Source organism: Tenrec ecaudatus, chromosome 11 (assembly GCF_050624435.1).
Source record: "Tenrec ecaudatus isolate mTenEca1 chromosome 11, mTenEca1.hap1, whole genome shotgun sequence".
Taxonomy (NCBI): Eukaryota; Metazoa; Chordata; class Mammalia; order Afrosoricida; family Tenrecidae; genus Tenrec; species Tenrec ecaudatus.
This window is the reverse complement of record NC_134540.1, coordinates 105,721,141-106,297,856: the sequence shown is the minus strand read 5'-3', so window position 1 is coordinate 106,297,856 and position 576,716 is coordinate 105,721,141. Positions and strand designations below refer to the sequence as shown.

Below are 576,716 nucleotides of genomic sequence, written 5' to 3'. Positions count from 1 at the left end.
GTAAGGGGATGTCCAGTGGCCTACAAATGGGTTTTGAGTCTTTGTTGCTAATCCAGGCTTATATATCTTTGGGGGTGTTTGCAAGCCCCCTAATTACAGGTAAAAACATACATCACAAGAAGGGGTTACACTATAGGTTATACATCAATGAGGGGGACAATCTAGGGATATACACACAATAGGAAGAGGAGGGATTGGGGGTACACAGGTGACAAGAAGGGCGGATCCTAGATTCAGCATGGCAGCCTAACTTTGGATGTCACTGAGCTGGTTTGACCTGCTCTCTGAATTTCCATAGAAACCATTATTAGTAGGGTGTATAAACCCCACCTACAGGAACCAAGCTAATGGTCACCTTCAGGGAGATAACTTGACAATCATTTACCATTAGCTGCAAGCAGTGTCCTAAGTCTAGCACACATTTGGGAGAGACGACTTGGGAGAAATCTTTCTGTTTCCCACAGTTGACAAACCGGATGCAAGCTTCTGACACCCTGTCAGTCTATACTAAGAAAAGGCCACACCCTGAGTGAAACTTCCTCAATTGTATCAATACTTAGACCAGATGAACTGCTTGGCTGCTTCACAGAGGTCCCGTCATGGAGCTGATGGCACTATTGAGGCTATGTCATGGGTGATTAAGTTGACATAAAGCCTAACTATCTCAGGGAGTGTAAGGGATTCTTTAATTCTTCTCTTATAGTTACTTCTAATTTTATATATTTGTCCTATGGGTTTGACTTTTATTTATCTTTTCAAAGAAGCACATTTTTGGAATTGATTAGCTCTGTTTTTATTTTCCAACACATTAATTTCAGTTTTGACATCTCCTTCTGCTTTGTCTCAATTTATTTTCCTGCTTTTACTATGAGCTTTCTAGAAAGGGGTTTGATTATTTTTCCCCATTTTCCCATGATTTTATTCATATAGGTCCTTAATGCAATAGAGTTTTCTCCATTAACTGTATGCCGCAGATTTCTAATATTTTAATTGTGCACCTATTCAAAAAAATTTCAAATTTAAAAACCATCCCTATGATTGGATATTAAGGTTGTTTCCAAACCTTTGCTGTTATGAGGATCAATAAGGGACTAGAGCAGTGGTTCTCAGTCCTCTTAATGCCGCGACACTTTCATACAGTTCCTCATGTGGTGGTGACCCCCAACCATAATATTATTTTTCATTGCTACTTCATAACTGTAATTTTGCTACTGCTATGAATTGGGTGACCCCTGTGAAAGAGTCGTGTGACACCCCCCCAAAGGGGTCGCGACCCCCAGCTTGAGAACCGCTGGACTAGAGAAAGGCGTGTGGAATGGGCAGATGTGAGTTGACTTTCTGCCCCTGCCACTTAACCACCTGTGTGACTTTGAACCAGGTGTTTCTCCTCTCTGGCCTTCAGTTTGCTCTTTTTTTTTGTTTTGGTAAAATAAATCCAATAATAACCATCTCTCCTATTTGTTATGAAGATTCCAGAAACAAAGCTCACTGCCACTGAAGCCATATTGTCTCATAACGACTGACTCGCAGGAGATGGAAGAATCACCCCTGTGAGTTTTTGAGACTGTGAACTGTTAAGGGAAAAGAAAGTCTGTCTTTCTCCCACAGAGCAGCTGGCGGTTTTAAACTGCCGACCTTTCAGGTCCCAGACCAACACGGAACCACTCCCCCGCCCTCCTGGCTCCTCGGAATGGAGATTGGAGAATGACTCGTATGTAATGTACTTCCCATGGCAGTGCTCACACGTAGACGACCCGGCACATGAGAGCGACAGAGGGGCGGTCCACGTGGTTATTCAAGAACAGCCATGGAAAACTGGCAGAGCAGAATTCGACCTACACCCGGAGGGTCACCCGGAGTAGGAATCGACATGGCAGCAACTGGCTGACATCCTGCTCTGTGTCTCTGCGCCTGTGCTGCTTTGTATGCCAGACTTGAAGAATGACAGCATCCCAGAAGTGCGGGATCGTTGCTTCCAAGAATGGGGCATTTAGCAGATTCTTAATACTTCCCTGGTGGTGGTGGTGGTGGGGCGGGGGGTTGTTACTCTTTCTTGATCAAGGTTCAGAGAGGTCAAGTGGTGTGTTGCATAACTTTAGTACTCATAATGGTAGAGACCGGGTTAAAACTGTATTTGGTGGTATACTGGTGATGGCTTGGGCCACTAATCTAAAGGTCAGCAGTTTAAAACCACTAGCTGCTGCAAGGGACAAAGATGGGGCTTTCTACTCCCATAAAGAGTGGTCATCTTGACACCCACAGGGCTAGGTCTACCCTGCTCTATAGGATCTCGATGAGGCATAATAAACAATGGCATTGAGCTTTGGATGGGTACTAAGACACAGAATCCTAATCCTAAACAGTGTAAGAACTAGAATCAATACTCTATGAAATTCAACTGGGTGCAGGCTGACATGACCTTCCCTCTGTGTGCTCTGGTGGGCACACAGTAAGGGGATTTCTTGCAGTGAAAAGTCAACAGCTTTGCAGGGGGTGGAGGTTGGGGGGTGGGGGCTCAGGAGGCCAGGCCCTTCCTCCCAGCCCAGTCGTCCACTCTTCATGTTTTCTTGGCAGAACAGTTGAGCTGGCTGGATTATAGTTACCTTATCTGTAAATCTAGACATCTGGATTTTTATTGTGTACCTATTAAAAAAATTGCAAATTTAAAAACCAACCCTATTCCTAAGGTCACTTCCTGTTGAACATTTCATCATTAAGAAGTGTGATGTGGACAAATATGAATAATCACAACTGACTGAAGCTTCTTTTTATTTTTAAATCATTTTATTGGGTGTTCATACAACTCTTGTCCGTCCATCCATCCATCCATCCATCCATCCATCCATCCATTGTGTCAAGCACATTTGTACATTTATTGTCATCATCATTCTCAAAACATTTTCTTTCTACTTGAGCCCTTGATATCGACTCCTCATTTTTCCCTCCCTCCCTCCCCACCCTCTCTACCTCACAAACTCTTGATAATTTCTAAATTATGATTATTGTCCTGTGTCATACACTGCCAATGTCTCCCTTTACCCACTTTTATGATGTCGGTCCTCCAGGGAGGGGGCTATATGTACATAATTTTGATCAGTTCCTCATTTCTCCCCCATCTTCCCCTTCCTTTCCTGGTATCTCAACTCTCATATTGTCCTGGATTCCCTGTGTTTCTAGCTCTTATCTGTACCAGTGTACATCCTCTGGTCTGGCTGGATTTTTAAGGTAGAATTGGGATCATGATAGTGGGTGGGAGCAGTATAGAACTAGAGGAAAGTTGTATGTTTCATTGTTGCTACACTGCACCTTGACGGGCTCGTCTCTTCCTTGTGACCCTTCTGTAAGGGGATGTCCAGATGCCTACAGATGGGCTTTGGGTCCCCACTTCGTACTCCCCCTCATTCACAGTGATACTATTTTTGTTCTTTGATGCCTGATACCTGAATCTATCGACACCTCATGATCACACACGCTGGTGTGCTTCTTTCATGTGGACTTGGTTGTGACGCTTCTTTTTAGATACCCTCTACTAAATGATACAGTAAATCTCAGTTAATTGTTGCCAGTGTGTGCACGTGTTCACGGTTTCTTTCCAAATCCCTCCTAAATACAAAAAGACTCGTGTGGAACCAATTGCGGTTGAGGTGACTCTGACTCATGGCAACTCTGTGTGTGTCAGAGTGGACCTGTGCTCCGTACAGTTGTTGATGGCTGACGTACTTTGGAAGTAGATGGCCAGGCCTTCCTCCTGAGAGGCCTCTGGATGGAAGCCAGACCTTGGATTGATAGGTGAGCGAGTAACAGTCTACACCATCTTCCTGTGTGATTGAACTATTGAATTGACATGTGAATTATATGCCAATAAAACTATTAAAATATATTTGCCTCATTAGAAGGTGGTGTCCAGATTGAGCATCTATGCAAGAAGTATTTGTATAACAAAAATATGCATTTGGATGGTTAAGGACTAGAAAGACAAATGACAGAGCCACTTGATCTGGGAGTGATGAAATATGAGTGAATCTCCCACCACCACCCAACTCCCATTAATATTTTTGCATTAGCAATGTCAACATCAACAGTAATAATACTTCTTACCATGCTGGTGGTGAATTCTTGCTATGAGACCTCGCTTTGGGGGTTTCTTTCAATATCTTATTTAATTTGTGTGTGCCTGAGTGAGTGAACAAGCAGGTGTGGGTAGCTCTCAGGTCTCTAAAATCTACTAGAATCTACACATGGACAGATTTCTGCACGTAGAAAGTTTAGCAATGTGCTTGAGAAATACGTTTTTGAGATAAAGTGGCAGGGGATCTGTGTTTCAAGATGTATCAGAATTTATCAGGATTATCAATAATGAAATTGGGACAAACTTAAGGGCCCTATTGCAGGGAATGCACAGACTCCCAAGTATAATGAAGGAGGTACCCAGAGTGGAAGACGAAATAGATGACTGGGACCTGCTGAAAATAAATCATGTATGTACATCAAAATATTTTTTCAAAAAAGTAAAACAAGAAGTCACAGATTGGGAAATTTTTTTTTTTACCAATGACACAATAGACAAGGGTTTAATTACCCAAATCTATAGAACTCTACAACACCTCAATTAGAAGATAACAAAAGACCCAATTAAAAAATGGGCAAAGACATGAACAGACAGTTCATCAAAGAATGACCAACGTTCACATGAAAAAAGGTTCACAATCTGATGTATGTATATGTATGAACTGTGATAAGAGTTGTATGAGCCCCAATAAATTGTTAAAATAAATAAATAAAAGAAAAAAAGAAAAAAGGTTCACAATCACCCATCATCTGGAGGATGCAAATTAAAGATGTAAGGAGATGCCACCTGTGGTATTTAGGTTTATTGTGCCAACCTGGCCAACAGGAACATGTGGGATTAATTAAGTCGCAGTTTGATTGGAGGGCAAAGAGATAGACGGCTCTGGAAGGCCTGTCCCCTCTCTCTTGCTCTCTGGTGACTGGACGTGCTGCTGCTTTAGATAGCTCTTTGCCTCAATAAGAGGATTACTGGAACATATGGAATTTCCTTCCCAGCTCTTTTAGGTAGCATCATATTGCTTTCCATCGTGGTTGTATGTATTTACAAATCTAACAACAGTGTATACAAATCCCATTTTCTTCACCTTCTCACCAGCATTTGTTTTCTGCTTTTTTTTTGCATTGAGCTATCACTGTGGGTGTGAGATGATATGTTAGGCATGACCAGGTGTATGCTCTCCCATGTTCATAGCAGCACAGTTCACAATAGCCAGAAACTGGAAGCAGCTCAAACATTCCTCAGTAGAAAAATGGATAATGAATCTATGGTATATACACACAATGGAATCCTATGCATCCCTAAGAGGAACTGATACCAAGGGCTCAACAGGAAGTAAATGTCTAGAAAATAATGATGGCAACGTATGTACAAATATGCCTGATACAATTGATGTATAGATTGTTGTAAGAGCCCCCAATAAAATGATTTTTAATAATAAAAAAGGTAATATGGAAATATCTTAACCCCCACCCCCCAAAAATAAAACAAACAAACAAACACCAAAAACTGATGAGATCATGAAACACCTCATGACATGGAAGGACCTGGAAATCACACTGAATGAAGTGAGACAATCACAAAAGGACAAATATTGTATTAGGCAAAACACAAAGACATTCTTTCTGCTCTCAGGCCACATGTATTTCTGATCCTGCATCCCAAACAGAGGGGTAGATAGCCTGCCTAGCATTTCTGATCCATCCGTCACCCTGGTATGTTATATGCACTACCATGAGAGAGGAGACAACACCTCAGTTGGCACCACTCCTTCCAGAAGTGGGGAAAGAGAGACTGTGGTATGATGCTGTACAAGCTTGAGCTAAGGTTGTGTCAAATCAATAGCCGCTCCCACAGGAGTGAGAAGGGAACCATCCTGGAAAGTCAAGGTCAGGGTAGGAGAGCAGCTATTATTTCAGAAGAGGCATTTATACTTCTGTTGGGGAGTGAATGGGGAGCAGCAACTTCACATCAGGACGGGCCGCTCAGCAATAATGATATAGAACCCAAGGGGAGATTAAGGTCCATATTATGTTCCTGATTAGACACTTTTGAACTAGCCTCAGTGACCCAGACCATGTGCTGTGAACTACAGTGACCTTGGATTCTGACCTTCTGCAGAACACAGCATCCCTCACAGGCCACATCAGAAGGACTTGATGTGGAAACTCCACTGAAGGAACTGGGCGGTACCTCAAACTTACCTGAAGTCCTGGACTTATGACCAAAACTTCCTGACCCAAGGAGAAACAGATGTGTCTGCCTCCCCAGCATTGGAATAGGTGGTGATTGGACCTTAATTAGGCTATCTTACTTTGTGGTGCCCAATGAAAGATGGCCCTGAACCATTGTATATTTGGTATTTTAATGCCATCTTTGCTTTACTGTAAGAATCCTGGTGGTGTAGTGGTTGCATGTTGGGCTAAGATCTGAATGGTTGCTAGTTCGAAACCACCAGCCGCTATGTGGGAGAAAGACAGGGCTATCTTCACTCTTTTTTTTTTTTTTTTAAAGTCTACAACATCTGGTATTCCCAGTCTGTCTCTCATCCAAGTACTAACCAGGCTTGACCCTGCTTAGCTTCCAAGATCAGACCAGATCGGGCACGTCCAGAGTGGTATGGCTGTAGACTAGCTACTCTCATGAGCAGTTACAGTATCAGAAATTCAGCAGGGGCAGTTCTGTCCTGTCCTATAAGGTTGCTATGAGTTGGCATCAACTTGATGGAAGTAAATTTCTTTTTTTTTTGGGGGGGGGTTTGCTTTACTATAATATAATTTGATGGACAAGGTTCTGCTTTTGTGAATAAATGTTACTGGAAATTTCCCCCTATGGTCAATATAAACAGTGCTCAATCATTTAAGAGTTTAATCTGGACAAATCAATAACTCATGGATTGCAGTTCCGAGCCAGTCTATCTTTGCATAACTTCCTTTTCTCAATAGTATGTTAAATCCTATGCCACTGGATAATGACATTGACAATAGAATGACCTTATACCCCAAGATGATAGTTGATAATGTTCTTTGTCATAAAATGATAATAAGTCCTCTAAAGTAAACCAGAGACAGACATAGTCCATACATAGGTGAATGAATTTGGGGCTCGCTTAGTAATTCTAGCCCCAATCCGAAAACAATTAGGTCCTATGACATGGGCCTGCTTGATGCTCACTTTCATGAAGAGATCACTGAAGATATGGGTGCTACAGCAAAGGGTGGTGAACAAACCAGGTGGTGTCTGGCTATCAAGAATAATAGTGTCTAGGATCTTAAAGTTTTGCATTTAAACAAGCAGCTATCTAAATGAGGTATCAACTAAGTCCACATGGAAGAAGCAAGCAGACCAGCTGGTGTGATCAAAGGATGATAAATAATGGAATCCAAATCTGAAGGAGGGCAAGGTATCAGAGCTTAAATTGTGAACACCCGATTTGTAGAAGGCTACGGATGACAATGGCAGTCCAAAATCCATTTGTAGGTCCCTCCAGAGATTAAGCCTCTCACGGATCCCCTCTAATCACAGTTGAGAGATAGGAATAAACTTGCAACCAGACAGAGCATTGTGAACTGAATTATGGCAGATGCAATTAAATTCAAATGTGGCATCTGGTCATTTTATCGTCTTTTTGACCTATTTTGGATTTGTTCTAGTTTTCAGTATTTTTTGCTTTTTCCCCATAGAGTTTTCCCCCAAGCCCCCACCTCTGGTTTAATTGAATATTGGTGTTGGTCTTTCCTTCCTTTCTTTTATTTAAAATATATTTGCTGTTTTCATTTTATTGTTGTTTGCTTGTTTGTTGTTTTGTATGTTTTCCAGTGTGTGATGCACAGGATGGGCAGATGTATAGACACAATGACTGGTGTAATGGATTCTTGGGGATGTGGGTGGAGAGGTATTTAAAGGGAATGGTGAGAAAATAATGAATACAGGAGGAGCGAAATGTTCTGGAACTTGTGGTGATGTACGAGGGGGTATCCTCCTAGAAAATGGAAAAAAACTCTGCTAGGTGGAGCTTTCCCACTAGTTGACGCATTTTCCCACTAGTTGAGCATCAAGCAACTCATTCTGAGTTAGTTCACCCAGTGGTGTCACCTGGGAAGGTTCTCACTGGTCACAGTGATTTTTTTTCCATAAAAGCAGTTTCACTCTAATCTTGGTTACTTCAGATGACCGATTTAAGAGAACAATGTGTGACTGTGAATTTTGTTTCCTGCTTTGGAAAAATGATGCAGAAACTGTTGTGATGTTGAACACAGCTTACAAGGACAGCACTATGGGAAAAACTCAAGTGTATGAGTGGCTTTCTAGTTTCTTTTTTGAAATGTCAGTTGATGACAAACCTCATTCTGGACATCTGTCAACTTCCCAAACGAATGAAAATGTTGGCTAAATTCATGCACTTGTACTCGAAAACCGACGATGGACTATGGTATGGAACAGATGGGGAAGTTATCTGGTCTGTCTTGGAACTTGGTTCGGTGAATTTTAATGGAAGATTTGGGAATGAGAAGGGTCACTGTGAAATCTGGGCTTCGGGATTCTGACTGACCAGGAAAAAGAATGTTGAGTGAAAACATGCCCTGCTTTGAAAGAACAGCACTACAGTGGCCCAGACGTTTCCACCCCCCCCCCCAAGGTCATTGCCAGTGACAAGACATGATGCTATTCTTATGACCCCCCAAAGCAAACATCAATCAAACCATTGGAAGACACCATCATCATCTCACCCAAAAAAAGCTTGTCAGGTGAGATCAAAGATCAAGATGATGCTCGTTTGTTTTATTTATTTATTTGATACGAGAGGGATAAGGCATTTGGAATTTGTTCCACCAGGTGAACTGGTTAATCAAGCCTTCTATTTAGAGGTTCTGAAAAGATTGAAAAACAGTGTGCAAAACAAAAGGCCTGATTTGTGGCAGACGGGGGATTGGTTTTGCCACCAAGACAATGCACCTGCCTCATGCAGCCATCTGTGTGTCAGTTTTTGACAAAAAACAGCATGCCTCTCTTGCCCCTTCCTCACCTGATCTTGCTCTGTGCAACTTCCTTTTGTTTCTGGGAATGAAGAGGAGCATTGAAGGGCAGTGACCTGAGGATGTAGAAGAGGAGAGAAGAATAGGGCGGTGCTGTCAGCCATTTCAGATGGATTTGAAACATGTTTCTAAGAATGGATTCACAGAGTTGGCAAATGTATCAAGTGCAATGGAGAGTACTTTGAAGGTGATAAGTTTATTTTGTAATAAAATTTAAAAAAAACAAGAAAACATAGCTTTGAAAAAAATTCTGTTTCGTGGGGATACCCCCTTGTATATACAAATCTTTTTAATATGACTGAACTCTGGAAGTGTATTACAGGTGAATTATATCTCAATAAAAGAGATACTGCAATTTTATGCAAACAGCGTGCCGTTTCTACATTTGTTTGCCAATCCATCTCTTCCCACCCTGGGAAGTATTTTCATACAATGTACTGTGATAATTTTTACAGCCACATGTTATAAACAAAACTACAACTGCTTATGAAAATAAGTTATGCTTATGAACATATCTTGAGGGGACAGGAGAACAAGTTGCCAAACAAATACAGTCTGTGCGGTATTTGTCTAAAACATTGCTCTACCACTTGCCCCACGGCATTCTCTCTCTAAAACCCCCCTGAAATTAGGGGGCCTGTGTCAATTGCTAACCTCTCCTCCCCTTCCCCACCTTTCCCCAAGAAGTTGGAAGTGACAGAGCCCTCAGCCTGGGACAGTGTTGCCCCGGAGGGTGTAGTTGGCAAGACTGAACACATCTTTGATTGCCATAATTGGGGAGCAAGTTGCTATTGGCCTCCAGTGAGTAGAGACTAGTGATGTTGCTAATCACCTGCCATGAACAGGGCAGCTCACCTCCACTTAATTAAGGACCAGCCCCAGATGTCATTAAGGGAGCCCGAATGTCAATGACGCCCAGCTCACCTGTCTGAAGGCCGAGCAAGGCCTTTGTGTGCAGAGCGCGACAGCCTGACACTCAGCTTCACAGGTGGCTTTGGGACAGTTAGGCATGATTACAGACAGAGTGCTGAGGTCACGTTGAGTAGATTTTTCTGTCTCCCGCTCGCCAGGTGCAACCTGAGGTTCAAGGTGCTTGGCCTGCTGCTGCACGGGACCGAGAGCCGAACTGGCCGCTGCTCTTAGGGGAGGTCTCAGGTTGTGGCCTCACCTGGACTGTGTGCTTGGCCTCCACCCAGTGGCCACAGGCACAGGTCCCTCGTGCTTGTTCACAGAGATCAGCAGGCCTTTGACCACCTCCTGGGAGAACCATCATGACCATGGACATGTTCTGCTGGGGAGGGCCAAGAGGGACCTAACGTTCACCCTGGAGCACCATTCCTGCCATGGATTACCTGTGAAGTTGTCATGGGATCTTGGGTTTACATTCTGAAGCACAACAAAAGGATTTTATTAGCTTAAATAAGTAGACAGACAGATAAATGAATGAATGAATGAATGAATAAGGGAGCCCTGGTGGCATAGTGGCTATGCATTGGTCTGCTAACTGCAGGGTCGGCAATTCAAAACAACTAGCAGCTCCTCGGGAGAAAGAAAGGGCTTTCTACTCCAGTAAAGAGTTACAGTCTCAGAAACTCACAAGGAACAGCTCCACCCTGTCCTATTGAGTGGCGACAAGTCGGCATCGCTTGAGGGTAGTGCAGTGAGTTTTTTAAACGTCACTTGGGCCAGGGTTGAGAGCTGTCCTTAGGAAACGAGAGCACTGTAGTCAGTGCCGACACAGCTCTTTCTCCTCTTAGGCATGCTGTGATTTGCACAGGGCATTAAAATAAGTACAGGGCAGGGGCCAGGTCAAGTTCGGCCTGACTTTATCAGCCGCTGTAATGCTGGTGCCTAACACGTTGCCAGCCTGGTGACCTCACCTACCTGGAAGCATCTGCTCCACCCTGGACAGAGGAGGTGGACCTTGCCCTTTGCCTCTGGCCCAGGACATAGTTTCCCGCCTCTGTGAGCCCTTTCCCTTGCCAAGCACCCTCTCTATAAAGCCTGCTCTAGCTACAATGCGTTTCCTGTCAAACCAGTTTCTCAAGCTGCCTCGTAGGCGAGATGTGTTTGCATAGTTTTATACATCCAAGTCGCCTCTTCCGGATCCCATGAACTCAAAGGCACAGGGGAAGGTCTTCGGCAAGGGAACCAGGGGAGGGGAAATTGGTAGGGCAGAAGAGAAGTTACCAGAAACCATCATAAATTAGGCACCTCATAATGAGGAAGTACCTTCAACGCCACCCAAAGGCTGGAGAAGGAGCAGTTTCCCTGAACTTCCTTCTCGGAGTCCGGTTGGAGCTTGGAAAAGGCGGGATGGGGTGGAAAACACTGATCAGAGACTGCATTAATTGATCCCGGTCTCTTGATGGTGGAGAGCAATCACTCATTACTCATCGGTGGCTTGGCGGTCAGACTTCTGAAGGCAGGTCCCATCTTTCATTTCTTGGCTATGGCGTCAATATGTTCTAGGAGGTTATGCTTTTCTGCGGAAGCGCGAACACGATGAGCTGCCGACTCTCATGGGAAATGCACAGTCGTTTGCTTGGGTCTTGCTGAGGACTCCCATACGCAGCAGGTCTGCAGCAGGTGGTCTAGTCCCCCTCGATGGAGTCTGCATCGCTGGACCCGCCACTCTCAGAACCAGTTGAAGGCCTTTGACAAGCGTCAGGGCATCGAGGTAGAGAGAGACAGGAAGGCGATCTTTCAATGACCCCAAACAAAACCCGGGGGCCATGGAGTTGATCCAGACTCATGACACCCACTTAGGTCAGCGCACAAGCAGCTCCGCAGGTGTTTCAATGACTGGTTTTGAGAAACAGACCCCCCCGCCCCAGGCTTGTCTGATCCTTCGGGGCTGGAAGGAAGATACAATATATAGTCTCCAAGAACTTTTTAGAGTATTGAAAAGCAAGGATGTTACTTTGAGGACTACGGTATTGTTAGGTAGCTTAGCCTAGGGAATTGGGAAGTCCATTTACGCATGCCCAGGAAAGCCAGCAAAGGACAAAGCTGGATTTTCCCGCCGGTGGGCACAGATGGGCGTTACACCTGGAGCAGCCCACCTGGGCCAGGTGACTGCAATTCAGCCAATGGGATCGACCTGGGGTTGTTCACCACACCTCCCCCGGGAACCCTTGAAAAGGCAGGGACCGGAAGGGAGAGGGGCTCTTGGGCTCTTGGTCTTGGCTTGCTAGTGCGGTCTGGTCGTCTTCGTGGGAGGGGAGAGATCCTTGCGTGTCTCAGAGCAGTCTCTGCCAGGCCGCATGGTCAAAGGAATCCTATGGGTGCTGCGTAAAACCTGATGCTTCTTTGAACTTTCATTAAATTCCCTTGGAGCATGAGCCCGGCTTCGGCGTGAAATCTTTCTCGCGCAGAGCCAAGAACCGAGGCTGAGATTTAGGCCAGAGAGAGAAACCTAACAGTATGTCTGACCCAAGCCATGGGATTTTCCATTGCTTCACATGCATGTGGAACTTGGACACTGAATAAAGAAGACCTGAGAAGAATCCATGCATTTAAATTGGGATGCTGGGGACGAACGTTGGATGTACTATGGACTGCTAAAAAGACAGACCGACCTGTCTTGGAAGAAGTACAGCCAGAGTGCTCCTTGGAGGCAAGGTTGGCGAAACTTCACCTTACGTACTGTGGCAATGTTGTCAGGGAGACCAGCCCCGGATAAGGACGTCATCACGTTTGGTAAAGTAGAGGGCAGCAAAGGAGAAGGCCCTTGAGGAGGTGGATGGACTTCATGGTGGCAACAACATGGCTCAAACACACGAGCAACTGTGAGGATGGCACCGGACCAGGCAGTGATTCGTTCTGTTGTGCGCAAGCTAGCTATGGGCTGGAGTCAACCCTACGGCATTAAACAGCAACAAAACACATGTGGGAAGAGCCCTGATAGCACAGTGGGTTAAGCATTGGTCTGCCAATGGCAAGGTCAGAGGTTCAATCCACTAGCAGTCCTAGGGAAAAAGATGAGGCGGTCAGTCTGCTCCTGTGAAGATGTCCAGTCTTGACCCTAAATAGGGTTGCTGGAAGTGGGTTTTTGAGGTCTATGTTTAAATCCAGAGCAGTGGGCCAGGTGTTGGATCCTGAACAGGTCAGTAAGCATAAAGAATTTTTCTAGCATAAAAGTCAGCAGACCCCCCTTGGGTTGATACTAAGTGCAAAGTAGTCCACTGGGAGGGGGCTGGATGAGGCAAGAGAGACCTGTGGGGCACCCGTTTTAGGCATCAATGAAGTACCTACACACTTATGACCCTGCTCTCATGGTTCAGGCCTTCTTCCTGGTGCTCCAACTGCAGGCTTCCAGACTCTTCCATTCCTAATTGCCCGCTCCAGGCTTGCCTTTCGTCTCCGTGGGTTCTGGGTCCATTTCTCCATCTGATTCTGCAACTTGGTGTAATCGCGGCCCAGACTTGTGTGGCCGGTTTAAAGTGAAAAACTTCTACCAGAGAAACCAGTGAATTACTGTACATTTTCTGGATGGAATGCTTTATTCCTTCCACCCAGTCCCATACCCTTTATCTGCGATCAGATGAAGGTTCTGAGCTGGGCCAGCAGAGAGATACTCATTCTGTGGCAAGGGAGTGTTCTTTAGCTCCGTGGAGGTCAAATTTGCGTGGTGAAGCTCCAGTGGCCCCCAGGAAAGATACTGATGACACAATGTTTCTATGGAGTACATGATGCCAAGATCACAGCCTTATCCAAGAATATTTCTCAGAGACCAGGACACGCGTGTCAGTTGGCTTGTTCTCCTATCACAGACGCTCCTTCACAAGTGCACGGGCTTAACAAACAGGTTGGGGGGCTAGCAGTCTGACTTCAGGGTGCCAGCGTTAGTGAAGTCTGCCCTCTCCTTCTTGGCTCAGAATGGGGGAGGGGGGTGCGTGGGAGTCCTTGTCTCCTGTCGACACCTGCGGGCCTGGTCTCCATTGGAGAGCTCTATGGGTCTTGGCATCGGTCCTTGCCTGGATCTAGGAAGTTCTTAGTGCAGGACCCCCAAGAGAGAAGAGTGTGCTCCTGGGCCCCTGGGGCTCGTTTTTCTTGGTGGTATTGATGACCCTCTAATCTTTATTATTTACTATCTCTTATGTCTTAAAAGAGATTGACTCAAAATAAACTTAATTCTGTAGATTTTACCCTGCGTGATTTCCATAGCTGCCTCTAACCCTGCCTCATTAACATCATGGAGGGTAGAATCTACAACACATAAGACAGTCACGTCGGATCATAAAGTACGACGACAAGTCTGTAGTCCTGGGGATCGTGGCCTAGCCACGTAGACACATTTTTGGCAGAGGTGCACTATCCAATCGATAGCAATGCTGTTATCTGGGATAGCTAAGTCCCCGGTCCTAGTTTTGCCGAAGCAGAACATTTGGAACTGGATCTTGGAAATACACACTTTGAACAAGGTTTCCAGGTGACTTTTAGGGACCCTCAGAAATGAGAACCACTGATGCTGAGAATTATGTGCTCAGGGTATCATACAGCAGTAAGGCGGCTTTTCAGACACTGGGATACACCTGTTGGATTCGTCTTACCCCCAAATTGAAGTACTGCTGTCTTTCCTTTTGCCGTGAAACATAAGCTTTCTAGTTTTACAGATAAAAGCAAAAATAAGCAAGACAACATACATCAATGAAAACTTTTTTTCAATGAAAAGGAGGACCAATCAGTCAGCTGGAGAAGAACTCTAGACAGCGACCCAGGCAGTCACTGGCTAGTCCAGGTGAGGTGACAAAGACATGCCCTCCGCAGGGACGCAGGGAGGGGGACCTGAGGACTTTCACCCCCAAATCTCGGTCTTGAGCTCTTTGTGCTGCTTCAACAGAAACAAAACTTTTATTTAACTGACAATTACCCTCCGACACCTCAAACCTCACCGCCATCAAGTGATCGCATCTCATGGGAACCCAAAGCAGGGCTTCTTAAGCTTTCCACTCAGGACCCCTTTACGTCTGTGAAAGTTACAAACAGGCACAGCCCTGACTCCGTACAAATTTGGTCCGAATTTCTCTTCGATCCTTGTGAGTTCAGAAACCGTTTTCTGTTACGTTTTTCACAACCCCCCACCTCAGTTGTGTGACACTCTATGGGCCCTTCGCCCGCGACTTACGAAGCTTTGCTGCATAGGACCGAGTGGAACTGCCCCTGTGAGTTTCCGAGACTGTAACTCTTCTCTTTCTCCGAAGGAGCAGCTGGTGGATTGAACTGCTGTCCTTGTGGTGAGCAGCCCCACCCATAACCCCCAGCCTCTCCAGGGCTCGTCTTCGGACAGCTTAGAAATCAGAATTCAGGGTGCTGGCTCCAGGTGGAGCACTCTTTATCTACTGGGGGGGGTGTCAGCGGGGTGTGGGGGGACCCTCCTCTCCATCAGCTTCTTGTCCTTGCTCTCTGGTGGTCTCCACGTGGAGATCAACCTCCCTGCAGGGTACTTCCTTCTTTGGTGCCTCATCTGCTTTTTTCTTTCTAACTTCCTTTTGTGAGTTGGGCGAAGGTCTGGTCTGCTTTTCCTATCTCCAAAAGTGATCGGTTTACGACATAGCCTGCACTGCCAAGGCCCCTTAGACATCACAAAGAAATCCTTATTCTCAAACAGGGTTGTATCCCCAGGTGTGAGGTGAGGATTTACAACACATTGTGTTTTTGTTTGGGGGGTGTGTGTCACAATTCAATAATACCTGCATTCAAATGTCCTGCCACTGTTAGCTATTAACTTTGGCTGAATAGCATAATGGTTACGAGTTGGGCTGCTAACTGCAAGGTCAGTGGTTCGCAACCATCAGTCACTCCTCAGGAGAAAGGTGGGGCTGTCTACTCCCATAAAGAGTTACCGTCTCGGAAACTCACAGGGGCAGGTCGACCCGGGCCCATAGAGTCACTGAGTACCCCATTGACTCAATGGCAGCGAGTTTTGGTTTTGGCCTCCTTGGCTAAGAAATTGACCTCAGGTTGCTGGGAGTTGTGAATTTAATGCTTGTTTATGTGATCCAACACTTTCTCTGTGGCAGCCCTGGTGATGCTGTGGGGTAGGTGTTGGATTGCTAACAGCAAGATCAGTGGTTCAGATCCCCCGGCCCGTCCACAGGAGAAAGAGAAGACTGTCTTCCCCCTTTAAAGATGTGCAGCTGAAACAGCGTCTGGGGCCTAAAGGCTTGAAGGTAAACTAGCGGCCATCTAGCTCGGAAGCAACCAAGCCCACATGAAAAAAGCACACCAGCCTGTGCGATCATGAGGTGTCGAAGGGATCAGGTATCAGGCATCATCAAAACAAAAAATCATATCATTGTGAATGAGGGGGAGTGCGGAGTGGAGACCCAAAGCCCATCTGTAGGCAACTGGACATCTCCTTACGGAAGGGTCACGGAGAGGAGAAGAGCAAGTCAGGATGCAGTTTTGCAATGGTGAAACATGAAACTTTCCTCTAGTTCTTAAATGTTTCCTCCCCTCACCCCCACACTATCATGATCCCAGTTCTACCTTACAAATCTGGCTAGAGCAGAGGATGTACACTGGTACAGACATTAACTGGAAACACAGGGAATCCAGGGCGGATGATCCCTTCAGGACCAGTGGTGAGAGGAGGATGGGGTGGAAAGGGGGAACTGATTACAAGGATCTATCTACATATAACCTCCTCCCTGGGTGACTGACAACAGAAAAGTAGGTGAAGGGAGATGTTGGACAGTGTGAGATATGACAAAATAATAATTTATAAATTAACAAGGGTTCATGAGGGAGGGGAGTGGGAAGGGAGGCGAAAAATGAGGAGCTGATGCCAGGGGCTTAAGTGCAGAGCAAATGTTTTGAGAATGATGAAGGCAACGAATGCACAAATGTGCTTTACACACTGATGTTTGTATGGCTTGTGATAAGAGTTGTATGACCCCCTAATAAAATGATTTAAAAAAATGTACAGCCTTGGAAACCGCAATGGGGGCAGGTGCACTTTGTCCTGGAGAGTCACTGTGAGGTGGAATTGACTTCACACAGTGGGCTTTGTTGGCATGGCTTCTACTTGGAATTGGTAGCTGTTATTGTCTCCATTTTTCAGATGAGGAAATAGTGCCGAGAGCTTGGGATGGGAGCTGAGGAGGCCGGGCTGGGAGCTAAGCCTCCGGCGTGTGAGCTGTGAAGTGTGCAGTCTTATATAATGTGAGGCGGCAGGACTTTCATTCATTTATTTTTAAGTGAAGAGACACTCCATTTAATCAGAAGGAATCTCTTGGATGTTTCTCTCTGACTTTACACATTGTCTGCTCTACTCCCAAAGGCTCTTCTATCTGCCATCAGGTAACCAGAGAAAGAGACCATGCACTGGATCTGCTGGGAAAATGCCATCCCTCCCGTGACCAGAAGGTATTTGTCACCAGGGAGCCCAAGAGAGGCCAGCCTGCTCGCACTGCACCTGCTGTGTGCCTCACACAGGCTGCCAGCACTTTGCACTCCCTGGAGCCAAGCTTGGGTTGGTCTCCGCTGGTCTGGCGCAGTCCCAGCTCTGCCACCTGCTGGCTGTGTGATCGAGGGCAACTCATTTAACGAACCAGGTGACAGCCCTGGCTGCTGTGTTCCAGGATTCCAGGGGCACTGGGGCATTTCAGAGTCCCCACAGAAAAACACTGCTAACGACCAAAGGTCGGCAGTTCAAACCCACCATCCGCTCTGTGGAACAAAGATGTGCAATCAGCTTCCATGACAGCCTTGGAAACCCACTGGGGCGGTGGTTCCGCTCCGATAGGGTGACTAATGGCAGACTGAGATTCCAAGCCAGGGGCTCACGTTCCAATCTCTCCTTCATATCTTTTTATCAACAAAATGTTTTCTCATGTACTTGTTCTGAGGATCAACCATTTATTAATCCGAGATTAGATTGTACTCCTACTTTTCCTCAGAGCCCTACCCTAAATCCTGGACTTCCCAGGTTCGCTCAGCCACTGTCCATCTCAGACAGCACTCTGCAGAGTCTGCAACCTTACCTGTTTACTGGGCCCGGATGGCTGTGGGGCTTGGAAGTGAGGTTCATGCAACAGCGCTTGAGCCACATCCCCTTTATCCTTGCGAATGTCCTGTTTCAGGAAATCCTTGGTGATTGATTGTCTTTGGGGAGCTGGATGACTTCCTGACACAGTACAGAAATCCTCAGGACCAGGTCAAGGCCTGTCGGTCCAGTGGGTCAGCTGAGGGACATAGACTTCAACAAAGGAGCCGTGAGGATCATCCCACCTCAGCACCACCTTCCTTGGGGTGTTCCACTGGTCTCACTCCCTCCACTGAGCTCCCAGACCGCACGGAGTTACAGCAACCCAGTTCAGACTAATAACAAACAATCTGTGAGTCAGTCCATCAACTCATGTACCACATCTGAAGGAAGTAGACCTTCAGGCAAGGCTGGATCCAGGATGCCACGTACTGTTATCCAACGGTGCCACGGAGTCTCTACTTGCTTGCTTTCTGTTCTGTTGGTTTCATTTTCCTTTCTGAGTCATGGGAAGGATGGTCACCTACCTTAAAGACTATGATTTCGGAGAGAGACTCTATCCCAGCAGAATATATCTAGGCTCAGGAAGGGATGTTGGTCTCCTTTGAGCTCTTTGGTCAACCATGATTCAATCACGTTAGCCAATAGACAGTGCTTACTGGTCATGCTGAGCCACGAGCCCTCTCCTGGAGTCATGGAATGTATCCTTTCCCACCCAGAGGGAAGAGAGACTCTGCTGTTGGAAGAGGTGGGCTGGAGACAGTATGAAGGATCCTTTGCACACTTGTAATCAAATTCCAGTGTCGAAGGGCCCCTGGCTGGCACAAACAATTTGCCCCTGACTACTCACATCAAGCTCGGCAGTTTAAAGCCACCTGGTAGCACCTCAGAGGAAAGGTGTGGTAACCTGCATCTATCATGAGTACAGCCAAGAAAACCTACTGGGGCTCATTTCTACTCTGACACACGTGGGTCTGGAATGAGTTGGAATCAACTTGGCAATGGGTTTGGTTTTGGTTTGGCTTAATGTCTAGAAGGTGGTTCTCAACCTTCCTAATGCTACGACCCTTTCACACAGTTCCTCATGTGGTGGTGACCACCAACCATAACATGATTTTTGTTGCTACTTCATAATTATAATTTTGCTACTGTTATGAATCGTAATGTAAATCATAATGTGTTTTCTGATGGTCTTAGGCGACCCCTGTGAAAGGGTTGCTTGACCCTTCAAAGGGGTCACGATTCACAGGTTGAGAACCTCAGGTCTAGACTGTGCGTTCATTGAGAACAGGGACTCTTTTTGTGAAATTTATCTTTATATTCTGAATACTTGGCACATTAAAAAACAAACAAACAGATAAAAAACCTCATTGCCACTGAGTTGAATCTGACTCATAGCAACCTTATAGCACATGCTAGAACTGCCCCCTTTTGGATTCTGAGACAGTGATTTTTTTGGTTTTTGTTTTTTACTATTTTGCTTATTTCTTTTCTCTTTTTGAAATCATTTTATTGGCGGCTTGTACAACTCTTACCACAAGCCACACGTACACCCATTGTATCAAGCACATTTGTTGCCCTCATCATTCTCAAAACATTTTCTTTCTACTTGAGCCCTTGGTATCAGGTCATTTTTTCCTCTCTCTCCCCCTTCCCCATGAACCCTTGATAATTTATAAATTATTATTATATTGTCATATCTTACACCGTTCAATGTCACCCTTCACCCACTTCTCCACTGACCATCCCCCAGGGAGGAGGTTATATGTAGATCCTTGTAATCTGTTCCCCCTTTCTCCCTCACCTTCCCTCCAAACTCCCACCCAGTATTACCACTTTCACCATTGGTCCTGAGGGGTTCATCTGTCCTGGATTCCCTGTGTTTCCAGTTCTATCTGTACCAGTGTACATACTTCAGTCCAACCGGATTTGTAAGGTAGAATTGGGATCATGATAATGGGGTGTGGGGAGCTGGAGGAAGCATTCAAGAACTAGAGAAAAATTGTATATTTCATCATTGCCATACTGCACCCTGACTGGTTCATCTCCTCTCTGTGGCCCTTCTGTAAGGGGATGTCCAATTGCCCACAGATGGGCTTTGGGTCCCCACTCCGCACTCCCCCTCATTCACAATGCTATGATTTTTTTTTGTCTTTGATGCCTTAAACCTGATCCCTTTGATGCCTTGTGATATCATAGGCTGTTGTGCTTCTTTCATGTAGGCTTTGTTGTTTTTCAGTTAGATGGTTGCTTGTTTATCTTCAAGCCTATAGGACCCCAGACTCTATGTCTTTTGATAGCCGGGCACCATCAGCTTTCTTCACCACATTTGCTTATGCACCTGCTCTGTCTTCAGCGATCGTGTCAGGACAGGTTGGTGTGCTTCTTCCATGTGGGTTTTGTTGTTTCTCAGCCAGATGGCTACTTGTTTATCTTCAGACCTTTAAGACCCCAGATGCTATATCTTTTCATAGCTGGGCACCATCAACTTTCTTCACCACATTTGCTTGTGCACCCGTTGTCTTCAGCGATTATGCCAGGAAGGTGAACATCTCAGACTGATGAATTGTTAGAACAAAGTGTTTTTGTTTTGAGGGCATACTTGAGTAGGAGTCCATTGATGAGACAGCAAATTTTTACTGGAATAGAAAGCCTCATCTTTCTCTCAAGGCGTGGCCAGTAGTTTCAAACTGCTGACCTTCTGGTTAATAACCTGTTACTCCACCAGGGGTACTACTTGGCACATCCCTACCTGCCATCGAGTCGATGCCAACTCATAGCAAGTCTATAGGACAGGGGACAATTGCCTCTGTGAGTTTCTACTCTTTATAAGAGTAGAAAGCCTTATCTTTCTCCCACTGAGAGGCTGGTGGTTTCGAACGGTCTACGTTATGGCTAGCAGCCCAACTCATATCCACTACACCACCAGGCCTCCTTACTTGGCACATAGTAGATGTTTAATGTGTGTGTATTGAACTGAGGAGAAAGATTGAACTTAAGAGATGAGCCCAAATGATTCTCCCCCCCCCCCGGGCTAGTCACTAGCACAACGGGAGTCGATCAAGGAGTCAAAAGGCAGCAAGGAAATCCAAGCTTCCAAGAGAAGATGGAGTCATGTGTAACAGGTCCCTGGGGGCTACAGTAAAAACCGCTAGAGAGTAGACTCCCAGTTTGGCAGCTTCTGGGGGCTCTTACCCAAGTCTGCTCTTCCTACCCAGATTGGAGGGTCATTATTTATATATGATCCCTGGTGGTTTTCGACTAGTTTTCTTTACCGCTAGATCCATCTGCCAGCAATGTCAGCTCTGGACGGAGGTGGGAGCAGACTGGAGACGCCACATGATTTAATGACTCCGTCAGCATAATTGATGTCGCCATCATGCACATGGATGGGATGGGCCTCAGCAAAGTGGCACAGTGGGTTAAGTGTTGGGCTACTAACTACACAGTCAGAGGTTCACACCTACCAGCTGCTCCGCAGGTGAAAGATGAGGCGGTCTGCTCCCATAAAGCCGCAGAGTCTCAGAAACCTCAAGGAGCAATTCTGCTCTGCCCTAATGGGTCACTATGAGTTGGAATTGACTCAGTGTCAGGAGTTTTCTTTTTTTTTTTTTAAAGCCTCAGAAATGATAACTCTTCTCTGATGGAAACGGGCCTTTGTCTCTGGCAAACCTCTGTCCTGACCTTCCCCAAGAAGACTTTCTCAGTCATTGCTTTAGGCAGTGCCTGTCTCCACAGTGGGAGAGCCAGGCTGGCTGAGTACACTGGAAGGAGCCCAGGGCTGCGACTGTCTCCTGATGCTACGAGGCGGGATCATAGAAGAGTTACGTAGGTTTCCCGAGGGAGGGCCAGTTTGCTCATTGACTTTTTAAAAATCATTTTATTGGGGACTTGTACAATTCTCATTACAATCCATCCATCCATCCATTCATCGTGTCAAGCATGCTCATTGACTCTTTCAGGCGAACGGACCTCTCTGATCCTTCGCTTGCCTTTGTCTTGACCCTGAAGGATTAGATCAGAAGTTTTCACAATTTAGCCTGCCTCCGAATTATGTGGAGAGTTTTTCTTGCCCAGTCAAATCACAGTGTCTACACTCTTCAATTTAGTGATGCTGGACACAGTCTCCAAGTCGTGCAATCGCTCTCTCCCTCCTCGGCTGAGCTAGTCCTCCTGTAGGAACACAAGCTCACTGCCCGCTCAGGCTCTTATCTAATCTTTTGAGTTGCTGTTGCCATAGATAAAGTTCTCAAAAGAGCTTAATGTTCATCAAAGTTGGATTTTTTTTTCTTTTCCTAAGACTATTTAAATTAAGCTACTTGGCTTTAAGAAATCAGGGTTGTTTGTTATTGCTGTTGTTGTTTTGAGGTTTAAAGATGATCTCAGGGCCATAGGTTCAGAGATTTCTCTAACCTCCATGGCTCCAGGAACTGGAAGGGCTTTTTAAGGAGTCTATTGCTTGGTCCCAACTAGTTTGATTCTTCAGCATGTCTGTGGTGGAACCTGAGAATGTGCATTCCCTACTAGTTCTCAGGTGATTTGGGCCTGCGAATCCAAGGGCCAGTCTATGATAACTGGACTAGCGAGGCAGCCCTCAGGATCCCTTGAGTCTTTTGAGGCTGCGTCTTGGGTATTCCAACAACGATTTTGAGGCAACATCTTGCCTGGCCTGGTGCATGGACTTCTACTCTGATTGCATGAGGGACTAGCAGACTGTGAGGGAGGTGTGTCCAGTGGGATCATTTGGTTTCATGTGAACTCGAGTGGGCTGGGATCCTCCCATGATCTAACACAGTGCAGTCCTTCTGTGATGGGACTTTCTGTGAAGCAGCCGAGCTCTTAATTTGGTCACAGTCTTGATACGATTGAGGGGGGCTTAATCAGGGGGTGGCCTACTCGTAGTGTTGATTGAGAGCATGCAGATGCTAGCCCACTCCTACTGCGAGATCGGGATCCTGCATCTGGCTCATCGACCTCCTCTTCTAGCTCCCGTTGATCCTGGGAAGCATCAGTACACTGGTGGTCTTGGATTCATTCAGCTCTGCATCCACCAGCCGGTGAGTTTCATGGTCCATCTTTTCGATTCCTGGTGGCCAGCTACAGGAGTCAGGGGAAACGGTCCACTTACATCTGACCCATGAACTTGAACCAGACTGTACTTACCCACTTCTACAACTGCATGAACCCTTTCTTGATATTACTCTTTTTCTACACACACACACACACACACACACACACACACACACACACACACACACACACACACACTGATTTTGTGTCTCTAAAAAACCTAGCCTAACACACACAGGTCATAAGTCTGGGCAGATCAAGGGCCAGCAGTCTAGAAACTCCAGCTTGTTGGTGAGGTGATACTCAAGGCAGGAAGGGGGCGTCTAGAGTTAAGGAAGTCTTAGAGACTAATACCAAAAGTCACGCAAGTCTTTAAGATAAGGGCAGACAAAGCTGAGAGAGTGGGTCATATGGGGCTGGTGATGCTGGTGAATTGGGATAATCAGTATCCAGACTGAGCCTCAGCAGAGAGGCTTCCTACTCTAGATGCTCTCCACGTGGTGATGGCCAGGCCGTGGTGGAGGAGGTGGTGGATGCTGGCCTGGAGAAGTAGCTAAGGCTGAAGGGGAATCAGAAGAGTCCAGGTGCTCTGTGTCTCTGATTGTGCCGGGAGAGAGGGGTTCAGGTCCTTGGGCAGTAGAGCCCGGGAATGCCTTGACCTGATGGACACACGCGGTTGCTATGGAAAACCAAAAATTAATTCTTCTTCATGGTGATTACTGAGACCAGAAATTGATATTAGAAAACTGTTTTTGGTTAAAAACGAAAAAGTCTGATGTCGATGTCTTTTGCACACTGTAGACAATGCATGCCTGAGTCCCTCTGTGGCTGGTCGAGAGCCCGTCGCTGCTTTGCATCTGCAGGTTCTGTCCTGACTTCAGATGTGCCACCCTCGTCTGTCTTGAACTTGCCTCATATTCATCTGCAATGTGATTAACAGCCGAAACGAGGGCAAAGCGGATGTCAGGAACGGTTAACTGCTTTCTCTGTAGTACACAGTGAAGTGTTGGCAGGGCCCCCACACCTCCCCAGCTCTCGCATTAATCATTCAGGCTCTTTTCCGACATTTCCAGGCCAAATGAGGGCACTGGGCTTTAAAGGAGAAAAGAATTTGATCTAGGAGGTATATATATATTTTTACACATTTGGAAAAAAAGCTGTACACTAGATTATAAAGAACCATTTCCAACTCACTGATCTAAACCAGTGGGTCTCAATCTGTGGGTCGCAACCCCTTTGGGGGTCGAACAATCCTTTCACAGGGGCTGCCCGATTCATAACAGTAGCAAAATGACAGTGATGAAGTAGCATCAAAAATAATGTTATGGGTGGGGGTGTCGCGGCCTTAGGAAGGTTGAGAACCAAGGAGTGTGCTCAAAGTGTCGCTAGTATCCAGCTCAACAAACCCACTCCTGTCCGGTCCACTCGACTCATGGGGACCCTATAGGACAGAGATCAGCTCCAGAAGGTTCCTCAGGTTACATCTTTACAGGTGCTGACAGCCTCATTGTTCTTCCATGCAGCAGCTGGAGGGTTTTATCCCCCAACCCTGCAGTCCATGAGGATTCAAAGTGGGATCATTTCCTGTGCCCAAAGCCTCTCCTGAAAAGAAGACGAGCAACTGGATGCTGAGTGGTCTCTTGGTAAGGACACCTCCATTTTGTCTCTGAAGTGTGGTTTCTTCTCTCCCCCCCCCCTTTCATTAATAAATTATTTTATTGGGGCATCTGACAGCTCTTGGATTACAATCTATACATCAACTGTATCAAACACGTTCGTACATAGGGTGTCTTCGTTATGTTCACAGCGTTTTCTTTCTGATGGCGCCCTTGGTATCAGCTCCTTTTTTTAACCCCTCCCTCCCCCTGTGTGTTGTTTCTAAAGGGAGTTTCAGTTGGTTAAAATAAGTCTCACTCATAGATAAGGACATATTAAGATGAGTAAGCACAAAACTAGTAGAGGAAGTGGGGTGGGGAGAGAAAAAGAAAAAACCCTTTGAATGTGACGACTGGCAGTTAAAAATGAGTAGGCCGGGAACGTCTCCCAGCAATGATAATGGCCTTCAACATGGTAATTATGCTAAGAGGGCAGGAACGTAATGGGAAAGCCAGTGAGTTTAGATAATGCTCAGCACGTCTCCGCTGAGGGATTTCTGAAAGCATTTTCCTAACTCAAAGAAAGGTCCACCAACTGAAATTCCAGGCACGTACCAGGTCTCATATTCACCCGGGTGTCATTTCTGAAATCGGTCTCAGACCAAGACTACATGACTGAGTGTCCCCATCCATCTGGGACAGCTCCCCATCCATTTTTAGCTCCGTTTTGATGTCAAGATGGAATCTTCACATCCCCGGGACTGAGTGGCTTTCAGCCACATTGACGCAGGTGGCAGCTGCTTTGTGGACTCCTCTGACTACAGTTTCTTTATTCCTTAGCATCTTTATAAGCAGGAACAGGAACGAGAGAACAGAAGAAGAATCCTGGGGTTAGCAAGGACGGTTAGTCTCTCAGCTCATCTCTGACAGGTGACCTTTGAGGATGGGAAGGGGGTCCTATGTGTTTCTTTAGGGCTTCCACATGATTGCGTCTTGCTCAAATAAGGGAGAGTTGGTTTGGGCACAACAGGAGTCGTTTCGATAAGCTATTAGTTAGTATCTGGGAGAAGAGGAAAGGGCATTTGTAAATATGCTTTTATGGGAACTTACTGTTTCGTGGAGAATTAGCTGGAAAAGGTGAAGAAAAACAAGCTGCTTTGGAGTCGATTCCAGCTCTAGGCAACCTCCTGTGTGCTCCGCGGGGTTTGTTTTTGTTTCCTTTTTTCCATCCTCCTGGGAATCGATCACCAGGCCTTTCTTCAGAGGTGCTTCTTGCTGAGGTTGAGCTTCCGGCCTTTTGGTTCATAGTCAAGCATTTTGCCATCCACGCCACCGGGGAAGGTGCTTGGAACTCTGTCCCATACAATGTGCTTCACTGCTTCTGTTCAGTCTTCCCCCGAAGGTGGTGGCTGAGATGGGGAAGACAAGGCTGCCTGTGTTTTGTGTCTGATACTGACTCTCACCAGCTGTATTCGTCTGGGTGGGCCAGAGACACAAATCCAGGGAGGCTCAGATGTGTATAAGTGAGAGCTTTATATCAAAGAGTAATTGTATATTGAGAATAACATTTTAAAATATTTTAGTGAGGGCTCTTACAGCTCTTGTAACAGTCATACATCAATTGTATCAAGCACCTTTGTACATATGTTGCCGTCATTATTTTCTAGACATTTACCTTCTATTAAGCCCTTGGTGTCGGCTTCTCTCCCCCGACTCCTACCTCCCCCCCACCCTCATGGCTCCTTGATAAATTATTACTATTTTCATATCTTGCACCAATTGCTGTCTCCCTTCCACCAGGGATTCTGTTGTTTGTCCCCCTGGGAGGGGGTGCACTTATATGTTGATCATTGCTATTGGTTCCTCTTCCTCCCCTCAACTCCCCACCTTTGTCTTGCCCTCCTGGTATTGCTACTCCCATTCCTGTTCCTGGATTCCGTGTGTCATGAGCTTTTGTGATAGGTAGGCTTGTTGTGCCAACTTGACCAGCGTGTGGCCGCTTTAGCTAGCTCTCTGTCTCAACGTGTGAGCTACACTACCAGTGGGACAGCCAACCTGTGGATCGTGTTGCTAGAGCTTGAGGTTCCTTCGAAATGTGCTTTGCCACACTGCTGGTATGTATATCACTTGAACTTGAGGCTGATGGATCCTGTCGTCTTGCATAGCTTGAGTTCTATGTCCTACCCAGGCCTGCTTCACTAAACTCCTGAGCTGCTGACTGTTGGTGACCCGCCCTGCTGTTTGCTACCTGTGGGCAGACTCTGCCTGCCTTGCCTGAGGCAGGACTCTGTTGTCTGCTTCCTTGACCCAGTAGCCCTTGTGAGTTGAAGGACTTCCAGTATATTAACTGTTCCACTGAAGGGAGTTGAACTGAGCCCTCTGTACTGCTGTGTCGACTAATTATCTGCTATGTTCATAAGTGTCCTGGTTTTGTTTCCCTAGAGAACCCTGCCTAACACACCTTGGGTGAAGTGGAGGATGATCCACAAGAGGGAGAAGAGAAATCAAGGAATGAGTGAAGCATAAACTACTGGGGGACTGTTGACTACAAAGCTGATGGTTTGAAGTGTAAAATCTCACCTAATTTACCATAAAAAATTGGAAGGAGGAAAAAAAAAAGAAAGATGTTGGCAAGGCCAAAAAAAATGAGTATGTGTGTGTGTGTGTATGAGAGAGAGCTTTATTTACAAGAGCAATTGAATATTGAGAAAACATGCCAGCCCAGTCCAGATCAAGTCCACAAGTCCGATATTAGCCCATATGTCTGATACCAATCTATAAATTCCTCTTTAGACTCATGAAACACATCCAATGATGCCAAATACAGGAAGAACCCAGGCCAGTGGGTGGAAAGTTTTGTGGATCCAGTGGCAGTGGAAGTATCTCAGCACTGGCAGGGGTGTCCACGTGGCTCCTCTAGCTCCAGGGCTCTGGCTTCATCGGTGTAGCTCCATGTGGCTTGTCAACAGAAATGTCTCACAGGGAGTGAGTGTGTATATCGCTTCCAATTAGCTATTTCTCTCCTTAGTGCCTCCAAATGAGGTCATCAAGCTGCGACCTGATTGACAGGCTAAACTCCACCCCTTCACTCTTTTCCCCCCACCCCAATCTTAATAGTCTCAAGTTGACAACAGTTTATGTAACTACCACGCCAGCCATCAGATGACCGGTGTGTGTGTGTCTGCTGGGCTCCTATCCTCATTATGCGCTTCTTCACCCCGCTGTCTAGGGGCCTGCCAGAATTCAGTGCAGGTGAGAACTTACCTTTGCTTCCCCAAAGAGCTGACCCTGAGAGTCACTTCCTGTGAAACTCCAAAATGATGGGAGTTGTTTTCCCCATCCCTAAAGTAACATGCTGTTTCCAGAATACATAAACCATGTTAGGCTCTTATCTAACTATCTCCTCTCTGGGGAGAGCAGGCTGGGCTGAGTTCCCAGAAATACTTGGCAGGACCACTGGACCATTGGACCACCTGCTTTATGTCACAGCTTCCAGAAGCCTCTGTGGCCCTTCCTGTGACAGACCACTGACTTTGTGCCCAGCTCTGAAGAGCACCTCCTGGACACTTCCTCGTGGAGTTACCTCAGAGGAGGGGAGGACCTGACCCTCAGTGCCACCCCACCTATCCCGACTCAAGAAGGAGCCCTCGATTCTCCTCCTAGCTGTCGATGCTCATCTGCATTTTATTGCCCCAGGTACCCATAAAGCATGGATCACAGATGGGGCCACCAATATCAAAGTGTGGTGCACTTCATCCTCAAGGCCAGAGGTCCATTTGAACAAATGCCTCTCAGTCTTCAGGTTCGCCATGAGCACAATGAAGTGTTCTGGAATTCCTGTTCTTGTTGTTGCTTGCAATGTTACCCATAATTTGCTATGATTCATATATGGTTGGATGTCTGTGTAGCCAAGGAAACACAGATAAACATCGCTGTGGTATTCTCTGCTTTCAGTCAAGATTGGCCTGCTGTCAGCAATGTGTCGCCACCTCTTGCTAATCTAACTTGAATTTCTGGGAGCTCCCTGGTGATGTACTGCCCTGAATTTGAATGATCTTCAGCAAAAGTTGACTCCCTCAAGATATCAATGGGATTGCTCAACAACTTCCACATAGTGTTGGCTCACCTTTCTTTGGAATGGGCATCTATATGGATCTCCTCCAGTCAGTTGGCCAGCTGTCTTCCAAAAGCCATGGCATAGGGGAGCGAGCCCCGCCTGTGCTCTATCTGTTTGTTGAAACACCTCAGCTGCTGGATTGCTATTCTGTCCGTTCCTGGAGGCTTTATACTTTATTTTTCCTGCCAGTGCCTTGAGTACAACTTGGACTTCTTCCTTCAATACCATGGGTTCTTAGTCACGTGCTATATTCTGGAATCACTGAATGTCATCCAATTCTTTGTCACCATGACTGTGTATGCCTTCCATCTCTGTTACCCATTTTATGAGTGAGTTATTTTAAGTTGTCCAAATTTTATATATATTTTTGGTTAGTAGATCCTATTGGACATATGTTGAGATATTTTCTCAGTCGGTAGCTTTTTCCCTTCATGTTTTTGGTCACCGGTGAACAGACATTTTCCTTTTCATGAGGCCCCACTTTTTCTTCTGCTAGGTCTATCTTTATTATTATATTAGATAAGCTATCACTAGAAGCTAGAATTACTGGCATTTTCTCCTTTTATTATTACATTAAATAATTTATTACTAGAAACTATAATTACTGACATTTTCTACTTTTATTTTTATATTAGATAATCTATTACTAGAAGCTAGAATTGCCCTGGCATTTTCTTCTAAGAATTTTCTGGGTTTTTGTTTTCACACTTAGGTTCTTAATTTTGAATTTGTCTTTGTGAACGGTGTGAGGCATAATTCTTGTTTCCTTTTGCATGTGGACTTCCAATTTACCCAGCAATATTAATTAAAGATCTCTGTCTTTCTCTTAAATCAACTTAGCACCTTTTTTTTAAAATCAGTTGTGTGCATTTGTCTCTGGACTCTCAAGTTTGCTCCATTGGTCTTTGTGTCTATTGTTATAGCAATCCCAGGCAGTTTTGATTACTGTACCTGTATTACAGTGTAAAATAAGTCAGTGGGAGTCCTCCTACACCATTTTCCTCCTACATTGTTTTAGCTATTCATTTTCTCAACAGGGTTACTGGCATATAATTCACATAACCTCCAATTCAATAGTTCAACCACATCAAGAAGCGTTGTCAATCATTACCACAATCAGTTTTAGAAATTTTCCTCAATCTTGTCTTCATCTTCAGTAGCTCCCCATTTCCCCACAAACCCTCCTGCCACACTACCAAGAAACCATTAATCCAATTACTGTCCCTGTACATTTACCTATCCTGGATTTCAAATGGAGAAAAACACTTAAAAACAAGCAAACAAAATAAAAAGAACAACAACATAAAACAGTTAGAAGCCTCAATTGAAAAAAAAAACCCAGAAAATATTTTAAAAGCAGAACAAATTAAAATGTATAACAAGGGAGATCAAATGAAAGGGTGCTAAATTTTAACCTAACCATATCTGTAACACCCCACTTTCTAATGCATTCTTCATGTTAACAAGGTTGTTCCGATTTCTGGGCCATGGTCAGAGACGATTCACCAAGGCATATCTACATGCTATTTCCCCTTCGCTTTTTTAAAAAAATGGAAACAGCTTTAAAATGGGTCAAAAGGGAGATCAAATGATAAGATGTTGTATTTTGTCTTAACTGTGTCTGCCATAATGGACTTCACAATGCTCTCTGTCTGATCCCGGGGCTCTTCACATCCCTCAGCTACGGTCACTGGGGGCTGAATCCATGCAAAGGGATCTCGGACACCCAATGTCATCCAGGGCCTCTGCAAGCCCGCTGCTCACAATATATCATTGGCTGTACGTTTTTACCATTTTTAAGTACCACTAATTATATTCACAATATTATGCAACCACCACTACTTTTTATTTCTAAAACGTTTATGTTATCCAAATAGAACATCGGCGTCCCTTAAGGAGTGACTTCCCACCTCCCGCTCCTACCCCCCATTCGATAATTCATAGAAGTAGGATTTGTCCTTCGGTGTCCGGCTTATTTCACCCAGCATGACGTTTCAGGGTGCATCCATATTGAAGTGCATATGAGGACTTTCTTTCTTTTCATGGTTGAATAATACACCCCAGTTATGCATACATCGCATTTTGTGTACTCGTTCATCTTGAAGGACACTTGGGCTATTTCCACCGTTTGGCAATTTCTCAGACTTGGCATTTTGATATTCACAAAGCAAGATCTGCTTGCAATGTAAAAAAGCCAAAATACAAGGCTTGGACTCTGGGAGAGGAGCCCCAGTCACTGAATATTCGCTCAGGACTGCCTTTGTCAGGTTAAAAAAAAAAATTCATCGAAACCAGAAGAACTACTGGCTCCCCTACTGAACTCCTCTGGAAGGGGTAACAATGGAAGGGTCTGAATAAAGGGGGAGAAAGTCATGGAACAAAAGTCAAAATCACAGAAAAGGCCACTCTCATGGGTGTGATGGAGACTGCTCAAACCCCTCAGACTCTGACCCTTCGCCACCCTTCAGGCTTGGAACCAAACTCACACAATCTCTCAGCTCTCCCACTCCGGACTTTCTGCCAACCTATAAGGTGTCTAACAGTCAGGGAGGTAGTGCTCTTACCAACCACATGAGATCAAAAGGACAGCCTTTCCCCAAAGACAAAACTCAGAGGGCTCTCAGGTCAAAGAAAAGAGACTGAGCAGAAATGGTCAATACAGGGAGGAAGCAGAAGGAAGTAGTCAATTTTACAAACTAAAATATATATATGAATTGTTGACTGCAAAACTACTTCACACAGTCGATTTCCCTCAAATCACAATGATTTTTTTTTCTTTTAAGAAGAGCATTCTCTAATGAAAAAAAAAAAAAAAGAAGAGCATTCTGACTCAGGGCGACTCCAAGTGGCAGAGTAGAGCTGTTCCACAGGAATTCTTTGGCTTGTACTTTTTATAGAAGTAGATTGCCAGACCTTTCTTCCGCACTGCTGCGGAGTGGGTTTGAAATTGCAATGTTTTAGGTTACCTTTGTCAGATCAGGAGTCCTAGTGGTGTCATTGGTTATGCATTGAGCCATTGACCACAAGGTCAGCGATTCAAACCTACCAGCTGCTCTGTGGGAGAAGAATGGGGCTTTCTACTCCCGTAAAAAGTTACAGCCTCGCAAACCCACCGGGCAGTTCTCTCTATGCTACAGGGTCTCTACGAATCCAAATCGACCAGATGGCAGTGAGTGTGGCTTGATTCTGTCAGGTCAATAGGAAAGATTTCTACTGTCCTTCCGTGGCCCTAATGTAAAGACCACATCCTTAGTGCTGTGTACTGTAAGGCCATGCCTGGTCTCAGGAATCAAGAGCTGGTTCAGAGCACAGCCTGTCAGTGATTAAGCCTGTATGGGGCCGGGGGGAGGGTCAACACAGCAAAGCTGGTGTGGATCAGGGCGCTTTCCTCATTTCAAGTCCTTTGAGATGGTTTCCCAGAAAAGACCACACCCCCAGATTCCAACTCAGAGTGACCCTGTAGCACAAAGGAGAGCGGCTCCCAGGCTGTGATCTGTAGAGAAGTAGCCTGCCACCTCTCTCCTCTGCAGCTGGTGGCTTCAATCCAGGGCTCTTTCGATCAGCAGCTAAGGGCTTTTAACCCCCACCCTCACTCCCACTCCCACCCTCATCCTCTCTGCAATGCTCACGCTTTGATCTCCGATCCCACAAGATAAGGTTTCTAGAATGGAAAATGAGAGCAAAAACAAGCGTCAGGTGGTGAGTCAGCTCCATTCAATAGGCAATTTCAGAAGTCCTGCTCTGAAGGGTGAGCCAGGGGAGCTGAAGCCTGCAGGAGAAGGGAGCGCAGAGCTGTCTGAAGATCGCAATCCTTACCCACAGATGTTTCTCTCTCCTCAGCATAGCCCTTTTCAAACCCAGCCCTTTGGGAACCCATCCCCTTTCCTGTCACGGCCTCCAGGGCTTAGCCTGAAGTGCATTGCCTGCTGTTTCTAAAATATACCCTTAGCTCTCAGGCTTTCTAGCAAAATTTGTTTCAGATGCTGAAGAAGATCTGAAATAAATCATTCCTGCCTCTGGATGGTTTGCAGATCAGATAACCCTGGTCTCGTTTTTTTTAATAGGTGAAATAGCCATGGGGTGGATCGTGCGTGCCTTTGTTAGCCTAGTGGGTCTGTATTGGGCTGCTAACCCCGAGCTAGGAGTTGGAAACCCCCGGCTGCGCCTCAGGAGAAAGATGAAACTTTCTACTGCTGTACAACTTGGCAATCTCAGAAACCCACAGGGACACTTCTACGCTGTCTTACAGGGTCATTATGAGTCAGAATTGACTCAATGGCATTGAGTGTGGCTGTGAGCTGCATGCCTTTAACACAAGTCTACTGAGTGCCTAATCTTTTGTCTGGTGTTTTCAGTGATGGATACGGGACAGATTCCGGCTCTGTGTATTCCTTCACAGGGAAGAAAGAATACGGCCTTCTCTTGGATCTGAGCATCCATTCCTTCAATATTCTTAAGGGAGTCCCGGCAGTGGTAAAGGACTCCAGGAGTCACTTGGCATGTGGCCCAACTTCACTTACGACTCATCTCCTCCAAACTCAGAGCCTTCACATCAGGGGAAGACCTTGAAGCCTTTCTTGAAAAATATCTGCTAGCACGTAAGGCTGTACTGAGGTTTAGCTTTGGCCTTGGTATTTGGCCAACACTTGTGATTCATCTTTGGAATCAGACCTGCCTTTGGAAGGCTCAGTGTCAATGACCAACTTCTTTGTCTTCTCGGGCACTCCTGACCTTGTGCACACAGGTTACCATGAACTCACTTTAATCGATGGAGTGATGCAAGTAATATAAAGTAGGAAGGCCACACCTACGAGGGGGCTGGAAAAAGCTGGTGGAGAGATTCCAGGATCTCTAATTCCATTTTTCCACCACATTGTGATACCCCCTCACTTGACTGTTCTACCTGAGTACAAGCCAGCCACCTGCTGCCATCTTGGAGCAGGAGCACACCTGTTGGCCTCTCCTCCTGGGGTCATAGTATGCCAGGCAGCGGGTTACAGGTTTCGAAGCCCCCTACTCAAGATTGTGAAAGTGTGGTGTAGCGACCACAAGAGAAATCCCGACTGCTACATTGCAATGTCAAATGCGAACAATTGGCTTCAGAAACCGCTTAACGATAACGCTCCGGTGCTGATGAGACCCTGTTTGATGTGATGTGGCGCTCCCTTCAACCAAGTATGGCTGTGAATCTGCAGCCGATGCACCCAGTCAGCCACAGCAAGCGCCCAGTACGCCTCGACTCGACTCGCCTGAGTCCACACCGTTCTAAGTGACTGCTCTCTGCGGGGCGGGGGCGGAATACCTGTGAGCCCGGAGCTGGGCCGCTCACCTGCCCTGGTCAAAGACAGGACAGCTGCCTCCAAAACAAAGCAAATCTTTGGAATGTTAGTACCTGGGCTCTCGTGTTGTCTCTACTTCCACCGAATCTTTTGTCTCTGTTCCAGCTCTCGGAGCTTGTCTTCTCCCCTCCCCGCTGAAGGATCGAATGGGTATCAGGCTGCCTCCCCATTGCCCAGAGTCAGATTCACGGCCTGGAACTTGGCCCCTGTCCTGTGACCGGCTGTTGGCTGAGCCCCCGCTCTCTGGTTGGCCTGTTCTGCTGCTGGTTTAACAGGACCTGAGAAGCCGAGACCTGCCACGTTGATCGGTGAGAGCCTGAAGACAAAGTAAACTGGAGGTGAGCTCTTTGAAATACATCAGGTAAAGGAGGAAAGCACAGCGCGGGCTCGGGCATTTTAAAAACTCGCGTATCACCCCAATACTTTGACTTGACACTGGCTGTATCAGTTAATGAAGGAGGTAATACTTTGAATGGACACTGATCACGTCAGAGAAGAAAGGAGTCCTGCTGACGTAGTGGTTATGCAGTGGAATGCTAACCACAAGGTCAATGGTTCGAAGCCACCAGTCGCTCCTTGGGAGAGAGAGACAAGGCGTTCTTCTCCTGTAAAGAGTTACACTGTCAGTGCCGCACAGGGTACCCAGAGTCCTCTGTGGCTTTCGGATACACTGCAGGTCATACTAGAGCAGTGTTCACCCACTACTCCCCATCACCCAACCCACAGCAGATGGCCATGGCTACAGTCAGAAGTGCCTGCCCCCAGCAGAATCTGGATGCCCAGGGAGCTTAGCATACACAGCCGGTGCAGGCTGCCCAGCCCGGTGCCACCCACCAGCCCAGTCATCCAACCCAACAACATTCCTTCTACCATCTACCCAGCACCTGTCGCTGCCTCCAGAACCAACGGTGTGGCCATGGGCATGGTGGCAGGCACCACCATGGCCATGCCAGCAGGTACCCTGCTGAGTACACCCCGACACACAGGGGTTGGGGCATGCCCCGTCTCCATGCCCAAGGCATCCCTGCACACAGCTACGTGCTCCTGCACTGGTAAGCCTGCAGCCCATCCAAGCCTGGAGTCGCACACTGCATGCAACTCCTTAGTCTCACATTGCTGCTGGGTAGTCCCCCCGCAGCACTGCCTCTGTTTGCAAGAAGAGACAACGCCAGGGCAAGTGTCCCTTTATGCATCTTCAGTGGTTTGGGGTTTGATTTTTGTGAAAGTTGCCTTTTCCTGGAAATATATACATATATCTCACAGGGGCAGTTCTACCCTGTCCTATAGGGATGTTATGAGTCGGAACAGATTCATAGCAGTGAATTTTTTCTTTTTAGATAATCAGTTATTGGAGTCCGTAGGTGGAGCCAAGGGTTAGTAAATGTCCTTTTAATAGAATGGTTGGAAGTTTGAGTTCATTCAGAGGTTGAGCAGAAGAAATGCCTGGCGACTAACTTCTGAAAAGTCAGCCACTGAACACACTATGAATCCCAGTTCTCCTCTGACACACATGGGTGGCCATGCTTCAGAGCTGGCTGGGGAGCAACTGGCTTGGGTTTTATATCCATGAATGGGGAAACCCCATGGGGACCTCCATCAGTTAGCTAGGGTAGAGCGAGTGGACACGCTTTATCTTGATTACAAGGGGATCCTTTGACGTCTGTCTTTCAAAAGCACATTTTGTCAAGACCAGATAAAAGCATGGTTATGATGTTCTCTCTTTTTTTCATTTAAATGTCCATCCCGAAGAAAATGTTAAACATAAAACAACTCAAGAATAATACAAATAACTTTATATGCCCTTTATCAACATCTACCAATTATCAATCTCTTCTAGATACATATGGGTTTTTCCTTTTATTTTGTCTGCTAAGACAAAAGGCACTCTCTCCCATAAGCAAGTACAATGAACCCGACAGGAAATTTCACAGTAATATTACTCCATTATCGAACCAATGGTCCAGTAATGTTCTTCATAGCAGGATTTCACCTTGTCACAGCTCTGCACTTTTCTGAATTAGAGCTAGTTCTTCAACCCTCCTCCGTCTCTCATGATATTTACATTTTTTTCTTAATAAATAATTCTATTTGGGGTGCTACAGCTCTTGTAACAATCCACACATCAATCGTATCAAACACATTTGTACATATGTTGCTATCATCATTTTCAAAACATTTTTTTCCTGCTTAAGTCCTTGGTATTAGCTCCTTTCTCCCCCCCTTCTTCACCCACACTCCCACCCTCGTGGACCCCTGACACATGATAGATTATTATTATTTTTCTATCTTACACCATCCATTGTCTCTCTTTGCCCATGTTTTTCTTTTCATTTTGGCTTTGATTACTGCCTCATGATCATGACCAATTTCCCTCTTGATTCAGGCTCTTTGTTTTTGGCAGGATTTCTGCATAAATAATATTGGATCCTTCTCAGCACAGCCCATCAGGGGACACATGATGTCTGCCTGTCCCTTCAGTGGGACGCTATCATTTCGTCTATATTTGTTAGACCTTAGAAAACATAGAAACTTTCAGAAAGTGACAGTTTTCTCCCACTACTTTCAGAAGAACAGTATGTATAATTATGATTTGAGTGAGCATACTTTTGTATTAATTAAAAAACATTTCAATCACTGCTTCATTTGGAATTTATTCTGAGTACAGTGTGATAATTATTAGGAGGTTAACTTTGATCACTCGGTTATGTGACATGCTCAGGCCTCTCCTTTGCAAAAGCTGCCCTGGTAGCCTTGTGCATTAGGTGTTGGGCTGCGAACACAAAGGTCAGCAATTCAAACCCACTAGCCGTTCTGGTGGATAAAGGTGAGGCTGTCTGCTCCTGTAAGGATGGATTGTCTCAGCAACCTCACACCGTGTCTCTATGGGTCGGAATCAACTCGATAGCAGTAGATTTAGCTCCCCTGTACCATTAATAAATTATTGGTTGATGCCATCATTCTCTTGTTGTTGTTGTTAGATGCCGACAAGTTCACGCCGACGTACAACAAGACGGAACACCTCCTGGCCCCGCGGCATCCTCACAACTGTCCTTCTGCTTGAGCCCATTGGTGCAGCCCCTGAGTCGACGATCCACCTTATCCAGAATCTCCCTCTTCTTTGTGGACCCTCCACTTTACCAAGCAGGATGTCCTTCTCCAGGGACAGGTCTCTTCTGGTCACCTGTCCAAAATCCATGAGAAGAAGCCTCGCCATCCGTGCCTCTAAGGCCCACCTGGTCCTACCGTTCTGTTTGCTCTTTTGGCAGTCCATGACACTTTCGATATTCTTCACCCACGCTATGACTCAAACGAATCCTTCTTCAATCTTTCTTACTCTCTGCTCAACTTTCACATGTATATGGGGTGACCGGGAAACACCCTGGCTTGGGTCAGGCGTAATTTAGTCTTTGAAGTAAATGCCTTGCCTTTCAACACTTTAAAAGAGGTCGTGTACAGCAGTTTGACCCAATGTACCGCATCCTCCGATCTCCTGACTGCTGCTTGCAGGGCCATTGATGGTAGATCCCAGCAAGACGCAGTCCTTGACAACTCCCATCCTTTCTGCCGTGAAGGTACCTGTTGGTCCAGCTGTGAGGATTTTGGTTTTCTTGGCACTGAGCTGTGATCCGCGCTGGATCTCATCAGCAAGTTGGCTCTAGTACTGCTGTAACAGAAATAGCTTGAGTGGCTGCCCTCACAAGCAGACATGTGTTCTCTCCCAGTTTAGGAGGCTAGAAGTTCAAAGTGGGGCTTCTGCTTTATGGGAAAGCTTTCTCTCCGTGTTGGCTCTGGGGAAAAGGTCTTTGCCTCTCTTTAGTTTCTGTTTCTTGGTTCATTAAAGACCTAGTGTGGTATGGAGTCTTTCTTCCCCCATCTCTGCTTGTTTGATTGGTTGCTTACGCAATTTGCTCTTTTTATATCTCAGAAGAGATTGATTTAAGGCACACTCTGTAGTAATATTGCCTCATGAACACTACAAAGAAAACCCATTCCCAAATGGGATTACAGCAGTAAACCCCCAACTAATCGCCCTCAAGTCGCCCTCAAGTCCAATCCGAGAGGACAGGGTAGAACTGCCCCTGTGAGTTTACAAGACTAACTCTTTATGGGAATGGAAAGTCTCATCTTTTTCCCTCAGGGAGGCTAGTGGGTTCAACCTGCTGATCTTGTGGTTAGCAGCCTAACTCTTTTTTTTTAAAACAATTTATTAGGGGCTCATACAACTCTTATCACAGTCCATACATATACATACATCAATTGTATAAAGCACATCTGTACATTCTTTGCCTTAATCATTTTTTTCTTCTCTTTTCTTTATTTACATTTTATTAGGGACTCATACAACTCTTATCACAATCCATACATATACATACATACATTGTATAAAGCACATCCATACATTCCCTGCCCCAATCATTCTCAAAGCATTTGCTCTCCACTTAAGCCCTTTGCATCAGGTCCTCTTTTCTTTTTTTCCCTCCCTCCCTGCTCCCCCCTCCCTCATATGCCCTTGGTAATTTATACATCGTTATTTTGTCATATCTTGCCCTATCCAGAGTCTCCCTTCCCCCCCTTCCCTGCTGTCCCTCTCCCAGGGAGGAGGTCACATGTGGATCCTTGTAATCAGTTCCCCCTTTCCAACCCACTCGCCCTCCACTCTCCCAGCATCGCCCCTCATACCCTTGGTCCTGAAGGTATCATCCACCCTGGATTCCCTGTGCCTCCAGCCCTCATATGTACCAGTGTACAACCTCTGCCCTATCCAGCCCTGCAAGGTAGAATTCGGATCATGGTAGTTGGGGGGAGGAAGCATCCAGGATCTGGGGGAAAGCTGTGTTCTTCATCGGTACTACCTCGCACCCTGACTGACCCATCTCCTCTCCTGAACCCCTCTGTGAGGGGATCTCCATTGGCCGACACTTGGGCCTTGGGTCTCCACTCTGTACTTCCCTCTTCATTCAATATGGTATATATATATATACATATACACACATAAATCTTTTTTTTTTTGGCATGATGCCTTATACCTGGTCCCTTTGGCACCTCGTGATCGCACTGGCTGGTGTGCTTCTTCCATGTGGGCTCTTTTGCTTCTGAGCTAGATGGCCGCTTGTTCACCTTCAAGCCTTTAAGACCCCAGACACTCTCTTTTGATAGCCGGGCACCATCAGCTTTCTTCACCACATTTGCTTATGCACCCATTTGTCTTCAGCGATCTTATCATGGAGGTGTGCAGTCAATGATATGATTTTTTTGTTCTTTGATGCCTGATAACTGATCCCTTCGGGACCACTCGATCACACAGGCTGGTGTGTTCTTCCATGTGGACTTTGTTGCTTCTGAGCTAGATGGCCGCTTGTTTATCTTCAAGCCTTTAAGACCCCAGTCACTATCTCTTTTGATAGGTGGGCACCATCAGCTTTCTTTTTTTTTTTAATTTTAACAATTTATTAGGGGCTCATACAATTCTTATCACAGTTCATACATATACATACATCAATTGTATAAAGCACATCTGTACAGTCTTTGCCCTAATCATTTTTTTCTCCTCTTTTCTTTTTTTACATTTTATTAGGGACTCATACAACTCTTATCACAATCCATACATATACATACATCAATTGTATAGAGCACATCCATACATTCCCTGCCCCAATCATTCTCAAGGCATTTGCTCTCCACTTAAGCCCCTTGCATCAGGTCCTCTTTTTTTTTCCCCTCCCTCCCCTTTCCCCCCTCCCTCATGTGCCCTTGGTAATTTATACCTCGTTATTTTGTCATATCTTGCCCTATCCGGAGTCTCCCTTCCCCCCTTCTCTGCTGTCCCTCTCCCAGGGAAGAGGTCACATGTGGATCCTTGTAATCAGTTCCCCCTTACCAACCCACTCACCCTCCACTCTCCCAGCATCGTCCCTCACACCCTTGGTCCTGAAGGTATCATCCACCCTGGATTCCCTGTACCTCCAACCCTCATATGTACCAGTGTACAGCCTCTGTCCTATCCAACCCTGCAAGGTAGAATTCGGATCATGGTAGTTGGGGGTAGGAAGCATCCAGGATCTGGGGGAAAGCTGTGTTCTTCATCGGTATTGCCTCGCGCCCTAATTAACCCATCTCCTCTCCTAAACACCTCTATGAGGGGATCTCCATTGGCCGACACTTGGGCCTTGGGTCTCCACTCTGCACTTCCCCCTTCATTTAATATGGTATATGTATACATATACATATACACATACATACACACACTTATATCATTTTTTTTTTGCATGATGCCTTATACCTGGTCCCTTGGCACCTCGTGATCGCACTGGCTGGTGTGCTTCTTCCATGTGGGCTTTTTTGCTTCTGAGCTTGATGGCCGCTTATTCACCTTCAAGCCTTTAAGACCCCAGACACTATCTCTTTTGATAGCCGGGCACCATCAGCTTTCTTCACCACATTTGCTTATGCACCCATTTGTCTTCAGCGATCCTATCATGGAGGTGTGCAGTCAATGATATGATTTTTTTGTTCTTTGATGCCTGATAACTGATCCTTTCGGGACCACTCGATCACACAGGCTGGTGTGTTCTTCCATGTGGACTTTGTTGCTTCTGAGCTAGATGGTCGCTTGTTTATCTTCAAGCCTTTAAGACCCCAGTCACTATCTCTTTTGATAGCCGGGCACCATCAGCTTTCTTCACCACATTTACTTGTTCACCCACTTTGGCTCCAGCCGTTGTGTCGGGACCATCAGCTTTCTTGACCACATTTACTTGTTCACCCACTTTGGCTCCAGCAGTTGTGTCGGGAGAGTGAGCATTATAGAGTTCCAATTTAATAAAAGAAAGTATTCATGCATTGAGGGAGTGTTTGAGTAGAGGCCCAAGGTCCTTCCGCCACCTTAATATTTAACCTATAAATATAGACACATAGATCTATTTCCCCATCCTCCTATATATATTTGCATGTACATATCTTTGTCTAGACCTCCATAAATGCCCTTTGACTCCTAGCTCTTTCCTCCATCTCCCTTGACTTTCCTCCTGCCCTACTACCATGCTTCGTCGCCACCTGGGCTAGAGTATACCTCTTCTCTACGCAACCTTACCCTTGATCATTCCCCACCAGGCCTGCCATTCCCCCCTCTCTACCATTTGGGGTCCCATGTTGTTCCCTTGTCCCTGTGTTTATTAACACCACTTCCTTACCCCCCTTACCACCCCACCCAAAGTCCCCCCGGAACTGTCGGTCCCATTGTTTTTCCTCCAGATAGTTCATCCAGCCTGTCCTATTCAGACAGACCTGTGGAGACACTAACATGCACGAAAACAAGACAGAGGAAAACAAAGCAACAGTATACAACCAGACAACAAAACAACAAAAACAAACCACTGACAAAGATCAAAACAAAACACTTCACAAAAGAAAAGCTTGTAGTTCGTTCAAGGATCGTTTGCTGGCCCTTAGGAGCGTTTTCCAGTCCAGTCTGTTGGGGCACCATGCCCTGGTCCCAAAGTCCACTTTCAGCATTCCCTGGGGACCTTGCCACTCCATTCCCTTGCTGTTCCACTGCACTCCCCCAGTGCTTTGCCTCGGTGTGGTGGGATCAGGTCAGGTGCAATTCCCACACTGTGTCTCCGGTGCTGTCCCCTGTATCGCCCTTAGCCACCGAGGGGCATCATTTCTCATAGTGGGGCCAGCCATGTTGTTCTCTCTGTGGACTGGCTGCTCTACTCAGGAACATCATCCTCACGGCCTGGTGGGCCAGGATGTGTTCCACTCTCTCCTCCTGCCCCTTCATCTGCTCCCGTGTGCTCTAATCAGATATGTCCATCTCCCGGAGCTGCAGAATCAATGTCATCCTTTGGAACAAATTCTTTTCGAGGGAGGGGCAGGAATCCACTTCATTTATGGTGCTGGGGCTAGCCTCCCAGACTTCTCCACTGGTTCCCTACTCCACACGGGGATATTGCATTCACACCTTGCGGCACTGGGTTGAAGTCTGGTCCCACTTTCCCTGTGGAGATATAAACAATACCCTCCCCTTGGGTGGATTAGTGCCCCATGCCCCCACTACCTTTTTCTTCCTTATATTCATCCTTTTGTTTTCCTTCCCCCCCCTTCTCCACCATTGTCTACCATGTGCATCCCTGGTTTTGGTCTGGTAGCAGCCTAACTCTTAACCCACTCCACCACCCTGGCTCCTTATAACCAGAGGTATAAAAACTCAAACCAACACACCACCATTGAATTGATTCCAACTCATAGCAGCCCGATATTGGCTTTCTGAAGCTTTAAATCTTTATGGGAGGAGATAGCCTTAAATTGCAGCAGTTGGTGGAGTTAAAATAGAGGCTAGAATTTACAACACATTTTTTTTTTGCAGATACCGTTCAATCTGTAAAAATAGGGAAAGACTTCGAGATATGAAATAGCCTATATGCTTAGCAAACTTCCATACTTTCATTCAGTGGTTTTAACTCTCACTCAGTGGTTTTACCCTCCATTGATAATTCTAGTCTTAATCAAATTATTAGGATAATGGTTAATTTCTTCTATATTTGCTAGTCCCTAAAAAACATAGAAACTTTCAGAAAAAGTGACATTTTTATCTGACTACTTTCAGAAGAATAGTATGTGTAATTATGATTTGAGTGTGCATGTTTTCCTATTAATTTAAAAAACCATTTAAATCATTGCTTCATTTGGAATTTATTCTGAGTACAGAGTGATATATGGATACAATAGTTTTTCCCTCCCCAGTTAACCACCCTATTTTCTTTTTTTTTTTAAAACATTTTATTAGGGGCTCATACAACTCTTATCACAATCCATACATATACATACATCAATTGTATAAAGCACATCTGCACATTCCCTGCCCTAATCATTTTCTTTTTTTACATTTTATTAGGGGGCTCATACAACTTCCATCACAATCCACACATATACATATATCAATTGTATAAAGCACATCTGTACATTCTTTGCCCTAATCATTCTCAAGGCATTTGCTCTCCACTTAAGCCCCCTGCACCAGGTCCTCCTTTTCCACCCCCCTCCCTCGCCGCTCCCCCCTCCCTCATGAGCCCTCGATAATATATAGATTGTTATTTTTGTCATATCTTGCCCTATCCGGAATCTCCCTTTCCCCCCTTCTCTGCCGTCCATCTCCCAGGGAGGAGGTCACATGCAGATCCCTGCAATCAGTTCCCCCTTTCCAACCCACCCACCCTCCACTCTCCCAGCATCGCCCCTCACACCCCTGGTCCTGAAGCTAACGAACCACCCTATTTTCTTAATACCATTTGCTACAAAGTTCAGGTTTTCTTCCACCAATTTGATATTGTGCCTTTATTATATTCTAAATTTCCAGTAACTGAGATGTCTTTTGATCACAACTTCCCATCCTATTTGTTTGCGTTTTGGTGTACCAGTATTCCCTGATTTAATTCGGATGTTGTCAGTTGTCTTAGAGAGGTTGTATAGTATCTTTTATTATCTATTGAGAGACTTGTTTGGGTGGGGGGGTGTCTCTTGCATTTTGACACAATATTGTGAGCAGACGTAGGAACTGCTTTTGCTCTGGATTTTTTTCCCCAAGGATATTTGTAAGGAAAACAGCTCTGGAAGCTTGAGTGTTGCCTTTGGAACAAAGGGCAGGCATGGTTATGTCAATTATAAAGGGTCTGCATTCCCTAGATTCAGCGATCCCTTTCAGTAAAGCAGCCCCCGTGTGTATAGCTGCCACCTGGCCCTTCGGTCCACCTAGTGGAAAGTCAGGGCTGGAAGGCAATGAAAGAGAATTGGATAAGGCTGATACTTTGCTACAAGAGTCCCTTGTCTACCGTGTTAACTTGCAAGTAGGAAAACATCTCAGGCCCTCATGTAGGGCAATCCTTCCTCAGTGATCTTCAACTGGGACAATTTCCTGACATTGTTACATGCTCAGTCTTGCAGGTAAGTTTTAGAATTAGCCTATCTAGTTCCAGGACACAATCCATAAATTCCTCAAGCAAGTAAGCAAACCAAGAAACATCTTTCGTATTTTTATATTGATTTTGTTCAATTTATCAATTAATTTAGGGAGAATCCCTGTCTTCATTGTTGCATGTCCCTTTTTTCTATCCTCATGTTCTACCTTAAAAGTGAGATCCTTATCAACTTACACTTGAACTTCCAACCAGTTGCTGGCGAGTTGATTCTGACTCATGGTGGCCCCAGATGTGTCAGAGTCAAACTGTGCTTCACCAGGATTTCAATGATTTTCAAAAGCAGATTGTCAAGTCTTCTTTCCAAGATGCCTCTAGAAGGATTTGAATGTCTGACCTTGGCCAGCAATTGGGACCAGCAATGAAATGTTATTACTTTTTACATTACCCGGGACTGCACACTTGAACTATAACCCTTCTTAAAATCAAGTCGGAGCTTTTGTGTTTAAGAAGAGGAGAACATTCCTTGGGACTGTAAATCAAGGGGCTGGAAGCATGCCCTTCCACTTCGCCGGCCTTGGGCTCCATCTGTAACCTGGAGTGAAAATCGAGTTGACCCCGTTGGACTGATTAGAAAAAAGTGTAAAGGGTTTACATGTAACCTCTTCTCAGGCATGGTAAGCACTTCATAAATGGAAGTAATTGTTATTAAAGCTGGTTCTTTTTTTATAAGTGATCTTCCAACCCAATTTGGTCATAAAACTCCAGTCCTAACTGCTACAATGTATGCACCTAGTGGTTCAGAAGCTCAGAATAATGGTTATAATATGGAAATTATCATTTACTGGACAGCTATTGAACATGGATTCATTAATTTGACTAATAAGGTTATTATCAGCTATAAATAAAATCTTCTTCCTCAAATTTATCTTTTAATTGAAAAACATTTTACATTCTCACGAAGACAACCACTTAATCTTTTCTACAATTTAGCAAGGATGAAAGCCCGGCTTGTTCAGGAAGGGACAGTAATTGATGGCTTTGTTCTGTGCCGGCGCTATGATGATCATTCTGAGTTCTCCGTCCTTGGAAATATGTGGGCCAAAACTGTTGTCAGAATTTTTACAGGAATCTGGTTATTTGCTTTATTCTAAGATACGTCTTTCAATTCATCGTCATTTCATTTTGCTAGTCAAAGTCCTCATTTTCAGAGTTACAATAACATATCTGAATAATTTTCTGGGCCATGTTTTGATTAAAGCCCAAATTGAACATGCCAGGGGCACCCGAGTTAAGAACAAGTAGTCCACTGTAGTCACCTTCTAGGGCAGGAGCACAACCTTGGCAAAGCCTGCGTGGGCCCTAGGGAGGAGCGAGGTGGGATCTGAAGGCATGGACTCTCAGCCCTCAGTACACACGCACACACACACGCACGCACGCGCGCACACACACACGCACACACACACACACGCACACGAGTCTATCAACCTGATGAAAATGATCATCATCCTTAAGGCCCATTCTACTTGGCAAAACCGACAAGCTGATTAATACCAGCTACTAAGCAGGCGTAAGAAAATTTGATCAGCACATTTCCCTGCAAGTATTTGGTCATAGGATATTAAAAAATGCTGGGGACAAAAGTGAGGCAATAATATCAAAGTTCAACATCATGTTTATGGTTCATATCCTCCGTCTTTGTGACCTATGGCTTTGATATCTATGACTTTCACCCCATTTCTTCTCATTTGCCCTTACTTCAAGCCATTTCCACACTCTCTTGGCAGGTTAAAAACCTGTTGGTTGTCTATTGAACTGATTCCAACTTAAAGTGATGCCAAAGGACAAGGCAGAATTATCGCCCAGGATTTCTAAGACTGTCGTGCTTAGGAAGCAGATGCCACATCTTTATCTCTTGGATCAGCTGGTGGGTCTGACCTGCCACCTTTCAGTTAGTAGCTTACTGCCTGGCCACTGCTCCACCTGTCTTTTCAGTTCAGAGTACCAGAAACAAAGCAGTTTGTGGCTAGAATCCAGTATTGTTCTCTCTCTTAGGTGTCTTATCTTTGAGAAAGTGTACTCTGCATATTGGCCACCTCTCTTAGAAGGGTCTGGATAAAACCACATTCCCTGAAAGCTCCTGACTATTTCCCCTAAACCCTTCCATTTCCACTCTCCATCCATCTCCTCGCTGACCTTGGACGTTGGTCTGGAATGAATCGCAACAACTGCTAAGCTAACCTTTGACTTCTGCTTCAGACTGGATTCAGCCAATGGACAGCAGGAGGAGTGAGGCCAGGGTATTTCCTCGGGTTCACCACATCCCTCCACCAAGGACCACAACCGTCTCCTCTAGCTGAAGCTGCTCTCTCTCTCTCTCTCTCTCTCTCTCTCTCTCTGGGTGTTGGTGACTGCTCTCCCACCTTACCCCTTAACTCCAGCATCAGTACAGTGGTTTCCTAATGCAGGGACTGAATGACCGTGTGTTGTTTGTTTCCATCAGCCTTGTCCACACTCTTGTTTCCAAGACCAAACTCACTGCCATTGAGTCAATGCTGACTCACAGCACACCCCCTGTGACTGTTTATGGGAGATGAAAGTCCAGTCTTTCTCTGGAGGAGCTGCGGGTGGTCTCAAACTGTTGACCAGGAGGATCGCAGCCCAACTTGTAACCACTAGACCACAGGGCTCCGTACACTCTTCTTGACAATTCCTGTATCAGACACTTCTCCTGTATCTCATTTGGGTTTGCCATCTGCTTTCTGCTGGGGCCCTGACTGACCCACTGCCAGATGAGCTTTGCTCTTCCCCTCCTTCCCGTACCCCCACTGGTTGTTTTCCCTATCTCACCTTCTCCAAGCTTCTCTTTTCAGTGTCCCCCAAGGACTCTTCTTCTGGCTCCAGTCCATGGTCACTCTGAGTTTTAGGTTCTCATTCCTCTGCCGTGTCCTAGCATCCCAGCTTCTCAGGACTGAATCAGTTGCTGCCTGACAGTCTTGGACGACAGTTATCAGTTCAGATAGGGGTCGGCATTGCTGTCCATCCACCCAATCAGAATGAAAGAAAGGACTTTTGTTGAAAAGGGAAGTCTCTTCCCTCCATCTGTCTCCGTCTCTCTCACATTGGGCTTTTCTCGGGAAGTATGACCATGAACATAGCCTTCGTATGGCCAGGAAAGGTAGCGAGTTTAGAACCAGGCAAGAATAGCATGGATAGAGAAAGACTGAAAAATTCCTGAAGGGCTGGGCTCCTGATAGATAACCCTGTAGAATAGCTACATCAATCACCCTTGACGGCTCAAGTATGTAAGCCCAAATGTGTCCATATTGTTTAGATGTGATTATGTTGTATTTCTGTAACATATACCTAGATTAACCTTTGATAAATTTAGTGGAGTCCCCACCTTTTTTTTCTAAATGACTAAGCAGATAGAAAAAAATTTTTAAGGACAAAACATTTTAGAAGAATAGCTCTCTGGATATAACCAGCCAGATCAGAATTTAAGCCTTTCTCGTTGTCAGTGCAGAAGATTACAGAGTGGATTCTCTCTCGATCCTGGGGTCAGCCTCAACCAGCCTTGTCCTGAGTGGCTGCAGCAGCGGGAAGGGTGCTGAGCAGAGAACGAATCTGCACAGGACAGCCATGGCCTTTCCAAGTCCTTGTCTCACAAAGCAGCTGGGGGATTTGACCTGTCAACCTCCACAAACTCCAAAAGTGCTTTGGGGCTGTGAAGAACAGGCCAATGAACGGTGCCTGGTAGAGAAGGGGCAGCTTTGTAAGCATTTTGGAGAAACCATTGGCCTGAAGATTCTTCCACCTGCTCCTTTCTACCTTGAGTCGTGCCCCATCAGTAAACGGAGATCCCGAAGGACCCACTCCCACAGGCTTGACCCTGGTCTACTCCACTCTATGGAATCGGCCCCTCCTTAGGCACAATTCCCGGGCCCTCAGACCTGAAGGGCCGTCCTCCACAGGGCCTCTGGTCGTGTTCTGCTTCCTTGTTTAGGCGTTCAGTATTTGACAACGATGTGAAGCTTTTTCAGCAGCTTTTTCTCCAGAAGCATCTTCTAAAGTGGGGAGCCGAGTGCTTCCTTGTGGGGGAAAAGACCAGCCCCCCACAACTAATCACGGCTTCAGTAAGCACAATTGTAGGGTTGAGACACACAAAGATTATAATAAAGTCATAGAGAGCATGAGAGCTAGAAGAGAGACTGAAGGAATGGAGTCAGACGCATTTCATGGTAACACGCTCACCTTAACCCTGCTTGGTGGTCCTCGTGGGGAGAGCCCGGGAGCGAGAGCAGGAGACCCAACTTTATTGCTAACCAAGGGTTGCCCCTACTTAGGAGGGCGTGATTACAGGTAACCACGTGTCACAGGAAGGGGCAGTACGATAGGCAGACACATCATAGGAAGGGAATGTACGATAGGCGTAAGTGTGACAGGAAGGGGATTAACTAAGGGTGTGCCCATAGGAATGTGGGGGACTAGAGGTATACATGTGACAAGAAGGGCAGACCCTAGATTCATGATGACGGCCTAACCTTGGTCACCCTTGGGTGGGCTTGACCTCTCTGGGGTCTCCTACAAGGAAACAGTCAATTACTATCCTATCAGAAGGGAGTGGGTCCTACTTGTTGTGGGATAAACAGTGGTGTCTGCTTGCTCTAGATGGCTGATAACCTTTAGGGAGAATAACCCCTGACCTACTCCTGTTGACCTCCAAGTGTATAGTCATTCGCCACATGTAGCAAGCAGCTAAATTGGGCATATTTGGGGAAACAACTTGGGAGAAACCTTTCTGGTTCCCATACTTCTTCATGGCCTGTTCTTAGTCTGGAAGCTCCACTGGAACCTGCTCACTTGTACAACCAGTGACCTAACTTCCACCATCACCACAGCCTGCAAGCCACCTCAGTGTGACAAGCTGACAGACAAGTGGTGGAATTAGCATCCCTCATTTTAGCACTAGAAAGCCAAAAAGGAAGAACAGGTTCAGCATATCTGAAACAGAAAGAACGCAAGAGAAAGACCTCGAGCCTCGAGTAGCAATCTTGAAAGATTCTGTGAGCAAACTATTGAATGATGCAGGAAGCATCGAGAGAAGATGGAGGGAATACAGCATCCCTGCACCGAGAAGAGCTAGTCAACATTCCACCATTTCAAGAGGTAGCATGTGAACAAGAGCCAATGGTGCTGAAGAAAGTTTAAACTGCACTGGATGCATTAGCTAAAACCACGGCTCCAGGAATTGATGGACTACCCACGGAAAGGTCGCAGAAAGCTGAAGAAGCACTGGAAACACCTACTCCTCTGTGCCAGAACATTTGGAGACAGCTACTTGGCTAACGGATTGAAAGAGATCCGTATCTGTGCCCAGTCCAAAGACAAGTGACCCAACATAACGCTCAAACTATAGAATGGTATCATTCCCATCACACGCAAGACAATTTTGCTTAAGACCATCCGACAATAACGGTTGCAGCAGTGCACTGACAGGGGGCTGCCAGAAAAGTGCAGGCAGATTCCGAAGAGGGTGTGGCATCGGCATTTGGAGGAAGGTTTCTTAACAACCTTCGATATGCAGATGCCACAACCTTGTCTGCTGAAAGTGAAGGGGACTTGAAGCTCTTACTGATGAAGATCAAGAATTGTAGACTTCAGTAGGGATTTCAACTCAATATAGGAAGACCCAAAGCCTCACAATTGGACCAATAGGTAACACCATGCCAAATGGAGACAAGGTTGAAGTTGTCAAGGACTCTGTCTTGCTTGGATCCATAATCAATGCTCATAGAAGCAGCAGTTGAGAGATCAAAAGGCGTATTGTATTTGGTAAATCTGCTGCACAAGACCGCTTTAGAGTTTTGAAGAGCAAGGATGTTACTCTGTGGACTAAGATACATCTGACCCAAGCATGGTATCCTCGATTATATCATATGAGAGGGGAATCGTCCCCACCTCAAAAAACAAACACACACACACACACACACACACACTCCGGGAAAAAGCTCCACTGGGCAGAGCTTTTGTAGTATGCATTTTTCATGCTCTGAGAGCATAAAGCAATTTACTCTGAGTTAGTGCACCCAATGGCACAGCTGGGAAGGTTCTCAGGTTCTCTCTGAACACAAGTGAATTTTTTTCGTAAAAGCAGTTTCACTTGAACCTTGTTTTTTGTGATGGCCGATTTAAGAGAACAGCGTGGGATTGTGAAACTTTGTTTCCTGTTGGAAAAATGCTTCAGAAACTGTTTTGATGTTGAGCACAGCTTACAAGAAGAGCTCTTGGGAGAAAACTCAATTGTGTGAGTAGTTTTCTTGTTTCAAAAAAGTAAAATGTTGATTGATGACAAACCTTGTTGTGGACATCTGTCAACTTCCTAAACAGATGAAAATGTTGACTTGTAGTGCATTTGAATTTCACTCCAGCAGGTCAGGCTGTTAATCAAAATTTCTATTTAGAGGTTCTGAAAAGATAGCGTAACAGTGTGTAACAAAAAAGGCCTGATTTGTGACAGATGGGGACTGGTTTGGTCACCATGACAATGCACCTACTCATGCAGCCAGCTTAGTGCACCAGCTTTTGGTAAAAAACAAAACAAAACAAAAAACAGCGTACCTCTCTTGCCCTCATGCACCTGACTCAACTGACCTGGCTCCATGCAACTTCTTTTGGTTTCCATGAAAGAAGAAGGTTGTGAAAGGACAGTGATTTGATGACATAGAAGAGCTGAAGAAAAAAAAAATGAAGGAGATGCTGTCAACCATTCAAACAGATGAGCTTGAAAAATGTTTTCAAGAATGGAATTGCAGATGTGGTGGTTACATAATCTGGTGTCAACTTGAGACTGCTATAAGTGAAGGGGTGGACTTAGCCTGTCAATCATGTCGCAACTTGATGACTTCATTTGGAGGTGTGATGGAGATAAATAGCTCACTGGAGACCAGATGCATGCCCTCTCTGCTTTGTCTCCCTGACAGACATTCCTATTGATAAGCCACATGGAGCTCTGCTGATAGAGCCAGAGCTCTGGAGCTGGAGGAGCCAGGGAGACCCATGCCAGCACTAAGATGCTTCCATTGCCACTGGATCCACAAGACTTTCCACCCACTGGCCTGGGATCTTCCGATGCATGTACTGCGTGAGTCTGAAGAGGAATTTATAGACTGGTAAGGATATATAAGCTAATGTTGGACTTATGGACTGAACCGAGATGTTTTCTTAATGTACAATTGCTCTTTGACATAAATTTCTCTCTAACACATATGAGTCGCCCTGAATTTGTTTCTCTAGTCAATCCAGACCAACACAGCAGATTTGAAAAATGTATTAAGTGTAATGCAGAGTACTTTGAAGGTGATAGGTTGTTTGGTAAAAAAAAATTAAATACATAAGTTTGAAAACAATTCTGATTTTTTTGGGGGGTACCCTTTCATATGCATGTGAAAGTTGGACATTGAACAAGGAATACCATAAAACAGTGGTTCTCAACCTGTAGTCTGTGACCCCTTTGTGAGTCGAATGACCCTTTCATAGGGGTCACCTGATTCATAACAGTAGCAAAATTACAGTTAGGAAATAGCAATGAAAATAACTTTATGGTTAGGGGGTCACCACCACACGAGGAACTGTATTAAAGGGGCGCGGTCTTAGGAAGGTTGGGAACTACTACTATAGAAGAACCAATGCATTTGAATTGTGGTGCTGGAGAAGAATATTCATGGGGTGCCAAGAGGACAAACCGGCCTCTATTGGACTGGGTAAAGCCAGAGCCCCTTAGGCCAAAGATGGCAAGGTTTCATCTTCCATACTTTAGACATGTTGTCAGGAGAGACCAGTCCCTGGAGCAGGACATCGTGTTTAGAAAAGCGGAAGGGAGGCCAAGAAGGAAGGCCCTCCACAAGACGGACGGACACAGTGGCTGCCTCGATGGGCTCAGGCAGCGGAACAATTGTAAGGGCGGCCGAGCACCGCGCAGTGTTCGGTTCTGTTGTGCATAAGGTTGCTACGGATCAGAGCTGACTCACTGGCACCCAGCAACAACTGGAATGAAAAAATAGAGAAAGAGAGAATAGTGCATAAAAAGAAGGCTCCACTGAGGCTCTGGATAGCGATGAGGATGAGGAAGGAATAGAAATGGTCACAGCTATCTCCTCTTCAGACTCACCACGATGGCCAGGATGAAAGGTTCTCTCTCTCTCTCTCTCTCTCAAATGTACACGCTGACAAAGAGAGCCAGCTGGAGAGCGGGCAATCTTGGCAAACGATTCAAAGGCTTCCCTTCTAGGGCGTGAGGCATGGTGGTGAGGACAGAGCGCCGGGGGCTTTCCAAGCAAGTCCTGGAGAGACCCCGACCTGTTGGATGCTGGGCGTCTATTGATTGAATGCTTAAGAAGTGTAATGAAAATACGCTGCATTTGTAGAGAGCTTTCAAAACGAGGTGCGGCATGTGGATGCGCATGTCTGTGGGGTGTGGATGGGCAGATCGTGTGCCCCCCCGAGGCTGGAATGACAAACAAAGATGGCTTCAGGCGGGCCCCCAGCTCAGGAAAGAGACCGTGAGGTCGCAGGAGACCAGCCGAGCTGCATTCACCATCCGTGCCCTTGGGACCACAGGAGGGAACAAGACCCCAAAGGAAGGCCTGGGCACCCTGTGGTCTCCTATCCCCACTGCCAAGACCAGGTCGCTTTTGCCTTCCCCTCCGTGTGTCCCTGTATGTGTGTGCGCACGCCATGGCTGCCAGGAGGAAGAGAAACCAAACAAAAGGCCACAGATACACTTTGTTGTGGTTTTTGTCAGGCGAAATCAAGTCAGTTCCGACTCATGGCAACCCTATCTGCAGCAGAACAGAAACACTGGGATGCTGTGCTTGGGCTCATTGTTGCAGCCACTGGGTCAATCCATCTTCCTCTTTCTCAGGGACCCTCCTTACCAAAAGGGACCCTGCTGGCGCTGGGCTGTGATCACACGCCTCTATGATCTTCAGCTAGTGATCATATGCATCTGTATGATCTGATGGTCTCGAGAGAATACACATGTGCCACCACCACGGGGGGCATTCCCTGCGGTCATGTGACACTTACTGATGTAGTCCCACAGCACAGCTGGCACAATTGCTCCATTCAGCCTCCTCAGTCCCACTGTTTCCCTCCGCAGGTTGTACGTCAGTGGGTGAAGAGGAAGACAGAGAGCCAAGCCCAGGGGCCTGGGGAAGCCGGTGAGCTGTGCTTCGCAGGTTACGGAGTTGTTGTTTAAGATAAGTCAGAAAGCAAACTCACTGTCACCCAGTTGCTTCTGGCTCGATAGGACAGGGTAGACCCCTCTCTCTGGGTTTCAGTGGCTGTGGAACTTCTGGGAGTATAGCAAGGAGGAAGTCCAACCTTGGAGGAGTTTATGTGTAAAGGCACTTAAACAATGCGTAGAACGCACAAACATGCACGTATTTCAGCTATCTCATAACAGTGCAGGTAGTCAGTACAGTTTCTAAGTGATAAGATGATGCCTTGGAAATTGAAATATCTCTGCCCCCCACCCCTCCAGAAAAGATGCATTCAGCTTGATTCAGGAGGATTGGAGGGAGGGATTCCAACTTGCAATCCACGGTTTTAAATCGCTGGCCCCAGCAACTCACCCTGCTTCTGTGCACTTGCTAGATCTGAAGCTGTTGTGTCACACACAAACATCTTTGTTGTTTTTATTATAGGTCACAGTATTATGATTTTTAATACAATTTAATTTTATTAATTAGTTGTTCAAGTAGCTATCATATTTGACTTTTAAATTTTTAAAAATTTTATTTTATTGGCAGCCCTTACAGCTCTGATCACAATCCATACATATATGCATTTTGTCAAACACAGCTGTACATATGTTGTGATCATCTTTTTCAAAACATTTGATTTCTACTTGAGCCCCTGCCATCACCTCCTCATTTTATCCCCTCCCTCCCCGCTTCCCCACCGCCATGCCCCATTCTTTTGGGGTTTCTTTCATGTCTGATTTAGCCCACTTTTCTGCTCTCCGTCCCTGTACTATGTGTTTATCTCTTCTCTTGTGCCATTAGGAGCGCAGTGGTTCTGTAGCTGGGCGTTGGACTGCTCACTGCAGATTCAGTTCAAATGTACAGTCGCGCCGGTCCTGCGCCGTCCTCACAGTGGTTCTTAGGGTTGAGCCCATTGTGTGCACGGTGCCGATCCATCTCCTCGGGGGCCTTCTTCTTTTCCCTGTCAAGCATGATGTCCGTCTGCAGGGACCGATCTCTCTTGACCACATGTCCAGAGTACATGAGACAAAGTCTCGCCATCCTTGCCTCTAAGGAGCACTCTGGCTGCACTGCTTCCAAGACAGATCTATTGATTCTGACCGTTCACCCTTTCAATGTTCTTCGGCACCGTGATTCAAACGCATCAATTCTTCTTCAGTCTTCCTTACTCAATGTCCAACTCCCATAGAAAGCTTTCAGGTAAAATAAAAACAAGAACAGCAAGAAGATGTCCAGGCTGCAGCCCAGAGATTCTGGTTGAGGTGGTCTTGGGTGAGTGAGACAGTTAAGGTTTATTGTGCCAACCTGGCTGATAAACACATGTGGGATTAATTGAAGGGCAGAGAAATGAATGGCTTGATGAGCCTCGCCTTTTGAGTTCTCGGGTCTTTTGCTCTCTGATGGTCGGACCAGGATGCAGCTGCCTTAGCCAGTTCCCTGCTTCCACTGGCAAGGCTCACTTCCTACAAGATATACCTGAGGAGAACCACATGGCCCTACCGTGATGCAGCCCTGGGGGCTGGAGCAGCCGTGTGGGGACCCCTGCCAGCGCTGAGATGTTTACACTCTCACTGATTCAGCTTTCCTCCTGCAGTCGGCATCATTGCGAGTGTTTCGTGAGACTGAGGAGGACTTTGTAGATCAGTGTCAGACATCTGGGCTAATGTTGGACTTATGGGCTTGGATAGTACTGCGTTGGGATGCTTTCTTAAAGTACACTTAATATATATATATATATATATATATATATATATATATATATATATATGAGTTTCTGTGGCTGTGCTTCCCTAATTTACCCAGACTAACACAGGGAGACACAGGCATTGATTGGTATGTTTAAAGAGCTCCTCAGATGATTCTATTTAGAGCAGCCCTGATGGAGTAGCGGTTACACATTGGGCTGCTAACTGCAAGGTCAGCAGTTTGAAACCACCAGCTACTCCTTGGGAGAAAGTCAAGGCTTTCTACTTCCATAAAGAGTTACGGTCTCAGAATCTCATGGGGACAGTTCTGCCCTGTTCTATAGGTTCACTGTGAGTCAGAACGATGGCCGTGAGTTTTGGGGTTTGGAGTTTTCAGATGACTCCAATGTGCAGCCAGGCTTGAGAACCACTGCACAACCAGCTTCGCACCCCCTGGAAGGCAGTGGCACCCCCCCACACTCTTCTTACTGTCCTCAGTCCCAGGAACCTGCTGCTACTCCCTACACTTAACGGCTGTGTTCCCAATACCCACTTTGGGGTTTTGTTTGGACCGTCTTGGGAATGCCCTTCTCCAGATGTTTGTATTTCTGGCTCCCTCAGCTCATTTGGGCCTTTGCTTAAACGTCACCACATCCTTTTAGAGCAGTGGTTCTCAACCTTCCTAATGCCGCGACCCTTTATTACAGTTCCTTATGTGGTGGTGACCCCCCAACTATAACATTATTATCATTGCTACTTCATCACTGTCGTTTTGCTACTGTTAGGAATCGGGCAACCCCTGTGAAAGGGTAATTCGACCCCCAGGTTGAGAACCACTGTTTTAGAAAGTCTGGTCATCCTATCTAAAATATAGACTCCCAGAGCTCTCTATTCACGTACTCTGTCTATTTTTCCTTCACAGCACTTTATGATATCTGAAACTAAATGATATATTGACTCGTGTATGGGGCCTGTAACAGTACCTGGAGAATGGTAGGTGCTTAATAAATATTTGAAGAACAAAGGAATGCCAGATGATACCTGTAAAACTATGGAAAGCCTGACATAAATGTGACTCCCTGCTTTTCCCCACCCCACCCCCCGCATGTCCTTTCTCCCCAAACTCACTGCCATCAAGTCTGTGCCTGATTCAGATTCATAGTGACCCTATAGGGCAGGGTCGAACTGCCTTTGTGGGTTCCAAGACGAACTCTGTATGGGAGTAGAAAACTTCATTGTTCTCCCAAGGAGTTTTGAACTACTGATCTTGCGGTTAGCAGCCCAGTGTGTAATCACGATGCCCCCTGGACTCCTCACGGTTTCCCAACGATATAAAACCAGCTGCCTCCACAGGGTGCTGCCTTGCTCCATTCCGAGGAACCAGCGCCCTCCTGGAATCTGTGCCTGAGACCACCAGAGGGGAACTTGATCCCCAAGGGCCAGTTCTAAGACCTAGACTTGCAGAAACAGAGGTACTCGTTGTGGGATCAGCTCTTCTTATGAGTGTGTACGACGATATCATTTCTGACCTCTATCAGGGCCTTTTAAAATTTTTTATTAAAAACAAATAAACAACCCCCCCCCAAATTTTTTATTAAAAGATCACTTTACTGGGGACTCTTACAACTCTTGTTACAGTCCATACATCAGGCATATTTGCACATATGTTGCCTTCATTCATTTCTAGACATTTACTCTCTATTGAGCCCTTGGTACCAGCTCCTCATTTTCCCCCTCCCCTCCCCTTCTTACCCCCTTGGTAGATGATAAATTATGATTGTTTTCAGATCATACACCGACCGCTGTCTCCCTTCCCCCATGCTTTCTGTTGTTCCTCTCCCTGGAGAGGGGTGGATGGTTATGTGTCGATCATTGCAGTTGGTTCCCGCTTTCTCCCTTCCTCACCCTCACTTTCTGCCTATCCTTCTGGTATCACTGTTCCCAATCCTGTTCCTGGATTACATGTGTTGTGAGGCCCCCTCTCTCTTCCATACCTGTGTGCATGTTCTGGTCTAGTCTGAATTGAGAAGCAGGACTGGGGCCATGCTTGTGGGGGGTGAGGAAACCTCAAGGACCCCGAGGAATAGTGTGTGTTTCAAAGATGTTTGACCTGGTTGACTGTCCCTTCTATCAGGGCCTTTTGTGGGCATCCCAACTTCCCAAGAATGCTCTCCTGCCACCTTGTGGCCACGCGGGGGCCACAAACCTGTTCCGTGACTGGAACCTTCAGAGGAAGTGATTTCTACTTCCCTAAAGAGTGACATTCTCAGACACTCACGGGGACAGTTCTCCCTTGTCCTGTAGGGTAGAACTAATAAAGATTAGACACCAGAGGCCTTAAAAACAACCAAATACATTAATGTTCGGAACACTGGAATTGAGAAAAGTCTACAATCAATTAAGATGTTTGAAGTCGTGAAAACAAAACAGCAGAAAACCAAGGAGCTGCAGGACTTGCCCAGAGACCTGTGGCAAAATGCTGCGGTCGTGTGACCAGGCCCTGGTGCTGTCCAGCTTCTCAAAACCTAAACTCACTCCTCCCCCCGAGTCAACTTAAACTCCAAACCCAAACAAAACTCACCATAGGACAGGGTAGAATTATCGCTGTGCGTTTTGAAAGCCTCTTCTTTCTCCTGATGAGGGGCTGGGGGGTTTGAACAGCTGACCTTGTGCTTAGCAGTCCAATGTGTAACCACCATGCCAACTGGGCTCCCTGATTTTGACTCAGCAACTCTCTTTTAGAATTAGGACCTGACTGAAATGACTGCTGTGTTGGGGTCTTCCACTAGAGGGCTGAGAGGTTGCCTCCCCAGAACCCAGCCCTGCCTGACTTTGTCCTCCCATCCTACACCAAATTAGTTGCCATGGAGTTGATTTCGACCCACGGCCATCCCACGCAGGTCACAGTAGAACTGCTCTCAAAGCGTGTCAGAGACAGATCACCAGGCCTTGCTTCTGCAGTGCCACTAGCTGTTCCTTGGGAGAAAGATGAGGCTGTCTATTCTTGGGAAGAAAACCCCAAACAAAAACTCTATGCCATCAAGTCGATACAGACTCATGGTGACCCTATGGGACAGGTAGAACAGCCCCTGTGGGTTTCCAAGACTGTAACTCTTTACGGGAGTAGAAAGCCTCATCTTTCTCCCTCCTGTAAAGATTTCCAGTCTCAGAAACCCACCAGCAGAGTTCTACTGTTTTCAATCGGGTCACTGTGAGTCGGAATTAACTCAATGACAGCACACAGTCAATCAAAAGCCAAACGCACTGCCCTCAAGTTGGTTCCAACTCACAGCATCCTTACAGGGCACAGAGAACACCTCCTGTGAGATTTCAAGACTGTGACTCTTCATGGGAGTAGAAAGCCTCAACTTTGCCCCATAGAATAGCTGGTGATTTTGAACTGCTGACCTTGTGGTTAGCAGCCTAACACTATGCCACCAGGGCTCCTCTGGTCGATGCGAGATAACATCTGCTGTTGACAGTGTGAGATATGACCAAATAATAATTTATAAATTATCAAGGGTTCATGAGGGAAGGGGGAGCGGACAGGGAGGGGGAAAATGAGGATCTGATGCCAGGGGCTTAAGTGGAGAGCAAATGTTTTGAAGAATGATGAGGGCGACGAATGTACAGATGTGCTTTACACAATTGATGCATGTATGGATTGTGATAAGAGTTGTATGAGCCCCTAATAAAATGATTTTAAAAAACACCAATGAAACAGACAAGCAAAAAAAAAAGAATGAGATAATAATCACTAGCATTAATATAGCACTTAGTATATGCCATGTACTCAACCAAATCCAAGGACTATATACGCATCATGTTATAAAATTTAAAATGCCCAGTGTGTCCCAGTTTCCCTGGGATCACTCGGGAAAACCTCCTTCGTCCTGGGCAGAGGTGGAAGCAACACTGTGGCCTATGAGGGCTACGGCACAGCAAAGGCAGCTGTTGGGTTTGTCCCTGTCGTGGCTAGTTGTTGGACCTGGGAACAGTCACTTCCCCTTGGCGGGCCTCAGCTTTTCGTGTGTAGCACAGACATTATGATTCCCTTGACCTCAGAGGGTTCTGCAGAGTATTGCTCAGAGGGTTCTGCAGAGTATATCCCCAAGCACAGCAGAAGGAAACACGACCGGGTCCTGTGCCAGCCCCACGATCAACCACAGATCAGATTCCTGTTACACATAGATACGCCCTCCCCCCACACCCCCGTGGCTATTTCAACAGGGAGACCTTTCTGCCTCGTCTGTCTTAGGCTGAAAGCTCCACTGAAACCTGTTCAACATCACAACACACAAGCCTCCACTTACATGTGGGTGGCGGCTGGGCGGAGGCGCCTTAGTCAGGAATGAAACCCATGTGCCCTGCACGGAAGACTCACCTTGAGTGCGATACAATATTTACAGTACTCAGAGTGGACCCACCATCCAACCCCTTCTCCTTGCTGCCACCCTGGTCTGAGTCACCCTTCCCTTTACCTCATCCTGTTTCCAGGCTTGGCCTCTTTCAGGTGATTTCCTCTTCAAGGTGAAGTCCAAAAGTATTGCTGTTAGGACCCTTGTTCATGTGCACAAGGGTTTGTTCCAAAGGAAATACACATGTGGATGGCTGCAGACTAGTTCTTCCAGTAGTACGCTTGTCTTAATCTCCTTGGGGGGCGGTCTTCAAAAAACACCTTTCATGCTGTGGACAAGTAATCTTAAGGTCAAGACAACTAGCGCATTTTTAACAACGCTCAAGCGAACAGTTTCCCAAGCGATGGAAGCTTTGCCACGGAGACAGGAATGCCGCCCTTTAGCAATCAATCGCTTCCTAGGTGGATCAAGCATTTTAAAGAAAGGCAGGGAGATTTCAAAGATGGATTCAAGGCAGAGAGGTCAGCCTGGAAGGTTATGGGGATTGGTTTTGGGGTTAGCTGTCGGAAGCGATGAACGTATTACACCAACCCGGGCAGCAGGCACTGTCTGGATTTTGCCCATGGTACGTTTGACTCTCAAGGTGACATGCCCAAAGCTGGCCACAAGGCGGAGTGAGGAGCCAAACCAAGTGTTCTGCCTCAAGCCCATCTTTCTCGCCCTGACACACACTGTGGGTGAGCCAGTGGTGACAGAATTTGAGGGCTGTCATCAATGTGCCTCTGTTCCCCTTTATCACCTACTCCCCCCACACCCCTATCCTCTTCAGAGATGATCTGTTCCTAAGTCTCCTTTTCGCTTGTCAGAGGAGGCTCCACGGGCCTGAGGTCTTCCCCATCATACTGCCAGCTGCTATGTCGCATTCAGACGTTCCTCCTGGGTCCCACACTGGGCACTGTTCTGGCTTGACCAGCCGGAGTTATAGATTCTGATGACTCGGTGCCTTACATAACCTCCCCTCCTGTTTCTCTTGTTTCCTCTTTCTTGGTAAGCTCTCTGAGGGCAAGAGATTGTGTGTGTATATAGTGTCTGGGTGGTACTCGGTCTTGACTACTAACCTAGAGGTTGGCAGTTTGAACCCACCCAGCAGTACTGTGAAGGAAAGGCCTGGCATCTGGTTCTGTAACATTTACAGACAAGAGAACCTTATGGAGAAGCTTTACTCTGGGTGGTAGTTATGTAACCTGGTGTCAATTTGAGGATTCAGAGTGTAGGGTGGAGCCTAGCCTGTCAATCTGGAGATAGCCAATAAGACCTCTGTGTGGGTATGGTCTTCTCCTGAGAATTCTGGGAACTGCTGATTTTCCTCATTGGAGGTGGGAGACACTTCTTTCTTGTCAGGGTAGCCAGCCCCTAACAAATCATCACAGGTCCAGTAGATGCAATTGTACAGTGATAATAAATAAGTATTATAGTAAAGTCATAGAAAATAAGAGAGACTGAAGAGAGAGTAAAATGAAGGAGTCAAACATATTTCACGGTAGCACGCTTACTTTGTCCCATCTCGGTGGTCCATGTGAGGATGTGGAAGGTGGGAATTCCAGGAGCAAGTAAGAGCGGTTTATTACTTACCAAGGCTTATATATCTCTTTGGGAGTGTGCAAGCCCCCTAATTAAGGTGAGGACATACGTCACAGGAAGGGGTTGTGCTGTAGGTAATACAGTAATGAGAGGGGGGACAATCTAGGGGTATACACGCAATAGGAAGGGGAGGGATTGGGGTATACATGTGACAAGATGGGCAGATCCTAGATTCAGGGTGGCAACCTGATTTTGGATGTCACTGAGCCAGTTTGACCTGTTCTTGGGCTCTCCATACAAACCATTATCAGTAGGGTGTGAACCCACCTACAGTGGAGCAGGTGATGGCTGAAAGCCTTCTGGGAGAAGTAATCCATTGTCCTTGACAGCAGGGAGTGGGCCCCACCTATGGTGGGATGAGACAGTCTGAAGGCTGAATACATCTGACCTCCCACCATGTGCTGGCAAATAGCCTCTAATGTTTGGCATATCTTTGGGGGAGACAAAACTGGGGAAAGGTCTTTTTATATCTCACACTTTCTCTTGGCTCACTCCCTGGAAGACATTCTACTGACAAGACACATGGAACTGCGCTAGTACCCTGAACTGGAGAAGCCATGTGGAGACCCCTGCCAGTGCTGAGATGCTTACACCACCCCTGGATCAAAAGACTTCCTACCCACTGGGCTGTGATTGCCCTGCATTTGGTGTCATCGCATGTGTTTCATGAGTCTGAATAGGACTTTATAGACCAGGATCGGACATATGGGCTAATATCGGACTTATGGGCTGGGACTGGACTGGGTCGGGATGCTTTCTTAATGTACAATTACCCTTTATGTAAAACACTCTCTTATACACATCTGAGTCTCCCTGGACTTATTTCTCTAGTCTACCCAGAAGTAATACGCTCTATAACACATGAGGCCACCACCATGCGTGGGAATAGATTCAATGGCAAAAGGTTTGATGTTGTTGGTGGTATGTATGTATGTATGTATATATGTATGTATTTCTACCTCTCTTAGACTCACATAGAAACCTTGGTGGTATAGTGCTTATGCTTTGGGCACCAGCAGCTTTGAGGGAGAAAGATTGGACTTTCTACTCCTGTAAACAGTTACAATCTCAGAAACACACAGGGAGTGGGTCACTATGAGTCAGCATCAACTTGATGGCAGAGAGAGTAGACTCACATAGGTTGTGGCTTTTAGAAGCAGAGTGGTTCACATTATAAGTTTTCTTTTCAGGTTTGTGAAACAAACCAGGGGCCCAAAGAAAGACTAAGCCCACTGTAGGTTTTTACAGGAGCAGCAAAGTTTCTCCCTTGGAGTGGCTGATGGGTTCCCATTGCTGACTTTGCAGTCAGCAGCCCACGATTTCACCCACAGAGCCACCAAGGCTCCTTAAGTAAGACTAAAGACTTACTAAAACCCAAACCCATTGCTGCTGAACCCATTCTGACTCATAGCAACTGTATAGAATAGAATAAAATAGAACTGGCCCATAGGGTTTCTAAGACTGTAATCTTTACAAAAGCAGACTATGACATTGTTCTTCTAGAGAGTGGCTGGGGGGGTTTGTCTGAACCACTGACCTTTTTGTTAGCTTTAACCTGTGCACCACCAAGGCTGCTCCTTTAATGTAAATCACATAACATGGTTTTACTCAAAACCAAACTCACTGCCTGCCAGTTGGTTCCAACTTGTAGCAACTGTATAGGACAGGGCTGGACTGCCCTGTGGGTTTCTGAAGCCGTAATTCTTTGTGGGAGTAAAAAGCTCCTTCTTTCTCCTATGGAATGGCTGATAGTTTTGAACTACTGACCTTGTGGGTCATAACCACTCTGCATAATCACTATGCTACCAGGGTTCTTGCACATAGTAAATACTGAGTTATGATGAAAGTTAATTAATGCATAAAGCTCGGAGACATGGATGCTGAGGAAAATGTAAAGTGGAGAACCAGTGAATGACATTTAAAAAAAGTAAATTAGCTAATGGGGGAAAATGATATGATAATCAAATATCAATTAAAATGCTAAAGGTTTTTGGGTGTTTTGGTGTAATAAACTGTATGTAGATAATTTTGTTTTCCCTGAGTAAATACCTTTTGCTCAATTCAGAGTTCACCCGAAGCCATTTGCTTTCATCTGGCAAAGGCAACAGTATACCTTCACCATCCTACTTCAGAGTAATACCAACTCCCCAGCACTGTCATAATTTTATCCACCCAGACCTAGATCACTTTTCCCTATCAAAAGATGTCATGTTGGTCCATTATGTTGTTGATGATAGTATGCTGATTTGACCTAGTAAGAAGCAGTATCAATGACTAGACTTATTGGTAAAACATTTGCATGCTAGAGGTTAGGAAGTAGCCCTATGAAAACTCAGGTACCTTCCATCTCAGTGAAATTATGGAGAGGTTCAGTGATGTGGGGTATGTCAAGATATCTCTTGGAAAGTGAAGGATACTTTATTGTATCTGGTTCTTCCTACAGCTAAAAAGGAGGCACAATGTTAGTGAAAGAAGACTTCCACAGTTCTGAAATAGAGATAAAACCCAATAAGCATTCTCCAGATAGAAAGGGTTCTCTCCACAACTGCCCTCCTTTAAGATGCTAATGTAAAGCCATCTTTTACAGGTGCCTGGTCAACTGCTGCTCAGCTGAGCGACACCTACCTTTGAAAGCAGTAAAGTTCCATTTATCCCTATTATGCTAGAAGTCAGCTTCTCCTGTGTCTCTTAGTTGCCTGGTCCTTATAGTGAAGTCCAGGTTCATATACCATATATACTCGAGTATAAGCCAACCCAAATATGAGCCGAAACACCTAACTTTACCACAAAAACGGTGTTAAAAATGTGCTAAAAACAGCTTATACATGAGTATATATGGAAATTCTCAAGGAAGCAGGTTATTCACAAATAGCCTTTACAAAATGGTAAGTTGTTTGTGCAAATGCCTGGTATCACACACACTCTTAAGAGAATACTGATCTCTAAAAGCATTGCTGCTGCTGTTTACTATTCTTTTTTGTTTGTTCTTTTTTTTAAAAAAATAGTTTTATTAGGGGTTTATACAACTCTTATTACAATCCATACATACATCAGTTGTGTAAAGCTCATTTGTACATTCATTTCCCTCATCATTCTCAAAACATTTGCTCTCCACTTAAGCTTCTGGCATCAGCTCCTCATTTTTTCCCTTCCCTCACCGCTCCCCCCTCATGCACCCTTGATAATTTATAAATTATTATTTTCTCTTATCTTGCCCTGTCCAACATCTCCCTTCACCCACTTTTATGTTGTCCATCCCCCAGGGAGGAGGTCACATGTAGATCCTTGTAATTGAGTCCCCCTTTCCAACCCATCCTCCTTTACGTTCCCAGTATCACCTACTCACACCACTGGTCCTGAAGGGTTCATCTGCCCTGGATTCCCTGTGTTTCTGGTTCCTATCTGTATCAGTGTACATCCTCTGGTCTAGCCAGACTTGCAAAGTAGAATTGGGATCATGATAGTGGGGGGCAGGGGGCATTTAGGAACTAGAGGAAAGTTGTATTTTTCATTGTTGCTACATCGCACCCTGTCTGGCTCGTCTCCACACCGAGACCCCTCTGCAAGGGGATCTCCAGTGGCTGACAATGGGCTTTGGGTCTCCACTCCGCACTCCCCCCTTCATTCACTATGGTAAGATTTTTTGTTCTGATGAGTCCTGATACCTGATCCCTTCAACACCTCGTGATCGCACAGGCTGGTGTGCTGCCTCCATGTGAGCTTTGTTGCTTCTGAGCTAGATGCCGCTTGTTTACCTTCAAGCCTGTAAGACCCCAGACGCTATATCTTTTGATAGCTGGGCACCATCAGCTTTCTTCACCACATTTGCTTATGCACCTGCTTTGTCTTCAGCGGTTTCTTAAAAAGCGATGGACACCATTGGACACCACTGTTCACTCACCTGCCAGACGCTTCCTTTGATGTGTTCTTCTGAAAGAACTCAGGACATCTCAGGTTCACACGCAGCCCACTCTGTTGTGCCTGTGTATGATGGAGGCTTGCCTGCCTTGCCACTGTAGATACTCACTGTGAAATAAACTCGCTCTCTTCCTCTTGATACTGACATTGGGATGAGGAGCCCATCTCCCCATCTTTTCTTTGATATTTTCCTTAATCACACATGCCATGCCTAAGGACCTGTTCCACTGTGGGGCTGGGTCCCATAGGTGACAAGGAGGTATGGGAAAGAGGTACAAAGGCAGACTTCTTTGAATGGGTGACAAAAGTAAAGATAGTTGTGTCTTATGTGAACGCTCACTGAAGAGTTATCGCTGCAGGGAAGGATTTTAGCAATCAAGTGGATAGGATGACATACATTGTGGAAACAAGTTATCTTCTTTCCAGAACCACTGGTTTCTTTGCCCAATAGGTTCATGAACAAAGTGGTCATGATGGTAGGGATGAAGGCTATGTGTAGGCTCAGCAGCATAGATGTCCCATCCAGCGGGACATCAACAACGTGGATACCTGAAAGAGGGACTGGGAATGAAGATGGGCAAGGGCGTGAGAAATGGAGGCAAGACAGGAATCTGATCAAGCCTCGTTTATTGAGTTGAGAGCAGAGGTTTAAATAGCCAATGAAGGGCGGGCACCATTACGTCACATGTAAAATAAGATACAACTGAGGTAGCCAATAGTCGTGCATCTCCAAATAAGGCAAACAGGTAAGTATGCTAATGAAGCATACCTAGCACCTGGGGGGAGATGCCACCAGTCATGTATTGACCAATGAATATAGCAGCTGCTAGTGAAAGAGCACCAATCCTAGCATGGGTCAAGGCAGCCGCACTCTGGCGGGAATGAAACAAAGGGCAGTAAAATCACAGGGCAGTTTGTATGGCAGGAAACTGAGAGTAAATTCATAAGGGTCTTACATGGCTTAAATTCAGGGTAGGGGGACACGCAGTTCCCTACACATAGACTCCCACTTACCAAGACTGATCTGGTTCCTGCCACTACTGAGTATTCAATCTGCCAGCAGTAGAGACTGATACTAAGTTCTCAATGTGGGACCATTCACTGGGGAGATACACCAGAAATCAGTTGGCAGGTTAATTGCATTGGGCCACTTCCATCAAGCAAACGACAGTGTTTGTTCTAACTGGAATAGACACTTACTCTGGAGATGGATTTGCCTTCTCTGCACACAGTGCTTCTGCCAAAGCTACCATCTGTGAATTTATAGAATGCCTTATTTATAAATAAGGTGTCCCATACACCATCATCTTGGATCATGGAACTGACTTCATAGCCAATGGAGTACGGCTATGGGCCTATGCTCATAGACTTCACGGGTATTGCCAGGCTTCCCATGTTCATCTTGTAGTAGCTGGCTTGATAGATGATGGAATGGTCTTCTAAAGACCCAATTATGGTGCTAGTATCTTGTAGGGCTGGGGCAATGTTCTCCAGGAGGCTGTGTATTTTCTAAACCAGCATGTAATACATGGTGCTATTTCCCCAATAGCCAGAAGTCATAGGTCCAGGAACCAAGGGGTATAAATGGGAGTGCACCACTCACTGTTGCTCCCAGGGACCCATTTGCAACATTTTTTTGCATCCTGTCCCTGTTATCCTATGCTCTTAAGTCTGAATATCCTATTTCCAAAGTAAGAAATGCTTCCACCTGGAGACAAAATACTAATTCTGTTGAACTTGGCAATGGGAATGAGGAATGGGTGGTAGAAGAAGGTAAACCTAAATTCAAGCTATGGCCACATGATCAGTTGCAGAAATGAGGACTATAAGTCTTTTCTTCTGGTATGTCTGCATCACACATTTTTGTTTTGTTCACTTATAAAATACAAGATGTAAATGGGGTCAATGTGGTTTTGGTTGTACATGCATCAGTTGTACCTTGTTAGGAGCAGGTATCACATTATAAGTGTATTTATTTAGAGATTGTGTGTGGTTGAAGGACTTGTATGCAGGCAGGTGCTGGGTTGACAAAGAGTGACTGTGATCATAAAGGTTGAATAAATGTGATGTAGAAGAAGAGAAAACTAGAGTAAGGCTAATTCCAGAGTAAGGCTATAATTCTTAGAGGGAAGATTTGTTGCTTTGTGATTTGGGCCTTTTTGTCTGTGTTTATAAAAGATCAATGAGGGATCTGGTTCACTATCTCGATTTTTCTTGGTCTCAGAATGACTTGTTTGATATGGGGGTTTTGTGCAATTATGTATGTTCATCAGGGTTACCCCCTAGCCTACCTGTGAATACCAGGCCATCTCATAATGATCTCTAAATTGTAATGATGTCAGGCCAAGCTGATCATACCAGGCCATATGCAGGGCTGCTTTTTATCCAACACAAGAAAAGAAAGGCTGATCCCTGGCTTCTCCCTTTCACACCCCAGGCCTCTCTGTCTTGCCCCTGTACTGCCTTCAGCCTTGAAGTAGCAATGTTTTCAGGGGAGGGACGAAATCATTACAACAATTCTTAGACAAACTATGTTCAACATTATTACAATTCATCACACTCATCTTACTAGTCTAACTCTTTAGGAAAGCAACAAGCATGTCTTTCAAGGTTTTTTTTTTTCTCCCCTAAAGATTTCGTTGTTAGTGGACCTGAGCTAGGACCATTGTCCCCCTCAGAACTGGGTCCCAGAGAACTTCTTGAGGGCTTTCACACCATGTGTGAGTGACAACACTCTAGAGGGCACCATTTGGCTGCTCTTTAAGGCAAATATTGTTTAAATTTCTCATAATCTTAATTGTATTGTTTAGAAGGAAGAAAAAAACAACCCAACAACCCTGGATAAGGGAGTATAAACTAATGTTAGTAAAGTATTTGAAGATATAATCAAATAATTTCTAGTCTAGGGACACGAGAATGAAAAAATGTAAGGATGACGATGTTTAAGCTCGTGAACCTGGGTGTGTGGAATGACAGTTCCCAGAAAGACATACCCTCTTGCACATCATAGAGCACCGAGGAGATTCCGATGTGGGACTTGGGATGCTGACAATGGCTGCCTGTGACTTGTGGAGCCAAGTCGCCCAAAGGAATGTGCCTCCCTAATCAGATGTAGCATTAGGAATAGCGAGACTAAACCTGCTGCTGCCTTCGGACTGTAGACGTGCTACGGACCTAACAGTCTTACTTCTTAGTTTTACTCAGCTAAAGTCAGCAAATGTTGGGACAGATGTACAATCTCTGAGAATGCCCAGGGAAACGGCCAGGTACTGGTAAGGCAAAGGCACAGGTGAAAACCACCTGCAGTCCTTGAACAGCTTAGCTCGGTGATGTGAAATGTGAATGGTTAAAATAACAGACACGGCTGGGAATATTAGCAATATTCCTAACAAGAGGAAAACCTTCCTGTAACTCTTGGGTGACTTGAGGTTTATGAAATTGGGGAAAGGATAACATGTAACAAAGTAGCAAAGTGGGTAAATGTCTTCATAAAGTGAATTTTGCTAGTGGGTTTTGCATGAGACCAAAGGGGGCTAACCAGCCAACAAGGAGCCAGGCGGTGCTGTGGGTGAGGCATCAGGCTGCTAATGGCAAAAACTCACTGCCCTTGAGTTGATTCAGACAGATAAAGACCCTGTAGGACAGAGTAAAACTGTCCCCGTGGGTTTCCGAGAATAACTCTTTAGAGACTAAACGAATAGAAAGTCAGCCCTGTCCTTCTCTGGTAGAGCAGCTGGTGGTTTTGAACTGCTGACCTTGTGATTAGCAGCCCAATACATAACCACAGCTCCACCAGGGCTCCCACTAATGGGTAAGCTTGGTGGTTTAGCGCTTCTAGCTGCTCCTCATGAATGGGGCTGTCTGTCCCTGGAAAGATCCATAGTCAGAGATCCTATATGTCTTGGTGAGTCAGGATGGTTTCCACACAGTGTGTGTGCTTGTGGTTTTGAGACAGGTAGCCATTTTGAGCTTTCCAAATACCACTGCAAGCCCCTCCATCAAGCCACACGTCAGGATTGGTGCACACGTTTCCCTTTGTTTCAGGATGCTGACCAGGCCTGCAGGTAGCCATGCTGTTTGCATCCAGCCTTCTTTTGAGGGACTGTTGCCACCGAGTCAAGGTTGGAGGTTCAAGTTCACCCACAAGGGCTCTGGAAGAAAGGCCTGGCAATCTGTTTCTGAAAACTCAGCCACAGACAACTCTAAGGAGTGTAGTTCTGGTCTGACGCACATGAGGCCATCGTGAGTCAGAGTCAGCTCAGTAAAAACCGGTCGTACTGCTGCTGGTGTTTTTTGAGAAGGCATAGGTCTGGGGAGGGAGATAGATGGAGCTTTCTACTCCGATAAAGTTACAGTGTTGGAAACTCTTCTACCCTCTACTCCAGGGTTGACATGATTCGGGATGGACTCAACGGCAGTGACTCCAGCTTTGGTTTTTGGATCAAGAAGCTGTTGGCTGGATCTATGAGGTGCTTCGTATCAGTCTGATTCTGAGGTCTGTGTGCAGGTGGAGCCAACAATTATGCAAAAGGTCAGCGCAGGAGGAGTGAGCACAGAGGAGGAAAGACAAACACACCTTGCACTGGAAAACAAGCCGGCGCACACTCAGCCTCCCTGTGCTGTAGCCCATGGGCCTCTCTGCCCGCCTTTCCTCTCCAGCTTGGCCACTCCTCCTTCTGAGGCTTTGCTTTACCTTTCCCTGTGGGAAACAGAAAGGTTATTCTCCAGGTTGTCCCCCCATATTACATGCCAAACCTAAGGTGCTGCTTGCTAACACATGGTCAAGGACTATTCACTTGGAGGTCAACTGCTCACAGGTTATCTCCCTGGGGGTTAGCAGTCATCCAGAGCAATCAGACCCCATAGACTGACCCATCCTACGTGGGGCCCAATCCCTGATGACAAAGATAGTGGATTGCTCCCCTGAAGGAGAGCCTAATGACAAGGTCAAGCCAACTTAAGGAGGATCCAGGTTAGGCTGCCTTCTTGACTTTAGAGTCTGCTTATCTTGTCACATGGATACCCTGAGTGCAGTGGTTCTCAGCCTTCCTAATGCCATGACCTTTTCATACAGTTTCTCATGTTTTGGTGACCCCAACCATAAAATTATTTTTGTTGCTACTTCATAACTATAATTTTGCTATTGTTATGAATCAAGCAACCTGTGAAAGGATCATTCAACCCCCAAAGGGGTCTTGACCCACAGGTTGAGAACCACTGCCTTAGTGCCCCCCCCTTTCCTATTGAATGTACACTTCTAGTTTGTCCCCCTCCTATTGTATGTATGTTTATGGTACAACCCCTTCCTTTTATGATTTAATTAGGGGGGCTTGCACATCCCCTAAGTTTATATAAGCCGTGATTGGAAATATATTTGCTCTCTCTGCATGGACCTGGCTGCTGAGATCATGACCAGCTGGGAGGTGAACAATTGCATGTCTTATCTTGTCTGATGTCTCTTTAATTTTACCCCTTAATTGGACAACCGCTCCTTGGACCCATTTGACTGGGGGCTGGTACCCCACATCTGCCTCAAACCCTCTCCATCCCTCCCCTCTCTGCAATGCAAGATGGCCCTCCAGGCAGAACCCTGGCCGCATGCACGAAGAACTTCATTGCAAATCACTGTGGCTTTGCTGGAGGAGTGACTCATTGGGATGCCCATCGCCAGTGGGTGGTTTAAAGTCAGATCCACAGAGCAGGTAGCCACAGAGGTTCCGATTATTACAGAATCAACAAGGAGGTCCCGAGTCCCTCTCAGATGGCCAAGGTGTTCATTATTTTGAAAATGAGGTTGACCGGCTTCTTCTCACCATTGCCCAATCCATCCTATCCTTCTAGAAGGCCATGGGATATCCTTCCTGGCTTTCACATGGACAATTTCTTCTCTGAAGCTCTACCGCCCTCACTTTACCTTGCCCTTGGCCTTGGACCCCAGTATGTGGCCCCAACTATCATGCATTTGCAATGTGCAGCATGTAAAGGAGACAGTGTTGCCCAAGGGTTCAAATCCTGGTTGTTGAGTCTGTTGTTAAGTATGAGGGGCTTCCAAAAAGTTCATGGAAACATCCCATTATCCTTTATTCCATTTCCCCCACAAGCTCTTGAAGCTCTTCCTGTTTATGGGCGTGGCCAGCCTACTAAACTGGTTACTCCTTAGCGTTACAATCTTCAAAGTGATCCTTCCTTCTAGCATTGTTCTAAGGATTATTAAAGTCAGGTCAGTTTTATCATCCATTAAACACGGGAAATAGAGCAGCAGGTGTGTGTAGGAGTTAGGAGCTCTGATTTGAAAGCCAGATGTTCGGAGTGAATTCCAGCCACACCTCTTGTGAAATGTGTGGCCCCAGGAAGGTTTGCTGGTCTCTCTGTGCTTGTTTGCTCCTCTGTGGAATGGGGACAATGGCAGTAACCAGCATCAAAAGGCATTCACAAAGGACCACAGGCTTGTATGCTAAATGCGGCAGCGTGCTTAGCAAGAGTAAATGTTCTAGAAATGTTAACTGCCGCTCTCATCTAAAACTTGAGGCTTCCAAATGACTCCCAGAGGGTATGACAAAAACTGTGACTCAAAAAATCTATGACTCGAACAGCCAACTGAACCGAACTTGTGTATAAATTTACTAGAGCAATTTTTAAGAGTCTAAAATAGACACCCAAATTAATATTTTCCTACCCTTAAAGAAATAAAGAACACACACCACATGAAAAAGAATTAGAGGTTAGGTGGGATTAAAATGAGAACAGGCTGACAGGAAAACCATTCATCTGCACACTATAAACACTTCACAAATTATTCTAGATTTTAAGTACAAGTCATGAAGCTCTGCCATTTCTAACGCAAGCAGTTCATTTCTGGGTGTTTCCTCTGCTGTCCCCAGCTCGTGCTGAATTGTACTGGAACCACCATGCCCTGTGCACCCTTCCAGTTACAGCCTTCTAGTTCAGCCTAGAATTTGGAAAAGGACATGAAACATCCAATGTGAAGGCCGAGCAAAGGGCAGAAAGTGGGGGTAATCGATATGGCCCGGGCCTCTCTTCTACCTACCCCAACCGACATTTGTCCTTGTCAGAAGTCACAGATCTGATGGCAGGGGCCAGACCCAATCCAGGGATACATATGGCAGCCAACTAAAAAGGAGGGGGAAAGAAAGAAGGGAAGAAAAAAAAAGACATGGGTAGTGAGGGAACAGGGCATTAACCCATCCAAGGGGAGGGTATTGTTTATATCTCCACAGGAGAGGGAAAGAGGGACCAGACATCAACCCAGTGTGCCCAGACATGAATGCAACATACCTGCACGAAGCAGTGAACCAATAGAGAGGTCTGCAAGGCTGGCCCTAATCCCAACTAGGTGGAAGCCCCCCACCATCCCCACTGCCAAAGACTGCACTTCAGAAGACAGCACTGAAGCGACAGCTCAGGGAGAGGGGTCCGTCTGATCAGAGCACAGAGAAGTAAATGAAGAAGGAAATGTAAGCAGGTTGTTGAATAAACAAAACGTGCAGAGACCGAGTATAGTTTAAAAGATTTATTGGGTCCAGACCCAGACTCAGCACTGAGGGACCAGACCAGACTCTGTTGAGTGCAGGGTGTGGACCCCAAGCTTCGACTGGGGACAAGATTTTATAGGCCTACAATTCACTGGGTCACACAGAAAGAATGCAGAATCTTGCGCAATCGTTTAGCTTGAACCAGCGTGGAGTTTTTCTACGAAGCTGCAGGATATGGAAGCAAACCCTTGTACAGTTAAGCTGAACCTGTGTGTTCTTTACACAAGTTTGGGGTCATTCTGTTTTCTTCTGTTCTTATTGCAACCCTAGAGCAATTTCAACTTCCTCATCGCCCAAACAATTCAACTTCCTCATCACATTCCTTATCACAGGAAGGAGAGCGAGTGAAACACATCCTGGTCCACCAACCCCCAAGGACCATATTCCTGCTCAGAGCAGACAATGCGCAGAGAGGACCATAGGGCCGGCTCCACCATGATACATGACGTCACTCACTGACCCATAGCGCTATGGAGGACAACCCTGGAGACACAGTGTGGGAATTGTGCCTGATCTGACTCCACCACACTGGGGTGAAACAGTAAGGGCATGCAACAGAGCAGCAAGGGGAGCAAAGTCTCTGGGGAATGCCAAAAATAGACTTTGGAGTCAGGGCATGGTGCCCCATCAAACTTGACTGGAAAACACTCCTAAAGTCAACAAACAGACCTTGAAGTATTTGTAGGCTTTCCTTTTTTATTGTTGTTGGTTTTTGTTGTTTTGCTTTGCTTTGTCTTGTTTTTGTATTTATTATTATCTCTGCGTGGCTATCTAGATAAGATCAGGATAAACAATCCTGAGGAGAAAATAATGGGTCTGATGGTTCCGGGAGGAGGTGGGGGAAAGAAAGGGGGTTGTTAACAAACCCAGGGACAAGTGAACAACAAGTGATCTAAAATTGAAGGCAAGGAGGGTATAGGATGCCTGGTGGGGCTTGATCAAGGGCAATGTAGCTGAGGGGAATTGCTGAAACCCAATTGAAGACTGAACATGATAGTGGGACAAGAGGAAAGTAAAAGGAAACAGAGGAAAGAGCTACGTGGCAAAGGACATTTATAAAGGTCTAAATACAGGCATGTACATATGTAAATACATTTATATATAATGATAAATATATTTATATATAATGATAGGGAAATAGATCTATGTGAATATACTTATACGTTAAGTATTAAGGCAGCAGATGGAAGTTGGGCCTTGACTCAAGTACTCCCTCAATGCAAGAACACTTTGTTCTAATAATCCGGCATTCTGTGATGCTCACTCACTTTCCCAACACAATTGCTGAAGACAAAATGGGTTAATAAGAAAATGTGGTGAAGAAAGCTGATGGGGCCTGGCTATCAAAAGATATAGTCTGGGCTTGAAGATAAACAAGTGGTCATCTAGATGAGAAGCAACAAAGATCACATGGAAGAAGCATGCCATGTGTGATCACGAGGTGCCAGTGGGATCAGGTATCAGGCATCAAAGAACAAAAAATCATATTGATGTGAATGGGGGGGAGGGAAGAATGGAGACCTAAAGCCCATCTGTAAACAATTGGACATCCACTGCCAGAAGGGTCACAAGGAAGAGACGAACCAGTCAGGGTACAGTATAGCACTGATGAAACACAAGTTTCCTCTAGTTCTTCAATGCTACCCCACACACACACTCTCATGACCCCAATTCGACCTTAAAAATCTGGTTAGACCACAGCATGTACACTGGTACAGATTGTCTGGTAAAAGCATGGACACCCTTCCCCCAGACTGAGTTTCTCAGAGATGAGTTAGTTCTGGGAGCAACTGCACCCTCTAAAAGCACAGACTGTCCATATCATTGTTCCTAGAACCAGAACAGACTGACCTGGTACAACGAGCAGTCACGTAAACCCCACTGAGCAAAACCGCACCTTACGTCAACTCTCCAGAAGCTTCAACGGGGGGATGGTTATTTAAAAAAATCCCTCAAGCGCTCCCCTGGCACGGCTTCCACAGTTTCACTTTACCGTAGGCTGTTGAACCCGTCCACTTGTCCCTAATAAAACCTGCTTTTTAATCAGTTCTCGGCGAGTATGGTCCATCCTTTCGTTTTGTGCCTCAGTTTACCTAACAATTATGGTACTGAAACCCGAAAGAGGAGTGTGGCTCACCCTTTAGCAGGGGTCCTGAGCCCCCCTCTCCCCAACCGGGGGCCACTTGACCGCCAACCGCTATTTTTTTCCTTATAGCGGCCTGACCTCCTGTGGTGAGTTTTCTTTAATTCCAATGGCTCTAGCTCGTTATGTCCCATCCAAGGCGTTCCTCCAAAGTCACGGCCGTGCTGGAATCACTTCCCATTATCCCGACTCCTGGAGTCATAGGGAGAGGGCTTGGGTAAAAAGACGTTTTTCCCAGTCTCTCTCGCTCCATTTATTGGCCGGAGGGTGCTACTTGAGGACGCTCACCTAGCCTCCTACCGACTCCATTTCCCTTCTTGACCTAGAGCCAAAACACTGCGTTTCCACTCACCATGGGAACAAACCAATCCAAAATTGACCCCGATTCTCCCCTAGGCTGCCTGTTAAACAAATCTTTCCAAATTGGGATATTCTCAGATCTTATGAAAGAAAAAAGCTCCTTTTTCTTTCCCAGACCGCTTGGTCTCAGTACAAATTAAACAACCAGTCACATTGGCCCCTGACTGGCACTTTTGATTTCACCCTTCTTCAGGCCCTGAGCAATTTTTGCCAGTGTACTGGTAAGGGTTCTGAGATGCCCTATGTGCAGGCTTTTTGGGACTTGCATTCCCACCCCGAGCTCTGTAGCCACTGTTCCACCCACCAAATCCTCTTAGCGCAGACCTCCAAACCAGTACCACCCCCACCCCCTAGGTCTCAAAGAGCCGCCCGAACTCCTCAGTGCGCCTCCTCCACCCCCATCTCATTCTCCTCCAGCTATGTCTCCTGCTGTAAAGCCATCTCCACATTCCCCAGCACGTGTGCAGCCTCCCCCCACTCCTCTGCCAGAGCCCTCTCCTGTATCCTCCCACTTTATAAAAGAATTTCAATACTTAACCCTTATTTAACCTGGCATGATGTACAGGTCATTTTAGCTTCCACACTAAACCCGGATGAACGTGCCGGATTAACGGACGCAGGCAGGCAACAGGCCGACCGGGACCATGTTACAGACAATACTGTCCCCTTGGGAGAGCATGCCATCCCCAGGGAGGACCCCAAGTGGAACTATCAAATAGGGCAGGGCACCAACATTCCCCACAGGAACCTCATGCTCAGGGATCTCCTCCGAGGAGTGGAAGCAGTTTCTAATAAGGTGGTTAACTATGATAAACTCAGGGAAGTTACCCAACAGGCAGATGAAAACCCTGCTCTCTTCCTGAACAGGCTGCAGGAAGCCCTGGTTCATTTGACCAGGCTAGACCCAGGATCCAGAAATGGGGCCACAGTCCTAGCTTCCCATTTCATTTCCCAATCAGCACCCGACATCAGAAAAAGTTAAAAAGGCTGAGGATGGCCCTGAAACTCCCATCCAAGGCCTGATAAAAATGGCTTTTAAAGTTTTTAATACTCGAGAGGAGACGGCTGAGGCTGCCCGCCAGGCCAGACTCCAGCAAAAGGGTAGCCTCCAGACACAAGCCTTGGTGGCCGCCCTGAGACTGGCAGGTGGCTCGGCTCCACCACATCGACCCCCTAAGGGGGGGGTTAGCAAACACCCCCAGGTGCCTGCTTCAAGTGAGGAAAAAGTGGCCACTGGGCCAATTCCTGCCCTAACCCCAGACCTCCAACCCGACCTTTCCCCCAATGTAAGCAGTCAGGTCACTGAAAATCGGATTGCCCGGTTCGGCCCCGCCCTCAGCATCTCCATGCGGAGGAGCTGGGCCCCGGGATCTTCCAGTACTTGAGCTCCTGGGATTGGCAGACAACTGAAGTGGCCCTGGCTCCTCGACTCTGGTCACCCTCGCTGAGCCCAGGGTCGTGCTCCAGGTAGCGGGCTACCTTCTCCATTTTGCCCTCTCACTCAGGCCCTACTTCCCCTTCCCAGGTCTCGGTTATGGGAATAGATGGGGCCCCCTCCACTCCGCAGAAGACAGAACCTCTCTTTTGCCAATTTAATCAACTCCCATTTTCTCACTCCTTTTTGGTTATCCCCTCATGCCCTGTTCCGTTGATGGGAAGGGATATTTTAACCAAGTTACATGCTACTATCTCCTTCTCCAGCAACACTCTCCCCTTTATCGCTCTCTTAAGTCAGGCCACCTCCACAACCTCATCCCCACCCCCAGTCAGCCACTTGTTACCCGAGGTGTCTCCTGAAGTCTGGGATATTAGTACACCCAGATTGGCAAGTCACCACGAGCCATCCTAATTAAACTAAAAAAACCTAATGTGTACCCTAATCACCCCAGTTTCCAATTTCAAAAACCCACTGACTAGGCCTAGGGTTACTTTTATTGCAAACAAAACTAGAATTGTTAGGCAGACCCAAGCAGAAGTAAGGAAGGAGTTAAGTTTGTGCAAGCTCAAGTCAGACTGAGTCAGAAAACTGAGTATGCCCCCAAACCAGTAAAGAAGGATAAGGAACGTGATGAGGATGTGATGAGGATGTGATGAAGAAAGGATAAGGAATGTGATAAAATGCGATGAGGGTGTGGCAAAGATGTTGAGAGAAATGTGAGGAGTAATGTGATAAGAAATGTAATAAGGATGTGATGATGTGATGGAGAAGGTAATAAAGAAGTTGAAATTGTTCTAAGAAAGATAAGGAATGTGATAAGGATGTGTTTTGAAAATGATGATGGCAACATATGTACACATGTGCTTAACTCAATGGATGTATGTATGGATTGTGATAAGAGCTGTAAGAGCCTCCAACCTGATGATTTAAATAAATAAATTAATAAATAAATAATCAAAGGAAGAGAAGACCAAAGGCATGTATCTGATTTGAGTCATTAATACTTTGCCAGCTGATCACCCCCTCTGATGCACACTGGACCCGATCTGGTTTACAACATTTTTTGTATTTTTGTTTTCTTTTTCTTTGTTCTTATTAGGGTATATCTCAGAGGTGTGATGTCACTGGGGTCAACCTCTTGAAGTTGTGTTACGTGATTTTTCTGTTTTTCAGTCTATGAAACCCACGATTGGAAAGTGATTACAAGGATCTACATGTGACCTCCATCCTGGGGGACGGACAACAGAAAAGTGGGTAAAGGGAGATGTCGGACAGGGCAAGATATGAAAAAATAATAGTTTATAAATTATCAAGGGTTCATGAGGGAAGGTGGAACAGGGAGGGAGGGGGAAAAAATGAGGAGCTGATGCCAGGGGCTTAAGTGGAGAGCAAATGTTTTGAGAATGATGAGGGCAATGAATGTACAGATGTGCTTTACACAATTGATGTATGTATGTATTGTGATAAGAGTTGTATGAGCCCCTAATAAAATGATTAAAAGAAAAAAGAAACCCACGATTGATGAACCTATAGAAACAGCAAGTAGAATAAGGGTTTTTTTTGGGGGGGGTGAGCGGGGTGGTACAGTGGTGGTGGTGGTGGTAGGGAGATGATATCAAAGAGTCCAGGAAGAAAAAGAATGTTTGGAAACTGGTCGTGATAGCAATTTTACAATTCTTCTTGATGTGATTGAACTATGGAATGATATATGTATTAACTCCCAATTAATAATATATATCCACACACACACAAATGAAATCACCATTATCTGAATAAAATCCTTTAAAATTTTTGACTTTTACTTCAAAGCCACATGTATGTACCTATAGAGGTACACGGGGCTCCTGAGCCCCAGTGTGCAGACCTTCATCTGGAACCCTCCCGCTGGCCCTGCCAGTCAGCATTATGTTGGGAAGAAGTGGTCAGGTATTAGCTGTGTAGTGGTTCCTTGCCTTTGAGCCTGTCCCAGCTCTGGTGATGGCCCTGTATATGAGAGCAGGGAGTATTGCCCGGTCTGCTGCTGCGGTGGTTAGAGATATTATGTCAACTGGACACTCCTGGCTAAGGGTGGAGTCAGACCTGTCAATCAGGTCCCAGCGTGATGGTACTTCCTTCGGGGTGTGGCCCTCTCCTAAGGAGGTGCCTGGGAGAGAAAAGAGCCCCTTTCCTCTCGCTCCTTCACCTGTTTGCTTTCTGGCCACCCTGAAAGTTGCCAGAGGCCTACCGTGTCCACTGACCTTGGATCCACCTGGCTCTGCACCCGCCAGCCTGTGCTCTTCCTGCAGTCTGCATCATGACATGTGGCTGCATGAGTCTGAAGCAGGACGCATGGACTAGTATAGTTGGGCTGGGCTGCTTTCTTGATATAAGCCTCTTTTTGTATGTCTATGAGTATCACTGGATTTCTCTCTAGTCAACCCGGCCTAATACCGGTCCCACCTTCATGTTCATTGCTATATGTGAGTTCTCTGTGTCAGCCCCTAGCCCAATGCACCTCGCTGAGGGCCTCCCCTTCACTCTGCCTGCCAGGGTGTCCTCTTCTGGTCACTGGTCTTTCCTATGAGATGTCTCCCTGTTCCCCCTCATGAGGCACGTTCTGCTTGTATTTCTTCTCAGACCCATTTGTTTGTTCTCCTGGCAGCTCAGGGTATATTCAGTATTTTTTTTTTGGGGGGGGGGGTAGGGGGACATCACAGTTAGAAACAATATATCTTGAGGATTTACTCAGAATACTCAAACCTGGTGAGCAAAGTATCCAGCTGCCCCCCACTTCAGCCCTCCCCCCCTCTTCGATTCTCCTTTAAGGGTCCCTGACATCCACGGAGGTGTAATCCCCCTTCCTAAGCAAAGCCATTACGATGTAAGCATCACTCATGGTAGGCTGAGGAGCATGGAGGTGTTCGTTTGAGGATTTTGAAGGTTTTAGGTACGAACCACCCTCAAACAAAGCACTTTTAAGACCTTTGCCCAATGTTCTGCTCACCAGAAGACCAGACAGCTTACAGACAGACAGCTACACAACCGCACGTTGCCCCAAGCCTCACAGAAAGCTAGGGTGAGGATCAGCTTTCTTTCACTTACTGGCAAGCGAAGGGCACTGACCACCGAGAGCCCATCATTGTAACGAGTGGTTCCCTTGATGAAGGTGCCACCTGGAGATTGAGAGGCACCTCACCACAGATCAGACCCCCTTAGACTGAATTTTTCTCAAATTTCACTCAAATTCATTCAAATCCTAACCTGATTGTCTTACAGTATCTTGTTCAGTCCTCTTCCACCTTCATTTAATAGCCTGAGAGGTTTAGGGTATTGATTTTCAAAACAGATGCCTGCCACACGGAGTTAACACATGTGAGGGGGCTTTAAAATGTTGTTAAAAAGTTCCGATGATCTTTTAGCTTCATTTTTCCATGAATTTTTTTTGAAGCCCCGGCATAAGAAAGAGATTTAATGTGAAGATAAACGTAGTGTTCAGTCTCACGCCATGCAAGAGTGTTATGCTGCCAGGTGCTGCCAGGCTCAGAGAAGAGACAGCATGGGGTGGGGGGAAGAAGTGAGCAGGTAGCTCCTTGCAGAAGCGATCCCTACTCCGGAGAATGAGAGGTGGCTCCGTAAAAGGGATTGGGGAGGGAATCAGTGTCTCAGCTCGCATTTGCTACTGCTCCTGGCCGGGAGAAGAAAGAGAACTTGATGCGTTTCAGAAACAAGAAGTTCAGTGTTGATTAGATTGGGGTGAGTGCACGAGAGAAAGGAGATGTGTCCGGGGGGTGGGGGAGTGGCAGTTGGGGGTAAGGGGGAACCTTCACTGCCCTCAATTAAGAAATGTGGGCTTGAGAGGGCCAATGTAGAAAATCGTATTCCTGGGTCTGGTGCCCAGGAATGGTAAAGTGAGAAACACACACAGGATGAATTAAGCATTTCGTGTTAACGTTGTGGAACATTTTTATTCAAGCAATAAGTTCTCAGGAACACTGAGAAAAACACAAGGCGGTGCACGCATGCATGCACACACAGAGCCTGGAGATAAAAGAAACCTACAGATCTGGGAGGGAGGTCAGACAGGACAACTACAAATAGTAGACATACTTTCCTAAACTACAATACCCAAGTATGCAGCCGTCCTCCGTCGATGTCGCTCACTTCGGATGGCAAGTTCCCATCTCTCTGACCTTCCCCAGAGAATCCAGTGCTTCCATTCACACCACATCAAAACAGCTGTCTCCACATCTTTGGGGGGACTCGAATCATGTTCCGTGTGCGTGTCCTTTGAGTTGTGGGAACAAGAAGTCTGAGGGGGCACGATCAGGGGTGCGGGGTGCATGGGGTAAGGTTTCCCAGCGTAATTCTCCAGGATAGCCCTGGCTACTACCCTTGAAGAATGGGCAGGTATGTGTCGTGACGGGAAAATTTTCCTTTTATCACCAATTCATTTTTCTAGAAACATCTTCCTAGTTCTACCCCCCCCCCCCATTGTCCCATATCCTTTGAGAAAATCAAGATGGGCCCATTGGAATGCCCCTCAACAGGCACCATCACCTTCTGGTCTGACCTTTCTGCCCTGGATTTAACTAGCTCAGGAGTTCTCCTTGGAAGCAAGTCACTGTTTTGAATGGGCTCCTTTTATGGACAGTACCCTAATGCAACTAACAGGAAACAATCAACAACCCTCCCCGCCTGCCATTGAGTCGCCTCTGATTCATAATGGCGCTAAGACAAGTGTGCCCTGAGAACACACGTCTGCAGCCAGCCAGCCTCTGTTACAGGCGCACCTTTCAACACGGGTTGTTAGGGATAAAGAAGGCCGTTCAGGATGCGCTGGCAGCCCGCCAGCCCTCAGGCACTCACAGGTGCCATCCTGGGACACTGTAGCACCAGGAACAAACAGATCTCCTCAGCGTGACTCTCACGTCCCCCGATTTGTCACCCACAGGGTTTGCTTCTGTGCATGCTTTGATCAGCTTTTGAAGAAACGTGGATGAGACTGTCCTGTGCTTTTATCACCAGCCATTACAGATCTGTCACCTTCCCTAACAACACATGGACAATTACTTTTAAGAACAGGAATTTATTTGGTGCCGTTGAATCTCCAAAAATCTCTGCCCTTACCCGAATGGCCTTTGGCCTTATGCAGGATTTAAAAGGAAGTAGGGGCCAACAATTCAAACTGGAAAGGGAAGGCTCTCAGAGAAGACCACCACAGGAAACCATGTCAGTCACTCTGAGCATGGGCCCCCCCTCCCGCCACATGTTTCCTTAATCGTGCGACAGTGCAGAGACCACAGCACTGCACCGACTTCTCAAGGGCCTTCGTCCCCAACGACTTTATTCTTTGTGGGATGAAAGGGGGTGAGATGCGAAGTACACAGTCGGTGTTGTAAAAGGGCTGAGTTTTAAATAAGACTTCTCTTTAAAAAAAAAAAAGACAGAAAGAATGAAAAGAAAAAAGACTCTTCCGAAGTTTTACGTTCACTGCTGACTTGGTTTGGGCAACGTTTTGAAATCGTGCCCATCAGGGGCCACGGCCATGGCATGTCCTACCAGCTGGGGCCAGAAGTCAGTGTGTCTGCATCCAGTCTCTCCTCCACCGGGCTCCGGCCCTTCACATCTGGGTCTGTGAGGTGGGCTCCTTTACACCAAACTGGTCATTCTTTTCAAAGTTCTTCTTCTTCTCCTCTGCCTCCTCCTCCTCCTCATCAAATTGAGCTTCGATCTCGGCCGGATTGACGTACGTATAGAATCGAGCCATGATGGCAAATATGATGCAGACGGCCAGAAGTAATGCAGCGAACAGAATGTACTCCGCCCACTTCAAAGGAATTGGGAGTTACCACCAAGAAGGTGGGGTGGGGGGGGCAGACAAAACAAACAAACCGCATGTTATACTCATGTAGCTATCTCTCATGTAAATTTTCCTGCGATCTCCAAAGGCAGGAGGATACTTTAACGTATCATGGAAAACCAGTGGGCTACTATCACATGCAGCAGCAGCAGAGCGGCTGGTGGCCGTTACCGCACGGTGCACCGTGGTCAGTGACTGCCACCAAGCCAGCGCGACCAGCGTTTCTTGACCGCCCAAGTTAGCAGGTCATGTTATCCTGATAGCACAATGGGCTAGAAGCCCAAACTATCAGATGGGAAACAACATTTCTGACCACTCGCCTTCGGAAACATATATAGCTGGCCCCTGGAAGGTGGGGACCAGAGAGTGTCTATTAATATCCTTGAGGGAGTGAAAATGTGCTGTCCCTCCATCCTGTCCCTCTCCTTGGCAGCACCTGGAGCTGAGGAGAACGTGGCATCAGTAGACACCATCCCTTACGAGTTCCGAGAGGCTGAAGAGCTGGGTTGGCTGCCTGCCTGACAGAAAAGACCCATCTCAACTAAGGTGGAAACTTCCAGCATTCTTTAGAATAGTGCTGACATTAGGTACAGGCATACCTTGCTTTACTGCAGTTTGCTTCGTTGTGCCACGAGGATAATGTGTGTGTATGCTTTTGTTGGTTTGTTTAAGAAGAAGAAATGGAAGATTTGTGGCAACCATGCCTCTAGCAAATCTCTCAGCGCCGCCCCCCACCCCCACCCCCAGCGTGTGCTCACTTCGCTTCATGTCCCTGGGTCACATTTCAATCATCCTCAAAATATTTCAAACTTTTTCATAATGCTGTTACACAATTAAAAAAACAAACAAAACAACTCTCAATACCCTCGAATCAATACCCACTCATAGCGACCCTCTAGGGCAGGGCAGAACTGCCCCTGTGGGTTTCGGAGACTTTACGGGAGTAGAAAGCCACATCTTTCTCCCTAAGGAGCTGCTGGTGGTTTTGAACTGCTGACCTTGCGGACTGCAGCCTAACTCATAACCACTACACCACCAGGGCTCCTACACACTTAATAAATGATCATCTCGTATAAGGATGACTTGCAGATGCCCTGGGAAACCAGAAACTCCATGTGACTCTCTTTATTGCGATAGCCGCTTCAGGGAACCGACACTGCAATATTCTGAGGGATGGCTGTATTATGAAAACTTCTGAGTAAAATGTCTGGCTTAGCACCAGGGAGCTATACAGATAGAGTGGCTGGTGGCTGCCATCGGGCAGATGCACAGTGGTCAGCGACTGCCCCAAAGCTAAAGTGACCAGCTTTTCTTGAATGCCCAAGTATAGAGTATTTTTCTGATAGCCTGACAGGCCAGAAACATAAGCCAGGAAAAGACCTTTCCTTTGATAATAAACCAAAAGTGTTAACCCAATCCTGTTATTGTCTATTTCAGTGTCCAACCGCATGATTTCCAGCCTTAGCTGGGGGGTCCGGCAATTTCAGTCCCCCATTCACCCAGATGACCACGCCCAGATGGCAGCTGAGAGAGTGGCCATGATGACCACCCACAGAGAAGACAGGAACGCCCAACCCCCCTTTCCACCCAGTACCTGCTCGCTGAACTGGCCGGCCCCTGCCACAATCAGCACAATGATGTTGCCAACAGCCACGGTCAGCAGCCACCCTGCTTGCAGCACCGACTTCATGTTGGAAGGAGCCTGCGGGCACAAAGCACAGGGAATCTGAACCCGAGGCAACGGCAGAGCAGGGTAATACACCTTGTAGGCTCATTTCATGAAGCAGCCAAGTGCCGAAATGGCTTTGCAGAGTCGGGCTGGGCCAAAGGATAACCACGCGGGGAGCCGTACGCCCAAAAACTGATGCTGGAGCACACACAACATTTCAACGGGCATCTGCAAAGCTGTCATCTTTGCTGGCTGACAAATCTACTAGGAACCAACTCCTCTTTGAGAGCAGAGTCATCGCATACGACATGTTCCCCCTTCAGACAGAAGCTGATCTCTGGCAGCAAGCTTGCTGTTCTGGGAGCTCCCCTGTCATTTGATTGCAACCTCTCTCCATGTCCTTGTCGCCTAAATGATAGTCACCCCTGAGCGTGAGACAGCTTATTGCAGTGAGGGGTGATTCCACTCACTTTGCCGGCTGACACCACAAATCTCAGATTGCTAGGCAATTGAACTGCTGCGTGACCACAGTGACTCGAACTGTAGTTTTGATGACATGGTTCAGAAATGAAGCAATTCAGGCACCAGCACACTGTGTCTTGCTAGCCTAAAGTTAATTAATAATTATTTTTCTTCTAAACTTGTCTTTTGTTCTTTTGTGTTATCTTGTTTCAAAACCAGGATGGATTCCACATATGTACTGGGAGCTACAAAACAACATCAATGGAAACATGAGGACTCAAACCTGCAGACGAACACTATTATGAATAGTTGATATCCTTCTGCTGTTTCAGAATGTAGACTCTGCTGGCTCTTATGACCAGGAAAACCTTAAAGTTCACTGCCCTTGAGTCAATGCTGACTCATAGCAAGTCCCCTGCGGGTTTCCAAGATTATAACCATATATGGGAATAGGAAGTCCATTCTTTCTCCGGAGGAGCTGTTGGTGGTTTCAAACTGCTGACTATGTGGATCATAGCCCAATGTGTATCCACTACACCAGCAGGGCTCCTCATCATGACCTGGATAGCAGTCACTAATACAGTTTTTTTCTACCTAGGTTTGGTGTTTAAACTTCTATCATGTGACAGTGAGAACACATGCATGTGCATGTGGTGTGTATACATTCATGCTGCTAAACAGAATACTACTTTTACGTTGTAAAGACAAGGCAGTGATCTCAAGGACCCTATTCTATATAAAATACCCTTTTTCTTCTCCTAGAATTTTTAAAACCTTGTATGAACATATGGCTATATGAGATTTACATTAACTACCAGTTAGTATGACCCCCATCAAGGAAGCAAAAGACAGACTTGTATGTGAATGGGTATATTGGAGGGTGCAAGAAGCCACAATAAATAAATAAGGGTTCCTCAGGGGGAGGGCATGGAAGGGAGGGGATAAAGGGAAGCTGATATCAAGGGGTTCAAGAAGAAAGAAAATGTTTTGAAACGGACTGTGGTAGCAATTGTAGAATACTGCTTGATGTAATTGAACTATGGAATGTCATGCTATCAGTAAGAGCTCCCAATACAATTATTTAAATAAATAAATAACCAGTTAGTTGTACACTGACAACTAACAACAAGCATTTTTTTAAAGGCTGGACTATTGTTGTCGTTGTATAGGGGTTGCTATTGTCGTGTACTAGTGAGTCAGTCGGACTCATAGTGACCCCGTCTATAAGAGGACAAAACACTGCCCAGCCCTGCCCCATCCTCACACCCGTTCCTATGTGCAAGCACATCATGGCGGTCACTGTGTCGATCTATCTCATGGAGGGGCTCCTGATCTCTCACTGACCCTCTACTTGACCGAGTCTGATGACCTTCTCTAAGAACTAGTCCCTCCTGAAAACATGCCCAAAGCAAGTGAGATGAAGTTCCACCTCCTTGCTTCTAAGGAGCATTCTGGTTGGGCTTCGTCCCCCACAGAAACGGTCAGCAGGGGTGGGGTAATAAAAAGGAGATTGACAAAACACCTGAGAATACGAGAATTCCAGTCCAGTGACAGAGAAGACCACTTCTCCACACGTGAGAAGGAAGTACTGGGGGATCTGCAGGGCCATGTTCACCGTGTTGGGTGCAATGTCTTCAACTTCTTCCGTCTTGGGGCAGCCATCACTCTAAATGACAGGCAAAAAGGGACGAAGAGCGGGGAGGGAGCATTAGAGCCCGTCGTGATGATGTATGCACAACTCTTTGGGGCAGCGGTTCAACAAGTATGATAGGTTAATATTATATCAAGAAAACTACTACAGAGAAAGAGAGAAAGCAAGTAACCGAACTTGACCTGTGGCTACCATGGATGAAGGAGGGAGAGTTTTTGCTTAGAGGGCACTGGGTTGATTTGAATGGTGATGGACCAATTTGGAGAGGGAGACCAATTATGATTGTACAACACAGAGTGTAATCAATGGCCCGAACGCTCACACATGGAAGTTGTTGAATTGGTGGATGTTTTGCTGTGTATATTTTTGCCAAAATAATTATACGAATAATAATGAGTCAGGGGGAAAAATAAAATGCCCTAAAACTGATATTGGTAACGGTTGTACAATTCTTCTTGCTATGGTTGATTTATTAAATTGTATAATGTGTGGGTGAAGCTGTTTAAACTGTTGAAAACTTTTTTAAAAGGATGGGGTGTGGGGGTAAGAAATCAAAGTCAAGATTGCTTTTATTTTTTAAAAAAAGTTCAAATAGGGAAATTGAGTTTTACCTTCCAGAGTTAAGCCATAAGAGTTATTAAGTAAGTAGACATTTTACAAGTAAATGTTTCATGCTATATTTTGTACATAAGTTGGAGTAGCCTTGGTAGGAATTGAAAATAGTGTATTGTTTTCCTCTTAAATAAGAGAGTAGCTTAGAAGTCATCTTTATTTAAACCACTGCCATCTCTTTGAACTACAAGTTCTTAGCCTCCGAGATGATAGTTTATAAGGAAGCATCAGATATATAGAACTTTTAGCCAGAGTAAGTCAATCTGTTTCATTTTATTCCAGGGGCTAACTTAAATCAATGATAAATACAGTGAAGAGTTAGTGGCGAACTGAATTCGTTCTAAGTCCATTTAAAATGCGTACCCTAATATTATTCTGATTAAGTCATTACTATATCCTAAGCATTTATAAGGATCTATATCAATAAAGTTTGAGTAGAATCTTTGATTCAGTGTTGAGAGTTACTAACCTGCCTCCTGATTATGTAGGTATATGCGCTGCCAAATTCAAGGCTGGAAGATGAAAGCTGTGTACAGTTTGACGGAATAGCTGATGAGCTTATGTTGATGTTTTTTCTATTAAAAGAAAGGACAATATAGGTTAACATTCTTGGAAGTAAAAACTCGGATGTATGGTTTAAAGAAAGAGACTTAAAATCCTTGAACTTTGGAGCAAAGTGTCCAGTGGGGATACTTACACGCCAGAAGGGAAAAACTGATATTCGCTGGCATTATTACTACTGATGTTATTATAAACTTTCCCGTCCATTACAACGGTGATGTTATTATTGAAAGTATTGACAAATCTGAAAGAGAAAACCATGCATCTTACAATTGAACCACAGCATCACCTAGGTGGCAGTATGTGCAGCTTGACCTTGGGAATGTTCTCTCTCTTGAGGTAACTTATGAGGCTTGCAGAAAATCTTTGGTAGCAACCCTAGGCTTGCTTTTTCTTCCTTGCTCATAAGTGCATTCTTAATGGGATTTATGAAAGTCAACATGGATATAGGCCAGATGCTGTCCTGAGTTCTTTGTAACTCCTAACTCGTTCCATATTTTGGAGTTCTAAGTGGGCGTTGAACTCTATATTGATGGGCCGCTTCCCCTTCAGGAAGGCAGCCAAGCCTTTGAGTCTCTTCTTCAGAGGTTTTAGAGCTAAAGTTGTGCAGGACCCGAAGAGGAGGTTGCTTTGCACCTAAAAGACAGTCCCCAGCCAGAGCTTGTAGGGGGTAGGGGGAGGAAAGACGATCACTCTGCTTTCCTTCTCTGACCCTGGGGGAGGTGAGAGCACCAAGGATGGGTGAGGAAGGAGTAGACTAGCATACCAGTGAGAAAGAGTTGGGAGTAACTTCTCGAAGGAGGTGGAGACCTGGGTGGGCAGGTTCTAGACCAAGAGTAAGCAGCATCCCTTTTGCTGCACTGTAGCTTAGAATGGAACACCCCACAAAACCATCAAGTCCCAAGGCTGGCAGTCTTAGCGGGGTTCTCTGCCTAAGCTTTGCATGAAACCAAGTGGGCCACTTGTCTTCAAAAGACCCTCCAGGAGGTAAACGCTGTGGGCACAGACAATGCACAGAGAGGACCATCGGGCTGGCCCCACCACGAGACACAATGTCTATTTTAGCGGCTAGATTTTTCAGAAGGATTCTTGATATGCAAACATTTGTGAGTAGGGGTTGTCTTAATTCTTCCTTTCTAATTGGAATGCTTTTTACTTCTTTTGCTTGTCTATTTTAGTGGCTAGGTTTTTTCAGAAGGATTCTGAACAGGAATGGGGTGAGTGGGAAGCCTTATCTTTTCCAGTTGGAGGGGGAAAGAATTCAAACTTTTCCTAGTAAGCCCAAGCTTAGGTGGCATAGTTGGTTAAGCATGAGCTGCTAATTGCAAGGTTTGCAGTTGAAACTCACCTGTAGCTTTATGGGAGAGAGCAAAAGCTGTCTGCTCCTATAAATATTTGCAATCTCAGAAACGCTACTTTGTTCGATAGGGTCCCTATGTGTTGAAATGGACTAATTGGTAGCAGAGTTAGTTACCATGTTAAGGAAGTTCCATTCTATTCCTGGTTTGCTGAGAGTTTATTTTTATCATGGATAGATGTTGAATACTATCCAGTGCCACTTATGTATTGATTGATCTACAGAAGAAGTTTCCTCTTTAACTTATTAAGGTGATATATTATATTGACTTTTTACACCATTGAACCAACCTTGCATTCCTGGAATAAACCTATGAGTTTGTGACATATATTGAGACCTCTAGCAGTTGGATTTTCTGTGGGTGTGCATAGGGAGCCCTGGGAGCATACTGGGTTATGCGCCCACCAGGTGTGCTCTCAGAGAAACACGAGGTTCCCTGCTCCTGTAAAGATTCACAGCCTCAGAAGCGCAAGGGGTGCTTCTACTCTGTCCTACTGGGTTTCTATAAAGGAAAACCTAGCTGATAGCAGCGAGTTTTCTTTCTTTGTTTTTATGGGTATGAATTACTTCCATAAGCTACTACTTTAACTCAAGTTTCAAAGAACTATATACCTGATTCCATTTTCTCCTTTCTCTGGTTTCTTATTAAGGCCATCCTTTACCTAAGAGAGAAAGCACCAATATAACACCATTTTCAAACTCAGATTACTTAGAATAAATTCAGATAAACATTTCCGCTTTTACAAAGGAGAGGGTAAGGTTAATATCCACTGTAGCCTCTTAGGACTTAATGATTCCATTTGAAGAGCTCTGTTTCTTTTTCTTTTTTTTACATTTTATTAGGGGCTCATACAACTCTTATCACAATCCATGCATATACATACATCAATTGTATAAAGCACATCCGTACATTCTGTGCCCTAATCACTCTCAAAGCATTTGCTCTCCACTTAAGCCCTCTGCATCAGGTCCTCTTTTTTTCCCCCTCCCTCCCTGCTCCCCTCTCCCTCGAGCTCTGTTTCTTTAATCATGGGTTTCCTCAACGTTAACTTGAGCTTCTAAGCGTTTAAATGCCACACAGGGCTTCTGTAGAACATGATTTAAATCGAACCTGGCACAATCAGGTAGGTTGCATACCTTCTTTAGATGCCCAGAGTCTCCGTTTATGGCACACCTAACTAGTCTTCCGCATTTGGTCATGAGCTCTTATGTTAAAGCTGTCTGTGTTGCTTTCACCCCATAGACTAATATTTTTATCACAGCAACTGCTCTGATTTTCCCATCTCTCAGTAGAAATTATGACTGCATAGCCCCCTTCCTTGCCAACCAACAGTCAAGTTTTTCCTGGGAGGTTAAATGGCTTGTATTCTTGAAGAAGGCAGGTATATATGATTATCTAAACAACTACCAGAGGGGGTAAAACAAAATCATGCCCCAAAGCAACTGTGTCATCCGTATCACAGATAGGAGTGTCTGCCGTAGGTGTCCAACGACTTACCACTCGGTAAGATTTGGAGTCCCACACAAGAAGGGTGTAGCGATGGCTGGGCTCAAAGGTATGAATTACTGGAGTACCTTGTGATCCTTGAGAAACAATGCTGATATTCGGCAGTGTGTCTATATTAAAAGTCCTGAATTCACTTTTCTGTAGGCGAGGGGGGGAAAGAGTGACAGTTAATAGGAGGTAACCTTCTTTGGAGTCTTGTTCTGCACCGTGGCACATTGTTTAACACCCCAAACTCATGTTCAAAGACACCGAGAACTGCGCATGGGGGTGGGGAACGAGAGCGAGCTGCATCTGTTTGCCTAACCCTGCTTTCAGCAGTAAGGACTTGGAAATGCTGTGTTTTAGAATTGCCACAGAAATGACACTTTTCATCATGCAGTTGACATTGACTTTGTTTTCTCACGGTAAATTTTGGGGAAATTATTTCAAACATTAGGCAAGGAACAGCGTCCAAGGAAAGCAACAGTGTGGCAAAAACGAATACTGGTCTGTCCCCCACCTCAGGAAGCCAAGTGTCTCTTTTTTTTTTTTTTTTTTTTTTTCCTTCAAGGCTTTTAGTTGGGCAAGATTGAAGGTTCTCAATCTTGGCTGAACAGGAATGAGACCAACTAAATAAAAATCTCCAGCGTTGGGTCCTAGGTATCAGAATTGTTAAAACTCTTCAGGTGATTCCAATAAGCGCGAGTGATTACGACCAATGGTCATCTAGTCTAGGGTTTTTCAACCTAACCATAGCACTATTGACATTTTGGGACTGGTGTGGTATAGTGGTTACAAGTTGGCCTGTGATCCACATGGTCAGCAGTTCAAAACCACTACACTTAGACAGTCACAGTCTCAGAAACCCACAATGACTGTGAGAGAATTCTTTGCAGTGGACTGTCCTGTGCACTGTATGTTGTTCAGTAGCATCCAAAGCGTCAATAGAACAGTCCTTTTGTGAAAACCAAGGTGTCGGCCCAAATTAACAAATACTCCCTGATGGAGGTGGGGGTGGGGATGGAAATCACCTCCAGTTGAGAGTGCCCAACGATCCTAAAGAGATGCTCCTTAGGTTGCAGCAGCACTATCATTTCAGAACTTGTTAATGACATAGAGTTTCAGAACCTCACATTAAGAAACTGTATTGTAACAAGTTCCCCAGGTGACTCAAATGCATATCAAGGCACACTGGTAGAGTGAAGGCACTCTGGTGGTGCAGTGGGTTAAGAGTTGGGCCACTAACCAAAAGGTTGGTGGTTCAAGCCCACCAGCTGCTCGTTGGGACAGCGTGACAGTCTATTCACATAAAGGTTTACATCCTTGGAAACCCTATGGGGTAGTTGAAATTGACTTGATGGCATTGGGTTTTTGGTTTGTATTTTGATTGGTCTAGAGTGAAGATAAAATCAGATCAATATTCTAAGACATTTCATTATGGGCCAAGCTGGAGATTTATACAAGAACCAGGAAGAAAAACTTTTTGAAATCTTATAATAATCACATCAGAAGACCAAAAAAAAAAAAAAAAGATCATTCTACTTACCTTAGTCAATGGGCTAAATATTGCACTTTCTCCAGAAAATGATATGCTGATGTCATTATTTCCTATATTCAATACCTGAAGTTGGATTTCATGTCCTTGGGGGAAGACTGGCAGAGTTTTCTGAGCAAAATAAGTAAAAATCGACAGTGAGCTATTCAGCCCCACATTGAAGATCACCTTGATTCTGACATTGGAGGAGCTGTTCAACTAGCCATGGACACTTGTGTTGGCTGAGACCAACCAAACTTCCTTACAAAGGAAACATCAACAAGTGGTGTTTACCAATCATTCACTTCACGGGAATCACAGAAAATTATTTGGACACTGAAGAAATCATAAGAAGTGGTAGAAGGATGACCGATGATAAAAGTCTGGTGGGTTATGAGTTGGATTGCTAACTACAAGGTCAGCAGTTCAAAACCACCAGCCACTCCTCAGGAGAAAACCAAGGCTTTTTACTCCTGTAAAGGATTAATTATGGTCTGGGAAACCCATAGGACAGTACTACTCTGTCCTACAGGGTCACAGTGAGTTGGAATCAACTCAAATGACAATAACTGAGTATCTAAGGGGGCAAGAGTGACTGTAGACTGATGTAATGCTTACTGATGTTAAAATTCTAAGCATTCACCATAAGTGTATTGGGAAAAAATTGATATAGCAAGCCCAAGATAGCTTCTTCAGACAGGACTCCTGGTCTAGTCCTTGAGGACCTGGATGTGAGGAGTGTTCCCACCATTTCCAGAACTGCTAAGAATTTCTCACCGAACTTAACCTGTTTGTATGCTCAAAGAGACTTAAGCTGAACACTTGTCTTTATTCTGAGAGCCTGGAGTTGTGGCACGTGCCTGTCCGAGGGTCCCTGTGAGGCCTGACTCCCAATAGAAACCTCAGGCTTGTCTGATAGATCACATGGTACATGTGTTGATGTAATTTGACGCTGCAGCAATTAAGCGTGTCCTACATGACTCCGACGGGAGAGGACCCTTGGAAACTGGTCCCAGGCAGCCCCCAGGTACTTTTCCCTTCTGTGATTTGCTTGGCATTTTGGTGTATAAATCACAGGCATGGTCATGGCCACCTGCTGAGTGCTGGGCGTCCACCTAGAAAAATCGCTGTGGTCTTGGGACACCTCCCCCAACAAGAGTCTGGTCATCTATAACACTTGGAAGTTGTTTTCCAATGAGCCAGCAAAGGAAACAAAAGGGCGCCTTTTCTTGAGTTAGACCTTGAAGGGCGAAGGAAGACCTTCCTGGGACCCCGGAAGTGAGGGATGTTGGAAAGAGAAGCTCAAGATAAAGCTTAAGAAAGGGGGTGACACTCTAGGGAGTAAAATAAAACAGGAACCATCACATCTCCCATAGCAGCTCTACCTGCACCACAACAGACTCGCCTTGCTTTGGCTTTCCAAACAACACACCACCATCACACCTCTGCCAGGTTGTACGTTCAGTTCCAGACCACCCAAAATAAAGAGAATTGCACAAAATTTCTGGTTCCCCAGTGCATACGAAATTTCTGTTTACACTATACCATATTCTACTACATACAAAACAGCACTAAAAATGAGCTTGCCCAGCTATCAAAAGATATAGCATCTGGGATCTTAAAGGTGTGAAGGTAAACAAGAGGCTATCTAACTCAGTAACAACAAAGTCCACATGGTAGAAGCACACGAGCCTGCGTGCTCACGAGGTGCCGAAGGGATCAGTTATCAGCCATCAAAGAACAAAAAATCCTATCATTGTGTGCTCATCTCCCCGATATGATTGCTGAAGACAAATGGGTGTATAAACAAATGTGATGAAAAAAGCTGATGGTGCCCGGCTATCAAAAGATATAGCATCTGGGTTCTTAAAGGCTCGAAAGTAAACAAGTGACCATCTAGCTCAGAAGCAACAAAGCCCACATGGAAGAAACATACCAGCCTGTGTGATCACGAGGTATTGAAGGGATCAGGTATCAGGCAACATCAGAACAAAAAAAATCATATCATTGTGAACGAGGGGGAGTTTGGAGAGGAGACCCAAAGCCCATCTGTAGGTAATTGGACATCTCCTTACAGAAGGGTATAGGGGAGGAGATGAACCAGTCAGGGTGCGGTGTAGCAATGATGAAACATACAACTTTCCTCTAGTTCCTAAATGCCCCCCGCCCCCCACTATCATGATCCCAATTCTACTTTACAAATCTGGCTAGATCAGAGAATGTACACTGGTACAGATAGGAACTGGAAACACAGAGAATCCAGGACAGATGATTCCTTCAGGACCAGTGGTGAGAGTGCCAATACCAGGAGGGTGGAGGGACGGTGAGGTAGAAAGGGGGACCCGATTACAAGGATCTACATATAACCTCTTCCCTAGGGTACGGACAACAGAAAAATGGGTGAAGGGAGATGTCAGATGGTGTAAGATATGACAAAATAATATATAAATTATCAAGGGTTCATGAGGGAGGGGGGAGAGGGGAGGGAGGGGGTAAAATGAGGAGCTGATGCCAGGGGCTTAAGTGGAGAGCAAATGTTTTGAGAATGATTAGGGCAATTAATGTAAAAATGTGCTTTAGACAATTGATATATACATGGATTGTGATGAGTTGTATGTGTCCCTAATAAAATGATTAAAAAAGAGCTTGAAAGATTGTGAGGATGACTGAAATGTAACAGACGCAAGCGCATGCTGTCGGGAAAATGGCACTGACCGAGCTGGTCTGTGCCAGGTTGTACAAAACCCAGGACCGGGGGTAGGGGCGAGGGGGGACCAATCACAAGGACCTCCATCTAACCCCCTCCCAGGGGGATGCACACCAGAAAAGTGGGTGAAGGGAGACATGACTAAATAACAATTTATCAATTATCGAGGGTTCATGAGGGAGGGAGGGTGCAGGAGGGAGGGGAAAAATGAGGAGGTGATACCAAGGGCTCAAGTAGAAAGAAAATGTTTGGAGAATGACGATGGCTACATATGTACCAATGTGCTTGACAAGATGTATGCATTGTGATAAGAGCTGTATAAGCCCCCATTAAAATGATAAAATATTAAAAAGAAACATAAAAACAAAACCAAGTACAAAAAACCCAGGCCCTGTAAAATGTGAAGCATGGTAAAATGAGGTCTGCCTGTGTACATCGGAGAACTTACTGGCCAGCTTCGCGGTCTTTGCGATCCAGTTTACAAGCTGCGCCTCCCGTGCTTGACCTCCTGGGCTTCCGCAACCTACAGCACCCAAGTCCCTATAGTCAGCATGCTTTGCTCTTAGGTTGTCCGTCTGCTCTAGGCAGGGTCACGACTACAACAACAAAGGGGAGGGAGCTTGTCCAAGCCACCGAAACAGGACCGGTTGCTAGTACTTCCATTCTCCCGATGCGGACTGACAGTGCTCCCACATGACACCCTTTCATAGCGCACCCTTTCAGACACCACTGCGTGAAGTGTTGTGGAGCTCACAAATGTGAACAAGCCGGTACCAGCTACCCAGGGACAGCCGTGTGGTGTGTCCACACTCTAACACAAATAGAACGTGATGATGCGGGCGCTATCAAGGGGCAAAGCTCTGATCGTGTACTATGCAGCTTCAAGGGAAACAGAGACGATCAAGGAGACGATCAAGACATGGTCAAGGAGGATTCAGGGAGGAAATGGTGACTCTTCCACTGGGCCTTAAGGGATATAGGTATCTAATAAAGCAAAATTAGAGTGAGAAAAGAGAGACATTGAAGTAGAACAAAGACATACAGAGGGACAGAAATTGGAACATGGATGGAGAAGAGTGGGCTTGGTCATTACGAATGGAAGTTATGATGCGAGGCCAGTCTCTAGACCACTAGGAGAGTTATGCCTGCCAGAGCGCATTTGGTAGTGTTTGGTTGTCACACTGAGGGGAAGGGGATATTACCGGTATCTGGTGTGTGGACAGCTGACAACAAAGGGTTATTCTACCGCACAGGTCATTATGTGTGTAGGTTGAGAAATCTGGTAAAGAGACCTTTGAATGACTGGCTGAGGAGTTCAGCTCTTATTCTGAAGGCAGTAACAGGGCACTGTTAGAGATTTGGGCCTGGAGACCTGGTGGTGTAGTGGTTACATGTTGGGCTGCTAACCATAAGGTTGGAAGTTCGAAGCCAGAGAGATGAGACTTTCTACTCCTGTAAAGAGTTACTCAATGTCTTGGAAACCGATAGGGACCTGTCCTTTAGGGTCATGATGAGTCAGAATTGACTTGATGGCAGTAAGTATTTTTGTTTCATTTGGGAATTTTATGTTAAGAACATGACCAGCGCTACTCAGAAAAGTTAATCTGGTGGAAGAAGAGAGGAAAGGCTGGGCCGAGAGAGACTGACGCATTAACGGAACATTGAGGGTCTGAGGCAGGGCAATTGAGGGGATAAAATGGGACGCTTAATAAGACTTCAGCAGTTGGATTTTAAATTGAGAATAGAAGGAGAGAAGAATGGAAAGGCAGAATAAGGGGAAAGGAAAGAGAATGAGTTGTTCTTTTATTATCATTTTATCAAGCCAAGCAAGTTTACTTCCTTATGGCCGAATCACCACAGTGACCTATGACAACAGCTGCTCTGGCTGTAGGGCCTGCATGTCACACACAATAGCTGTCACCTCCCCCAAAGACGTGGGTCTTAAGCACTCCAGCAGCCCGGTGACACTTTGCTCAGCTCAGCTCCTGGTTGTGGCACCTGAAATCCTTTCTGACCTGATATCGGTCACCTTCTGAATAGGTGGGTCCTCAGTCCTGATCCCAATTCTCTGCAGTCTCTCACAGATGTTCATGCCTTCCTGCCTCTACTTGCCCTTGCTCAGGGCTTTTGCAATTTCCCTACAATACGTCCTTTCAAATCCCAGTGTCACTGGAACATTCCATGTCAACTTTAACCAACAATGCATTTCCCACAACTCTGGTTATGCATCCCCACCCCCTAAAAGAAAGTGTAAACACACAAACACAACCCTCTTACCTCTTTTCTTATAAAAAATAATAATGCCCTTTTTCTAAACCCTGGTCACAAACAAGTAGCGATGCAAATCTAGTTTCATTCAATTTGGTTAGAGAAAGTTGAAGCTTCCTACTCCCGTAAAGAGTTAGTCTTAGAAGCCCACAGGGGTGGTTCAACCTTGCTGTTGGCTCACTATGAGTTGGCATCAACTTAATGGCAGCGAGGTGTTGTGTTGTGTATGTGTGTGTGTGTGTGTGTGTTTAAAAGACTGTGGACCAGTGTACGAGCAAAGTTTCATCAGAAGCACTAGAATTAAAAATGTGTTTTTCCCTCAAAAGGACAATGTACACACCTTTAAAATGTTGCTTGTTTCTAAGTGGTGGATGTCTTTTAAGCAGAGTCACTAACTAGACACTTAGATTACAAAGGACTAAGTTCCATAAACTTCCTGTCGGCTAACCAATAATAATAACAAACAAATCACTATTATAAACTGAGGCTTTGTAACTGTTACCTAACTTCTCTCTCAATTAAGCCCTGCAATTTGATCATACTTCCAGATTCAAATTTTGCAGTGAAAAAATTTTGTGAGATGTACTGGCTGAAAGGAATTACACCCGTACCTATCAACATGGTTAGCTTCTAAAGACCAGGTTGTTATGCAAAAATTGGCGTTATATGAAAACCAAGGCTGATCCTGTCAGATCATTCTACCAAATGAAGGGTGGCAACTCTGCCATATTAGACCGTTGTTAGATAACCACCCAGCTGAAGATGCCAACCCTGCCAGGTTGACGCATAATCTTAACCCTGACAGCCAGTGTTACTTTTGCTTGGCACCTCGGTGTCCATTACTGTTAGATATATGCTGTTAATGTGAAAACTGGCTGCATACATTTTTGACTGTGGCCATAAATGAGGTAGTTAGGTGAGGATAAGGTATATTATGTCCCATTACTTCACAGTTCTCAAAGGTACGGGGCTTAGTTTATAGGGAAAGACTCTGGACACCCCTACTGCCTTCAGTTCTGGAGAAAGAGGAATTCAGAAACATTCCACCTAATCCCACCAGGAGAGAACGCTCAAGACTTCAAAAATAACTCACGTCAATTTCCACTTGTACAATGGCAGCCACCACAAAGGCCATGGAAGCCAGGAACATTCCTACAGTCATCTTCTTCAAGGAGCTGATTCAAAACAAACAGCGAATGAATCTCAACCAGTCTCACACACACAAAAAACAAAAAACAAAAAACCCTCTTGATTTGGCAATCCCCCAAAGTTATTTTCTATAAAATATACAGGTTACAATGTGTTCTCATTGTGCATAACTAAGGAGCAGAAATGAAAAACAGCCTGTTTTGTGTTTTTACATTTGCTTTCAATAAACTCAGCCCTGGTGGTATTTTGGGGTAAGCACTGGACTGGTAACCAGAACGTCAGTGGTTCAAACCCACCAGGCGCTCCTTGTGAGCAAAATGAGACGATCCTGTTCCCATAAGCTTTATAGCCTTGGAAACCATAAATAAAGCTACTATGAGTTGGAATCACTCAATGGCAATTGGCTTAAGTTTTGGGGTTTCTGAGCTCAAGTTCAGACAGTATGCATTCAGGATTAATATTTATATCCTCTACATACACCAGGGAACCTTAACAACAACAACAACAACAACAATAGAAAAGCAAAAAAGCTTTTGAGAGGCTATCATTAATTGAATGTCCCAAAGGTCAAGTTTTCAGAGCTAGTATCATGCAAACATCTGTTTAAGACCAATGGATTCTTGAATTCTGGTAGAAAATGCCATCCTAGAGGTGGCTGACGCTGGGGAAGGGAACACAAACATTCTTTTCTCTGAGGCATCAGAAGCTGAGAGAACAGCAGCCCATTTGCAAAGCCAAGGACCAAGCCCAGCCAACCAGTCCCCTACCTGAAATTCAAACCACATTTGGCAATCAGAGGATAGACCACACCATCGACAATGGGGACCATGATGACGATCAAGATGGCGTTCACGGTCTAGAGGTGACGCAGAGACAGGAGGTTAGTCTTTGTCTCACAGATGATTTTGATCTTGAACACAACTTAAATCTAGTCCCCTACCTGCATCTGGTCTGGTTGAATTTCAATAATTCCCTAAAAAGGGGGAGAAAAAAAAAAGTCATTGATAATCTCTTCCAGGTGGTGGTGAAGGTGGTGGTGGCAGCGAGTTGGGAATGACATGAAAGAGAAGGCGAGAGGGAGCAAAGGGGCGAAGATAAAGCTCGGTGACCAGCAAAGGTAGCATACTTTGATGACTGACACTTACAATCTTCCCACTCATAGCTGTTGCTTGCAGCGTCCATCGTGAGCCCTTAAAATAAATGAAGGTACCGCATCATTTGAGAACGTGCGCCTTGATGTCTTTACAAATCAGTAGTGGTTCCTTTCCCAAGTAGGAAGGAGGTCTGAAATGAAATGCTCTGCGATTTGTTTTTTAAACATCAAATTAGTCTCCTGGCTTCACTCTAATACTGGGTAAAAATAAATAACTCATAAGGCAGCTGTACCACAGGGCATAATATGTAGGAGGTCCAGCCCCTCTGAAGAATGTCCCAAGTAGTTCTGTCAGATAGAGCTCTGTCTCAGAGATGGGAAAATGCATTTCAGAGGCTGGTTGGAAGACATGCCCATCAGCTACCAGTGAAGGCAGCTACGTATCCTGAGGAGATCCGATTCTCACAAGTTGCTTCATTTCAACTACATTATGGCTATTGAGAACTATTTTTTAAAAACATTTTATTAGGGGCTCATACGACTCTTATCACAATCCATACATATACATTCATCAATTGTATAAAGCACATCTGTACATTCTTTGCCCTAATCATTTTCTTTTCTTTCTTTCTTTTTTTTTACCCTTTCTTTTTTTTACATTTTATTAGGGACTCATACAACTCTTATCACAATCCATACATATACATACATCAGTTGTATAAAGCACATCTGTACATTCTTTACCCTAATCATTTTCTTTTTTTTTCCCTTTTCTTTTTTTACATTTTATTAGGGGCTCATACAACTCTTATCACAATCCATTCATATACATACATCAATTGTATAAAGCACATCCTCACATTCCCTGCCCCAATCATTCTCAAAGCATTTGCTCTCCACTTAAGCCCTTTGTATCAGGTCCTCTTTTTTTCCCCCTCCCTCCCTGCTCCCCCCTCCCTCATGTGCCCTTGGTAATTTATACATTGTTATTTTGTCATATCTTGCCCTATCCAGAGTCTCCCCCACCCCCTTCTCTGCCGTCCATCTCCCAGGGAGGCGGTCACATGTGGATCCTTGTAATCAGTTCCGCCTTTCCAACCCACTCACCCTCCACTCTCCCAGCATTGCCCCTTACACCCTTGGTCCTGAAGGTATCATCCACCCTGGATTCCCTGTGCTTCCAGCCCCCATATGCACCAGTGTACAACCTCTGCCCTATCCAGTCCCGCAAGGTAGAATTTGGATCATGGTAGTTGGGGGGAGGAAGCATCCAGGATCTAGGGGAAAGCTGTGTTCTTCATCGGTACTACCTCGCACCCTGACTGACCCATCTCCTCTCCTAAACCCCTCTATGAGGGGATCTCCAGTGGCCGACACTTGGGCCTTGGGTCTCCACTCTGCACTTCCCCCTTCATTGAATATGGTATATATATATACATATATATACACATATACACATACATATATCTTCTTTTTTTTTTTTGCATGATGCCTTATACCTGGTCCCTTTGGCACCCCGTGATCGCACTGGCTGGTGTGCTTCTTCCATGTGGGCTTTTTTTGCTTCTGAGCTTGATGGCCACTTGTTCACTAGGCTATCCTAGAATTGACCTCTACCAAGAGAGGGATGGATCTCAACCTGGGCAGCCTAATTACATTGAACCTACCTCGGAAACCAGCACCTGAATGGACTTGATGGCAGTGGATTTGGTTTGGGTTGTTTTCTAGTGAAAGATGTCTTAGAACCAAATGATTATATATGATTATTCCCACGGAGGATGAACTATGTATCTCAACGTGACTCCACCGACTACCAGAAAGACAAAGTCAAAAAACAAGCTAGTCTTTACATTCTATTTGCCAGTCACTGAGTACCTGAGATGTATTTGCTCCAATTTGGCCTTCACAGTCTTGAGCTGGGCTCTTAGTCTTTCAGAACCAAGTAATTCTGGACTCGAACTCACACCGCTCTCTTGGGTGATAGGATGTGTTGCGAGAGCGGTGCGAGCATGATTCCAGTAACTGGCTCCTACCCACTCTGCAAAATTGCCACCGCGGTCCTTAAAGATGTTCATCTAAATCCCATTCTGACAAAAGAGATCAGTAGGAGAGCTTAAACTTTTTCCAAGAGAGCTCTCCCTTATTATAATGGTTCCCGTGTAATGAAAAGATGTGTGCTCTTCATTAAAAAAAAAATCTAGTTTCTAAAAGACACTGTCTTTTAGTTTGCCTACTGAGCACCATCGGTTGAGTGTCTAATACAACTCTGAAGAAATTCTCAGCCACATGGCCCACCACTCTGGGAGCAGGACACCAACCGTGGGTCCTGCAGGCTGGGTTTCAGATTGCGGCTCCCATGTGTCTGGCTCCAGAGGAGTCCTTTTGCCTCCCAGATAGTCCTGATAGCTGAGCATTCCCATTGGACAGCGGAAGACAGTAGCCCCGCCTTTGGCTCCAAAGACGCTATACTGTTTACCCTGTTATGTCAGTAGAAAAACGCTCCACTTTCCATTGTGAATGGCAACAGGGCTGAGTGCTTTGGTCACATCTTTCCCCAGGCTTATCTTACTTAACTATGCCTTATATTCTTCATTGCCTTGCAACAGAAATATGAGCAAAACCATATGGAACTGGTGTTTTAGGTGGGGGAAAGTAGGATTTAGCAAGTGCCAAATAAATGGAAACTTGAACATAACATCTCAAAGAGACAAGAGCTACCCTCCGCGGTCTGTGGGAGTGCCAACGGCTGCTTGCTAGATGAAGGAACACAGTTACCTGCTGATCAAACAATGCCCAGAACATCGGGAGAGGAATGTAGAGGAACATCACCTTCGTAACCATCTTAATTTGGGTGATAAGCCGGTCCTGCAACAGGAAGAGACAGAGCAGCCACCGCTGTCACTCACGGCCATGATGCGCTGTTAGCCTCTCAAGGAGTATAGTGATATTTGCACCTCCAGATGAACTGGGGGGTGAGCAATGGTCCCAAGAACCCTGCCACTGATCTCTTTCAAAAAGCAAATGTCTGCAATGTCACCTAAAATATTCATTAAAACATCAATTGGGAGGCAAAATGACTAGAATTCACCAAGTACCCCCCAAGCACTTACCCTTCTACCCGCAAACTAAAGTTCATGATTGCAGGGAAGTACACTTGCTAGACCAGAGAACACGGGGGGGCTAGTGAGCCGCTCTCCTCAGCCCTGTAGGGTCATTATGAGCCGGAATGGCGTCCACGGGGGTGGGGTTCTGAGTCAAATTGACTCCAAAGGGTTTGGCTTTGCGCAGAATGAAAAACAACCAACAGGTAAGGTTGTTTCCCCATAGATTAAGCTCATCGTTTATCGGCTTCTTCTCGATCGCAAGATGTGGCGTCATCGATTTAAAATACTGATAACTGGAATGAAGGCAACAATGGGCGCCTGGTCCATGCACACGTCACCGTGTGACTGGGGCCTCTGGCTTTCCCGTTTAGAAGGAGCTTATTGGGACCCTGTGACCAAGCTTGCTGTTACTTACATCGTACTTCTCTTTCGCCCAGTCCAGCCAGTGCTCTCTCTTGGGAAACTTCTTGCTCCTGTGCCTAAACCGATTTTTGATGGCAAACTGAAGGAAAGAAGAAAACCGTAAGTTCCAAGCAGAATCAAATCCAGAGGCACACATAAAAGAAAAGAGAGCCGGTGTGAGAGCAGCAAGCCATCACACTGTGCATGCTCGTCTCTTGACCACGTTCAAAGGCCTACTGGCTGCTGTCTCTTTCTAACGAAGAGTGTATGTCGCTACCTATTGTCCAGGAGGTTGAGCTCAGTAGAAATAGAGCGCCTAGCACATGCGTCATGTTCGTGTTCTAGCAGCTAGTTTAAAAAATAAAAACAAATGAGGTGACAGGAATCTGAAATATATTTCACCCACCCTAAAAATCCCAAACACATTTCATCACGTGATCCATATTTAAAAAATTAATGCTCACTTTTACAACATTTTTTCATATCTAAGTCTTTGAGATCCAGGTGTATTTTTTACACGTAGGATACACCTCCATTTGGATGCTGTCTTTTTCATTTTGAACATTTTATTGAATTTTAGGTAAAACTTTGCATAGTAAATTAAGTTCCCAGCCAACAGTTTATATACAAATTGCCGTGACAATGGGTCACCATTCAGGAATCTCCCCATCTCTCCCCCACCCCACTTCCATCCTCCCAGTTTTCCTGCCCTTCCTGGGCTGCTCTTCCTAGCATTTGGGAAAATGTTGCCCATTTGGTGAGATGCAGTGGATGGCCCAATCTACTATTTGGCTAAAAGGCGTCCTTTGGGCGTGGTGGAACAATACACAGTCTAAGGGGCTCCTCTTCCTCCCGTCTATCAGTTCAGTAACACTGGTCTTTATTTTTAAAAGGCATTCGAGCTTTGCTGTACTCTCCTACCCCCACTTTAAACAAGGACCTTCTACTGTGTCCCTGGTCAGGGCAGCAGGCAGTGGTAGCTGGTCACACCTAGTTCTGGTCTGAGGCTAGCAGAAGAGGTGGTTCTTGTGGGGGCTCTGTGGATCCATTGCTTCCTGAGTCCTTGGTTTCCTTCACTCTCTTGTGTTCCCGATGGGACGAGACCGACACTGAACCTGAGATGGCTGTGAGTCAGCTGTTAAGGCCAGATGCTACCCACCAAACTAGGCCATTATCTCTGAACTGCGTTAGGCAATTGACCTGGAGTTCTCCTGGGATTATGGTCCTTAGTCTTCGAGCCCAGTGATTCAGTCTTATGAGGTATGTCCAAGGATATGTCGAAGAAGTTTCAATAACCGTGTCCCCTCGGCATGAGTAGCTTTTATCAGAAACATTTTAACTATATTCAGGTTGCATGCAATTGAGCTTGTAAGTACTAAGTTGTTCCAGACATCCTTATTTTTGCAATAACAATTGTTCTCTTAAAATTTAAACTAATCTAAACTAAATATGATGTACAAGTCATTCCTCCCTTGTACTGGTCACATTTTAGGTGCTCAATGGCCCATGTGTGGCCAGTGGGAACTGTATTAGATTGTGTTATGTCTTTAATAAGTGCCTTCTACTAACCACAGAGAGAACGGTGATAGTTGAAATGTTAAGCCAGGAGAATTTGCTTGGCGATCTATGATGAAGTTAGAGGATACTGAGCCCTGGGGGTGTAGTGGTTGGGCTGTAATCCGCATGGTGGGCAGTTTAAAACCACCAGCAGCTCCGTGGGAGAAAGACTGGGCTTTCTACTCCTATAAACAGATGCAGTCTCAGAAACTCACAGGGAGCCCTATGAGTCAGCATGGACTCTGGGGCAGTGAGTGAGTGAGTGAGTGAGTCAGTGAGTGAGCCTTCTTTAGTGTGATGTAGTGAGAGGTTTTAGGCAAAGTGAGCTACATTCACACAGCAGTGTACACTGCGTGGTGAACAGGCAATAATGCAAAGCTATGTGGATGACTCTAGCAACACCGGCCAGCATTCTGAACCCGCAGTTCTCAACCCGTGGGTCGCGACCCCTTTCACAGGAGTTGCCTAATAACATCCTGCATATCAGATCTTGACACGATGATCCATAACGGTAGCAAAATGACAGTGATGACGTAGCAACGAAAATGATGCTAAGGTCGGGGTCACCACCACATGAGGCACTGTTTGAAAGGGCTGCGGCTTCAGGAAGGCTGAGCACCGCTGCTCTAACTCACTGGAAGCCGTCCTTCTGGCGTCTGAGTGGAGGTGGCCAGCACCTGTCAAGGAAGGAGCTGGACACGACTGGCGAGATCCCTCCTTAGCTCGGGAGAAGCTTTGAGGCGGGAATCGAGGCACAGCCTCAACTGCACCGAGGTGCACATCCAAAGAACCCTGGCGCGCTGGGCTGCTAACCAAAAGGTGGGTGGTGTGAATGCAGCCCCCTGGGAGCAGGGTGAGGCCGGCTGCTCTGTAGAGATATACAGTCTTCTGAACCCCTCGGGGGCAGTTCCATTGTGTCCTATAGGGCCACTGTCGGTCAGCATGGACTTGGGGACAGTGGGTCTTGTAGTGTAAGTTAAGTGTCTTTCTCTTTGGGGGGATTTAATATACAAAATACTTTGCTGCTATAAATACTTCAGTGATAACTTTCACATAAACTGTGCTCATTAAAAAATTAATTTCTGTGGAGGGTGAGTGGGTTGGAAAGGGGGAACTGATTACAAGGATCCACATGTGACCTCTTCCCTGGGAGAGGGACAGCAGAGAAGGGGGGAAGGGAGACTCCAGATAGGGCAAGATATGACAAAATAACAATGTATAAATTACCAAGGGCATATGAGGGAGGGGGGAATGGGGAGGGAGGGGGGGAAAAAGAGGACCTGATGCAAGGGGCTTAAGTGGAGATCAAATGCCTTGAGAATGATTGGGGCAGGGAATGTATGGATGTGCTTTATACAATTGATGTATGTATATGTATGGATTGTGGTAAGAGTTGTTTGAGTCCCTAATAAAATGTAAAAGAAGAAAAGAGAAAAAAATGATTAGGGCAAAGACTGTACAGATGTGCTTTATACAATTGATGTATGTATATGTATGAACTGTGAAAAGAATTGTATCAGCCCCAATAAATTGTTAAAATTAAAAAAAAATTAATTTCTGAGCTGTAATGCCTAGAAATAGGATTATCAGCCCAAAACGTTTCAACATTTTATGTGAGACACTTTAGATGCTTACCAGCCGCACCTCCCTTTCTTGTTTCACCACCACTTCACAAACATCAGCCAACACTTGCCAATGTGAAGGGTGAAGGGTCGCTCTGCCTTGTCTTCTCCTGTCTACTAACCTTACCTGATATGGTCCAGGGCCACCTCTCTTCTTCCCTCCTTGAGCTGCTTGTGTTCTTGGTTTATAGTTTCCATTTGGTGAGTCTTATAAGAAGCTTCAATTCACCAAAAGAGTTAAGATGACAAGTACCCTATTTGAAGGAGAGTCAAAGCCACATTGACTCTGAACCTGAAGGCAGCCGAAGGCTCCACGATGAGTGAAGTTGGTGAGGGAGCACGGCAGACATACTTACGCCAATGCACTTGACCACCTTAGCCATGATGTTACCCTGTGGCTTGTACTTCTTGTACATCCCACTGCCGATGACGAACACGACTAGACAGGAAAAAGGGAGATGGGTTACCTGGTGTCTGACAGCCCTGCCTTGTGACTGTTTCTGCAGTGATGCACCTGCTGGAGGTGCACCCTGGCTGCAGAAACGCAGGAAGGAACACCTTGTTCTTTTTTGCTATGCTTTATTGTGTTTTGTAGATTGTGTGTGTTTTAAACAAGCCAAACGTTTGTGGCAACCCTCCACTGAGCAAATCTCTCGGTGCCATGTTTGCGACGGTATCTGCTCACTTTATATCTCTGTGTCACAATGTGGTGTCTCTCACAACAGTTCACATTTTTCCATAATGCTACTGCACACTGAATAGGTGACTATACAGTATAAACATACTTTTTATATGCAGTGGGAGGCAAAGCAAAGTGTTGTGAGAATGGCCTGGTTGCCATGGTCTGGAAGTCTGCCTGTGATGGGTTTACCTACTTATCCCAGAAGCATCTGAAGATGCATAAAGATGTATTAACCTGCTTCTGATACTAGCGGTTAGAAGAACTTCTGAGTAATGTTGTGTCTGTGTCTAATGCAGAATCATAAGCCTGATATTCTCTACTGCCCAGGATTTGAGACTGCTTACAACCAGTACAACTTTTTAAGCACAAGTTCTACCTTATTTAAAGAGACACAAAAAGACTGACCATGGTCTCATATAAGAGATTGATTAATTATTCCCTAAAGACAAAAAATCGCTCTAATTTTCTGACTGCAATGGCAAGAGAAAGTTTTCTTTTTTTGGCTTTTGTTTTTAAATCTTCAGGAAAATATCAGAATTAATCTTATTAAGCTTTTGCTTAACTCTATGTGGCAGAATGTATCTCTGGTCACGGTACAGAGCTGTCATGACCATGAATTGTCGCCCCAGTTACTGTTTCACAAATGCGAAGAGCATGCTTTCAGGAAGGCCGTTCTTCAGTGGACCTTTTTAGTCAAAGGCATACTGTGAGAATTACGTAGAAAAAGCATGTCTTCGAGGAACTGCAAACCTACGGTTCCTCTCCTGGGATTTCTGGTTCTTAATATCACACTTCCGTCATTTAAAAAACAGGACAGTTTGAGTCCTTGTGTTTTCAGCAATTAAGCAAGTCTTTGAAATAAGATTTTGAAAGAACCGTGGGGGACTGTTAGGTAAGCGTTGGCTTACTAACTCCATGGTTGGTGGTTCAAACCTAACAGCAGCCCTGAAGGGGAAAGACGAGGCTGTCTCCTGTCAGGATGTGCAGCCTCAGACACCTTATCTTGGGTCCCTATGAATTGAAATTGGCTTGATGCAATGCGTTTGGGGTTTAACTCCCAAGCATGTCTCCAAGAAGTTCCTTCACTCTAGATATCCTTTGTACTTGATGAAATAGTTTATTTACCTTCTTATCCCAATAGATGTAGTCTCCTTCTTTTGCCAACTAATATTTGAGTATTTAAAGCGACCGACACAAAGAACCCTCGCTGACGCCTGTCGCATTCAGGAATTTCGAGAGCTGGTGCTGACCTTGAGGTTTCCTCTGGCAGGAAAGCCACAGTCTGACACGAGAGCTTAGATGGGTTTGATGAGATTTGCCCAAGTACAGAGTACAGAACAACGCTTCCTGAAGTGATCGTGGCCTTGCTTCCCAGAATTAGAAACGGCAGGGTGTGAAGGAGCCTTCTAGAGATGTGCGGCAGTATCCGAAGAATTAGGGAAGAAATGGACATAGAAAAAGGGGAGAATGCAGGCTTTAGTGTAGATGTAAGCATAACGCGAATCTGTTAAACCATGAGCAGGAATAGTCAAAAGAGAATCTTACTCGATGCTATTAAGAACTGTGGAAAATGGGATTAAAGCGACAGCGCTGGCTGCCATTCATTTGGGAAGGAGATGAGGTAATAAAGACTGAAGATGGTTATCAGATTCCGTGTCTTTCTTGTAACATCACCTCTCCAGCCAGACTCTCCCACATGGAAAACTCTACACATGCCTAAAAACCAAGGAGTAGCATGCGGAGAAAGGCATCTAATATATACCTATGTCTGAAGGGGCTTCAGAATGTCATGGGAAAATGCCAGTATCCTTCCATTTCATTTTTTTAATTAAATACTTTTATTGGGGGCCCTTACATCGCTTATCTCTTATCGCAATCCATATCGCAATCATCCATGTGTCAAGCACATTTGTACATATGCTGTCATCATCATTTTCAAAGCATTTTCTTACTACTTGAGTCCTTGATATAAGCTCCTCATTTTTCCTCCTCCCTCCCCAACCCGTCCTCCCTCATGAACCCTAGCTAAGTTATAGATTATTTTCATATCTTATATTGTCCTCTGTTGCCTTTCACCCACTTTTCTGTTGTTTGTCCCCCTGAAAAGGGGTTATATGTTGATCTTTGTGACCAATTCCCCACTTTCCCCCCCACCTTCCCCTTATCCTCCTGGTATCTCTACTCTCCTTGTTGGCCCTGAGGGGTTTATCTATCCTGGATTCCCTGTGTTGCAGGCTCTTATCTGTAACAGTGTGCATGTTCTGGTCTAATCTGATCTGTAAGGCAGAATTGAGGTCATGCGGTGGGGGTGCAGAGGAAGCAGTAAAGAACTAGAGGAAAGTTGTGTGTTTCATCGGTGCTATACTGCACCTTGACTGGCTCATCTCTTCCTGTGACCCTTCCATGAGGGGATTTCCAGTTGTCTGTAGACGGGCTTTGGGTCTCCACTCCATGCTCCCCCCACCCTTCATTGCATTTTATCCATGAACTTTCTTCTATATTTCTCTCAAGGGAGGGTGGGTTGGTAGAAACATGTGGAGATGATACAGTGTGGAAATTTAGATGTTCATTGGAAATATTTAAACAACTAAGTCAGGCCACCATTTCTTCCCAGCAACTATAGACTTCAGCCACAGGTTGTAAATGTAATCCTCCTTCTCATTAATCCTCCAAATAACATCAAACCTGTAACTGTCTAATCCACTTGATTCGTTGTTGTGTAAGCATTTATTGGACCCAATTCCCTCTGAAACACTGTGCTCTTCCTTCGAAGGTTTTTGTACAACATTGCATGGCAGTTGTTATCGATGCATTCAGCCATTGGGAATGTACACAGCAAAGCATACCAACCCAACAACTTCCGCCCGTGTACTTAAGTGACACTGATGGGGTTCTCTGAGTCCTCGCCCTCTTTTCCCGAATTGTACCCTCCCCCCACCCGTGAACATAAACTCACTGCTTTCAAAGGTTCCAGTCTAACTTTTTGAGTTGCTTTTGTTCATTTGATTCCATATAAAATAGTTCTTTAAGGAATATAATCCTCAAGACAGAACTTAATTTATTTTTTTCTAGTTAAGCTAAGCAATTGTTTGGTTGTATTTATTTATTTATTTGGTGTTCAAAGGATTATATATTTTAAAAATCATTTTATTGGAGCTCTTACAACAATCTGTATATCAATTGTATCAAGCACATTTGTACATAGGTTGCCAACATCATTTTCTAAATATTTCCTTTCTGTTTGAGCCCTTGGTACTAGCATCTCTTTTTTCGCTCCTTCTCCCACCATTCCAGCCTCGTGAACCCTTGATAAATGATTATTATTTTCATATCTTACACTGACTACTAGCTCCCTTCACCTAATGTTTCTCTTGTTCTTCCCCTTTGGGGGGGCAGGGTGTTATACGTTGACCATTAAGATCGGTTCCCCCTTTTCTCCTCCTCTTCACTCCACCTTTCTCTCACCCTCTTGGTATCACTACTCCCATTTCTATTCCCAAGGAGTTTATCTCTCCTGGATTCCATGTGTCGAGAGCTCTTGGCTGTATCAGTGTCCATGCTCCAGTCTAGCCAGATTTGTGAGGTAGAGCTAGAGTCATGATATTGGGGGGTGAGGAAACCTCAAAGAACCAGACGAGTGCTGTGTGTTTCATCAGTGCTATACTGCACCCCGGTTGACTCATCCCTTCTTTGTGACCCTTCTGGTAACAGATGTCCAAATGTCTACAGATGGACTTTGGGTCCACTTCCACCTCCCTCGGTCTCTACAATATGATTATTTGTTTTTGGTCTTCTGAAGAATTGCTTGGTGTTTTGAACACTCCAGAGAATATTTTTGGTGTAAAGTTTAAAGATAGTGTCAGGGAGAGGGTTTCAAAGGCTCATCCGCTCTCTGTGGCTTCAGAAAATCGAGAGTCCACGAGCATTTGGAATTGGGTTCTTTAGGGTCCCTCTTTTGATCAGGATTGTTCTATAGAATCCCTGCTCAAAATGATCTGTAGTGGTAGCCAGATACCATCCTCTTCTGGTCTCACGACAACAGAGACTGCTGTCCATGAGGCAACGAGCCACACATTGACCCCGCATCCTTCTGCTATTTGTGACTCTCAGTCTTCCTCTCTTGCTCCAGGTAAATGGAGACCACTGTCATTATAGCAATGCTTTAGGCTTCTTGTGACACTTGGTTACAAGGACTTCAAACCAGGAGCCACCATGATTAACGTGGGGCCTGACCCCATTAAACGCTCCGCTGATGAACTCAGCTGATTTCTACTTACTCAGAGACACAGCCATCAGAGCGGCAGGAACCCCAAATGCCAATGGGTAGCAGGCTTGTTGGCTGTGAATCCCACACGTTTGAACTGGGGAGAAATGACAGGATTTAAAATTAATTATGGCATTGATAATACATCATTCCTATCTTTAAAAAATCCTTTCGGCATGTTGTTTTCACTTAATGTTCTAGAATCTAGACATCCATTTGCCTTACTCATGTCACGTTCGGCTGAGCAAAGCAACGCTGCAGGAGACAGAGGTGACAGGGTCTTCTCTTAACCTTTAAACAATGAGTGGACCTGGCCAAGCCCAAACCACTGGGCCTCCTACTGATCTGCACTGTGGAATTTTGTAGCAGGGAAGACAATCCAACCTGGATACAGTAACTTGAAGGCAGTGGCACTCAGGCCACTGTCACCCAGAAACCCAACTGCCATTGAGTAGACTGACTCATAGTGACCCTTTATAGGGCGTCTGAGGCTGCTATATTTTTTTGGTCGTTTTAAGTCAGAGATAATTAAACAAACCATTTTTTAAAAATTGTTAGGTGGGAAGTTTTACATGACACATAATCAATTTTGATTGCAACAGTTTAAACTATTTATCAAATCCTTTATCAATAACTTATTAACCACCACCACCCCATTTCTCTTCTCTTTCTTTTAGATTCCTATCTTGCCCTCTACCCACATTAATGCCTGTCCGCCCTCTAGCCTATGACATCCCGCCTTGCTCCCTGTCCCCTTTAACCTCTAAAGTTGGTTCCCTTGGGTATGAAAGCCTCTGTCCTTTTTCTTTAACTTTCTTTGTGCATGCCTGATTTCACTCAGCATAATGTTCTCCAGGTCAACCCACGCCATGAGGTGCTTTGTGGTTTCAACACTGACTTTTATCAATGTGCAATATTCCATTCAGAGCCTTGGTGACACAGTGGTCCCATGTTGGGCTGCAATACACAAGGTCAGTAGTTCAATACCACCAACTACCCCAAGGGAGATGGATGGGGCTTTCTACTCCTGTGAACAGTTAGAGTCTTGGAAACTAAGGGGCAGTTCTTCCTGTCCTATCGGGTGCCTGTGAATCGGCATCAACTTGATGACAGTTTGAGTTTTTATATTTTAATATTTTATTGTGTGTATGTTTCTGAGCATACAGGCATCTCCCTCCTACAGAGCTGCTGGTAGGCTTGAACTGATGGCCTTGCAGTTGCCAGTCCAAGACATACCCAACATCCCACCATTAAAACCAAAAACCACAGTGGAAAATTGAAGATGGTATGTTCCTGTAGGCAGGCTCACTAAGTGACCAAGGGCAGAGAGGGTAAACTTTTCAGCAGAGGTCCAGATAGGCAGCCCTTTAGGCTCTGTGGGCCATCTTATCGTTCTCACGGCTCTCTGCCTCCGCCTTTGTGGGGTACAAACAGCCACAGACAACACATAAAAAAAGGATCCTGTCTGGATTTCTGATTCAGCCTAGGGGCCATAGTTTGTTGGCCCATGACCTAGGATCCATTTTAGCTCTGAAACTCTGGGATGGGTCAAAACTAAACATGTGACAGAGACTAATGGAGAACTTTCTGATGCGGAGCCTCCAAGATTATCGGTGCCATGCCTACAGTTACCGACAGTCTCCATTAAAGGGGCCTCGTGTAGTAGCTACAGGTTGAGGTCAGCAGGTTGATCAAATCCAACAGCTGCCCCGCCAGAGAAAAACGAGGTTTTTTACTCCTGTAAAGAGTCACAATCTTAGAACCCCACAGGACACTTCTCCCCATCCCATAAGACCCTTATATCTTCCCACAGGGCACTCATACCTGTCCCACAGGACACTTATACCTTCCCACAGGACCCTTATACCTTCCCACAGGGCACTTATACCTGTGCCACAGGGCACTTATACCTTCCCACAGGGTACTTATACCTTCCCACAGGGTACTTATACCTTCCCACAGGGTACTTATACCTTCCCACAGGGTACTTATACCTTCCCACAGGGTACTTATACCTGTCCCATAGGACCCTTCTACCTTTCCACAGGGCAGTTCTCCCTGTCCCATAGGACCATTATACCTTCCCACAGGGTACTTATACCTGTCCCACAGGGCACTTCTCCCTGTCCCACAGGACCCTTATACCTTCCCACAGGGCATTTATACCTTCCCACAGGGCACTTATACCTGTCCCACAGAACCCTTATACCTTCCCACAGGGCACTTATACCTGTCCCATAGGACCCTTATACCTTCCCACAGGGCACTTATACCTGTCCCACAGAACCCTTATACCTTCCCACAGGGCACTTATACCTTCCCACAGGGCACTTCTCCCTGTCCCATAGGGCACTTATACCTTCCCACAGGGCACTTATACCTTCCCACAGGGTACTTATACCTTCCCACAGGGTACTTATACCTGTCCCACAGGACACTTCTCCCTGTCCCACAGGACCCTTATACCTTCCCACAGGGCATTTATACCTTCCCACAGGGCACTTATACCTGTCCCACAGAACCCTTATACCTTCCCACAGGGCACTTATACCTGTCCCATAGGACCCTTATACCTTCCCACAGGGCACTTATACCTGTCCCACAGAACCCTTATACCTTCCCACAGGGCACTTATACCTTCCCACAGGGCACTTCTCCCTGTCCCATAGGGCACTTATACCTTCCCACAGGGCACTTATGCCTTCCCACAGGGCACTTATACCTTCCCACAGGGCACTTCTCCCTGTCCCATAGGGCACTTATACCTGGCCCACAGGGCACTTATACCTTCTCACAGGGCACTTATACCTGGCCCACAGGGTACTTCCCTCTGTCCCATAGACTTGCTCTGAGTCAGAATCGCTCTGTGGTAGTGAGTTTGGTTTTTGGTTTTATCAGGGTCTTTTTTTTGGATCAGGGTTTCCAATGGTCTCTTACTCAGGTGTGAGCATCACCTGGGACTCTGGGGAAACTGCGTATCTGATTCAGTGTATCTGGGCTGGAAATGCAAACTTTTAAGCAGTGGTTAAACCAGGCCAGAGCCCTGGCTTTGACTTTGTCTTTGACAAGGCTTTTTTACCATTGTGTAGAGAAAGAATTTTAATTAGTGGAAAAACTGAGAGGCGGGCTAATACATTCTGTCCACAGTTGTACAAATGATTGCTGCTTATGACAATACAAAAGAAATTTTTTTCCTGGAAGAGAATATAAATCAGGTCAAAATCTTACTTGAATGGATTATAACAACTTTCCAGTTCCCTCCTTAATGAGTTAAATATTGGACATATGTCCAGTGTGTATTGGTTTGAGAGTCATGGTTTTACCTCTAGAAAAATAATCCTGATCATTCAAACACACACACATTACTTACCCTCGCATGTGCCTTTGGGGAGGTGCTGGGGTGTGGGGCTTAGGCCAGGAGATGAGGAGATGTTGTACAAGAATAAATCAAAAACCCAAACTCACCGCCCTGGGGTCAATGCCAACTCATGGCAACCCTGTACGACAGGGTAGAGCTGCCCTTTGGGTTTCTAGACTGTAACTCTTTACGGGAGTAGACAGCCCGGTATTTCTCCCGAGTACCAGAATAACAGCGATTGAATGGATTTTAAGTGATATTGCCAAATTAATACGTTATGAATGAATGCAAGTTTTTTGTGTGCTGTTGAACTGATTCTGAGACGCAGAGACCTGAAAGGTCAGAGCAGAATTATCCCAAGGGGTTCCCAAGGCCATGTGTCTTGGCGGAAGCAAATGGCCATGTCTTTCTTCTGTGGAGTGGCGGGCCGGTGGGGTCTAACTGCCAACCTTTCTTTAGGTTAGCAGCCGAGAGCACACCCACCATGCCACCAGGGCCCCTTCTCGGATACGATGAGCAAACGAAATAAAACTGGGGGGGGGGAAGAAGCTCATGTCCTGGACTCCAATTTAGACCCAGCCATACACCTGCCAGTGGAAGCATATGGCTAAAGAAAACAGGCCAAAAGACAAAGATCTAACATTATAATCTTTTCACCCTTCTGTCCTCCTTGTAACGGGGAAAGCAAAACGGTAGGTATTTCAGGTTTTACTTTGTTAATTTTTTACCTCTGAGGATGGGAGTGATGATAGTAGAAAGCAAGCTTCCAGCATTGATGGCCAAATAAAAGATGGAAAAGAATCGGTTTCTTTGTTGTTCCTGCAGTGGAAAGGACAATGGTAAAGTAGGACCACCTTGGCTACAGACCACCTGAGTAGATGGAGCTGTTGACCTGCTGTCACTCCCAACCAAGTTTTAACCAGTATCTGACTTTCAAGGGTACTGGAAAAGAACCAACTGGACAAGAGATGATATGCATGCATGCGTGTGTGTGTGCGTGTGTGTGTGTGTGTGTGTGTGTGTATCTCACTAGAATTTAATTTCGTTTACGTGGCTTCCAAGAAGGTACGTGTTCTTACCTGTCCCTCTTCAAACTGATCCCCACCAAAAGCAGACACACAGGGCTTGATCCCTCCTGTACCGAGAGCTATCAGGGCCAAGCCGATCATGGACAGTGCCCTGTAGAAAGAAGGGGTGATTGGCAAAAGGTCAGATCCTTCAGGGCAGAGCCCTCTCTTTCCCTGGTTATCTGAAGAGGAGGCCGGAGCAACGGTAAGGGCAGACACAGAGAAGGCGCTCCAACATTCTTTTCTTTCTTTTTAAATTACATACTTTTATTGGGGGCTATTATATCTCTTATCACAATCCATGCATTCATCCATTGTGCCAAGCACATTTGTACATATGGTGCCATCATCATTTTCAAAGCATTTCCTTTCTACTTGAGCCCTTGATATCAGCTCCTCATTTCCCCCCACTCCCTCTCTCATGAACCCTTGATAAGTTATACAGTATTATTTTCGTAGCTTACATCATCCTCTGTCACCCCTCACCCACTTTTCTGCTGTTCGTCCCCCTGGATGTTGATGACCCCTATGATCGATTCCCCTTTCTCCCCCTACTTTCCCCTTCTTCTCCTGGTATGGCACTCCAACTATCTGAGAAAGATAAACCATTGCAAATGCAGTCTTGTTTGTCCAATAAAAACACGAGCTTATAAACCTTCAGGTTCCTGTCCTAGAAAATGCAAAGCAATGTCACAAAGCAATGGTCGCAATGTATCACAAGGAGTGATACATGGAGTTTTCTTGAGCTTTATAATTAATTATCCAGTAACTGGGCGAACAAATGAGATGTCGCTTAAACAAACCGTCAAAGGCGTTGTCTCCGGTACAACGGAAACAGGCTATAAGAGTGGGGGGAAATGACATTGGAAACATGATTTCACAGAGAAGTAGACTATCGTGAGAGACAGGATAATCTTAATTTGTTTACAAAGTACGGAAGACTAGAAAGAAGTGTAGGGAAAGGTTTATCGTTATATCTAGGCAATGGAATTACTTCTTTCATTTTGTATTTTCCAAGTTGTCTGTATTTCACTTGCTGAATTGAAAGGAAAAAAAAAATCCCTAGAAGGCACCCACCCTGACTGCACTTGCAGCTTTACAGGGAGAGACTATGCAGCCGTGCAAGGTGTTTCCTATTATTGTCTGACTGCCAATGTTGCTTCAAGAGAGGGAAAAACGGCTATGAAAAGTCAAGGAAAATACTGCATAGAGAAGGAGCTCTTTAATCATCCTGCCTGTATCAATTTTATTTGCCTCGTAACTCATGTCTCTAACACTGCTACTGTCAAGTCGATTCTGGCTCTGGGCAGGCCAGACGGTCCCTGAGGATTTCCCGGCTGGGACATTTGGGAAGCAGACCACCAGGTCTCTCTTTGGAGGTGCCTCTGGATGGGCTCAAACTGACAACCTTTGGGTGAGTAGTTGAGTGTTTAACCATTTGTGCCACTCGAGGACCCTGGATGTTGCTATTCTCCACAACTGCAATACCAAACAAAGCATGGTCAATTTGATAGTATGTGAGAATCTTAGCCATGTTCCAATACATGTTCCACGAAATAAAACAAGTTGCTAAGATGTATCGAGCACCAACTACTTGCCCCAAGGAGCCCCGGAGGCACAGTGAGCCCTGTGGTGTTGGGCTGGGAAGCACAAGGTCAGGAGTTTGAACCCACCAGCAGTTCCATGGGAGAAAGATGAGACCCTCTGGCGCCATCAAGATTTACAGCCTCAGAACCCCCCAGGGCTCGGTCTGTGGGAGCAGGCCCCTCCCTGGAAGATCAGGTCTAACACAAAGGCCCTCTCCATGGCGAGGGGTTCCCGGGCAGCTGTGCCTCACAGTAGCGGTGCCTCCCCTGTCTGATGAGGACAGACTGCAGACTGGACGCCCAGCATTGTTCTAGAAAGTGGGAAAGCCTCCTGACAGTCAAAGTGGAGTTCAAGGAAAAGGATGGAGAATTAGAATTCTTCAGCAGTCAAGGCTGGGCAGAGCAGGAGCTGACGGCAACTCACACGTGAACAGAAATGTTAACCGACTTCCCATCCTGGTCTTGGGCTGTGAGGTCAGCGATGGAGCTCACTGAGATGACGGCTTGTCCGATGGTGTAGACAATGGAGAGCGACACGATTGTCCTGTGTTATCAGAGAGAATGCAAGTGGATTGGACAGGAGCAGTGCACAGCCTTTTCTATTGCAAAGACCCCCTCCTTTCAAACAGTTCAGGAGCCTAGTCAGGAATCTACTTGTTTCTCACACTTAGACGAAGAGGACATGCTCTGAAAGCCAGAGCGAGGATTTGTTACATAGCTCGTAATTCCAAAGTCTTGGCTGTGGGAAAGGGAAGATCCAACCACATAAGGGAGTCTCTTGAAACCAGGACTTCAAGACGGTCCCTTGCACTTCAACCCCTGCTGAGAAATTGATCTCCCGCCCAGGAAGCATAATCTGCTGTTCCAGGTGATTCTAATAGATTCTCAGGTGGTTCTCAGTCTTGCTAACAAGATTAGTACAGAAAAAAAAAAGATTATTAGAGAGGATTCTAATTCAATCTATCTGGGGTGGGGAAGGCAAATTCTCAGCAGGAGGTCAAACCAAAGTGAACTGATTCTCAACTCTGCTTTAACAAGAGAGTGGGCCAGGTGAGGGGATTTGGCCAGGTGTGGACCACTGGTTACTCCTGGAGGATTGTTTTATTTATTTTTTAAAATACTTTTATTGGGGGCTCTTACATCTCGTATCACAATCCATACATTCCTCCAGTGTGTCAGGCACATTTGCACATATGCCACCATCATCATTTTCAAAGAATTTTCTTCCCACTTGAGCCCCTGATATCAGCTCCCCATTTCTTCCTGCTCCCTCCCCCGCCCTCCCTGCCTCCCTCATGAACCCTTGAAAAGCTATAGATTATTTTTTCCATATATTACATCATCCTCCATGCCCCTCACCCACTTTTTCATCATTCGTTGCCCTGGGAGGGGGTTCTAGATGAATCTTTGTGATTGATTCCCCTTTTCTTCCCCCGTCCTCTCCTAATCCTCCTGGTATCTCTAGGAGGAGGATTGATTTGAGACAGCAAACAACCCAGTTTGGTCCAATGTCATTTCTTTGGCCCAAAAGAGCCTCCTCGTCCTTCATTACGTCATCGGACATATTTCCTGATAACCCCTGGGAATTCACACCTCAAGCGTTTCCTGTCAGGTTAGAGGAGTGTGCTCCTGAGCTACCTAGTGCCCTGTGCATGGCCCTGGGAAGCCAGAACGTGCCTCCCCATCATCAACGAGAGTGTCTTGCTACGTTTGTCATGAGGGAGTACAGACGCTCTCATGGTTTGAAGAAACACTACGGCTCAATGCAGGGGCTCTGCTGGCTACTGGGCCTGAGATGATGGGCCCCACCAAGTGTGCCGCGCTCCCTCAGCACTGAGGTCTCCAGACGTTACTCCCCGACCCTACAAGACTCATCCCATGGCTTTTTTGTCAGGGTCTTGTTTGCGAATAAAGAAGGCTCCCAACTACTCACTTGAACTTTCCCAGCCAGGAGTCAGCGATGAGAGCTCCGAGAATTGGCGTCAGGTAGCACAGAGCCACGAAGGTGTGGTAGATGGCTGTGGACAGGTTATCATCCCATCCGATGAAATTCTTGAAGTACAGAATCAGGAGGGCTTGGCGTAGAGGGAAGGTGGAGGGGGAGGGAGGGAGGGAGAGACACCAGTTAGCATTGGCTTTGAAACTCACGTTCTATCTCTGCAGGGTGAGGTGGGCTGAAAAGTTACCTCTCATGCCATAGTAGGAAAATCTTTCACAGAACTCATTGACCACGATGAAGAAGATGCTCAAGGGGTAGCCGAAGCAGGTCTGCCAAAACAGAACGCCATTGAAACAAGCACGTCACCGTTTCATGTTCACAGACAGGGGCTACCAGCATGAAACACAGAGGAGGCTAGTCCGGGACTGCCCAGAGGTGGGACCTAGAATTTGAAGACTTTCGCTCCATCTCGATTCATCTCTCCGCATAGAACAATGAAATGTTTACTGTGAGTCTTCCTGCATGGAAGCTACCTCACAGAAACTCAAGAGGGCGCCCTCAGAGGTGCCAGGTGGGCAGTACCCGTGTGTTACAGGAACGACCTTGTGATTATTTAGAAGCAAAACACATACAGGGAAGAAAAGCGGAAACATACCTTCGATCTGGACATCCCTGTAAGAAAAGCAGGATACCACAATTAGATCCAAGCAAGTGAGCTACATCCCTCCCTTTTTTTCTCAGCCCCTCCGACTCCTCATCACCACAAGTAAGAGGCAGTGTTCACCAACCCTTGCCAGCCCCCTTTATCTAGGTCCCTTCTTGGGAGGGGCCGCTTCTCAGGAGGGACCCAGGCATCTGTATCTTTAGTTCCTCACGCCCTGTTCTTGTGCACTGAGCCAAGAGCCAGCAGCTCAGAGGACTGTGTCCAAACTGTTCTCTCTTCCAAAGACTTCCATGGCTGCCTCTATCCACAAGCTGAAACACATTACCTCGCAAGATCATTAGGTTGCTCTGAGGATTGAATATCTGAACTATGAAGGGTTTATGGGAATCTAAAAGGAAGCATCGTTACACATTGGGCTGCTAACCCGGAGGTCAGCGGTTCAAAATCACCAGCTGCTCTGAGGAAGAAAGAAGAGGCTTGCTACGCCTGTGTTACACTCTCAGAAACCCACAGGGGCAGTTCTACCTTGTCTTATAGCAGTGGTTCTCAACCGTCCTGAGGCCGCCACCCTTTCATACAGTTCCTCATGTGGTGGTGACCCCCCCACCATAACATTGTTTTCATTGCTACTTCATCACTGTCATTTTGCTACTGTTATGAATCAGGCGACCCCTGTGAAAGGGTCGTTCGACCCCCAAAGGGGTCGCTACCACAGGTTGGGAACTGCTGTCCTATAGGATTGCTGAGTCAGAATCAGCTCCTGGGCAGTGGATTTTTTTTCCTGGTGGGCACCTCAAAGGAACCTGTCACCCAGTGGGTGAAACCCAGGGCTTGACCCCCCAAAGGTCAGCTGACCCATGAGAGGAGAAAGCCCCCTGCTCCCACCAGGAGTTCTGGCCTTAACCCTGCGGAGCAGTTCACTCTGGCTCACAGCGTGGCTGAGTCTGAGTTGACTTTATGGCCCTGGATTTGGGTTTTTTTGGTGTGTGTTGTTCTTGTTTATTTAAAAATCATTTTATTGGGGCCTCGTCCAGCTCTGATAACAATCCATACATCAATTGTATCAAGCATATTTGTATATACGTTGTCATCATTATTTTCTCGACTTTATATTCTATTTGAACCCTTGATATTGTTGGGTAGCCAGCATAGGAGTTTCGAGCTTCCTGCCTGGAAGGGGTGGTACGCCTAGGTGGGTGTTACACCTGGTGGGTGGGTGGCCCATCTGGGCCAGGTGAATTTAATTCAGCCAATGGGATTAACCAGTACTGTCGACCACGCCTCCCAATGGGGGAGGGCTGAAGAGCCAGGCGTTTGCTCTGGCACTCTCGCTTCCAGCGACTCTGACACACAGAGCAGCGTGGCAAGGCCACGCGCACTTGTGCCGCTTCCATCCTCTGTAAACTCACTTGGATCACAAACCAGGTTTCGCATGAATTCTTTCTCTCAAAAAGCCAACGACCGAGGTATTTCCCCCCCTCCCCCCTCCGAGAGACCTCACAGTATCAGCCCCCTCCCCGACTCCCTCCCACACAGCGGATTTGGTTTTATGGTTAACTAAGGAAGCCCCTGGGCGGCACAATTCACTACAAATTGAAACGTGGGTTATTTGGAGCCACGGGGCAGTGCCACGGCAGAAAGGCCTGACAAACTGCTTCCATAAGATGCAGCCAAGAAAACACTGTGGAGCTCAGTTCTAGTCTGTAACCCCTGGGGGCACTACAAGTTGGAATCACCTTGAAAGCAGTGGTTTGGTTTTCCGGTTCAGGCATCTGTCTACCACAGAGTGAAGACTTAATGGCCATTTCTTGGTGCTGGGCTTTGCCTTCCTTCCCAGCCCGCCCCCCTGCAGAGATGATTCTAACGATGCACGATTACTTGTTTACAGAACAAGTCGTGCGCTCACCCAAACTCCTTAACACACAAGAGGGCCATTTCTGTACCATGCATGCACGCATGGCCCCAGTGACCTGTGCTTTTCCCTTCTCCTGTGTAAGCCACCGATGCTTCAAGAAACTGGCCCTGCCCACCCCCAGGCAGTGTTGGGCCTGACTGCTGTGCTCTTGTGCACCCATCTCCTAGGTCACTGCGCAGTGAAGAACAGCTTCTATGTCTGCCTGCCCTCTACCCAGAATTCCTCAGGTGGGTAAGTCGCGTGCACCTCCACGCCCCCGGCGTCTTTCCCAATGCCCAGCGCACAGTCTGGAAAAGGGGGAGAACACACGTGAGTCAGTGCAGGCCAATCCCAGTGGGTCAGCCTTGGACTGCTAATCACAGACTGGCTGGCTACACAGCTAACACTTGGAAACCAAACCAACCCACTGCCATCGAGTCCTTCCAACTCACAGGGACCCCTTTGGGGGTCGCCAAACTTACAACAGTGGCAAAATGACAGTGATGAAGTAGCAATGAAAAAAATGTTATGGTTGGGGGGTCACCACCACATGAGGAACTGTATGAAAGGGTCACAGCGTTAGGATAGTTGAGGACCACAGCTATAGAGGGTTTCTGAGGCTACAAGTCATTGAAGGGGCAGACAGCCCCATCTTTCTCCCACGGAGTGGCGGGTGGGTTTGAACCGCCCACCTTGGGGTTATCAGTCTATTTTTCCTGAGCGCTCACTCATTGTCATAGAGTCAATGTTGACTCATAGTGACCCCCTGTGGTTTCTGAGACTGTAGCTGTTTATGGGAGCAGAAAGCCCAGTCTGCTGGTGGTTCGAACTGCTGACCTTGCAGATCACAGCCCGTTGCTTAACCACTACACCACCAGGGCTCCATGACCAGGCAGTTCTGGTCAAACCCTTTCTCCTTCTGTAATCCACATGCACACACGTTCCCACAGGGACCCGTATCCTGGTACCTGCTGTGCTCTCTTTCACGAGCATCTGGCCCTCTCCCTGCACTCAGTCCCTATTGTTGCCGCAAGTCTCACTTCATCTTAGAGCTCTGGGCTGTCAGGCCTCGCCGAGTCCCACAGGAGTGACCCTAGACTGGGGATTGTGTCAGTATCACCTGCTGTCAGAACAGGTAGCTGAGCCCTGTCCCCAGAGCTGCCGAGTCTCTAGGTCTGGGAGGGCCCAAGAGCTTGCATTTCTTTTTCTTTTAATTTCATCATTTTATTGGGGGCTCATACAAGTCATCACAATCCATCCATCCATCCATTGTGTCAAGCACATTTGTACATTTGTTAAGAGCTTGCATTTCTATCAGGTTGGTGTTGTTGCTGATCTGAGACCACACTTGCCCTTAAACTTGCCCTTAAACTTCCCCTGGTGGTGCAGAGGGTGCACCCTTTTGGCTGCTAACCAGAAGGCTGGAGGTCTGAGCCCACTCAAGGAACCCCTCGGAAGAAAGGCCTGGCAATCTGCTTCTGGAACAACGACCACTGAAAACCTTAGAGAGCATAGTGTTACCCTGTCCCGCCCGGGGTGACCAGGAGTGGCCACGGTTCTTTGACCTCCAGGCTGCACACTAGAGTACAACCCTTTTTAGAAGCAGCTCCATGGGGAAGCAGTCCTGGAGGGTGGTGGCTTGTGATTGAGAAGACTGACTCTTCTCGGTACCTAACAATTTGCGTTTCTAACAAGAGGCAACGCGTTATCTGTGTGGTTGGCTGGTCCAGAAGCCACGCTGGGAGAGCCAGCCGCCGGCTGCGGCGAGGCTCTGTGCGGTTTCCCACCTAAGTTTCATGTCTCCCTGGCCCAGAGCACCAGGAGGCTCCTTCTGTCTGAAGCGAAGCTGCACCGTGTAATTAAGTCGCCCGTACAGCTCCCCCTCACTCCCTTCCATGGGTCCCCATTCTGGGATCTTTCTCTCTGATTGGCCACCTTGCATCTTCTATCTGTGCAAGCCCACGGCCCCACCCTACCACAAATCAAACTGCAGCTCTGCCCGAGCGATTCCCATCCTGATGCAGGCCCACGTGTCCAGCTGGCTCTGCCTGCTCCTCGCCCAGCGGGGGGACAGATGTGTGAAGGCCCTGCCAGTGTCCACTGAGGGTGAGGGGCCGCTGTCTCAGACTCCGCACTGCCTGGCATGGGGTTTGTCTCAGTGACTGAGTGCTGCTGTAACAGAGGTCCGAGAGGGTGACTTTGACAAACAATTGTATTCTCCCTCAGGCTAGGAGGCTAGACCACGGATCTAGGTAGCTACTTCCCAGGGCGGGCTTTCTCTCTGTTGCCAGCTCTAGGAGAGGGACTTGGTCACCAATCTGCCCTTGAGTCTAGGAGTTTCTCAGTGAAGAGACACATTCCAAAGAGCACCGTGCTCCCTGCTCTTCTTCCTGGGGGCAGGCCGTCCCTCTGCCCTCTGCTCACTTGTTTATTCCCTTTTATATCCCCAGAGAGACTGACTCAAGATAGAGCCTGCCCCTGCAGATGGCAGCCTGCCCAGCAACACAACTGTCTCTAGTCCGGCCGCATTGACATCATAAAGGCGCGGCGTTACAACACGTAGGATAATCACATCATATCACAAAATGGAGGCTGATTACAGGAGCATGGCCTAGCCAAGCTGACACATACAATCCAATCCACTCACAGTGCTCTTCACTGAGTGGAAATTAAATGTTGAATGAATACATGTACCAAATGACTCTGTCCTGTCCGTCATCAAGTACAACATTTCGGTTCTGACTGTGCCGCTCGCTAGTTAGTTGTGTGGACCCTCTGTCCCAAGAGCTGAGCCTGTAAAGATTTCCTCAATGGTCCCCACGCGCCCTGGCATCAATGGTGTTTGGCCAGTGGAGGCTGCGGTGGGAACAGCGGCAAAGAAGAAAGGCCAGGCATTCCTGTTCTTGGCTCCTTCCCTGCAAGGCCACCTCCGAGCTTAAAGAACAGGCCCTGCGCATCCGAGGGCAGTCCTCTCCACATGACTCTTTGCTTCTCGGCTTTGCTAACTGCTCTTTTCCCTCATCCTTCAGGCCTACAGGTGGTAAGGGTAAGGCCCTGGACACTGCGTATCATTTATAGTTCCCAGCCCTTTTCTAAATAGCCTTTTTATAAATATGTATATGTGTATATATATGTATATACACATGTATATACATACATGGCCATATGCACACAGAGCCATTGAATGCAAGCCAACTCCTGATGGCCCCATGAGTATCAACATTAGACGTTTTCTACACGGGGTTTCCTGGCTGCAAGAGGCCAGGAACCTTCAGTCACCACAAACCTTCAGTTTGTAAAAATTGCAGTCTCTACCAAGTGCACTCCAGTGCGATAAAACAGAGGATGCCTGCGAATACCACTGCCACAAAAGAAAACTGTGGAAAATGAAATTCCCAAACGTAGTCAGGGTGAAACCTGAGAATCAGCACCTCACCATCTCTCACCATCCCTCCAGAGCATTCCTCTGAAAGGTGTACACTCCAAAGAGCTACTTTTATTACTCAGGGCAGAGGTTGCTAATCGAGAGCTATCTCCTGACTGTAGTGCGGCAGTCAGCATTTCTGAACCTACTGTGTCAACAGGGGTGTTAGATTAGAAAGCTCACATACAGAAATGGCATTTGCATTGAGATTGAAGTTTGAACTCAAATTTCAACTATCACAAAATCCTGTTGACTTCAGTACAGTTGTGTTTATGGTTGCTATTGTGATATTAAATCTAATCTGTATACAAGAGGTTCTGCTGCGGTAGGAGCTCTGCTGGCATAAAGGGATCCCTGAGCTGCTAACCACAAGGTCAGTGGTTCAAGCCCACTAGCCGCTCTGTGGGAGAATGACGAGGCTGAGTACTTCTGTAAAGCTTTGAAAAGTCTCAGAAACACACGGGGACAGTTCCATCCTGACCTGCAGGGCCGCTATGAGTCAGAATGAGCTGGATGGCAGTGAATGAGTGAGGGATGGAGTGGGCTACACATTGGGCTGATAACTGTGGGGTCAGCAGCTCAAAACTACCAGCTGCTCCATGGGAGAAAGAGGAGGCTCTCTGTTCCGTAAAGATGTACAGTCTCAGGAGCAATCCAACCTGTTCCACAGGGTTGCTCTGAGTCCAATGAACTTGAAAGCTGCGGGGTTTGGCTTGGTGTAGTGTTTGTAGCACAGTGGCACAATAAATTAAGCACTGGGCTACTAACTGAAAGGCTGGCAGTTCAAACCCACCAGCTGCTCCACAGGAGAAAGATGAAGCTGCGTTTTGCTTTGAAGAGGTAGCGTTTCAGAGATCCTGTGTAGGGTGAGTTAGAATGGACTCGCTGGCAATGGGATTTCTTAATAGAGATGTTGCCTCACAGGGTTGGCACAAAGAATAATATGGCCTGAAAATGGGTCGGTCAACACGGAGCAAAACATTTTGGTCACAGAGTAGGTCCCGAGACACTGCCAGGGATGCAGTGGCTTCTGCCAGCATGAAGTTTCCTCTATCTGTGACAGGTGGGGTTTCAAGTTAAGAAGTGAAAGTCTCTCTCAACTGGAGCTCCTCCATCTCTAGGCTCAGTGGAAAGGGATGAGACTCTGAAGTCCGAAGGTCAAATCTCAGCCGAGAGACATTCGTGGTAGCCAGGCTCCAAGGACTGAACCTCCACCCCTCCATTCTCTCACCTGGAGTCTTTATGGAGTGGTAATGACATCCCACCCCCTGTGAATAGTGTGAAGTGTGTTCTTTCCTGCAAACTGATGAGGTCTCTTGACAGCACTAATGCCTAAGTTCTGCACTGGGATTTGCAAGGTCAGCCGTTCAAACCCACTACCCATCCTGAGGGACAAGGTGGAGGCTATACCTGTTCCTATAAATATTTGTGGCCTTGGCCACCCTATGCAGGGCCACTGTGCGTTGAACCTCACTCCACAGCAGTGGCTGGCCTTCTTGTCCAGGTGAAGGAGTTAGCATTCGAACCCACCTGGCAGCTCCGCAGGAGAAAGAGCTCATATTCTACCCCATCAAGAAGATAACCTTGGGGGCAGTTCTAGCCTGTGATTGTGGCCTCTGCTTTTCCTTCCTGTTCTCTTACTGGGACAACTGCAACAAGCAGCGACAGCTTGTCTCGCGGGGCCACCTTCCACTGCACCAATGTGAGCATGCGCCCGCAGATGGGGCGCCTCTCAGCTAGTCCTCTTCTCAGAGTCCTGCAGGGCTTGCTTTGGGCTCCAGGCCACCATCTGCTCAGAGGGGCCTCCTAGTTCTCCCTCCTTACCGGACTCCTCCCTGTTCCCCCGCCTCCCCCTCAGGCTCCTACGTGCTTTTACTCTCTCTTCCTTTTAGATCATAGGCGATTTCCAAGGGCTCCCTAACAGAGCTCTTGTTCTGCCTTCTGGAAAAACGTAGCAGGGTCTCTGGCATCACAAGATGTCAGTCGTGATTTGAGACACTTGCTGCTTCCAAAGAGCCCAGAGGCTGAGCTCCAGACTTGAGGGCGTTCACCTCAGGGGAGGGAACTCGGGGGCACAGCCCGGTGCCTCCCCTGACACCCTTTGATTTGAAACATCCCCCCCTTTTTCAAAACCGTTAAACTTCATCAGGCAGGGGAAAATATGTTCCTTTAAGAGGCCCAAGTGTCGACCACTGGAGATCTCCTCACAGAGGGGTTTAGGAGAGGAGATGGGTCAGTCAGGGTGCGAGGTAGTACCGATGAAGAGCACAGCTTTCCCCCAGATCCTGGATGCTTCCTCCCCCCAACTACCATGATCCGAATTCTACCTTGCAGGGCTGGATAGGGCAGAGGTTGTACACTGGTGCATATGAGGGCTGGAGGCACAGGGAATACAGGGTGGATGATACTTTCAGGACCAAGGGTGTGAGGGGGTGATGCTGGGAGAGTGGAGGGTGAGTGGGTTGGAAAGGGGGAACTGATTACAAGGATCCACATGTGACCTCCTCCCTGGGAGATGGACGGCAGAGAAGGAAGTGAAGGGAGACTCCGGATAGGGCAAGATATGACAAAATAACAATCTGTGGATTATCAAGGGCTCATGAGGGAGGGGAAAAAAAAGAGGACCTGATGCAGAGGGCTTAAGTGGAGAGCAAATGCTTTGAGAGTGATTAGGGCAAAGAATGTACGGATGTGCTTTATACAATTGATGTATGTATATGTGTGGATTGTGATGAGTTGTATGAGCCGCTAATAAAATGTAAAAAAAAAAAAGATAAGTCGACTTGAAATGGGCTGTACCACTCTGAGAGGGGAGTTTGCTTTAGAACAAGCTCTGCTGCTGTAACACATCATCCTTTGATTTCTGAAAGTGCTTGCCTTGAGGTTGCTTCTTGCCTAGGGTAATGTTTTTGTTTTTGCTGTTAATCCTTACTTCAGTGTTTTGCCATTTTTCTCATGCGCATGCCCTGCTCGTCCGTTTGACATGATTTTTTGCTCCGTGAAAAATGTAACCTGTCAGGTCAGTGGCGCCTGGGGAACCAGGGGCTTGTGGGTTGGTGGCTGCTGTGTCGTGGCGCCCTGGGCTGCAGTGTAATACCCATGGCGCTGCCAACTAGGAGGTCAGCGTTTGGGACCACCACCTGCTCCCAGGGAGTGAGATGAAGCTTTCTACGCCCATCAAGAGGTACAGTCTAAGAAACCCGCGAGGGCAGTTCTGCCCTGTCTTATCGGGTCACTGTGAGTCGGAATTGACTCGATAGCAATGAGTTTTGAATGTGAGTGGCTGTGTTTCAAGGAAGACTTGGCATCCTTGTTGGCTTTACGTAGGATTCTTCGACTTTGTACTTCTCGCTCCGGGGCCCTCTCGCCAGTCCTTTCAGGGAACTTGCTGGTCCCTACCCCTCTGTAGGCAGTGGCCTCCTTTCCCACAACTACTTCCTTTCCCCTAAGACAGCATCTACAAAAAGCTCCTGAACACAGTCGTGTGTAATTTCCAGAATGCCGTTTGCATCGAGCTACGCTTGAGAACGCACAGTAGCGTGCGCACCGAATTCAACAATTTCTGCAGGCGCACTTTAGGGACACACCCTGAATTCACGCAACCATTCTCACCTGCCTTTGGGGAGTTGTTCTCCCTCTATTGACGCCAGCGCCCTACCCCAAGATTCCTGTCTAATCCTTAGTATGGCGGTGGTCAGTTTGGTCCCGTAGAGAAAACTCTTCAAAGAGCATCTTGTGGAAGGCAGAATTTTTTTTTTTTTGCTTAAACAACTCTCACTGCCATTGAAGTGCCCTGTGACGCACAGCAACACCATGGCCAAGGGAGGACTGCCCCTGGAGGGTCCCGAGGCTGGACATCTCTACGGCAGCAGAAAGCCTCCCCTTTCTGCTTCACCCTGGCTGATGGGGTCTCACTGCCAGCCCCGCAGTCAGCAGCCCCGCACAGAGCCGCCAGGGCTAGTTCAACCAACCCTTGGTTTCAGAAGATGTTAGAAGCTATTAAAAGATGATCTGAGGCTCATAATGACGCTCTCATTAGACCACTAGCCCCTTTTCTGTGACTCCTGGTTTGCCGTCTGCACACCACCTTCTCCTCCCTACATCTTCCATCTTGTGCATCCTGGGCATCAGCATGCAAAAAGCAGGTTCCAGAGCCTGTGTGGTCCGCCCATCAGTGTTAACTAGCCCCGATTCAAGGATCACCTACTGTCCTCCGAGTCAAGTTTTGAAGTGAGAGGTGCATTTAGTGAACATTCAGTAGAACAGGATGTACTGGCCAGTCCTCAGTTTATGGTATGAGGCCATGAAAGGGTTGGGAAGGGCGGGAAGAAGTGAGAATCTCAGAAATCTAGGAGCATTAATGGCCCAGGTGTCCTTCGTTCAGGAGCCTGTGGTGTTGGGTCACGAGACCTTGTGCCGCTCCTTCTGTGTGGAGACAATGAATCCTTGCGTTTCTTGAACCTAGAGCCTGCTTTTTTGCAATGGGCTAATAAAGTGGGACAAGGACCTGCAAGGTCAGGTGACAACAATAGTTTCAGTGACTTCAAGCAGGAAAACCAGTGCTAATGGGAGAGTGAGTGTAATATACATATACATATGCATATACATACATACACACATATATAAAACAAAAATCAAACTCCAGTCGATAGAGACTCACAGTCACTCTATAGGTCAGGTAGAACCGTCCCTTTGAATTTCTGAGATTGTAATGGCTTATGGGAGTAGAAAGCTCCATCTTTCTCTTGAAGAGTGGCTGGTGTTTTCAAACTGCCAACCTTGTGGATCACAGCCAATATGTGTAACCACTATGGCACCAGAGGTCCCATAGACATACATACACATATTTTATAAGGGAAAGATGCTCCCAAAGTTCATGCAAAAATTCCATTATCTCCTAATTCCATCTTTCCCTGAACTTAGCATGATGGCGGGAGCCCCAGTGGTGCAGAAGACGAAGCACCGGGCTTCTAAGCTCTAGTTGCTCTGTAGGACAAAGTTGAGGCAGTCTGCTCCCACAAATCTTTACAGCCTTGCATGTCACTCTCCTCTAGTTCCTAAACACGTCCTTCCCCCACCCCCACTGTCATGATCCCAATTCTACCTTACAAATCCGGCTAGACCAGAGGCTGTACACTGGTACAAATAGGAACTGGAAACACAGGGAATCCAGGACAGATGATCCCTTCAGGACCAGTGGTGAGAGTGGTGATACTGGGAGGGTGGAGAGAAGGTGGGGTAGAAAGGGGGAACCAATTATAAGGATCTACATATAACCCCCTCCCTGGGGGGTGGACAGGAGAAAAGTGGGTGAAGGGAGATGTTGGACAGTGTAAGAGATGAACAAATAATAACTTTTCAATTATCAAGGGTTCATGAGGGAGGGGGCGGGGAGGAAGGGGAAAAAATGAGCTGATACCAAGGGCTCAAGTAGAAAACAAACGTTTTGAGACTGATGATGGCAACTGATGATGACACAATGGATGGATGGATTGTGGTAAGAGTTATATGAGCCCCCAGTAAAATGATTTAAAAATTTTTTTACAGCCTTGGAAGGCCTCTGACACAGTTCTCCTCTGTCCTGTCATGCTACTAGAGTCAGAACCGATTGAGGGCTTTGGGTTGGGCTTTCACACGGTGGCATTACAGGACAGTAGCTCAGCTCTGGTCCCTGTGAGCTCGCCCACATCCACAGAGGTCACAAAGGCAAAGGCTTCAGCTCCGACTGACCTGAATCCCGACGGAATGCTTTGGAAGCCTCCCAGAACACAGAGGACAAAGGCCAGCAAGACAGTGTCTGATCGCCTCCAGGGTTCTGATACAGAATGGGGCTTTCTGGCTGTCGTCTGCAATCAGCTGCTCAGCGACCTCATTCCTCACAGTTTCAGTCACCTGGCCCTGTTGGTTTTGGTGGTGGCCTCTCTGTTGTGTGCGTCAGGAACCACAGGAGGCTGGCATCTTTGGTTAGTCTTCCTTTTGCTGTCTGTTTGTCCTGGCTGCCCAGGATCTTTGCCATAACAAAGTGCCACACACTGGGCGACCAACCGAGACAGTCATTTGTTCTCTCTCATAGTCTGGGAAGCTAGTGGTCTGAATTCAGGGTCAGGCGAGCCAGTTCTCTCTGAAGGCTCCAGGGGACGATCCCTCCTTGTCCTTCCCTTTTTGGATGGCCCAGGCATTCCTTGGCTTTTAGCAGCATGACATACTAGTTACATATTGGGCTGCTAACTGTAAGGTCTGCGGTTCAAAACCACCAGCTGCTCCTCAGGGAGAGATGAGGCCTTAAACAGTGCCAGTCTCAGAAACCAACCCCAGGGGCAAGTTACCCTGTCCTGTAGAGCTGCTGTGAGCCAGAGTCGACTGGATGGCAGTGAGTTTAATTCCATCTCCACCTCCATCTCATGGCTGTCTATGCTTTGTTAGTGTCCCCCGTCCCCCCCCCTTTTTGGTAAGAACACTGACCATTGGAATAGAATCCATCCAGTATTACATCTGAAATAGTTACCCTGCAAAGACCCTGTTTCCAAATAAGGTCATGTTCACAGGACTGGAGGATTCGAACTTGGATGGATTGTTCTTCAGGGAGCACAAATTAACCTATACCGCTGTCTGAATCAAAGTGCCTTGCTGTGTGCTTTTCAGTTCAGTCAGTTGGGCTTTGGCCTGCTGTGTGTGTGTGTGTGTGTGTGTGTGTGTTCATTCATGCCTGACAGCCAACTTGGGTGTCTAGTAGTCAAGCTTGAAGGGGTAGCTCTTGGTCTAAGACCATTTGAAGTACTCATGGTATTGCTTCAGGTTATTCCGTCCTTTAAACATCTCCTACCTATGATTGTCTCATGACCGAACGCATTATCTAGGACATTTCATGTCTTGCTTCCAGAATTACCATGAGGAAATGCTGAACACCCCTTGTGTTCCTTTTTGGAAAGAAACGAACTCTAGGGGCCCCCTAACCAACCACCTTTTCAGAGTATCACAGTTTATTTATTCTCCACTTACTCTCAGTCTCAGCGAAAGTTCCATCAGGCCCGAGAGTGTGCCAGAGTGCATGTGGACTAAGCTGCTACACTCAGCGAAGGATCTGCAGGCCAGGCCCCAGTTACTGAGGGAATGGTTACTCAGGTGAGGTGGTTGTCCTGGTGTGAGGAAGGAAACGTTGGTCACCAAGGTATTTTCTTAATCTACAACTGGAGATGACTTTATTATAGAAGGATGCTTTCTACTCAGAATGTAGACTTAGGCTTACTTTAAATGCTATGCTTGCCAAGAGTGAACAAATACATCCTCAGACTAAAGAGAAGACAGAGCAGGCTCTGAAATGCGTTAAGAAGATAGAATAGGAGCAACTGGCTGTCAGCCCCGGAGTCCCCCCTTCCCCCTGCCCCCCCCCAACACACCCACACTGCACATGCTGGCTTGCAACCCACACCTAATAGGCTACAAAAACCAGGTGATAATCAGCCTCCACTGTTGTCATAGGTTAAAAAAAAAAGTCCAAGGCACACGAATTAAACCCATCATTAAATTAAGCCCATTTTCTGTTTCGGGGTTTGTTTTGGGGGTGGTGGTCACCATTTTGGAAGCCCTAGCTTTTAGGCACAAAGAGGCTTTCTTACTCTCACATGTTAAATCAGGGTGCAGGGCAATGGGGTACTTCATGTGGCTTTTCCTAGTTAGCCTCTGTACCTCCCACCGAAGGACCTTTTCTTGGTGGGCCTGGGAGAGCGATGGTGCGGCGAGGTTCTGCTAACAGTCAGTTGTGAGCAGTACCCTGTGAACAGGGTTTCCTTGCGATTGCCGTTCTGCTGGGCACAAACGAACAATCTCAGAAACGGGAGTGGGGATCTCACGACCAGCAAGAGCCAGAAGTGGAGCACACCCTCGGGATGTGCAGTGAAGCTCCCAGATCCCCAAGACAGCTGTGATGTCAGCAGAGTGACGGCGGCAGCATGAGACAGCGGCGGCTTTCCCGGACCACCACTCCGTATCGCGCAGTGTTGTGAACCAAAGGGCTGGAGGGATGGGTCCATCTAGAGGTACTTCCTAAAAGGCCCTGGTGGCAAAGGGGTTACACATTGGGGTGCCAAGTGCAAGGTCAGCAGTTCGAAACCACCAGCTTCTCTGGTGGAGAAAGATAGTGTGTGTGAGTCTAGGAACTTTAGAGAAACAAGTCCACAGAAACTCGTGTATAAGAGAGAGTTTTATATAAAGGGTAAGTGCACATCAAGAAAACATCCCAACCCAGTGTTGCCCAAGCCCACAAGTCCAACATTAGCCCATATTGTCCAACACCAGTCCACAAAGTCCTCCTTCATCTCACAAAACACACGCAATGATACCAACAGCAGGAGGAAAGCTGAGTCAATGAATGTGTAAGCATCTCAGCGCTGGCAGGGGTCTCTACACGGATGCTCCAGCACCCAGGGCTACATCGGGGTAGGTCCATGTGGCTTCTCCTTGGGGATGTCTTGCAGGAAGTGAGCCTTGCCAGCTGAAGCAGGGAACTGGATAAGGCAGCTGCACCCTAGTGCAACCACCATAAAGCAAGAGACTCGAGAACTAGAAAGGTGAGGCTCACTGAGCCATTTATCCCTCCGCCCTTCAATTAACCCCACATGTGTTTATTGGCCAGGTTGGCCCAGTAGACTAGCTCACAGGGCTGTCCTCTCGCATACAGAATTATAGCCTTGGAAACTCAGAGGGGCAGGTCTACTCTGTCCTATAGACTCGCTATGAGTCAGCATTGACTTGATGGCGGTGAATTTTTTTTTTTTTAGCCTTAACCTCTGAAAACTCAGCCATTGAAAACCCAGCCCCACTCTGAGCCACATAAAGCTGCCGTGAGTGAGGATCAGACACTGGTTACAATCAGCAAGTCCATCCGTGCTGTGGAGGACGACCCTGGCTCCCAGACATACCGCCGTAGCTGAGGGTCCAGGCCTGAATAGAGCCAGCGTTACACACGGACAAGATTTCCTCCCAAAAGTTATCTATGAGGGGCTTCCAAAAAAAGTCCGTGGAAAAATGGAATGAAGAGATCACGGACTTTTCCCACAAACGTTTTGAGGCACCTTCTCTATACGTGGCATTTTAGAGCGACAATATCTTCTGTAATACATGAGCTTTATATATTTCAGTTGAACGAAGGGATAAAAAAAACTTTGCTCTTACCAAGAATATCTCAAATTTACCCTACAGACGTACTAGAATTTAAAAATCTTGCTACATCAAGGGAGATAAAGTTTTAAATGTGTCATTTGAGAACTTTTAAGCCGTTTAAATAAATAAATATATATATGTTTTATGTAAGTCCGTTTTGTGAATTTCTTGGGCTTACGTCTGATCCTTGATGCTTACGGACATCTGATCAGTGTTCCATGTTCCTGCACAGTAACTCCTCTCAGCAGCCCTGACCTGTTCTTACTGTAGGAAACCCAGGGAGGGACCCCACCTTCTTTTGAGAAGAGTATGTGGAACACTCTGCCTCTCTCGCCCTTGGCTTTGACATTGTCTCATCTCTGAGACAACCCTTTGGCTCTGAACTGCCCTTTGCCTCCGCAGCTACATTTGTACCAAGTCCTGAAAACGAGCATGGTGGTTGGGCCAACGCCGCTGAGACCAGAGATGAGACTGCAGTCCAGTTTCCTCCATGGGGCATTTCAGACTTCTGAAACCAAGAAGACAGAATTGCACAACCGCCATTCTCTGGTTCTTTATGTTGCAATTCCAGTGCGATGACACATGGGCCTTCACCTCCACCTCCCGATGACATTGCTCTTATTCTTTCGCCATCATCGGGGAAGAACGTGGGGATGTTCCTCAGACTACACCCTCGTTTTTATTGCCTTATCAACACCTTGCACACCTACTCACTTTCTTTCCTACAAGACAGAGTCCACATGCAAATGAAACCCACAGCTGCTTGTGCCCAGACAGGTGAGACTGCAACGTGCTGGGTGGTCTCAGGCACCCTGGTTCCACATCCTCCTCCCCATCATTACAGCAGAGCAGAATGGCTGTCATATTATATTTGCTAGTAAAGTTTCCTGGTCACTCAGCCAGCCAAATCAGTCATCCCTGTATCTGTCTCCTGCTCTGCACGAGATGGCTCAGCAATTCTAAAGCTGCCACACGAAGAGCCACAACAGTCAAGGGATCACAACATTGAATAGGGTCACTCAGGGCCGTTGTGGCCAGGTTTGAAGCGCGATGTAAACATTTGACCTTAAGGTGATCAGTCCTACACCTTTGACGAGACCGTGTGAGCTGTTGACTTCATTGGCCTTCTAGTCCTGCCATGCGTGGGAAGGCAGAGGGGCAGTAAACAAGAGGAAGGCCTTTCACAGGGTGGATTGAGACAGTGGCTTCAATGACGGGCTCCAACACTGCAGCTGTTGTGGGCTGGTGCGGGATCAGGCGGTGACAAGGGTGGGAATGACTTAAGGGCACGTAACAGGCGGCAGCTACAATATCGCTCTGTGTATGTAGAAAAGTGGCTATGGCCTTCTGTTCCTGCCCTGAAGGTTCTTCAAGGCAGGGCTCGCCCCCCCCCCCCCCCCCAACCTGGTAACTCAGATTCTGGATAAATGCTCCCCTTGGCGCCACCAGCAGTCCTAGCTGAAGCACCCTGGTTCATCTCTGCCATTCTTTTAGCCTTGTGTTCTTCAGACAGCCTTGGCGCTCTAAATGCCAAATCCTAGCTTTTTACTTACCCAAAGTTGTAACATCATGGATGAATTCCCGCAGAGAGAACCAGCCACCAGATCACCTTAGACCTTCATCCCATCATCTCGTTTGGGGGGATATAGTAACAACACTTGGACATGGTACAAGCGTCAGGAAGAAGGAGAGGCCTATCATTTACAGCATAAGACCTCAAACTATCCCCTTTCAGAAAAAAAAAAGTTACTAGTGGTTCTCCCACCCCTACAACCCCGCCACCCCCTCGGCCATTACAAAGTTTTGTACTATGGCCCGTAATCCAGGATAAAGTGTAGGTATCTGCTTTGACAGTGCTTCCCCACTCCCCCTCATCGTTCCTGTGACGGCAACCCCAGGGGTGCCATGTTGCCCAATTTGGGAAACACTGATTTATAGTCTCTTGGTACAGTGGCTCTCAAAGTCTGGTCTTTGAAGCAACCGCATCAGTTGGGAACTTGTGTAAATGCAGATTCTTGAGCCTTACCCTAGACCCACTGAATCTGATGGTAGCGCTGTGACTCAGCGACCTCACCAAGGTCTTTCTGATAGAAGCTGAAGTTCTCAACTAAGAGCACTACAAGGTTCACAGCATCAGCAAACGGTAGTCCTTTCTGTAGAAGAAATTTCTCCCTCTTCCCAGCAAGGGACCTTGGCTTCTTGCAGTCTGTCATCTTCTGGCTGGAATAGCAGCTTCTCTGGTCCCTCGTCATTGTTCTTTTGTTGACCTCAGGAGAAGGAGACAATGTAGAAAGACCTCCAAGGGGCTGGCTACACTGTACCTGTAAGACTGTCAGGTTGTTAAGTGCCACCGAGTCAGTTCTGACTCACCGAGACCCCATGTACCAACAACTAAACAATGCCCTGTCCCATGGAATCCTCACCATTGTGCTAGGTTGAACCCATTGTTGTTGTGTCAATCCACCTTGTCAAGGGCCTTCCTCTTTTCACTGACTCTACTTTACAAGCATCATGTCCTTCTCCAGGGACCGGTCTCTCCTCATGACACGGCCAAAGTGCGTGAGACGAAGTCTTGCCGTCCTTGCCTCCAAGGAGCCTTCTGATGGACTTCTTCCAAGACAGATTTGTGTATTCTTTTTGGCAGCCCATGATTCTTTGTCAGCACCATTGTGTAAGTGCACCCGTGCTTCCAGCGTCTTCCTGGTTCCATAACCAACTTTCACACGCAGGGGAGGTCATTGGAGAGACCATGGCTTGGGGCAGGTACATCTCGGTGCTCAAAGTAACAACCTTGCTTTTCAACACTTTAAAGAGGTCACGTGCAGCAGATTTACCTAAGGGGATGTGTCGTTTCCCTCTCTAAGAGAGCTGTGTAAGGCTAGTCCATCATTTTACAGCCAGACAGTGTTGTAGATTGAATTATATCCCCCCACCCCCATAGGCTTTGGGCCCCAAGGCCAGTGCTTTAAACCCATCAGCCACTCTTCCCGAGAAAGATGAGGCTGTCTGGCCCCATAATCATGTCCAACCTCAGAAACCTTGTATAGGCCACTGTGAGCTGGAATCGACTTGATGGCAGGGGGTTTGGGTTGTACTTGCGGTTACAATCCCATTTGGTGATGAGGTTTTGGTTAAAGGGCAGTAGTCACATAGGGGGTGTCTTCCATCCATATCTTGGGAGATACAAACGAGATTAAGCCAGCAAGATGAACTTGGGGGGGGTGGATTGGGAGAGCTACTAAGGTATATGAAGCTCATCCGGGAGCAGAAACTCAAAGAGAGGAGGCCCTTTTACCAAAAAGAGAGAGAAAAAGCTGTCCCCGCCAGCCACCGCAGCTTGGAGGTGGTGTCTTGAATGTGGACTTCTAGCCCTCTGCACTGTGGAAAAATAAATTTCTGTGAAACTATCCACTCAAGGTGGTTCTGTTACAGCAGCACTAGAGAAGCAGGCAGGAAGCCGATGTGGAAAACGTTATGCCATGCATCTCCAAGGCCAGATGGGAGGTGGGGGAGGTAGAGATATGGGAGAGAGGAATAGAGGAAAGAGTCCTTCCTTCAGTTAAGGAATCTCTCAAGTCGGCCTGGAGGTGCTGGCAAAGCAAGGCACTCATTTGCTTCATGGAACCTGAATCTTCATACTCATCAGCCACAGTCAAGCAGGTAGCAAGTGGCAGAGCAGGGTTTCCTGGGACCCACCAAAAGGAAGGGAGGGGTAAGCAATATGTTCAGCGCAGGCTCTCTGCAAAGTTCTGGGTAAAGGGGCAGGGCTGGGTGGAAGAAGAGATGAAACCGGCTGTCTTCAGCACAGGCTTCCCCAGTCCACATCGGGACCCAGAGGCGGGTGTGCCCAACACAGGGGGAAATGTCCCCTCACTGGGGAGGTTCTCTGCCATCTCCAATCCTGAGGACACCCCAGAAAAAAGCTGCTCTCCACTGCTGACTCCGATCAGTAAGAAAGGGGCTTCCACAAGTCCACGAGAGAAAATGCAATGAAAAGATAACGGAATTTTCCCTCAGATTGTTTAAAGCCCTCTCATAGGGTTGATACATTGTTTACATGGTTGCATGCAAAAATGATGTTCTGCTATGTAAACCTCTGGCTAATTCCCAATAAAAAGTTAAAAAACAAATAAACCATAAAGCCCCCTCCTAGGCGTGCTTTACAGCAGGGGAAAGCAAGACCTATGCATGGCCTCTGGGCCCACGTGTCAGCCTGTCACCGGGTTTTGTACTGTCTGCAAGCAGCAGGGTGTCACAGTTGCTGATGAGGGTTGATGGCTCAACCGGGGACTTGTTCACCCACTTACTCTGGATGCTCTGCTGCTTCTTAACGTTTCTAATGTTAATACCAGCCTGACTGATAAAGTTGTGAACCTTATCCCCCCCCCACACACACACACTCCCCTTTCCCGTGCACTAATAACTTGACCCCTCTGTTCACAGGGCAAGTGAAAGGGCCTGTGGCGAAGGTTTATTCCAACCACAAGGTGAACGACATGAGACCAAGGAAAATGCTTTTTTAAGCATAGTTTCCCAGTTTCTTTTCATGGCCACCAAGCACCCCCCTCCCCAAGGCCCCACCCCTACCCGCCGCTAGTCAACAGGGACTCTGAAACAATTCCTGCATAACCAGAGAACCAAAGGGCTGTCCCGCACAGGGGTGAGTCCCCTGTGTCTTCATTTTGAAAAAATTATCTAAGTACTTGTTTCACTTACCAAGCAAACCTGGGGAGTGAAAATGGATATAAACCTTTTTGTGGCAGAGAAACAAAACCCCACAGAAGGAACAAATCATAAAAGCGCCAATTCATTGGAAACTATGTTTCCAAAGTGAACAGTGAATTAATTCACTAAGAATCAGGCGGCAGTCTCTTACCAGCTTTCCCTAGCTGAATAATCGGATTGGAAATGCTAAACAACTTAACACAGTTGCTGCTCATTTTATCTGCAGATCAAAATCAAATACTTCAGAGTACTCCCAAGAGAGTCACACACACCAGGTGGCAAGCGAACGGAGGCCTGGGCATGGAGGGGGCCTGGACTCCAGGTTGGGAATCTGCTCGTAAAACTTCAGATCTGTTGACAGCCTCCACCCAAGAGCCTCTTTGGGATCACTACGGTTAAAAAAAAAAAACAAATCCCAAACACTCCAAACTCATTCCCATGCAGTCGACTCCAACTCATAGCGACCCTGTAGGACAGGGTAGAATTGTCCCCGTGGGTCACTGGGACTGTAACTCTTTGTGCAGTTACAGAACCTCCTGTCAATTTGAGCGAAGGGGTGGAGTCTACCTGGCCATCAGGTCATCGCCAACAATGCCTCTGTGTGGGCATAGCTTTCTGCTGAGGATTCTGGAAACTCCTGTCTTCCTCCCTGGAAGCGGGACACACATTCTCTCTGCTACACCTTCCTGTTGACAAGCCACACGGAGCCACACTGATGGCAGCCAGAGAGCCCTGGAGATAGGTCCATTGCCACATGACTTGCCACCCACAGGCCGGCAATCTTCCTGCATTCGGCATCATTGCATGTACTGTGTGAGTCTGAAGAGGAATTCATGGGCTAATATCAGATTTATGGACTAATATCGAATTTGTGGACTTAATCTGGGCTGGGCTGGGATTGTTTTGTAATATACAATTTACTCTTGGATATCAAACTCTTACACACCTATGAGTGTCTCTGGGTGTGTTTCTCTAGTGCACCCAGCCGAACACACTATGGCAGGAGAAAGCCTCATGTTGCTCCTGCTGAGCTTCTGGTGGTTCCCAACTGGGGACCTTGTAGTTAGTAGCCCAACTCATAAGCACGACACCGTCAGAGCTCCTTGAGTACAGTTAGCAACCATCAAAGTCCAATGTCTGAACTACTCAACACGCTGCCGCTTCAGAACCAAGACACCTTGTGGTCAATTAAGAACTGTGAGAGCCAACTGGAATACTGCACGGGAGGTGGCAAGCAGCTGTGGTATTCTTTCATCACAGTCAGGGAGGTGGGTGCCAATAATTCTGCCTAGATGCATGAGGAAGTTCAGGTCCAAGGAGCAGCGGGAGTGGCAAGTGGTAGGAATGGAATATATTAGCAAGTGTCTGAAGTCACACTAGGTTCTGGCAGCCAGGGACCACAGTACCTGAGGTGCACTAGCTGGGGAATGGCTCTGGAGGGGGTCCTGGACCCCCTTTCCCATCTAAAGGCAGAGAGGAGGCCTGGGCTGATCTTGGGACTCTTCCAGCTCCTCCTCCGATATTCTGCATTAATTCAACCATTTCTTCAGCCCTTCCCCAGATGTTTCATGGACATGGATGTCTGTCAAGGACCTATTACTGCACTTCTATGTTCTGCACCTTCACGTAAAGCCCCTGGGCCGTGGCAGAAGCCTAAGAGAGCCCCACAAGGAGTCCCCCAACTCTTTTCAACCAGGCTTTCTTAGAGTCACCCACCAGCCAGAAGTGCAAAGGCCAACAAGCAGGGTAAGCACAGGCTTACCTGTGTTTGCCTATTCATTTATATTAGTGAAGTGAAAGACATGTGAAACTGTTCACTATAGACAAGTAAGTAAGCACCAGTTAACCCATGCTTACCTGGCTTACTGGGGCATCCAATACTGGCAAAGGCTGTGAAGTCGCCGCCCCCTGCGGAGGTTTCCCTTATACCCCCAACTCCACATTTCTCAGCCCAGCAGCTAAAGGGCAAAGGCCCTTCCTGGCCCAGTGGGTGGCTGGCAAGGACAAGACATTCCCAACAGGTGGTCCCCAAACCCACTGCCCTCTACTCCTTTCCAGCCCAGGGCGGCCTTACCAGCAACAAAAGGAAACACTGCCCAGTCCTGTGGCAGCCTCACAATTGTTCCTAAGCCTGAGCCCATTGGTGTAGCACCTGGGTCAATCCATCCTTGAGGGCTTTCCTCGCTTGAGCTGCCCTTCTACTTTACCAAGCACAATGGCCCTCTCCAGGGACTGGGCTCTCCTGACAACATATAGGGCAGGATAGAACTGCCCCTGTGAGTTTCCGAGGCTGTAACTCTTTACGGCACTAGAAAGAGCCTCATCTTTCGCTCTGAGTAGCTGGTGGTTTCGAACTGCTGACCTTGAAGTTAGCAGACCAACGCGGGACCACTATGCTACCAGGGTCCCTAACAGGGGAGCAGGTCATGGTTAATTCATTTACTGCTGCAACCTCCCAGGCTGGGCGCCTCTGCCCACACCCCACCCCAGGGAGCGCGGGGACCCCCTCCTTCCCCAGAGGGGAGATGGACCACGCCTCCGTGCTGGGTGCGCTCGCGGCCCCCCTTCCATCCACCTGATGCCTCCCTTCCCGCCATGTTGGCTCGTCCCACCAGGCTAGCCCTCCCCGTCTGAGCCCAGGTGACGTCGCCTCTGTGAGCCACAGTGGGAGACCACTTGGCCGGCCCCGCGATGGCCCCGCTGCCCCCATCCCCCGCTTGCCCGGACCGCGAGCCCCTGCACCTCGGCTTCTCAGCAGCCAGAGAAGTGGGCACGCAGCTCCCCAACCGCCCCGCCCGCGCCCGCCGGGCCACGCGACGTACCCATAGCGGCCACTCGGACGGCTTCCAGCGACTGGTGCTCAGAATCCGGGCAAGGAGACTTGACGCGGGCTTGCTCCTCGGCTTCTGCTCCCAAGCCCTGCCCTGCGATCGGTCCAGCTGGCGGGGGCACGAGGCGGGGCTGACCTGGGCCCCACCTCTGGAGGTGGGGAACAAGAGAGGACAGAGATCAGCGCCCCTTGAGCCCTGCAAGGTGGACACCTGCCGGTTGCCAGCACTTGGGACTCCAGTTCCTTCTCCGCCCTTTGACGGGGGCGGGGCGGAGCGCGGGCCCCAGGATCGGAGGGCGGGATGCCAGCTGGGGCACAGGGATTCCCAAGCCCGAGGGACCCGGAGCGCTGGTGAAAATTCCGTCCCTACTCCCCCCGCCCCACCCCCCCCCTCAGATTTGCTGGCGTAGGTCAAGCACTGGTCATTCGCATTTGGAAAAAGATTTATAATGTTAATGCTGTGCCTCTGAGGACCGAACTTGGAAAACCAATATGCTGGCGGGGGGTGGGGGTGGGGAGTGGGAGGGGGCTAGGAAGACAAAATTCAGGGAAGCGGGAGATGGGGGTGGTGGGCTGGTGGTGGTGGTGGTGGTTTGTGTGTGTGTACTGGATTTGAACATTTGCAAGTATCTCTGTAGAATGGTTGAGTTCCTTTCTTCAATAAGGATAATAACCGAAATAGCAATACCGCGATTGCTTCCTGGCCATCTTTGGGATAACTTGTCGGTCTTGGGTGGGGGGGTTCTGTTGAGCACACCCTGAGAGGAACAGGGGAAGGGGAACTGAAGGCGCCTTCCCACTGTCTTCCACTCCCTTGCCTGGGGGCGATGGAAGGCTTGGTGTCTCTGCACCTGCGCAGATGGACCTGCCCTTCAGGCACCATCTCCACCTGTCTCCGAGCAGGGGCGCTCCTTAGGTGCTAGTGTAATTTATCTGAAAAGGGTAGCAACTGGTGGTGTGGAAAGTCAGGGGCTGCGAGTCCAGGGCAGCCATCAGATAGGGAAATTGCCGTGGGTATTTACTGAAGAAAAGAAGAGCTTGCTGTGAGCAGGTCAAAGAATGCTTCACGGTTCCTAGCTCCGGGGTAGATAAGCCAGGAGTAGAAAGGTGAAACCTGCGAGGCTTTCAGCTGATCAAAGTTTGTCTCCAGTGTGGTTTGCGGTACAGTTGAATCCTGGGCAGCTAAGCAGGCGCTCACTGCTGTGCTGAGATGGGGGCTCTCCAAGTGGGGCTCTGTCCTCACGCTCCACCCCCATCGGGTCCATTCTGACCATAGCCCCCCTGCAGGACAGGGAAGAGCTGCCCCTGTGCATTTCTGAGGCTGTGACTCATTACAGAAGTAGAAAGCCTCATCTTTCTCCCATGGAGTGGCTGCTGGTTTCAAACCACTGACCTTGCAGGCCAACATGTAACCCACTACACCACCAGGGAGCTTCTACTCAACCCCTAATCCAGTCCCAGTGCGACTGCCATCAGGTAAGCATTGGTCCGTTAACAGCAAGGTTGGCAGTTCAAACCTACTGGCCATCCGTTGGGAGAAAGATGAAACTGTCTGCTCCTATAAAGATTTACAGCCTTGCAATTCCTCTATAGGGTCACTGTGAGTTGAACTCGATGGCAGTAGGTTTGTTTGCTTGCTTAGTAATCCAGACCTTCTGAATCAGAAACTGGGGGTGGGTATCAATTTACTTTTCGAAAATTGTGAGGTGCATGCAGTTTGTCCATGGTTTTCTTTTCTCATCCATCCAGCCATTATTCGTTGGTCACTGAAAGCTGCAGACTATGCAAGGGACAGACCATTGGTATACTCACTCCCTAACAGCCACTGTCCTGGAGTTGATTCGGACTCCTAGTGAGTGGCCCTATCCAATACTGAACAATCCCAAAGCAGGCCTGCTCTGGCAGAGCTTACGCTTATTGTGGTCATATTGTAAGCCTGACAAGAAGAGGCCAGTGATTAAGGAAGCCCAAGTCAAGTACACACACACACACACACAGAGAGAGAGAGAAGAGAGAGAGAGAGAGAGAGAGAGAGAGAGAGAGAGAGAGAGAGAGAGAGAGAGAGAGAGAGAGAGAGAGAGAGAGAGAGAGAGAGATCAATACAGCAACTGGGAGCCCTGGGGTCATACTTGGTTATTGTTGGCCGTTACCTGCAAGGTCATCGGTAAAAATTCATCAATCAGCTATGAAATAAGATCAAGCTGTCTGCTCCTATAATGATTTACAGCCTTACAAACCTGAGGCAACAAGTCTACTTCTCTTCCCTGTTAGGGCTGTTTGAGTTGAGGTCAACGTGACCGGCAGTGGGTTTTGTTTCTGTGGATACAGTAATTATTCCCCTGGGGAAACAAGCTACATGAACGTGAAGACACAGTGTAGCTCCACCGTCCTCTCATGAGCAGGGTGATTTCTAATGCACCGGTTTGTTTTCACAGACCATGTGCCTTCCACAGAGCTGCTAAGAAACGACTCTGTTTGAAGCACCTTGTCAGGCAATGCAGGAATAATAATAAGGAAAAAAGAGGATATCCCACATGCCTCTCTTTGGTGGATGGCTTATTTATGGCTCTTCTATCCATTGCCTCTGTAACTCACACCATGGGATAGCATGTGTGAAACATTGGTAGAGGGAATTGGGTCAGCTCTGTCATTCCTCTGCATATGAGAGAGTCATCTCAGAAGCAGAAAGTGAGGAGTCCCATGGCCATGCAGAAAGAAGAGCCACCAGCAGACGACGCGAAATCTCTGCCTGAAGGGTTGGGCAGCAGACACCACAAGTCACCGTATGGAGACCATGGGGCAGAGCAGAGAGGCAGCACTGAGGCTGTGAGGCAGCATGATGGAGTTCCAGCCCACAGAATATGGCAGATGCCAAAGGACCGTATGTCCGAAAAGCTGAGGACCAGAGAGAGGGGTCGTTGCTGGCTGAGATGAGGCAGTTCTGTGGATCAGAAACTATGTTCTAATGTTTTCTGCCCTTGACGTGTGCCAACCTGCGAACTTTGTGAGTGGGTGCTGTGGCAGGGACGTTTGGTATCAGAATAAGGGAAAGAAGGGTAGAGGGTGCCACAGGTCTGCCTTGTGGCAAGCAGCCCCGGTGGGTTTGGGGTTGGATTTTTTTCTTCTTCCTACAGAAGCTGGAGGAGGTCAGACATGACCCCCACCACCACCATTTACTCACTCTCTAGAACATTCAAAGCAATGCTAGCCCACCTTTGATGGTTGTTACATGTTAAGCTGTCTAGGTTGATTCCCAGTGTTGTGTAGTTGTCCTCCATTCTGTGATCTGATATAAGATCCTCCATTTTACATGTTACACACACACACACACACACACACATACACACACGGCAGGATTTGTGTTGGCCTTATAAGAAATTGTATCTCAAACCCCATGGTTACTCATGTCCTACCCTTATCGCTATTATAAAGGAAATTTCCTTGGGGTTGTGACTTTCAGCCAATAAATACTGATACATGGAAGCTCTAGCAAGGTGTGTTAGTTTGGGTACTTTAGAGAAACAAATCCACAGAAACTCATGTATAAGAGAGAGTTTTTTTAAATGGCATCTTCTTTATTTTGCATACTTTAATAGAACAAAATAAACAAAAAAGAAACCTCACAGATACACATTAACCCCAATCCCAAATAAAGGAGGGGACAACAAGGCGTGAGGGCCTTAGATCCTGCTTTACACACAAGAATGGGGGGGGGCACTTGTTAACAGTTGCAGAGCCCCGGTGGGCTAGGGTCACTCAAGTCATGGGGACACTATACAGAGGGCACAAGGTTTGAGTAGAATGGCCTAATTGACTTCCTCCATGCGAGATACATCTTCATCGCCCTCAAGAGGGGGAATCTCATCAGGAACAGCAGTGCTGGGCTCCTCGACTGTCACCTCATCTTCATCAATGCCTAAGCCCAGCTTGATCATGCGGTAGATGCGGTTGGAGTGGGTCTGAGGGTCCTCAAGGGAGAAGCCAGAGGAGAGCAGTGCTGTCTCAAACAGCAGCACCACCAGGTCCTTGACGGCTTTGTCGTTCCTGTCAGCCTCAGCCTTCTGCCGCAGCGTCTCCACAGTGGGGTGGTCTGGATTGATCTCCAGGTGCTTTTTGGCCATCATGTAGCCCATTGTGGAGTTGTCCCGAAGAGCCTGGGCTTTCATGATCCGCTCCATGTCGGCCGTCCAGCCATATGTACTAGTCACAATATAGCAGGGTGAAGACACCAGTCTATTGGAGATTGTCACCTTCTCAACCTTCTGATCTAAAATTTCTTTCATGAGCTTGCACAGGTTCTCAAACTTGGCCTTGCTTTCCTCCATTTTCTTTTTCTCTTCTTCATCCTCCGGGAGCTCCAGCCCCTCTTTGGTCACGGAGACCAGACTCTTCCCATCAAACTCCTTGAGCTGTTGCACGCAGTACTCGTCGATGGGCTCTGTCATGTAGACCACCTCAAAGCCTCGCTTCCGCACATGCTCCACAAAAGCAGAATTGGCCACCTGCTCTTTGCTCTCACCAGTGATGTAATAGATGGACTTCTGGGTCTCCTTCATTCGGGAAACATTCTGAGAGGGAAGTCATCTCATCTCCAGTCGGAGAGGTGTGGTAGCGCAGCAGCTCAGAAAGGCGCCGCCGGTTGGTGGAGTCCTCATGGATGCCAAGCTTCAGGCTTTTGGAGAATGCCTCATAAAACTTCTTATAGTTCTCCTTGTCTTCTGCCAACTCAGAGAAGAGCTCCAGGCACTTCTTGACAATGTTTTTGCGGATGACCTTCAAGATCTTGCTCTGCTGGAGCATCTCTCGGGAGATGTTGAGGGGCAGGTCCTCCGAGTCCACCACACCACAGATGAAGTTGAGATACTCTGGGATTAGCTCGTCACAGCTGTCCATGATGAACACACGGCGGACATACAACTTAATGTTGCTCTTTTTCTTCTTGTTCTCAAAGAGGTCAAAGGGAGCGCGCCGAGGGATAAACAATAGTGCCCTGAATTCCAACTGCCCTTCTACAGAAAAGTGCTTGACTGCCAAATGGTCTTCCCAGTCATTCGTCAGGCTCTTGTAGAATTCTCCATACTCCTCCTGGGTGACATCGTCAGGATTCCTGGTCCAGATGGGCTTGGTCTTATTTAGTTCTTCCCGGTCAATGTACTTCTCCTTAATCTTCTTGGTTGTCTTCTTCTTGCCCTTCCCACTGGCGTCCTCCTCATCTGAGCCACATCTTCAATCTTGGGCTTCTCTTCATCCCCCTTCTCTTCTTCTTTCTCACCTTTCTCTTCCTCAGCTTCAGCATCACTGATTTCCTTCTCCCGTTCCTTCTCCAGATAAAGGGTGATGGGGTAGCCAATGAACTGAGAGTGCTTCTTCACGACTTCTTTGACTCGCCTCTCCTCTAGGTACTCTGTCTGGTCTTCTTTGAGGTGCAGAATCACTTTCGTTCCCCGACCAATGGGCTCACCGTGGTCAGCACGGACAGTGAAGGAGCCCCCGGCAGAAGACTCCCAGGCATACTGCTCATCATCATTGTGTTTGGTGATCACAGACACTTTCTCTGCCACGAAGTAGGCAGAATAAAAGCCAACACCAAACTGCCCAATCATGGAGATGTCCGCACCAGCCTGCAGAGCCTCCATGAAGGCTTTGGTACCAGACTTGGCTATGGTTCCCAGATTATTGATGAGATCAGCCTTGGTCATGCCAATGCCTGTGTCCACTAGAGTCAAAGTGCGCTCCTGGGGGTTGGGGATGATGTCGATTTTCAGCTCTTTTCCACTGTCCAACTTGGAAGGGTCTGTCAGGCTCTCATAGCGAATCTTATCCAAGGCGTCAGAAGCATTAGAGATCAACTCCCGAAGGAAAATTTCCTTGTTCGAGTAGAAGGTATTGATGATGAGGGACATGAGTTGGGCGATCTCCGCCTGGAAGGCGAAGGTCTCCACCTCCTCCTCCCCATGGTGCACTTACTCGGGCATCTTGAAGAGCAGGGGACAGGAGCGCGGCGGCTCGGGGGCTGTGCGGACGCTCGCAGGCTACGCCGAGGTGACTCAAGAGCGAAGAGAGAGTTTTATATAAAGCTTAAGTGTGCATCAAGAAATCATCTCAGTGCTGCCCAAGCCCACAAGTCCAACATTAACCCATCAACCCATCTGTCCAACATCAATCCACAAAGTCCTCCTCTATCTCACAAAACAGACACAATGACACCAACTGCAGGAGGAAAGCTGAGTCAGTGAATGTGTAAGTATCTCAGTGCTGGCAGGGGTCTCTACACAGCTGCTGCAGTACCCAGGGCTGCATTGGTGTAGGTCCATGTGGCTTCTCCTTGGGCATGTCTTGCAGGAAGTGAGCTTGCTGGCTGAAGCAGGGAACTGCTTAAGTCAGCTTCACCCTGGTCTGACCATCAGAAAGCAAGAGACCCGAGAACTAGAAAGGTGAGACTCACTGAGCCATTTATCCCTCTGCCCTTCAATTAACCCCACATGTGTTTGTCGACCAGGTCGGCACAATAAACTACCTACCTCACAAGGTTTGCCTTGGTTCTACTTCCTGCATCTAGCTTGACATCAGTTGACATCCAGGAACTTGATCTAGTAGCCTGCCATCTGAACTGCCAATTTGCCAGTTTCCACAGTCCTGTGAGCCAACAGCCTGTCATCTGACCTGCCAATTGTGGGTTCATCTGCCCCTGTAGCCATGTAAGTCAAGAGATGCCTCCAACCTGACACCTGATCCCACGCATTTGGGATTTTCCAGCATCCACAGCCGCGTGAGCCGTTTCCTGGAGATGAAATAGCTCTGTATATATACAAATGTACGCATGCCTCTTTTGCTGCTCCTAGAAACCCAGTCTCCGAGACCACGCATTGTCAGCAAGTCACATTCTGACTCGTTGCGACCCTTCAGGACAGCGTAGCACTGCTCCGTAGGGTTTTCCGGGCTGTACTGCCACCTCTCTTCCCCAAGGATGTGGTGAATTTGAACCACCCATCTTTCAGACGGCAGCTGACAGCTGCTAGTCTTTCAGCAAAGGGATGAGAAACACACCGTTCAGGGTCATGGCTGCCTTGGTTGTAGAGGGAGTGCGAGAGAGGCAGGGAGAAGCACGTGTGGAGATGCAAGCTGTAGGGACCATTGTGGGAGCCCTGGTGGCGCCCTGGTTACGTGTCCGGCTGTTACCTAAGAGAGGGAGGTTCAAACCCATCGGGGTGTTTCTGAGAAAGGAACTGACCATCTGCTCTCTGAATAGTCCAGCTTAGGAGACCCACAGGGAGGCTATGAGTCACACCACCACACAGTCACAGTCCAGTGCACGCGTGGGCGTTCATTCTGTGGATTAAAAACAAGGCCAACGACAGACTGTTGCATGAGCATCTTCAGTGGGTGACGGTCGTAGGCCAGATGTGTGACTTCAAGAGCCTGCAGTCTATTGGAATGATGAAGCGGCCAGCTCAATGATATCACTCTGTGCTGCCTGGACAGTTTACTTGCCCTCCCGGTCTCTCTCTTTCTCATCAAATGGGGACATTTCACTCAAAAGTTGTTTTTATCTTGACAGAAGCTCCAAGTAAAACTGTGTGCACTCTGGGATTTATTGTAAGGGAGAGGTGATGGTCAATATGGGGAGAAAACGGTTTCATTAAATGCTTAGCCAATACTTGTTGCTAAACTGACACACTTGTTGTGAACATGATGTGTACCCGTCTTTCAAAGTATATAGTTTATAAAATGCACCAACTATACTCCCCCCTCCCTCTTTAATCAAAACACTGCAAGGTGTGAACTTCAGCAGCAGCCCCCATGAAACAACAGAAAGAGTCCATGGTGTTTGGGGGGCGGGGGTTGTGGGTAAGTGTGACTCGCAGGTTCCTGGGGTCAGATGCCACCTGGACTGGTGCAGAATTTCTAGGATCTTACTGTGTTGTAGGGGAGAAGACACAGGGCGGGGCTTAAGCATTTGTGGGTTGAGAAATGAGCCACCGTGACTCCTACCGAATCGCCCTACTCTTATACTCAGGGGATTGCCATGCTGTTTTTAGGTGCCATCGAGTCAGCTTCGCCCGTAGTGACCGTGTGCGCAGCAGAATGGAATACCGCCCGGCTCTGCTCCATCCTCACAGCTGTTCCTGTGCCCGAGCCCATGGATGCAGCCACCGTGTCCGCCCAGCTCGTCGAGGGCCGTCCTCTTTGTGCTGCCCCACCACTTGACCAACCAGATGTCCTTCTCCAGGGACTGGTCTCTCCTGGCACTATGTCCAAAGTATGTTAAGATGGACGAAATCTTGTCATGCTGGCCTCTGAAGAGCACGCTGGTGTGACTTCTTACAATACAGATCAGTTTGCCCGTTGAGAGGCCCCTGGTGTTTCTAGTGTCCTCCAGGATTCCCATGAGTTGGAATCAATTCCAGGGCAACTGGTTTCAGTTGTTGATTGGGTTCCTACAGGAATTAAATAGTTACAAGATTCCATAACATGGTGTCTGGAGAGATTCTGGCCCCTGTGGCCATGCTACTTTTATGGGTGTAACCGCTTTATCAAAATGTAATTTACATGGCATATTCAGCCCTCTGATACTTAGATTCTATGTCAATTTGCCCCCATGAAGGTAGATGTGGGGTCCAGGCTAACAATCAAGTTGCAGCCTGGTGACGTTTCCTTTTGGGTGTGTGGCCTTTTATGAGAGACCCTGAGGAGGATCGAGTCCTCCCGGTCCTTCTTCACCTTCCTGCTTACTTGCTTATTCTGCATTTGGCTCCAGGGCTGCGGCTGGTAGTCCATGCAGCCTGATGATCCCGGGAGCTGTCGGTGCCCTGCCATGCTCCTGTTGACCTTGGATCCATGTGACTCTGCACCCACTGACCAGGGGTCTCTCAGTTTCACTTCACCTTCCAGTTTCATCAGCCAGCAGCTGCATGAGTCCGCATCTGACCCATGGACTTGAGTTGGACTGGACTGGGTCACCTCCTTGATAGAATTTCTTCCTTGATATAAAATTCTTTCTTACACATCTATGAGTGTCATTAGCTTTGTTTCTCTAGGAAACTCAGCACATCTTAGATCCCATTTAAAACGTCCAATTCAGTGTGGACTTGGGCAGCCATCACCAAATGCAATTGTAGAATGCTTCTCATTAATTCAGAAATTCTACACCCTTCAGTAGTCATCCCTCATTTCTCCCCAAAGCCTTCAATTCTAGGCAAATCCTGATCTATTTTGTTTCTAAGGATTTGCCTAATCTAGGAATTTCATAGAGATGATTTAAACATTATATCCATGATTCTACATGTGTGTCTGACTTCTTTATTTAGCATAACATTTTCAAGGTTTATCCATATTGTAGCATGTATCAGCACGTTAGTCCTTTCTATTGCTGAATAATATTTCATTAGGTAGATGTACCCTATTTTTATTTATCTAAATAAAATGGGCATTTGGATTATTTCCATTTCTTGGCTATAATAAATAGCGTTACAAGTCTTTGTGTGGATATATGTTTTTACTTTTGTTGAGTTTACTTGGGTACATAAGACTAGAGTTGCTGGGTCATATGGTGATGTTATGTTTTACCATTTGAGAAACTATCAGTTCTACCCTGTCCTGTCAGGTTTCTATGAGTCAGAATTAACTCAGTGTTTGAGTGTGTCTTTAATGCTTGTTTGTGTGTGTTTAATAAACTTAGTAGTAGTTGCTTTGAGAAATCATTCCAAGGTGTTAGACATGAAAATTATAACGCCTCATGAGTTATTGGTTTATGTACCAATAATGTAATTTATCAACCGATAAAAGAAATAGGCATAATTAATTTAACTAAATAAAACATAATCTTTAAGGTATTTTACTTAATAATCTAATTCAGTTTATTGCTACAAGTTTAAAGTGATACAGAACATGGATGTGGGACCTGGTGGTGCAGTGGTCAAAGCACTTGGCTGCTAACCAAAAGGTCAGCAGTTCAAATCCACTGGCTGCTCCATAGGAGACAGCTGAGGCAGTCTGCTTCTATAAAGATCTACAACTTTGGGAACTCCATTGGGGGAGTTCTACACCCTCCTCCATGGTCTCTAGATTATAGGGTCTTAGGTGACAATTGGAACTCAACCTATATTTTTACGTGTAAATTGTTGATGGTAGGTTCCTTTGAGTGGACTCGATGTGGAACTACAAGTGACCAAGTGGAACTCCTCCCAGGGCTTTTGCAGGCTGTAATCTTCAGAGGAGCAAATCCACATCTTTCTCCTTCAGAGACGATGGTGGCTTCAAACTGCCAACCTTTCAGTTAGCAGCCAAGTGCTTAACTGTTCTGCCAAGTCTCCTTTTTCATATGTAACCACTTGCACTGATTTAATTTTGTTTTCTAGATGTTAAAAAAATATGCATCCTCTTTCCAAATGTTATGCCTGACCAAGATGTAGAAAATTCAGATATCCTATAACATATCAGTTAATGCACCTTTCAAATTTATGCTAGCCAGCAAAATATTTAATTATTTCAGGTGGTACGTGAGTCTCCTATTGCTGTTGTTATAAATGACCATAACAGTACCTTAACACAACACAAATTTGTTATTTCACAGTCCTAAGCCTGAAACAAGTCTCCTAGGGCTAAAATCGAGGTCTGGGCAGAGCTGCATATCAGCCTTCTGGAGACTCTGGGAAAGAATGTGTTCCTTGAATCTCCCAGCGTTCAGAGGCTGCCTGCATTCCTGGTAGCCTGGTTCTCCTCCATCTTTAAACCCAGCAGTATGGCGCCTTTATCGCTGACCCCACTAGGTCAGCACATCTCGTTCTCCCCCTCTGCACGCCGGCCTCCATCTTATCTGGACCTTTGTGATTATGTTTGGCTGACCCCAGTAGGTCCGAACAATCTCTCCATCAAAAAATTGCTAAGCACGGCTGCCGCGTCCTCTTATGTTTGTCACATAAAGTAAGAGCCTTCGGTGCTAGGAACTAGGACAGGAGCATCTTGTCTGGGTGGTGGGTGGGCTCGGGGTGGGAAGGCTCTACTCTGTCCAGCACTGAGCACCCCAGTTAAGCGTGTTTACCTGGAAACTGCTACCAGAGGGGCACACGGAGCATATCACATCCAGTCCTCGAATTCACAATCCATGAGACAAAAGGAAAATTTTTAACCTTCTGACTGGATATTATATATATTATATTATATATAATATATGATATTATCTTATATACAATAATATATAATTACATATATTGTATATTTCTCTATGCCCTGGTGGCATAGTGGTTATGTGTTGGGCTACTCCCTGCAAGGTCAGCTGTTCAAACCACCAATAGTTCGGCAGGCGGAAGAGGAGACTTCATTTCTGTAAAAAGTTGCAGTCTTAGGGACTCACGGGGACAGTTCTCCCCCGCGGGAGAGGGTTACTATGAGTTGGATTGACTCTACGGTCCTGAGTTTGTCGTCTCTGTAGTCACTGAGGTAGTACTTGGGTACTGTCAGGGATTAAATATACACATAAACCCCACGTCTTGAACCAGAGCCTCGGTTCTATTTGAAAGTAGAGAAACATAAAATTTTGTTCTTAAAAAAATGTATTCTTCATAGCAGCAACATTCTGCAGAGGCAATGGTAGAAGTACCAATCTACAACAAAAATTCTCATGGAGAGTTGGTAAGTTATTGGCCTTATGCCTCAAATTTGATGACGTAAAATAAAAACCATCTTTCATCACAAGCACAATATTCTATGTTTTTACACCATTCTCACTGTCATCGAGTCAATTTTGATTCACAGCCACCCTATAGGACAGAGTAGAAGTGTCCCTATGGGTTTGTGATACTGTGATTCTTTACGGGAGTAGAAAGCCTGTCTTTCTCTCAATGAAGGGCTGGTGGTTTCGGACAGCTAACCTTGCAGCCCAACATGTAACCCACTATGCCACTAGGGCTGTCTAAGATAAAAATATTTCCCCAAAGACTGCAGCATACCATTGATAGTTTGTAACCCCATAACTTTTTTAGGAGCTGTACTGAATATAACTTACAACCCCCCACCCGACCAAATTCACCCATTATAATACTATAGTTCAGTGGTTTGGGGTTATGTAGCCATTTACACAGTAGTTAGGCACTCCGCTGCCAATGGAAAGGTTGGTGGTTAGAAGCCACCAGCCAGTTCCTGGGAGAAGGATGTCACAGTCTGCTTCCATTAAGATTACAGTCATGGAAACCCTGTGGGGCAGCTCACCTCTGTCCTATAGGGCCCTCTGAATCCAAATCAATTCAAAGCAGTCTGTTTGGCTTAAAAACAAACAAACAAAAACATTAACATTCAATTTTATAAAATTATTTTATTAGGGGCTCATACAACTCCTATCACAATCCATATATACATCAATTGTATAAAGACATTTATACATTCATTGCCCTCATCATTCTCAAAACATTTGCTCTCCACTTAAGCCGCTGGCATCAGCTCCTTTCCCCCCCCCCCGCTTCCCTCTCCCTCATGAATCCTTGATAATTTATAAGTTATTATTTTGTCATATCTTATACTGTCTGACGTCTCCCTTCACCCACTTTTCTGTTGTCCATCCCCCAGTGAAGAGGTTATATGTAGATCCCTTTAATTTGTTCCCCCTTTCAACCCCACCCATCCGGTATCACCACTGGTCCTGAAGGGATCATCTGCCCTGGATTTCCTGTGTTTCCAGTTCCTGTCTGTACCAGTGTACATCCTCTGGTCTATCCAGATTTGTAAGGTAGAATTGGGATCATGATAGTGGGGTGGGGGAGGAAGCATTTAGGAACTAGAAGAAAGTTGCATGTTTCATCATTGTTACACTGCACCCTGACTGGCTCCTCCCCGTGACCCTTCCATAAGGGGATGCCCAATTGTCTTTGGGTCTCCACTCCCCACTAACCCCCTCATTCACAATGATATGATTTTTTGTCTTTGATGCCTGATACCTGATCCCTTCAACACCTTATGAATGCACAGGCTGGTGTGCATCCATGTGGGCTTTGTTGCTTCTGAGCTAGATGGCTGCTTGTTTACCTTCAAGCCTTTAAGACCCCAAATGCGCTATCTTTTGATAGCGAGACACAGTCAGATTTCTTCACCACATTTGCTTATGCACCCATTTGTCTTCAGCGATCTTATCATGGCGATGAGCACACAATGATATGAATTTTTGCTCTTTGATGCCTGATAACCGATCCCTTTGACACCTGTGATCACACAGGCTGGTGTGCTTCTTCCACGTGGGCTTTGTTGCTTCTCTGCTAGATGGCCACTTGTTTACCTTCAAGCCTTTAAGACCCCAGATGCTATATCTTTTGATAGCCGGGCACCATGAGCTTTCTTCACCGCATTTGCTTATGCACCCATTTGTCTTCAGCCATTGATCATGTCGGGAAGGTGAGCTTCATGGAATGCCAGTTTACTAGAACAAAGTATTCTTGCATTGAGGGAGTACTTGAGTGGAGGCCCAATGTCCATCTGCTACCTTAATACTAAACCTAAACATATATGCACATAGATCTATTTCCCCATCCTCATATATAAATATATTTGCATATGCACATGCCTATATTTAGACCTCTATAAACACCCTTTGCCTCCTAGCTCTTTCCTCTATTTCCTTTTACTTTCCTCTTGTCCCACTATCATGCTCAGCCTTCATTTGAGTTTCAGTAATTCCTCTGGGTTACATTACCCTTGGTCATGCCCTACCAGGCCTCCTACACCCTCCTCTCCACCGATTTGGATCACTTCTTGTTCCTTTGTCCCTGGGTTTGTTAACACCACTACCTATCCCCCCACCTCCCACTTCACCATGTCCCCCCAGAACCGTCAGTCCCGTTGTTTTTTCCACCAGATTGTTCATCCAGCCTATCTTTTTTAGACAGACCTGTGGAGATAATAACATGCACAAAAACAAGACAGAGCAAAACCAAGCAACAACATACAACAAAGCAACAACAAAACAATGAGAAAAAAAACACAACAAGAAGAAAAGCTTGTAGTTAGTTCAAGGACTGTTCGTTAGCCTTTAAGAGTGTTTTTTAGTTGAGTTGAGTTTGATGGGGCACCAAGCCCTGGCCCCAAAGTCTATATTTGGTATTCCCTGGGGACTTTATTGCTCTGTTCCTCTTGCTGTTCTGTTGCATGCCTATTTTGCCTTGATGTGGGGGGGTCAGATTGGGCACAATTCCCACACTGTGTCTCAGGGACTGAGGGACTATGGGTCAATGAGGGACGTGGTGTCTCATAGTGGGGACAGCCATGTGGTCCTCTCTGTGGATTGGCTGCTCTGAGCGGGAATATCGTCTTCAAGGCTTGGTGGGCCAGGATGTGCTCCACTCTCTCTTCCTCCCCCTTCATTTGCTTCCATGTGCTCTGATCAGACATGTCCCTCTCCGGGAACTGTAGCTTCAGTGCTGTCCTCTGAAATAAATTCATCTGGGGGAAGGAGCAGGTCTCCATGTAGTGGGGATTGGGGCTGGCCCCTCAGACCAAGGTCAGTATTTTTTAAAGAAGAAAATAGCCATTCTAGTGGTATCTCTGGGTGCATTCGTGGTGCCTTGATTGGTTAAGAACCTGTTTCAAACCCTCAGCTACTCTTAGAGGAAGAAAGCAGGCACTTTCTATTCTGGCCATGAGTTAGAGTCTCAGAAACTCACAGGGGTGGTTCTACCCTGACCTGTGGGGTCTCTAGGGGTTGGGAGAAGAGACCTGGCAATGTGCTTCTGTGATGTCGATGGCCTAACACACCGCAGGCTGTCACTGACCTGCCGTGTCACATGGCACTGCAGTGAGTCCCAGTCAACTCAGTGGCCCACAATAACAACAGCACGATCTCATTTGATTTTGATTTGCGTTTTCCCAACAACTAGTAATATCGAGCATCTTTGTTTACTGAGCATGAATGTTTAGTTGCTGTTGTTTAGATATCTTCTTAGGGGAAGTGTCCATTAAAATCTTTGGTCCAGTTTTCAGAAGGGTTGTTTGTTTTACTGTTGAGTTGAAAGTGTTCTTTGTATTTTCTGGATATGAGTTCATTAACAGATATATTATCTTCAGCTATTTTCTCTAGCACAATGCCTGCTTTCTATTTCCCTTAACAGTCTCTCTTGAAGTGCAAGCATTTTTGCTTTTGATAAAGTCAACTTTATCAATGGGTGCTTTTAGTGACATTCCTAAGAAACTTTTTCCTGTTCTGAGACCGCACACATTTACCACACTGTTCTCTTGTAGAAGTTGGACTGTTTTCGTTCATAGATGGAGGTGATGAGGTCTTTGAGGAGCCCTGGTGGTGCAGTGGTTGTGAGGTGGGCTACAGTCCCAAAGGTCAGCAATTTGAAACCAGCAGCCGCTCAGAGGAGAACGATGGGGCTCCCATAAAGAGTCACGATCTCAGAGATCCACGGGGGCAAGTCTCCTTTGTCCTCTAGGGCTGCGATGAGTCGGCAATGACTTGATGGCCTTTACCTCGGTGGTGCTGTTAGGAAGCATTGGACTAGAAGGTGTAGGTTGGCAGTTCAAACTCATCAGTTGCTTCTTGGGGGAAAGATGACGTTAACTGCTCTTGTACAGATTGATAGCCTTGGAGAAACCTTAAGTGGGGATCGCTATGAATCAGGCCACTTCTTGGCAATGGGTTTTGGCTTATGATTCCTTTTGGGTTTAATTTTTGTGCATGGTGTGAGAGATGGCCAAAGTTTACAGTTTGCTGGATATCCAGTTGTCCCAGTATGATTTATGGAAAAGACTAAACTTTTCTCCAAAATTGCAATGGGTGCTTTCTCAAATTTCAATAGCCATCAACATCAAGGCTTATTTCCCGATTTTCACTTCTGTTTCATTCATTTGCACGTCTGTTCTCATTTTAATATCATACTTGTCCAACTGCTATAATTTTATCATAGTTTTTGAAATCAGGGAAGTCTGCCAGCGTTGTTCTTTTCCCAGCTTGCTCTGGCTTTGTCTATAGATAATGGTTTCCATGTAAACTGTAGGGGATGCCTGTCAGGTCCCCAAACAAACAACAACTAGGCTGGAAGGCTTCGATAATGATTGCACTGAGTTTATAGATTCATTGAAGAACTCCTCATCGTGGCAGTATCAAATCTTCTAAAAGTTTATCTCCTTTTGTTTAGATATTTAAGAATTAACCTCAGCAATATTTCATCATTTTCAGTTTATAGGTCTTACACTTCTTTTGCTCAATTTATTCCTAAGTATTTTATTCTTTTTGGAGTAAAATGGGTTAGGAAGACTGTGTCATGCAATCCAGAAAGCTAAGCTGGAACCTGATGATAAAGTTTAAACCCGATCATGATTCATATTATGATCTTACATACATAACTCATGAGTTCACCGCTCCCCGAGTCCCTAAGTTGCGTGTGAGCCAAGAAGTGTATGTTTATATGTGATTTTGTGCCTCCACTTCTGAGGTGTGTGTAACATTTAATTCTGTTCAAATTTAGTATCATCTTCTATACCTATATGTGCATGGCTTCCCAAGGATGGCTCATGATTTGTTGAAAGTTACAATTGGTTTACTTCATGAAAAGGAAACACTATGGTAAACCAGACAATATTGCTACATAGTTTAATGTCTTTGTAAATATGCGCTAAATGGAAGCGGTGCTTTAAGTATGTTTCAAGTTTTCTAACAGGTTTATTCAGCTGGGAAAATCCCATATAGATTTTTTTCCCATATAGATTTTAAAAGGTAAGTTAAGCCAGCATTCCACTATGAAACAACCTCTCGCTTTCTAAAATGATGACAAAATCCTCTTAACACTTCCTTAAATCGACTCATTATTAATATCATTTTAAGAATCTAGGAATTAAGCAAATGGCCTAATTTCCCCTACTCCTGTTTAATTGTGAGACAGGCTCCAGGGGTGATGTGATTAGCAGGAAGTCAATTAAAGGCAGAATAAAGACCAGCGTCCTACCTCTCTGGCATGTAAGCTCAAGCTCATTGTTCTTTTTTTTTTTTTCCCTCCTTAGAACATTAGCGAAGAAACATTAACTTTACACACACACACACACACACACACACACACACTTTTCAAGAGCTTATTGAATCTAAATCAAGGGTGGGGAAATTTTTTTTCTCTCAAGGGCCATTGGCTATTTATAGCATCATCCCAGGGCCATACAAACGTGTCGATTTAAAAATTAACCTTTTTTTATCTGGCCAGCCATTTAATGAACTCACCCCTAATGTGGCGGCTGGAACAGCTTCCTTGATGGTCGTTGGTGTTGACGATTTCAAAGGCAACTGCTCCCCACCTCTGATGTAACCGCACGTTTTTCACCAGCCACCACCACCTGAGCTCGGATTCACAGATATTTGGCATTGCAGACAAATCTTGTGAAGGGGAGAGGCCACCTCTTTAATTCTATAACTTTGACTGCTGAATGGTTTGCTAGTCTTTAAAGGGTGGGTGGCGGTGGGTGGGGGAGAAGGCTAGCAGAACAGCATGAAGGGACCTGGCCAATCATCTTTCTCTTCCCTGTTTTCAGCAAAAATCCTTAGGAATATCATTTAAACGCCTGTTCTAGAATCACCTAGGATTGTCCACACCCGGCTCCCTCCGGACAGGCAATGTCACCTAGCAAAATGGATACATTTCGTGTAAATGGAACTGTGTCAGAGTGGAAACAATGTAGTGCCCCATCTTCTGGGTGTAGGGGCAAAAAGTAGCAGGCATATCATTAGACATACCAGTGACATAACTTTTATATATCCAAATCTCTTAAGACTAGATTTCCCTCCGTGCTTTATATTACGAATGGTGTAAAATGCAGAATTCATACGAAAATTTGCAGGCGTCTATAAAGATCAACTAGGAGAAAGATGAGGCTTTCTACTCCCATAACAAGTTACAGTCTCAGAAACCCACAGGGACAGTTCGATGTTGGCCTACAGGGTTGCCAGGAGCCAGAATTGGCTTGATGGCAGTGAGTTTGGGTTTGGGGTTTTGGTGTAAAGATCAACTGTACTCAGTACCGTTCTTCTCTATGTGCTCAGGCGACTGTTTGGCATGTTGATTTCTTGAAAAAGGAACCGCTGCGGGGAAGCAGGCTGTGAACTTCTCATAGCTGCAGGATGACTCAACCTCCTTAGTGGACCCATCTAAGCAAAGGCATGCCACGGAGGCCAGCAGGAGGAGAGAAACAAGGCAGTAAATGAGTAACGCTGATGGGAATTGCTGTGTTGTGACAAGGGTCACGATACACGTGTCTCACTAAATGATTATATGAGCCTCACGGTCTCAAAATGATAAATGTGTTCATAAAGAAACGTGACAACATTAGACACGGATTCATAAAGAAGTGTGCCTGATGCAGGAGTGATGCAGGAGTGGGGCTGGCGGAGGGGGGGATCTAGCCAATAGAATTTGAGATTGATGACCGTCTAGAGGCAGCAAGTAGTGTAAGGGTTCCTGGGGGACACAGTGGAGTAAGGGGGTCAAGGGGAGCTGATATCAAGGAGTTCAAGAAGGAAGAGAGTTTTGAAGCGGATTGTGGTAGGAATTGTACACTACTGCTTATTGCGATTGAACTATGCCATGATACGATATCTATATTAGGTCCCCAAAGGGGGACTTGGATGTGTCAAACTTGTCAGTGGTGTTTATAACAATCAATTTGCTAGTTTTATCCTCCCCTTATAAGATTGAGATACACACATTCTCACATGTGTACACACACACACACACACACACACACACACTTTCCATCACACATAGTTCTAGTTACACACGTGTGTGCATCGTCCAAGGTCACGCTATAGGACGGGAGCCTGGTGAGGACTGCCTGATGGATGTGGAGCTTTTCTTCCTGACATCACGTTTCCAGGGCAACCTGCCATCACCATCCCACACTGTATTTTGATGCGGATGCTCGGCTCCACTTGCTCTGTGGGCAAAGGGAGAGGAGACAAAACCTAGAGCAGCTTTGATTTTCCTTCACCTTGGGGCCTGCTGAGAAATGTCCTGGAACTTCTCTTGATTGGAGACCCTGCCCGGGGGAGACAGGAGGGTGGAAGGGACGGGGGCCGTTCCTCTGGGAAGGTTCCAGAAAAGTCATTTTCCTGGAGGGCAGAGCAGACAGAAAATCTCAAACCCACGCCCATCGACTCCTTTCCACCTCACAGAGGCAGTTTGGCCTTGTGGGTTTCTGAGACCATGCAGCCACACAGGAGTGGAAACTGTAGCCTTGCTCCCACCGAGCGTCTGGTGGCTTCATGGTGCTGACTGTGGGACTATGTCACCCACTATGTCGCCTGGGCTCAAAGGGGAGCAGAGTCCCCCTGTATTCCCCTCCCCCTGCCGGGCGCAGAGGGCAGAAACCGTGGCCCTGGACATAAAACTCGTGAAAGTGTGGGGGTTGTTCCAGGGTGGGTCTCCCAGGGAGTGATCTCTCTGGTTGTGTGCAGCGATATCTAGTCCCCTTGGAGCGCTCCTGCTCCAGGAGGGCCCTCTTATTCCCAGAAAACAGTGACCCTCTTTAGCAGCCTGCCTGGCACTCTGGGTGTCTGGGTTTGCTTGTGCGCTCCCTTATCTGATCTAAGAAAGGCTGCCGATTGGGAACCAGCCCCGCTCTCTTTTTGCGACTCCGGGAGTGATGGGTGCCGGGCTTTTCCCACACTGCCTGGTGGAAGTGTGGGAGCAGGGGTCCCCTGTTCATCTTTATCCTTTGTGCCACCAGCATTAAATACAAACTAAGTACATTGAACTCCTATGCAAAACCACGTAATTCGTACATCGTGGTTCTTACTTGAATGTGCATGTTGTTCCTAGCAGAACGAGGTACAGAAGCTAACGCAACAGTTGTTATTTCACTTTCTTGGTCCAGGCGGGTTGTGCCCCAGGGTCACACCCCAGGGACACAGGCTCACTGTAAGACTGAGACTTAATCAGAAGATCATAGAGCATTCACCTCCCACCCCCACCTCTCCACACGCATCTTATTAGCACGCTGGACCAACCTTGGCCTTACTGATAAGTCAGGAAAAGGAAAAGGAGCTACAGATTGCCCTATTGGCCAACACAGGGTGGTAACACAAGCTATAGAGGGCATGATAAGATATCTTAGTTGCTTGTGGTTCTTAGAATGTAGTGCTTTCTTTCTACATTCTAGGCAGGTTCTGGTTCCAGTGAACAGTTTGGCCTCTCAGGCCCGACAGCGCTCGCGCTCACTCAGTTAGAGATGGAACAAGCCCCCTTGGGGCACACACTGGGGCCCATCCGAGTGCTGAGCATCACGGTACTATATGTGAATGGGGTTGCAAGGAATGGCCACAGAATGTCCATGGTGTGTGATTGCCCCTACACACACGCGTGATCCGTTCTCCCACGGGACTTAATTTACAAATGCAAATTCAAACGTGAAATTATTAGGAATATCAAAATGGTGGCAGCAGAGCATTAGCCCAAGCACAGAGCCCTCTGAACAGGTGGCCCTGTGCGACTGAGCCAATGGTACGCGCATAAAGCCAGGCCTGGTTTTACTTCCTTGCAGTAGTCTATGAAGGTTTTACGGGTTGGTGGTGAGGTGAAAGTCCTTTTATGCCTCCGTTGCCCACCTTCTGCTCACCTCCCTGTTGGTGTTGCACTGAACTCTTCTCAGCCAGAGATGATCCGGGATGCCAGTTGTGATGCTTTTTCATGTGAAACTTGGACAAGGTACTTAAAGTTGTCTAGCCTCAAGTGGCTCGAGTGTGAGCACGCAAGTACTGACCCTCATTCATGGTGGCGGTGTTACGGGAGTGGAGGACATACTATATGAAACTTCCCATCCTCAAAGGCCTGCAAGCTACGGGAGTGGTGAAAAAGTACAGCAGTTTTTATGAGGACTTAAATCTTTTTGTTTGTTTATTTATTGGGAGTGAATACATGCATCATGTCACAGTTCAATCATGGCAAGCAATCAGGTTCAAAACATTCGTTTTCTTCCTGGACTCCTTGACATCGTCTCCCTTTTAAACAACCCCCCCACCACTGTACCCCCACCCCCTGAAACCCTTGTTCTACTTGTTATCCCTATGAGTCCATCAATGCCAAAGAGACAATGATTGCCTAAGGGTACTAGAGCCTCTATTACTTGTCCATCAGTTTGTCCAAATATGGTGACTGACCGACAGGCTGCTCTGCTGCTGGAAGCTATGCCAGCAGGGTTCCAAATTCCTGCAGGGTCACCTGTGATGTACAGGTTTCCGTGGACCTTCCAGACGATGGCAGGCTAGGAAGAGGGAGGGGCAGTCCACGCCTGAGAAAATTACGAATGAAGAGCTTCTAAGTAGCAGAACTGCTGCATTTGAATTACAGTGTTGGCAAAGAGTCCAAATTACTTTGGACTGCAGGAGGAACAAGTAATTCTGTCTTGGAAGAAGTACAGCCATAGTGCTCCTTGGAAGCAAGCACGGTGAGATTCCATCCGCATACTTTGGACGTGTGAAGAGCAGGACTCAGTCCCTGAAGAAGGACATACCAGATATACTCAGGTATAAGCTGAGTTTTTCAGCATATTTTTAATGCAGTTTTTCTGGCAAAATCAGCTGCCTCGGCTAATATCAGGTTGACTTGGACTCAGGTGTATATGGTACTATTTGGTAAAGTAGAGGGGCAGCAAAAAAAGAGGAAGGCCCTCAATGAGATGGATTGACATTCTTTTCTTTTTTAAAAAAATGCTTTATTAGGGGCTCATACAACTGTTATCACAATCCATACATACATCAATTGTGTAAAGCACATCTGTACATTCATTACCCTCATCATTTTCAAGGCATTTGCTCTCCACTTAAGCCCTTGGCATCAGGTCCTCGTTTTTTTCCCCTCCTTCCCCACTTCCCACTCCCTCATGAGCCCTTGATAATTTATAAATTATTATTTTGTCATATCTTGCCCTGTCCGATGCCTCCCTTCACCCTCTTTTCTTTTGTCTGTCCCTCAGGGAGGATGTCACATGTAGATCCTTATAATCAGTTCCCTCTTCCAACCTGTTCTCCCTCTACCCTCCCAGTATCCCCACTCATACCCCTGGTCCTGAAGGTATCATCGTCCTGGATTCCCTGTGCCTCCAGCTCCTATCTGTACCAGTGTGCATCCTCTGGTCTAGCCAGACTTGCAAGGTAGAATTCAGATCATGATAGTCAGCAGAGGGGGTGGGGGGAAGGAAGCAGAGGAAAACTGTATTCTTCATCAGTGATACATCGCACCCTGACTGACTCATCTCCAACCCTAGACCCCTCTGCAAGGGGATCTCCAGTGGCCGACAAATGGGCTTTGGGTCTCCACTCTGAACTTCCCCCCTCATTCACTATGGTAAGATTTTTTTTGTTCTGATGTTGCCTTATACCTGATCCCTTCGACACCTCGTGATCGCACAGGCTGGTGTGCTTCTTCCATGTGGGCTTTGTTGCTTCTGAGCTAGATGGCCACTTGTTTACCTTCAAGCCTTTAAGACCCCAGATGCTATACCTTTTGATATCTGGGCACCATCAGCTTTCTTTGCCACATTTGCTTATGCACCCATTTGTCCTCAGCAATCTTATCATGGAGGTGTGCAGCCAATGATAGGATTTTTTGTTCCTTGATGCTTGATAACTGATCCCTTTGGAAGCTTGTGATCACACAGGCTGGTTGCTTCTTCCATGTGGACTTTTTTTTTTTAGTATTAAGGTTGAAGTCTGGTCCCTCTTTCCCTGTGGAGATATAAACAATACCCTCCCCTTGGGTGGGTTAGCGCCCCATGCCCCCGCTACCCATTTCTTCCTTATTTTCCTCCTTTTTTTTTGCCCCTTTCCCATCTCCTCCCCAGTTGTCTACCATGTGCATCCCTGGATTTGATCTGGTCCCTGCCATATTACATGGTCTTCACCCCAAGAATGTTTGTGTACAGTAGCTTTTTCCCTATGCCCCTTTTGCTTTTTAAAAAATTTTTATTCTTACCTCAGTGGGCTCATGTTGTACTTGTCTTTCTATGCCTGACTTACTTCGCTTAGCATGATTTCCTCCAGTTCTTCCCATGCAGCGATGTGCTTCATACGTTCATCACTGCTTTTTGGCAATGCATAGTACTCCATTGTATGTATATACCACAGCTTTTAATCCAATCGTCAGTTGATGGAAATTTGGGTTGCTTCCAACTCCTTTCAATTGTGAACTGTGCTGCAATGAACATTGGAGCACAGATGGGATTGACATTGTTTTCATAGTTTGTTTTAATGGTTTCAGATGTCCACAGACTACGAGGTAATTTCCCTGGTATTTATGGACAGCTGTTCTGAGACATGTGTAAGTCACATTGGTCCATGATAAGGCTCGCCCATTGTAGTGCGCGGTTTTATGAGTTTAAGTTGCTTGTATTTGGAAGCCCTCCTTTGGGCCTGTCTCTTTTGCTATTTAGGAAGGAAAACTTGCATTTTGTACTGGCGATGACTGTATGGCTTTGTAATGATAACTTTTTTTTGAGGTAATAGAGGTTTAGCATAGAATTCCTGCCTTCTAAGAGGAGAAATAACAAAATCCAAAATTCAATGAAGGGAAAAGAAGTAGAGCTTAAATTGTGAACACCCACTTTTAAGAAGGCTAGGAAGGACACTGGGAGCCCCAAATCCACCCGCAGAAGCTAGGTGGACTAAGCCTCTGGCCCATCTCCTCGGCTCACAGTCTAGGGACTTGAATAACCTTGCTAGCAGAGAGAGATGGTTGTCAATTTGATCATGGCGGAGCAACTTCAGTATGATATTATCATTTGATCGCCATCTTGACCCATTCTGGATTTGTTCCAGGTTTAAATATTTCTTGTTTTTCTCAACAGGTTTTCTCTCTGGCTTATTTAATATTGCCAGGGTTCTTTCTTTTCTTCCTTAAATATATATATACATATATATATATTTGATATAATGTTTCCTAGCTGATGATGCACATAAGGTGCAGACATACAGAGACAATAATTGATGTAATAGCTTATCTTGGATACAGAAGAGGGAGGTTGAGGGGATTTGGGGGCAAATAATGAATACAGTAGGGGGGAGGATGCATTACAACTGAATATGGTGATGTATATACAGCTATTTTAAAATACGACTGAATTATGGAAGTGTATGATATGTGAATTATCTTGCAATGAGACTATTGGGGGGGGGCAGATTAAAGCCAAGAAACTCTATGGAGCAATTAAAAAGCATGGACAAAGAATTCCTGCCTCCCACGCAGAGGTCTCAGCCTCGACTCTGGGCCGGGCACCTGATGTGTTGTCGTACCAATTTCCACACCAGTTACCACCCTGGTTTCGCCCGTGGAAGTGGGAGTGTTTCTATCCTGCTGAACAGGTTTCAGGGAAGCTGCCCGGCTCAGAGTGGGAAGAAAGGCACAGGGAGCTCCTTCCCAGATCGATCAATGAAAATCAGTTAATAAACCACAGTGGTCTGATCTGCAACTGAATCACCAGGAAGGAGCAGGACCACGTTTTGTGGCTTGTTTTTTTGCTCTTGCTCGGGCAGCTGTCCTGCTCAATGGCCGCTAACACAGTAACTGTGGTTCTAGTCCTTCCAGCTCACAGCGACCGTCCAGCAGGCGGCACTGCCCCACGGGTTAGTCCGGCTGGAATCTTTATGGCAGTGGGTCGCCATGCCCCTTCTCCTGGGCTGTGGGGGGTGAGTTGGATCCTCTGGTGCAGCCCTTCCCAACATCAAACTCCATAGTCTGCCCTCAAGCCCATTCCGACTCACAGCGACTGTGTTAGACAGGGTTCTCTAGAGAAACAAAACCAGAATGCTAATAATTTAATATATATATATATATTTATACAGACAGATAGATAGATAACATAAGAAATAAACAGTTAATTAAATTATAAAGCAGTACAAATGGCTCAGTGCAACTCACTCCCATGAGACAGTTGTGAGACACTGGCAGGCCTTCAAGTCTTGAGGGCCGCTGGGGAGTCCTCTGTAGAGCAATTCAGGCTACCCGGGCACAGGCAGCAAACAGCAAGGCAGGTCACCAACAGTCAGCCAGATGACAGGATCCGACAGTGCCCAGCTCAAGAGATGTAAATTCCAATGGTGTGGTGAAGCAGGTCTTGAAGGAACCTCAAAATACAGCGACATTGTCCATGGGTTAGGTGTCCCACAGGTAGTGAAGCTTGCAAACGGAGGCACAGAACAAGCAAGGCAGACTGGTCCATGATCAAAGAGCAAGAGACAAGAAAGGCGAGGCTCTCCACCCTTCAATTAATCCCACGTGTGTTTATCGGCCAGGTTGGCACAATAAACTAACTACCTCAGCAATTCTGTCTCTCAGGGTAGAACTACTCCTGGGGGTCTCCGACGCGGTGACCTTCCCAGGGTAGAAAGCCTCAACTTTCTCCCCCAGAGCAGCTGGTGGTTTGGAACAGCTGAACTTGTGGTGAGCAGCCCAATGCATAACCATAACCACTCTTCATTTTATTTAGATATTTAGAATGTTTGTTGGCATCTACTTATTAGGAACGAGGCAAACCACCTAGTCTCCACGTTGTTTGGCCTTTTTCCTCATGAGTGTAAGCAGCTGTTATTTCTACCTCCTAAAGGCAAAGACAAAGAAACAAACAAAACCCCTGACAATCTCATCTGTCACATCTCCTTTCAATGGGGAGTTTCACGGGCCTTACCATTGGACCGATGGCCACAATTTCCCCTTTGCAATGACGTTCCCTAAGTTCGTCTTTGTTCAAAACGGCAAGGGTGTGTGTGTGTGTTTTAATTTTGAAACAAAGCTTGCTTGACTCACAATAAAATCTTGGACTTGTTTTATTTCCTTGTGCATCTTTTATATATTGCTTACTTATAGCTACTGCTCTGGAATTACATTTTACTCTAACAACAACCTGACTCCGGTTGACCTTTTACGTTATCACAGTACATCTGTGCCTTGCTACTGACCAGTGTGATAACATTTCCCAGGTGATACGTGTGCTCGTTCAGGATGGTTTTTGTTTCCAGAGTGCTTTCTTGCATTATATCTTAAAATCGTTCTGATTGTTAGTTTCCTGGGCCACTTAATTTTATTTATCTTCTCCCTGCTCTATAGAAGGGGTATATTTGGAAATAACCTCGGTGGCAAACATCGACACTCATCTCTTAGATTGCCATAATATCACCTTAAAACGACGTACTTTAACTTATCACGTCGCGGCACTGAGTGAAAACTTCAACGCACCTCCCTGATGGAAATCAGTCTGTGGTGTGCTCAAAGTCATTTAAACTTTTTTTCAGTTTCTTCTCTTTCTACAGTCAGTAGAGTCAGAGAACACCACTGCCTGCCTTTCAAACACCGAAAGTATCAGTGTTAGCGTGCTCAATGATGTCTGACAGGTGCAGACGGAAACCTGCTCAGTGGCTCCCCCTACAGTGGCTCCCAGGGCATGTGTCCTCCCTGGGGTGCCTCAGCTATACCCTGCAGCTCTGGCTGGGGATGCCAGCGGGGTTTACCTTGGTGCCTGTTCTTGTACTTTTCACATTTCTGTCTTAATTTTGGTGTACATTGGGCTTATTTCTTTTACGGGTTTCTTGAGTTTTTCTAGCTCACTTTTTCAAAGTTCCGGTTACCTAGCTACTTAATCGGACCAATAGGTAACCTTGTGATAAATGTTGAAGATGTCAAGGATTCTGCCTTGCCTGGACCCACAATCAACGCTGCTGGAAGCAGCAGTTCAGAGATCAAAAGACGAGTGACATGAGGTACCTCTGCTGCACTTGAAAGACCTATTTTCAACAGCCACGGGTGCTTGTGAAATGGGCCAAAGAAGAAGTGATGCATTTGAATTGTGCTGGCGAAGAATATTGAAAGCATCTTGGACTGCTAAAATTTGAACAAACCATCTGACTTGGGAGAAGTACAGCCAGCGTGCTCCTTAGAGACCTTATTTCACCCACTTTGGACATGCTGTCAGGAGAGGGCAGTCGCTGGAAAAGGCCACCATGCTTGGTCAAGTAGAGGGGCCGTGAAAAACAGGACGGGCCCCAAGGAGACGGATGGAAACTGCACTTTCCACAAGGGACTCAAGCACAGAAGCAACGGTAAAGATGGCGCAGGGTCTGGCAATGTTCCGCTCTGTTAGAACCTATTGATGGCACTGAGCACCAGCAACAGCGGTCTCCCCCTCCCCCTCCCTCTCCTCCTCCTCCTCCTCCTCCTCCTCCTCCTCCTTCTCCTCCTCCTTCTTCTTCTTTTTATTTTGTGCTTTCCCCCCCAATCATTTTATTGGGGGCTCTTACAACTCTTATCACAATCGATATATACATCCAGGTATCAAGCACATTTGTGCATTTGTTGCCATCATCATTCTTAAAATATTTGCTTTCTACTTGAGCCCTTGGTATCAGCTCCTCGTTTTTTTAAAAAATCATTTTATTAGGGGCTCATACATCTCTTATCACAATCCATACATACATCAATTGTGTAAAGCACATCTGTACATTTTTTGCCCTCATCATTCTCAAAACATTTGCTCTCCACCCAAGCCCCTGGCATAAGGTCCTTATTTTTCCCCTCTCTCCCCCTCCCCCCTCCCTCATGAACCCTTGATAATATATAAATTATTATTTTGTCATATCTTGCTCTGTCCCACGTCTCCCTTCCCCCACTTTTCTGTTGTATGTCCCCAGAGAGGAGGTCAAATACAGATCCTTGAAATAGATTTCCCCTTTCCAACCCACCCTCCCTATGCCCTCCCAGTATTGCCACTCACACCACTGGTCCTGAGGGGTTCATCTGTCCTGGATTCCCTGTGTTTCCAGTTCCCATCTGTACCAGTGTACATCCTCTGGTCTAGTCAGACTTGCAAGGTAGGATTTGGATCATGACAGTGGAAGGGGCGGGGAGGGAGGAAGCATTTAGGAACTAGAGGAAAGCTGTATTTTTCATCGTTGCTACATTGCACCCTGACTGTCTCATCTCCTCCCCAAGACAATTTTGTAAGGGGATGTCCAGTGGCCTACAAATGGGCTTTGGGTCTCCACTCCGGACTCCCCCACTCATTCACTATGGTAAGATTTTTTGTTCTGATGATGCTTGATACCTGATCCCTTGATGCCTTGTGATCGCACAGGCTGGTGTACTTTTGCATGTGGGCTTTGTTGCTTCTGAGCTAGATGGCTGCTTGTTTACTTCAAGCCTTTAAGACCCCAGACACTATATCTTTTGATAGCTGGGCACCATCAGCTTTCTTAATGGCGATCTTCTTATTGAGGGCATCTAGTTCTCGTGGCGCTCTTCTTTCGTAAGATTTTATTTTTAGTTATTTGTGAGGCATGATATTTATCAACTGTTCCATAAAAACAGTGTGTGTGTGTGTGTGTGTGTGTGTGTGTGTGTGTGTGTGAGAGAGAGAGAGAGAGAGAGAGAGAGAGAGAGAGAGAAAGAGAGAGAGAGAGAGCTCTATCTGTTGATAGAGATTTGACACGCGACCTCATATATGTCATAGGCACTTCGTGGCCATGATGGACTGTTCACTTGGGGGTGTAGGAGCTACGTGCTGGGCTGCGACCCGCAAGGGCAGCAATTTGAAACCATCAGCCGCTCCCTGGGAGAAAGACAGGCCTTTCTACTCCTGCCCAGAGCTCGCCTCCAAAGCGCACAGGGGCAGTTCTACCCCTGTCTAGAGGGCCGCCATGTGGCAGACTCGACTTGTTGGCAGTGAGTTATTATAGAAGGAGGTGGGATTTTTTAAACCCATTGTTTGGAGGGGGTTCTTGCAGGACAGGGGAAAGGCAGGAGTTGGAACTCAGGGGAACCTTCACTCTGCAGAGGAACAGGTTGTCCCTTGCGTCAGGAGACCGCGGGTCACTTGGATACTTCTTTGAGCGTGATAACCTTTCCTCTCTCAGTGGGGTCGGAGCAGCCTCCTCCCCCAGTCCTGGTGCCCCCAGCTCTACCATCTCTGGTCTAGACATGGGATGTATTTTACACTTCTGGCTCTTTGTCTCTTTACTTCCTCCACCTGCACTATTTTTGCCTAATCTCACATTGCTTTTGGCAGCCCTTCCTCAGAGGGAAAGAAAGATTTCAACGTTGCCTCATGGTTTACATTTCCAGAATTTCTGGTCTTGGTTCCCTAGATTTCGATCTTGGTCTTCCATCGTCAGAGATAAACTCATTTTCCCTTAGGTCTGGCGGGGCAGCAGGGAAAGCTGTGCTATGAAGTGGAATTGTGTCATGTCGGTGGGGACAGGATGAAACCATAAACTCATTTCCCCTTTCAGTCGGAGAGTCTGTCATTACCGAAGGAGAGGCGCGGTCCATGAGCTTAGTATGCTTGTGGCCTCTGAAAACCAGGCCTCCCTTCAGGAACACGGGGGAGGCATCCTCTGCCACTTGGGGCATCCTGCTGCCTGGACATCGGACAGAAGCAGCAGCAGCAAGGCCGGAGAGTGGACCAGAAGCTTAAAAAACTTTACTCTTGATTCTAGTTAGCCAATAAATTGACATGAAAAATAGAAAGTAACTGTACAGAAGCTCTGTAGCTGGAAAAGTCAATGATGCTCACTTCCTATGGCCAGGGAGATTGTGCTCAATACCAGTGCATTATCACCACATCAGTGGATCCACAGAGACTGGAGAAGCACCAACCCTTCCTAGTCCCAGTCAATTTAGTAAATGCTGTTTGCTCTCACCAGGAAGTGCTTTGGGACAGTCTTTGTTTATTTAGGTAAGCTGTTTTCATAAAGCTGACGGTGAAGAAGAGCTAATGTTCTTCTCAGAGATAACAGAGTAATTTCCATGTTATCATAAAAATCAAGTGAGAGGAGGGAACCAGTGGAGAGGTCTGGGAGGCTGGCCCCAGCACCATAAATTAAGTGGATTCCTGCCCTTCCCCGAAAAGAATGTGTTCCAAAGGACAACATTGACTCTGCAGCTCCGGGAGATGGACATATCTGATCAGAGCACACGGGAGCAGATGAAGGGGCAGGAGGAGAGAGTGGAGCACAGCCTGGCCCACCAGGCCGTGATGATAATGTTCCTGAGTAGAGCAGCCAGTCCTCAGAGAGAACAACATGGCTGGCCCTACTATGAGACATGATGCCCCTCAGTGACTAAGGGCGATACAGGGACAGCACCGGAGACACAGTGTGGGAATTGCACCTGACCTGATCCCACCACACCGAGGCAAATCACTGGGGGAGTGCAGCGGAACAGCAAGGGAATGGAGTGGCAAGGTCCCCAGGGAATGCTGAAAGTGGACTTTGGGGCCAGGGCGTGGTGCCCCAACAGACTGGACTCGAAAACGCTCCTAAGGGCCAGCAAACGATCCCTGAACTAACTACAAGCTTTTCTCTTGTGAAAAAAAAAAATAAAAATCAAGTGAACAATTTTTAACTGATTATATATATATAATATATATATATTCTGAATATATATATATATTCTGAATATATATATATATATATATATATTCTGAATGCAAAAGTAATGTTTTCACTGAACATTTGGAAAAATGTGCAAATTACAAAGAATAAACAAAGGTCTTGCAATGATGAGTGTTAATTTAGTCCATATCCTTGCATACTTTCCTCTGAACTCAACATTGTAATGATCGCTTACATTGTGTTTTATTTTTGTTTTTAAATAATTTTATTGGGGGCTCCTACAACTCATATCACAACCCACGCCTCCATCCATTGTGTCAAGCACATTTGTGCATTTGTTGCCAGCATCATTCTCAAAACCTTTGCATTCTACTTCGCCCTTATCAGCTCCTCATTTTTTTTCTCCTCCCTCCCCACTCCTCCTCCCTCATGAACCCTTGATAATTTATAAATTATTATTTTGTCATATCTTACACTGTCCGACGGTTCGCTTCATCCACTTTTCTGTTGTCCGCCCCCGAGGGAGGAGGCTATATTTAGTTCCTTGTTATTGGTTCCCCCCTTCCACTCAACTCTCCCTCCACCTCCCAGTATCACCACTCTCACCACTGGTCCTGAGGGATCATCCGCCCTGGATTCCCCATGTTTCCAGTTCCTATCTGTACCAGTGTACATCCTCTGGTCTAGCCAGATTTGTATGGTAAAATTGGGATCATGATAGTGGGGGAAAGAGCATTTAGGAACTAGAGGAAAGTTGGATGTTTCATCATTGCTACACTGCACCCTGACTGGCTCGTCTCCTCCTCGAGAAAAATCAAATCATTGTGAATGAGGGGGAGTACAGATTGGGGACCCAGGACCCATCTGTAGGCAACTGGACATCCCCTTCCATTGTGTTTTATAAACTTTCCATTTTCACTCAATATTTTATATCATGTCTCTCTACTACTGACATGACCTTATGCAGTATTAAAAGTTACTTTTTCATGTCTGCATAGTATTACATTGTAAATAGGCAATTTCATTGTTTTAGCCATTATCCTTCCATTCGGCCTTGAAGTTGGTTTCTAGTGGGGCTATGTGAACATTTTCCGTCAGAAATATTTGAGTGCCTCCCATGATTTTCCAAGTAGAAAAATGTGAGAAATGGAAACTTTGTGGTTGAAGGTTAAGAAACCAGTTTTAGAACTTTGATTCAAACAAATAAACAAACTCATTAGCCATCGAGTCGATTCTGACTCAGCGAATCTGTAGGGCACGGTAAACCTACCCCTGTGGATTTCCAATACTGTAACTCTTTATGGGAGTAGAAAGTCTTCTCTTTCTTCCATGGAGTGACTGGAGGTATCAAACTACTGACCTTGCTGTTTGCAGCCCAATGCATAACCACTATGCCACCTGGGCGCCCCCTTGCCAATTTGCTTTCCAGACATGCTACTTTTTACTCAGTTTTAGAAGTTGAAGGAAATGCTTTTGTATATGAAAGCAATGAGCCAAATGAATTTACTTATTATTGTACTTGTTTGCGTGTTTACAACTAGCTTGTGAGTCACAAAATAATTGAAGCCGCTTTCAATTTTACTTTGCCTCCTTTTGTGCACATTCAGACCAGGGTTTAGGTCTGATGGGTCAGAAATCCAGAGAATTTTCAAGGTTGTGACCCTTCCCCGTCTAAAAAAGTAATAATCATAAAAAAATCAATTGTATGAATTTTAATGATTGTTTTCCCTTTTATTTGTACATCACAGCGGACCGTGTCAAGACAGTGACAGTGTCCCAGTCGACCCCAATGGCTAGAGTTCCCTCCTTCCTTTCCCCACCCTCCTTATTTGCTGTCTCTTCCCTCTCCCTAAGCCAGGTGTATTTAACATGCAAAATATTCTCCTAAACATAAGAGAATATTTAGGGTCACCGCTGTTTTAGGGGCCCTTTCCCCTACTGAGGAACTACCTGTGTAGCATTGTCTATGTAGCCCACCCTGCCCAGATGGGGTGCCCACCCTTGAGTAAGAATCCCTCTGGAGCCAGGGCAGCTCTTCTGCCATCTGCCTGCTTCTTCTTTTATCCCTTCTCATCCTCCAATATCCGACAAAGATGTACCCCACGCGATACCCATGTGTTATCATTGTTTGTACAAAGCACATGGTTACAGCTCTGTATGTTCTTACAGCTTTAGTGCTTTTTGTGGGGACCCTCAGGAAAAGTAGTGATGAGCTGTTAGTCATTGTTTGCTCCGGTAAGCTATGAGTCAGGTTGGGACGGGAGGATCTGAGAAATCCACAGAGTCCCTGGATGATGCCGACAGCTCACACGTGAAGGTTTAGCGATCGTTGCCCACCAGGAAAGAGAGCTGAGAGTCTGATTCAGAAAAAGCAGCTGTCAAACACTTCAGGAGGGTACTTCTAATCCTACACGCGTGGGGTCCCCTGAGTCAGAGGAGCCAACGCGTATCAATTTATTCCCATTAGTAGTTTCACAGTGTTCAGTGCACAAGCATTTCAGTTCTCTGGTAAAATATATCCTAGCTATTTTGTTCTTTTAGATGTTAGTAGAATTGGTCCCTAGTTTTTAATTTCTGGGCCTTTTTTCTTTTTAATCCTTTTATTGGGGGCTCTTCCATATATTATAGCAATCCATGAATCAATGCTATCAAGCAAATTTGTACAGATGTTGCCATCATCATGTTAAAAACATTTTCTTTGTACTTGAGCCCTTTGATATCAGCTCCTCTTTATTCCTTCCCTCCCCCACTCGACCACCCTTGTGAACCCTTAATAAATTATAGATTATTATTAGTATTTCATATTGTACAGTGTCCAATGTATCCCTTCACCCACATTTCTTTTATTTATCCCCCTTGAGTTGGGATTATACATCTGTGTTATTCGAGGTAGACTAGAGAAACAAATCCAAGGAGACTCATAGGTATAAGAAAACACTTTATATCATCAAGCAGTTGTACATTAAGAAGACATCCCAGCCCAGTCTAGATCAAGTCCATAAGTCTGATATTATCCCCTATGTCGATCCTAGTCCATAAATTCCTCTTTAGACTCACACAGCCAGGCAATGAAGCTTAATGCAGGAAGATCACAGGCCAGTGGGTGGAAAGTCTTGTGGATCCAGTGGTGGTGAAAGCATCTTAGTGCTGGCGTGGGTCTCCATGTGGCTCCTGCAGCTCTGGGGCTCTGGCTCTATCAGCATAGCTCCAGGTGGCTTGTCAACAGGAAAGTCTCACAGGGAGAGTGTATGTGTATCCTGCCTCCAGCGAACTATTTATCTCTATAGTGCCTCCAAATGAAGTCATCAAGCTGTGGCCTGATTGACAGGCTAACCTCTACCTCTTCACTCTTAATAGTCTCAAGTTGACACCAGATTATGTCACTACCACAGGCACACAGAACCAAATGCTAGCATACATTCCTCACGATTTTACATTGAGCTGTAGTCAATTGAGTCTCAGCCATAACTCCTTTGGGGATGTATTATAATTCTGGACTCTGTGACTGTGTCTACAATCCCATTTAGGAGCGTGTTCTCTACCCTACTAATGGACAGGATTAGGGTGGGATTAACACCTGACTTTCTGAGACAGAGGGCGTGAACCAAGCCACACCCTTTTTCTTGGGGCAGTCTAGGCTGTACCGTGATACAGAGTAGAGGAGAGTCTAAAGATGCTTCCAAGGAAAACAGCGTGACTTAGTGGCTTAGTGGTTACATGTTGAGCCACTAGCCACGAGGGCAGCAGTTCAATATTACCAGTTGTCCAGGGGGAAATAGGGCTCTATACTCACATCAAAGTTATTGTCTTGGAAACCCACAGAGGAGGTTCCCCTCTGTTTTATAGGAGTGCTGTAAGTCAGCATCAACTCCATGTCCGGGAGTAATTTTTTATTTAGTAGAGGGTGAAGACCAAGCCACACCAGTTGTTTCCTTAGGGCAGTGTTTCTCAACTGGTGGGTTGCAACCCCTTTGGGGGTTGAACGGCCCTTTTACAGGGGTCGCCCGATTCATAACAGTAGCCAAATGACAGTTATGCAGTAATAGAAATGAAAATAATGTTATGGTTTGGAGTCACTAGGACATGAGGAACTGTATTAAAGGGTGTCAGCATTAGGAAGGTTGAGAACCACTGCCTTAGGGGCATCTTTAAGGCTCTACCATAGTAGAGGTGTGACTTAAGACACCATCCTTTGCTTGGGTCTGGTCGGCTACAAGACAGATGGCTTATTCGGTCAAGCCATTCATTGGATGAGAGTCATCTGGGGCACAAGAAGAACTCCCAGGACCATTTGGAAGATCACTTTAAGATCTCTGTCTGAAGCAGTGGTGGAGGCTGCTGGGACTAATGTACCAGAGACTGTGGCATGGAGACTCAGAGGAGCAGCATTAAGACTAGGAGGTACCTTCTCCTCATCTGGCCCAAGACTGTGGGACTGTGAGAGAGAGCGACAGGTGGGCTGACTTCCTGGCCCATATCGGCAAAGATCAAGGGACTACGTAGGTAAAAGACTGAGGACCAGAGCGAGACTTGGCTGCTGGCTGAGGAGATGTGTTGCTGTGCACCAGGAACTGTGTCCTCACTCTTTGCTTTCTGTGTTAGTCTGGGTAGATTAGAGAAGCAAATTCATGGAGACTCATACGTGAATAAGAAAGAACTTTACATGCAAGAGCAATTAAATATTGAGGAAACATCCCAGCTCATTCCAGATCAGGTCCATAAGTCCAATATTAGCCCAGATGTCCAATACCAATCTATAGAGTCCTCTTCAGACTCACAAAACACATGCAATAATGCTGAATTCAGGAGGATCACAGGCCAGTGGGTTGGAAGTCTTGTGGATCCAGTGGTGTTGCAAGCATCAGTGCTGTCAGGGGTCTCTATGTGGCTTCTCTCGCTCCAGAGGTCTGATTGTATCAGGGTAGGTCCATTTGGCTTCTCCAGCTCCCAGGGCGTAGCACCGTGTGTCCTGCATCACTCCAAGGGAGGGAGCAGAGAGAAAGAGTCTCTCCTGCCTCTGAGGTAGAAATTCAGAGTTCCCAGAATTCTCAGGAGAAGGCCAGGCCCACACAGAGGACTCATTGGCTATGATCTGATTGACAGACTAGACCCCTTCACTTTTAATCCTCAAATTGAAAAAATGATTATATAACTACCACACTGACCCTAACTTATGGGAACCTATTAACTTTCCTAATAACGCCCCTAAATTGTGAGTATTGTTTGTGAGTTCCGTGTGGCCATTTCAGTGAATTCTCAAACTCAACATGAAAGTAGAATGTTCTAAGAGGAATGGTTGATGTCAGAATAGGTATAAAGGATGAAGCGTCATGACTAACCCCTGCCTCGTGGCAACAGGAGGTCAGAGGAGGTCAGGTAAGTCTGCTCCCATACCTTTTATTGCATATGCCTTCAAGTTTTGTTTGCTTGCTTTTAATTTAAAAATATATCTTAAATTCAAAAGTCAAATGAAAAAAATGTAGTGCGTCCATCCATACAACATATTACATTTGATAAATAAGATCTTGAGTCTAATCACCTGAATTTCAAAAGCAATTCAAGAACAGATTTGACACACTGAACAGTGAGGACAGAAGACCTGATGAGCTGTGGGAGGACATCATTCCTAGATAAAGTCATGTATATATGCAAATATATTTATATATGAGGATGGGGAAAGAGATCTATGTGCATATATTTATAGGTTTAGTACTGAGGTAGCAAAAGGACGTTGGGCTTCCACTCAAGTACTTCCTCCATGCAAGAATACTTTGTTCTATTAAATTGAGTTTGTCATTCTGGTATCATGTCATATGATTTTCTGATTCAAAATGGGCAATACCAGTCTATCTTCGTGCACTAACACCTAGAAGAATGATCTTTATGTGTTCCATTTCATTTTTAACTACTTCCAGTTTTTCTAGACTTCCAATTTTTCATACACTCCAAAGTCCACTTATGAAGACGTTTTCAGTGGCTTGTTCTGGTTTTGAGTCGCGCTCAATAAGCAAGTGAAGACCCCAAAGGCTTTACTCCTTCAGGCTAACCACATCCGTGCCATCGGGTTCGACTCTACTTTAAGAAGGCAGCTCTTTCTTTCTCACTCATACTGTCAGTGTCTTCCCACCTGAGGGCTCATCTTCTGGAACCACCTCTGACAATGTCCAGGTGCTAATCATTAGGTTTTCAGTAGCTGATCATGTTTGGCTATTATCCAGAAGGTTTTCAATGGCTAATTCCTCAAAAAATGGGCAGCCTATTCTTTGTAGTCCGCTGGTAGTCTGGAAGTTTTGCTGAAACCTATGCATTGTAGGCGACCCTGCTGCTGTTTGAAACACCACACCATAGCTTTCAGCATCAATCAACACACGAGCCACCACAATATGACAGACAAGTGGTGCCTGTGAGCCTAAGGTCATGCAAATAAAGTGTGTGGAGTCATAAAGGAGGGATTGGTCAGTTTTGTTATTGTGCTAGGTTTAACATGAGTCATCCTGTAGGCATGAAGGGGCCCTGACTACCATTGGGAGGAGGAGGTGGCAATGGGGTGTAGTCTTTGGCCCGAGTCCTTGGGCTGAGGGCTTCCTAGAACCAGAGCTAGGGAACTGTGGCATGGGAGGTGGTAAGGAGCAGAGTCAGGGAAATCACAGAACTGACAGAAGCACAAGGGTAGATGAAGTAGCCTTCCCAGCCCATGGAATAAGGGGGCTGAGTACCCTCAGGTGGATGGATTGGTGGAATGGGTGCCTCCAGGTCCCTCGTGGAACTCCGTTTGCTGATCCATAGAGGTAGAGCTGAGTGCCTTCAGACTGAGGCTTACTGGTCGAGTAAAGTGACTCTGAACACTTACCTGCAGAGCTGGAGAGCTTTGTGGCACTTGACAGGTTGGATGGACAGGTGTATGGCTAAGAGTGGATGGCTGTAAGAGTGTAACGGTGCGTGGCTCTCCTGATTAGAGAACTGTATCCAGAGTGTTCCAGAACCTTAGTTGTAGTCTGTTGCTTCCCTAGTAAACAGCATGGCCATGGGTTTTGTATGTGAGCTCTGTGCGGCCATTATAATGAATTGTCCAGCCCAAATAAAGAGGTGAAAAGCACTGTGGGAATGATGGTTGGTGTCAGAACTGTAAAATGTTGGGCAGCAGGAGATACGTCTGACCTCTTCCTCATGGGAAACAGCGTTGGGCTGTCGATCTTGATCCACAGAGAAAGTCAGATGGCAACACCTTGACCATACCATTTTCCACAGGATACCTGTTGTTGTTAGATGTCATCGTGTTATTGCCTTCAACTCACAGTGACCCTGTGCACCGCAGAGTCAAACACTCCCCGAGCCTGACCATCTTCACAGGAGCCCTTCTCTCTCATGGAGGGTCTATCCCTTTTTGTTGACCCTCAACTTTTCCAAGTTCAATGCCCACTATAGATGTTCCTGGAGTCACTGAGCAGGGTGATACATGTCCACAAACCCAGCCTCAAAGAGAAATAGTGCAGATCAAGTTCTATCTCTGAAGGACAGTGGGCAGTTTGAAAAAACCACTTTATGTTCTAGGGCCATCTGAAACGAACATCTGCCCAGATATGGTGAGCCGTTCAAGCTAAGGTCAGATCCTAGAGAAATCCAGAGGCACAGGGAGCTCTGAAGCACATTCTCCTGATGACTCCTCCTCTCAGGCTCTGCAGTTTATCTCATTGTGATTGCTGGGACCACTGTACGGGTGTGCACAAAGGCACGAGCGAGTGGTAGAGAGAGTGAATATGAGAGTAAGTAAAAAAGGAGTGCCTCAAAATTCAAACAACAATACAAAATCAAAAGGTGACTCCGTCGTTTCCCAACATAGCCTCCACCTCCTTCTACATGCTTTGGAAACTTGTGCCACTGCCCGTGTAATTTGTCTCTGAGGACTTCTGTGTTCTGGGGTCTATGTCACATGCCATGGCAGCTTGGGCATCCTTGAGGGGCTCAAATTGGGTTCTTCTGACATATTATTTGCATATGGAGAACACAAAGAAGTCGGAAGGAGCAAGACCAGGGCCAGAAGGTGGATAGGATCAGATTTCCCTAGGAAATCCCCGGGGACAGGCCTTGCCACCCTCCACGAATGAGCAGGCCCATTTTTAGGATGAAAAAATTTTTACTCAGCACAACTTTCCTGACCATTTCCTCTGTGTGAAAAAGACAAAGGAGGGAGGCATGAGCCCTCCTTTGCCTTCACTAGGGAGGAGAACCCCTGTTCCACACCAGCCCAAGGTCAATGGCCACAAAGCAGAGGTCAGACAATCCCTTCACACTCTGTCCTTCATTGACTCTATTCTGACAACCATCCGTTCTTCCCAGGGTTCTCTTCCTCTCTGCTGGGTTCAATAATCCGTGGCAATAGCCTCATAGAACCACCGGACATTACTCATGGTTATGGGGGTTTATTAGGGACATGGTAGTGATGTCACTTTGGGGATACCTGACCCAAGTCATAGCATTTTCACTTGCCTGCATGTAAGGTGGACATTGAATAAGGAAGATCAAAGAAGAATCCATGCATTTGAGTGAGGACGCTGGCAAAGAATACTCAAAGTACCATGACTGCCAAACGGACAACACATCTGGTAAGAAGCACAGCCAGGATGCTCCTTAGAAGCAAGGCCGGCGAGACTCTGGCCCGGCTACTTTGGACATGTTATCAGGAGAGACCAGTCCCTGGAAAAGGGCATCATGCTTGGTAAAGTAGAAGGGTATCTCAAAAGAGAAAAATGCTCAATGACACAGTGGCAGAAACATACAGAACAACCGTGAGGATGGCACCGGTCCAGGTAGTGTTTCATCCTGGTGTACATCGGGTGGCTATGAATTAGAACTGACCCAACAGCACCTAACAACAACAAGAATACTTACAGGAATTTGATAGTTACCACCAGTCAGGATCACAAAACAGGAAGGATACAGTCCTTGCTCCATCACGGAGCCTGTCCTCAGCAAGCAGCCAAGTCCCTCTCTGATCCTTAGCCGCTCAGCCACGTGGTCCCTTGACCTCTACCTTGTCCCATAGACCAGGAAGCCCACCCATTGCTCTGTGTCACAGGCTCCTAGCTTGGTGCTGCTCTTCTGCTTTGTCTCATGGTCTCCTTGCCTCGGCCTCTGCTCTCTGTGTGTCATGAGTTCTGTTGCCTCCACCATTTTCAGGAGGTTTCTGAGCATGCGTCGCTGGAGGTTCTTCGTTTCTGATAGTCCCGGAATTCTCTCTGTTCCTGCTTCTGAGATGGCTTTCTCATACACAGGGAAACTGACCAGTCCTTTGATTGGCGTCTCACACAGCCTGTGGGTCAGCATGGACTCTATGGCAGGGAGTTGAGTTAAATTGAGTTGATTTGCATAGGGCCACCCAATCCTTCCTTGGAAGTTACAGAGACATGAATTTTAAAAAGCCATATGAAGAAACTTCCCTTCACCACACTCACCAATGCAGTTTCCCACTTTCTTCAGACTTCATAACAAGCGCCATGATCCTTCAAGAAAATCTATCAAGATTATCCATTTAAAATCTGTCTTAGTCTGGGTACACTAGCCAAACAAATTCATAGACACTCATAAGTGTTTAAGAAATAGCTTTATCTTCAAGAGCAATTAAATATTGAGCAAACATCCCATCCTAGTCCAGATCAAGTCCGTAAGTCCGATATTAGCCCATATGTCTGATACTAATCTACAAAGTCCTTTTTAGACTCATGAAGTACATGCAATGATGCCGAATGCAGGATGATCACAGACCAGTGGTCGGGAAGTCTTGTGGATCCAGTGGCGATGTAAGCATCTCAGCACTGGCAGGGGTCTCCACGTGGCTTCTCCATTTCTGAGGCTCTGGCTGCCATTAGCCTGTCTCCATGTGGCTTGTCAACAACAATGTCTCACAGGGAGTGAGCCTGTGTCCCGCCTCCAACGAGCTACTTATCTCTTTACCACCTCCAAATGAGGTCATCAATAGGTGACCTGAATGACAGGCTAAACTCCACCCCTTCACTCTAAAGACTCAAGTTGACAACAGACTATGTAACTACCACAGAATCCCCCAAACCAGTTGCTATACTTTCTGAGTTGACCTCTCTGCCTTGGATTTAACTGACCCAGCAGACCCAGAGATTCAGAAGCCTCTGCTTTAAGTGGTACCTTAATGAGACGAAAGCAAGTGTGTCACCCATCACCGAGACATGTTTAGACAAGTGTCCTTTGGAATAAGTCCACGCATGTCTGAAATGGAACCCTTTGGTCTCACCTTTGTTTGTACACACACACACACACACACAAACACACACACGGAGGCTTCAAAAAGTGTGAGGAAATTTTCTATTATCTTTCAATTCTGTTTGTCTACAAATTTTCTGAATCCCCCTCATATATGTGTGTGTGTGTGCGTGCGTGCGCGTATGCATGTAGACTGAATAGTATTTTGTTGGGATTTGAACCCTCTGTTCTGATCCTTGTAGATTTGTGACATTGTCTTACAATTTCTGCAGCAGTTGTGTGGGCCAATCTGACATTTTATGATTATATATCAGAATAACAATGTATTCAAAAGTGGACAATTTACGCCCCAATTTTAATTTCAGGCCAAATATAGGACTGTTCTTCACCTAACAGTCACGCCAGATAAGACAATGCTACACCTCTCATGGACACAGGGAGTGACCGCCTTGGAAACAACAAACCCCAGAGAACAGAATGTGCTGTTCTTTTTGAATGGCCACAGTATCTTTTTGGCTGTTTAGTGAACGAATCCACTCGAACCACTATTTACTTTGAGGAATAAGGCATCTGTAGGGATTCTTTTTTAAGAAACATACTATACTATATATCTATAGACACAGCCCATCTCAATAAATGAAATAAACAATAATATCCAATGAAACTCTCTATATATGTGCTTTGTATTTTGCCCCCCACCCCCAACCCCAAGCCTTCGACTTTCCTGTTCCCACCCCGCCCTGGGGACATCTGGTCCATTGCCATACAGAGCCCCTTTCTTCCTCTTTCCTTTGCCTTGTTCGCCTTTGTGTTGAAGGCCATTAAGACTCAGCCTTGAAATGGCTGAGAAGTCTCATGACCTATGTGTCAGTGTTGGCTGATTTCTTCTGTGACTTTACGTTTTGAACAGACTGTGGAGGACAAGAAAGTATGCAAGGTCTGGGAAAAACAGGTGGTTTAATTTTCTTAAGGATGTCTGGCTTGGCAGAAGATAGAGTTGCTATGTGTATCAAATGTGCCTGCTTAACAATGAGATAATTAACCCCAGGTTGTTTCTGCATGGATATAAGGAGTGTGTAGAATAAACTCGGGTGCTTCCATCCATCAGACTGTTGCCCTCCCAAGACTTTCTGTCTCTCTTTTTTCCCTTAATCCTCACTCCCCCTTTCAGGACTGTTCGACTCGTTGGCTGACTCCGACAAGGTGGCACCCGAACAGCAGCTCTGAAACTGGGGATTACAATGGTGTACATGAAGAGATTGGTGTGCGGTGAGTAGCTATTGGGAGAAAAATAGGGCAAGGAAATAGCATACAGATGTTTTGTAAATATGCTTCAAAATATGGGAAAAGCTAGAGGAGCAAAAGTAAGCTACCAAAGATTAGAGAAGTTTTTAGATTTTATGGTTAAGGTATGTCCTTGGTTTCCTGAGGACGGGACTGTAAGTATTGAAACTTGGCAAAAAGTAGGGCAACAGTTAAAAGATCACTATGCTGCTAATGGACCTAGTAAGGTTTCCATAGACACATTTAGTCTGTGGAATTTAGTTAGGGATGGCCTGGACCCTAGGCATGAGGGACTCCAGGCTGAGAATAATTCATTTGCATGCTCAAACGAAAGTGAAAGTAAAGATCCTTCGCACCTCCACCTCCTTCTTCTCCGCTGCTGAAGCCACTGAAAAGTAACCTTGATGGCTTTGAAAGGGAGGACGAGGAACCCCTTGATCCTGGAGATGCGAAGCAGTTAGAGGACGAGGTGGCATGTTATCATGATGAGGACTTAGTAATTTTTGCCGCCTCCGAAGCGCTTCAACCTGAGAATCATCACCCAGTGCAAGAGACTCAGGAGCCCTGCCAGGATGACGCAAAGGTGGTAGGCTGGGAGGAAGCTTATGCATCCTTAGCAGCAAAAGTGAGGGAGATTTGAGTCAAGTTAATAGAAAGCACTCTCTGATAGAGACCCAGGAATGGGTGCCCAAACTTACTGGGGCCGAGGTATTTCAGAGGCCTCAGAGTGCACTCAGCGAAAAGAATCCTTTTCTAGAAACTTGCCAGTTGGAGCACCAGTTGTGAGTAGGGCTCCAGGAAAGGATCCATGCTCAGTGCTGCTGTACCTGCTGCAGCAGAACGAGGAGAGGATGTAGGGGTGTTCAGGATGCTGCTCCCTGTGATTGAGCGACAGGATGCTCAGGGTAATCTGGTTAGAGATCATACTCCAATTCCTTTCAAACAGCTGACGGAACTTAAGGTTGCCTGTGCCCAATATAGCCCAACAGTTCCTTTCGCTCAATCTTTATTAGGTACACTTCCCGTCGCGGTGCTTGCCCCCTCAGAATGGAAACAATTGACTTTTGAAAATGTAAATACTGCCTACCAGGCAGCGCTGAGACCTTTTAGAAAAAAGGGCAACCTGTCTGATTAGATCAGACTTTACTCGGGGGCTTGCTATAGCAGCTGCTTTGCAAGGGAAAATGGTAAAGGAGGATTAATGATACTATGGAGCTTATGGGAGTCCTGCAGCCTGGGCTCCCTTCCCCTCTGCTATTCCAGCCAATACATATAAGATCATCTTAGACTTAAAAGATTGTTTTCACACTATCCCGTTGGATCCAAATGATTGGAAAAGATTTGCCTTTAGTGTTCCTTCCACCAACTTTGAAGAACCTATGAAGAGATAGCATTGGCTTGTTTTATCTCAAGGCATGGCCAAGACCCAGTATTGATATGGGAAAGAGGGCATGTTTGTGTTTTTCTGGCCTTAAAAACAAAACTTCATGAAGTGCAACTACGCACTTTTCCCCCTCCCCAAACAGGGGTGTAAGGCAGAAGCTGGCTAGTTAGAGACGTGTAAGATCAAGTCTGAGTCTTCCAACTTAAGACAGGTCATAGTCGCCTGGAGGACTGTGACGGATGATGGGTAAGTGCGATTTCAGGACTCGACAACCTAAGACAGACACAGACATCTGCCGATGTTTTGAGTAAAAACGTCTTCAGTAAATAAAAAAGGGGGAGATGTTGAAGACCATTAAGACTCAGGCTTGAAACGGCTGAGAAGACTCATGACCTATGTGTCAGTGTTGATTGATTTCTTCTGTGACTTTACCTTTTGAACAGACTGTCAAGACAAGAAAGTATGCAAGGTCTGGGGAAAACAGGTGATTTCATTTTCTCAAGGATGTCTGGCTTGGCAGAAGATAGAGTTGCTATGTGTATCAAATGTGCTTGCTTAACAATGAGATAATTAATCCCGGGTTGTTTCTTCATGAGTGTGTAAAATAAACTCAGGTGCTTCCGTCCATCAGACTGTTGCCCTCCCGATACTTTGTCTCTCTTTTTTTCCTTAATCCTCGCTCCCCTTTTCAGGACTGTTGGACTCGTCAGCTGGCTCCGACGCCTTTGTAAGCAGACCGGGTTTGCTAAGCGTGCTGCTCTAGTTCTGTCTGTGTCTTGTGGTGTGGGAAAGGGCTGCCGTTGCTTGTTATGGGTGCATAAAATAGGATCAACTCACCGGCCACAGGGTCAAACTCAAAGGCGTAATGCGGCATGGGAGCTCCGTCACACTCCGACACCAGCTTCCTTCCCAGCGCCTCCTGTTCGCACACACCTCTGGGTTCGAGGCCGCCGAGAGAGCCGTGTTTGCAGAGCGTGGTCTGAACGGCTGCGTGTGTTAGCGGCTACTGGGAAGGTCGTGTGTTTGAGTGCACCGGGAGGCGCTGCAGAAGATGCTCTGGTGAACCGCTTTCGCGAAGGCGGCCGCTGGACCCTCACAGAGTGCATTTGCACTGGGACGCGGGCGGGTGGCCCAGACATGGAGCCAGCTGATGGGACGCATTGTTGTGGTTGTTGTTGTTAAGTGCACACAGGCTTGCCTCCTTGGCTTAAGTACTTCTTCCCACGTGGAAATGCCCTGTCTTCACCAGGTCCTGCCCAATTCACCCCCGCGCGGGCACTGCTCTGTCAGGCACTGATGAAGGGGCATTGATTGCCATGAGGGACAGCCACAAAATGTCGCAGGGCAGGGGGCCCACAGTTAGAGGCTGTAGGGACGTGGGGGGATTCTGAGGGAATGGTGTGGTCCACCCTCGGGCAGATGGTTCAGTTTCACTACGACCACAAATCACCGTTTCTTTGTTTGCTTCGAGACAGGACCGTGGAAAAGAAGGAAGGCCCGGATAGAGTTGATTGATTTGGGGAGCGGTTCCTCTGGCTTTGCACGTGGCTGTTCTGTTTTTGTTTCTTCTGTTACTAAAGACCGTGCCAACTTGCCAGGCAAGTTTCTCCTGGCGAACGACAGGGCGTGTTGAGCCACGGCGTCCATGCAAACACAACACCGAGAGGGAAACCAACCAATATCCCAAAGTCACAAACTGTATTTCCAGGCTGGCTCATAGCCTCGCCAAAGCTTTTCCTAGATTTTTCTATGATTTACTCTGGTCCAAGTAAGCAGAATATGATGCCCCACCACACACACTCAGCTGTGTACTGTGATGGTGAAGGGCAGAGGCTTTGGTGCCCCGACAGGAGCCCGGTGGCGTACTGGTTACACATCAGGCTGCTAGCCACAGGGGCAGCAGTTCATAACCCCCTGCCTCTCGAAAGTTCTCCTCCCAGGAAGTGTTCATCTCAGACACTCGCGGGGGCAATTCGTCTCTGTACTACAGGGTGGCTAAGGGTCGGCACCGCCTCGCTGACAGTGAATTTGGTTTTATGATTTGCGATCAGGCAGGAGCACGGAGCACAGCCTTGGGACATGGGGCTCTGCTTAGACGAAAGGACCTGTCAATTGGGTCTGAAGGCGAAGCAGTGGGTAGAATTGGGTGGGCAGGAGGCACCGGACACAAAGGCCAGCACAAGCCAGGGCCAGAACGGGAGAGCTACTGTGTGGCCCAGCCAGCATCCCACCTGGCGGCAGGGCAGAGTTTGGCATGGTGGCACTCTGTGGCCCGGGAGTAAAGAGGCCAGCAGGCCTGGAGTGCTCTGGAGAGTTGGTATAATCCCTTAAGTTTTTAAACATCCAAAGTCAGCAGGGTCAGCTTGACGGCCCAGAGAGAAGAGAGTTGCAGTTTTTGGACAAGGAGCTGGAGAGCGTGGTACTATGTCACAACGTATAAATGAAAATGGAAGGGAGTGGGGAGCCTCTGGCAATACTGAGGAGACAAAATAGAAATGTCTGTTTGGGGAGGGAACTGCGGAGCCAGGGAAGACTGCGCGACCTTGTTCCAAAGAAAGAGCACAAGTGGAACAAGGAGGGAACTAAGACTATTTCTGTTTATTGATCCTCAGCCCTTGTGCTGTAGTGGGGTACCAGCGGGAGGAATCCCCAGCTGCTCCCCGGGAAGAGAGGAAGCGTTCTGTCCCAGAAGGAGTTCATCTTGGGCACCCACAGAGGCAGTTCCACTTTGTCTTAGAGGGTTGCTCTCAGCAGGAATCAACTGGATGGATGGCAGGGAGTCTGGTTTCTGCTGTTCATCTTGCTTGTTTGGGATGCCCGGAAACGGAGGCTAAAACGGCCTTGAATCATCTGGGAATTTGTCATCCCACTGGAGAAACCCAGAGAGGGGCAGTGAATTGGGTGAAAGTTTTCCATTCAATAATGGACCCACATTGGTTTCATGACAACAGGCAAGATCTCCTCTGTGTAACAATACTCCTCCCCCTTCCTCCTTAAAACTCACTGCCATCGAGCTGATTGCTGACTCCCTGCATGTTTGTAAGACAGGGAAGAACTGCCTCTGAGTTTCGGAGGCCGTAACTCTTTGTGGCTTGAAAGCCCCGTCTTTCTCCTGAGTTGCTGTCTGGCGGTTTTGCATGGCTGACCTTGCAGATCGCAGCTCCATGCCTAACCGGGCTGCTTCCTCCTGGGGTTCCCATTTCCCTCCTCTCCCTTCCTGCCTTCGCGCCTTGTTATCCCAGTACGTCTGATATGCGTTCTTACTGCGTGCTGAGTGCGGTGGCCCATTTTCTCTCCCTGTCTCCGACCTGCTCCATCTACTGCTCTGGACTCAGGGCAGCGAAGGAGTCTCTGAGTGGTGAAAGCTGAGGTTCCCGTGGTCCGTCAGCCCTCTGGACTCATTGACAACTGCAATCTCTGGTTTTCTTCACTCCTTCTTGCCTCCAGGCTGAGATCGAACAGGCATTGCATCTCAGACGGCTACTCGCTGGCTTTGAGACCGCAGTTGCAATTCACCAAGGGAGGATGCGGACCATCGTCTTTGTGGTCTGTGTTATTACGATTGACCTAGGTGTTTCCTGAGAATATGGTCCTAAGTTCTTAAGCCCAGGGACTCCTTCCCTCGTGGTGTTAGGTGATGATTAAGAATGTTTCACAGCTTTGTCCCATATGCTCTAATATGAATATAGATATATAATAGCATTTTATATATAAGATATCATTATTATATATAATATATTATGTATTATCAAGCATTGACTCAACGACAATGAGTTTGATTTATATATATAAAATATTATATACCATTACATATAGTATAAATAATATATAATACTACATATACTGTATAAGAATTATATAGTATATGTAATATATAATTATATTGTATAATAATATATAAACCAAACTCACCGCCGTCAAGTCAATGCTGACTTATAGCAACCCCCCTCTGGGTTTCCGAGATTGTAACGGTTTAGGGGCATAGAGAGCTCAGTCTTTCTCCTATGGAGTTGCTGGTGGTTTTGAACTGACAACTCTGTGGATTGCAGCCTGACTCATATATAACCACTACACCACCAGAGCGAAAGTGATATAGATGCAGCACATTCAAATAAAGGTATGTAGAAATATTTTCTGTCAATTCCAGATATAATCGTGGATGTAGGCCCACTCTCCCACATCCGTTTGGCTTGTGAGGCACAGGTGTGCAACTGCTAAAATCAGCAGAGTAAAAGTTAAAACCAGCTGTATGAAAGCCCGTGTTTAAGGTAGGCCTAAGTTTTGGCTTCAGGTTCCTGGTCACTGATGCAACACATCGCCTGACATCGCCTGATCCGACCTAACCAATGGGACACATCTCCTGACATCGTGTGATCCAACCTAACCAATGGGACACATTGCTTGACATCGCCTGATCCAACCTAACCAATGGGACACATTGCCTGATGACACCTTAGCCAATAGAGTTCGAGTGACAGCCCACCAGTGACCGACCAATCAGGAAAGCACGCGCGAACCTACTCACCAATCACCGCTGGACAATGCTGGCGCCAGAAATGTTCTCCAATAAGTTTAAAGAACAGCAACCCCGGACTGCCCCCTGGTCCCTGGGCCTATAAAAGCCCAGGGAACAAAGCGCTTGGAGCCGATTCCCTTTGGACGCTGCGGCCCCGTTGCACCGGCAGCGGAGGGAGGAAGCCCTCGCGCCCAAGGTGAGCTCGCCTTCCCTCCCCGAATCTGCCTACACACTACTTGTAGATTATTGTTCGCTATGACTGTTGTGGCAAGATTCCATGTAAGTGTGTAATAGTATTTGCCTTTGTTGCCTTTAACGCTTGTGTGATCAATGTCCATTGTCTCCTTTTACTTGGTTGGCTTGTGCTCACTTCCTTCTTATTGTATATCGCCGCCCCAGCCCCACCCCCACGCCCCCAAGTCAATGCATGCCGACTTTCTAGTTAGTGATTTCTCCCCCGTCCTCTCCCATCATGGAAACCATCAGCAAATGTTTCTTTCTGCATGGAGAGCTGTTCTTGATTGTTATAATTCTGTTCTGATACAATATGTGCTCTCTTGGGAGTGATTTATTTCACTCATCAGAATAGCCTCCAGGTTCGTTCATTGTGAAGTTTTACAGATGCATCACTTATTCTTGAGCGTTGTGGAATATTCTATTGTGTGGGTGGATCGTGGGCTGCTCGTCCATTTCAGCTCTTGATGGGCACTTAGGTTGCTCCCATCTTTGTGCTACGGTGAATCATGCTGTGGCGGACACGAGTGTGTAGAGATCTACTCATCACTGCCTCTTCTTTCTCTGGGACCTATCTAGTAGTGCGATTCCCTCAGAACAAAAACAGACGCAAACTCACTGCCATCGAGTCAATGCTGACTCAGAGAGAAGGCCTGGGAGACTGTAGCTATTGACTGGAGTAGAAAGCCCAGTCTTTTCCCCGAGGAGCTGCTGGTGGTTTCAAACTGCCCGCCATAGGGATCACGGTCCAAAGCCAAACCACTGTGCCACCAATGCAAAACCACTGTGCCACCACAAATGGGATTACTGAGTCATGTGTTTTCAACTTTCTATGGGTGTGCCATACTGTTTTCCACGGTGGCTGTATCATTCCACAGACCTGGAGAAATAAGAGGCATGAGGATTTGGTTTGGGTTTCGGTGAGGATCACTGACTGAGAACATGTCTTCATGTGTGCGTGGGCAGCCTGAATGTCTTCTTTGGGCAATGTCTTGTCATGTCTCCTGCCCATTTTTAAATTGGATTGTTTGTCTCTTTGCTGTTGAAGCATTTAAATCTTCTATAACTTTTAAAAATTAGTCTTTCATCAGGTATGTAAAAATAAAAATCCCAGTTGGTAGATTCTCTTTTTCATCTTTTGAAGCACATGTGTGTCTCATTTTTATCTAGGCCCTAACAATCTAGTTTATCTTCTTCTGTGTTTCCATTTTGGATTATATTTTATAGTTTATTTATATGATGAATTAGGATCTCTAAATTTTCCTCTACTTTTTCTTTCATGATATTTTTAGTTTTAGGCTTTGTGCTTTGTTCTTTCTATAGGTTTTGTATGTGGTGTAATATATGGATATAATTTCATTTTTATGCGAATGGACATCCAGTTTTGCCAATACACTTGTTAAAGAGATGATCTCTTCCCATTGAATGGGCTCCAAAGATCAGCTGTTCACAGGTGGATGGACTGCTTCTGGATTCTCAATTCTGATTTATTAATCTACGTGTCTGTCATTGTACCAGTGCCAGGCCATTTTGGCTCCTGTGGTCGGATAGTAGGGTTTGTTTTGTTTTGCTGCTGTGAATGAAGTGATGGTTCAGAACACTTTTACATTCAACAACTCATCAAACCTCCCTTGGCCTTGCCCATTGCATCTTTTTTGCCCCTCTCTCTCATGTTGGCTGTCGTCTGTCTTCCCCTTCACCCAAGCAAATACTGGCTTCCTCTTTAGCCTAAGACCTTCCCTCCCTTTCCCTCTCATGCCCGGGAATCAGAAGTCAGTTTCTCGTAGTATTACAGCCTTTACTTGATTATTCCAACGACAGTGGTCTCGTCCAATATTTGCCCTTTTGTAATTGCCTGCTTTCAGTCAGCATACTGTTCTCCACGTCTTCCCACGTCACGAGGCGCTTCACCAATCGCGTGTGTAGAATCGCATCGTGTGTCTGTTCGCGGGCTTCCTCATCCGTGCTGCTACTGTTGGGCATCAAGGCTGTGTCCGTGCATCCGCTATTGTGAACAGTGCTGCTACGAACATGGGCATGCATATATCCTTCCTGGGAAATCTCCTATTTCTTTCAGACATACTCCGAGTGGAAGGCTCGCTAGGTCACATGGTAGATCTATGACCGCCTTCTTGTGGAAGCAGCCGGAGCAGCTGTCCCGTTGAACAGGCCCACGGCACTGTGAGGGCTCTGGTCTCCTGACACCCTCTCCAGCTTTTGTTGTTTTCTATTTTTGTTAATACTTTGCTATCGATGTGGGCGTGAGGTGACCTCTCATCATTGTTTTGATTTGCATCTCACGAATGGCTAGTGATCTGAAGCATTTCTTCATATGTTTGTTGGTCACCTGAATGTCCTCTTTGTATAGTAGATTTTGAGATAAAAAATTAGGTCTCCTATTTACTTAAAAAAAATCTTTTTGTTGGAAGCTCATACAACTCTTATCACAATCCATACATCCATCTATTGTGTCAAGCACATATGTACATTTGTTGCCATCATCATTCTCAAAGCATTTGCTTTCTACTTGAGCCCTTGGTATCAGCTCCTCATTTTCCCCCTCCTTCACCCCTCCCCCTCCCTTATAAACACTTCATAATTCATAAATTATTATTATTTTGACATGTTACACGATCCAACGTCTCCCCATGCCCTCTTCTCTGCTGTCCACCCCCCAGGGAGGAGGCTATTCATAGTAGTTCTTTTATTTTTTAATTTGTGATCTCTTCCCTTTCTGTTTAAAGTTTGGTGATTCCATCTCTTTACAGAAATGTTATGGAATATGGATTGAGATCTACAGCTATAAATCACTTTTGGGTAATATTGACATTTTTAATATTAAGTTTTTTATGCGTGAACATGGTATAGTCTTCCAGATATGTATATTTCTCTTCCTTTCTTGTGTTAATATTTTGTAGGGTTTTTAAAAATTATTTAAGTCTTTTTTATCCTTAGTTAGGCTTATTTCTAAGTATTTTAACCATTTGGTAGCCATTACAAATTATGTTATTTTCTGACTTCCTTTTCAGAGTTGCCTTTGTTAATGTAAAAGAATTTGATAATTTTTGTACGTTGATCTTGTACCCAGTCACTTTCTGAATCCTTTTACTAGTTCTAATAGCTTTCTGGTTGACTAGTTGAGATTTTCTATGTACAGGATCTTATCATCTGCAAATAAAGGGATCGTCTTATTTATTCATAGCCAACGTGCATGCCTTTAAGTTCCCTTTGTTGCCAGATGTCCTGGGCAAGCCTCCCAATGACATACTGAATAGGAGTGGCATCAACAGGCCAATTTGTATGGTTGCTTTTCCAAAAAGGAATGTTTTCAGTCTTTCTGTGCTGAAAGTCATGCTGGGCATTGGTTTGTATATATGCCTTTAATTACGGCCAGGAGTTTCCCTTTTAGTTCTAATTTGCTGAGAGTTTGGTGCTTTTTGTTTTTAACCAGGAATGAGTGTTAGATTTTATTAAATGCATCAAATCCCGATCCCATGCTATTTCTCTTGATGGTGCACTGTATAATTCTTAGATTTTCTTTACTCTTTGTTTCCCCTCTTGATCCTCTACAGGTCAACATCAAGGGACTTAGCTTCCATTTTGCTGCGTTTATTTTCCATTGATTTGTTTCATTTTGTCCTTCCAGTGCATTCTCTATTTCTGAAAATTTAGTGTTACTTTTCTGGATTTCTAGTTGTTGGTTTTGTATTGTTTCTAATTATCTATTTTGTCTTTTCGTTCTTGTATTGTTTTTCTTGAATTCTTCTAGAGTTTTGTCAATGTTTTTCTTGATCTCTTGTAGAGCCCTACATATAAGTCTTTTGAATTCCTTACCAGGTGGTTCCGTTGCCTTTTATTCCTCAGAGAAGCCTTTTGGTTCTTTAATTTGGTCACTCACTTGAACCATCTTGTCCTGTTGCTTGTGTGATTTGAAGTTGTCATCTCTGAAGCATTGTCGTGTTACTCTATTTGTTGATTATGCATTTGTTTGCTTTAACTTTATCTTTTGTTTTGATTTGAAATGTCTGGGCAGCAGGGCCTATGTGCTGCTCTGGTCATTAGTTTGGCAGCACTGGTTAGCAGAGATGGCTGGCCCCTCCTTGTGACTTTAATCCAATTCTTTTGGTATTTGGCTTAATTGAGAAAGGTGATCTGCACCCTAAAACTCAAGCATGTTATATCCAGGAGACAAACAAATGGGAACATCTTTGTCTTGATATTGGAAAACCTCTTGTTAATATTGAAACAGGTTAGCAGACCTGACCAATCAGTCTCCACCCCTCCTTTCCTGACACACACCCCTGAACTAGTTTAATCAGGTGAGAGGGGAACTGGCCACTGCCTAGACAAACGATAATAATCATGGCATACATGTGACAAGCAGCGTCCTTTACTACTGAACTGGTTTGGAGACAATTAAAAGTTGATCCAATAGCCCCAGCATGGGCAGAGTATAACACGCCCCACCCCCACCCCCAACATGAACCAACAACCTGACCCAATTCCTCAAGCGTGCCATTCCCAGGATAAGTCTTGTCCACCAGTCATCTTGAAGGGACCTAATCGACATGTGCACCTAATTGGCATAGCCCTGCATAACCTAAACAGGTACCCCACCCCACCCACCTAATGAATAACCATAATGTCCTTTCCCACCAAACGACCTTTAAAAACTCTAACAATGTTTTTATTACCCCAAACCAAACGCACTGGCATGGAGTCAGTGCTGACTCATGGGTCCCCTGTGGGTTTCCGAGATGGCCACTGTGGATGGGAGTAGAAAGTCCGTCTTTCCCCCATGGAGTTATTGGCGCTGATTTCGAACCCAGATTCTCCTTCGAATAAACTGCTGACTCCTGTGGAAAACCGCCGCCTTTCGGAGTGATAGTTCTGGGTCGGCACGAGGTACAATCCCCCTCTTGCAGGGTTGGCAGGGCAGAGCGTCCCCACAGCTTTGGGCACTGTGTTTCCCTTCAGCGATTGTTTCATTGTTTACCTAAAACAGAGTGTCTTTTTTCTACTGTCCACAAAAGACAAAATGTGTGCCCTGTCCTCTGGGCAAACACCAAACCAAATATCAAACTCCTGCGGTTGAGTCAGTGCCAACTCACAGTGGCCCTATAGGACAGGGCAGGCAGGCTGCCCCTGTGGGGTTGAGCCTGCCTCTCTTTGCGGGTGGAAACGCCATCTTTCTTCCTTGCAGACTGGAGTTCGGAACTGCTGATGTTGCAGTTCGCAGCCCACTGCATGCCCACTGTGGTGCCAGGGACACAGGCGTTATTAATTACGGGCACTTTTGTTTTAGCCATTGCTCACCTTTGCATGTGCATGATGGACATGCACATGCGCACCATGGATGTGGTATGTGTATTACGCATATCTTTAGCTCTCCCTTCTCTCCACCCATTTCCATTTTCTGCTAATCTCGCTCTCCTTTAGGTAACCTGGAATCTGTGTAAAATTGTGTATGGGCTGGTATGAAACATGGGTAGAACCATATTTCACTTGGGATGAGCAAGGGAAAGTCTTTCTATTCATTCCTTATCATCTCTTTAGCAACCCCGTCGAGTGACATCCCTCTATCCCGTGCGCCTCCTGTCCTGTTGGCGCAGCTCAGCCCAGTGGCGAACACCAAGACCAGCACAAACCCTTGGATGAGGCGCTTTGGCCACCAGGAGGAGGTGTCGCCAGGGCGACCATTCTCTTCCTGACCTGGAATGCCAGCCCTGGGTTTCTGCTAAGGAATGGTCATGGAGAGGCAGGCAGGCTCAGGAGTCAAGCCCGAGTCTCACCAGACTGGAGCACTTCCTTCAGCAAGGAGCTTATCCTGTGGGGTGCCATGTGAGCCCAAGGAGACCATCACAGCTTCGAGCGGATGGCATCAGTCCGAGGCTCGTGTGGGACTGCAGGGGCAGGGATGACCCACTTGGAGCACTCCCTGCATTAGCCGGGCCCTCCGAGTGCTGGAAACACACCTGGTGGGGGCCTGTCCCTCAGGCAGTGTCTTTCTCCAGGACATCAAAATCTGCGTCCTGAGTGCGTTTGTGAGAAGGAGGGAGGTGAACTTTCCTTAAGACGTCCTAGCGGTACAACAGGGAAGCACTCGGCTGTTAGGTGATGGTTCAGAACCACCAACCGTGTCTGGGTCTGGAAAGAGTACAGCCTCAGTGACACTATGGGGCCATTCCACTCGGTCTTCCAGGTTCGCTGTGAGGCCGAATTGATGTGACAGCTATGGGCTGGGTTCCTCCTTCTCTTGCCTTCATGTCTTCCTCGTCCTTCCTTGCTCAGTCTCGTCTCCCCCTCAATCTCAACCCCTCTCTCCATTCCGACACATGACTCGTTGTCTAGTTTCGGGGCACTGTGCTCGGTGCTAAGAGGCACGTGCCGCATTGGTGCTCCTGCCAAGTTCCCCTCTAGACAGTGCCTTAGCAGGTTCTTGACATGCTACATTCAGAGAAACTCATGGATTGAAATGATCACTTTAAACAAACATCTTGCAGAGACTAAGGAGCTGGCTGTTTGACGAGGTTTCTGTTGGTGGCATAACCGAAAGGGCAGCAGTTCAAAGCCACCGGCTGCTCCCCAGGCCAAGGTGGACAGCGTTCTGCTCCCGTGAAGATGTCCAGCCTCAGACATTCGGGGGGCAGGGCCACTCTGCTTCCAGGGTTGCTCGACGTCAGAATTGACTCGATGGCAGTGAGGTTTGGTTTGCTGGTGAACACTGTGCCCAAGTGACCTTTTTTGATACCGGAGAGAGTATTAGGCCCTGCTTGGCATTAGATTGTAGATAGCTTGGAGCAATATTTCTCAAACCTTTGTTTGCATATGTATCTTCTGAAAATCTTAAAGGTCCTGCTTCTGCAGGTCTTGGGGTGAGGGCCCAGGGGCTCTTCTGCTTGATGCTGCTGGACTGCAGACCATGCTGACCACCGAAAGACTGGGTCAGGGCGCCTTGGCCTCCGCTCTGTTGACATTGCAGGGTAAATCATTCTTTGCCCGTGAAGTGGCCTGCGCCTCGAAGGAAGTTCAGCAGCACCCCTGGCTGCTCCCCACTAGGTGCCCCCTCCCCGGCCCTGTCTATGTTGTGACCACCCAAACAGTCTCCACGACCCCCAGCTGAGGACCACTGGATTTCGATGGCTTTCAAAGGCCCTGCAGAGTGCACACCCAGGCCTCTTTGCTTAGAAACAACCTACTAGTCTAGGCTGAGGAAAGACTTGCTGCCCAGCTGACATCTAATATAAAGTCACACAGCAACGTGTCTGCCACCCAGATGAGTGCAGCAGCCCTGGGGGAAGGTTGGGCACAATGGGCATTTGCACCCTCTGAGTGCCCTGGTATGTGGCCTGACCCCGGGGTGGGGTGGTGGCAGAGGGTACACCAGTTCTCCTGCCCAGGTAGGTGTTTCAGGAGGGGACTCTGTATGCCCTTGCCTTTGCTCAGCAGTTTACCTTCGCATCAGCAGAAGCCGCTCCCTGTTTTACAGCGGGACTTTGCCTTCATGACTGGGATGACCTGGAAGTGGGCGGGGGGTTAGAGTTTGCCATGGGGTTGGACGAACATCCCATGACTCAGCACGCACATCAGCCTGTACAGGGGCAGGCCTGGTGACAGAGGTCCAGGCACGGAGGTGACCCCGTGACACGGGCATTCCCTCCATGAGGTGTACGGCCACACCTCTGCCTATGCTCAATGGAAACCAAGACTGCCAGTGTGGCAAGCAGGGTGCAGACAAAGACAGAGAGGGTGGTGAGTGTCTGTCATCCTCGCTTTGAGCCAGCTGCAGCGTTTTGAGCTCACGAGGTGTGAATTGCTTTATAGCTAATTCTGGCCACCAAAAAGGCCTAAATCCAGTGACCAGCTCAATGCAGTGAGTATGTATTTGAGAGAATTTATGTTGAAAAGAAACTAGGGTTCCCTCTAAGCCTGGAGAAGAAAATGGACAAGATGTGTCTGAAACATCTGGTTGGACCAAACAGCAGGGAGGCAGCCAAAGACACCCCCCCTCCCCTCAGGCCAGGACAACGGGGCTGCCACTGGCCCAAGATGGGGCGATTGGAGCATTAATGAGAGTACAATACTGCAGGTGTGTTTCAGAATGACATGAAATGTAACTGGTCCCTGGAGGAGGATGCCAGTGAACTAAGGCATCATTTTGAAAACTAGAAATGAAAGAAAAAGAATTCAATATTAATTCTTAACCATACTGATAGTTAACCATATAGTAGCTAGGGGGAAATTTTCTTATTGCAAGTATTTCACTGAGTAAACAAAGACAGAAATAGAGTATCACTATTTTGTAATTTCTGAAGTTGAAAAAGCAAACTTGCTGCCAACCTCTCGCTATCCACTCTTAGCAAGGTGGACCTGCCCAAAGCTGCAAGTTTCTCCCACCTCAGAAGTTACTCATTGTGCCAATGGTGACAGGGACAAGGAATAGCAGGGGTTCTAAAATTGACGGTGAGGAGGGATATGTTAGTCCGGGTTGATGAGAGAATCAAATTCATAGACACTCATATGTGTATGAGAGATCTTTATATCAAAGAGTAATTTTACATTAAGAAAACATTCAAGCCCAGTCCAGATAAGTCCATAAGTCCGACATTATCCCATATGTCTGATACCAGTCCATAAATTTCTCTTGAGACTCATGCAACACGTGCAGTGGAAGATCACAGGCCAGCGGGTGGAAAGTCTTGTGGACCCAGTGGCAGTAGAAGCATCTCAGCACTGGTGCAGGTCTCCAAGTGGTTCCTCCAGCTCCACGGCCCTGGGTCTTTCAATGTAGCTCCATGTGGCTTGTCAACAGGAATGTGAAGCAGAGAGTGTGTTTCCCACCTCCAAGGGGGAAGACACGAGCTCCCAGAATCCTCAGGAGGAGGCCATGGCCACACAGAGGCCATATTGGCTGTGACCTGATTGATAGGCTAAGCTCTACCTCTTTCCAAGTTGACAGGAGATCATGTAACTGCCACAGGGTCTGCCATTCCTGGTTATGTTTGATCAATTGAAATGTATCCAAGAGAAATTACTGAGAGGTAGATAATGGGTAAACATGATAGTGAGGAAGGAGGAAAGAATAAAGTAAAAAATTATATATACATATAAATATATGTATATATACATATATAAAGATAGGTGTATTTCTCTCTCTCTCTCTCTCTCTCTCTCTCTCTCTCTCTCTCTCTCTCTCTCTCTCTCTCTCTCTCTCTCTCTCTCTGTAAGTACAACAAGAAAGCAGATGGACTTTGGTCCTCTACTTAAAACTTACCTCAGTACAAGAATGGTTTATTCTAATTATGTGACACTGTATGATACCCACCTTCCTGACACAATCACGGAAGACAAAATGGGTGCAAAGCTGATGGTGCCTAGCTATTAAGAGATATAGTGTCTTAAAGGCTAAAAGTTAAACAAGCAGCCATCTAGCAGGGAAGCAACAAAGCCCACATGGAAGAAGCCCACCAGTCTGTGTGATCATGAGGCGCCAATGGGAATAGGTATAAGTTCAAAAATAAGCAATCAAATTAATGGGAAGGAGCGTAGACAAAGTGGAGACCCAAAACCCACCTGTAAGATAATTGGACAGTCCCTCACAGAAGGCTCACGTGGAAGAGATGATAAGTCTAGGGAGTGGTATAGCACTAATGAAACACTCAACCAGCCTCTAATTATTTAATATTTCCCCCCCTTACTCTTATGGTCTTTGTTTTACCTCATGAATTCAATGCATGAAAGCCAAGATAGATAACCCTTCAGAAACAGTAACGGGAGTAATGGTTCCCTGAGGGAAGAGGGTTGGGGGGAAGTGGGAGCTGATAGCAATGGTGACTGTACAACCCCACTCGAGGGGAATGAATAACAGAATTGCAGGTAAATGGTGTAAGATACAGCAAATAATAATAATATATAATATAATAATAAGGGTTCCTGAGGGGTAGGGTGAGGGAGAGTTCAAGAAGAAAGAAAATGCTTTGAAACTGATGGTGGCAGCAGTTGTAAAATGATGCTTGATCTAACTGAATATGTGTAAGAGCTCCCAATAAAATGATTAATTAAAAAAAAAGTTACTCACTGCCAAAGAGTCAATGCCTGCTCCCTGTGGGTTTCTGAGACTAACTGTGTACGGGAGCAGAATGCCGAGTTTTTCTCCCTCTGAGCTGCTGGTGCTTTTAAACTGCCGGCCATGTGGGTTACAGCCCAACGTTCTGAAGTCAGCATGATTAGGGAGGGCGAGTCACCTGGCCAAAATCACATGATTGGTAAATTCCGCAGCTGCTATTTGAATGTATAGGTCTCTCATCAAAAGCGCTCTGGGAAGCTGATTAGCAATCTCCCAGACTACGTGGCCCTTCAAGAAGCCCGGGTGACATAGTGACCATACGGTCAGCAGCTTGAAACCAGCAGCCAGCCACTCCGTAGGAGAAAGACAGGGCTTTCTACTCCTGTAAAGAGTTAGTCTCAGAAACCCACAGGGGCAGGTCTACCTGGTGCGATGGGGTCGCTCTGAGTCGGCATTGACTCAATGACAGGGAGTTCGGATTTTGAGTGGCCGGCCCTGTACTTGGCTGCTAACGGAACGACTGGCAGCTCTACCTTACCTATGACTCTGCAGGAGAGAGACCTGGCAGCCTTGGAAAGTTCTACTCGGTCACCGCGGGTCACCATGGGTCCAACAGCGCCTAACGACAGCCACCTGGCCCTAGGAAACTACAGGGCCACCACTGTTTCTAAAGCCCCCTTTCCTTCCACCTGGAGGTGTCATCGGGGGGACGAGAGAGGCCTCTGGGGGAGCGGCTGGAGGGCCCACTGAGGAGCTTGACTTTGTACAAGGAGCGTTTCAGATCAGAGCCCAGCAACTCTGTGGGGGAACGACCAGGCTCTCTGTTCCCGTAAAGATTCACCATCTCAGAAACGCAAAGGGGCCTTTCTCTGTCCTTTGGGGTCACTGTGAGTCGGAAGGCACTGGATGGCAGCAGCTGTGGTTTTTGCTTTTGGCTTAATGTTATGATGGCGGCCAGCCACATCTTTCTCCCGCCCAGCAGCTGGCACCAACCCTACTCTGGGCAGCTGGACACCTGCACCACCTATCGGGTTAGGCCTGGAAGTCGGTTGTGGGACTTTGAGACGTGGCACGCTTTGGAGAACCTGGCGAGAGCAGTTTGGGGCAGGGTGGTGGCCTATGCCTTCACATGTGAAGGATCATTGGCAGCAATTCGAGCTGGGCAGTACTGCTTTGTTTGTTGCTGGCCAGTTGACTCTGAAAGAGCCCAGACGCATTGAGCTGCAAACCGCCAGGTCAGCAGTTCAAAACCACCAGTCACTCCTTGGGAGAGAGATGGGGCTTTCTACTTCAGAAAAGGGTCACAGCCTACGACATTCAACAGAGGCTGTTCTCCGATGCCTTATAGGGTTGCTTTGATTCCACATGGATTTGATGGCAGTAAGTTTGGTTTGGGTTAAGTTGGCTCTGACCAATGCTGGTGGCCTTACATGTAACAGAGCAAAGTCATAGCGGGATGGTTTATTAAAAGGATTCACTCCTTTGAGAGGAACATAGACCCAAGGTCATGAGGAGATGGCCAGAACTGAGGTTTCTTCCTGAGAAGACCACCGACCCCCCCACCCCGGACAAAGCCGGCCTAGATTCTTGGATGCTTTCCTGGGGACCTTTATGGAGGGTAAAGTGTGGCATTGATGCCTGACACTGGGACAGCCCATCTGTCGGTGGTGCTGCAGAGAACGAAGGGGCCTGAGGCCGACACCATGATCCACTGCGACCCACTATGCTGGGCGATGTTTCTGGGACAGCTGTCTCCAACTGTCCCAGAAAGTGACCTCAGGAAATCCATGGTGACCCATGCAGATCAAAGGTTATGTGGGGAACTCAGAGGAACAGGGGCCACCTCCCTAGTGTGAAATAAAGAAAGGAGCCTTGGAAACTGTGACAGTGGCAGCAGGACGGTCTCCTGGGCTCAGTGGGGATGGGGGTGGGCGCCCTACTGGCTCCACCATGAAGTAGACGGCATCTCCCCGCTGCAAGGGACTCGGTGAAAAATGGGTGCTACCTATACCCCTAGTGTTCCTGTGGAACCACGCCAAGGACACCGGTCCTCTGTCCAGTTCTCAGATACCCTTCAACGAGCCCCACCCCACAACCCCCGGTGCGGGTCAGGGTATGTGCACGCTGAGCAACACCAGCCTGACCCACAGTCGGTGCGGAGAGTGATTTGTAATGGGCCTGGGTTCATTTGTGTGAATCTCTCCTGGATGAAACTGCAAACCGGGAAATAAAAGGGAAAAGGGCATTTAGACAGGTCGTGTGTGTGTGTGTGTGTGTGTGTGTGTGTGTGTGTGTGTGTGTGTGTGTGTGTGTGTGTGTGTAATAAGCATGATGGAGTTGAGGAAGCGTTTTTCAAAGTCCATTCACAAGGAAAGCAGAAATGAGAGGTGAAAGAAATGACAGTGCCTTGGGTGTCGAAGTCCTAGACCAAGGTCTCTTCTTCTTTAAAAAAAAATTTAAGTGCTGTATTCAAAAAGATTAAAAAACTATTTTTGGGGGGGCTCATACAACTCTTATCACAATCCATATATTGTATTAAGCATATTTGTACATTTGTTGCCATCATCGTTTTCAAAGCATTTGCTTTCTACTTGAACCCTTGGTATCAGCTCATTTCCCCCCCTCCCTCTCCCACCCACCCTCCCTCATGAACCCTTGATAATTTATAAATTATTATAGCTATTATAAATTTTCATGTCTTACACAAGCCAATGTTTCCCTTATCCACTTTTCTGTTGTCCAACCCCTGGGAGGTAGTTATAGGGAGATCATTGTGATGGGTTCACCCCTTCTCCCCCTGCTTTCTCTTTACCCTCCTAGTATGGCTACTCTCAATATTGGTCCTCAGAGGTTTTTATCTATCCTGGATTCCCTGTGTTTCCAGCTCTTATCTGTAACTGTGTACATGCTCTGGTCTAGCTAGATTTGTAAGGTAGAATTGGGATCAAGATAGTGGGGGGAGGCAGCATTAAAGAACTAGAGGAAAGTTGTATGTTTCCTTGGTGCTATACTACACCCTGACTGACCCGTCTCCCCGCCCCTGCCCCCGCCCCCAGACCCTTCTGTAAGGGATGTTCAATTGCCTACAGATGGGCTTTGGGTCTTCACTACTCACTGCCCCTCATTCACAATGATATGATTATTTGTTCTTTGATGCCTGATACCTGATCCCATCGATACCTCATGGGAAGAACACACAGGCTGGTGTTCTTCCATGTGGACTTTCTTGCTCCTCAGCTAGATGACCGCTTGTTTATTTTCAAGCCTTTAAGACCCCAGATGCTATCTTTTGATAGCCGGGCTCCATCAGCCTTCTTCACCACATTTGCTTATGCACCTGCTTTGTCTTCAGCCATTGATCATGTTGGGAAGGTGAGCATCATGGAATGCCAGTTTAATAGAACAAAGTGTTCTTGCATTGAGGGAGTACTTGAGTAGAGGCTCAATGTCCATCTGCTACCTTAATACTAAACCTATAAAGATATGTACACAGATCTATTTCCCCATCTTCAAATATGAATATATTTACATGTGTACATGCCTGTATTTAGACCTCTATAAATAAATGCTCTTTGCCTCCTAGTTCTTTCCTCTATTTCCTCTTACTTTCCTCTTGTCCCACTATCATGTTCAGCCTTCATTTGGGTTTCAGTAATTCCTCTCGGTTACATTGCCCTTGATCAAGCCTTACCAGGCCTCCTACACCCTCCTGGCCATCAGTTTTAGATCACTTGCTGTTCCTTTGGCTCTGGGTTTGTTCACACCACTTCCTCCCCCCTTCCTCTGCCTCCCCCTCTCTCAAGTCCCCAGGGAACCCTCAGTCCTCTTGCTTTCTCCTCCAGCTTGTTTATCCTGCCTATCTTATCTAGATAGACCTGCAGAGATAATAATATGCACACAAACAAGACAGAGCAAAACAAAGCAACAAAAGAAATCAAGTCAAGCCCATTTTGGAGGGAAGATGGGTAGACCTGGCACAGAGACAAGCTGTCCACTTGGACCATCCCTCTGGAAGCAGCTGTCTGGAGGGTCACTCGGGCAGGCTGAGGTGAGGATGGCACCAGAGGTTACTCAATTCTTATTTTGAAGGAAATGGACTCAGACTAGGCGAGGCGGAAGAGCTGGTAATTCTAGGTGTTCCTACAGAGTGTGTTTATCTGGACGACAAAGTTTTAGAGTTGATGCAAGCTAAACTATGTGAGTCAGGAAACCCTGGGTGAGCCAAAGGCAGAGAGAGCATGCTGGGGGCAATCAACCGAAAGGTGGTCTCACATCAGTGGGGGCAGGGAGGATTATGGTTATGTTTATTCTCAGATGTATATCTTTTTTTAAAAAATTTTTTTATTTTAACAATTTATTGGGGCTGATACATACATCAATTGTATAAAGCACATCTGTACAGTCTTTGCCCTAATCATTTTTTTCTCTTTTCTTCTTTTACATTTTATTAGGGACTCAAACAACTCTTACCACAATCCATACATATACATACATCAATTGTATAAAGCACATCCATACATTCCCTGCCCCAATCATTCTCAAGGCATTTGCTCTCCACTTAAGCCCCTTGCATCAGGTCCTCTTTTTTTTCCCCCCCTCCCTCCCCATTCCCCCCTCCCTCATATGCCCTTGGTAATTTATACCTCGTTATTTTGTCATATCTTGCCCTATCCGGAGATGTATATCTTCTCTCAGTAGCAAGTGCTGCATTTATAACTGGGGGTGGGGGAAGAAGACAGGAGTGTAAATAAGTTTGTTGGACTTGCTTCAAATAGGAGATCGTCATTGGAAAGAGAGTGAAATGGCAAACTTCGTCTGTTGAAAGCTAAATAGATAGGACAGCCTTGAAATTGAGGACATTTGAGTTTAGGAGCTGGGTGGATTTTGTTCTTCGTGCCTGGAATCTGCACATTAAAACAATTTGGCCATTTGAAATATTGCATAGTGTTGTATAATAGAGCAAGTAAAATAACAGTGTTCTTATACATTTTCCCTCCACTTTTGAAAATATTCTGCTTTTTCCTCTTGGCCACCAACTTACACAGAACGAATTTGGGGCATAGTCCGTGCTGTTCATTATAATCTCTCTGAATTCTTTAACTTCCATTCTGTTACACTTATTTCCCCCACACTCTCTGCTTGGAGTCGATGCCGACTCATAACAACCCTATTAGACAGGGTAGCACTGCCCGGTGAGTTTCTGAGACAGTAACTCTTCGTGAGAGTAGAATGCCTCCTCTTCCTCCCAAGGAGCAGCCGGTGGTTTGGAACTGCTGACCTTGTAGTTAGCACCCCAATGCCTAACCACTATGCCACCAGGGCTCCCTTATACTTGCTTAAATGGTGTGATTTCATATGTCTTTATTGCAAGCCCTCTAGAATTCACTGGGGACAAGGCGGGGGGATCATGATAAGAGACTAATTTCGGAGAAAGTGTCTGTAAAGTCAAGAGGGACAGGGATGTTTCTCACTTCTGGATGATGAAGCTGAGGTTCAGAGACAGTAATGGGATCCTACGTTCATCCACAGGAGCTAAGATCCAGCTTCTTAGACTCCTCATGCGCACTTCTTTCACAATGCCAAGTAAAGTCACCGGGCTCTGTGTGACCAGCCCAGTGGGAGTGTGGGATAGGAAGTGCTGCCTTGCCCTCCTGGGTCAGGCCCCACCTGGAAAGGTGGAAAGTCATTTACCAGGCAGGATGGCCCGCAGCATGTTCTTCCGCTCCTAGGACGCACATGGTGATGAAACAGCCCAATGAGCCTGCTCGAGTCAATGAGGGCAGGACAAGTCTCAATTTAAGCTCCAGAGGATGGTTAGGTCCTCCAACAACTTGCCATTCTCCATTGTGCCTTGGCCCGGGGAGGTTTTCGGTTCAGACGATTGTCCTGAGCCTCCTGGATCTCTTTACATGTCCCTGGGGAAGCCCATGTACTCATTTCCCTCATCCCTGGGCATCTTGTAACTCCATCTCCTCATGGGGCACAAGTCTCTGCAGGGATCCGTGTTGCTCGGTGGCCCCCAGCATCCAGGCAGGCCAGAAACGGTTCTCGTGAGCTAGCTGCCAATCCCACGCCACCGAAAAACAAAACTCACTGCCATTGAGTCAAGGTCCATTCCTAGGGGCCCTACAAGACAGGGCGGAACTGCCCCTGTGGATTTCTGAGACTGTAACTCTTTACTGGAATAAAAACCTCATCTTTCTCCCACGGAGAGGCTGGTGATTTCATACTGCTGACGTTAGGGTTAGTACCCCAATGCGGAACCCACTACACCATGTACCAGGTTCAGACAAAGCTCCATTACAATGCCAGTGCTGCCAGTTGCTGGGACACAATTTCCACTCCGTTTCTCCATCTGAAAACCACTTCCCTCCTAAGGAGAGGGCTGTGAGGATTGCAAGCAACACTGTCTGTGCAGTGCTGGCACCCAAGGTCGGTGAAGAGAAGCTACTACGGCTGATACTTAAGGCCAGGAGGATGTCCAGCCTCTGAGCTGATCAGTCAGCAGCCAGACCTGGCGCCAGGTGGGTCCAGGGCAGTGTTTGGACCTCCTCTTGAATAGCACCCCTTCACCTAGTGGCTTTCAGAGCTCAGCTCAATGTCTGGTGTCCTAAGAAGCTCATGACCAGATTATTTCTTGATTTATCTCAGCTTGGTGACTTCAGCATCTCCTGGGTGGGTTTGGGCCTTGGTTTTGTGCTTCAAGGAACTATGGTTCTAGGTTCTTCTAAACACAAGAGGTCAACCCTTTTGAAGATACTATAAAATGGACTTAGTGATTTCACCAATTAGGAGCCCAGCTCCCATGCCTCTCTCTTCCTTCCCATCCTGTGAGAGAGAGATGAGAATGGGAAGGCTGTCTGTTGGTGGGGAGACTAAGAGGGAAATATGCATTTGCTCAAGCCAGGGCTGGGACAGGAGAACGCTCAGGATTGTTGTGCCTGAGTCTCGACTAATGTTTGTACAGCTACAAGCCCCAGACCCTTGATGGACGGTGGGCCGCTCTGTGACGCATCACCTCATACTTCAAGGACATCAATTCAACCATTCGAAGTGTGTGAGCCCCGCCCCCCTGTCAATCATCCTACCCTTTGCTGGCCAAGGGTCGAAGGCCTACGCTGCCAGGTGGAGAAGGCATTCTCAGGGGTCACTCTGCCATCGGGAACCTGGGAAAGAAAGCCGGACAGAGATGGAAACCCATCACGTCCCCAAAGAGTCTTTCCCAGAGTGCGGTCTGTGTAACCAGTGGTCTTGTGAAGGGCTACTCTGTTGTTGAGAGTCCTCCTGTCAGTCCTGACTCCCAGCAACCCTAGAGGACAGGTGGACACACCTTCCCCAGCAGGGTTCCAAGGCTTCATGGGAGAAGAAGGCAGGTCTTTTTGTTTGGCAGAGCTGCGGGTTGGCTTGAACTGCCAACCTTCCTGTTACCAACCAAGTGCTTAATTGCCACCAGGTTCCTTTCGAGGGTCAATAAAAAGGCCATTCTTTCAGAGTTGAATTTGATATCCCTGATTCAGTTTAAAAAGTATGATCCCTTTGGCCCAGGGCTTCATTTCCAAGGAAAAAAATAAAGCGACATAGAGACCTGTGTGAAAGACCAACAGCATTTCAGTACGTACATGCCTTCTTTACTCCCTCCAAGCCTTAATACTCATTCCTCCTATCTTTCAGTTGATGAGCCTGCTTCTGAGTTCACTGAGAAAACAGAAGAAATTGCCTACTATCATCTAGAGCACGTATCCTCAAACCCAAATGCGGCCCACTGAAGACATTTAGCCGACCAACCAGGTGTTTTTGCCCTGTTTGTTTTTTTACTTCAGAATAATATATGTGCAGTGTGCATAGGAATTTGTTCATCGTTTTTTAAAAAAAACTACAGTCCAGCCCTCCAATGGGTCTGAGGGACAGTGAACTGGCCCCCTGTTTAAAAAGTTTGAGGACCCCTGAGCAAGTCGCTCTGAGTTGGTGCACCCAGTGGCATCGCCTGGGAAGTTCTCAGGTCACAGTGAATTTTTTTGTAAAAGCAGTTTCGCTCGAACCTTGTTTTTGTGATGGCCGATTTAAGAGAGCAGCGTGCAGCTCTGGTATTTTGTTTCCTGCTCGGGAAAAATGTTGCAGAAACTGGTGTGATGTTGAACACAGCTTACAAGGACAGCACTATGGGAAAAACTCAAGTGTACGAGTGGTTGTCTTTTTTCAAAAAAAGGTGAAATGTAGATTGGTGACAAACCTCATTATGAACGTCCGTGAATATCCGAACGGATGAGAATGTCGACAGAATTCCTGCATTTGTGCTTGAAGATCTACGACGAACCACTGAAGAGATGGGAAATCATGTGGATTATCCTGGTGTTGGCTCAGTGAATTTTAATGGAAGATCTGGGAATGAGAAGGTCGCTGTGAAATTTGTGCCTCAGGTTCTGACTGACCGGGAAAAAGAGCTACGAGTGGAAACAGGCTGTGCTTGGAAATAACAGCTCCAAATCAACCCAGACTTTTTACCCAAGGTCATTACTCGTGATGAGTCATGGTGCTGTCCTTATGACCCCGACGAGGGAAGATGCCATCGTCACCTCACCCATAAAAAGCTTGTCAAGTGAAGTCCAAGATCAACACAATGTCATTTGTGTTGTGTCAAAAGGACACAGTTCTCGCTTCGTTTTCCTGTATCTCACTCCCCACCCCCTGTGGCTCACTCTTTGTCAGCCACATACGCCTGCTTTTCTCCTTTGCCTGTGTGCTGAGTTCCTCTCCCTGCAGCCTCATTTAGTTTACCTCCGTGGTGCCACCTGGCATATTAAATGTTTACGAGATCAAGGTCCACGAGAGCGGGATTTTATTTTGATGGTGGCGAAATCCCTGCAGGTTAAAACAATTCTCTGGCAATGTAGCCACTTGGCAACTATCTGTTGGGTGAATAAAAATACTCTTTGGAGCATTGTTGACGCTGTACTGATGATGAAAAGCAGTGTGCACCTGCACAGTGGAATGTCATTCGGCTGGTTCAGCGCTCCTTTAGATTGACAGTGGTTATGAACATTTGAAAAAATATAAACAATAACATCTCAATGGTGTAAAATTGGAGGCCCAGAGTTGACACACTCAGCTGGTAAGGGAAGGATTGGTGGTGACCTGAGGCCACAGAGAAGCACCTCAGCAGAAAGGCCTGGTGACCCTCAGAAAACTCAGCATTGAAAACCTTATGTTTCTGTTAGAACTGCAGTTCTACTCTGACACACCTGGGTCACCGTGAGTCAGAATCAACTCACTGAAAGCACACATGGCATTTGGCTTCTGTTCTTCGAGTTGGTCTACCTGCAACCTCACAAATGTGTGGCTTTAATGAACAAAAATGTATTTTTTCACAGATTTGGGAGGCCAGATGTCCTACTTTGGGTGTCAAATTTAGAGGATACCTCTCTCTCAAACCTTTGCAGGAAAGTCTGTTTCTTTCCAGCTTCTGCTCCTAAGACCGTCCATTACATTTGTATCCTTTTTTGTGTCTAACCTGCTCTTTTTTTATATATTAGGGAGTGGAGGGGAGAGGCGAATTCAAGCAGAAGACAGGAGCACCAGAGAGGACCTAACCTGCTCTTTTTATACACACCTTGTAAACAAGCCATGATTAGTTGACAATACAACCTACATTGATATGACATCATTAACAGAATGATTGGGTTTACATCCACTAGTTAGGATTTGCAGCACCTATTTTGAAGCCAAATTCCATTCATAACAAGCGCCTGTGTGGCTATGTCCATATGGATACCCTGTGTCTATGCTCTATTGATACCCTGTGTCTATGCTCATATGGATACCCTATGGCTATGCTAATAGGGATACCCAGTGTCTATGCTCTATGGATACCCTGTGTCTATGCTCCATGGATATCCTGTGTCTATGATCTATGGATACCCTGTGTCTATGCTCATATGGATATCTGTGTCTATGCTCATAGGGATACCCTGTGGCTATGCTCATGGATACCCTGTGTCTATGTCCATATGAATACCCTATGTCTATGCTCTATGGATACCCTCTTGTCTATGCTCATATGGATACCCTATGGCTATGCTAATATGGATACCCAGTGTCTATGCTCTATGGATACCCTGTGTCTATGCTAATATGGATACCCAGTGTCTATGCTCTATGGATACCCTGTGTCTATGTCCATATGGATACCCTGTGTCTCTGTCCATATGGATACCCTGTGTCTATGCTCTATGGGTACACTGTGTCTATGCTGTATGGGTACCCTGTGTCTATGTTCATATGGATATCCTGTGTCTATGATCTATGGATACCCTGTGTCTATGCTCTATGGATACCCTCTTATGTATGCTCATATGGATACCCTATGGCTATGCTAACATGGATACCCAGTGTCTATGCTCTATGGATACCCTGTGTCTATGTTCATATGGATACCCTGTGTCTATGTCCATATGGATACCCTGTGTCTATGCTCTATGGGTACCCTGTGTCTATGCTGTATGGGTACCCTGTGTCTATGCTCTATGGGTACCCTCTTGTCTATGCTCATATGGATACCCTATGGCTATGCTAATATGGATACCCTGTGTCTATGCTCTATGGATACCCTGTGTCTATGCTCTATGGATATCCTGTGTCTATGCTCTATGGATACCCTGTGTCTATGCTCTATGGATACCCTGTGTCTGCTCTATGGGTACCCTGTGTCTATGTTCATATGGATACCCTGTGTCTATATCCATATGGATTCCCTGTGTCTATATCCATATGGATTCCCTGTGTCTATGTTCTATGGGTACCCTGTGTCTATGCTCTATGGATACCCTGTGTCTATGCTCCATGGATATCCTGTGTCTATGTTCATATGGGTCCCCTGTGTCTATGCTCTATGGGTACCCTGTGTCTATGCTCTATGGATACCCTGTGTCTATGCTCCATGGGTACCCTATGTCTATGCTGTATGGGTACCCTGTGTCTATGTTCATATGGGTTCCCTGTGTCTATGTTCTATGAGTACCCTGTGTCTATGCTCTGTGGATACCCTGTGTCTATGCTCATATGGATATACTCATATAGATACCCTCTGGCTATGCTCTATAGGTTCCCAGGGAGAAACTTGTGCTTGGGTGGGGAACTGCTGCATTTTTTTTCTCTCTTCCCTTCTGTACTGGTTGAAGTTTCTGGAAGGTGCAACTCTTTACAAAAATGGAAGCACATAGCGACGAGGAGCCTGCAGGTCATTCGGTGTAGGAGGCGTGGCCGTGAGGGTGGGGAGGAAAATAGGCACTGCGGTTATTATTGTCTGTCTGGTCTGTTTCATCTCCTAGTCCCAACAAAAGCAACAGTTATGTCCAAACTCTGAGTGGCAGTGTTCAATTGCTTAACTACTAATCACAAGGTCAGCCATTTGAATTTTCTCCTCATAGAAAGATGTGACAATCTGTTCCCATCAAGATGAAATCTTAGGAATCCACATGGGACAGCTCAACTCTGGCCTTACTGGGACTCTTTGAATAGAAGCAACTTAAAGTGAATCTTGTTTTTGTTTTTTCTGCCCAAACTCTGGCGTCTGTCCTGAGTTTGACCATCCAGGTCTTTACTAGGGTTTTATGAGGGCAAACATCACCTGACTCTTTTGGGGAGTGTTCTTGGAGAGAAGCGAAAGGGTTCTGGGGAGAGGGGACACAGTCAATTCAAGACTTGGCAAAGACCCCCTGGAGCAAAGTTGGGATCTCAGAAACGAAAGGGACTCTTTGGGAACGCCATCCTTTCAGCAAGTAGAGTCATGTCATCTCCTTGTTAATTCAGAATGAGCACATGCTAGTTTTTATCGCGGCTGCAGCTGATCAGCACACACCTGGTGGCGGTGGGTGCCATTGAGTGGATTGTGTACAGAACAAAACAGTGCCTGGTCCTGTACCGTCATTGCAAAGGATGCTAGGTTAAAGTAATGCATATTCATCATCTTATGTTTCTAGAGGTCAGAAAGCCAAGGTCTGGTTCACTGAAATCTAGATGTTGGCAGGGCTGGTTCCTTCTGAGGCTCCAGAGGAAAAACATTCTGGTGCCTTTTCCAGCTTCAGAAACTGTCCCCACTCCTTGCTTCACGGCCCCTTCTTCCATCTGAGTCACTGCAATGGCTGCTCTGTGTCCTTCCAGTGCAATTCTGATTCCACCTGCCACTTGCTAATAAAGGGTCTGAGGTTATATTGAGCCCGCCTGGCTAATCCAGGGTAATCTCCCCATCGGAAGCTCATCAATCACATCGGCAGCATCTCTTTTGCTCTGGAAGGAAACCTAGTCACCAGGTGACAGGATTGGTGCATATTATACTAGATAATAGCAGGTTGTTTTCTATTAATACTAAGCAATGAATGTTGTTGGGTAAAGTTGAGTCGATTTTTAACTCGTAGAGACCCTGTGTGACAGGGTAGAACAAACCTATAAAGTTTTTTTTTGCTTTTGATTTCTCAGAAGCATAACTCTAGGGCAGTCACCTGTGAAGTTATTGGGTGGACTTGAACCACCAGCCTTTTTGTTAGCAGTTGTGTTGAAGCACAATTTTCTAATACGGCTTTTCTACCCATTACTCGCTAACGCCCACCAGCGAATTCTGTGGGACTATACAAAAAAGGTTTCAAGGACTCTATCTAGGGAGGGGCTTGGTCAGTCGGATGGCCAGAAGACTGAGGCATCTCAGACGCATGAAGAGAGAATGACCAGGTCTCTTAAGGAAGAGCGCTCTCAAAATCCCTGCCGAAAGTGGCAGAGGCAGCAGAGGCGATGCGCACAGGGCAGAGGCTGCTGCAAGTGGAGCAGGAGACAGAACAGAGCAGCAGTGCCAAGACCACTGGAATGTTGGCAGGCTTCCTGGGGCCACGGAGGCAGAAGCCAAGGGCCGTTGTGCACAAGAGACTGAGGACCAGAGAGAGAAAAGGAGGTGAGGCGAGGCTGCTGGCCGGGGAGAGGGTGGTGAGGTCTAGTGATTGCATTTTCACTGTCTGTGATCCTGATTCATGGTAGCCTGTTAAATTCCCCAGTAAACCCCATAATGTGAGCATTGTTTGTGAGTTCTGTGCGGCAATGGCAAGGAACTCAGCATGGACAGTCGTGGGAATAATGGCTGGAGTCAGAAGAGGATCGAGAGAGATGGAGGTTAGAGACCCGTCTGACCTCACTCAGTCTTGTGGCAGTCGGCCGTGGGTGGGTGCAGAGATGGCCAGAGGAGGGCAGATGTAGTTCCCATGCCATTCACTTTGGTATAAAAAGCATTTTTTTTCTTTTATAAAAGTGGTTTCCGGCAGTATTTGTCTTTATGAACATGGCATTTACTGAGCAGACTGTCTCCCAAATCTGTCCATGTCATGAGGTGTTTGACAGTTTCATCGCTGTGTTTTTTTTCAGGGGAGAGCGCGAACGCAGTGCCCCACGACCACCAATCATCCCGCCGAGTTTCCCACATTTGGGGAAATCGCGGGGGTCAGCACACCCGGAGTGCAATGGGTGAGCCTCGCCCTGGGAAAACCACCTTCGTGATCATGGCATCTCCCCTGCCAGATAAGTATCATTGTTGTGTTTTAAAAGCTGCATTGTACATATGTACCAGAGGTTATTTATCCATTCCTCCACAGATGGGCAGTTTGATTGTTTCCATAATTTTGCTATTGTAGCTAGTGCTGTGATAAATATGGGTGTGCATCTAACTGGTTGTGCCTTATTCTTGATTTCTTTGGGGTACAGACTCAGATTTTAAAAAAAGTATCACCTTTGATTACAATAGTCAGTCAAGAAATGAATGGGAAAGATGGAAATTCGGCCCAGGGGAGTGTGGGTGCAGTTGCTAACAGCACTCAGGACCGGGCTCTGGGGTCTTCTCTTCAGGCCGTGCATCACAGCCCAGGTGTCGGGGACGAGACCACATGAGTAAATGTAGATGCCTCCCCATTAAATAAACTGTGGGAGCATGCACAGTAAAGGCATACCATGCCACCAAAATCGCTATGTACAATGTAGTGACATTGCTTACCTCCACCACCATTGACATCATCTCACTGCACCCTAAGTCGCTCGTCTCTCCCTTTGTGGTGCTTCTGCCAAGGTGAACCCACATGGACGCCCCTTTGCGAGAGCACCGTGCTCAAAGTGCTCTTTACTAATTAGGCTCTGCTGTTGTCGGTGGAAAGCTGACCTAGGAGACAGTTTGGGTTTAAGGTTTAAAATGTGTTTTAGGTAATAGTTGCAGGTGCTCCAGAAAGTGTGGAACAAACAAGGATTTATAGGGTTATTGTATGCCCTTATTCCTTCTGCTACGGAACCTTAGCTCAAAACACTCCATTACGAGAGCCGGGCACCACCAAGTCAGCCACTTTAAGTGGGCGAGTTAGTGGTTCATTTTGTAGTTCTAAGATGATTAATGAACGGTCCTTAATAGGTACGTGATGCTGTTAAGGTGAGGAGGAGTTGGTGACCCGAGCGCCCTGGGGCAAAACACACTGCCTGCTCTGGCCGCTTCGAAGCCCCCCTTGTGGGCAGAGCCCACTGCTGCAGAGACTGCGTGCACCCATCCGGTTCACAGTCTTCCTTTGTTTGCTGACACTGCACTTTTACGAAGCATGATGACCTTTTCCAAGGTCTAGCCTCTCCCGATAAGCCTGCCTAAGGTACATGAAATAAAAGTTTCTCCATCTTTGCTGCTAAGGACTATTCTAGTTGAACATCTTTGTAGATTTGTTTGTTCTTCTGGTCCCTTGAAGGAATACTTTCAATACCCTTGCCAGCCAATCCTATAAAGAAGTCTTCCTTATTCCGTGTCCAGCTTTCTCGTGCGTATGAGGTGACTGAAAATACCATGGCTTGGGTCAAGCCCACCTTAATCCTTAAAGCGACAGCTTGATTTGTTCACAGGTGTCCCTGGGGAAGGAAACGGTCGATTTAGTAATGTGGTATGATAAGCACACAGTTGTAAGACCTGCTCTGGCCGTGAGCCGTGTCAAAGGAAGGTGAATACAGAGAGGCTAACTTGGCAAGTGTCGCAGTGTCTTCATAACTGCAGTGGAACAGTTCATTTGACAAAGGTGCTCCCGCCTTACCGAAGCAGAAAGCAGCGTTCGCTCACAGGGATGCGGCATATTTGAAAGGAGAGCATGTGTCTGTGGCACTTGGTCTCCACAAGCGTTCATTCATTTTAGAGCCGTTGCACATAGAAGCAAAGTGTGAAGGTAAATATGTGCATGATTCTGTCCCAAAGTCGCCATGACCTTCTGAATTAGATGTAAGTACTTTTGAGAACGCTAAGAGGAAGGACAAGGAGGCCTCCCTCCTAAAGAGGATGTTCCTGGAGAGAGTTTTCTCATCCATCAAAAGCAGCTATGGTCCAGTTTTTTTGGGAAGCTGTCCACAGTGAAAGGTGAACCTTGAGTCATACAAGCCAGACCTTGCAAGCCAGTGAGGAAAGGGTATCAGAGACACATTCTGTGCAGCAAAAGATTTACAACCAGGCCGGGGGGTTGGGGGGTGTGTTCTCTAGGACAGAACAAAGAATTGTTTTTGCCAAAGTCTCAGAAACTTGTCCTGTGACTGTGCTTAACCACTTACTCGAAATAAACAATCCTCGAGAGAGGAGGGGAGTTAGACATGGTATTTGTTGGTGTGTGTGTGTGTGTGTCCACCAGGGTGATGTTCCTGCACCAACAGGCTCCTGCAGGGACAGTCTCGGTTAAAGAGCTTGCGTCTCCTTGTTCGATGCCTGAGCTTGTTTGGGGCCATGTTGGCAGTGCTTGTTATTTCATCTGGAGTACGTGCAGATGACTCTTATTGAGCTTACATCTCACATCCACCATTACCAAAATTGTGGAATAGCATTTGCCAGGCCCCGTGGTTGTCATCTATGACACTCAGTGGACGGCGGGACCATGGGAGATGGGAAAAGTCACTTTCCCAACAAGAAAGGATATGCTTTGAACTTTACTGTGGGTTGTGACTCTTCTCCGCTGTGTGGGATCTGTAAAAGGTTGTCTTCAAGCAAAAACGGAAATGCGGCTGTGAAAAAAAAAAAACAGAAAGAAAAAATGTGGCTATGACGATTATCTGTTCGTTGGACTGACCCTTGGCTTTTCTCTGTAGCAGGAATGACTTTTGCGGAATATGGAAATAGCACCTCACAACTTGGCATGGGAGATAATGAATTTGGTGATATTTTCACTCATCACGAAACTGCACAAAAGGTCACACGGGAAAATTATTAATAGTTCTGTCCCTATTGTTGATTGGGATCCTCATGGAAAATGTTTGACAAACTCTTCTGAAGATGCAAATGCAACTTTTGTGATTATGCACATGAAGCTATTTGGAATCATAGAGGATCTTCTTATGGGGCCCGTGCTAGGAAACCGATGGCCTGACATGAGGCGGTCTAACCCCTCCTCGACCTCATCTTGTTCCCGTCTATCAGACCCGAGCAGGGGGGCTTGTGGAAACTACCTTTAGCTACGCAGCCTATGGTTTCTTTTATTGGAGAAGTTGAAGGTACAAGTCGATCACTTTCCAGATAGAACTTTATACTTAAGGAAACTCATAATATAATCTTTTGTCATTGCTACTGGACACTTAAGTATTAACTTGCCTATGAGAACAGTAACTTGCAGCAATTACATTGTATACTTGTTATTAACACTTTTGTGTTAGTCTGGGTACTTTAGAGAAACAAATCCACAGAAACTCATGTATGAGAAAGTTTTATATAAGGATTAAGTGCACATCAAGAAAACATCCCAACTCAGTGCTGCCTAAGCCCCAAAGTCCAACATTAACCCATATGTCCAACACCAATCCACAAAGTCCTCCTCCATCTCACAAAACACACACAATGATACTGACTGCAGGAGGAAAGCCGAGTCAGTGAATGTGTAAGCATCTCAGCGCTGGCAGGGGTCTCCACACAGCTGCTCCAGCACCCAGGGCTGCATCGGGGTAGATCCATGTGGCTTCTCCTCAGGGATGTCTTGCAGGAAATGAGCCTTGCCAGCTGAAGCAGGGAACTGGGTAAGGCAGCTGCGCCCTGGTCCAACCATCAGAAAGCAAGAGACCAGAGAACTAGAACTAGAAAGGCAAGGTTCACTGAGCCATTTATCCCTCCGCCCTTCAATAACCCAACATGTGTTTATTGGCCAGGTTGGCACCATTAACTACCTCAATTTTATGCAGGCGAATTTAAACAATGGAAGTCATATTATATTGAAGTCCTGTCTGAGTGTGTGGCTGCCAGGGCAGATGTCTCGACCTTGGGGCAAAGGTCCCCTTACTACTGTGTTAACTAAGGTATTGGGGAACTGCTAAAAGGTTTTCTGGAATGTTAATGGTGACTATTTTAGGGTTAATAGCCACCCCCACTACTGCTGCTGAAGAGAGGACTGCACTGCAAGAATCCATCCAAACTGAAATGGTAAAAAGATTTGCATGTAATGTTTCCGTTTCTCAAGCTAGAGTGGATGATGAGCTAAACAGGAAAGTTGGTGAGCTGCAACAAGCCATGAAATGGCTGGGAGATCAACGTCTAGATTTACAGAAACAATGTCATTGAGATGTGAATGGAATGTTTCTGACTGTTGTTCACGCCACACCCATGCAATCAAAGCAAGTATTATTGGAAATAATGGAAATAAGGTAGCATTTGACATTGAGTCATTATGAAAAGAAATCTTTGCATCTTTTAGTGAAACTCTTAAGAACGACCCTACTAATGATTTGATCTCACAGACTGCTGAAGTCTTATCTGGCTCCACCCTCGTGGCTGTAGCAAAGCCTGGTGCAGAGCACAGGTTCATCCATAGTTGGATTAATAATTGTATGCTTGATGATTTTCCTAGGAGTCCAGACCCTCCGGAAGAGATTAAATCATATGGAATTCAAACAAATGGCTCATATCAATTTAACTTAAATTAAAAAAGAATATTCTAGAGGGGAACAAATATCATTTTGATCTGCTGTTGAAAACTTCATGGTAAATGAATTGCATTCAATGTCACTTGGCTGGATTGTAGATTGTGCATATAACTACTTTGCATGTAAACTTTATGAAGATGGCATTCTCATTTTGGATATGCATATCCCATAGATAAAGCAGATGGACTTTGGGCTCCTAATTAATTCTAGCCTCAATACAAGAATGGTTTGTTCTGATAATATGGCCTTACTTGATACTCACCTTGAAATGATCATTGGTATGGGTGCATAAGCAATTGTGATGAAGACAGCAGATGGTGCCGGGCTAGCAATTGGTATAGTATATGGGGTTTCAAAGTCTGCATATTAGAAGCACACCAGCTTGTGTGATCCAGATGGGTAAAAGGGAAAAGGTATCAAAGCTTAAATTGTGAATACCCAGTTGTGAAAGGTTATGGAGTACAGTGGAAACCCAAAACTCATATGTAAAGTAGTCAGTATGGTTGGCCAAACTTATTTTGTTGATGAAAATTTATTACTCATTGTGTCTTTATTGAAATATGATTAAAGTGTTTTCATTATTGTATTGTAAAATCAAGTGATCAGGATCCATATCAATTTGACTCTAATTAGAAAATAAAAAGGGGGGAGACATGGGGGAAAAGCAGTTTGCTCCTTAGGCAAATGGGGCAGGACCACCACCTTCCATGTTCAAAGACCATGGGAACATGCTGAACAAAGACCGAGGGATCTGATGAAGCAGCAGCTAGCCTGTCTCTCTGCCTGAGATAAAATGGACACTTTACCTCAGACTCCCTGGCAGGGCTGCAGAACCAGCAGCCTGCAAACTTATCAGTTACTTCATGTTCCCAACTTGTCCTCCCCTCCTGTCTGTGAACAGCTTGGCTGATGTATTAACGTTTCTTTGTATGTCCTCAAATAATTGTGAAACTGTCCCTTTGTTGCGGAGTACGTGACCGGAAGGGTATTTAAATCTGCCTCAAATAAAGTTCTGGGCCTTGGAGCGTCTCAACGGCATCTATCCTTTTTCTGTTATCTGTAAGTTTCTCTTTGCAGTTGTGCCCCACAGGAGCCCCTGAGATTTATAAACTAAGAACTGGGCTGTATTTATCTTACATGTAAGGATTTTGGCCTGCTTTACCTTGGAGGCGACGATCTGATTTTTGAAAAGCAACTGTTTCAAGCCCTCTTCACTTTTTTGCAAGCAAGTCTGTGTCATCTGCCATGTTCTTCAGTCCAGTCTAGGACATTCACTCAATATGCAGACTGAGTATGTAAGGTGAAAGGCCACCACCCTGATGTGTGCCTCTCCTGATGGCAAACCGTGCAGTGTTCCTTTGTTCTTCTTGAACAATTGCCTTTGGCGATGTACGGGTTCCACGAGCGTATAATTAGCTGTTCTGCAATTCCCAGTTTTTGCACAATATCCATTTTTCTGATCCACAGTCAAATGCCTTTGTATAGTCAATAAAACACAATAAACCTCTCCCTGTTTTCTCTGCTTTCAGCCACGAGCCATCTGATGGCAGCAATATCGCTCATTCAAGTCCTCTTCTGAATCTGGCTTGAATTTCTGGTGGCTGTCAATGCACAGCTACAACTGTTTTAAAGTTAACTTCAGCAAAAATGTACTTGCATGGAACGGTCACGATATTGTTTGATAGTTTCTACATTCTTAAAAATCACAGGCCTATTCAACCCTTAAATTTACTATTAGGTGAGTGCTAGTGGTTTGGTCCGTTTGTTTCTGGGGTCAAACTTAGGGCATTGGTGGCGGTGGTTACCTTCTTGACATTTTCGGTGACATTTCCTGACAAAGCTGTTTTAGTTGTCCTGGAAATCAGATTTCTGGGTTCATGAAATTGGGGTAACCCGCACAGGCCATTTGGAATCTAAGCAATAACCTAGTAAGCAGCTGAGTGGAGACTTGTGCCTTCGACACTGGCTTCTTTTGGGAAACACCTATGGGCACTCAACTTTGCGAAGCAAGTGTTTTAGGTCTGACTAGAGGCTGTTTGGTGACCATTTCTATAACGGGCCGACCCTGACACCCTGCTTTGATGCTCTCTCTTGATAAATCAGCATATAAATTACACAACCCACTTTCACTGTCCTCCCTTCAGCATGTCTCCCCAGTGTTTGGGTTGACACTGCCTCATTGAAGCGATCGCTACTCAATACATATGTTCTACTTCATGACTTTTCAGTGTTTCTCTGTACATCTCAGCTTTTCATGCTTGTCTCGTTCCTGTTCTTGGTGACCGCTCTTTTCCTCTTTGGAAACAGCTTGCTGATGGTTTGCCAATTTTATTGATCTTTCAAAAAGCTGTCTGATTGATGTTCTAGAATTTTGTTTTTAATTGCACTGATTTCTGCTCTTGTGTTATTTCCTTCCTTCCACTTGCTTTGGGTTTAATTTGCCCTTTCACTGGGGCCCTAAAGTGGTGTGTGTGTGGGGGGGGCACTTATATATGTAAAATTTTTCATTTTTTTCTAATGCATACATTTAGTTCCATACATTTCCCTGTCAGCACCTATTTCCCACCAATTTTTAAGGGCTGCTTCCATTTTAATTCAGTTTAGTGTAGTTTTTATTACCTTTGAGACTGTCCTCTTGACCTATGGATCATTTAGAAGTGTCTTTAGGTTGAAAGTGTTGATTTTTTTTAAGCTGGTATGCTTAGATCATTTACATCTGGCATAACTGTCAACAAGATTGTTCAATTTATTTTACTGTCATTGTTTTGTTTATTCTTTTGTTCCCTTTTCTGTGGGTCACTTTAATATTTTTTAAAGAATTCTAACTTTCACTATCTAGTTTTGTTTTTTCCAAAACCATTTTTTGGGTGCTAACACAGATATCATATTGTTCCATTGTTCAATCACATGAAGCAGTGCTGTACACTTGCTACCACAATCTGTTTCAAACATTCTCTTCCTTCTTGAACTCCTTGACCTCGGCGCCCCCCCTCCCCCCAACTGGAGCTACCATGAGCCCCTATTCCACTTGCTGTCTCTATAGGTTCATCGATCCTGGATTTCATAGACGGTCCATCTGCAGGCCACACAAGCAGAGTTGTAGGCAGGGGACTCTATCTCGGCACCATCTTCCCAGAGTCCTCTGATTATCACTTTTTCCCTTTTTATACAGCTTTTTCCAGTGTTTTCTCTCGTTATTACATTATCTGAATATCTTGCCAATCTCCTGATATCTTATGTCATGACTATAAATGAAATGTGGAGAAACTGTACCTCTCTTTGTATCCCTCTCTCTCTTAGGGTTTAAAATATAACTGTCTTAAATAGTCCGTCTGAGTGTATTTGGAACCAAACTAGACAGTGTGGAAATGCTGCTTCAGCAGTCAAACACGATACCAAACACTCAAGAGGAAAAGAACGCTTATTATATTTACTCATATTTTTGCTTACCCGCTTTCTCTTTTTTTTCTTGATGTTCTAAGATTCTTTTCTTTCACTGCTTTCTTTATGCATACTTTCCTTAGCTGTTTTTCTCTCTTTTTAAAAACATTTATTAGGGGCACATGAAACTCTTATCACAATCCATACATATACATACATCAATTGTATAAAGCACATCTGTACATTCTTTGCCCTAATCATTTTCAAAGCATTTGCTCTTCACTTCAGCCCTTTGCATCAGGTCCTCTTTTTTCCCCCTCCCTCCCTCATGAGCCCTTGATCATTTATAAATTATTATTTTGTCATATCGCCCTGTCCGACATCTCCCTTCACCCCCTTTTTCTGTTGTCCATCCCCCAGGGAGGATTTCACATGTAGATCCTTGTAATCGGTTCCCCCTTTCCAACCCACTCACCCTCTACTCTCCCAGTATCACCCCTCATACCCCGGGTCCTGAAGGTATCATCTACCCTGGATTCCCTGTGCCTCCAGCTCCTATCTGCACCAGTGTACAACCTCTGCTCTATCCAGACTTGCAAGGTAGAATTTGGATCATGGTAGGTGGGGGGGAGGAAGCATTTAGGAACTGGGGGAAAGCTGTATTCTTCATCGGTGCTACATTGCACCCTGACTCATCCCCTCCCCTAGACCCCTCTGTGAGGGGATCTCCAGTGGCCGAAAAATGGGCTTTGGGTCTCCACTCTGCACTTCCCCCTTCATTCACTATGGTAAGATTTTTTTTTATGATGCCTTATCCCTGATCCCTTTGACACCCGGGCACCATCAGCTTTCTTTGCCACATTTGTTTATGCACCCGTTTGTCTTCGGCGATCATATCATGGAGGTGTACAGCCAATGATACCATGATTTTTTGTTCTTTGATGCCTGATAACTGAACCCTTTGGGACCACGTGATCACACAGGCTGGTGTGTTCTTCCATGTGGGCTTTGTTGCTTCCGAGCTAGATAGCCGCTTGTTTATCTTCCAGCCTTTAAGACCCCAGACGCTATCATTTACTTGTTTACCCGCTTTGGCTTCAGCAGTTGTGTTGGGAGAGTGAGCATCATAGAATGCCAATTTAATAGAAGAAAGTATTCATGCATTGAGGGAGTGCTTGAGTAGAGGCCCAAAGTCCTTCCGCCACCTTAATACTAAACCTATAAATATAGTCACATAGATCTATTTCCCCATCCTCATATATATATTTGCATGTACATGTCTTTGTCTAGACCTCTATAAATGCCCTTTGACTCCTAGCTCTTTTCTCCATCTCCCTTGACTTTCCTCCTGCCCCACTATCATGCTCTGTCCCCACCTGGGTTACAGCTATAACTCTTCTTTACGTAACCTTACCCTTGATCATTCCCTACCAGGCCTGCAACTCCTCACCACCAATTTGGATCCCATGTTGTTCCCTTGTCCCTGTGTTAACACCACTTCCTTACCCCCCATCTCCCCCTATCCCAAGTCCCCCAGGAACTGTTGGTCCCGCTGTTTTTCCTCCAGATAGTTCATCCAGTCTGTCTTATTTAGACAGACCTGTGGAGATAATAACATGTACAAAAACAACAAAACAACAATAAATCACTGACAGAATAAAACAAAACACATCAAGAAAGAAAAGCTTGTAGTTAGTTCAAAGATCGTTTGTTGGCCTTTAGGATTGTTTTCCAGTCCAGTCTGTTGGGGCACCACGCCCTGGCCCCAAAGTCCACTTTCAGCATTCCCTTGGGACCTTGCCGCTCCATTCCCTTGCTGTTCCGCTGCACTCCCCCAGTGCTGTGCCTCGGTGTGGTGGGATCAGGTCAGGTGCAATTCCCACGCCGTGTCTCCGGTGCTGTCCCCTGTAGCCCCATTGGTCACTGAGGGGCATCATGTCTCATAGTGGGGCCTTAGCTGTTCTTTTAGGATACATCTCACAACAAATTCTGTTACTAACCGAATGCCTTGATGTTACCTTCATCCTTTAAGGCTATTCTCAGTGAGAACAGAATTCTGGGTTGCCTCTTCTTTCCATCCTTGAAAAGTAATGTGTCACGCTGCCATGGCAGTATTCAGTTTTGTGTCTGCACAGTATGCCAGCATAGGGCACATAGGGGACACAGTCTCCTACTGATGGAGATCAGATGTTTTGGAAATGAAATGAACCTGCCCGTGTCTACAGAAGGTGTTTCGGAGCACCACGTGCAGCCATTTCCCCAGAGGGTTCCCTGGACTGGATCCCTTTTGGGGAGGGGGCACCAACGAACCAGTCATGCTTCTTGAGCATTCTTACATGCATTATGTGCGAAGAATATTGACCATACCATAGACTGTCAGGAGAATGAACACGTGGATCTTGAGAGTACAACCAGAATGTTCTCAGCACACAGGACGGCAAGCCTTTAATCTCACGTACTTGGGCATGCCATCAGGAGGGACCCATCCCTGGGCAAGGCCATAATGCTTGGTAAAGTCGTGGGTCAGAGAAAAAGGAATGTGATGGACTGACACAGCAGGTACAACGAGCTCAAACTCTCATAGGATAGACAGTGAAGATGGGGCCGGGGCAGGCAGTGTTTTACCTTGCTCCGCAGAGGGCAGCTCGGAGAGGAGGAGCAGACTGGAGGGCGCCTCACAACAATCACCTGGGTCGGTAGGAAGCAAAAAGGCAGACCAACCTGCAAGCAAGGAGATGCCAATGAAGAAGTCACCCATGCAGCGTTTCTCCGTGGTGTAATTCTGTTATATAGCTACATAGGTCTGATTGTTTTTTTCACATGTAAGTGACTTGCTAATATTGCTTCCCTGCCACTCACATTATAAAGTTCAAGGTCTTACATTAATTTGTTTACTGCCCAGACTTGGGGTTTTCAGGACTTGGGCCACCCCTCCTATGCCTGCCCCCAAGTGACACCAGTACAACATTGCGCTGTGTTATACACAGAACATTGTCATGAATCAGCACCAACTGGATACAAGGCAACAAGTAGCACACGATCTAAGGTGAATGACTGCCAGGGAGGTGGTTGTTGTTGTTAGGTGCCACTGACTCTGTGACTCTGTACAACTGAAGGCAGCACTCCTGGTTTGCACCCGCTTCGCCATGGCTGGCATGCCTGCGCCCATCGCTGCAGCCCTTGTGCCAATCCACTGTTGAGGATCTTCCTCTTTTTCGCTGCCCTCTACTCTTCCAAGTATGATGTCCTTTTCCAGGGACTGGTCTCTCCTGATAACCAGGCCAAAGTACGTATTCCTTAATAGGATACTAACAAGAGTTTTAGTTCAAAAGTTACTTAAAAAAATTTTTTTTTCAAACAATTTATTAGGGGCTCATACAACTCTTATCACAGTCCATACATATACATACATCAATTGTATAAAGCACATCTATACATTCTTTGCCCTCATCATTTTCTTTTTTTACTTCACCACAGGCGTTTTCCTCCAGAAACTTCTGTTTTCTAAGTTAAATGAGCTTGTGTCACTGCAGGGTCCACAGCCGATGGCCTCAATTCCGGGTTGGCTGCTTTCTCCGCTGGTGTGGTAATTGAGGGTTGGCAGGCATCCACACTCAATCCTATCTGATAGGACATCTGTACAATTGCTTTTCATGTTCAATGGAGAGAAGTCAAATTACCGCCTTCTCGACTTAATATTTGTCTTTCTCCGTGATGACTTTAATGGCTTCTCCACGAGGCATTGAGGGCCAGGAGATCTAGCTGAGTGATCCAGGAGACAAACTCGTATACCCATCCTGGCTGAGCACAGTCATGATTTATTACACTGGGCTGAGAGAGCAGTGGCTCATGGTAAAGCAGGGCTTCCCACGGATTGAGTCATGGCTGACGAAGTGAAACAAGGGAGCTGATATCAAGAGCTCAAGCAGAAAGCAAATGTTTTGAGAATGATGATGGCAACAAATGTACAAATGTGCTTGATATAATGGATGCATGTATGGATTGTGACAGTAGTTGTACGAGCCCCCAATAAGATGATTTTTTTTAAATGGGGGCGGTGGAAGAGAAAAAAAGAGGAGCTGATACCAAGGGCTCAGTAAAAACTTAAGTGTCTAGAAATGAATGAAGGCAACATATGAAGTCAACCCAGACCGAGGATTTTCTTATACCCAATGGCCCAATGAGCAGCAACTGGGCCAGCAGCTCTGGTGAGTCACCCTGACCAGTCACGGCGGCTCTCTGCCCTCTGTAAAGGACAGCTTGATTGTGGAGGGAAAGAGATAGAGACAGGGGGAGAGACGGAGAGGACAGATTCTAAGTTGTCAAAAGATCATTTGCTACTGGGTGCTCAAGATGTTCACAGCATCATGTGTGGTCCTTGCTGAAATACTAAGCTCACAGCACTTGGGTTCCTCTGGCTGGAAACCAGTCACCATGTGTTTATGCCAATGGCACACCAGTCACCTTTTGTTTATTTGGCACCATGCTATTTTCATAAGCGCATCTTACAGACAGGCACATCATTTGCATATATGATTCATTTCTTGTAGAAAGACTCCTTGTGCTCCATCCCTGACTCATGTGGGCCGAGTGAGGAAGACCTGATATAGCCAGGACCACAGGTCCATGAGAGGCAGCATCAACCCCAGCAGCTTCAGCTGCCCCCCGACCCAAGTGCAGTGTTCCTGAGCATGTGGGCTGAATGGGCACTGCTGGGGAAACATAAAGGACCGTGAGGGTGGCTCTTAACAAAGTTGGTCAGATGGTAGAGATGTCAGCCTTGCCACAGTCACAAGGGAAGGCTGGGGGAAGGAGGGTGTCGGGGTAGTTGGGGGTAATCTGGAGTGATTCACAGACAGATCACAGTGCAAGAAAATGTCCACCCAAATGAACCTGACTGAACGGTCTAAGCCTTGTCAGCTGATCCTCCCTCTGATGCATGCTGGACCTGATCTGGTTTTCAACATTTTCTGTATTTTGGGGGGTTTTGTTTGTTCATGGTTTGTTGTGCGTTTATCTCAGAAGTGTTTTGTCATTGGGGGTCTCCCTCTTGAATTTGTGTTATATGTTTCTCTGTTTTTCAGACTATGAAACCCAGGACACTAAGTAGAATAAGGGTTTCTGGGGGGCAGGGGGTAAAAGAGAAACAATGTCAGGGAGTCCAGGAAGGAAGAGAATGTTTGGAAACGGACTGTGGTAGCAGTTGGACAATCCTATTTGATGTCACTGAACTATGGAATGAAATATGTATTAACTCCCAATTAAAAAACATTGTTTTAAGGGGGGCGGGTATTTTACTTCTAAAGAGAAAAAAATTATGAAAGTCCTCAAAAGCTCTGACCTGGAGCCCTGAAATTTGAAATGTGGATCATAGAAATGCACACACAAGCAGCAAACCTGGTATAAGGAATCCCCGTGTGCCCAGCCTCAGCTCAACCATTACCAACATTTCCTCAGTCTTGTTTCTTCATCTACTCATTCTTCTCTTCTGGGTCTGCATGCTTTAAAGCAACCCCCCCCCCCCCCCGGCAGGCTACCTCACCCCTGGCCCCTTTCAGCACTGCGACACAATAAATACCCGAATCCGATCCCAAGAATCAGCAATGTTATTTTTAATATGGATGTGGTACAGATCGTTTAATTACAGCAGGATGTGATTCCAGTTAAATAAAATTAAAGTCCTCTATTTCCCCCAATATAAAATTACTAAATTAATGTCTCCAAAGAAAATATACCACGGTGAAAGCTTTACCTATCCCCTCGCTTGCACGGGATCGGTGACTCTCCAGTTACGGACTCCATCACTTTGGCAAAAGGAGGAAACGTTTTTACACAGTTTAAAAGCTAACGACACAGCAAAGACTGTATACACCTGCATATTGCACCTGATGTATGTACAAGAATAAACCAGGGAAGCCGAGTGCACTTTGAAACTACTAACAACACACGCTCGCCACACACTCAACGCAGAAGCCCAGGGAGGATTAAAAATGGGTAGAAACGCAGTGTGTATGTACAGGTTGCGGGGACCGTATTAACACACGCCATGTACACAGCGCTCTATGAACCTTTCCTGTTCGCTTTCTATGTTTTTAGCATAGTTATGTTTATTAATACAGGCCTTTGGTTCTAAACCGTTTTTGACTAGTTTGAAGCTCAAATGGTTGCCTAAGCTTCTCTCTCTTTTTATGCAAGTAAATAAGTATAAAAGCACTAACCCTCCTGATTTTACCAGTACAAAAATTACATCGGTCAATTCCTTTAGTCATCAAAAACTAGTCACAAAAATAGCTCTTGTATTCAACCTGAATGTGCCACAGGGAGGGGAAAAATATTTTTCAAGTTTTCCATCTTTAGCCTTGAGGCAAAATATCCATCCCACCCTCAGTTTCAGGGCCACCGCTGCTGCTCCCCCCTCCCCCCCAGCTTGTTCGTTTGAGGCCGTTTAACATGACTCTCTAAGGAAGAATAAAACTTGCCTGCGGTGCCCACCACGCACCCCGGTTAAGACACAATGAAAACTTCATATATTGCCAGTGCTGTCTTTAAAAAAATATGTGCACCCTCTCTTGTTACAACTGTGGAAAACCCGCTCTGACGTCATGGGTCCTTCTTTTCCGCGCCCTCGTGGCCGGCCTTCCCTGGGCCTCGCCCCGTGACGGGCCTGGAAGACCATCCCGAGTGTGCAAAGGATAAAGGGAGTCCACACGGCGCTCACACCACGGAAGAAGAGCTGGTCATCCCGTGAACCATTGTGCTTGCTGGCGTCCCGCTGATGGCGTTGAAGATGTGGAGCGAGTTGGGCAGGACGCTTGACTTCTCCTCCAGGGGGCAGATCTCGAGACACAGAAACACAGTGTGACCAGGGCGTAATGTCAACAACGAACGCCTCGCTGTCAGCGGCATGTCGGACACAACATGCACAGCCTACTCTCCCTAAGACTGCTCGGGGGCGGCACGGTGGGCTGCCCAGAGACCAAGGCGTAGCACCGCTGGGACTGACAGCAGTTGAATACGAGTCAGTGTGGACAGAGCTTCATCCTCCACCAGCCTGACAGCGAGAGACCTAGCCTCGTGCCTCACTGTGTCTTTTTTTCAAGTACGGGTGCCTGCCTGCTGGTTCCTTTCCTTGGGGTTTTATAGACTTCCATCATGAAAAGGACACGTGGCCACTACTCCATCTTTTCCCATCGAGTGACAGTTGGAAGGAATCTGTGCGCAAGACTTTGACTTCTAGCCAGAGGAGCATACATATGCAAAATAGAATCAGCAATCAAACTCACTGCCATCGAGTCAATTCCGACTCAGAGAGACCCTGTGGGACAGAGTAGAACTGCCACGGTGGGTTTCCAAGTCTCTAAATCTTTATGGGAGTAGAAAGCCTCATCTTTCCCCTGTGGAGCAGTTTGTGACTTCAAACCTTCAGACCTTGCCATTAGCAGCCCCCAGTGTGTGACCGGGGCTCCTTTACATTTGCACTTAGAAATGTCAAAGGCAGCATTCCAAGTCCCCAACCTGTTTGGTTTAATGACGTTTTTAGAGACCAGCAAACTATTAAGCGTCCAATCTGAGAGTTTACCATTTCTGGCTCATCAGCTTTTGTTGCTGGCTCCATCTTTCCCAGTGCCCAAAGTGCCCCCCACCCCCAACCCCCAGCATGCTCTCTGCTCGGCCGGAATCTGGAAGTTCCATGGCTAAGCTCTCTCTAAAGAAAGCATTTCTACGATGACTCTCCCTTTCTGTTTAGTCACTCGCAGAACGCATTCCTTCCAACAAGCCAAAAGCGCTCCAATTTCCCCAAATGCTTAGGAGACGTTTGCACTCTGCGACACATGCACGGCCGTCATGATGTCCGTCTGTGCCGTCACTCAGGCTCAGGAGTCAGTTTATCAAGATTCAGAAAAGTAAAATTTCAAATCGACATTACCATCCCATCTGAACGTGTTAGCATGGAGGAGGGAAAAAAAGCAAGCACATTAAAGCTCAAACATTTAAGTTGATTTTCTACTTAGGAAGAATGGGGGGAGGGGGGAATCCCAGAATATGAAAACTGACCCACACGGTTCTGGTTTCCATTTTGCAGAGCTGAAAAGCCATAGTGTAGGGACTATGCAAATGCAGTTATGTGTTACGAAGGGGCTAATATTAATTACAGATGGGCCAAAAGCTTAGAAGAAGACTGGTTGTAGTTTATAGAAAGTTACCCAACACATTGCTATGGATTCCAACACAAGCAAACCCGACAGGACAGAGGGGAACTGTCAATCTTTATGGAAGCAGACCACCTCATCTTTCTCCTGTGAAGCAGCTGGTGGGTGGGTTTGAACGGCCAACCTTTGGGTTAGCAGCCCAATGTTCATGGGACCGTGCCACCTGGGCTTCTTTGATGGGAAAGAGGCCTCAAAAAACAGCCTTCACGTAGACGCTTGCTGGGAGGCACTGACAGAGAAAGTGACAACCCTAAGTGACCATATAAGGGGCACTTAAGTCGTCGGAACAGTCAGAAGCAGCACAGGCCTGTTTTTAAAAAGGCAACGGGAAGGCTTTCCGTTATCAAACCCATCTTTCAAAACGAAAGAAAGTTGTAAGAATACTATGGGTGCTTTTTTCCTTTGAGTGTTTTTTGGGGGAAGGTGGGCAGGAAGAAGAGGGCTGGATTGGAGTGGGGAGACAAAAGTTAGGGGCAAAATCCAAGAGCAACTTTGAGGAGGTGGATACCACTCTCTAGTGCCTTAGGATACTAACAGTTGGATGATAATTCATTATTTGCTCCCCAAATAAGCTGAGTGTGAGCAGCATGAGCAGCATGGGTGTGGCACGTGACATTTTTGAGAAATCTAAAGTGTGGACATTGAAAACTTCAGGTCATCATGGGTGTACTTAAGACCCCAGTGGATGCACATCCCTGCACTGAGAACAACTCCGAGCCGCCGGGACTAGCGTGGCATTTACCTGCTCATGCATAATTTCGGAAAGCTCCTTTGCCATTTCCCTGTAGTTGGCCTTCATTTCTTCCTGATACTCTAATTGGTCTTCTTTAATCAGACGTTCATTGACCACTAAGGCTTGACCACACGCTTCCACAAATTGTCTGGAGGAGGGCAGACAAGGGAAACAGGTATGTTGAGAATGAAGAACGAGTCCATGGGGTGACAGCTCTTTCTTGACGGACCCCAGGTATCATCAGGACTTGAAGAGAGAAGAGACATTTCTGGGTGCCTTACCTGAAAACTTCTTTAAGCAACTTCACCTTATTGTCAGGGTATCGTTTCGTGTTTGTGTCATCTAAGAAAGCTCGGGCATACGCCAGTGGACCAGCATTGACCTGGACAAAGGACCAAGAATGTTCACTTACATGGCAGAAAACTCCAGCTCTCCTTTATTCACGTGCTAAAACTGCCCTTTGCACGAATTCCTTCTAATTCCAAGGGAAGAAACAGCGATTCAAGCTTGTACTGTTTTATTTGATTTTCCATCATATCATCCTCTGATGCAGAAAGGGCCCTTAGGATGAATCTTTTTACAGACTGGAAATAAATGCTTAAAATATTTAAGGATTTGTTCAAAGATAAAACAGCTAATAAGTAAGCCTTCCTGGGTCAGAGCCCAAGTCTTCCAACTTTATGCCACGGATTCTAAACATGGCTAGGTTGCAGAAATGTGTGCCTTGCTACCATAAACTAACAGGTTGATCTGGTGACGTCAGCACAAAGTTTGAAAACTCGTCTGTCAGCTTCAAAAAGACAAAGTGAGTCCATGAGACCAAACAGCCAACAGTGACTTTGTGAGAAAGATCCATGCTGTACGAGGGCAGGGATCTAGGTGAACGGAGCAGCATTCTCAGGATGGCCACACACTGTGGAGAATGCAGCTAATATCACTGAACAGTGTGTGCAGAAGTTGCTGACTGGGAACCTAAACTGCGGTGTAAACCTTCACTGAGCAGAATCAAATATAGTTCAAAACCAACCAACCAACAAGCAAGAAAACAATGGAAGGAGAACTACAGGTTTACAATAACTGATATTCACCAATTTCGGGAATGGGTAGAACAAGTAAAAGGGTGATCAGTAAAGAATTAGAAGACTTTTGAACACTGCCACTAACCAACTAAATCTAACAGATATTTACTGAAGTCTCTATCCAGCAACGGCACAATATTCACTCTTCTCTAACACCCATGGATCATTCTATAGGAGGGACCATATCTTGGGATACTAAGCCAACCTTTAGAAATTGAAATCATACCAAGATATCTTTTCTGATCCAAATGGATAGAACTAGAGATTAATAACAAAACAAAAGCCTGGAAAAGACATAAATATGTGGAAACTAACAGAACATTAAGCAACCAACTGGTCACAGGAGAAATCACAAAGAAATTAAAAATCTTTATAGAGTCGAATGAGAATGGAAATACAACATTCCCAAACCAACTGGTTTGCAGCAAAAGCAGGACTCAGAAGGAAATGTGTCACCAGGGATGCCTGTGTTAAAAAGAAGACATGAAATCAGAAGCTGAGAAGAACAAATGAAGCCCAAAGGGTCTGAGAGAAAGAAAGGAAGTGGCGGTCAGAGAATGAAAAAACCTAAAGCTAACAGAAGAGTAAAAAGTTAAGCTGACAAGCCTTTGGCGAGGCTGACAAAGAAAGAGCGAAGATGCAGATACCTAAGATTAGAAATGCGTGGGAACTAAAAATGTAAGCATGAAAAGAATCGTAAGGGAGTACTGTGAACACTTGTACACTTAAAAAAAGGTAATGTACAAGAAATGGAAAATTCCCCGAAACACATAAGACCCGTGTACTTGCTAAGACAAAAATAAATCTCAGCAGAGCCGTACCAACTGAAGAGATTGAGTCATTCATCAAAAGCACTCCAGCAGAGAAGATTCCTAGACCAGATGGCCTCACTAGAAAATTTAAACATAATTGAAGAGAGAATAGGTCCTGATACCAAATTCAGACAAAGACACAACAAATGGAGATCACTTAAATGAAGGGAACTGCAAAAAACAATCAACAGTATGAGGAAGCTAACTTTTAAAAACCTATTAAGGGGATAAGAAACCATGATGGAGTGGGATTCATCCTAGGAATTCAAAGGTGGTTCAGTATTAGCAAAATCAATCAAGCCCATGAAAGGAGACCAAAGGAAAGGAGTCACATATCACCTGAAGTGAAACAGAAAAGGCATTTGACAAAATCCAATATCCTTTCCTAATAAAATAAGACACGAGCTAGGAAAAGCAGGGGATTGGATTGACATAGTTTCTCTCAACACTGCTATTCAACCTCACGCTGGAAGTTCCAAACTGGGAAAGTGGAAGTAAAACCACCTATCTTCACAGATAATATAATTTTAAATGTTGAAGACCCCACCCATTTCACAAGAAAGCTATCCTCATAAAGAAAGTCACAGAATGGCTGGGTACAGGGCTCACATGCAAAAATCAGTTGGTTTTCCATGTATCAGAAATGAGCAAGCTGAAAAGGAAATTAAGGAACTATCACCATTGATTATAGCATCTAAAATAATCAAGTACCATGAATAAATTTAAGCAGGAACTCAAAAGGCTAGTTTATAGACAACTAGAAATATAACCAGAAGTTACAGAAACTCCCCAATCTCCCCACCATAAAAAAAAGAGTAAACATTTCATGTTTGTAGATTGTAAGGCTTAATGCATACAGTAAGATATCAATTGTACTCATAAAACGTTCAATGGCCTTGGAAAAACAGAATTCTCTGAAGTTGAGTACTTGCGTGTCCAAACATATGAGAGTGTAGAGAGAGAAGGCTGGTGACTCTGGGCTGGGAAGGAAAGTGTCCCAGGCATCTAAGCCAGCTTGGGGAAGGCCTTGCTCAAGTGACTACTGCATCATGTGGACTGGAGGGTGTGGCGGGCTTCAGGAGATAAGGAAGTAGGAATAGTTGTCCATCTTTGGTCACTGGGGGCCAAGGCATGTGCCTGCAGGCTGTGCTCCTGACCGCTGGAGTGAAGGACACAGAGTAGGGACAGGACAACTGAGCCACAGGAAATCACAGCAGGGATGGGGTGCCAGAGGTACCAGCTACAGTGGCCGGGTAAGTCCGAGGACAGAGGAACATCTGGGCAGGATGAGCGGTCTGATTGGGTGCGTGGTGGGTGGGAAGGGAGCCGTGTTCTTAAGAATGAGAGGAGCTTAATCAATTCTGTTTTGATCCTGCAATATCTAAGAAAAGAGTGAATACAAAATTTAAAACTCTTCTTTTCTGCTCTAACTTCTCCAGTGAATGCCTTCCCAGAACATGTTAGCTGAGTCATTTGGTTAAGTCTAACTTAGGAGATGGATATATATGTTAATTGATTTATTGTATATATATATATATTTAATTTTAACAATTTATTAGGGGCTCATACAATTCTTATCACAGTTCATACATATACATACATCAATTGTATAAAGCACATCTGTACAGTCTTTGCCCTAATCATTTTTTTCTCCTCTTTTCTTTTTTTACATTTTATTAGGGACTCATACAACTCTTATCACCATCCAAACATGTACATACATCAATTGTATAAAGCACATCCATACATTCCCTGCCCCAATCATTCTCAAGGCATTTGCTCTCCACTTAAGCCCCTTGTATCAGGTCCTCTTTTTTTTTCCCCTCCCTCCCCTTTCCCCTCTCCCTCATGGGCCCTTGGTAATTTATACCTCGTTATTTTGTCATATCTTGCCCTATCCGGAGTCTCCCTAACGCTGACTTAAGAGAAGGGAATCAGTCTTGGGAAACATCGAAAGAACACAAATCCCGATTCTAAGGAGGTGCCCTTGGCAAGATACCTCCTTTCAGAACACAAATCCGGACCAAAGGAATGCAAGGGCAGCCAGGTCTTTAGATGTAAACCCTGTGATGCATATTACATTTTTGGATGGGAGGGCAGCAATTTGAAGCTAAGTCAGCTGTAATAAAGACAAATGTGCTGGTATCTTGGGTCGTATGAACACCAGTTGGACACAACTGCTCAGGAGCAGGACTGGGCTTTCTACTCCTGTAAACAGTTGCAGTCTCGGAAACCCACAGGGGTCCTCAGTGGGTCAGCAGTGACTCAATGGCAGTGACTTTGGTTGGGGATGAAAGCAGACTATGGCACCTTGGAGGTTTCATCCTGCTGACCTTCCAGAGCTGCTAACAGATGCAAGCTGACCCACATCCTGCCTCTGTTACTGCAGTGGCCAGTGGCCATTTAGTCTGGTTATGAGAGTGTGCAAAGAGGGAAACTGATAAGACTTCGTAAGATCTACCGTAACACCACTGAGGTGTGCAGAGCCAAGAAGACACCTGGATGACTCTGTCCCCAGAGACAGCATTATATTAACATTGAATATCGTAATAAAGTTGATTTTCTGGGGCTCCAACTGTTGTCCTATTGGCAGCACACCAGTATAAACTTAATGTTTTCTTTCACAATCTAATTTTTGACTGTTCTGATAGTTGGGCATTCTACACACTTTAAACTCAAACAAAGCATACTCACTGCCATTGAGTTGATTTTGACTGGTAGTGACCTGATAGGGTGGAGCAGAACTAACTGCCAGGTGAGTTTCCAAGTCTCTAATCAGTATGTGAACAGAAAGCCTCATTTTGCCCCTGAGGAAAGCGTGGCGTGCTTGAACTGCTGGCATTGTGATTAGCAGTCGAATGCATAACCCATAAAATTCTAAAGTTATTTTCAAATTATAAGGCATATCTCAACCTTTGCAAAACTCAACAGACCTATCCAGCCCCACTCTTCCCTGAAGCTCACGCGCATCCATTGGCCTTTCTGATAGAGGCTGGAGTCGCTTGGGTCACGGTGGTTTTGTTTTAAGCTACAAAAGACGGTGGCCTCTGGCCTTACCTGTAAGCCTTCACTGTGCTAGAGTATTTATCATTCACCTGTTAACTTATTTTGGTACCTAAGTCTTATGGACCATAAAGAAGGAGACTGAAACATTTGTACATACTTTTGTGGTGAGTGACATTGATAAAAATGTTAGGTGACCAACCCACAGGTCCTTTAGTGTGGCTCTTAAATTAAAAAAAATTTTTATATCATTTTACTGAGGGCATTTACAGCTCTTATCATAATCCATTCATACATCCATTGTGTCAAGCACATTTGTACATATGTTGCCATCATCATTTTCAAAACATTTTCTTTCTACATGAACCCTTGGTATCAGTTCATTTACCCTCCCCTCACTCCCTTGGGGAACCTTGCTAATTTAGAAATTATTATTTTTAATGCCTTACACTGACCACTTCTCTCTTCATCTACTTTTCTGATGTTCGTCCCCCTGGGAGAGGGTTATATGTCAATCGTTGTGATTTGTTCCCCATGTCTGCCCCAATTCACCTCTTCCCCCACTCAGGGTATCGCTACTCATATTATTTGTCCTGATGGGTTTATCTGACCTGGATGTTGCAATTCTAATATTGGACAAAACTGATCTCAAGATGCAAGCCATAACAAGAGATAAGAAAGGGGTACTTATATAATGTTCAAGGGAACAGTAGACCAAGAATCAGTGAGCATGATAAATATATATACGCCCAATGAGAGACCGTGAAATTCATCAATCAACTGTTCCAAAAGATGAAAAAAGAAATCACAGGCTCAACAATTATAGCAGGTGACTTTAGTACACTGCTCTCCGTCTTCGAGAAAGATAGATCACAGGGAAACAAGCTTAACAAGGAGGCTACAGATCTAAACATTACAATTAGATGACTTGGCCTGATAGATATTTTCAGAGCGCTCTACCCAAATTCAAAAAATTCACCTTCTTCTCAAGTTCACATGGCACATACTCGAAGACAGACCACATGCTGGGACACAAGTTGAATCTGTGTAAATTGAAGCACACAGAGCTCATACAGACTTCCCTCTCTGACCATTATATCATAAGGCTATAAATCAACAAAAGGATGATTAAGAAAATAAGGGCAAATAATTGGGGAATGAATAACTCTCTACAGCAAAAGGAGTGGGTACTGGCTCAGATCAGAGATGATAACTAGGAAGTTTCTAGAAACCAATGAGAATGAGATTAGGATGTACCCAAATCTTTGGGACACAGCAAAGGCAGTTATCAAAGGAAGGTTGATAGCAATACATGCACACCTGAAAAAGGAAGACAGACTTATGCTTAATATGCTGGCACAAAACTTCCAGCAATTAGAGTAGAGTCACCAGGACAATCCTATTAAAGTAAAAGAAAGGAAAAAATAAAAATCAGAGCTGAGATATAGGAGGGGGAAAACTATGGAAAAATTAATGCAGCTAAAAGTTGGTTCTTTGAAAGGATTAACAGAATCAACAGACCGCCGGCAGACCTAACCAAAGAAAGGAAGGAACACATTTCAATAGCAAGGATGAGGGATGAAACGGCACATTACAATGGGCCCTAATGAAAACAAAAGGATAATTACACAGTACTACGAAGGCCTATTCTCCAATGCTTTCCACAACTTGGAAGACATAGACAAATACTTGAAAAAACAATCCCACCCTAGACTGTCCCAGATGGACGTCAAGAATCTCAACAGACCCAGAGCAATAGAAGAAATAGACAAAGTTATCAAGGGATTACCAAAAAAAAAAAAATCCCCAGGACCAGATGGCTTCACAGGAGAATACTACCAAGCAATTAGGGAAGAACTGACACCAATCCTACACAAACTCTGCCAGAACACAGAAAAACACGGCACACTCCCGAACTCTTTCTATGAAGCTAGTATAACTCTGATACCGAAAGTGGGCAAGGATTCCACAAGGATCGAGAACAACAGACCGATATCCCTAATGAAAATTGATACAAAAATCCTTAACAAAATACTGGTTAATAGAATACAAAGGTATATAAAATAAATGATTCACCATGACCAAATGGGATTTATACTAGGGATGCAGGGAGGGTTCAACATAAGAAAGACCATTAGTATTATTCAGCACATTGACATGAAAAAGTATAAGAACCACATGATAATATTGAAAGATGCAGAAAAAGCATTTGACAACATCCAACACCCATTCCTGTTTAAAACATTCAAGAAGATAGGAATGAAAGGAAACTTTCTCAATATAATAGTGAGGGTCTAACAGAGTTGACCCTCCCCTGCTGAAAAAAGCCAATGTGTTACAGTGTTCTACGTATCATTCATTAATATCTCCTTAAGTACTCAGAAACAGAAAAGGAAATAAGAACTATGCATAGTAGGAGTCTTCAAAAAGTTTGTGGATAAATGGAATGAGGCAATAATAGACTTTTGTCCACAAGGGTTTTTTTTCAGCCCTCTTGTGTATATAGGTATATGAAACTGTGCTAGGATTATTTTTAAACCCATAAAATACCAATAACGAAACAAACCTAATGGCCTCTGGTGGGATGTGATTTAAACAAAACAAAATTTAAAAACCCAACTTGCTGCCACTGAGTTGATTCTGACTCATAGCGTTCCCATGGGATAGAGCAGAACTAACCTTGTGGGTCTTAAAAACTGTAACTCTAGAGGAGGAGAAAACCTCTTCTTTCTCCTGTGGAGCAGCTGGGGGTTTAGAACTGATGACTTTGTGTTTAGCAGACCAATAACCCAGTACATCATCAGGACTCCTGGGACATGATTTCACATTTGCTAATTACTTAGGATTCAGGAAAAGGATGGGGCTTACTAGTCCCATAAAGAGATACAGATGCAGTTCTGGCCCGCTCTATAGGGTTCAACTTGATGAATCGGAATCAACTTGATGACTGAGTTTGGTGTTTTGAGTTTAGTTATCTAGGAAATCAAAATCCTTTAAAAAAAGATTTTTTACTGAAGTATATAATATGCAAACACAAAGTAGATGTACCATACATGTATAACTAGATGGAGGTCCACAAACTGAACATATCTGTGTAGTGTGTACTTAAATCCAGGGCGAGCTTGTCAATCAATGGGGAACTCTTTCAGACGCCAAATGAAAATCCAGTGTGGGATGGAGGAAGACAGGAAGATGATCATCTTGGGACCTTACAGTAGGCACCAAACCACACTCATTGCCCCTGAAGTCGATTCTGACTCACAGCGACCCTGTAGGACAGAGTAGAACTGCCCCGTGGGTTTCCAAGACTGGAACTCTTTCCAGAAGCAGAAAGCCTCTTTTTCCTCCCTCTGAGCCACTAATGGGTTTGAACTGCTGATCTCGCAGTTAGCAGCCAACTTATAACCCACTACACCACCAGGGTTTCTTAGAATAGGAACAACAGATTTCTTAAAAGGACACAAAATTGCTACCCATCAAGGAAAAGCTAATTGGGCTAGTTAAAAGTGAAGAATTTCTTCAACAAATACCATCAACAGAAGGATCCTTCAGGTACTTTTTCCAGATGCAGTCGTTTAAGGCAACTTACTGCTAATCATACTTTCTAACAAGCAGAGTCTGGATGTTTCTGACCAGGACCCTCCACAAATTCAAACCCACTGCCACTGAACTGATGCTGACCCATGGAGTTGTAAATTACTGAAACATCAAGTTACGATGGAGGTCTGGCTCATGGCTAGCAGACAGCTTAGTGACAGAAAGAAATCTTCTAGGTGGGGGTCCCTGGGGCTACTCGCCCTGTGACTTAACTGAAAGACATCGAAGATCACCAGGGGAGACCCCAGGGCCTCCCTAAACTAGGCCTCACTGGTCTGGCTATCTGGATATTTCCCAAGGTGCCCAGGCTTGCCCTTCCCCCGGCACCTGCGCTCACCTGGACGCTCACGCTGCCCTGGAGCTGGAGCTGGAGCTTGATCATATCCACTTCTGCGCAGCAGCACAGCTGCCGGAGCTCGGCCACCTTCTTGCTCATTTCATCAATGGCCACCTCGATGGGGTTCAGGTCGGTGTGGTGCTGGTACATGACGGGGATCCGCTTCTTCACATATGGGAAGCAGTGTATGGCTGTGGAGGGGCGAGAGCCAGTGTTAGTCCCCTGTCTGCACAGTGCAATAAACTTAGTACCATACTCTAATTAAAGACTGACCCCTTTGCTATCACTAATGGCTTTAATTGAGTGCTTCCTGTGGGCTTGGCACTAGGCTGAACACCCTACACGCACTATTTCCTCAATCCTTTGGGTACAATTAATTGCTAAGCTTATTACGCCCATTTGACAGATGAAGGACCCAGGGCCGACTGAAGTCACACTCGAATAGTCTGTGGAACCACCATGTTGCCACATCTTTTACGACCGTGCAACCATGTTTAAAGGCAGGTTGGGCCACGTGGAGAGTTGGGTCCCTGTGATGCCTCTAATGTAAAAGCACATCTTTGAATTAAGTCACTTATCATTTCTTGCTCCATTTTCAGGTCCTTACGAGCCCTCCCCTCCTGGGGAGCTGTGGTGAGAAGTGAATGAACTAGTAGGTATACTGGCTTTGAAAACAGAAAAATTAAACAGAAAAAACTGTTCCGAGAGATCACGTAACAGACTGGGTCTAGAAAATGGTTCCATAAGTATATTCTCCAGAAAACTAATTATCTTGCCTAGAGCCACTTCAGATGCTGTACACAAAGTCTGTACAAATCTGAGAAATCAGTGAACAATAATGAGTCATATAAAATATTTCCATGCCAAGTGTTTCAGGAACAAGAAATCCACAAGTTGTCACTCTAACAATAAAGTTGTTTTTAGATACGTACAGCAACGAATGAAAAACCTTACCTTTTATTCTTTTACTTAAAACCAATGACTATTGCTATGTATCACAATAAGCTCTCTGACCATATCACCGCTGAAGGAGTAGTTTAAAAAGAGACGAAAACATCAGGTTCTTATTTGACTCTGATTTCACCTGTCTCTCTTGTTGCTTTCCACGACGTCTACAGCGGTACGATGTCCTCATGTAACACACATTTACTAACAGACATGCAGGCAGCCTGCCTGCTCCTCACAAGGGCAGCGTTTCAAAGTCACCAGCCACTCGACAGGAGGGAGGCGACACGTTCCCCTCCCATGCAGTGTGACAGGCTCAGGAGCTCACAGGGGCAGTTCTGCCGCGGGGTTGCCACGAGTTGGAATCACCTGGCTGTCAGGGAGTGCGTGAGCGAAGCAGACACGTACGATTGCAAGGGGGCTTCAAAGAGTCGGTGCACATTTTCCATGATCTTTGAGTTCCAATTTTGCCTGCCACAGGCTTTCGACGCCCTCCTCCCCCAGTGCCTCCTCGCACGTAAGGCCTTTTTGTTTTCATTTTCTTGTGCGGGGGTTGTTGGGAATATGCCCCGCAGCACTGGGGCAGGCACCCGGCCGTGATTGTTAACTGACTATTTCCAGTTGTACAGCCATTTGCACTCCCATTCATACAGATTCATTTCCCCCCAGTGGGTGAAACTCACTTTAGATTTTAACACGTACAAGTACGATGGGCTTGCTTAAAGCTCAACCCGCGGCTGCGTGGAAAGAGGCTGTGGGGACTTTACTCGGGAAGGACTTAGCACAGAACGCAAGCCACTGCCAGCTTCCCAGGAAGCACAGGTTCCGGGGGGCCGATCACAGGTTGAAGCAAAACTGGAGACAGTTCAGCCAGATGTGGCCTCCCTGGACACAAACTCGTCCCGTTCTGGCCACTAAGTGTTTCATCTACCGAAGTTCAAGGGTTCACATCTTATATTTCCTTGTGGTTTTCACAGACAGACAAACTGTTTTTAATCAGCAGAACCGAGATGAATGAATCCTTAAGAATTTTTAGGGTCCTTTCACAATGTGTCCAGAAGCAGACATTTCTGCTTCTCTGGCACGGAGGCGACAATCGATCTACAGTGCATTTGAGCATCCTTTACAGAAGCACTCGATGGGGAGTTCCGCTTCGCTTTCATTTGGAAGGGAGGCGTGCCTTGGCGATGCCAATAGCCAGGTCAAAACCCATGCTGACTACAGATTACCTGACAGTCACTGGCACAGGGGCTTACCTGTTGGGCTGCTACCCAAAGGACAGCGGTTCAACTCCACCAGCCTCTCCCTTGGAGAGAGGAAGCTCTCTACTCCCCTAAGGCTTGACAGTCTCAGAAACCCTTGGGACCAGTTCTACTCTGCCTTCGAGGTCACTATGAGTCAGAATCGACTCGCGGGCAGTTGGTTTGGCTTTTTATTGTGTGGCATCACCATTGCCTCAGAGAGGGAAACAAACTCCTTCACTCTGGAAAATGCTGAGTCTCTGCTCCGGGGACGGCTGGTGTGATCACCGTTAAGGTCAAGAAGCAGAGAATTAAATGAGTACTCCGAGGGAACTCAGAGCCCACTCAGCGCCTACAAGGAACTTGCCACCAGCCAGCCCCTTGCCACCTTCCTCGTTGGCTTCCACTCTGTCGCTCTCCCTCCCTGCCCTCACGCTGTTCTAGTCCCTGGACCCATCGGGTGCACACACTCCCAGGCTGAAGTGTCTGTACTGCGGCTTGTTCTCCTTGCCGATGGGCGCCTCCTTCACCTCTCCACTCAGCACCACCTCCTTGATGAGGTTCCCCCCACGGCCCATGGCAACGGTCACTCGAGCCCCCAACCCCCTTCTCCTTTTGCCGCTGAATACTTGTGAGAAGGGTTCAAAGCGTTCATGGAGAAGGAACAAAAAGCTCGGTGGAATCTCTGCAGACCCAGGGTCGCTTTACCCACTGTGCTCCTCTGGCCGGGCAGACAGCTGCAGAAGGGCAGGGAGACCTGTGTTTTGCTAATAGACGACACCCGGAGGCTGTGCTCAACAGTTACGTTGAATTACTGAACCGATTGTTGCCTGAATGAAAGAGCTAATAGGCCCTGGAAAATGGCGAGTCAGGGAACTGACTGTGCAGCCACTGCGCTAATAATAAAAAGCCCCCATTTGGCAGCGGCAGTCCTTTAGGAAGGAGAATGGAGATAAGGCGCCTGGTAAGTGTGGATGGCGGACTGTGTTCAGGCTAGATGGACGGTAAGGTGTCGGGGGCAGGAGGGATTTCCAAGCCAAGTCACTGGCAAAAGATGAGCCTTTGGTCCGGACCAGGAGGATCTGAGCAAAGTGACCAGGAAGAGACATCCTGGGCCCAGTAAGAAGGGAAAGTGGAGATCAGATTGGGCAAGCTGATAAATTTAAACCTGAGCAAGGAGCATAAGTATGCAGTGTTGGAAGGTTTCTACAATGGCGGCAAGCTGGCTAAGGGAACCACCCCACCGAAGTGACACTCAGCCAGGTTCCGGGTGGAATAGGCCAGTGCTTTCCTATTTCTTGGAAGGCCAAGGGTCAGATGGTGAATCGAAGCAATGGGAGGAAGAACTGAAGGGATTAATAACCCCAGGGCAAACCTCAAGTTCAAAGTCTTTCTGAGACTATCCTAGTCTGTGGATCTTTAACTAGAAGTTGACAGAGTTTACATGCTTTATTTTTAGTAGCACCCTTATAACCCCTTCTTTGAATTGTTATGATGCACAGGTAGCTCACCTTTACATCATTTAAGATCTTCAGGACAACCACTACATCTTGTGTTTTGTTGTACCTTAACCCCCTTGCCTCAGCATCGGCCTCAAAGACATGGTGCTCAATGATGGGTGTTGTTTCCTATAGCTGCTGCCCAGCAGGTCCACAGTGGCCCATGTACAAAGTGACTGTCCTGGTCTATAGATTTTTCACTGGCAGGTAGTTTGGAAATGGACTGCCAGGTCTTTCTTCCTAGTCCAAGACATCTGGAAGCTCCACAGTTATGGCTCAGCATCACAGCAATAAGCAAGTCTCTCCTGACAGAGGAGTGGCTGTACTTGGCTAGTCGGCAAACCAGGGTCTCTGACACGGAGAGAGAGAACTCAACCCCTGAAGTACAGCCCTGGTTCGTTTCCAGAGCTATACAGCAGAGACAGGTGGCTATCCTAATTCTCATGGTATACACAAGGAAGCTAAGGCCCCAGGAGGCTTCTGTTAAGGTCACACAGAGGGCTTTGGCCTGGTCTGTGAGACTCTCTGCACTGCCCCTTCCAGGTCCTGTGGCTGACTCCCTAGGGCCAGCATCATATGTGCCTCCTCTGGTCAGTCGGATGGATTCTGGTTCTTTGAACGCTTCTGTTCTGACACACGCAGTTTCATTCAAGTTCGTTATTAAATCTGTACCAAATTTGGTAAATTATATTAATGAAAATGTGATTAGAAAAAGCAGCCAGTGGTAAGGCTTCTGAAGGTATATGCTAACTTAACAGACAAACACAATCCAGACCTTGACTCAGCAGTGAACTCGGCTTAGTTTAAGAGGTTCTTAAACGGGAGCGTGCACTAGCATTGCCTGAAAGCTTGTTAAAACACCAAGGCTGGGCCCCACCCACAGAGCTGAAGACTCCAGCAAGTCTGGGGCTGGGCCCGAGATTTGTCTAACAAGTTCCCAGCTGATGCTGATGCTGCCAGTCCTGGGACAGCCCACTGATAATGTTTGAGTCAAGGAATCAACCATCAAGTCATCACAGCTGTACAGATAGGTAACGCACCATAAACTGATAATTTCCATAAAATGATTCCACCTGGAAATGTCATTATCTTTAGTACAACTTTGTGACAGGTGTGCATCAGAATTAGACTATGAAACCAATTAGGGATGAGGAGGGTCCCTGTTTGTGAGGTGAGTGCTATTTATGCTTTACAAATGTTGCCTTATTATTCTGAAAGCTGGAGCAGGGTCTCTTTAATTTTTCTTCTTACCTTTTACATTTACATTTTTGTCTCAATCCCCTTACCAAACCAAACAAAACCCTCACAGAGTTGATGGTGACTCAGAGCAGCCCTATGGGACAGGGTAGAACTGGCCCCGTGAGTGCCTGAGACTGCAACTCTCTGTGGGAGTAGAAAGCCTCGTCTTTCTTCCTTAGAATGGATGGTGCTTTCCCACTGCTGACCTTGCAGTTAGCATCTCAAGTCATAACCAGACACCACCAGGGCTTCACAATCCCCTCACAAGGAAGGGTAAAATCTTCCCTGGGATATGCTGTTCTAATATCGTTTATAATTACATATATACCCATACCTACATTATAGATATACACACATGCATATATACATGAAATGTAGGCATTATTTTATTCTTGAGATATAACTTACCCATTCATATGTTTATTTGTGTGTATACATACATGTATGTATATATTATGTATTATATACATATGGATGTATTATATACATATAGATGTATTTTATACACATGTATATATACGTATATACACACACGTGCATAAATTGCAACTAAAAAGGCAAATATATACACATATACATTATGTGTATGCACACACGCATATATATAATGTAGGAATTATGTTCTCTTTTATTGAGATTTGACTCAGTGTGAATTCAATATCAAGAGGTCAGCCTAGCCTACAATCCAGCGCCTTGCCAGTGTCCCTTAAGCAATGGAAGCCGAGAGAGCTCCACTTCAGGCTACTCTAGTTTACACTGCTGGCCCTGCCTTCAGAGTAGATGGGTCAGCCTTTCTCAAGAAGGTAAAGATCACTCCCAGAAGATTCTACACTTGTTTGGAACTGGAAAAACACACTTCTAAGAATAGGTTCTCCATGATTACACAGGGACAAAGGACCAATGAACACCTCTGGCCAACCTCTGACGGCTTCCTGGTCTGGCAGGCGTTGAGCTGAGGTTGGCCAGCTTCCATCAGCAATGAGGTGGGAGGGGCCTCGCTTACCAAACTCAAGGTCATTGAGTCAATTCTGCCCCACAGCGGCCCCTGGGGGTTTCCAAGACTAGATCTTTGCAGGAATAGAAAGCCTCGGCTTCATCTTTCTTTCACTTGCAACAGCTTGTGGGTTTGAACTGCTGAGCTGACCTTGGGGTGAACAGCTCCCCTGTAATCCCCTACATCACCGGGGCTTCCACACACGCGCACGAGCCATGCACCACTCGGCCTAAAACCAACCCACGGGGCCAGGCTACATAACCTGCGCCACACAGATGCGCCGCACGGTGGCTCTGCTGAGCAGGGTTGTGCGCAAGGATCCTTCACCCGGGCGCCATGGCCCTACACACCAAGCTCACTGCCATCGAGCTGACTCCCACTCATAGTGACCCTCTGGCCCCGGGAGAGAGGGCCATAAAGATTTCTGTAAAGTGCTTGAAATTCTGTGCAAACGCTTCCTAGGGGAAGAGGGTCTATTCATTCACCTGGTGTTTCAAAGAGGAACCGCCTTTCCATGTATGATTTTAAATGGGCAGGTGCTTACAGAACAGAGACTACAAGAATATGAAAAAGCAAGCGCTGGGCGGATGGAAACAGCAGTGGGCAGGCGGGGTGTGGCGGAGAGAGGCGTGCGCGTACCGGTGAGCACGGTGCGCCGCTTGCACTGCTCCTGCACCCCGCCCTGCCGCTTCCCCGTCTGCGTGAAGGGCATCTCAAACATGAAGCGCCGGATGTTGTGCGATCTCTCGAAGTCCGTTTTCCTCTCCTGCAGTTCTTTTTCGTCGAAGAACGGGATCACGTGGGTCACCTGGATATACGCGTATTTGCAATCCAGATCCTTAGGGTTGACCTGCAGACGAACAAGCGACACTGAGGATGGATGCTATTTTAGGAAAACTTTCAACCCTGCAGAAGCGGGGCAACAGTTTCCTAACGGAGCTTTTCAGGGGGAGGGAGGAGAGGTAGAGGGTACACCCATATAACCGACTTCTAAGATTCAACAGTATATTATTTTGCTTACTCGGTTTCAAATACATATACCCAAACCAAACCAAACTCACTGCCAGCGAGTCAATTCTGACTTCTCGCTACCAGACAGACTAAAGAAGATCTGCCCCTTGTGGGCTGCAGGGACTGTAAATCTGTATGTGAGCAGACAGCCTGGCGGTGAGTAACCCACGACACCACCAAGGCTCCCAAAAGAGACACAGTGGAGCCAAATAATGTGGAGTAGGAAGTACACAGGTCTTAAGACAGCAGGCAAGCAGGCCGGAAAGCGTTAAAGTCGCCCTGGAAAGCTGGCCCAGGCCCCTGTGCTAACCCTGGTCCCTTGTGCTACTGTTAAGGGTGAAGAAGGATGCAGAAGAGAACTGGAAGCAAAGTGAATTAGAGATTTTAATGACTTTGCAGAAGACAGGGGCACCCAGCAGTGGGATCCCTGACTCGGCGGTGTGGATAAAGTGAAAAGCCACGGGCCCACAAGACAGTACCAACAAGGCTTGTGTGGGTTCGCCTCAGCAGCCCGAGAGGACCGGCATTTTCAGTTCTTAGGGTGAGGGTTGCAATGTGTCCGAATTGACTCGATGACAATAAGTTGTTTCATTTAAAGATGAGCGTGACGGGGTGAGGCATGGGGCTGAACATGTGGTGAGTGGCTGAAAGTGTCTGTCTGGGTGGTGGTACCCAGCCCCAGGCCCTGTCCCATAGGAGTGCTCTAGAGAAATGGGCTGGGATAAGCTTGAGTGGGTTGAGCAGTCTGCACAGAAATCAATGAGCGGGGATGAAGCAGACACAGGACAATTACTTGGGCTGAGATGCTGCAGGCTTCACGTGGGACCACCAGCCCCTTCTTGCCTGCATCTGGAACGCACCAGTCAGATACCTGCCCCTTTCTTTGTCCCTCCCTAGCGCTCTGTGCATAATGTCTTCTCTGGAGAAAAAGCAGAGCCCCCAGGAAACTACGTGCGCTCATGAGAACCCCACAGGCAGGCCGAGGAAAGAAAGGGAGTGATGAGGGATCGCTCTCAATCTGAGTGCTGGGGAAAGGCAGGATGCGCAGCACCAGGAAAGGCTGACTCCGAGGAGCATTTTCAAGGCAGGGAAAAGGCGCTCTCTCTATGCCGGTGTTTCAAGTGGTCATGAGACACACAGCTTCCTGAGGAGCTGCTGAAGACAGGAGGCCATGTGGATGGCCAGGGCCGGTGTGCAGGCTGAGAACATGATATGGAGAAGGGAGCCTCACAAAGCATAAAATCCATCTCCCTCCCACCAATGTGCTGGCTGGTTCCTTCCTTTGTCTGTCTCTCTGCCTGGCCATCTGTTCTTCTGTAGAAGCATCTCACAAACAACCAGTCATACAGAGCATGACTGTGGGGTGGGGGTGTGGGGAAGTACCATGAGTCAGACCACTGTCCAAGAAAATTATATTAGACAACATCAAAGAGATCAAAACCCATGAATGTCGAGTCGATTCCAACTCACCGCAATCCTGGAGGACGGAAGAGAACTGCCCCCACAGAGTTTATAAGACGGTAAATCTCTACTGAAGAAGACAGCTCACTGTCTCCAGGGGAGAAGTTGGTGGGTTGAAACTACTGCCTTTTTGGTTAGTAGTTGAATGCTTTAACGTATACACTACCAACCTCCTTAGCCAGGTAAGGATGAATTTACTCAAATGTTATTGCAATCAGGAAGAGACCTGGACTAAGTGCGAACTCCATTCTGCTGAAACCAAAGGAAGCATGGCTTTTAAAACCCATCTGTCTCGGAAGAAGCACCGCCAGATGGCTCCTCAGAGGCCAGGACGGTGAAACGACGTCATAAGTGCTTGGGACACGGTGTCAGGAGCGATCAGGCCCTCGAGAAGGACATCATGCTTGGCAAAGTGGAGGGGCAGCAGAGAAGAGGCAGGCCCTCCAGAAGATGGACTGACACAGTGGCTGCAGCAATGGGCTCACATATAGGAACAGTTGTGAGGATGGCGCAGGACCGAGCAGGGTTTCGTTCTGTCACGCACAGGGTCGCTCTGGGTTGGAACTGACCTGATAGCACCTAGCAACAACAATCACGTCCGTAAAGATTTACAGGTTGGCAGACCCACAGAAGCCTTTCTGTCCTGTCCCACAGGGTCACAGTGAGTCAGAACTGACTTGATGATCGTGAGTTTGTAGGGATTTTTGTTTTGCTTTGGATGCACATGAGTGGATAGTACAGGACCAATCACACATAATCAATAACAAATTATGGCATTGCTATGGCACTTATCCAAACATGATCATACCTTGCCAGAATCCTGTATCATTTTGACATTTTCAGAACCGAATTTATCCGAGTAGAGTTTAAGGAGTCTTTGGGAAATTTCTGATAGAGGCGTGAGTTTGGGTTCTTTGTAAATATACTCCTTCCCATCTTCATCTTCAAAGAATCCCTGTGACACAAAGCACAATGAGAGCTGTGCTCACACAGAAGCCCGCTGCTGTCCACCCAGGGAGGGTCCTTTGGTTAAGAGGTCACACCAACAAACGAACACACAAAGCAGGATGACTCTAAAATAAAGTCCTACATTCGCAGGCTTTCCTGATGGGAAAGAAAATGATAATAAGGTGACGTGTGGGCGCAATGATGAAGAACACAAATTGTCATACAGATTCCACAACACTGCCATTAAGTGTGGAGTGAGACGGCACACTTGAGAGCCAAGGCTGTGTTCTCTCGGTCAAGTCCAAGTATGGGATTCAACCTGTTTCACATTCCCAAGAAGGAGAACCCTCCAACACAAGCCAGAGTTGCCTACAGGAGGGGTCTCAGAAATGGCCCCCACTCTTCTCCTGACTGCTCCCACGGACACAGGAGTGTTTAGACAGACAGAAGTGACTAGTCTGGAGAGCGTGCAGCAGAAGCTACGCCAACTCCTGATTTGCCTGACTTATTAGAAAAGTAGTAAAAGGTCTGGATGGAGCACAAGATCAGCCAAGTATTTTCAGTATCACCAGTCACCACTTGCTTTAGCACCAACCTTGTTGGAATGCAACAAGGCTTAGCGTGACATGGGAAGTGAAAAAGGTTGAACATTTAAAAGTCCAGGCCAGGGTTAATATTTGGAATAAATCATAAAAAACAAAAAACTCTCACCTAAATTAAAAAGAGAGAAAAATGGTGCAAAAAACCAGAGAGGATATTAAAAAAGGAAAAAGACAAGCTAACATGAAAAAAACAATAAAAAACACCCACATCAAACTAGGAGTTTAGATGCAGTAATTTCACTACATTACTGGCTTTTTAAAGCATTTACTGTAATTACCTCCACATCTGTTTCACTGTCTGTAAACTGGTATTGCTATAAAGTTATAAGAGACAATAACAGAATAAATTGAAGTTATACAGTACTCACAGAAAACCACAAATGGATCATAATTGCTACCATTTAATAATGTTAGCTATTTGAAGGTTAACATCAAGTTAAATTAAAATGAACCCTTTCATGTGGGCATATTACAAGGATAAATGGGCTGACAGGGACGTTATATTCTGAAAAGGTAACAGAAGTACAGGCACCAAGGAAACCAGAATGTCTTAATCTTGGTTTAAAGCATGCAGTACAGATGTATAAGGAAGCGGGTGATTGTTTTCTCTGTAAATGGAATAAAATGTTATTTGTTTGTCTTGGGGTTTGTAATGGCAGGACAGAATATGCATACAGATCTGAAAAGGAAACTTACAAACTACATCGAGAGACCAAAGATGCTGCTAAGGATGTTTTATGGAGGGAGACTTACCGCAGCCTTAAGAAAGTAATAAAGACAAGACAGGAAGGAAGAAAAGAAAAAAGAAGCAGAAAAGTTTACTGAGAAAAGCAGGAATCATTCTAAGTATAACACAATCATCGGATTAGCATTTACAGGCATTACAACCAAAACATTTACCAAATCTAACTGGATAAGGGAGGCAGGGGGCTCTGACCGCCTCCAGGAGGTCTGCTTACCTGCCCAAAGAAGGCCACTCGGAAGTAGGTGCCCAGGAGTCTGCGGCCCGAGTGCATGACCTCAGTCACCTTGCTGTAGGCACGGTGCAGTGTGTCGTACAGATGGGTCAGCCTCTGCAAAGCAGAACAAAGCCCACGTCTTCCTGCTCGCCACAGGGTGCCATCCATTCTCAAACAACGGCCCCGTGACAACACCAAACTCTAGCACCCTACCGGACAGGGCAGAAGTGCCTGTGGCTTCCGGAGACTAAATCTTTGTGGGAGTAGAAAGTCTCTCTTTCTCGTGCAGAATGGCTGGTGGTTTCAAACTGCTGACCTTGTGTTTCAACATGTAACATATTAGGCGACCAAGGCTCCTTTCAATGTGACAGAAATGCCACGAGTAAAACACACACACACACACACACACACACACACACACACACACATATTGGAGAGCGTGAACGCAGTCCCCCACTACCACAAATTAGGCAGTCGAGTTTCCCTCATTTGGGGAAATCGCAGGGGTCAGTACATCTGGAGTGCAATGGATAAGCCTCGCCCTGGGAAAACCACCTTCGTGATCATGGTATCTCCCCTGCCAGGTAAGTATCATCAATATATTTTTGACTGCATAACCTGCAATGATTTATCCTCCCCACCTCCAACCCCACAGATGGCAAATACATCTATGTAATGAAACACTTGCCCTTTCAACAGGTTTTCACACTCACTGAATTGTGTAATTCAGAGCCATTAATTATGTTCTTCCTGTTGCTCAACCATCACCACTGCCCGTCCCCGAGACTCCATCAAAGACTGACTGTGCCCAGAGCAGCGAGCCCCCGGTCTCTCTCCTGCTGCCCCCGGGGATCACTAATGCACTTTGGTTGCCACAGTCTTGCCCAGTGCAGATTTTTTGGATAAGGGGTGTAGTGGTTATGCGCTGGGCTGGAATCCATCAGGTACTCCCCAGGAGAGTGGAGTTGCATCTCCAAGAGCCCAAACAGACAGGGGGCTCTACCCTGCCCTTTGGGGCACCACGAGTCAGCACTGACTTGATGGCTGAGGAGTGTATGCACCACATGCATGCCTTCATGGGTTCACGGACGCTGTTTCCGCCTTCTGACTGCTGGCCATATGCCGCAGTGAGTGATGGTGGACGAGCTGCAGTGGTGCTCTGGAATGGTACTATTTCCTATTCAAAGGTCCAGCCTGCGTGGGGACCCACTGAGCCCGGATCGTAGGAGCTAAGGTTTTTTCCACCTGATGATAAACACATTTTGCTTTAAGTTAGCACCACGTGTCAGAGATGGAAAGGCCTGATGCTGATATTTTGGGACTGTCTTTATGACAGTACCCATTGGGCATTCCAAGTTGTGCCGGGCTACCCTGCCAGGCCAGGGGGCATGGATGAGACCACTGTTTTCCTAGGCAAGTGTGGCATGGGGGAGATCTGAGGAAATGGACACTTGACTACAAAGCTCTGCCCCTGAACATGTTTCCACAGCCAGGCAGTATAGTCCTTGTGGTTTACCTGTGTACTGGTGGTGGTGGCGGTGGTAAGGGCACGTGAGAGAGAAGACAGAGCAAGATCAAGTTCAGTGACTCTGAGGGAGACTAGTGACCATCTCCAGCAGGACACGGAGGGACAAGAGCACCTCTTTACCACTGGGCCATGGTTGGCTTATTGTCTTTGCATATATTAGGAAACACGCGTCACTCCACCACCCTCTCAAGGCGCGGGGGGGGGGGCAGACAAATAAAGCCCTCGAATACCTCAAAATCCCTCCGCTTCTCGTAAATGGGGATGATGAGTTTGTAGATGTCGGCAATCAGCTCGTAGCGCTCGGCCTTCCAGAGTCCGTCGGCACACTGCTCCAGGAGCTCCATCAGCACGTCCTGTGGGGCGGGGCCCAGCGGCGGGGAGCGTTAGGAGGGTGGGGAGCATGAATGCCAAACTCCCACACTGCAACAGTTCATCCCGATGTGGTTGTGTTTTTAAATCATCTTACTGGGGGCTCGTACAACTCTTACACAATCACACATCCATCCACCGTGTCAAGCACATTTGTACATTTGTTGCCCTCATCATTCTCAAAACATTTGCTTTCAACTTGAGCTCTCGATATCAGCTCATTTCCCCCCTCCCTCATGAACCCTTGATAATTTATCAATTATTTTGTCATATCTTACACCATCTGACGTCTCCCTTCACCCACCTCTCTGCTGTCCATCCTCCAGGGAGGAGGTTATATGTAGATCCTTGCAATCGGTTCCCCCTTTCTCCCTCACCTTCCCTCCACCCTCCTGGTATGGCCACTCTCACCACTGGTCCTGAAGGGATCATCCATCCTGGATTCCCTGTGTTTCCAGTTCCTATCTGGACCAGTGTACACATGATGTTCTTTTCTAATGAGCCATTTTCCAATCAGGTTTATGAGTAAAAATGCAAAAGGGCCCTAGCGCAATGAATACATGTCTTGCACAAAAACAGACACACACACACACACACACACACAAACCCATTTATAGCTTCACACAGGCGCTCAATTAATAAAGGTAATTTAGGGGGTTAGGGTGGGGGAAAGGAAAAATAGCAATGCTAAGATACGGTTACTAAGCATATGGCTTCTCCCTCAAGTGACCGATGAGCAGTAATTGAGTTTAGGACCGGGCAGTGTGCCTGCCTCACCGGCAGGCTCTCCCCCTTCCCTAGAAAATGCCCCCACTCTCATTTAGTGGCCACCTTGCCAGCCAACATAAAACCTTTAAGCTGTGTGGGGAACTCAAGCTACCCAGGGCTCACGGGCAAGAAATGTGACTCAGATTCAAGTTAACCAGCAGAATCCTATTTCTGGGCCACAGTCATGGCTTCATCATGGGTGGGCTAAGACCTACAGTGGCCAACGAGGGTGGCATTTAGACCTCAGCTTTGAAGGGTGGGGGCACATGCTAGTACCAGACACCCTAAGTCAGCGGTTCTCAACTTGTGGGTCACGACCCGTTTTGGGGGGGAGGGTCAAAGGACCCTTTCACAGGGGTTGCCCGATTCACAACAGTAACAAAATTACAGTGATGAAGTAGCAATGGCAATAATTTTATGTCTGGGGGGGTCACCACCACATGAGGAACTAAAAAGGTCGTGGCATTAGGAAGATTGAGAACCACTGCTGTTAGCAGTACACAGCTTTGATGGAAAAGAGGAAGATCTTCGACAAGACGGGTGGACACAGTGGCTCCTGTGACGGGCTCAAACAATTGTGAGGCTGGCGCAGGACTGGGCGGTGGTGCGGAACTGGACACGGGGTTCTGAGTTAGAACCAACATCCTCCCACCCACCTGACTCAGACAGACAGAATGACCATCAGCGACAACGCTTTGGCCGCTGGACTCGCCACAGTTGGCGTCCTTCTGTGTGGAACGTCCCAGTGGACTCCACAGTCAGCGTAGTGCTGAAGCCCCGTGAGGGGTTCACCAGCGGTGTTTAGTACACTTCCATGTGCTTGTCACTCCTTCTCTGTAGTCAAGCATCTGGTCAACATGTTTGGTCATTTCTTTTTGGGGTTGTCATATCGGGTCTTCGGTGTTTCTTTCCATATGTTAGATAACATTTCCATATCATTCATATGCTTCACAGTTTTTTTCTCCCAATCCGAAGATGGTCTGTGGATTTGAATGGTGACTTTGGGAGTTTTAAATTTTGATGAAGTCTAATTTATTAATCTTTACTTCAGGGGTTGAATTTTATGTAGGAGGAGGCTTCAGAAAAGTATGGAAAAATTGAATGAAAAGATTTTTTTTTAAAAAAGAATGGATTTTCCCCTCACAGATCTTTCAAAGCCCTGCTGTATTATAGCTAGCTCATCTTTATCCTACCCAACTTTACAAGGATTTTCTCCGGTGTTTTCTTCTAGGGATCTTTGGTCTTACGTGTAGTCCACACTCCATCTTTAGTTTCTTCCGAGTCTGGTGTGAAGAATGGGGTCTAGGTGTTAGCTCTTTCCATGTGGATGTGTCATTGTTGCAGCACCATCTGACAAAGACGCTCTTCACTCCGTTGCTGTGAACCTCTATCATAATATCGGACGGCAGTGTGTGTGTGGGTTTATTGATGGCCTTTCTAGTCTGTTCCATTGATCTGGTTGCCTGTTAAAACACCAGGACCACACTGTCCTGAGGATCCCTGTCGCTCTATTTAATGGGTTTTCTACAGTGGCGATTGATGTCCGGGGCAGGGCAATTCTTTGTTCTGTGCGGTCGTCCTGTCCACTGTATATTGTAGAACAGTATCTCTGGCTTCTAGACATTAGATGCCAGGAACAACCCCTGTTTCCTCCAGGTAATGATAATCCAAAATATTTCCAAACATTGCCAAGTGCCTCCTCCGGGTAGAGAGAGGAGCCAGACGACTGTAGAATAAATACTGCAGGTGAGCTCGCTGAGTTGTTTTGCCTCTTCTGCTCCCGTTGTTGCTGTTTTTAATGTGAATTTTTAGAATCAGTTTGTTAATTTCTACAAAAATCCTAGGTGAAATTTCCACTGGGAGTGCTCTGTCTACAAATCAATGAAGGAAGAATTGACCTGTTAACAATATTAAGTATCTCGATCCATTTATAGACAACTGCTTTACTTTCTTTCATCAGTTTTTTAGGACATAGATTTATAAAAGTTTATACATAAATATCGCATATTTTTATACGACTGTAAATAGTAGTTTTAAAGTTTCCACTTTGTCTTTAAGAAAGTTTTGTTTGAGGATGACCAAAGTCATCCGTCATATTCACTCACTCACTGCCGTCAAGTTGATGCTGACTCATCATGCACCTGTTGGGGTTCTGAGGCTGTGACTCTCAACGGGAGTAGAAAGCCCCCTCTTTCTGCTGGTGGCTTTGAACTGCTGCCCTTGCAGTTACCAGCGCAGTGCCTAACCACTGTGCCACCAGCGCTCCTACCCACCACACTAATTCCTAGGGCTTCTACAGGCGAACAATAGAGTGATGGCATGGTACAAGAATCTCTTAAATATGAAAAACGATTGATTTTTGAATATTGATCTTATATCCTAAAACCTGTTGAACTCACTTGTTCATTTCAGTAGCTTCGTGGGTATGTTTATTAGAATTTCTATGCAGATCATGATGTCTTAGGTGCAGAGACACTTTGACTTCTTTTTCTGGCCTAAGGATACTAGTCAGAATCCCCAGGACCACGCTGAGTAGCAGTGGTGAAAGCAGATTTTCTTGTCTTGTGATTTTATTGTGAAAATATTCAGTCTTTTATCACTAAATATGATTTGAGCTGTAAGGCATTTTTTGGTAGATATGTTTTTCAGGTTGAGGAAGTTCCTCTCTATTTGTGCTTTGCAGAGATTTCTTTTTCTTAAAGATTTCTTTTAAAATGAATGGATGCTGAATTTTGCCAAAATGCTCCACAGCTGTTGGATGATAAGACTTTCTGTTATCCATTCTTTCGGATAAACCGCTTGGCTTGCTACTATAGAACCACCTGAGCATTCTCAAGACAAACCCCACTTGGTCCTAATCTTTTATCCTTTGTATTTATTGCTAGATTCAATGTGCTATTATTTAGTGAAACTTTATAGTTACATGTGTATTTTTTTCACATGTTTGTATTCTCTACCATTTTATCAAAGAGGGACAAGCCCTCTGACTTACTCAATGCAGGCCTAGTGCCTATGGTGACAGACCCAAAGAAAATAAACATTTTAAAACAGTAACAAATCAATTTACCAAGGGAAAAACCCTTGTTTAATTGGCTTTAAAAAAAGTCTTTAAAGCAAGACCATTTAACTCCAATGTCACGTTCATAATGTACAATCATAAAACTGTCACGTGTGTAACTGAACTCTGTAACTATGTTTATAAAAAGATATGCCGAGTGTCTCTGACTTTTATTGGGGGTGCCATTCAACGAGAACACTAAAGACTGATGTGTGCAGTAACCAGGCTAGCCAGAGCCAAAGACCTTAGACACGGTTCTAATACCACCTCTTGAGCCTGGGCACTCTGGTTTCTGAGGACGAACATCTCTCAGTTTTTATACTTGTTAATCATTCTGATTCTTAGCATTCACTGTACCAGAAAACCAGACCAGGGTCCACTAGTGATGACCTTGAGCTTCTATGTTACAGAAAACTGGAGGGCAAACACCAAGGTGTTTTTGTTGTTTGTCCCCGCCCCCTTTAATGGCCAACCCACCAAAAGGATGCACATCAAAGCTGGTTTACACAGCTAACCCCTCAGTTCACTCCATGGAATTGGAAAGTACAAATATGCTGGGAGCCGATAGCCATTAAGACCCTGGCCTCAGTCACGTAGCAGAAACTTGGCCGCTTTCTAACAGCAAGGCTTTGTTTCCTGCCCAACTTCGTCCCCACATTCCAAGCTACTGTAGCATGGGCAGTTCCGATAACTGACCTTGTTGCCATTAGTCAAAGTACTGAGCACCTCTTCAACTGCAGATATACCATATTAGGAACATAGTGATAAGTTCACCCGTACGTCACCACGATGTCTTTGAGTACTGTTGCACACCCTTTGTACCTTATTGGGAACACGTGGCTGATTGGTAGTTGTACAGTGTGCGGTTGTTACACAGTGTGCTTCATTGGAATATGTGCCTCCCACTTCCTTCTCTGTTGTAAATATATACCCAGAGTTTTGGCAAAATAAACGGGCTTGATCAGCACTTGTCTTGCCCCATGTCTCTCTTTCTTTTTCCCATCCAGGTTCGTTGCCCCTCCGGGTCACCATGTGAGGGTCTCGCTGGTCGAGACCCTAACACAAATAAACCAAACTCACTGCCATCGAGTCAATTCCAATTTATAGTGACCTTAGAGCAGGGGTATCAAACTGGTGGCCCGTGGGCCACAGGCCCGCTGAGGTAATTTTTTGTGGCTCATGATGCTCTGAAATAAAGTGTAACGAGGGAATTGTGTGTACAGTATTGCTCTGATCTCCCCTAAGTGCTATTTTCTTCATAACATTTTTTTCTATTTTCATTTTATTTCAGAGCATCGTGGGCCACAAAAAAATTACCTCAGGGGCCGCATTCGGCCTGGGGGCCACCAGCTTGACACCCCTGCCCTAGAGGATAGGGTAGAGCTGCCCCTGTGGGTTTGTTACCCAGGCTCTAACTCGTGATGGGAGCAGAAAGCCCTGTCTTTCTCCTGTGGAATAGCTGGTGGTTTTGAACTGCTAACCATGCAGACTGCAAGCCCAAAGAGCAAGCACAGTGCCCTGGGGCTCTTCAGATAGTACATCTATTAGATTTGTCTCCAAAAGACCTTAGGCTCAGAAGCCACAGAGGAACTGGCTTCAGATGGAATTTGCCATGTCCGTTTTCAAACACTTCTGCAGGGCGGCCATGTGCCCTGGGCGTCTGTCCACAGAATAGCGCTCGGATGCTGAGGTTGTGGGTGTGTGCATGAGCAGGCTCGTACGTGCCTGTACTGTTAGAGGATGCTCTTACAATTCCCGGTGAAATGCAATCTTCTTTCTCAGCATTGGCTAATCAGTCTTCCTTCGGAAGCTAGGCATCGTTAGCCATGGCTGAACATCTGGGAATAACCATGACGTTGTGAGCTGGCTTGGGCGACAGCATGCTCTCATGGTGTGATTCCGTGTTCCCGCTCTCAGTGTTTCTCAGGTTACATTTGAGGGCCACCTGCACCAGAATGACCAGTTGGGATGCAGATTAAACACAAGTTCTTGGGCTTCCCCTACTCAGTGAAGCTGGGGCTGGGGGTGAATGGTAGGGGCAGGTAGGTGGAAGTATGGGGCTCTATATTTGTGCCCAAGTTAGCACACAGCTAGTTTGTAGAACAAACCACCATAGATGTCAATATTGAAGTTTGCAGACCACAAGGAACTCAGTTCAGATTGTAAGGTTTTAGGCGCACCTCCTGCACAGGAAGAAAGCCAGAGAAGCAGCAGTTTATTGGAGAACACCCTTACATCTCCAGCTCCAAGCTCAGCACCTAACTCAGTCCGTATCTGGAAAACGAGGGGAGGTGTTATGTCCTGTTACGAGGTATGGTAGAGGAATCAATGCCACTGGCTAGCTTATCACTTCCCACTGTACTGATTGTTTTCGATAATCATTAAAATAGTGAGCATGTGCCATGTAACCTTTATGGTTCCAAGAACACTTTCAGTCGAGGAAAAGACTCGGTAAGGCTTGGATGAAACAGAGACAGTAACCTCTGAAGACGGAGCCCCGGTGGCACTGTGTGGCGGCATGGGCAGCTAGCCACAAGGTGGGTGGCTCAACCCACCAGCCCCTTCACAGGGGAAAGGTGCGGGGGGCCACTTTCGTGCAGAGTCACAACCTTGGGAATGCTATGGGGCAGCTCTACTCTGACGGACAGGAGTCGACTCCGGGGCGTCAGTTCTGAGTCACTGCCTGGGCTCTGCTGACCGCATTCTCTCGCGAGATGGTCCGCGTAAACATATTGTTTGTTACTGGCAACTATTTCTTTGAATGGAAACACTTGGCTTACAAAAGCCAGCGATTTCCCTGGTTTATTTTTGTATAATCAACATTTGGTGACTACACTGTACTCCAGGGTGACTCCGTAGCCCTGATAGCCTAGTACAACAACAGTTGCTCGACTGCTTGGGACTCTCTGTCTCATGGGCAGATTCCCTCTCCATCCTGTTCCCCAAATGGGCTCTGCGCTCTACAAGGCTGTCACACCTGACTGCGGCGGGGCTACCCCCGACCCTCTGGCTCCTGGCTGAGGTTGGTGGAGGGGAGGCCTGGGCAGCAGGAGAGCAAGGGCAGCTATTCACTTGGTGTCTCCCTTGTGACATGAGTCCTTTTCTGATGTCCACAGGTCCTGTCAGTGGCCTCCCCTACAGAGACGTTCTCCACGGTCCCTTCAGGTTTAGGGGTGCTAACTCGTGGGGACTGCCATGTTCCTGGTTGGCATCCCCAAATGCTGACCACACTTTTCCATACCATCTACGTCCTCCCAGGGCCCCGATGGACACAGATAGCGAGGGTGGGATCGCAAGGTTGCATGGCCTGTGTGGAATTTGTCCCCCACAATGGACTCAGAATTTAATCAGCATGGGCTCAGACTCAGAACAACAATGTCAGTAGGAACAAGATGTTCCTCCTTGTCTAATCGAACGCAGCTGAGAGGGAGATGGCTCTTTAGATGGGAGTTGGAAGATGGGGAAATTCCCCCAATAAAAACTCATCTGAGGCCTGTTATTACAAGTGTTTTTGTTCTTTAAAATAGAAATCCTTAGACCAAGGGTCCTCAAACTTTTAAAAACAGGGGGCCAGTTCACTGTCCCTCAGACCCTATAGTTAAAAAACAAAATTATGAACAAATCCCTATGCATACCGCACAGATCTTATTTTGAAGTAAAAAACCAAAAGGGAGAGAAACACCCGGTGGGCCGCCTGTGGCCCGCAGGCTGTAGTTTGAGGATCCCTGCCCTAGCCTCACTTGAGAGAGCATGAAAGGCACTTCATGCTCCCTAGCAGTGCCTCATTAAAAGGCAATGGTTTTAATTAAGCTCATGCGACCCTTATCTTCTCAGCAACTTCTAAAATCCCTTCCTCTGGTGGAGACTTTCATCGCTTGTTGCGAAGCACTCTTGTTCTTACAAAAAACTCCGGGCAACCAAAGCAGCAGCCATGTGGCCACCTAGCTGCCCTCGGTCCAGAACTCCTGCCACCCTTTGCTCTGCTCCTTAAGCCACCATGGCGTGCAAGGCTGGGCCAGAGTGTCCAGCCCCTCCGCGGTCACAGCTCGATCGCTGCACATCGTCATGGACTATGGACCCTGTTAAAGATTCACCAGCTTTGTGCTGCCACCACAGGGTGGCAGATCCATGTTCGGATAAAATGACCCTTGCCAGTCAGAACTTTTCTCAACCTTTTCCAAACTCGATTGCCCTGGCAAAAGTCACGAGGCTAGAGTGGCTATTTCAGTCTCCCAATCAGACGCGCAGAGGCAGGCTTCACTTTATGATCCCTGCCCGAGAGCTCATGGAACGCTGTCCACAGGCTGTCCCGGGGTATGAACAAGATCGTTCCCAGTGTGTCGTTGAGTTTGCAGGCATGTCAGACAGGGACATTGGTTCTTATTTCACCTCAAACGAGAGCCGAGGCTCCCAAACTTGGGTGTGTATGTGGGGGTGGGGGGATTATTGAAATCACCTTCGGATCTGGTGAATTTACATATCGCTGAGATTCTGATTCATTAGGTTTAAAATGGAGCCCAGGGATTTGTAGGTTCCCCAGATCCCCCGGCGAGTCCAGTGATTCCCCCACGTTTGGGAGCCTGGGAGTTAAAGAGCTTCACGGGCAACAGGTGGAGGGGATTGTGCTGAAGAATTTGTTGCAAGAAGAGGTCTGCTCGGTGCTTTGAAACCCACTGTCACAGTCTGTTCTGGCTCACAGAGACCCTGCTATAGGATGGTCTCAACTTTTCCCCAGGCAGTGGCTGGTGGGCTTGACTCTCTGAACGTGCCACTCACAGTCTTAATACTTATCCGGCAGGCAGTGTCGCCAAGCCCCTGCGGTCCTTTCAAAGGGAGGGCAAGTTCACATCATGTTAAGGAAGCAGCTAGGTGTTTTCCTATGAATTGGATAGTCACAACACAGGTGGCACTTCCGTGAAATGCTATTGTCGTTGTTGGCATTCTTTCTTCCCTTATCTCTTTCCAAGTAAGAGCTACACGGAGGAAGCTGACTTGGCAGTTGGGGGCAAGGGTGGCCCTTTGAGGAGGCGTGCAGTCCTGCCCCTTCTCAGTCCAAACTCCTCTGGGGAGAAGCAAGGAGTTCAGGAGCTTGTGACCTCAGTGAGAGCTGCCATACTTTAGAAAAACACAGGGCTTCCAATCAACCAGTTCCGTAATCGCTGTCGTAAACAAGGGCTGCTACGCACGGCATAGCAACCAAATCTGTGCTCCCGCTCCCAGATGCTGGCCTGCCATGCGCTGCTTTGACTGGGTGCAGCCCTGTGGATCCTGGCAGGAATCCCCCACCTCGCTGCCATCGAGTCAATGCTGACTCATAAGAGCCCCAGTATGGCCAGGTGGAACTGTCCCTGTGGGTTTCTGAGACTAACTCTTTATGGGAGTGGCAAACCCCGCCTGTCTCCCGTGGAGCAGTTGGTGGGTTTGAACTTCGGACCTTAGGGATCGCAATCCAGCCTGTAACCACCATGCCTGCAGGGCAGCTCTGCCAAGAAAGCTGCTCCCCAAGCATCCGGCACCAGCCCTTCCACCTGAACGTTTCAGGAGCCTCACTTGTTACTCTGGGTTATTCAGTTGGAAAAGAAAAATTACTTGGCATTGAGCATATTCATGGTGACCTCAAGTGTGCGGAGAACTTCTCTAGCAACGCTTTCCCGGCTGTGACCTCAGAGAAGCTAGTCTACATGCTTGTCTTCTGAGGAGTCTCTGGAGGGATTCGAACTGCCAACCTTTTCCAAGACCTGATGAAAAGGACTTGGGGACCCATCAGGCTTCTCCTGCTTTGAGTGGTTGACTAAGAGCGAAGTCTAGGGTTGGAGACACTAGTCTAAAATCAGATTCACAAAGCAGCCAAATGCCCGACTAGAGAAATGAATGGCTAGAAAGCGCAAGAAACTGTCCAGTCAATATAGTGTCCATTTATTAGAACCACTCAAACCAGACAAACTCACTGCCTTCGAGCTGATGCCGACTCCCTGCCACCCCATGGGGTGGACTGCCCCTGTGGGTTTCTGAGACTGTCACTCTGCATGGCAGCAGAAAGCCCGTCTTTGGCAGTTTCCAACAGCAGCCTAACCCGGACCACTATTCCACCAGTGCTCCTTAGAAGTAGCCGGGGCTGCTCAAGCCCTCCCTCTCCCCCAGAGAAGAGGAGGGCTTCCTGGACAGGGGGAACGGCGGCAGCTTTACTGTTCGCTGCTTTCTGGAATGGGCAGCACAGTGTGTGCTCGACTATTAACTCAATGGCAGGTAGTGAACACCCCGTCCATTGGGTCCCGGAAGAAAGGCCTCATGAGCTACTTCTGCAAAGATGACAGCTCAGAGCCCCGTGGAGCCCATTCTACTCTGTCACCCCAGGTTGCCAGAGTCCGAGTCGATGCCCCTGCAGGGGGCTTGGTTTTCAGTTTTGCATCTGGCCTCTAGAAGATAAGGTAAACTATTCATTCATTGGTGTGTAGAAATACTTAAAACTCGGATCTACATGTGACCTCCTCCCTGGGGGACGGACAACAGAAAAGTGGGTGAAGGGAGACGTTGGACAGGTCAAGATATGACAAAATCATAATTTATAAATTATCAAGGGTTCATGAGGGAGGGAAAAAATGAGAACCTGATGCCAGGGGCTTAATTGGAGAGAAAATGTTTTGAGAGTAATGAGGGCAATGAATGTACAAATGTGCTTTACACAATTGTTGTCTGTATGGATTGTGATAAGAGCTGTATGAGCCCCTAATAAAATGATTTTTAAAAAAAGAAGAAGAAATACTTAAACTTTACCATGCGGAACCAAATTTCAATTCATTTGGAGATTTAATTTCATGCCAGCTAAGTGCACAGACAGCAGCTACAGGGAGAAAAGGCTAGGTCTGCTGGGCTGGCCGGCAGATTAGGCAGCTGCCGGGAGCCCCGGGCTGACCAGGAGGGCACTCACCTCATTGAAATGGACATCCTGCATGCCGACATCTTCCATCATAGAGGCCTCCTCGTCGATGTTCGGGGTGATGACCCTGAAGGCGATGCACCCCTGTCTAAACATGCCTGGGGACGAGAGGGCAGGAGACCGTCCATGTCATGACCCACAAGGACCTGCCCTGGATGCCTCTGTGTCCAACAGAGTAACCAGTTCTGAAATGGGTGACAGCTCAGGCCCAGGCTCACACAGGGAGGCCAGGGTCTTGCATGTTTCTCTCCCTAGCCCACCCCTATGTCTGACCTTCCTCTCCCCCAGCATGCCCACTTTAAAACCCATCCTTATTAAAACATCTATACTCTTCATATAAGCTGAGAGGTAAGGATGACAGCCAATCAACAGTAGCATGACAAAGTGTAATTTGATATGGTGAGATGGCCCCATGAGCAGAGAAGAAAAACAAAGCCAAAGCCAACCAAAGAGAAAAATATGACTAAAAAAACATAGCTGTTTCCTTCAAGGTCACCTCATTCACTCTGGCTGGTGGGGGTGGGGCATCTTAGAACACGTACCTCCTTGGTGAGGCCACCTCTCAAACATATAGCGATATCACTCAGCAGCTGTACCCACAGACTTGGGGGCTACTGTCCTTGGCTCCCCTATCTACTGCTAGAGGCTAAGAGGATTCCGGGTGGGGCAAATGGTTGATGTCCTTAGCTGCTAATCTAAAGGTTGGAGGTTCCCCTGACTAAAGCACCCTGATTCTCTAAGGGAAAGGAATGGGGCAGGGGAACGGTGTGTGGTAAAGGATATAGGATCAATATTTTGTGTCAAATTTCTTAAACAATTGGGGTATGTGTGGAGCATTTATTCATCTCAAAGTCACTAGGGCACAGAGTCTTAGGTAACTTGGCTAATGTGCACCGTGCAAAAATTATCACATGAATGAGGGCTAGCAGTAGGGTCCTACCTCTCTATTTTGAGAGGACTGCTTAAAACAAAACAGAAGCCAACACTGGAGCCGAGACTTCGTGTATTTGGGGGAACAAGAGCACAGAACATTCTGAAATCAGCTTTGTAAAAGAAGATCTTTAAGTCTGAGATTTTTCTATTGCCTATAAATTAAGGGCGGCTACCCTATTCATGGAGCATCACGTCTGCTGCTGCTCTACTGCAGGGCTTCACACCACCCCTCTAGTTCAGTCATGGCTGATGAAATGATATGGGAATAGACCCACATGTTGAAATATGGGTGAACTAGGATGCTAATTTGGTGGACCAAGAAAAGTACATGTTGAAGTCCTACTAGACTTAATCTCCGTCTTAACCCACTGAGTAGAAGACAATGGTGCCCGGCTCAAAGAGGCTGACTGCCCTGCACTGGCTGTGTTGCTCTCCATGGTGCTGGTGATAATCTGGTGTCCACATCGGGCTCCTGAAAGAGCCCACTGAACTTCAGAGTCTCCCACCCACCCACCCCAGTGCTTTGACTCTTTCATGTTCCTGTTCTGCTTAGTGTTCTGGAAGCCCCACATTTTGAAAATTCAGGTGTGTTGTGGTTTGACTGGTTCCAGCCAGTTTGAAGTCCTGCCTAGGTCAGGCCTGCTTTTATTTCGCTATATGGAAACAATTTCCCCAAAGGCAAAACATTAATCTAGGAGCTTGAGGCGATCCGTGAAATAGTAAGAGCCAGTCACCCAGGTGTTGCGCCCCTGAAGTACATGGAGGCAGTGCCCTTTCTCTCACTGTCCATGAGGAGAGGCTGCCAAGGACCTGGAGAGCCTGGGGAAAGGAGGCCAGGAAAGTCAAGTCCGCCCACGCAAAGGTGAAACAGAAACACCCCACACCACCACGTGGTGGGGGAGAGCAGTGTGGCTGAGGGGATGGGGCCACCCGCAGGCTCACCTCCCCGGCTCCTCCTCTGGCCGGTGCCGTGGCTGTAGGGGAAGAGGGGCGGCTCTCGGCGGAGTGCTATGTCTGCTTCTAAACATGAGGAGACGTGTTACCTGACGAGAGGGCTCGAGGAAACTGAGCCAGAGCCCTCCCTTCACGCCTTTCCCTTGTGGGTGCCCTGGCGGAGGAGGAGTTACCAGTTGGACTGCGACCCACCAGGTCTGAGGTCTGAAACCACCAGCTGCTCTGTGGGGAAACACTGGGCTTTCTATTTTCCTGACTAGTCACAGTCTCACATACTCACAGGGGCAGCTCAAGCCAGGCCACTACGAAGTGGCATCAACTGGATGGTGGTGAGGGTGACAGACCTTTAAAATTCCATTCCTGAAAGCCAGCTGTAGCAGAAATCTGCACTTTTTGGTCTGGGTCTCACTTTTTTAAATATAGTCCTTGGCCCTGCAGGGCACTAGGACACACGCTCCAACTCCTGGTCTGAGGTTGTGGTGACTTTGACATGGACTAGAACAACGGACATTTCAAAGAAAGGAGCCCCAAGAGAGAATTCCCAGGTGGTCTGCTCACCTGGGAATAAACAGGTAAGGCACAAAGGAGCAGGATTCATCCTTGCCTGCCTGCTAGGGGCCTGGCACACGACGGTGGCAGACTGCTAGGGCCTTCAGTTATAGCTCTCACTCAGTGGGTAAACAGCTCTAGACAGCAGTCACTTGGTTAAAAATCGCATCTGGCCCACTGCCGGGGAGACCCAGACCTCAGTCATTCATTTCTGTAGAATGAATGGGGCCAACGGCGACAGGTTGGAAGACAACTGCCATCCATTGGCATTTCTGCAGAGCCCACCACAGAAAGCAATGTCCTGTCGGGGGCTTAAAACCAGGACTATCGTGCCAGCCCACACCAAGGCCCCTGCTGCCAAGTCTTCCTGACTGCTTCTCACCGAGGGTCTCTCGGCCTTGCTTTTGCTATTTTACATCCATTCTCTCACACAAGGGGCAATCCTGCTTACCTTTCCGTGTGAGGTACTCTGCCACCAGGGCCGTTACATGGATGTAGCACATCGCCGCCTGGAATGAAGGACACTTGCCTCAGCGCATCACCCACGACAGCACATCAGAATGCCCGCCGACAGTCTGATGGTGAGGCCCCGCCGGGCACGCTCCTACTCAGGTCTGAGGACCGAGCAGGGTTTCTCAAACCAGAACGGTGGCTCCCTGACCCTCAAAACCAAAACCCACTCGAAAGGGCTGTTGGAGTGAGCCCCTGCTTCTTGTCACTTAGGTCTGCTCCCCCGACCCCTCCGGTGTCCTTGGGGTGGGTCTGATCCCGAGGGAGCCTCGCTTACACAGGTGAGGCCACTCTATGCACATATAAGTGTAAATAAAGGATTGACAGGTGAGGAGGTTTTGTTTTTGGAGGCCCGGGCCAGGTAGGAGGAGCCCTGGAGACCCAATGGTCAGGCCCTCGGCTGCTAACGGTGAAGATCAGCGGGTGGGGTCCACAGCCACTGCACGAGGGCCAGGGCGGCCGTGGATTCCTGTAGAGACGTCCAGCCTCGGCGCCCTAGGCGTCGTGCTCCTCTACCGCACAGGGACGCCATGAGGCGGGATTCTCAACTCCGTGGCACAGAACTACATTCTGTGAGTGATAGAAGTAGACTACGTTTCACACTTGCAATTCATTTTTATTGTGGCGAGTGTCCAGTGTATGTTAAGATTAAGGTCAGACATAATTACCATGTTACGTCCACTGGACTCCGACAGGGAACAATGTCAGTGTTCTAACCTAGAATATACATTTTACTAATCTAAGCAATTACAGAGGCGTAAACGTCGAAGCATGATTGCTTTCATAATAGGATTACTCTGCTGACTTTAGAACAAAGCGGAATGGGGTTCCTACCTGGCAGTTTTTATATTCCTTAATTTCCCGTTCTGATGAAAACCTCACAAATCCACTGCCTTTCGGTCAGTTTCCACGCAGAGTGACCCTATTTAGGGTTTCTTTCTCCCAAGGAAGGTCGGGGGTTCAAACCTTGGACCTTACCGTTGGCAGCCTCACCTGTAGTCTCAGAACCACCAGGGCTCCTTATGCAAAGTAGATTAAATGACTCGCCCTCTGTCACTATATTCTCAAACATCTGCAGTGCTGTGACTTATTTAATATGGATCTCCTAGCCATAACCTCGGCCACTCTCACCAGATAACCTGCTTTCCTGATGGGTCTGGGAACGAAGGTGGGGAAGATACCGATCAGATCGTGTGACTCCGCTGTGCGGGATCCTTAGCAGGGTTCATTGAGATTATGGTCCTGCTGGATGTAAAACAAGCCATCTCAGAAGTAGGGGCCCACGTCTCTGTGTCTGCCTTTGAATGAATGAGATGTGAAGTACATGCCCATCACACGACTGCGAAAAGAAGCGGGGGCCTGGGAACTACCTCAGAGAGATCCCCGTTTTTGACGTGGATCCTGGCCATGCTGTCGAGCCAGGTCTTCCTGAGCTCGGGGGTGCTGGCGTAGGACTTGGCCAGGCTGTACTGCAGGTCCACCAGCATCTCCGGGTCGCACTCATGCTCCTTCATCTGGGCCGTGGCCATCAGGACAGTGCGTATCCTTTTGGTGAGATCCTTCACATCCGAGGAGAAGCTGGTGTGCTGCAAGGGGGGGAGGGCACACGTCTCTCCTCTACTGGCCGCCCCCACACATTTGAGTTCGCGCCAGGGGAGGGCAGAGTACCTGGGGCCAGGCCACCCACCTTGATGAGCCTGTCACTGTTGGCACAGTTGTTGATGATAGACAGGGACTGCTGGAACCTGGTCCCCCCAATGCCAGCAACGTCTGCTATCAGCTGGCTGACGGAGATGATCACCTTAGGGACACACGGACACGAGCAAATCAGTTAACATTCAAATGACGGCGGGCCTCATTGCCAAACTGCACGAGCGTCAGGCAGAGACGCACGCTTTGAGCAGTGATTATTACTCCGCTGTAGCAAACACTGTCATCTAACTTTTTTTTTCTTTCACCTTTTAATACTTAAAAAAAAAATCATTTAAGAATTCTTCCAGGAGCTAACTGTGCTATCTCTCAGTATTCCTCTCAAAGCAAACCTGCTCCGCAGGAGAGTGGAGAGAAAAGCTTGCGTTACGTGGCTGTCCACTTACACTTCACTTTCTCAAATGGAAAACCAGAAAAGCAAACTCACTGCCATCGAGTCCATGCTGACTCCTGGCGACCCTTTAAGACAGGGTGCAGCAGCCCCGGCGGGTTTCCGAGACGGTGGCTCTTCATGGGAGCAGAAAGCCCCGTCTTCCTCCCGAGGAGCCACTGGTGGCTTGGAACCGATGACTTTGCAGTTAGCAGCCCAAACTGTAACCACTGCACCCCCAGGGCTCTTTCTCTAATGAGAATGGCCAGGCTCTTTGCCTCCTCCAAGATTCTGTTGGAACTTGCATGCATTAAGCGGTCAAAAGGTAGGGCGTCCTTTGCATTTTTAAAATTTGAAAGACACCTGTGAAATATGCAACCTGTGGAAGCGTGCTGCCGTCAAGCTGACTGGTGCACAGCAGCCCCGATGGACCCGGCAGAACTGTGCCCTGCAGGGCTTCCAATAGCTGCTTACGGTTTCCAGCGGGAGACAGCCAGTCCTTTCTGCTGACGTGCCTCTAGGAGGACTTACGCTTCCTGCTTTCCAGTTAAGAGTCAAGCTGCATTAACTCTCAGCCCCACCCAGGGGCTCCCAATGTGCCCCAGGATCTGTGTGCTTCAGGTTTATGCACTTGATACATACACTCTAAACCTGGAAACAGTTCAAAAGCCATTTTGGGTACTTTATAGACTCTCTCTCTCTCTCTCTCTCTCTCTCGTCCTCTTTGGAACTGAGATACGTGGATAAAGGGTAATGCTCATTTTAATCCCCACTCCTGCCTGTTGAATCAACAAAGATGCTCCTGACTGATGTTCCCATAAACCTGTATCAATTATCGCAGGAAGGACAATGAAGAGTGCTTAGCCCGTCTGTGGGAGGAATGAAGCCACTGCTCATGTTGTGTATTCCGAGTAGGAATCAACTTGATGGCAGTGACTGGTACCTAAGTCTACCTAGCAGCTCTGGTGGCAGAGTGGTGTCACACTGGGCTGCTAACCACATGGTCAGCAGTTCAAGGTCACCAGTTTCTCCTCAGGAGAAAGACGAGCCTTTCTACTCCTGTAAAGAGGCCAAGACTCAGAAATCCACAGGGGCAGTTTACCCTGTCCTACCGGGTTGCTATGGGCAGGAACCCACTTGAGGGCAGTGAGGTTAGCTTTTGAGACCTGGGGGCGGGGGAGAGAGGGTGGAATTGGCTGTAGGTGGGGCGCCAAAGATTTCTTTGCCTGTTGCAAAGTGGGGTGGGCACACAAGACCCGCCCCTCCAAGTGGACAGCCTTTTCAAGTCATCGGGAAAAGTGGGACCCACATTTTGTGGCGTGTGCCTTCTGCTCAGGCACAGGAGCTACTGCCCCACGTGCAGGCACACTGGGAGTGGGGTGTCTGCGGGGCGTTCCGGTACTGAGCGCAGGGTGGGGTGTGCACTGAGGAACCACTGTCAGTTACCGGTGCCCGATCGAGGGGCCTTCTGGTTACTGGGAAACGCAGGACACCCGGGAGCGAGGCAGCACGCGAACCCTCCTTACCCACCTGCAGGTGCGTCCGCACGAAGGACTTCTTGCCGGTGTAATCGAAGTTATTCCTCATCAGGAAGTAGAGCAGCTGCGAGGCCTCTGTCCGGATGGAGCTCAGCTTGGAGTTACAGCACTTGAGGATCTCATAGCACAGAGCCGCACACATGTCTGCTCGCCCCTCGTAAAACGTTGAGGGGAACTGGGCGGGCCGGGAGAAGCAAACAGACCAAAGCAGGGTCAGGATTTGGCGACGTCAGCTCTTCAAGGCCGGGAGGCAGGAGGCAGACACTGCACGCACAGTAGACCGCGATCGCGGATGAAGAGGACTCACCTTATAAATCAATGACCTCAAGGCCGTGAAGACATTCTTTAAAGCCGTCTCCGACTGATGTTTTTGAAGGAAACAGAGGTAAACATCAAACACTTTCTTCATGAGAGGATTGTGCCCATGGTCTGCCAGGAGCTGGTTCTGAAAGCACACATGGACAGGCAGTGTGACACGCCGGGCACTTGGAAGAGGTCTGCATACTTCTCAGGTTCAATGGGTAAATAGTTCATCCCTAAGACAACTTAGTTTATTTTGATTTTGAAATTTATTTAACTTCATGCCCATGAATCCTCTAAGAAAGCATGTTTTCTTACAGAGAACAAATAAGTCTGTCCCTGAATATGTATTTGGAATAGTTCATTTTTCTATTAAATACTTGTTCTAAAACTGCCCAGCAAGCTGAAACACAAACTGAATCATGGTTCTTAGTTCTGCCAGCATTTTTTTCTTTTCCTTTCTTTCTGCACAACTGAGACAGAGGTGGAGGGGTGACATCTTCTTAGTCCAACGAAGACATGCCAGCATGGGCGGCAGCTGGGAAAAATGCCAAAAGAAGGGCAATGGGGCAGGCAACTCTGAAAATGAAGCTGCTAGCCAATGAATAAATAGGTAGTGGTACGAGGTCAGCAGTTCCAAACCACCAGTTGTTCCTAGGAAGAAAGACAAGGCTTTACTACAACTGTAAACAGGTACAGTCTCAGCAACCACAGGGCCAGTCCTACCCTGTCTTACAGGGTTGCTATGAGTTGGCATCGACTTGATGATAGTGGGCTTTTTTTGGTGGTATGGTAAAGGAGTCCTGGCGGCACTATGGGTTAGGCATTGAGTTGTTAACCGAAAGGTCAGTAGTTCAAACTGCGACCACCTATCAACCTGCTTAGCTCTGTGTAATGCTACAAATCCCACTGCCTGCCCCAAGGGGCTACCCTTTGGATGTGAGATGTCCTGACAACCGGTTTCCTCTAATCCCTTTCCTGCCTGGAGAACATCCCACCACAGCACGTGAGAAGCGATCGGCTCCAACCCGATCTGGCCCCCAAACATGCACAGAAAGGACAGCCACAGCTTACAGGTGACCCCGGCAGCAGGGGTTTTGGTCAAGGATCAAAAAGTGGATGAAAAGGCATCACCAGGCCAACTAGGGCATTTGAATTCCAGAGGTCCTGCTAGCCATTTCCTGGTCAAGAATCATAACCACCTCCCCCTCATGCATATTCATGACCATTCCTCAGAATCCTGTTACATATTCATGAGTCCTTCATTTCACTTCCTGGTGTACTGAGATAAAACTGTAAATGTCCTTTCTTCGGGAGTCTGCCTTGGCGACTAGTCCCAGCTCACTGAACCAAAGCAAAACTTTTCCCTCTCCTGGTCACCCACTCTCGCTGTGTGTTTCTCAGCTGTGCTGAGCTTTGCCTGCGTTGGTAACAAAATCCACAGCCACTTGGCAGGAGGAAGATGAGGCTGGCTGCTTATGTACAGATCGACAGTCTCCGAAACCGTAGAGGGTCACTGTAAGTTAGAATGGATGCCTGTGGGGTTTGAGCTTGGTGGGTGGGATGGGAGACAGAAGTAGGCTCTGACGCATAGACTGAACATGCCACTCAACGGAGTCTTGCACACAGCTACGGTCAGATAGGACTTGAGACAAAGCCTAGGAAGTGCCTGACACACGCTCCAGCCTACTCAACAAGCGGCAGCCAGCAGTATTTCAGGAGCCCTGGTGGCACAGAGGGTCATGCATTGGGCTGCTATTCGCAAGGTCAGCAGTTCATAACCACCAGCTTCTCCTTGGGAGAAAGGTGAGGCTTTCTGCTCTTAGCAAGCATTACAGTCTTAGAAACCCACAGGGGCAGGTCTCATCTGTCCCATAGGGTCGCGATGCGTTGGATTTGCTTTGATGGCCTTGAATTTGTTTGTTGCTGTTGTTGTTTTGGCAACAGTTCAACATTCCATGCCTGAGTTTTACTTCCAAGGAAAAAAAAAATAAGAGGAAGTAAAGGTGTCCAGTCATTGGCCAAGAGGAAAGTAAAGGCGTCCAGTCATTGGCCAAGAGGAAAGTAAAGGCGTCCAGTCATTGGTCAATAGGGAAGTAAAGGCATCCTATCATTGGCCAAGCTTTCCTCACTCCAGCAGTAAGTCACATGAAGCGCACCCTCTGCCTGCCTGGCTGGTGCAAGCCTTGATATTCCTTGCTGAATTCACATCATTAATATTGTAGACCCCACATGGACACATGCACAATTCTCAGCGCACAGCCTGCCTAACCACACACGCCCATTTCGCTGGAAGTGGTAGGCTGGCGACGTGCACACAGTCACACGCCGTGAAAATGGGGAGCAACGACTGCCGTAGGCCGTGTCACAAGTCAACACTGGCAGTGCTTTAACCAGTGTGCCACCAAGACTCTTTTCAGAAAAGCCTATGACAAAAAGCAAAACCAACAAACCCAGAAAAGCAAATGTACTGCCAGAGTCGATTCTGACTCATAGCGGCCCCATACAGGGTATCTAGGCTCCATTTCGGCAGGAGCAGCCGGCTTCTGCTTTCTTCCAAGGAGCAGCCGAGGGACTTGTACAACACTGTGGTTAGCAGCCCAGCACCTAACAGACTGCCTCACGGGGTCTGTAAGGGGGTGGGCAAAACAAAACCGCTCTTCCACTCTCCACTACTCACATGAAGACAGAGAATGCTGTTGTTTTCATTTCCTTTCTTCCCCCCCCCCAGATTCTTATCACAGGCAGGAATCTTCCATTTAGAAATTATGACGAGACGACAGAATAGTACAGGAAGCCTTGATCGACTTCCAGCAGTCACAAGGAGAAGTTATATGCGGTTCCCCAGGAAGGAAGTGTGGTCTGGGGGCTGCCGAGTTTTAACACTGGCTCTCGAGGGGCTCAGCCCAGGGAGTAGGGACATTCAGGGGTGGACCCCCCATGTCAGTATGGGCTAGAGATCTAGGAACATGGGGAAGATAAATTTGAACCGTGGGTGCAAAAATGAGCTACCTGGAAGCATGTGATGTGAGACAGCTATATCTTTAGGATCATGGCGTTTATTTTTATTTACATTAGAGTGTAACATGATGGTGGCCGATCACTTTGGAGGAGAGCTATTCCTGTTGCATCCGTTCACCCATCACTGAAAAGTCCTAACCCAGTGTGTCTTGCCACCAGGCTGCACTGTCTTTGTGAACCAGATTACACGCTTCCTAGCCACGACTCGGACATCAATTATCCACCTGCTCCCCAGTCTTTGATTTCATCTCTCTCTCTCTCTCTCTCTCTCTCTCTATCACGTACTAGTTCTCACAGTGCAATTCAAAAAGGCACTAAAAGGAACTTCTACAAATCAATACATGTCCAGTTAGTGGGCACGTTAGAACAGTCAAACACAATTGTCTTTTTCTTCATCTGACTACCTTCGGCTTACAAAAGATACCCTTTTATATCACATATGTCCCTGGCACCCAGCTCAAAAGTGCCTCACAATTTTGTTTCTCTTCACTGCCATCACGTCCAGTCCAACTCATAGGGCAGAACTGCCCCTGTGAGCTTCTGAGATGGTCACGGGAGTAGAAGCCCTCGTCTTTCCCTCAAGGGTCGACTGGTGGTTTTGAGCTGCTGACCTTGTAGTTAGCCTAACTCATAACTACGAGGTCACCAGGTGATTCCGCATCCAACCACTTTCATTCACTAACCTGAACCAAGTATGACTCCTCCCGCTCCCCCTGTCCCATCTGCTTAATGGAGGACTGGGGTGTTGGCCAGGTCCGTTGTCTAGGGATCTTGGACGGATTTCCTAATCTAACTCAGCTTCAAATTTCCTCATCTCTACAATGAGAAACAAGAACTACTAGGCAGGGTTGTGAAAATGAAAGCCTGAAGATACATAAAAAATAAATTATGTACACAGAAGGTACATAATAAATATCAGAAGCTAATCTAATAATTCATAAATATAATAACCAAAGGAAAAAAATCAAACTTACTGCCATTCTGTGGATTCTGACTCAGGGCAACCCTTCAGGACAGAGTAGAACTGCTCTTGTTGGTTTCTGAGACGGCAACTCTTTAATGGGAGTAGAAAGCCTCATCTTGCTCCCTTGGAGCTGCTGGTGGTTTCGAATTGCTGACCTTGCAGTTAACAGACCAATCTCTAACCCAGTACGCCACCCAGGAGAGGAAATTTAGGGTTTAAATGTTTTCCAGTATCCATTAGGCCTGGATAGTGTTTCATTTTAGTGTGTACATGCAGACACTCGCAATGAGTCAGCCAAGAGACCAAAAAGCCCAAACTCACTGCCACCAAGTCACTGCTGACTCTTAGTGACCCCTGTGGGTTTCTGAGACTGTTAACTGTTTACAGGAGTAGAAAGCCCAGTCTTTCTCCCTGGGAGTTGCTGGTGGTTTGAACTGCCAACCCCGTGGGGCTTCATCTCATCTGCCCAAGTGAGTTCTTAGGTGTGACACTTCATAGGGACAGAAACAGCATGGCTGCTAGGAAGAAAGGAGCCCTGGTGTTTCAGGTAGTTAAGCATCTGGCTGCTAACCACAAGGTTGATGGTTCAAACCCACCCCTTATTTTCTTGCTCTAAGGGAGAAAGATGAGGCTGCCTGCTTCCGTAACGATTGACAGGGGGGGGAAACCCTATGGGGACATTATGACTCAGTCGTGACTCGACAGCAGTGAGATTGTTTTCTGATTATATTAAAGTGACATGACGTGTCCGGAAAGCCACTTTCACTCTTACAAATAAACGTGCTTTATGAAGAGGGGAGACCAGTGACAAGTACCCCAGAGAGCGGGCAGTCTTCCAAAATATGCTTGCCTTGCACCTACGGCTTCAATGACACAAATTCTCTTTCTCTCTAGCCTGTCTTGGGAGAGGTACAGCACGGATGGCTCCTTGGAAGCAAGGATGGCGAGACTTCGTCTTAGGTCCTTTGGACCTGTGGTCAGGAGCCTAGTCCCCTGAGAAGGATGCCCTGCTCAGAGAAGCCAGGGCTAGTGAGAAACAGGAAGGCCTTCAACAGGATGGAGTGCCACCGTGGCTGCGACAGTGGGTGGAAGCACAGGACCCACTGTGAGGATGGTGCAGAGCGAGCGGGGTTCGTTCTGTCGTGTACAGGGTCGCTCTGAGTCAGAACGGCAACTAACAACAACAACAACAACATCCTCCTCCTCCAGGAGGGTAAGCGGGAGAGGCCTCCCTGGGAAGGGCTGCCTTCCAGCGGAGCCTCATGCTCTCGCAGGGCATTGAGATGGCCCACGTGGAGCAGTGGTTTCCGTACACGAGTGGGGGCGCCGCAGGGCTGCCGTGATCCCAGGGCCCAGGGAGGCCCGCGCCCTGCAGAGCACGCGTGCTTGCGCCATACAAACCTTGAATGCCAGTGTGAACAGCGACAGGGTGTCGAGGGCCGTGAGGCACACCTCGGTGGCGATGTTGGCTTCCAGTAAGGACTGGTGGAGCACGTCCGCGTCCGAGTGACCATAGCCTGCAAGGATCACAAGACAACATCACTGCCAGGGTCGCTGTGACAGCAGGGCTGCGGGGGCAGGGGGCTCACAGCCAACTCTTGATTACTTCGCGGAGACCGGGCTCTGGGCCCACGTCTCCGTTGGCCTCCGTGTGTACGTGTGGGCATTGGGGATGTTTCCACCCAATTCATCACTCTTTTTCAACCCCAGGAGGAACGCCTGTGGCCAACATTCACAGCATGCCCACTACGGAGCAGCTCTGCCCAGCGCCGCATGGGGCACCATGAATTGGCGGTGACCCGGCAGCCAGGGGGTTGGGTGTCAGCCACAATGCTGTGAACTGGACACGTGCTACCCCTTGAGCCCAACAGCGCTGTGAGGTATGTCTGTCACTAAGCACCCTTTTTACAGAGGAGGAAACGGGGCACAGAACGAGGAAGCCGCTTGTCTGAGTTCACACAGTTAGACACCGACGAGCTGGAGTTGGCTTACAGACAGGAGCCTGCTAATTCAGCTACGGCGCTTCCTAAGCTGTACGGATGACCGAGTGGCGAAGCCGAGGTTTCTGAAGCTCCCCATGTTGAGCGAGTCAGCAGCACAGCACAGGGGTTAAGAGGGTGAGCCTGAGAGGCAGGCTGCTTGCTGGTCGCTGACTCCAGCTCTGGGACTTTCTAGCTGTGTGACCTTGGGCAAGTCACTTGACCTCTTTAGTCTTCAGTTTCCTTATCTGTGAAATGGGTGCAGTAACGCTATCTACCTCAAAGGGCTGCGGGGAGCATTACGTTCATTAGCATCCGTGAAGCTCTCGGAATCCTGACATGATGTGCCAGGTTAAGGCATAAAGACCACTCGAATCAAGAGTTGCCTGTGCTAACAGCGCTCTAGCAGCTTTAATGGAAAGCGTCGACAGCCAGGATGTCTGAAAGAAATGCTTAAGGAAAGAAAAGACTTCCAGGAGCTGCCATTTAAATTTAGCTGAGTTGCACATGGTGTAAATACGAGCTGGCATCTTCTCTATGTGGCTACAAAATCAATTTAGTAATATGAAGTATAGTTGGGTGTGAAATTAGAGAGATTACATTATAAGATGATACGCATTAGCAGACGTTCATGGATAGATGCAAAGATGTTACAGTCTCGATCTGGATTACCAAGAAAGATGGAGAGACAGTCATGCATCGCTTAGCACTCATGGTACGGTCTGTGAAACAGGATGTCATATGATTTGGACGTTGTGCAAATACCATGTTCTATTCAGGTGGCCCCTGGGTTATGAACATGCTCCATTCCTAAGTCTGCCTTGGATCAACTTTGCATGAAAGTCGGAACAGGTAGGCAGGGTTGGCACTAAATAGTCAAGTAAATGCTCGTCACAACAGATGTCGTACAAAATGTTTCTATGTATAAAAAATGCAAAGAAACACTTCCAGATGTAGCTTTAACATAATAATACCATAGTTATGATGATGATGATAATGTTTGATCCTTGCAAGTAGCCCCTGTTTCTTATTATGAGCCATTGCATGTGCCTCAGAAATTTTAACAGGCTTGGCTATTTGGGGTTTGGGGCCACAGACGTCTACTGGGTCAGACCTAACCTGAATGGACACGATGCGGTGCATGACTGTGTGATAAAACACCCTATAATGTCTTCCTCCAAGAAGCAAATATAAATCAATACTCAGCATTTAGAGGAAGTTCTCAATACTAGAGAGGAGGACATTGCATAAGTAGATCAAGAAAATGAAGAACAGAGAGCTGAGGGAAATGTCATGACACCAATAATGGGGTCAAAACAGAATCGATACCCCACCGCCTCCCCCTCTCCCCCCCCGCAATTCCTTACCCAGGCCACTGCTGCACAGCCTGTGCTATTAGGATACAACAAATAAGTTGTATTATCTATCCTATCTGTATCAGGACGAAACAAATTAGCAAGCATGACATCATGGCCATTGCACCACATGTTACAACGATAGAGTAACTGTCAAAAGGCTGCAACAGCTTCTGAAAGCTACAGGGGGCTTTTTAGGGTAACGGCAAAAGCACCACTTATATGCTTGTTTGCTTTAAATCCAACGGTGCCTTGCTGCTAAAAGATGGCGCTGATCTTGTATGTTTGTGGACTGCCTTATCTCCACCCCATGGGAGACACCTCGCTGTGGCAAGGACATGCAACGCAGTGTGGCCTCAAGCACATTCTATTTCTTTCTGCTTCTTTGGTAGGCAGTCCTCCACAGCAGAGACGGAGTTTTGAAAAATATTCATTGTGTTGTCTTTACAAGTCAAGGCACTGCTTGGTCCAGGGCGGTGTGTTTGGTCAGACACAGAGGCAATGAAAGGAAGATAAACAGATCGAGGATGGTGGTTAAAATGACTACAACCATGGGACGAGGGGCAAAATGAAGACAGCACCCATTAGACCAACCAAGATGATAGCCCACACGTCAAAAGGCCCTGCCTGTCACCTAGGACGGCCATTTACCCCAAGTCAGCCTCTGTGTGGGCTAGGTTTTACCAAGAGACTTGCTTCCGTGAGGGTTTCAGTTCTCTCTCTGCCCATCTACCCGCCCATCCATCATACGCTAGGTAACCTATGAGGAGTCCTGGTAGCGTAGTGGTTATCTAGTGGGCTGTGATCCACACGGACAGCAGTTCAATACCACTAGATTCTCCTCGGGAGAAAGATGAGGCTTTTTACTCCCGTAAAGATTTAAAATCTTGGAAACCCACAAGGGCAGTTCTACCCAGTCCTATCAGGTGGCTCTACCTGGCATTGACTCAAGGGCAGTGCATTTGGTTTCTGGTTGGAGGCAAGCTATTGGCTCAGTAGAGAACAGGCAATCAATCATTCTGAAAATCCCCACAGGTTTTTGTTTTTTTTACCTAGTCCTGTCTCCTTCCTGTCCCTGGAACAATTCCACAACTGAATTTAGTGCTGCCTTGTTTGATATGAGTAGATAATCAATGAGCTGGGCTAAGCGAGTCATTATATGATTGTGTACACACTGTGAAACATGGTGACGGCAAAATGTCTCTAAGCTCTGATCAATCTCACAAGCAGTTAAGTCCTTCATCCAATATGCTGGGCCTTCAAATTAGACTACTACTGTCAGATACAGGTCCGATTCAAACAGAAGTCTGCCTTTGTCTGAGTCGCTTAGGAATCTAGAAGTAATGGTCCTACTAGCCATTTAAGTATATAGTCTTTTGTCTTTAAAAAATCCAACAACATCAGGATTCTGGAACTAGTTGTTGCAATTATTAAATCCTTAAAAATAGAGATGGCTGGGACAATTTGCCCTGTGATACCTTATGGGGACGGTGTGCCTCAAAGCCTGGAGCCAAAACCTGGTCTGGAATCACTGCATCAGGGAGGGTTTTATGGAATGGTTATCACTGTACACAGGCTAGCAGAAAAATAAAACTGAGCAAGCAAGTCCAGGAAGAGGGTCTTAGGAGGCAAGCCGTTTCTTAAACTTAGAGTCAGCAGCTTTTTGAAAGCCGCTGAAGCCGATTCTGGCCCAGGCGAGTGCAAAAGCAATGTTAAGCACGCTGGTTCCCACTAGAGGGCAGCGGCGCCCAGGAGCTCTGGGCAGGGATTCTTGACTCCCTCACTGCTGGCTGGGAATCGGGGCAGAATTTATCAGCTGTGCCACCCTTGTCAGCCATGAGTGGCCTCAGCGTCCTTAGGCTTGGCTACTCAAATGTGCCGTTTTCATTCTGCTGTCACTTTGAAAAGGGGTTATTCTAAAACCCCAAGTCTCTCAAGCACGCAGGACGAAACGGCCCCACAGGATGAGCTACGCCGACCTTGACTCTGGTCAATAAGTAAACTCAACCCAACCCACTGCCATGGGGCTGACAGAGCTTGACCGAATGACGCTGCCTACACCTGTGCACTCTCCCTTCATGCCCGCTGCCCAGTGCCCGTTGTGACCTGGTGCAGAGGATGCTCCAGACAGAAGAACAAGGGGCCTATTCTTACTGCGGCCACTTCCATTGTCATAGCTGCCTCGACCTTCATGAAACCAGGATTCTTGCCGGAAAACACTGTTCCTGCACTTCTCTCTGGCACATTGTGGATCCAGAAAAATAATGAGACAACATACATACAGAACAACACGGACTCTTCTTGCTACTAGAAGTCCCTCAAAGTACAAAGACCATATTTTCCAGATGTCTCCGAAGACCTGGTGGCCTAGTGGTTACCCATTAGGCTGTGATGCACAAGGATCTCAGTTGGAAATCCCCAGCGACTCAGTGGGAGAAAGGCGGGCTCTTGACTTCCATAAACGTTCACCAGTATTGGGAACGCCCAGGGCAGTCCCACCCTACCCTACAGGCCCCTAGGAGTCGACCTCCGCTCCGTGGGCAGCCTAGTGCAGATCCTCATCTCATTTTAATTGCTAACTAGTTTTCCTCACAGAAGGATGTGGAGTTTAAAGAATAACATCTCAAAGCAAAATGGATGTGATTTGCTATTTGTTCTCTTCTTCCTTCAACAAGGAAGAGAACATAGACGCTCAAAGTGATTTGTGGGAACAAGTCTGCCAAGTTCAGCCTGGGCTCCCAGGAAACCGGTTATCATGCCATCTGCTTCCCTCTTGCTTTAGGGTGCCCTCGCCCAAAGCATAGCAGGGGCTAAAACATGGCACCGAGTAAGAGTGGTGAACCCGAAAGTGTGAAGCCACTTGGGTTAAGCCTGTGACCCAGCAAAACCAAACACCCTGCCCTCGAGGTCTCTTCCGACTCTGGGGGCCACCTGCGGGGTTTCTGAGTCTGAGTGTCTTTATGGGAGCAGAGAGCCTTGTCTTTCACCCAACGAGCAGCTGGTGGCTTTGAACAGCCAAACTTGGAGTTTGTAGCCAACACCTACCAAGGCTGCTTGAGTGCCCAGGCCGTCTCAGCTGTGGACCATTGCTTGCCCTCATCTCAACGTGCCCTCACTGGGAGATGCTCGATCCAATCTGTAGTTATAGCAGATTCTTTGTTGTAGCCACCTTCACTGGCTGTGGTTTTGGAAATTCAGGCCCCAGAGCTGCTCCTCTCTCTCTTTCTCTATAACTGCCATTGGGTCAATGCTGACTGACAGCTACCCTGTAGGACTGGGTAGAACTGCCTCTGTGGGTTTCTGAGGCGGTAACTCTTGATGGGAACAGAAAGCCCCATCTTTCTCCCATGGAGCCACTATAGGAAGGCCAAATAGAACTGTATCTAGCTGTTCATACTCATGTACACCTTCCACTCGAAGACACAGTTAGGGGTGGATCCTATATTAAAAAACAAAACAACACCACCACCACCCAGTTTACCTGTTTGTAAAGAGACATTAATATATGCTTGAATCTCATTTTTAAGTATGAATTTTAAATCAGAGAAAGCCTACCTTCTCTGTACTTTTTCGCAGTAACTCGGTATTATATCCAACAACGTTGTTGCTGGGTACTTTCAAGCTATGAGTCAAGTCTGACTCCATAGGCCATCTAGGACACCGTCTTTATAGGAGCAGGTCACCAGGCCTGGAGCCAAAGCCTGGGCTGGACCCACTGAGCGCTCAGCTAGCAGCACATGCTAGCTAGCTATCACCCAGTTCCCTTTGCTTGCAGTGTTTTGAGAGAGGTCCTTATAAACCCACCTGGCCCGGCTTTCCTTGATGTTTAGCTGGATCTGGTGGTGCTGTGGGTTACACAGTTGGGCTGCTAACTGCAAGGTCAGCAGTTTGAAACCACCAGCCACTGCATGGGAGAAAGATGAGACTTTCTATTCATGTAGAGTTACTGTCTACTGAAACCACAGGGCAGTCTAGCCGGTCCTACAGAGTCGTTATGAGACTGGCTGTCAGTGGCTTTGGCTTGGCTTTGGCTTGATCTGGACAATATCTCCAATAGGCCCTTGTCTAGTTAGCTTTCACACATCTACCAGCAGGCGCTGGGCTAGCCATTGAGGCAGCTCAGCCCGTCCTGCTCAGGGGCATTAGTCAGAAAATGCTTCCCCCCACGGAGCAGAAAGCTCACTCTCTGTGACATAATCCAGTGGTCTTCAGACGCCTACTCTGCCGAGTTACAAGAGACAGAGCTTTCTACAAGTGAATCCGCTCATAGCTGGCTGGACACCCTCTTACCACCAGTGGAAAAGATGAATGGTCATGCAGGTGAATTGAGTATCTTCCTACACCGTGAAAATAAATACAAGAGTGATGTTTTAGATATTTTTTGGAGGGGAGGTAATAAGATTTCCTAGCCACCATATCATGGAGTGTCCCTGCCATGATGCGGTTTATATGAAGTACTCCACGGGTAGCGGTCACCGTGCCATTGGTACAATTTCTCTCGATTAAGCTGCAGAAGGTTCAAGTTACAGTAAGTAGGTCTGTGAGTGCGTGTTCTAAACATGCACTCTTCATGTGTGCCTGGGCAAGCACCGCAACAATGAAGCGCATGACCTTCAGCGGCATTTTTAAATACGTAGGAATGGCTATTTTACTAATTTCTTTCAAAATCTGGCCCCGTTAGAGTTATAAGCATAGTGCAACAATGTCTTTCCCAGGCTCCTCCCAGGCTATTGAGTGATGGGGCTGGTGGTGGGAGCGAACCCAGAAACCCTGACAAGGGATTGAGTTCCTCACAGTCCTCTGCTGCCCTCTGCTGGTCAAGCTGAGCTTGTAAGCCTTGCCTCCCAGGTCAGGATGATGAACCGAAAAAACTGCACTTATTGGGGATCCATTCGGAGACCCCAGTGGATGCCTGAAACTGGGAATAGTACCAAATCCCATGTGTTCATACCTACAACCATAGAGTTTAATTTATAAAGTAGGCCCAGTAAGGGATTAAAAAGGAGCCCTGATAGCACAGTGGTTGTGCGTTGGGTTACTGACCAAAAGGTGTACAGTTCAAAACCACCAGCTACTCCATGGAAGAAAGACGAGGCTTTGTACTTCCATTCAGAATCACAATCTTGGAAACCCACAGTTCTACCCTGTCCTATAGGGTGGTTATGAGTTGGAATTGACTAGGTGGTGGTGAGTTTGTTTGTCTCGTTTTTTGGAAGGGATTAACAATAGTAATACAATAATTATAACCATACACTCTATTAAGTTACTGGCAATGAGGTGAGGTGAATGCGACAGGGCACTGCATTAGGCTACTATCTGCAGACTGGCTGACTGAAGAAGGCAGTCAAGGGGAGTCTTCATGGGCTGGAATGAACTTGATGGCAGGGGTAGTGTGGTCCAGGGACCCTCCCTGTTTCCAGTCCTTCCTGAAGTACATCCACTGTGGACTTTGCGCTGTCTCTGGCAAGTCTCTTACATATGGGCCCTGTATCATATTGGTTGGCCCAACAGAAGATACTGTATTATTCACTGTTAAATAAGAATGCTTTGTGGGGGAAAGGGAGGGGCAAAGAGACTACGAATGGCCCATACAATACCTAGCTACAAAAGCAGACAACATATTCCTGTGCACATAGAGTACACGCTCTCCTCTGTTTGAGGTCCTCTACTGAGTAACGTGCTAGGCTGCCCAGCTCACCAGGAAAGGCTGGGGGCACCCAGGGACATCACTGGGACAAAGGATGTCAATGTAGGCTGAGTTCCCAATGAAGCGGGAGCCAGCAGGACCGTGCCTGCGGCAGCAGGGATGATGGTGACCCAGACAAAGGCTAGTGGAACCATCTACTTGTGGTCGCTGGGAAGGCAGGAGGAAGAAAGGTGATTGGGGGCGCTTGTCACTGAAAACTGCCTGAAGCAAAAAAAGACAGGACCAAGGAGAGGCGAGGCTGGAGGCTGGGGTCCTCTGCGGGCGGTAAGAGGAGCGGATGGAACCCAACCACGCAAACAATATGGCTTTTGTCAGCAGAACACAGCCAGCTGCCTCTCCGCCCCAATCCAACCCCCCTCTGCAAAACCGGCTTGCATGGGGGGGGGCAGGGGGGCGGTAAAACTATTTATTCCTGCGTGGATCACGCCTTTGGTTTTTGTTTTCTGTTTCTTTCAGTGATCATTTTCAGAGACAGGAGGCTTTGAGGGCATATGATTTTTTAAATTTAAATGCCAGTCAAGGTTCAGGCATTTGCTTGAACAAATGAGCCCCGTGTGGTTTGGAAATAAAGGCTGTTGAGCTGGGTTTGAAAAAGCAAAAAGCTACCATTGAAAAATTGAAAGACAAAACAAAACTGGGTGGGGGGGATCCCAAGGGGTGGGGGTGGGGAGGGATCCCCTGGAGCACAGCTGTCCTTGGAAAGCTGTCCAACACACAGGGTTGGCCAAGAGTCAGAATCTTCTCGACAGCAAGTACTTTAGTGTTCTGCTGTTACTTTTAACGTAAACCATTCAGGCAAAGGCAGCACAACAGGTCTTGCTGGTCGGTTCTGTGTGTCCTGAAAGATTTCATCTGTGTGCCAGAGAGAACACAAGAAATAACAAAATGTCTTGCTTCTCTTGATTTCTACCCTCTTGCTAGTAAAAAAAAGCACAAACTCCACAAGACAGGAGGCTGAAAAGAAAATCAATTTATCACTAGTTGCAGCTGGACCCCGTCCCTGCAGGCCTTTTTGCAAGGACTGTCAGGGCCCAGAGCAGGCAGCTTCAGACGGCGCCCTCCGCGAGCGGCAGGCTGACAGACGCCGACTTAACGCCAGGCCTCCCATCTTACACAGAGAAACAGTACCAGCTCCATTAACCTTTGCTGGGGTGGGAGGGTGGAAAGCTGCTGTCGTGTGAACTCGTCATCCTTGCTACTTTGAGCTATCGTTGATTAGGGGCCTTGGGGAGACTGCCTTTACTTGCGGCCTACGTGAAGAAGGCGGTGTGACCCTCAGAGGGAATGGGACTCTCAGGAATAGAAATGAGGGGCGGATGGTGACAGCCATGAATTTAAAGAAGTTCTCGGGATGAGGACAAAAACATGCTAGATTTAATATTCTCCTCTCTGCCTTGCTGGGAGAGGAGAGGGGTCGGTTCTGAGAAATGCTATTTCTTGTGAGTGGCCCCACTGCGGCTTGCTACCCAGCACGGTGAGTATCGCGTGGGTTTTCTGCTTTGCTCAGGACGGTGAAACACTTAAGAAGATGGTACATGTAGATGGTACAGAAAGAGCACACAGCGCCACGTCCCCTGTCGTGACTAAGGAAAGTGGAGGTACCGGACATATGCTCCCACGTTTTGGCAGAATCTCTGTGGTGAAGTTAGAAAGCCCCAAAGTTAGGAAGGTGAGATGAATAAAAAGGTCTGGCTTGCAAGTGAAGCGGCCTCATAAGCAGACGTCGACCTGATTAAATCTTACCACTGTCTACAGAAATCCCAAGCACGCTCGATATCTTTCTCACGCTGAAAACACAGAAAAAGTCACTTGGTTATTGGGCTGCGTTTCCACACCCTCACACATCGGCTCAAGGGCATTGGGGTTCACGGTCCAGACATTCGGGCAGGAGTGGCAGAACGGGGACGCTTGGCCAATTACACGCATGCCACCCACCTGGGGCAGGCTCGGGGCCAGGCGTCTGCGGGAGTGGTGAGGGCAGAAAAGAACCAACACCCCCAGCCAGACGTTGACAAGCAAAACGTCCGGAAGGCACTGGCCGCAGACAATGAACCCAAATAGGTGTTTAAATCCTTGGCCACCGAGTGGCTAAATTTTAGGCTGTCAGAGTGGTGAGCAGAGGGGTGAGGGGGGTGGCAGAGGGTCTAGAATGCTCAGGTTTGATGCTCAGGTAGTTGGCCAGGCCCACATTATGCCACTCCCTAGTGCTGAGCGCTCTCCGCCCAGGAAGGGCACGCTGCCGTGAGCTCTTCAGCCTCCTCGCTCCGAGCTGGAAGGAAAAACCAAGTTGGTGACGCGGTCAGCTGTGGCTGGGGCTCTCCCCGGGTGGATGTCGGCGGAGATGGCTGGCGGTTACGATGGTATGTCATGGGACTTACTGTGGTTAAAAGTGAGAGCGTTATCCAGGCTGCCCAGCTGCTGCAATCTGGCATGCATCATCCCTGTTCTGTTACGGGAAACAGGCAATGTCTGAGACTTGCGATCATGAACTATGGGTCCCAACCCCTCCTGGTTCCTGCAACATGAGTGAAATGGGATAGGAGCAAAAGTTAGACGGGCGACACGGGGAGCGTTAGTGAGGCGGCCACAGCACAAACAGGAGGGGGCGCAGCTGAGCACGGGCCAGCCCTGCCACAGCCCGCAGATGGACCGCAGCCAGAGGGGAAGCAAAACACAAGCCCCAGCACAGAGCCCTTTCCCTCTTAGGAGAGCACAAAAATCGAAATACCATCGCAAAATAACCAAGCCAGGTGACCGTGCTGACAAGGGTCAAAATATGGCAAACCTTTCTGGGGATTCTCTCGGTTATAAAAAAATCCAAAAACAACAAAAAAATTTTTAATGGAAACCATCCGCCCACCTCCCCAAACGAGCAAACAACAACAACAACAAGAACCGTGCAGTGGCGTGGCAAGGCACAAAAACCAAACATGCAGAGGAGAGCATTAGTTGAGGCAGTTTCAGCAGCTCCGTTCTTACCCAGGCAGGAGGAGGCATCAAGCCCTGGGTTAAACTTGTCAGCGGTCAAGTGAAGAAAATAGAAAGGTGATCCAGGTTAGCAATCAGGCAGCAAACTTCCTACTGCGTACCGTCACCAGAGCAGACAACGAGTGACACCGCGTGGCCTCGCACCGCCCCTGTGCCCGCGCCAGCCATCCCCCTCGCCGTGTTACTGTGTGGAGGACCAGGACATGCACACCGAGGCCAGACGGCAGGCTGCCGAGTGCGCAGAGGGACACGATGGAAAGGCGCAGAGCTTAGGGAACCCGGCCGCCCTACACGGACAAAGCTTAAAGTCAAGGGTTTCGCTTCCTTTTCCACGTGCAGGAGCGACCGTGGCAATTCTCAACACAGAGCACCACAGCCACGCCATCGTCCACACCCGCCTCCAGCGCCTTTCTCCTTTCAAGGATGGTGCACACTGAAAGATGCAAGTATCTGCAGGGCGCCGCGACTCACACAGGAGCCCTGGCTGCTGTGGGCTGCTGACCACGAGGCCCGCAGTTCGAAACCACCAGTGGCTCCACGGGAGACAGGCTGGGGTCTTCTACTCCCAGAGTCCCGGCAGCAAGTCTGGTTTTCGGTCTGAGTGAGTTGGAAGGTTTTCTTAACAACCTGACAATTTGAATGCATTGAAAACAACAAAGCTAACGGCTTCACAAAACCTGGTTCTAAAGCACTTTGTGGGGACAGGAGTCGTCAGCTTCCCACATTGGCCACTTGAAGCTCTGAGGCGTTTCACTGTTTTGCACACTCGTCTCTGAGTGCCACCGTGTGATGTGGGTGTCAGATGTGGCAGGCAGGGTGTGAAGCTCGCCCCCAAACAGTGCCTTTTAGTTCTAACACACGCCGTGGGAGGCAGGCAGGAGGTGCCTTGCAACCACGGAGCGGCAGTGGTGTACGGACGCCCTGCAGATCCTTGCATTTGTACTCAAAAGTCAGATTTTTAAAATCCCCATTATAATGAGAAGAAGTCAAGTGTAGGGTATGTTAAGTGCCACCAAATTTCAGTGGGAAAAAATTAAATACACATTAATCGATGGAAAAAGCAAAATATTTTCCCGAAATTGGCTTTTTGTGGAGACACATACTTTTAGTTGTTAACACAAAATGTAATTCTGAAACCTTCTCAAATATCCCCAGATGAAAATGCTAATATCGAAGGCAAGTCTTCATTTTTTTTAAATGAGTCTGTTTAGAAAAAAAATCTGGTTTCCTATTTTGATTGCCACAAAACATAATTATGATAAGAAAATGTCCTCAATTATAGTGAAATTTAAGTTTCTCTTAAACATAAATCTAAGTTTACTTATCACTGAAATACTGAAAACCAATCAGTGGAAAATATGATACTTAGACCAACACTCATCAATAACACAGAGGGACGACTCACAACAGAAAATATAAACCAACACAGACACACCGAGTAGTGACAGGGCAGTTGTCTGTTGCCAACCCACAGACAAGATGCCCTCTGAAGGCATATTTCCCAGCGGATCTGTTTGGGCAACAGCAGCAGGGGGATTGAGCTCCCCTTGGACTCAGAGTAGAAGCAAGGGCGTGTAGTCCTGAGGGGGGAGTTAGGGCTCATGACACCCAGCCAAGAGATTTGTCAGTGAAGCAGCTCACTTACGAAGGTTTTGTGAAATCCAAACCAATGTAGGGTGGGCTGGAAAGGTCCCTTCAGTAAGAAAGGAAGGCAGTGGTGAGACATGAGGGCGTGTGTGTGTGTGTGTGTGTGTGTGTGTGTGTGTGAGAGAGAGAGAAAGAGAGAGAGAGAGAGAGAGAGAGAGAGAGAAGCGGGGCGATGGTAAGAGCGACTCTTGGAAATGGGCCAGTGGAGGAAACTCGCTAAGAAGAGAAAGTGGAGACAGAACGATCAGCGTATGGAGAGGAATCTGGACGGAAGGGTAGCAGGGTGGCAACGGGCCACGGTGGAGACGTTTTCCAAGAGATGCGTGTGGGTTAAAATATGAGACAGAAGGGCTGTAGATGCTCCCAGATTTTTACGGCGGCGATCCAAATGCCTGCCAACTGTGTTCATGGCTGTGCCTGTGAATTCCAACTGCCAATCACCATGCATGACAATTCCCACACATGGGGATCCAAGGGTAACGCCGAGAGGGAGGGGGAGGGGGAGCCAGGCACAGGACGCTTCTCACAGAACAGCCCCCGCCCCACGGTACCTGGCGATGTATCTCTTTCCCATGTACTGGAACTGGTGCAGGCAGACTCTGCAGGCGGGAAAGAGAGGAGTCAGGAGAGGTGTGAAGACTAGATGAATTCCAACACGCTGTCTTGCTTAAAGCCATCAACATGAAAGTGCATACAATCTCACTCCTACGGCGCACCCTGTGAACAGTGTTCACCAGCAGGGCTAGCGGGGTGGCCTGGCCTTTTGCTGCTATCTGTTCAGGGCAGACTGCTCTGCACATGCTCCAGGATGGCTCAGGACCATGAGGGCGCTTCATCCACTCAGTCTGGAGGTTGAGTCCCAGGCCGTTGACCTCAGAAAGCACTTGGCTTATTCTTGACTCAAAGTTATGCCAGGGACACACTCTTTTGGTTCAAGTATGGAGACTGGTCCTTGACAGATCACAAACATAGCGTTTTGTTTCGGGGGGTCTCTTTTGTTTTAATATATCCGCAAAAGGGAAGTTACTTTTTTTTAAAATCACATAGTTAATAAACCTATGGCAGCATCATCTCCCTGGGGCTGGGTTTGGGCGTGTTGTCATGCCAATCAGAAGGCTGGCAGCTCAAATATACCCAGTAGTTCCTCTGCTTCCCTAAAGATTCAGAGCCAAGGAAACGCAGTGGGCAGTGCTACCCCGTGCCATAGGGCCGCCCTGAGTGGGTGAGAATCCACAGGGTGACGCCCACCCACAGCTCGACTCATTTCCTGAGAGTTGCTTGGGTGCTGACTCTACCCCAATGACAGGACACTCCCTTCATAGAGGCGGCAGAGGGCGCTGTCCTGAGGGGTTGAGATGAACCCGGTCGAGGGCGCACATCCACCCTCTCAGGAGGCAATGGAAACGAGGGGTTTCCATCAGAGTTTGTGCAAAGTCATTGGTTAATGGCAAACTAGGGTCCAAACTGAGAGACGTCAAGCCAACAGAGTTAGCGTCATTTATCCAATTACGGAGTGATCGCATCTGTTGCCGCAGTTATAATAAACATGCTGCCTGAAACGCTGCTGGGTACTATCTATATGATGTGCTCTCTATGTACATTCAAAGGTTTCAAAGAAACCTAAGAAATACCGGATTCGGGAAATAATCTGGTTCTGGCAAGGGGCTGCAGACCTGTGTTTCTAAAAGCAGAAAACAAAACAAACCCAAACCAAACTCACTGCCACTGAGCTGATCCTGACTCACAGGGACCCTGTACGACAGGGTAGAACTGCCCCTATGCGTTTCTAAGACTCTGGCTCTTTATGGCAGTAAAAATCCTCCTCTTTCTCCCTCAGAGTGGTTTTGAACTGCCGATCTTACAGTTAGCAGCCCACTGTGTAATCATTCCACCACTAGGATGAAGAAATAAAGTGAGAGACTATAGGTTATTTGAAAGAGTTCACTTTTCTTATCAAATGTGTTTAAATTATAGGCATTTTTACTGTCTTCGTTTCTACATCTGCTTCAGTTATATTCAACTGGAAACAACACCACCCACCCAATTCAGTAAATATACTTCATGCTACTCAAATGGTTTATGCACACAAGCAGCTACCGCAGCTCTCCAGCCACACATCTGCAACAGTTGAAGGCTGGCCCCTTGAGTCGTGGCCATCGGGAATAGGTGTCAAGGTCATGTGGAGAAGAGTGAGGTGAAGGAGTGGACCCCGTGAGGATGTGGTCTGGAATGACACTGACTACATTCCTAATTCAACGCGGCAGTAGTTTCCTCTTTCTTAGCAGGACAAATCAAAAGGCAAGAAGCAAAGGGAAGGAAAGAAAGAAAAAACTACTCACTCTGATATCGTAAAAAAATCCATCAGTTCAGATGTCGAGGCCTTGTTCCAATACGTAAACAAAGCATCTAGAAAATAAACATTCATCTGGTCAGGTGCGCATGGTGTGTGTTATGATGGAGATTCACCTACTACTACAATGGAAGACTGATCAAATCATAGATACTTATCTAGAGTAGATAGCAGCCAATAGGGTCATTTCCGTTAAAGAATCTACATTTGAACACATGACCTTTAGTTTCATCACATCACCACCGGTACGATATGGTGAAAAGCATATTTTAACTTACACATATTATATTTTCGTCTACTCAATTGGTTTTGGCATTGTTGAGAATAGACACAGTGGAACACATACTCATTCGACAATCCCCACGTGTACCATTCAGGGACAATGGTGGCATCCGTGGAAATGAACCCCTGTTCTCACTCCTCTTTTCTGAGTTATTTTTCTCCCACTTACAAGGTCCCTAAGGTTGTCGTGTATTCTTTTGAGTTACTGCTATAAAACGGATTCGATACTTAACGAGTATAATGCTCAAACTGACCTTTTTTTTTTTTTTTTACTAGTTTAGTGAAACTATTGTTAGATTTTAAGTTGAGTTCAGGGGATATTCTTGGTTTAAGGTTTAAAGATTATCTCAGGTCAATAGTATCAGGCTCTATGGATCCACAAAGTCTAGAATCTATAAGAAATGAAAATTCTGTCCTATATTTTCCACCTTTTCTATGGAATCTTCTATCGAGCTGTTCAGTAATGGTAGCCAAGGCAGCACCATTTAACCGTTCTTCTGTTAAAACCAGTTAGCATTGCACAAAGCATTAACAGTGGGAGTTGTTTTGCCTTTCACCAAGATGTTGAGAAGCAGGTGAAGGCGCATGTCTTAGGGAAAAAGCAATTTCTTTGGGGCGCTGACCTGAGCTTAGCTGCAGGGGTATTGATGGCTCATGAAGGTGTGAGCACTTCACGGACTCCCTCTGCTCTTTCAAGAACAGCCACAGGAAGGGAAGGAGGGAGGGATATTTATTGTGAGTCTCTCACCTACCTGGCTCTGCACTAGGTGGTCCCGAGTTCATACACAGAGTCATTTACTCTGGACTAGAATCTTGTGAGAGATGCGGTTGTGTGTCTTCTGGTGGATTCTAACTCAGAGCTCTCCTACGATCAGAGTGGAACGGCCCCATAAGGTTTCCCAGGCTGTAACCTTTACGAGTGCCAATCATCAGGTCTTTTCTCCCGGGCATGGCTAGAGGGTTTCAAGTGCTGCCCTTCTGGTTAACAGTGGAACATGGAACCATTGCACCCCCAGTGGTCCTCAGCGAGACAGACCCAGCCCCCTCTCTCTCACCTAAGGCAAGAGAAGCTCGTCATGAATCTTCCCAGTTACCAACCTCAGGAGCTACAGCTCAATGGGGCTTTAAATCCAAATGCATCTGACTCTGAAAACCACACCTGGAGTCTCTGACCAGAAATGAGGTAAGGGGTAGTGGGGCAGTCAGGAAACACCACCGTTTCGGAATTTCGAGTTTAGCACCTAACAGAATGGATTCTGGTTACATGTGGCTGGTCATCTGAGCGAGGGTGCACCCCAAAAGTCACACACATGAGTGCTGAAGAGCTCTGTGGGCCCGCTCCAGACCCCTGTGGCCCAGCCCGCACAACGCGAGCGTCGGGCACCGAGGACTGTGAGCTGGCACAGCAGCAGGGTCTGCAGAGAGGAGGCATGGGCACAGCGCCACGTCTATGGAAGCTGGGGCCTTCCAGAAGCACGCAAGGGACCCTCTGCCACACTGCCTGGCACCTGACTTTTTGCTAACTGTGCCATGATCCCAGCTCTAAAGTACAAGCCCAGTTTGCTCCCCTTCCCCTAACACACCTTGAGAGGTGTGATCCATCGGCCCTCCCAGCCTTGGGCGGTGCTAGATTCTGTGCCTGTGGCTATGTCCCATTTAGGAGCGTGTTCTCTACCCTCCTAAGGGACAGGATTAGGGTGGGATTAACACCTGACTTTGGCAGACAGAGGGCGCGAACCAAGCCACACCCTTTGTTGCTTGCCGAGTGTGGTTGGTTAAATGGCAAAAACCACAGCTCCGTCCCAGCTCTGCGGGCACAGAGGGCATCCCAGGTCCACCAGAGGGGCATGTTCACATCTCGGTCTGACGTGGTGGAGGCGGGATACAGAGAGAGACTAGGCGGAAAGAGTTGCTATCAAGTTAAAAACAAACAAACAAACAAACAAACAAACAAACAAAACCCCCTCACTGCCACCAAGTGGACTCACAGCAGGGCTACGGGACAGAGCACAGAATAGAACTGCCCTGTGGGTTTCCGAGACTGCAGCTCCTTACGGCAGTCAAAGCATCTCATCTTTCTCTCGGAGCAGCTGGTGGTTTCGAGCCTCTAAAGTGGCAGCAGAACTAATTTTGGTTATTTGGCAAATGTTCTCTGAAAGCATACCACACCCATGCATCACTTACAGTTAGATTTTTACACCTAAAGGTGAAATAACTAAGACTTTGGGGGGGTGGGAAGGGGAATGTCTTCAACACACACACACACACACACACACACACACACACACACACACACACACACACACACACTCATTCTAATTATAAAGGAAAATGTTAAGTGTTGAAGGCAATTACAAAAAACCCCAAAAGATATTGTGACACGACTGAAGAGGTGGTTGCATTTATATAATTTTGGCACTGGCTTTCAGAAGGGCTGACTTTAAAGGGTCTATCAAAAGCAGTTACAGTCTAGTCACATCTCAGATTCAATGTTTAAAAGAATATATTTTTTAAGCAAAGGAAAAAATAGGGTTTGAATGCTGGTTAACAGTCATTATCTGACGGCAATGTTTAGAACTTTTTACTTTTCTAGGAAGAGTTTGAATTTGAAATTAAAAATAAATTTTTAAAAGTGTTCTGTACGTTTGTATTTGGATAACATTTCAGAAAGGAAAAAAGCGACTTACCGTATATACCCGTGTGTAAGCCGAGTTTTTCAGCACAACAAAATGTGCTGAAAAACTGGGGTTTGGATTATACACGGGTCAGTGGTACCCCAGAGAGGTGTAACATCTCGCGGGTGATTGCCATTCCTTTGCTGTTCATTCAAAGCCCTGCAGTGTCAGCACACATCTAACCAATCAGAGTTTACTCACATCTAACCAATCAGAGCCGTCCTATGATGTGGACGGCTCCAATTCGCAGAAGCACCCGCAGTGATTCACTTACTCCGGCAGCTGAACCGGTAAGGATGTGTCTGTCTGTGGCTGCGCTCCGTCTCTCCCCTCTGGTCTCTGTGTTAATTCACATCCTGCATTTCCCACCCTAGGCTTATACTTGAGCCAATCAGTTTTTCTGGTTTTCCAGGTAATTAGGTACCTCGGCTTATACTCGGGTCAGCTTATATTTGAATATATACGGTAGTTGCTCTTTTTAAAAGTGGATAGCTTAAAGTAACTAAGTGACAAAAGAAAAGAATTATCCAGGGGGAATAATGTTTATTGTGCATTTGAAGGCCAGGGTGGTCCCAACATCCAGTGACAAGGGCAGGCTGCTCACCCTGCTGGAAATGGAAGGGCAACACCAAAGAGACCCACTGAGCAGAGGCAGAAGCCCCTCCCAGCAGACTGTGAACGTCCACATCCACGGCCCCCAAAGAAAAACGCAAAAGGGGCCTTCTGGGTTTCAGAAACAGGCATCCTGGCATCAACAAGAGCTCACCTTAATTCAACGACTGACACGAAGCTCATCGATTACCTTATAATTTGCTGCAGGCGAAGTGAGACAAGACTCTGACCAAGAGAAGCACTCTGGCACTGACTCAGACAAACTGCACGGGACTGGCTGCGTCACACCATCCCCGCTGTGACTGTCCTGCCTTGCATGCCTGACAGCTTTATGGGGGACGCTCACTGCGACTTGCAGCTGAGCATAACTGCTGTCTGTGACCTTCTGAGAACTCCCTGCTCAGCCTGTCTTCCAACAGGCGCTTTGGGCTGAGTTTGAACTCTCCAAGTCTAGAGTGTACCTGAATCACCTTCTGACACTACTCACTGCCATCCAGTCGATGCTGACTCATAGTGCACTACAGAACAGGGTCGAACTGCCCCTGCGAGTTTCGGACTGTAACTGTTCACGGGAGCGGACAGTCCCGTCTTTCTCCCTAAAGCATTCATTGCTGGGGTGGTTCCTACGAAACATGGTGATTGTCTACAGCGGCACTCCTACGAGCCCTGCACAGTCACGTTCCCAGGCACAGCCAGCCTGTTACACGCAGTCTGCATGGAAGGCTTGCATGGATCCCCCAACAAGGGACTTCTCTAATAGGAACAATTGCCTAATACAGTAACACCAAGTTGCCAGTAGGTAGGAGTTTGTTTGGACAACTAAGAGCTAGTTCAATCATCTGCTTCTGTCTCCTTTAGCTACCATGGCAGGCTCAAGTCTAACATGAATTTTTAAAAATAGGCCCATTCACATTTTAGAGCTTATTTTCTAAAATAAAACAATGAGCAGAAATATTTTCCTCCACCACAGGTCCCCAAACTTATCTGGCCCACCACTCCCCTTTTCAGAAAAGGGAAAAAAATTACCCCACACCATGCTGACAATGAAATATTTTTGGACCATCGTCCATAATCCAGGATAAAGTGTAGGTATCTGTTTTTGTAATCCCCCCCGCCAAGCACCAGGGGTCAGTATTGCCCACTTTGGGAACCACGGCTCTCAACCAAGGCTTAGGTTTCTATTGTTGCTGTGAGCTGCAGGTCAAGGTGGCTCCTGGTGGCCCCAGGCACAATGGGACTGGCCCACCGTGGCCACAATGTTTTCGTGGCTGGTTTGTCAGAAGCGTGTCTCCCCTGAAACCAGGTGAGCTCCACAGCAGGGCAGGGCCGCTGTGACACATGAAGTCCCCTGGCCGGGACCTACACCTGGGCCCTCTGCAGGGCAGGTAGGAATTCTACCACAGAACCTCGCTTGTTCTCTCACATCTACTCTGCAGGTAGTACATGAGCAAGCAGTTAAAATTTTAAAATGCCAACGGATATCTTTTGAGAAAGTTCCTGACACAAAACACATAAACCAAAAATCTTCATTGTTCACCTACCATCGGACATGCTTTTTAAGATGTAAAGGAAACACATCAGCAGGCTCTTAATCTCAGACTGGTCGAGTTTGTCGCACCGAACCACCGAATTTCCCAGCGTGCCGCTTTGCTGGTGCTAAAAAGGAAACGCAGGTGATTTTTCTCTTCAAGAAGCAAACGGAAAGATTATAGCTCTACTTTTCTCCTCTGAAAGAGTCTTAGGATTGAGTCAAATCACTGTCAACTGGAAAGCGGGAGCAATCTATCCACAGGTTTTCATGTAGACTCGACAAATGGGCCCCACAGAAGCCCTGGTGTGTCGTCTTTGAACGCCTCCCTCCAGGACGAGCCAGAAGACACAAACCTTTCACACTGGAGCACCACCCTTTTGGCGATCAGCCTGGTTCTTAAATGGCAAGGAAAACTGCATGCAAAAAAACCCCACACACAGAAACAATACAGAAGAGACGGCAGGACTGACCACACCCTCGGGAAAACCCACGTGGCCGTCTGTGGACATAACAGGCAAAGGCCACCAGCAGGCGCCCGAGCGGAAGAAACAGCACAGCACTGCCCCAAACCCTAAGCGGATGAGGCCAGTCCATCACCAGCTTAGCTCAGCACTGCAAACGCCAGGAAGCTCGGGCAGAGAGGGGTTTGCCACTAGGCCACCGGCCTGCGGGTCTAAACAGTACATGTTTTCCAAAACATAGAACAATCCACGAGCTTTAAAAATATCCTTCAAGTTCAATCTCCAATGGAAATCAAGAAATTCTCCTTCTGTTTTTGTTTTTTTTTTTTTTGGCCAAATCCCAAGCCAATAGATCAGTTGAGGAAGCCGAGATGGGGACGCCTCCATGCAAGGCCTTGTCAGGCAAATGAAGACACAGCCACAGGAGACAGGTTAAATACTGCGCATGGAGATTTTAAGGAACTCAAAACAAAAACCCCAAAAACCGCACCTCCATCGAGTCAATGCCCTAGCGACTCTACAGGACAGGGTAGAACTGCCCCCGTGAGTTTGCGACACTGTCACCCTTTACGGAGGTAGTCAGCCCATCTTTCTCCTGTTAAGTAAGAAACACGGGTGCAACTAGTGGCAAAACTGGGGCGCAGGCGTGCCTCCCGTCACGGGTGTTGCTGGGAGAACTCAGTACTTCTTGCAGGGAGAGGGGAGGTGCAGCATGCAAAGGCTCCTCTGACAAAGGTGGAAAGGTGAGCAGGGAAAAGTCCACAGTGACCCGGTGTTTCCTGGCCGACTGGCAGCTCTCCGCCTCCTCTCCGGTGCTGCGTACGACACAAGCAGAGTGCCTCCTCAGTAGCTTCTCCCTCTGCCACGTGGAGGCATGTTGGGGTCAGAAGTTAAATACGTCATGACACACCCCCTACCAGGGATCACAGCTACAAGTGGTGAAGTCAGAGCCCCCGGCGCCTCCGCAGAGCAGGCAGTGAGATGACAAACCGGATTCCGAGGGAAGGATGCTGTCCTAGGTGCTGAGACTGGGGCACGCATCCCCGAATCACTCACTTGCCCACTGGTGAACGGAGGAAACTGTGTGCTAAACTGCCTAAGCAAACGGTACCCAAGATACCAACCTGCCATGGGTCCCTTTCCTTCCCCACTAAGTCCCATGTCGTCCGAGTCTTAGTTCTCTCAAAAAGAGGAGGCACTGAACACAAAGGGGGTGCCTTGGTAGAGGGAGGGGAGGTGGCAGGAAACAGTGCCTCAAACAGGCTCGATGTCTGAATCGCTCACACAGTCACATCCTCTTCTGTGGAATTGGCTTTTGACTCGATACTCCTTGGCCTACAAAGAGCGTTCTCCCAGCAGAACGATGGCGACAGCTCCCAGCCTGGCCAACCTGCTAGAACCATTCCCTGAAGGTGCCCCGTGATGCACACGACCCCAATCTGAAATCCTGGAAACTGGAGCCAGGGAGATCCAGGGAATGGGCCCCATCTTTAGATGGTCCAGTAATCATCTCCAGAAACCCACACCAAACCCACTGCCATTGAGTGGATTCGGACGCATCGCGACCCTGTAGGTGGAATGAGTTGTTTAACTTAAACGTTCGAAGACGTCAACTTCGGTTAACACTGGTAGTGAAAAGCACGGAACTCACCTTATCCAGGGAGTTGCTTTTCTCGCCGTTCCTCTCTGGGAGGCTGCTGCCCGAATCTGTGCTTACGAGGGATCCTCTGGAGTCAGCACTGTTGATGTTTGGGGTTGAAGTCGTGTATGGCGACGCTGAGTGGGAAATAAAGCAAGGCCCAAATTGCCGTAAGACAGATTGACATACGGGTATTAAACGTCAAGAGGAAACACCGTATATACGTGAGTATAAGCTGACCCAAATATCAGCCGAGGCACCTAATTTTACCACAAAAACTGCAGTACAAAATGGGCTGAGAAACTCAGCTTATACGCGAGTATATGTTACTTATTATTATTTCTCTTAGGAAGCTGGCCCAAGAGTTGCATTCAATTACCCCAGCTTTAAGGAATATAGCCATCAAGGGATACAAATTAATTTTTACTCTGAAATACTAAGACATACAAGACTTAGAAATAGGGAGATACCAGCAGATGCATCTTAGTTTGGCATAGAAGTCGATTTATTTATTAGAATCCTGAGATTGCTAAGACTTAGAAAAGCTTAAAAAAACAAACCTGCTTAACACAATCAGATGAAACTGGGAAGCTATCCAGTAAGTCCAGAACATTCTAAGAACCATGCTAAAGTGCCCTGTGAACTCAGAGGGGTGTCATGGGATAGTTGACAATTTCAGGGAAAGCACAGAGAGACTGAACACCTGCAGTTTCAATGTGAGATCCTGCTACTTTCCCTTTGCGGACACGATGCTTTTGTGAAGTGGGTGTCTGGTGGCTGCCCTGGTAAAAAGATAGCGCTGGGCGGAATCAGCAAGGAACAGGAAAAGGCGGTGGCGGTGCCCAATCTGACTTCAAATTCAGAGGTGCTGTAGTGTCCAAGAGGCTCACGAATCCATTTAGTAAATAAGTTAGCAAAACCTAAGCCAATGTAGTAGTTACATAATTTCATTTCAACTTAATGATACATAAAATTGCAGAGGTGGTATTCAACACCTCCTCGTGGGCGTGGCCTTCTGATAAGGAGGGCTCAGGAACCCCACCCCCACCTCTCTGCCTTCACCTTCCTGCTTGCTGGACCCCGAGGGCAGCCGGCATGCTGCGGCATTCCCATCAACCTTGCATCCATGCGACTCTGCATCGGCTGTGACCCTCTGCCTGCATCGTTGCATGAGCTGGGTGAGTCTGAAAAGGGGCTGATGGGTGAGTATCAGACTTAGGGACTTGCGTTGGACTGGGCGGGGCTGCTTTCTTGATGCAAAATTACTTTTGATAGAAAGCTCGTTCTCACGCGTGTTTGCGCGTCACTGGGTCTGTTTCTCTAGTCGGCCCGGCCTCTCACAGCCATCAAGTTGCTGCTGACTCCCGGGGACTCTACAGGACAGGGGAGAACTGCCCCTGCGTTCGCAAGGCTGTAACGTAGAAAGCCTTTCTTCCTCCCAGTAAATAAGGCAGAAGGGAAAGTACCTTGAAAATGCACTGCACTGCTTCTCAGATGGCTACTAAGCCATTGGGATATGAGGACGTACAGCAAGCTATTGACCTGCCCACCTAATAAACAGAATTGTTCTGTGACGCGGGTGGAAGTTTACAGAGCAAACTCGTTTTTCCATGCACACGTTTTGTTTAATGACGTCGACTGTAGTCCCGTGGTATAACTGCACCGTTCCCCCTTCCTCCCCGTTTTGCGTTTCCACTCCCACCTCTCTTGCCAGCATCACGCGCTTCGTTTGGGGGTGGATGGTGTTCTTCGGTTCTCCATCCAGATCTGAGGAGTGTGTTCTTGCCTGGCATGCATTTTATAGGCCTATTGTTTGGATGAAAGTTGATCCAGGCTTGAAAGGCATCGAAGGGCTTCCACCAGTCTCTCGCAAGGTAGTAAATCGGGCCACTTTTATGAGTCTGAGCTTTGTTCCACAATTTCCTCCCATTCCAGCCAGGTCCTTCTCTTGCGATTCCAGTCAGAGCAGTCGTGTGCGACAGCTGGGCACCACCTAGGTGTTCTGGAGCCACGGCAGTGTGGAGGCCGAGACAAGAGTCGCCTGGTCCATTCGCCCGTGTTTGCTTGCCTCTTGGATTCTCTTTACCCTTCTTGGCTCCAAACAGGGAGATATTGCATCTTAGTTGGGCATTCACAGCTTTCCAGACCCGAGTTGCTTTTTGCCGAAGTAACACGCAGGACATTGCTTTTTCAGACTAGCTTACGTCAATTGATCCAGATGTCCCGAGACTACGGTGCTAAGTCTGGAGGCCCAGTGACTCATTTCCTCAAGGTTACAGGTCAGCAATTTTCAAAACGCTGTCTTGTTGTATGCTCTACTACATACCTTCAATTAACTGTCGTACAACGGAGCCCTGATGATGTAGTGGTTCAGCACTGGGCTGTGATCTGCATGGTCGGCAGTTCATGACCAGCAGCTCCACAGGAGAAAGACTGGGCTTTCTACTCAGGTAAGTAGTTATGGTGTTGGAAACCCACCTGGGGGGTGGAGCAGTGTCCCTGTAAGTCAGCACTGACTTGATGGCAGTGAGGGAGGGAGGGAGAATTGTAGTACATATGAGGGGGCTTCGAGATGCTTGTGAAAAAGTGAAATACATAAATATGGACGTTTTCTACCAACTTCCTGTCACCTCCTCGTGTTTGCAGGAATAGCTCCTGCCAAGCCTGTACATATCCATAGGTATAGTCCCTTTTACCTTTCCCACACCTGCTGGGGGCTTTTTGCTTTTTTCGGGGGGGGGGGTTGGCCTGGGGAGCCATGGAAAAACTGACAGTGAGGAGGTCTTTTAAGCACGTAACGAAAAACAGCTCCCAGACTTGCATAGCTCCTGCCGCACGAGGCCTGGCTGGTAGCACAGACGCCTCGAGGACCCTCTGGGCACCGTGCTCAGCGAGCTGTCAGCCCAGCCTTCCGCACCTGGCACCGTGGAACATGCTGGTTTTCCTCTGCGAACCAACTGTCCTGGCCTGGAACCCTGCCCTAAAGGCCTCCCGTTTGATAAACAGCTAGCTCCCGAGTCCCGCCAAGGACACTTCTTAACTGGCTTGTTTTGCTTTGTTTATTTGAAGGGATGAGGGAGAAAGCCTTAGTCTCTCAGGCAAAGTCAGGAGGCCGATGAACCTCAGAAGACTCGTCACACCACCATGGTAAATCCATCCCCTACGTGGCAGTCCTTGGGGTAAGGACGTCTTGCTTATTAGTAAAGCGGAGGGACAGCAGAAAAGAGGAGGGCCCAGGCCGAGATGGAGTGGGCGCAAACCTGACCACGAGGCTGGCACAGGGCCGGGCGGCACTTCCTTTTGTTGTACACACAGGTCGCGATGGGTCAGATGGCACCTCCACTAACCAGGCCCTGGCAGTCCTGTGTATGGGCCACCCTCCCTGACACTGACACAGCGTGCGGGAAGCCAGCTGGGGGTGGGAGATTCTGGGTGACTCTGGAACAAGCAGCCCTTGGCTCTCCTGGCCGGATACAGCCGCCCTCAGAGGGATGGACCCCCAACGCCAGACTGCCGTGGGGAAGCAGCTGTGCCCAGGCCTCTGTCCACACGCCGAGAGAGAAGACGCAGTAAAGTGTGAGCCGAGTCACAGAAGCAAACTACACCATGCATGTGTCAAGTGACAGGGACTGGGGAGAAAGCGGCTCTCCGTGAAGTCACACTTGACCTGAAATTCTCAGCGTTTCAGGCTTGATTCCAGAACTATCCGGAAAGCTAACAGATGGCGGGGCAATAAATCAGAATCAACCCCCTTGACAGAACAAGTTGTTGCTGTGTGCATGTGTTTAGTACCCTGCTCAGTGCCTAAATTGAGTACACACTGCCGCCGAGGACCCTCCGGGGCAGCTCCAATCCGGCCGCCTGGGCGCAGAGGCACCTCCTCAATGCAAAGCCATTCCGACAGTCTTCCCCGTCAGCGCCTCATGAGGACAGCAATACGGAGGACAGCGGAAAAAGGAACTTGTCGCCAGAGAACGCTCGCCTCTTAAAAGGAATCTAGTCGCAGGGTAGGTTTTTCACAGGCAATGCACCAGGAGGCTTAAGAAATCCGCATGCATCATGTTTCGGCGACATTAACAACGAAATGGTGAGACCTCGTTCTCAATACGCACAGAGAGCGTGTTTCTTCTGGGCGGCCCAGGGCGCACGTTAAGGGGCCTCTGATGCCGAGAAGGTACGAACTAGAGGCTTCCCTGGAAGGGAACAAGGCTGGATGCGTATTTTCTAAGACAATTTCAGCCTGTTGCTGAGAATATACGCAGCCAAACAAATCGCAAATCCAACAGGATTTCTGTTCGGAAGGCTATGGGAGGCAGACAGACAGAGAGAGCGAGCAAGCTTGAGAATAAATAAGCCTGGGGTGGTGAGTTTCTTGGAAAAGCAGATGTTACTCTTGACACGCAAGTTAAAAGGGACTCAGGGAGTCTCAAGTGCTTCTTGTCACTGGACCACAAAAGCCGCGAGACAGAATGACTGTCCTGTTGTGACATCCAGGTCCTGCTAGAGACACGGCCCAGCTTTTTCTAAGTTCCCTAGGAATCCCCACCACTGGACCGGCAGGTCACATCTGAGAAACGGAGAGAAGGCGGAAGGTGGCGAGATTTCATCTTGCTTGGATCCACAAGCGATGCTCGCGGCAGCAGCAGCAGTCACGAGGTCCAAAGGCGAGCGACACTGGGTAATGTGCTGCCCCAGACTCTTCAAAACTCACTGCCACGGGGTTAACGCTGCCTGAGTGACCCGAGGGGACAGAACTGCCCATGTAAGTTTCCGAGACTGTACGGGAATAGAAAGGCCTCTTTTTCTCCCGAGGAGCAGCTGGTGGTCTTGAACTGCTGACCTTGTGGATGGCACATGAATGCGTGACCACGGCGGCCCCCAGGGCTTCCTCCTCAAGACCTCCTTAGAGCACTGACAAACAAGGGGGTTACTTTGAGGACTAAGGTGCGTCTCACCCAAGCCATGGCCCCCAATGACAATAACAAGGAATCCCAAATCCTATCAAGGTGAATTCCGGGTGGGCGCACAGCATCAGAGGTGCCTAGTCTTGAATGCTCCATCTGTGGTACCTCTTCTGACACTGCCGGCCAGAAAGGATGATGCCTTCTGATTCTCCCAGGGCTCCAGGGCTTGTCCACCTGGCTGCAGGTAGGACATCACAGAGCATCGAGCAGGCCGGAGACCTGTGCCTGTTCTAATGGCCTGGAGAGGCAGAGATGCTGGACCCGACAAGGGAAGGGAAGCAGTGTTTGAAGATGCAGCTTAGGCACTCAACGCCATACCGCTCAGCCACGGCGCGCGCGCAGCGCAGCCCCACGCGTGCCACTGCATGGGTGGATCTTGGGAACCATGCCGAGTGGACCCACACTGTACGATCCTACGAATAGGCACTACCTGGGAGAGGCAAATGGGGAAAGAGGCTAGTTTACTAGCGGATCCCAGGAGGGAGAGGGAGAGGGAGAGGGGGCGGGGCAACTGTTCAGGAAGCACTGGGTTCTGTTTTATGGGGTGCAACATTTGGCAGTGGCCACACAAGATGCGCCGGGTGACTGATCTCGGGGAAGTATCTATGTGAGAACCGTCACAACCATGTAAACAACCGCTGTGTTTGCAGCCACGCCAAGCACCGGACACAACACATCCCCTCTTGGTCCCACCCCAGGGCAGCATCTGGGTTTTTGTGAGGTGGACACAGAGGCTGGGGGAAATAAACACCTGCCCCACAGCGGCATGAACGATCCCAGGGTCTGCCTAGTCCAGGCCGTACCTGCCTGACTTGAAAGCCAGTGTCTTAAATGGCTGTAGACAAAAGCCACTGAAAGACCCCCCCCCCCACCTCCGCACTTCCGGACCGGTGGGAGGGCAGGTGGCAGCAGCTAATGTTAACTGAGCGTTTACCTGCTCCCAGAATTTCACATGAGTTAACGCTTCTCCTCTTTACCAGGGCCCCACGAGGTCGGGAGGACTGGGAAGACCCACAGAGACACGGAGGATGAAGGGTCGGGTGCAGGAGACATGTGGCGGTCAGTATGGGGCTGCCCGTTTGTAGTGCCCCAGTCTTATCCATGACCTGAAATGGTCTGCTCACTCCACCACACACATACCAGCTGGGGTCACGACTCAAAGCCAAGGGTAATCCGGTGAAAGGTTCGATCGCTCAAAAGAACTGTCCCTATCACCTGCCCCAGGAACTGGTCCCCTTCTTGGCTAATCTCATCACGCACGGCCACTGAGTTAATTCTGACTCACGGTGGCGCGACAGGACAGGGCAGCCCGACCCTGTGGGTTTCTGAGGTGGGAAGTCTTTATGGGACCTCACAGAGCGTAACATGAGAGGCAGCAGGTGGTTTCAAACTGCTGACCTTGTGGTTAGCAGCCCAACATGAAAGCCACACCACCACCAGAGGCTAGCTAGGCCTGGCTGTTATTACTGTTGTTAGGTGCTGACCAATCAACGTTGACTCACAGCAACCCCAGGTGACAGCAGAGAGCTGCCCCAGGGTTTGCTCGGCTGCAGGCTCAGTGAGACCCCAGGTCTTCCCCCCATAGAGCCACTGGGGTGGCGGGGTGGGTGGGGGTGGGGCTTGAAATGTCCAACTTCCGTTTCTCACAGGAATGCTCACCAACAGCTGTTCCACCAGGCATCCTTTCAAAGTATAAAAAGATGTGGGGCAATTACGATGATTCTGAAAAGATTTTTTTTGTACCCTAACTTTATAAAGGAGCTGGCACAGGGGATCAGCTCAGTTAGTCAGAATATTAATTAGTACATTTCTCAGGCAATCTTCTTGGAGAAAGTACTGTTTCCATTTTTATTTATGCCATCTGTTTCCTCCAAGGGGAAGCTCTTACATTATTTCAGATGGCGGGGGGTGGGGGGGCTTTAGGAAAAGAGATAAAAACAAAACGACTTCAGGGTTGGACTCCAACAACACACCATTCTCGCCTTCTGGAATCCCTCCCTGGTTCCGCGAGATCACTAGCCCCACAGACAGAGCCTCTCCCCGTTGCCCCTCCCACGCCCTGCAAAGACAGGCCTTATGGACAAAGCACCTTGACCGTGTAAATAACAAGTAACTGACCAAACACACCAGAGAGAGAGAGAGAGAGAGAGAGAGAGAGAGAGAGAGAGAAACAGAACCTCCAAACTTGAAAATCCTGATCCGAAAGTTGGCCCAACACCCATCCCCGGTGAGGGAGCTCAGCACAAAGGGGCACCCGCATTACCGATGCCAGAGATAGCGCCGAAGAGGTCTTTGTGCAGGTTGTTGTCCAGCGTGTTGCTCGACTTCTGCGGTGTCACTAAGGGGCTCACAGCTGGCAAGTTCAGTGATTCATCCTTCACCGTCTGTCAAAGGGGAGAGAGATGCCATGATCAACTGCGATTCAGGAGGCTCCGGCAGCCGCTCTTGGATGGGTGAAGGCGAGTGTTAGCATAAGACAGAACAACCTGACACGCCAAGAGTGCTTGAGTGGAAGAAGCCGCCCCTGGTCGTGTACAGGGAGGGCAGGTGGCAGGTGGCGGGTGGAGGGTGGGGCCGGGCTGGGAGGGGAGCGGTCACAGGATATTTAAAGTCTCGGTTGCATGAAGCCACTGGATTTCGTCCCTCGGCAGTTCCAGCATCTTCGCCGGTCTCGGAGCTACTTTATTTAGGTTATTTCAGTGTTTGGGTGTGTTCTCCCTGCAGAAAGAAGCTACAGCTTCTCTTTCCGACGGAGACACTGATCAGAGCCCCCTGCCCTTGGGAAGCCTCTTACACAAGCCGCAGTGAATTATAGAAGCAGCAAGGAACAATCTCTGTGAGGGTGACGCTCCCGGTCGGTCGGGGAGTCCTGTCCATTTGAAGCTATGTCAGAACAGAGATTACGACTTCCTGGTGATTTTATGGGGGTGAAAGCCAAAGAAAGGCTGTGCTCATCCCTCCTCCCCCGCCCGTCCCTAGAGCTGAAACAGCACAGGGGCTGCCTTACGCCTTGAACGGCCAGTGCCAGTTAGAAAGGGCTTGGCGTCACTGACCAGTGCCATGACTGCCGCTCCCTGGGAGCCCCATGTGTGCCAGAGGAGAACCGCTCTGGGGGGCTTCCACTGGCCAGATCCTCAGAAACAGGTTTCTTACAAGGCACCTGGGGGGGGGGGCATGAACTCCAACTCTGGTTAACAGCTGAGTGTGCTGTTTGCAGGGGCTCCAGGAGAGGATTAAAACCCCAAACCTGGACTCACTGCCATCAAGTTGATTCTGCCTCACAGTGACCCCACAGGACTGGAGGGAAGAACTGGCCCCTGCGGGTTTGCTGAGACGCTAACTCTTTACGGGAGTAGAAAGCCTTTCTCCAGCACGCTGGCTGGTGTTTGCCAAGTGCTGACCACACGGCTAGCAGGCCACCGTGCAAGCACTTCACCACCTGGGCGTCTAAGGGCAGCAAGAGTGAGGCGCATTTCATTTCAGGAACAGCGGAGGTTCGTGTTCTTGGGAACCGCAGAGAACATTCGGTAGGTCTGGCCCACCGCAATGTGGACAACTTGACTTAGGAAATGTATTCAGCGGCTGAGAGCTGGGGTAAAAACAAATATGAGGGGGCTACAAAATTTCCTGGGAAAATAGAATGAAAAGGTAATGGAATTTTCCCACAACACTTAGAACCCCCCTGATATTGAGCTGCTGGGGAACGGGCCGAAGCACGCGCAGAAACTCACCACGCTTGTAACATGCTAACCAAATGGCAAGACTACCCATGGAAACGGCGCAACCACCAGGAGCGTCCCGAACACAAGCGGAAAGGAGATTGCCAACTAGTAACATCTGTCCAAATTAACGGCAGATGAGCCCCTCAAGGTCAAGGAAAGACGCTTCAGGAAAATCACAGACATGGGTGTTAGTTTTGTGAAACTTCTGTAAAATTATTTAAGCTTCATGATTAAAAAGCCTAATGCAATTCAAACTTAAAGAAATGGGCAGGAGCGATGTTTTGAAAAAGAGCAAGAATCTTTTTCAAACTATAAAATAAATCACCATCATGCACGCACTCCCTGCCATTGAGTTGATTCTGGCTCGCAGTGACCCTATAGGCAGGGCAGGGCAGGGCTGCCCTTGTGGGTTTCTGAGAACATACATCTTTACAGGGGCAGAAAGTCTCGTCTTTCTACCGGAGTGGCTGCTGGTTTCAGCTGACCTTGTGGTCAGCAACCCACCTGTAACCCACGATGCTACCAGAACTCCTTAGCATGTGTCAAGGACGGATTAAAACCCAAGTCCCTTTCCAGAGAAAACGTTTAGAGATCATTCCTGATGCCATCCTTCAGGCAACTGAAATTTCCAGGCCATCTTTAAATGTTGGCACAACAATCTGTCAATGAAGGTGGTCCATTCTTGGAGGGTGGGGCCCTCACGTCACCCACCTTGATCTCCCTAACACTCAGTTGGACTTGCTAATTTCACAGATGGAGGGAAACGACAGCTCAGCGACGGCTTAGCTTGTTATCATCCGAGCTGGGACGAGCACTGAGTTCTCCCGAGGGGCAGCTCTTCCCCAGTAGCCCCTGCCTCGACCCCCCTCCCCCCAGGACAGTGCTGGGAACTCACAAGGCATCGGACTATTAGGGAACATGACATTTTCATCATGAGTTCAAAGAGCTTTCCCCAGTGATCCCACCTGAGCCACTGGGGCAATGTATCAGGAGCCTTGCAGATGATGATGGATTTGCTGGCAAACATAGAAAGGGGGGTGAGTGAGTGACTGAGTGAGTGAGTGAGTGAGTGAGCGCGCTGACACACACTTACACTGCCGGGGTTCACAGGGAAGGGCGACACGTCCCTCACATTGATCCGCTGGACGTTTTCAATCAGTAGGCCAAACAGAGGTAGGTAGAGAGTGGCTATCCTTGCTTGGTGGCTCTGAAACACAGGCACAGCTGGTCAGTCTCTCCCGTGACTCTGGGCATCTAGCCTCACAATGGGCCCGAGGTGCCACTGGCTACCGCCTTCATGCGGATCCCCCTTCGGAAGAAGCATATTTGATGCTGTTTCTTAAATGGGGGGAAGCCTAAGCATGGTACAGTCCTGTTCTATTACCGAAGGATTATTTTTTTGGCATTAGATTTAGTCAAATCGCCTTACATGTTTATGTACATTATATCAAGGAGGTTTCTTATTCCGTAGCACTTTCCCTTGGGGCCACTCACCCGTGAAGCGTATCTGTCATCGAAAGAGTGCTTGATGAGCAGGTTCTTGAGGACACTGATGGCAATGAGGCGGACGTCCCGGAACTCCTGCAGGGCAGTGCCCACCTCCCTCAGCAGCAAGCCCACCAAGAAGTGGTTTCTGCAGAACTCATCTGTCAACGAGTAATCCAGCTGGAGGTCTGAAATGAGGGCAGAGGCTGCTTTCATGAGAGGAGGCAGTGCCATTTGAATAAAATATAAACCAACGCTCCCTGACCCTCTACACTATTCCAAACCTAGACAGGCCAGCACAGTTGGCTTCCAATATGACAGGGTGGGCACCCAGAGAATGGCTCTGCTTCCACACCCGCCTCCCTCAAAGAAGAAAACAATCTGCAGGCAAGCCATCGCACTGGCCTGCCTCCTGCAGCCTTAGTGTTACGTTAGGGAAGCAGCTCTCCAAGAACAGCACACGTCACGTTACGAATGGAATTGGTTACGGACATCAAGTTGAAAAATAAAGTATTGTTCTAGTCAATAGGATTATAAATGAGTCATTTCTACACAACAAGCATGTAAGTAGAGAAAGAATAAACACACAGAGTCTGGTCACATGCTCTTTTGTGGCAGGAGTTAATTTACTAGTCATTACTGCTTACATCCCAAGCTCACTGACATTAAGTTGATTCCGACTCAGAGTGACCTTCTAGGACAGGGTCGAACTGCCTTGCGGGTTTCTCAGACGGCTACATCTTTCCGATTAGAACAGCTGACCTTGTGGCTAGCAGCCCAGTGGTTAACCCACCCCTACCTTAAACTGTGTGCTTCAAGAAGCTGGTGGGAAAACTTCATGAGCTCTTAATTCTATTTTCCCCAGACCACTTTGAAGCCCCCTCATGTCATCTCGTCATTCAGCTCCCATGGACTGAAGAACTTGTTTAATATTGTATTTCTAAAATAGTCTTAAAACTACTGCAGCTCTGGAAGCAAAAGAGAAAGCAATATAAACTACAACTATGGGCCAAGCACCCAACTCAACTAGTGAATCGCCAACAGAGTAAATGAGAAACTGGAGAGCCCTCCTGGAGAAGAAGGCAGAGGCCAACATTGATATCTATTCAGGAAGAGTGTTGATTTATTTTTTTAGAGGCAGCTAAACATGATTCTAAAAGCTGAAATACATGTTTTCATGAAACTGTAGCTAAGATTTGAATGGCTATCCTGAATCCATTATTGTGGAAAGTCTATACATTCTTTGGCTCATCCTTTGACTTTAATCCCCTATCAGAGAGTTACTTCTAAAGAGATCCAAAATACTGATCCAGATCATATTAACCCTTCTGCAGAGGCACATAAGAGAAAAGGAAGAAGTAGATAAGAGAGTAAGGAGAATGCTTACAATAAAAAATTTATTCTTATCAATATGGAGTCCCCCTGTGGTACAAATGGCTAACACACCGAGCAACTAACCACAAGGTTGGAAGTTTGAGTCCACTGTGAGGTGCCTCGTAAAAAGTCCTGGTGACCTACTTCTGAAAAATCGGTTATTGTGCACCCTACGGAGTACAGTTGGGCTGATGCACGTGGGGGCACCGCGCGTCAGACTCTACTCCACGGTAACTGGATGGTCCCTATCAGCACCGAAAGGCAAATGATCAGTGTGCAGCCCACACCCCCCTGCTTTGGGCAGCCTCTCTTGCTGGCAACTATTCTGCAGGGGCGATTTGTGGCTGCCCCAGACTTGAAGGTTCTTTTCCCTTCATGAAGATCAATAGGGTAAGTAGTTGAACCTCCCGGGTCACAGGACAGAACAAACACATGTTCCCGGAGTAACCACTTGGGGTGAGGTACACCCCCAAAGGTGGGAAGAAAAATTCACAGCTCCCAATGACCAGTAAAGCACTATGAGGTAAGGGATGGGATCAGGCTCGGGGTGCAGGATGGGCCTCAAGAAGGCAGGGGAAGAGCAGGTACTTCGGGGTGGGGTACTAGGGAGAAGGAGCCTAAGCCAGGAGATTCCAAGGGAACAGCCAGAAGGAAAGGTGAGAGTCCACAGCAAGGCTAAGGGGGAGGGTGTCACCAGGGTGTGAGGGGCCAGAAGGAAGCAGGAGGGACTGTGGGGAGTCACACTGAGAGGGACGCTGGGGTCAGAGTCAAGGATTCTTCTAGAAGTCTGTGGCAGCTACATCATCTCCTGTCAACTTGAGGGAAGGGGTGGTATAAACCAGTCCATCAGGTCACAGCCAATCATGCCTCTGTGTGGGCATGGCCTTCTCCTGTGGATTCTGGGAACTCCTGTCTTCCTCCCTGGAGGCAGGACACAAACTCTCTGCTTCACATTCCTGTTGACAAGCCACACGGAGCTATGCTGATGGAGCCAGAGTCCTGGAGCTGGAGGAGCCACATGGAGACCCATGCCAGTGCTGAGATGCTTCCACCACCACTGTATCCCTAAGACTTTCCACCCACAGGCCTGTGATCTTCCTGCATTCGACATCATTGCTGTGTTGTATGAGTCTGAAGAGGAATTTATAGACTGGTATTGGAAAAAAAGGCTAATATCAAACTTATGGACTGGATCTGGACTGGGATATTTTCTTAATATATGATTACTCTTTGATATAAAGTTCTCTCTTACATACATACGAGTGTCTATGAACTTGTTTCTCTAGTCAACCTGGACTAACACAAAGTTTCACTGCTCCCTTGGCCTGGGAGGCTTTGCAAATTCACCCACCTGCCATACACAAACCTGGTTCACTCAATCCTTTACTTTCTACAGGTTCTTCTTCCAAAGTCACCTTCTGTGACAGTTACCCATTTCATGTAGACTTGAAGATAAGATAAAAGTGTAGGGGTGGAGTTCGCCCTGTCAATCAGGTCACAGCCTGATGGTGCCTCCCGTGGGCGTGGCCTTCTCATAAGGAGAGCCCTGGGACACTCCCCCCACCTTTTCTCTCTCTGCCTTCACCTGCCTGCTGGCAGCCCACTCTGAGACCCGAAGCTTCCTTCCACCGCCACTGAGTGCACACAACTCTACCCACCGGCCCGTGGTCTTCCTGCATCCGCATCTGCGCAAGTCTGAAGAGGTACCTGTGAACTAGTGTCAGGCTTATGGATTGATTGGCCTGGGCTGGGCTGTTTTCTCGATAAATAATTACTACTTGATATAAAGCTCTTCTTGCACACGAGTGCCACTGGGTTTGCTTCTCTAGTCAATCGGAGCTGACACACCTTCTCCATGAGAGTTTCCCTGGCGGGCCTACTTCAAATGTCAGACCTTCGCCCACTCCTTCCCAAACCCACTCACTCCCTTCCGAGCTTTCTTTTTGTCTCCTGAGCACCTGTCGTTCTCCGTGTCTTTCCCAGTGGGCCACAGGCAGGGCTTCTCACCTGGTTTTTCCACCCCAGAGGCTAGAGCAGTTCCTGATATGCACATTGGGTGCTGGGCAGGTAGCTGTGAAATGCAGATTCATCACCCCTCCCCTCTTCCCCTAACACAACACACTCCTCACAGGAGGGTGATCTGCTTTGGGGGGGATGGTGAATCTGTCTCTGAGCTCTGTGGTTTTTCTGCATTTTCCATGCCACTGATTTAGGTGGCACCCATCACTTGGTGACACCCTGCCACATCTCTCCTTGAGTACAAATAATCCTGAGCGCACTCAGATGACACGACGTGACAGGCCTGAGAGACCGACTTGGTTCACTTTATTTATTCAGAGGGCACAAGAAACCTCTCTGAGCTCACATGGTAAAAAGAGGCGACGGAACAGTTTAAAGGCTCAACATGCAAACACGAAAAGCCTATGAGAAAGCCGTGGTGCTGGTGATTGAGGTTACGGTCACCGGAGAGGACAAGGGTGGGGGGGGCAGGGGCAAGGGAGGTGATGAATTCTTTGTCTTTACGTTTCTTTCCTTCCCCTTTTAAAGAATCATCCCATAGGACCCAGGGACCCAAGGGAAAACACCTACTATGTGCCTCCCAGGAATGGCACAGCAGTGTCTTAGCTACAGTGGAAACAGAAGTCGCTGGCAGATCATGAGTTTGAGCACCGAGCAGAGGACACAAGAAAGGTCTAATGAAGAGCAGATGCAAGCGTTTCAGCAACGACTTGCATTCTGGGCACCGGAGGGCAAGGCAAGGCAGCCAGCGTTGTACCCCACACCTACCTACAGGAGTGTCATTTGACTCCACGGTTGGTGATAGAAAAGCTAATTTAGAAGAAAAAACAAACAAACAAAAAGGCGGAACACATAAAAAATGAAACCACAATAAGTAAAATGGATTTCTATTGTTTAAAACAAAGGGACTTTGCAATGGAGAAACAGCTGTATCAGCATAATCTTTAGACCAATAAATTTGCTGCAAAGTTAAGTTCCCATTAATATTTTCTTCGAAACCTTTTACAATGGAAGTTAAACAGGAAGCAATTTGATTCATCGATAGAAAAGAAAATGCTCCTTGTGTTTGGGCCAACTCTCTTGCCTTATAAAATATAAATGATTTTCTCTGGGAGCAGATGGAGAGTCACATTCAGATAGAGGTTACCTTGATATCGCTGAATCCGGCCTTTTCCAAACGGCATCGGTAGATTCAATGGAATATAATGTTCATGATTGCACACTACACGGAGAAATTCAAATTTGTACTCAAAAAGGGTCTGCGGAAGGAAAAAATTTAGTCATCTATTAAGCCTCTCCAGCACCCTAAAAATATCTACCAGAAATAAATACTCCGGACACTGTTAGCTTACCAAGCCTCTTAGAAATGCATCCACTAGGTCATTTTAGAGATTTCTGAATGGCTGGAGGAATTTGTTTGAAAGATATGGGAACACAGCTCATTAAACAATGGCTATGCGTCATTGATTATGTTCTTCCTGCTTTCAGACCATTCATCATTATAGACACAGATGCAACACACAAGAAACCGAGGCAGAAGTTAAACAACAACAACAAAAACAACCGGTATGCCACCTTATCACTGGATCTCCCTGTTGATCCATTTTAAATTTGTTCTACTTTTTGCTACTTTCTTTCTGAGGTTTTTCTCTTAGCAACTTTGCTGCTGTTGCTAGGTTTTTTGATTTGGTTGGTTACGTTTCTCTGTACATGAACTCCAGCATAGGTCAATCTATAGAGACGGTACTGGATTTTTTTTCCTGTTTGCAGTAGCATACATGACCATCAAACTACTACTAGAATGTTCACACCTGGTACTGCAAGTTTCAAGCCCAGGGAAGCGCCCCGAGCATTTGTTCTAGGTCAGGGTGGGGCTGTCTGGTACCAGGCTGCACCCACTGCAGGGTGGGTCCAGCCACACAGGAGCCATTCCCCAGACCTTGAGACAGTACTGGATTAGTAGTTTCTAGGGAGTATGGCAGGGGAGGTCTTTTTGGTGGGCAGAGAGGGGAAATTGAGAGGCAATAACAATGAGTACAAGAAAGAAGAGAGTGTTCTAACATCGATCATGGTCATGATTGTACAACTCCCCTTGATATGACTGGGCTACTGCGTTGAACAACGTGGGGATTCTGCGTCAATAAAACTGTCTAAAACAAACAAGAGACCCAGAGAGAAATTTCTTCCAGAGGAAAGCTCCCTGACTGCTTCTCTTTATCTTGTTCAAGAAACTCTGATTCACAACAGCTGTCCTTTAACTTCTGCCATTGCGGCTCAGGTGTGGAGCAGACAGACAGACCGTGAGCAGGCAGGTTCACTTCACTTGCTCCTTAGCTCAGAGTGGAGTTGCTGAGTGGGGAAGTGGCTGATCCCCAGGCCTCAGCCACAAGCCTGGAGGCGCCGCAGAAAGTGGGGCACAGCTCTTCTGTGACACCCGTAGGGTTTCTGCCGGGTGGGATCGACTCCAGGACAGACTGGCTTACACAAGTTCACACAAGTGCAGATGTGAACTGTAGTACAAAGAGCCTCCCAAAGGTTCGTGGGAAATGCAATTAAGGGAGGGTGGACGCGTTCCCAGAACCTGGTGGAGCCCCGTCGCACTCCAAGGGTCAGGGGAGTGAGTTGTGCCTCTGGGGAGAACGGATCTGCTCCGTGAACTGAGAGCCTGCGGGGCTTCCTGCGGTCAGAGAGAGGGAGAAGAGGCAGCGGGCAGAAGTCCATATTACCTTTGGGTCCCCTGGAGCAAAGCAGCTGATGTAGTTGTTGATCTGCTTAAATACAAAGCCCCTGTCCATGAAGGTGAAACATCTCTGTGGAGGGAAAAAAGCCACCAAGGTCAGTCCTGTATTTCTGGACATTTGGGTGCAGGCTAGTATTGTTAACAACTTTATCCTTCGGTACAGTGGTCCTCAACCTCCCTAGTGCCGCCACCCTTTCATACAGTTCTTCCTGTTGTGGTGACCCCACCTCCCCCGCCAACCATAACATTATTTTCGTGGCTACTTCATAACTGCAATTTTGCTACTGTTATGAATCAGGCGACCCCTGTGAAAGGGTCATTCGACCCCCCAAAGGGGTCGTGACCCACAGGTTGAGAACCGCTGCTTCAGGGCCAGCGTGGCCTGCACACCTCCTGCCGACGAGGCACTCGGCCAGAGAGCGGCTGAGTCATTTCAGGGGCATCATCAGGGCCGAGACGCACCTTGATGAAGCCGGCAAGGCTGTGGTTGGCATTTTTCGACGCCTCCGGGTTGTCACGGAACTTCTGAGTGATGTGGGGCATCAGCATCGTGACGACCGTCTCCACCGCGTGATGATAGGATGCAGGGAACCTCTGGTTACGCAGTACCTACCGAGAGTTCAAAGCACACAGCTATGATTTTGGGAACTGTGGCCCTTGAGAAACAAAAGCCTCACCCCTCTATACATTAACAGCATTCTGATTTACTGTTGGTCCGAAATGAGTATTTTCTCCTCTGTCATCAAACACACACACACCAGTTCACAGAGCTGATCCCGATTTACATGGTCCCCGTGTGTCGGAGTAGACGTGGGCTCCTGAGGGTTTTCAGTGCGCAGTTTTTCAGAAGCAGACCGCCAGACCTTTCTTCTGCGGTGCCTCTGGGTGGACTCGACTTCCAACTTTTGTTAGCTGAGCATGTTAACTGTGTGCATCACGCAGGGAATATTCAAAGTACCACCCAAGACAAAAGGCCCGAGTCCCCTGCCGCCCAGTCAATTCCGACCACAGTGACCCTTGAAAGGATTTCCCAGGTTGTAAATCATCACAGGAGCAGACGGTCTCATCTTCCTCCTGCGGAGCAGCTGATGGGTTCTGAACCACTAACCTTGCAGTTAGCAGTCCAATGCTTACAAGGTATTATCCAACCAGACTCTGCCATTGAGCCAATGCCAATGCGTAACGACCCAATAGGATGGAGTAGACTTACTTCTGTGTGCTGGCAAGACTGTAACTCTCTACGGGAGTGGAGAACCTCATCTTTCACCTGAGGAGCAGTTGGTGGTTTTGAACTTTGGACCTTGTGGACTGAAGCTCAATTCATAACCACTATTCCAACAGGACTCCTTTCCAAGGTATTTTAAACATACTCAAATACTTGAAATAGATTCTATGGATCCTACCCGGAGCTCTCAGAAATCATTGTGCCTCTAACCCCAAAGCCATTGGGAAGTCTCAACCCAAACCAAGCCCACTGCCATGGAATCAATTCTGACTCATAATGACCCCATTAGACAGAGCAGAACGGCCCCCGTAACGTTTCCACAACTGTAAATATTGGTGGGAGTGGACATGGGGTAGGGAAAGAGGAGGCAAGAAATATATATGCAGTTTTATTAGTGCTTCATCCACATCATACAGTTCAATCATATTAAGAAGAGTTGTACAATTGTCCCCAATTCTAGAACATTTTTTTCTTCCTTGTAATCATTGTTATTCACGTAATTTAAATACTTTTTTTCTAACTGTGGCAAAACATTCTCCAATTCCACAACTTCGACATGTATAATTCAGTGCCATGGATTATACTCTTCATGTTATACAACTATTATTGATAACCCTTTCCAAATTATTCAACGGACATAAACTCAATGCCTCCCAAGAACTTGTATTTTTACTGACTACCTGGTCATTCTGATGCTTAGGACCCCCAAATGTCTCTTTGGACAACATGGCTTTGGGTTGAAGCTTCAAGTATTGACACTGAAAATCGGCGAGGACTTCGACAAGTTTGTAAAAGATCATGTGAATGTTCCACAAACTTTCTGAAGTTTATAGGTTGATGATGGTGCGTAACTCAACAGCTTGGACACAGTCCCTTTCATGTTTTATCTCTGTTCAGGCAGTTTTCCCCATTGGGAATTTATTAAGAAACAAACCCAGACAAGTTAGCACCCATTACCGTGTATCATATATCTGGGGATGTCATGGGTTATCCATTGATCTGTAAATTCAAGGTTAGAGATTCAAACCTAGCAGGTACTCTGCAGGAGAAAGATGAGGCAGTCTGCTAAGACTCACAGTTGTGGGAACCCTTTATAAACACCGCTATGAGTCGAAGAGAGCCCACGGCAGCTTTATGGAACACATCAGGCGCAGTATTAATTATTTTTTGAACTTTTCATCAAGTTCTTACACGATCCCTATGAGTGGAATCCTTGGAGAGGTGAAGTCAATGTGTTCTAACCACCAGTATGAGTGCTAGCTGCCCAGGCTGGTTCCTTCTAAGAACTGAGCGCTGTGGCCTTCAGACAGTTGCGGAGTCACTGCATGCGGAAGTCAGTGGAGGAATGAAAACTGGGTGGAGAGCTCCATCATGAATGAATGAATGAATGAAGTAGACATCACCCAAACCCATAAATCCGTGTTCTCATCGCTAAGAGTAGGATACTGAGACCCCGAATGCCTTCTGGGTGATGCAGTTGTCCCAGCTGGGAAGTCGCTTTAGCAGAAAGAAAGTCCAACTCTAATCTAAGCAAGCCTCCAGGTATAACAAGTCCAGGGAAGCACAGGGCAAGAGGTAGATGAGCAACGGCAAGGCTTAGAAAACACCAGCAGCCACGGCCCTGGGTCTTCTGACTCAGTGAACCTACAGGGCAGGGTCGAACGGCCTCACCGGGGCTTCCTAAGCTGTAAATCTTTACACAAGCAGATGGGCACATCTTTCTCTTGCAGAGTGGCTAGTGGGTTTGAACTGCTGCCCTTTTGCTTTGCAGTTGAGTGCTTTAGCCACTGCACCACCAGGGCTCCTTACTACAAGATTAAAACCCCAAAATGCTCACTGCCATCAAGTCAATGCTGACTCACAGAGAGCCTATGGGCCAGGGAAGAGACGCCCCTGTGGGTTTGCAGACTGTCACTGTTTACAGGAGTACAAGCCCTGGCTTTTCTCCCACGCAGCGGCTGGTTGGTTCTGAACTGCTGGCCTGGCGGTTAGCAGCCCTATGTGTAACCACCACCCCATCAGGGCACAATGTGCTTATTGTCTCGGGTGTGATGACAGAGACGTATCCGTGTGTACATGCACAGGAAATGATGTAATAATGCCCAGTGGGAGGGGGGTGGAGAGCAGGCGGGTGGATAGTGTGAACTCCGGATGGCAGACACTGGCCTCTGCTGAAGCGTGCCGTGCTGCACCTTTGTTTACTTGCACATTGCTGCAACGTGACTCTCCCCTGGGTGACAAGCGGCTAGCGAACAGAGTCCCAACTTGGCAGCCTTTGGAGGAAGCGAGGCACACCCCTCAGCGAGCCGATGTGTCCCCGGAGATTACTGCAACCTGCCTGGAAGGACTCCTCCCCAGCAGGCTGGCGCCGCAAGAGTGAGCACCGAAGAGCTGCTTCACAGATGCGCAGAGACACTGGGACTCTCGGCCAGACAGGCGTCCTGCTCCAGCCCCACGTCCAGCCTCAGCCTCTGGCCAGCACACTGCAGCATCCCCCCGGGCCCAGCCCCCACCATCTGCTCCTCTGACAAATGCTGCCACCATGGGGACTGCCCGCCCAGCACCTGTCCCCATGGGATTAGCCTCCTCCAGTCGACCTGCTCTGACCCCTGACCCCAGCCCTGCTGCAGCTGGACACTTAGGCCCCTTCCTGCTGGTGGCTCGGTTCCCACCACCTGCCACCCGGGGGTTGAGTGGGATCTGCGGGCTATTTTTCTGCTCCGTGCGATGTAAAAAATAAAGCTAATCATGAATGAACTTCACTTCTCCGGTGTAGCCAAGAATAACGGGATGGCGCTGAGAACTATGGGAGTGGGATCCAGCGGGTAGCCAGCCTGTAGGCGGAGTGGGACTGCCCCTGTGGGTTACCACGACTGTCATCCTTTGGGAGCAGGGGGCCTCATGTCCCTTACTGGAATCCCTCTGTAACACCTCAGCTCTCTCTCTCTCTCTCTACACCCCCCCGCCCTTTCTCCATACACTTTCCATTTCTCCCTCTACCCTACTGTGGGACCCCGAGAATGCCGCCTCTGGTCTCCCCCCAACAGGGAGGGTCAGGCCTCAGGAATCCACGGGCCCACAGCCACACCTGCACAGGCTGCACTCAAAGGCAGGATGGCGATAGCTCAGGCTGCTCTGTTCCTGGACGACTTGGGACACCTCTGACAGCTGACTTTGCTCAAGGACTTCCCCAGGGCCTTGCTGAGCTCTTTGACACGGGCTGCAGCCTCCCACATGCCTTTTCTCCCCCTCGGGACAGACCTGCCCCGTAGTCTGACGTTCCTCTGGGACTCTCACCGTCCAGCCCCATCCGGCGGACTCACACAATCCTTGTCCCCAGAGGGAGGCTGAAGCCTATGGTTTCTGAGGACTGGTGCTTACAATGTACTTTGCCACTTTTATGTGTTCTGGTTGTTGAGTTTGGCTTCCCTCGTCCAAGCCTGACTCTCAAAGCCTGACAACTAGAAATTGCCAGCTCTCTTTGCTGCGGTGCCTTGGCTACAGCTGCCGGTCTTCTTCCAATCTGTTTTCTCTGCGTTAGTGGAGTCTCAACTTTCTAACTAGGCACATGACACCCAGAAAAAAGACTCCATTTTCCAGCACTATTGCGGCAGGGTGTGCTCATGTGACTAAATCTGGCCAATGGGATCGTAATGATTTGTGCAACTTCTGGGTTTCACTCGGACATGGAAGAGATGTCTCCCCTCTCCCTCTTCCCTTCCGACTGGCGATAATGCGGATGTGGTTGTGGACGCACAGTGGTCGGGGGTGAGGGCGAAAGGGGTTTGGGCTGCTGGTAATATTGCAAAGCTGAGCTCCCCTACGGGCTTTTGAACTTTCACATGAGAGGAAATATTCTTATTTATTGTTTAAGGCAGTTGTTTCTTCCAGAGCAACTAAACTTACAGCCTAATACCCCACCCCACCCCCAAATACAAGATATCCTAAGCATAATGTACCAGATTCCAGCTTCCTGAAATGCCAATTCCTCTATCCCTTCTCTCAAAGGCTCCGTCGGTCCTATGTAATCCGAGTTAACATCTAGGGGGCTGTACCCCCAAATCGGATGTTTCATGTTCTATTTCTTAAAAAAATCTTAGGTTTACGATCATTTGCATATAGTAAAACCTACCCCCTTAAAGAGTGTAATTTCTAAGTTCTACAAATGTGTAGAGCTGTATAGTCATAGCCCAAATCAAGACCCAGTCATTTCATCATCCCCAAATCACTCTACCTGCGTCGCTGGATTAATTCCTTTGTCCTAGTCCTGACCCCTAGGAGCACAGCTGGTGTAGTGGTTTCACTAGACTGCCAACTGCAAGGCCAGCAGTTCAAAACCACTACCTACACAGAGGGAGAGAGACATGCTTTCTACTCCTATACTGAAATCCAGCCTCAGAAACCACAGGGCACTTCTACCCTGTCCTGTAGTCACCATCAGTTGGCATCGACTTGATGGCACTGAATTGAGTCCTGACCCCTGGCAACGGTCGTTCTATTTCCATGGTTTCTCTTTGTGCAGAATTTATTTAACTGGACTCAAGTAGTCTGTAGTCCTTTGTGTCTACCTTTTCCTCTTTTTTACTAAAAAGAGCCCTGATGGTGTAGTGGGATAAAGGTGGGCTGCTGACCAGAAGGTCAGTGGCTCAAACCCACCAGCTTCTCCTTGGGGGAAGGATGAGACTGTCTGGTCCCATAGGGATTTACAATGCCATGGCGAGCTAGAGTTGGACCGGACTCCACGGCAGTAGGTTTCTGTTGCTGTTTTGGTCTTTTACGAAACACCGTGCTTTGAGATTCATCCCTGCTGTCGCATGAATCAAAGCCGTTGTCCCCTTCATCACTGAGTGTCTCACTGCATGGACAGACCACAATTGATCCATTCATTCAACTTGGTGGACATCTGTGTTGTGCTGCACTTGGGGCTATGAAGGGAAAAGTTGCTATGAGCACTTGCATGCACATCTTTGTATGGACACGGGGTTTCAGATCTCTTCAGGAAATCAATCGAAGTAGACCTGCTGGCTCGCGGCTTAGTTGCCCCATTCTTTCACCACGCTCTTGGCTCTCACCCTCGTCCCCCTGCAGCTCTCACAGTGCGGCACGTCCCCCACTTTCTATCTGGACGTGGCTTCATCCGCCTGTCGTCTGTTTAAAGCATATTTCAGAGAGACAGTTCCGTAGCCTGCTGCATAGGTTGCTGATGGGAGGTGCATGGGACACGGCAGTACCATAAGCTCAGGGGGGAGGCCGGCTCCTGCCTCTTTCGGATCTCCACCACGCAAGTCCGCTGCCCGCCTCTCAACGCCACTGTCTTCTCGCCTCTGCTGCCCAGCTAGTTTTCGTTTTCACTCCTCGGTCCAGCCAACCTGAGCCATCCCTGACCTCACCACAGCCGTCTCCTCTGCCCAGTGCCCGTCTCTTCCCCTACATCCTGGCATCCTCCAAGGGCCCGGCGAGCTGCCCCGTCGCTCCACATCACTCTCTCGTCATTCTTGAAGCGGAGACCCACCCCTTCCACGCCTGTCTCTAATTGGTTATCTGCTGAGTATTTATTTTGCCTCCAGTAACTACGTCAGGGTCAGCCGTGAGGGTCCCCACGCTGCGTGCATTCCTGTCAGTGTTCAGCACGCAGCTGCTCCGGGCGCTCGTCCCCTAAGCGTGGGCGGGGTGCTTTCTCGTGATCCACACAGGTAACGCTCAGTTCTGGGGAAGTTAGAACACGGACCAGAGCATCCTTCTTCCCTGGTCTAAGCGAAAGCTCTTTCTTCGCGCAGGGAAGCCGGGAAAGGGTTGAATGGTAAGCAGGTATCGCGGGCTCATCACCCCCCACACCAGGTTTGCCAGCTTCCTTTCTCAAAGGACGTCTGTGGAACGCCCATCTTTGTATGGGAGGAAAGAAAATGCAAAGCCAGGGTGCTGACATTACGGTTCCTAACTATAAAGGGCAGGAAAGAAGTACCTGAGGAGGGCCGACGACAATGCCGGGGTGAGGGGAAGGGACACCCATGGAGTCTGTTTTCTGTGTTCCCCAAAAGCCACTTGTAAATTGCAAGCGCGGGCCACCTATGACACTCAACTCAGACACAGCCATGCCCAACCAATCGCCTCGCTAGGTCCACCTGTGCTAATAAGGAAGCTTTTTCTTTCAGATGCCAGTCGAGAGGGGTGTCTGCTTCATCCCTTTCTCGCAGGAACTGTAGCCCAGGGTGGACTGATGCATGGGGGTGGAAGTGGACACGGATGGCCACCTTCACCTCCAGCAGGCTGCAGCTGGAAAAGCAAGCTCCACTCTGGGTACCTTTATCCCACCATGCAAACAGGAGCCAGCTGGAGCCAACACGGCGCGGTGTTGGAGACTTCAGCCCAATTGACCACTCTGCCCCAATGGCCACAGATGCCAGACGTCCTTGGGAAGGTCACTGTCGGCAAAGATGGAAACCATATCTGTTTTTTTAGCCCATGAAACCCTGGCTCAGCTGTCCCTAGAAGACCAGAGTGGATCTTCGGAAAAGGCTCACCAATGCGAGGGGGAAGGGAGAGGTGAGGGTCAAGGCCATAGGAATCAATGCTGACGGCACAGGGATAAACTAGTTCTCTCCAGCCTCCAAATGAACGGAAAAGCAAACACAACTCTGGGGTGGGCTTGGGGGCATTTGATCAAAGTTTTCATAATCACTTATAGATGGTTATACTATCTGTAAGAGCCCCCAATACAATGATTTAAATTTTAAAACTTTTAATCACGAATGGTATGGGATCGGTGAATATGAATTTATCCCCTAAATTCAAAACACAATAAGGGACAGAGATATGAAGCTCTCCAACACACACACACACAACCAACTCATTTGAACACATGGAGTTTCTTACTCTTAAGAACGGAAGCAAATGGAGGGAGGGCTCCAGGAGGAAGCGTTAGAGGTGCTTCCAGGTCGCCCCTAGGGGACTTAGGGGAGAAGCAGTGTGGGACCTGGAAAGCCATCTCAGAACTCTCGAACATCACAGAGGGGCTACTCCAACAGAGAGCCTGGAAAACTCTCCCAGAGCTCTGTGCTTTTTTCTGAGGTTTTTAATCTCTTTTTAAAGTAAATGATATATGGTTCGATGTTCTCCTTTTGGATGCCAGCGTATGCTTTTGGGCACAGCTGGGTCACAATTTAAAAGTAAACTGCCTCTAAACACTCTTGAAATATTGTTTTAGCACCCAGATATAATTAGCTTACGGAAAAGGTTGTGCGTGGTAGCATTTTAGCTACCAAACAGTCTACTTCCTCAGAGGCAGAAGGGAGATTCTAAGGCTGGAAATGGCAGAACACCTGGGCTAGGTTAACTAGGTACTAGTCCTTAGGTCTGCTAAACTGTGTGACAGGTCACTTCCTGTCTCTCCACAACTGTGCAATAGGACGGTGCCGGGCCGGCAGACACCTTCCAGGTGCTACCTGCCCTCCCCAACACTCTGGGGCTCCAGGTGGCCTCTTGAAGAGAATCATGCGATTCAACATCTTTAGGAATTTGTTCACCCCATACTGACTCCACTTCTTGTGTGTTCAGCACAGTCAAGGACCTCTCTAGACCACCCCCCACGTGGCCAGAGGAGGGAGTGTGCGCTAAGAACCCTCTGAATTGCGGTGCTGGGTCCCAAGCTTGCTGTCCCCACACCCAGCACTCTTCTCTCCTCAGAGTGTTCACTCTCTTTCAGGAGGCCTAGGAGCTGTTCTTTACACCCCCTCTTCCAGGCTGTCTTCTTCAGTCCCTCTCTGTGCCCGGAGCACCATGGGCTCACCCAGGACCTGGCGCCCAGCAGGGGCAATCAGTCCTTTCTAAATTTGTCAATTACATTAAAAAATAAAACAAAACAAGTAAAAAAATTTAAAATATAACAAAGCCACCAATTTTACTTCTCTCTGAAGTCATTCATTTAGGTGACAGAGCACACACACACACACACACACACACAAAATCCACTGAGGCTTGGGGCCTATCCTGTATCTGAAAACATCCCTCTCTCTCTCTCTCTCTCTCTAGGTCCATACTGCCAAGTAGGCAATCTGCTCGATTTTTCCTTGGCAGGACATTCTGGCATGATTTAGATGGTACATTACTCTGTGGAAGGGAGGGCCCACTTCCACCTGGCAACTCTGGTCATTAATATCAGAAATATTAAACTCGGTTTAAAAGGTTGTTTGTTTAAAAAGGAAACCACCTGGCCAAGTACCAGCACCTGCTCTACTAGTTAAAGTCTGGTTTTAGCTTCTGAACCTCCATTCTTCCACCTGACAAATTCTGACTACCTGAGGTTTCTTCAGAGCCCGGCTCTCTTGCCCCGGAGTGCTCCCCTCAGTACTGTTCCTCTCTCTGACTCTGCAGAATGCAGTGCCCAGTGCTCAAGGGTGAGCCCCATGCCCCGCGCGCACCGTACCGGTTCCTCCCACATCCCCCAGGACGCCCCACGACCCTGGGTCTGAACAGCAGTAAGAAGGCAACAACTCACACACGAGGAGAACTCTAAAACACCACAAGCTGCAGAAGGAACTTCTAATCTTCCGAACAAAAGAAGGACGTGGCCAGCTGTGTTTACTGCATTTGAATTTTACAGAAAGTTCATCAATGTTTTAGCCTCAGGCAGCCAGAAGGAGGTCAGTCACCCCTCAGTAGGCACTGGCCTGGTGAGACCAGTCATCTCTCTGAAGAGTGAGACCAGCAGGGACCGGGCAATTTCTGACACCTACCAGACTCCATTCCAAGGAGTTGATGGAGGAAAGGAAATCTGGGAACTGAGCTTTCCTCTCAAAAAGATGGAGTTATCTATCTCAAAGAGTCCGGCTATTTGGTTCTAGAGCACACGACACGTGGGCCTGATACTCTTACCCAAGTCTCAGGGTACCAATGGCGACAATGGTTGGGATTGATGTAAGAAACACCGAGTTACTGGAGCTCCAGTTACGTAAGGGCTCATGCTGGGCTGCTAACCACCAGGTCAGCAGTTCAGAGCCACCAGCCACTCTGCGGGAGAAAGATGAGGCTTTCTGCTCCCGTCAAGAATTACAGTCTCGAGAGCCCAACGGGCCAGTTGTGTTCTGTCCTGCGGGGTCACTAAGCATCAGAAGTGACTGGATGACAGTGACTGCGGTTTAGGTTTAGAAATGCATTTTAAAGGACTACTTCAACCCCCATTCCCATTTCACTCCCCCTGAACTCTACTAAGCCAGGACAAGGAGCCGTGGTGGCACAATGGTTAAGCGCTTGAGTGCGGCCTGAAAGGCCAGGGGTTGGAGGCCACTGTCTGCTCTCCGGGGGAAAGACTTCTTGGAAAGGTCCCAGTTGAGGAAAGGCAAAGGGGCAGTTTTGCTCTGCCGCCCGTGGCGGGCTGCTTGCTCGGAGCCAGAGGGGACTCGCCAGTGTGCGGTCACAAAGGAAAAGGGACCGAGCGGTTTGCTCTCTGAGAATTCAGTAGTGGAGTGGCTCGCGAGCGTGGCCGCGGGAACCACTCCTGCTCTCATTCGCAGTGTGACCTTGGGCCTCGGTTTCCTTGTCGCTGGGATGAGAGGTAAGAGGGGTATTTCCCTCTGGGGTCGCTAGAATGCTAAGGGGACATCGGACTTGCAGGCGCACTAGAGGGTCTGCGGTGGTGCCAGTGTTGGGCACTCAACAATGAGCTGAAAGGCTGGCCGAATGACCACAGAGCACTGAGAACCACGTGGGGGGGGGGGGGCAGAGGCTGCCTTCGTGCCGGCTCTTGAACCCCACGAAGGAGCCTGTCCCTTGCCACCTAAACCTGGATGGGGGTAACATACCTTCACTTTGGAGTTCTCTATCAAATGCTGAGCCATGGATTTTATCAAGACATCGAAGAAAAACCAGGAATACTGAAAGAAGGAAAAGATGGGTGCCATGAGAAAAACAAAAACAACCAATAAGAAGGCAAGAGGCGGATTCTCTTAGGCTGGCGGTGTTACCAGCATGAAACAGGTGTGGCTGTAAAACGCTGAGGAACCTAACAGCAGATGATCATCACACCAGGTGGGGCCACACACTTTGTTGTCAGGTTGAGCAGAAAATTAATTCCATCCCTGGGGAAAACCGAGCCCTGCTCAAGCACAACCCATGCACCTGGCGACACCTGTCCTGTACCCCTTTGCTCCAGTAGGTTTTCTTTCAAATAGAATGACTTTCTATTAACCTTGGGCCTGCAGAGGAACTTTGCAACTCCTATCTCAGGATCCATATTGCAAATGGGGCTGGATAACTGCCTTGCCTCCCCTTTTTGCGAGGTGGTGACTGCCTTTTGGTCAATTAGTGAACGGGTCAGTCTGTGGAGTCTGAATTTTTTTCACCCATCCCAACCATGCACAGTCACGCTGGCCTGGACAACATACCTTAAGGAGTTTGTTGCTGGTGAGGAAATCGGCAGAAGGCTTGAGGATGGTGGTCATGGATTTGGTCAGCTCTTCATGCACCGTCTTATATTCAGAGGTAACATATGGCTCGGCCTTATACGCATACTTTAAAATCAAGAGAGAGATCCTTTAGTGCACTAGGTCTCAGGATTGGGCTGAAAGTTCTAGAGGCTCTGGTGAATGGAGATCAGGGACAAGTCCAATGTCATGGGGAGGGGAGGTGGAGATGGAAGGCAGGAAGATGAGCGTCATATGACAGAATGTGTGTGTGTGTGTGTGTGTGTGATGTTTTCACGGAACCAATCAAAATAGTTGATTCACCACATCAGTGGTCATCCAGCCCAACAACTCCACCTCTTCCAAAGACTCCAAAGACTGTGACACTCAATAAGGGATAACCGGAAGGATCCACATTTTACTTTAAATGAACATACAAATTCATTGTAATTCACAAAGTTGTTGAAACCTTATTAGCGTTTGCGTGACATTTTCAAATAGTAAGGGTCACCAAGTGTGTTGGATGTTGTATATAAAAAAGAACTTATGATATTTATCCGAATGACATCCCTTCCTGTTCTACATACTCATCGGATTTGCATGCAGCCGGAGGGAACATTCCTATCTGGGGACAATCAGTTTCACTAGGGATTTTCCATGAGAAGCACACAGTTAGCTATCCCAGTGGTCTAGTCGAGAGCAACATAAAAATTCCTCTTTTAACTTGAACGCAAGTAGGATGTCATTATTTTCCAAAGCACAGTTGAGAGGATAAAGTTCAACACTAGCTCTGAGGTACAAAAGAGAAAGCCTAGGTATTAAGTTTCAAATAACACCCCCAAAGACCAAGACGTGAAAAAGACTAAGTTCCTGGTAGGGTGCCAGAGATGTCAGTAATCGGGGCAGCGTCTCCTACATACCTTAACATATGACCGCAAGTGGCTCTCCAGTCCTTCCTCGTGGCATTGGGCAACCACGTGAATAATGACCCTACACAGCACAGGGATGAACAAAGGCACGAATAACCATGTGAACATGGAAACACGGCGGCGGCGTCACAGGAGCAGTAGGAGCAGGCCCTGCGATCGGCACCCCAGGAAACGAAGAGTCAGGTGCTGTCTGTGGGCTCGAAAGAGCACGCGCCAGCCTCTCAGCAAGGAAGGACTGGGTTCCCCATCTGGACAGAGTGAGAGAGCAGCCGCACGCCCCTCCGTCTGCCGGTCTTACCGCGTTACATTGACGGCGACTTCCTCCTGGGTGGCCCGGGTCAGGACTCGGAACAGCTGGTTTAAGATGGTGGGCAGGAAGGCAATCATCACGTGGCCCTCCATGGCGTGAAGACTCTACAGACACGGAGAGGCGAAGGCCCAGGTTAAAAGGGAGCCCGGTCTAAAATAGCACCCACCGTCCAGCCAGTTCCAAATCAAGATGGGAAACGTCACCTAACATGAATGAAAGTCGATAGCAGGAAGAATAATGCCAAAGATGTCCCGATCCTAATCTCCTAGACTGTGTCCATAAGGCACATAAATGAAGGCGCATTACGTTTGCTAATTGGCAAACCTTATACTGGGGGGTTATTTTGAACCGTCTGGTGGGCCCCGATGCGATCATCCAACCGCCACCCTCAGAGGCCGGGGAAGTTGACTCCCGTTCCTGGGGACCCCACAAGGGTCCGAGTAGACTTTTGCTGCCGAGAGTTTTCACTGGTTGATTTTTGCAGGGCGGATGGCCAGGCCATCTTAACACACCTTTCGGGTAGACCTGAGCCACTCGAGCTTCCAGTTAGCCGCACAATACTTAACTGCTTGTACCACCCAGGGACTGAGTCATAAGGTGCTTAAAATGGACAGAAGGAGGCAGAAGAGAAGTCGGAGTGAGATGGGACTTAGGAAGAATGGTTAAGGAGATGTCACACTGCTGGCTTTGAGGGCAGAGGGAGGGAGCTGGGAACCAAGAAACGCAGCAAACTCTAGACGGAGGAAGAGGAGGTACAATCCCCTAAACCCTCCAGAAAGGAGCAGCCTCTGTGGGTCATAGCCCAGGAAGGCCTGAGGAGAACTTCTGACCTAGTCCCTGCACGGCAATGACTTTCCCTTGTCTTCAGCCACCAAGTCTCTGGTGCTTTCTTACATTCTCAATAGAAAACAAACACAAAGCCTCTTCTTCACGTCAGATATCCATTTTTTTAAGGGTGACCTGCTAAAGTAGGAACTGAAATATCCATTTCATCTCCCTGGCTCAAAGCAGGCACACTGCTATCCCATTTCTCAAATGTTCTGTCCCCGTGACTAAAATGTCATTCAGCCAGTCTCCTTTTTCAAAATATTCCCACAATCTCATTCTGCATGAACATCCCGAGACAATCCATCGCTACCTCACTCTCACCGCTCAGTGACTCTGTGCACACCTAGGATTGGTCAGGTGCATGACTTACCTGTGTTACTTATCCACGTAGCAAGCACTCACCCAGGTTAGAGTACCTTTGACAACAAAGTCCCGGAGAGCAGGGCCTGAAGTCACCCCTTCCCATGTGTTCATTACCAGACACTGACCCAGTGAGCATACAACGTGAAGGGAGTGGTTTCATGTGCACAGAACAGATTGTGTTCTGAGGTCTACTCTGAGAAAACTGCACATGGGGATAGAATGAAGGCAAGTCCACAGGGACGCTAATGATGCACTCACAACTAAATACGAGCTTCCTTAGAGAGGATTCCAAGGGGTAAGAATCATACCCGCAACCAAATAGAAAACCCAAGCTACCCAAACACATTAAAAGTGATGACTGTTTTAGAGTCCCAACAAGTCAGTGTGTTGTGAGGGGGGGTGTCTTAAAAGCTTGCCAACTGTCCCATGTGATACAACAATTGGTGTCTATTTGAAAAGAGAAAGGAGGAGTCCCAGGGACAAGAGGAAGACAGGGACTGCAGATCTCATTGCATCCAATGTCTCTTTGCCATGAGATCCTAAGGAATAGATAGTGCCCAGCAACCGTTACTGAATGTTTCGATCAAGAACCCAAGAGCTGAATTCTGATCAAGAGGAGAGAAACTGTGAAACAACTTAAAGTTCTACTGGAGGCCAAACTTACTGGATCCAATGAGATTGGCTGGAGCCCTAAAATCTATCGTCTGGGTACACTGTTAAAATCTTGAACAAAAAAAATTCCATGATGACATGCTTTAACTACACAGTGGCTTAACTTTGTTGATAAAGAATGCTTTCCTTGCATATCGGACCTTTTAAAAGAAATAACTTTTTAAAAAATTAATTTTTTAAAGATCAAGTTGAGCACAGACAGCATTTTACGAAGCAGCGAGTGTGTTCATGGTGGTGAAAGAACATGGGTAGAAACGGTGAGAATGCTGACCAGTATGACATGTGTAACCTCTCTCAGTAAACTGGACATGTAGAAGCTATTGAGTGGATGCTGGTTTGTGCATATTTTCATCAAAAAGAAGATACGTCAAATAAAAACACGATCCCAAAGAAAGCTGTCCGTACCTTAAGGTATTTTACAAGCCCGCTCCCTAAGGCGTGGGCTCCCGACTCCGTTTTCTGACAATGCTGGAAAAAGTTATGTAAGTGCTGATCCTAGAAAAAAGAACACATTTTTTAAAACAAAGATTCTGCGGAAATGCTTCATGCAGCATACATATCTTTGTTAGAATATGACACTGATCACCTAGAAATGACATCAAACGACCAGAAAGTTTGCCAACAAAAGAGGAAAATTTAAGAAGTGTGACTGGCACTAAGTGTTTCTTTATGTCAATGCACATGAGTGCCGGGTAAGTCAAAAGTATTGCTATAAAGTCATAGAATGCTCATTAAGTAAAGCTATCAAAATGTGCAGCTACTGTACCTCGATGTGTCCTTTATCTAAGGCAATCCGCTCCTGTAGACACTGTTTCCACCTCTAACCCCTTCTAAAGAATTCCGTACCTTTGAATTTACACCAGGTCAAAACGGCAGGTTGAGCATCCTTGCAGGACTCAAGTGTGTTCTTGTTCAATGTCCTTTGACTTTGGGGAACACCAAGATAATGTCTAAAGGGGCAAGATCAGGGCTATAGGGTGGATGGGATAAGGTTTCCCAAAGGAACTCTCTGAGGACAGTCCTTTTTACCCTCAGAAAACAGCGGGGCATTTTGTGATTTAACAAACACCCTCAGTACAATGGTCCAGACGTCTCACCAATGATGTTTTGGTTTTTCTCTTCAAAGGGCTTTCATTATGAGCCCCCATGATTGTCCTGTGTCATTTCAGAAGACAAACAGTTGCCTTCTGAGCTGACCTCTCTGCCTTGAAAGTAACTGGCCAGCGGATCCCCTGGGGAGACCCTGGTTAAATTGGCCCCATAATGAGACCAACTCAAGTGTATTAATGAGAGCATCTGTCTGCAGTCACCGGTCACAGAGACATGTTCAAACACAGGTTTATAAATCAATCAATCCACGAATGTATGGGCTAGAACTTGAAAAGCAATACTTTTTGACTTACCCTAGTACTCTTTGTAAAGAAGAACAAGGAGGAGAAAAGACTTACAGGATAAAAATATACCGATGCCATAATCAATCAGAATGTTGTCTTAGAAAATAATGTTGCAGCTTAGTCTCTGAGAAACCATCATTCATTTGAGCAGATTAGCATCGTACCTGAGTGTACACGGTAGAGACCAGATGCGTTGAAACTTTCAACAGTGGCTTGCCTCCATCTACCCATTTAATTTCTGGACCATAATGCTGGAAAACAAAAAACACGGCAGAAGAGATATCACATTAGCTCTCTTGACTTCAAGCATGCTCGAGGTCAGTAATTAGTGTACTGAAGAGCTGCTGGCGGCCCAAACAGCTTCAGTGACTTGCTAGCTGTGCTTGGTCCAGAGGAGAAATGTAATGTGGAGAGCCACCTTCTACCCACTTCCCTCCTCCCTGAAGCCTCGTCCAGTACTCTTCCTCCTGTGTTTTCTGTTATCCTTTCTAGTTGGTTGCTGCTGTAGACATTACGGTCCCTTTGAAAGGAGAGGAATCCTGTTCTACCAGTGGCTTCCCCCATTTGAGGCCAGGATTCTGAGAGGAGGACCGAAGATTCCAGATGAAGCAAGTCAGACTGTAAGTATGTCCGGTACAGGAAAAGACTCATATATAGGGATTTTAACTTCTGGAACCTCTCTGTTCTCATGCTCAGACTAAGATTTGAAATCGTGTAACTACCTGTTCATAATATGGGCCCACACCGCACACTAGTTAAGTTCCACCCAAGGGAAGCTGATCCTAGCAGATGTCATAAAACTAAAATCTATAAATTTCAAGATGGCTAAAAACACACAAGACCAACAAACCTACTGGAGGAGTCTGGGTGAAACTAAGCTTTAATCAATCAGTGCGTTATCTTCCTGGCTACCCTTCGGATGAAAGCTCTGCCTGGTGAACGTCCAACCTGCTAGAAGAAAATGCCTAACTGCGTGCCTGTTTGCACATGACATGGTTACTGGCAGGGACAGACTCCTACCTCACGTGGTACCTCCATGTCTTCGGTTCCTGGCAGAGGTTCTGTGAGACCCAAACTCAAAAAGCCACACCCTCTGCCATCCAGTCAATTCTGGCTTCTAGCCAGCCTACAGGGCAGCGGTTCTCAACCTGTGGGCCGGGACCCCTTTAGGGGTCCAACGACCCTTTTCAGGGGTCACCTAAGACCATTGGAAAACACATCTTTCTCATGGTCTTAGGAACCGAGACACCGCTCCTCTCTCCGTCTCCAGGTGGATCCGCCCACATGCAGCTACGCCCACCTACAGGTACCCGGCGTGAAGACTGTTGCCCATGCTACACCATGCTTCAAGACGAAATTTCATTTATTTGTCATTACAAATGAATATTTCCCAATATAGAATTACAAATTGTTATAGTGATTAATCACTATGCTTTAATGATGTTCAACTTGTAACAATGAAAATACATCCTGCCTATCAGATATTTACATTACAATTCATAACAGTAGCAAAATGACAGTGATGAAGTAGCAATGAAAATAACTTAGGGTTGTGGGTCACCAGCACATGAGGAACTGTATGAAAGGGTCGTTGCATGAGGAAGGTTCAGAATCCCTGCTATACGGCAGGGTAGAACTGACCCTGAGTTTCTCAGACTGGCACTCTTTACGGCAGTTCAGGGCTTATACAATTACAGTCCGACTATAATAAATCTGAGACCGTGGTAACTGCTAACACTGCCTTTCAATGGTCTCAGTTAGACCGAGAAGGAATGACTGAAACCAAATAGTTGGCACTAGCAAGAACGCGATGCTCTTCTGTGTCCACCTGAGTGGTGGAGGCCGGGGTGGCTGGGGAGAGGGAGGTTTGGTGGTTGGATTGTTTTGTCCTATTTTCTGCCTGAAGTGGGGTCCAACAATCTGACAATCCACCTACCCTGCCCATCCCGAGCTCCTGGTAGCCGAGGTAGCCAGATGGAAGGTTCGCCGTCACGGGGATGTGCTGCTCATTGGTTACCACCCTTCCATCCTTCAGGAGCGGAAGCCAGGAATACCCAACTGTTGAGGACAAAGAAGGACCAAGGCCACCGTGAGTGCCAGGGACTCGGGGAAGAAGGCCAGTGTCACCAAACCACCTGCCCTTTAAGAACTGTTCGTATCAATCACGTAAAGTATGTCAGAGGTCTCTGCCGAACAACCTCTACAGGTGGCTGGTTCTCTTTGGGATTAGAACCCTAAAGACATGACATATAAAAATCTACAGATGCCACAGAGGCATGCTGCTCTCTGGCCTTTTGCCGAAGGGTGCCAGCCCAGACTAAGACTGGCACATGACAGCCCAGGGAAGGCAAGGTCCCAAACCTTGTGTTTCGACCACGTCCTTCTTCTTTGTGCTTCCTTTACTTGAGTTATCACAGCTGACGTGGAAGAACGTGAACAGCAAGTGGTGTCGCTCGTGGAGCTGGGTGGGCAATTCTATTTTAATCTGCGAGGGAGGCAGAAAGAACAACCCTGCTAACATCCGAAAACAATGGACCAGACTCCGCAGGGAGCGCAGCGTCACCACGAACGAGCCGCTCAACACACAAAGGTGAGCTTGCTCTCCAGAATGGTAGGAGCGTGCATTCGAAGCCCTGAGACCGTCCTTCTTGCCAAGGAAGAAAGGCTCCTTCACTCACAGATTGCAAACAGAAGAAGGGCCGACGCGTATTTTCAACTCTGGAAAAACATTAGTATGCAAAACACAGACGCTACCAGCACCACTTATGCTAACTGAGTAAACCAACCAACTCCAAACTCACTGCCATCAAGTCGATGCCGACCCATGGTGACCCGAGAGAGAGGGCAGGACTGCACCTGTGGGTTTTCAAGACTGTAGCTCTGTCTCCCCTTTCTCTCGCAGAGCAGCTGCTGGTCTCCAACTGCTGACCTTGCAGTTAGCAGCCCCACGTGCTACCATGACATTAGCAGAGTTAACGTGTTGTTTGAAAAGCATAATAGAATGTATAAAACTAGAATCCATATAATACAGTGGCTTTAATGAAACACACCGCTCAGTTCGATACCGGCCAAAGCAATGGTAAGAAATAGTCTCAGGACCAAAACCATACATCCAGGCTTATCGAGGAGACGTTGCAGCCTCGGACCAGATCACCGCAATGACGTGAATAGCACACAGCAAGGCCCCTAAAGGTATAGTTACAATGGAGTCGATCTAGGCAGTGTGCGACAGTATTATGGAAAAAAGCTTACAATGCTGTAAAAATGACCCAAACACGGCACACAGACCTAAGAGGAACACACGCTGCTGTGAAACCGTGCCCAGAGACTTTCTCAGCCCGGGTTGCCACAAACCTGATTCCTAAAAAACCAGAGTGTCTGTAAGGACAGAGCAATCAAATGAGGATGTGCGGTGGTTACGTGGTAGACTGTTATCTGAATGGTCGGCAGTTCAAAACCACCAGAAGTCCCTTGGGAGAAAGACTGGGCTTCTACTCCCATAAACAGTTTCAGTCTTGGAAACCCAGCAGGGGTCACTATGAGTCAGCACGGACTCGATGGCAGTGAGTTTCATTTGGTCTGTACACTTAATTACAAATCTGAAAATAAGCATGGTATGAGATTAAACAGAGCGTTGATGAAGATTATGTTGGGGAATATCACTTCGGCTCTATATTATCTGCATCTTCCAAATTATTTTCACATGTATGCTACTTTTATTATTAGAAAAAATTATATTAAATAAACACTTCACTATTTAGTTCTAGAAACACTTTAAGACAATCCGTTCCATCACTGCAAAGTTTCAGTACAGCATATTGAAGCAACTCTTAAACTTTGTTTTCCTGAACAGATGGCTTGGAGTCATTTAAAACACGGGTAAAGCTTGAGTTTCCCCTAGAAAACCTCTCTTACCTCATCATAAAATTCTGGGCTTTGGTGATGATGTAAAACCGCAGCAAAGGCACTCCTCGTGAACACTGGCCCGCCAGGTCTGCCGTAAATGCTCTGAGATGACGGTGGGCAAAGACAAAACAGAGCAGTCAATGGAAACCAAGACATGAGACCCAGAAATGCTGTACAGAACAAGGTGCTCCCGCAGAAGAAACATACCATCACCCCCTTCAGTCAACTTCCCTGCTTCCAAATCACTCCTGGCTCTGAAGGACTCTATGCAAGAGGTTACGACTCCCCAGGGGAGCTTCCAAGACCGTGACTCGTCCTGGGCGTAGGAAGCCTCATTTCCTCCTGAGAAGTGGCTGGTAGTTTCAAACTGCGGACCTTGCGTCCAGCCCGATGCATAACCACTATGCTACCAGGGCTCTCGTATTCTTCCCCCTCTACACCTTGTACAATACTTATTCTGTTCTGTCCCAATAAACAATTAGCAAACATCCCGGGTGGGACAGGGCAATGAAAAGAAAACCACCTTTCGATACCTTCTGTGTGACCAAGGATTGCTTATTACACGTCATTTCCCCCATAACTGTGCTTCTCACTAAACGGAATCCCTGCTGACAAAGGAACGGATCTGCACTTCATTTCTTTTTATCTCTTCGTTTACCTTTGCTAGTCATTTTAACACAGTTACCGCAAAGAATGTGCGTTCTGGAGGCAGACTGCCTGGCCTTGAGTTCTGAGTAACGAAGGATGAGGCTTTCTACTCCCGTGAAGATTTGCAGCCCCAGAGACCCGTAAGGACAGTTCTATTTTATTCTATAGAATATTCTGTCACTATGTGCCCAATGCCACTGAGGTTTTCCTTTTATTAACGGTAAAATATAGGACAAGAAACAATTGGCTGAAATTCTCTACCTTAGTCTCCTCTGCCACAAGAACTGTGGGCAGGTAATAACACTCATAGTACCTAACTCAAAAGACCACAAGGATGATGAGAAAGTATACATAAAGCACTCAGGGAAGAGCTTACAATATAACAAGCATTAAAAAGATCACCTATTAGCTACTACTGTCATTGCTGTTATAACGTACTAAAGGGCATCTACTATTAATGCAAAGTCCCTGCGTGGTGCACATGGTTACTCTAACTGGCTGCCGGCCAAGAAGGCGGAGCTGAAAGGCCACCAGCAGGGACCTCACAGGAAAGGTCTGGATACTCGCTTCTGAAAAAAGGCCAGCTGGCAGGCACCGGTGGACCACTGGTCTGCTCTGCTACAGGTGAGGCCACTCTGAGTCGGCGTGGACCACTGGTCTGCTCTGCTACAGGTGAGGCCACTCTGAGTCGGCGTGGACCACAGCAAGAGGAGTGTGATCTGGAGGCCGTGGGTGATGGACAAGCCGTGGGTGGTGGACAAGACTATAGTTCGCTGCTCGCTAGCAGCATGGAGATTTGAGATTGCTGAGAGCTGCCCCTGAAGAAAAGCCTAGTAGCCTACTTTTGAAAGCGCGGCCATTGCCACCCGAGGGTGGCAGAGCTCTGCGCCGACACACATGGAGCGTCTTCATGAGTTGAGATGGCCCGAAGACAACTGGCCTACAGTTCATCTTCATTATTGCTGCCGTCAATCTGACTAATGCCTGTCCTGGTACCCGCGCAATGCCTGGCTCATGGCAAGTGGGCGATAAATATCAACTGATCAGCGTATGAATAGGAAACCTTCATCCCTAAGAACGTTTCACAAAACAAAACCCATGAATGAGGAGCGAACCACCTTCTGTTCGGTTCAGCAAACATGGCTATGTACAGTTAGCTAGTTTTGTGTCAATGAAAACGCACTCAAAATCCGTCAGTTGTACAGTATCTTTTTTTAAAATGGGGACATGAGATTATGCATGTGAAGATACACAAGAAAGACACACCTCCAGAGGCTGAGCATCCTCTTCATCGGAATCTTTAAATTCAATGCAAATAGCGATATTTCTGGCCTGCAGCAGTTTTTAAGGGGGAGAGGGGATACACCAAATAAAAAGAATAAGTAAGTATTTTAAAAGGAGGGGGAGACGACAAATCCCAAGAGAATTTGATATCAAAACGAAAGCCCCTCTTTACCCTCACCTTGGCAAAGGACTTCTGACTGTCGTATTTCAAGTATTTCGGATAGACATACAGGTGATTGCTGTAGACGGTGTAGGGCTGAGTGTGTCTGGGGATGCAGGGCACAAATTCCTCAACTTCAAATGTGATGGGGATTTTGGTACAGGTGTCAAATTGTTTCGTGGGAATGTATGATGAGTTGACATAATCTAAAAAGAGACGAAAGCAACCCAAACTGAAGTCAAAGCGATGAAACAACACGCTGTCTGCTTCTTACACAAGACGGAGCACTCACTGGGCAAGTCTGAGGAAACGTCATCCAGGGTAATGTCGAGATTGCCTAAGATCACTGGGAGTTTGGCCATCTTCTCTGGCCTGAAACGAAAGGAGACAGTCAGCTACGTGTAGGTGAGTTCGAGTGCAGGACTCCCCCGACAGAGATAATGCAAATCACGAGGGCACTTCTCCTCAAAGGACAAAGAAATTGGGAACCTTAATCCTAAGAGCACAGTTTATTTTACCTAATAAATCCGCATGCCTATCTCAACAGGTGATCAGTATGGAAATGCCCGTTCCAAGTCTTTGAAAGCAGGTGTGTATTTACACGTCCAGTAGCACATCTCAGTATTCCCAGGGCTCAACAGCCACCTGGGGCTCGTGGTTATCAGGTTAAACACAAAGGCCTCAGTAATGAGGATCGGCACAATGGGTGCCAGTGAATACAGTGTTCCTCGATCGTACACGTTCAGCTCATGCAGAGCCACCAAAATGTAGAACTAGGAATCATTCAGCCGTGTGCTGAGTGCCAGGCGGGTGTTCTCCAAATGTTTGCTTTTGCATTTGGCCTAACCTTAGCCCACGACAGCAATCCCCTCTCGAACAGCATATCACTAGCCACGAGGAAATGTTCCGCCATCTCACCTCCAGACGGCTTTTCCTCATAGTGTGGTGGGATTTGCAACCATGAAAGTTTCACATACTGATGGACCTACTTATGCTTCCCCATGGAATACCTTGCCACCAGCTCCATGCCATTCCTACGCCTTTCTGAAATGCTGCTCTTGGTTCTTTTGCAACTTCCTCTGAAGTCTCTGCTTTACTAGAAGAATGTCTCACTTGTATCGTGGTCCTAAGAACCCAAAGTTCACAGAAGCAGCAGACCTCCTCGCTGGCAATGAGAATCCTTGGGAACGGGCGTGTGACGGGTGGTAAAACAGGGGTCAGTGAAAAAGGCCCTGGACAAGGAAGATGGACACCGTAGCCACAAAAGTGGGCTCAAACATAACAATTGAGGAGTCAACTCCAAACCACCGATTGCCACCACCCAGGGATGCAGTGACGGCGCCCAGAGGCTCTGACACGCTTGCCTGGGAGGCTGATTTTGAACAATATACATCTCCACACTCCACTTCCAATAGGAGCTTCCAAACTAGTAGACAAAACACTACTGATTTGGGTAGTGCGGCTGCTGCGGTGGCCCCCATCACATTGACAATCACCTCAAATCCCTAAGAGTTTTTCATATGCTTTACTAGTTAGCATGCTGCATCTTCCCAGCTAATATTCACACAACTGTGGTTTTGGAACTAGGAACGGGATTTCATTTCTGTCCTTTTTGGTTTCAGTGATTTCTAGCTGATCAAAATCTTCCCCAGCCCAGGTTCCAATGTCTACAAACACGCCTAACAATCTTGAAGAGAGATTTTACACAGCGCTTTATGTCGCGAGGACATCTAATCCACAGGTTCTATTCTCATGTAGCACTAGGAGACACCGTGCAGGATAGTGTGTATCAAAGGCTCCTTCTCAACCACTCTCCACACTGGCACGCGCCCATTGGTCGCTCTTTGTCACACTGCAGTTAAACACCATCCTCTCCCGTGTGCACCGCGTCTCTGGCTGGTTGAGAGGGTGGCATGGGATACGCACTCTGGCAGAAACGCCACATGCCTCCACTGCCCCGGCTTACTGACCCAGTTCCCGAGAGAGAAGGAAGGTGGTCAGGATGACGTGTTACTAGAAAACAGAACTCTGCCTCGTGGTTTGTCATAAGGCAGCTCTTCCACAATTTCTTTCAGAATGTTTCCCAGGACCACTGAGTGTCAGTGCTCTAGTCAGAAATTAGTTGTTACCCCATTTTTTGAGGAGTTGCAACCTCCAGTTTCCTTGTTTTTGTTTTTAAATGTTCCTCAGATATTACTGGTTCTATTAAACTCAAGGAGCCCCGCTGGTGTAGTGGTTATGGGTTGGGCTGCTAACTTCAAGGTCAGCCATTCAAAACGACCAGCCTGCTCTGCAGAGCCCAGATAAGGCTTTCTGCTTTGATGAAGGGTTACAGTCTCGGAAAGCCACTGGGGCAGTTCTACCGTCCTATAGGGTCACTGTGAGTTGGAGTCAACTCAATGGCAGTGACTTTGGTTTGTTTATTAAAGAGCTCATATGCAACTACTCAGTATATCTGGGAACACAGTCCATCCCAAACAGGATATCCCTAAAAATTCCCACTTCTTATTTCCCTCTTGACTAGAAACTATGCTGAATACATCCATTTTGCCTATTGTAAGCTCCAAGAGACTGGATACGCTCTCTCAAGGTTCCTCTGTTTCCACTTGCCTTTTGTTTACACCTGCGTTGAAGTTAGCACTTCCCATGACAGAAATGTCAGCTGTACCTTTCTACTCGAATATTACATGACATTGTGAGACCAGAAAGAGAGTAGCAACAAGAGAAGCTCCGGATTTGATGTGTGTGCTAGAGCCACTAACAGCAAAGAAATGAAACAAGAGGAAAAGGCGCAAGACTGAGGGTGAAGGAACAAAATTAAAAACACAACCCAACAGAAGAGGTACAGTTCACTTCCCAAACTCCACTGGAAAGCAAGCAGGATAAGGAAGGACAGAGCCCTTTTCTCCGGATTCTTACACAGAAGGCTACAGCTTGCCGGTGCCCACCTGCTCCCTCACCCCCACCCCTCACGGTGCAGATTCTGATGCTGCTTGAATCTAATCCTCATTTTCATGTTTCTGGGGCTCTCAGCAGCCATCTGGAGCACACTCTTCCCAGCAACTCCTTGTTAAGGAGCTCAGGCAGGAAGGGAAAACCCTCCCAATGCAGGCCTGCGCTCCCAATGCAGGCCTGCGCTCCCAATGCAGGCCTGCGCTCCCAATGCAGGCCTGCGCTCCCAATGCAGGCCTGCGCTCCCAATGCAGGCCTGCGCTCCCAATGCAGGCCTGCGCTCCCAATGCAGGCCTGCGCTCCCAATGCAGGCCTGCGCTCCCAATGCAGGCCTGCGCTCCCAATGCAGGCCTGCGCTCCCAATGCAGGCCTGCGCTCCCAGAGGTGGCCTTGGCTTTGAGCTCAGAGCACTCTGTGATAACAATCATCCTGTAAAGCCCACCGCCCAGCCTCTCTGAAGACAGACCCTGATCTAGGGCTCTCTGAAGGGCCGCCGCTGGAGGGAAGTCTTGAGCTAACCAGCTCAGGAGAGAATGGCTTTGTAAAAACAAAACAAAACCGTTTTTAATTGTAAATTAAGTGGGAGCATACATTTGAGATCATCAATTCAATACCCAACAGTTTGAACTAAGAATAAATCCCCCAATAGTCTATCCTCCAGCCATTCTGATTTCTTTTTCTTGTGTACTACTATTTTTCTTTTTATTAAGTGGATCTCTAGCTTTTTTTTGCATTTTCCCCTTTATTCCTTTTTTAAAAAATCACTTTATTGGAGGCTCATACAGCTCTTATAACAATCCATCCATTCATCGTGTCAAGCACATTCGTACATTAGTTGACATTACACGCAGGGGAACACCCATCGACAGGCTAGGCAATTGCTTAATCTCCTCTCCCCCACCACTCCCCACCTCCGGCCCCCCTCTCCCACAATCTCCAAAGTCTGTTCCCTTTGGCATGGAGTCTTTTTATCTTGCCCCCCCGCCCCCACCCCACCAGCACTGCCCCTTCTAAAACAGTGGTCTCATGTCCTATTTATCCTTTCATGAGCGGCTCCAAACCTCCACCACAACTTGAAAACTTCATTGTGCCTGTTTATTTTGAATACAAGAACAAATGGTCATTTAAAAAAAGATCAAAGAAATCTTTCATAAAGCGGAAAATGGAAAACCACCGAGCCCTAAGAGATAACCATGATCGACCAACACTGTGGTGCACATAGATGCCTTGGTGACACAGCAGATTAAGCAAGGGCTGGTAACCCAACGGCCAATGGTTCACACACAGCTGCCCCTTCACGGGAAGAAGAGGTGACAGACTGCTTCTGGAGAGATTAGAGCAGCTGTCCTCTGGCCTACAGGGTCCTTACAAGTCAAGATCAACTCGACAGCAGGGGGCTGGGTTTGGGTATATCCTAAATGGATCATTGTTGGCCTGCTTGTCTCTCCATACAACTAACTATTTACATACCGATTTATTCACCTAGATACTAAAATAAAGAAGTGACATTAACAAGCAGGTCACATAGATTTATTTTTCTGCTCTAACATATCATGTGCTCACTGTCCAGAGTACACATAGGCATACATCTTTATTAATACTCGCTTCATATTGTAATGAAGGAATACTTGAATCTATTTAACCAAACGTGATTGGTTTTAATAAAAGCAAAAAAACTCTTTTATTCCATAAACATGGCCAAAAGTTTGCGAGAAAAAACCAGTAACTACTGTATTGTCATCACAGTAATGTACGACTATGTGTTATGCATTAGCAATAACACACTACGTATGGTTCTACTCACAATCCTGGAAACTGGAAACACTGTAAGTGTCCAAAACACAGGGAGGGGGAGTTAAATAACGGGTGGCCGATCTGCTTAACGAATTGTTATGGAGGCAACAAAAGTTATGTGTAAGCATGTGTAACACTTTCATAAGCATGCAGGGAAACAAAGTTCACATGGGAGCAGCACACCAGCCCATGTGATCACGAGCTCTTGATTGGATAAGGTATCAGGCATCAAAAAAGAAAAAAACCATATCATTGTGAATGAGGGGGAGTGCAGATTGGGGACCTGAAGCCCAACTGTAGGCAACTGGACATCCTCTTATAGAAGGGTGATGGGGAGGAGACGAGCCAGTCAGGGTGCAGGGTAGCAATGATGAAACATACACCTTTCCTCTAGTTCCTAAATGCTCCCTCCTTCACCCCCCATTATCATGATCCCAATTCTAGCTTACAAATCTGGCTAGACCAGAAGATGTACACTGGTACAGACAGGAACTGGAAACACAGGGAATCCACAACAGATGATCCCTTCAGGACCAGTGGTGAGAGTGGTGATACTGGGAGGGGGAGGGAGTGGGAAGGGGGAACTAATGACAACAATCTACATATAACCTCCTCCCTGGGGGGTGGACAACAAAAAAGTAGGTGAAGGGAGATGTCGGACAGTGTAAGATATGACAAAATTATAATAAGTTATAAATTATCATGGGTTCATGGGTGAGCGGGGAGTGGGGAGGAAGGGGAAAAAATGAGGAGCGGATACCAAGGGCTCAAGTAGAAAGCAAATGTTTTGAGAACGATGATGGCAACAAATGTACAAATGTGCTTGACACAATGGATGGATGGTTGGATGGATGGATGGATGGATGGATGGAGTGTGATGAGAGTGGTATGAACCCCCAATAAAATGATTTTTAAAAGTATGCAGGAAAATATGTCTCTAAGTGTGCCCACAAATACATCATACAAACTGGAGCACAGAAAGGAATGCCTCCCACAAGTCCAGAGGGAGCCTCCACTTAAAGTAGAATTGTGGGTAAGTCATTTTTCATTTCTTTTTTCTGTACTTGTCAACAGTTCCACTAGGAGGTTACATTGCTGTTGAAGCAAAAGAATCTCTTTTATTTAACAACTAAAATAAAGTATAATGATCTCATCTAGTCTTCCAAGAATGGCAGTGTACTCTCTGGCTACTCCCTCTGCCTCCCTAGGATGCATGGTGGTCACGCACACGGTGAGCAATGAGAACCGACAAAGAGAGCCAGCTTCCTGAGGACTCCCTCCCCCCATGCTGCATCCTCATCTACCTGTGTTCTCATTACAGGTAGTCCCCGGGCTACCATCGTTCAGTGACTTGGGTACAACCTGTAGTTATGAACCAACTTCAGAAAGCTCTTCCATTAAAAATTCAAGGGACATACAATGGTTTGTAATATCCAACAGGCACTACTTTGTGGTACACATCAAAGCATTCTTCTGCTTCTTGTACATCTGGCTAATGCATATCTGGAAGTGTTTGCTCGATGTTTTCATGCATACAAAGGTACACTACTGGACACACACAGAGCTATACTTACTAAGAAAACATTTAACTCACTGATGTTAAGTACACACTGTATCTACCTGTTCAGAGTTACATACAAAATCAATTTAAAGACAGACTTAAGGATAAGAACTCATTCATAATCCAGAGACATCCTGTGTTTGAGTCAGATGGGGAATGTTTTGTTTGCAATCAACTTAGGAGGTGTGCACTTAACTGCTTTGCTAAACGGCAAACCTTACTGGTTCAAGAAAGGAAAGTGGCTTCTCAACAACTCATTGCCACTGAGGCCCTGCTGACTCTCAGCAGCCCTTGGTTCGAACCCACTAGCTGTCCCACTGGAGAAAGGAAGGTTTTCCGAACCTCTAAAAATCTTTTTTTTAACACTTTTCTTGGCACTTAATCCACAGATCACACAATTCAATAGTTCACTTATATCAAGAAGAACTTACAATCAGTCCCACAAATCAATTTCAGAACAATTCTTTTAGTTCGCCCGTGATTAAATTGCCTTTAAAATGAGTTGTGTAATCACCTACAGTTCTGGTGCCTGCTCCCCATCCCACCTTCATTGTGTACTCCTGAAATCCCCTGTCTCCCCATCGACATCTCCTACAAATTCTAGCATCAGTTTTTATCTCTGCATCCACTCTTGTGCTTCACAAACCGGCAAACTCAACTGAGAACAAAAATGAAAGGAAGTGGTTGGGATAAAATAAAAGATAAAAGTGCAATGAGTAAGAGAAAAGGACCACCACCAATATTTAAAAACCAGGGAAGAAGATTTGGCATGGAACAAGCAAGTGATCCTTGCACACTGGGGCTAGATGGAGGTCAACTGACCAAGTGTCAAGGCTGATCCGGCACAATCAGGATGACAATGATCTATGTGTGATAGTAAGATAAGGTGACCAGATTTTAACATTGGTAGAGCAGGACACCATTGATAAAACTCATATCCTGGCAAAATAGCCACATGGCAGCCGAAAACCGTATTCCCTAGCTTGCCATGCATTCATTCCAAAAATCGGGACTTTTAAAAAACGCCGCAGGACGCGGGGACAATTGTTAAAAATCGGGACTGACTGTCCCTCCAAAAGCAGGGGTCTGGTCACCTTAAAGTAAGACTGCTCCAGCTCTTTGCCTGTGGCTGGAGGGGACCTGCCAGCTGCTTCATCTGACTAGATCCTCTGCAGATGAGTTTTGGGCTCCCACTGTCCCCCACAGCCTCGCTCTGATACTTTCGTCATATTTGAATTTTGTTATGGTCATCTTGTTGTGGCCATTCTGTTATGGATCACACAAGTTGGTGTGTTTTTTCCATGTGGACTTAGTTGACTTCTCGCTTAGATGAATGCTTGTTTGAGTGTAACCTTTAAGACCCCCAGATACTATCCGGATTGATTGCCAGGCACCATCTGCTTTCTTCACCACACTCTGCTGTAGCACCCTTATTTTCAGTGATCATTTCATGCAGGTGAGTATGGAGCAGGGCCCTGTTATCAGAACAAACTATTCTTGGATTTGGCTATAGAGTTCGGCGGGGGTGGGGGGAGCCAGAATCCATCTGCTGACCTCATAAAAGTTAACAGACTTGGAAACCCATATGAGCAGTTCTACTGTGGTCTACTGGGTTCTTATGAGGAAATTAATTGAGTGGAGGGAAAATTAGGGTTATATTAAAGCCATTAAGGCCCCCATCTGAAAGGAAAAATCAAGACAAGACCTCAGGGCAACAGTGTCAGGGGTTCATCTCCCCTCTAGTGTACCAGAAAGTCTACAGTCAATAAAAAGGAGAACTCCTGTCCTGTAACTGCTCCCTTTGACCAGGCTGCTTCTATGGGAATCTTCGGTTAAAATGTTTGGTAATGGTAACCCAGCACAATCCTTGCTGGGCTCCTGGCAAAGACAGCAGTGTGGTTTCTGCTTCTGACTTCAACCCTTTCCTCCTTCCCAAGAGCACGAGCTGGAGGTGTTGCCATTTGAACGTCTCGTACGATCCCTGAGCACTTTAAAAGACTTCCTTCCCACCCCGCCACTTCTGCTTCTCAGGTGTGCCAAGAAAGAAGACCTGTAAACTCACTTCCGAAAGTCTGCAAGTAGCTTGAGCATGTCATCGTTTGATAGCTTATTGCTGTCTTGCTTGTAGAGAGCGGAAAATCTGCCATTTTTGTCGAGGTTTCCGGATGCATCCTTGAACAATGTCCTGAAGTATCAAAGAAACATTTCTAGATCAGGCTTTCAAAGGGCCAAAAATAAGTCCACAGCTCTACTCAGGTTTCTATGTGAAGACTAATGATTTTTCCATTGTCAAGGGACAACCGAATTCTCTTAACCTAAAAACACAGGAGATATAATGAGGATGAACAACTAACTCCGATTATGTAGAAAATTGCTATAGTCAATGGTTTGTGCTTAGGGAACAGCATGCATAATCAAGTCCTTATGAAGCAGAGACCATACACACACATCTCATTGGGCGGCCACCCTACTCCTGGTTGGAGCTGGGAGGCTGGGACTGGGATGCCAGCCCTTCAGCAAACATTCCTGTCTGCTCTGCTAGTTCCAACACAGTGCCCTCCAGGCACTTTCCTCTCTGTGAGACCAATGCATTAATTCTGCAGATTGTGCACCACTACTTTTCCCAGTTTACATGTTCAAGTCCTCGTTTTCTCAAAGCCAACAGGCTGGTTTCTCTCTCTCCTTATCCATACCCATCTATCTACACAAAAGGCATGAAAGGGGCTCTCCTTACCTTGCTGCCCAAGCAAATGGCATTCTGTACTGTCCTAGTCGTTGGCATGCCTGCTTGGCATTCTTCAGCACCTTCTGAGCAACCTTGAAGACAGACATCAGAGTAAACGGATGAGAAACTGCAGACCACTGGCAGGAGAATTATGATAAAAAGAACCATCATTACACATCATTAAGCAAGCAAAGTATCGGAAGTACAGGGGAGAAAAGGCATTCCACAGTAATGAATATGGCGGATGGATTGACACTCAATACCGCCTTTTGTTGACAGCATTTTACAGCAGTGACTCAACTGGACCACAACCTGGCGTCCTGCGCGCCTTTCCTCTTGATTGCATAAGGACCGTGTCCAAAATGCACCTCTTTTTTTGGTCTTCGGAGGCAACAGGCACGCTGTTTCACAGACGCGCACAGTTCTTTAGGACTAGGGCTTAGCATTCATTGGCTCAGCAAGTTGGGAATAATTTCTTAGCACTTGGTATTTATGCCAAAAGACATTACATTGCTAGATGAGTTGGCATTGACTTGATGGCAGACAGTGTTGGGTTTTTTTTTTTGAGAGTTGTAATTAAATATTCAAAAATACTAAGCTTCTGCAGCTCTAACACGCGCCCGTTCCCACAATGTGGGGGAGAAACTCCTTATGATGTCACTTTGAGTGTTGACGTCAATGGTCAGGATAGTCAATTGCAAGGTCCTTACTTTTCCGGCGAAAATTACCACGGCCTTCACTTCCTAGGGACCAACTGTGGTTGGTTGTGGGTCCAGTCACCCTACGTGCACAGTGAAGTCTATTGAGTGGTGTCCTAAAGTACACGTGCCTGGCAGTTCTATTATGAATCAAATATACACCAACTGCTAGAGCAGATAACACAAACTCTTCCCTAGTTTGATTGTATAGTGATACTGCAAAATTAGATGAATTCGGAGAGTCAGGGCTGTCGGTTGAAGGTCTTTTAGTTCACATTCAGGTATCAAGGTGTCCTTGAGTGGTGCAAAGGGTTAACACACATGGCTGCTAACGGGCAGGATGGAGGGCTGGGTCTGCCCAGATGTGCCGCAATACAAAGGTGGGAGCTTGGCTGTACGGTACGGGTCAGTGCCTTCCGGTTGAACATCTTTGATTCCACCATAACCATGCTCTGCACCTGGCTGCCTCTGTGGATGAACCAAGAACTTAACCCTGTAGTGGGGCAACAAACTGGCCGGAGATCATCCAGCCCCTCTCTTTGAGCCTGGATATATTTCAGGCTCCCCAAGGTGACAATGGAAGCAAGATGAGGCGCTCCAGCTCATAAAGGCTGATAGACTCGGAGACCGTCAGGGCTGTGGGGAAGGAGAATCCACCTGGCAGTGAGCTGCTGCTGTTGGAAGGTGACAAAAGGAGATCGCCAGTCTATGCAGCCATTATGCAACCGGTCTATCTTCCCGGAATCCAGTTTTTGGATGAGAACTATTATTTTCAGATATGTAAACATTTTAAAGTTAAAACGTGGGCCAGTTAAGTTTCCCTTTCCTGGAGCTAACACGGGCTGCACGCGGACACTTGCTCCGGGAGCATGAGACGGTGTGTCTGAAAGGCAGGCTGGGTTATTTACTCACTTCTTTTCCATGTGCTCCCTCCCTTCCTGCCCTCTCGCATTCTAATCTATTCAAAACTTTTCTCTCACTGATGTCCTAGGAGGGGTCGGCACACTGCGCTCTTGAGCCCACGCGGGCCTTTCGGCACATGCTTGCGGCTCTGGCGTGAAATGGAAAAACTTATTATTATTCAGATAATGGTGGCTTCATTTGTTAGGACTCTCAAATAATTTTTTTTAATTGTTGTGAGGGACGGGATTGATTCTTTCACAAGTTTGCCGACCTCAGTTCTAGACCATAGGTTCTCAGACTTAGTTGGCCTCCCATCCCCTTTTCAGGAAAAAAAAAAAATTTTTTTTTTTTTTACTCAGTGGCATCCTGGCCCACAAGCCACCATAAAGCGTTTCTCACTGCCATGGAATTGATGCTGACTCACAGCGACCCCATAAGACAGGGCAGACCTGCGCCTGTGGGTTTCTGAGATGGTAACTCTTCCCAGGAGCAGACAGCCTCCTCTTGCTCCCATGGAGTAGCTAGTGCATTCAAACTTCTGACCTTGCAGTTTGGAGCCCAATGTGTAACCACTACACAACCACGGACCTGCCTTTGCAGCCCCCTGGACCATTCCATCCCCCAGGGTGTGTGTTGTGTGTCCACTTTGGGAAATACTGGAAACCGCGAAAGGTTGGCTATACAAGGGAACAAGTCCTCTGTCTCATCTTCTGCCTCTTCCCATTTTCTGCCACATGCTCTCTGCCTAACTTGATTGCCGATCACTTTGGAAGCGATAGAAAAATGAACAACTGGAATAAGTGATGAGAGCAAAGCAGATCACAGAGGACACTCGGCGACCGGTGGGAGTCTAACCCGCAGGGAGAGTGGCTGTGTGCACAGATCTAAGATGCAGACTAAACAGCATGCGGTGGGGACAGGCAGAGGTAATGCCATTACCTTCGGAGGGGCGTTGGAAATGCATCGCATACAGTCAGTGGAGTCCGTTTCAGTTTGGGCTTTCATTGATTATTACTGAGAACATTAATGAGCTAAACAATCTCATTCAAGGTTTTACAGACCTTGTCAAGGCCAAAAAAAAAAAACAAACTTATTTCCAGAGAGCAAACTTTCCTCAACCATAATGCTTCCTGTTGGAAGCAATGTGTCTGAGTACACAGGCGTTTACTTGGCAAGAGCTGTAATCAAAGACAGCGTCTTCGTGCATCTGGTGCGGAGTGGTGTGGTGTGCACAGCACCGTCTGGCTGCACGGTACTCTCTGGTGGGTCCTGACACGGTCCCAGGGAGGAGTGCGGGAAGAGGCAGTAGCATCTCGCTTTATCCACAGATGGGTCATCTGTGCAGGTTAGGGAAAGCGATTTGTCTCCAGCACCCAGACTTGTTATCAGGCATGTGTCTCCCAGGTCTCTGATTCCTAGGACACCCCCTCCGCCACGCACCTCCCTCTTCCCCCGCACACCAGTGGATCCAGGTATGATATATGTGTGACTGAGAAGGGAAGAGACAAAACTCTGAATCGACTCCATGGTCATAGGTTGGAACCTCTGGGACATCCATTCTTCCTGCTGCCCAGATCCCCAGCCAAGGTATCCGGACCATCCCTGAAAAGACCGACTCACAAAACTAAAAGTGATGTAAGCCACTCTTCACATGCTCCTCAAGTAACGGACCCTCCTGGGGAGATACAGCAAACATACAACCTAAATGTTTCGTTTCCCTCGTCTACCTGAAGTTAAACCCCCCTCTGCCACCAAAACCCCATCCTTCTGGACAAAACCAAGTGGCTCGGAATCACCAGCATTACTTAGCCAGGCATCTAAGACCACAGCACCTCCTAGTCTCCAAGGCCTCGTGCTGTTCTCTCTGTTCACAGCTAAGTGGTTTCAATGCAGACTCATGAAGACAATGGAACTTTCCCCACACCTCCGCAGACATCCACACATTTCCTCTCCCTGCTGTCCCTCTGTCTCACTCCTGCTTCTCCTAGCAGGAGCCCATGTGGCTCAGTGGGTTAAGTGTTGGACTGCAACCACAAGGTTGGCAGTTCAAACTTACCACTAGCTCCACGGGAGAAACATGAGGCTGGCTGCCGTGGTTAACACTCATTGCCTCAGAAACCTGCTGGGGCAGTTCTGCTCTGTCCTGACAGGTCCTTGTGAGTTGGAATCGATTGACAGCAATAGTCCAACATTGTGTGATTCCCTCTGAAGAATTGTCTCTGTTCTTTTCCATGTGCAAGTTTCAAAAGGAAAGTGAAAATCAGATGGGAGTGGGGAGGGGCGGGGTGAAGCAGGGAGGAGGAAGCAACTGCTTTGAGCAAGCTGTAGAACCACTTGCTGCTAAAATTCTGGGCAAGGCCCCAAAGTCACTTTCACTCAGAATCAGAAGAACCGAAAGAACTCTCCATTATTGTTGGCCTCTATGTTCCTCTAACCAATTCTACCTTTTTCCCCCCTCAGGAGTCAGCAGCAAAAGCTCTTAAACAAACAAACAAACAAATGTTATCTGTGTCCTAGTCAATTATCTGGCTTCTTCCATTACAAATACACCATGCTCCGCCAGCACAGGAGATCAAGTCAGTGCACCACATTGCTCCTCAGAAAACAACATATGGCTTCTCCCAATTTCAACCTTTTTTGTAAAGTTTATACAGAAGTTCGTTTTCCAGTCAACAATTTGTGCATTTCGACTCACGACATGGGTGCAGTCCCCTCAGTGCCACAACACTGTGCACGCTCGCCCCGGGGCTCCCTCTTTCCCCTTGTCCTTCTGCCCTGCTGCTTCCTGCCTTCTGCGCTTGGTTTTTGGGCCCAGGCTGCCCTGTGGGTCTCTTCTGACTGTTCTGAGGTGCTCCTCCCCACCCCGTTTTTACTCAGTTTATAATAATAACTGTCTTTTGCTGGGCTGATCCCAGGTGGTGGAGCATCTCCCTCCTGATTAGCAATCCTCTGCTAGAGACACACAGCACCACTGAGTCCTTCTGACTACAGCTGCAGGTTCCAGAGAGCATTTCTCCCTCCTTCCGACATCACGACACACGTGCAAAATCATGCCTCTTAGATTTAAAATACAACTATCTAAACTCACAAATAATATTAAGGATATGCGAGAATAAAATAATATATAAATGCACCAAACTATCATCCCAGAACCCAGAGACAAAGCCAGCAAGTGTAACGAACTCCATCTGAATATAACATGTATCTCTTAATGGCAGATGGTCTACCATTAAGTTCGAAATTCCTTTTAAAATTCTTGTAGGCTATCAGCATGGACTGGTTAAATGGAGCATTTTATTTATACATTGGAACTACTTCTCATTACCTATCAGACACATAAAGTTAATTTCCCTTGAACTTTGTTATGCATGAATAGTTCACATAAAGCCACTAAAACACCAATCTTTTTTCAAATTGCTTTTAATCACATTAAGCATGAGGCACTGTTGGTTCAATGGTAGGATCCTCACCTCCCAATACACCCCATGCCCGGTCACCATGTGGCTGGCAGCAGGGGCTGTGGGTTGCTGTCATGAACAGTGCGTATCAGCAGCGCCTCCGTTTTGCCCCGTCAGGCATAGGGTTGCTCTGAGTCAGGGCCAACGCAGTGACCACAGACAGCAACGTACGATAAGCCAGCAGGCTACCCCTTCACGAAAAACAGATTGATACCTGGTCGACCAAATGGAGGAACACTAAATAATTACCCCACTTTGATTTTAAAGAAACATGAGACACTGGTGCTTCAATGGTTGAGTTTTTATCCTCATGCTGAAGACCAAGGATCCTTGCTGGTCTAGGGAACGATGTGCTGGGCTTCCAACCATACAATCAGCAGTTCAAAACCATGAGCCCTTTGGTGGGAGAAGATGAGGCTTTCTGCATCCACACAGATTTCCCGTCTTGGAAACCCACATGAGCAGTTCTACTCGGTCCTATGGGGTCACAGGGAGTCAGAACTGCCTTGAGGGAAGGGAGGTTTTATTTGTTTGCTTGCTTGTTTTTTGGTGCCGGGGACCAAGTAAGGATTGCCAGCCACTATGCTTCCACCATCCGCCAGTGGTGACCCGCGTGTCTCTCTGATGACAGAAGGTGCCGGCAGAGCTTCCAGACCAACACAAGCTAGGAAGAAAGGCTTGGGAATCTATTCTGAAATCAGCCAGCGGAAGCCCCGTGGATTACAAGAGCCCCCTGTGTGAGCTGCACCCAAGCGTAGGTCTGGCCCAGGACCAGACAGCATTCGTCCTACCTTATGCACAGGGTTCCCACGAGTCAGAGGCCCACGGCCACCCCACAACCACCACCACAAATGACAAAAGGCGCATGCGTACCTTAGAAGAGTCAGAGCTTTTCATGTACGGCTCCGCACAGTGGGTGATGCTTCCCTGGAGGACCTTCTCAATTCTGGCCACAAGGAATATATCAGGATGAGGACACGTGACTGAAAAGATCCCCTAAGAGACAGACGGCTTTCATCAGTGGGGAGCATTCAAGCCACATTAACCAATCCCATGCACAGGTACAGACCTATGCAGTGACACAGTACAGCGGCTCAGCAAAGACCAGGAGCCAAATCGGTGACCAAAAGGTTATCATCTCTACAGTAGGGGGGACAGCTAGGAGAAAGTTTATGGAGTGATAGACACTTCAGTTAAACAAACAAACAAACACCCCCACCACAGTGTATGACCAAGCCTAATTTGGGCATTCCTAAACCCATTTAAGACCACTTAACAGTACTGCCTGAGGGCTCGTGGCCTCACCTGCTTCGGGTACTGCATGGCAGCTTCCTGAAGGATGTCGTGAAAGGCAGGCGAGCTCTGTCCGCTACCATTCAGCAGGGCGGGGGACGTGGTGGCCAGCATCTGCCTCACCGAGAAATGGTTCAGGTCCACGTGGAAGTCGGCAGAAATCTTCTGGTTGCACTTGACGTCGAACAGGGATAGAGTAACAAAGAAAGGCTCCACCTGAACAAGACGAAGAACGCAGCCCATTAATACTTGGTGCGACTGTCTATCGGGACGAGATCACCGCTGCTCGGCAAGGAAAGCAAGCCCTACTGAAGACCGCTGCTGTAAAGGCCTCGGAAGAGTCTCGCTCTCTGCCACACACAGGGTTAGGCTACCAACCTTGTAGGGGACAAAAAACATCCTATTACTGTTTACTTTGCTTTGCTACTCCGTTTATGCTCTTCAGATAACAGACAGTTCAGTTGTTCTCTTTCAGTATCTAAGGTAACAATAGTCTCACGGAGCGTCCACCCACCCTCCTGGTCCCTTCTCAACAATATACCGTCCCCTCAGGCTAACTACCCCGGAGAGTGATCGATCGAATACTTCCATCTCCTTGATACCCAAAGCTAGAATCTACGCGTGGGTATGCAGATAGGACACGGCCAACTGGCAGATCTGAAAACCTGAGTACTAAGAAAATAATAATAATCAGTATCTTATGGGTTACAGGGAAATTACATTCGTTGTGGGCCCCTCTTCATCTTCAGCCACGCAGCACTGCAGGTTGAAAGACAAATCATTGCATTTGACAAGAATCCGCTTTCCAAACTTCTCCTCGAATGGCTTCACATCCGGCTCAGCTAATGCGCAGTCGAGCTTCTTGAAAAGAAAATGCAAACACGGACACATGACGTCCCCGTTCAAACAAGCCCCCGACAAAGGCGTCCCAGGAAACGGATGCTACACAGGAAAGCTACGCAGACCCATTTGTTTGCAGCAGTGTTATTTCTAGCTACGTGCTAAATGATGGTCTGCAGCAGAATGTGTCGCTGCTAATTGCAAGGTGAGCACTTGACCACCACCAGGAGGCAAAGAGGAGGCCTTTTACCCCCATTCAGATGTACAATCTTGGAAATCCAGAGGCAGTACAGCCCTGACGTACAGGGTTGCTATGCGTCAGAAGTGCCTGAATGGCAGTGAGTTTGGTTTTGGAGGTTTTAGAACATGATGAAGAAATCTCTCTTATTTCCCCCGTCCCCCCCCCCCCCAAAAAAAAAAAAAAAACCAGAGAAAATGATTACAGCTACAGGGAAGGAAAAAAAAAGGACCAAAAAGGGAGAAAATACAGCAAAACCATTGCCCTTTCCAAGTAGCGTAGGCAGCTTTGGGCAACCCTTGAAGGGCTTGCACGGAGGAGACGGGGCTGGTTGGGACGCTGAAGTAGACTGAGGCACGGAATGCTTGTGTTGGAGATGGAGTCTGGACTCCTCTCATCTCCCGGCCATCGAGCCGATGCTGACTGACAGTGACCCCGTAGGAAACGGGAGAACTTCCCAGGTGGCTTTCCCTGACTGTAACTCTGTATGGGAGCAGAAAGCCTCATCTTGTTCCTGGAGTCTGGACTGGGCATATACATGTATGGTTAGTCATGTACACATGTGGTTACAGGTATGTCTTTTGTGGACCCTGGAAGGCTCAGAATATCTTTGGTAAATTTCTCTTGATTTCGAAGCGCCTATTGACTGTCATGTTATCAGAAGAGACCAGTCCCAGGAAAAGGACATCATGCTTGGAAGGGCAGGGAAGGACTGACTACGATGGGCTCAAACATAAGAAGGATTGTGAGGGTGGCCCAGGGTTGGGCAGTGCTTTGCTCTGCGAGATGTAGGGTCACTCTGAGTTGGAATGGACTCAGTGCCACCTAACAACAACAGCAACATTAACTAACAAATGCTACCAGTAATCGTGCTAGGCGGAGATGATTACAGGTGTCAATTTTACCTTTCCCTACATTTCCCACATTGCTGTTACACTGCTTATCACTCCACAATAAACAAGCAAATATACAATGACCCTCTTAAAAGTTGTCTTCCTCCCACCCTCATACTTTAGTTAACTATTTAAAGATATTTCTTACCTGGGCATCGGGGTCTAAGTAAAACAGTTTAACTCTGCTTTCACTTTTCAGTTTGATTTCTGCTTCCCTGGTACTCTGATAACAAGATCAATAAAAATTACATTAGGAAAATCCATTTTATCCAAAGGATCCACAAACGCTGCCCATTCTGAAGAGCCACACTCAAGCACCTCTACCTCTTCGTCATGGGGGCCAACTGAGTACCGATATGAACTAAGATGTGTGCGGTACACAAAGGACGCTGCAGACAAGGAAATCAGACGTAATCCTTGTCCTAATAAAGCTAACAAGCAATTGGAGAGCCATCACAATTTAAAGTGTAAGCAAGAGAGTAGTTAAGCATTAAGTTATGTAAAAATATTTCCTAAAACAACAGATAAAAGGATGGGTTTCGAATAAAGGGTTGCTGTTTAACTTCCACTCAATAGTACAACGGAAGGAAACATTGCCTTTCATGTAATAGCTGTATGTTTGAGATAATTACTGGCAGATACTGCATCAATTCACCTCCCCAAGGGCCTTCTCGCTCTCTAAAAGAGTTTCATTGGCATATATTTCACATGTCATACCATTTAATCGCTCAATCATATTAAGAAGATTTGTGCAATCATCACCATAATCAATTTCAGAACATTTGCTTCTGGTTCTCATTAATGTCAACTGCCCACTCCCCCATCCTCCCTGCCATGCCCTTAGGCAATTATCAATCCAGTTACTGCTGCTATGGACCTGCCAATCCTAGATTTCATACACAGGAAATCATATGCAACGCAATCAGGAAGCAAACACACAAACAAAAACCCAGTAATAATGACTAGACCAAACATCAAAAAACCTCAATCAAAGCAAAAAAATATATTAAAAAATGAAACAACTTTAAAATGGATCAAAAGGGAGATTAAATAGTAAAGTACTACATTTTAACTTAACTCCATCTTCCATAATCAAGTTTACTATGCTCTCTGTCTGGTAGCAAGGCGAGTCACATTCCTAGCTTATGCTCCGAGGGGGTTCACTGGAGGCTTTATGCCTGGAGGGACCCTGTAAATGGATGCTGGCTTCCACTGCCATCACCCATAGCCCCCTGCAAACCAAGTGTTCACCATGTAAGCTCCGAGATAATTTCCTCCATTGATCTGGGTTTCATGCTTTACAATCCTTGAATCAAAGGCTGGTGTGCCTCTTCCACTCGGACTTAGCTGACACCTCACTTAGATGGCTGCTTAATTGAAGATAAGTCTTTCAAGAGCCAAGGGCTATTCCATCTGTTTTTTTTGCTCCACCCCACTTTGCTGTAACACCCCTATCTTCAGTGATCTCTTCATGAGGACGAGCATCGAATAAGGGCCTTCTCTTCTGTGTTGACCCATCTTTAAGGATTGCTCCCTCTTAAAAACTCCTATGTTTGATCAAGCTAGAAATCTCTCCCAGGGGAACCAATAACGAAAAAGTGGGGGAGGGGCAATGGAGGATGATGTAAGATATGGAAAAATAATTGATAACTTATCGAGGGTGGGCGGGTGGGGAAGGGAGGGGGAAGAAATGGGGAGCTGATATCAGGGGCTCAAGTGGGAAGAGGATGCTTTGAAAATGATGATGCGGCATATGTGCAAATGTGCTTGACACACTGGATGAATGTATGGATTGTGATAAGAGATGTAAATGCCCCCAATAAAAGTACTAAAAACAAACAAACAAAAACTCATATGTTCATAGTAAGTCAAACAGAGTCTTGCCATCCAGATTCTAAGGAACATTCTAGATGTACTTCCAAGAGAAATTTGTTCATTTATTTAGATGCCCATAGGATAGTCAGTACTCTTCATCGACACCATTCCCCAAAGGCATAAATCCTTCTTCAATCTTCCTTTTTCATTGTCCAGTTTCACATGCACATGAGGTGACTGAAAAACCATGTCTTGTGTTAGGTGCACCACGCTGGTCTGCAGCAAACAGAACTGACTTAATGTGGCTATTTTACCCAGAGCCTTTGTCACTCCCACAGAATCACGGGGTGTGAGCATGCAAACAAGGTGTAGAGGACTCTACTTCTCGGGGATTGGTCAGTTTTGCCATTCTGCTGGGCATAAAGTGAGCCAGGTCAGAAGCAGAAACAGAAGGTGCCATGACAGCAGAAGGAGGAGCCATGGCCAGACAGGACTGCTGTGTGGGGAAGCACTGGCAACAGAGACCAGGAAGAAGTGGCAGCGGAGGCCGTGAGAGAGCACAGTAGAGCTGAGTGACTTTGGGCAGGATCGGGTGCGGGTGCCTTTGAACATTTACCGGCATGAAAGGAGTTTTGTAACACTCGCTGGAGCAGCACAGAGGCCAAGGGGCCCATGGGAGGTATGGTTCAGAAGAGGGACTGCTACAGACAAAATGACTCAAGTGTATCCTTAATGTTTTCCGATCAGGACTTGTGACCGGTTAACTTTCCTAATAGATTTCCATGATTGTCAGAATTGTCCGTGAGTGCTGCGCAGTCACTGCCACAGATTCGGGAATCCAAGGAGAAGTAGAGTGCTGTGGGCAGGTCGGCTGGGGTCAGAAAAGGGTACAGAAAGAGGGCGGCCAGATGCATGTCTGACCTCTGCCTCGCAGAAATCACCCTCGGACTGGTGTAGAGTTGGCTTCTCCTTCCCCCTTACGTAGTCAGAGGAGGTCATATGTGGCCCCTCCACCCAGTTTTACATGTTCTAATGGACATCTTTGGTGTGTTAGGACTGTAAAGAGGTGTTTTGCAGAAGAAGAAAAGCATGAACATTGTAGGCCCCGTGAAAGGCTGCAATGCACAGCATGAGCAAAGGCACGGAGGCTGGCACAGATTCCTGGGGTCAGGAAGACTCACAGCCCAGTCTAGATAGAGGACAGAAGCAACAGAATAAAGAGCAATGACATGTGCACGCGTGCTGGTGGAGGGGAGAAGTGTAAGAAAAACAACAACAGATCTTAGAAGGGCTGTATGTGGTACAAATGGCCAAGTACTTGAAGACCAACTGAAAGGTTGGCAGCTTGAGCCCACCCGGAGACACCTCAGAAGAAAGGGGTGGCGACCCATGAGGTCCCACCCTGGAACATACTATCTATCATTCTGCTCTGCAACGCGGGGCCATCGTGGGTCTGGGTAGGTGAGGGTTGGATAGAGGGGCATTACTGAGTCATTCAATCATTGTGTACTGAGAGTGTATCACGCTGCAGGCACTGGGGAGACAACATGAAAGGAATGGTGGCCCTGCTTCCAAGGAGCATCTGCTGCAGAGACAGACCAATATGAAGGGCAAAGGAAAGTGTAAGTTACAGGGGAGCTGACCTAGACTGGAGGTGAGAGTGGGGAAGGCCGTCTCGGAGAAAGGCTAGTCCACAAGGCTATTTGAAAGGAGGAGGGAAGAGCCGGTAAAAAGGTGCAAGTTGCATCTGAGCAATGACCAAGTCATTCATGACAATTGAATGGTTGAGCCAAAGGAAGAAAGAAATGAAAATACAGTTTGTCATTTACATTCTGAGGACTAGGGAATACAATTCAGAACTTCCTTTTAACTGTGGATGACCCACTGGAAGCGCTCACGTGTCTACACCAGGAAGAAAGCTACCTGGCCAACTGACTGGAAGAGACCCATATTTATACCCAGTCCAAAGAAGGGTAAGCCAACCAAATGCTTAAATTATAGAACAGTATCACTGACATCACATGAAAATAAAATGTTGCTTAAGATCGTCCAATGACAGTTGCAGCAGTGCATTGACAGGGAGCTGCCAGAGGGTCAGGCCAGACTCAGGAGAGGACTTGGAACAAGGGCTATCACTGCTGGCGTCAGAAGGATCTTGGTTCAAAGAAGAGAACACCACAAAGGCGTTTACTTCTGTTTAATTGACTGTGGCAAGGCCTCCGACTGTGTGGACCACAGCAAACCAGGGACAACCGGAGAAGAATGGGAGTCCCACAACCCTTCAGCATACTCGTGCAGAAATGTACTCAGATCAACACAGAGCTGTGCAAACAGAACAACGGAATGCATGGTGTAAAGTCAGGAAAGCTGCTCATCGGGGTTGCATCCTCTCACCATACTTATTCAATGTGGGTGCTGAGCAACCAATCAGAGGAGTTGGCTTATGTGGAGAAGAGTGTGACATCGGGATTGGAGGAAGGCTTACTAACGACCTGCGACATGCAGCTCACACAACCTAACTTGCTGAGAAGTGAAGAGGACTGGAAACACTTGCTGGTACAGATCAGAATACATTAGGACTCGATGCAAAGATCAAAATCCTCACACCGGGGCCCATAGGAAACATCACGAAGAATGGAGAAAAGATTGAAGCTGTCAACGATTCTGTCTTGCTTGAACCCACACTGTGCTCAAGGAAGCAGCGTCAAGACTACAAGCCGAGCTCCATTTACAGCTGCAGCAAAACCTCTGTAGAGCACTGAAAAGCAAGCATACCACTCTGAGAACTAAGGTGAGTCTGACCCTAACATGGTATTGTCCATTGTCTCATATACATGTGAAAGTAGGACACTGGATAAAGAAGACTGAAGAAGAATCAACGCATGTGGATTATGGAGCTAGCAAAGAATATTGAAAATACTATGGACTGCTAAAGGACCAACACATTCAATTTGGAAGAAGTTAGGCTAGTGTGCTCCTTAGAGGTAAGGATGGCAAGTCTCCATCTTACGTGTTTTGGACATGTTGTCATAAGAGAACAGTTCCAGGAGAAGGACATCATGTTTGGTAAAGTAAAGGGACGGCGAAAAAGAGGACGGCCCTCATGGAGATGGGCTGCCGTAGCGTGCTCCAGCCCGGGACAGATGTGGGTGAGGCGGAGAACTGGGCAGTGTTTCGTTCTGTTGGCACAGGGTAGCTGTAGGTCAGAACAGACTCGGCACCTAACAGCAACCACAACAACCACACCAACAAGGGGATGAAATCACCAGACCTGCATTTTCGAAGCATCACTTGAGAACCAGACAGGCAGTTGAATAAAGAAATGGGGGGAGGCTAGGAGGCTGTTGCAATAAGCCAGGAGAGAGCAGGAGGGATTGAACTGCTCAGAGTAGGGTCCATGGGCCTGGAGAAGGAGGAAACCTCTGCCATCAAGCCAATTAATTCCAAGTCACAGCAGCTCCCTGAGTGATGGAGCAGATTTGCTCCATAGCGATTTCCTAGCTGCTCTCCTCATGCAATCAGGGTGCCAGGCCTTTCTCCCATGGCGCCCCACGGGCGTTCAGAAAGCCCATGTTTAGGTTGGTTGTGGTTAGGTGCGGTCGAGTCCGTTCTGATTCAGTAGAAGTCAAGCATAAACGGCACTAAGGAGATGGTAAGACACAAACAAACCCAACCAGGTTTCTAGTTTGGGTAACCTGCTGCCCGGTGCCTCCATTAACAGATAAACGATTCGGGGAGAAGAGCAGGTTTGTGGAGAAGATGCTCAACCACGTGGAGCCAGCCCACCATTCGTGGGACTTCCAAGTCCAGTCCTCTAGTCAACGGTTGGACAGACGGGACTTGGGCACAAGGCAGACACAAAAGCTGGAACTGCAAACTTGGGAGGCACCAGCAGGGAAGGTGGACTGAGAACAGTTGAGTTCAGAGCCCCCTGCCCCACCAACATGGACAGAATGGACAGAAGATGATAAGGGAAAAGGAGGAGGGGGAAGACAGATGGTGGCATGCACGGGGGCTTAAGATCTAGGCTGCACAATAGCACGTTAGAGTAGAAAAAGAAACGCTTCTAAGACATTCACAATAAAGAAAACCACCTCATTATTTCTCATGCCTGGCGCCTCTAAATCCATCTCCTGCTCCTCTTGCAGTCAACGCTCCCCCTGTTACTCTCAGCCTCCATTGTTCCATCCAGAGAGGCAGAAGAGAATCTCTGCTCTCATCTGATGGCCACAAGTCACATCTCTGCACTCGGTGGGGCAGTGACAGCCACAACAGATCAAGTGGGACAGGCGTCTTGTCTTCCCTGCTGGTGACTGATGAGGTCTATTACTAGATTTCTAACCATCGCTAATGAGAAATGAAACTTCTCTGAAGGCTCTGTCTAAGCCCTGCCTGTCTACTAACAGAATGGGTAACTAAGAAGCCTGGTGCCGGCTCCGGCTGGAAGTTAGAGGGCTGAAGTGATATTCCTACAAATCATGTGCTCCTGTTTATAGGGTCAATCCCATGCTTATGGTGGCTCTGATAGATTGAGTTGTGTCTCTCCAAAACGCTATATGGAATTCTAGCACCTGGGGACATGATCTTGTTTGGGGAAATAAGGTTTTTCTTTGCAGATATCATCAGTTTAAGGAAGTCATTCAAGGGTAGGGTGGGTCCTAATCCCAAACATTTCTGAACGTGGTTTTCTAAGAGGGCAGACATGGAAGCAGAGTCATACTCAGGGGCAAGACAGCTTGTAAGGATCTACCTATACACCAAGGAGTGGCAAGAAGCCAACAAACCCAGGGGCTGCCACCTGCTGAAAGAGCCAAGCAGGGATGCTGTGCGAGAAGCAAGCAGAGCCCTGCCTGCACCCTGGAGTCAGGCCATGTCCTCCAGACCTGAGAGGGAGAAGAATTCTGTTCTTCACAGCCCCCGCCTGTGGTCTTTCCGGAAATGGCAGTGCCAGGACACTCAGGCAAAAGCTCTTTCCTCCTGGGAAATGGGACCACTTAAAAAAAATTTTTTAAAAATTTTATTGGGGCTCTTTCAGCTCTTAAAACCACCCGTACATCAATTATACCCCATGTATTTGTACATATTTGTACATACATTGCCAAAATTATTTTCTACACATTTACTTTCCATTGAGCCCTTAGTAGCAGCTCCTCACTTCTCCCTCCCTCCCCCACCATCATGACCCCTTGATAAATGATAAATTATTATTATTTTCGCATCTTATGCCAACTACTGTCTCCCTTCCTCTGCGGTTTCTGTTGTTTGACCCCCTGGAGGGGGATGGTGGTGGTGGTGGTTGTGTGTCAATTATTGTGATTGGTTCCCCGTTCCTCCCCCCATCTTCCCCTTACCCTTCTAGTACCGACTCCCATTCCTGTTCCTGGATTCCATGTGTCATGGCTCTTATCTCTTCTCTGTACCTGTGCACATGCTCTGGTCTAGCCCGCAGTGAAAGGCAGTACTGGGGACATGACAGTAGGGGGTAAGGAAGTCTCAAGGAAGCAGAGGAATATTATGTGTTTCATCAGTGCTTTACTGCGCCCTGGTTGACTCATCCCTTCCTTCTGACCCTTCTGTGAGGGTATGTCCCATTGTCTCTACAGGGGCTTGGGGTCTCTACTCCGACTCCCATCATTCTCAACAATATATTTTCGTTTGTTCATTTGTTTGTTGTGGGTCTTCCGATGCCTGTTACCCAGTCCCATCACCACCTCGTGATCACACAGGCTGGTGTGCTTCTTCCATGTGGGCTTTGTTGCTTCTGAGCTAGATGGCCGCTTGTTTACCTTCAAGCCTTTAAGACCTCCAGACACTATACCTTTTGATAGCCGGGCACCATCAGCTTTCTTCACCACATTTGCTTAAACACCCGCTCTGTCTTCAGTGATTGTCCTGGAACTGTGATCATCACAGTTAGAACAACATGTTCTTGCATTGAGGGGGGGCAAAAGCAGAGCTCCAAAGTCCATCCATTACCTCAGTGTATTGCTTATCACTATGTGTACCTACTGGTGTTGTTGCAACAGCATCTAGCTGAGAGGAACTGCTAAGAGCAGAGTGGGGTGAGCGTGATGGTGGGGCAGGAGGAAGGTAAAAGGAAACACAGGAACAATCTAGGAAGCAAAGCTATGGCTAGAGGTATAAGCATAGGTGTGTACATAAGTAAATACATTAATTCATAAAAACAGAGATCTTGAGACCACTTCTTTGCTTGATCTTGCCTCTCACCTGCCCTGATTTTTCACGTTCCAAGAGCAAGGGGGAAAAGATGAGCCATCTGTACCCACATGGCTGTGGGTCACATTACGAGCACAAGGGGGTTCCTGGTGGCACGGTGTCTAGAGCACTAGAGCGCTGACAAGACTCGACAGCTTCTTCCTGGGGGGCAAGGCTCAGCGGTCTGCCCCATCAAGATCTCAGCCTCGGGAGCCCTGTGGAGCAGCCCTGATCCGGGGCCACTGGGGTCACCACGGACTGGATGGCACACACCACCATGAGCCACATATAGCACGAGAAACCTCAGTAAAAATAAACACCTGTAATATGCACTTCCACAAGCTGAAAGTCCACAAATACAACTAAAAACACAAACAAACAACCCATCACCTCCGACCCAATGTGGTCAGGCACGTCTCAAGGCGGCAGGAAGACCTCTGCTTTTAAAATAACCCGAGTGCGCAGGGAGGGGAGCCACCGTGGCCGGCGTGCTCCCCCTCCCACAGCCCTCCACGGCGTTGGGTTCGGTGTAGAGAGAAGGGAAGGGAAAGGAAAGAGAGGCGGAACATGGACCAGGGCAGCGCCACTCTCTAGAGGTACGGACGCTTCTCAGAACTCCCAACCAGGGCAGGAGTCTGCACAAACAGGGGTAGGGAACCTTTTCTCTGCTACAGGCCTTTGGATACTCATAGCTTCATCCACAGGCCATACAAAACGATCAGCCTGAGACGTCACCTGTTAAATGTTGGCAAACACTTAGCCAACGGTGCCACTGCTTCCCTGTGGTACGGGGTGGGGTGCTAGCAGATGTTGATGAGTCGGTGGGTTGAACTTCCCCAGCCCTGACCTCAAATACAGCTCATCCACTCCCTTGCAGCTCAGTCTCATTTCCCTGGCACGCCCTGAGCATGCTTTCTCCTTGTCTTAAGAAACAAGTATAGGCCAACCATTCGAGAGCTCCTGGAAAGAGTGGGGATTCCTTTATGCACTTGCTGGGCCTTACGTTTATTTGTGAGCACAGGCAAAATTATTACAAGCCAACGACCAGAGCTAACAAACTCTTATTTTGAGGACAAATGATCAGAAACAATAGCAAAAAATATCTCTTGACTCTATTGGATCCTGAAAACAGGGTTGGTTGGAAGATGAAGATTTACCAAAATCCACTGGGGCCAGCTAACATATTTTTAAAGAGAATTCATATGAATTATTTCCACGCCGTCCAAGATCTCCAACTCCCCAGCATCATTACCTCATCCCTTGTGTCCCGAAACTATAATAAGGCATTATAAAATAAGGAGGCCCAACAAATGGACGGTCAGCTGAGCGCACAAATGCAACCTCGCCAATTTCTTGGCATCACAGTGCAATGACATCATTTCCTGGGTTGAGAGATGGAGAGTAGGCCATTTAAAGAACCAATCAGAAAAGTCAGACTAACTGGCTTGTAACCGGGTGTGACCCTGACCATGTTATGCCTGGGCTTTCTAGGCATAGAAACCAATGAATTAACTTGAACAACCCGTTTGTAAACTTAGTTTTAAATTATAAAACGATGTACTCTTGATACTATAAATCCTGCTACATTTGTAACAAAAAAAATGTTTGTAGCACATTAGACAATAGGAGGAAAAGAACTGGTTTCAGGGTAAACACAGCAATGTTCCCTCCTACAAAAGCAATTCAAATGTCCAGTACGCTCTGTACAAACATGAGATCCAGAACATCATAGAATGCTTTGACAACCTAAGCCCACATCACTCATACCGTACAGGGCCACTCCGGAATATTCCAGCGTGACACATCGGTTATGTTTGTACTCCAACAACTTCCTGCCGATCATTTCCTGTTTGGTGAGGTCTCGCTCACAGTGGAAAACAAAAGGCAGGGAAACAGGATCGTGGGGCAGAAAGGAGTGGACCAGAGGGGAGACCGCTCACTAAATGACATCTTCGACTACCTTCTGCCAGTGTCCTGGGTCTTTTCTCTGAAGTGCGTCCTTGACCGTGGCCCATCCTCCGAGCCCTGTCATTGTCTTAGGACCTTTACTTCCTCCCTGGTCAGAGGTGGGCTCCTAGCGCTCTTGTTGCTTCAGTCTCTGAGTCTGGAACTAGAGTGGATTCCCTCTGAAAATGGGATGATCCATGGATAGTCAACCCTCCTCTCAGTCAACACAAATGACTCCCACCTTAGACATGCTGGTGGCCAAGGAAAACACAGCCCGAGCCATGCTATTCCTTGGGGTGGGGGTGGTGAAAGGGCAGGGGGGCACCATAGGTCTCTGGTTACCCCAGCCTCTCACACTGCACACCAAGAGCACAACAGCACGCCATCACAATGAACCAACAGATAGCCGCTCCCGACGAGTGGATAATAACACACTGAGACAATGACGCCTTGAGTTTTATATTCTTTTTCCCTTTGAAAAATTACCTTTTGTATTTTTCTGCCTTCCTTCTTACGGTACTTTTAAGACCCCAAAGCTAAGGGGAGAATGAAGGTCCCTTCGAATATTATATTTTTTCAAACTCTATTTATGAGCCATAATAAGACATAGGTTTCTTATTACAACCCACTCGGTTATCGAATTTGCTATTTTTCACTATTAAGGCCAGTGCACTCTGATTCCATTTAGTGTTTTGATTTTTGTTCCTGCCCCCCCTCCCCCAAACATGAGTCACATGATGTTGAGCAAGAGAAGCCTGACCGTAAGAGGACCCACGGAGCCATCCCTCTCTCAGAAGGCAGAGAGCAGCCCCCACTGCTCTGCCAATTGGCTCTACTGCCATGGCTTGCCAGTTGCTGTGGTGCTGGAAGCTAGGCCACAGGGACCGCAAATGCCACCACCAGGGCGGCTCATGGTAGCCAGCTTTCAGCAGCGCCTCTAGAGTAACACAGACTAAGAAGGAGGAATGGGCACTCCTCAGGGATTAGTTGCCGAAAGCTGTGAACAGCAGTGGAACTCTGCCAGACAGCTGCAAGGTGAGTCCCTCAGGGTGGAGGGCATTCAAAATACGACACGGGAAGAGCTGTAGCCTCAAGATCGAGCCCACCGTCATGATGTGGACAGATAAAGCATGTAGGACCTGCAACTGCTGATGGGGCCTGAGTCAGATGGAGAAGAAACCATTGCAAACGTCTCTTAACAATCGGAACATGGGCTGTAGGAAGGCTGACTGTTGGAAGACTGCAAGTCATCAAAGCGGAAATGGAACACATAAGGGTTGAGATCCTAGGCATACGTGGGCATGCTACGTCAGACAATGATAGGGTTTACTGTGCCCGGAATGACACGTTCAAGAGAAATGGTGTCACACTCATAGTCAGAAAGAACATGTCAAGATCTACCTTGAGGTATAAGACGGCCTGTGACAGGATAGTATCTACATGACAATAAGGAAGCCCAATTAATACAACTATTATTCAAACTTACACTCCTCTCTCACTGCCACTGAGTCACTTCCAACTCAGAGGGCAAAGTAGAACTAGCTGCCTTGTCACCTTCCAACACTGGCAATAGTTACAGGAGCAGAAAGCCTCATCTTTCTCCCGTGGCACGGTTGATGGTCTCTGACTGCTGACCTTCTGGTAAGCAGCCCAACTTTTAATCCGCTGTACCCTGGGGCTCACACTTACACAGCAACCACTAATCCCCAAGATGAAAACATTTCAGTTTCCCCCCCAATTTCTACAGCCCCCAAAGGATCAAACCTGTGATCAAGACGCACTGATAATCACAGATGACTAGAATGTAAAATGCAAAAGTTGGAAACAAAAAGAATCAGTCGTTGAAAATATAGCCTTGGTGATTGAAATAAAGGCAGAGATCAAAGGGTGAAGCGTTATAAGACCAACCCCCGAGCCACTGGAAATGCCTTTGTACAACAACATAAATGGTGACGATACACATGGACCTTGCCAAGGGGAATACACAGGAATCAAGTCAAATTATGTGTGGAGAAATGTAAGAGAAGCCCAGGAACATCAGTCTGAGCAAGGCCAGGGCCCAACTGCAGAACAGACTATCAACTGCTCACGTGCAAGTCCAAGTTCAAGCTGCAGAAAACGAGTCAATGTGTGACCTGACCTTAGGTTTGGACATTGAACACTAATGACTGAGCCAGACAAGCTGTGGGATGACATCATACACAATAAAACCAAAAGGTCATTAAAAACATAGGAAAGAAAGGATCGTGATAGGGGTATCGTGCCAACGAGTTACCCGTAAGAAGACATGGTAGAGTTTAGCTTGTCAATCACTTTGCAGCTTGAAGACCTCATTTGCAGGTGCCACTGAGATAAATGGCTCTTTGGAGGCACGTGTGTGAGTGTGTGTGCCTTCACCTTCCTGCTAAAGAGCCTGTGTTAGCCCTAGAGATGCATCCACCACCATTGGATCCAGAAGACTTTGCACTTACCAGACAGTGACCTTCCTGCATTCTGCATCATTGCATTGCATGTAGCTACATGAGTCTGAAGAGGGATTTATGGACTAGTAACAGACTTAAAGACTCTTATAGGGCTTGTGGACTTGATCTGGATTGGGCTGGGATGTTTCCCTGATATATAACTATTTCTTGATAGAAAGCTCTCTCTTACAAATATGAGTGTCACCTAGTTTGTTTCTCTAGACAACCCAGACTGACACCAAGACCAAACCCGATGTCACAGAAGAGACAGAAAGTTGCTCTTGAATGTAGAGAGGCTAAAGTGAAAGGAAGAAATGATGAAGTGCGAGAGCTGAACAGCAGCTCTAGAGGAAAAAACAAAGTATTATAATGCAATGTGTAAAAACGGGCTGGAAAACAAAGAGGGAAGAGAGCCCTCAGCATCGCTCTAGCTGAGCGATCTAAGGAAATTCAAGTCTTGAGTTAAAATCTTGAAGAGCTCTATGGGCAAAGTACTGAAAGATGTAGGAAGCATCAAACGAAGATGGAGCGAAAACAGAGTCACTGTACCAAAAAGAACTGTTTGACGTCCACCCATTTTAGGACGAAGCAGATGATCAGGAACCAACGGCGCTGAAAGAAGAAATCTGAGCTTCACTGGTGAAAACAATATTCCAGAAATTGACAGAATATCGACTGTGATGTTTCAGAAAAAGAAAGCGATGCTGGAAGTGACCACTCATCTCTGTCAAAAACTTTGGAAGGCAGTTACCTGGCCAGCTGACTGGACGGGATCCTTATTTCCACCCATTCCAAAGAGAGGCGGCCACAATGCATGTGGAAATTATGAAACAATATCATTCATATCGCACGTGTTAAAGAGTTGCTGAAGATGGATTAAAAAATAATTGAGGCAGTACATCAACAGAATTAGAAGAAGCTCCTGGCAGATTCAGCTGAGAGCCTAGACAAGGGATATCATGGCTGAGGTCAGGTGGATCTGGGCTGAAAGCAGAGAATACCAGAAAGAGGTCTACCTACGTTCTATTGACTGTGCAAAGGCATTCAATTGGGTTTTTATTTCATTCAGGTGCCAACAAGTCGATTCCAACTCAGCAATCCTGTGAACCACAGAACCAAACAGTGGCCGGTCATGTTCCATCCTGGCAATTGCTATGTTTGAGCCCACTGCTGAGCCCGTGTGGGTCCATCTCTCTGGGGCCTTCCCTTTTCACCACCCCTCCACTGTGCCACGCATGCTACCCAAGTATGGTGGGGCTGGGATCATGCAGTGCTACACTGCACCCCGACTGGCTCGTCTCCTCCCTGCGACCTTTCTTGAAGTGGATGTCCAGTTGTTCACAGATGGGCTTTGGGTCTCCACTCTGCACTCCCCCTCATTCACAATGATATGATTTTTTGTTCTTTGATGCCTGGTACCTGATCCCATCGACTTCTCATGATCGGACAGGCTGGTGTGCTTCTTCCATGTGGGCTTTGTTGCTTCAGAGCTAGATGGCTGCTTGTTTATCTTCAAGCCTTTAAGACCTCAGAAGCTAATCTTTTGATAGCCGGGCACCATCAGCTTTCTTCACCACATTTGCTTATGCACCCATTTGTCTTCAGAGATCTTGTCGGGAAGGTGAGCAACATGGAATGTCCGTTTAATAGAACAAAGTGACTTGATCTTCATTTTAAAGCATCTTCCAAAATTCCATTCTTTTGCAAACCCACCCAGAGATAAGCACTATTAAAAGTTTTCTGAAATGAGGAGCTGATGCCAGGGGCTTATATGGAGAGCAAATGTTGTGAGAATGATGAGGGTAACAAATGTACAAATGTGCTTTATACAATTGATGTAGGTATGGATTGTGATAAGAGTTGTATGAGCCCCCAATAAAATGATTTTTTTAAAAAGTTTTCTGGAATTACTTCCATTTTACTTACCTATCTTTACAAATACATCCAACAATATGTACATTGCCCCAACAATATACATGTAGTGGTGTTTTGTGTGTTTGAGAAGTGCTATATACAATGCGAACATAATGCATGATTCTGTATTTGCTTCGGTTTTGCTGGTTGATCCTTTTGAGATTTACCGGCGTTCACACAGATCTAGCGCATCCCTGCTGTTGCGGTCCGCGCACACGTCATTGCAGCTGTTCTGTGACTTCCACGGCAAACACCGCTCCCATGAAGCTTCCTGTCGCTGTGCCTCGCAGTCACGAGCGATTCCTTCTTCAATGAAGAAAGCCGTGTCTTCTCTCTAGCCCTCGCATCCTTACTCGATTATTGCCTTGCTATTCTTTTCGTTTTTTTGAGACTGCAGTGAAATAATGCCCCTAAACACCCATGCCTTAAACACTATAATAGAAACATAGTTTATCTACACACAATTATAAATAGACCAGCATTCAACATTGACCTCGGCTTTGTGACAACTTGGCTGTTTTAAATATAAATCTCCCTCTCGGGCTGGGAATCCAGAGCATTGTTTTTTTAGGACCTGGCTGCTTCCGCCGAGTCTTTTTAGCACCTGCCTATTAAGGCTAATTTGGGCACCACCATCGCAACCTCGCCATTGGCTGGGAAGAGTGTCGATCTGCATGCTTATGTTGTCAGTGGTGTGAACTTGAGTGGATTGCTTTCTGCATTGAGATGTGCTTTGTTGCTTTGTTTGTTTCTGGATGTTTTAGGCTTCATAGCTTCTGAGAGAAAATTTTTCTTGTTTTGTTTTTGTTTGTGGAAGCACATAATTTTTCTGCTCCCATTAAGAAGTGAAAAAGTTAAGTTTCCCCAAGTGGTGAGTAAAGAACTAGAGGAGAGTTGTAGGTTTCATCGTTGCAACCCTGCACCTTGACTGGCTTGTCTCCTCCCTACGACCCTTCAGTCATGGGGTGTCCAGTTGTTCACAGATGGGCTTTGGGTCCCCACTCTGTGGTGAATTATTATAATAGGGCCTATGTAACTTAGAGATAGAGTTATTTTCTTCCTGTGGTTTACAGCCAAGTTAGATGCACTCAGTTTAGTTGCTGAAATCAACTTAACTAGTTACAGTCACCTAGTTTTTTAATGCTTTCTCCCCACCACTATCATGATCCCAATTCTACCTTACAAATCTGGCTAGACCAGAGGATGTACACTGGGACAGATAAGAACTGGAAACACAGGGAATCCAGGACAGATAAACTCCTCAGGACCAATAATGAGAGTAGCAATACAGGGAAGGTGGGGCGAAAAGAGGGGAACCAATCACTAAGATCTACATATAACCTCTTCCTTGGGGAATGGACAAGAGAAAAGTGGGTGAGGGGAGACGTCAGACAGTGTAAGACATGATAACATAATAATAATTTCTAAATTATCAAAGGTTCGTGAGGAAGGGGAGGTGGGGAGGAAGAAGAAAAATGAGGAGCTGATACCAAGGGCTCAAGTAGAAAGAAAATGTTTTGAGAATGATGATGGCAACATATATACAAATGTGATTGACACGATGGATATTTGTATGGATTGTGATAAGAGTTGTACAAGCCCCCAATAAAATTATTTTTTAAATTAAATAAATTAAAAAAAAGAAGTTCAAGTACAATGTTTTTAAGGAAAAAGAAAAGGAAGTCAATACAACAATAGGTGTGGAATATGGATGATTGTTTTTCTTTGTGCTTTTCAGTAACACGTTTCTCAAAATTATAAAAACAGGTGTAACTTCTTTTTTCATTGAAACTAACCCAGAAAGCAAGCTTGTCAGAGAAGCCTCTGTCAGTCACATTTCGTCTGAGCAGGCAATCCCTCTTTGGCTTAATGACATTAGCACCACCCATCCTCTTGGGGAGCTCACCTGTTCATGTGAATGAGCAGGAGCATAAATGTCAGCGGGGTAACAACTATGTTCCTACAGTCACATTTTATCTGTGTTTTGTTGCTCTTTCTTTAAATCTTATAAAGTTTCAAAATTTCGCAGGGGGGTGACCACTTAAAGAATTCATACAAAGACAATAACTTCATGTATTTCCTGGAATACACCTTGGAATCAGGGATTTCAGGCCTGAAATACACCTTGGAATCAGGGATTCCAGGGTCGCCTCATAATGAGGCCAGAAAACAAAATAAATGACAGGCATGGTTATTGATGATTCACTACAGAATATAGTAAAACCTGCAGAAGCCAGGACCCGTGTGGGTCAGAGAAGGATGTGCACATCCTCCCATCCTAGGAGTGGCAGCGGAGTGTGAGGAGCTGGCCGCCCGGGGGAGGAAACGTGTGGGATCCTGAAGAAATGCCAGGCGGTCTTGTCGAGTCCTGGCTGTGACAAGTTTCACTGTGACCGAGAATAATTTCCACAGAGTCCATTCGGCACAAATCCGTGAAACAGGAAAAAGGCAAGATCATTCTATGAAGAGCAGACAGTGGAAGATGGTGTTACCTTGGCAAGTTCAGGCAGGTAACTATCCACACCGGATCCGGGACCTTCCAACTTGCTTTGCTCGTCATCTGAAACAGTGAAACAGATGAGCTGAGTCACTGAGTACGGGAAGCATTTAAAGCAGGGAGCTAAGGCTGTGGTTTTCAACCCTGGGCGCCCATTAGAAACACCGGGGCGCTTTTAAAAGCTGCAGACAGCAAGGTCTGGTGGTGACAGGCAGGGAACGGACAACGTCTACTCAGAGCTGCAGAGGCTCTTGTTCGGTGCAGTTGAGTCGATGCTGACTCAGAGGTCCCACGGGACAGAGTAGAATAGCCCCATCGCATTTTCTAGGGTGCTATCTAGCAAACCAGACGAAATTCATTGCCGATTCCGACTCACAGAGGTTATGGGACAGAAGGGAACCGCCCCACAGTGTTCCTGCGCCAGGAGCAGTGGGTGGGTTCAAACGGCCAATCTTTCAGTTAACAGCCAAGTGCTTGACCACTTTGACACCGGGGCGTCTTCACTGGAATTGACAGTAGCTCTAAAGCAGCCCTGGTAGCATAGGGGTTACCCTTTGGACAGTGATCTGCGAGGTCAGCAGTTCAAGCTACCAGTCAGCTCCTCAGGAGAAAGACGGGGCTTTCGAGGGTCGCAGTGAGTCAGCATTGACTTGATGGCAGCGAATTTTTAGAATATACAAGCTGTAAGCAACTCCGAAAAAAAAAATCTTGGCCACACCCCTCAGACCTGCTGAAAGTCAGACTTGTCCAGGGCCCACCCCTCACTGCCAGCAAGTCGATTCTGACTCTTCGTGGCCCTAAAGGTCAGGGTAGAAAGGTCCCGTGGGGTTCCGAGACTGAAAACGTTTACGGGAGCAGAAAGCCTCATCTTTCTCTCATGGAGTGACTGACTGGTGGTTTCACACTGCTTACCTTGTGGTGTGCAGGCCAAGGTGTAACCATTCTGGCACAAGGGCTCCTGCTCTCACCCCTGCACAACTGAATCAGAATTTTTGGTGGAGCCAAGACAACAGCATCTTTTAAAAAGCTCCCAGGTCTATCTAGTATGCAGCCAGGGCCGAGAATCATTTGTCCAAGGATTTGAATTATCACATGAATTTTCAAAAACATAGCCAGATATCTCCCACCAAGTTAACTGGCGGTGCCCACCCAGCGTTTGTCTTGGAAATTCCAAAGGGTATTATTAATAAGAGAAACAATAACTGGAATCGCTAGTACACTGCTGATTCTACGCCAGGCCCTTGAAATACAGCGTCTGGAGATACATAATCAGAAAGCATTTTTGTTGGAGTTCCATTTTACAGGTGAGTAACTTGAGGCTCAGAAAAGGTAAGTGGCGTGCCCATGGTCACACACACACAGTTGAAAATGATATTGCTGATCTCACACCCAGGTCTTCCTTTCTGCCTCCAAAGCAATGGTTCCCCCACTACATATGAGCAAATTGCCTTCTTTACGCTCCTTTATTACAGAAAAGTGATGTGCTAAAAACACTTCTGGTAATCAAACATTAGTCAAGATCTCACAGCTGACCCGTCTCTCATGCACATGCTGCACACACACACACACACACACACACACACACACACACACACGTATGATACCTACATAAGCACGTATCTACGTAAATGTGTGCACACATGTGTAGAGATCATATCCCCAGGTATCTTCTTCCTGTGCCCACCTAGCCAAGCGGAGGGCACCCTCAGGCAGGTGCACACCTGGCTAGAGCAGTGACATCACGCCGTACCTTCATGAGCGTCTCCGTTTCGCTTTTCTTGCATTGCAGCCTCAAAGTTGAGCTGGAGAATCTTGTTTAAGGTGGTGATCCAGTCTTCCATTTCCGTTTCATTGTCTGCAGCCAGGAGGTAACTACTTTTGTCCTGCATCTTAAGTTCAAAGGCAAAACGGCGGACTTTGTTGTTCTGAAAAGCAGACAATGGTAGAGAGAGGTATTTTTAAAGAACGGGACGAGGCTTCCAAATTGCTCTTTGTCATCTGCTGGTAGATGCTACCTCACCGGTATGTAAGCAGTGCTTCACTGCTAACCAAAGACTGGTAGTTCCGACCACCGCAGCCACGCATCGGTGCATCGGCTTCTACACCTACAGGTGAGTGACACTGATAACATTCCTGGAGTTGCATGCACAACCTTCTGAAAACGTAACTATTGCCTTCTTCTAATGATCAGTATCCTTAGTCTCAAACCAGTGCCTTGAACATAATAACCAAGCCACCACGATCAAGAGGATTCCCAGTCCCAGCAGCCCCATGTCAGGTCTTTACAGGAGCACACAGCCTCATCTCTTTCCACTGGCACATAATGAGCTCATGAAAACATCTGTTGAACAACTAAAACTGCATCTAGGATTGGCCTGTTCCTCTTCATGGAACAGAGTAAGATATCATATTTTTAAACATAAATCATTACCTATCAATACGTTTGACTTACTGATCTGGAACTTTCTAATCAGCTAGGAATTCCAAAAAGTATTTGAGCTCTGTATTTACCACCTCCCCTCGGGTCTCTGGTTTCTGTGACTGCGAAGGTGCCTGGCTAAAAGTACAAAAACTATCGTCCACATGCATCAAATGGTGCCTGACGGACATACACTCGACTGGGGCTCCTCAGCCGCGGCACTATTGACATTTAAGGCCGTAATTCTTTGCTGTGGGCTCTGCTCTGAGCCTTGTACGATAATTAGTAACATCATCTACCAATAATGTTAATAATGCATTATCTACCAGTGCTAGCGATTACAGCACTACCTAAGAATGAATGCTAAGAATGCATTATCTACCAGTGCTAGCGATTACAGCACTACCTACTAATGAATATTAGTCATTAAGAATGCTAAGCATGCATTATCTACTAAACCCCAAGATAAGGAGCCTTGGTGACACAGTGCTTTATGTGTTGGGTTGCTACCACAAAGTCAGTTCGAAACCACCAGCTGCTCTGAGGGAGAAAGGTGAGGTTCTCTGCTCTCATAAAGAGTTACAGTCTCCATGAGTCCCTAATAAAATGTAAAAAAAGAAAAGGAAAAAAAAAAAGAGTTACAGTCTCGGAAACCCACCAGGGCACTTCTACCCCATCCTTAGGGTCGCCATGAGTCGGAACATCACTCAACGGCAGTGAGTTTGGTTTTGGAAACACGAGTTGCCAGTAGCACCCCCTCCCCAGTATGACAACCGCAATGGTTCCATGACATCACCAAAATCTCCCCCCAAACCAAACCCACTACCACCACGCTTATTCCAATGCCCAGCAGCCCTGTCAGCCAGAACAGAGCTGTGCCTTAGGGTTTCCAAGACTGTAAATCTAGCAGACAGCTTCATCTTTTTCCTAAAGAAAGGGGATTGGAATCAGTGACCTTGTGCTTCACAGCTGAACACTTCATCCATACTGCCACCAGGTGTGGTAAATGTCCCCAAGGGGGCAAACTGCCCCTGGTTGAGAATACTCCACTACAAAGAAGTTCATCTCAGAGAGAGATGACACGAAATCCTCTGTAGGCTCACGCTAAGAGCCGTGAAATCACGAGCTCCCAACAACCTGCTGGCTGGCCCTCCCCAGGCCCACACTGCACCTCTAAACAGCTGTCCATGGTCCCTAGGGATGCCCCTCAGCATATGTCTCAGACACCACGAGACCTTTGCAGACTGCAGCGCAGTACTCAGAAACACAGAGGCGAGGACTGCTTGGGGCCAACCTGCGCAAACACGGCGCACAGCCTGTCTCTGTGGCGCTGCAAATTGCCATCCCAGAACTCACTGAAATGCAGTGGGAAGCAAAAATCTAAGGGTCAAAAGGCTGGAAATGAAATTAATTTCTCCCCCCACCTAACTCCTCACAGACTCCCGGTTCTTTATAAGGAGAAAGGCTAACAGTGGGAAAAGAATGCTCAACTTGGAGACGGAGCTATTTCTCTCTCGGAGCCTCAGTTTCTTCATCTGCAGAAGAGGCGGAATACATTTCAAAGGTTTGAAAATACTTGCAGTACTTAAGATGATAAATTCTATTTCTTTCAAGTTTGTGCTTAGACATCTTCCTATAGGCAGGTCCCCAGGCTGACAGCATTTGTAATAAACTAATTTCTTTCACAATGTCAAAATATAACAGGAAACACTTGAATTACAAAGTTTGGCACACAATTTATAACACACATCGGTGAAAAAGAGGGGGTGATTTTAAGCTTAAAGCTGAAGGAAAAGCTTCTCTCTGGAAGTCATGACCTTACATTTGAACCACACCCCAGACACTAAATGAGAGGACTGCTAACTAGAGGGCTTCAGTCGACAAACACACGTGTATGCCATGCCAAGCACCTCCGCGGAGTAAACTCACCTATACAATAGGAAGCATTTGTTCCTACCTGAAAAATGAAGTTGCCAAATGCCATAGTTAGATTTGCCTCCATTTTTTATTGTTGTTTAAATCAATGGTAGGAAATTCAACCAAAAAGTAACTTTACAGTTTCTTCATCTAAGAATATAATTGGAACTTGAAATGTCACCGATATTATGTACCGTCATAGGTCACCCTGGTATTTGTTTCTTTTTATTCTTGGTAAATGTACTTTGATATAACTCAGTTATCCACAATGGCAGCTCTCAGCTGAGGGTGGAGGCTGCTGGCATGCGCTGAGGAGGAAGTTACGGACTAGTATCAGACATATGGGCTAATATAAGACTTATGGACGTGATCTGGAATGGGCTGGGGTGCTTTCTCAGTATGCAATAACTCTTTGATATAAAGCTCTCTCTTTAAAATTTAATCACTTTATTTGGGGCTCATAATACTCCTATCACAATCATACATACATCCATTGTGTCAAGCACCTTTGCACACCTATTGCCATCATCATTCTCAAAATATTTGCCTTCCACTTGAGCTCCTGGCATCATTTCCTCATTTTCCCCCTCCTTCCCTGCCACTTCCACCCTCATGAACCCTTGATAATTTATAAATTATTATTATTTTGTCATATCTTACACTGTCCGAAGTCACCCTTAACCCACTCCTCTGCTGCCCATGGCCCAAGAAGGAGGCTATATTCAGATCCTTGTAATCGGTTCCCCCATAAAGCTCTCTCAGATACATATGCAAGTGTCTCTGGATTTGTCAACCCGGACTAACATAGGAGTTGAACACTTAACTACTGGCGAACAATTTCTGGGGAAAAAAAATCAGTGTCAAAATTATTTGGCATCTCCATTTAGATCCATTTTTAAAGCCCTTTCAATACAAGAAACTAAATAAATAAGTGAGGGGAAGGACACATGCATTGAGCCCCCGGAGCCTCTCCTCTGACCATGGACCAGGGATGAGGAAAGCCCTGTTAACATGTATTGGAAGGGGATGGCTGCAGGTGCGGCTGGGTTAAAACTGAGCTTTTGATCTTCCTCGTGATCCATTTAAATTTGTCCTAGTCTTTAATAGTCTCGGCTTTCTTTCTTTCTGATTGGGATTTTTATGTTTTACTTTGCTATTCTTGTTAGGGCTTTTTTGGTTGTTGTTTGTTTTCCAGTGTTTTTCTGTACATGAAGTCCAGGCTAGGACACTCTACAGAGACAGTAACTGGGGGCATGGCAGGGGTGGTTGGGGAAAACTAGGGAGCTAATGACGAGGACTACAACAAGAATGAAGAAATGCTCTGAGCTGATGGCAGTGATGGTTGTGCCAGTCTTCCTCGATGCGACTGAACCACTGGGTTGTATGCTGCTGTGAATTATCTCCCAATCAAACTGATGGGGGGAAACCAGAAGCCTTTGGAGCACAGTTCTGTTTTCCTCTGATACAAGGCCCACCACGAGTCCAATAAAACCAGTTGTTGAGTGGGCGCTGACTCCTGATCAGTTGATTGTGACACCTGTCCCCTCGCTTGCTGTTTTACATGCCCCGTTGTCACAGAGGGCCCTTCTCTGAAAAGCTCCCTCTAGTGAAGAAACCGGGAATGGTAGGAGCAATGGCCCAGAGACAAAGCCTCTGGGACCATGTGTGTCAGTCACGGAGGCTCACCTGTCCACACACCTGACCACACACCTGACCACACATCTGACCACACACCCGTCCACACCCATCCACACACCCGTCCACACACCTGTCCACACACGCGTCCACACACCAGTCTTGCTACCAGCTGGCTCGTACCTCGCTCTTCAACATGAACAAATGGCCAAGATACCGTAAACTTTTGAGAAAACCTCCACTCAGAAATGGAGAGGCCAGTGTTCTTTCCCCATAAAACATGCCCAAGTATATAACGTACATACTCATAGACTTGACACAGAAAACTAACGTGCAAGGAGATTGTGAGGAGGTGTACAAAGCACACATTATCTGTGTGAAAATACAGTAACAATGTGGGGAAGCTGCCAGAGGAAATAGCAGAGCTAAAAAAAAAAGTTACTTTATCCCCAAGTATATGTTACTTTCCCAGAAAGAGCTCTTAGAAATTATATAATAGAAGATTTTGGAAATTCAGCTGCAGGATGAGAAGATGCTGAAGAAATTTCTTAGGCCAAGTAGGACAAAATGAAAAAGAAATGGCTTCTAAAGGATATTAGAGAAAAGCCCAAGAAATCAGACACTTAACTAACAGAAGTTCTATAAAACACGTAGGGAGAAACAGAAGGGTGAAAATCATCAAATGCAAAATATAAGAAAATTCCCCAGTCTTCAGAACAAGAATTCCTCCAGAGTTCTCGGCACACAAGAAAAGCCAAACTGGGAAAAAATTCATTGCATCACAAATTTTTGCATATTTTTTATTTGCATGTTATACCTTAACCAAAAGGAGTTTATAAAAAGAAGAAGAAAGAAATAAAAGAAATCAGAACGTTCAAACCTAAAGTTCAAGACACTAAAGATACAAAAAATTCTGAAAGTTTCTAGAGGGCAAAAGAAAATAGCAACGACCAGGGAACAGAGAGGCATCAAACTCCTCAAACCAATTCTGGTACCCAGAAGATCATGGAATGCCCTCAAAATCCTAAAGTAAGAAAATCTGACCTTGGATTACTACACCCAGTCAAGCAATTGATGAAGTAAAAGCACAAGAAGAAAGATATTTGGCAGGTATGCCAGGTCTCAAAAAATTAACATCTTCCTGTGAGTTTTTCTGGAAGATGTGCTCGTCCAAGACAAGGAAGTAAACCAAAGAAGAAGGCATGGGATGCTGAAACAAGGAATCCCACGCAGGGAGGAAGGCAGCAGGAACTTCCAGGGTGGTGGGTCTACAGAGGCTGAGACAGTTAGTGGTTATGCCCTGGGCGCTAACCTACCACGGTCAGCAGTTCAAAACCCCAGCTGCTCCACAGGAGAACGTACTCTCACAGAGTTCCAGTCTCGGGAGGCCAGGGACCGTTCTACCCTGTGCTGTGGGGGTCGCTTATGAGCTGGACTCCGCTCCCTGCAGTGAGTTGCGCAGAATTAATGAACCAAGTGAATACTTTCACTCTCTAGCAGCCGAGGCCAATCCCAGAAAGACTCGTGGACATGGTGGCAAAGGGGTTTCCCCGGGTGGCCGGGGTGCCTGAGATGGGTGGGGGGTGATGCAGGCAGAGCGTTTTTAGTGCTGCCGTTTAGCACAGCTTGACATTTTAATCTGGCTGCATGAATGACTTCACCGAAAACACAAATTTGAGGCATACATGCCCGTGCACAAACAAGCACACTGGGGTCCAAGCAGACAGCTGGACCCTTCACTGTCCTGGTGGCGCCTTCCACAAAACCACCTTCTTATAATCCCGAGCTCCAGGCCAGTGACACCCGCCAGCACCGAGTCATTTTTTCAGGGCAAATGCGCCGATAATGGTGACTGCATCTATTGTGGGGAGTTGTCAAGGAGATTGTTCATTAACCACACAGTGCCCTCTTCATGAGGCTCCGGAGATAAATGCTGAATGATCTTCATTCCAAAGACCTGGGGCTGGTCCTGACTAATTGGATTGTTCCTCATTTCTTTGCCTTACGAACTGTGAAACTGAACAGGTCGCCAAGCCAGGGCGCAGACAGCCCGATTTGCAGTCCACCCCTAGCCTGTGTTAGGTCTTTAAAGCCATGTGGATTAGGTTATTTTCGCTCAATTCTACTTTGTTTCCTTGAACTCCCCACCCCCTGCTCATCTTCTTCCACTCCCACTTTCGGGTTTTGTGGTTCTTACAGAATAAGGCCCTGCCAGGCTGTATGTGGGCAAGGTAAGTATGTCTCAGAGATGTGCAGGATCGACCCAGACCATCACAACGAAGCGGATAGCGCCATGCATCGAGTCACGGGAATGGTTTGGTTTCCGATCACTGTAAGAGCTACACTATAAGGAGACCTGGTGATGTAGTGGTTACATGTTGGGCTGTGATCCACCTGGTCTGCAGTTCGAAACCAGCAGCAGCTCCGTGGGAGACAGCCTGGGCTTTCTACTCCCATAAACAGTTACTGTCTCAGATAGCCTCGGGAGATCGCTATGGGTCAGCCTTGACTTGATGGCAGTGAGTTATACAGTAGAGCTAGTAGTCTGTTGAGGGAGCGCTAGGGGTACAGTGGGCTGTGTTGGGGTGCTAGTTGCGAGGCCAGTGGTTCGAACCACCAGCTGCTTTGTGGAAGTAAATGAAGCGATCTTTTTCTGCAAAGATTTGCAGCCTCGAAACAACAGGGAGCAGGCCTACTCTGTTTCACTGGGTTTCTCTGAGTCAGAATCGACTGGATGGCAGTGGCTATTTTCTGTGGACTATTAAGGGTACCAGAGCATTGTAAAAAGAGCTTGAACTCCTGTGCGGGGACCAATGTGTGGCCCAGCGACGTGACGTGAACACAAGCTGCGTGAAAACCATACCCAACAGACTTGCTCCCGGCGCAGGGTGCCACGAACCTCCCCTTTGTAAAACCACAAGATCTGCAAAGCACAATACACCGGGGAACCCCAAATGAGGTCTGCCTGCACATCAGGCGGTGTTCTGAGACCTCAGGTGGCACAAGCAGTGCGCGACTCTCAGTCCCCACGTTAGCGGTCTGAACCTAAATAGGTGGACCTAGGAAGAAAGGCCTGGAATCCTGCTTCCAAAAGGTCACAGCTTTGCAAACCCCAGGGAGCATTCTACCTCTGCAAACAGGAGGCTGCCATGAGACAGAATCAACTCTATGCAATGAACACCTCAGCAGACTATGTTTTAACCTCTTTGATAAGCTGCTGCCGTGGATCCGCCTGGAGCACACAGGGAAGTGGACGGATGACTGGGACCAGATGCTCGCTATCTATAAGGTTGGCCTGCACAGGGTAAGCCTCCGTTGAACTCCCTCAGACCACTGACTAGGGATGGGACTAGCTGTCTTTCTGCAGTACGTGGAAAGTGCATGAACGCAGGCATAGGGTAAAATGTACCGTATTATCATCTTTATTCCCTTTGCACGCGTTTCTTTACTCTGTTCTAGTTTCTATCATCTTCTGCTTTCACTAAGAGTGAGGTGTCTGTATGCTTCATTTTCTGTTTATCGTTGAGTTCTTTTTGTTTGGGGCATGCTTTGCTTTATATGAAATCAGGACAGGTAAATCAGAGACAGTCCAGAGATGACTAGTGTCTTAAGGTTCAGGCAGGGTAGGCCGGGAGTGGTGGTGAACTAATAATGGTAATACGTACAAGAATGAAGGAGATGTCCTAAAGGTGACTGTGGTGAAGACGCCTTCAAATGTATTTAAATCGCTGAGTTACACATCAATAAGACCTTACAACATGAGATAAAAGGGACGGAAGGACATCACACAGGTGACAGCCTCTCTCTGGGAAAGGGCGAGATGTGGGGACAGGTGTGAGTTGCCAGGACTTCCACTTCATCTAAATTTTTTCAAAAAGGACACACTCGTGTGCGATGGTTACAAGAAAGAGAAAGTTGAAGCATAACTACAACACGACAACACGGCGATAAAAATACCTACTACTGACTGGCTAGGTTCCAAACTGCCGCCTTCTCAGAAAAAAATTACTTAGTGCACCCCTAGCCATGGAACCTCTTGTCCCCTAGCCCATAATCCAGGCCAAAGAGCACATATCCGTCTTTGCAGCCCGACACTCCCCACCCCACTCCCCGGAGACAGAACTGTTCTCTGCACTTGCACTACTTAATTCAATAACTGTATGTAACTGTCAGTAACTGTATGCGCTCCAATCAGGATCTTCATCTAGCAGAGAAAGAAGCTACACTGGTAAAGTGCCATCAGATTTCGGAGGGGACAGTGGCTGAGCAGGGATTTGAACTCGGGGTGGCTCGAAGGCTCTTATCCAATACACTCCCCTGCCAGTGGTGCCCCTGGTAGGACGGTAGTGACAAATGTCATCCCTTAGCAAGAGCTTGCTAGATGCTAACCACCATTCTTTCTCTTTCCATACATCAACTCAACCAACCCTCTCAAGCACTCAATCCAGCAGATATTACGACTGTCCCAATTTTGCAGGTGCAGATGCTTAAGCAGCGCGTGCCCGGCCACGCGGCTGGAAGACGGCACAGCGAGGTTTGGGCATACAGATTTCGGCAGCACTAGGGCACCCCTGCTTACCAGGGCGATCTGCGGCTTCTCAGTGATACTGGCCATTTTCTCAGCTGATGGAAGACAAGTCTTTGCTCATTTTAAAGTGAGCTAACGCATCCCCCACAATATCGCACCCGATAGTGACCTTTCTGAAGATTTGCCTCTATCTGCTTATCCTTAAAAGGTTCCTTCCCAGAGAAGAAAACATACAACCCATGGCGACTTACCTGAACCACACCCATGCAGGAATCCAGAAATATCGATCCTTTCGGTTCTTTGGAGATCTTTTCATCTTTATAAAAATTCAAATTATAGGATCCGTCACCCAGTTGAATCAGGTGGAAAAAGCGTCTCTTAAATGACTGAAGGAAAACACACACACAAACACACACTATTATTCTTTCCAAATGAAAAGAATCACCGTCTTTCTTGGCAACAACTGACAACTGCACACACAGACAAAACCAGTTTCCATTCTCTCCAGAGAGAAGCTCGTTCTAGCCCATCCTCCAGGTACCTGGCCGTGCAGGCTCTCCAGTGCACCTTATAGTCTAACCACACGCCATTTCTGAGAAGGCCCCTCACTTCACATCGTGGGCCAGTCTCATAAGCCGCAGAACATGGGGTTTTACATAACCATCCAATCTGGGATGCACCAGAGAAGGATGGAAACTTTCTAAAATCCCCAGGGTTGCTTGTTCACACAGAAGAGAAACTATTTTCTGCCTCAGGATGCTGAGTGATTTTCCAGCATCGGGATTATGCCCGTCAGCACTTCCACGGATTCAATTTGCATCTCCCAAATTCTCCTCCCACCGCCTGGCCGTCGCCTCCCTTCTCCATGTTCATCCTGCCCTTCCTCTGAGCCCACTTCTCTGCTGAGTGGCTTTTCCACTACTGGGACTTTTTTTCTTTTAACTCTTTCTCTCTTCCATCCTCTTCGAATTTAACCCATTTTCTTCAGTCCTTCAATTTGGCCTCACTAGACTTCATCACAGAACACCTCCGGAGAAGTTCTTGGGTTCTTGGGTGTAAGGCAGCCCGCTCTCTGCTGAGTCCATCCAGCAGGGACGGCATGCTCCCCGCAGCCCAGGGGTCTCTCTAAGCCAGAGGCCGGGGCTAAGGAGGAGAAGGGAGTGCAGGGCTCGGTCCCAGGGGGCGTGATCCCAAGCAGGCTAGGCCACGTGGTTTGGGTCCCGAGCAGCACCCTGGCTCAGCTGGGGCATGTGCCTCACGGCCTCAGTGAGAAGGACCTCCCCCTCCCCCCCCAGGAAGCGAGGTGGCCGCGCCCCTTACCCGCATGGTCACGCTGATGGCGCTGTTCATGTTGCCTTTGTACAGCCACCCGTGCCTGGTGATCCCACCTTTCTGCGACCCGAGAGAGGCAGCATCCTAGGAGAGAAGGGCAACGGCACCGCCATCAACGTCCCTGGTCACCTCTGGCCCTGGGCTGGGCCTGTGGTCACGGAGGCCCCCACTCGGTCAGGCTGCCCTGTCCTCTGGCCGAAGCGGCCCACAAGTCACTCCCAGGTGCACTTGGCGGGCAAAGGGAAGGTCCGGTCCAGGGAAAGGGCTGCAGTGTTGGATGAGCCACGGAAAGCGCCTGCCGGCTCGCTCACCCACGAGGTCCGGGCTGGTCTCAGACAAAAATGTTTCCAAAGCGCACTCCTCTCCAGTTGCGAGGACAAAGCAAATTCCTGGGAAACGTCCAGGGCTTGGTTGGGGGGACGGTGAAAAAAGACAGGAAGGAAACGTGAAGAACTACAAAAAGTGGAGAGAACACGATGGGGCAAAAGGAGGAGAGGGGTAGAGGGAGGGATGGGGCTGGGAGCGAATGCAGACAGCAATGGAGGAAGTGCCAAGAGTGAAGACAGGGCCGCTGGAGGGGTGAGGAAACGCACCTCTTCAGGTGGGGCCCAAGGTGTGAGGACGGGTTTCAGAGGGGAGCTGCAGCGATGTGGGCAGATGAAGTATGGGCACACACTAACAAGCCCGCTAGCACCACAGCCTAGCCCGCGCTCCCTCGCCTCCTCCCCATCCACACACACCACAGCGACTCCCTAGCACTGCCTGGCCCTTTCAAACCATACCTGGTCTACACGGCAACAGGTGCCAGGAGAACACATCACACCAAGCAACTCCGCGCATGCCTGTCAGAATGCCTGCTCCTCGCCATCTTCCTTTTGGTAAGCAATCTCAGAAAGGCTTAAGAGAGGCTGTGTTTTGGGGGACCACGTCAATATTAATGCTGGGGACGGTATTGGCGTTACTCTCATTCTGGCAATAGTAGAAATCTGCTCCCTGCCTAGGGGTTTACAGATTATCGTACACCTCCGTGTCTACTGTTGCCACTGGTCTTCCTGTTGCTATTAGCTCTGGCCCAGGGCGCAATCTCGAGTCATTAAATTTACATGACCACTCGGTCTTCCCAGAATTACTTTATCTGGGAGAATTTGTTACCATGCACACTGCTGAAGTGCGTGAATTCCGTGGTGCGATGGCTCAGCTGGCAATTTTAAAGGGGGGTGCTTAACTCATAATGGGGTACCCGATATTGAAATTGAGAAATACATCGATGGGTAGTATTAATTTTTTTATTAGATTTCCCTTCCTCAGTAGATCTACCTCAACACCCTTTATATAACTTCTCTAGCCATAATCATTGTACTAACAGTAGGGGCCCTAGTGGCACAGTGGTTACGTGCCTGGCTGATAACCAGAAGGTTGGCAGTTCAAACCCAGTACCAACTTCATGGGAGAAAGAGGGGGTAGCCTGCTTCCACAAAGACTGAGAGCCTTGGAAACTCTCTGGTGCAGTTCTACTCTTAGTCACGTGGTGTGTTCGGTTTAGGGGGTGGGCTTGTTATCAAGGTAAGACTGTCTCTGTCCCAGAGATCACTGACGAAACTTCAGCCATGAAAAATCCACTGGCTGCCTGTTTACGGCAAGATATCCTGTTGAAAAACAACCTACGCTTAAGGTTGAAGTTATCTTGATGTATTTTAACAATGTAGCCACATCTGATCCAAGTCTTTGAAATTGTTCTCAGAACAAATAAACAGAACCAAATGAACATGAACTGCTAAGCAGTGAAGTTGGAACACGGACCTTATTTCAATGGATCAAACAACACTTAAAAATAAAAAAGTTCTTCACTTGTTTTAAAAACACATTCCAATTCCTATTTCGGCTAAAGGTCAGCCACTTTGCATTTATCTTCTAAAGTCTATAAATCATGATTTTTAATCCAAAGGGAAAAGATAAACAATAGCAAACAATCACCGCACCTCATCTTTGTCGACTTCCTCATCAACTTCGTAGACGTGGGCTGGAAGTTTATCCAACTTGGCCATTTTGCTTTAGAAAGAAGAAAGAAACCACGTATTATAATTACTTACACCGTGAAGATGCTTTCCTCCATCCATCAGAGGAATTGGCATCTAATAAACCCAAAGTTGACCCGCCCAAAGCGAAAACACTTTATAGCAGGGGTTCTCAACCTGTGGGTCGTGACCCCTTTGGGGGCCAAATCACCCTTTCACAGGGGTTGCCTGATTCATAACAGTAGCAAAATGACAGCTATGAAGTAGCAATGAAAATAATTATATGGTTGGGGGGTCACCACAACATGAGGACTGTTCAAGAGGGTGGCAACATTAGGAAGGTTGAGAACCACTGCTCCATATACCATTGCTTTCCAAGGTGGCTGTGACTGGGCCTAGAACCTTGAGTTAAAGAGCTCCAATGAGCTCTGTGGGAGTTAAATACGGGCCAGGTAAGTGTGGGGACCGATGGTCTAACTGATACTGGCAGGACAATAACAGCAAGATCTTCATAGTAACAACAGCAGCCAGCGTTTATTTATGTGGTTCTCAACCTGTGGGTCGTGACCTCTTTGGGGGTTGAATGACACTTTCACAGGGGTCCCCGATTCATAACAGTAGCAAAATGACAGGTATGAAGTAGCAACGAAAACTATGTTATGGTTGGGGGGTCACCACCACATGAGGAACTGTATGACAGGGTTGCCGCATGAGGAAGGTTGAGAACCACTGTATTAAACAGTTAAGCTTGGGGGGCACTGTGCTGTGTACTTTGCGTGCGTTATCTTACTGGATCCTCTGATGGCTGCAGCTACTATTAAGACCACTTAGAGCACGAAGAAAGAAGTATACAGAGATCAAGGCGAAAGGGGCTGGACAGGGGCTGGACGCTAACCATTCTCGCAGTCCCCCTCTCTGGCCCAGCCCACACTCAGCCCCGTGGGTCTCACAAGCGAGGTCACCGCTCAGCCATGAGGGTAGCACAAACACGATGATCAATGCAGATGGCTCCTTCCCACCAAACGGGAAGGATTTGGGAATCCCCAACTGAGTGCTGATACAGAACCAAAGAGCTACACCATCTGGAGAAGATGATGCTAGGAGGGAGTATTTCCTACCGAGGTTTTCAAAGAAGACACGTGGGAGGCTGGCTGAACACTCTGAAGGAGAGGTGGGGGCACCGGGACAGGGAAAACAGCTAGGTCCACTGAGAGGAAGATCAAGGAAGGCCCCCCACAGTCACAGGCGCAACCAACACAGAGGAAAATCGTTTAATTGGTTCTCTAGTACAATTGTCGTTCGTGATGTCTCCTTTTTTATCATCATATGCCTGCTTTCAAATTTCATAGCCAATTATACTTAAGTTTTCTAACTTCACCATTTAAGGATGTGCAATTTTATCAAGAGCGCCTCTCCAGGCGAGACCTCCCTCTGGTTCACTTGAATTACCACTAACTGATCCGTGCACGTTTGCTTTTGGTATATTCTTAGGAAGGGCTCAATCTATCATTCAAGGGACAAAGGGATTCACCTGGGGAAATATCTGTGCCTTGATTTCCTTTTTTGTTTGTTCGTTTGAAGATAAAATTTAGTCAGCATAACATGTTTTTTTAAAAGTCTCTTTAAAAAATTCCTTTTAGGTCACACAGAGATCTCAACACAGTTCCATACACATTTCATTCCCTTTACTTCTCTCCCTGAAGAAATGTCACCTGCTTGTATCTTATTGGTGGGTACAAAGAACACTGTCTATGTGTTTGTCACCCCCTGCTAATGGCAGAGCACAAGGTCTGATCCCGATAGCCAGGAACCCTATCAACAACAATGATCCCATCCACAGCAAGCACCTAGAAGTAGCTCCTCTAATTAGACTGCATACGAAGTCACAGACCTCCCTGCACATTTCAGTACAGAGGATCCTGTGCATTCAGACGCCCATGTTGTAAGGGCTGACATTTACTCACTTTGGAAGCTGCCGAAACTCTCCTGAGTAATCTTCATATTTATAATTCACAAGGTGCCAGTCAGAGTTATACGTTTTGATGCACTATTAGGGTGGAGGGAGATAATAAAAAAAGAAGAAGGATAAGTGAAAAAGAGAAAGAAAGAAAATGATTGACACGGTGGCTTCGACAATGGTGGTGCGGTGGGAGGAGCACGGAGGTGCAGTTGAGGGGCCCAGCCTCTCCACAGGAGGAAGACTTGGCAGTCTGCTCTCAGTAAGACGCACAGCTTCAGAAACCCGACGGGCCGGTCCTCCTCGGGCCGACGGGGCTGCTATGAGTCGGGATCGACTCGCCTGCCCTGGGTTACTTATGTGACAACGTTAGTATTAGCAGCTGACCGTTCATTGAGCTTTTACCTTCAGCAGTTATCCTTCTATTCTTAAGCCCCAGCGTGCGTGCGTGTATGATGAGGAACGGTTCAGACGCTATTTCACGAAGACACTGTGGCTTTCCCATGACCGCCGCCATGGGTGACGAAGGGTTCTATTCATGGCACGCACTCGACAGACGCAGCGAAAGGATCTCAATACAGGAGCAGTTCAATGAGCTAGCACAGGGTCTTTCCCTCGTGTATCCAGAAGGATCCTTCCTCGGCTCTTCAAATACAAAGGAGTCAAGAGCAACAGGTAAAGGGGATTCGTCTAATATCACCGGAATTTAAAGGATTCTCTGTTTCGTCAGATCTTGACTATCAGTGTAGTAGGAAAAAAATAAATCAATACACATGTAGATAAATGTACTTAAAGCCTTACCTAATTTATTTGATATTTCCTGTAATTAATGTCATGAACCCATTTCTCTGCCTCCCTCACCTTATTGTTTACATTGCCAGCCTTCAGTTCAGAGCACAGACTGAAAGGCCTTCTGACTTTCCTCCACCCCCAAACTCTGGAAAACAGCAGCAACTATAGCAAGGGCTCATGCTGTGCGAGGCCTATGCTAGGAACTTTCCTTACAAGGAGGGTGTGAAGGGGAGGCAGTGCATGTTTTCATAGTATCATTCCGAAAGGTGAATGAATAGCACAGAAGGATTAAAAACAGGATCAGATATGGGAACTGATTTTCCCCCACTTATTTCCTACCTAGTTACTGATATTTGCACCCACATTCTCTTTTTGCAAAGGCCCTTTTAATGTTGAGAATCCCTGGATGCGCAGGGGTTAAGCATTAAGCTACTCAGCAGGGGGTGGTGATTTGAACCCATCAGCTGCTCCTAGGGAGAAAGATGAGGCTGTCTGCTCCCAAAGGGACATGTCACCTTGGACATCCAATGGAGCAGTTCTACTCCGCCCTACAGGGTCACTTGTGAGTTGAAATGAACTCAGAGCCAGTGGGCATGGTGATCAGTTTAAGTTTTTCCGAGCATTGGACCTTTAGATCAGATACTATCACTTTAGATTACATTCCCAAACCAATAGAGTCTCAGGTTTCTCCACGGCTTGCATTGCCCACACTGCCTTTAGGTCCATCAGCACAGCTCAGCGAGGTCAGATGATGCATCCCAGTGCTCCAGTGACCAGCCGGGAGGCCAGGAGCCCATGGTGGTTTTCCATCATGCTCTACAACTCACTGCTTGTTGGAGCTCCAAAGTCTCCTGCAGGCCCTTAAAGCCCTTCTTAGCAAGAAAAGGTACTTGCTCAATTAAATCAGAGAAGCATCACCTTGTGGGTCATGAATACATTCATGAATGGAGCAGTAGAGCACCCAGATTTTTAGTAGGCAAAATGGGCGGGAAACACAGCTGTAATAGTTGAACATTTAAAACACACACACACACACACACACACACACACACACACACCATTCGGTTATAAGCTATTGTTGACAGGGGGCAGGCTCCCATAGAAAGACAGGAGGCTCTGGAGGGCTACAGAGGGTCTAGGAGACCATGGGCTCAAACAGAAATCAGTACCCAGAAAACGGGGTCTCCAAGGAGACAGGGTGGGACTGACTGATTCTAACATGAACCTTTCAAACCGGGAAGGTGCCAAAGTTTTTGCAGTTACTCTGAACGTTTATAAACTTGTTTTTTTCAGCCAGGAGGCCAATCTCCCCTGGTCCAGAGGATGGAGAGGAAGTACTAGTTCACTCCACCCAAGAGGGAGATCCCCAGGGGGGTTCAGTTATGCCAGTTCCAGATGCAGGAGGATGAATCAGCTATTGCTCAACCTAAGTGAACAAACAACTTGGCACAGCATGAGCCTTCAGCCTCCCCCCTTCCCCCAAATCAATTGAGAGAATTGAGTATTAATTCTGATGTCTGGTTTTAAAAGACCAGCATTCCCCACTTCCCTCTCCCTGTAAAGGCAACAATAGTGAATATGTTCAGCTTCGAAGGTGACAATGTTTCTGGAAAAGAAACTTTAAGCAACATGTGAGCAAGTGGACTTGGGGTGCTACACTTTGGTTAAAAAAGAGGCTGTAGGCCAGACTGCCCATGTGACAAAATTTTCAATCCTCTGCATTAAAATAAGCATGTATGACTACATGAAGTTTTCTTGGGCTGTTTGGAATTAATTTCAGTAATATATTGGCAGAGGGGGTAAGGCAGGGAACTATGTTGGGGAAGAATGAGAAAAATACACTCCTCAAAAGGGCATACAAATCTCTTCAAATAGCTCACCAGAAATGAAATACTGCCAAGTGGCACTTCAGGTATAAAAGCATAGCTTCATTTAGTGGGCAAATGTATTGGTGGGAGTAGTTATCATTTAAATATCTACTTAACAATTGGGTTATGGATCCATTCATTTCCAATAAACAAAACCAAAGCTCCTAATTAGTCACTCTACCTAAAAACACCTGGAGGAAAAAACAAATGAATTACAAAAGCAAGCAATCTAAATGCAATAATTTCTTAATTTTGCTTCCCTCCTCAATGAAATTACTATTATTATCTGCATGTTCGTGTAATCAATTATACAATGATAAGGAATGTAGTCAAACTCGTACTATCATCTTGCTATTTCCTAAGAGTCCTGGTGGCATAGTCAGCTACGCATTGGGCTGCTAACCTCAAGGTTGGCGGTTCAAATCGACCAGCTGCGCTGAGGGGAAAAGATGAGGCGTTCTGCTCCTGTAAAGCGTTAAACAGTCTCAGAAGACCCACAGGGGCAGTTCTGCCCTGTCCTGTATGGTTGTTATGAGGCAAAACCGACTGGAAGGGCAGTGACTTTTATTTGGTTCTAGTTTTGGCATTTCATATGCATTCAAATCATCTTGGGAACCCTGGTGGTGTAGTGGTTACGCATTATTAGGCTGGTCACCACTAGCTCGGCAGTTAGAAACCACCAGCTGACAGGTCGGGCCAAGTTTCCAACTCTGAAAATGTTCTTCCATCATAAAAATGCCATTCCTTCTTTAACCTTTCCTTAAAAGTAATAGTTAACATTGCAGGAAAAGGGGCAGGGGGTGGGGGGCACAGAAGCACGCCCATAAAACCACATGGAAATTAGTGCAGGAGAGGAGAACTTACCTCGGTGACAAACAAGCTCTGCGCGTCCTGCTCTGCGCTGGCGGGAACCGTGGAGCGGACGTAGCGACCCTGCCGTCTGAGAACCGCGGTCTGTGAGCACAAACACAGGGAACAGCCCGCTTAAGTGATGCGCCAACGAGTCCAGGTGCAGAGGGCGGAAAGGGCAGCAGCTGGGTCCCACACCCAGGTCTTCACTTGTCACTGCCTCCGGTGCCCCGCCCACCTGGTCCTCCAAAGTCCAGACACCTTGCAGACGAATGGATGTCGTTTGCTTCTCTTGAATGAAAGGGAATTTTTCCTGCTCCCCCCCGCCAGGACGAGAGACCCCTACCACAGGCCCTAACTGCCCTCCTTCTCCCGGGGGGCGTGGGCAGGTCTTACTATGTTGCCCTTCACACACAGTCTTTTCACTGCCAAATTCTTATGGCCCAAGAACAGGGCCCCAGACTCTCAGGGGCCTTTACAGTAAATGATGCTATGCTGAGTCCATCGATGAACTAACTGCCAATCTATAGGCACTAGGGACACTGGACCGTGCTGCTGTGGCTACCATGCTGATGCTTCAGCGGCTCCTCGAGCAGTGAAAACACGTTCCTGTCAGAAGGTTAGCAGTTCAAACACACGTCAGGGAAGGTACCTCAGAAGATCATCGACTTCTGAAAGGTCACAACTCTGAAAAACCCGGGGAGCAATTCTGTTCTGCACACATGGAGTCGCTGCAAGTGGGGACCAGCTTGGAGGCCCCGACAGAAAGAGCAGCATCAGAGAGATGCTGGAGGGCAGCACAGGAGGGCTCAGAATTCACGTCCAGCAAGTCAATTCCGACTCATCGACACGCTATGGAGCAGGGCACAACTGTTCCTGGTGGTTTCTGAGACGGTAAATCTTTCAGGGGGCAGACGGCCTCATCTTTCTCCTGTGGAGTGGCAGGCAGGTGTGAACTCCCGACCTTGCAGTTGGCATGGAAGTGCGTGACCCACTGCATCACCAGAGAAGGTGCTGTGAATATACGGATCTCAATATAAGAATCAGGGTAGCAAGTAGGTTTGGGGGAGTTCTAGTAAGATTCCAAGGAAACTAAAACAAACAAAACCCCTGACTGCTATTTAGTCATTCTAACTCCTGGTACAGAGGCGCACTAACTGCCTCTGGGGGCTTCTAGGGTGGTAATCTTTCCGGAAGCCAAAACCCTCATGTTTCTCCCACAAAGTAGCTGGTGGGCTCGAACTGCTGATCTTGCAGTTAGTAGTCCACCAAGTAACCCACATCCTAGATTTTTTTTTCTCCCATGCGTCTATAGTTCTTGGATATAAGTAACAGATGACAGTAATTTAAAAACAGCACACATGAAAACATTGTGCGAACAGAGCCTGTCCTGTCGCCTCTTCCTGGCTGATGAACTAAGTTGTGATCTCACAGCATCAGTTCTGGCTCCTTTTTCTCTTCCTCGGGTTGGAGGAAGCCTTGAGTCAGTTCTGTGATCCCTGGCCCCCAGCAAAAGGAGAACACCACAGCTACCAGTGTATGTAGAACAATTTTAGCTCCTGTCCAGCTTGCTCCCGGTTGTATCTGCTTCACCAACATTTATGTTGACCTTACTGTACTATGTGTATCTTTGAAAGGATCTTAATAAACAAGTGGGTATCTGGCCAAGAAGCAACAAAGCCCACATGGAAAAAGCACACCAGCCTGTGTGATCACGAGTTGTCAATGGATGAGATCAGGTATCAGGCATCAAAGAACAAAAAAGATCATATCATTGTGAATGAGGGGGAGTACGGAGTGGAGACCCAAAGCCCACCTGTAGGCAACTGGACATTCCCTTACAGAAGGGTCGCAGGGAGGAGTCAAGCCAGTCAGGGTGCAGTACAACACACCAATAAAACATACAATTTTCCTCTAGTTCTTTAATGCTTCCTTCCCCCCCCCCCACTATCATGATCCGGCTAGATCAGAGCATGTACACTGTTACAGATAAGATACAGATAAGAGCTGGAAACACAGGGAATCCAGGACAGATAAACCCCTGAGGACCAATAATGAGAGTGGTGATACCAGGAGGGGAAGGAGGAGGTGGGGGAGAAAGGGGGAACTGATCACAAGGATCTACATATAGCCCACTCTGTGGGGGACGGACAACAGAAAAGTGGGTGAAGGGAGACATCGGGCAGTGTAAGACATGAAAAAATAATAATGATTTATAAATTATCAAGGGTTCATGTGGTAGGGAGGGAGGGAAAAAATGAGCTGATACCAAGGGCTCAAGTAGAGAGCAAATGTTTTGAGAATGATGATGGCAACAAATGTTCAAATGTGCTTGACACAATGGATGGATGGATGGATGGATGGATGGATGGATTGTGATAAGTGGTGTACGAGCCCCCAATAAAATGATTAAAAATAAAAACAAAAAGAAAGTAATCTTAAATCCTATTTTTAGATTAACTCACAGCCTTTGAGTTGATGGCAACTCATAGCAACCCTATACAGCAGGGTAGAGCTGGCCCCTGTGACTTCCCAAGACTGCAATCTTTACAGAAGTAGCAAGCCAAAAAGAAGAAGAAGACAGCCCTGTCTTCCTGCGTTGGAATGACTGGTGGTTTTGAACTGCTGACCTTGCAGTTAGCAACCCAATGCATAAGCACTATACTACCAGGTCTCCTCATTTTTAGAATTAGCTTCCCTTATTCTGAAGGAAGGACAAAAAGAAAGGGAAGGAACGAACTATTCTGCAGTGAAGTCCGTTGCCAGTAAATTATAAATCCATTCAGGCTCCAGAGGGATTTTCAAAACTCTGAGTCTTGGTTTTATTTGTCGTGTCCTGAACAGACGAAAAGAACAATTGCTGACAAGCTGACTCTAAGTCACGGAGATCCCATGATGTCAGAGGACACCTGGGTCCCCAAGCTTTTCAGGGGCTGAGTTTGGGGAAGCAGCTCCTCCAGCGGAGCTCTCCTTGGAGACACCTCCGGACAGCACCACGCAGTCAGCAACAGGAACAGCCAGGGTCTCATCCTAAACGACGGCTGATCCCCTTCATCATGCATCTCTTCTCACGAACTGCCACCAGAGGCACTATCTATGTTACAAACTACCAAGTCTCACAGTAAGTAACTGAAGACAGAGTTACGAATCAGGTAGGACACCAGCAGAGAGGAAGTCTTGAAGACCGCCTGTGTGCTTCCATGACGGACACATCCTGTAGCCTCACTTGCAGGAGGTTACGTGCTGGGCCGTGCTCCACAAGGCCAGAAGTTCAATACCACCAACTGTTCCTTTCTACTCCCGTTAACAGTTACAGTCTCCGAAACTCACAGGGGCAGTTCTACCCTGTCCTGTGAGTTGGCATTGAGTCCATGGCAGTTGTTTATCTTGATTTAGTTAGGTCTTTTGAAGCTAATGATTATACTCTTAAAACATTCATACAGTGGTTCAGGTCAAGAAATAAGAGGGATAGGGTCATTTCCAGTGTATTTTCCCACTATTAGAAAGAAAATTGTTTACAGAATTTTCACAGTGGACTGGCCAACCCAAGAAGCTATAACACGGTGACCCCCAAACACCCTTTCTGAGATGAGCGCACTCATAGGAAATGGATCTTTTTGATTCTCAGGAATCCAAGTGCCATTCTACTCTCACTTCATAAAGAAAACGGCTTTCCTCATTACAGAGAGACTTACATTTCAACAGACCAGGTAGCCTATTGTTTCTCACCTTAACGTGGGTTTACACACTAGGCAATGCTGATCAATATCTAAGCCTGGTTTTAACAGAGCAGTCTTCCCTGACCAGACAGAGCCTTTCACCCCACAAGACTTCATCCCAACAAGCAATGCATTTCTCTAACACCAGCCACCTACACAGGCTTCTTTAGTACAGATCACGTTTAAGGGGTACGAACGATAGAAACATGGGCGAGGGGCGACAGTAGACAGTGTAAGATATGAAAACAATAATAACTTATGATCTACTAGGGGTCCATGAGGCTAGGAGGATGGAGGAGGGAGGGAAAAAGGAGGAGCTAATATCAAGGGCTCAAGCAAAAAGAAAATGTTTGGAAAATGATGATGGCAACAAATATACAAATGAGTATGATGCAATTAATGTCTGGATTGTTATAAGAGCTGTAAATAAAATTATTTATTGAAAAACAAAACCCCACCGTGTTTCCATGTGTATTTCTTAAATGACATAGCGTCAGTTCTTTCAGGTAACCCAGTGACGGGTGCAATCCCTCACTGTATGTGGATGCTGAAGGATGCAGGCACTTTCCCCTCCCGTGTGGGCTCTGGCTGGCTTTGACCAGTCAAATGGAGGGGCCATCCTGTTGTTCCAGCTCCAAATCTGGCCTTTAAGAGCAAGGGCAGCTTCCCTTTCCTCCACCATGTAAGGCTGTCTACTGCCCGAGACCACCATGCTGTGAACATTTCCAATTTATCCACAGGAGAGGCCAGAGAGAGAGAACGTTGGCCCATCAGCTGGCCCAGCTAAGGCCGTGATGAACGAACCATCTTGGACATTCCAGCCTCTGCAGGCACCACATAAAGCAGAACCAGTCCACTAGGTCTTGGCCACATTTCAGGACTGTGAAAAATAATCACTTACTGCCTTAACTAAACTTTTGGGGGATACGTGGGTCTCCAACACCTAGAAGCAACTTTGCAATTATGGAAAATATTAAAGACAGACAGACAGACATGGGGGCACAGGAGCTCCTCATCCCACGTCAGGACCAAGAGAGTGGATGTATTTTTCATTGGGCATATAAAAGAGAGCTTACAGACCTTTCAAAAGGCACACGTGTCATACATCAAAGATATCACATAGTCAATGGGTAATATCATAGGTGGGTAACATAATAATCAAGCAAGGAGGGAGTCCCTATCTTGACCTAGTGCTAGTTGACCTTGAACACCCCTGAGCCCTCCCCCGGGGTAGTCATCGCTGATCAGTAGCAGCAAGAAAGGTCAAACCAGAATTTGCTACATTTGACGGTGAGTTGACTACAGAACCTAATGGCTCCAGGAAGGATCCATCCTTTTTGGCCGCCCCTTTACGACTGCTCCTTTATGGGGAGTTATTGGAGGAACTGTGTTCAGACACGACAACAAATAGTAAAGCTTATTTATATCTCACAACTGTGAGGGTCTCCCCCAAGCCATCATATAATAAGGAGCACAGAGGAGTCGGCTGTATTCCATTCTCACGAGTCCCTCAGTTTGCCACAGGCTTTGGGTGGTTTGTTACTCAGCAGCAGATAGTGAAACAAGACTGCGAGAGACTGGGAACAGCTCCCAATGAAAAGCACGAAAGAAAAGGCTATCTGCATGCAGACGGAGTTCAAATGCTCCCTAAAATGCAGCGTTAGATTAGGGATGCGCCAAGCAGCAACCTGGGGTCCACCGTCAATGCAATTAGGGGGATCGAGTAAGAGGGAAACTCTGTCAGATCTTAACAGCAAACTATTGATCATTACGGGCTCAGTGTTCATTTCACCTTATCGATCCATTCATTCAAATCCTCCCTGGGTCCCTGCTTTCTCTGAGTTGCTGAGTTGGCCCCTGAAGATGCAAGGCTTACTAAAACGTAGTGATGTTCCCATAGACTGTGTAGTCTGGCTGGAGGGGCAGATGAGGAGACAGAGCATCATAGCGTCATAAACAAAGGATGCCGGGGAGGAGAGAGTAGGGGCATCTAAGTCCGACACAGAGGTGAAGAGAACATCAAGAGAAAGATGTCCAAGCCGAACTGTCGAGCCTCAGTACAAGTTGCATTTGGTACAAGAGGAATTGGAACTTGGAGGGAAGCTTACTCTTGGGACTTAAAAGAGCACAATCAGGACACAGTAGGATTAGCTCTTTGCCAAATGAAAAGGGGGTACGGGAGGAATTCCTTTAATCCTGAATAAAACTACAATTAAATTCTATTAGCAAACACAGTTTAATCAAGGGTTTTAGCTCTCTGGGAAAAGAAAGGGCCAAGTGAAGGGATGGGGCTTGCATTGCTGGGAAAGTGATGTCCGTATCTTTAGCACCATTTAAAACAGAGGTTCTCAACCTGTGGGTCGTGACCCCTTTGGGGAGTCAAACGACCCTTATACAGGGGTCCCCCGATTCATAACAGTAGCAAAATTATAGTTATAAAGTAGCAATGAAAATAAGTTTATGATGGGGGGGGGTGTCACCACAACATGAGGAACTATATTAAAGGGCTGCGGCCTTAGGAAGCTTTAGAACCACTGATTTAAAAGAAAAGCTGAGACCCTCCCTCTGAGGCCCACTGGGAACTATGTCCGCCCTCCACAGGCACCACTGGAGGAGAGGGCAATGACTGATCCCAAGCGTGGAGGTTTCAGCGGAGCGCCTGGATAAAGCTGGATTAGGAAAGGCCTGGAGCTGTACTTTGGAAAAACAGACAATGAAATCCATATGGATTACAATCATCTGAGCCGCCGCCAGTGAAGGTGATGGCTCTTTTTGTTTCTTCTGTCCTGGACCAATTCAAGGATGGCTGAAAACAATAGGACACACAAGGCAGGCACAGCCACGGAGTCCATTCTGATCTGGTTGTCTCAATGTGCATTAACAAGATGGGGGTCCCGTTTGTTCTCTTGCGAAGTTGGCTACTCAAAGTCACATCCAGGGCTGCACCAACAGTTCTGTCAGGTTGGTCAAATCCAGTCTCTGAACTTCAAAACTGAAATCCAATCCTGGATACCTTATAAACCTTGCACTGCTCTGCCTGCCCCAAGGTGGTTACTTCCCTCTCCCATACACGCACACGCACACGCAGGAGCCTGCCTAAGAGCTAGTCAGCTCTCCACTCTGACTCCATCATCCCAAACTATCTTTCAAGATCACATTCTCTTCTTCCCGGACCAGACTGTGAGTTCCTTTGAGGCCCAGGAGACAGCTCTTTCTAATTTTACATCTGTGCTAAGAATTCAATAAATATTTTAAAAGTGAATAAATAAAAAATCAGGAGAGACAAAAAATAGAAACCTATCACTGACCATTTATTACCTGCCTATAATTTTTTTCTCTTTCATTCGAAAAAGTTCTCTGGTCCACTAAAGAAAAATGACAATGGAAGACTATCACGTAAGTAAATGTTCTATTTTAATGTCTCCATAAATCTCATGTATTAAAAGTCACATTCTACTATTAGCCTACTCTATGCCAAACCAATTCACATTAAATTTCTGTAGTTCTGTTTATCTGGTTAATAATAGAGTCCAAATCAATACCAAGAGCTTTAGCCTCAATAGACACTAAAGCCTTTCTCAACAAGGACTGTTTCTTAAGAAATAGGGCTGATATTGTTTTCCTCTTTTCAATAAGGTAAAATCATATTCCTGCTAGAGAAGGGTCTGTATCGCTTTATAAAAATCAGCATCGAGGTGGACAGTCAGAGAATAGGGCTACACCTATGCTCACAATACATTATTTCCTTCCTATTCATAAAACTGTACATTTCTCACACCATGAATGATGATACGGACTTGAAAATTAAATCCAAACAAAGCTATTATTACAGACTACCTTGAGGAGAGGTAACACAGCACACAATACTTAAAAACAAACACCCTGAAGTGACTGATTATGGATATGCATCATTTCAGACATGTATTGCTCACTTTAAACATGATTCTCCTGTGGAACGGATGGTGGGTTTGAATTGCTGACCTGTAGGTTGGCACCAAATCACTATAACCACAGTGCCACCAGGACTGCTAAGACGGTTATATTACTTGAATGGTATCGTTTATGCTTGTGTTCATTTGGCTGGGCCAGAATTCTCAGTGGTTTGGCAATTAAAATGCCTAGTAATCCCCAGTGACCTGCCCTAACACAGTGCTGCCCATCACAGCCCATCCATCAGTTGTAAGAAGATTCGGGCAGAATGCAAGTCACAGCCCTAATGCAAACAATTGAAGAGAAATTTCTTTGGGAGTGTGACTTTCTTCCAAATAAGTGGAAACCAAGGATCCTTCATAGTATACTGGTTTATGCAGTGGGCTGCTAACCAGAAGGTTGGTAGTTCAAAATAACCAGCTGTTCCATGAGAGAAAGATGAGGCTTTCTACTCCCATAAATATTTTCATTCTTGGAAATCCACAGGAGCAGTTCTACTTGGTCCTAGCAGCTCACTATACGTCAGAATCGACTCAAGGGCAGGGAATGAGTGGGAAAGGTTTCTTGCTTTTTCCTTTGACTGCATCCTTCAACTGGCTTATCAACCTCTAGCTTTTTGGAATTGCGCCAACAGACCGCCATGTGGAATGACCATCCCGGGAGCCATCATCAGTCTGCCATCTGTTCGCTTTACCTTGGTTTCATTCACGACTACAGCCACTAGCCTGCAACCTTTCTGGCAATTTTGGGTTCATCAGTCTCAACAGCTTCACAACTCCAGGGAAACCTCCAGCCTAACATTTGACCCACAGAGTTGGAGCCTGCCCAGACTTGAACTTGCCTGCTTGTATATCCTGTGCGAGCCATTTTCTTACTATAAATTCACACACACTCACACACACACACACACACACACACACACACACACGTGTATGCATCACTGGCTGTGCTTCTCGGATGAACCCAGCCTAACACAGTCAATTTACTTCATTAACGGTAATGTCAGCAACAATAAATGCTCTCTTTGAGCTACTGCAAAAGGTCTACAGTATTTCTGGTCAGTACAGATACTTATATTAAACACTAGTAGTCCTTGACACAGAGAAATCCTTCATTGTCTTGAACTTATACTCTACACTCAGAAAGTGAACAAAACTTTTAAAAAATAAGGAAATGAAAATGTACAATTACTAGAGAAAGAAAGAGGTTAGGTCTGCCTTTATAGGGCTTACATGATGATGCAGACACCGGATACCTAGATTATTAGTATGTAGGAAACTTTTTCCACCCAATGGAAGACTTTACCAGAGATCAAAATATAGGGAGTGACATTTATAATCCTTTCCAAGGCCACTTCAGAAAAGCAAATTTCAAATAAATCATGAAATATTTCCCTACAAAATAGGGTTCACATCTAAGACAATGAGTCAGAGAGAGAAAACTACTAAATGTGGAGCATGTGGTCATTGGTTTTAGGGGGCAGGACATTAGCCACCTTACAGGAACATACCAGGTATCAAGCTTACAACTTGGAAGCAAACTCCTGGGACTCCCTAGCATTTCTTGCCCCTCTTCTTTAAAAGGCTCCCGGGAAACACAAGGGTTTATGCTTGATCACTAACCCAAAGGTTAGCTACAGACCACTATCTCTAATGAACATCGATGAAAAAAACCTTAACAAAATACTAGCCAACAGAATACAAAAGTATATAAAACAAATAATTCACCATGTCCAAGTGGAATTCATACCAGGGATGCTGGGGTGGTTCAACATACAAAAGACCATTAGTATTATTCATCACATTGACATGAAAAATTTTAAGAACTGCATGATAATATCGATAGAGGCAGAAAAAGCATTCGACAATATCCAACACCAATTCCTGTTTAAGACACTTGAGAAGATAGGAATGGAAGGAAAACTCCTCAAGACAATACAAGCTATATATGAAAAACCAACAGCCAAAGTGGTAGTCAATGGAGAAAAGACTAACACAATCCCACTGAAAAAGGGGACCAGGCAAGTATTCCCCTTGTCCCCACTCTTATTTAATATCGTGCTGGAAGTTTTAGCTAACAGCAAAAGGCAAAGAAGAGACATCAAAGGTATTCGTCTGGGGAAGGAAGAGGTGAAACTATCATTATTTGCAGATGATATGATTTTATATATGGAAAATCCCAAAAGTTCCACAATGGGAGTACTGGAAGCAATAGAGGAGTTTGGCAGAGTGGCAGGATACAAGATCAACAAACAGAAGTCCATCGGACTGTTATACAGATCAGATAAGACCACAGAAGAGATCAAAAAGGTGGTACCCTTCACAATAGCCAAATACAAATTGAAATATCTAGGGATACACTTGACTGAAAAAACAAAAGATCTATATGGGGAAAACTTGAGAACACTATTACAAGAAACCAAGAGCAACCTCAACAAATGGAAGAATATCCCATGCTCGTGGATTGGGAGACTTAATATAGTCAAGATGTCAGTTCTGCCAAAGGCACTATAAAAGTTTAACACAATCCCGATACAATTACCCTCATCTTTCTTCAAAGAATTGGAAAAACTGATTACCAACTTCATATGGAAAGGGAAGAAGCCCAGAATTAGCAGAGAACACAATAAGAAGGAGACAGTGGGAGGGCTGGCTTTACCTGACTTTAGCACATACTATGCAGCCACAGTTGTCAAACCGCATGGTATTGGTACAATGACAGATATTCAGACCAATGGAAAAGAACTGAAAACCCAGAAATAAAATCATCAGCATACACACAGCTGATCTTTGGTAAGGGCCCCAAAAATATCAAATGGGAAGCAGATGCCCTCTGTAACAAGTGGTACTGGAAAAAACCTGCAGAAAAAATTTTACCTGCAGAAAAATGAAGCAAGACCCTTACGTCGCTCCACACACAAGAATAAATTCAAGGTGGATCACAGACCTTGAAGTTAAACCCCAAACTATTAGGGCCATCAATGAGGAAATTGGGACCAAATTGGGAACTTTGGCGCAGGGAATACATAAGCTATCAGAAATAGGGAAGGACACAAACACAGAGGAGGCACAAATTGACAAATGGGATATACTGAAAATTAAACACCTGTGTACATCGAAATAATTCACCAAGAGAGTAATAAGAGAGTCCATGGACTGGGAAAACATCTTTAGCAATGACACATCAGACAAAGGTCTTGTTACTAAATTCTACAATACTCTGCTAGCTTCCAAAAAGAAAAAACTAACTGCCCACTTGAGAGGTGGGCAAAGGACTTGAACAGAAGTTCCACAGGGGCAGAAATCCAAATGGCCAACAAATATATGAGAAAATGTTTCCGATCTTTAGCCATAAGAAAACTGCAAATTAAAACAACAACGAGGTACCTAACACCCTCAAAGGTAGCCCAATTCAAATAAATCAGAAAGCAACAAGTGTTGGAGGGGCTGTGGGGAGACAGGAACTCTCATCCACTGCTGCTGGTAAGTCTGTAAGTATGTATGACCACTATGGAAATCAATCTGGCGATACCTAAAACAGATGGAAATCGAGTTACCATACGACCCTGCAATCCCCTACTGGGTATATACCCAGAAGAGGCAAGAAACAAACCAAGGCCAGACATCTATGCTCCAATGTTCATTGCGGCACAGTTCACAATTGCAAGGAGTTGGAAGCAACCCAAATTTCCATCAACTGACGATTGGATTTAAAAACTGTGGTACATACATACAATGGAGTACTATGCATCGCTAAAAAGCAGTGATGAACATATGAAGCACATAGCAGCATGGGACGAACTGGAAGAAATCATGCTAAGAAAAGTAAGTCAGGCACAAAAGGACAAGTACAACATGAAGCCGCTGAGGTAAGAGTTTGTTTGTTTTTTTTAATGCTAAAGGGGCATAGAGAAAAAGCTACTGTATACAAACATTTTTGGGGTGAGGACCGTGTAGTATGGCAGGGACCAGATCAAATCCAGGGATGCACATGGTAGACAACTGGGGTGGAGGTGGGCAAAAGAAAAAAAAAGATAAAAATAAGGAAGAAATGGGTAGTGGGGGCATGGGGCGCTAACCCATCCAAGGGGAGGGTATTGTTGGTATCTCCACAGGGAAAGAGGGACCAGTGCCCCAAGGTGTGAATGCAACATTCCGGCGTGAAGTAGGGAACCAGTGGAGAGGTCTGGGGGGCTGGCCCCAGTACCAAATACTAAGTGGACACCTGCCCCTCCCCCCAGAAGAATTTATTTCAAAGGACGGCACTGCATCTGCAGCTCCAGGAGAGGGACATATCTGATTGGAGCACATGGGAGCAGATGAAGCGGGGCTAGGAGAGAGTAGAGCACATCCTGGCCCACCAGGCCTTGAGGACAATGATGCCAATTAGAGCAGCCAGCCCACAGAGAGGACCACATGGCAAGCCCCACTATGAGTCATGACGCCCCTCATTGACCCATGGCCCTGCGGCCCACAGCACCAGAGACACAGTGTGGGAATTGCACCAGACCTGATCCCACCACACCGAGGCCAAGCACTGGGGGAGTGCAGTGGAACAGCAAGGGAATGGAGCGGCAAGGTCCCCAAGGAATGGTGAAGGTAGACTTTGGGGCCAGGGCGTGGTACCCCAACAGACTAGACTGGAAAACACTCCGAAAGGCCAACAAACCAATTCTTGAACTAACTACAAGCTTTTCTTTCTTGTTGTGTTTTATTTTACTCTTTGTCAGTGGTTTGTTGTTGTTTTATTGTATATTGTTGCTTGGTTTTGCTCTGTCTTGGTTTTGTGCATGTTATTATCTCCGCAGGTCTGTCTAAATAAGATAGGCTGGATGAACAAGCTGGTGGAGAAAACAACAGGACTGACAGTTCCTGGGAGACATGGCATAGGGGGAGGTGGGGGGAAAGGAAGTGGTGTTAACAAACCCAGGGACAAGGGAACAGTAGTCATCCAAATTAGTGGTGAGGTGGGTGTGGCAGGCCTGGTAGGGCATGATCAAGGGTGATGTAATGAAGAGGGATTGCTGAAACCCAGGTGGGGATGGAGCATGATAGTGGGACAGGAGGAAAGTCAAGGGAAATAGAGGAAAAGCTAGGAGGCAAAGGGCATTTACAGAGGTCTAGATAAAGACATGTACATATGCAAATATATTTATATATGAGGATGCGAAAATAGATCTATGTGCCTATATTTATAGGTTTAGTATTAAGGTAGCAGAAGGACATTGGGCCTCCACTCAAGTACTCCCTCAAAGCAAGAATCCTTTCTTCTATTAAATTGGCATTCTATGATGCTCACCTTCCCAACACAACCACTGAAGACAAAGCAGATGAGTAAGCAAGTGTAGTGAAGAAAGCTGATGGTGCCCAGCTATCAAAAGATATAGCATCTGTAATCAACTGATTACAAGGATCCACACGTGACCTCCTCCCTGGGAGATGGACGGCAGAGAAGGGGGGGAAGGGAGACTCCGGATAGGGCAAGATATGACAAAATAACAATCTATAAATTATCAATGGCTTATGAGGGAGGGGGGAGCGGGGAGGGAGGGGGAAAAAAAGAGGACCTGATGCAAAGGGCTTAAGTGGAGAACAAATGCTTTGAAAATGATTAGGGCAAAAAATGTACGGATGTACTTTATACAATTGATGTGTATATATGTATGGATTGTGATAAGAGTTGTATGAGCCCCTAATAAAATGTAAAAAAAAAAAAGATATAGCATCTGGGGTCTTAAAGGCTTGAAGATAAACAAGTGGCCATCTAGCTCAGAAGCAACAAAGCCCACATGGAAGAAGCACACAGCCTGTGTGATCATGAGGTTCTGAAGGGATCAGTTATCAGGCATCAGAGAACAAAAAATCCTATCATTGGGTGCACACCTCCATGATATGATCGCTGAGGACAAACGGGTGCATAAGCAAATGTGACAAAGAAAGCTGATGGTGTCTGGCTATCAAAAGGTATAGCGTCTGGGGTCTTAAAGGCTTGAAGGTGAACAACCTGCCATCTAGCCCAAAAGCAACAAAGTCCACATGGAAGAAGCACACCAGCCTGTGTGATCACGAGGTGTTGAAGGGATCAGGTATAAAGCATCATCAGAACACAAAATCTTACCACAGTGAATGACGGGGGGAGTGCAGAGTAGAGACCCAAAGCCCATTTGTCAGCCACTGGAGATCCCCTCACAGAGGGGTCTAGGGGAGGAGACGAGGTAGTCATGGTGGGACATAGCACCAATGAAAATCACAACTTTTCTCTAGTTCCTAAATGCTTCCTCCCCTCCTCCCCCCACTATCATGATCCGAATTCTACCTTGCAAGTCTGGCTAGACCAGAGGATATACACTTGTACAGACAGGAGCTGGAAACACAGGGAATCCAGGGCAGATGATCCCTTCAGGACCAGCAGTGTGACTGGCGATACTGGGAACATAGAGGGAGAGTGGGTTGGAAAGAGGAAACCGATTACAAGGATCTACATGTGACCTCCTCCCTGGGGGACGGACAACAGAAAAGTGGGTGAAGGGAGACGTCAGACAGTGCAAGATATTACAAAATAATAATTTATAAATTATCAAGGGCTCATGAGGGAGGGGACAGCGGGGAGGGAGGGGAAAAACTGAAGACCTGATGCCTAGGGCTTAGATGGAGAGCCAATGTTTTGAGAATGAGGAGGGCAATGAATGTACAGATGTGCTTTACCCAATTGATGTATGTATGGAGTGTGATATGAGTTTTATGAGCTCCTAATAAAACTATTTTTAAACTACTATTAAAAAACAAAAACCCAAAGGTTAGCAGTTCGAATCCGGCCAACATCACCGTAGAAAAAAGACCTGGATAGATCTACTTCTGTAAAGATTACAGTCAAGAAAACCCTTTGGAGTAGTTCACCTGTACCACACCTAGGGCCTCCCCGAGTCAGAGTGCTCTCAATGGCAAGGGCCTGGCTTTTCTTCTTCATCAGCCATTGCTCTCCCTGATGACTTGTTTCTGCGGTTGACCTTGAGATCCCTCTGTACTAACTGAATCCCTGACCCCGCCAGGACTGTGTCTTCCCTCCATCAGTGCTGGCCAGCCTGCTACACCTTGACCCCCCTGGTGCTGATACTGAGCTGCTCAGGTTTTAAACCACAGGACCACCGGTCTAGGGAAGCACTTAATTAAGCTTCCTATGGACGAAACGGAGAGGTTTGAATGAAGAGCCAGGACATCAGAGTTCTCCTCTGAGCTGTGCGTCTAAGGAGCCACGCCGTCTCAGGCACACTGTAACTTTCTACACCCGCAGAAGAAAGAGTCGAGGAGAATTCCTAGGTCTGCTCCGCAGTTCTTCCAGTTCTGTGAACAAGGAATCCAAACTCTAGCCATCGCCAGCGAACATCTGAAGGTTCTCAATTGCTTTGTGAGAAAAGAAGGGGGGGGGGGTACCCAGAAAAATAAATAAATACAAGAAATATTCTTCTTGCTCTCATTTAAAATCCTACTCACCCACTTTATTATTTCCACGCCCCCCCCCCCTGAAAAGAAACCATTGGGTCAAAGAGAGAAATCCACTGTGTAGACTGAATTAAATTGAGGTGTGCGTATGAATAAACACATCCTGGCGTGTTTCCATGTCTTTATTTTTCTTTATTTTAAAAATCATTTTATTGGGGGCTCTTATAACATTGCATGCATCAATTGCATCAAGCACATTTGTGCATTTGTTGCCATCATCATTTTCTAAACGTTTACTTTCTACGTGAGCCCTTGGTATCAGCTCCTCCTTTTTCCTTCCCGACCCATGTCTTTATTTTTCTCACCCTTTCAACCCACAAGGCAAGAAGGATTTTCAGCAATCATTTCACCATGCGCAATAAACTACACCACAATCACCTTCTTAATTTCTGGTGGAGAGTATACATGTACGCTTTGTGATTAAAATATTGCGTTTCAGAGGACTTTAATCAAAAGGCTGAACCAAATGCCTCACCCTTCCCCTGGGACCATCTCAACAAGGAACTACAGACAGTCGCCCAGAGAAGTGGGTGGGCTGTCCCTGGAGCCAGCCATGTGGCTCAGGGGGTTCAGGGCCTGTCCCCTCATCTGCACTGTCCCTCAGACCAAGAACCAAAGTCACAGAGAGCTGGAGGGGAGGTAGCCTTTGAAAGAGGAAGCAATTAGGAGCCCAGGGCACCGTCTCCTCCGGCCCCTCACTAGATAACTCCATGTGGAGGTAGAGAAACAGGGTCTCTTCAGCAGGATTGCAGAAAGAGTGGGAGCAGGAGGGCCTTTCCTAGGGGTCTAGGGGAGGCCCTCTGCAGCCGAGCAGTCACGGGGGGCTGAAGAAGGCTAAAGGGCGAAAGAAAGGGCCAGGAGCTCACCCCCTGACCACTTGTGAGGGCAGTGACCACCCAACCCCTCAGGCCAGACAGAGAGGGCTGCCAGGCCTCCGAGGGTCGCTTCAGTCTGCGTTTCCTTTGGTTTAGCAATTAACTCCACCCTTGTCTTTAACTTCATATAAAGGATCCCCCATGCTTTAGCTCGCTCCTGGAGTTGGTTTTAATGGACTCAGTCAAAGTGTTTCTTTGGAGAGTTTTATGTCTACCCGAGAAATACAACTTTAATCTGCAAACTGGTGGGAGGTGGAGTGATGCACGGAGCTCTGGGAAGGGAGTGGACCCAGGGCCTGAGTGAGATGGAGTGCTTCAGACTGCCTTCCCAGGGCCTCACACACCTCCCTCACTAAATCAGTCATCCCTAGGTTGGATTTTTATTGTACTCGGCTGGGCCAAAGGGATATAGCAACGGTTCTCAACCTGTGGGTCATGACTCCTTTGTGGCTCAAATGACCCTCTCACGGGGGTCGCCTAAGACCATCAGGAAAACACATATTTCCAATGGTCTTAGGAACCAAGACACTGCTCCTCTATCGGTCTCCAGGCGGGTCCGCCCCCATGCAGATACGCCCACCTACGAGTACCCGGCGTGAAGACTGTTACCCATGCTACACCATGCTTCAAGACAAAATTCATCTATTTGTAATTAGAAATAAATATGTCCCAATATATAATTACATATGGCTTGTGTGATTAATCACTATGCTTTAATTATGGGCAATTTGCAACAATGAAAATACATCCTGTATATTAGATACTTACATTATGATTCATAATAGCAAAATTACAGCGAAGTAACAACGAAAAGAAATGTTATGGTTGGGGGTCTCCACACCCGAGGAGCTGTGTGAAAGGGCCGCAGCATGAGGAAGGTTGAGAACCACTGGGATACAGCAACCACTTTAATGCAGTAAAGTTATCTCAATTCTGACCTCCCCCGTCAGATATCCTGCTCCCTCTATAGGCCTGAGCTGAACCTCATGGTGCCTCACGTGTGTGTAGTCATGTCCCTTTGAGATCAGCTGGAACATCATCAGTGGCCTTTGTCTGTACATGGAATGGATTGTCTGCAGTGCAATCTAAAACATTACTATTAGACAACTCGGGGACTTAGCTCCAACCTCTTGAGCACAGCATGGAACTCTCCCAAATATCTGGCAGGCACATTTGTTTCAGAATATATGACTTGCTTTGGAGAGGCTTAGGACCAAATGAGGCTGGATGCGAAAATTCACCCAGGGCGTTCCCCACAACTTGCTGAGCAAGTTCATGCTTTGGCAGCTGATCCACCGTGTTCTATTCACATCAGACAGTTCCATGTTTGGGGAAGCAGTTTCCTGTTGGGGCGCCTGTCATGAGTCAGGACCGCATCAATGGCAATATGGATTGGAGATTTTGGGTTGCTGTTGCTGATTTGTGTTTAGGTTTCTGAGGCTTGGTTGGTGAATAAGCAGGAAAATGATGAAAGCAGAGGACGAGACAGGGGTCTAAGGCAAAGAATTCCTTTTCATTTTTCTGGAGGGATTTCTTGAAGGAAGGGGAGTATGACTCCCAAGGAACTAACCACAGCAGACAAATGGATATTTCTGATGTATTCCGTGAGCTTAAATTCACATAAGAGAAGATTCCACAAGCCTGAGCAGGGGAGGGGGAGGGCACGGGGAGAGGGGGCAGGATTCTTTTGACCCCTCCAGCTGTCTTTCTTCACAGACTCTTCTCCAGCGTCCTCCAATCTTCCATCCTTGGGCCTCTTCCTCAACTGTGTCACCCTCTGTGAGGTCACTGGTCCTCAAAGACTGTGCCTCCTGCTCATCCCCAACGTGGCTCTCTCTCACGAAGAACCAGTGCAGCATCCACCGCTTCCTTCCCACTGGGATTCCACAGAGTGGCCAGTCATCGGCCAGCACTCACTCGGACACCTCCGTGCCACGAGAAGGAAATGCACACTCCACCAACTGACCTTCCATGAACAGCCCTGTTCAATTTTCTTGACCTTATTCCCACCTTGGAGTCCTTCTTACTCCCCCTTCTTGCCTGGCTACTGAGTTGCTCCCGTGGCTACTGCAGCACACTGGTCTTTAGCAGACAGGCCGGCCTCTCTTCTCAAAAAACAACAACACACCCACTTTGTATTTCCTACTAGGTAAGAGCATTTTGTTTCTCCAGGACCCAATACCAAGCAACAGACAGAGTTGATGCCGACTCACCAACCCTATGGGACAAGGTAGATCAGGGCCTGTGAACTCCTTTTTGGGAGTAGAAAGCCTTGTCTTTCTCTTGTGGAGCAGCTGGTGGCTTTGAACTGCTGACCCTGTGGTTAGCATCCCAATGTATAACCATTCTATCACTAGGGATCCTAAGTGGGCACGAGGAAGCTGAAAACAGGGATTGTTCTTGGTTAGTGGTGGTATCACTTAGGACTACCAAAGAGACAATGTCTTCTCATCTGGAGAGATATCAGATGGCTTCTCCCCCCCCCACCCAGCAACTTGCTTCCTACCGTGTCATGCATTTATTAGCCCCCGTGGGCCTTTTGAGAGTCATCAAAATTTTGTTCTGATATGGTTATTCGTTAGGCTATTCATTTGAGTTGCCTTTTGCTGATAAGTTTCTGCCTTCCACAGGTCCTGGCTTTTTGTGTATCTTCAAGGAGCCCCTAAATCCATCTCTAGTTTAGATTACCCACTAAAACCCCTCTACCACTGTCAATTCCTACTTACAGCGCTCTATATATGGTTTTCAAAAACGGTCAAATCTTTAAGGAAGCAGACAACCTTTCTCCTGGGAGGTGGCTAGTGGGTTTGAACTACCAACCTTAAGCTTAGCAGCTCAATTCCTAACCCACAATGCCGCCAAGGCTCCTCCCAGCTTAGAATTAGATGTTTGAAATAGCCACCTGCCAAGCTTTATCCAGAATTTATTTCTTCTATTTGGCCTTAAGTTTACCAAACTATTTCATGCTTTATTTCATCCTAACTCTCCTTACCTATAATCCACCCAGAGTTACCCATGCCACGGGTCATGTAACCTACCATGTTCTTTCATTGGGATTTCAAGCACTGGAAGACATCATTTTGAAGAGCTAGTTGTCTGTGCCTCGAGAATTTCCCATTCCCCAGACCACCGAGATCTGCTCATTCATCTCCAGGGCAACATCCACCCCCAGAGACCTACTCACTCGACCACATGGCCATGAGATGGACTGCCATTTGGGGGCCCTCAGACCCCTCACTCTTGGGCCCTGCGGCTGTTCCCCATCTTTGTTTTTTTCTCTTCTGTTCCTAGGGCATTGATATTCCCTAGGAGGCTGATTGGTGTCATCAAAATCGTGGGTGGAAAGAGCCTGTTCTTCCTCAATCAATTACGTCACTCATTCATTTACTCACATTCTCGCTTTCATCCATTCTTCCAGGGTGTCTGTAGGCCTGAGAAAGAAACATCAGTGAAGAGAAGTAAGGTGCCTGTCCTCATGTAGTGAAGCGTGTTAGAAGCTCTTACGTGCTATGAGGACAGGGGATTAGGGGGCTAAAGGGACCCAGGATTGCCAGGGGGAGCAGACGGCTGGACTATCAGCAAGGGCCTGACTGAGAGCACAGGGTCTGGGGAAACGTTGAAGGGAACCTGGGGGAAGAGCGCACGAGGCAGATGCCTGGCCTGAGAAAGAACATTGGCAACAATGACCTCCTTACGGGCCTCATTCCTGGAGGCAGTAGCATGTGACATGACTGTGCCCGTCTTCTTCAAACTCCCCCCTCTCTGGCTCCCATGACGCCTCCGTTTCCTGGTTCCTGACCTAGCTTTCTGCCTCTTCCCAGCCCCTTTCCCTTAGGGAAAGGGCTCCCGTTCCCATGAAGGCAACGCCATGCTCCGGGCCCTACGAGCTGCCGGCTTCCAGCTCTTTAGGTGAGTCACGACAGGCCGCTTCAACCCTGGCTTCTTTCTGAAGGACTGCCACATGCCCAGCGACTTGCAGAATCGCCAGAAGACCCTGGGTGGCACAAATGGCTAACAGTTACAGGTCAAACTCATGTAGCGGGCTCTCAAAAGAAGGCCTGGTGATTTTGAGAACCCTATGGAACAGGTCTACCTTGTACACACGGGGTCACCGAGAGTAGGAATCAACTCAAACACATGCTGTGCCAGCACCTGGATGCCCCACTAGTACCTCAAATGTGCTGTGACTAAACTCCCAGGGAACTTGATTTATGTACTGGTCACATTCTAGATTGGACCTTTCCCCCCTAAATTCTAAACAACCTGAAAGCAAGAGCCCCATCCTACAATCTTTATAGTTCTGAGACCAGAGAGGGAGTGAAGGCAGAGATCTGGACAGAGCACGGACAGAGCTCATGCTACCATTTTACCCTGGGGACTACATTTCCCAGAATCCTTTCTACCTCATGGATGTTCCCAAGAATCAGTGCACGGGAACCTTTTTTAAAAGTTGTGCAGGTCTACCTGTAACCTCCTCCCTGGAGGACGGCCAGAGGAGAACTGGGGGACGGGGGGGGGGGGGGGGGGAAGATGTCGGATGGTGTAAGATATAAAATAATCATGATTTATAAGTTATCAAGGGGGAGGGGGGGAGGGGGGAGGGAGGGGAAAATGAGGAGCAGATACCAAGGGCTCAAGTAGAAAGCAGGTGTTTTGAGAATGATGATGGCAACATACGTACGAATGTACTAGACACAAATGATGTATGGACGGATTGTAAAAAGAGTTGTATGAGCCCCTAATAAAATGATTTTTTTTAAGGTTCCTGTGCATGCTGGGGGCCGGGAAATACTGAGCACGGCCAGCTGGGTGGCAATGTTTTCTTCTTCCTAGGTGCTTCCAAATAAAATTCTCTCGCAGTGCTCTGTGGCTTCCAAAAGTAAGCCTTTCTCTGGGAAAGACAAGAGCCTAATTCTGGCAGCAGTCCCCAAACCTCACCAAACGGAGTGCCTTGCACAAAACACACAGGAATGTTAACGATGAATATGCATCCAATAATTCAATGCTTAAATTCAGCAGACCAGTGTTCTCTCGAGAAGGGGAGAGGAAAAAGCTTTTCTTTGAAAGGACTGCTTGAAAATAAAACCATTATCTCTCACTGGGTCCTGTAAAAGGCTACACTGCTCAATGGTTCTCATCTCATCTCCTGTCTGGACAGATGTGTCGGGTCGGTCCAAGTCTAGACCTGGACCAATATTTCAGAAACCTCAATATCCACAGCAAGTTACATGGTCAGCTGGGGAACTTCAGATACTAGAAATATCGAGGAACTTATGAAACGACGACTTTTCAATAAAAATCCCAAAACAAAGCATTGAGATTATTTCTTGGCAGCAAGGACAAATACCCTTGGAGATGTGGGGGATGGCGGGGGGGGAGGGGGGGGAAGTGGTAGGAGATTTTCTTTTCAAAAGGGACAGATGGGAAATGAGATTAGGGGCTTCCAGGCTGTTGTAAGAAGCAGGCTTGGCTTCCTCTTGAGGTCAGGGGTTTATAGATCACTATCAGTCTCATGGAAGTAAAAGAGGAATAATCAAAATCAGGATGTTACTTAAAGGGAAATGTATAAACCACATTTTTCTTTACAATGCTGAGAACTCTCTAAGATCCTCCAGTATCGAAACATTTGCAAAAGTGATTTTTTATAAAAGGTTTGCAAATTATTAATAATCTTCGCTAAGCACACTCAACTATTTTAAAATTTTTTCTTGCCAGTAGAGTTGATTATGATCCAAAACAAAAACCCTCACTGCCACTGAGTCGATTCTGACTCGCAGTAACCCTCTCGCTGCCCTTGTGGGTTTCTGTGACCGGAACTCTTCGTGGGAGGAGAAAGCCTCGTCTTTCTCCCTTGGAGTGGCTGGAGGCTTCAAACTGCTCACCTTGCAGTTAGCAGTTTAATGCATACCCACTACGCCACCAGGGCTCCTTATGCTTTAGATCAGGGGTCCTCAAACTTTTTAAACAGGGGGCCAGTTCACTGTCCCCCAGACCCGTCGGAGGGCCGGACTATAGTTAAAAACAAAAAAAGTATGAACAAATTCCTATGCACACTACCCGTATCTTATTTTGAGGTAAAAAAAAACAAACGGGGCAAAAACACCCTGCGGGCTGGCTGCAGGTAGCCCGCGGGCCGTAGTTTGAGGACACCTGCTTTAGACAGTGACACTGGACACTGGACATCAATCGAGGGCATGTTGAAGAAATGGTTGCTTACCCTGGTTTCACACACTGCTCTGAAGCTAAGAAGGGTTCCTCACATGTTCTGCACCAAATTCCTACAGCGGCATGCTTTTTGTCCATCTCATCCAATGACTACTCTTTGGTTAGCTTACATCAGACACTAAGGGCTAGTTTTTATAAAATATCCATGACATTCATCAAATACTTATAACACCGTTGTTGTACAATCTACTAGCCTGTTGCCATGGAGGCAACGCAGGGTCACTGGGACCCAGTGATGTCAGGGGGAGCCGTGTCCCACGGGGTTTTTGTTGGCTGCCATTTTGGAGGCAGTTCACCAGCCCTTTCCTCCAAGGCACCTGAGCCTGGACTCAGACTTTCCTCCTCTCAGGTAGCAGCTGAGCACATCAAGTGTTTGGACCAACCAGGGACTCCGACGACTTAACTACCACTTTCAGCGTCTAACATTCTTCATAACTGTACAAACATCAGTCAACTGTGTAACACGCCCGAACACAAGGAGCACAAAAGGCCAACGCAGACTAAGGGCAATGGCTGCTGCTGTGAAGGGTGTCCTCATCCACGCCCTCTGAGGCAGGAGTTCCGCTTGAAAGAGAATCATGGTTTGCTATCAGTGGTCAGACTCCGGCCGAAGGAGCAGACGCCCTGGGCTCTACATTCAGTCATGCAGAGATCGGTAAGTGAAAAGTCAACTTACACTTCTGCATCTGAAGCGCTTGAATCCCAGAGGTCATCACCACCTCACTGCCAATCATCTACATTTCCAATGTACGTTTCAATGTCACATAAATGCCCTACACTCACAAAGCCTTAAGAACAATATAGTTTCAGTAACCACCAGAGGAAGTACACTCCATATAAGACCTTATGTTGCCTGAATTTTCCGTTTCCTAAATTATCTAATTTCCCCCAAACCAAATCGTCATTATAGTCATCAGTTTGACAAACATTCAACAAAAAACAATAAAAACCAAATGTACTATCAAGCCCGGGCTGACTCATAGTGGCCCTGCAGGATAGGGCACAGCCTGGCCCTGTTGATGCAGGTACCTGCGGCAGTCCTGTCTCTCTCCCTGGGAGTGGCCGGTGTGCTCAAGCTGCTGGCCTTGCAGTCAGCAGTGCAATGAGGAACCACCACGTCCCCAGGGCTCCAGAAGACACAGTGAACATGGCCTTACCTGATAGAAGACGGCAGCACAGCAGAAAGCAAACCACAACAAACTTAACTGGGGCCCGTCACAATTACTGTGATGGGGATCAAGCTTCCCCCCACAGAGAGAACAATACTTCTTCATTTATTCTCAGCCAGGAAAATGTGGATGAGACCTCTGCCTTTCCTAGAATGTATGTGCCTAGGAAATCGGGGGGCATGACCGGAGAGATCGTTCCAGGCAAACAGACAGAGGGATGTTCTCACTGTTTCGGTCACCCGACTCCACAACAGGTTAAATATGCAGATCCCTTGTCTCTGGGATAGAAGATGAGACTAAATTAATTCCACCTTTTTCCTTTGGCTTGTTCCTAAAGCAAAATGTTAGCTCCAGCCAGTTAAGAAAACTTTGCATTCCTGACTGGAAATTTCAAAATCGCTTTATTACTCTAGTGACTAGCAAGAAGAACACATAGTTCATTGTCAAGGAACCTCGAGATAACCTCTGGCTTCCTCCTAGAACGGTACAGGAAGAATATGTCAGCGTGTGGTATAATTTGTAATCGTCTCGGTGTGCTTCTCCTGCTCATAAATGTGTTGCCAAAATCACAGGCAAAAGGCATCATTCTGAGGTTTCCGTGAATCTGTCCCTTAGCTCGGTGGTCTGTTTGTCCCGACGTTTTCAAGGCATGATCTCCAACTGCCTGCCAGTGCAATTCAGCAGATGGTTGGTTTCCTTCCCGTGGGATGGTTGGCTCAGGAAACAACTAAAGATTCATCATGGGTTTTGTGTTTTGGGGTGGTTTTTTTTCCTGCACATGTATCCCTAAAAAATTGGAGAGGGCAAATATTTGTGAAAATTCTCAGCTTTGTTTCATATTTAAAGGGTGGGGTGGTGAGGCAAGCAATGATTACCTCAGAAGCTTTGTAAAACATCTGGTTAGGCACAGAACTGAACAGAAGGGAACATAAAAGGCCGTGTTCTGGGGAATGAGATTTTGGTAAAAGGTGCAGGGGGAGGCTTTTCATATCAATTATTTCAATATTTCTTGTTTGGCAATACTGAATCAATGAAGCTTTACGAAGAAGGCAGGCACGAAGTCCATTTTCCAGAGCTTTCGGCAGTGAGAGCGTCAGGAAGAAACTCAGGGAAGAGCACCCAGGTACGGAAGACGGGAGAATGAAGCAGGCCCCAGGCGAGCAAAGGGAGCAGCCAGAACTTCCAGGCACAACGAGGAGGGTCCATTGCCAGGCATCAGACAGCACCGAGCTTCCTGGGAGAAGACTGTCATCTGCTCCTCAATAGCCTGGCAGCTTCTTTCAGGTCAGGGGCCATGGGTCACCCCCAGAAAAACTGGCAGCATCATCTCCGAAGAGCAGGGCAGAGCACTGTGAGTTAAGATAGAGCGCGCGCACACACGTTGACGAGGGGGCTTCCGAAAGCCACAGGAAAATGGAATTAGAAGAGGCTGGAATTTTCCCACAAACCCTGTGAGGCCCTCCCAGACACATCCTCGTACACACGTGAATGCACATCACCACCATTTCAAAGTTCCGCTCGTGTACGAATGCCTAGAAGAATATAACGGCAGAACTTCGTTTCCTTCCTGTTACCTCATGTTTTCCTTCCAGAAATCAGCTCACCAAATAATAAACACGTCCAAAATAATGGCCTGTGCCCAAGCCAACCACACGGTTCGATTCAGGGGAATGAAAAGTGACATACCTGGAAGTCATCGTAAGGGAAAAGCAGCATCTCCCTGAGACAGTCGTTCAAGATCTGCGTCTTCTTCTGAACAAGGACATTTTCATAGTCCAGTGGCTCAATCAGCTTTGGCTTTGCCTGGAAGGAACCAAAGACAAGAAAGGAAGATGGTTACAGCGAAGTGCAATTTCTTGGGAGAAAGACCTTCATACCCTATGTATGTTGTTTGTTTTTTTTCATTTCCCAAGTTGTCTAAAAGGAGAACGTGTGAGTATTGCTATCAAAAAGAAACAGGAACAAAAAACTCACGTTGTTTTCAGAAGAACAAAAGGAAGCTTTGTGGCATCCTGTCTACGGAGAGTTGTGTTTACTCAGTTAGTGGAGAGCTGGCCCTCCCTCTGGATTCATTTCTGGCGTCACCCCTCCCTGGCCCGTCTCATGCCAAGTCTCAGGGTCTGCCATGGCTGCGTGCTGGCATGGGAGAAGGTGGGTGTCCAAGCGTGGCCCAGCAGGGAAGACTGCTTATCCAGAGGGACCCCTGAGACCACATTGCCACCCTCTCATGGGCCGAGGCCCTTTCACGTGCATCCAAACCCGTCAGCTCATTGCATCAAGTCAATTCCAACGCCTGGCAACCCTGCCGTGTCAACAGGACGCACCATTCACAGGAGGCTCTGTAGAGTCGTTCTCCACATCCCCAATTAGCCCTCTGTCTCCTACAACGTAGCACAGTATGAATACAAACTCTTTCCAAACCAGGAAAGCAGAAACATTTTAAAAGCAACTCCTTAACCCAGTGTTTGGGAGTGAACTTCAAGGGGTGGCAATGTCCATTCTTGGCAGCCGTTGAGTAGAAGAAAAAGGTAACAAGCAACTGGGGAAAAAAGGTGAGCACATGCCCTTTCCAGCTATTTCCAAAGTTAGTCACGGCAATAAAAATCTCCTTTCTCTAGCTTAATCATCGGTGCAGTGTTTATCGATCATTTTCCAAGCGCAGGCAGGAACTGAAATTTACTGTTGTCAGCAACCCTTCGTTCACCCCTGACTCATAGCAACCTTATGCGCAACAGAAGGAAATGCCGCCCGAGCCTGCATCCTGCAGGTCTCACGCCTGCAGCATGTTCAAATGCACTGTTGCAGCTCTCGGGCCAGTCCGTCTCACCAACGGGATCCTCCTCTAGCCAATGATTGCTCCTGACGACGACCCGGGCCCAGAGCAAGTGAGGGAGCAGTGTCCCGTTGGGAAGCATATGGTTTTCATGCATGGATTTCTTCCTAGTCTGTCTTACTCTGGAAGCTCGGCTGAAAACCACTCATAGTGTATTTGCCATATTGGTGGCCTGGCTTCCAGCATCTGAGCAACAGGCAAGCTATCACAGCACAACACACTGACCGGCCGGTGGCTAGTTGCCTGGAACAGGTTAGGGTAAAGATGCATATTCAACTACAGCGCAGTATGCTCAATGCTGAAAAGGCATATATATTCACACATAGAAACATATCGAAAGGATTAGTAAAAGAAGTTAATCACATCAATATTCTATTCTATCACGGCAAGCTTCTTTGGAATTATGGTTATCTGATATAATCACAACCAATGTTAATCATGTACTAAAATGATCATTTGCAAACCAAAACTGTCTGCCACTGAGTTGATGCAGATTCACAGTAGCCCTGCACAGGGTTTCTGGGGGGTTGTAAATCTTTACAGGAGCAGACAGCCTCATCTTGCTTGCACAGAGTGGCTAGTTGGTCGGAATCCCTTGGTGCAAACCTGTAGTTCAAACCCTGTGGTATGCATCCCTCTGGCTGGCCGTGTGGCCGCATTCTGGCCCATGGCAAGTGCATGCTAGGGATTTAAAAAGCCTCCCACTTGACCCACAGTTTCTCCCGACACCACTCTCCCAGCCACATGCACACGACCTCGCTGTGGCTTCTGAAGCCTACAGAGCGTGAACCCCACCCCGCCAACCCCCAAATGGAAGGAATTTAGGTCCCTGAATCTCTTTTCATGAAAAGGCTGCCTGCTTAAAGCAGAACTGAAATATTCCTTGCACAAGAAATAAATCATCGAAAGGAGCTTTTGTAACATGTGGAGGAGCAGGGCAGAAGCCACAGGAGCGTGTGGTTGAGAGGCTGAAGACCAGAGAGGCGTGCCGTGCCGGCCCACATGGCTGAGAAGAGGCCCTGTGGGCCAGCAAACTGTGTTTTTACTATTTTGTAACCTGTTGACCTTCCTAAAAGGCCGCATGACTGGCGGTACTGTCTGTGAATGCTGTTTGGTCATTTTAACTGACTGCCGGACTCAACGAGAAGCAGAGGGGCGGCTGGTATCTCCTTGTGAAAGGGGGAGAGGGTGGAGGCATGCCTGGCCTCTGTCTCCTAGGGGATCATCCTTGGGTAGATGTGGAGTTGATTCCCCTTATCCCATCGGACATGGCTGCCACGCCATTTCCTTAGCACGTTATTCACCGGCGGCTGCACGGAATGTTCGGAAAGTCCTAACACTGTGCTTTCAACACCAGTTGGTGTTCGGTCCAATTTCAGTTCTCACTGTTCGCCTTAGCAAACCCTTGGACACTGGCAATCAGGCTGCTGGGTCTTTTCTGAACATGCCTTTCTCCAGCCCACTGTCTGCCACCTCGATAGCCTTCTAGCGAATTCCTTCATTCTCAGTGCTCTCATGGTCATTATCACAACTCACTAAGCCCCACGGTAGCCCCGTTACCTCCCATCACCACATACGAGTACAATTTACTGAGTCTAATGTAAGCCCGGCAGTCATCTTATTTACTGGTATAGCCCAAGCTTGAAACACCACCTGACATCTGGTAGGCAGGCACTAAATAAAACTTACTATCAGCACCAGAGTTGTTCATTAATAAAAGTTATTACCGGCACAGATATCCATGGAATCGGCGAAAGGGGCAACCGTGGAAGCAGCTTGACTAGAATGTCTGGGAGTTAGCAACACATTTTAGTTGTGGTGGAAAACATGCTGTCCTCAAGGGACTGTCACAAACAAACAAGTCTCTCAGAAGTCTCCATGGGGAGGGAGGGCCGTTCTAGGGTTAATGGGGTGATGATTGTACAATTCTCCTTGCTATGACTGAATGATTGACCTACCGAATTGTCTATGTAAATTGTATGCCAATAACTTTTTTAAAAATGTACAGAACAGAAGCTATGTTGATAAACAATAGCTTCACATTTTTATATTTCTATTTAATAAATCTTTCTATGATTTGGTAGCAAAACCCCAAAAATCTCACGAAAGATGAACACATCCTCTCTGGGGTCAAAGATGGTGATGATCCAGAATGTGTCCGGACCCTTAGATCACTGGGGACCGAGGGCTGCAGCAGCTGCAGGGAGCTCGGTCCAGAACAAAATCACCAGAAATGGAATCAGCTGAGAGCAGCTCGCCAGCTAGAGAAACTGAAAAACAGACAAGGCCTTGCTTTAAATACAAACACCTAGCACAATGCATCCCTTCTCCATGTGGTTTTTAGGAGGAAAGAAGATATGGGAGGAGAAAGGCTGGAGAACAAAGACTGGTGCAGGAAGAAAGGAAAGAGGAACCAGACGGAGAGGTTGAAGTAAAGGGGTGGGGGAGCAGAAGGTCCAGCAGAGGGGAAACAAGAGAGAGAGAGACAGAGACAGAGGAGATGAACTTGGGAGCCTCCGAGGTGGGCCCATGGGAAGTCCCTCCTGTATACTCAGTAGACCACAGGCTAAGGAATGGAATCACCTGTCTTCCAGTCCCCTGGATGCTGATGATTCATTGGTTGCAGCGGTTGACCATTCACCAGCTCCATTAAGCTTTTCCAGGTGCTACGGTGTGTTGGGGAACAGCCCACTCGGGCAGGGAAGAGATTGGCCCGCAGCATCGCTGGTGCCCAGATCACTCCCCTAACAGCAAGATGAAGTCAGGCTAAAGAGGGAGCTGTGGTTAAGGGGTAGTAGGGAGTGAGGGAAACGTTTGAAAATAGTGATGGCAGCCAGGCGACACTGAGAATGAATTTAACTACTATCCCTGAGTTGTACACAAACACTGGCTTAAAATGACCAATTTTATGCTAGCAAGGTGCATATGGGAGATCGTTAGTTTATTGTGTCAACCTGGCCGATAAACGCATGTGGGGTTAATTGGAGGGTGGAGGGATAAAAGGCTCAGTGGGTCTTGCCTTTCTAGTTCTCGGGTCTCTTGCTTTGTGATGGTCAGACCAGGGCGCAGCTGTCTTTGCCAGTTCGCTGCTTCAGCTGGCAAGGCTTACTTCCTGCAAGACATCCCCGAGAAGAAACCACATGGACCTACCCCGGTGCAGCCATGTGGAGACCCCTACCAGCGCTGAGATGCTTACACATTCACTGATTTTGCTTTCCTCCTGCAGTCGGAATCATTGTGTCTGTTTTGTGAGATGGAGGAGGACTTTGTGGATTGGTGTCAGACATAAGAGTTAGTGTTAGACTTGTGGGTTTGTGCAGCACTGGGTTGAGATGTTTTCTTGATGCGCACCTAACCTTTATATAAACCTCTCTCTTACACATGAGTTTCTGTGGATTTGTTTCTCTAAAGTACCCAAACTAATAGAATATGTGTATGTAAGCGCATATTCAGAATCAGAGAAGTCAGAGAGAGAGAAACAGAGAGGGCGAGAGAGCGACAATGAATTTGGGCTAACTCCCAGCCTGGCCTTTGGTTGGAGTCCCGTGACTCCTCATTCAGACGAGGTTTATCACAAATGTGGCACGTGTCTGTGTTTGGGCCTTGTGCTTTTAACCGCAGCAAAACATACGGAAATAAAACATGCCACTGCAACCACTCTTAAATGTGCAATTCGGGGGCTTTAATTACATTCTCAGAGGCATTAATTTCATCATTAATACGATGCAACTATTGCCGGTGTCTAGTTCCAGAGTTTCTCACCCGTACCCTTGGCTTTCAAGGGCACCTAAGCATGCTTTAGTTCAGCTTGTCCCTTGGCAAAATAGCTCTATGAGCTTCGTCCTTGATTTCCTATCTTCAAAAGAAAACCAGCATTACCCAAATCAAACCAACAGCCAAGATGGCGCTGCTCCGGCCCCCGGCACAGGTTCTGATTGGTTTCCATTGGGAAAGCAAGGGGCGCACGGAGACTTCACTGGCGTGAATTACAAATACGCAAGGAGGCTGTGCTTTCCCTGCACACAATTGCCTTTTGGTCAGTCCCAAGTCCACCATATTCAGAACATGTACGGTGAGTGAAAAATGGAACTCCAGCTATACCCATGCCCTTCAGTGTTCTGCCTCGTTCGGACACTTTAAAAAACCCCTTGTACCAGGAATATCCACCACTCGGGTCACTTGTGAAAGCCGAAAGGGAGAAAGTCTTGCAACTTTCTATACTACACGCAGTCCCAGTTAGGATCAAACATCGGCTTAACTTTACTGAGACAGTGGTGGAGTATGTGTGGGCCGCTAACAAAGTTAGCTGTTCAAAACCACCAGTTGCTCTGTAGGAGGAAGATGAGGCTCTCTACTCCCATAGAGAGTTACAGCCTCAGAAACGCACAGGGCAGCTCTCCTTGGTTCGATAGGGCTGCTATAAGTTGGAATTGACTGGATGGAAGGTTTTTTTAACTTATCAGTGGGTCCCCTGCCTTGGCATATATATGGGTCCTACCACACCACTCATGTGGGCCTGGCATGTAGGCAACCGGGCTTCCTTCAGACCTCAGTCAGCTCCCAACTCTGAGAACCCTGTGATTCCTCTCTTTCTCTCCACAAAGACAATGTGTCCTCCCACCTCTGCACCCACCCCAGACCTGTCCCTTCATTTTATATTAAGAAATGTCCTTCCCCTAAAAAGAAATCTTACATCTAAGGTAAGCCTTCAAACGATAATGCTGAGTGAAACGAACAAATCACACACACAAAAGCAATATTCTACCATCCCATTTACATGACACATCTAGAAGGGTAAAGGCACACAGAGAACAGAGGAGTCGTTGGCAGGGGCAGGGGAGATCAGGGGCAGGGAGTCGTGGTTGGGGAAGCAGCGAGCTTCTGTTTAGGGCACTGGAAACCGCAGCAGCAACTGCAGGTGAAGGTCACACAGCAGGCTGTTGGAAATGATAGCACTAAGCTGCATGTGCAAAAACACCGATTGGCACATGTGTGTTACATAGACAAGAGGGCTACACAAAGGTCATGGGAAAATTCCCTGTTCCTTTCACATTCCAATTTTCCACAAAATTCTTTTGGGAAAGCCTCCAAGTATTTTAACAAATGCAACAAAAAAGATGACCAGAAGTACAAAAGCGAATGTACGCAGTTAAGAATGCGCCATAGAAATACATCGAGCCGTTCCCTGATAAAAATGCATCACTCTTCTAGGTCTCTGAAATTGTTCAAAGAGGTTGGCTCTTTGAATTTTGCCGTTGGCTGTGATTTCTCTTCAAATGCTAAATACCCATTTCGCCTGGTTTGATATTTGCCATCCTTTCCAAAAGGAGACCCCCAAAAGTTGCTTACAGGGTCTTCTACCCCCCAAACCTGGCTCTTCCTCAGCAGAGTTCTGAGTGCAACATAGATGCTGATGGAATGAAAGGCAGAGAGATGCAGTCATTAAGAGGACTGAGGTCCACAGTCATGTGGCTCTGTGATTAGACCCAGTCAAGGCGCATGACCCAGTCAAGGCGCTATAATAAAGATGGGCGATATTACTATTGCTACTGAAGGCGCCACTTGCAAGACAGTGACGACTTGGTCGATTGGGTCTGTTTGTCTGTTTGTGTTCCACGTCCATTCGATTCCACCCATCTGCGTGCATAAACTTTCCTCCGCCCTCTGGGAACACATGAAACAGAATAGACAACAATGGCAGGGACCTTACCAAGAAAGAACAACAAAAGACCAAACGCAGAGGAAGCTGCATTAATAAATAAAGAGGACATTGAGGTTCAGGGACCGAGCCCAAAGAAAACATTACGAGACGCTCACATCTGACGCTGAATTGGCTATTGATGGAAGCTGTGTCGGGAAGGGTGGGGGTGGGTGCAGAGAGAGCACTGTGGTGCACCCCATTAGGGCCACCCTGGACGCCACACCCTGCACCCCACAGGTTTCAGAGGACCCTAAAGGAGGAGAAATATGGCAGGTGGTACACCCCGAGGGGCAAAGCTTTCACAGAGGGTGAGGTGGAACTTAGCCAGGGGAGAAGGTCGCTAGCAGCAGGCAGGATGGGAAAGTCTGGGCGTCCACTGAAGGCTTGATAATAAAGAACTAAAGCCTTGGCTTCTATGAAGGAGAACCACAGAAATGACCTAAGGCTAGGGGCTGCGGATCAGAACGGCTGAGGAGAGAGAACGCCTTCTGTAGCCTACTGTTGTGTGTAGTGGCCATGGAGTCAGCCACAGCCTCGGGCGACATCCTTCTGCACAACGGGACAATGTGGCACCTGGTACCATACCTCCTGTGCCATCCCCACCATCAGGGAGTGGGGGTTCTGACCATTGTGAACCCTAGGGTTTTCACTGGCTGATTTTTATTTGGTTTGGGTCAAACTTCTTATTGTGAATTGGTGGGAGTTTATATATCAGGTCATCATTTTTGCACTCAGTAACTTAAAAAACTTAACAGCCCTCCCAAGTATTGGTCTTGTCCACTGCTGCCCCTTCCACTTTTTATTTTGCCTGAGTTTTGGAAGGAGATATCCAGGTCTGTCCGGGCCCATCTTAGTCTAGAAGCTCTGCTGAAACCTGCCCAACATCACAGCAAGACATGAGCTTTCACTGACAGACAGGTGCACTGTGTGTGGAGCACTGCCCTGGAATAACACCCAGGTCTCATAAGACTGGACTTTTCTTTAAACATACTGTAGCAGATCAAAGGAGATTCCTATGGGCCTAAGGTTGAAATTCCCCCGTGGGAGAAAAAGCAGCTGACTTTCATCCCAAGGTTATGGAAGAGGACATCATTGGACTTTAAAATCATGCCTCAGGGATGTTCAATTAGTGGACACTACCTTTGCTATTTCCATACTCAGGTTGCCTTCTAATGTCATGTCTGGTCCAGGCCTACCTTTATGAAGAAACAGTACTAAAATTTTTGCTCTATTCCAAATCCTCATTTTTGTATCATGTCCAGTCACCTAAATTATTAATCTGTACAAATCAACGGTCCATTTTTTAAAGTCCTATACATGTATATTTCTTTTTTAAACAAGATTTTAAATTCTATACCATTGGCAAAATTGACGATAATATCAAAAGAAATACTGTTTGCCCCCTGGGGATAATTAAAAATGTCCTTCAATGAAGTAATAATGATATCTTTAAAATGAATTGGAGACGTATATAAACCATAGATATAGGAATGGATTTTGAGCTCCCACTGAATCGCAGCCCTCATCTAGAAACGAGTGGTTCTTAGGGCAAGGCCCTGCTCGGTGCCTGCCCCCATGAAATGCTTACTGAAGATAAGCGACTTCGGCAATGTGCGGTGCTGAACAAAGTAGACCGTGCCCAGCTACCAGAAAGAATAGCATCTGGGGTCTTAATGGCTTGTCTTCAAACAAGCAGCCATCTAAGTGAAGCATGAGCTAAGTCTCCATGGAAGACGCAAACTAGCCAATGGGATCGAAGAATTGTAAATAAGAATAAAAGCCAAACCTGGAGGAGGGAATGGCAGTAGAGCCTAAATTCTGAACCCCTGGTTTGCCGAAGGCCATGGATAATGAGAACCCGAAGCCCATTCACGGGGTCCCCATGTGGTTTAAGCCTCAGAGGAATCCCTTCATGATGACGGACCAGGATGGGAAAGGTCTTGTCATGGGCCGAGGACATAGTAGGGCAGAGCACTGTAGTTGTATCTAAGTCAAAATACGCACCGTGTCATTTGATCGCCCTCTAGATCCAATGCATAGTTGGGGTCGGGTTTTTTTGTTGTTATTTTCTACTTTGTTTCTATTGAGGTTTTTCTCTGTCTCATGTTGTCACTGTTGTTGGGCCATTTGTGTGTGTTTTGTTTTGATGGTTGTGTGTTCTTCTGTCTATTAAATCCTAGAGAGGTAAGCCTATAGAGACAGCAGCTGGATTGATCGTTTCAAAAGGCCGTGGCAGGGAGGTGGGCACCAAAGGCGAGCTAACAAGGAGGAGAACAAAGAAAATGACTCATCCTGAACTGACAGTGGCAATGGATGCCCAACTGTGTGAATGGGATTGAGCTAGAGAAATGGGTGATACGCAAATGGTATGTTGGCGAAACTGCCAAAAGTAAATAAACAAATTGAAAAACAAAACAGGTCTCCAACATGGAAGGCAGTCATTCTACCACGGGCCCACCGATGCCTGATTCCTCATCCTAATAAAACAAACACGTTGCTATCACGTGGATTCCGACCCATAATGACCTAATTTTAAGTTTTTTAAACCCACTACCATCAAGTCACTTCCAACTCATAGCAACCTAAAAGTGTCCTCCTGGACAACGGTGGACACAAAGTTAGCCCCCGCTATCCAGGCCCACCAGTCCCTTATTGGCTGAGTAAGGGCAACTGAAAAACAGCAAACAGCCAGCGGTCACAATGATACCACAGTTCTCACAATGCCCATGAGAATCATTCCACAATGTCAGGGCGAATCACCTCCCTGTGAGGCTCCCTGAGCCCACCGTCCCTAATAACGTCTGCCGGTTGGCTTGACTGCTCAACATTCATGCCAACTGAAATTCCAGATCAAAAGGCAGTCAGAAACCAGGGACTCTTCTCAGCGCCAGGAAAATGACATTCCTCTGGAATCCACCGGACCTGGACCTGGATAGCGTCTGCCCACGAAATGAGCTCAGTTTTGGCCCAGCATGTAAGAGACCTCAGAAACCTTGGGAAGGGCTAAGTTCAAAGCTTTACTTCTCCGCTGATCGTCCCTCAGACTCAATAGCTTCCTGTGAACTTGACAATCATTTCTGGACCTAGCTTCTCAGTAATTACATGTTAACACCTACTTGAAGTCGCAAACTCAGGAAACGGTCGTGAGTGGAAGGTGGTATTTTAAGAAATGAGAGATCCATTGTGCTGCATATGAAAAATGTAGGACTTCCTGGGTGTATCTGCACGGCTCTGATGCCCTCTTGGTTAGCTGCAGGATAAAGTTCCTTAGCAAATATCTAGTCCATTTTCAAACTGGCCCGTCTCTCAGTGGTCCCACAGACACCAGCCCTGCCACTGGGAAGGGGACGGTCCTTGTGTGCCATAAGGAGGAGAGGGCTGCAGAAGCCAGGGGCTGAGCATGTGGCCACAGGGCGCCTTCTGCAGGGCCGCCTTGGGCATGACAGGAGTCAGGCTCGTTCATGGGGAAATGGAATTACCGTCTATACTTAAGTACAAGCCGAGTTTTCCAGCACATTTTAAATGCAGCTTTTGGGGTAAAATTAGGTGCCTTGGCTGATACTCGAGTGTATATGGTAAAAGATAGTGGAGTTTTTCCAAGAACATCTTGAAGCCCCTGGTACTCACCACTTAAAGTACCCTCATCTTCCTCTCTTTGGGGTGAACAACAGGACAGCCACAGCCACCCGCCCTCCTCAGGCGCACACCTTTATATGAGTTCTGTGCTTATCCCCCCACAGAGTTACTGGCTAGAAGCATGTGCTTTTGTTGAAGAGGCAGGGCTAAGTAATCCGAGCACCATGCACGTGTGTAAACTCCAGAAGCTGAGATGATTCAGTCTAGTGCCTTGGTTTTCCAGATGGAAGACCTCAGGCAGGTGGCAGTTTACTGAGCATGGCCATGTGCACTGAGCAGGTCTTTGGGGCAGCACGGGGAGCGGGACATCCAGCAGAGGGGAGACCCGTGTGTCAACATGTGAACAGTATGAATGCAGGAGGGGCGGCTGGCTCTACTACTTCCCAACTAGATGACTCCCCCCAAGGGGCAAAGACGGTTCTGTTTTATTCACTGCTAATGCCTGGCATATTGTTGGCTTTCAAATAAATGTATGTTGGATGAGTGAGAAAACTCAAAGACCAAGCCTACTGCCACTGGATCGATTCAGACTCCTAGTGAGCGCTACATAGGAATTCCAAGGTTGTACAGTTTTAGAGAGACAATCTGCCTCATCTTTACTCGAGGAGTGGCTGGTGGATTTGAACTGCCAACCTTGCCACTATCAGCCAACGCTTGTTCTACAGCACCACTCCAGGGAAAACCTCAGGAAGCAAACCCACAGCCAAGTCAGTTCTGACTCACAGTGACCCTCCAGGACGGTAGAAGGGTCCATGTGGGTTTCGAGACTGGAACATCTTTTTAACAGTTTTATTGGCACTTCATGCACATAGCGTGCAACTTATGTTCAATCGTATCAAGAAGAGTTGTACAATCATTACCACGATCAATTTTAGAACGTGTTCTTCTGGTACGCCTTGTGATTCGTGTGATTATTTTTTTCCAATTGTGGCAAAAACATACACAACAAAACATTCCCCCAAGTCAACAACTCTCCATGTATAATTCAAGGCCACAGCTCTTGACAGGATTAGAAAGCCTCGTCTCCCTCCCCTGGAGAGGCTGGTGGCTCTGAACCACTGACCTTCGTGAGCACCCTGATGCATAATCACTGCCACCACCTGGGCTGACGGGGGAAGCAGGCTGTGAGAGCAGAGTTTAGAAGATGACTAAGACAGGATTCGGGGCGGATGTGGGGTTCGAGGCAGAGAAAAGGAAGACGTTCATGGACAGATCTAGATTTTGTGGGATTCCCAAGTTGTGACGTTGGAGGGCTCCACCTCTGCCCCTCCGCCGTCATTTCCGTCCCCATGGAAGAAAGAGCCCTGGAGGTGTGACGGGTAAGTGCTAAGCTATTGAGGCGTCGATGGTTTGAAGCTGCCCTGCAGCTCATGGGAAAAGCCCTAGAGATCACAGCCGAGGAGGTCCTCGAGGACATTTCTCTGCGTTGCCAGGGGTAGGATGAATTGGAATCAACTCTAGAGCACTCCACAACAACATCCCTTCGAGGGGCTACCAATGATTAGTTCCCACGGGATACGGGCTGTCCATCCCGGGGCCCGCTTGGGCAGTGGTGAAGGTGAGTCGAAGCAGCAGGTGGGCCGCGGTGAGAAGAGAGGAGCAAGGGACTGACCTGTAACACTGCATCTCACACCATCCGCCAACCAGAGACGAAGGTCTTCTCATCAACTGATCACAGACACGAACTTCTTTCCTTAACCCACAGCACGACGACTTGGGTGACCATGATACTCAAAATACAATCAGAGCGTCCTTCTGCAAGACACCTCTTTTCTCGACGGGTCACCCGTGGGTGGGGAACAAGCACATCCCTAGCCGGCTAGAAGCATGTGCTCTTGGGAACGAGGCAGGGCTGAGTAATATGAGCACCACACGCGTGTGCAAACATCGGAAGCTGACTTTGTGCCGTCGAGTGCCTTTGTCTGGCAGAGATGGAAGACCTCAGGCAGGTGGCGGTTTATGACTTCCCCTAGGTTCTGGGAAGTGATGCCGGCAGATCGAAGCCTGCATTTTAGTTCTTACACGGTGCCTGTGTCTTAGCGTTGCCCTTGCATTCTCAGTGTGCCTCAGACAAAAACGGACACAAGAAGCTTTCTTGGCTTGGATTTCGAAGCATGCTCACAGTCCCACTAAACGGCAACAGTTAATGCTTTGGCGGATGGCTGAGCGAATGCATCATGAAAGCCAAACTCAGACATCTAAATATATTTCTCACGCCGAAACGTGTGGCGCTATCCCCAGAACAGACTAACACCAACAATGACACACTTGCGAAGACCGGTTTGGCTTTTTTTTAACATTATAAATACGGATCAGCTGTTGAAGCCGCCGTTTTAGAGAGCACTTAGAAAGAGAGAGTATACCAAGCGGCAAGAACTTGTCCCTGAAGCTGGTTGTCTTTCGTCAAAAAGGCCTGTGTCGGTTAAACTCGGACATTCAAGGTCAACCCACTTGAGGAGAGAGAAAGATCCGGGGCTTTGTAGGTCTCGTTTGTACACAGACAACTGTGGTCCCCAAACCACGCCCCTGCTGCCGAACAGATCCGAGGATGCAATGAGAACACCTGACAGCAACAGCACGGGGCACATGACGTCACCAGCAACGGCGTGATGGAAACTGAGCGAATACTAAAGGGAATAAACGAGTAATGCTAATGAACTGAGACTCACAGCTGCGGAACACGGGGTGCTGCCGAGAATGTGAATGAAGAAATGGAGACAAGGCGAGGGTTTGGAGGAATGGCGGCCGCCCTGTGCGACGGCGGCTCATGGACAAAGGGTGATTGGAATCGGAATAGCTCACTGGCCAACACAGCCACTGAAGTGCCTGCTTTCTATTCGAACGGGGATGCGCTGAGGCGAGCCAAAGGAAGGTGCAAGGGAGAGGCACACAGGGCGCCTGAGGGGGGTCCCCCCCCCAGCCGAGGTCTCAGCCCGCAGCCCCACAGCTACATACTCTCCTGCTGTGCAGCCGCACACACCCCTGAGCAGTGATCAGGGCAGCAAGAAGAGCAGGCCCAATGGCGGCTGTGGAAATAATGCTCCCTGGCATTCACTCCACAGTCCAGTCCGTGGTCCCCCCTCCTTGGCACTGTGGCCTGGAACTCCTACTTCTTATTATGTCACCAAAAGCCATTTTCAGAACACAGAAATGAAGAGGTCGAATCATTGGACTGAGCAGCTCCCAAAGCCAGTTTTAGTCACATTTCAAAACAATATACTGTCAACGACTTATTTTAAGGCATACGAGGGGGGCGAGGCGTGGAATATTCCTAACACATCTCGCTGACAAAAGTGTCTTTCTGCATGTTCATGCCAGAAAACAGAACCAAAAAAACCTCACTGCCACCAAGTCGATTGGGACTCATAGTGAGTGGCCCTGTGCGGTTTCTGAGACTGTAAGTCCTCTGGGAGTTCTCCCATGGAGCTGCTGGTGGATTGGACCTGCTGACCTGTGGTTAGGGCCCAGCACCTCCTGGACAGCACCTCCCCAGAGTCCCTTTCTAGCAGGGCAGGATCTCACAGTGAGGTCAGACCATCACCTGAGACCACTCACAAAACAAAACAAACTCATGACCCTCTTGTCAACTCTGACTCACAGCGGCCCTACAGAGCAAATGAGAATTACACATCTGTGGGTTTCAAAGTCAACACGTCTTTATGGGAACAGAACCCCTCATCGTTCTCCTGACCAGTGGCTGGTGGTTTCGAACTGCTGACCTGGGGGAAACAACCTGGAAGTACAAATTCACCCCAGGCCGACTGCATCCGAAATTCCGGGCTTGGGGAGCAGAAGTCCGAGTTTAACAAATCCTCCAGGAGATCCCAATCTGCCTATAGGCTGGGTTAAGAGAATTTCATACTAAACAAGATTTTTCAGAAATGCTAGCACTACTTCTTGGCTGTGTAGTCTTTGGGTGAGTAACTTACATAACCTCTTGAAATTGCTGCATCTGCAAATGGAAGAGTAGCCCTTGCCCTTTATTGTCCTCAGAGGGGTATTGATCAGGTCCACGATACAGTCGAGGGTTATGCCTACAGTTAGCATGCTCAGCTGCTAACCCAAAAGTTGAAGGTTTATAACCCCCAGAGGCATCTAATGAGGTGACCCATTTCAGAGAAAGCAGCCAATGGAAACCCTAAGGACCTGGGGGATCTCCTTGGTGACAAACAGTAAACAAAACCCACCGAGGAGGGAGGAACTCACCAAACAATCATGATGTCTGGTTCAAAGTTCACAGAAGGTTATCCCCTAAATCACACGGTTTTGCTAAATTTACACAGACATGTAAGCCCCTCTCCCACCCAACCCTGTCAGGCTGTATAATTTTCTTTTTACAGATGGGAAAACCAAAGCTCAGAGAAGTGATCTGTCTTTAGGTCACACAAATGACACTGAAAGATCCAGGCCCTCAGCTTTCCTGGCTCACAGCCGAGGGCCTGTCCCATCCCCCTCCAGCAATAAGCCGGAGGGCATTTCCAATTTCCAGGGCAGGAAGCACCTCCCCGGCCCCCATTTCTCTGTGCAAGAGGCATGCATACTACTTCCTGAGCAACCCTGACCACTTCCCCACACTATGGTGAGAAAGAGCTGAGATCCAGAAATGTACATTGAATTCAGCTGCCCAGGGAGAGAGAAAAATGTAGAGGCCTTTCCAGAAACTTTTGCCAGAATATTAAAAAGCTTACCCCAAATGCTGTATCTACCCGAAGAAGCAAGCTTGAAGGATATATATTAATGCCGCTAGGTTCTACTTCATCTATATTACCATCAGATACATCAAAGACATGATCATTCCAAGAAAAATTCAGTCTTATACTTAAATCATGCAGGTTATATTTTGCCTATAGAATAAAAAAAATATGGTACATTATCCAATGACCCACCCTCCAAATGACGTCTTTCTAGTTCGAGGTAATTTAGCCCTGAAAGAATCATCCATGGACCTACACAGCCTGGTACTGCAGTGGATTACTTGCACTGCTTGCTGCAGTTCGAAACGACCAGCGGCCCCTGAGGAAAAGCTGAGGCTTTCTGCTTCTGTAAAAATCCAAGCTTCAGAAACCCACAGGAGCTACCGATCCCAGAGGGTGGCCTTGAGTCTGAATCGACTTGATGGCATTGGGTGGGGGTCGTGTGTGACTCATGAGCACGTCACTTACATGTTGGCTGTTCTGAATCCAGATGCGCTGCAGATGAGCACTATACCCGAAATGTCAAACACTTAGTATGAAGAAAAGGATACAAAGTAGCTCGATTATTTTAGGGGGAAGGACAAAAAGAGGAGCTGATACTAAGGTCTGAAGTAGAACGAACATTATGACGGCAACATATGTACAAATGTGCTTGATACAATTGATTTTGGATTATTATAAGTGCTGTAAGAACCCTCAATAAAATGACTTTATATATATATATAAATTAAAACTCATTTCACCGGTTTCTTTTTACTATTCTGTGACTACAACATTTTAAATCACATCTGTGGTGTGGTTATTGTGGGCCGAGTCAATGCTGATGAAGAGACCGTATGAAATAAAACCGCAGATGAATTTCTAAAATTCATCGCGAAATGAAGGACAGATCATCTTCCTGCAGTGTTTACTGGGGGGAGGGGGCGACAGTTTTGGAAAGTTGCACAGTAGGTCCTGAAAAGCAAGGCAACTGGTTGTTCAGAGTTTCTAAGGTCCTCAGCTTCCCTTTCCCAGGGACTGTCACATGACCAGACACATGTGTCTTGGGACAGGACAGCCGGAAGGCTCTTGGAGGCAAGGCTGGAGAAACGCTGCCTCACAGACTCTGAGCTCGCCGTCAGGAGAGACCAGTCCCTGGAGAGGGACATCCTGCTTTACAAAGCAACAAGATGCATTGGCCCGGTGACTGCAACAGTAGGCTCACTCAGAACGACTGTGAGCGTGGTACGCTGCAGGGCAGTAAGTTGTTCTATTGTCAACATAGGGCCACTATGCGTCAGAACTGACCCGGCAGCGCCTTCTCAAAAACACTTCTAGGAGTCTACGCCCCTCCAAGAAGGGCTATCTATACTCATGACCTGCATCCACGGGTCTCCGCTACCGTGTCTCTACAGTATCAATTTACTAGCATGCTGGTGAAAAGTCACAAAACGGTTTTCCCACCATCATCTACTGGCCATCAGTCATGTGTGGCCATGGGGGAAGGCGGTGCTGATAGCTGAAAGGGTTTCTGGCTAAAAGAGAAAAGAAACTTGAGTTTTGGTCAGATACAGTGGGTACTTCTGGGCCCAAATGCTAGCATAAAAGGTTCGGTCCAATTTTTATTTAGATGTAAAAACCAGCACAGGAGAGCTAGGCTCTCAACTGCTCCATCAGACATCAGCAGAGCAGGCAAACACTGCTGAGGCAGGTAATGCATCTGTAGAGGCAGTAAGGGCTTTCCCTGAACCCCTTGTTGTGGCTGCCGTGATTGCTGCTGCTGCCGAGGCTGAGCCAGTGAATTCACAGTGAATTCTGGCAATTCAGCACATTCAGGTATTGTGCACTCACCTCAGCAAGTGGAAGAAGAAGAATGGAGCAGGAGAATGAGCCTCAGAGCCTGTCTCCCGTAGGCCTTCCCTGCTACTAGTTCTTTGTCAACACAATTCCGCAAGCTCTGACATTGGTCAGAGTCAGAGAGAAAGCAAAGGGGGCGAAACCGTGCTAACTGTACAGCGCAGGCCCCTTCTTACGCACCTTAGCTACAATCAGGCAGATGCGCACTAACACACAGGCATAAAGACACTCGTATGGGCCACAGGAGCACTGTGGAGCGTGAGAAACGCGTGGAGAGAATTTCAAAGGATTCTCAGAGGAGCTGTCGAGCCCTGGAGCAGACACTTGGCAGTGGGCAGGCAGCAACGGACATTCCAAACGAAGAGCCGGGCCCAGCTGTGAGAGCGCACCACCAGGTGGGATGGAAGGGCCGGCACCAAGGGTTGGCATTTTGGAAGTCTCTGGAGATGAGGCAAGCAAGGAAATTCAGAGCCAGGCTATGAGAGTCAAATGGGCGATGGTCTACCTTCTCCACAATGGAGAGTCAACTAAGAATGTCCAGGAGGACGTTAACGATCGATCGTGTCTGGGTTTTGAAAAGAGCAGCAAGAGAGCATGATAAGGCATGGCTCCGCGTGAAGAGAAGACTGAAAACTCAGTTGACAACACGGTCCAGGTCACGCTGGGAGATGAAGAGTCTAAAGGGCAGATGTTATCGCCTGGTCACAATGCAGGCCTGCCAAAGAAAGGCCAGTGAGTTTGTGATGCGCACACGCTTGCGGTGAGGATGGAGCCAGGACTCCTGACAAGCAGGCTGTTTGCATCACTTGCTTCTGCTTGGCTCTCGGAAGCATGATCTCCACAGCAAGACCCCCAATCAAAACTACGGGCCTGACTCTTTGCCCCGAAACCTGGCAAAGCTGTCGACCGGAGACCCAGTGTTCAACCCAACACACTTTTCTGGAAAGAGTGCACAAGAGACTTCGAACGACTGAAACGTTTCACAGAAACTTTAAACTAGCTACATCACATTACAGGGCTATTTCGAACGTCTGGAGAGTGGAGACTGTAATTTCCAAGCATCTTGAATCTAAAATTATACCCAGTAATGTGTCATCTGTAGACTTACGCTAGGTCTTCTACCATCTCCTGTGCAATAGTTCCTGGTTACTCTCAAATCTGCTATCACGTTTATTTTCAGCTTGACTAACCCATCTCCTTCACGCTATTTCTTACAATGGGTGGGAATCCAATATCCCCTTTTTAAAGCTCCGACCATGCAAAGCCCATATGCTGTTGAGTCAACTGAGAACCTCAAACTAAAACTGTACCCTGATTGTACCACAGTTATCTTGGTCAAAGTGCTGCCCTTTAAACATGGAGCTTTCTTCCCAGAAGAGGCCTTCGAGATGATTTACTCCAAGTATCTACTTCTAGTTTTACATGAGAAAACTGAACTAGGGGGAGATGGAGAGGACTACCCCAAGGCACCAACTATATTTAGGCACTACTTTTCAAAGACTGAGGAGCTCTGGTGGTATAGTGGTTACATGTTGGGTTGCTAACGGCAAGGTCAGCAGTTCAAAACCACCAGTTGTTCCCCATGGGAAAGAAGAGGCTTGCTACTTGCATTTAAATCGTTATAGTCTCGGAAACTCACAGGGGCAGTGCTAGCTTGTCCTGTGAGTTTGCTATGAGTCAGAATCAACTCGATGACAGGGAGTTTGGTTTTAGAGTGTGTTTTCAAAAACTATAGCACTCTTGGGAAAATGGAAAAATCTTTAAACACTCCATTGGCAAAAAAGAAATCCTGATTTCATTGATTTCGGATCACACTTTTGAGGAGCAGCAATAGGGGCTACAGGGAAATGAGATGCCCCCAGATTCTGTAGTAGGTTATGGTCCCGTGAACCTCCCAGGAGAGGATAAAGCACGACACCCCAAATTAGAGTGTCTCCTGACTCCAACGCTATCTGTTCATATGTCCAATCCCTCAGGCCTGACCATCTGTCGCTTGCGCGATCTGGTTGTCACTGTCACTTACAATGTGGCCCTTCACTATTTTTTTTTTAAGTTAAGGGCAATAAGGTCTTACTTTTCTTTTACATCTTTATAATCTCAATGCCACACAGAGGTGAAACTGTTCATTTTCATTTAGAAATTGTACATGTTTCCAAAAAAGATTTTTTTCATCACAACCTTAGGAGTTTGGAAGACTTGATTAGAATCGACGTCCTGGCTCTGCCATTTACTAAATGTAGAGTTCTGAATAATTTACCTAACCTCTCTGTGCCCCAGTCACTTTGCCTATAGAAAGAGGAAGAAGAGTCTCTACCGTGGCTGGGCCAGGATTTTCGGTGGTGTCACTGTGAACACCTAGTCATCCCCCATGTGCACACTGAATAAAGAAGACTGAAGACAAGTCAGTGTGTCTGAATGATGGTGTTAATGTAGAATATCGAAAGTACCACAAAGTGCCAAAAGAAGTAAAAATCTGTTGTATGTCAGGTTGCTTTAAGTCAGAACCAACTGGACATCAACAACAGTCCACCTGACCTGACCGAACCTAATGGAAGCACAGCCAATTGGTGGTCAGACGATTAGGGTGGGATGCAGAAAGCTTTCTCAGGTCCCAGCCCTGATATAATCAACTGAAAGAAAGTTTCCTCGGTGGTGCGGCCTTGTTTCCAACACCAGGGCACGCTGGGGGGAATTTTGCTTGCTTTTCTTCTGGGTTTCGATCAACCTCTGGTTTCTTGGATCTGAGCCAAGGTCCTGCCATATTGCCTAACAATCCTGGGGGGTGTCAGCGCCCTGTCATCTGACCTTCTGACTTTGGACTCATCTGCCTCTCTGCAGCACTAGCTTGGGACCTTACTACTCAGCATACCCACTGCTACACAGGTCAGGAGATGTCAGCAGCTTAACATTCTACCACTGACTTAGAACCTCACTGGACCTGAACTTGCCCATTTCTACAACTGATATCAATGTCTCTCTAAATCTACATATAAGGAGCCCTGGTAGTATAGTGGATACAAGGTGATCCTCAAGGTCAGCTGTTTGAAATCACCAGTCACTCTGTGGAAGAAAGAACAGGGTCTTCTACTTCCATAAAGAGTCTCGCTAGGAGCAGCTGTACTCTGTGCTATAGGGCCGCTAGGAGTTGGCATCAACTCGATGACAGTAAATTTAAAAAATATATACAAGGGGGTACCCCCCCAAAAAAGTGGAATTTGTTTTTCAAAGCTAGGTATTTAAATTTTTTTTACAAAACAACCTTATCACCTTCAAAGTACTTTCCATTACACTTAATATATTTGTCAAATCTGCGATTCCATTCTTCCCCATTTTTTTCAATGATCTGTCATCGGTCTTAGAGCACAAGTGTATGAATTTTGTCTGCATTTTCGTCCACTCAGGAAATTGATGGACATCCAGAACCAGGTTTGACATTATACCTTGTTAGAAAAGAGAAAACCATTCTTACTTGAGTTTTCCCCGTAGCGCTGTCCTTGTAAGCTGTGTTCAACATCACAACAGTTTCTGCAGCATTTTTCCTGAGCAGGAAACAAAATTTCAAAGCTGCATGCCATTCTCTTAAATTGGCCATCACACAAACTGAGGTACGAGCAAGACAGCTTTTGTGAAAAAAATTCACTGTGACCAGACAGAACCTTCCCAGGTGACACCATAGGTGCACTAACTCAGAGTGAGTTGCTGGATGCTTGTCTAGCAGAAACAATGGGTATGAGTAAAGTTCCACTGACCCGAGTTTTTTTCTGTTTTTTTTCGGGGGTACCCCTTATATAAGCATCATTGGTTTTTCTCCTCTAGAGAATCCAGCTTGATACTGCCTCCTGAAGCGGGGGAAGGGGGGGCACCGATCATAACGATTGGCATATAACCTGCCCCCACCCCCACCGCACCAAGGGTAAGAACAACAGAAACATGAATGAAGGGAGACAGCAGTCAGTTTAAGATATGAAAATAAAAATAATTTATAATTTATCAAGGGGTCATGGTGGGAGAGGGTGAAGGGAAGGAGGGAGGAAAAAAGAGGAGCTCATACCAAGGGCTCAAACAGAAAGAAAATGTTTAGAAAATGATGATGGCAACATATATACAAATGTGCTTGATACAACTGATGTATGGATTGTTATAAGAGCCGCAAGTTGTGAGAATTAATTGAAATGTGTACTGTGCTATAAATTACTTAGCAAGACCCTTCTGGTCAGTCTTTGTAACTCCCACCAAATAACTGAGTAGGGCTATACCAAAGATGTGCTGGTGGCCCACTCAGGGAATTAGACTTCTTGTTCATACTATAAGCCATCCCACAAGGCTAAAAAGGACTCTTACCAGAGGCATGGAGGAGGATTTCATGATCACCAAGTATGAAGAACCAAGTGGAGCAGTATCATTTAGACCTGGGATCTCCTCAATCCAGGTCACAGTAAACTGTGGCTCTGGAGATGGCCCAGGAAGGACAGAAGCGGCAGCAAACAGTGACAGCAGCAGAGGCATTACAATCAGAGAACAAGCACAAGCCAGCGTGGTCAGCTCTCTGATCCCCAGAGCAAGACAGCCAAGTGCTTTTTGGGGATTTTTTTGGGGAGGGGGGTATTTTATTATTTTGTATTATCATTTTATTAGGGGCTCCTACAACTCTTATCACAATCCATACATAGATCAATTGTGTCAAGCACACCCGTGCACATGTCATCATAATTCTCAAAACACTTGCCTTCCACTTGAGCCCTTGGTATCAGCTCCTCATTTTTTCCCCTCCCTCCCTGCTCCCCCTCTCGCCAAGTGCTTTTGGGTAGGAAGCTTGCTGGCAGAATGGGATACCTAGGCACTTGTTGGGGGGGTTAAATTTGCGGAGCTAGGAGCTAGAGCTAAAGCTTACTGGTGGAGTGGGTGCCCCTGGGCACTTAATCGGTGCAGCTGATAGAGCTTTCTAACCGTTTCTCAAGCGGGGAGGAGGCCAGGTCAATGGAGGAGCTGAGGGCCAGAGAGAAGTGTGTCTATGGGCACAGTTGAGAAAAGGCTGTCCTTATCAAAGAACTGTATCCTGAATATTCCTGAACATGAACGGTAACCTGTTATTTCCATAATGAGCTCATAATTGTGAATATGGTCTGGGAGTTCTGTATGCCTATTGTAACAAATCACTGAAACCAGTAGATAACTAGAGAGTGGGAGGAACTGAATAAGAAAGACTGCAGAAGAATCTATGTGTTTGAAGTATGGTGCTGGTAAAGAATATTCCAAGTACCATGGACGGCCAGAAGGAAAAACAAAGCTGTCTTCAAAGAAGTACAGCCATAATGCTTCTGGGAAGCCAGATAGATATGTTATCAGGAGAGACTAGTCTTTGGAGACAGGCATCGGGCTTAGTGAAGCGGAATGGCAGCAAAAGGGGGAGAAGACCTCCTACAAGAAGGTTAGGCACAGTGGCCACACAATGCGCTCAAACATGACAGCAAGCATAAGAATGGTGCAAGACCGGGCAGTGTGTCATTCTGTCATGCTGAGTCAGAACTGACCTGACAACACCTAACAACTACAGCAACGACAGGAGAACCATGGCTGGTGTCAGAATTTGTGAAAAAGACTGGAAGGTAGAGGCCTGTCTCACCTCTGACTCCTGGAAACTAACATGTGGCAGCCGCCAATGCTAATGATCTCCCTTCTCTCTTCTCCCTGTGAAGTTAGGAGGTCGGATACCACCCCAAACCATTTTTATAACGGGGGCTCAGACATTAGTGCCCATCCAGGATGCCAGGTCCGGACAGCGCTATTCTGCAGGCGAGAAGAACTCGGCTCCATTCGGTTTCCTTGTTTCCCACTGCTCTCCTCGCTTGCCCCCTTCCTCCATTTGCTCATTTAATTTTATTTTGCTTTTGTTCAGAACATACACAGCAAAACAACCCCAACCCAACCATTTCTACACGTACGATTCAATGACGTCGATTATCGTGCTCGAGTTGTACATCCATCTTTTCTTTCTTTTTCTAAATTGCGCATTCGACATTAAAGGTAAACTTCCCACCTCCCGGGGTTCCTATTTAAACCTTTCCAGTTGCTGCTGTCACCTTGATTTCATGTCTTTCTTAGAAGATCACAATGCTCGGGGCAGGCATTTTTGACTAGTATAAAGGAGACTATCGTTTGGTTTAAAGAAGACATCAGGGGATATTTTTGGTTGAAGGCTTATCTCTAGGCATTAACATCAGGAATTCATCAATCCTTCATGTCCTCAGAGAGCCTGGGGTCCCTAAGAATTTGAAATTTTCCTCTGGAGGGTTTTTAACAGCTGGTATTTCAGAAATAGATCACCAGATCTTTCTAGAAGGAGCTGCCTGGTACACACAAACTGCCATAAATTTACTTAGTAGCCTCCCCCCACCCCCACCCCCACCAAAACCCACTACTCTCTAGTCAATTCCGACTCATAGTAACCCTATGAGGACAGAGGACAATTGTCCCTCTGCATTTACAAAAGCTGAAAGCCTCACCTTTCTTCCATGGAGCAGCTGGTGGGTTTGGACCATTGAGCTTGTGAACAGGTTAGCATCCCAACTGGTACCCCATTACGCCACCAGGGCTCCAGGATGCTTACATCACTGCATGGCAGAGGTGATCTCACTGCAGCCAAGTTGAGCTAACGTACAGCGACCCTATAGAACAGGGGATAACTTCCCTGTGTATTTCCCAGACTGTAACTCTTTACGGAGTAGAAAGCCCTGTCTTTCTCCCTCAGAGTCATTGATAAAACTGAACTGCTGACCTTGCAGTTAGCAGCCCAACTTGTAACCACCAACTCGTAACCACAGAGGCAGACACTATATAAAAATTTGCTATCTTGGGAGGGAGGGAGAGGGGGAAAAAGAAAAATGAGCTGAGCTGATTACAGGAACCCAAGTGGAAAGCGAATTTTGGGAATGATGAGGGCAATGAATGTATGAGGGTGCGTTATTCAATTGATGTATGTATGGATTGTGATAAGAGTTGTACGAGCCCCAATAAAATGATTTATTTTTAAAAAATTTTGCTATCTTTATTACACCAAAAAGGAGGGGAAACGACATTAACTCTCTTTTTGTATGTAAACAAGAGTGGCCAGCCATTCTCCCTTCACAAGAAACATGCCAGACCATGGGTGGATTTGAGTGTTTTATACAATCAGTAACTTCAGAAGGTAAGAGTGAGCTCAACATCATAATTAATGCGCTATGCAAGTTGTGGAAACTCTTTCTCTCGGGGTCTTGATAGATGAGGCTGTTTCCTATGAATTGTGTGGTCATGAAAGTCCACCTGACCCTCCATCAACATGTGTCCTCCCAGCACCCAGAGCGTCCTCCCACCAACATTGCCACGAAATACTCTTTTCTGTGCACACAGGCAGGAGGTTCCCTCAAGTCACTGGCTCACCGAATGGTCAGCAGCCTCGCTTCCTTCTTTGCAGCAGGGTGATGCCTGCTTCCCTGCGAGGGGTGACCATACTCGGCAGGGAACCAAAGGTTCCATATCTGAACCCTCCCAGCGCAACCTCGGAAGGCAGGCCCGACCATCTCCTTTCAAACCCGGAAACTCCGCAGAGCCCAGTTTTGCTCTGGCGGCACCATGAGTCAGAACTGACTCAACGGCAGCTGGTTTTTATGCCTGCTCTAGGTGCGAAAAAGTCAGGGCACCGTCCTTGCTGGGGCTGCTGATGATTTAAGTGTCGTCTACCTAAGTGGGAAAGGACGTGTGAGATGAGCGCGCACTGTGCCTGGTAAGTGCCATCTGCAAAGCCTGAGGGAGGATGAGTCCCGTCCCGGCCCAGGCCTAGCTGCTGGGGTCCGTCTCATTCACACTGCGTCCCCCAGGCACTCACAGTAAGCCTGGCAAGCGTCAGGATTTACGTGCCTGCGTGCGTGCGCGCGTGCGTGCGTGCGCGTAAATGAGCAAACAAGCGAAGGGGAAAAACAAAGAGCGCAGTGAAGGTTTGTGGCTCTAAATTAACTTCTTTTCATCACCCAATATTTAAAAATCCAACTAATTGAATATTATCATTGCCTGGGGTCTTAAAAGCTCCTAAGTAGCCATTTACAGAGCACTGGTAGAGCCGTGTCTGCGCTTCGTCTTGTGGCCATCAGTCATGGGCTAGGGTGGAGTTGGATTTCTTTTCTGGATACTGAAGCCAGAAGCAAAAGGAACCCTGGTGGTGTGCTGGTGAGGAGTTGCCTGGTAGCCTCAAGGTCAGGGGTTTGAAACCACCAGTTGCTCTGGAGGAGAAAGATGAGGCTTTCTATGCGTAATGATTGTGTGAGGGAGTTACAGTCCTACAAACCCACAGGGGAAGTTCTACCCTGTTCTACAGTCACTATGAGTCAGTTTTGACCCAATGGCAGTGAACTTGGTTTGTTTGTTTTTTTGGGGGGGGGAGGGGGAAGGTCCAACTACTTTCCTCTCTCCCAGAGGAAAGAAAAATACTGAAAATAGAAAGACACATGGAAGCAATTACGTTCAATGGGCTAGTAGACCCTGCCAAGCTGAGATCTGAAGAACTAGATGGTGGCCAGCTCCCTCCACCAACTCCTCAGAAAAGGGTCACCTGGGAAGGGTTCCCTCTGGATAGCACAGAAAAAAAATGTGACCAAAACCCTAAATCACAAATGGGACCAGGCTTGGATACACCAGTAGGATAAAGACTGGAGAGACCCCTAAGACTACGCCGGAACCTCCCTCAGGTTATTAGAACTCGGTGTTAGAATACTCAACCATGCAAGATCAAAAGAGCAGCATTTACCAAGGGCAACGTTCACAGGCTTAGGAAGGAGGCGGAAATGCAACAGGAACCACAGGAAGCAAGTGGGATAAGGTATGGTACAGAGAAGGGTTTTCAGGAGATGAATTAAGGCAAATGGGTATGAATTTTTTAATGTAAAACTATGATATGCTCTGTAAACCTTCATCTAATTCACAATAAAAATTAAATAAAAACAACCAACTTTGTTAACATCCATAAACATATCTGCCTTCTAGTTTAAAAAATAAAGAATATCATTGAAGTGTCAATAATTAGAGAGATTTTCTTTTCTGCCTAAGTAGACTTTAATTCACTCAATCACAGTAATCTACAGTCTTACCGAATATTAGCAGCAGCACGGTCGTTACTCACAGCTTACACCTTCGAGTTGGTAGCCTCATTGATAATGGTGCTATGTTCAGAGATTGAGATTGTTCCCTCGATTCATTATCTATCTCCTCGAAAAAGGTAACAGAGCTCCTGCATAAGGTATTGACTTGCTCAACCAGAACACCAAGTCTCCTACTCTTAAAGAGATAACAGAGCTCCTGAGTAAGGTATTGACTTGCTCAACCAGAACACCAAGTCTCCTACTCTTAAAGAGATAACAGAGCTCCTGAGTAAGGTATTGACTTACTCAACCAGAACACCATGTCTCCTTCTCCTTTCTACTCCCACGTACACACACTGTCTTCCCACATTGTTATTTACCTACAGTAGCCATTCAAATAGGAGCCCTGGTGGCGTAATGATTATATGTTGGGCTGCTAACTGCAAGGTCAGCAGTACGAAACCACCCCCACCCCTTAGGGCTTTCTAGTCTCATCCATAGTTAAAGCCTCAGGAGCTCACTGGACAGTTCTACCCTGACCTATCCTATAAGCGGCTAAGACTTGACATTGACTCATGGAAGTGAATTTCATCATTCAAGTACTTACACCTCATGATCCCACAAACATGTCAAAAATATCGATATATATTAATGAGCACACCCAGCAGGTAAAAACTCAGTTGGGCTCGATTAATCTTTCAACCTTCAAAGTTCCCAAATAAGAGCTGCACTGGGGCTTTTACCTGTTTCATGAAAGTTACAAAACTAAAAGGTCTCACTCAAGGGACATGTAAATCTCACCCCTTTGATGTGAGGCCACACCTTTCCTGTGCAGTAACAATTCAAAAATATTATTTCCAGTAACTACTTGGAGTTTAAGACAGCTAACATGGAACCACCAAGAATACTCCAATTGTTCGTTGGTTCATTATTCCCAATCCACAAAGTCATTATGGGGTTGGCAGCGAGCCTGGGACAGGAATGAGGAAGTTCATCAGGCACTTCCTTCTCATTGACTGTCACAGTGTAGGGACACACCTACGGCCTTGCAGCCAACACACTTGATAATGTGCATCGCATACAGCTCTTACAGCAAGGAGCCCTGGTGGCGTAGTGGGCAATGCCTTGGGCTGCTAACTCCAAGGTCGGCAATTTGAAACCATTGACAGCGCCTGGGAGGAAAACGAGGCTTTCTGCTCCCATAAAGAATTAAGCCGTGGAAACTCCCAGGGAAGTTATACCCTGTGCAGTAGGCTCGCTGTGAGTCTGAATTGACTCTGTAGCAGAGAGTTTGGAGCTCGGTTTCTGTAGTTGCCTCTAAGTAGAGCCTGGCACCTGGGACATGTTTGTAATACACGTCTCTTAGAAACACTGGACAAGGAGCCACTGCGAAAAAGAACCTCAACTCTCGTTCTGGCAGAGGAGAATATTAGTTTCACATAGCATGGCGAGAGGTAACCGCTGCAGTTTTATAGAAAACATACTCATTTTGACTGGTACACGTGTTTTAAGATCCTGTTTGCCAACACATTCCCAGGGGCAATGCTCCTAGTAGCAAAGAACTTGGGGGCAATGCCATGAAATCGTGCTGCTGCCTGTTGGTGGAGTATTATACAACCATTAAAATTAATGACACGAATCTACATGTGGTGACAAAGAAGGCTGTTTTGAGTATATTTTGAGAGAAAATCAGCTTGCAGAAATGTATGGTTCTAGTCCACTGACCTGGAACTCTGGTGGCAGAGTGAGTTAGTTACTCATTGGGCTGCTCACTCCTAGGTCAGCAGTTCGAAACCACCTGGTACTCTGGGGAGAACGAGGATACTTTCCACCCCCATAGAGAGTTCACAGTCTCAGACAACCACAACCGCAACTCTACTGAACTCCTCAACAGTGGCTGGGAGTGAGACCTGACTAGGTGGCAGTGAGAAGGTACATCGGGAAGAAGCATACCAAATAAAAGACTACCAGTCACTGCCATCGAGCAGACGCTGACTCAGTGACCCTGATGGGCTTCTGGGACTGCGACTGTTTACTGAGTAGAAGGCCCAGTTTCTCCTGCGCAGTGGCTGGTGGTTTCAAACAGCCGACCATGTGGATGGCAGCCCAACGTGTAAGCACTACACCACGAGGGCCCCTCAGAGTGTGCACACAAGCGCACACGCATACACACACACACATTTTGCTTTGGGATTCACAGGAAAATGTCTGGAAATATGATACATCACATTACCAATGGAGGCACATATGGTAAGAGTGCTTTCCCTCCATTTCTTTGTTTCTTGTTGCAGTAAGAAATCCTACCTGTATTTCTCATTATATTAACTACTTTCATGTTTTATAAACCGTGCAAGACTTTGCCCAAAGACTTTGAATGTATAAGCAAAATTAGTAAAACTACATTTCAAAGTGCCACCTCTTGGATGAAGCCCATTGCCTATGTTTAAACATCTCTCCACACACTTCACTTTATGTACATGATCTAGAGATTTAGGGCATTCTGAAGGAGTAATGGGTTGGGCTGCTAACTGAGAAGTCTGTGGTTCACTCCTGTCAGCCGCTCCAAGGGAGAACGATGAGGCAGCCTGATTCTGTAAAGACTGTTTCACTGTCAGGGAGTCCATCTGACTCATAGCAACTCTATCCAGTATAGGTTAGCGTGGCCCCGTGCGTTTCCAAGATGGCTCATCTTTATGGGAGTTAAAAGCTCCCGCTTTCCCTGCAGAGCGGTTGGTGGTTTCAAACCGCTGTTCTTCTGGCTAGCACGACATTACCGGGATTCTTATAAAGATCGACACACCTTAGAAACCCTACCGGACAGTTCTCCCCTGACCTTCAGGGACATAGAGTCAGAACTGACTCCATGGTAGTAGGCTTGGATTTTTGGTGGGGGAGGGGGGATTCTTACCAACTCTTGGGTTCGGGGACGTTAGAATACTAAACATCGCTAAACAAACAGCTCTCATGGCTGTGTAAGCCTACTTTAAAACAAGAAACGTCCTGAGAGACAAGTTACGCTCTGTGCAATTAGCCATGCTAAAGGGACCGGCCACTTGAAGGCCCTGCGTATATGGCCCTGAGTCTCGTCTGGCGTCTCTCTCACAACTCAGAAAGAAGGGGAGTACTGCCACACTAGAAGATAAGAAACGGCCGTCATCGCTCCCTACCCTCCCTGGGCAGGTGCCGGGGCCAGAGACTTCTCCCCAGGCCTCCTGTCAGCTGCGGGAAAACAGCTGTCCAAGGAGCTGGAGGCAGTCAGCTTTGGCCGAAACAATTAACAGGAGCAGTTTACATTTTTAGCCTGGGAAGAGAGCTACATGTTTAAAAGTCATTTGTGTGACTTTACACTGAAAATCACGCTGCTCATTTTTACAGCGTTCTTAATCCTCCGGACAAGTATTCCTCCACATCTGGAGAATCACTGGCAAAAGACTTTTTGGCTATTCACTAGGGAGGCCAAACCGCACGGCTTCCTCTCTCAGATCATAAGCTCCGTACGTCAGCTGAGCGAGTTAACCGGTTAAGTTATTCAAGCTACTCAGCAGATAAACAAGCTTTAGACTAGCTGAAAAGAATCCAAGATCATGAATAACATCTCTAAGCAATACATTCCAGAGAGTGAAAGGGAAAACTGTGTGTTACTGACTCCCCAGTGCAGGGTGAGGAATACATGTAATTTGCAAGTGAATCCAATGTAAGCCACATGTGTCACCAAGGCCAGCAATCCAACATGAATCAAAGCCATCATTAAGGGCATTTAAAGTTCCGATCCTTGAAGACACTATTAAAAATTAATTAAATCAGCATGCAAACCCTTGATGACAATAACCACTGAGCCCACATGCTAAAGTCAAGTAGCACAGTTTGACAATTGCTGAAGCGGGTCATCTGAAAGGCCCCATTGTCTCCTCGGCATGTTGGTGGTTTCTGCTCTCATTGTCCTGAAGAAAAATTATGTGCTCTCATTGTCCTGAAGAAATTCCAAAAGAGAAGCGCAACCTACTCATTGATAACAACACAACCATTTTTCCCGTTCCTGCCTTTGACGGACCACGGGAGCACTTGACTCCCCAAACAGCTAAGCATTCAATCGGTGCGAAGAAAAGCAATTTCCCTACAGGTCGGTTCCAAGTTCGGGCCCTTTCTTACTTTGTTCAAAGTCACACCTGTGCTAAGACAGCGTGACAAGGAACATATTGGACCTGATTTCAACAGTTATGTTCTTAAATACATCCCCCCACACACCACCCTGCCCCCAAATGTCTTTCCTAATTTTCACAAATAGTATAAATACATAATATACAAGCTTGCTTTCTTTCTTAATTTTGGTCAAGTAGATCTCTTTTCAACCTAAGGAAGGCAGCCAAAAAGTGCCTCCCTGAGTCATGTGTGGAAGCTCCACAGCTAGATGGGACATGCTCTTGAACAATACACAACTGTTCTTACAAAGAAGCCTCCTGGGAACCGCATTCACCAACAAACCATCAACACATCTCTGAAGAAGAAGAGAAGCCAGGTCCCAGGGACAGAGAGGGGGTTCAGAGGAATGGAGGGGAGCCAGGTTCACGACCACATGGCAGATAAGCATGCCGCTCCGGGCAAGACCCCCTTACCGGCACTGGCCCGGGGCTCTCCACATCTGCGTCTCCCTGCGCTGCATCCTTGTACTGCAGCGGAGACTCGATCACAAGCTCTTTCTTGACGTTTCTGCTGCCTGTTCTGCATTTATCAGCCTGCATTCTGGGCTGAGAGAGCAAGTCAGGGCGCCGGCAAGGGGGACAGCTGGGAACCCCTGGCCGCGCGGGGCAGACGCATGCCAGTGGCCCGCGGGAGGGAAGGAAGCTGGCCTCCCAGGCACAAGTGGTCAGCCCGCTGGCTGGGCCCCGCCTGGAAGCCCTGTCCGCCGCAGGGCCTGGCGTGGTGGGAAGGCTTGACGGCGAGGGCCGGCCCCGGGGCGTGCTACTCCTCGGGAAATGGGAGGATCCCCGGCACCAGCCAAAGGAAAACAAGCCCAGATTGTACAATGCGCGGCGCGCGCTGCCTCGCGGGGAGAAACGGGCCTTATTGTGTCTTGTCCACACAGCGTGGGCAGAATCCATGTGAAAAAAGGGGCGGGGGTTGTGTTTTAAGAGAAATCGATTCAGAAGGCTAAGTCGTTGTCCGGTCATTCTAAAATGATAACAGTTGCTAAAGGCTTTCATTTGTGTTATGGCTCAGCCCTAAATGTCTGGCTGCTGCGCACAGCATGGAAGAACAAGCAGGGAGCCGCTTACTGTGGCCACAGCGAAACCAGCGCCCCACAGCAGCGGGCGCGGGGCGGGGGCAGGTGCTGTAAGGTTCCAGAGCTGGGAAAACTCAAAGGGGCCCTGATGGCGCACTGGCTATGAGCTGGGCTTGGAATGGCAACTGTCAGCAGTTCAAAACCACCAACTGCCCCATGGGGGAAAGATGAGGCTCTCCCTTCCCGTTATATTACAGTCTTGGCAACCCACAGGAGCAGCAGGTCTTCCCTGCCCTCTAAGCTCACTGTGAGCTGGAATCAACTCGAAGGCAGTGCCCGGAGTTTGTAAAACTTAACCCAGTTACAGGAGGAAGACAAGTACATCAAATAGTGTCCTGTGCGATGGTAAAGGCTGCAACTAAATTCACTGTAATATTAACATTAAAATTCACCAGATGAGCGGGTTACCTGCATTGTTCCCAGTGGCATAGTGATCTGCTAACCTCAAGATCAGTAGTTTGAAACCAACTGCTCCTCCGGAGAAAGACAGGGCTTTCTATTCCCAATCAGAGTTATAGTCTCAGAAACTATAGGATCATAATGAGTCGACATGGCTGCGAGTTTGGTTTGGGAGGTACTTAGGGGATTGTAGTGAAAATATAAGGCAGAGCATCACCCTCCTCAAGGAACCGGCTACTTGAGAGGGCAAGATGAACAGATGTGAAATAATAAAGGAGAGACTAATGGATACACAAAAGCACAGGGCAGTAATTCTCCAGCCCTGGTTCCAAGGAGACCGCAAGAAAATCAACCTTCACGCAGCGAGTCACCCTGGGTGCTGTCGGGGAACCAGGCACTGTGCAGAATCACACAGACAGTGCGCCACAGTGGCCCAAGAGGGTCAGGCCACAGCTGTGCTCTTTAGGGGCTTCAGGGGCTGCTTTGTTTGGGTGCGTGGTTTGCCACGCCTTTCTTCCCAGGCCTCCAGCCTTCGGGTTAGCAGCCAAGCACATGGAAGTGGTGGTGGTGGAGTGGCCTCAAACACCCTCCATTGAGTCAACTGTCAATCATAGGACAAGGCAGAACTTCCCCTCTGGGTTTCCAAGGCTGTAACTCTTTACAGGAGTAGAAAGTCTCATCTTTCTCCCTTGGAGCAACAGGTAGTTTTGAACTGCAGATCTTACGGTGAGCAGCCCAACATGTCATCGCTACGCCGTCACGGCTGGTTCTTACAGAGCAACAGTAGGTCCCATGAGACGCTACCCAGGATAAAATATGAGCTCTTATAGAAGGGTTCCCTCGCAGCTTACATAAAGCCTCTCACTTTTAAGGAGCAATTGCCTGTATCCACATGGCCTCTTTCTACCCACCAGGGCCTGCTGCAGACACTCCATGTCACCAGCTGAGTCCAGTCCCTATCGCTGCAAACACCAGAATTACTTCTGAGTATGTCTGAGGGTGGACACCAATTATGTAACAAATCATGCCATTCAATATGTTCAGAAAACTAATGATTTTTAGAATACCATATATATATATACTCGTGCATAAGCTGAGGTTTTTTTAAGCACATTTTAATGTAATTTTTGTGGTAAAACTAAGTGCCTTAGCTGATATTCGGTTTGGCTTATACTCGAATATATACAGTAACTTTTTAAAAACCTATCCATTTTCGCAATCTTGGGTCATCTTTCAGGATAGAAATAAGCCCTCCGACAAATCTCTATTTTAAAATAAGAATGTCTATGAATGGGGTAGGAAGGGGTCTTCAATCTTTGTAAGTTTACAGGAAGATGGGAGGTGGTTCCAGTCCCTCTCACGCATTATTTGTATTTTTGTCTTTATACGAATATGTTCTTTTTCTTACCACCTTAGTGCAATCTTTTCTTCATTGTCTTCTATTGGGTTTCCCAGCTGGGAAGCACAGGAGGAGTGGAGGTATAATGAGAATAACTGATACAAGATGCCATAGGGAATGCAGGGGTGGGGGTGGGCGATAAGGAGGGAAAGGGGATTTGGGGAGTAAATACTGAAGGCGGGAGGGGGAAGGTGCACTAGAACTGATTGTGATTGCGCAACTCATTTTGAAGTTGATTTAACCATGGGGGGGGTGCTCTAAGATAAGTGGTGCTGATTGTATAATTCCCTTTGATATGATTGAACGATTGAACTATTCAATTGTATGATATATAAATTGTGTGCAAAAAAACTGTTGGGAAATAAAAAGAAAACTAACTCCTCTTTATAATTGTTTTAAAAGGGGGGGGGGTAATATCCAAACTAAGAACTGTGCTCTAAAGCAAAGATCGGGTAAAAGGATCAAGGTGGAGCCCTGCACACACGGACTAAGCATCACTAAATTACAGCACAACCAGGTCAGCGGGAGCCTTTTGGAAATGACTTGAGAAGTTCTATGCAGCCCAATTCTGCCTGAAATCGCCATTTTCATGAAGCTCTCAGAAGTTCTGGACCTTAAGGAGAGCATCATTTTATCTCTTAAGTCAAAAATTGCCAGGCTTTCTGTAAGGAGTCAGAAGCTCACTGTATGCCACGCCATGGCCAGGGCCCTAACACATCCCAGTGTACTGAGTCCTCATCATCGCCTTGGGAAAGGGGCCTTGGTAGTGTAGTGGGTGATTCATTGGGCTTTTGACTACAAGGTCAGCAGTTGGAATCCACTAGTAGCTCCTCAGAAGGAAGATGAGGCTTTCTGTTCTCCTAAGGATTGAATAGCCGCAGGAACCCACAGGGCAGCTGTGCTTTGTCCTGTAAGGTCACAATCAACAGGATGGTCGGAGGTGACAGCTTGGTTTTGCTTTATCCCCCTTAGGAAGAAAGCAATGTTAGTTTCCTTTTACAGATGAGGAAAGTGACACACAGGGAGGTCAGGGAGCCTGTACAAGGTCACATGGTGATAGGCGGAGGTCCAGATTCAGTGTGGACACTCTTACTCATGAGACAATGCTGGACAAGTTGTCCGTTGCCATGATGCTCAAACTGATGAAAGAGCGAAACCCAAGAAGTTAGAGGCATGGGGAGACTGCCAGCTCTCCCTCCACCTAACTTCTCAGGAAATGTAAAGTGCTAGAGTTCTACACAGCCTGCTGGGAATAGGCCGATGCTTTAGAAAGCTTGAGGGCCAACCAAAGTGCAGCGCTTTCAACTTTAGAAGCCAGACCTCCAAGAAGGATGTGGTTTTACAGAAGGGCCCGTGAGAGCAACTTTCCAAGGACACAAGAACAGCAGCTGGCCGGTACAGCCACAGGAGGAAATGCCATCTTGGAAAGACAGCACGTAGGGGGCCAAGTTTCCCTTCACGATGTTTCAAAGCACAAGAGAAGTGTAAACACCTTTGGGTGATAAGTTCCTTCTATCTGTCAGCCTTACCTGTGTCACACCTTGTCTAACTTTGCCCTTATAAGGACCAGCAGATCTATTCGCATGTGTTAAGGGTCCTGTGCACATGGCTGTCACCTCACAGCCGCCCTGAAGGGCAGTGTGAAACCACGCCATAGGCTGCCCATCTCCACAGAGGCAGACAGCCTCCTCTTTCTCCTGGGGGGTGGTTGGTAGGTGCCAACCACTGACCTGTAGGTTATCAGTCAAGCACTTAGTCGGCACGTCACCAGGACTCCTCATTACGGGAACAGAGGCGTAATGTCGGAATGGAGTCAGGCCTGCGGGGGAGCGGGAACACTTTCCCAAAAAAAAAAAAAAAATAGCATGAAGGTTTAGATGTCTGCCCATGAGGGATCGTCTCCGAATTGAAATGGCATGCAAGAGAACAGTCACATATACAAACCCATGAACAAATTTACGGCATGGCTACCTCGAGACCCCCAAAGCGGACACAATACCCCCCTCAACTCTAACAGCTGTCCCCTTTCCTGGATTCCATTGTCCCCAGAGTCCCATTTTCCCACAACCTCTATCACCATATGGCATGCTATAGTCTTAAAAACTTATAGTTGTTTTTTTTTTATTAAGATGCTCCTGAGGACAGAAACTTTTGCTTCTTGTGTTCAGTGCTATACCCTTGGGTCAGAAAACAGAATAAGTACTCCAAGAATACTTTTTTGAATAAAGGGTTCAAAAAGTCAGGAGGGTCAGAAGCCCCGCAGCCTGGACGTGAAACTCTGGATTCCGACCCCGCTGGGTTTCCTGCACGCTCTCCCCTCGAGTGGATCACGGCAATGATAATGCATTTTATTGTTTCAGACATGGAAAAACTGACAAAGCCCAGACAAACACAATGTGCCTGAGACTTTTCTCAGGAAATCAATTCCGGGCCTGGGTGACCAAATCCTGGCCAGCCGCAGTCTCCCCAGCCTTGTTTTGGAGTTCGCTGAGCAGGCTTCCCGACCTCGGTCAGCTCCAGGCGCTGGAAGGGAAGGGAAGGGCTGGGCGCCCGCGTGCCTGATGGGGTTTGCCACTGGAGAACTGGGGCTAATGGACAAGTTGGTGCAACTGCCTCGCCTTAGCAGAAGTTCTCCCAGGCCTAAGAGCTCACCTGAGCTAAGACTGTCTAACTTTCCTCAGTACCCACCAAATAGTGATGGGCCCAGAAAATATATTCTTGGTGGGGAGAACAATGAAAACGTTGAGAAGATAGAGCAGTGCTAAAATCAAATGCATCATCCAATTCATGACTGGAAGACAGCTGTTCATTCTTTCATCACCTCCAACCAGGTTCACCGTCCAGAGCAGCCAAATGAAACATGCACACACAGCCAACCTGCAAGAGTTATCTGTGTTTTTTAAAAAGTCTGTATTTGTATATGTAAACTTTACTCAGAGGTAAGCATCATCTGAGTTGCAATGCCCATGGACCATCTACCTTGATTACAAGTGAGGAAATAAGTTCCAAGGAGCCTGAGGGGCCCAAGTGGTCCTGTCCCCTGACAGGCTGCTGGCCCACAGGCAGGCGGATGCAGTGCACCCAGCAGCTCCTCGAGGCTTGGTCAGCTGCTTCTGTGGAGAGAAAAGCCAAACTCACTGCCATCGAGGCAATGCCAACGCATAGCAACCCTGCAGGACAGGGCCGAACAGCCCCTGTGGATGTCCGAGCCTGTAACGCTTTCCAGGAGTAGAAAGCCTCATCTTTCTCCTACAGAAGAGCTAGCTGGTGGTTCAGTTCCGGGACCCACTAAGCCATCAGGGTCCTTCGGTAGAGCTACCATCCAGAAACACCGCGGAGCAGTGCCACTGTGTCCGCCCCACGGTCACAAACGACCAATCAATTCTAATGATGGAATCAAGTATCGCGCTCAGGTGTAGCCGTTTACCCCAGTCTGCGACTTCACATGGACAAGGAGAGGACGTGGTTCCAGGCAAGGTCGGGAGGCCAGCTTCTGCCTCTAGGAAAACACTCCAAGACTAGAAGGGGAAAGTCCACGCTGTGGAAACTTTGCAAACATGCACAGAGTTTCCACTTGCACTTTGGGATTAATTTAGCTTGAACCTGAAAGACCATGATCCTTGAAATTAGTAATGCCAGCTCCCTAACAATAAACGGAAAGCCCCCTCTTCTGAAAAGGAGTCATTATGTCCCTTGCATGAGATAACATCATCAGTAACAGAGATGACCGCATTCCGTCTCATCCTGCTCTCAAAACAGGGCCTGCCCTGTCTGTCAAGCTCACTGTAACTGATTTCCTATGTGAAAAGACGAGGTTGCAAGGGCTGGAAAACAAAGCCACACACTGTGAGGGAGCTCACCTGTCACACCGGGACCACATATCCTAGGAAGGCAAACATTTTCACCTGCGTGATGGTCAAATATGTGACTACACCAAGCAAATGCAAATAAATGCAACTAGAGAAGAGAGAGGGATTGGGGGTGTGTGGAGGGGGTGCTAGAAGTCAAGGAAGATGACAGAAGCCCCATTTGCCTCCCTGCCACATGGAAACCAACGCATCACACCACCCCAGCCCTGGGCAGGTTCTCCATAAACTGACTTCCATCACCCCCATGAATTAGCCCTTGACCCCACTATCTTCAGAGATAACATGCCACACGAGACTCTGAGTGTGTGCGGGAGGGGTGGGGGAGGAGTGACTGAAGAGTAGGCAGTGGGCTCAGATCAGGTGGGGGCAGAGGCTGAGGTCATAAACTGTTAACCCACCACAGGATGGCACACACACCTTAGCAGCCTTCTCGGAAAGGTCATGGTAGACTGAGATACAATGTAGTTTTTGTTTTTCTTCTATTTAGCTGAACTTTTAAGAAAAAAAAATCAATGCATCATGGGAGAACTCTTGCAGACTCACCCTTCCCTGAATCTCCCTGGCTTCCATTCCTCCCAGGTCTGCAAACAACAACAACAACGGTATTTCCAGTTTGAACCAAGGACCAGCGCATGACACGCTTCGCACATCTCGCTGCTGTGTCTAATGGTGGGGGAGCGAACTGAACCGCTTCTTGGGCAGTGTTCTTCCCTAAAGTGAATGCAGAACGCAACTGACCCCAGAGGTCCATTGTCTGCAGTCCATTGTCACAAGCACTCTCTTGCCAGCTGAGTTAACAGGCTTTCACAAAAGTTCACGTTTGTGACTGTAAAGGGCAACTTCCTAACCAGAAGCACGAAACAATCTGTATCGAGAAGTGTAGAGGGCATTTCTAAGGACTTCCTTTCTCCTCTTCATAAGAGGAAGAAAATGCCAACGCTACATCCTCCATACGCATCCTCGAAAATTCACAGCAGCTAAGCCAGTGATGGGGAAAATATGGCCTTATCTGATGTTACACGCTTAAAAAAATCAAATACCAAAACACTGCCATTGAGTCCGTGATGACTGACGGTGACCTGCGGGTTCCCGAGATGGCTTTCAGGGAGTTGAAAGCCCAGTCTTTCTCCTGAGGAGCTCCTGGTGGTTTTGACCTGCTCACCGTGCTAACTGCAGCCCAGCACATATGCACTATGCCCCCAGGGCTTTACAATTACAGGTTGAAGGCACCGTTATTTTTCTCTTAACTAGAATCTTCTACTCAGCCTATAGACATACCGCGTTGCCACAACTTTCATGAGCTTGCCCACTCGTTGACAGAAGGCTTCATAAAAACCAGTGAAAACACACACACACATTAAGAAAGTGTTTTTTAAACAAGTTTTGTTTGGCAGTTGGGCAATGAAATCCCATTCATCCAGGGCTAGGTCAGGGGGCACTGCCCCTTCTGTTTCTGAGATACAATAACCCATCAAAACAACCCACAAACTACAGGAAAGACGGGAAGGAAAGAGGATACGGGCCTGAGAGGGATCTTGGCAACGCCTTCCAGATTCCCTGAGGGATATGAACTTACAGGAGCAGAATGTTCCTTCTCTCCCACCAGGAAGCACATGGACGCCTCAGTCTTCCCAGGGCTCACCATGTGACATCCTGTGGCGTCATCCCAGCCGATCCCACTGGGTCAGGTAGACCTGACCCATTGGCTTCGAGGGTGCTCTGGCTCTTGGAACCAGACCCGAAGTGCAAATTGTTTACTGTAAAGAGGTTCCCCATCTCACAGATTTTTTTTTTGATTGAGACTGTGTTAACCAATATTTAACCTAACACCTCCTTTTGAAATAACGGCACATACTGCATGGGTGCACGCTGACTTGGGGTAAAACAAACCAACACTATTTCTAGATTGATAGGAACCAATACAGAGTCACAGCAACTGAAAGTGCTGGCAGGTCTGGCTCCCCAGAGCTGGTGTGCCACCTCCAGCTCTCCAGCGCAGCGACCGAAACCAGCTGGCAATGAGTCAACCCTCACTCAGGTCAACCGGCAGAGTAGAACTCTACTCCGCGAGGTTTTCCGTTCTCGGGCTGAATTTTTAGAAGTAGACCATTAGTTCGTTCTTCGGAGATGCTTCTGGGTGGACGTAACCTTCCAGTGTTTTGGTCAGCAGAGCACGTTAACGGACTCTAGGTCAGGGGCATGCATCTGAAACTCGAGGCACCAGACTATCGGACCAAGTTCTTTTCAGTGCTAACTTTCTGCAGTCTCGTGACACATACTAGTGCCACAGTACGCCCAGCTCACTTTCACCTTCTACTAAGGAGCCCACGTAGTGTGACGGGCTAAGCATTGGGCTTCTACCCACCAGGTTGGTAGTTCAAACCCATCAGCTACTCTTCAGGAGAATGAGGAGGCTATCAGCGCCCATCAAGATTTACAGCCTTTGAAGCCCTAGATCTCTACACTGTCCTATAGGGTTGCTATGAGTCAGAATCCACTGCCTGGCAGCAGGTGGGATTTGTTTAAACTCTTTTATTTTGACCCTAGAAGCCCTAGTAGTGTAGTGGTTATGAGTTAGGCTGTGATCCCCAAGACCAACAATTTGAAACCATGGAGCCGCTCCGTGGGAGAGAGTTAGAGTATTGGAAACCCCAGGGAAGGAGCTCCATCCCGCCCCCAGGGTCTCCGTGAGTCAGCACCGCCGCAGTGGCAGTGGTTTGGTTTGGTTTCTGGTACACTGTTCACACCAACACATCCTTACTCGGTGCAGCCCTAGGGGCTGAGGGCTGTCACAAAAGTAGTCAAAATAACCAAGAGCACATTGTAGAAGTTACAGAAGCTCTGGTTCACTTGAGGGTATAGAAGGTGAAGGGCTGGAGTCTAGTCTACCATTCAGGTCACAGCCCGGTGCCTCCTTGGGGGCATGGCCTTCTCATGAGGATTCTGGGAACATCCTCGCTTCCTCCCTGGAAGTGGGACGCACTCTTTCTCTCTGCTACACATTCCTGTTGACAAGACACATGGAGCCACACCGATGGCAGCCAGAGCCCTGGAGATGCTTCCAACACCATTGGATCTCCAAGAAGTTATCCACCAGCCTGTGATCTCCCTGCATTCGGCATCATTGCATGCACTGTGTGAGTCCAAAGAGGAATTTATGGACCAGTGTCAGACATATAGACTAATATTGGACTTATGGACTTGATCTGGACTGGGATGTTTTCTCAATTATTGCTCATTGATATAAAGCTCTCTCTTACACAGAGATGAATAACAATTTGTTTCTCTAGTCAACCCAGTCTAACACAAGTACTAATCCATATTTATTACCTAATCCATTCATGAATGAGTTGATTTAGGCAGTAAGCCCTTGCTCACTCACTCACTCATTTACAGAGAATATCTTATCCACAGTGTGTCTGGACCAAGAGATGAGGAACACCTAAGAATCAGTCACAAATGACGCAAAGCCTAGTGGGGAAGTTAGATGCAGTCAAGTTATTGCAGGACGAAGTAAGACACAGAATGGCCTGTGCAGCTCTGTCCAATAGGGTAGCCAATAACCACATGTGGCTCTTGGACATCTGAAATGTGGCAAAATGAACTAAAATGTACTCAAGTCTAAAATACACACTAGCATTCAAAGATGGGGAAGTGGGGGGGCAGTGGAGAGGCAAAATTCCTTATTCATATTTTTCTTTAGATTACATGTTATATGATATTTTAACATATACTAAATAGCATGTTAAGACAATGAATTTCACCTGATTCTTATACTTTTAAAAAATGTAACCACTAGAAAATTTTAAGTTAAATATATGGCTGGTCGTGGATTTTTATTGTGTAGCACTGAGCTAACTACTCTCCAAATCCTGCTTCTCCTGGGAACACAGTAAGGATAGGTTAGGCTGAAGGTGATGGCAGGATGTAGTCCAGGCAGAGCCATGAAGCACCTGATTCGCTCTCGCTCTCTCTCTCTCTCTCTCTCTCTCTCTCTCTCTCTCTCTCTCTCTCTCTTCACTTTCAGGCTGCTGAACGCACGGGATGCAGAAGAGGACCAGGAGATGGTCACAGACAACAGTGGCGCCCCAGCTGGGCGGGACTAGACACCTGAGTAATCTCGGGAAGGTCAGCCAACATCCATCCAGTGGGATCCTATCCTGGGGGAAAGGTAGACATTTATAGTTTGGGGAGTTTGGTTACAGTGGTTGGTCTACCTTGCTATGAATTCACCAAGAGCAGCCATCAGGGTGGGTAACTCCCACCCTGGGTGTTTCGGAAGGCTTCAGCGGCTTGAGAAACCCAAACCAAACTCACTGCCATCTAACACACGCATTATGCCCCCTGTGGGGCAAAGCAGAACTGCCCCCTGGAGTGCCCATGACTACATCTTTATGGGAGCAAACAGTCTCATCTTCCTCCCACAGAGAGGCTGGTGGATTTGAACTACCAACCTGGTGGCAATGCATAGCCCACTATGCTCCGAGGGCCTCTTGGAGGCTCACAGCTAATTATTTCTAGGGTGATCCAGGGAGGGAGGGAGCTTTATATTCTAGCCTCAGTCCCCTAAAGGCCCCCAGCTCTCCCTCAGCACCTTTCTGACAGGCTGCCTTTGGTCTCGGTGCGACAGGTCCACTACAACCCCCCTCTGCCTCCTTCTCCCAGCCCCTCCAATTCACAGGGTGGCGTGATAGCCGAGGATTTTCATCTGCAAAAAGCTTCCAGAGTCCCTCCTACATTCATGGTGCTGCTAATGAGGTTGGCGGAGCCCCCCCAGAGGGAGCACAGATCCACACCGACACACACGGAGTGGCCAAGAGTCAAAGTGACCCCACAACATCACGTTTCTTTCCTTTTTGAAATGAGTTCCAGGTGCTGCTGAGGACCAGACACTAAAAGGAAAAGTGAGCTTTTATCAAGCCATCAAGGCGTGAAGAGATATTCAAAGAAGTGAAAATACAAGCAGTCCCCAGGTTCCAAAGGAGCTCGGTCTCCAAGCGTGCCTTTAGGTTGTCTGGGTAAGTAAACGGGAACACACAATTTGTTCTGATTCCGCTTACTTCAGTGTAGGGTCACTATGAGTCAGAGGCATCTGGTAGCAGTGGGTTGGTTGTGGCAGGGCTGGAAGCTTTTTCAATGATTTACGAACGGCACATCCATCGAGAGAAGACTATCCAGATGAAGAAATTATGGTCAGTAGGAGTTAGTTCATCATGACCCTACAAGACAAAATAGACCTGCCCCTTTGGGGTTCCTAGCCTTTACAGGCATCGACAATCTCATCTTTCTCCTGCAGAGCATCTGGTGGGTTCAAACCACTGACCTCGTGGTTAGCAGCTCAGGGTGTAAGCAAGGCACTAGCCTCAAGAACTGTAGTGTCACTAGATGAGTCTGAATCAAGGGATGGCAGTGAGTGCAGCTCTGAGAGGTTGGTTCCATTGTTTCCAAGTGAGGGCAAATTTACATAACAATACAGGGCAGGTAGGAGCTTTTTCCTAAGTCAGCTATTTGAAGCCCAGGGAGTTTGTGTGCCTCTTCAGGCAGGTTTGGAGCAAAAGGAGAGGTCTGGCATGCTCAGGAAAGAGCAAGATGTTCCATGGGAAGGGACAGAGAGAAGCTGAGAGAGAGAAAGCAGGAAAGGCAGATGGAACACAAATGGACAGATCCATACTCTCCATCCAGAGTCTGACGCTGCCTTCTCAGTGAGAACTGAAAAACAGAGTTTTCCTTTCCACAGCCGCTGTAGGAATCAAAGTAATTATGACGAGGGTAAATATCTGCTAATCCTGCACTGACCCATGAAAAGCTCTCAACGCCATCAAGTCGATTCCGACTCAGAGTCACCCTACAGGAACACGGTCGAGCTGCCCCTGTGGGCTTCTGAGACGGTCACTCCCTACAGGAGTAAAGAGCCTCATCTTTCTCCCGAAGAGCAGCTGATGGGTTTGAACCTATACAGTTACAGCACAAAGTAAGGGGGAGCATGGCGAGTGTATAGGACGGTAGCTTGGCCATAGAACAAGAAAGAGATTCTAAAATCATACTTACGAGCTCAACTGTGTATCTTGTGTCTTGTTATGTGACCTGAAGAACAATTCCGCTGCTGTGTTGCTGCGACACAGCTGTGACAGCTATTTCACAGTCACCTCTAGGAGACCCCAGCTGTGGCTGTTGGGGGCCTACTTAACTTCAACTCAAGTGACCCTACATGACAGAGGAAGACAGCCCCACTGGGCTCCTTTTTGGGAGGTTAGACATGATTTTTTTAAATGTTCCACGGAAAAGGAATATAGTTTATATACAGAGAATACCTATTGTTTTAATTAGGTATGACTCACGCTGATGTGATATGAAGAGTCTATTGCTTTGAAGAGAGAGAAACACAACGGAGAAACATCAGGATGAAGAAAGGGGCAGATGGGCTTGTGACCAGTGAGGAAGGCAGTGACTAACACGCGGGTGACCTGGCTTCCACTGGACTCCTTCCCAGTAGTACACTTCTGAGTGCCCTCCTGCCTCCTCCTCCTCAAAATAAATCAATATGCAACTTGATCCAAAACATGTTCAGTTGCCAGTTTCCAATTTACTACACTTGCTTCAGAGTCCGTTCTTAGTTCCCTTCTGAATATCGCAAACTATGGAGGCGGGACAAACAGCCTTTAACACCACTGTGGACAACTTCCTGCAAAAGCACAACCTTGCTTTTTTATGACTTGGTGACTATACCAAATCCCCAACCTCCACAGGTGTGCGGGTGTGTATCTACTCGCATGCATACACAACATAACAATTAAATGGTGAGAATGAATTGCTAGGTACACGATGCTGAAATGGGCATGCTATTTTTACTGTATCCAAATGCTAGGGGAAAGGTTTCGGGGATGTTTTTGTTTCTAAAACTGTCGAAAGGAAAAAGGTTTGTTTGAGCTAAATCTATTCTTTGCTCTGTGTAGGGATCTAGCAGCTCCTTTGTGGTCCTTCAAAAGGGAAACAAATTCATTAAAAGGGCTTATTAAATGCCTCCTCTCTCCATGTAGTTGCACTTGGATGAGATACCTGGTAATTGTGATTTCATGGACTAAAGAGTCAGCTGCTTTCCTCTTATCTCAAAGAGGGAAAATAATTACCCACGAAGCTACCCTCTCAGCAATAGACGTTAATACCCTCAAGGCCCAACAAGAAATGCCTTCCATAGCTTTCACTTACAATGTTGCTCAAATAACTTCCCCCCACGTTATTGATTTATATGTATCAGGGCATTGTATCTTGCCAAGTATTGATACTGACATGTAAAACCCACACAAAACCAAGGAACACGGACCGGACCGTGACCATGGTTTCTTTTTAAAAGGCTATTAACACCACACACACACACACACACACACACACACACACTCATGCACACACTCACTCACTCAAAATTAGGAACAGCAACCTTAAACTTTAAATGGGGGCTGGGAAGAAGCTTTAAGTAAACAGTTTAAAACCTTATTACCTTTATCGGATTTTTCTCATTTCCGCACAGCCCAAAGAAAGCTTTGTCGTGGCCTGACCGAAGTTAGTGTCTGGGATCAACCAAAGCTCCCAGGAACAAGTGGGTGCTCAAAGGAAGAGTTCTTTCCAACAGGGGGTTTGAGTTGACCCTTGAGGTTAAAATTTGGATTGCCCCCACCCCACCCGACCCCCCCACATACAATATCCAATGAAACAAGATTTCAAAAACGTCCACAAAGTCTGAAGCGCTGCTGGCATGAGCCCCAGAGAAAGGTGAAGAGACGCCAGCCCCGGGATGGGAGCGCTGACCCGCTCGGCCCTCAGCGCTGCCTGTCCCCTGTCTCAGGCTCGTTTTGAGCATTCCCTCTGTGTACCACAGCATCAGACACTCCCACGGAGGGGTTCTCAACTGAGAGGGATGGTCCCCCACCCCAGGGCAGGTGTGGCAATGTCTGGAAACTTCCCTCGTTGTCACACTGGGGGAAAGGGATTGCCACTAATTCTTAGAGCCCAGAGATGCTGCTCCACCACTTACAGTTCCGCCAAGAAAGGGTGATGCAGCCCCCAAAGCCAGGAGTCCCAGGGTGAGGGAAGGGGGACATAGAAACACCAAGCCCAGGGGACAGTGGGTAAGCGGTGGTCGCGAGTGCGGAGGGAAGTGCAGCGGGTGAGTTGAAATAAAATGTGACGCCTCACCTGATTCACAATAAAAAGCTACACACAGAAAATAGTCAATCGTGCTGAGGTGGGGGATGTGTGCGCAAATCCTAGCTGCACGGTGACTTCACATCTTTAAGCCTTCTGCAATATGTCGGGGTTTCCAGAACCCACTGTGTTCCCTCTGTAATGATATTTACGCATGCGAGCATTTTACACATGCATATGTGTAATTCCAATCCTGCCTGAGATGGTCAAGTCCCTCACTGTTTCCTGCCTTCCCAGTTGTGCTCTAACGAGGGTCTTTGTGTGTCAAGTGCCACTTCCTCCTCCTTTCCTTTTGCCTTCCATATTTTTTGCGTGACTTCTAGAAAAAAAAATAGGACACTTAGCAAACATCGAGGTTCTACCTACCCACCCTTCCACTGCTATTGAGTCAATCAGAGCGTCTCACACCCAACAGAACAGAGCAGAACTGCTCCGGTGGGTCTCCGAGACCATACGTCCCCCGGGAACTGCTAGACTCATCTTTCTCTCAAGGAGTCGCTGGGGGGTTGACTCTTATACAACTGGGACACCAGATCCTAAACATGGTTAATTGATTGGGGGGGTCAAAGGCTATTAATTACACTACTCCTCCCTTTTCAGCCATCACATTATCACGCACTTCCAATTATCAACCAGAGGAAAAATCTATTAGCTCTGTACTTTGACAATGTCCTTCTGGCAGGACCGAGTGCCGAGGTAAAAGGCAATGGGAACACAGGCTGGGAGGGTGGCAGTCAGGTGTCATGTGGTTGGGCCATGATTCTCAGTGGTTTGACGGTTGTGTAATGATGTAATCATCCTCCGTTTTCACATGGTGCTGATTGCTGGAACCCAATCATGTCAATCACAGAGGAGTGCATACACTCCACGGTAGAGTACAGAAGACATTCTGGAGGTCCGACAATATGAAACACTAGTTTTTATGTTTCTGTTCACTTCTAAATGTACATAAGTGAAAAGTGATATGCAGCTAGTGAAGTATGATTACTACCATTTAATAAATGGGCAGTTTGTGAAAACTCTTCAAAGGCATCTCTCACAAACCGTGATAACATGCGTGCTGGTTATAACATGGCCAGTAGATTCCTAATGCCCCACGTCTGAAGTACAAGCATACCAGTAACAACTTAAAATAGGTTTGTCTTCAAAATCACCCCACTCCCAAAATCCTTCATCACTTCTCTCCCTCACGCCATCTGCAGGGCCCACCAGGCCATTTCCAGGCTTTTCCTATGCCCTGTCTTCACCGTTTCTTGCATGGGGTTTCATGTTTCCTGTCTCTACACATTGCTGATTCAGGTACACAGGTTACTCCAGGTCTTGCTTGTGTACCTGAATCAGCAATGTGTAGAGGGTTGGCAAGGGACGCTTTCTGTTTATGCGCCTTTGTTACACAATAGGGCACACTTCTCTATGGGGACACTGGAGACCTACTGAGGCAGGCGCATGCCACCTTCTAACCTCAGGGGGGGTGGGGAGGGGAGGAGACTAATGCGGTCTTTATTGGCCCCACCCTCTACTGACACAAACCCTCACAAAGGCCCCAGAATCCTCTTGGCGAAGGCCCTGATGATTTGCCCCGACTGAGAGGCAGGAAAAGGTGTGCTTTTCCGAGAAATGCAGCAACCCCCCAGGAGCAGGCCCAGACGGTCCCCCACAGTGTCCAGCCTGCCAGGCCCTTCAGCTGGTCTCTCCCACTTGGTCGGACCCCGGTGAGCAAGTCCAGCGTGAGTGGAGACCAAACCTCAGAAAACAGCCAATGGAGACCCGGGAGGCCGGAGCAGGCCACTGGCAGGGCCTCCTCAGAGAAAAGCCACGCCAGGTTGGAAAGGTCTGAGACACCCACATTCCTCCCCACACACACCTCACCTCCTTCAGTGAAAGGGCGCCCCTGACGCTAGAAACCACATGAGCTTCGAATGGTACCCATCCCCGAGTGTCCATGAAGGAGGGCCTTTAGATCAGACAGACAAGCGGAGAAGCCGATCAGAAATTCTGTGGTGAGCACGTCAAGGCCCTCTGGGACTCCCAAAGACAAGAACTGGACCCCTGGCTTTGGTTCCCAACTGCGTCCCACACAGCATCCCAAGCCCAATCTCCCCCACACAGAACAGCACTCTCAAAACACCCAGACGGCCGGATCTTGAGGCCCACGAACTGTTCTAGATGGTTCTGATTGTTCTCCATTACTTCCGAGCTAGTGGTGGCTACAGGCCGACGTGCAGAGCGCCCACAGTGGTGCCCAGCCCCAATGCCTTCCCGTTTTGTTTGTGCCGCTAAGCAACCAGCTGAATCTCTCCATGAAGTCTCACTTTGGGCTATCATCAAACTTTTGTGGGCTGTTACCCAACACACAGTGAGGCAGGGGAGAGGCAGGGGGGAAGGACAGCAAGATTAGAGTCACAGCTTGGCTGCATCCAGTCATCCAGCCACGGGGGACAGGACAGGGTGGATACCATGCTAGACCGGCGCCACCATCATGTACATCTGATAAGAAGCGCGGAACCAAGCCAAGGTTCCCTGGCACTGCAAGGCCATATGTTGTGTATGTTGTGTATTCTGGAAACGGGAAACCTAAGCTTTCTCTAACACTTGATGTGGGAATTCTCTACAGCCCTCCAACAGACCCTCCCGCTCATTAACCTCGGTGTGCACAAGACCTCTCAGAGGGCGGGTATGTGGCTCAGCTTACAGCACACACACACACACACACACATACACACACCCCAACAACAACACATACACACTCACAATGCAAAGTAGTCAAGGAGAGGACACCCTAACATCTCTTCTTTCATAAGAACAAAAATTAGTCTGAAGGGTTGCGTTTGTTTGTTGGCTTGGTTTGGGCTGAAACGCACTTCCCAAGAGGAGTATTTCTTAAGTGATAAATTAGCTTGCTGGTTCCAAGAGCACCCGGCCCTCGCTCGAGTTCTTTAACTGCCGGCTTCTCGCCAAGCCCTGCGTGTCTGGAGTTGCAGAATATACGATCTCAACAGCCCGAGAACTCATCCTCCTTGCTTGTTTCTTTTACAGAAAATGGAGAATTAGAAATTATGACCGTGAGAGAGATGTTGGATTTTGGATGAAGCTTCCGAGGCTGTTTTGAAAATGAAGCCCTCTGCTGCCTGCCTTGTCTTTGGTCGGAGCCCAGCTTTCTCAGACAGACACGCATCTGCACGGTCAGAATCCCCATTCCTCAAACACGGCCACCAACGAAGGAGCTGGGCGGTGACCTGCATCCTCCTGTAACACGGCAGTCCGGTCTCAAAGGAAGCTGAATTCAAAGGGCAGAGTGACGAGGGACACGTGGCCACTCTCTCGCACTGCAGTTCCAAGCATGCATCAACACGCCCTGTTGATTTAGCAATGAAGAGCTGGGGACAGTCTACTTGCACTTCCAGAAAAGAGAACCCAAACAGAAGGCAATGATGGCCACCTGTCTGGTGAGGCTACCATGTTCAGAGCTCAGCTGCCCTTTCATGCCCTTTCACCCCAAACCCCAAACTCACTGCCATCAAATTGATTCCAACTGACAGTGACCGCGTAGGGCAGGGCAGACCCGCCCCTATGAGTTTCTACAGGAGTGGAAAGCCTCGTCTTTCTCCTGAGGAGCGGCTGGTGGTTTTGAATGGTTGACCTTGTGCTAACAGTCCAGTGCATAACATTATGCCACCAGGGCTCCTAAGTAACCCAAGAGAACTCCCCAAATCCGAATAAAAGCTGCCTGGGCGTGGTCTAGCCAGGCTTTAGCCTCTGGGACAGAGCATTCAGAGAAAGGGCCTCCCACTGCAGGTTATAAATATCTAGCGCCCTTTTAAGAGCCCCTCCCTGGGTTTCCTCCTGGCCTGCCTGTTCGCACCTTCCTTACAATGGAGCAGTTCGTCTGAAGAGATTCCAGAGCACAGGAAGGTCATGGATGGAAGGACGAAAGCAACAACTTACTGCCTTTTCTTTACAAGGTCCCAAGGTTTTAGGGGTTGCCAGGCAATTTTCACGTGTTTCCATTTTTCTGGGACTTTAGGAGCGGACAGGGTGGCGTGCAGGGGACAAAACACAGCAGGGAAGGGCACCCACGGAAAAGCACATCATCTTCCCAACTAACCATGTGGCATGGCTCTAGATAAGTAGTATACACAAAGGAACTGCCATGGTGATGTGAGAATCACTTTTATAAGGTCTTTCTAGCTATGGGCGAAACAATGCAGAGACGGTGGTTGGAGCCCATCTAAGAGATTGGAAAATTGGCTCAGCATGTAAATAAGGTGCCTGGCACCCTGGTGGGAGGGAGACCATGCAAATGAGGTGTATGTGACCCTGCTGAAAGGACTGGCTAGTTGCCACCCACTGAGCTGCTTAGTCATGGAAGCAGCAGTCAAGAAACCAAAAGACACACTGCATTGGGTAAGTCAGCAATACAAGAGCTCTCTATAGCTCTCTATAGCTCAGACTCTTTAAACAGGGGCCAGTTCACTGTCCCTCCGACCGACCGTTGGAGAGCCAGACTAGTTAAAAAAAACTATGAACAAATTCCTATGCACACTGCACATATCTTATTTTGAAGTAAAAAAACAAATGGGGCAAAAACACCCAGCAGGCCAGATAAATGTCCTCGGTGGGCCGCATGTGGCCCGTGGGCTGTAGTTGAGGACCCCTGCTTTAGAGTGTTGAAAGCAAGGGTGTTACCTTGAGGACTAAGGTGCTCCTGACACAAGCCAGGGTGTTTTCGGTGGCGCCTCATGTGCATGGGCCACTGAATAAGGAAGATTGAAGAAGAATCTACACATTTCAACTGTGGTGCTGGAGAAAAATATTGAAAGTACCCTGAAGTGCTAAAAGGATATATATATATATATATAGTTTATAGTTTATAGATATATAGTTTCGGATCAGTCGTAGAAGTCTGCCCAGAGTGCTCCTTAGAAGCAAGGATGGAGAGACTTTATCTAACACACTTTGAACATGTTGTCAGGAGAGACCAGTCCCTGGAGAAGGGTTTCATGCTCGGCAAAATAGAGGGGCATCAAAGAGAGGAAGCCCCTCCCAAGATGGACTGACACAGTGGCTCCAACAACAGGCTCCAGCATAGTAACAAATGTGAGGATGGCCCAAGGCTGGTATCGAGTCAGAACCAACTGGATGGCATCTAACAGCAGCAGACTGAAAAAAAAAAAAAAGCCAATCAATCCCCAAGCAGAGGGGAGATTTAACCAACACCAAGAAATAGCAATGGGATATGGGATTCTGGCACTGGGGACCCCCTCGGCCCAGGAGACAGAGCGCTATCACTCCCGAGAGGGCAAGAGACAGCGAGCAGCTCCAGAAGAGGGAGAGGCAGCGGAGCGGGGCCATCCGGTAGAGACTATGAGAAAGTGAGTGCCTTCCAGCCAAGGCTTAAAGGCAGAGTGGAGGGCCTCTAGACACTTAAAGGCAGTGCCAAAGACCTTTGTAGCAGTTGTCATGGGACAGTGGAAGGAGTAGAGGTGGGACTGTGCAGCTGGGCAGCCCAGGCAGCCCGAGGGGCCGAGAACCAAGGAGAAGCCAGTCTGGGGCCACAGCGGAATAAAAACTGTCCTGCTTCATATCCTGAGTGTTTCTAATATTAATTATAACCTGTTAGTTCCCTAATAAACCTCATCACTGTGAGTATTGGCTGTGGGTTCTAGCTGGCTGCTACAATGAATTATCAAAGCCAGCAGAGAAACAGTGCTGAGGGAGAGAAGGCTGGTGTCAGATGAGAGAGAAAAGGTGTGAGGGCCTTGGCTTCACAGGCATCCCTGGGGCGATGCTAATGCGGATAGGTCTCTGTGTCCCTCTTGACAGGAGAGGAGGCTGGATGACGCTGCCACCCTCTTTTCACAGCCATCTACTCGACTGTCCTCCTGCACTCAAAGCAGAGACCCAGGTCCACTCGCTGACCACGCCGACCACGGCTAACACGCAGGCCTCGGTGAGCTGCTGGGCACTGCACATTTTGCCTGCCCACGTTGCCAGGCCTGATGGTTTCGGTTGAGGCTCGCGGTGAGTTACTTTGCCTATGCTGTTTTCTCCCAGAAGTTCCAGATTAAAGTAGCTTTTCCTAAAATGATTTAAGTAAAAGCAAATTAAATCGATGCATAGTAAAGCAAGTGAAGAGGGCTAAGCATTGTGACATTTCTTTAGCAGCTATAAAGCAAAACGAAGTAATTTGTGTGTAACTATAAGCTGGAAGAACGGAAATGTTTTCTAAAGAGTAACTAGACTAAACCCTGTTCTTTTGAGTCCCAGGAAAAAGCAAGGCAGATCATTCCCTTGTGAAGACCCCACTCAAAGCTCGACAACCAGTAACCGGGAGAGCAGAAGGCAGGAAGAAGACACGATGCGTAACTCATACCTTGTAGCTTGGTTACACAATTACTACTTTTCCAGGCTCCCTCCCCTCCAACGGTTTTTTAAAAGCTCCTTTTCTCTGTTCCGGAGACAATTCTTTGACGACTGGACCCTCTCTGTTTCCCGGAATATCCTACAAATAAAACTCTCAGCGGGCAGGGAGGGGGAAAATGAGGAGCTGATGCCAGAGGCTTAAGTGGAGAGCAAATGTTTTGAGAATGATGAGGGCAATAAATGTACAGATGTGCTTGACACAATGGATTTATGTATGGATTGTGATGAGTTGTATGTGCCCCTAATAAAATGATTACAAATAATAACAAAATAAAACTGTCAACCCCCTCTCCCCGCTGTCTAGTCATTGGGCTTGTCCAATTCCTCCCAATGGCCTCAAAGCCCAGTCCTTCGATTTGCAGCCGACCCTGTCAGCCCTTTGCACCACCTTGGGGCCCCAGGATTTGCTTCACAGGCGTAAACACTGCAGCCACGAGGAAGACACAGTACAAGCATCTGCGATTTTTATTATGACACAAAAAATCACTAACTAGAAATAATCCGCGTTAACTTTGTCTTTTAAAAAAATATGCCTCCACAATGAACACAGAACATGGGGGGAGAAACAAATTCGGACCTCAAACTCAAACCAAACTCACTGCCAGGGAGCCCCGTTTGTACCCAGAGATTCCCTAGGGGAGAGTAGAAACCCTCCAGGGTCCCTAGGCTGTACATCTTTACAAGAACAGAAAGCCTCATGTTTCTTCTTCTGAGTGGCTGCTGGGCTCAAACTGCTAACCTTGTGGTTACCAGCCCCAAACGTGCTGCACCAAGCCACCCACTACTATAGACCAACAGACTCACCCACCCCATTCAGTCCACGATCTCCTCCAGTGCCACCTTCAAGGACGCAAACACCCTTGGCAGATTCAAGCCCATTAGCTATTTATACGAGGGTGTGATTGTTTTTAATCAGGTAGACTCCTAACACCTCCTTGGTCAGCTCTGAGATCTTTATGCAGGAACTGTAAACTATGCTAGCCAGAGGGCTTCAGTGGGATTCTAGAGCACCTGGGGTAGGTGGGTGGCTACTCTGCAGGTGAGGCTCGATACTGGGGGATTCCAATGGTCCAGGCAGAGCAAGGTCACTAGAAGTCTGCATCCACCCAAGGACAGTGAGTGAGTGAAGACCCAGTATACGCAAAAGTCCTACCATCCTCCTCCACACCCATCTTGCTTCAAAGGAACTAATTTTGTTAAGTGCCAGTGGAATGATTATGTAAACACACAGCCTTATATTTTCTCACTAAGATGGAATTACCTTTTATCTCTATTTATAAACCACTCAAATGTGGCTTAAAAGCTTTTGTTTCTAAGTTGACAGGCTTCAGCGCATTGCTTTAGGTAAATGGCTCCCCAGAACTCTTTCGTAACAAGGAAAGCTATGATTCAAGGGCTCTGGTTCAATATATAACCAAAGTGACTGCCACTGTGTCAGTTCTGTCTCATGAGCGACCCTGGGGGACAGGGTAGTGCTGTCTCGGGGGGGGGGGGGATTACGAAGCTGTGAATCCATAGAACAGAACGTCCCCTCTTTCCCAGGAGAACCAGCTGGGCATTCAAACTGCTAATCGTGTGGTCAGCAATCACCACAGCTCCAAATTCCTATGGATGCTCTAAGGGTTGTCGTCCAGCTGAGTTTCCATTCACCGGGACCCCATCGGACAGAGCAGAACTGCCCCATCAGGTTTTCTAGGCTATGGGAGCCCTGATGGTGGAGCGGTTACCACAAGGTGGGCAGTGGGAAACAGCAGTCCCTCTGGGGGAGGAAGGCCAGGCTTTCTATTGTCATCAAGAGGTGCCATCTCAGAATCCACAGGGGCAGGTCTACCCTGTCCTACAGGGTCACTGTGAGTTGGTGTCAACTTGGTGGCAGTGAGCTTGGTTTGGCTTTTTGGAGTCTTCAGGGGAGCGGGTCAGTAGTCTTTCTGCTGAGGCGTGGGGGGCGGGGGGCACTGGTGGGCTCCTTCATCTAAATGGAGCAAGCACATTTTCATCCTGTCTGAGTCACGAGTTGTGGTGACACACCTCATGCCACACAAGTCCCTTGACATGTTTTCCCTTTGGATCACGTGTGTGCTTGGAAGCAGGTATCTTTCATGTGTGTGCTTGGAAGCGGGTATCTTTCCAGCAGCAGACACATCAGAAGGCACAGTATGCCCTTTCCTAGACATCGCAATCAGAGCCCTTGATTTAATGTGAATGAGCTTTAACTGTCTGAACAAGATGACGGGTAGCCTACAGCTAAGAGATCCGAACCTGGGGACTTTCTGAACAGGAAGACACAGCCTTATCCCAGGCCCAAAGAGGATTCCAGTCAGCCCTGAGCATCAGAGGCAGGAGTAAACTCCCACAGAGTTAAAGAAGCAGAAGCTTCAGGATACCCCAGTGCATGGCTCCTTTCCAAAGGTCTGTAACTAACTTAGTAATTTGCTACAATGGGTTTTTCTTAAAGGCTTAACCAGATGGCTTTAAAATAGACTCGGACTCATGGCCCATCCCATTTAAGTCGGAGTAGAATGCCGTCCCATGGGGTTTTGAGAACCACCAGGCCTTTCTGCCCAGGTTCCCCTGCATGGACTACAACCTGCAACCTTCGGGTGAGTGGCTGAGCACGCTAACTGTTGGCACCACACGGGGATTTCTTTCTTTCAGATTCTGTTGCTACCTAAGCGATCCAGAGCATAGCAGCCCTCCCTAGACGACGGCTCGGAGCAGTCCTAGTTTCCAGAGTTTGGAAACTGTCCGTTTCCAAGGCTGGTGGCGCTGCAGGGAAGGCCCTGGATTGCTAAAGACATCGGTGGTTTCAACCCACCAGTCCTCCTAGAAAGAAAGACAAGGCTATTTGCTCCCAGAAAGATTTATCATCTTGGACCCCTAACATGGGGTCACTAGGAATCGGAATCAACTTGATGGACGTGGCTTGGGCAGATACATACAGCTACGGATAGCAATATAGATTAGCTCTAGACATAGATGAAACACATATAGACATAAATGAAGAAATGGATAGCAGACTGCTGCATCTTCCTCTCTGGGAGTTTCAAAACCCTGACCTTTTGGTTAGCAACTGAGAGATATACCACTGCACAGCCAGGACTTCCTTTTCTTGAAGAAAACTAATACTCAGAAACACAAATCCATCCATCCAGTTGATTCCAGCCCACAGCTACCCTAAAAGGCAGGGTAAAATTTCCCCTCAAGGTTTCTAAGACTGTAACTCTTTAAGGGAGTAGAAAGCCTCCTCTTTCTCCAATGAAGCAGCTGCTGGTTTTGAACTGCTGGCCTAAACCACTGTATACCACCAGGACTCGCTTTTTCTTAAAGAAGGACCCCCAACTTGTAAATGACTCAGGATCCTACCACAGCTGGATCTGATCCTCACCTGGGACTCCTCAGACATTCGAACGTGCTAAGACTGACATTGAACCTATTCTCTCTCTTTCCTCCTCCTCTCTCTCAACCTATCATCCCCTCAATCTGGCCCTCCTTTTGGACCTGCATTTAATGAATGTTCTCACCATCTCCCAAGTCAAAAGATGGGAGTGTTGGTATTCCTTGGTCTGTCATCCACATCCAGTCAATCCAGGGCAGAGGAAACCCCAGCTCCAGAAAAACTCTCTGGACTCGGACCTTTCCCTCTTCCCCCACATTCTAAGGATTTTTGTTTTTATCTTTTTGGGAGGAGGGGGCTTTCAGCCCTGAGTGCCCTGCTTCTAGTCTCGCCCATCTGCTGTCATTCACCGTGAGCGGTGTAAAATACCCCACAACAGTCCTCCAGGTTTACCCTCTTGGACATAGATTCCTTAGGACAAGGGCAGTTTTTAAAAATTTGGTCAACTCTCAGAGGCAATCTTCCAACGCCAAGCCCTGGGTGGCTCGCCCTTCCTAGAAAACCTTTGAACATGCTGTTCTCTTGAGCTGTACCGTCCTCCCCACCCACTCCCACACCCCAACCTCCTGTGTGTTTACCCTTCAAAGTCCAGCTCAAACATCACCTCCTCTGGAATCCTTCCTCTTCACCCCTGGTCAACTGATGGCTCCTTGCTCTGGGTTCACACAGTCCTTTGATCATTTGTGGAATTCAGCAGTTTTTTCTACTACTGTTTATTTTTGTCTCCTTAACTGGGCTGGGCTCCCGATTCATCTTTGTCTCCTCTTTTTCTCAAGAACGCACGGTTGGGAGGCTGCATCGTTTCGCACTCATTCTCTGAGCACAGTCTTGGCTCAGGCGGGACTGCACAGTGCAGTGGTGGGGAGCACAGCACTTGAGAGTCAAGGGACTGATTTAAGCCCTGGCGTAAGCTACTTACTTACTGGCTGTGGGCCTTTCAACCACATTCACGTCTTTCTTTGTTTCTTGGTCTCTTCATCTACTAAAAATATGGGTAACAATTGTATTGTATGTTATAAACAGACATAAAGAAGTTGGAACAACGCATGCTATGTAGTAAACAATAAATGCTACCTTTAAGACAAAGCAAAACAAAACTGTAGCCACTTTCAGGAACCTTAATGATCTCCATTGTTTTTAAGGCTTTAGTATTGGCAGAAACACATTTATAAATAAATTTCTGCAGAAACGCCTACCAATAAGCAAAATCAATGGCTATTTAAATGGGACTGATTCGGATGATGACCGTGGTAACAATGTAAACTGTGACTGGCAGAGAAGAGGGAGGAGGAGGAGGAAGTTTTACTCAATGACCAATTCTTTCCTGGACTCCACCATACGTTCCCTCTAAAGGCCAGAGGAAACCATTGCATGAAAATGTTACCACACCTCCAAAGGCACGGCACACACTTGGGGGGTGAGATGATGCTGAGGTGAAGCCTGCAGTGACAGACCATCCACGTTGAGTCTTGAGGAAAATATTCATCTTGAAGATTAATAGTAATCTGATTAATCTTCAGTTAATCTAATTAAAGAAGGCAGACAACAACAGAAACAATAGGCAACCACACAGATATCTCAATTGGTTCAGCTTATACCATCCTGACAGAACGATTTAAGTTGAGCAAACTTTCCACTCAATGGGTGCTAAAACTCTTGTACACAGATCAGCTACAGGCAAAAGCAGGGCTTTGGATGAAACTTTTAAACACGTGGGATCAAGAACCTAAAGTGTTTCTTCCAAGAACTGTAAGAGGAGATGAAGCAGGGCTTTCACAGTGTGATCCTGGAGACAAAGCACAAAAGAAGCCATGAAAGAGGTGGAAGTCAACACAAAAGCAGACCTTAGAGTGAGAGCAAAGGTCATGGCAACAATTCTGGGGGATGCTGGGGCATTTTGCTTATTGACTTTTGGGGGGCCAAAGAATCACAATACTACTTATAATGAGAGTGTTTTGAGAAAATTAGTCAAAACTTTAACAGAAAAAATGCCCAGGGAAGCTTCTCCACGGGGCAATGCCCTCCTGCTCAGCCCTCTCATGAAACAAGGACAATTTTGTGAGAGTCCTGACCAGGCTCCTCCTAACTTTGTTTTCTTTCCTAATCTTCAAAAGCAAAAGAAATCCTTAAAGGACAACAATTGTTCTCCAGTTGATAACGTAAAAAAGACTTCACTGGCATGGTGAAGTTCCCAGAACCCTCCATTCTATAGGGAGGGGCTGTGCGCCCAAACATCGTGGGTTACAAAAGTGTCTTGAACTTGTGTTGAGAGAGGCAGTTTATCATTTTATCGTTTAATTCCATTTCCCCTTCATATAAAGGAGAGAGTACTTCCTCAGGTGGCGCATAAAGGTGGACCGATGGAACTACAGCACTCCACCCAAAGCCTCCACCCTGGAATGCAGCAGGCAAGCTCGTGTGACAGGAACGCTAAAGCAGCGGTCTCCATCTGTGGGTTGGGAGCCCTTTGAGGGTCTAACAACCCTTTCACGGGGGTCGCCCGATTCATAACAGTAGCAAAATGACAGTGATGAAGTAGCCACAAAAATCATTTTATGGTTGGGGGTCACCACCACCTGAGGAATTGCGTGAAAGCGTGGCGGCGTTAGGAAGGCTGAGAACCACTGGCCTAAAGGCTCTACCAACCCAAGAAGAAGAAAGAACAACCTCTTGGTAGGCAACCAGCTCCAAGCTGTCCTGCTTAAGTTCATAAATCACATCGATGTTCGTCTTCTAGGATATGTGTTTTTCCTTAGCAGGAAAACCAATCTTTACTAAAAGACATCCTGGAAGAAGCCTTGGATTATTCATTAACACTGGGGGGAAAGGAAAGTGCCCCTTGATGCGATATTCCAGGAAAGAGTTGATCACAAAATTTTATGCATCCCCAAATACAATTAGTCAAACGTCCACGCACACAGAAACCCGCGCCAAGCGTTCACACTGGTCTATCAAATCTAGCGAAGGCGAGAAACAGTCTTCAGAATTCACCTCATGTAGAAAAGCGACAGGTAGGTGTCCTGCAGATGGAATTGTTTGGAAACTCCTAGAGCACCCCTTCTCCCAGGGTGTTGGGACTTCTTTTGTTAGCAGAGGCCGGATACACAGGAAAATGCAGATTCAAATCGAGGCTACTTGAGGATGCAGCTGCCACACTGGAATTTTTCTTTCATCAAAATGCACCTGGGAATCCGTATAAAGACAAGTTGGATCTGCTTTATGAACAGGCTATTTCCTAAGGAAGTAAACTGGAAGAGACAGCTCCACAGCGAAGCCTTAACCCTTAACTCCTGGATTTTCATCTACGGACATAATAGAAATGTGTACATTGGCTACTTATAGTTTTAAGTCTGTTTACTCTAGCTTTAAAAATTGCATATAGTTTATGCCTCTCTCTCCAAATTTCTTGTTTCTCTTTACTGAATTTCAGTTAGCTGACAGCTGGATAAGAAATGTAGTTCTATGATGGGCATAGAAACTAGAAGTAAGCAGATAGAGGGGAACAAAGCCTGGTCTATAAGCAAAGATGAAATATCGTAATAGCACGTCTCAAGTCAGTGACTAAGAGGTGGCCTGCTGTGGGGCTGTGGATGATTTGATATGGCTCTCCTAGCGATAGTCTTTGTAAGCCCACCAAACAAGGTGCAACTAAGGAGCTAACGAACAAGCAAAGCCCCAAAGACAATACTGGTGACTATCTGATCTTGGATCAAGCAAAATTTTCTAAGTATGAAAGTAATAAAAGAAATCAGGATGGAAAAGAAGGCTATGCTTCTCATATACATTTGAATTTCTACTAGTAAAGCGAGCATCATAGCAAGAAATCCAGCAAAATTAAAAGACAATGACAAAACGGGCAAAAAATTGAAATGAAGGTAACAAAGGTATGTCTTTCACATGGGCAAAAAATTATGCTAAAGGATATATAAAATACACACTAATAGTCACTGCTTCTGGGAGTGTAACGAAGATTAATCATCAAGCAATAAGATACCATTCATAAAGTCTTGAAAATAAATCATTCTTGCCTGAACAAATTCACATACATGAATCTAGTCAATGAAGGTAACTATAGTTCAAAGGAAGATTTGGGAGCAGGGATAGCCTCTGTCAGCTTAATCTCTAACAGCCTAAATAAATTCTGGCACACACATGCAGCGCAGTATTATGTGCATATTAAAATCACATATTTGCAAAAGCAGGGAAAATATTAGAAAAGACTGCATGTTAAAGCAGTAATAATTTCTTGGCAGTAGGTGGGAAATTCATCTTCCTTACGATTCTTTGTTGTCGCTATAATACTTACAAATTCTACATATGAATGGCAACAAATGTCACATTTAACAAGCAAAAACAGCCACTGTTTCTTCCTAAGGTGGTAGAAGAAACTGAGTCAACAAATAACTATGAGTATAGAAAACAGGGCGTGAAGCAAGTCATCTGTTTCTACTTAATTTTGGCCACTCCTTCCTGTTTCATGTCTGTGAAATAGCTACACCAGCCCCACAAAGGCGAAGACCTCCCAGAACAAAGGCAGTCCCGCCCAACAATGGAACATTTCAGAATTCTCCGGGGATGTTTAAGAATGCGAGCAGTCCAGCTTCCAGGAGTTACAGCAAACACAGCAATGGTTTGAACCCAGGACAGACTGCTCCTTGCCTAAATATCCAGCAATCTGAGCATTCAGTTCTGTAAAGGGCAATCGTGAAGGCAAACTCTTGTCTTCCAGTTTTCAAACATTTCAAAATAATCTTTCTGGCAGGGCAATCTGGTACTCCAGAAACGTATCACAAATGAAACACGTGAAAATCCTTCAAAAAGTAAATGTCCTTTGGCCTGGTGACTCCAGGTCTAGAAATGTGTGCCGAGAAAACATTTGGAGAAATAACTAATGCACAGGGCATGTTGGCGTTTTCAATCAGAAAGGAAATAGGGAAGAGTGGGTACTAAAAAAGGCCTATCAGTAACAATCAAGCCCATTCTTATTCATGGCACCTTGTGGTGTTACTGGGTCGAATTGCTCCTGAGGGAAGCAGTTCACCAGGCCTGTCTTCCAGAGAGCTACAGAGTGGGTTTGAATGACCAACCTCTAGGTTAGCAGCCAATGAATTGTAAACTTCTTACGCCATCTGGGCTTCTACAGTGATTACCCCAAAACAAAATACTCTTTGCTATCCCAGTCAATACCTACTCCTAGCAACCGGGAAGAACAGGGTAGAAGTTCCCCCATTAGTTTCTGAGGTTGTGACTTTTTACGGGAGTAGAAAACCCCATCTTTCTCCAACAGAGAGTGGCTGGTTGGTCTAGAACTGTTGACCTTACAGTTAACAACCCAATTTATAACCACCATGTCAACAGGGCTTCTGATGGATGTAGGTCACATAAAATAGACTGCATCCATACAATGGAACGAGACCATTAAGAATGTGTCATAACATTCCAACCACTGTGCAAAGCAATATGGCACCGCCTCAGGCAACCTGGAGTAGAAACTCCACACCATCCAGGAATCCCTCTGCAGGGTACATATCCTAAGAAATAAGAGTTATAACACAAACAAACATATGAACACCCATGTTCAGTGCGACATTTTTCATAACAGCAAGCAAATGGAGGCAACCTACATGTCTATCAATAGATGACTATATAAAATAACCTGTGGGAACTGCATATCAAACAACCAAACTCACTGCCATTGAGTCGATTCTGACTCATAGTGACCCCATGGGACAGGGCAGAACTGTGCCTGAGGGTTTCTGAGACTGTAACTATTTACGAGACTAGAAAGCCTCATCTTTCTACATCACAGCAGCTGGTGGTTTTGAACGGCCGACCTTGTGGTTAGCAACTGAACACATAACCAGCACGCCATACTGTGTGTTGCTTTAAAAAAAATCAGTAATAAAACCATGAGACTCCTCACGGATAAACCTAGAGAACATCGTGTTAACTCTTGTAATGGCTGATGGCAAACCACGAGGGGCGCAGAGTAATCAAGGAGCTGTGGAAGGATAAACTTTTGATTAATAATTTAAGCCTAGATCCAAAGTTGAGGATTCAAAATGTAACACACACACCCCCCCCCCCAATTTAAGATGTTTTAAAAAGAACAAACATCTTCCCCATTCAATGGGGAACAAGGGATGCAATATAGAGAGCTAATAATTAATACGGAAATCTGTCTGTGAAATGGTGTCGAGTTTTAAAAGTATGCTATAAGACTATATAAGAGTCTTCCTATTAAACTTACTCATTTGTTTTTTTATTAACAGCACTGTACATGTATGAAATTCTGGAAGATTTTGCTTCTGGATCTTAACTCAGTGGTTTTCTCTGTGTACACTGGATATGGCATGATTAGTTTCTAAATGTTTACTACTTCGCCGTCTGCTTCATTAATGCTAACATAGATGCATCTCACTGGCAAGCAAGACTGACAATTTATAAAAGCCTCAGGGACCAGTCCCATTCTGCAGCTAGCTTGCTCTGGGCTGCATCCATAAAAAAGCACAGGGCAGTTACAACACAGGAAATGGATCGACGGCCCTAAGCAGACAGTGGCTTGGACACATCAGCCCAGTTTATTGCTCTGATTGGAATAAACAACGAAGTCACTGAGCATCATTAGAAAGCTATTAGAAATGAAACAGAAAACACAGTCCATCTACAGGGCCACAGCCTCCTGCCTTCCACGCAGCTCAAGGCTGCTATCACACAGCAAGAAAACGTTGAGAGGACGAAAATAATCAAGATCCAGCTCTCACTTTCCCAACGGCCTTTAGGAAAGGGGCTTGAAAAAATTCATGGGACGATTTCTGAAGCTTTCTCATGTACAGGACATTAGTCGTTTACCACTAACCATTTACTTGGCCAGTTACCCTATTTCCACGGCATGCCATCCAGCGCCACCTGCAAACAGACACACAGGCATACCAGAGCAGGCCTAGGGCTCCTCTATCACCTCCCGCTGTGCTCTGTCTGCGTGGCCACACGTCCTCAGAAATCAGTGACTGTCGAATACGTATGTAAGAAATGCAGGGACGCCCATAGCCAGTAGGCTTTTCAATCAGGAAAGAAGACTATTCAGCCCAGATAGACGGAAGTGGTCCAATCAATCATTGACAGTAACAGGGCTGAGAAAAATGTCAAACAAGTTGACTAACTCTAGTAACAGTAGAACCATGAAAAATCTCAAAGTTTTAAGGAGGCAAAGCAGTTTAAAAAAAAAAGTGACTGTCAATTTTACAACGGCCAAAATCATAGCCAGATTATTCTAAGATGTCACAAAGTAGCCTATAAACCAGCGTTTCTCAACCTGTGGGTCGCGACCCCCCTTTGGGGCTCAAATGACCTTTTCACAGGGCTTGCCTAGAACCATCAGAAAACACATATTGGTTTGCTGTTGTTATATTAAGACTGTTACCCATGTTACACCATGCTTCAAGACAAAATTTCATTTATTTGTAATTAGAAATAAATATTTTGCAATATATAATTACATATTGTTTTGTGTTTAATCACTATGCTTTAATTATGTTCAATTTGTAACAATGAAAATACATCCTGCATTTCAGATATTTGTACTACAATCCGTAGCAGTAGCAAAATGACAGTGATGAAGTAGCAAAGAAAATAATTTTATGGTTGGGGGGTCACCACCACATGAGGAACTCTATTAAAGGGTTGGTTACAGCATTAGGAAGGTTGAGAAGCAGTGCTATGAACAATTTCCAAAGAGTTTTTGATAAGATAACAACAATTAAAGGAGAGATGGGAGACTTTCAGAGATTCATGAACATCTTAAAGCCAAAAAAATATATATCAAGACTTCTCATAAAATGTAGGTAAATTTAGAAAGGACATAGAAAGCACACACTATAGCTTTAAGAAAGACCCATAAAACGGACTTACCAGTAACATTTAAAACTCTGCTCATCAAAAACTAAACAGACAAGCCTCAAACTGGGAGAAAAAACTCACCGTATAAGCTGACCAGGGACTTGCATCTAGACTAGGGATCAGCAAACTTTCATAGCCTCTTACAGTTCATAAGCCAACATTTGCCAACCCCTGATCTAGACAGTAAAAAGATGCTCAGCATCAGAGGTTATCAGTGAAACCATAGTAAGACCTTACTCCACACTGCACAGCTACCAGGATGGCTAGCGTTAAAGGACTGGCCATACCGAGTCCTTTAAAGAAACGGACACTCCCCTACATTGCTGGTGCGGGGGATAAAATAGTACAACCACTTTGGAAAACCATTGGTAGTTGTTTGCTTGCTTGGGGTTTTTTGGTAGTTGCTTAAAAGGCTAAGCACACATCTCCCATAGGACCCTGGGAGCAACTCCCACAACCAGGCCATTTATTCGAGAGAGCTAAAACCGGTGTCCACCCAAAGCTTGAATCTCCAAAAAGAATTGGAGCAGCATTTTTTTTTCCACAGCACTTTCTTTGCAATAGAAAAAACTCCATGGACACCCTGGATAAAGCGCTTGATATCAACAGAATGAAATAGGCATCAATATAATGAGCTAGGGATCAACCTAATGAAATAGGTATCCACACCAAGTGCCTCTTGATAAGAAACCCCGAGAAAGATGCAGCGTCCCTTCTGTGGTGTTTCTGCTAACATGGCATAAGCTGACTGTAATCGGGACAAAACATCTGATCGACCCAATTAAGACACCTTCGATAAAAAAGCTGGCTCGTATTCTTGAAGAGTGTCATGGTTTTAAAAGAATGAGAAATGCTCCCAAGCAGAGGGGACCAATGAGTAGACGGTACAAACGCTTAAGTTCTGCGATGTTGAAACCCCTTCATAAACAAATGAAAAAGGCGATGTTGAAACCCCTTCATAAACAAACAGACGAAAAAACCTCACTGTCACCCCTGGGAGAAAGATGAGGCTGTCTGCCCTCCCCCCCCCCCCGCCCCAAAAGACTTACAACCTCAGAAACTCACAGGGCTGTTTTAGCCTGCCCTACAGAGTTGCCATGAGTCCAAATGAACCGGGTGGCGATGAGTTTGGTTCCATTTATACTGCCTCTCAAAACGAAATGAGCAGTGCCCTCAACAACATCCGTATAGTAGACGTCACTTTCACAAGGACATTTCGGAAGAGGTCCTTCAGAGGTAGCCCAGGTAAAAACACCAAAGCTCCATGAGGAGAAGAAATTTCATTGCCGCCAAGATGAAGCAGGCTCGGCGGGAGGAGCCCACGGGTCCTTCAGTCTGTCCTCTGTGACTAGTATCTTCACTCCACAGAGGTACTATGTGACAGAGGCGGGGGTCATCCGCGACCAGGAGCAGGTGAAGTACAGGTCTCAGCGCTAAGACACAGGCTAGAGTAGTCATCTGAGCTAGAAGGGCAGTCACCCTCCCATCAGAGCAGAGGAGTCTGACAAGGACCCACCTGTGCCTAAGAAAGTCAGCTCCATTTGCATGGAGGTGCCCCGATGGAGCTCCAGTGAGCAGGATTCCCTTAAGAAAGGGGTTGAATGGATCAAAAACAAGCCCCCCAAAAGATGTCATTGGGTTAACTCCAGCCATTGGACCAACTCCAGTCATTGGGTCTATGCAGCCCCTGCAGCTGACCCCCGCCCCTCACCCCTGTGTGTAGAACTGTGTGTCCCCCACGGTCTTTAACAGATAGACTTTTGGAAAAGAGATCCCGAGACCTTTCTTTCTTCTGGAAGGAATCAAGCCTCGTACTTTTCTGTTACAACTGAGTGCGCTAATCATTTGCCACACCCAGAGATTCTCCAAGGCCAATAAAAACCAAATCTACTGGCACTGAGGTGATCCCAACTCATAGCAGCCTTATATTTGGCTTTGTGAGGCTATAAATCTTTATGGGAGCGGCCAGCCTCATCTTTCTCCCAGAGAGCAGCTGTTAGGTATGAATCTCCAATCTTGTGGCTAGCAGTCCAATGCTTATCCAACAGGGTCACAAAGCACCAAAACAAAAATCAAATACCCACACCATGGAACAGGGCTCGGCTGGGTAAGATCTAAAGGTACAAAAAGCCGTTGTCAATTGTGACAACGGCAAACCCACGGCACATTGAGTCTTACCAGTGTAGGCCCAGGACAAAAAAAAGGTGAAAAATATACTTCTATTCGCTGAATGGGTTCAGAGGCTGAGAGAGATTATTAACGATAAGAATTGGTAGCAATGAAGACTGAATAACCCCAGTCGAAGGGAAGGCACATCAGAATTTTAGGTGATTAGATATATGGGATGGTGCAAGTTATGGCCCCAAAAAGAATCAATAACAATAATATAGAATATATTGAGTGTTCGGGGGGTGGTAGGGTGGGGGAAAGAGGGGATAAAGGAGAACTAATATCAAGGAGTTCATGAAGAAAAGAAAATATATTGAAAAGGATGATGGCAAAATTATACAATTATGCTTGATCTAATGGAACTATGGATTGAAATAATATCTGTAAGAACTAATAATTTTTTTAAAGATGGCAGTTATTCTTTGGGTGAAACCACCACCACCACCATCACCCCAAAACGACTTCAATGTAACAGTGAGTATAACCTACCTTCTCAGCAGTTACTGCTAGCGTTTCCGAGTTCAAGTTCAGGGCAATGAACCCTTTCATCTGAATTCACTCCACTTACTGAGCATTTACTCTGAATCCAGGCACTGCTCCAATTTTCAGAGGCAAAACCCAAAACCAAACTCACTGCCACGAAGTCAATGCTGACTCATAACAACCCAGTAGGACAGGGTAGAAACCCGCGTGGGTCTCCGAGACTGTAACTCGTTACAGGAGTAGAAAGTCTCGCCTTTCTCCCTCAAAGTGGCTGGAGAAGAGAGATACATGTAAACAGAAACTACAGCAGGGCTGCAAGTAGATGAATCAGCGTGGTCCAGAAACCCTCACCGACAAGATGATCCTGAGCAAAGACCCAAGAGAGGTCAGAGCATGGCATCGTGTGGAAGCCCTGGCCAGCCTGCCCCAGGCAGTATGAAGGGCAAAAGCAGCGTGTGTGGCTAAGAAAGAAAATTAGGGGACAGGGGATCAGGTGGGAGGAGGCTTTCCAGGGCGAAACACTGAGAATTTGACCATGCATTACTGAGGGTTTGAGCAGAGGCAAGACGAGGCCTGGCTGGCTCCTTTTCCAGCCAGCGTGCGAAGAAGTGACTACGAGAGCTCGGGAAGACTAGTTCTTTCCACGGAGCAGCACTTCAGCCACCACCATGTAGAGTGATGTCACCTCCTTTACTGCTGGTGCAGGAAGGGGTGGGGGGCAGAGGGGACCAGGCACCATGCACAGAAGCAGCGTTCTGAGACCCAGCGTTTCCGAGACCCTGGCAGAAGATGAGTACCCCGTGCAAATAAAATGAGACGAAAATAAGTACAATCTCTTACAGGCGGGTTAGCTGAGGGCAAATTGGCATTTGAGGGCAGAATCTGGCAGCATCCAAAGGGATTGCAATTCACAGCCCAAGTAGGTGCTCAGGGCCACCGGGTTACAGACTGCACTGCCCGGGAGAACAGAAATGCCACCAATGAGCTGCTCCTTCTAACAGAGGTACAAGTTACTCTCGGAAGCATGTTTTAAATATGTCAGAGATTAAAATATTTAACAGCGAATACAGCACCACTTAAGCTCCCTAACCACACATAACACTGACTTCCAAAATGCATCTGATGCTTCAAAGGATGCTCTCCCCATCTCTCTCTCCCGAGGAATTTTAAGAGCTAGCATAAACCCCTCCACTGTCCAGGGTCCTGCAGGGCTGAGACAGCCCAATCCCATCCCCAGGTCCCTTGGGCATGCACACACTCACTACTCAGCCTCACACCAGGAGGGCTTTCCGGGGTACCCAAGCATGGCATCACCGTGCCCAGGAACGCTTACTTACATGTATTACTTCCCACTCGTTTTGACAAACACGGCAATAAGAACAGAAGGCAAAAAGGCAAGGCATCCTGAGGGAGGAGGCTGCCAACCTGCAGCTTGCGCGCGGAAGCTGCTCCTTGTGAGGAGGCCATCAGGAGGCACACCCATCTGTGACTCTCCGCCTCCTCACGTGCGCACGGTGAAGGCAGGAGACGCACACAGGCGTCCTGCCCAATTAAGCTTCTGTTGAGAGGACACATCCTTTTAAAAAGTAAACCAGAACAACGGCGTTTCTCGTGGCCATGCACAGCCTTCTTCCATGCCCTCTCTGAGTTTCTCCCCCCTGAAGGGAAGCACTGACCACAAGCCATTAGTAAGAAAAAACCTCGTCAAGTAAAAGGGAATGAATAATTCACCACCCAGGTAGAGTTCAACTACATAACACTCAGATATTTCCAGAGGCATTGAAAGATCGCAGACATGCATAAAGCTAACTTTAAAAAAAACTATTCTGCAATCAAATATTGTATTCAATCTCCTTTCTCTACAAGTAATTCTCACACGTACTAACAGGAGCCTGGCCATTTCAGCTCAGGAGCACTAATTGCCCATTTTTAACATAGCGACTGCACAGCATATTGAAAGAGGTTTGCTCTGCAAATAAAGATGAGTTTATGTACTCACGATCAAACTACATGGTAATTAAGCAAGGCACCATTTACCAGAGAGGAGGAGATCAATAGGTCGGAATCTTCTTTTGTCCAAGTGTCTGCTGGATAATCCAGGACATTATTCTCTGCTTGCTGCTTGCACATATAAGCACAGTTCCTCTCCAGCACCGTGTGGAGGCCTTTAAACAGAATCACACTCGTGCTGCAACCCATCCCCAAGGTGTGGCTGTGCCGAGCTCTAGCAAGCTCTACTCCATTTCCACATCCTCTGCCTCGGCTCTTCGCAAACAGGCTCCCACCGCACCATCTTCAAGACGCGCAGTTGGCAGTGCGGGAGCAGGGAGGCTCCCGGCTGCTGTCCTGGAGTCCTCGCCTGCACGGCTCCCTGACAGAAACCCCGTCTCTGCGTGTAAGGCAGAAGGGCCGGTACAAACCCAGGAACAAAGCAGAATGATACCCCTCAGATGCACCCAAACCTTCAGAGTATCAGTTAGGGTCCCTGCCCCCCACCTCAATAGACAGCTTCACTGTGAAGACCTAAGCCCCAGCAAACCGGAGATTTTCAGGCGGCTTCGGGAAACTGCCGGCTGCCGTGATGTGCTCAGGATTGTTCTGGCTCTCAGAACCTGGCCAAAATGAAAAAGACAGCGCCAGACAGCCACCCTGCTGCAGATGCTGCTGGAAGGCACAGAGAATGCTCATCTGCTGCAAGGAAGCACTCTCCCAGAATGCTTAGCCTAGCATTTATAGGAGCAAACATCTCTTTCCTTGACCTAAATATGCTGTTTGTTTAATCCTGCATCAGCAAGAAACAGAGAAATGTGGGGTGGGGGGGTGGGTGGGAGGGTGTGCAGACAGAAAAGAAAAACCCCAAAACGAGTGAAATCGTTAGGATGCCTGCTGCTATGGAAACAAGCAAAGCCCACTTCAAACAACCTTTTGCATGTATGGGGAACAGCCTGATGGCAGCAAATCACTGGAGACACAAAATTGCCTGGTCGCTATCCACCGCCACTTCTTTCTTGGCGAGGGAAATGGCTAACAGGCTTGTACTGTTTAAAAGGATGCTCCCAAGAGGATCGGGTAACGGGCTGTCTTCAGTCGGATATAAGCTACCTGAAACAGCACTCCGACGTGCAGTGGGAAATGAAGTAGTGCAGCCCACCTACTCAGCACTGCCAGTGCCTAAGTAACCCACGTCTCTCCACCAGGGCCCAAAGTCTGTGGCAATGTAACACTACATCTTTTTTTTTTTTAAACAATTTATTAGGGGCTCATACAACTCTTATCACAGTCCATACATATACATACATCAATTGTATAAAGCATATCTGTACATTCTTTGCCCTAATCATTTTTTTCTCCTTTTTTCTTTTTTTACATTTTATTAGGAACTCATACAACTCTTATCACAATCCATACATATACATACATCAATTGTATAAAGCACATCCATACATTCCCTGCCCCAATCATTCTCAAAGCATTTGCTCTCCACTTAAGCCCTTTGCATCAGGTCCTCATTTTTTTTTCCCCTCCCTCCCCTCTCCCCCCTCCCTCATGTGCCCTTGGTAATTTATACATTGTTATTTTGTCATATCTTGCCCTATCTGGGGTCTCCCCTCCCCCCCTTCTCTGCTGTCCCTCTCCCAGGGAAGAGGTCACATGTGGATCCTTGTAATCAGTTCCCCCTTTCCAACCCACTCACCCTCTACTCTCCCAGCATCGCCCCTCACACCCTTGGTCCTGAAGGTATCATCCACCCTGGATTCCCTGTTTCTCCATATGTACCAGTGTACAGCCTCTGCCCTATCCAGCCCTGCAAGGTAGAATTCGGATCATGGTAGTGGGGGGAGGAAGCATCCAGTGTAACACTACATCTTAAATGAATCTTTGGCAGTAATAAAGCTTATGGTGGCTAAAAAGATCATGATAAACACACAAAAAGACCCCTGCCACCCACAACACGCACCTAAGGAAATAAGTAATTGCTCTGGGGAGATTTGGCTTGGCATTATTCCAAATTCCACAAGGCAACAGATGGGGTTCATTTTCTACCTATAGATTTCAAAGATAGAATGAATGATCATGATTGCGTACCTGAGGGAGAGTAACAGGAGCTGATGGAATTTAGTAAAAAAGACACTTTTAGGGCACATCGTCCTGTCTCATAATCCCACAATTTGTTTCCTACAGTTAGCTTGGGCTGCGAGCTGTAAGGCTAGCAGTTGGAAACCACCAGCCACTCCAAGGGGGAAAAAAGAGGCTTTCCGCTCCCATAAAAAGGAAGGGCGTTGGAAACCCACAGGGGCAGTTCTCAGCGTCCTAGAGGGTTGCTATGAGTCAGCATCAACTCAATGTGTGAATCTATTTTGGTTTTGTTTGACAGTTTAGCCACAGGTCCCATGGAACAACAACAAAAAGAATTAAATACACATAGTTTTGGTCTAGCTGCCTTAGGCAAAATATAACAGCCCCCTAAGATCAACAGAGGGGTGACGGGGTTTCTGTGCACAAAACAGAGCAACTCCACATGGTCTGGAACACTGGGCTGAACTATAGGAAGGTCTCTGGTTCAGCATTACACCCAAGGCCTAACATCAGGAAACCCAGGTCCTCGTGTGGTCTCACAATATACTAAGGGAGAAATAAGATGACATGGAAACCCGCCAACACAGAAACTGAACACTGTCGAGTAGACAGCCCTAAACTAAACACACAGGTGAAATGGCCTGCACCGAGGACTGGGAAAATCCCCCAGGTAACCGACAACAACGACTCATAAAGTTATCGATTTCAAATAAGATGATGATTAGAAATCAACTTAGAAAAAAAAAAGAGGACCTGATGCAAGGGGCTTAAGTGGAGAGCAAATGCTTTGAGAATGATTGGGGCAGAGAATGTGTGGAAGTGCTTTATACAATTGATGTATGTATATGTGTGGATTGTGATAAGAGTTGTATGAGCCCCTAATAAAATGTAAAAAAAAGAAAAAAAAAACAAAGAAAATGATTAGGGCAAAGAATGTACAGATGTGCTTTATACAATTGATGTATGTATATGTATGAGCCCCTAATAAAATGTTTTTTAAGTTTTTAAATATTAATGTAAAATATTAAATAATACCTGATTAAAACCAATAAATATATTATTTTAAATATCCAAAAAAAAAGAAATGAACTAAGAAATAGCTATTTCAGGTAGAGAGAAAATGGTTTGAGAATGATGAGGGTAATGAATGTGCAAATGTGCTGTACACAATTGAGGTGTGTATGGATTGTAATAGGAGTTGTAGGAGACCCTAATAAAATGATTTTAAAAAATAATAAAAAATTTTAAAAAGAAGTAGCTATTGTTTTATAGTCCACAAAGGGTTTGCTGTGCATCTCTAAACAGTCGATTGCTTGATGAACTTGATTTCTGAGCATTGCTTTGGTTCTACTTCTTGAGTATACATGGACCATATAACCCTGGGTGAACCTGGAGCTGCCCTCAGGATGTGCCTGTGAGGCCTGGGGAAGGCACTCCACGCTGTACAAAACCTCAGCAGGACCTGAACAAATAACAAGGTCAGACTGGGATTTGCTGGTCCCGGCAGAGGTCACAACAAACCTCGGCCGCACAGGTACAGCAAGCGGCCATAGTACCCAAGGGCCAAGCTTGGGGGCGCCTGACAGCAGTCACTTGCAGTTACTATCTCCACATAATGCTCTCTCCTGGCCAAGTGTCTTTCTGTTTAAATACCAAGAAGGCACCTTAATTAATTGTGGAGGTTTATTTCATACTCCCCACTCCCCGGGGATGGGGGGGGAGAGAACATGCATAAAGAGAAATCTGAAGTTATACAAACAATTTTAAAAATCTAGCACCACCTACAAACTGGAATTCATATTGCCTCTCACACAGGTGTGCCATCAACCTCAGTCCAAGCCTTGGGTCTTTGGGGGCCAGGGAAGGAAGGAGAATCTCTCCATAGCATGGTGGCTGAAATAAAGACACTGTTTCATGATAGCACCCACCTACAGTTCTCATCACTCACACAAACGAAATACATGTAGGATTCCGTTTACTGTGTCTTTCATTCCACTTAAATGCCATGTGATGGCATTTAAATCCATATGACAAGTTATTTCCATCCTTAGACAGTCCATAATGCTTATGTCTTAAAGCCGGGGCTCGTCCATATTGTTCATGTGTTAAAGCAGTGAATTCTGCTGAACAAAGAAGGTTGGCCTCTCAACACTGCCATTGTCGCCTCAATCAATTGCCTCGAAGGTGAGCAGAGTCTGGAAGGAGGCCTAGATGACAGCGCCTGCTCTTGGTCTCCTTTCTCTCTTCCTGCCCAAATAAAATTGCTTTCTTGCCTGACACTAAGAGTGAAGAGTGGAGTGATTTCCCCATAAATACAAGCATCTTGTACTCAAAATTCCGGCAGTTGGGACTTTCAGATCTAATGAACTAAACTCCAAATTACTTCAAATGACCAAAGGGGCATATCGAGATGATGGGATAACAAAGGGGAGTTGAGAGAGCAGGTAAAAAAGGAGGCATGCAGTGACAATTAGGGGTGGGAGGAGCTTTTTAATATTAGGGAAATATTAAATAAGGACTTTTTTAATAAAAGAAAGGCAAACACTCTTCCAATTGTCTACTGAGGTGCACATACATCAAAAGAGAAGGGTGGAGGTAGACTTCTTGCATCATCTAAATGAACCCATCAGTTACCAGCCACCTCTCAACACAACCACCACGAGCTCCAATGCTTTGAAAGACCAATAGTGCCAGCTCCCTCGAAGGGACACCTGGAGATGGCAGGTGGGCCCAGAGGACAAAGGTACAGCAGGGGCTCTAAACCCAAGAGCGCACATCCGCCCTCCGCCTGCTACCTGGACCACTGTTGTGCAGCAAATTAATTTCGCTAACGCCGTGTCCCTAAAATCATAACCACACACAATACTGAGGTCAGAGCTGCTGCCAATGTTCTCAAAAGGAAATGTTCTCTAAAGAAAAGAATATTACCACCTGTTTCCCCATGCTGGTGCAAGAAGATCTGACAGACAAATGGTCCCTGGGGGCCGCTCTGAGCCGCCAACACTCACAGGCTGAAAGATCAAGTGAAAAGACAGAGGAACAAACACATCACATAATGGGGCAGGGGGTGGGGTAGGAGAGAATCATCATGCACACTGGATACCTAACAAAGATTATTGGGTCCTGTGCTATCCTCCAGCCCATTCGGAATTTGAGTCCAACAGTGTGGGGGGTCTGGTTTTGGGCAAGAGGCAGAATTAAACAAACAGCTTTTCAAATAAAACCACTGGGGTTAAGAACACCAATTTACTTACTTGGCATGGCTTTCCCAAGCCTTCTGGGAATTAAAAAACAAAACAACAACATGCAACTTGGGTACAGATGAGGTGAAATAATAGAAAGTTTAGGAGAGTAGTCTTTTGTCTCTCGATCTCTATCCCTTAACAAAGGGCAGACAGACCCCAGGCATAGACTTCATAATATTTCTTTTCTACCTTCTCATTCTATTTACCCTTAGAACCAATGTACCATCACAGACAGAAGACAGCTGAGATTTAAATTTCTGTCCCAAGGGCAACCTCCAGCCTTTCACAGAGGGCGATCCCATGAATGAGGTGTGTGGATCTGTCCGCCATCCGGAAGCTGCAAAGACTGCTAGGAGAGGTCGTGAAGCAAAGTCATGGTTTCAGAGGGAACTCCGTTCTTTGAAGAGAAACCAATAAATCCATACATAAAAGTCCCATGTCAAATCCATAAATGCTAGTCCCGGGCTAAAAGAGCCTACTTGTTGAGAGCCTACCTATTTGCAAAGACTTACAGCCCGTCAGAAGACATCAGGAGGGGGATGCTATGCAGAGTAGTGCAAGACAGGGGATGGTACAAAATAGCAGGGTGGACATGGAGAGCGCCAACGGACCATCTGCAAATGAGGAAGGAAGGAAGGAAGGAAGGAAGGAAGGAAGGAAGGAAGGAAGGAAGGAAGGAAGGAAGGAAGCCGAGCAAATTCCCAATGGCAAAAAGAAATCGGAACTAACAGTGTGACCTCCTCTTGGACTCCACCAGTCTCTTCCAAGGAATTCTACTTTGGCACGCATCTGAAAAGATAACTTAACAGCAAAGTACAATGAATTTCAGCAACAGCGGATGTACACAGCCCAATGCATCTACAAAAGCACTTGAAGAACAATCAATGCTGTTCTTCAAATACAAAACAGAAGCTATCGAAAAGTTGTTCCCCGATGTGATGACAGCACAGGACTGAAAATGTAGAGCCTACAGACGTCAATCGCTTCTCACTTACATTTCAGTCACTAATTAGTAGAAAGATTTCACTGTCACGTTGTCACTGCTGCAATATTGTTTCAAGGTAAACAACGATTGCTTGAGCACAAAAACAAAGCAGGAACACAAAATCGGAGTTGGTTATGTTTTAAACTATTACAAGACAGATTTTCAGTTGAAATAACAAAAGGTAAGTAATAAGAAATAAACTTATTGGAGAAATAATAGAGATATACTAAAGATTACCCCTGGAAGATGCATGAGGATGACCTCCATTTCCAAAATTTCACGATGTGTTTGAGAGCTCAGGGTAAAAATGGTTGTTGTTGTAGCTGTGAGCCACTGCGCTGAGAGCAACCCTACAGGACAGAGCAGAGCTTCCCCCAAGACTTTCCGAAGCAATAAACTCTATGGGAGGAGGTGGGCAGGTTTTTTATGTCACGGAATCACTGATAGATTTGAACAACATTTTGGGTTTGCAGTCAAGCACTACCACTGTGCCACCCGGGCGCCACAGAGTAAAAATAACCAAAATGAAGTAAGCAAATCTAGAGATAACAAGAGTCTAAGCCTGCAGGAGGGGGCTTTGTAGCACACCTTTTGGTATCTCCAAATACCTCTTGGAGGACAAGTCAGAGAAGGACTAGAGAGATACAGATGATCAGTAATACAGTGGGCTGCTAAGGGCAAGGTCCACAATTTGAACGCACCAGGCTCTCCAAGGTTGAAAGATGCAGCTTTCTACGCCCATAGCGTCCCATAAGCCCCCAAGGGCAGTTCTACTCTAGCCTACAGGATGGCTATGAGTCGGAATAGACGGGAAAGCAGTGAGGGGCTGCAGGGAATTCGGGGAACTGGGAATATAGCTAATGGATAAAGTTCCCTCTGGAAGTACTGAAAATGCCCCACAGTTGATGATGATGATGACTCTAAAGCTCTACGCATATACCAAAAGCCAGTGAACTACATACTCTAAGTGGGGGACTTCCATGGGATGTAAAGTTTATCTTAATAAACCAAAAGAAAACCCCAAACACACTGAGGCTAGATGGATTCTGACTCAGGGCAACAATATATAGTACAAGGAATGTCTCCACAGTGTGTTCTTCACTAGTGTTCATAAAACGCAAATTCCCGGGCCTTTCTTCTGCAGCAGCACTGGTAGGTTGAAACGAACAACTTCTAGGTCGTTTTTGTCAAGTGCAAACTGCTTAGGCCACCCAGGGACCTAGAGATAATAAAACCGTTTAAAAAGATAGGACATACTAAGGGTGGACTTATAAAAAGTTAAGTTTCTCTTGATAATATCCTCCCCTCAACAGATTTATGTCCCCAAACATAGCACTACTGCCAACACAATAGATTCCCAAATGTGTTTCTAACACTTTATCTATAAAATAGAGTATGTAAGAATGGCAAAATAATTTCTTTCTCAAAAGCCAGTTGAAACTACTCTGTCTTAAATTCATACAGCATGTAAGAGAAGCCTTAGCAGGGTCCACAACCTTGATGAACTCATCGCAAGGTCTAAGTCCTGGGGTCCAACCCATCTCTCCCATTTCATTAAATAAACTTACCTTGTAGATATTTTCTCACAAATTTTTGTTTTCTGCTTTAATAGAGCTCCCAAGATTCAAGAACAAAATATCTTTTGGAGAAAAAGTCAGAGGAGGTCTAGAGAGTTACAGATGATTAACGGGGGAAGTGAGTTTGTATCAATAGCAGCACTGACTCTACTTAGACCAAGCTAAAGGAAACCAAAATCTTCACAATAGATAACTACATGATCAATGGAAAAGAGACTGAAGCTGTCATGGATGTCTTCTTCCTTGGATCCACAATAGGTGCCATGGAAGCAGCAGTCAAGAGACCACACAATATACTGCATTGAGTGCATCTCCCACACAGGCCCTCCTGAAAGTGTTGAAAACAAGGATGTTACTTTCAGGACAAAAGGATGTTACTCGAGGGCTGGCTCAGACGTTGGCATTTTCAGTTGCCTCGTGTGGATGTGAAAGCTGGAGACCAAATAAGGAAGACTGCAGAAGAACCAGTGCACTTGAATTATGGAGCTGCAAAGAATACTGAAAGTACCATGGATTGCCAAAAGAGTCAACAAATCATTCGGGGAAGAAGTACAGCCAGAATTCTCCTTAGAGGCAAGGATGGGAGAACTTCATAAGTACTGAGGAAATCTTGTCAAGTCCCCGGAGAAGGACGTCATGCTTGGTAAAGTAGTAGGGCAGCGAAAAAGAGGAGGGTCCTTGGCAAGATGGACTCATACAGTGATGGCAACAATAGGCTCCCATATCAAAACCCATTCTGAGGACGGCCCGGACCAGGCAGTGTTTCATTCTGTGGTGCGTAGGGTCGCTGTGAGTTGGAACTGACTTGACAGCATCAAACAACCACAGGCCAAGCTAGTCATATGTGCAATAGAGGAAATTTAAACATTAAATGTAAATTTAACTGTAAACTATAGTTATCCATCTTCAAGGCAAAGGTTGTAAAAATAGCACACTGCTAGATCCAGCTTTGTCTCTCCAAAAAGTGCAGGTCTTAGTGGGGTGCGTTACATGGGAACTAACTCCTGGTACTTGCAGGCACTGAGCACAGAATTTAGTTATATGACATGTTTTCATTCTCAAAGCAAGCATCAAAGGTAAATATTATAGATGATCTCATGTGGGACTGCCATCCTTTGACCTTGCTACCATACATATGATTCCTAGAGAAACAGTCTTTGCTTGTTACTACTGAAGTATTGCAAGCAATACTGACCCCCTGTGGAGTGGGACGGAAAGATCTACCTGCTAAGTTGTCAAGGTTGGAGGACAAGTAAGTAAACCACAAGTTCAAGTGTCTATGTAGACCAGAAACTTTCAAAGCTTTTTCCTCATGAAGTACGTTTAAAAAGTAATCAAATCATGACACACAGAGAGCAGGTGACCTCTATATTCGCTTCCAGTGGAAGCAAGGAGGCAGGGAGATGAAGAGAAAAGGAAAGAGGAGAGCGGGCATGACTGCAAACCAAACGTACGGCAACTCACACACTGGTTTGTAAACCTATTCATGCTTCTCCTCTTCTCGGTCAGGTTGCTGTACTGTGGTGGTCTGCATGCTGGCATGTTTCTGTGATGCTGGAAGCTTCGCTCCCAGTACGTCAAATACCAGCAGGCTCCTCCCCGGTGAACAGTTTTGACAAGCTTCCGGGTCAAGTACAGATGAGGCAGAAGGAATAGGCCGTCCACGTGGGAGGGACTAGGTGCTGAGAGCCTCAGGAATAGGAGCAGGACACTGCTTGGTGTGAAAACATGATCTCCTCGGGCTGGCAAGCACTCAGAATACCACTAATGAAGAGCTGTCTCCTCATGGCAGAACTGATGTTAAGGATGTGGACAGAGCAAAACTTTGGACTTTCCTTTGCTGACGGGGCAGAACTCAAACTGAGAGGAGCCAGCTGCAACTATCCATTAATTAAGCAAAATGTGAAATATGCAAAGTATGAGCCTAGGAAAACCGGAAGTTGTCAAAAATCACACAGATCTAATAAAGTTGATGCTGAGTCAGAATGACCCACTGGGCCAGGGTCTCCTGTGGGTTTCTAAGACTATGTCTTTATGGGAGTAGAAAGTTTCATCTTTTTCCTTTGAACAGCTGGTAGTTTTGAACTGTTGACCTTGGGGATCATAATCCAAGGAGTAACCACTATGCCATTACGCCCATCAGGGCTCTTCACCTACACCGCTACACCTCAAAGAAAGACTAAAAGTTAAAAAAACACCGGTCTATATTGATGATAAAGGGAATAGGACCTCTCACACATTGCTGACGGAATCCCCTTTGAGAACTTGACAGGTGTTCAAAATGTTAAACACAGAATTAGCGAATGAACTACCAATTACACTCCTAGCTGTCACCCAAGAAAATGAAAACATATGTCCACACAAAGACTTGAACACAAATACTCCACAGCGACATTACACATGGGGGCCAAATGGTAGAAACAGATCAAATATCCATCACTCAGTGAAGAAATAGACAAAATGGCTTATTTATACAATGAAATGCAATGCTATTTGTCGGTAAAATGGATGAAGTACTAATACATGTTCCAACTTTAATGAACCTCAAAGAAATTAAGTGAAAGAACCTAAATACAGATATCATACATTGTATAATTCCATGTATAGGAAATATCCAGAAAAGGAACTTTTTACAAACAGAAAGTAGCCTAGTGGTTTGCCCATTGGGCTGCCAACTAAAAGGTTGGCAGTTCAAGCCCATCAGCTGCTCTGCAGGAGAAAGATGAGGCTGGCTGATCCCATACAAATGTGCAGTATTCACGTGCCCTCTGCTCTATGGGTCCACATCTACAGGGATGTGGGGGTAGAATGTGGGGGTAGGGCTGAGGGGGTAGGAAATAGGAGCAACTGCACACAAGCCTAAGAGTTCTTTTATGGGCAGTAGGAATGTTCTAAAATCACATTGTAGGGATGTTTCCATGACTCTGTTATTTTTACTAAAACTCATTCCATTTTACACATAAAATAAAATAATTTTGTGGTGTGTAAATTATGGCTCAATAAAGCTATTCAATCAAAGACAAGAGAAAAACACAAAGAAAATCTAGTGTCACAGGTCAAAGAAACTACAATGCATTGGTACGTAATACTGAACGTGGCTGTCTGTATACACATTCAGCCGTGGGTGCTAAATACAGGATGTCTAAGAACCAGACAAGCCCAGCAAATGGGATGCCTTTCTTCCAAACCCTCAAGAATATGTTTGCTGGGAGGCATTAGAGAGAATGACCGGCTTGGGTAAAAGATGATTTGCTTGATTGTGTCAGAAGACAGAAAAGATGGGCCAGCACCAGCTTTCGGATCTCAGCTGAGTCACTAAGGACCAGGATGCTGTTTTGACAATTCTTTTAGGAGAGAACAGTCAGGCTCTTTTGTGTTTTAGAAGGAAGAGAGGAGTGAATGCTTACTCGTAATGCTGCCAAGGAAGAAAAACAGATACCTCTTTGACCCCTGGCATCCAATACAAATAAACACATCACTGAAAGTGTGTTTGCCCACCTTTAAAACAGGCTTGCCCTTGAACTGCCAAACCCTAAACCACAGGAAGTCCTACTATTACAATGTAAAAATAAGGGTTCTCAGAAAATAGGAACACTCCTTTCATTAGCCCAACCATTTGAAGTTTGGAGTGTGTGTGTGTGTGTGTGTGAGAGAGAGAGAGAGAGAGAGAGAGAGAGAGAGAGAGAGAGAGATAGAGAGAGAGAGAGAGAGAGAGAGAGAGACAGAATGGCTCAGATTTTGAAGTCTTTTGTTGAATCTCAGATGATAATGTCTCCGCTTGCTACTGAGGGTTGAACAGGGCAAGAACTAATCTTTAGCGCAAAGGTCGGGAGTGTCATGTTTTAGGAAGACTTGTCCTCCAAAAAATTCCATGCATCATAAAAGGATGCCGGCAACATCGGTCTTAGGATAAGCATTGTTTTCCGTAATGAATGTTTGAAAGCCTTTATTGTCAGCAATAAAATAGCGTTGGTTCTTCTATACTATAAAAACACATCCTACAATAAAACTCTACCTTGCAATTGTATGAGCTCAACTCCACAACTGTTCAAACGTGGCCCGTGAGAACGAATTAGGCCATGAGGGCGCGTGGTCCCCTGCATTACTCTGCCTTCACAGATGAAAAGGCCAGGCCCGAGAGAAGGAAAATCGCTGGACCAAAGTTGGACAGCTGGACAGGAGGTACCAACCCGGGACTCGCTGATGCTTTAGTTCTACTCACAAACAACAACTCCGTACAAGTTTCAGAAACTATACATCTTAAATGGTGCAAACAGCCTCGTTTTTCACCCATGAGACAGCTGGTGAGTTTAAACCACCAACCTTGTAGTTAACCGCCCAGCATCTAAGCCATTATGCCACCAGCGCTATGGGACATTACACCCTGTTCATAATAAGAACACAGGAAGAATAAAAAAGTATGATTCAGAAGAAGAACATGGATTTGTAGTTGTTTATTTAGTTACATTAGCTCCTTAACAGAAGTCTGTGGTTAGGTTTCTTTCATAAACTGAAAGGCAAAGTACGAGTCCCAGAGCCCACTAGCAGCATGGCAGATGTTCAATACGTGGCCTGGTGTCATTTTTATTAATCCCGGGCCTCAACCATAAATTCTAAAATGTAAAGACTCCACGTGAAGGGGCTGTTACATGTTGCTTTCGGTACATCCATCCCTCACTTCCACAGAAGAGCAAGTGCTCCTGAGGAAGAGTCACGGGGACTTCGAGGATGATGTCACCGTGACCTGCTCCTGAAACTCCAAGGCACATCTCTGAGGGAGGCAGAGAGCAGACTCTGCTACCTTCCACAAAATAAACCAACTCCACAGCTTCTGGGAAGACATCGTTCTTAATTTCTCAATCTCTAATAACTCAATTACATCTATTATGTAGCCAAAGAAATAACTTGATGGCTGAATATTTCCTGGGGAAAACCAATTATACATTTCCTTCCTTTAACCAATCAGAGGCGCCAATGTTTGTTAGGGGCTGGAGGTCACAGGGGTCACCAGGAGATGCAGGCACATCCTTATGCTGAGAGCCCTCAGTCAAAATTGTGCCATTGAGAAAGACGGAAATGATATATTGACGTGACATTCTGATACAAATTTAACGAATGTTAAAATCGATCCCCTAATCCACTCATGTACAGCATCCTAAAGCATCAGAGTAGGGTTGGTGTTTTGTTGTTTTTCCCATGGAGGATATCAAATTGGTACAATTTAAAAGAACTTCCAAGGAGTCTCTTTCTAAATGTCACATACTCTTTTGAACTTGGCAAACAACAAAGACATCAACTGAGATACAAATCTTTAGTTGGGTAGCATTTATTGAATTCAAAATCAACAGAAACTAGGAAAAGGGAAATTACACATGTCCACAGAAAGTTCCAACTGCCTAGAACTCAAAGTTTTAATCAACTTAATTCAACTTCATTAAACAGTCAGAAGCAGATCCTAGTAATATTATGAAAGAACAAGTCCTTGTTATGAAAGCTAAGGGTTTTATAACACATGATGTTTTCTTATATCTGAGTACAGACTCAGATTTAAATGTGTGTAGTTAATCTTCCTTGGATGAGAAATAAAAACTGAAAATTCATTTCTGGCACTTTTCTTTTTTCTAGATCATATTATTCAGCCAGAGTCCAGTAGTAGAGAAAACAAAAACACCCAAGCACACTGGCAGAGAGTCAACGGCAGTTTAGAGCAAGCTTTTAGGACCGGGTAGAACTGTCCCTGTGGGTTTCCAAGACCGTAATAGCTCTTTATGGGAGGAGAGAGATCCATCGCTCTCCCCAGAGGGGCTGGCAGTGTCAAACTTCACACCTTGCAGTTAGCAGCCCACCTCATCACCACCACAGCCCCAGAGACCACAGTGGTCAAGAAGACAAGGAGAATGCTCCATCTTGGTTCTGGAGCAGTACATCTGAACTTGGAGGTTATACTTAATCCAAAAACCTAAACCACTGCCGGGAATTGATCTCAACTCACAGTGACCCATGCAGGGTTTCTGAGATGATACACATTTATGGGAGTAGACAGCCCTCTCTTCCTCCCTTGGAGTAGCCGATGGCGGGTTTGAGCCAATGACCTTACAGTTAACAGCCTAAAATCTAGCCATAGCACCACTAGGGCTAAGGGCTAGAGTAGATGGACAAAATCTGAACTGCACTAGAAGAGAGAGCCAGATCTTAGTGCACGGCATTACCCTAAAATAAAATGGGCTATTTTGGGAGGGGATTAAACTCCTTCGTCAGTAAGTGTTTACACTTTAGTGAGGATGTCAGTGAGTCATGAAACATGGCAATAAAAAGTCAACTCAATACCATCAAAGGCCCCATAGTTAGATGTCAGATAGGCCAATGAGAGTTCCTATGCTGGGCTCCAAGGGAGGTCCTAGAAGACTTATGTGCCTGCTTTCTCACGGTGCCAGTCCAGATAACACCACTCACTCACCGCTAACGAGCTGAGGCAAATTCCTGGAGACCCTTTAGGACCGAGCAGAACTGTCCTGTGCGTTTCCGAGAGTGCGACTGTTTACGCCTGTAACCTACTCCTGTAGGGGATTTCGAACCGCTCACCTTCTGGATCGCAGCCAACACGTAACCACTCCACTACCTGGGCTCTTATCACACCAAAGCGCAGGCCAATTTTAGAACTGGAAAATGCCTGGCATTTCACTTAGTACGGCACTGTTACAGGCGAGGATACTGAGGCTCTATCGGATTTACTTCTGACATGACCAAATCACACAGTAGTAATGAGTGACTAAAACTGCGCCATCTGGTCCCATTACCCCCACGGGTCCTGGTAGCTTAGTCGTTATGAATTGAGTTTGCAGTTGGTTTGCAAACGTGGCAGTTCGAAACCACCACCAGCTACTCTGTGGGAGAAAAACAGATTATGCACCTCTGTAAGGAGCTAAGGGTCTCGGAATGTCACGGGGCCAGTCCCACACTGCCCTAGACGGTCGTTATGAGGGCAGCGACTGCATGGCAGCGAGTGTGCGTTTTGGGAGTCTCAGTACTCAGACTTCCAGATTCGAAATCTTTCTACTCCATCAGGGTGCTCCTCTGCTAACACCCCACCCCACCCCAAGAACCTCAGACATCAATTACTCATAGCAACGTCAGCTAAGAAGTAACAGAAATGCTTTACCCTCGCAGGAGAAAAGAAAATGCCCGGCTAACTTCAAGGAGTCTGCAACTTGGCTGTGATTGGAAGACCCAAGTCTTTCTCTGAATGACTAATCAAGATGTATATTCAAACCATGTGCTCCACCTAGTGGATTGATGGCAGAGCTTCACGAGGAAAGAAATGCACTTTTTTTTTAAATCATTTTATTGGGGTTTGTACAACTCTTACCACAATTCATACATTTTTGTGTAAGCAAGCACTTTTGTACATTTGTTGCCCTCAACATTCTCAAAACATTTACTTTCTACTTGAGCCCTTGGTATCAGTTCATTTTTCCCCTCCCTCCCCACTCCCCGTAACCCCCAGAAATGCACATTTTTAATACTGGTGAGTTCACACTGAAGTATTCAGTTGCTATCATACCCCAAACAGCCTTGCTTAAAAAGAAATTATTGGGATTACACACTTTCAGGAGCCAAGGATGAATTCATTCTAAGTAGTTGAAAATGAACTCCAATTTTGCTCTGCCTCCTTGCCCCCCACCCCAAACACCCTCCCCCCCCCCCCCCGCCCGATCTTCCCAGAGTCAGCAAGGTGGGCCATTTCCTAAGGAAACAAAGTCAAAGCTCTCAGATGACACTCACCCAGCGGGTTTAATTCAGACCTGACTTTGTAGCTCAAGGAGATGTGATAGCCCCTTTGATATTAATGCAATGACTAATCTTCAGGCTAAGACCAAGTGTATACCCTCCTCTCAAAGACAAGAGCAAGAGCCGGTGGGTAAAGCCTAGATGTCACACGGCACTCCTGTCAAGTTTCTTGAGTAAACCATTTGGTGTGCCTGTTTCTCATCTGTAAGATGTAGACAAGAATACCATGCCTACAGGAGCTGGGAGGATGAAGAGCAACGACACATGGAAAGCACCCAGCTAGCTCACTTCCTGGACTCGCCAAGCCGACCTTGAGACTCAGACACACTGGGGAATGTGCATAGACTCACTCCTCCAATGCCGCGGCCCCCAGACAGTGCAAGCCAGCTACTCACAAACAGCTGGCTCGTGGAATCGACTCCGCAACACCAGAGAAGAAAGGCGGGGTGACATATGTACTTCCTTAAGATGGCGCCCCAAAGAGGGCGAATTCGCGGCAGTGAGTCAATTCTGACTCAGCAAAGCTAGGGACAGAAGGGAGCTGGCCCTGTGGGTTCTCAAAACTCTATGGGAGTATGAAGGCTGACGTTTCTCCTGTGGAGCAGCTGGTGGTTTTGAAATGCTGCCTTTGTTGTTTGCTGTGTACCCCACGATGCCGCAAAGACTCCTCTTTAGGATCACAGCCACTGAAACCCCCAAGAGTGCAGTTCTACTCTGATGCACATGGAGTCACCTTGCCCAGAAGTAATTCGGTGACAATGAGTTTGGTTTTCTCTGTCTTCCTTCCTTCCTTCCTTCCTTCCTTCTTTCCTTCCTTCCTTCCTTCCTTCCTCCCTCCCTTCCTTCCTTCCTTCTTCTTTCTCTCCTGCACCTCCAAATTCCTACTAGAACAGATAGTACAAATGGGGAGCAGAGGTACTATAAGACATGGAGATCAATCATAATAAGGAACAATCAAAATGCCAGGAGTTGTGGTAAAACAAGTAGGAGGGGCTTTTTCTAAATCATTAGTCCATTTGGACTTCCTCCAGCTACCACTGTGGAGCCAAGAGATTATCTTTCCATCACCCCAAACACATTACATTCCCACATAACTCTCCAACTTCCAGGCAACCCACTTCCTGAAAAATCAAAATACAGTATTGTTACTAGGGTGGACTTCTGAACCTAGGGTGTTCCTGAGCTCTGCCCTCAGCTTTATAATTTGTGTGCTAATTTTCATGTTCACATTCACCCAAGACTTGTATTTTAAGGGCTGAAAAAAAGAGCAAATTCAATAACATTAATGATGAGGCCTCTGTCATAACTCTCTATTTTGAGTGAACACATTTAATCTTAACAGTAAACACCCTCCACTCCAATAAAATGAACCATAAATCAACACAAATATCAATGAATACTGCAAGAGACTGATGATCAAGGCTCCTTACCCCAACATCCACCCTCCCTTTTTGACCTGGGCTGGCTCACTCCTCCTTAGACAACCTGGAGGTCCACCATATTGATGCCGAACTTCGTGCGGACACCGATCGGCATAGCACACTGCAGCCCAGAACTCCTGCCCTCAAGTGACCCGCCAGCCTCAGCCTCCCGAGGAGCTGGGACTGAAGGCCCGTGCCACCACGCCCGGCTACCTTCCCTTGTTGATACAGTACGAGAGTTTTAGTGGACTGTGACCACCCAACACAAAACTAGGTTCCCAGTCTCTCACGCAGCTAAGCACAGGATGGCGGCAGAGTGCTGTGTACAAGGCTAAAGCCGTGCACGCCTCTCCTTGGCAGAAGCTGGTGTGGCGTCTACATCTACAAGGAGGAAGCACTAGACTGAAGATGAGAGAGCAACAATAGACCAGGAACCTGAAGCCCTTGAAGAGTAGTCATAAATCAACCCTCAACCATGTATACTTGGACTGTTGGGGGAAAGAATTTAATTTCCACCCTCTTTTATAAGCCACAGCTCTTTGTCCTTTATTAGGCAGACAAACTTATCTCCCAACTAATATGACTACAAACCTGTTAACAAATACTTTGCCCAGTCAGCAAATATTAAAGACCTATTATGTGCCCAGCTGCCAAGCAGAGCACAACAGAGTCCAGCTGTGGCTCTTAGTGACCCTCTACAGACTCTAGAACTACAACTGACTAAAATACTGTCTTATCCTCAAAGGGTTTATAGGCTGGTGACCTTTTTAAAGATTTTGGACAATTACATTTTTTACAAATAAGAAAAAAAATATTCAAAGAAAGCTATTTTAACTCAATGGTTTAAGGTTGTTAGATCACATATCTGATAAGGACCTGTATCCATAACATAAAAAACCCACTGTCATCAAGTCCATGCCAACTCACAGTGACCTATAAGGGTGTCTTAGGCTGTAAGTCTTCCGGGAACAGACAGCCTCCCCTTTCTCCTGTGGGGAGCACCTGGCGGGTTAAGCTGCGCACCATGCGGTAGTCCATCACTAACTAGACTGTGGCACCAAGTCTCGACTAAAACAAGTCAACAATGAAAAAACAGCACACACAAAAATGTTTTTTTAAAGCATTCACCAAAAGTACAGATGGCAATGAGTACAATAACAGAAGTTGAAAGCCATTAGTAAGCTGGGAAATCTAATTTGAAATGCAAGGTCAGCAGTTCAAACCTACCAAACACTCCAAGGTTGAAAGATAAGGCTGTCTTCTCTGGCAAAGGTTTACAATTCTCAAAAACCTAAGGGGGCAGGGGGTGCAGTTCTACTCGCTCCTATCAGGAGAGTTGGAATTGACTCAATGGCAATGGGTTGGGTTTAGGTTTGGGGGGAAGTACTAGAATTGATAAAATTAAAGACTGATCATATTTACTGTTGGAGAAAATGTGAAGCAAACAAACTCGCAAATATTGCTTATGAGAATGTAAACTGGCATAGTCATTTTGAAAAAGTCTGACAGTTTCCAAATAATTTAACAGAAACCACCCATATGAGCCAGTCATTGTACTCCTTGATCATTTCCCAAGGTAAATTAAAACATATGTCCATACAAACACTTGTCATATGTATAAATGTTCATGACAACTTTGTTTGCAATAACCCAAAACTGGAAATAACCCAATGTCCATTAACAAGTGAATGGGCAAATTATAATATATCCATGAAATCAAATATTACTCATCAACAAAGTAAAATGAAGTACTGATCCATATAAAAAATAAATTACGCTCAGAATAATTATGCCCCCCAAAATACTGTATGATTTCCTTGTGTAAAAAATAATTTATAGTAATTGAAAGCAGACCCGTGACTATATTGGGATGAAAAGGGGCCAGGAGGAGTTGAAGGAATGTATTACAAAAAGGCAAAAGGAGACTTTGGGGGTGATGGGTATGCTCATTGTCTTGAATGTAGTTATAAATACGTCAAATTGCAGCCAATGGAATGTTTTCAACATGTGCGATCTAATGCACGTCAACCATCTTCACCAAAGCTACATAAGGTACGCAGGCAGCAGGCATACTCATTCAACAGACTCTCAGTGTATACTCAACTTGTTATCACCTGAGTCAATCTACTTGAACTTGGACCTAAAGTTACCAAAATACTCCATTCTTCACCCTGAACTAGAAAATATTGCTAAGTCACTTGTAACTCATAACAAATCTGACTTTTAGAAAAAGTAAAGAGCAGACATTTCACAGTCCACCTCCCTTAAAAACGGAGAGGTTTGAATTTGCCCAGCTGCCATTTTTGGCAACTTCCATGGGAAAGCTCACTACACTAAACCCGTGTACATATATGTCCTGTAAAGGGGGAGAAAAGAATGAAGCCTAAATGTTACCAAACATTAATCAGGAAACCGAGGTTGTCCTAACTCCACCAGAAGAGCATCTCAAAATACAATAAAAAATTCTCAATTATCTACTGGACGTCTTACAAGCTAGCGGTGCTTGGTGTATGGGATTCATTGTTATTCCACAGCACCCTGTCATTGATTAGAAAACAATAAAGAAACATTTGATTTTTTAAATTCACTTGACCTATGTCTACTTAACTGTTCTTGGGAATTTGGAATAAGAATCTCTGCTGTTTTGTTTACAATATCCAACACAGAGCACAAAAGTTTTCAGGAAACATCTTTTTCAAATTAATGTTTAATGCGTTATTAAGGGGGGGAATCTGTGTGGGCAATAGATCAAGTAAGTGAAATACTTTACTTCTGAAGTCAGAAATGTTATTGTTTTACACACATGATAATTATATTTTAAAATGCTCCAATATATACAACAGGAGTCTTAAAAGTCTAACACTCCAGTTCACAAAAGAAACCCTGTAATTTAGGGGTGTTAAAAATGGTTCTCCAATCTAAGTTTTAAATGATACTTTTGCCAACCATGACTCATGGGAAGAAATAACTGCTTTTCATTTCTTAATACTTGGCCGTTTCACTGTTAACTATAAAAGTGAAATACTCGCAAATGAAACTGGGAAAATGTTACAAAGACGACACCTTGCTAGGAAGTCATATCTGTGATAATAGTATATTGCAGTGCTCTGTAAATACTGACATTAAATTACCATTCTTCTAATAGGCAGTATGCTAGGTGGGGAAATATAATGCCCAAGTCAAAGTCAAGCCCATCAAGTCAATGGCGAGTCACGGTAGCCTATAAAGAGCTTTTCCTGGCTGTAACTCTTCATGGGAGCAGATAGCGGCATCATCCTCCCATGGAGCAGCTGGTACGTTTCAACCAGCACCTACTTTGTAATTAGCAGCCCAATACCTAACCCACAGAGCCACCAGGCGCCTTAATGTTAGGTGCCTTAAAGTTGGTTCGGACTGATAGTGACTCGTGTACAAGGCAACGAGACACCGCCCGGTCCTGGGCCATCCTCACAACTGCTACACCGGAGCCCATTGTTACAGCCACTGTGTCGGTCCATCTTGTCCAGGGCCTATCATTTTTCATGGCCCCTCTATTGTGTTTCCGCATGATGCCTTTTCCCATCGCCTGGTCTCGCCGAAAGTACGTGAGGCTGAGTCTCACCATCCTCACTTCTAATGAACATGCTGGCTGCACTTCTTCCAAGTGCTTTATTTGTTCTGTCGGGATGCCATCACTCACTCACTGCCATGGAGCCAATGCCCACTCACAGTGACCACATAGGACAGAGGAGAGCTGCCCTGGGAGTCTCGGAGACTAACTTTACTTTTACCCATTTTATTGGCACATAATCCCCACACCGCACAATTCAATTGTTCCATCATATCTGAAGAATGTACACTCATTACCACTGAGACTAATTTTTTTCCTTTAAAGTTTTCGCTTTTAATTCAGAGCCACATGTATGTACCAAAAGAGCCACGTGTGGTCCCCGAACCACAATTTGCCGACCTCAGTTCCTGTAGAAGCAAAGCCTCTGCAAATGAGAGGTCCCTGACAGGGACAGGGTACCCAGCCAACGAAAGAATACGTTCACCTGTGCTTACTTAGTACTCCGTGGTGAAGTTAGTTTCACCACCTCCCTAATGTGATCACACATCACACACACACACCAAGCCCACTGCCACGGGGTCATGCCCAGCTCTTAGTGACTCTGTATGAAGCAGGGTAGAACCGTTCCTTAGGGTGTCCCAAGCTATAGCTCTTTACAAGAGCAGACAGCCCCATCCTCCACTGGAGCCGCTGGTGGGTTTGAACTGCCAACCTTGCAGTCACCAGCTGCACCTAAAACTAAATTTTTATGGGAATAGAAAGCCCCGGCTTTCTCCTGAGAAGCAACTAGTGGTTTTAAACTGCTGCCATTGCTGTGATCAGCCCAACAGGTCAGGCTGGGGACTTCGAGCTTCACCTTGTTAGTTCTTTTGGCAGTCCCTGGTCCTGTCAATGTTCTTCAGCAGCACCCTAAATCAAACACATTGATTCGTCTTGAGTCTTCCTTATTCACTGTTCACCTTTTACATGCATATGAGGCAATTGAAAATTGGCTCCGGTCAGGCCCATCTCAATGCTCAGTGGACCGGCCTTGCTTTTCAAAGCTTTTTAAAAGGTTTTGTGCAGATTTCCCCAATACAAAGTATTCTTTGATCACAAATTGTTGCTTCCGTGGGCACTGGTTGTGTATCCAATCAAGCTGAAATCCTTCACAACTTAAATCTTAAATCCATTGATCATGATATTTATTGGTCCAGTTAGGAGAATTTTTCTTTTCTTCACATGGAATTATAATCCACACTGAAGGCTACAATCCTTGACCTTCATCAGCAAGGGCTTCAAGTCCTCCTCACTTTCAGAAACCAACGTCCTGTCATCTGCACATTGCAGGTTGCTAATAAATCTTCCTATAATCCCGATGCTATGTTTTTCTTCATATAATCCAGCTTCTCTGATTATGTGCTCAGCACACAGATTGAACATATATGGTGAGAGAACATAACCCTGACGTACAATGTTCTTAATTTTAAACCATGCAATATTCCCTTGTTCTGGTCACACAACTGCCTCCGGATTCATGTCTGGGTTGCACATGAGCACAATTAAGTGTTCTGGAATTCTCATTCCTCCCATATACATTCATGATAGGCAAGTATAATAAAACACAAGTGAACATCTTTCTGGTATTCTCTTTCAGCCAAGAACCACCTGGCATCAGTAATGCTATCCCTTGTTCCGCATCCTCTCCTGAATCCAGAGCTCTCTGCCAAGGTACTGCTGCAACTGTTGTTGATCTTCAGCAAAATTTTACTGGCATGTGATATCGATGATCTGGTTCTATAATTTGAACATTCTGTTGGCTCACCTTTTCATAAGAATGGGTACAAATATGGACCGCTTCCAGTCAGTTGGCCAAGTAGTTGCCTTCCAAATTTCCTGGCACTTGCTTCCAGTGCTTTATCAGCTTGTTGACACATTTCAACCGGTATTCCATCAATTCCTGGAGTCTTGTGTGGGAAAATGCTTTCAGTGCAGCTTGACCTTTTTTCAGCACCATTGATTCAGTAGCTGACAATGTTTCCAAAGTAGGTTTTCAGCAGCTACTTCCTTCTTCGTTGTCTGTTCTTAGTACTGAAGTTCTATAAAACCTCTTCACTTTGGGTGACCCTGCTGGCATTTGAAACACCAGTGACAGGTTCCAGCATCACGGCTACACACAAGCCACCATAGGATGACAAACTGACAGACAAGTGGGAGTAGGGTAGAGGACCGCCTCCTTATTCTGGCCACAGCTTTGATACAACTGAGGAAAGTTTTATTCAGAGTGTGGCTTACTCGTAGGAAGCTAGCTCACTTCTGTTGGATACAGGTCCTCCATCTGGTCTGTCGGACCTCCTGTGACCTTGCCTGCCAGCCCCAAGAGCCATCAGCAGACTGCTGACCTTAGATTCATTTAGCCAACCTTGGATTCATTTGATCTGCATCCACCAGCCTGTGGCTTTACAGCTTCCTATTTCTGATTCTTGTTAGGCCTTGTAGTGACACAAGTCGGGAGAAGTCTCTAGCTAACATCTGACTCACAGGCTTGAACCAGATTGAACTTGCCCACATCTACAACCCGTGCAGCCCTGCACCGCCTCCCTCTGAACAGGCCTCCCTTGTAGACTAGGCAATACTGCAGTGACCACCCCTCCACATGGACCAGGAGGCTGCACGGGGCAAGCAAGGGCACCGCATGCACTTCCTGGTGCCAGAGGCCTCTAGTAAAGGTGTGCTGGATGAATGAATGTGAGCCACTCACTGACCGTTTACATTCAATTACCCAGTTGTGATTCTTATTTATGTGACAGATGAACCCTGCCATAATCGTCCTTGCTAACAATAGCCTAGGCAGGGCTGCTGGTCACAAGCATGTTCAGCTGCTCGCACAACACAGCGAGGGACAACCCTGATTGCTAACTGCCCCCAGTGGCTTAAAGCACAGTGATCCTCAACAAAAAAACCAGGAGGCAAGAGCCAGTGAATCCCCCAACAGTTGTCTCCTGAATGCAGAGAAGCCATGGGAGCTGCTGTGCATTGGGCGTTTGGTTAGCAATCTGAAAGCATGAGATGCTCCCCAGGAGAATGAGGAGGCTTTCTGCTCCAGGAAAGATGGATAGTCTTGGAAAGCCTACAGCAGAACCAAATTCTAATCCGTCCATGGGGCCTTGCAATGAGTCAGAAGTGACTCAGTGTCAGCTGGTTCCATAGCCAGCACTGAGCCCTGCGGGAAACAAAGGTTAGGAGCTTGGGGGCAAGATAGGTGGTTGGAATCTGCCCAGAGGCCCCTGGAAAGAAAGCCCTGGCTTTCAAATGATCATAGCCACTGGAAGTCCATCAGAGCACAGTCCCACTCTGATGCACATGAGTCCCCATGAGATGACGCTGACTGGCTGGCGACTGCCTTTTTCTTGCTTATTTGTTTGTAAGCTTGCACCAGGATGGCTGGTACACAGTAGGAAAGTAATGCATGCTGAGGTGAGCTTTCCAGCACCTGTGGTATCTCAGCCTCCTCAGACATGTCCACACGGAACTAGCACCCACTGATGGCAACCAGATAGGAACAGCAGAACATGCTTTTATTTAACTGGTTTATTGGCATGTAGCTCACATATCAAATGATTTAATCATTCAAGCATATTAAGATCTGTGCAGTCTTCATCGCAATGAGCTGATAGTTGGGTCGGCTTTTACTCAAGTATATACAGTACTGACACAGTTACTATCTCTATAGATTCACCAATCCTGGATTTCACACACAGAAAATCATATAAAACACAAGGAAGCAAAAAACAATGACAAAACAGAAAAATCTCAGTTGAAAGAAAGCAGAAAATATTAGAAACGGAAACAACTTTCAAGTGGGTCAATGTGGGATCAAATGATAAGGCAGCACACATTTTAACCTAACTACATCTGCTATAAGCAACTTTAAAATGGTCTCTGATAGCGAGGTTATACGAGGGAGTACCCCCCACCTCAAAAGAGGCGGGGGGGCTCCACTAGGCAGAGCTTTCGTACTGAACATTTTTCCCTGCTAGGCGAGCATCCAGCAACTCGCTCTAAGCTTCTGCACCAGTGGTGTTGTCTGGGAAGGTTCTCCCTGGTCACAGTGAATTTTTTCATTAAAGCAGTTTCACTCGAATCTTGTTTGTATGTGGAGATTTAGGAGAACAGTGTGCAGCTGTAAAATTTCGTTTCCTGCTCTAGAAAAATGCCGCAGAAACCATTGTGATATTGAACACAGCTTACAAGGACAGTGCTACGGGGAAAACTCCTGTATGAATGGTTTTCTAGTTTCAAAAAAGGTGAAATGTCGATTGATGACAAACCTCATCTCGACATCCATCAACTTCCCAAATGGGCAAAAACGTAGACTCAGTGCATTTGGCATTCATTCCACCAGGTCAGATTGTTGATCACGCTTTCTATTTAGAGGTTCTGAAAAGATTGCATAAACAATATGCAATAAAGGCCTGATCTGTGGCAGACGGGGGACTGGTTTTGTACCACGACAATGCACCTGCTCACACAGCCATCTCCGCGTGGCAGTTTGGAGCAAAAAAAAAAAAAGAGCCCACCTCTCGCCCCACTCACCCTACTCACCTGACCTCACTCCATGCTACTTGTTTTTGTTTCTGTGAATGAAGAGGGACATGAAAGGACAGCAATCTGATGACCTCAAAGAGGTGAAGGAAAAAACTAGTCAGCCATCCAATCAGAAGAGTTTGAAAAAATGTTTCCAAGAATGGAATCGCATATTTGACAAATGTATTAAGTTTAATGGAGAGTACTTGGAAGGTGATAAGGTTGCTTTGTTAAAAAAAATTAAATGCATAGCTTTGAAAAAATTCTGGGTTATTTTTTGGGGGGGTGGGGGTGGGATAGCCCCTCATACATATCCCTGGACTGTTATCAGATGGGATTCACCATCAGCGTGATTCACGTGGGAACTCTGCAAATGGACTCTGGGCCTCCACTGTCACCCATAGCCTTCTGCTCAGAATTTAAGATTTTTATTAGCATTCCTTCCTTCAGATCGGGATTTTATTATTTACAATCCTTGGATCACACAGGCTGGTGTAATTCTCATGGAAATTAGTTGATACTGTTACCTTCCTTAGATGGCTGCTTGTTTGAAGACCAACACATGGCAACCCTGTTGTCTTGGAAACTCGGAAACTCACAGGGGCAGTTCTACCCTGCGCTATAGGGTTGCTGTGAATAACACTTTACCATGGTACCCATATGTCTTCAGTGATCTCTTCATGTGGACAAGTATTTAGAAGGGCCATGTCTTCAGAACCAATTGTTCTTAGAACTAAGTGCGAGCCCCAAATCCATAATAGAGCATTCTTTATGAAAACTGGGATTATTTCGTAGTTCTCTCTCTTAGAGCAATGCACCATAACTACTCACTAACACTTTATCCAAGGACAGCATTTGCCGAAAAATAAGTAAATCTATTGCTAACTGCGAAAATACAGAGAACAACTGGGCTAACTTTAAAAAGACACATATTTTGGGCTCCCTTAAAAATCACTTCCACATTGACAATGGATTGAAGACCAAGAGCAGGCAGACATTTCCCCCAAAACTGCAGTACAGTTTTTAAAACCATGAGCACAAGGGAAGCTAAAAGAATCACCACCGCCTGCCTGTTTATCAACCACAGCTGCTACATCACACACACACTCATGCGCCTCCATGTCCTTCGACACATGTTTTCCAGGACAGGGCAGCAGTCTAGCCCCAGGAGAAAATGGAGGTGGGGAATCGGTGGGTGGGAGAGTTCCCACCATTCATGCCAACCCACAAAAAAAAGTACCCACAAGCTATACTGTAGCACCCAAGCCTGTGGACCTTTACAAGAGAGAGCTCATGACGTGAATCTTCCTTTTCAAAAACAGTGCCAACTGGTCTGGCAGCAGCCAAATGATCAGGAAATGTCTAACAAAGGCGGAAAAGGCAGGGATTCCTGTTCTAACACCGGTTTGCCCAGCTCGGAACAGAAACCAGCCTAGAGGCTTCTCTCTGCTTTGGATTTCTCCCCTGGGGAGGTGGGGCGCACACCAACCAGTTTTGCTGAAATGATGCAAATCAGCCGTGAGTAGGAGGGTCCTGGCCTGGGGGGGCCACCACACATTGCACACCCCCTCACAGCCTGTCACTGCCCAAGAGGAGATTAGGAGAGGAAGTCGTTTGTTGGTTTTGAGGTTTTTCAAGAAGAAGAAAGGATTTTACACCCAGTGTGCCAACCTCCTCAGTTATACTCAGGAAAACAGCAATTATAATGGTGCACACCTTGCAGGACCTGTCTTGGAACAATTCAACAATTCCAGGAGGTACCTGGCGGGGAGGGTTCACAGAGGAGGTGGTCCTCAAAGGGCCTGTGAATCGCGGCTCCATCAAATACCACGGGTGTAAGTAAAATACTCAGACACCAACTCACTTTTGTTTAGAGTCTAAACCCAGAGACCGACCTCAGACTCTGGCTTTAAACGCTCATTTACTCCTTTAATTGGTGACCCTCCCCCCTCGCCCCGACTGTAGTTAGGCATCATGAGCCAAGTCAGCTCAGAAAGATACCATGGCAGAGGGGAACAGAACCACAGTGTCCTCAGCTCTCTTGATGGGGGCAGATGGCCAGACCTTGCCCTGGGAGACCCACTGGTGGGTTCTGACCACCAACCCGTGCTTCGTTGCCGAGCGCCTGCTGCAAACAGGGCTCCATCTCCTGCCCCCTGTGCATTTTTGAATTGATTGTTGGTGGGTTTTTTGGTTTGTTTGTCTTAAGAGTTGAGCTGAAATCCACTTGGCAGCAGTAGGAGCTCTAATGGCATGGTGGTTAACAAGTTGAACTGCTAACCACAAGGTCAGCAGTTCAATACCACCAATTGTTCCGCAGTAAAAAGATGAGGCTTCCTACTCCTGTAAAAAGTTAGCCTAAAAAAAAATAAGAGTTAGCCTCAAAAACCTACAGGTGTAGCTCTACCCTGTCCTGTAGGGTCATTATGAGTCAGGGGCTGGGGGGTAGAGGATGGAGAAGAGGAGGAGGATGGACGAGGTGGGGAGGGAGGAAAGGACACAAACGAGACACTATAACAGGTATCACGAGAAAGAGCTCGGGCTGAATTTCATTGTGTGCCCTGGAGATTTTAGGCATGTTTCTTAAAGGTATCTCATGAGGGTATGCTCTAAGGGAAAACCCATCCTGAACTCTCCTCTCTAAAAGTTGGGTGGGGCAAAGTTTAATCTCTTACATCTTTAATAATTAAGAGACCAAAGAAAACAGGGCCACAGAACGCCGGAGCCCTGTGCCTTCTCTGGTGCCTGAGATCAACACGTACAGTGGAGCTAAATACAGAAAGGGAGCCAAGCTTGGACACAAATGCAAACACTTTAACACTCCCCGGGATGGTGTGCTAGCTACGATGCATGTCAGTTGACCCTTGAAGTAAAGTATGGCTTCTGGACCCAAAAAAGAACATATATACTTTTTATTGCCCTGAACTTTCCTACGGGAGCAACTTAAAGTGAAGGACCGTGCCAGCAGAGGGCCACCAGACTGAGAACCGTGGAGCTGGGCCAAGCCCTACGCCGGCCACCGCTCAGCTTTCACATGAGCATGTTTATGACCGTCAAGGTTCTAGCCTGAGCCAACAGGAAAGAAAGGGAATCCTTTTTCTCTCTTTTAAACATTTTCAGATCTAAGACTGTCTCTATGGTCATGTCTTTCGAACAAAAATAAACACACAGTACACGAACTAACTCCACAGCCAAACTTTCTTGGACTAGGGGGTTCCAAGAAGTGCCAACCTTAACCAACAGCCTTTCCCACAAAATGTGCTGTTCTCGGGTGCTTTGAATCACTGTGGACGACAGCAGCCCCGTGTGGCAGAGAACTGCTCCACAGGCTCTCCTACACTGTCTTCTTCAATGACACTGTCAGGTCTTTCTTCCACTGAGCCCCTGGCGGGGTTCAAACCACAAACCTTTGGATTGGCGGCCAAACGCTTAGCCACTGGGCCAGCAGGGCTCCTACAAAGTGGACCTGGACACAAAGTCAACATGCCCCTTACCTTCCTTTTAGCTCACCTCCTGGGAACATCGTGTTCATCTTCCCACTAGGGCCACTCACCAGCAGGGCTCCTCATTAGCCAAATACCCGGCGGACACACACTCAGCCTGGCAAGGGCCCCCGTCAGTGGGCAAGCGAAGCGGCCACTGATGCTCAGAGGCGGTTCTCGCTGATGCTGCACACCATGGCGTTTCAAAGCTCCGGAAAAGGTTCACAGAGGGTTAGAAAAAAACAGTTGCCAGTTTCCATTTCATGGTGGACCTCGCAGTTTATTCGTTTGCTTCGTTTTCTTTTCTCCCAAGTCAAAAGAACCCTGGGCAAGATTCTCGTTACTTTTTACGTATGGGAGTGAGAACCAAACCTGGAGTCAGACTGTGGGTTACTCGGACGCCAAGTTTCTCCTGGAGCCTTGGTGGCAAAGTGGGCTCACGGCAAGATCAGCGGTTCAAAACCACCAGCCACTCCACCGGAGAAAAAGGAGGATTTCTTTTCCTGTCCAGAGTTACAGTCTCTTTCGGATTAATAGTTACTTAGGGACTTGGCAGGAGAGCTTGGGTAGCAACGGGGAGCTACCAAAGAAGAAAATGTTCTGAAATCTGATTGTGGTAATTATTGAACAACTCTTCTTAATTTGCTTAAACTACTAAATGGTATGATGCCTGCACTGTGTGCCAAGAAAACTCTGAAAGAGCTTGTTAAAAGAATGGCAGTCATGGAAACCCACAGGGGGCAGTTCTACCTGTCCTACAGGGTTGCTGGGAGTCGATACAGACTCCATGGCAGGCAGCTTCTTTGGGGGAAGCGTCTGCTGATCCTCATCCCTTGTTTCCACTGCTTATTTGCTTTTTTACCACTTGGTTATGTTCTGGTTCCTCTCTAAAAAAAAAAAAAACTGGAATTTTTTTTTCAGATGGGGAGTTCCATGCTCACTGAAGTAACAGACACGCTGCACTGTAAATACAAGTATAAGAAAAAGGTGTACAGGGATCTCATCTCTATCCTCCGAGCCCCGGTATCATACCTTCAGTAACACTATACTGACCCTAAGTGCCGTTTCTCAGGTGAAGCCCCTAAAATCAGTGTCTCCCAGGTCCAGACTGGCAAGTGCAGCCTCTGAAACTGTGATGGGGCCGCGACAGCGATGTGGGAACTTGTTAGATACCCCACTACTCCTCAGTGCTAGAAATCAAGTCGCTCACTTAAATTTGTTTGTTTGTTTTTAAACCTGTAACCTGTATTGTTAGTTTCCAACGCTGAGCCACTTCACTTCCTGGTATACACTAACAGCAGCCTGGAACCTCCTTTTCCAGGAAGTCTTAGAAAGAATGCTCCCTGACTGGAAGTCGACTGCCTCCTCCTCTTCCTCCTCTCCCTCCTGCCCGCACTGGCCTACACCCAAGGTCCAGCAGCACCCACAATAAAGAGTAAGGGAAACGTCCATCCTTTGAACCACTGAGAGTGGTAACTCCGCTCTTAGAAACATGAGAGGAACACAAGTTGTTTTACGAAGATGCTTGTCACTGCAAAGGAAAAAAGTTGAAAGCAACCTGTATAGTCAACAGTGGGCAGCGAGGGGTGGGCTCAATCCTGCCTGGCAAAGGTCACGTGCAAGGGCATCATCGTGCAGTCACCTGGAGTCATGGGGACCCTTCCTGATAGATCGCATGCAATATCTATGTAGACATGTGGATCACCTCGGTACAAAGATCACTATAAAAACACCTTACAGAAAAGAAAAGCAAGGGGGAGGGGGACGAACGTATACTGAAAGCCAGTGCAGCCTGGCTCACACCGTCCCAGCGCCAGCTGGCTCCTTACAGGCAAATCCTTCCCATTAGTTTCGTGTTGCTCCCATATCCCTGACTCATACACAGCTTTCCCTGGAGGTACCCTTCCCAAACATTTCCGATGGGTTCTCAGCTGGGATCGATGAGGGGGGCTCTGACACAACACTTCCGTCCTCACAAGGTCACCATGTCTAGGTCTTTCTAGAAATTGTCACTTTTAATAATTATACTTGCACCTCCACTGTTCTGTCCCTGAGTGTCTCTTAAGTTCCCACTTCGTAAAATAACAATATCAGCACCAAAAGTGGAATTCAAATCACTGAAATCTAACTTGGCACCTGCTAAGAGCCGCTCAATAGTGCACGGCTCAGAACAAAAAGAAAAACAATAGTTAGAAGTACCTTCTGGCACTGGGTGCGTTTCCATCGATCATTTGGGTGCCCGGTTCCAAAGGGCAGTTTTATCCGCAATTGTCATTATTCAGCTCTGTCATTCAAAAACGAGGTCAAAACTAACCACGAAGCAAACAATTGCAAGGTGCAACATTGAGTTAAGATGAATGTGCCGCCACCGTGTGGTCCCTTCACTCTCTCACCTTGGACTCTGGCTGAGCAGGAGGTCCAGGAGAAACTGCCGCTTTCTCAACAGAGCAGCAGCCTGTTCAGGCAGCCAGTGCCTCCAGAAGCCTAGTGGCCATGGGGGAAGGCCATACAAGAAGACGGCAGGTCTAGTTTGAGGAAACCAATGAAAGGCTACTGATGTAACAGATACATTCTTTTTTTATAGTACTTCCCGTCATCAAGTCAATCCCAACTCACAGCGATCCTATAGGGCAGGGGAGAACTGCCCCTGTAGGTTTCCAAGACTGGGCATGTTTACGCGAGTAGAAAGCTCCGTCTTAATCCCACGGAGCGGAAGGTGGTTTCGAACTGTGGACCTTGTAGATCACAGCTCCTCTTTCAAATCGCACACATGCTACATTCCCAGATTAAAAAAATTAAAAGTGCCATCAAGTCGATCCCAACTCACAGTGGGCTTATAAAAGGGAGAACTCCACAATTAGGTTTCCACGGCTGTAAAGCTTTGTCGCTGGTGGGTTCAAAGTGCCAACCCTGTGGCTAGCAGCCGAGTGTCTAACCCTGGGCTACCAAACAGAAGGCAAGGCCCTGCCGTGGGGTCAAGTCTGACTCAGAACAAGCCCAGCGGGAGCCCTGGTGATGCAATGAGTCAGGTCACAAGTTCCCAAACTTATTCAGGAAAAAATAATGATATCCCCTTAGCAAGTCAACAATTTTATACTACAGCCGACAATCCAGGATAATGTGCAGTTATCTGCTATTACAACACCCCTACGCCACCCCCACCCTCGAGAGGCAGTCTCATCTAATGTCAGAAACACTGCGTTAGGTATTAGGTGTTACACTGCCAGGTCTGCAGTTCAAGCCCACCAGCCACTCGGAGGGAGAGCGATGAAGCGTTCTGCTCTCCTAAATATCTCTGGTCTCTGAAACCCTCGTGAGAAGTTCAACTCGGCTCCCTGGGGCTGCTGTAACAATCGACTCGATGGCACTGGGTTAGACAGAGTGGAATGGCCCCACAGGGTAGGTGCCCACGGTTACAAGTCTTTATGGAAGCAGAGTGCTACATCTTCCTGGGGAGTGGCTGATGGGCTCAACGAGCAATCTTTTGTTTGAGAGCCAAGGTTTCCACCCACTGAGCCGCCAAACCCAAACCAAACGCACGGGACAAGTTAGGGCTTCCCCTGAGTTTCAGAGAGTAGAAAGCCCAGTATTTCTCAGGGGTGGGAGGGAGCATTACAGCTGATTGTGATGATGCATATACAACTCTTTCAAAAAGCGATTTAACAATGGGAGTGTATGACATGCGAGAAAACTACTGAAAAAAAAAGAAGTCAAATGTGACCTATGGCTATCGCGGGTGAAGGAGTTTGTGCTTAGGGACACTGAGTTCATTTTAGTGGTGGAACAATTCGGAGAGAGATGACAATAATGGTTGAAACACGGAGGGTCTAATCAATGGCAATGAATTATGCATGTAGAAGTTGTTGGACTGGAGAATGTTCTCTTGTGTATAATTTTTGCCAAAATTTACGAAAAATACATGGCTAACGATGAGTATGGGAACAAAGAAGATGTTCTGAAATTGATTATGTAGTAAAGATTGTACAACTCTTCCTGATATGGTTGAACTGCTGAATTATATGATATGTGGATGAAGTATAGATAAAACCTTTCTACCTTGCGGACCTGGTTAGACCAGAGGATGCACAGCGGTGCAGTAGGGATCTGGAGACACAGGGAATCTAGGACGGATGAACCCCTCAACACCAGCAGTGGGAGTGGCGACACCTGGAGGGAAGGGGGTATAGAAAGGGAGAACCGATCTTGGGGATGTATGTGTAACCTCCTCTCTGGGAGATGGGCAATGGGAAGGTGAGTGAGGGGAGATGCCGGGCAGTGTAAGATAAGATAAAATAATTATTTATAAACTATTAAGGGTGCAGGCGGAAGAGGGGAGCAGGGAGGGAGGGGGAGGGGAGGGGAAAAAAAGGAAACTGAGCTGATTCCAGGAACCCAAGTGGAAGGCGAATTTTGAGAATGACGAGGGCAACGAATATATAATAAGAGTGCTTTACTCAATTGATGTATGTAAGGATTGTGGTAAGAGTTGTATGAGCCCCAATAAAAAGATTTTTAAAAAAAGAAAAAGAAAGCCCTACCATTCTCCCTCAGAACCTCTGCCTGGTGGTGTCGAACTGCTGACCTTCCAGTTAGCAGTCCAACGTGCACCCACTATGCCCCATGAGGGCTCCTACTGCACCGCCGGGGCTCCCATATTCCCAGAGGATGATCCTTTCAAGTCCATTAGGAGTGTACTGGTTGTTCAAGTTATAAAGTGCTAGGGACGCTCTCCATAGGCTGCAATGCAGTGGAGTATTGAATGTGGCTCTTATAGCCATAGCCTTGGTTACTCTCACCAAGCGACCTTCATTTTCCTCAGAGGTCTGCGTAAAAAAGTGAGGGAAGATACTGATTGAATTATAAGATTCATCTGTGATCAACAGCTAACAAGGTTCACTGTGATTGCCACCTGATGGGTACAAAGCCAGTCATCTCAGAAGCAGGTGCAGTATCTCACTACAAACAAGAGAGGAGAGTCAGGAGTGGAGCACATCTTTTGGACCCCGAGATCCCTGTACATTGAACCTCCTTAATCCAGGAGACAGCTTTGACAACAGAGAAGTGGCACATCAATAGCAGCAGAACCAGGAGCCAGAGCTTGAGAGAACAGGGGACCTCATAGCCCACAGAACAAGTAAAACTGAGTATTTGGAGACAGAAGGCTGGCTCATGGAGTCGGGGTACCTTTAGGCACTTAATTGGAAGAGCTAAGTTTGCTGACTCATGGAACTGGAGCTAGACACCTTTGGGCTGACACTTTCATAGTGGAGTGGCATGCCCTTTGGGCATTTAACAGGAGCCTTAAGATGCTGAAGGTCAAAGAGAGGACCATCTATGGGTATAGCAAAGAAGCAACTGTCCTGACTCAACAAATGCAGCCTGAGTATTTCTCACCCGAATTGTACCCTGCTTGCTTCCCTAACAAAACTCCATAATCCTATGTATTTTCTGTAAGTTCTGTGTAGCCCCTGCCATGAACTATAGGACCCAGGTGAAAGGTAGAAAGTGCTGCAGAAGGAACAACTGGTGTCAGACGAGGGTAAAAAGGGACTGAGGATGAAGGCATGTCTGACCTCTACGTTGTGGCAATCAGCCTTGGAAGCCAGAGGTCAGATGTGGTCCCCTCGTTTCCTCATAGATCAACATCCTCATCATCCATAAGAGTGCAAAGCAGCAATGGGGGGGGGGGGCAACTGTTTTTAATCCAATATGTAAATATATGTAAAACAACCTATAAAGCCTTCAAAGTTTATAGAGGATATTTCACTCCCATAACGTCAAATGAAACCTGATGACATATTTGAGGCTGTCTAAAATTTCAAAAGAGTACACACAGCAGGTAAATACAAATCAAAAATTCAAACGCACGTGGCATGTGTAGTTCGTATGTGGCACAAAGCGTGTGGAATGCCGGTAAATGCTTCCTGAAAATCAAGTGCCTACAGTTCATCCCATATTTCAGACATGTGCGTGAAGAATACACAGAACTGCTTCCTTTATGGTGATCAACCAGTAGGAATAAATAGGAGACAGACAAGGAAAGTCTGCCACCAGCGACACAGAGCATGGGCTTGAGTGACTCGCTGACTCACTCGCTCCACCAGCACTCACTCAAGAAGCACACACTGAGCACCCAGAGGGGCGCTGTGAGTCAGAAGTGACTTGATGGCAGTTGAGTGTTTGAAGAGCCTGAAACTTACACTCTGTGCCCACACGTCTTCATCCACATCCTCCAGCAGCCACAGCAGCACCACCAGCTCCAAGGTGCCTTGTACTCCAGCATTAGGTTACACTTCACAGTCATGGTCTCGCAAAAGGGTGGTTCCCCTTTAATCCAAAAATGATCTATTCTCCAAGGCAAAGCCCAAAACGTTTCAGAGACAGAACCAGTATGTGAACCAACCACACAACCTTCCAGAAGTGAGAGTGAGAAGAATGGGAGCCAAGCAGGGTACTTCACGTATACACGAATATGAAGCCGTCTGCCACCACAGCAGGCTCTACGTGTACAATTCAAGGACATTAGAAGACGTACCGGTTTTTATTCTGTTAGCACAGGGAAGTCTTGAGCTGGTTAATCAGGCAAAGAGAATACAATTTCACACACCCCCCCCAAAATTCAAACCCATTGCCACCGAGTGCATTCTAACTCGGTATCCTGCAGAAGTGCTTACCAACTAACAAAGCAACGGGCGGCTCAAACCCACTGGCCGTTCTGAAGGAATAAGAGTCTTCTGTAGTCTTCCATGAAGATGACAACCTTGAAAACTCAACAAGAGCGGATCTACTCAGTCTCTCAAGGTCACTGAGTCAGAATATACTCAATGGCAATGGATTTGTATTTTGGTGTGTGTGTGAGAGATTACGTCCATGTGCATGTATATGTATATGAGCATAATCACCACAGCAAATATTTTTAAAATTCTTATGTGTTTGTATATGTATGAGTATATGTGTATAATCTATATGAGTATACTAGGGAGTACCCCCCAAAACAGAATCCCCACCAAAGGTATGTATTATAATTTTTTTACAAAACAACCTTATCGCCTTCAAAGTACTCTTCATTATACTTAATACATTTGTCAAGTCTGCACGTCCATTCTTGAAACATTTTTCAAACCCATCTTTTGAATGGCTAACAGCACCTCCCTCATTTTTTCCTTCACCTCTTCTACATGGTCAAATCACTGTTCTTTCATGTCCTTCTTCATTTCCAGAAACAAAAAGAAGTCACACAGAGCGAGGTCGGGTGAATCAGGTGTGTGGGGTAAGAGAAGCAGTCTGTTTTTGCCAAAAGCTGGTGCACTGAGATGGCGGGGTGAGCAGGTGCATTGTTGTGGAGGCAAAATCAGTGCCCGTCTGCCACAAATCAGGTCTTTTTTGTTGCACCCTGTTAGGCAATCTTTTCAGAACCTCAAAATAGAATGCTTGATTAACAGTCTGACCTGGTGGAATGAACTCCAAATGCATGACCAGTCAACATTTTTGTCCTTTTGGGAAGTTGACGGACATCCAGATAGAAGTTTGTCATCATTCGACATTTCACCCTTTTTGAAATGAGAAAACCACCGTACACTTCCGTTGTTCCCACAGCGCTGTCCCTGTGAGCTGTGTTCAACATCACAACAGTTTCTGCGGCACTTTTCCCGAGCAGGAAACTCAATTTCAGAGCCCAAGCTGTTCTCTTATATCGGCCAATGTAAAAAAAAAAAAAATGAGATTTGAGCGGAACTGTTTCTATGAAAAAATTAATTCCCTGTGATCAGAGAGAACCTTTCCAGGCAATACCACTGGGTGCACTAACTCAGAGAAAGTTGCTCAATGCTCACCTAGAGCAGAAAATGCATTCTACGAAAGCTCATCTCCACCCAGAACAATTCTGGTTTGTTGGAGGTACTTGTACAATCACCACAATATTTTTAAACAGAATTAATCAATTATGAGCCTAATTAAAAAATTAAACTGTGAATCATTGCCATCAAGTCAATTCCAACTCATAGCAACCCCAGAGGACACGGCAGAACTGCCTCGTTGGATTTCCAAAGTGTAAATCTTTATGAGAGCAGAAAGCCTTATCTTTCCCCCTCGCCACAGATGCTCCTAAAATGCCCTCTAAAATCCTTCTAAACTGGGGCGTGTTTTAAATTCACTGATTTCCACGCATGTTCATTCTTCATGTAAACTGCCCCTGCAGCTTCCTCCGAGTGCCGGCCGGTGAAAGGTTTTTAGGACACACATCCTCACTCGGGGCTGAGGGCTCTGAGGCTCCCCATTCCTCCCACTACCTAACAGGGACCTGAAGTCCCGGCTTTCATGCCACAGAAAGTATCACCCAAAACAAGCGAGCGGTGTTCTTTTTTAACATCCAGAACTTCAAGCTATCAAAATGCTAACAAACAGCTAAAAGACAAACAGCCAATCAAAACAACGAGCAAAAGACTGCAACAAAGAGGATTGTTCCAATGCCAAAAAGCACATGAGAAGATGCTCAACATCATTAATCTTTTCCAAAACCAAATCCACTGCAATTGAATGGATTTCAACTCAGACTGACCATACAGGGCAGAGTGGAACTACCCTACAGGATTTCTAGTACTGTAATCTTTACCAAAGCCAACTGCCTCAACATACTCCCACGGCACAACTAGTGGGTTTGAGCGCCAGCCTGCAGGTGAGCAGCCAAGCACGATAACCCCTGGGCTCCTTCATTGACTTTTCTCACAGATTCACCGCGATCCTATAGAACACAGAATTGCCCCTTTGGGTTTCCTAGGCTATACGTCCTCATGAGAGCAGAAATCCTCATCTATCTCCTTCGGAGAGTCTGGTTCCAAACTGTGGCCCTTGCAGCTGACAGCCACACTGCACTACGAGGGCTCTTTTCATTAACGTTTAGAGAGCTGAAAATCAAAACCACAGTGACACGCCACCTCCCTCTTATTAGAATGGCAAAACAAATCGATAAGAACAGGTGCTGGCAATGTTGTAGAAATACTGAAACCTACACCCATTGACAGGAAGATGGGGAAATGGTACAGCCACGCTGTGAAAAAGTTTGACAATTCCTTAGAAAATCGGACTGTTATATTGACACCCCCCACCCCAATCCCAATCCTAGGTACACACCCAGAAGATGTGCAGGCAGGGACTCAAACAGAGACCTGTACACAAATGTTGACTGTGGAACTCTTCACAATAGACAAAAGGTGGAAACAACCCAAGCCTTAAATGGATCAATTAAATGTGACCTATATACATTATGGAATGCCACTTGAATGGGTGATATTGATGAGTGGATAAATCAAATGTGATCTATATATTTCACGGAATGCCTCTTGAATGGGTGATATTGATGAGTGGATAAAGTAAATGTGATCTATATACATTGTGGAATGCCACTTGAATGGGTGATATTGACGAGTGGATAAATCAAATGTGATCTATATACTTCACGGAATGCCTCTTGAATGGGTAATATTGACGAGTGGATAAATTAAATTTGGCAACTGGACAAACAGAAAGTGAAATAGACATATACACAATGTTGTAAGTGGAACACTACTGAATGGATACCACTGGCGAACAGCTAAAGTATGAATGGATAAACAAAATGTGTGCATAAACGGACTACTACTCAGCCATAAAGAGAAGTGAACTCCTACTGTATGAAATAACATGAATGAACTTTGAAAACACCATGATGCATAAGAAAAGCCAGTCACAAAGCGCAAATACTCTGAGCTCACTTTGATTACATAAGTTTGTGTCTAAAACCCTAAGTTTATTAGGGTTTATTAGTGGTAAGCAGAAGCGTGGCAGTGACAGGGGGCTGGTGGGAGAGTTTTTGCTTAGTGGGCACGGAGTTTGTGTTAATGGTGGTGAACTGATAGGGACAAGGATAACAAGCAAAGCGGCCCTGCTTGAAGAAGGGGACCAGTGTCAGTAGCCTGTACATGTCGAAATGGTCGACTGGACATATGCTTTGCTGTGTCTATTCTCACTGAAAGTTTAAATATGCTTTTCAGTCGAGTGACAAAAAGTCCAATAGATGAAAGTCCTAAGCAAATTAAGGTAAAAAGAAAGGTGAATGATGAACACAATCTACAGTGGCATAGTGGTTATGCATTGGACTGTGATCTGCATGGCCAGCAGTTCAAAACCACCAACAGTTACTCAGAGAAAGTCTGGATTTTCTAATCCCATAAACAGTTACAATCTTAAAAACGCACAGGGGTCACTATGAGTCAGCATTGATTCAATGGCAGTGAGTTAGAGGGAATTTAACCCTACTACAGAATTTAGTCATCCTTATACCTATAACTATCTCGACACAGACAAAAGTGGCCTCAGCTACTAAGAATAATCCACACTAGCCCATAAACTCATTCCAAAAAAATCAACAATAACTGTGTTTCCCTCTCAAAGACAGGGGATACTGTTTGAATTCCAGAGGTCACAAATAATCAGAACCCATATTCAACTGCATTTCCCGCCTAATTAACTTGCCTGTGAAACCCCCAGGACCCACAGCCACCGCCGCAAAGGAGAGAGACCCCAGGACCCATGGTCACTGCCGCAAAGGAGAGAGACCCCAGGACCCACAGCCACCGCCGCAAAGGAGAGAGACCCCCAGGACCCACGGCCACCACCGCAAAGGAGAGAGACCCCAGGACCCACGGCCACCACCGCAAAGGAGAGAGACCCCCAGGACCCACGGCCATGGCCACAAAGGAGAGCGAGGAGGGCCAGCTTTGGGGAAAGGGGGGAGCGAGTCAAGGAGCAAACGCAACCGAGCTGATATTCCGCCAGGGCACCATTCCTGATTTACAGATTCAAAGCATCCTTATGAACTGTACGTCACCAGTATTTTCCTCTGTCAAAATGCTTGGACTCTAAGCAGAACTGGGTTTTAAAGTGATGATGTGGGCAGGAGCCCGTAGCCTGTGGGAAAAAACCCAGGGGCCTGCAGGATCTGGCGAGTATTCAGATAGTCGACAAGCTCTTGGCCACCGACAGCCTCCAGTCTGCATCCTCCTGGTTCATGGGCCCCTCTGCCCCCTCACACACCTCCTGTTCACAGAATAGGCTATAGGAATCCCACGGTACAGACATGCCAGGACATAGTTTTCCTCCCTCTAACTCAACTCTGCCCCCACCACCCCATGTCTTTCAAGGAATAATAATCTAGGTACCAAATATGCAGAGTCTGAGTCTCCATCTACTCGCTGACCTCCCCCCCAGGAAAGAAAGACTACAGGTTTTATTACATCTTTACACGAGGGCTGGCCTTTCATTGGGAAGGCTGCTAACAGGGGTGGCACTGTGTTCCTAGCAACTGTTAATTACTAATAAGACGGCCTTCATCAATTCAGCCTGCCAGATGCCGAAGAGCAAGCTAGATGTTGTATGTATGCCACCTTTCACCAATCCAAGGAGCCCTTCCTGCTGGTACAGCAGTTATTCATTGGGCTGCTAACGAAAGGGTCAGCAGTTCAAAACCACCCGCTGTACCTCAGGAGAAAGACGGGGTTTTCTACCCCCATTACGAATTAGTCTCGGGAACTCACAGGGGCAGTTCTACCCTGCCCTGTAGGGTCACGAAGAGTCAGCATCGACTCGATGGCAGTGAGTCTGTTTTTCAGTTCACCAGTCCAGGTGAATATAAAATCAGTGGGAGCTACAAGTGGCCTTGGGATCCCTTTTGACTCATTCTTGTCAGAAACCACGGCTGTGGTTACGCAGTTCTCATCCTTACAGCCATCTCAAAGGAGGTCCAAGTGGGAAACTTATAACGCTTCCAGCACGTTCTGTGCCTTGTTCCCCTTTGACTCACCTTTCTTGGGCATTCCTCGTCACATCTCAGAGGAGAGCTGTCTCCTAGCAAAAGTAAAACTAAGGTAATACTGAATAAAGTCGCCAGTGGGCCAAGAGCTATATGCACAATGAAAGGAGAACACAGAGAGCCAGCCACGGTGGCTTCACACAAACAAAGGAATGACTAGCAGCCATCTGTGCGGGTCTCAATAGCGATCAGACAGGCCGATGTCCGAGATAGTGCGGGTTCCGTTCCAAACCACCGCAATGAAGTGAATGGTGCGCTAAAACAGGTCACACATAAATGTATGTTTACCTTATACTAGGGGCATGGGGGGGGGGGGGAGTTTTTTAAATGTTAGTGGAGAAAAACGATTAACGCTTCATTCCACTTTCGCACAAACTTGTGGAAGCCTGCCTGTACTGTAGCCCACGAAGTGTGCGATCACAGCGTTATTAAAAAGAAAATGATTAGGGCAAAGAATATACAGATGTGCTTTATACAATTGATGTATGTATATGTATGGATTGTGATAGGAGTCGTATGAGCCCCTAATAAAATGCTTAATTTAAAAAAAAGGACAAAAAAAATAAAATAAATACTTGGAAATACCATCGTGCGAATGACTAAAATGTGGCACGGAGACAGAACGCGGGCACACGCCATTGGAGGAAGAAGGACGCAGACAAACTTACTCCACTCAGGGTTGCCGCAAACCTTCCAATGTGGTTTAAAATTTCTACAAATGTATCTTCCAAGTGCTCTCAAATTAGGGGTGTGAAAGCAGGAGGCTTTCACAGCGTTTGTGGGGAAACGGAAGCCTCCTCGGAGGGGGAAAGGCTTTCCTGTTACCTCGTAAGTCAAACCAGGTCCACTACCGATGTCTTGGTTGTCCCCTGAGCCCCACTCCTTAACAGCCCTGAAAATACCAAGTCTGGTCAGCGACCTCTACCTGACATAGACTGCTAGTGACATCGCCAGTAGTGATCTCCCTCACAGCTTCCACTACGTTCACTCTCCTACTGCTAAAATCGGGCAAGAAGCACGCTAATAACAACTTCACCACATCAAGGATCAGAATGCCCCCAGATGAGAAAAGTCAAAACTCACAAGCCTTTAAAAATTCGCAGAAAAAAAAGACAACAGCCTTTGTCACTTGCATATTGTTCAAAACTGCAGCAATTGGGACTATAAATAACTTCCCACCCAAATCACAGATGTCAAAAAAGGACAGAAGAATCCCAGCAAGCCCAAGACATATTTCCAAAATATCCCATGATGTTTTTAAAGAAAAACTTAGCGCATAAATTTAATTATTCAAATTCAATTTAACTTAATGAAATGTAATTATATTAACTTATTTCCATTGTTTTCCAAGACGTGCTTTCTATAAGCCACTTGAACCAAGAAAGCCACCTGGTTTTACTTAAGGCCAACCGTAAGAACTTTCCAAAGCGAGTGGGATCCAAAGACAGAAGAAAAGGTGTCCCGGGGTTCGGTCACTCATAAAGGATTCTGCTTCCTGCCCCAGCCTAGAGTCGGGATCAATTACTGTAACTAGGAAACCTCGGCTGTTACCAGGCTCCCAGTGATAGAGCAACATGTGGCCTGGGCCCATCAGATAGCACACTCAGAGGGAGATTGCCGAGGGGGGAGCAACACCCTGATAGCCTCCACCCCGACCCCCCACCCCGAATGCCACCCCAGAAGAAAGTAGCAGGTGGGTTTGTAAGCAGGCTAATTCTGCACTGAAAAAACGCACAGCAGATGGAGCTGAGACTCTTTCAACCCACCACACCTCAGAGAAAATTACCTGCCCCAGACACCGAACAAGAACAACGCACGGAGGAGCCCGGAAACGCGTGGAAGGATCTCTTACGGTCAAGGGGAGAAAGGTGAACAATATTCTTCCGAGATGGTCTTCCCAGATTTTGGCAATTTCCCCTTCCTCCTTATCACCATAAAAGAACTTCCCGCGCTTTCGCTGCAGCAAGATCAAAGGATGCGACTCTTCTGGTTGCTTGTTCTGAATCCGTTTAGTGAGGATTATCCAGGGCTATTTATACACCCCCCTCCCCCCAGTGCCTGCAAAATGACAACCGTGAAGGCTCTGGGTTACAAAGAAGAAAACACCTCGTTTCTAGAGTAAGGACTCAACACACATAGGGTCCTATAATCGTGTTAGCATAGAAATATTACTTACCATTTTCTGAGTCCCTTACGGTGGGTTAGCTTCAGGCCTAGCTGAAAATCTGAGAGAAGGTGGGCCCTTGAGGCTGAAGGTAATCTGGAGCTCGAGGCCACAGTCACTGAAGCTGGCATCTTGACAACCTCAAAAGCTGACCCAGATGCTCAGCTCAAAGAAGCAGAAATAGTACAAATCATGATACAGCGGGTTTCACAGAATAGCCACATAAAACACTCTAGTTCCTAACTCAAAACTGCGGTAAGCCCACAGCGAATGGTTAAATACTCACGTATGGAGCCTTGGTAGTACTGTCAGGGAAAAGATGGACTGTTAACCTGAGGTCGGGATCTCAAACCTACCAGCAGCTCTGCAGGAGAAAGTTGAGCCTGTCTGCTCCCATAAAGACTTAGAGTTTGGGAGACTCTACATACAAGGTCACTGTGAGTCAGAATTAACTTGATGGCAGAGAGGGTGGGGAGACCCCACACATGCACACACACACTCTCTCTCTCTCTATTTATTAGTTTGTACACACACACACACACACACAGCAGAGAGGGTGGGGAAACCCCACACATGCTCGCTCTCTCTCTCTCTCTCTCTCTCTCTCTCTCTCTCTCTCTCTCTCTATTAATTTGTACACACACACACAGCAGAGAGGGTGCGGAGACCCCACACATGCTCTCTCTCTCTCTCTCTCTCTCTCTATTAATTTGTACACACACACACAGCAGAGAGGGTGCAGAGACCCCACACATGCTCTCTCTCTCTCTCTCGCTCTCTATTAATTTGTACACACACACACAGCAGAGAGGGTGCGGAGACCCCACACACGCACACTGTCTCTATGTACATATATTGACTGGTTTGTCTGGCAGGCAGAGGTACAGAATAACATCTCATTCCTTTCTTTGCTGCTACTTTGGCCCAGGTGTACGTAGCGCAGGCTGGATGAAACCGACTCCTCTTTTTACCTTGGCTACTTGTGTTCTCCGCCTCCTCGGGGAGATTCTTAACTACTGGGATCACCCACAGAACAAGTGTTATCAGTTACACCGACATTTTGCAGCTACGGGTGAGGCTGATGGAGAGAGGAAGAAAGGACCAAACCGCCTTTGATCTGAGTTTGCCTTTGCCATGAGTCATGTTTAATCCCAAGGACCAGTGATCTGCGGATACACTACAGCCCAGAGGAGACAACAGGAGATGCCTCTCAGTAACGTGGAGCTTCTCCATCTTCCTCCCTGACGTGGGGGAGAGATATTTACCCATCCAATTCATAGGCACAGAAAGTAAATTCCACAGTCCTGACTTGCTGCTTACTAGTAGGGAATTTTTGCACCCCCGGAGGTTCTGCTATGAAAATTCCTTAAATAAACCTATGAAGGAATGGACATCCCATCGCCACTGCTTGGGAGTTCCATGGCATACGTGATTAGTGAAGGGAGGCAGCGGACGGTGTAAAATATGAAAATTAAAATAATTGATAAATTACCAAGAGTTCACCAGGGGAGGGGGGGAGGAGCTGATACCAAGAGCTCAAGTAGAAAGAAAATGTTTCGGAAATGATGATGGCAACATATGTACAAATGTGCTTGACACAATTGATGTATGGATTGTTATAAGAATTGTAAGAGTCCCCAATAAAATGATTTATTTTTAAAAAAAGAGTTACAGTCTCTGAAACCCACAGGGTCAGTGCTACTCTACCTTAGAGGTGACTATGAGTCAGAATTGATTCAATGGAAGTGAGTTTGCTTTATTTTTGTTGGTTTTCAAGTACCACTTTTTTTTAATTTAACAATTTTTATCTAAAAAACAAAAACAACAACAACACACACACAGGGATGTGTCAAGAGCTGGAGGAGAAGGGAGGGGCAGTGCCCTGTGGCTCCCCAAAGGGAAGTCACCCCAGCTGTAAAGCCTGCTGCCCGAGCTCAATCCCTGCCCTATCCCTCTTTCCTCCTTCCGGGCTCCATCCACAAAGAGCCCAGAGGAAAAGAAGTGCCGGGATCCTGATGCCTTCTCCCAGTCTCCTATTTATTTTTGCTGCCTGGCACATGAGTTGAAGAACAAATGTGAAACAATGACACAGTAAGAATAACCAAAATCATATTCAACTATTTATTATAACTGTTACTAGCCCTGTAAGGAACCTGGTGGTATAGTGGTTACACGTTGGGCTGCTAGCCACAAGGTCAGAAGTTTGAAACCACCAGCCACTCCTCAGGAGAAAGACAAGGTTTTCTACTCCCGTAGAGAGTTATACTCTCAGAAATTCACGGAGGAGTTCCACCCTGTCTGATAGAGTCACTATGAGCCAGCACCACACAATGGCAATGAGTCTTTACTAGCCCCATGCAGGGCGACAATATTCACTACTACTTGGTACACAAATACAAGTAGGAACACAAATATAATAGCCTCGCAGCACAGAAAAGTCACGATGGGACCTTACAATCAAAATGAAATCAAACCTGACTCGTACTTTTGGACAGAGGCCAGCCCTAATTTGTCCTACTACAAATAAGTGAGGTGTCTGGGTAATGCTTACAACGGGCCTTTGGGACACTACTTCTCTGAGTGTAAGCTTGAAATTTAATAAAAGGTTCCCCCAGGCCAGAATAAGAAAGAGCACTATGAATTTGCCCTCTGAGAGGGTGAAGTTCTACTGGAGACCAACAAGAAAGAGGCTTCCCACAAATATTCCAAAACAAAATCTGCATGCTCCCCCCGAGGAACCAAGAAGGGGATGAGAGCAACGCCATTCGCTGCACAGATAGGAAACGGGGATGTTTGCTTTGGCTGGGGTTGCTGCATGAGTGGGGGGAGCGACTGTCTGCAGGACTGAGCTGCACCTGATAAGAGAAAGAGAGTGGGCACTGATGAAAGCCAGGGGGGGCCGCTCACACAAGGGGCTGCCAGGCAACTTCAGTCAAAAACGCAGGGTAAGAATCCAGGAAGATGGGGGGGGGGGGGTAAGTGACTCAAGTGCCCCCAATTTGGGGAGCCCAAAGTATTTTGGTCACAAGGCCCTGCCTACTCCTTGTGTGTGCAGGCAACGGAATGCCTTTCTGTTTATTTTAACGCAGTATCTGCTTTGTTTCAATTGGCTACAGGGACAGAGGAGGGGAGGCGAAGAGACCCAGGGAATTCACATGGGGAGTTCAATGGAAAGCGGGTGTCGTCTCCTAGGGGCTGTGGGGTTAGGTGTTGGGCTGCTACCCACAGAGTCGGAGGTTAAACCCACCACCCACTGCTGCCAGAGAAAGATGAAGCTGTCTGTACCCTTAAAGACTTAGTCTCAGAAACCCTTGAGAGTAGTGGTTCTCAACCTGTGGGTCGCGACCCCTTTGGGGTTCCAACGACCCTTTCATAGGCGTCACCTAAGACCATCGGAAAACACATATTTCCGACAGTCTTAAGAACCAAGACACCGCTCTTCTGTCCGTCTCCAGGCAGGTCCGTCCACATGCAGATACACCCACATATGAGTCCCCAGCATGAAGACTGTTACCCATGCTACACCATGCTTCAAAACAAAATTTCATTGACTTGTAATTAGAAATAAATATTTCACAATATATCATGGCATACTGTTTTTGTGATGAATCACTATGCTTTCATTATGTCCAATTTGTAACAATGAAAATACATCCTGCCTATCAGCTATTTACATGACGAATCATAACAGTAGCAAAATTACAGTAATGAAGTAACAACGAAAATAAATGTATGAGGGTCACCACCACGTGAGGAACTGTATGAAAAGGTCACTGCTTTACAGGGCTGCTGTGAGGCGGAATCGACTCAGGGGCGGTGGGTTTTATACTAACATAAACTGTATGTAACTAGTTAGACAGTGAAACCTGCCAGAGCTGGAACCTGTGTAAGGCAGAAGCCGGTCAGAAAGGAAACACTCATTTCCTACTAGAACGGATGACAGTCAAGGGGGAAACCTGTCAAAGGCGGAAAGCTAGGAGAGCCAGCCAAACAAGGCAGCACACAGGTGTCCCTAATTGATTCACTAGTGTCCGCATGGCTCTTGGCTTTTCTGCAGGCTTCTCACACTCCGGAGCGCTGCTGGCTTAGTGTTTACATACTGGGCTGCTAACCACAAGGTCAGCAGTTCAAAACAGTCACCTGGCTACTTTGCAGAAGCAAGCCTCGGCTTTCTACTCCCATAAAGAGTTACCATCTCGGAAACCCAGGAGGGCCGCTCTACCCTGTCCTACAGCGTCACTGTGAGTCGGAACTGAATCAGAGGCAGTGAGTTGGGCCTTGGGTTCTCGCAGACTGCTAGTAAGATACACAGCCTTCTCCAGTCTGAAATGAAGACAGATACCAGAGTCAAGCAAAGATCACTTGGACCAGACGCTACACGGCTGCAGAGACTGGAGCGAGGATGTGGGGCCTGCAGAGACTGGAGCGAAGAGCAATGATGTGGGATTTATCATGAATTCCTTCCTGGTTTTTTTTTTTCTGAAATCAGCTTAGCACCAAAAGCACCATCAGCCCAAAATATCTGCTACACGAAATAAATGCAGCTAGTGATCAATGCCGCTGCTGCTGAGTGAAACAGAACTCGATCTGGTTACTGTCTTCCACACCAAATGCTTTGAAGAAGACAAATCTAAATTCCAGGAGTTCTTCCAAATTAGCAAACACAACGTATCTTGGGGTGGGTGGGTTTTTTGTTTTTGTTTTTTCACAATAAAGAGAGCACCAGACTAGTTTAGAATGTATGTGCACAGACTACTTTCCAAACTGCTCGTGTGGGATGTGACTGGCCACGGAGACCAATAACAGGCCATTCTCCTGCCCCAGGCTTACAGTTACCAACTAGTCTGGCATTGTTTGGGCATGTGAAATGGTGCCAAAGAAGTTGTTTTAGAAGTTGTATTTTAATACCACTAATCTTAACGGAGAGTGAACAAAGTGAGTTGTAAATATGAAATACACAAAAGATTATAAATATGTTAATACATTTATAAATGATAGCTAAAATGATTTTATATATTATTAACTTTGAGGGAAAAAATATTTGAATCCATAATGATTCAACTAGGTGTGGTCCAAGATTCACCAAGAGTAAAACCAGCTCCTAGTCACCCAGAAAAAAGACATGAGTAATCTAAAAGTGATTCTTGGGGGCAAGACACATCCCTCCCCAATTCTGCTTTTCTAAGTTAAAATATACTCCATGGAGTGCACACCTATGAGGGCCACAGCCTAAGGGCACCTCTCTTAGCCACGAAACGCCACGGACTGACAAGGAATTGATGCTGACTCACAGCGGCACCTTGTGGCTCACAGTAGAACAGACACACAAGAAACTACATTCCCAGAAATGAGCCCCAGCCTCAGGAAGAGGCTAGCCACAAGTTAAACCCCGACCTTGGGAGTCTAGAACAGGGCCTGAGTGAAGAACCAGACTTCTGCCCAAGAACTGGACTCTCAGAGCCTCACTTCCCTCTATGCAGATTAGAAGTTAAAAAGGTGATTCTCTAGGTTGGGTGAAAAGAGGATTATAGAAAGGAGGGCAGCAGAAATCAGGCACCAAGCCTTGAAGACTGAGAAGCCCAAGATCGGTTGAGCTACCTTTGGGGGAGGCATGCCAAGTCCTTATAAACATTTCACTTTTTGCTTAAATTACTTCTCTCACACACAACCAAGAGCCCAAATTTTAAAAAGAATTCCTAACATGCACACTGAACAGGCTAAAAGGTCATCTCAACGTTTCAGGAGCTCACCCAGCAGGCCTGCCATCTTGCAGCACATAGAACAGAAGGTGGGGCAGGGAGGAGGACTCGATTTTTTAATTCCAGGAGCCCTAATGGAGCAAATGATGTGCTGGGCTGCCATACAAAAGCTGTGTGATTCAAGCCCCCAGGGGGTCCAACGGAGAAAACATCTGGCGATCTGTATCCATAAAGATGGCAGCTTAGAGGCTAGTTCTGCTCTGTCCTGCAGGGTCCCTGTGAGTCAGGCTCAACTCAGCAGTCCAGAACATTGTTGAACTCTCTTACATTCACGCCACTGCCCCATCACTCCGGTAGGACAAGTTTGGGCTCAGCTGGATTTCATTTTACCTCTGAGTTCTTGACTTTGTAACTCATTCGAATTAACTTTGCACCTTGCTGCTACACAATAATCCCCAAGTAAAAGACTAATATTTATTTTAACACCTAGAAGTTTCCATAACACTAAGGGCTATGTTTCATAAAGAAAATCATAACTCCAATGTATAAAAGGGGGAGCCCTGCTGGTCTGGTGGTTACACATTGGGTTGCAAACCACATGGTCACCAGTTTGAAACCACCAGTAGCTCCTCAGGAGAAAGACTGGGCTTTGTACTCCTGTACACAGTTAGAGTCTCAGAAACCCACAGAGGTTCACAATGAATCAGCAGCGACCCCATGGCAGTGATAGCAAGTATCCAATAAAGGCTAAACGTGTACATTATGCCTTTGAAAGTGGAACAACTTCAAAGCCCTTTCAAACAATAACTATGCCCTCCTTAAAGAATAATCTTTTTAAGAACATGGACAAGCCGCCCTGAGGTCTCACCAGGATTGCAATACATGGGAAGACCAGTGGCCACTCTGCTCAGACGGTAAACTAATTGACGTGCATTTAACTGAGCCAGAAGATACTGTAATTCACATTGATGTTTCTTTTATTGATAAGACACTGGAATTTTATCAAGCTGAAAACTAAGGAGAACGCGATGCGTAATCCTAAGAGAATTACACAACTTTTAATAGACAAGATTTCAAAAGGCAAAAGAATGTGCCAAAAGGAGTGGGTGGAACTATTACTTCCGAGTGTTTGTATAATCTGGCTTTCAACACTGCGTATAAACAACACACCACGAACAATACGCAATGCCTCAACTTCAAAAACGTCAGCTCCACTGCAGATCATGCTTGACATTGAGATACCAACCATGTCCGAGGCTATGGAGTAGTGGACTGGGTTCTGCTGCTCCGTGTGAAGAGCCAGACTTGGCAGCTGCTGTGTCCGTGGGCCCTGTACAACCTGCCCTCACCCTGCACTCTCAAACATGCCCCTAGAGTGGACCACACCCCGGTCACTCGCCCAGTACAGCCCTGGAAACACTTGTGTTCAAATGAGACCATAGGATGGGACAAAGTCAATGACACCTGCTGGGCAGCACTGCCCATCTGCGTTGTAAGGGCTGGACCCTTGGGAGGAACCGTAGGCCAAGTGTGACAGCCACATACTGGCCCTGCTGTGGCCGTCTTGCTGCCCCTACCAAAGCCACCGCTACGCTGGTCAGCCTAAAGGACACTGTGCAGCTGTGAGGCTACTTGACCTCGCCAGAGCGTATACGACCTGGGGGTACTACCAATCTCGTTTCTGGAACACTCTTCCTTCGGCCTCCCTGACATCTCACTCTTCCGTTGCCTCTTATCTTTCTTGCTGCCAAGTCCAACCTTCCAGGAGGTTCCCACGTGTGCTACTGGGTTTGTGAATGATGATGGAACCACTTCTCACCTCCCTGTGCACATTCTCCCTAGGAAATCACATCAGCTCCTTTGACTTCAAGGACCGACCGACCACCCACGTAAGGCCACGGAGGCAATTCTGACTTACAGAGGTCCTGTGAGATAGAGGAGAACTGCTCCCACGGGTTTCCAAAACTGGAAAGCTTTACAGGAGCAGAAAGCCTGATCTCTGTCTCTCTGCTGGTGGGTTCGAACTGCTGACCTTTAGATTAGCAACCCACTGTATAACCCACTGTCCTCCTTGGAAAAACCACACAAAAAAGCCCAAATCAAAGCATGGAGGTGATGCTGACTTGTAGCAACCCGATAGGACAGGGTAGTGTCTCCAAGGCTGTGACTCTTTATGGGAGTAGAAAGCACCATCTTTCTCCCAGGGGGCAGCTGGGGGTTTCAAACTAGTGACCCTGTGGATCACAGCCCAACTGGTAACCACTACGCTCCTTGGAATGACCATAGGAGGCTTCAAATATTAAATCATGCTTCCTCCTCCCACGTATCCCATCTTGGAGTGGTCACACCCACTCAGAGGTTAAGAGGTGCATGTAAACATGGTCTCAATTCTTCCCTCCCTCCCACATCTAATCAATCACCGCTCCCTCTTGAGTTTCATACATGGAATCTGTCTACTTCTGGCCATTCCCACTGCTGCGTTCCTCGTTTAAACCAACAGACTCTCCCACCGGGACAATGTTATTCTAATTGCCGGCCAATGGGATGCCTGCTTCCAGCCTTCCCTCCTACATCTCGCTCCCCACTGCAGCCAAATGACCTCCCCAAACACAAACCCATCATGCTAGCGTCTTGCTTTAATATTCTCCAGGGGCTCCCAACCAACCTGTGGATAAATTTCACAAATGTATAATGTCTTAAACAGCGTTACGGAGATAGAATTCACATAAAACGCACCCGTTAAACGTACAGCATTTTGTAGTTTTTCTTTAAAAAACCAGAAAGCATCCAAATCTCAGGGAATTCCCCTTTGAGCCTTCTGAAGCCCTCTCCTACAGTCACAGAGCGATGCAACCATCACCAAGATCTCATTTTAAGGCACGTTCGTCACCCCACAAAGGAAGCCCTGTCTCCCCCACTCCACCCCACCCCAGCCCTACCAGCCCTTCTATCCCTGGCAACCACTAATCCGCTTCCGTCTCTACGGATTTGCCTGTTCTGTAAACTTCATGTGATGGACTCACACGCCAGCAGGCCTGCCCCCCCCCCCCCCCCCCCCCCCCCCCCGTCTAGAATGCCTCCCTTGCTCCTAACTGCCTCGTTCCTGCATGTTCCTCTGGCCTTGACCTAGAGTCATTCCCTCTGGTCCAGGGCAGCTGCCTCTCCCATGTTAACACATACCCCCCTTTGAAGCCTTTATCCCACAATATTGTAAATGCCTGACAATCTATTTATAACCTGACCAGACAGCAGTCTATGAGTTCAGGCATTGAATCTGCCCTATTTACAACTACCTCCCCTGGGTCTGACTCAATGGCTGGGGTGTCGCAGGTACTTAGTGAATATTTGTTAGATAACTGTGTCACCAACTTGACCGCTTTGTAGGTTCCCCCTACATATGGCAAGTGAATTTGGCAGGAAATATGTTTATGCAGATTTTTCAACTTTAAAAATCTAACACAGTTTAGTCTCATTCCTTACAAGGCTCTCTCGCTATCTTTATGATACGTTAACATTGACCCCCCAAACGTGCCCTGTTGGCAGTTTCTCTGTAGATGTTTACTAGATGAACCAGGGCCGCCACACTGCCTAAGCATGACGGAGGAAATGAGGAGCACGCGTGAGGGACAGATGCGAAGCAGTCTGGCACTGACAGGTATACACTCCCTTCCACCTCCAAAAAAAGAGGGAAAAAATCATGGTACTCTTCGGCAGCTTCTCTTTGATAGTCTCTTTCCCTTCAGAAGCCCTGGTGGGGCTCTTGGTTAGTCACTGGCTGCAAAGGCAAAGGACATTGGCTGAAACGCACCGGTCGCTTCCTGGGGAAGAAGATCCGGCTGGCTGCTCCCATCGCGAGTCTCAGAAAACCTTCGCTGGGTCTCTGGGTGTCGGAACCTGATGGCTTGGGTTTTCTCTCATTTACGGGCAAGGCTCTCAAACATTTGCATTCTCTCTGTTTCTCTGAGTGTGCATGTCTTTCTTGTCTGTGGGTGTCTCTTTGTCAGTCACACACACATTTCCCGCAAGTCATGTGTGACTCATGGCAACACCATGTGTGTCAAAGGGTTTTCAAAGGCTGATTTTTCAAGACTGGGTGATTACCAAGCTCCTCCCTTCCAGGTACCTGTAGGTGGGCTTGAACTTCTAACTTTTCAATTAGCAGCCAAGTACATTAATCATTTGCACGACCTGGGGGTCTGCACACACACACACACACACACACACACACACACACACACACACACACCCTCACTCATTGCCAGAAATCCCTCTCTTCAGACTCCTCTTGCTTAGCTAGCTAGCACCTTCACCAAAGGACAAGATGTAAAACACACTGAGTTAATTGGTCTTTCAACTTGTCATTACAGAGCTTCCCAACTCCAAACAAACCTGGAATGTTCAGGCCTGGACGTGTGGAGATTGGGAGACCTGCTTCAAAGGGTAATAAGTCACAACAGAAGCACGGGCGCTCCCTGGGAGGTCCAGCCCCTGCCCCCATCGCTCCCTGCTCCCAGACCCAGCTTCCCTCCTTCATTGCATTGCATTTTCCATTCCCACGTCTTTCTAGCCCATTCCTGCCTGAACTATTCCGGGACCTGTGTATGTTTTCCAATTTTCCTCCAATAAATGTGTATTGCTTTCATATGACGGGGCGGGGTGGATGGGAGGAGTTCTTTCCCAAAGCACCCAGGAATGGTCCCCAGCCCTCAGTCAACTAGCCCCTTGGAAACCTACTTCCGCGAGAATTCTGCCCTTTTTAACTGACTTGCGTGCATTTTCTTGCCCGGTTCACTGCCCCAGTTCTGGCAGACTTGGCCCGACCTCATGGGGAAAAAACCAAAACGACCTGTGTGGCTCTTCTTTGTGTCTCACACGCTCTGCGTCTCTGCCTCTGACAAGACTCCCCACCACCAGGCTGGCATATACACGAGAAACTTCCAGCAGCGGAGGATGCAGTTCCTTCCTCTCCTTCGCCGGGCATCTGTCTGTGCCCGCACCCTCTGGCTTCCCCAACAGGATATCTCCATCCGCTGCCTGCTTTTTGTTCATTGCTCGGAACAGGAAAACTCGCTTTCCTGCTTTCTCAATACCCAATGGGTTGGTCCGGTGAGCGAAAACATCCCCTGAAAACCCACTCCAAGGCTACACAGAGAAACAAAAGCTGCCCCCCACCCCACATTGTTGGCAGGGGGCTAAGGGCCACACCAGTTTGAGGGTTTTGGAAAATCGAGAGCAAAAGGTGAAGCTAGCTGCCGGCCCAGAGTCCCAGAAATGCACCGGGCTCCCCAAGAAGACACTCTGTTTCACAGAAAGAAAAACCAGCCGCGGGCTGACTTATACGGCAGTGCAGGTAAAGACCAGTGGATTAAAATACTAGAGGTGGAGAAAGGTGACAGCAGAGGGATCATCTTCCATGATCAAAGAGGGGTGCAGAGCCACCGAAAGAGGCGCATCTACGGCAAGGCGTGTGCAATATGTCTGGACAGACAAAAATTAAAAAGCAACCCCTGAAAAATAATGATCCCTAATTTATGTCAAGCAAACCTGGAAGGGCAATCCTGGTGGTGACTCCTCCCCAAGTCCCGGAGGTCCTTTCCAGTCTAAAGGACCCCTTGGGTCAGGCAGTATGTGAGTTCTTTCAGGAGCTGGCCTGGCCCCCATCTGGGGGTGTCTGCTCATGGTCCAAGCACCTTCCTCCACACTGTAGCGCCCCCAGGGAACAAGCTTCCATCTCACTAAATCAGCCACTCCGTAGCCCACACCAATTCAGTACAGGCCATGTGTATCAGACTAGAACCGTGGGCCAAAGGATTTCCAATGGTTGTCTTTTTGGAAGAAGATCACCAGGCCTTTCCTCTGCAGTGTCTCTTGAACCTCAAGCCTTTGATTTAGCAGCTTACCACAGTATCTCCTCGTATCATCCAGGGACGCTTCCCTTTCCGTAGGGCTCCCCTTTCCTAACAGATTAAGATGAGCACCCACCTGCCTCCCCAAACTGAGCATCCCCGGTTCCTGCTGCTCAAACCAACATTTCTAATAAAATATCTCACCTACCACCTCCATAAACCTACAACTGGACTTCTCAACATGTACCAACACCCATCTTTTTGCTCCAATTCACTGTGGACTACCGGTTTTATCAAATGCAAATCAATCAATAAATTACTAAACAATGAAATAAAAAGGACATGGAGAGTTAAGCCCTGGATTTTCATTAGATTCCATGGACTTAACATTGCCCTGTGAATTTGCTAAATGTTTTCAACACTTGCTTTTCATTCCTCAACTTCTATCAATGCAGGTCAGTCAGAAGAGTTCACAGACTGTCTTTAAAGCAGTTCTGCCTTACAACACGAAATGAAGCTTCGGATCCTCTTGTCCTCACTCACGGGGTGATTCTGCATTCTTTTGCTTTCCAGCAAGACCTGCGACTCTTCTTCCATTTAGAGCAAAGTCACATGCCGCCTCCTCCACCACCATCATCTCCCTTCGCCAGGTGGCTTCCTCCTGACACTCAAGGATGGAAATAAACACTTAGGAGTGAGTCTTGGAATCGAGGGTTCTGCTAACGTGTTTGGACGTAGAGGAAGAACATCAGGTACTCATCCTTTCCCCAGATGGTGGCAATTAGGAAGATGAAACAGCAAATAGTGAGTGAGAGAGAGATAAAAACAGTTATCACCATTACTGCTGTCATCATCTTCATTAATAACCAAGTAGCAATAACAGTAGCACTGGAAGATGGAGTTTCAAAAGGGAGACATCTGCGGTCACAGGAAGCAAAGAAATCCAAGAGGAAGAAAACTTTCCCATCTATAATGTATCAACACATGCAGTGACTTTGGAAATGCGAAGAAGCTCACATGCAAGGGTGCACTGGGATCCCTGTCGCACAGAATAGTCACAGCTGTTTTCCCTTACCTAATGTAGGGACGTGAAATTGACTGGTACGGCTCTTCTATCCAGAGTCTTTGTAACTCACACCAAACGACTGGATGGACCGTGCAATTAAGGGGTTGAGGACACTGACTCTTGGGGATTGGTTGGTTTTGCCATTCTGCTGGGTATAAAGTGGGCCATTTCTGAAGCAGGAGCAGAGATTCCCATGAGTAGCAAAAAGAGGAGCCATGCAGTGAGACCATGAGGCTGCAGAATGAGGAAGGCTGAGCGCCTAGCGGCAGGAGGCTAGGTTGCAGAGTGGGTGATTAGGGGCGTGTGTCAATGCTAAAGGAGCCGGTAGAGGTCAAGGGACCACACAGCTGAGAGGCTGAGAACAGGAGTGGGAGTAGTGATGCCATTACGGTAGGGGGAAGATTGGGGGGTGGGGGGTGGAGAAATCTGATCTCAATGATCAACGTATAACCACCATCCCCCCCAGGGGGACAAACAACAGAAACATGGGTGAAGGGAGACAGCTGTGGGTATAAGATATGAAAATAATAATAATTTATAATTTATCAAGGATTCACAACAGTAGGAGGTAAAAAATGAGGAGCTGATACCAAGAGCTCCAGTAGAAAGAAAATGTTTTGAAAAGGATGATGGCAATATATGTACAAATGTGCTTGATACAATGGATGTATGGATTGTTATAAGAGCTATAAAAGCTCCCAATAAAATGATTTATTAAAAAAAATTTTAAGTGTTGTGGCAGTTACATAATCTGTCAATTTGCAAAGGGGTGGAGCCTAGCCTATCAATCAGATCACAGCCAATGAGGCCTCTGTGTGGGCATGGCTTTCTCCTGAGGATTCTGGAAACTGTCATCCTCCCTGGAGGTAAAATACACACTCACTCCCTGCAAGACATTCCTGTTGACAAGCCGCATGGAACTACACTGATAGAGCCAGAGCCCAGAGCTGGAGAATCCACGTGGAGAACCACGCCAGTGCCGAGATTCTTACACAGCCACTGAATCCACAAGACTTTCCACCCACTGGCCCATGACCGACCAGACCAGAGGATTTGGTCTTCCAGCATTTGACACCATTACATGGCTGCGTGAGTCTAAAGAGGAATTTATGGACTAGTATCGACATATGAGGTAAGATTGGATTTATGGACTTGATCTGGACTGGGCTAGGATGTTTTCTTAATTCCTCTTTGATATAAAGTTCTCTCTTAAACACATGTGTCTATGAATTTGTTTCTCTAGTCCACATGGATTAACACAAGTGCCGTGGGAGGGTTGGTTGGAATCAGAATAAGATAAAGAAGGGTGGAGGAAGGAGACATGTCTGACCTCTGGTTCACAGGACTCACATTTGGGTAGAAGTGAAGGTGGGTTTTCCTTCCCCTTTATGTCGGGGCGGGGGGAGAGAGGTCAGACACGGCCCCCCATGTCCTTTCTTACCACAAGTAAACTACGCAAACATGTATGAACAGGTAACAAACATGAGTTGTCTAACTACATATCTTGTCCTGAAATAAGTGTTCGTGAGCCAACCATTTTGTAAAAATTCTGTCATTTTTCCCCTGAAAGAGGGAAGAGAGGAAAGAATGTTCCAGAAGAGTGATAGCAAGTGAAAATGTCCGTCTCGGGGACACCGCGGTAGAGAGGGCAGCCGGCCTGGGGCGTTGCAGTTTAGCACACAGCTTAGGAAAGGGAATTTTAAAGACGCCTAGCTGGTTCTTAAGCCTGTCTGCTGTCCCCGAACTATCCTCTCATCTTGAGGGCCTTAACAGCTCACTGCTACTGTCATCCCGCTCTCTGGTCGTGGTGTATAATGGTGGATGGGATGCTCATTGGTCTGAAATGGTTTATCTGAACGTCAAGGACTAGATAAATTTTCTATGTCCCCTGCTAGATCTGATGTTCTCAGATTTCTGCATCACCACCCTCCCAGTCACACATGACTGCAACCTTAGTTTATATTTAATGTCCCCACTTCCTGCTATGGGGGTAGGGGTTAGGAATAACTGTTTATTGAATAAATAAGTACCTTTAGCTAATCAGCTAAGACTCCGGTGACTTCTGATACGGCAGCCTGGTGGCTCAGCAGTTAAGCGCCCAGCTGCTAACTAAACGTCGGTGGTTAGAATATACTTTACATAGAGCTCCCTGGGAAGAAGGCCTGGCAATCTGCCTCCACAAAGATGTAAGCCAGAAAAAAGCCCTATGGAGCAGTTAAATTCTGTCACCTGATGTGGCTGTGAGTTGGAAGAGGTTCCCCAGCACACAACTCCTTAACCTTTCTTTATGTCAGGGCCTTCTCGTTGCCCCCTGCCTCATTCACAGCAAAAGCCACAGCCCCTGACACCCCCCCCACCAACAGCGTCCCCGCCCCTAAGCTCCAACAACACTGTTACCCTGTGTCCTACCAAAAGTCTGTCCCAGGTGCTTTTCGGCCTCTCTGATGCCACACAAAATAAAGTCACACTCAACATCCTGGTCTTGGTCCACCCTCTCCCTCCTTAGGTGACCCTGTTCTGTGCACTCTTACCTCTCCCACACTTCACAAGACTCAACCACTCACGATTTCCGCAGCACACGCACATCCCATCATTTCCTTCCTCCTGGTCTCTCTGCCTAGGACGCCCTGACCACACTCTCCTTTCTCAAGTCCACCCTCAGCGCTGAACACCAACTCCTTCATTTAGGTGTTTTGTTTTTCTGATTCTCTCACCTGAAGGTCATCTCCCTTCTAATGGTTTACTTAAGACTCCCTAGTGAGTCACTCTTCTGTTAAATGTGAATAAATCTTATTCTGCAAGTGTCCAGCCCTGTCAGTCTCTCCCCAAAGCAGCCAGCACAGTGTGTGGCTCATGGGTACAGGTCAGCAAATGTGTTCTCTTAACTTGATAGGAGTGACAGTAACAGTTTGTCACTCAGCACAGTGGTAAAGGTTCCACGTGATTAACGTAATCAATGGCGGTGAACTGTGAACATATACAAACTGTTGGCAGTTTTGTTAAAGCAATTTTTATAATAAAAATCTTTCTATTAGAATATACTTCAAACACCATTAGCACACAGTGCATGCCTATCTATTTGTCAAATATTGACTCACTTCTTTTTTGTTTTGTTTGTTTGCTGTTTCATTAGGGGCTCATACAACTCTTATCATAATCCAAACATACATCAATTGTGTCCAGCACATTTGTACATATGTTGCTATCATCATTCTCAAAACACCTGCTTTTCCCCTTCCTCCCCGCTCCCCACCCCACCCCCCCACCTCATTTCTTTTCCCAAGGGATCATTACCATGGTCCACACCTGTCCTTGGCAGCAGCAGGGGGGAAAAAAAGAGAGATACAATGAAATAAAAACTAAACCAAATGCATGTACTTTGACATAAGAACCAATATTAGTATTTTGTGAATAGGATGTTTCTTCATGCTCAGGAAAGGAGAACTTTTCTAGCAAGAATGGTCGATACTATTCTGTGCGTCAACATTGTTGTCATGTGCCTTGAGTCGGTCCTGACTCACAGTGGCACCTTGAACCGCAGAACAAAGCGCATCACTAGCCTTCTGCAATCACTAGAGCACCAGCTCACTTCTGGCTTCCAAAAGCCCCCAGAATCACTATTCAGTTTCTTCTACGCTTAACGAAAACCCCAGGCAAAGGCACCACGCAAATCTGTGTTCCCAGAAACAGAATCACAGATAATGTTGCATTAAAAAACTTGCAATTCCTTTTCAGGCAGAGTTCTCAACAAATTTTACTTTGAAGCATCTCAAAAACTAGTCTAATTTTTTAATTCTGTAGACAACACAGTTTGCTTTCTTCCTTTCTTTCTTTCTTTCAATCTTCTGGCATCCTCAACTACGTACATAAATAACGATCGTATCGTACCACATACTTAATGGAAGTTCAGTATGTTAACATACTACTGTCTGACTTCACCTACTTAATGACTGAGTCTGTAAATTAGAAGACATAATCAAAATCTAAAGGCCTGCATGTTTTAGGGATCTCTGCATGTAAGAGACAGTCCAGATGACATAGCCAAGGAAAATCAATCTTTTAAATGCTATAACTGTGCTCCCTAGCTCACTTCACAGTAAATTACATGTGGGTAGATAAAAATCCTCACTTGAAGATTCTTCGGGATGTTCATAGAGAGATTACTCCAAGTATCCAGTTTCCCCTCCTTTGAGCCTTGACCCACAAATCTCATTGTACTCCTACCACTGCAACAATGTTTCCCCTGCCCTACCCGCTATCTTCCTGAACAGCATTCAATCACCGCTCCTATAGCACTCTATCAAGCTTTGCTTCCTGGGTCTCCTGGAAGCAGAATAATAGAGGGCAGGTCTTGGGTATATCTCTCTTGCCCAGAAAATTGACTTGGGCTTCAGAAGCTTCCCTCAACACCTACCAGCTCAGGCCACAATTCCTATTTTTCCTACCAACAGTGCAAAACAGCCTAGGGCCCAAGGCTGCCACAGAGGCAGACAGCCACCCAAAGGCCTCCCCGGGTCCCACCTGTGCGCCTCCTCCTCTTTCCTCTCTAGAGCAGATGCTCCTTGAGGACCAGGTTGCTATCTGAATCAAACATGGACCATTCAGTGTTTGTAGGGTCAATGGATGACCACTGGCCATGGAGGATCTATCTTAAAACTTAAAAAAAGCACAATAACCCTGTACCTTTGTCTACTAGTAATATTTGTTAGATGCTGAAACACATCTCTAGATCTGCTAGGTCTTCAACTAGAAGATAAACAGAGGAGCTACAATCCTTGAGAAGCTTCAGCATTTAAAACACACACACACACACACACACACACACACACACACACACACACACACACACACATACCCTTCTCATGGTGTGGGAAAGACCACACGGCAGCCGGGAGCAGAGCAGGCTGAGGTTCCGTGTGGCCTGCTCCCAGCCAGATGCAAATAAAAAGGATTTGGTCAGAGAGCAGATGCTTCGCCCAACCCTGGCCTGCTCAGTGCGTCCCCTGTTACACAGGTGACAGACTCCACCTGGGCCACAAACTGAGACCAAACCAGAGTCATTGTCACAAGGCAAAGTGAAACTCAGGCTTTCCCACCTTAAGCCTAATGCTCACCAAGACTCCATACTGCAAGGAGGATGGTAGTTCCGGTATTTGCAAATTTTGGAAACTACTCTGAAAACCTGCACATCAGATGGAGTTGTCCAGGTCTATCCAAGAAGCTCACCTGCACCATGCCACCTCTGGGGCATTCAGAAGCCCATAACCTTGAGCCCTCCTCCTCCTAGGTTTGAAAGCCTAGAGCAGGGGTCCTCAAACTTTTTAAATAAGGGGCCAGTTCACTGTCCCTCAGACCGTTGGAGGGCCGGATTATAGTTTAAAAAAAAAACTATGAACAAATTCCTATGCACACTGGACGTGTCCGCTGCTAAGCAGGACAGGCAGTGGCGGCAAAAACACCCGGCGGGCTGCATCAATGTTCTCGGCGGGCCGCAGTGGCCCACAGGCTGTAGTTTGAGGCCCCCTGTCCCAGATCAAGCTAGGGAGTTAATCAAATGTGCTGCTGTTGTTGTTAATTCAACTCAGGACCACCCCATGTGTCATCAGTTGAATTTTCAAGACTGTGCCCTTTTGGAAGCCAGTCAACACGACTTCTTTCCCAGGCATCTCAGGGTGACTTCAAACCACCAACCTTTCTTTCAGCTAGTGGTTCCCTCGAGATTTCAGATCCTATGTGACGGTCCCCAATTCAGGAAAGTATCCCTCATCTCTCCTGCCACCTCTCACACATGATGCCAATCTTAACACCAACATGCTCACACAGTCCCTGCAGGGGACACTAGCCTTGGGCCAGGCATCACGGCACCTCTGAGTTTTCAGGGGTGAACTAATAGACCAAACAGTCCAAACCACTGCTGTCAAGTTGATTCTGATGCATGGTGACCACGTGTGACAGAGGAGAACTGCCCAGAGGGTTTTCTTGGCGGTAATTTTAACAGAATCCTATCACCGGGCATTTCTTCGCTCTCTAGTCTGAGTGAGCTCATGTGATCAACTTTAGGTTCGAAAAACAAACAAAACTCACAGTCAACAAGTTGATTCCAACTCATAGATTAACAACCAATAAGACCCAAACCAACCCATGGCATGGCGTCCATTCATATTCACAGTGGCCCCATACAGGGTCTGAGAGGCTGTAGTCTTCACTGGAACAGACCGTCTCAACTGTCTCCAAGACGTGGCTGGGAGGATTGAATCACCGACCTTGCAATGCAATAAATTTACTTGACAGTGCTACCAGAGCGCCTAGCAGCCAACAGTGAATTAAAAGTATCTTTTTAAAACGTGGTACCTCAATTGGTTTTGCACAAAGCCACCTCCAGAGATGGCAGTGAAACACACACAGGCTAGAGTTTCCAGGGAAAACATCACATAAGAAGCAGTTACTTCTAACATACTGGGGAGAAAAAGCTCTAATACCATCCTAAAGGACTTAGGCGGTTTTCTTAAAAGAATAACTCAATAGAATAAAGATTATTAAAGGAACACATTAAAAGCCTGGAAAATATCAAATTCCATAAAACATCAAATCAAGGCTAAAATAAAATAAATCCTGCTTGGGGGGTGGGGGGGGAGGAAAGAACAAAGTCTGGGGGGAAAAGCGAGCCTCAGAGATGAAGCACCCTGTCAATTCTAGCGAGCACAATGGTTTATAAATTAATCTAACGCACTATCAATATTATGGCCCCTCAGCTGTCACCATGGGAACTCTGCTTCCCACTAAAGAAAACAGGAGCCCATAGTGACAGATCAAATAAGTCTTCTAAACAGTCTTAGAAAGGCAACGCTTCTCCGTACTCTTATTTGAACCAGATTGCCATGTGCAGCTGAATATTCATTCCGGTGCGGGCAAAGCAACCTGAAAGGTCAGAGGATATAGATTCATGCAGCTAGTTTACACTACAAGATTTTAGGCTGGTAGGCCCAGGAAGGTCTCTTGAAATCCCATAATTATTTTAACCAAAGTACACATAAAATCAAAATCTTCTACGTCTTAAATAACATTATTCAACTACTAAATTCTTCCTTCTTGCATGTGACTACAGAGATCATCTTTAGATTAATCTTTAAACTTTTGTTTGTTTCCTTCATTTTTTGGATTAATTTTAAAATTCTTGTTCCTTATTTCTTTCTCCTTTTCCTCCACATATTCTTAAGCAGCCTTGCAGTGGTCCCTTCTTGGCTTAAGGAAAAACAAATGGCAAGCTCAGCAAGACAGACTCAAGAAATATAGAGAAGCAAGGAGCTCCCTGGTGTAACTTGACGTCTTCCAACCAGATACTATCGGATAATCAGTCTGTAAGGATCCTTGATGACACACAAGGGCAAATAAAGTGAGTTCAACTATTTCCTGTCAGAAGGGCTGGGAGTCAGTGAGCTAGATTTTGTTCTTGGCTCTCATACTGAGAGCTGCAGTGAGCAGATAGTCACTAAGCCCTCGTGGCCTTGATGTTCCCGTCTATACAATGAGGAAGCTGGACCGGAGGGATACCGCCCACCTCTAAGACACGGCCGTCTCATCTCTTTGAGTCCATAACTTCTGCCAATCTAGGGCACTCACAATACTCTCCCAACAGGTACTTTTAGCGGTTCAAGTGAACCGTATACATTTTTGAGAACCTCAATTAAACACAAAAACAAAAGCCTGGATGAACCTGAGAGCAATGTGAAATCATCATATTTGACATGCTTTGTTTCATCTCAGCATGACCAACGTCTTTGCTTATGACATGTTCATAGGTACATAACAGAAGATGTACAGGGATTTTCTGGTAAAACAAAATGTATGTAAAGAGAGTCGGTGCAAAGCGGGTGCATAAGCAAACGTGGTGAAGAAAGCTGATGGTGCCCGGCTATCAAAAGATATAGCGTCTGGGGTCTTAAAGGCTTCTAGGCCATCTAGCTCAGAAGCAACAAAGCCCACATGGAAGAAGCACACTAGCCTCTGAGATCACGAGGTATCGAAGGGATCAGGTATCAGGCATCAAAGAACAAAAATCATATCATTGTGAGTGAGGGGGGGAGTGCAGAGTGGAGACACAAAGCCCATTTGTAGGCTACTGGACATCCTCTTACAGAAGGGTGTCAGGTAGGAGACGAGCCAGTCAGGGTGTGATATAGCAACGATGAAACATACAACTTTCCTCTAGTTCCTAAATGCTTCCTCCACCCCTACTATCATGATCCCAATCCTACCTTACAAGTTTGGCTAGACCAGAGGATGTACACTGTTACAGATAGGAACTGAACACACAGGGAATCCAGGGCGGATGATCCCTTCAGGACCACTGGTGAGAGTGGTGATACTGGGGGTGTGGAGAGAGGGTGGGTTGGAAAGGGGGAACTGATTACAAGGATCTATATATAACCTCCTCCCTGGGGGGCAGACAACAGAAAAGTGGACGAAGGGAGACATTGGACAGTGCAAGATATTACAAAATAATAACTTATAAATTATCAAGGGTTCATGAGGGAGGGGGGAGCGGGGAGCAAGAGGGAAAAATGAGGAGCTAATGCAGAGGCTTAAGTGGAGAGGAAATGTTTTGAGAACACGATGAGGGCAATGAATGTACAAATGTGCTTTACACAACTGATGTATGTATGGATTGTGATAAGAGTTGGATGAGCCCCTAATATAGTGATTAAAAAATAAAAATAAAGAGTCGATGACATTCAAGCTGAGGGCAGGGCAGTTTGAGAAGGGAACTCAGCGGGTGCATTCCGATTCAGTTGGAGATTAGCATTCAATAACTGAGGGATGCCTCTCCAATCACACTGGCCAGCCTGCCCCCCTCCATGCTGACACCCCCCAGCATTATCTTAATTGCATTTATCCCTGCCAACTTCCAAGAAGGAGGAGGGCGCAGGGAGATCCAAACAAACCATTTGGTAATGCAGAGCTGTGATCAGATAGTAACTCTCCTTGCTATCAATCAACAGATAAGAAGGAGCTGATTAAAGAGAAAGTGACAGAGATGTAAAAGAAACATAGTTTCACCATGCAAGCCTTTATGGTTGGCCAGATGAAAAGACCTTCCAGTGGGGGGTTATTATTAGGGTTTTTGTTGTATTTTGTTTTCAGATAAGGGAGTTACTAAATAACAAACACACGAGTTAGGCCTTGGTAATTAGCAAGAGTATGTTCTCACCTTCCATGGGATTGATTGCCAGCGATTGTGCCATCTGCCTAGCCATCGGTTCAAAATCAACTGCCACCCTGAGGCTTTCTACTCCCATAGAGTTGCCGTCTCAGAAAGTCATAGGGGCAGTTCTCCCCTGTCCTGTAGGGTGGCTATGAACTGGAGTCCACTCAATGGCACTGAACTGACCATCTGTCTATCAGAAGAGACTTGCTCATTGCTATGATGCTAAACAGGTTTCCATGGAGCTTCTAGAAAGACCTGATGAACTACTTCCACGAATCGGTCACGGTAACCCAATGGATCACCACACTGCAATTACAACCAGTCATGCTTCTGCACAGGCAGGACTGGAAGCAGGCTGTTCAGTTGACCTGGGTTTACCATGAGTCAGGGGCCAATTCATAACAACAGCAATAACAACCAAACAGGACAGCCTTCGACATGCTAAACTTCTACCAGATCATGAACCTGAAAGTCCACGCAAATAAAAAGAACTAGGTTGTATATCGAATGTTTGACTCCTTTCAAATATTACTCAAAGATCACACCAATTTACCCACCATCTGACCAGTAAACACAGAGACAGTCCCAAAATAGTACACTCTTCTCTGAGGAGAGATCACCGAGTGGGTACCAGAGATGTCAGTGCGGAATGAATGACCTAATGGAGCCTGTGCATTAGGAACATTAACCTGGCAGCAGGAAGTAGGCTGGAGGGAAATAAATAGAAACTGGTGTCGGACAAATACTTTTGTTTCAGGACAAGCCCGCATTGAGAGGATCAAAAGAGTATCGAAAGTGGAAACATGTCTGCTGCAGGGTATCCAGGATTCACTTATTCATCTAAACAATTGATCCTGAGCCCTGCTACGTGCCAGGCCCTGCAGAGCCAGTGGTAGAGCAACAGTCCAGAGAGGGACACAGGCTTTAAACCAGCATGTCTCAACCTGTGGGTCGCGATCCCTTTAGGGGTTGAATAGCCTTTTCACAGGGGTCGCCCGATTCATAACATTAGCAAAATGACAGTGATGAAGTAGCAACGAAAATAATATCATGGTTGGGGGTCACCACAACATGAGGAACTCTATTAAAGGGTCGCGGCATTAGGAAGGTTGAGAACCACTGCTTTAAACAAACATGAGTATGCCCACAAATAAACATATAACCAGAGCTAAGCAGCGCAGAGGGAAAGGACAAGAGGGCCTGTTTTCGTTTCGTTGAGGAGCGGCCTGACAAATGATGGGGAGTTAGGTGGGTAAAGCTTATTTCAGGCAGAGGTAAGAGCTTCTCCAAGCTTCTGTGTGGAAGAAAGACGACTTGACATCCATGAATGGCGTAGTGGTTCCATGCTACATCGCTAACTTCAAGGTCAGTAGTTGGAAACCACTAGCCGCTCCTCAGAAAAAAGAGGGGCTTTCTATTCCCGGACACAATTACAGTCTCGGAAACTCACAGCGACCCTTCTGCCCTGTCTTAGAGGGTCGCTGCCAGTTGGATTCAACTTCAAGGCAGTGGGTTGGGTTGGGTTGGGTTTGGGTTTTTTGGTGTTTTATCATCCAAGATGGGTGCTGACTGGAGAGAGAGAGAGAGAGCCACAGGGGGGTGGTGTCTGGGACACAGAACTCCATTCAGTCAAGGGGAACTCATTTCCATTTCATTGGTAAGCCCTGGTGTCCTCGGGGCTAGGAATGGAAGCAAGGAGGCCAGAGAGGAATAGCCCCTACTACTGCGGGGACCAGGATGGGGGCAGGAAGTGAGCAAGAATGACAGTCGTCATTAACACGGTTCAGTAAGCCTACCTCTCCTCCAGGCATATGGAAAGGATGGCGCTTCCCTGCACCGTGGCCCAGAGTGACCCGTGGGACTTACCTTAGCCAATGAAGTGTGAGCGGAAGTAACAGGTGGCAAGTTGAAGAGCAGTGAAGGGTTCATCACACTCTTTCCCCCAACGAGGACCGACCAATCAAGCCCAGCAACTATCCCATCAACGAGGAACGGCCAATCAAGCCCAGCAACTATCCCATCAACGAGGACTGACCAATCAAGCCCAGCAACTATCCCATCAACGAGGACCTACCAATCAAGCCCAGCAACTATCCCAGCAGCTCAAGACCCAGTCCACTCTAGATGGAGGTTCACCAAAATACAGGAACACAAAAAAAGGGTAGCTTGGTTGGATAACTGTGACAATTTATGTGTCTTGTATGCTGAACGCTAGGGACTGTCTCCACAGACAAGCCCTAGTGCCACACGGGTTAATGAAAAAGCAGCTCTGAGCTGGAGGACAATCAGAACTGAAACTAAGATTTGGAAATTGTTTGCAGAGAAGGTGGTGGCTCGGTCTTGAGAGAAGAGGAGGCCCCACCCTCTGCACCCGGGGTGGAGAACAAGCCCAGAGAAGTGCCTGCGAGCGGCGGGTGAAGCAACAGGACACAATCAAGAACAGCACACAATGGTCAGCACTCGTTTGAATGCGTGATTTGTAGTAACTATTAGACTGTAATTTCTTCTTGGCTCTTTGTTGACTAGTTGTGTTCTTTTAAGGAATTGTTTCTTAATGGCCTTTCCTATTTTTCAACTGGAGTGTTTATCTTCTTTACCAGATTAGTAAGAGATATGTATTTTAGAAAATACAGTGCTATAATTAGTTATAGGCAAAAACAGGTTGCTAATCACATTCACTCTGGTTCAGAGTTTTCCTACATAAGTCAAAGCAGCACTACATCCTATGGAGTGTTCAGGGGGGGGATTTTTCAAAAGCAGAGTGCCAGGCCTTTCTTCTGAGGAGCCTCTGGGTAGCCTAAAACTTCCACCGATCTAGTTCGTAGTCAAGTGCATGAGCCATGTACACCACCAGGGACTCCTAAGGTATAGATAGAGGGGCTAATGTGGTTTCCAAGCTTGTTGGACTTTTAAACTTGCAGCATTTACGGTACACAAACAGAAGTGTGCATGCTTCCTTAGGGAGGCGTCAGACAGACCCATCAGGGGCACAGGATATGAAGTCACAGTGTACAGATTTAAGATCCAGCCTCTCCACTTACGGAGTGATTTAACCTTCTACAAGTAAAGCCCTAACACAGATAGCCTGTGACACAGCGGCTCAGCACTAGCTGCCCACTCAAAGGCTGGCAGTTTTAATCACCCCGTGGCTCTGTGGGAAAGGCCTGGTGATCTGCCACTGTACAGGCTACAGCCTAGGAAACCCTAGGCCAATTCTCCTCTGTCACCTGGGGTCACTGGGAGTGGAAGTGAACTCCACAGCCCCAAACAACAACTACACACAACCTAAGACAACTCACTGTCATGAAGTCAAGGCTGGCTCATAGCGACCCCATAGGACAGGGCCAGGGTAGAACTGCCCCTGCAGGTTTCCAAGGCTGTAACCCCTTGTAGGAAGAGAAAGCCCCATCTTTCTCCCTCACAGTGGCTGATGGTTTCGTACTTCCGACCTTGCGGCCCGATTCATAACCACGATACCACCAGGGCTCCCTAGGGCATAATAACTGCTCATTAAATGCTGGCTTCAGGTGTTTGTCAAGTAAATACTTTCTTAAGGAGTTCCAGTGAAGAGCAGGGCTACAACTGGAAGGTCGGTGATTCAAACCCACTAGCCGTCTTGCAGGAGAAAAGACTTATAATCTGTTACCCTAACGATGACAGCCGAGGAAACACTATGGGGCCACTTGAGTCTGTCCTCTCAGGTCATTCTGAGTCAGAATCTACTGGTCGTCATCCGGCGCCACCACTTGACATGTATTTCATCTTTACAAAAGTTCTGGAAGAATACAAAAAAAAAATCCCAATTCTTAGAGAAACAACCTGAAATTAAAGTGACGTCCTAAGGAAATCAGAGCCCGTGTCAAAGTCCTCAGGTAACAAGGGACAAAGCCAAGTGTCAGCTCCAAAGCCGAGTCAAACTTGTTTCTTTTTTACCCTCAGGTTTTAGACGCTTCTCTTCACGGTCCCAGGATTATGCACTCATACTTTCTGGGTTTATTTCATTTCTTTTACAGCAAATCAAAAAACAAACTCTCTGCCGTCAAGTCCATTCTAACTCATAGCAACCTCAGAGGACAGAGTACAACTGCCTCTGTGGGTTTGAGTCTTTAGGGAAACAGAAAACCTCATCTTGGTCCTTTGGAGCAGCTGGTGGGTTTGAACTGCGGACCTGCTTGCAATTATCAGGCCAACATGTAACTCACTACACCACTAAACTCACTGCCATCCAGTCAATACCTAATCATAGTCATAGCCGCCCCCTGTGGGTTTCAGAGACTGTAATTGTTTACGGGAGTAGAAAACGCAGTCTTTCTCCTTGGTGCTGCTGGTGGTTTTGAACTGCCGACGATGTGGTTCGCAGCACAATGCATAAACACTACACCACCAGGACTCCTAAAACTCGGGCTTCTTATTTTACACTGAACACTTAAACTTAGCTAGATTTGGTTTTAAGTCAATTTGGCTATAATTTATTTTAATGTGTGATAGAAGGTCGTCGCTAACATTATTTACATATTTTTGCAACACGGTTTCCCAATGGTGGATCCCCCCTTTTTGGCTGCTGATCCCATTAGGCCCTAAATGTTGAGACACACAGAAACCTACTTCTGGCCTTTCTCTTCCATTTCACAGACAACGACTTCTGTCTTGAACTTGCATGACTGAAAATAGCCAGTCTCCTGGCATGACCCTTAGATTTAAGAAACAATACGGTCATGGCTGGTGTGCACCTCTTCACTAAGATAGGCTGCAAAAGGGGAAGGGGAAACATGTGTTTTATGATTTCATCTAATCATTAAAACTGTCCTAAATTCAGAAACTATATTTCTCAAAACTACCCTTCCTCCTAAAATGTAGTCTCTTTTCCCAAACGTCCCTCTTCTTATTTCAGCCTGCCAAAGTCTACAAGTATTTGTTCTTTTCTTTCTCTCTCTCTCTCTCTTTTTGGTTTACAATAGTCCTGTTGGGAAATAATTCACATATCATACAATTCAATAGATCAATCACATTAAGGAGAGTTGTACAGTCATCACCACAATCAATTTCAGAACATGTTCCTCTTTCTTGTCCTCATCATAGTTAGCTCCCCATTTCTCTCTAACCTCCCCTGTCATGTCCCCAGGAAATTATTTATCCAATTACTGCCTCTAGAGATTTACCTACCCTGGATTTCTTATACAGAAAACCATACCAAAAACAACAGAAAAAGACAAAATCAAACAGAGAAAAATTTCAATAAAAAGGAAAGCAGAAAATAATCAAAGCTGGCACAAATTTTAAACAGATCAAAAGGGAGATCGAATGATAAGGTTACGTCTTAACCTAACTGCATCTGCCACAATTAACTTTACAATGCTCCCTGTCTGACGGCAAAGCGGTTCACATGCCTGGACTGTGGTCGGAGGGGACTCACCAGAGGTTTCATCCCCATGGGGAGCCTGCCAATGGATTTGGGGCTTTCACTGTAGTCCATAGCCTTCTACAAATGAGGTGCTCAAATCTAAGCACTAATACTCCCTCCTGCGATCTTGGAGTTTATTATTTACAATCATTGGGTCACACAGGCTGGTGTGCTTCTTCCGTGCGGACTTGGCTGATGCCTCACTTAGATGGCTGCTTGTTGTAAGACAAGCTTGTAAGACCCCAGATGCTATTCTGATAGCAGGGCACCATCCGATGTCTTCATCATGCTTTGTTCTTTTCCTGCGGTGGGGAGAGTCTCCCTTCTCCTTCTAATTTTCCTATCTTCCAGGTCCAGTTCAAGTCTTCATAAGCCCTTTCCCAAGTACACCCTCTGCAGTCAAATCGAGTATGACTCACCGTGAGCCTGGAGGATAGGACAGGACAGGACTGCCCATGTTACAGAAGCAGACAGCCTCATTGGTCTCCCTTGGGGTCTCAACACCGGCCTGTCGGTGAGCGGCTGAGCTCGTGGCTCCAGGGCACCAGGGCTCCTCCCATGTACAGCAGTTATGGTAATTACTTCTTCCTCTACTCTCCAAGCCACACATCTGGCTCTTCCTTCCTATGTGCTTTTCTGTACAGATAGACATCTTTTTGAAGATGACTGGCCTATCCACCTACTTACATCATAGACTCTTCAAGGGCACAGGTCTGAACTGCCACCACATCATGCTCTCAGCGCCTGGCAGAAAGCTCTAGAATAAAGCAGGCTCTCAATAAATGTTAAGATTTCACAATGCCTTCCCTTCCTTTGAAAATTCAAAGCACTACTAATGGGCCTCCCTTTGCCTAACATTCAAATGAACCAGAAACCAAAGAACTAGAACCTGTTGTCGATTATCTAGTTGGAGATGGGCCTCCACCCTGCTTCCTGTATTTGGGACATTGCTCTTTGTTAAGGCTCCAGTGGAGGGTGGAGAAAGACAGTGAGGTGAAGTTCAGGCCAGTTCAGTTGTCGGCTTACTAACATATCTGATTTAAAATTACAGCCAAAATGAGGTTTCATGTTACCTGAGGATTTCAAAGAACACCACTTGAATCTCATGTTACCTCAGATAATACTGGAATCTTGAGTTAACTGAATTGGGAGGGTGAGGGAGGTCCCAAGCACATTCCCAGAGAGATAATTATCCCACCTTCCCACTGTCCTCCCACAGCAACACAAAAGAAAATTTAGTGACGACCTGACTTGATTTTGTTTCATTTCATAGTGCAAACTTCCAAGCGGTGTGGGCTAGTGTCACCAGCAGGGCCTTGACATTCAAGAAGAGTTTGAAGCAGACCATACTGAGATAACATCAGGAAAGAGGCCAGGTAGCCAGATGACTTGTACATTAATACACAGGTGCAATGTAGCTAATAAACCCATGCCATGGCCAACGTCACAGAAGTTACCAACATTTACACAAATATTGTGTAAGAGAAGAGGGGGTTTTAGGCTTTGAGTAGCACCCTCTTTTAGATCTAGGCATTAGGATACTGTCTGCAATACATCTGAAAGATTGGAGGTCAAAGTCCTTCAGGAGCTTGAAAAGGAATCAGAATTCAACTTAGCTCAAGGAAATATTACTAGCTTTTCTTCTGAGCTAGCCTTTGCATGTGCTGAGTCTCCTGACGATTGTTCTAAACCAAATTGTTAGGATATTGGGAAAAGTATAACCAAAAGTCATAAATTATTATTCCTAAAGTTAAAAATATAAATAACAGTACCTTTACTGCTCTTTTGAGTTTAGTAGTTATGCCTAGTAGTTAGGCTTAGCAGTTCTGCCGAGGTTGCTAACTCTAAGGTCAGAAGTTCAAAACACCCAGGCACTCCCTGAGATAAAGATGGGGCTCTCAACCCCCCTGAAGAATACAGACTTGGAAACTCACAGGGGGCAGTTCTAGCCTGGCCTGTAGGGTCACTGGGAGTCGGCACTGACTCTACCCCAGCGAGTTTGGTCTTTGGGCTTTACTCCCCTGATAAAAGTGGCTTAGCCTGTTGGTGAAGAAAGGCACGTACAATAATCTAGTGAAACCCTCATTCCGTAGAACAAGAAAGCTGAGGTTCACAGAAGAGCCAGCCCAACATGACTTAGTAGCTAGGGCTTATGTAAAATCCAAGTACAGTGTTTTGGGAAATCCTTGGGTAACATAAACTTCATTTTGTCTGTAATTTTTCATTGGGTACGTAGGTAAACTTTACATTTATTTCTCATTTCATCCTGACAACAACACTCTAAGGTAAGTATAATTACTTGCCATGTTGCCCTAATGTAGGACAGCGGCAGGCTCTGTCCTGTCCTATAGGATGGCCATGAATTGGCAGCAACTCAATGGGAGTGCATGGGGTTTTACCCAGGAGGAAACTGAGACACAGCACGGTTACGTTATAAATTTAAGGATGCACAGCTAGCAAGAAGGAGAGCTGGGGACACACACCTGGCTGCCAGACTCCAGAGTCATGTTTTGAATATGTAACCCTCTGGGAGGGAAAAACCCAGGACTCTTGACCCCACCGTACGGTCTCTCCATCAGGAACAATCCCGAGGCCCATGAGATAGCTAACTATCTGAAAATTCTGAAAACATTCTTAGTATCTTGATTAAAACAAACTAACAAGCAATGATTTTTTAAAAATAACCCATAACATTTGAGTAATTCACTGCCGTTGAGTTGATGCCGACTCATAGAGACCCAAGAGCAGGATAGAACTGCCCCTGTGGGTTTCCGAGACCAACTCGTTACAGGAGTAGAAAGCCTTGTCTTTCTCCTGCTGAGCAGCTGGTGGTTTGAAACTGCTGGTCTTGCAGATTACAGCCAAACTGGTGACCGCTGTGCCTGGGCTCCTCCTGGACATTTGAATAGTATGTGAACAAATAACTTGACAATGGCATTGTAGTTCTACAAGAAAATAGGCTTAAAAACACATGTTGAGCAGGTAAGAATGAAATGGCCAAAAGCCTAAGTCACAATCATGTTCTAAAAAGTGAGAGAGGAAGCACGTTTGGCAAATTCTGATTAATTTGGGTACTGGAATACAGGTGTTCATTATAATACTCTGCTTCTTGTAAGTTACATTCAAGTTGTTCAGAGAAGTTCATGGAAAATTATTTTTCAAGAGCCATGAATCTGAGCCTATAAAAATGAATCTGTGAAAGTGTGCTGTTTAGCAGCAGTCTTTCTTGCCCACTGAACTATCTAATGTCATTGTTTCTGATGTCACCTTCATGAATTCATCAATGCTTGAAGCATGGGGAGAGCTAGTTAAATCCACACAGTTTTGTTTTGTTCAGCCTGGCAAGTTGATTAGTCAGCTAGCTGAGACGATGTGTTGAGCATGTATTATGTTGTAGGCCTAGTGCTGATCCAAGTCACCTAAGACGGAGCAGAGGAATGCTTTGGTCCAAGCAAAGGTGGAAAAACCATGAGATCCTAAACCTGGACTTCAGTCCTTCTCCGAGTCCTGTGAGGCTCCGGATTACCTCCTCAAGCCCTCACACAGCAAAGCCAGGCCAGACCCTTGGTTGCACACGCACCTGCTGTGACTTCCTGGCCAACACTAGGGAGCAGCAAGGGGAAGCAGGCAGTGGCAGACTACCTGATAAGAGGGGGAGGGCATGAGGCTCACAGGTACGTTTTAGACTCTTTCAGCATCAGTAAGCTACAGGTGTCAAAATCCTCACTGCAATGAAGAACCATTGCAATGAAATTCCCACTTCCACACTGGCCTGGCCCAGGCAACTTGCCTCGCCAGCCTTCTGGCATTTTATATTTGTTTACATACAGGTTCCTTCAGACAAATGACCGCTTAGAGACAAGGCTAAGAAGTTGAGAAACCAGCCAGGCACCTGGCTATTATTCATCCTTTAGGCTATCATCATTGATGCCACAGTGATTTTTACGAGGGTATCCTGGGAAAATAGGTGTCCTATTAAAGTGTCATGAGGCAGCACAGAAGGTGTGTCGCATGCAGGAATGGACGAGGCCACCCTCCGACAGGCCATAGTCCCATACTCAAGGACTACTGCGCATTAGGACTTAGCAGTCTGTGCCTATGTTCACATTCCCGTGTTCCCTCTAAATGGCTTAACTCACTAGGAGATGTCTGTAGTCAAAAACCCTGGTGACACAATGGTGAAAGTGTGTGGCTGCTAAGCAACAGGTCGGCTTCTCTAATGCCCAGAAGTATGCTCAAAATTCATAGTACAATAAAGCTAGCAGTAATAAACACTAGCTCGAGGGGGGAAGGGAAGCCCAGGTGGCATAGCGGTTATACCTTGGACTGACAGCTGTAAGGGCAGCAGTCGGAAGCCAGCAACTGCTCCCCGGGCAGAGTTTGTGTCAGAAACCCGCCAAGGCAGTCGACTCTGTCCTATAGGGTTGCTCTGAGTCAGAATTGACTCCATGACAGTGAGTTTGTTTTGTTTTCTTTTGTTGTTGTTGTTGGGGGGAATCAATTTAGTGAATAAGCCTATTCATCGATGGTAAAAGGAGGCCTGATGGCTGAGTGGGGTAAGAACCCCAAGCTGATTACCAAAAGATGGGCACCTTGAACCCACTCGCTGCTCCAAGGTGGTGCGATGCGGCAATCTGTGTCTGGGAGGATGTACAGTCTCGGGGACCCGAAGTGGCAGTGTTAGTCTGTTCTGGAGGGCACTGTGCCTGAACCAACCTGGTGGCAGTGCCTTTGGGATTTGGTTTTATCTTCCACGAAGATCTGTCAGCACTTTGGAAATCATGACAAAGTAATACGTTTTCCTGACTCTTCTTATGTTTCAGCAGCCTCATAAAGACGGCAGCCCCCAGGGAAAAGAAGCAAGTTTGGTGTGAGAGTAGAAATGAAGCCGTAGTGCTGTGAGTTAATGTACCCTTCACGAAAGGGGAGAAAGATACAGGAAGTTGTGCTCGGGCCAAAGCAACAGAAGTTAGTATTCAATTATGGAAATGATGGCCAGGTTTTAGTCTGTTCCTGCCTCCTGCTTCCTCCTTACCATCAACTGGTCAACTTGGATACTCGGAAAAAAATGAAAGCCCTGTTGATGACGGATCAAATTGGAGGCTAGACAAGCACAGTCTGAGCACTCTGGAGTGAGGTGGCAGGGCTGACGATCGTAAGAAAAATCAAAATGAGTACACTGGATATGCAAATTAATGAAGTTTCCTCTCTAATCGCCACACAGAGTTTTCATCACTCATGAGAGCCTGGAAGGGCATCAACATGACATCAAAAAGACACCTCAGTCCATGTATTAAAGGGCCAATAGGTTTCCCCAAACCTCCACCCTGCCGTCCCTCCCACCCTACACACAGAGCCCTAGGAATCCATTACAAGGTCCATTGTCTTTCACTGTCCCAACCAACAACACAAACAAGCCCCTTTCAAGAAAACAAATGCCTGCAACAAGCAAAGCAAGGAGCTCAGCTCAAAGTCTCCAGCTGTGCTGGAGAGGATGCCGCTCTGGAGAGGAGGCCACGGTGCAAATGTCCTTCAGAGTCCCAGCCCCACCCCTGCAAAAAAAAAAACAACAAAAAAACCAAGCAATCCCACTGGGGCCGCATGTCCAAAAGTAGCCGGGCCAGCCCTGGCAGGGGAAAAGTTGATTTAAAACTTTATCTTCTTCACACTCAGCTTCCTGTCATGACCTGATTAATTGGGGGGTGCCTGCGTCAAAGCTCCGAACTTCATAGTGAGGTGCGCCTATGCTGAGATTAACGAGGATTCCCATCAGGCCCCCTAACCTATTTCCTAAGAGGCAGCCAAATCTCAGGTTGCCAGCTTGGGGTGCTGGGAGAATACTGAACGCTCCTTCCCGGAGTCTGAGCACCCACAGGGTTCGCTGAGCGTCCGTCCACACTCAGCTGGCAGACTACGTGAGGAAGCCCCCACCCCGCTTCGAATTCCCCCAGCAGCCTCCAAGCCCCTCATGAATATGGGGAGAATTTTTTTTAAAGGAGGCCCTGGAAGATGGGGTGAAAGAGGAGAAAGCTGCCTAGCTGACTAAAGGTAGGTAAATCCCGAAGGGATGGCGACCGCACTCCCAGGAAATGTACCAGGAGGGAAGGTGCTGGCAGCAATGGCAAGAGGATCCCCGGACGCTGGGAGAGGGTGTGGGAGTTGTTGCACCCCCACAAAACCTTCCCATTTCCTCAGTCCAACGCGCCTCTCCCCCCGTCCCCCCCCCAACCCCTTAATGCTGCAAAGCGGGAGCAGCCGAGCGCCAGGAGGAGGGGACAGCGCGGGGGGAGGGGTGCCGCGGGACGCACGGCCCCTGGGGCTACCTGCGCTCGCCGCCGCCTCCGCCCGCTCTTACTCACCAGGAGCACCGAGCCGCGCACCACCTCCGACACGCTCTGCCGCAGCTCAGCCGCCGTGCCCGGCTTACTCAGCGCCCGCGTGAACTTCCGAGTCTCGGCCGAGGCGGGCAGCGGGGGCGGCTGCGACATCCTCACCGCCGCGCCGCCGCCTCCGGCTCCCACGCTCCCGCTCCGGCGCGCCGCCGCCAGGTGCACCCGCCGCCGCCTGCCCGGCCCGGCCCGGCCCGCTCGCAGCTCCGGGCCCGCCGCCCTCGGCTCTCGCGCCGCTCGCTGCGGGCTCTGGCGGCGCCCCCCGCGCCGCGCCCCCCGCGCTGCTGTCACGGCCTGCGGCTCCGCCGGCGGCGTCCGCAGCCCCCCGCGCTCCGAGCGGCTCCGGGGCTAGATCCAGGCGACTGCGCGTCCGGCGGCGGCTCCCCCATGCCACCCGCCGCCCTCCGCGGCCGCTCGCCGGGCCGCCTCCTCGGGGCGGGGTGTCCGGCGCGGCGCGGGGCGGGGCGGCGAGGAGAGGCGGGGCCGGCGAGGCGGGCCACGGGGGAGAGTGGCCGGCGGCCGCTCGCGGGTCACCGCGCCGCTCGGGACCCCTGCGGAGGCGGCGGGGGGCGCTCTCAAACCCGGGACTTGTCCCTGCGTGGCAGCTCCGAGATGCGCGGTGAGGACCACGCTCCCTGCGGGGAGGCGCGCAGCCCCAGGGCGAGCGGGGCTGAGTTCTGGAACTGGCGCTGGAGCACCGTGGGCCCTGGAGGTCCTCGGGGACCGTGCGATCACTGGTGGGGCCCAGGCTCCGCGGCCCCACGCCCCCCGTGTGTGCAGCGACAACGTTTTCTTAAAGAGGTGTTTGCGCACCCACAGCCCGGGGCTCGTCCGCTTCGGAAGCCGCCCCGGTGGGCGGCCTGGACTTCCTTCCCCGGCCTGTGGCATAGATCACCGTCCTCTCCTCGCCCTGAATCCAGGCATCTGATTCCTGGCGGGGAAGCCTTTCGGAGCCGAAGCGAACGTCCCAAGCTAGGGTAGCTGGATGGAAGGACAGACGCTTGCTGGCGAGGGAACAACTCGTGGAAGGGGGGTAGGGGGGGAGTCACCCAAACCCCCGCGGACGAGAAGCTGCGCTTCACCCGGGATGTGATGCAGGACTTTGGAAACTCGCTCATCTTATCCGGAAGATGAGCAAAATCATCAGGAAGCAAGCTTCCATGACATGTGCGTTTTCGAAGCACGTGGCACCACTTGGCCCGAACTCGGGGCTCGTGGTGCCCCTTCCGTGGCCTGCCAGCCCAGCGGGTGACCCAGAAAGCTGGCCAGCCACCACTTCTCAGCAACTGCTTTCTAAAGCATGCTTGATCGTTTTTCCGCCTCTAAGAACCTCCCTGCGGCTTTCTCCCTTTTTCCCTCCTCCGAGAAAACTCTACGCCTAACCCTGACAGGGACACCCAGGTGAAGCAGGAATCGCGCGGCAGGGAGAGAGCCGTGGCGCATGCTCAGTGGTTTGGGCTTGTGCGTGTTCCAGGGGCGGGAGCCCCTTCTAAGGGGAGGCTCCCTTGATTGGCCAGGATTCTCAGGCCACGCCCACCTCCTGCTGATGGATCGCTTTTTACCTGCCAGGTTGCACCGGGGCGCACCCTGTGATTTCAGGCTCCTGAGCGTTCCGGAGAATCCCTTTGCTCTTCAACTTAAGTACCCTGAGACCCAGCAGCCACCGTCACCATTGCGAGGAGGCTACTCTGTGCGTTCCACCCCACCGGAAAGCCAAACACCAGGCGAAAGCGTAATCTTAAAGTGATAGAGAAAAATACCTAGCTCCTAGTCCAAGAAAGCAAAACACCGCCGTGTGGAAGTTAATAAGCAGATCTGAAATATAACACAATTGGAAGTCAAGGCATGTTGGATTATTTTCCTAGTGGTTTGGGACCGCAGGATGTGGTGCTGAAGGAGCTGACAGATGGGAAGATAAACAAGTCTGGTAATGTATAATAAAAACAATTACACACTAGCCCGTTTCCTTTGTGAAATCCAATGGCCTAGAGACGATTTCCCAGGCCCTAACAAAAACAGGAGGGAGAAAGATCTGGCTTTCTACTCCCATAAAGCGTTGTAGTCTCGGAAACCCACAGGGGCAGTTCTACCCTGTCCTACAGGGTTGCTATGGGTCCAAATCGACTCAAGGCAGTGACCCCAATAGTCTAAGCCTGATTGCCTTTCAAAGAGAATAACTGAGGTTTGGGGTGACGCACACCGCACATTTATACCTTCACTCTACGCTGAGTTGGTTTATTTTTCTGATCTGTTAGCTACTAGGATGAAATTTATGAAGGAACATTTCCCTTTAAGGCTCCGACACTAAGCAAGAAGTCCCAGACACTACAAACCTTTCCCAGGCCCTGCTGCCTTTGTTCTCTAATCTGTGACTACATCCAAAGAAGGCAAGCAAGATTTTGGGTTGGTTGGTTTTTCTCTTAATCAAAAATTAAAGCAAAAAAATGTACCTCATCCTGAGAGACTGGAACTCCCCAACATTGCTGGTGGGTCTGTACATGAGTACCAACACTGTGGAAGCAATATGGCGCTACCTCAAGCAACTGGGAACAAAAACTCCATCGGATCCAGCAGTACCTCTGCTGGGTATATACACCGAAGGAAGTAAGAGCCATTACAATGGACACATGCACTCCCATGTTCATCAAAGCACTGTTCACAGTAGCAAGACGTTGGAACAGTAAAAGATTACTTAAAGACAGTGGTACATACACACATGGAATGCTACCCAGCGCCAATAATCAGTGACGAAGCCACGGGACACCTCATGATAAGGATGGACCTGGAAAACACTGTGCTGGCTGAAGCTAACTGATCACAAAAGGACAAATAATGTACGAGGCTACTACGATAAAGATAAAAATCAAGAGAACTCACATCCCAGAGGGAACTGCTTTGAAGGCGCGGAGGGGAGGGGAGGGTGGGAAGATAGTAGGCAGTGACCTGGGTGAGAGGAAGGCTAGAGATCCCTGAGAGGGAGAACAGAAATCAGGACGTGAAGGATGGGATACAATATGGAAACAGCGGGAGTGGTTTGAACTGTCCAATGCAGAGTTAATGGTCTGAAATGTAAAGACACACACACAGCCGCCCCCATTTAATTCACAATAAAATTTCATACTAAAAAGGGGTGGCACTCGAAATGACAGGGTTTTCTTTTTCCCTTCTCACCCCCCTTTCTCTTCTTCCTTCCCCTCCCTTCCTCCTTCCCTTCTCTCCCCCCTCTCTTCTTCCTTCCCCTCCCTACCTCTTCCCTCCCTTATCTCTCTCTCTCTCTCCCACTTTCTCTCTGCTTTTCTTTCTGGTTTTTGTTTGTTTTTGTACGTATTTAATTTCTAATTTTAAGAATGATAAGAATACGGGTAAGAGCATATACCCCGAAAGTAAAGACTTTCCCCAACCTTCTACTAATGTCATCTAAATCTCCACAACTCCTAATTTTTATCATTGCTGGCTAAAGTAGGATATTCTAGAATTGCCTGGTTATCATTTAGGAAGCAAGGGGCACACTGTGCCAATAGTTGTCACTGACAGTGTCTAGCCAGGACAGGTTCTGACAGAGAACAAGGTATAGAAATACAAAAAAACATTTTTAACTAGCGTATTCTATTAGAAAAGCCCCAGAGAAACAGGCACATGTCTAAGCAAGGCTGGTAGAAATGCAAATTGATAACAACTTTAAGGACAGGAATTTGGTAAATATCTACTATGATGTGTGAGTCAGCAATATCAAATACTATCCAGCAGGTAAATAGCTACAGAATTATTATCATTTCAAACTATTTGAAAACACTTAAATACTCAAAGGTTAGCTAGTGACTAGTTAAAACTATATACAAATGAGGGATTATGTAGCTTTAAAAATGAATGAGGAAGTTCAGATGTAAATCCATACAACTATGGTCAGCTATCAGGAGCCCTGGTGGAGTCTTAGGTTATGCATTTGGCTGGTAGCTGCAAAGTCAGTGGTTCAAACCCAGCAGATGAGGTTTTTTAACCCCCGTAAGATATACGGTCTTAGAAACTCACAGGGGCAAGTGCTACTCTGTCCTAGATGTTGAGAATCAAGTCTATGACAGTGATTTTTGTTGGTTTTTTTTTTTTATGGTCAGCTGATTTTCAACAACGGTGCTAGGTCCATTCAAAAAGGAAGAGTCTCTTCAATCAATTGTACTTTTTACACGCACAATTGGGTCTATACATGCACAATAGGGTTTCTATATACAAAGGAATGAATGAATCTACATCCGTCTGGCCAAAAAACCAGCCCACAGTGGATCAAGGATCTAAAGGTGAAAATCAAAGCAATGCAATTCTGGAAAGGAAAGCAAGGGGTGTGACTGTGGAACGTAGCTTTTATGATGAGTTGTCAGATATGGATGTCGCTTTGATTTCAGTGAACTGCTGGGGCACCAGGCATCTTGCTTGTCTTTGAAGTCTGGCTTTGTGGTTTGCGTTGGAGTTTGTGGTGAATTAATTCACCTTTGTTATTTTCTTTTGGAAGTTAGAGATTAAGATAACTTTTACTGAAATGATTCAAGTAACAGAAAATTAAATAGATTTAAAATAAAAGAAGTAGAAGGGTAGGCTAAGAACTATTACCGTATATACTCGGATATAAGCCGAGGTACCTAATTATTACCTGGGAAACCAGAAAAGCTGATTGACTCGACGATAAGCCTAAGGTAGAAAATGCAGAAGCTACTGGTGAGTTTCAATAATCAAAACAAATGAAAATAAAATTACTAAAAATTGAGACATCCGCAGGGTAATATATTTAAATATTTATTTTAAATAAAAAAACATTTAAAAAGGACAAGTCATTTAACATTAGTAACCCAGCACAGTAAGTGGAAAATAGGTTCTACAAAAGCAATAAGGTATCCACAATGATACCTTAAGAGTACTATTCCCTGAGCTCAATCAGCAACCAAGCTAAAATGTAGAGTTAAAAGCCTTCAAAACTGGATTCCTCATCATCATCCGGATCCCAATGCAGAGCTTCAGCTGGTGTGAGGTCATCATAGATGCTGTCCTCACTGAGATCGCCATCATCACCATCACTGCTGTCATTTTCATACAAAGCGCAGTCTTCACTGCCATCCATAGCATTACTAATACTACATATCTGGAAGGCACGTCACATCATGTCTTCTGGAATGTCTTCCCATGCATCTCGAACCCACTTTGCTATTAACTCTATTGTCAGGATTCATGAGATTTCCTCCTTTTGTTAGTCGGGCTTGACCAGATGACATCCATTCATGCCATATCCTTCGCACACGGTCTTTAAAAGGCTTATTCAAAGACACACGTCATAGGACGGCTCTGATTGGCTAGATGTGAGTAAATAAACATTCAAAGCCCTGCAGTGTCAGCGGGGCTTTGAATGAACAGCGGAGAAATGGCAATCACCCGCGAGATAACAGGCACGACCCGTGTATAAGTCGAACCCCAGTTTTTCACCACATTTTTTGTGCTGAAAAACTCGGCTATACATGAGTATATACGGTAAGATTTCTATGATTTGTGTATAATTTGTTGTAGTTTATTTAGTAATGAACTTTGAAACAATGATTAGTGTGTAATTTGGGGCAGAAGAGCAGAAATGTGTGTGAAAGAATAACTATACTGAAAATTACTCTTGTGCATCTCAGGGGAAAACTGAAGATAAACCATATCACCGCGTCACCCCCTCCGAACACTGACACTGCTGAAGCATCCGAGTGGAGAGCACCAAAGAAACAGGACGTGATATTTATTAACTGATGCCCTGCCTACTTCACTGCACCCAAGTCAACACTGGCTCACAGCGACCTTCCAGGGCAGGCTAGAACTACGCCTGTGTGTTTCCAAGACTGTTACTGTTTAGGGGAGTGAAAAACCCTGTTTTCCTCCCATGTAGTTGCTGGTGGTTTCAAACTGCCAACATTGCGGATTGCAGCCCAACACCTAACCACTAGGCCACTAGGGCTCCTGCTAACTTAGTTACAAGACTATTAATGTTCCATTCTCAGACACCCCCACCCTCCTTTCCAAATATCAAAGTTCCCTCCTTTCTCCATTTGAAGAGACAGTTCTGTATTGGGCTGGGCCTACTCTCTCTTTGAATAGCAATCTCCAATTCACCACCACCACCACTTTCTCTCTCTTGAATTGGCATCCTCAAGGCAAAATAAAACAAAAAACCCTCACTGCCAGTAAGTCAATACCAATCCATCGTGATCCTGCAGGACAGAATAGAATAGCACTTGCCGGTTTCTGAGACAGTAACTCTTTAAGGGAGTAGAAAGCCTCCTCTTTCTCCCATGTAGATGCTGGTGGTTTCAAACTGCTGACCCTGAGGTTAGTGGCCCAACTGTAATGCACTACGTCATCAGGGTAGGCAATCCAAATGACTTGAGTTTCATGAACAATGTGGTAATAAAAGTTCAAGTAGCAAAAGGCAAAATAGATCAATGGTACCTCATTAAAAAGAAATACTTTTGTGCATCAAACAAATTTCACTTCAGTAACTTAACAGCAAAAATAAATAAATAAACAACCAATCGGGAAATAGGTGATGGACGTAAGTAGACGTGTCACCTAAGAGGCTATGCAAATGGTCAGTGAGCGCAGGGAAACCACTCAACATCATAGTCATCAGCTCTGGTTCTACGTCTACCTTTTAATTTAACATCTGTGAAAATCACTTCAAACTAATTTACATGTCTTCCTCATGTTTGGTGGAAGTAAAGATGTGCATAACAAAACACTCCATTAACAACCATTTCTCAATATAAGACATGAAAATAAAATAATTTATAAAGTATCAAGTGCTCATAAGGGAGGTGGGGGAAGGAGGGGAATCAATGAGGAGCCGATACCAAGGGCTCAAATAGAAAAAAAATATTTTGAAAATAATGGCAACATATTTACAAATGTGCTTGGCACATGGATGAATGGATGAATTGTGATAAGAGCCATAAGAACCCTTAATAAAATTATTTTTTAAACCTTTCTATACACACAATGATGTTGATTACAATAATTCTCTCTATTCTTTTCCAAATATTCCTGCCACCCTTATCATTAACTCAGTGCCCTTTGCCCTGTCTCTCTCACCTCAGTAACCACTAATAATCTTTGGTTTTTACATATTTGCTTATTTAATAAAAGTGAGCTCAGACAGTATTTGTCCTTTTGCAACTGACTATTCTCAGCATGATATTTTCAAAGTCTATTCATGTGGTGGGTGCATCAGGACTTAATTTCTCTTTACAACTGACTAGTGTTCCTTTATAACTTGTTCCCCCCCCAAAAAAATTAATCCCTCTTTTACTGTGCTTTGTATATCCAGTCACCTGTTGATCAACATTCTGGTTGTGTCCACCTTTGGGCTATGATGAAAAGTCGTATAATGAACATTGTTGCACAAACTTCTGTTTACATGCTAGTCTTCACTTCCGGGTAAATAACTAGGGTTGGATTCTTGGGTCACATGGTAGTTCTATGTTCAATTTTTTTTTAGGAACTGCCAGCCTTTTTCCACAGTGACTACACCATTTTATATTTTTTCCAAGTTCTCTACAACTTTGTTCATTTCTGGGTTTTTTTGTTTAATCATTGCCATTCTAATGGAGGTGATTTGATATCTCTTTGTAGTTTTGGTTTGCATCTTTGGCTTGTTTGGTTTAATGATGTACCAGGAGAGACCAGTCCCTGAGGGAAAACATCATGCTTGGTAAAATAGAGGGTCATCAAAAAAGAGGAGGACCTTCCACATGATGGATTGATTCAATGGCTACGGCAGTGGGCAAAGACTGTGAAGATGGCACTGGACTGGACAGTGTTTTATTCTCTTATCCTTGGAGTCACTGTGAGTCAGAAGCAACTCCAGAGAACCTAACACTGTGAGGACTCGTGAAAGGAGCCCTGAGTCAGAATGAATTCAGCAACAGTGGTTGTCGTTTAGTTGGTTGGAATGATTAACGATGACACTCTCAGGTACAGTGGGCAAGTATGAGGCTTCTAATCTAAAAGCGAACTTTGCAACCTACCAGCAGCTTCTCCGAAGAATTTACAGCCTTTGAAACCCTATGGGGCAGCTCTGCCCTATGAGTATAGCAATCATAAACTTTTTTTAAACATTTTATTAGGGGCTCATACAACTCATCACAATCCATACATATACATACATCAATTGGATAAAGTACATCCATACATTCCCTGCCCCAATCATTCTCAAAGCATTTGCTCTCCACTCAAGCCCTTTGCATCAGCAATTATAAACTTTTATGTACCAATAGAATCTTCCTTAAAATATGAGAGGGCTTTAAGGGTAATTTAATGGAAAAAATGGAATTAAAAGGTAATGGAACTTTTCCAAACTATTTGAAACCCCCGACGCATACAGAGAGAGAAAGAGACCTCAAAGAGTTTATGAGAAAATTCACTATCTTTAAATTACATTTTTTCTATGAAATTTTTAAGTCCCCTCATATGTATGTACACATATAATTTATATACTGTTTGTAAAAGGTACACCTGAGTCATAAAGATACAGAAACATGAAATATACAAAATGAAATAAATTTATAGACAAATACTAAAATAAATCTTAGTACAGCTATATATTGTTATCAGACTAATGAGATTTATGATGAAAAGCATTAGCGTATTAAAGGGATTAAAAAAATAATATCAAAAAGAAAATCTCAAGTCTTCAATCCCCCAGACAGGTATAACAATTCCAAACTCATATGCAGCTAATAATACCTTCCTTAAATTCTCTGAAGAGATGCGCTGTCTAGGACACTTCAGAAAGAACAATATCTCTCTAAAGTTATCAAATATTTTTTCCTTGAGGCTTTACATTCAGATTATAATTATTAAATAGCTCAATGTGATCCTGGTGTTGCTAACATTGAGAAAATATTTTGGAGGGGAAAAATGTGTAAGTGCATGTATACACTCTGAAAGGTGATGTTCATTAAACAGATTTTTTAAGCCATAAAGGAACACTTAAAATATCCATTCAATACCTCTCAAATATGTAGAAATTATGACCACATCCCACTGTCTCCTATATTTCTTAAAATTATTAATATTTATAACTCAACCATTTTAGACTTAGTAGCATAGAGTATCATCTTGGGTTTGAACAATCCTTTTTAGAATATATAGTTGGTGTGTCACAAAACTAATACATGGGAAATGTTTTGAAACTAGTTCTTGTTTCCAGTCTGTTAACACACAAATGCATTTTATCTTCCTTTCTTAAAAAGGCAAGTAGTCCTTATGATTCATTGGTTCAGAACAAGGCTCTAACAGAAAGATTGGCAGTTCAACCCCGCCAGGTGCTCCACAGAGAGAAAGATGTAGCAGTCTGCTTCTGTAAAGAATGGACCCACTGTCATCAAGTCAATTCTGAATTATCATAGCTCCTGAGATTTTAACTCTTACCAGTCACAGAGAGCCTCTTCTTTACCTGTGGAGGAGCTGATGGGTTTGAACTGCAGACCTAGAATTGAACCCCCAACGCCTAACCCACAATGCCACCAGGGCTCCTTATAGTGGTGGATCAAAACAAACCAGCACACTGTCATCAAGTCCATTCTGACTCAGAGTGACCCTACAGGACACAGCAGAACTGCCCTTTGGTGTTTCCAGGGGCGGGCGAACCTTGCGGATGTCGTCGTGAGCAGCTATCGTGGTGGATAGTAACGAGAAATGCTCTAGAATAGACCTCTCCTTTCTAAACTTCCTGGTCTGATCTGGCTGAGAAGGAAACCCCGAAAGATCTAGGGACCTGAACAGGCTCCCTGTCACGTGTGTTCCTCATTTCACTCGAGGAACATTCTCCAGACGGCAAACCCGAGTAAATATCAAAGTTACAGGCCTCCCTGACAGACACAGCTTCTTGTACAGCAGGCATTCTGTGAAACACGGGCGATCCTTGGTTCAGCTCCATGATGTCCAACCATGCAAACCGGCCCTGGGAAAACCCTGCTGAGGATGGCCAAGATGCAGAGCGAAAAGGAGCTCCCCTCACACATGGAAAAGTACAGCTCCTTCCAAGAAGAGATGGGAAGGGAACCTTGCACACATAGCTCTGGTTACAAGTCCCATTTGCCAAACTCCCCAGACAGTGTCCATTTGCAACCAAATATTTACATGGAGCGACCTCAGTTACTATGGCAAACACAGTGGGTGTTAGCCTGAAAGAAAATGGGACTAAATATTTTGATCTTACAGCTTGTACTTTTGAACGTTTTAAATCACATTTAGTATCTTCTCCCTAACGCATCAGTGTGTGTGCCCGGCAGTAAACCCAGCGACGGCTCTGGCACACGTTCCCCGCCAGCGTGCTGCTCCCTGAAGGTAGGGACAAAGGGAAACAACGTTGAGCAGTCTGGATGTCGGCATCGAACTTCCTGACCTGGCAGAGTCTCTTCCCCGGCAAACCTGCAGGCAGATGCGGTTGTTAAGCAACATCTTTCTTCCGTTGACTCCGCACTTTTGTCCTTCGCAACCAGCTGCGCCAAGGGCCCACTTGGTGAATCTACAAAAACTGGATCACTTAGCCCAGGACATCAGGAAGCTTTTTAATGTGTGAACATAGCGTAGGGCTTATGCACTGGGCTGCTAAACACAAAGTCAATAGTTCAAAACCACCTGCCACTCCGCGGAAGAAAAACAAGACTTTCTACTCCCATCATGAGTTGCTTCTTGGAAACCCATAAGGTCAGTTTTACCCTGACCTAAAGGGTCAATATGAGTCTGAATCAACACGATATTAGTGAATACAGGCAAAACATAAAGAATCACTGGAATGATGCTACGTATTTGTAGAATGATTTCTAAGCCAGGGATGGAGGGGCGGAAAGGTGAGCAAGCTCGCGGGATACCTGGGTCCAGGTGAGCCTTTCCTTCTTTGCTCCGAATTCTTTTCTTGGTCACTGAAATGCTCGTTAAAGCTTTGGTTTATTTAGACGATTTTCTAACGCATCAGAAGACAAAGTTATTACTCTTTGTATTGTGTTTCCTGTATGGTGCGCTTTTAAAATTATCACTAGTAATAGCAATTAGCGATGCCTAACCTGTGAAACACTACATGGATTCCTGTCTTTTTTTTTCACACCAAATATGTATTGAGAACCATTCTAAAACTGAAGATTCTGCTCAATTAAAATAACATAAAAACTTGTATCTTTATGAAGTTTATGTTTTACTACAAGAGACATTCAAGATACAAGACAAATGAGCAAAATGTGGGATACTTTGATAGAAGCAAGGGCTAAGATAAAAAAATAATTAAGCAAGGGAGGGGGTGAGATGAGACTGAATTTAGGTAGCCTGGGTAGAAAAGACCTCAATTAGAAGGGAACTATGGTGGCTCAATAGGCTATTCATTGGGCTGCCAACTACAAGGTCCACAGTTCAAAACCACCAGCAACCCTGGGGGAGAAAAAATGAGGCTTTCTACATTGGTGAAGAGTTAGTCTCAGAAACCCACAGAGGCAGTTCTATTCTGTCCGAAAGGGTCGCTATGAGTAAGAATTGACTCCATGGCAGCGAGTTTTTAATTAAATAAAGGCATGAAGGTAGTGATGGAGCGATCAATGTGAGGGTCTAGGAACAGAACCGCTCTGGTGCCTGGCACATTGGAGGCACACAATGAGTGAGGAGAAGCAACGAGTAAGAATGGTGTGTGTTATTCTCAGTCCTCCTTGATGAGCAAGGAATTCCTTCCCAGAGAGGTTGTGTGACATGTTGGAGGTCACACGAAAGCCACAGCCAAACCCAGGGCTGCTACCGCTGGTGACCATGAAATGACTAGGAGGGAAGCCTAGGTTTATTCTCCTCCGTGATTATTCAGAATAAAATGATAGCGTTATTTTCAAAGGGTCACTAACGAACAAAATCATGAATACTGCTTGCCATCCCAGGTCCACTAGTTACTAATTATATCACTTGAGCAAGTGACTTATAATGCATGTGCCTCAGTTCCCTCACCTATACAATGGGCACAACAATGATGTCAAACTCATGGAGTTCTTAGGAAGATTAAGTGGTGAAGTGCCCACAGCATAAGACGTGCTTAATACATTCTTTTTACATGAAAGTATTAGGGGTATAAAAGTTACTTAACAAAATGATGTTTTTGCAAAATCCCAGCTAGAAAATATGAGCGGTGTGGCCCTTGGAGAAGTGGGGCATCAGTGTGTCTGCCCCGCAGCCGCCCTGGAGTCACCCGAACAAGTCATGGTGACAGAGGAGGTGAGTCCAAGACCGGTGGAAGGCCTTTTTTCTGGGCAAGTGGAGAGGCAGCAAAAAAGAGGAAGACTCTCAGCCAGATGGATTGACACCGGGGCTGCGGCAACGGGCTCCGCTGTTACAAGAACTGTGAGCACACAGCACCTGGCTGCATTTCATTCTGTTTTCTGTAGGTCTCTGTGAGCCAGAACACACGTGGCAGCACCTAACAAGAGCAATCTTATTTCATTCTGACCACAAAACCATAATGACGACAATTAGTTTTATTACATAAGGCACATCATATAACCATCTCATCTGAAATTGAGATCTGGAGTATATATATTCTAATGGTCCTAAAATATGATCATATTCAATTTAACAGTACATAAAAGCTGTTGCTTCTAGCCAAGAGAAAAAAAATTTGGTGCTATTTTTTTTTCTGTTTTCTTCTAAAGATTTAAGTAGTAAAATGTATGCAACAAAAATTTGACAACCATTTAAGAATATTGTGTTAAGATTTAGATAACATATTTTGCCATTTAAACCATGTTAACATGTACAAGTCAATGATACTACTTGTATTGACCATGCTGTACACCCCCAGCTGTTTCTAAAAGCTTCCCATCACCCCTAAGAGAAACAGCACCCCTTAAGCAATCACTCCTCCCGCCCTCCACCCAGACCCCGGTAACCAGGAATAAACTTTTTTCCTATAACTTTGCCTCTTTTTAAATCTAGACCCCATTTCATATGAATGTGGTCTTCCACTACATGTCCCTTATGTCTGGTTTATTTCACTCAGTCTGATTCTGCAAAGCTCGTCCAGGTAGTAGCATGTATAAAAACTTCATTTAAACATAACACTCTGCTGAAATTACTCTGTTTTCATGGGAGGTCACCATAACAAAAATCAAAGCAAATAAACAATGATACTCTAATCAAGTGGGTGAAAGAGGACTAGATACCAGCTTCCTTCGGAGAGGATCGATTGATTGATTTGCACTTTTCCCAGAAAGATAAGAATAAAAAGAGTTTAAATAGGTCCAAGGGGTAGGCTATCATCAACAACTACAGAAGTGAGAATTAGGAAAGGGGGGGGGAAGCTGTTATGTTGCTCACTTATTATGCCTTTTCAAAATATGACACTCCTCATAGCAGAAAAATGTGGATCTATAAATGTCTTTTTTTCCAGGCTTGAGCTCTGGAAGAATGTTGGCAATGGTGAATGGTAGGGAGCAGCGCCAAGGGAACCGTGGTTACCACTGGCCCAGAGAGGACAGATGTGGAATCCCCTAGTGCCCTGCAGTCGGCCTTAAGGCAAAATCTCTCTTCCCTTGGGGAAAACCCCCAGCATTTGAAAGGACCATGTTTCTGTTCAGGCCCGGTGGCCTAATTTGAAGGTCCCTGGAGAAGGACAACATGTTTGGTCAAGCAGAGGGGCAGCACAAAGAGGAAGGTTGTCAAAGACACGGACTGACACAGCAGCTGCAACAATGGGCTCAGACTAGGACCGATTGTGAGGATGGCGCAGGCCCATGCAGGGTGCGGTTCTGTTGTGCACAGGGACCGCTGTGGGTCAGAACCAACCCGATAGCACCTAACACCAAGCGTTCACGATGAAAATACGAGGGCCCGTGTTAAAATCATTTTAAAGATTCCCAAACAACAACCACGACACATAATCAACCAAACCTTAGCATAAGGAGGGAAAGCAGCCGTGGTGGCAGAGTGGGTTAGGCATAGGGCTGCTAACGACAAGATCAGCAGTTCAAATCCACCAGGATCTCTGCCAGAGAAAGACCTGGTTTTCTGCCCCCATAAATGTTTGAACAACAGGTCCTGACACATCTGATTTATCTCTAGCCAGGAAACAGAGCATCACCATGGCATTATGAGTACATGGGGATGGTCCTGCCATATGACTGGCCTGAAAACTTCCGGACAGATGGAAGAATGAACAGCTATGCAAAGTAGATCCTCATGACTAATGAAATAGAAATGTACATATGTATATCCGTATGTGCCCAAACCAAGCAACCCATGGCCATGGAGAGGACTCACCTCACAGAGGCCTGGTTCTGCCACTTCATGATCGCTGGTCTGCTCACACCACGGTGAGCCCGGTGTAGTTTGAGTGCCTTCCAACCTCGGAGCCTCATCTTCCGGCACTATGTTGACCTTGGTTGGGATAAAAAGGGTTTTCATTGGCTAACTGTTCGAAGTGGATTGCCAGAACTTTATTCCTAGTCTGTTTCAGTCTGGACGTGTTGCTGAACCTTGTCCACCTTGGGTACTGGGCTGATGCTTGAAAAATCCGTGACTTGGCTTCCAGTATCAGAGAAACTTTTCCTTAGCAAATCCCAAAAATGTCTTCAAGAGCAAGTTGGAATGGAAACATCTAGTAAGGACTTCAGTGAAAATATCTTAATTCTACAAATTTTATAAAATTTAAGGCTATATAAACACATAGTCATTGCCCCTCAGGCCCAGGAAAGAGCCATGCAAAGGGGGATCCTGAGGATTCTGCACACCCACTTCTGTTATCAATCCCATAGCAGCGGCACCCTCAAAAGCATTGTTCAAAGAACGCAGTCAGCAGTTTGCCAATTGTTGTGCCCTACTTTGTTTTCTTTTGTTTCATGAGTGCCTTCAGTCAAAAGACTCCTCCTCTGCTGTAATGGAGTCTCATTAAGAACTATGTGCTTCTTCCTCCTCCCATCTCCCTTCTTTCTGGCGGCTGCTTTTCTGTTCCTCTTGCATTCTGGGAGAACTTGCTGTGGATCCCTGCTGTTGCCGACAGGTTTCATCAGCCTGATGGAAAGGTTTCTCCTTCTCAGGCTCTCCTTTGGCAGCTGCTGATTTTCAATTCCTTTCAGCTTCCTAGTCTCCACTCAGGGCTTCCCCGACCCCAAGCTGCCGCATCCAACGTCCAAGCATCAACCCTCATTAGGTAATGGGCACAGACAGACAGTGGAAAACCAGCCACGGACCCTCTTTCAACTGCAAGAAGAAAGAAGATCTTCTGATCAATGAGAATAGCAATCCCGTTTCCAATGCCCCAACTTTGATATCTATTCTTTGACCATGTCTCGTCCTCAGACATGTCTGATTTGGCATGAGTGAACTGATTCAGGGGTCTACTGGCTTTCAAATACGGCAGTCTCCAAACCTTTAGGCACATTAGTACTTCGTGGTCAAAGTTTTAGCTTACACAAAATGGAATTCGACTCTCAAGGCTGGGAAGTGATATTTTCAAAGAATGGTCTGCTCAGAGTAGAAGGCTTCTCCTCTTACCAAGCGTTAAAATGGGCCTCCCGAGGAAAGGCTGGGAAGCGTCTCTAGCTAGAGATGAGCAAACTGATTTTTGTCCATGGGAACTGCCATTGTGTGGATTTCAACTCTTGGCAGCCCCCTAAGACAGAGTAAACCTGCCGCTCTGGCTTTCTGAAACGTTACCTCTTTACCGTAGTACTCACTCTCTGCTCTCACGCGCATGCCAACTCCTGGCGACCCTGCTGGACAGGGCAGAAATGCCCCTGTGGATTTCGGAGACACGAGAAGCCCTCCTCTTCCCCCCTTGGAGCAGCAGGTCATTTTGAACAGCTGACCTCATGGTTAGTCACGCAACAAGTAACCTCTACACTTTACAGAGAACCTTGTCTTTTTCCTGGGTGGCAGCAAGAGGCTGCAAACCGCCGACCTTGCGGTCAGTAGCTCAATGCGTCAACCCGCTCGGACGCTCAAGTTCCTGGAACTCAATCGAAGAAGTAAGAAGCTAGCATACAGTGGAATATGAAAGAACAACGCTTTTTGGTTGTTATTGTGGGTTTGTTCCATCAAGTCAGCTCTGAGTCACAGCATCCCTGGGTACAACAAAATGCCTGGTCCTGCTTCAGCCACACAATTGTTGTTTTTTGAGTCCATGGTAGCAGCTAAGGTGTCGGTTCATCTCAACTGCCTTAAAAGAAGCAAGATAGTCAAAAGGTCACTAGACTCGCAGTCAGACACAATGCGATTTAGGGGATGATTTCTTAAGTCATATTTTTCTTCAGTTGTAAAAATGAGAGGATTGCTAAGGTCCTTTCAACCTTAATATTTGAATTCTATGCTCTTCTATGAATTCCACAGTATATCTTTCAACTCTGCATCTTTCATCTTGTACCACATATTTTCCTGGCCTCTTCTTTGCATGTCTGTGTATCACAGCAGGAAAAACTGTAAGGACCACATTCCAGTAGCATTTAACTCAACAAGAGACTTTGGACAGAAATGGGGAATTCCAGCCACAATTATAGTTCTGGGCTTGATTTTTCTGTGGCTTTCAGGTAAAGATAGGTCCATTTTTTGTTATAGTCTAGACTAGGGGTCGACAAACTTTTTCTGCAAAAGGTCACATAGTGAGTAGTTAGGTTCTTCAGGCCATATAACTTTACTTTTGTAGTGCTAACGAAGTCAGAGGCAGCCATTTACTTTTTTGAAAAACTCAAGAAGCTGATTCTAAAATGTATGTAGAAATGCAAGAAGCCCAGAATCATCAAGATAATCATGAAAAAGAACAATAGAGTTGGAGGATTCATGTTTCCCAATTTCAAATATACTACAAAGCATCTTTTGTTACTGGCATAATGATAGATGTAAATAGCAATAGAATAGAACTGAGATTTTTTTTTTTTGCCATTTGATTTTTTTCTATAATGGTGACAAGGCAGTTCAGCGACAGGGGGCGATTTTTTCAATCAGTAATGCTGGCACAACTGGATATACAACTGCAAAAGAATTAAATTGGACCCCACTTCAAACTGTATGCCAAAAATAATTCAAAATGGATTAAAAACCTAAATGAAGGCACTAAAACTCTACAATTGCTAGAAGAAAAACATGGTGGTTTGGGGATAAGCAATGTTTTGTCAGGTAGGTCATCAAATTCACAAGCAACCAAAACATCAATCAAGCTTCACTAAAATGAAAAAATATACTCCAAAATCATGTCATCCAACAAATGAAAAGACAATGGACAAAATGGGAGAAAAATTTTTGCAAATCATATATCTGATAAGGTACTTGTATTTAGAACATACAAAGAATCCCTATGATCCCATAATAAAAGAAAAAGAATCCAATTTTTAATATGGGCAAATAGTTTCACTAGACATTTTTTCCCAAAAAGGTAAATAACTGAACAATAGGTTGTGGAAAGATGCTGCACATCATTACCCAACAGTGAAATGCAAACCAAAGTCACAAGGAGATAAAACTCACAGATGGTAGCTTCGGCCCATTGGTTTCTTAGCCAAGCACATACACCAAATGTCTGAATCTGTAGTTCCACTCATACTGAGCAGTGTTACCAGGGAAACAGCACACCATCCATAGGATAAAACGAATCCATCTCGTGATAGATGGTTATAATAAAAATATAGATATTAAGAAACATTGAAGAAATTAGTAGCCTCATAGACTGTTGATTGGAGTTTAGAATAATACAGCCATTTTTAGAAAACAGGTTGACAGTTCCTCAAATGGTTGAATATAGAGTTATCGTGAGACTAGTAGGTGCCTCCGAGTGCACCTATTATAAATAAAGTGCTCTCTGAGGCATAGACCCAAGAAAGTTGAAAACAACTGTTTTCAACTTGTACATGAATGTTTATAGTGCATTATTTATAGACAAAAAGGAGAAATAACTCAAATGTCTATAGACTGATAAATGAATTTTTTAAAGTGTGGTATATCCATATGATTGAATAAAAATGCAGCATTGGTATAGTTGGAAGATGGATAAATCCTGAAAACACCATGGTTAGCAAAATAAATTAGTCATAAGTGATGAACCATTTTATTATTCAATTTTATGTATGCAATAAGCACATTGATACAAGTAGAAAATAAATTAGTGGTGGACTAGAACTTGGGAGGAGGTGGTGGGAGTTTGAGTAGTTTGAGTAGAGGCAGATAAGGGCCATGTGATTTCTTTTTAGGGGTAATAATGTTTCCAAATTGTAATGATAGATGCATTATTTATGGGTATGCTAACAGCTATTAAATTTAAGAAAAAATCTCAAATTTAAAAAAATCGAATCTCCTATCATAAGACCCTGGAAAAAGAAACGCATACTAAACCCAAAACAAGCAGGAGGAAGGAAATAAGGATTATAGTGGAAATGAATGAAATAGAAAATTAAGTAAACAAAAAGTTAGTTTTTAAAATAAAAGTCTCAGGCCAAGGGAAAATATATCTAAACAGACAATGCCCTAGACATAAAACAAAGCTCAAGACATTTTTCAAAACTGAGGTCATACAGAGTATGTTCTCTAACTACAGTAGAATAAAATTAGAAATCAGCAATAAAAATATAATAGCAGTCTCATAAAAGTATTTGGAAACTAAGCAATAGTCTTCTAATAATTTCTTGGTCAAAATAAAGTCTTCAAAGGCTATAAAACAATATAGAATGAAGATTAAAACACAACATACCAAAATTTGTAGGCCACAGCTAATATAACGCCAAAAAGGAAATTTATAGAACCGAAAACATGTTAGAAAAGAGCCAAACATCCCAAGACAATGATCTAACTTTCCACTTCAAGAACCCAGAAAAAGAACAAAATAAAGGCATAGCAAGCAGAAGGAATAAGCTAATAAAGAGGAGAAATCAAGAGAATTCAAATCAGAAGAACGATAGATAAAGTCAATTGAAGAGTTGGTCAGTAATTTCCTAAGCGCTAATTCTTTAACAAAAATCAATGAAATGGACAAATCTTAACAAACAGAAAAAGAAAGAGCACACAAAATACAAACATCAGGAATAACCCAGGGATGTCATGACAGAACCTGTATAAAAAGCTGCTCTGCATGCATAAAGTTGGTAACTTAGGGAAAAATTAACCAATTCCCCCAAAATACAAAACACCACACTTACTTAATATAAAATAGTTCATTTAAATATCCATCTAATGGTAAAGGGTATTTAATTGATCATTTTTTAAATTTCCAAGAAAAGTCCATGCCCAGATTGCTTTACCAGATAATTCTACTGTTGACAGGAGAATGAATACCAATTTTACCTAATCACCCCCAGAAAAACAAAGAAGGAAGTTGTGGTAGTTACATAATCTGGTGTCAATTTGAGGATTCAGAGTGAAGGAGTGGAGTCTAGCCTGTCAATCAGGTCATAGCCAATGAGGCCTCTGTGTGGGCATGGCCTTCTCCTGAGGATTCTGGGAACTCCTGTATTTCCTCCTTGGAGGTGGGAGACACACTCTCTCTAGGATCACTCCCTGTAAGACTCTCTGCTCACTCCCTGAGAGATGCTCTACTGACAAGACACATAGTGCTATGCTGATAGAGCCTGTACCCTGGGAGCTGGAGGAGTCACATGGAGACCCCTGCCAACACTGAGATGCTTCTGCTGCCACTGGATCCACAAGATTTTGTGCCCACTGTGAGCTTCCTGAATTCGGGGTCATTGCATGTGTTTTGTGAGTCTGAAGAGGACTTTATAGATTGGTATTGGACATATGAACTTATATCGGATTTATGGACTTGATCTGGACTGG

The 576,716-nt window shown here is 46.7% G+C and overlaps 2 protein-coding genes, 3 non-coding genes and 2 pseudogenes across 17 annotated transcripts; all 7 read right to left on the bottom strand.

Annotated features, from left to right (window-relative positions):
• Positions 1–6,578: 6,578 nt before the first annotated feature.
• On the bottom strand, positions 6,579–6,697 carry LOC142461739 (5S ribosomal RNA; annotated as a pseudogene).
• Positions 6,698–82,090: 75,393 nt separating this feature from the next.
• On the bottom strand, positions 82,091–122,915 carry SLC15A1 (solute carrier family 15 member 1). Its single transcript, XM_075562696.1, has 23 exons — positions 122,837–122,915; positions 121,253–121,326; positions 118,708–118,789; positions 118,455–118,596; positions 116,946–117,065; positions 114,948–115,047; positions 114,597–114,687; positions 110,524–110,607; positions 105,921–106,003; positions 102,399–102,485; positions 101,655–101,744; positions 98,932–98,976; positions 98,727–98,759; positions 98,554–98,642; positions 97,731–97,812; positions 91,675–91,794; positions 90,141–90,287; positions 89,255–89,304; positions 87,422–87,529; positions 87,194–87,299; positions 85,984–86,127; positions 83,925–84,032; positions 82,091–82,297 (listed from the first exon to the last, which is right to left on the bottom strand). The coding sequence occupies exons 1-23, from the start codon at positions 122,913–122,915 to the stop codon at positions 82,091–82,093; spliced, it is 2,271 nt and encodes a 756-aa protein (XP_075418811.1).
• Positions 122,916–144,962: 22,047 nt separating this feature from the next.
• LOC142461480 (heat shock protein HSP 90-beta pseudogene) lies at positions 144,963–147,140 on the bottom strand (annotated as a pseudogene).
• Positions 147,141–212,608: 65,468 nt separating this feature from the next.
• Positions 212,609–212,772, bottom strand: LOC142461786 (U1 spliceosomal RNA). Its single transcript, XR_012786983.1, has one exon. It is a non-coding gene; the product is annotated as a U1 spliceosomal RNA (small nuclear RNA).
• Positions 212,773–226,111: 13,339 nt separating this feature from the next.
• Positions 226,112–557,096, bottom strand: DOCK9 (dedicator of cytokinesis 9). Of its 13 annotated transcripts, none has more exons than XM_075563462.1 (54): positions 556,890–557,096; positions 412,975–413,091; positions 387,887–387,976; positions 384,370–384,452; positions 382,370–382,439; positions 380,379–380,474; positions 379,310–379,444; positions 370,310–370,484; positions 368,555–368,622; positions 351,857–351,931; positions 350,458–350,595; positions 349,750–349,953; positions 349,318–349,440; positions 343,395–343,477; positions 342,723–342,845; positions 334,646–334,725; positions 334,372–334,559; positions 334,176–334,241; positions 332,271–332,363; positions 330,717–330,840; positions 330,292–330,413; positions 328,520–328,606; positions 327,367–327,456; positions 325,087–325,202; positions 324,780–324,849; positions 323,842–323,967; positions 323,260–323,331; positions 312,700–312,846; positions 312,224–312,307; positions 310,645–310,756; positions 306,114–306,292; positions 305,713–305,826; positions 303,161–303,281; positions 295,946–296,070; positions 293,844–293,958; positions 288,723–288,789; positions 286,935–286,982; positions 284,127–284,263; positions 274,109–274,224; positions 268,730–268,867; positions 268,415–268,597; positions 266,492–266,605; positions 266,175–266,390; positions 264,746–264,803; positions 263,734–263,811; positions 261,850–261,956; positions 250,957–251,079; positions 249,199–249,312; positions 247,498–247,644; positions 244,857–245,067; positions 238,300–238,490; positions 229,753–229,853; positions 229,481–229,619; positions 226,112–227,365 (listed from the first exon to the last, which is right to left on the bottom strand). In XM_075563462.1, the coding sequence occupies exons 1-54, from the start codon at positions 557,016–557,018 to the stop codon at positions 227,243–227,245; spliced, it is 6,351 nt and encodes a 2,116-aa protein (XP_075419577.1). In that variant the 5' UTR covers positions 557,019–557,096; the 3' UTR covers positions 226,112–227,242. The 13 variants fall into 13 exon arrangements, with proteins under 13 accessions (XP_075419577.1, XP_075419576.1, XP_075419578.1 ...); XM_075563461.1 differs by having other exon boundaries at positions 350,458–350,598; positions 556,890–557,095; XM_075563463.1 differs by having other exon boundaries at positions 284,127–284,194; positions 350,458–350,598; positions 556,890–557,094.
• On the bottom strand, positions 249,627–249,790 carry LOC142461780 (U1 spliceosomal RNA). Its single transcript, XR_012786977.1, has one exon. It is a non-coding gene; the product is annotated as a U1 spliceosomal RNA (small nuclear RNA).
• On the bottom strand, positions 311,256–311,439 carry LOC142462047 (small Cajal body-specific RNA 16). The gene has a single exon (XR_012787193.1).
• Positions 557,097–576,716: the final 19,620 nt, after the last annotated feature.

Coding starts and splice junctions, on each gene's coding strand:
- DOCK9 (XM_075563461.1), bottom strand. CDS start 557,018: ATGTCGCAGCCGCCCCCGCTGCCCGCCTCGGCCGAGACTCGGAAGTTC. Junction 349,441..349,749: donor CCATGCAGTACCCGAAGCAG/GTGAGGCCACGA, acceptor TCTGTCTCTTAG/GGGATCTTTTCAGTCACGTG. Junction 249,313..250,956: donor AGAAGCGGAGGGATTTTGAG/GTATTCGAGGGC, acceptor TCTGCTTTGCAG/AGGCTGACCCATCTGTACGA.
- SLC15A1 (XM_075562696.1), bottom strand. CDS start 122,915: ATGGAAGGGAGTGAGGGGGAGCTGTACGGGCGACTTAATTACACGGTG. Junction 106,004..110,523: donor TCTGATGGCTGTGTCTCTGA/GTAAGTAGAAAT, acceptor TTTCCTGTCTAG/TCGTGTTCGTCATCGGCAGT. Junction 86,128..87,193: donor CCTACATAATCAGGAGGCAG/GTTAGTAACTCT, acceptor CCTGTCATTTAG/AGTGATGGCTGCCCCAAGAC.